The 576716-nt window shown below is 39.1% G+C and overlaps 7 protein-coding genes, 3 long non-coding RNA genes and 14 pseudogenes across 39 annotated transcripts in view; 17 read left to right on the top strand and 7 right to left on the bottom strand.

The window, feature by feature from the left end:
* The window catches only part of LOC309664786, a 309583-nt gene extending 94221 nt beyond the window's left edge, over window positions 1–215362 (bottom strand). The window contains exon 1 of the long non-coding RNA XR_014266045.1: window positions 215062–215362. This is a non-coding gene — a long non-coding RNA (uncharacterized lncRNA). The remainder of the gene's footprint in view (window positions 1–215061) is intronic.
* LOC309664789 lies at window positions 116042–123059 on the bottom strand. The gene is made up of 2 exons (XR_014266048.1): window positions 117089–123059; window positions 116042–116756 (listed from the first exon to the last, which is right to left on the bottom strand). It is a non-coding gene; the product is annotated as an uncharacterized lncRNA (long non-coding RNA).
* Window positions 123198–125717, top strand: LOC309664788. The gene is made up of 2 exons (XR_014266047.1): window positions 123198–123803; window positions 124160–125717. It is a non-coding gene; the product is annotated as an uncharacterized lncRNA (long non-coding RNA).
* A 21227-nt stretch (window positions 215363–236589) lies between the features above and the next one.
* Window positions 236590–321927, top strand: IFNE (interferon epsilon). Of its 10 annotated transcripts, XM_082470519.1 has the most exons (6): window positions 244084–292460; window positions 299246–299525; window positions 303028–303538; window positions 304301–304399; window positions 304694–304725; window positions 314524–314547. In XM_082470519.1, exon 1 carries the CDS (start codon window positions 291836–291838, stop codon window positions 292415–292417), a length of 582 nt encoding a protein of 193 aa, XP_082326645.1. In that variant the 5' UTR covers window positions 244084–291835; the 3' UTR covers window positions 292418–292460; window positions 299246–299525; window positions 303028–303538; window positions 304301–304399; window positions 304694–304725; window positions 314524–314547. The 10 variants fall into 10 exon arrangements, 8 of the variants coding, with proteins under 8 accessions (XP_082326645.1, XP_082326646.1, XP_082326644.1 ...); XM_082470520.1 differs by lacking the exon at window positions 304694–304725 and having other exon boundaries at window positions 314524–314603; XM_082470518.1 differs by lacking the exons at window positions 304694–304725; window positions 314524–314547 and adding an exon at window positions 313310–313400.
* Window positions 313441–330335, bottom strand: LOC309664746 (interferon omega-1 pseudogene; annotated as a pseudogene). Its single transcript has one exon. The product of its transcript is annotated as an interferon omega-1 pseudogene (transcript).
* LOC309664751 (interferon alpha-1-like) lies at window positions 322229–431387 on the top strand. The gene is made up of 3 exons (XM_082470525.1): window positions 322229–322338; window positions 336040–336637; window positions 427033–431387. The coding sequence occupies exon 3, from the start codon at window positions 427713–427715 to the stop codon at window positions 428280–428282; it is 570 nt and encodes a 189-aa protein (XP_082326651.1). The 5' UTR covers window positions 322229–322338; window positions 336040–336637; window positions 427033–427712; the 3' UTR covers window positions 428283–431387.
* Window positions 333853–350913, bottom strand: LOC309665185 (uncharacterized protein). The gene is made up of 3 exons (XM_082471398.1): window positions 347705–350913; window positions 343035–343685; window positions 333853–335326 (listed from the first exon to the last, which is right to left on the bottom strand). The coding sequence occupies exons 1-3, from the start codon at window positions 348269–348271 to the stop codon at window positions 334649–334651; spliced, it is 1896 nt and encodes a 631-aa protein (XP_082327524.1). The 5' UTR covers window positions 348272–350913; the 3' UTR covers window positions 333853–334648.
* Window positions 351059–351541, top strand: LOC309664772 (NADH dehydrogenase [ubiquinone] 1 alpha subcomplex subunit 1 pseudogene; annotated as a pseudogene). The gene has a single exon. The product of its transcript is annotated as an NADH dehydrogenase [ubiquinone] 1 alpha subcomplex subunit 1 pseudogene (transcript).
* LOC309664774 (interferon alpha-H pseudogene) lies at window positions 351998–358248 on the bottom strand (annotated as a pseudogene). The gene has a single exon. The product of its transcript is annotated as an interferon alpha-H pseudogene (transcript).
* Window positions 381710–465296, bottom strand: LOC309664758 (uncharacterized protein; the record flags this gene model as incomplete). Of its 3 annotated transcripts, none has more annotated exons than XR_014266022.1 (4): window positions 381710–384623; window positions 402354–402525; window positions 404307–404436; window positions 406074–406205. XR_014266022.1 is itself a non-coding variant. In XM_082470528.1 (4 exons), 4 exons carry the CDS (start codon window positions 465294–465296, stop codon window positions 451416–451418), a joined length of 552 nt encoding a protein of 183 aa, XP_082326654.1. In that variant the 3' UTR covers window positions 444085–451415. The 3 variants fall into 3 exon arrangements, 1 of the variants encoding a protein (XP_082326654.1); XM_082470528.1 differs by lacking the exons at window positions 381710–384623; window positions 402354–402525; window positions 404307–404436; window positions 406074–406205 and adding exons at window positions 444085–451607; window positions 461074–461263; window positions 461394–461519; window positions 465253–465296; XR_014266023.1 differs by lacking the exons at window positions 402354–402525; window positions 404307–404436; window positions 406074–406205 and adding an exon at window positions 385827–385895.
* KLHL9 (kelch like family member 9) lies at window positions 385993–403092 on the top strand. 5 transcript variants are annotated; one of them, XM_082470473.1, is made up of 6 exons: window positions 385993–388473; window positions 391559–391660; window positions 398698–398747; window positions 400936–400980; window positions 402389–402478; window positions 403073–403092. In XM_082470473.1, exon 1 carries the CDS (start codon window positions 386520–386522, stop codon window positions 388371–388373), a length of 1854 nt encoding a protein of 617 aa, XP_082326599.1. In that variant the 5' UTR covers window positions 385993–386519; the 3' UTR covers window positions 388374–388473; window positions 391559–391660; window positions 398698–398747; window positions 400936–400980; window positions 402389–402478; window positions 403073–403092. The 5 variants fall into 5 exon arrangements, with proteins under 5 accessions (XP_082326599.1, XP_082326601.1, XP_082326598.1 ...); XM_082470475.1 differs by lacking the exon at window positions 403073–403092 and having other exon boundaries at window positions 391576–391660; window positions 402389–402514; XM_082470472.1 differs by lacking the exon at window positions 403073–403092 and having other exon boundaries at window positions 402389–402514.
* On the top strand, window positions 418798–421682 carry LOC309664762 (interferon alpha-7 pseudogene; annotated as a pseudogene). Its single transcript has one exon. The product of its transcript is annotated as an interferon alpha-7 pseudogene (transcript).
* On the top strand, window positions 435012–439490 carry LOC309664745 (interferon omega-1-like). Its single transcript, XM_082470515.1, has one exon. The coding sequence runs from the start codon at window positions 438182–438184 to the stop codon at window positions 438863–438865; it is 684 nt and encodes a 227-aa protein (XP_082326641.1). The 5' UTR covers window positions 435012–438181; the 3' UTR covers window positions 438866–439490.
* LOC309664754 (interferon alpha-1 pseudogene) lies at window positions 453005–461079 on the top strand (annotated as a pseudogene). Its single transcript has one exon. The product of its transcript is annotated as an interferon alpha-1 pseudogene (transcript).
* A 516-nt stretch (window positions 465297–465812) lies between the features above and the next one.
* Window positions 465813–469778, top strand: LOC309664744 (interferon omega-1 pseudogene; annotated as a pseudogene). Its single transcript has one exon. The product of its transcript is annotated as an interferon omega-1 pseudogene (transcript).
* Window positions 469779–475735: 5957 nt separating this feature from the next.
* LOC309664761 (interferon alpha-17 pseudogene) lies at window positions 475736–477623 on the top strand (annotated as a pseudogene). Its single transcript has one exon. The product of its transcript is annotated as an interferon alpha-17 pseudogene (transcript).
* A 4040-nt stretch (window positions 477624–481663) lies between these two features.
* LOC309664756 (interferon alpha-1 pseudogene) lies at window positions 481664–483059 on the top strand (annotated as a pseudogene). Its single transcript has one exon. The product of its transcript is annotated as an interferon alpha-1 pseudogene (transcript).
* Window positions 483060–490078: 7019 nt separating this feature from the next.
* LOC309664759 (interferon alpha-17 pseudogene) lies at window positions 490079–491610 on the top strand (annotated as a pseudogene). The gene has a single exon. The product of its transcript is annotated as an interferon alpha-17 pseudogene (transcript).
* A 3597-nt stretch (window positions 491611–495207) lies between these two features.
* On the top strand, window positions 495208–498472 carry LOC309664755 (interferon alpha-1 pseudogene; annotated as a pseudogene). Its single transcript has one exon. The product of its transcript is annotated as an interferon alpha-1 pseudogene (transcript).
* A 5968-nt stretch (window positions 498473–504440) lies between these two features.
* LOC309664760 (interferon alpha-17 pseudogene) lies at window positions 504441–505982 on the top strand (annotated as a pseudogene). Its single transcript has one exon. The product of its transcript is annotated as an interferon alpha-17 pseudogene (transcript).
* A 4988-nt stretch (window positions 505983–510970) lies between these two features.
* Window positions 510971–511567, top strand: LOC309664753 (interferon alpha-1 pseudogene; annotated as a pseudogene). The gene has a single exon. The product of its transcript is annotated as an interferon alpha-1 pseudogene (transcript).
* A 10410-nt stretch (window positions 511568–521977) lies between these two features.
* Window positions 521978–523042, top strand: LOC309664743 (interferon omega-1 pseudogene; annotated as a pseudogene). The gene has a single exon. The product of its transcript is annotated as an interferon omega-1 pseudogene (transcript).
* Window positions 523043–550767: 27725 nt separating this feature from the next.
* Window positions 550768–557494, top strand: IFNB1 (interferon beta 1). The gene has a single exon (XM_082470527.1). The coding sequence runs from the start codon at window positions 553275–553277 to the stop codon at window positions 553833–553835; it is 561 nt and encodes a 186-aa protein (XP_082326653.1). The 5' UTR covers window positions 550768–553274; the 3' UTR covers window positions 553836–557494.
* Window positions 557495–569647: 12153 nt separating this feature from the next.
* LOC309665184 (heterogeneous nuclear ribonucleoprotein U-like protein 2 pseudogene) lies at window positions 569648–574960 on the bottom strand (annotated as a pseudogene). Its single transcript, XR_014268438.1, has 3 exons — window positions 574934–574960; window positions 570312–574363; window positions 569648–569994 (listed from the first exon to the last, which is right to left on the bottom strand). The product of XR_014268438.1 is annotated as a heterogeneous nuclear ribonucleoprotein U-like protein 2 pseudogene (transcript).
* Window positions 574961–576716: the final 1756 nt, after the last annotated feature.

Below are 576716 nucleotides of genomic sequence, written 5' to 3'. Positions count from 1 at the left end.
TATATGTGTTAGTGATGATGGTGATGTACCAGGCACTGCATTAGGTACTGAGAATACAGAGATTGATAAAATACTGTCCCTGTCTTTGGGGAGCTTAGAGTCTCTTAGGACAAGTCAGGTAAATAAAAAAGAGCAGTAAATTACAGATGTAATTGAGAAGTTATATAGAGTTTGGAGAGAGGGGTATAAGGCACAGTGTGGTGAGTATGGCCTAAGTAGGGGTGAGGGATGTCTTGAGGAAAGGCCAATGAGCTGAATCATGAAATATGACTTCCATGTTCGCAGGCAAGAAAAGGGCGTAAGAAGAGGCTTGCGAACATGGGACTGAAGGCAGTGCATTTACAGAGCTGCCCTTCTCAGACTATGACCAGAGGACAGGGTATGTGCTTAAGGGGTGGGGTGAGAGATGAAGCCCTACAGGTGGCAGACATCAGAGTCCAGCCTTGCAAAGAGGGCCCTGCGGCCTGAATTTGGAAATTAGATTGGTTTTGTTTGGTTCATTCAGTATTTTTCTTAAATAAGGTGTCAACATTTAAAATTTAGAATATTTTACATGGAAAAATATGGATTCCAGGCTTTCTAGAAAATCTAGAGGGTCTGGCAATGCTGTTTAAGTTCCAGCACAGCACCATACATGATGTGTGTACTGCCCAGTTTGCCTCAGGCCTCTCCTCCCTCAGTACAGTCATCAACCTCCAGCCCATCAGCATTTATGTTTTTGATCTTTATATTATGTGCTAAGGAGTTCTGATTCTATTCTGTAGGGCATTCAGAGCATTAAAATGTTTTACGTAGGAGATTATACTGTGATCTAATTGCATTTTCATGTGGAGGATAAAACAAAAGTTTCATCATGAGAAGTGACTGGACACACAACAGGGCAATTGAATATCACTGGCTTTTACTATAAAATTTTATTAGTAAATAGAATCCATTCTCTGAAAACTGGGACCTTTAATCTTGTTATGGAGGAGTGATCAATCTTCCAGTCACCTCTGTGTTATTTTTATTTTTAAAGGTATGCAAGAGGTCTAGGATTTTAACAGGAGAACTCAATCTAGTTTGACAGCTCCTTTAAGGATCAGTAGATGGTCCCTTTAGAATTGATAATGAAATAAAATCATATCTTAGCTCATCTGGAAAGGGCTAAAGGGAATGTATACATTTCAGCAGGGGAGGGGGATGGTACAAAACAACAGATACTGAGAAGGAGCAAAGTAGTTCTAAAGTGTGGGTTTCACTATCTAAAAGACACTCTTACTGTAAAGACAACTCCTCATCTTCAGATAATCTGTGACTTCCTGGGGAAAAGTCACATGACTTAAATTGAGGTGTTAGATACAAATAAACCCAGGAAAAGAGCCATTAGTAGAATCTTAGAGTTGGACGGGACCAACTAGATGTAAATATATTCTAACCTTCCACTCTGTATAGAAGTTAAATCCTGGCAAAACTACCATAGCTTTAAAGAAGTAAAATTCCTATGCCAGACAGCAGACACTATCCTCCATTTCACTTCACAGTCACTTTAAGAAAAACCAGAAGCACTGACTGAAAAAAAAATGTACTTTAAGATGTTGAAATTGAGGTCTGTGAGATCCTTCCTATACTTTTGTTCAAATTGTTAGGAATTTCACACTGAACCGTATTTTATTTACAAAACATCCTCCACCTCAATGAATCTTTATGCCCTAAGCAGACTCACTTTCTTAAAGATAAGTTTAAGACACTATGGTTTTTTTTAAGGGAAGTCTCAATTGGCATCAAATAATATGTGTCATGCATATTATATATAAATTTTCTCCCTCAGCATAGCCTCTTTAACTATATTAAATTTGTTATATTATAAATTATGTGTGTGTGTGTGTGTGTGTGTATATATATGTGTGTGTATATATATATATATATATATATATATATATATATATATATATATATATATATATATATATAAACTTTCCCCCTCGGCATAGCATTAAAGATGGTTAATGTAATTTAGTATTTTGTACTTTGTAGAAAAAATTCCATTTGGAGACTCTCAAAAATGTTTTATAAATATGCATGGAGTAGATTTTTTTTTTAAATAGGTTTATTTATTTATTTATTTATTTTTGACTGCCCTGGGTTTTCGTTGCTGCACGTGGGCTTTCTTTAGTTGCATCGAGCGGGGGTTACTCTTCATTGCGGTGTGCGGGCTTCTCATTGCAGTGGCTTCTCCTGTTGTGGAGCGTGGGTGGGCTCAGTAGTTGTGGCACGCGGGCTCAGTAGTTGTGGCTCATGGGCTCAGTAGTTGTGGCTCACGGGCTCTAGAGCGCAGGTTCAGTAGTTGTGGCTCATGGGCTTAGTTGCTCCACAGCATGTGGGATCTTCCCGGACTAGGGCTTAAACCCGTGTCCCCTGCATTGGTAGGCGGATTCTTAACCACTGTGCCACCAGGGAAGCCCCATGGAGTAGATTTTAATCATTGTCTTTTTCCTCCCCTGGACACTAAGAGAAAGCAAGACAGACGGTTGAAATGACTTATGCAAAGTTGAGAAACATTAACAAAGTTTAGCCCTGACAGGCTGCTGACATCATCCTGTCCCAGAATCCACATTGTCTAACTGCTGGTCAGTCACGTAGAAGGCATTTCTGCAGCTTCACCTCTAAGTGGATTTGCTTGGTAGTCAGTAAAGTAGGGAGGATAAATTAGTGACTTGCTCCTACCTACTGAACAACTTGCTGAACATCTTATACGCTATCCAGGTCACCCCGATGAGAATCGAAGGGAAAAAAATCAGCGAAATCCAAACAGTCACAAGTACTCCCAGAGAATGAAAGCAATTTATAACCCAAAGTTCGTTCAATGAAGCTTGTTTTAGCTGAAAGTTAATCTTTATGTGTTTGTTGTTTCCTTCTTCTTCTGTCTCAGATTTCTTTCATCACTGCTGGAGACTTGTAGGAAAACTCCCTGAAATATTGAAACCATAATATATTAAAAATTAAAAAAGAGCTCCCTCTCTTCTCCTTTCCTCAGTCTCCCCCTGGCTTGCCTCACTCTCTTTCTTCTGATCTTCTCTTTGTCTTCCCGTCCCCTTTCCTTCCACCCATCCTTTCTGTCCCCTCCCTGCCCCCTTCATCTCTCCCTTTAGGCTGAGTCCTGGGCTTCTCCTCGGAACCTGACTCCTCAGATGAAAAGGGAGAGTGGAGGGTGAGAAGGAGGGCGAGGGGAGGCTTTGTGAAGCTGCAGCCGGGACAGAGCAGGAGTGGGCAGTGCTGACTCCTTATACAACTCCGTTTACCTGTTGTGCTCCTGCAGATGCCATTCGCATAGGACATTTTCAGTGGTGTCCGCCTGGTGTTGGGGTGATAATTGGTTGGCAAGTGGGGTCAGTGGAGCTGCAGTGACGGACTTGACTTTCTTCCTCCAGCAGCACAGTCCATCCCTGGGAGGTCAGGTAGAGCCCTCGGTGCTCAAGTGCAGACCCTGCGCCTAGAGGCGTATATGCCTCCTCCCAGGGGTAAGCCAAGCACCAAAAATCACACCAGCCTTCAGCACGTTCATCAGGCGGTGAGTCTTTCCAGTGTCGAGTCAACACCAGTGGGGTTTGCGAGACTGGGGAAAGCGTCTGCCAGACTCCAGGCAGACAGCAGCACTTTCTCAGGAAGGTCTACGAAGGTGACACTGTTTCCTATGGATGCCAGGGTTGTAGCAGCCTATGTGTTCCTATGAAGCTCTTTAATCTCAATGTTACTGTGAATTTTAGATGCTGCTGTGACTCACCTCTCTTAAACAAGTTCTAAAGTTCTAAAGACAGGGACCAGCTTTTGCCCTAATCTGGTGGATGAAGCTAATTCAGGATCCCTCTCAACTACCACAATCTCCAAGACTCTATGATCTGAATCCGAGTCCCCTGTTGAGAGGCAGTCTCAGACTTGTTCTGTTTTCAGGCCCCCTTTCCTTTCCTCTCCTTCATTGAGGGGTGCCCCTGGGATAGCCTTTGAAATCAAATTGGGCTGAAGATTGGTGGACATAGCTAGGTCCAAGGGTACCTTCCCCCTTTTCAGGCCCTAATCAGCAGTCACATTGATTGCTGCTTAAAAAGGCAGAGTGTGTGGAAGACTGAATTTGTGATTCTGTGTGTCCTGGAGGCAGGAGCTGAAGGAGGAGGGAGAGGCCTCCAAGGCTGAGAACAGTGGCTGTGGGAGGGGCCATAAATGATGGGTTAGTTGAGTGTACTAGGCGGTGTAACACAAATCTCTTAAGTATCAGTGCCTTACATCAATTAACAATGGGGTCACTTTTGTCAAAGTGATCTAAGATGGAGCTGGGAGGAAGTAGAACTTAACACATGTCCACCCCTGAACACAGCATAGAATTTGGACGCAGCCACCCTCAGACCACCTGGAACTTGTCTTTTTTACTCCTTAGAGACCACGGCTTAGCAACCAATCTGCTGCCAGCAGGTGAAAATGCCTGCCAGCAGCAATCGTAGTTCTGTAAAGATAACCTATGTAATTTCTCTGGAATATCTTTGTTGACTTTATAAGCCCCCACTATTTTCTGCTTACCCCGGAGCACATTTGAGTTGCCATTCGAATCGGTGCCTCTGGAAATGCAATTCTTAGGACTCTAAATAAACTCTCTTTCTTATTTGTAAATAAAATAAAATAAAATAGAATGTTGATTCTTAGGAATGAGCTAGAAAAGAGGACTAGTTTGGAGTGATGACCCAGTGTTCTGGGTCTGCTGAAAATGTTACCACAACCCTCTGGTCTCAGGCTATGCGAGAGAAATCAGTAGATTGTTCCTCTAAAAGGAATCTGAACTGCTTATGTCTGCTGGATGACACTCAGATTTACCTTTGTTTTTGAGTGAAAGCAAAAAAAGAATGCTATGACAATGGGCAAAAATGCTCAAGGAGGGATTTCCTACAGGCTTTTATGAAAGGGGAAAAAACCCCAATCATTGTAACGTATCTTTTTAAAAAAATTTTATTGAAGTATAGTTGATTTACAAGGTTGTGTTAATTCTGTACAGCGAAGTGACTCAGTTATACATATATATGTTCTTTTTCATATTCTTTTCCATTATGGTTTGTCACAGGATATTGAATATAGTTCCCTGTGCTATACAGCAGGACCTTGTTGTTTATCCATCCTGTATATAATAGTTTGCCTCTGCTAATCCAAATCTCCCAGTCCTTCCCTCTCCTACCCTCCCTCCCCCTTGGCAACCACAAATCTCTTCTCTATATCTGTCAGTCTGTTTCTGTTTCGTAGATATGTTGATTTGTATCATATTTTAGATTCCACATATACGTGATATCATATGGTATTGTAACATATCTTTTTTTAGCCTGTGTCTTTGCATTTATTCACCCAGGAAACATGATTTCCTATGATTTGATTGTAGTTTTTCTACAGTTGAATTGTAGCAGTATTCACCAGATAGGTGAGAACACATGAACCTTATCTTTACCTCAGTGTGCACGATAGAGCTGATTGTCCCCGAGAGCTGGCTGTATTAACTCTCCCTGAAGCAGTTATAGTGGAGACTGGTTTATTAGGAACTATAGTAGGAATGGAGAAACAAGGAATTGTCCTTGTTTTCCAAGCTCCTTTTAAATAAATAATTCTTAAGAGTTAGAGAAAACCCCATGGAATTTGGCAAAGAATTAAAGAGATCTATTTTCCACAACTTTAGCTTTGTCTGAGTAGAAAAGTTTGCAGAAAATTCCTTCTTTGTTAATCATTTAAGCAATATCTCAACCATAGTATAGAGCAGCTTGAAAAAGAAGAATAATTCATTGTTATGTCATCATGAGGCCAGATTGCCAGGGGTTGAATTCTGACTCTGTGCCTTCTGACCATAGCTGAGTGACCTTGAAAAAAGTTATTAAACCTCTTTGAACTCCAATTTCCTCATCTATAAAATGGAGATATTAATAATACCTACTTAATTGTCTTGTTTGAGGATTATGTTAGGTAAAATACATAGAGTACTGAGAACAGTGCTTGGCACTAGTAAGTGCTTAGTAAATATTAGCTACTACTATTATTAATTTTGAAATAATTATATTAAAAATGTTAGTCCCTTTTAATCTTAATCCAAATTCCACATATTTTTATTGAGTATAATCTCAGTGCACAGACAGGTTTAAACTTACTCATTTTTTTTTTTTTTTTTTAAAGATTTATTTTTTTATTGATTGATTGATTGATGGATTGATTGCTATGTTGGGTCTTCGTTTCTGTGCTAGGGCTTTCTCTAGTTGCGGCAAGCGGGGGCCACTCTTCATCGCGGTGCGCGGGCCTCTCACTATCGTGGCCTCTCTTGCTGCGGAGCACAGGCTCCAGATGCGCAGGCTCAGTAATTGTGGCTCACGGGCCCAGTTGCTCCGCGGCATGTGGGATCTTCCCAGACCAGGGCGCGAACCCGTGTCCCCTGCATAAGCAGGCAGATTCTCAACCGCTGCGCCACCAGGGAAGCCCTAAACTTACTCATTTTTTCATTGATCTGCCTAAGTATTTTTTCATGTGGTTACATAGACTTCATAAGTTTACTTTTAATAGCTCCATGACATTGTTCCACTGTCATGTACTGCAGTAGTCCCTTATGGGGAATACATTCCAACACTCTCACTGGATGCCTGAAACCATGGATAGTACCGAACCCTATATATACTATGTTTTTTTTTGTACATAGAAACTTTATCCTATGATAAAGTTTAGTTTATAAATTTGGTACAGTAAGAGATTAACAATAATAATTAATAATAAAATAGAACAATTATAACAATACACTATAATTAAAGTTATGTGAATGTGGTCTCTCTCTCTCAAAAATATCTTATGGTATAAATTTAATATCTTTTCCATCTTAACTAAGCATTTATCACACACTGTGGCCATAACTTTTGTAGTTTGAGGTGCAACAGCAAAACTAGCATGAATTTCTTTTTCTTTCTTCAAAATTTCACAGAGAGAAGATTAGTTCTTAACCTAGATTTTAGCAACCTCTGCATACATTTTTTTCCTTTCCTTATTAAGTGAAGAACTTTCACCTTTTCACTTAAAGGAATCTCTTTACAGCTTCTCTTTGGCACATTCGAATTGCCAGCATCACTACTCTTGTGCTTTGGGGCCATCATTAAGTAAAATAAGGGTTATTTGAACACAAACACTGCGACTGCAATAGTTGATCTGATAACTAAGATGGCTGCTAGGTAACTAAGAGGTAGGATAGCTGGACAAAAGGATGATTCACATCCTGGGTGGGATAGAGTGAGATAGCGTGAGATTTTACCTTACTACTCAGAATGGTGTGCAACTTAAAACTTATGAATTGTTTATTTCTGAAATTTTCCATTTAATACTTTCGGACTGCGTTTGACCATAGGTAATTGAAAGTGAAACCACAGATAAGGGGGGTACTTCTGTAGAGTAGTCCAAGGATTCCATATACCTTTCATAATACTATAACTATCCCTTTGTTATAATTTGTACAGATTGTTCCTATTATGATTTTACAATTGTAAATAATATACAATGAACATCTTGGAAAATTTTGTATTCACTATATTGATTTTTTTTTTTACTGAGGAGCTAGAAGTATTAAATATAAAGGTATGAATGTTAAACAATAACATTTCAATGTAAGTTTTTCTTCTTTTTTTTTTTTTTTTTCAATGTAAGTTTTTAAAATGATTACCCTAAATTACAGTATTACATGTTTTGTGCAAATATTTTGCACCACACTTTCACTAGAATTTGGATTATTATTAATCTAGTTTGGCTCATTTAATAAGTGTAATCTAATATTTTAATTGTTATCTTAAGTTTATTTCCTTTGCAATTTATATCTCTCTTTGTGTGAAGTTGTTGTTCATATCCTTTGACTATTTAACTATTGGGGTTATTTTTCTTATACACTTTAATATGGAAATTAACCTTTTTTCACTTTTGATGAAAATATTTTTTCTTTCAATTGTTGTTTTGTGATTTATATATTTGTGATTTTATAAATTTTTGTATATTTGAATATTTTCCTTTGAATATTTTTATTGCATTTGGGTTGCATCCAAAAGGATGATCTTGTTCTATTTTCCTTCTTTTTTTCCCCATAAATAAGTTCTTAACTTTATTTTGATATACAGCATAAAAAGGATTTTAAAAAAATAATATTCTAGCAAATCACCATGTTAGATTAAACACTTGGTATTTGGGTTCTCGAGACACATTATTATAAATACAGAAGAAATACAACAGGGTTCTACCACAAGAGATTGAGAGCAGACAGCTGATTTTTTGAGCAGAGAGTCTCTTCTGTTTGCTTTTGCTTTGTGTTAGATTACCCCAATTCCAAACGACAAATTCCAAAGAAAGGGAAAAACCTGCGCCCCAAATAGAGCAAAAAGTCTAGAACTAAAGACAACGTCGAGGTCTCATTGGGTCCTTGAGTTAGCGGATCTAATTTTTCTTTTTGTGAAATGAATCTTAAGCGCATACGCTGTTCATGCTTCTAAATTAAGGGATGCTTAACGTACTTAGTGCAAGCTAGAAATATTGATTTCTTAATGTGCTACTTAACGACGTATATTGTGGCACCAATTCCTGGCAGAAACTATTTTAATTTAATTATTTTAACAAGTAAAAAAATGCTCTTTGTGGTTAGAAATGTAAGTGTACTTAGCAATAGGTGCAGCCTGGTAAGATTACAATCCAGAATTGCTAACAAAATATTGTGCCTCACTTGGATACTTAACTCCAGACACAATAAAACCTTGTCTTTAGCTTTTTAAGCATTTCATTTCAGTACATCAGGCATTTATTAAGCACTTCCTTTGTAGCTAGCACTATGCTAGGTGCAGGGGGTAAACGATAAATAAAAAAAGATTCTGCTAGGGCAATTTAAAGCCTAATGGCAGACAGGCACATAAATAGATAATGCAACATAACTCGTTAAGTTCTGAGATTCAGACCATTTAACTGCTTATATCAAAGATTTTAAGGAAGGCTCATAGTTTACACCTTGTAGGACTATTCTCCTACCCCTTTTGACACTGTTCTTGGCCCAACTTAAAAGGGCTTGAGACTCACAGGCTCCCACTCCACCTACCCAGTTCCTCCACTTGCTTCATCACCACATGCTACCTAGGCAACCTATCCCAAGAAGGAAGGTATACTTAGAATTAATTTTTTCCACCTTTCCCTGAGAGGACATGGGACTAATTACCACAAGTCCAAGCCTCTCAGATCAACATAGAGACTCTCATCCATACACTTCTGTATATCCCTTTATCTGACCCACTCTCTCATTCCTTCCCAAACTGCAATCCCTGCCAGTGCAGCCTTTGGAACTCAGAGCTTGAACCTCTTTTACCTTCAAACTCTTCCCTAAATTGTCTTCTCTGAATTCTCTTCTCAATTATTCTCTGAATACCATCACCTTCTAAGACCTGACTCTCTCTGCTGCATCCTGCTTACCTGCTGCCCTTTCAAATGATGGCTGTTTTTTGCTTCCACACTCCACGTTTCCAGATCCTGGAGGTAGGCATAGAAAAATAGGTATTCTCCTTGCTTCTCGTCATTACTTTTCTTTCAGAAACCCTAGTTCCCTTGAGATTATGTTAGACTGCTTTCATTTCCTATCCACTCAGTCATTCTGTTTCATGCATGAACGATTTTAGCAGCTGGCTCACTGCATTTCCCTTCACCACTACTCTTGAAATCGAGTGCCCCTAAAACCAAGTTCCCCTGCCAAGTTTATGATTAACCTCTCTATCCAAAACGTTATTCCCTTTCTCGTCCCACCCCTTTCCCCCTCAGGATTGAGGAGTATCAAAGAGAAGGGGGGATTGAAACCAAGCAAGACCCTGTGGGGTCTTCTTGGGTACAAAAACCCCTCCATGTCCCCTATTTCTTATTTGTAGAAGAAAGCTTTAGTCTCCTAGACCTTCCCTGAGTTCCAAAGAGCAGACTCAAGCAGTTACTAATTAGGGAAGATGGGGAACACAGAAAGGAAAAGTAGTCAAGCAAGAAAAGTAATGACAATACTTCAGATTGTAAAACAGAGTTCTAGTTCCTTCTCAAAGCATATACATAACAATCTGTCACATATCTTTGAGTTGTTCTGCAGAAACTAAGACCCCCACCCAGGTGGAGGATGGTGACTACATGCTGACCACAAGCAAGTAGACCCCAGACTGCTTGGAACCAGAAGGTTGATGATTAAGATTCCTGAAACATCACCCTGTTACCTCACCACTAGCCAATCAGAAGAAAGTCCACAAACTGCAAACCTCACCCCAAATGTTGCCTTTAAAAACCCTTCCCTGAAAGCTATCAGGAAGTTTGAGTCTTTTAAGAATGAGCTACCCATTTTCCTTGCTTGGCAGGCTGTAAATTAACACTGTACTTTCCTTCATCACAACCCAGTGTCAGTAGATTGGCTTTGCTGCACTGTGGATGAGTGGACCCAAGTTTGGTTCAGTAACACTCTTGACATCATTTCTGGTGACTTCAACATCTGTGTAGATCTTTGGTCCTTAAAACTGGCTGCACATTTGAATCAGCTGGGGTTGTTTGAAACGATTACCTGGGCTCAAGCCTTCCGCAAACCCCAGAGATACTGATTTAATTAGTCAAGATGGCATTCAGGTATTAGGGTTTTTGTTTCTGTTTTTTAACTCTCAGGTTGATCTGAATGAACAGGTAGGATTCAGCACCACTTACTTAGGGGATCAGTTCTAGTTCTTTGACCTCCTCACTCCAATATCTCTTCCTCCCTTCCACCATCCCCCTGACCATGTTCACCTACTCCCACAGTCATAACCTAGATTTTATCACTATCAATAACCTCCAAGTTCTTCTTTCCGTCATCCAACTTTCTGATATCCAGAGCATCTCTTCCTGCCTCCTCAAGGACACCACCATCCCAATAATTCATTGATCTACCCCATACCTCTTCTCTGTCCACTTCTCCCCTTTGTCCTTACTTCTTTAATTACTCAGCTTAGATTCCATGGATTGTCACCGTAACTCCCTTTCATGTGCCCTCAATTCTTTTGTCCTTCTCTGTCTCCATTGTGCTTTTTTGGCAAAATCCAAACCCTGGTTATATTCGACTCTGCCTACTCGACATCTGCATTCAAGCAGCTAAGTGTATTGCCACAAATCTCAACACTATAGGATAATTTTACTAGAATTCTCTGGTCAGTTTCCTGTCTACTTTTTCAAATGACTGCTTTATATCTTCTCTTTTTTCAAACCTCCAACACTCCCTCCCAGTCCTCACTCTCATCTGATAACCTTGACTTTAAAAAATTTCACTAAGAAAATAAAAGCAAGAACAAGAGAATTGCTTCCTTTCCCCTTTACCAAATCTACCAGTCTCCTTGTCCTACCCTCATGCTCTGTCTTCCCTCTAGATACAAAGGATGAGTAGGTCCTGCTCTTCTGAAGGACAGTCCCTCCACTCTTGTGGCACCCTCTGAACATCCACTCCCCCCCAGTACTAGATCATTCTCATCAGCCTACAGGTAGACCTCCCATCTCAATAAAACAAAAGTGAACCTCCTAGACTTATTATCACACTCTGGCTCCAGCAGCTTTTCTGGGCTTCCCTTTATAGCAAGACTTCTTAAGAGTTTTCTGTACTCACTGTCACACTTTCATATTTTCATCTTGCTAACTCTTTAACTTACTTCAGTTGGGATTTTGTGCTCACTACTTCCCTGAAATTGCTCTGTGAAAATCACCAGCAATCTCCATATTTCTAAAAGCAGCAGTCAATTTTCAATCTTCATTTTATGCATCCTCCCAGCAATTCATCATCTACTCTGAAGCAATTTTGTCTCGGCTGTCCTGCCTTCCATACTCTCCTGGTTGTCCTCTCATCTCACAGTTTCTGCTTCCCAGTTTCCACTGCACCTTCCCCCCATCTCTCCAGATCTTACAGTGTTAGAGTGCTCCAGCCTGAGGCTCTTGGTCCTGCCCTCTCACTGACTGTAATCACTCCCTAGGTGATCTCATCCAGGCACATGGCTTTAAGTAACATCTTCATGCTGATTTTAATCCCCTTCCATCCTCTCCTCTAAACTCCAGTGTCTACTGGATACTTCCACTTGTATGTCTAAAAAGCATCATATGTTAAAACCAAAATTATTAATTTTTCCTTCTCAAACCTGCCCTTTACACAGATTCTCTTTTTTAGTATATGGCATCAAGTTACACAATTACTGAGTTACATAATCAAATATCTAGGTGTCATCCTTTATTCTCTCAAACTTTACTTCCCTTTTGTCAACCAATCTGGTCAGCTGTACCTTCAAAACATACCTTGAGTCTGACAATTCTCATCATATCCATTTGTCATTTTGGTCCATGTTATTATTATATCTGGCTGTGGTATTCATTAAATTCCTAGTTTGTCTTCCTATTTTTGTTCCTGCACTCCTCCAGTCATTCTCCACACAGCAGCAGATGTTATTTTCAAAATATTAATTTGTTCAGTAAACCCGCTTAAAACCATCCTGTGGCTTGCTATTACACTTTGAACAAAGTAAATCCTTATCAAGTCTTATAAGGCCCTCTGTGATCTGGCTCCTGAATCACCCTCCTGACTTCATCTTTAACAGCTCCCCCTTGCTTAGTCTGCTTGAGTCAAGCAAGCTGGTTTTGCTTCGTGGAATGCACCAAGCTTGTTCTCTTTCAAGTCTTTGTCCTTGTTGCTCACTCTGCTGAGAATGCTACTCCCCTAGATGTTCACATGGCTCATTCCTTCACTTAATAGAAGGGGTACCTTCTATGAAAAGAAATACTCAGACCTCTCTATCTAAAATTAAGCCAAGGCTACCAAGTCATATTCTGTTCTCTTTATTTCCTCCTGAACTTAAATTAAATATTTATTTGTTTACTTTTAATTATCGTTTCTCTTGCTAGAATATAAGCCTCCTGAAGGTAGAAATCTTATCTGTCTTGTTTACAGGGGCATCCCCAATGCTTAAAAACAGAGCCTAGGATCTAGAAGATTCTCAGTGAATTATTTGTTGAATGAATGAATGAAAGGCATAAATCATCACTAAAACTGACCCAAGTATTCATGCAAAGAGGTTATGTTATTGGTATTACTTTATTACTCATTGAAAGCAGACATATAACTACTAATGTGTTCCCGTACCACCTAAAACCATCTTGCCTACCTTTGAATACCGTCGCAGTTACCACACTTTGATTAGCATAATTCTCGACACTGTGAACATATGATCTCTGCTGACCCCGACTAGCTCAACTGGGGGTGGGTGCTCAGCAAAGAATCACCAATCTATTGTTTGATAACTGACCAACCAGTTGTCCTGGTTTGAAAATCTGGCCAAACGGGGCATTACTACTTCGTTAGGGTGAAGCCTGCTTCTGGGTAGAACAGAGTAGTTGGCAGCAGGCCATAATTACTGTCTCATTTATAACATTAGAAAATTTAAAATACCGTAAGTGCCCAACATTAGAGGATTGGGTAAATACATAATATAGAATGTTATACAGTCATTAAAATGATGCAAATAAAGACCTTTGAAAGGTATGCTTACTATATAGTATGTATTGTTGAGTGAAAGAAGCAGAAAGCAAAGTTGTTTACGCAGTATGACTTTGATTTTGTTATTCCCCACCCCATATATATATCCTCACAAGAAAAAAAGAGAAATATACCAAAAATGTAATAGGGCTTTTTTCCCTGGATGGTGCCAATGAAGAGTGTAGGAATATCCCCATTGTATGTGATTTTATTTTTTCTTATAGTTTTATGAATTTTTTCAAATTAAGTTAATGTAATTAAAATAGAAAACCATGTTACTTAGAAACCTTTCCACAAAATCTTCCACTCTAAGATTTAATGCACTGTTTGAAACTATATTTAAACTTTTGCATTATAGGTACATTAAAATAAAATAAAATATTACCTATGATTATGCATTACATATGTTTCTATCAATTAGTGGATTAGAATATATTACATATGTCTACACACACGTGTGTGTGCACACACATGCACACTCACATAACTTCATCCTTTACTCAATTCCTTGGCGGCTCTTGAATTGCTGCTTCAGTTCAAATTCTGAAGTGTGATTTTATGATAATTCCTTTAAATGATTGCCAAGCATTTGCTTGATTCTAAAGCATGTACAATATGATAAATAAGTCTAAGTGCAAGACTTCTTTTAATTCATGAGAATTAAAAAGTTAAAGTCCAGTTGTTTAAAGATCAAACTATGGAATAATGAGAGCTTCATTTTAACATTATTATTCATTTTATAAATTCAAATATATCCCTGCTTGGATTATAATGACCTCCTCTTTAACCCCTAAATGCTGCATGCATACAAGGTAGAAAACTGAGGTATTACACAGTAAATCTCAAAGAGTAGTTTATTACAATTCAAATATTAAGGCCTAGGACTGACAATTATTTGAAATAATAGCTTAAAGTCAATAGAAGAGAGTAATAAAAATGCATTTTGAGTTGAGAAATGAAAATAATGGGCTTAGTTTGTATTTAATTAGGAAGTTCTATAGTTTGTTTAAAATTTAGGTTTAGTCATTAATTCTTTTATTTATTTATTTGACAAGTATTTATAGAGCATCTGCTATGCCGAAGTGCTAAGAATACAGTGGTGAAAAAGAGAGATGAATCCTACCTTCTTGAAATAGACTGTGATTTCTTGAAATAGACTGATTTGTCAATTGATTGTACAGTTTATTGGTAAATTACAATTATAACACATATTAGGAAGTTGAAGTGGGGTTAAACATTAAATTTGAGATGGAGTATAGGATCTCAAGGAATCTTTTCTGATAAAGGAATATCTAAAGCTTCTAAACCCCATTGGCCTAAAGTGCCCTGGCAGGGAGTGGGATCACTTTTTCTTTGTTGCTTAGTTGAAAACTGATTGTACAGTTAGACACTGACATGCTTGAAATTCTATACTTACGTTTACCCCAAGATATTCCACAGGAATGAGAGCAAAGCCAGGGACTTGCCGACTTGTGAGAAAGTTCTCCAGATGGTGTGCTCCTGATAACCCCATATGGCTTGGCTCCAAAGTATTATTTGTCTACAAACAAATGGTCAAAATGGACAAATGGTCAGGTGTCCACTGACTATTCTGAACCAACAAACAAATTTCTGTGGTGAATCCTGGGTGAAAGGACAGAGAGAAGGACAAATTATAAGAAAATAAGTTCCTATTTTGGACCCCTACTATATGCCAGAACTATTACATGTGTTATGACTAATCCTTGCAAGAACTCAGCAGCATAAATTTAAGGATAAGGAACCTTAAACCACGAAACACACAAGGACTTACTCAGGGTTACTTTATAAATACATGGTGGATCTGTGATTAAAATTCAGGCTTTTCAAACTCCAGAGCAAGCACTATTTTTAAATACCTCAATGCTAGTAGCAGAATGTCTACACAGGTAGAAAATGGCAGAGTAACTATAAAAGAAGGTGTGGATGAATTATAATTATGCTAAAATGCAAGGATTAAGGATGTTAGCAAATAAAACCTAATGTACAACTGCCTAATTTGATTTATTGCTGGAAACTCATAGCTATTCTAACTGCAGTTTGCTTTTCTTTTTTTTTTTTTTTTTTTTTTTAACCCTCCTCTACTCATCTCCTTCCAAGAGTTGGTTCATTAGGATATCCTATGGATATGGACCAGTGTGGTAGATTGAATTTTTGGTTTCAATTCTCCATTCTCCCATGAGAGATTTATGTCATTCCCTCCCTTGCCTTGCTCTTATGTGTGTGAACTGCATTTTTCCTATTCTTTGACTTTGGTCTTGGACATGTAACTTGCTTTGGTAACGAGATGTGGGTGACACAGCAGAGACCAGAAACATTCCTGAATGGTCCCGCTTGCCTTCTTATGCTCCAGTGCTCCAGTGCCATGAGAAGAACATGCCCTGGATAGCTGTTCCCCCATCAGCCTAGCCCCAGAACAAAGATACTTGAGACAGACTTGAGACCAAACCTGCAGCAGCCAAGGGCCAAGGCCAGCCAACCCACAGCCTGAAAGAAAGCCTAGACTAGCCAAACCATAGTACGTACAGATTCACAAGGGTAAGAATAAATGCTTATTACTGCAGGCCACTGAGTTTTAGGGCTCATTTGTTATGCAGCAATATTGTGCCTCTAGGTGACTAATATAGCCACGATGTGTACATAAGATAATCGGAGGTGCATAAGATGAAAATTAGTCTTCCTGATCTTTAGTCTATTTGAGTCAGCCAAGACAGAAAGTCAGAAATGAAGGGCCATGACTATAAGGGACTTGAATACATGGCCCAAGCACATGTGAGAACTTGTCCTGAGTGTTCATTTGCTGGACCTAGGGAGAGCTTGAAGGCACAGGGTGGAGGAGAGCCCCACCTGTGTGAAAGCTCTTTCCTAGGCAGATCCTAAGCTTGGCCCTAGGAACCACCCAAATGCTGCCTGTCAGTGGGTGGAAATAGGATAAGGAACAAAAGATTAAGGCAATTGTTGTCTTGGCTCTCTGCTCTGCAGCCTTACAAATGAAATTAATAAATTGTTAAACATAGCTTTTATGTTACTAGCTGACTTCATATCAGTAACCACATTTCAATTCCCTAGAGAATGGTATTTTAAGCCAAATAGGGTTTAGGACCCATTAGATATATCAGCGTATACTTTGCTCATGAAGTAAGCTGTAGATTAAAGTCACTGGAACAAAGTGCTAAAAATGAAGGTGCTTGAGGCATTTTTCACCTCAGTATAGATCACTGCCTGGTGAAGGATTTACCACAGAAATATGTTATTCAGAGTTATGCAGGTGAGGATTTACTGTGATATTTAATAAAAACACACATAGGGCTTACATGAAATATGCTCCTGTGATATGTCTGACACCCCTAAGGAATTTACAAACACTAAAGCTCTGCTATATACCAGAGACACTAATATGAGCTGGTTGATTTCAAGAGATATAACTATTTGATTTATACAGTTGACAACAGAAAATGGCATTTTAGCTCGGGTAAAACAATCCATACGCTGTTCCTAGTTTTAAACCATTTTCTGATAGATTTCTTTGCTTGGCTAACTCTCACTTACTGACTTTTTTTAGTTCTTGGAATTCTTACATGGAAATTGTACTGGATCTGGGAGGATGCTTTTGTCACTTGCCTTACGTGAAATATTCATCCCATGATTGTGAGATGAGATTTTTCAGAAAAATTACTTTATTATGTGCAGGCCAGTTTATAGTTTTGAAAGCCATATGCTAGATGACTATAAGTGCAGTCAACCACAGCTTCACATCCATTTTTAGGGGCAGGAGTAGCAGAAATAATAATGTCATTAAAGAAAATAAACAAAAATTTCACCTTCTTCATAATCCAGACTATGAGACTGTCTCATTACAAAGTATTTGTCCATTGAGGTAATTAACTCCCCTTATTTGGGACTCAAAATTTCTCACCTTCAGAGGAATAATGGTACTTCCCTGTATTAGTTTCCTATTGCTGCTGCACAAATGATCACAAACTTAGTGGCTTGAAACAACACACAACCATCTTTCAGTTTTGTAGGTCAGAAGTCTGCTGTGGGTCTCACTGGACTAAAATCAAGATGTTGGCAGGGCTGCATTCCTTCTGGAGACCCCAAGGGGGAGTCTGTTTCTTGCCTTTTCTTTAGAGGCTGTCCACATTCTTCGGCTAGTGATCCCTTTCCATCTTCAAAGCCAGCAATGGCCATTTAAGTCTTTCTCACATTGCATCACTCTGACACTGACTCTCCTGCCTCTGCCTTCCACGTTTAAGAACTCTTGTGATTACCTTGGGCCCACTCAGATGACCCACAACATTCTCCCTATTTTAAGGTCAGTTGATTAGCAACCTTAATTTCATCTGCTACTTTACTTCTCCTTTGCATTGTAACGTAGCATTTTCATAGGTTTTGGAGATTACGGTGTGGACATCTTTTGGAGACCATTATTCTGCCTACCACACTCCTCTTTTATGGTTGTTTTGAGGACTAAGTGAGATAATACATGTATAAATCTGGCCCATACAAATACTCAATACATGTTAGTTAATATTATTATTGTTACTTTGTAAATGCAAGGTTTTCAGGTGTGCTACCTTCGATTGAATGCTCACTAATGATCACAAATTTTACCACTCTTCACATTCAGATAAATATTCATGGGGATTGGACTTTGAAAACTCTAAAATCTTTTTTTTTGGGGGGGTGGACTGGTTCTTTATTTCAAAAAGACATTTATCAGTGTTCAGTATCATAACAGTTGTGCTATTGGTTTTTCTTTCTCCCAATCGGCCCCCAAAGAGACCACACCAAAGGAGAGCACATTTTAAGCCAATTAAGCTGTAGGATGCACACCTAACTGACCTCACTGAAACCTCACCAAAAAGGGGGGATTGGGTAGGGAAAGAAACTTTAAAAGATCAGCATACTGCCAGCCCAGACTGTAGAGAGCTCTCACAGCCAGATGGGGTGACCAGTGTGTCCCAACCCCAAAGAAGCAAAGGAAACTCTAAAATCTTAAGCAGGCTCTGCTGCTAGGCATTTGGGAACCCTGTGTCTATCTGGTGCATAAAAGATGGAATCAGGTAATTGAGAAATGCTATCTGTGATTTTCAGGATATGACTTTCATTGATAGGACGATCATCATAGACATGTATAACAGAACATTTTTTGGTACCCATATGACCAAGAAGTAGACTGGTACTCAGTCTAGGCTGGTGTTTGATAGCCATGGGAGACAGAGAATTTTCCGAGTCATTAGTGTGGCTCCAAATAGCCAATTTGGTTTGGATCAGGGTCCCTGCCAGTGCATAAAGAAGATAGGGTCCACTTATATTGAAGGGTAGGCATCTTGATGACTGGGCTCCAGCCAAGAGCAGCCCCAGGCCTAAGTGGGCAAATGGAATACATAATAGGAAACTAAAATATGAGTTCAGTACTGATCCAGAAAACAAATCAACCAGATTCTGGGTGAAGAAAGCAGCCTGGTGGGATGCTTTGGTACACTAACTACTCTGTTTAGGGAAATAAGACTAATTATAGATTGAATCAGTGGATGAGTCTGAAGCTGTAAATACTCAACTGTTTGGCCAGGTTTGGCTCAGGGTGTGGGCAGAGCTTTACTTGCTGGTTGTGGGACATATCTGACCAAATCTAGGGAATGACAGTGAGTGACATGTCACTGGAGTCATATAATAGTTTAACATTCGTCATTAAATTAGCAAAATTGAACTGTGTATGTATATGTATATTTTGAAGGTGTCTAAGGTAAAGGTGGTAGAAAGAGTACAGGTTTCATTTATAGACAAAATTATACTTAAATTCTGCTTCTAAGAGTTACAAGGTTATATGACCTGGAGCAAGTTACAAACCTCTGTGAGCCTTAGGTTCTATAAAATTATACATAAATTTGTGTGGGTTAAATGACATAGCATGTTAAAACACCCAAATGGCCTAGCACATAGTGGCAACTTGATAAATGATAGATGTATACAAATTTGGCAACTGAGAATAAAGTTCATTTTTTATTTTCCCAACTACTCTAACCAGGAACCAAGACTTTGTCCTTGTCGAGAGGTGAACACGCTTTGTAGAGCTATAGACAAACTCTGTGAAGTGAACCTCCAACTTCAAGGGTTCCCTACACCTTTCTCTAAAGCAAACTGAAAGTATAACATTTGTGTTTATCCTGTTTGGAATTCACTGAGCTTTCTGGATCTTTGGATTATAGTTTTAAACAAACTTAGAAGGTTTTTTCAATTAATCTGTGTGTATAGGTATAGATATACATATTTTTTTAACCCATTGTCTCTCTTCTCTGCTGGAATTCTAATTACCCACATGTTAGACTGCTTGATACTGTCCTATAGATCACTGAATCTTTTTTATTTCTATGTGGTTAAGTTTGGAGGGTTTTTATTATGAAGTCTTCATGCTTATTGATCCTCTTTTTCTGTTGTAGGCAACCTAAAAATAATCCCATCCAATGAATTTTTTATTTCAAATATTGAGTCTTCAGTTCTAGGATTTCCATTTGTGCTTTTGTATTTTCAGTTTACAAAGTGCTCCTGGAACTTCTCCTCTCTTCACCTATGCAAACTGTATATTTATTATGATTATTTTAAGATTTTTTTTATGGACCGGCATTGTGGATCTATTTCCATTAATGGATTTTTCTTTTGACTTTGAGACTTATTTACCTGTTTCTTTACATTACTAGTAATTTTAATGGCATATGGGACACAATGGATGATACATTGTAAATAGAAACTCCGGATTATGCTAGGTTCTTTTCTTTATGAGTAGGAAAATAGGTGTTTTCATACTACCCTAGGAATGGATACAATCCTTATGGAAGATATTTTTATCAGTATCAAAATTTGAAACATGTAACATTTTGGACCCATATTCCTAACCTAGAAATTTATTCTATGAATATGTTTCCCACTGAAACACATGTTAGGACTGTCAAGACATATTTCCATAATAACAACAAAAAGTTGGAAACAAACTAGATATTCACTTATAGGGAACTGATTAAATAAGTCATGGTACATGTATACAGTGGATTTCTAAGCAGCAGTTGAAATGAGTTATGTGTGTTAATATGGAAAATAGCCAGAATATGTTATTAATTATTAAGAAGCCAGTTGAGAATAGTATATACTATAAATATATACCATAATCCAATCTGTAGTAATATTTTATGAGGTACGTGTGTGAATATATGGATAGAGAAGAAACTGTCAGTAATGAAGTAGAAACTTTGGGAAGTGGAAATGGGGACATGGGGAGTTTTTATTTTTTACTTTATAGTACAATTGAAATGTTTAAGCATCTCTGTACAAATGCTAAACTATGCGATGTTCTTTGGAGGCATGCTATGAGTTGGAAAACTGTTTCTGTAAAGGGACAGATAGTAAGCAATTTAGGCTTTGTGGGCCACTTATGGTTTTTGTTTCTTCTGCTGCTGCTACTTCTGCCTCTGCTTCTTCTTCCTCGTCTTCTTTAACCCATCAAGAATGTAAAAACCATTTTTGTCTTCAGGATCATAAAAAACAAGCCATAGGCTGTGTAGTTTGATAACCCTCACTCAGAGTTAAGTTTTATTCTGGTAGACAGTTAAATTATAGACAGAACATTTTGAACTTAATGGCATTTGGTTTGACGATTTGCTAAATCAGGCCTATTTTAGTTTTGTCCTTAGTTCGGGAGAAAATCCCTTAGTCCTAGAATGTCATCTTTATTTTCAATGTGTGACCTTTCTGGAATTCAATGGAAAACCCCAAATGTTTACCAAGCCCCTCCAATTTGATTGGACTTGAACTCTAAACTGCTTCTGTGCAGCAGGTAGCAGCTAAAATATTTGATTAGTTCTTTTGGCCTTTCAGTGTTTTCCCTCTGGCTTCTTTGGAATCTCTTCCCCATGCACATGAAGCTGGGGAGACGGGCGGAGATTTGAGGGGATATTTGTATGCAACTTTTAAGACATCCCTTTCTGTGACTTCATCTTTTCTTGGAGGGATATACTTAATTTCATTTCTCAGGCCAATAAGACTGCAGACTTTTTTCGAGCTCTATATTCCAAACACCAGAGAGACTGAGAGGGCCTCAGGGGAAAAACTACATAAATCCAATGTGATCCTGTAATTTCAAGGGTCAAGTCACCTCCAGTTTCTACCTGGCTTTTGGCCATTCTCCAGTGCTTTTAAAGTGTTGTTTTTAAAGTATTTTGCGCAGAGTTTATAATTGTTTCCTGAGGAACTGTTAGTCTAATGCAAGATGTCCTGTCATTGTCAGGCTGGAAGTCTGCAAGATCACAATGTTTGAAATTCCATTAGAACCCTTCAAAAAAGGAATAAAAGCTATATACCGAAAGGAGCACTGGAAAGGTGATGAAGGAGTTTAGACAGAGTGTGACCTGGTCTGATCTATGTTTTAGATAAATCTCTCTGGTGGAAGTATAGATGATGGATTTGAAAGAAAAGAAAGGACTTGAAGGAGGGGAACCCAGTTAGGAAAATTTTGCAATAATTCAGGTGAGAGACATCAAGGGCTAGAGGTGATTCTAGAGAACAAAAGATGAATTTGAAAAATATTTAAGAAATACAATTGGCTGAAATCAGAGACATAGTAAATGTCAGTGGTGAGGTCTAGCGTGCCCCCCAGATTTTTATTTTGGTGCCTAGTAGCAAGAGCAAACCATCATTGAGACAGGGACCATAGGAAGATAAGCAGATTTAGGGACAGAGGAGGTAAGGATTTCGTTATTATTGACACACATACATACCCAGGATAGGCTTCCAGACCTTTTACTTATTGTAGGAATGTAATGGATATTTTTTGGGGGAGGGGGTGGAAATCCTAAAAATCTCAGTATTTCACAATGATGTATTGATTACTAGGACTTCAGTGTGTTCCCCTCTATTAATGTTGGGTTTCTAAAATATATTCCCAACATGTTGATACGGAGCAGGACAAAATTCCAACATTTATTTTCAGTATTTTTATTTCACTCAATCTTCTATAACATTCATTATACTTTTTATAGGAACTGCTGGTAGGCTGTTTTCCAGCATCTTTTTCTCATCAATAATTTCTGTAGATATAGACCATGTAATAAATGTTTTTAAAAGAACCACATATAAATATTGAAAATTCCCCATGCCATGAATAGATTAATATTCTGTATTCTTTTAATAATCCTTTAAAATGGAATCTAACTGGGAATTCATTAAGATTTTGTTTTCTTCAGTTATTTTTATGTAAAGAATATGTTAATTCTTCATCACTTAGAGAATACATACTGTCATGTAGAAAATATACTTTATTGCTTTATTCAAACTACTTTGCATCAAAATTTTCCCAATCTATACTTTCTCAAATTATTCTAAGTAGATCAATATTTACACACATATTTTATAGTGTTAAAAGTATGAATATTGGATTTCTTTCTACATGTGGGGATGGCTAATTGAAGTCTGAACGACGATGGTTGTTTCACAGATTATACTGTGGATTTAACTGAGAGCTGCAGATGACTTGAAAAATTAAATTTTCTCTTAGCATCAAATGACTAGGAGATACATACCTATAGAATCATTGAACAAGAAAGACTCTGAATCACTTAAACTGTTTTTAGTCTTTGATGAAAACAGAGCTCTATTCTTAAATTCCTGGAATCATATTTTTGAGTTCAGTAGTAACCTCACTTTCAAGCTATCATCATGATTCTTCCTTATCTATTTCCCATCTTTCTTCTCCCTTCCCTTCCCCTCTTCCCTTCCAACCAGTCTATTTGACTTTGTAAAAATCTCCAGACTCCATTCATTTCTTTCTGTTCCCTCTGCCATTATCCAAATCCAAGTCACCATTACCTTTCACAGCCTTTTACCTGGTCTCTCCTACAACCTAACTTGCCACTAATCTGTTGACTGCATTGTTGCCGTCGACACTTTTTCTAAAACAAAAATTGCTTCAATAACTTCCTGTATTTCTTGGGGGGAAAATTCCTTAACATGGCTTGCAGTTGTCACCTCTCTCTCAGCCTTGGGTTTCAACTTCATCTCATGTCACTCTACCCTCTCCTTTGAATTCCAGCCATTCTGAATTTCTGTCAGTTCCATGTCTTCACTGTACTTTCATTTGCACAAACAAATAAATGCTTTGGAGAATGTTTCAAACATCCTTCCACCCCCACTCCTTCTTTTCTAACTCCAACTCACCTACTCCTCGGTATCTCTTTTAGGTAGCACTTCTTTCAGAAGATCTTTTCTTGACTTTTCCTTGACGTCAGAGTGTCTGAATTTCCTCTGTCATAACACACATCAAACTTTGCCATAACTTCTTATTTAATTAGCTGCCTTGATTCTATACTGCAAGCTGCATGGGAACTAGGACAGTGACTTTCTGGTTTTTGTTGCCTGGTATTTAGTAGATTCTCAATAAGTATTTATACAAAAATAGTCTATTCTAAAACCTCTTAAAAAAGAAGACATGCTATTAACTATTCTACTAGATTTAAAGCCTTGAAGTCAGGAATTAGATCCATAGATTTAAATTGAATCCCATTTGTACCAGTCTTAGACTTCTGAATTCCCCTGGCTTTAGCAGAAAAAAAAGCTTTCTGACATCCCACTAACATTATCTGTTTTAATTATATCCAAAGGTGCTTAGAAACTTGGGAAAAGTTTGTTGAGTAAGTTGGAGTATGTAGATTACTTTCCTCATTAAACAGTTAATCAGCACCTTTCAGAAATGTCCATTGAGGACTAAGAGCTGGTTAAGAAGCCAAGTCATGGTACACTAATCTGAGATTCACATCAAGAATGTGTCTTACAATGTTCTATGTCAACTATATCTCAATAAAGCTGGAAAAAAGTAATAAGTAATAAATAATAACAATATTAATAATAAAACAATCCCATTTGGAATTCCACACTGAGGGCAACTTTGAGGACAGTGCTTGAGTGAGAGCAGGGTTTATTCATTCTGAAAGCCACAATAGTGTTCCAACACCTCCGCTCATGGTGATTCAGGCAAGAAGGCTTAGAGCATTTGACATTAGTCACATAAAAGTGTCATCTCTACTTCTTGCATAAGGACTTATAGAAGAGCAATTCAGAACAGAAACAGAAATAACAAGAGCAATAGAAATGTGGTTGATGAGGTTTCCATGGCTGAGATGGAAAGCCTGTATTTGCAGCTCTAAATTTAGAACTGTTGCAAAGTGCACAAAACTCTTCACCTTTAGTGTGTTGTCCTGTTACCTGAAAGTGACTAAGGTGGAATAGTGCACTATGAGGATGTAGAAAAAAATTAACAAGGGTTAGAAATACAAATTTAGGACAGGGGAGAGGCAAATCCAGACTAAATACTGACACAGCTGCTTAGGTACATCACCTATACTCTGGTGAAGAAGAATTGGAGTTAACATCAGAGTATACTGCAGTCATATGTTATGTTATTTGTGATTTATTTTATATTTGTATTGTTCAGAGAATCTTAGAACAACTTAAAAGACTCTATCAAAAGATTTCCAATTGTCTGGGAGAAAATTAAACACTCCAGTCGTTAAGTTATTGTGTTCAATGCATCTAGTTATTTCCGAAACTTTCTGAGATTGATGGAATGTTTTGGTTTTCTTTCAGATGTTTGGATTTAAATTGATAGTGTATCAAGTATTTCAAACAAATGGATAGGTTCAGCATTTGCACTTTAAACCCATTTTCTATAAAATATAAAAGTGAGAACAGATCTTGAAAACTGGACATGGAAATAAAAGTTTAAAGCAATAGCCATGGTTCCCACACTCTCCTTCCCTCTTTCCATCACTGTCCTCTTATTTCTGTACCATCTCCCTGATAGGTGGTGGTACAATGGAATCAAAGATAAAATTTATGGAAAATTTAAGAACATTTATTTCTGTTTAATTCACAGCCCTTCCAACACTCAAGAAAATTAAATCCTGAAATAATCAAGTTAAGGCAATGTGTTACAATTTTTTCCAACTGATGGACAAAAATTCAGTCCTTATGGAGAAATAAAAGGTCTAAAGTATTTTAGGGAAGTGCTCCATAAACTATGTAAATGAGTGTGTTTATTTCCTCTAATACATGGGCATATTACTGCTCTGTACAAGGAAATGCTAGTATATATAGTACTTCAGTTGAAAATCCTTTAAGTCAGTGAAAAAGGTAGCTATCTGCTTGGGAAAATGGAGCATTTAGGAAGCAGTGACTCCTTTTTTGTTGTTAAACTCATTCTTGACTTAGGGAGCTTTTTGATGGTACTAGTAACGGTGACGACTGACAGACAACTTGATCAGAGGCAATTATCCTTCTGAACCTATCTGGAGGTGACATCCCAACCTCACCTTTTTGCAGTGCAAACAAGTTTTTTTAGAGTTGGAGACTAGTGCAGAAGGAAGTCCTGAGGCTAGAAATAAAATAACTCTGTCAGCTTTTTATATTTTAGGAGCATTTGTTCTACTTTCTTATTTTCAGCAGATTTCCTTTTACCGCGGAGTCTATTTATCTTGATAGGGAACAGCTGAAAGTAGTATATTCATTAATGGGAGAGAAACTGCTCACCTTGATGTTCAAATGAGCTTTTCTTTTTCTTTTTTATTTATTTATTGCTTCTTTTAAAATTTTTATTTATTTTTGACAAATTAAAATTGTAGATATTTAGGGTGTACAACATGATGTTTTGATATATGTATACATTGTGAATTGATTACTGTCACCACCTATAGTTACCTTTTGTGTGTGTGTGTGTGTGTATGGTGAGAACACTTGAGATCTACTCTCTCAGCAAATTTTAAATATACAATACATTATTACTAACTATAGTCACTATGCTATACATTAGGTCTCCAGATCTTATTCATCTTATAACTGAAAGTTTGTACCCTTTGATCAATATCTCCCCTTTTCCCCTACCTCCCAGCCTCTGGTAATCACCATTTTAGTCTGTTACTAGGATATGACCATTTTTTTAGATTCCATATGTATATGAGATCATGCAATATTTGGCTTTCTGTGTCTGGCTTATTTCACTTAGCATAACATCCTTCAGGTTCATCCATGTTTTTGGAGGTTGTAGAATTTCCTTCTTTTTTAAGGCTGAATAATATTCCATTTATAACATTTTCTTTATTCATCTGTTGACAGACACTTGGGTTGTTTCCATATCTTGGCTACTGTGGATAATAATGCAATGAACATGGGAGTGCAGATATCTCTTTGAGATAGTTACTTTTTTGCCTTTGCATATATACTCAGAGGTGGGATTGCTGGATTGTATAGTAGTTCTGTTCTTAATTTTTTGAGGAACCTCTATACTAGTTTATATGATGACTGTACCAATTTACATTCCCACCGATGGTGCACAAGGATTTGCTTTTCTCCACATCCTCACCAGCACTTGGTATATCTTTTGACTTTTGATAATAGCCATCCTAACAGGTGTGAAGTGAGGTCTCATTGTGGTTTTGATTTGCATTTCCTTATGATTAGTGATGTTGAGCATCATATATCTGTTTTGTATGTTTTCTTTGAAAAAATGTCTATTCAGGTCCTTTGCCAATTTTTAATTGGATTTTTTTTTTTTTTTTTTGCTATTAGATGTATGAGTTCCTTATATATTTTGAATATTAACCCCTTATAAGATATATGGTTTGCAAGTATTTTCTCTCATTCTCTAGGCTGTCTTTTTCATTTTGCTGATTTTGTCCATTTACACTTAAAGTAATTATTGATAGTTAAGGACTCAATATTGCCATTTTGTTAATTATTTTCTGGCTGTCTTGTGGATCCTTTGTTCCTCCTTTGCTGTTTTCTTTGTGATTTGATAGTTTTCTATAGTTGTAGGCTTTGATTCCTTTCTCTTTATCGTTTGTGTATCTGCCATACATTTTTTGCTTTGTGGTTACCATAAGGCTTACATAAAACATCTTATAAACCATCTGTTTTAGGTTTTTAAAAAATATTTATTTATTTATTTGGCTGCCCTGGGTCTTAGTTGCGGCATGCAGGATCTAGTTCCCTGACCAGGGATCAAACCCTGGCCCCTGCATTGGGAACGTGGAGTCTTAACCACTGGACCACCAGGGAAGTCCCTGTTTTAGGCTGATAACAACTTAATTTTGTTCACATACCAAAGCTCAACACTTTACCTCCCTTCCGCCACATTTTATGTTTTTGATGTCACAATTTAGAACTTTTTATATTGTGTATCCATTAACAAATTGTTATAGCCATAGTTATTTTTACTAATTTTGTCTTTTAACCTTTATGCCAGAGTTATAGGTGATTTAAATATTGCCATTACAATATTAGTATATTTTGAATTTGACTATATATTTACCTTCACCAATGAATTTTATACTTTCATATGATTTCATGGTACTAGTTAGCATCCTTTCTTTTCAGTTTGAAGAACTTCCTTTTTTGGTTCCTCTCTTCACCAATTATGGATGCTAAATGCTTATGGTGTCCCAGAAATCATTGTTTTACTTAGTCACTTATTCATTCACTCACTTCTTCCATGAACAAAGACTTGTTGAGCACCTACTATGTATGAGGGATTGTACTGAGGGGATGTGGCATGATGACTATAAAGACGAATAAAAACATCTAGTATTAGAGACAAAGATATAAACAAATATTCATAAGATGTTATGACAAGAGTAATAACTGAAACAGTGATTGACTGGAATTGGGAATTGGGGATGGATAAACCAGAATTTTTGATGGGGTGGGAGTGGGGCAGGGGAACTGTATTTCAAATTACATTCATACCCTGGAAATTTCAACCCTGTAGGAGAGAGGCATTGTCTCCAACCCCTCACCCTGCCACTCCTTTCTCATATAGCATCCCACTGAGCTGCCATTACTAACAAGATCATGCCAGATCCCAGGGGTGCCTATTGCAAAGAAGGTTGAGGGACACTGAGCTAAGAGGATATACAAATTGCTATGGGGCACTGAGGGTTTCCTGGAGGACTTTATTGGCAAGGTGGTATTTTTGCTGCCTTTTGAAGGATAAGAAGTTTGTCAATTCAAAGAAGGATATCCTGGGCAAAGGATGTAATGTGCAAAGACTTGGAAACAGCAAAGAGGGAATTTGTTCTATTTAGGAAGCATCAAGGATTTGTATAACTGCAGCAAGGTGTGTGTGTGTGTGTAAAAATGGGGTGGACATGGTTGATAATATACTTTGGGACTATATTTCGATGAGTGGTTTTTACTCCACTGGAAAGTTTTCATTCTGCCTTTTAGAGGAAGTATCAATTGTCTCCATAATCAATACCTTCTCCTTGGTCAAATTCAAATTTCAGGAATAGCCTGGATTAGAATTGTCTCTCTGGCTCTCTCCTGCCCCTATCTCTTCTTTTCTAGACAACTGAATTTGCAGATTTGATATGAACCAGTGGCTGAAGAAAATTCCCTCTGTCAACCAGTTTATCTTGTTACTGACATGAATAATCAAATTCAGTTGGATTAAATAAGCTGTAACACACCGTCAAAAGCCATTAGCAGTGACAGAGCATCCAGCCATAAAGAACTCTTTTTGTGTATCTTAGAGTTTTCCTTATGAAAGGAAAAACTCAACTAAAGGAAACAGTGTGTTTCATTTACAAGCTCTGAGTCCTCTAGTGTCTTCTCATAAGCTCTGTGGTTTGGTTTTTTTTTTCTGGAAATAGCAGCAGCACTGTCTTCTTGATAATCTCACATGTATAATGTTTTCTTGAAAGGATTAAAAAACCTGGGTATATGGAAGTTTGCATATTATCCAGATTTTCAAAAGGAAAAAAAATGAGGAGGTGTGATCAAAACCAAGGCAGAGGAAACTGGTACTCCTTCTGTCTTTTCAGAGATTATTTTATCCACCTTCTGGAGATGCTGTTGTATTTTACCTGACCCAATGGCACAATACATCTCCTAAATTCACATGCTTGCCAATTCCCTGTATATACACAGGTAGAGAGGTTGGCTTTTGTAATTGACATGATGCCAGTGACTCACTGGACCATCAGAAGTGGAACACATTGGCAGAGCTACATAAAAAACTTAAATGAGTTGCAAATGGACCCACATTAAAACAATCCTAGTGCCACTTTCCACTGATTGTTTTCCTTTAAAGAAAATAACCATTGCAGGCAAAAATGATATCTGATGGCTTCTGTTTAGTAACTTTATTAAAATGCCAAGAGAATAGAGATTACTTACACCTTCCTGATGCATTTTCAAATATACATACTGTCCCTGCTGAAGTGATCAATCAAGCCAGATACACGAGAGGAAACTGAAATCCACACCACCATTTTCCCTTTTCTTTTGGCCCTATTCATCTCAGTCATGTGTTGACCCTGGGTTGAAGTAAATAAAATGAAAAGAGAGAGAGAGAAAACAAAAAACAAAAAAACCCAAACAGAGGGAGTTTTAATGCTTCCTATGGATTCATTTTCACAAAGTGCTAGAGGACAGTATTATAAATAACATTTGTGCATCAGGTATCTTGCTCCCCAGTGCCTCGGACAGATTTTCTCTCTTATGCGATTTAGGAAGGAAGAGGCAAACTCCAATCTTAACTGAATCCTATTGTATTAGAGATTTAGCTAAATCCTTCAAGCTTAATCTTGACCTTTGTTTAGAAAAATAAATGGTTGACCTCCAATGGTAAGCTCTGAGAATTCTGTCTGCAGAGTGCTGCCACGGATCCTTAAACACTATTTATGTTCTTCTTGTGAGAAAATGCCTTAAAGCGTTACTTGAAGTACAAGGGAAATAGGTTGCTGGTAGGCCTCCTGATTCCAACCTCTGTCATAGGAACAGCCCCAGGTAGCAATCAGGCCTGCTAAGAGGGCTCTGTTTATCTTCCCTGCCCTACTGGGTAGCAGAATCTTAACTGCAGTGCTTAGCTGGGGTTCCCCCAACCTGGTTTCTCGTCTTTAGTATATCTAGTGGGGTCTTTTCTCTCTAGACTTTATGAGAAAAATGAAGGATTAGTTAAAATAATTCAAACTAGGTAGAGTTTACAGTACATTAACTTAAGCATAATTACTTATCCGTTCTAAATAAAATTTGTAGGTTTCTGCCAAAATTTCAAGTCCTTCCTGTCCAGGGTAAGCCTAGTGTGTGCTGGCTGATTGTCTCTGGTTTGTTCTGCTCTTATTCGGATTTCTTTTCCTTTGTTATCTAGATTCCTCTTACTCTCATCTGTATGACCTTGCTGCCCCCAGGTGACCTTCACTAAGATGGTTGTTTCTTTGTATGCCAGTGTTTATTAGTAGTAGCAAAAATTCTTTTTTTTTTTTTTAAAGGGAACCCTTGTGCACTGTTGGCATATAGTTAGTTCTTTTATTTTATTTTATTTTTTTTAATTATTAGCACCTTTAATTATTATTTATTTATTTATTTATTTTTTGGCTGTGTTGGGTCTTCGTTTCTGTGCGAGGGCTTCCCCTAGTTACGGCAAGCGGGGGCCACTCTTCATCGCGGTGCGCAGGCCTCTCACTATCGTGGGCTTTCTTGTTGTGGAGCACAGGCTCCAGACGCGCAGGCTCAGTATTTGTGGCTCACGGGCCTAGTTGCTCCACGGCATGTGGGATCCTCCCAGACCAGGGCTCGATCCCGTGTCCCTTGCATTAGCAGGCAGATTCTCAACCACTGTGCCACCAGGGAAGCCCAAAAAATTCTTTTTTTTAAATTAAAAAAATTTAACTGAAGTATAGTTGTACAATATTATATAAGTTACAGGTACACAACGTAGTGATCCATAATTTTTAAAGGTTATACTCCATTTATAGTTATTATAAAATATTGGCTACATTCCCTGTGTTGTACAATATGTCCTTGTTCCTTTTTTATTTATGCATAATAGTTTGTACCTCTTAATCCCCTACCCCTTCTCGTCCCTTCCCCCTTCCCTGTCTCCACTGGTATCCACTAGTTTGTTCCTTATATCTGTAAACCACTAATCTGTTTCTTTTTTGTTATATTCACTAGTTTGTTTATTTTCTAGATTCCACATATAAGTGATATATTATAGTATTTATCTTTCTCTGACTTATTTCATTTAGTATAATGCCCTTCAAGTCCGTCCATGTCGTCGCAAAAAAAATTCTTGCTCCTTGAATTATTTCATTTTTCGTCTTTATCAAGTGTATTGAAAGATGGTAATATTTCCCCACACTGCTGGTCTCTGGTAATCCCTGGAATGACTTCTCTTTCTATTTGCTTGGATCTACTGCTTTGTGTCACTCTTGTGCACTGTCTGACTGTTCTCTCTCATTCAGTCTGTTCCCTCCACATTCTCCATAGTGAAGAACTGTGGGGAATTGTTACATTTTGCTCCCTTCAGAATGAAGAATAACTTTCAGACTGAATTTGAATTGAAAATGGATCCTTCTCTTGGTGGAAAGATGGGTGCTATGACATTTCCCTTGTAAACATTATTGAATTTCCTCCTTAGCTGCAGAGGTTTTGGGGTATTATTCTTTAAAATTCATTCTTAGCCTTATATGTGATATTCCATGATGATACAAATAGTTCTCAGAAATAACCTGAAATATTTCCCAAATGCTCTTAAAACGTAAAAAAGCATGTAATAGACATCTTCTGATACTTTAGTAAGAAATGGATCATGAAACCAAAGTTCAGTAATCAACCAGCAAACATTTGTTGAATACTTATATCCCACCCCCATTGGCTTGTTTACATTCTATTAGCAATGATGGATTATGTACAAATCATATTATTTTTGCTGTCTGTTTTATCATTGTTTGTGATATAAGGCAACTTTCATGTAGTTATAAAATACACTTTAACAATGCTTACTGTGCAGATTCTATCAAGTAAATATGACATAATAAAGAGGAAGAGTTGTGAACACTGATAGCATAGCCTATATGTTGAAGATACATTATGTGCAAGTGTGTGTGGGTATGTACATGTGGACCAAGATAGCTTTATGTTTCCCTCAGCATGACTAAATTTTGGACAGTCTTCTTCCTGACTCTAGGCTCTGACTTCCTTTTTTCTAAAGCATTTACATAAGAAAACTTATAATTGTACCTTCTTTTTCTGCTCCTTTGAGTTGTCATTCTTTTAAAAATCCTCCTTCCAGTTTTACAGCCCAGGAATGTCTTTCTCAGGGACCTCAGAGCCATCACTTTGAAATGTAATTATCATGGAAGCTAGCACCCTCATCTCCCAGTCTCTGAGGAAAGGTAGGAGCCCATAGGCACTACTAATTAGCAAACACAGATGGCTTGTTCACAGAGAAAAACATGTGCAAACTCAATGTGCTCCACACATCCCACTGATCAATCATTCCCCATGCCCCAGTATCCTCCAGTACTTTTCCACTAGTCATCTCAACCCTTAAAGACTCTTCCACCCTTTGTTTCAGTGGAGTTCAGTTCAGACTGAGTTCTGGCCTCTTATTGTTATTATTCATATTATATTCTATTTATTTATCTAGGAATTATAAAAGCTAGCCCAGGATTGAGCCAGAATGCCACAGACTACTTCAGCGTGGGTTCTTCCCAGGATTACTTTACACAGTTATATTCTGGTGTGTTATCATTAGTCTACACTAAGGGAAAAATGTATGCATTGCTAGAATATTGTTGAGGATACTACTCATTACTTTTGTAATGTCCTCTGTGTGCAGACCAACAGAGAAATTTCTCTCTGCTATCAGTGTCAGGATTATTTGAGCAACTGGTTAATTTTCAATTTGTGGACGCTAGGAATCCAATAACTGATGATGTTTCCTTCCTTTTGTTGGTTCCAGAAAGCATACAAAATATGTATTCCACCACTAGCAAAGATAGATAGCATTTATGCCACGCATAGATCTTGTTCCTAAACCTATTTGCTTGGCAACTTTTCCCTTTGCCTTATTCTTATTGATTATTTTAAATTTGCATTATCTTGTTATATTCTAGTGTCTTCAAAAGTCTACCTCAGCCCTTTTTTTGGAGGTGTAAAAAACTGATATAAATTTTCATAATATTTAGTAAGCGTTTTGTTAATAGAATTACTCTTATTGAGATAGCAGTAATAATTCAGTATTTAGAAATGTTTTAATGGATATGACTGTTCTTACAAAAGTCATGTGAAGCAGGCAGTTTAGGGATAATACATTCATGTTATAGCTAGCAAATGGGTACAGAGTGGTTATGTGATTTATCCAAATTCAAATAGCTAACTAAACTGAGGAAGCCAGAGGGAATCCAGACCTCCCAAGTATTCCTCCAAGGCTTCTGGATGATCTTCCTTCACTTGATTCAAATTTTATAATTAGATAAATATTTCTCATATTATGTCTGACTCAGCAGTACTCCCTTGGATGATATGTGGCAGTCTTTTTGCCAGTGGAATTGGCAATATATATACATTTAACCATAAAAACAGACTTGATAACCAAACCCAACTAAGATACAGTATAGGGCCTTGTCTCTAAAGTCAAACCATCTGTGTTTCAAATCCTAGATCTGTCAATTACTAGCTATAGAACTTTGTGAAAGATCCTTAATATTTCTGTATCCCAGTTTCTCACCTGTAAAACAGAATTGACAATATTAAGGATATTTATGTCATTGAGTTGTTGTGAGAATATATTTAAAGCTCCTAGAACAGTGCTGGACACACAGTTATCATGGAATAATAAACTAGTTTCTCAGCTCAGGTCCAGGAAAACAAGCTTGAAGCTAAAACTGTATTTGGAACTGTGATTCCAGGGCAGCAAGAGAGAAGAACAAAAAGGAAATGAGATAAGGATGGAGGGAAAGCAAATGCAAGGTAGTGTGTTTTTGTGCTGACCACAGTGTCACAAGAAAACACAGATGGGAACTCAGTGGGACTTCATGCAGATAGGGTATGTGGGTCCTCTGAATCCTGGGATAGTCCATTGAAGGGGAGGAAGTACAAGAGATTTCTTGTACTTGATCCTTTTAATCTTCTGTTTCTCATTGGTCAGAGTTCAGCCCATGGGGCATTAATTCTCCTGCACTTCAGGTGGGTTGGGTTACCCGGCCAGATCCATGTCCTGTGGCATGAGGCCTCATGTGAGTTCAGAAGTTAAGGGGCCAGAGCCTCCATGGGTCTAGTTGACTGAGGTAAACATCAGAGCTCTGCAATTCCTACCATGGTGGATGCATTGAAGGCCAAATGCAAACCTGACCCGCATCCCAGGGGAGGCTGAAGCAGCTGTTGGTGTAGGAGATAAAGGGATATTGGGGGTTGGCTGGGGCTCTTTCTTGGGAAACTGGCTGAAGTCCGGGGACAGGTAGGGCCTAAGAAAATGTGGGGAAGTACATAAACTGGGTCTGCTATACACTGAATATTTGTGTTTCCCCAAAGTCCACATTTTGTAATCTAATCCCCAATGTGATAATATTTGGAGGGGGGCTTTCGGGAGGTGATTAGGTCATGAAATCAGAGCCTTCATAAATGGGATTAGTGCCTTTATAAAAGAGACTTTAGAGAACTCCCTTGCCCCTTCTGCCATGTGAGAACACAAGAAGATGGCCATCTGTGAACCAGGGAAGCTGGTTCTTACCAGACATTGAATTTGCCAGTGCCTTGATCTTGGACTTCCCTACCTCCTGAATTGTGAGAAATGAATTTCTGTTGTTTATTAGCCACCCGGTCTATGGTATGCTGTTATAGCAACCTGAACAGTCTGAGACAGGTTCCATTATTGCCATCATAATCTCCTGAAATTTTCCGGTAGCAGACACAGACATGCACTCCTCAGGTGTTCCTCCAAGAAGGGACTTGCTGCCTAGCTATGAGGAATTCCACTAGCTGCAGGCCTCCAGCTATCTCCTTCACAATCCATCTCAGCTTTCAAGCTGAGGGCATACCTGTCTTGAAGTACTCTGGAATACAACTAAGGCAAGCTAAGGTTATGTGCTTCTCAGGATGGCTCTGACCAATAATTGGTCAAGGCAGGATATGAGGGCCCAACACTTCCCCCCAAGCTCATGATGACACGAATGAGCAAATCTTGCTCTGGGCTCTCCTTTGGCCTGGCAGAGACCTTGTCAGTCTGCAACGAGTCTGAAGGCTGTCCCTGCCTAATCCTGGCTACTTTCCTTCAATTTTACTCCCAATAAACCCGTCACATTCCTCACATTCTCAGGCAAACCAACCCCAACACTTCCCCAAAACAAACATATGTATCAATAGATATTAAAGCTATAAAGGCTAAATATTAAAACAGAGGTGAGGCGATGCTGTTGGCAAGCAGGAAGTCCCCAGGAAATTTTTAATTTCTAGTTATCGAAGTATTTGCCCTGTACAAAAGGGCCAACCACAGGCTTTTATTAAATATCCAGAATGTATTCAAAATTATCTTACCCCAAAAATTAATTTTTAAAAGTTTACAAAATATGACTACTGAGAACATGTAAATTTTTCTTTAGTATGATTTACATAATACTAATAATAACAAGAGATGTTATTTTTGAGTACCTACTATGTGCCAGATGTTGTGGTTATCACTTTACGTATACTTTTTTCCCCTCAATATATCTTTTTTCCAGTTTAACTGAGATATAGTTCTCTTATTTAATCTTCACAATAACTCTATGTTATTTTCTTGTTTATAAATGAGGAAACCAAAGTTTAGAAACTAAGTAAATTGCTAAAGAATGTACAGGGGCAGGATTCAGATTCAGATGAGAACAGAAGGACAGTCAGGGTCTTCACCACTTCTCTGCAATAGCAGCTCACATGTACCCAATATTGTACAGGTGCCAGACTGAATACTTTACATTCGCTATTTTATTTAATTCTCACAATAGCCCCTAAGGCACGTACAATTGTATCCACATTTTACGGATAAAATAATTGAGGCCAAGTGAGTTTGTGTGGTTCAGAAAGAATAAACCTAGTAGGTAGAAGAGTTGGGATTTAGAACAAGGCAATCTGATTTCAGAACTTATCACTAACCTGTGATGCTTCTGTCAGGTTTGAACACAGTTTGTCCTTGACCTGTAGTAATCCAACTTACATAGGTTCATGAGAAGAACATTGCCAGTTATTTCCAAGTTAAAGTCATCACAGAAAATTGGAGGACTACCTAGTGTCAGCTCTGCTAAAGGACAAACTGTACTTACACCTTAGTCTCTACTTAGTGTTGACAAGGCAAGATCCTATCAATCAACGCTATTTGCCTGTTAAACTTGTCCTCTGCTTTTATAGAAACTGAAGCTGAATATGTGGTAAGCTCCAGAAAGTTGAGCATACTTTGATATGCTTAGAGACCTTCCAGGTATTCAATTGAGAAATGACAGACTGGTCTTAACTTCTCACTGAAGTGTTTAACCGGAACAGTCTCTGGACCTGAGCCTTTCGTCTTTGGGAGGTGACAGAGAAAAGAATACAGAGAATGTCTGCCTACTTGTCTTTCCTCCAAACACTACCTTCATGCCTTTGGGCCATTCCTCAGGCTATTCCCTCCAAGTAGAATTCCCTTCACTTCCTTCACTATCTGCCCAAATGCTTTTAACCCATAAGAGCTGGCTCAAAGCTCACTTTCTCTGTGAAAACTCCCCAGCCCTTTTCCTGTGCACAACCACCAACCATATTCTTTGAAAGAATGAGGACTTCTGTGCTCCCACTTTTTTATAACTCTGTTCTAGAATCTTCCATCATGTATATGGTGTATGTACATCCTATGGTTTATGGTATTGCACATGTATAAGCACATCCTAGATTGTTAGTTCTTTGAAGGCAAGGACCATATATTTTAGTTATTCTTGAACTTGCTGTGCCTAGCATAGTGTCTGGCAAATATAGGTGCTCAGTTGTTAGACTGATATTTAAGAATCTAAGAATATTCAAAGGCATAAGAGAGCTATTACTTATCTAACGAGATTCTACAGGACTAAAATATCCAGTAGATGTGTCAGGAACAATCCACTAATCCACAAATCAGTGAATAACCTTGTCTGGGACAGTGTGAGGCAAGGACCATGCTCATCTTATTTCGCAACCGCACATCTGGCATGTAGCACGATGTCTGGCACATAGTAAGTGCTCTGCTTATTACGTAGTTGCTGAACCAACATTGCGAGACCATTATTCTTACAAGCCTGCCATAGAGACACAATGTACACTCCCACCTGTATACTGTTACTGTGAGAATTGCCTTATTTTAAAAACTGCATTCCCATGCCAAAAAAAGGGGAACTTTAGTTAAAACAGGGACTTGGTGACCTGCTCCATCTGTGTTCCCATAAATTTCTTCTTTCAGGCTCTCCATGATATAATTTAGCAGCAGTCAAGATCCTGTGACTTCCCCACTGCTTATTGGCTCATATTACAACTAATGGTTAAATAGGATTCTGATAAATTACATCTTTATGTGAACACTGAAGAACAGCCTGATGAGCTAATGAGCCAGGTGCACCTCATCTAACTCAGATGGCTCTCCTTTTCTGGCAGAGCTTCAACGACTGCATTTCAGTCTGACATGATTTGGCGGGGCCCTTCCACACCTGGGGAGACCTCTAATGCTTCTGAACACAAATATAGCTCCATACCCACCCACTCACTCACCCACATGTCTTTTCCCAGGCTGAGCTTCTAATGGTCCTGATGCTCCATTTACAATGACACTTTCATTCTCCCCTGAGGGTTCTGTATATCTTCAGTAAACTGGATGCCATGCAATTGTTGAACAAATCGACCATGAATCAGCCTGTGAGAGTGGATGATGACAGTTTGTTTAAAATAAGAATGATGGGCAGGCCTGAGAGAAAATAAGAAAGGTGGAAATTTGCCAGAAATCAACTCAAGGGACTAGTGAGGAGTTTTTGTCCATTTAGAACAGGTTTTAGCTCCCCCCAAACACAAGGTTTTTCCCTTTACAAAATTTGTTTCTACACAAATGTTTATAGTTGCATTATTCATAATACCCCAAAGGTGGAAACAACCCAAATGTGCATCAACTGATTCATGGATAAACAAATGTGGTATATCCATGTAACGGAGTATCATTTGGCCATAAAAAGGAATGCATTACTGATGCACAATGATGAATCTTGAAAACATTTAAAATGAAAGAAGCCATTCACAAAACACTGCACATTACATGATTCCATTTATTTGAAATGTTCAGAATAGGCAGATCTATAGAGATAGAAAGTAGATTAGTACTAGAGGGATAGAGTGATAGGGTGTTGATAGTTTTTTGAAAAAAATTTTAAATTGCTGTGGCGATGGTTGCACATATTTGTGAATATGCTAAAATCCATTTAAATGGGTGAATTGTATGATGTAGTAATTTGCTAGGGCTACCATAACAAAATGCCATAGACTGGGTAGCTTAAATGACAGCAATTTATCTTCTCACAGTTCTGAAGTCTAGAACTTCAAGATCCAGGTATTAGTAGGGTTGGTTCTTTCTGAGGATCATGAGGGAAAGATCTGTTCCACACCTATCCCTTTGGCTTGTAGATCACTGTCTTCTATTGTGATGTCTTCATATGTTCTTCTCTCTGTTTATATCTGTGTCCACATTTTCTCTTCTTATAAGGACACTAGTCATTGGGTTAGGGCCCAGTGTAATGACCTCATTTTAACTTAATTACCTCGATAAAGATCCTATCTTCAGATACGGTCACATTCTGGGGCACGAAGGTTAGGACTTCAACATATGTATTTTGAGGGAATACAGCTCAACCTATAACATATGGTATGTGAATTATATCTCAATAAAAGTGCTTTTAAAAAAAGATTTCCCCTAGACACTGAGCCTGCTTCTTAGATAGGGTTGACCTAGGTAAGAGGAGGTTAAGAAACACACTTGTTTTCCACAGAGTCGTCCTTTGCTGCTTTTTGATTGGTCTGGGCTCATTCTACCCCTAAATCCACAAGTGTGCAATATAGGAATGTAGTAGGAATAGACCAAAGTTCATAAAACTTGAATCCAATAACTGACATGTTTTATTTAGCCTGCACAGTGTTTTCATAATTTTTTAAATTCAAGGCATATAGGCATGCTGCAGTTTGCTGTAGCCCTCACCACTCCCTATCTTCTCACACATGGCATGCTTCAATAATTTGTTAACTGCTTGACCATTTGAGTTCGAGGCCTCAGGAAGAAGCACACTGACAGGCCACAGCATCTCTTGGCACATCTGACACATAGCATTATTATTTAAAAAATAGCTGTTTTATGACCTCCTGATTAAAAGTCACAGTGCAGAGGGACACTTACATGAGAGTTTGGATTTGAACTTACTGTATAGGCTATGCTTTGCTGGCCTGTGCACAGCTGTTATAAATATAGGCAAAATCTAAATCTGTAACAAATTCAATGAAGGGAGGATTGAGTAGATAGAAGTTTCAGACACAGCTAATAAATTTCATTTAAAATTTAAAGCCAAGGTCTTGAAAATCAGAAACTAACATACATTCAAAACATTTTCCTTCTTAGTTTAATAATACAAATATATAGGCAAGTAGTCCAAGACTCTGTTATGGTATAGTTACATATATTTGGAGATACCACAGGTTCCATTCTTTTCTTTCTTAAGAGTAATTTCATATGACAGACTCATGACTTAGGGTTAACTCACAACAGTGTTTTTCAAGGCTAAGAGTGCATCAGTATCATCTGGAAGGCTTGTTAAAACAGATTCCTGAACTCCATCTCCAGGGTTTCTGATTCAGTTGGTTTTAAGTGAGGCCCAAGAATTTGCATTTTTTATGTTTCCAGATGATGCTGCTGGTCCAGAGACCGCACTTTGAGAATCACTGGCCTACACGATGAATGTGAGCCCCGCCTCTCGATTTCAGCTTAAATATACCTCACCCCAATTTTGAAAACTTTTGAAAAATTCTGGGGAATGAGTCTAACTCACCAGTTTGTAAGTAGCCAGCCCTCCAATCAGTGAGGCAGGTGGAGCCTGTTTGTAGAAAGATATAGGGAAGGCATGCTGAGCAAGGTAAAACAATCAATGTTCACCACACTCTTTTTTTGATTAGGGAAGAATGGAGTTTTTAGAAACTTTCTCTTGAGTATTATAGAATCACCAGCTTTTTTATTTTTTAATTTAAAAAATTTTTAAATTTCTGGCTGTGTTGTGTCTTTGTTGCTGCACATGGGCTTTCTCTAGTTGCAGCGAGCAGGGGCTACTCCGTTACGGTGCACAGGCTTCTCATTGCGGTGACTTCTCTTGTTGCAGAGCAGAGGCTTTAGGCGCATGGGCTTCAGTAGTTGTGGCATACAGTCTCAGTAGTTGTGGCTCACAGGCTTAGTTGCTCCATGGCATGTGGGATCTTCCCGGACCAGGGCTCGAACCCATGTCCCCTGTATTGGCAGGCGGATTCTTAACCACTGCACCACGAGGGAAGTCCCCAGCTTATTTTTTAATGATATTTTGAGATTGTGAAATTCAAGAGCTTGAACAAATGATTAGTGGCCACTGGACTTTTGTGTTTGAAATCATGAACTAGCAAATAAAATACAGACAGGTCATGTATGTGAAACATACGATGCCCTTTATGACATAAAAATGAGGGGAAAAGCAAGAGATATAGAATAGTGGTCACTCATTTGTTCTTGAAAGACAGGCCTTATTTTATGATAGAGTAAAATATCTTTTTATCAACTTGTGCTAATCTCAAAATTGTATTTCTCCAAAAACGTGGCCATGCTCACTGAGATTTTGTTTTTATATTTACCGAAAATGCTGACAGTAATAATTGTTCTTATTAAATCCATATTTTTTACATAGGTGCTTTATACATGTTAATTAATTTGAACTTTACAACAACCCTATCAAATTTTATTATCCATTAATATTATCCATTATTATATTTTACAGAAATTGAGAATTAGAGTATTTTAATCACTTCCCCATGGTCATACTTCCACAGTCTGTTTTGCTCCAGGGCCTGGGTTTTTCCACTTTCAAAACCTCTTCTACATGACTTCAAAAGTACTGCGTCAGATATTCACATCAAGAAACTGACTGAGGACATGAAAATAGTAAACCAAAATGGTGACTCTTCTTTTTTTAAAAATTTTTGGCTGCGTTGGGTCTTTGTTGCTGCGCACGGGCTTTCTCTAGTTGTGGCAAACAGGGGCTACTCTTCGTTGCAGTGCGTGGGCTTCTCATTGTGGTGGCTTCTCTTGCTGTAGAGCACGGGCTCTAGGTGCGTGGGCTTCCGTAGTTGCAGCATGCGGGCTCAGTAGTTGTGGCTTGCGGGCTCTAGAGTGCAGGCTCAGTAGTTGTGGCACACGGGCTTCATTGCTCCGCAGCATGTGGGATCTTCCCGGACCAGGGCTGGAATCTGTGTCCCCTGCATTGGCAGGCGGATTCTTAACTGCTGTGCCAGGGAAGTCCCCAAAATGGTGATTCTTGAGGTTCCCCTAGATTTTATTTTCTTGAAAATCAAATTAAAAATTGGGATTGTCTTTGGAAAGTATGATCTAATGGTTGAAAAAAGGATAACAATTTATATATTTTGTTACTTTTGCCCAATTTTTTTAAACAAATTTTTGTTACCTTACCCAAATTTTGAAGGCAAAAAAGTGCTAAGAACTATGGGGAAGAAAGGAAAATATAATGTTAAAGAAAAGATATGACTGAAATTTTCAGTAGGATAAACGTACTTTGGTACTGTCTTCAACTTTATAGTATTCTGCTATATTATTTCATTTATGTTCCCACATCCAAGCTTGCATTTTCTCTTTCATATATCATGATTTTAGATTAGGTAAAAGCCCACATTATTTTCTTAAGGCTTGGAAAACTCAGTAGCATTCTCCCTGCAAGACTCAACCACAGGCCGACTGAGGGTGATGTCAACTCCCTATTAACGAGACAGGAATAGTATTGTATTTACCGTTATGAAACTTAAATGTGTGCAGACCATATCCTGTCCTTTAAATGATACACCTCAGTAGTTAATTCATGCTGATTTATGAAAGACATAAGAAAATAGCCACACATTAGCTTCCTTTTGCCTGTGGGCATTAAACATATAAATCCAGCTTATACCTGGCTTGGTTTCTTTGCCAGGTGACTCTATTGTTACACACTAAAGTCCAGCCTTCCAGCTGCTCACTGATATCCAGCTTGACTCCTCTCATTTTCTCCCACTCCATATCCTATTCATCAGCAAATCCTGTCAGTGTTAGCTGCAAAATATATTAGAAATCTGACCATTTCTCACCACTCCCACTGCTTTTACCCTGGCCCAAGCCATCATCGCCTCTCATTTGGATCAGTGCAATGACCTCTGGACTAGGTTTCCTGCTTCCACCTTTGCTCCCCTGCAGTCATCTCCAACAAAGCAGCCAGAGAGAGTCTAACAGAGTGATCACACAAACACACACACACACTCTATATATATATATATTTTTTTTTTTGTTTGTTTGTTTGTTTGTTTGTTTGGCTGCGCCACGCAGCTTATGGGATCTTAGTTCCCTGACCAGGGATCAAACCCAGGCCCTCGGCAGTGAAAGAGCAGAGTCTCAAGCACTGGACTGCCAGGGAATTCCCCATATATTTTTAAAAGAGTCATTAGTTGTGCTCAAAATCCTCCAATGGTTTCTCATTGCTACACAGGGTAAAAGCCATAGGGGCTTGCAATGCCCTGCACCATGGCTCCTCTCTTTTTCTCTGAGCTCATCTCTCTGCTCCAGTCAAACCAGCCTCCCCTGATCCCATGTGGCCTCACACTCACCTTCTCCACGTCCTTGCTCAAATGTTGACTTCTCTTCTGCAAAGCCTTCCTTGACTACCTTATTTAAAACTGACCCCTGCCTTCTTCTCTAACACCCCTCTTCCTACTTTATTTCTGTTACTCTCATCATCATCTTACATCTTTATACATTTTACGTATTTTTAATTTTATTTATTTTTTTAACATCTTTATTGGAGTATAATTTCATTACAATGGTGTGTTAGTTTCTGCTTTATAACAAAGTGAATCAGCTATACATATACATATGTCCCCATATCTCTTCCCTCTTGCATCTCCCTCCCTCCCACACTCCCTATCCTACCCCTCTAGGTGGTCACAAAGCACCGAGCTGACCTCCCTGTGCTATGCAGCTGCTTCCCACTAGCTATCGGTTTTATATTTGTAGTGTATATATGTCCATGCCACTCTCTCACTTTGTCCCAGCTTACCCTTCCCCCTCTCCGTGTCCTCAAGTCCATTCTCTAGTAGGTCTGCATCTTTATTCTTGTCCTGCCCCTAGGTTCTGCCTGACCTTTTTTTTTTTTTTTTTTTTAGATTCCATATATATGTGTTACCATATGGTATTTGTTTTTCTCTTTCTGACTTACTTCACTCTGTATGACAGACTCTAGGTCCATCCACCTCACTACAAATAACTCAATTTCGTTTCTCTTTATGGCTGAGTAATACTCCATTGTGTATATGTGCCACATCTTCTTTATCCATTCATCTGTTGATGGACACTTAGGTTGCTTCCATGTCCTGGCTATTGTAAATAGAGCTGCAATGAATATTGTGGTACATGACTCTTTTTCAATTATGGTTTTTTCAGGGTATATGCCCAGTAGTGGGATTGCTGGGTCGTATGGTAGTTCTATTTTTAGTTTTTTAAGGAAACTCCATACTGTTCTCCATAGTGGCTGTATCAATTTACATTCCCACCAACAGTGCAAGAGGGTTCCCTTTTCTCCACACCCTCTCCAGCATTTATTGTTTCTAGATTTTTTGATGATGGCCATTTGGACTGGTGTGAGGTGATACTTCATTGTTTTGATTTTCATTTTTCTAATGATTAGTGATGTTGAGCACTCTTTCATGTGTTTGTTGGCTGTCTGTATATCTTCTTTGGAGAAATGTCTGTTTAGGTCTTCTGCCCATTTTTGGATGGAGTTGTTTGTTTTTTTGATATTGAGCTACATGTGCTGCTTGTATATTTTGGAGATTAATCGTTTGTCAGTTGCTTCATTTGCAAATATTATCTCCCATTCTGAGGGTTGTCTTTTTGTCTTGTTTATGGTTTCCTTTCTTGTGCAAAAGCTTTTAAGTTTCATTAGGTCCCATTTGTTTATTTTTGTTTTTATTTCCATTTCTCTAGAAGGTGGGTCAAAAAAGGATCTTGATGTGATTTATGTCATAGAGTGTTCTGCCTATGTTTTCCTCTAAGAGTTTTATAGTGTCTGGCCCTACATTTAGGTCTTTAATCCATTTTGAGTTTATTTTTGTGTATGGTGTTAGGGAGTGTTCTAATTTCATTCTTTTACATGTAGCTGTCCAGTTTTCCCAGCACCACCTACTGAAGAGGCTGTCTTTTCTCCACTCTATATTCTTGCCTACTTTATCAAAAATAAGGTGACCATATGTGCATGGGTTTATCTCTGGGCTTTCTATCCTGTTCCATTGATCTATATTTCTATTTTTGTGCCAATACCATACTGTCTTGATTACTGTAGCTTTGTAGTATAGTCTGAAGTCAGGGAGCCTGATTCCTCCAGCTCCATTTTTCGTTCTCAAGATTGCTTTGGCTATTTGGGGTCTTTTGTGTTTCCATACAAATTGTGAAATTTTTTGTTCTAGTTCTGTGAAAAATGCCACTGGTGGTTTGATAGGGATTGCATTGAATCTGTAGATTGCTTTGGGTAGTAGAGTCATTTTCACAATGTTGATTCTCCCAATCCAAGAACATGGTATATCTCTCCATCTGTTTGTATCATCTTTAATTTCTTTCATCAGTGTCTTATAGTTTTCTGCATACAGGTCTTTTGTCTCCTTAGGTAGGTTTATTCCTAGGTATTTTATTCTTTTTGTTGCAGTGGTAAATGGGAGTGTTTCCTTAATTTCTCTTTCAGATTTTTCATCATTAGTGTATAGGAATGCAATAGATTTCTGTGCATTAATTTTGTATCCTGCAACTTTACCAGGTTCATTGATTAGCTCTAGTAGTTTTCTGGTAGCATCTTTAGGATTCTCTATGTATAGTATCATGTCATCGGCAAACAGTGACAGCTTTACTTCTTCTTTTCCAATTTGGATTCCTTTTACTTCTTTTTCTTCTCTGACTGCTGTGGCAAAAACTTCCAAAACTATGTTGAATAATAGTGGTGAGAGTGGGCAACCTTGTCTTGTTCCTGATCTTAATGGAAATGGTTTCAGTTTTTCACCATTAAGAATGATGTTGGCAAAAAAAAAAAAAAAAAAAAAAAAAAAAAAAAAAAAAAAAAAAAAAAAAAGAATGATGTTGGCTGTGGGTTTGTCATATATGACCTTTATTATGTTGAGGTAAGTTCCCTCTATGCCTACTTTCTGGAGGGTTTTTTATCATAAATGGGTGTTGAATTTTGTCAAAAGCTTTTTCTGCATCTATTGAGATTATCATATGATTTTTCTCCTTCAATTTGTTGATATGGTGTATCACATTGATTGATTTGCATATATTGCAGAATCCTTGCATTCCTGGGATAAACCCCACTTGATCATGGTGTATGATCCTTTTAATGTGCTGTTGGATTCTGTTTGTTAGTGTTTTGTTGAGGATTTTTGCATCTATATTCATCAGTGATATTGGCCTGTACTTTTCTTTCTTTTTGACATTTTTATATGGTTTTGGTATCAGGGTGATGGTGGTCTCTTAGAATGAGTTTGGGAATGTTCCTCCCTCTGCTATATTTTGAAAGAGTTTGAGAAAGAAAGGTGTTAGCTCTTCTCTAAATGTTTGATAGAATTCACTTGTGAAGCCGTCTGGTCCTGGGCTTTTGTTTGTTGGAAGATTTTTAATCACAGGCTCAATTTCAGTGCTTGTGATTGGTCTGTTTATATTTCTGTTTCTTCCTGGTTCAGTCTCGGAAGGTTGTACTTTTCTAAGAATTTGTCCATTTCTTCCAGGTTGTCCGTTTTATTGGCATATAGTTGCTTGTAGTAATCTCTCATGACCCTTTGTATTTCTGTGGTGTCTGTTGTAACTTCTCCTTTTCCATTTCTTAATTTTATTGATTTGAGTCCTCTCCCTCTTTTTCTTGATGAGTCTGGCTAAAGGTTTATCAGTTTTGTTTATCTCCTCAAAGAACCAGCTTTTAGTTTTATTGACCTTTGCTATTGTTTCCTTCATTTCTTTTTCATTTATTTCAGATCTGATCTTTATTTCTTTCCTTCTGCTAACTTTGGGGTTTTTTTTTTCTTCTTTCTCTAATTGCTTAAGGTGTAAGGTTAGGTTGTTTATTTGAGATGTTTCTTGTTTCTAAAGGTAGGATTGTATTGCTATAAACTTCCCTCTTAGAACTGCTTTTGCTGCATCCCATAGGTTTTGGGTAGTCATGTTTTCATTGTCCTTTGTTTCTAGGTATTTTTTGATTTCCTCTTTGATTTCTTCAGTGATCTCTTGGTTATTAAGTAGTGTATTGTTTAGCCTCCATGTGTTTGTATTTTTTACAGATTTTTTCCTGTAATTGATATCTAGTCTTATAGCCTTGTAGTCAGAAAAGATACTTGATACTGTTTCAATTTTCTTAAATTTACCAAGGCTTGATTTGTTTCCCAAGATATGATCTATCCTGGAGAATGTTCCATGAGCACTTGAGAAGAAAGTGTATTTTGTTGTTTTTGGGTGGAATGTCCTATAAATATCAATGAAATCCATCTTGTTTAATGTATCATTTAAAGCTTGTGTTTCCTTATTTTCATTTTGCATGATCTGTCCATTGGTGAAAGTGGGATGTTACAGTCCCCTACTATGATTGTGTTACTGTCGATTTCCCCTTTTATGGCTGTTAGCATTTGCCTTATGTATTGAGATGCTCCTATGTTGGGTGCATAAATATTTACAATTGTTATATCTTCTTCTTGGATTGATCCCTTGATCATTATGTAGTGTCCTTCTTTGTCTCTTGTAATAGTCTCTTTTTTAAAGTCTATTTTGTCTGATATGAGAATTGCTACTCCAGCTTTCTTTGGATTTCCATTTGCATGTAATATCTTTTTCCATCCCCTCACTTTCAGTCTGTATGTGTCCCTAGGTCTGAAGTGGGTCTCTTGTAGACAGCATATATATGGGTCTTGTTTTTGTATCCATTCAGCCTGTCTATGTGTTTTGGTTGGAGCATTTAATCCATTTACATTTAAGGTAATTATCAATATGTATGTTCTTACCATTTTTTAAATTGCTTTTGGTTTGTTATTGTGGTCTTTTCCTTCTCTGTGTTTCCTGCCTAGTGAAGTTCCTTTAGCATTTGTTGTAAAGCTAGTTTGGTGTGCTGAATTCTCTTAGGTTTTGCTTGTCTGTAAACGTTTTAATTTCTCCATCGAATCTGAATGACATCCTTGCTGGGTAGAGTAATCTTGGTTGTAGGTTTTTCCCCTTCAGCACTTTAAATATGTCCTGCCAGTCCTTTCTGGCTTGCAGAGTTCCTGCTGAAAGATCAGCTGTTAACCTTATGGGGATACCTTTGTATAGTATTTGTTGTTTTTCCCTTGCTGCTTTTAATATTTTTTCTTTGTATTTAATTTTTGATAGTTTGAGTAATATGTTTCTTGGCATGTTTCTCCTTGGATTTATCCTGTATGGGACTCTCTGTGCTTCCTGGACTTGATTAACTATTTCCTTTTCCATATTAGGGTAGTTTTGAACTATAATCTCTTCAAATATTTTCTCAGTCTCTTTCTTTTTCTCTTCGTCTTCTGGGACCCCTATAATTCGAATGTTTGTGGGTTTAATGTTGCCCCAGAGGTCCCTGAGACTGTCCTCAATTCTTTTCATTCTTTTTTCTTTATTTTGCTCTGCAGTAGTTATTTCCACTATTTTATCTTCCAGGTCACTTATCCGTTCTTCTGCTATTGATTCCTTCTAGAGAATTTTTAATTTCATTTATTGTGTTGTTCATCATTCTTTGTTTGCTCTTTTGTTGTTTCAGGTCCTTGTTAAACGTTTCTTGTATTTTCTCCATTCTATTTCCAAGATTTTGGATCATCTTTACTATCATTATTCTGAATTCTTTTTCAGGTAGACTGCCTGTTTCCTCTTCATTTTTTTGGTCTGGTGGGTTTTCACCTTGCTCCTTCATCTGCTGTGTGTTTCTCTGTCTTCTCATTTTGCTTAACGTACTGTGTTTGGGGTCTTCTTTTTGCAGGCTGCATGTTCATAGTTCCCATTGTTTTTGGTGTCTGCCCCCAGTGGGTAATGTTGGTTCAGTGGGTTGTGTAGGCTTCCTGGTGGAGGGGACTAGTGCCTGAGTTCTGGTGGATGAGGCTGGATCTTGTCTTTCTGGTGGACAGGTCCGTGTCCGGTGGTGTGTTTTGTGGTGTCTGTGAGCTTATTATGATTTTAGGCAGCCTCTCTGCTAATGGGTGGGGTTGTGTTCCTGTCTTGCTAGTTGTTTGGCATAGGGTGTCCAGCACTGTAGCTTGCTGGTCGTTGAGTGGAGCTGGGTCTTAGCGTTGAGATGGAGATCCCTGGGAGATTTTCGCCATTTGATATTACATGGAGCTGGGAGGTCTCTCGTGGACTAATGCCCTGAACTCGGCTCTCCCACCTCAGAGGCACAGGCCTGAGGCCCAGCCAGAGCACCAAGACCCTGTCATCCACACAGCTCAGAATAAAAGGGTGAAAGAAAGAAAGAATGAAAAAAAATAAAATTAAGTTATTAATATAAAAAATAATTATTAAAAATAAAATTTTTTAAAGTAATAAAAAAAAGGAAGAAAGAAATAAAGAAGAGTGCAACCAAACCAAAAAAACAAATCCACCAATGATAACAAGTGCTAAAAACTATACTAAAAAAAAAACAACAAAAAAACCCAGACAGACAGAACCCTAGGACAAATGGTAAAAGCAAAGCTATACAGACAAAATCACACACAGAAGCATACACATACACACTCACAAAAAGAGAAAAAGGAAAAAAATATATATATTGTTGCTCCCAAAATCCACCTCCTGAATTTGGGATGATTCGTTGTCTATTCAGGTATTCCACAGGTGCAGGGTACATCAAGTTGATTGTGGAGATTTAATCCGCTGCTCCTGAGGCTGCTGGGAGAGATTTCCCTTTCTCTTCTTTGTTCGCACAGCTCCTGGGGTTTAGCTTTGGATTTGGACCCGCCTCTGCATGTAGGTCGCCTGAGGGCGTCTGTTCTTCGCTCAGACAGGACAGGGTTAAAAGAGCAGCAGCTTCGGTGGCTCTGGCTCACTCAGGGCGGGGGGGGGGGGTATGAGGCGGGGCGAGCCTGCAGGCGGCGGAGGCCAGGAGACGTTGTGCCGTGTGACGTTGCGCCAGCGTGACGTTGCCCCGGCGTGACGTTGCCCCAGCATGAGGCGCGCTGTGTGTTCTCCTGGGGAAGTTGTCCCTGGATTACGGTACCCTGGCAGTGGCCGGCTGCACAGGCTCCTGGGAGGGGAGGTGTGGATAGTGACCTGTGCTCGCACACAGGCTTCTTGGTGGCGGCAGCAGCAGCCTTAGCGTCTCCCGCCCGTCTCTGTGGTCCGTGCTGACAGCCGCAGCTCGCGCCCGTCTCTGAAGCTCCTTTAAGCGGCGCTCTTAATCCCCTCTCCTCGCGCACCAGGAAACAAAAAGGCCAGAAAAAGTGTCTTTCCTCTTCGGCAGCCCCAGACTTTTTCCTGGACCCCCTCCCGGCTAGCTGTGGCGCACTAGCCCCCTTTAGGCTGTGCTCACGCCACCAACCCCAGTCCTCTCCCTGGGATCCGACCTCTGAAGCCCGAGCCTCAGCTCCCAGCCCCCGCTCGTCCCGGCGGGTGAGCAGACAAGCCTCTTGGGATGGTGAGTGCTGGCCGGCACCAATCCTCTGTGCGGGAATCTCTCCGCTTTGCCCTCCGCACCCCTGTGGCTGCACTCTCCTCCGTGCCTCCGAAGCTTCCCCCCTCTGCCACCCGCAGTCTCTGCCCGCGAAGGGCCTTCCTAGTGTGTGGAAACCTTTCCTCCTTCACAGCTCCCTCCCACTGGTGCAGGTCCCGTCCCTATTCTTTTGTCTCTTTTTTTCTTTTTTCTTTTGCCCTACCCAGGTACGTGGGGAGTTTCTTGCCTTTTGGGAGGTCTGAGGTCTTCTGCCAGTGTTCAGTAGGTGTTCTGCAGGAGTTGTTCCACATGTAGATGTATTTCTGATGTATTTGTGGGGAGGAAGGTGATCTCCACTTCTTACTCGTCCGCCATCTTGAAGCTCCCAGACTCTATTTTTTAATATATTTCCTTCCTCTGGAATGTAGGCTTCAGGAGGGTAGGAATTTGTTTATGTTCATTGTATCTACAGTGCCTAGAACAGTGCTGGATGTATAGTAGGTTCTCAACAAATGCTTGTGAAATTGAATGCTTTCCAGGCAAAATTATATCTGACTGCGATTAAGACACCTCAGGGAATATCAATTTGGGGGTAAAGCCAAGCTAGTGATTAAAGCTCTACCTTCCTCCCCTCTTCTCTTGACTAGCCAGGAAATTTGACAGGATGTAATATGGAATGGTAAGGCCTGGTATGGTATGCAGTGTTTTATAGTAGGGAACACTTTCTGGAGGACTTATACTCCTCCAACTGCATACTTATGCCCTATCTCTGCAATTCACTTGTGAATTGGATGGTTGGGTTATGGCTTTAATTAGGATCGTGAAAGATAGCAAGTTTAAAATTTAGAAGAACTGAGCCATATCCCTGTTTTTGGAGAACACTTTTTTTTTTTCACTGATCATGTCAACTGACCACTTATACTGTGGATTTCTAGGTGGTGCTAAACACTGGCATCTAATCCTGATCTAGAGAAGCCAAGAAGGAACCATCCCCAGCAAGGCAATGGCATGTGAGTAGAGTAGAACTGTGATTTCCCTAAGTAGAGGTCTGCATGTTAGCATCATGGGAACACCTGGGCTCTGAAATCTCTACTCCCACCTTCCAAGGTCCTGAGCTGCCAGCTTTGGCCAATGACTGCTAAGTGCCAGGCTTCTTAATCTTCTCCGTTGTCACAATCACTAAATAGCCTCTTTTCTCTTTTAAAAAAGACATGAGCTTTTGTGCTTCATAATCCCTAACAAACATGCCAAGCAGCTCAAGAAATTATGCTGAATCAGAAGTAATACAGGCTGCCAGTTCACACATGTCAAAGGTTTCTTAGCACCACTCAAAGTTTGCTTTGACTACCAAAGCCCATGATGGTAGCTCTGAGTTTCCAGCAAGTCTGAAATGAAGGATCTGGCAGAAATCTTTATGGTTTTGTTTTTATTTTCATTGACAAATTTCCTCCTACATTTTCCTGATTCTCCTGACACCTATTATGTCATGCCCCGTCATGTTAGGCCAAGCAGCATCCCACAACATGGTGGAAAACAATTTTAAGAAAACTAGGGGATTAGGTATTTGTGTGGAGCTTGTCCTAGAGCCTCAAATAAATAGCTCCTGGGTATACAGTTTTTGTGGTCATGGGTACTAACACCTGAGACTTCTGCAGAGACTTTTGCAGTGGTCGCTCTATGGGGCTATTAATCTAGTGGTGAAACCAAACATTAAATCAAATTGATATGATATTGATGAAACACAGGCCAAAAGCTAGAACTATAGCAAAAAAGAAGCAGAGGTTAGAAAGAACATATATATATGACCAAACAAATGAAAAGTCCTTAATATAAATAAGTTTTCAAAGGGTTAGGTTTCCATGGATTTCAGTATTTATCTTCTTTAACTTTTGCAAAGCTTAATACAACTGCATAAAGGAGTTCTTGAAATAAAGTTAGTAATAATCCCTGTTTTGGGTTATAGACCCTTTTTAAACATCCTATCTCATCAACCCTCGCTGTCCCCCCAACTTCATTATCCATCTTCTTTGCCCTGCTTTGTGCCTTGTTCTTTTGCTAGAACTCAGAAAACAGACCTTCTGGAGGGGACTCTAAAACTAGGGTTGCTCACATATTTTATGAACACATGAATGACCTCCTTGTTAAGCAGAAATTGAACCCTGGTAATGGGTGGCATGTAATAGTGTCATGATTCCTCAAATTATAACTGGTGACAGTGTGAGATGGTGAGCTGATGGAGAATAAGATTCTGAGTGATCAAGTAGAGGTTACATGATGATTAGAAAAATTATGGAGTGTGTTAACTGCACTTGATTGTGTTAGAGACCTTATAAAAAGAAAACAATAAGTTTAGAGTCTTGAACTCCCAACTCAAAGTGGGAGTGAAGAACCACAGAACTTCTATAATAGTAGGAATATGGCTATGTATGACCTCAACAACATAGAATTCACATCACCAAGGCTGATCTGGCTATGGCCATTGTTGTAGCACAGAGGCCAACAGTAAGCCCCTGATATATCATTATTTCTAGGGAAAATAGCTAGCCACTTGGAGAAGGCAGATATGGCCTCATGGAATAGATACGAATTCCAGATTCAGATTTGCTTTTCACGCTTGCAGTGCTTTTGCCAAGATCACCATTCCTATCTGGGACCAGGGTTTTCAAAAAGTTTTTACTATAGAGTATCCCTCCCTTCATGGAACAGTCTCTGACATTCTTTTACATTCTGAAGTATAAAGCTTTACCTATGTACCTGAAAACTATACTTGAAAAAAAAGTCAATTAGAGTGTAAGCATCATATTATAAAAAGGATCTTTGTATCTCTTGAGTTGGATTTAGATCATTAAATAAGAGAGAACACTTGAGGCTAAATATTGGAAACCATTGTTGAGTAAGAACCAATCAGAAAATAAGATGGGCAAATATGAAATTATAACAATGAAAATAGATGAATCATTGAAAAAATTGTTCCTTTCATTTTACCAGATAGGATGCTAAAACACTCTTCTGCTCTGTTTAATTCTGGAGACATAACGGATTCCTTAAGTGTACCAGACACCATGAACAACACTTAGGTCTTGGGCTAAAGGAAGAAAGAAGAACATAAAGATGGGGTTAGATTGGACAGAGGAAGGGGGAGACTTCTTGGCAGACCTATGATATGCCAGAAGCCATCTGGATTTCAAGGCTTATTTCATCTTTTAGGTGCTCCAGGCATGGTGCTTGTGATCTTTTCAAAGCCTGTTGTGCCGGACACTGTTTTTCCTGGCCAGATGCCCCTCTCCCCAATCCATTTCACCAGCACTGTGCTCCTGTCCCCCAGCCACTGTATTCTTTGCTGCTAAAGGCTCTGTTGTTTCTGTCAGAGGACTGTCCTTGGGCACATAGCTGCCTTACCAGTAAGGGAAGTGCATGGGAATATTCCTATTCACTGGCCGCCAGCCAATAACTGACTGATGTGAGGTTGTACCCTCACATCAGGAGCCCAGCTCCTTTGCCTCAAAACGTAGGACAAACCTTGCTGTGTGATGTTCCAGAGCTCCCCACAGGATCAGGCTGAGGCTGGGACTTCATCTGAAATCACACCCCTGCTTGGCTTCTTTCTCTTTCCTGTTTTGTCCCCACCTACTTCTTGCAACTCCTGGAAGTATTTCCATAATAAAACACCCATACCTGATTCCTCATCTCAGATTCTGCTTCTGAGGAACCTGGGCCAAGACAACTAATACAAATATTTGAGAGCTAAAAACAAATTGACACCAAAACAAGAAAGCTACCAAACTGAAATAAATAAGTAAAAACATATATTTATATATAACGTGTATACAAACATTTAAATAAATAAAACTACCAAATGAAATAAATTCTTACAAAATTTGAAAGTGTATCAATGAGTCTGTTGCAACTGAATTTAGTTGACATAATTACATATGATATATTTAATCTATAATGTGAATATATTTTAATATATTAACTATGATGAGGAATTTCATCTTCAAAGGCAAGAGGGCCACAGCCATGCCTGGTTCCAGAAGCTGGTGAGGAAGGACACTGCCCTTTTACCTGCATCACTTAAAGCATGGATTCCATTCAGGAAGCAGAGGTCCATCTGGGAGACTACAGATTTTCCTCAAATGAGATAAACCTAGTGTGACTTGCAGTTGTCCAACGTCTACAATTATAACCAAAGTCAGAAAGTAGAGATGCAAATACTCCTTGAGTAGTATATAGACTGACAGTCACACTAAAGTGTAATTGGTTAATCTATCAACTTGGGTAGATAAATCACATCAGATCCTCCCCGTTTTGATTGGAGTTAAGATCAAGTCTGGCAGACACATTGAAGGAATTTGGGTGCTTGAAGAAGTGGTGAAGTAAGGAGCAGAGAAAAAAGGCACTCGCAGAGAAGCTGTGGGACATAATACAATCTCAAGACAATTATGTTCAAGCACAATTTAGCTTTTCTTCAATTGGGTGGTGACAAAGGAACTTGTATTAGGTTGGCCAAAAAGTTTGTTCCGGTTTTTCTGTTAAGATCTTATGGAAAAACCCAAATGAACTTTTTGGCCAACCCAGTATTTTGGAAACTAACTCCAAGGAGATTCAACATTATGTCTAAGGTAGTTCAGTATGATGAGAAATCACTGTAGCTTTCTCCTGTTTCCCAACTTAGGTCTTACTTTGTTAGAGTAATGATGTTAGGTTAGTTTTTAGAGATCCTTTCAGCAGGATGCTCAGCCAGAAACTTAATTAAATATTAATAGTAATAATACTCACCCACTTAAAGCCAGCACTGCTTCAGGCATCCCAGCTTGTGCAAGCTTTCTCTAGGGAACAGCATTCAATTTATGTTGTTCAAATGTGGTCTACAAATTCTTTTCATTGGTCTTTAGACTGGAAAAGATCGAGACCCAATTGCAAAGTGTACTTGAATGCTGATGGTTTGCTGGAGATTTTCTTCTCTTGCAAAGAACAGGAGCACATAGGACGCATTATATTGATTGCTTATTTGGGCTTTTTTAAGATTATGAAAAACATTCTTTTCAGATTTTCTTGAAATAGAGTCATTCTCCAACCAACCCTTTTTACATCAGCAACCTCAGGATAACATTTCCTTTGATATATCTTCTCATCCTGTAGATCACATTGCTCTGGGGTTTCTTACTCCTTGAAACAATGGGTTTCAGTGCTTTAGGTGAAGGGTATCAGAACACCATCCCCAACAGAACACAGGGAATCTGCTCAGCTTTGACTGTCAAATTAGATTTTAGTTTGCATCTACAAATTAAAATAAGCACAAAAGCTAGGCTTTGTCAAGAAAAACGATGTCATAAATCTCTTTAGCATATCCAGGCTCAAGTCTGGTGGACTCATCTCATATTTCTCACATAGCATAGAGAGGATGCCCTTTCCATGATTCTAGGCATGAAGCTTGCTTCATAAAAGTAGATATGATGAGTTTTAGTACCTCTCAAATTCACCATGAGGAAGAACCACATTTTAAAAGTTTCCAATACACCTTGCACCTGTAATTTTAAAAAACATAATAAAAATGAATTATGAGAAATAACAAATAGAAAAACAAAGCCCTACATTTTTATTAGATTTAATAGATATAAAATTACTCTGCCAAATTGCTATTAAGAGTGTCAGAAACTTTACTCTCAATTTCTGTGCATGTCTTGGTGTGGGCCATTAACGGTCCATAGCTTGGCATCTGTTTGAGTAGCACTGGTGTAGAGGAATTGGAAAGCCAGAGATTTGAGAGAAGAGGAGAGAGAAGCAGAGGGAGAAGACAGAACACAAGGCTTTTGTGTTCTTTCCATACCTGTCCTCTGTCAGCTTTGTAGAATTCTGTCCCCACTAGCATCTACTTCCATCATGGCCAAGGGCGATGGCATATCTCATTGGCAGATGGTAGCAAGGGAGGCAGATAAGGAACTCAATGGGTACCTGCACGTCCCTTGGCAGATGCTGAAGAAAGCTGAATTGTGGGTAGTGGGTCTACCATAGGTCCCTGAGGCAAGACATCCAGTGACTGTGATAGAGGATGTGGGTTGGGTAGACTAGGCCAAGACATATATGGAGAACATGCCAGAGCCTTAGAGGGGTCTGCTCTACTAGGGTGACCCATGGTAGGGCCAAATCACTCAGGAATAGTAGAATATGACTAAACTGAGAGAGGGACTCCAGGCTATGTCTGCTGCAAAGTTTAGCAGCAGATACCTGCAAGCTCAGGGATGGAACCAGTCACACCTGGTGGTTCCTGAGAGACACCAGACAGTATCCACGCCTCAGAAAAGAAAGGCGAGGACAACACAAAGTATGCATCCATTCATCCAGGGCCTTCTTGAAGAGGGCCTGGGTAGAGGCAGAACATGCAGGACCAAGCCTTTTATTTGAAAGAGATTAAGCATTTAACTTAATACACTATTTATTGTGTCAGACTTAATTTATGAGGTTGAACTAAAGCCTCCCTCTGATAGATATAAAGGAAAATCCAATAGGTTACAGAGAAAATAAAGAAACGGTATTTCTCTGCACATCTGGCTGTAATGTTAAAAACTGCAACCACTCTGCCCAAGGAATGTGCATATCTGTGGGCAGAAGGAGTGAGCCCTTGTTTAATTAACTACCCTGTGCCCACCCTGACATCTTCCTTTGAAGAAATGTAGAGACAGTGACTTTACTCACAGTTGTATCATTTCTGGAATAGGCTGGGTCGGCAGAAAGAGTTCTAATTTCCTAACCTCAGTATAATTCATTTTCTGTAAGAGTGTCTGATTTGTAAAAACGAATCTTCTGCTTTCCAGCCAAGTCACTTGGCCTTTCCTCATGCCATTCATTTAGAGTTTCCCTACAAGTGAAAGTATATTGGCAAAAGGGAGAAAAGGATGATTCAGATTCCCAAGGGCTTTGTAGGCTCTTAAATGACACAGTCAAAACCTCACCTTGAAGTAAATAACAAAAGGACCAATTTCTAGATTTAGTAAATGTAATTCCTGGTGAATGACGTCTCTCTCCCAACCTCCAGGGGAAGGGGGGAGGGATCAGTTTATCTCAAGATTATTTTTTTAACGTAACCATTTAATAAAATGGTATGGAAAAGAAAAAGTTGTGTGAGAAACATTCTAAAAAATTATTTGATACCTAGGACTTAGAGAAGTTATAATCCCTGAATAAATTATTAATGAGAGGATTTATAAACCAAAGGGGAAATGAATTTTTACTGTCTGAACTGACTTAAATATAGTTAAATAACTACTCAAACATCAAGACAGACAATATTTTAGCAAGCCTTCTAGCAGAGTATATCTCAAATTTTAATTTGCAAAAGAAGCACTTGATTCAATAGTCTAAGTTGGGGCCCAAACGCCTGCATTTCTTCAAGCTCCCAGTTGATGCTAATGCTGTTGGTGCAGGAGCTACACTTTAGGTAGCAGGGTGGAGAGGAGTCCCTGAGTTTCTATAATGCAGAACTACTTTTCATGTTTCTGAAGTCAAAAATTGAACAGTGGAGTCAAACGTCTTTGACACAAAAAGTTCTTGAATACAGTAGGAGAGAAAATTCATTTCCTTATCTGTCAATCTTGGCATATTGCTTGGAGACCTTCCTGAAAGAGCCCGCCCACCGCCCCGCATTGTATTCCTCTGCTCCTGCATTCCCCATTGGTCTAAGATTGATTCTACTGATTTTCTCCACTGGCAGGATTAATGCCCTCTCCATTTCTGATCTAGGTGATCATTGAAAAGCAGTTAATTCTAACAGGTCTGATTCCAAAGTTTTAGTGCCTCCTTATGGAAGAAGCTGGCTGTCACAGGGATCTGTGCCTCACAGGCAGATCTTGGATAGAACAGTGACCACTTTTGATTTGTCCACATGTGTATTCTATGACTCATGGTGGCCAGTAGTCTATTTTGAAATGGGATAATGTTGCTTGCCATAGCATTTGGTATTGTTTTTTTCACACTTCCTTTTTTCCTAGGCATTTCAGATACATGTTGCCATGAATGGTAGAATGATTGCTTAGTATATGATTGCTTAGTTCATTCATTTATTCATTCACTCATTCATTCATTCCTGGTTTGTTGAGAAAACAGTATATACTAGGTTTTTGTGGGTAGAAATTGATAAGAAGTCACCTTGATTAATTCTGGGATTTAATTTCAGCCAAATGTAACTGATAACCTTAAATTTTTTGGTTTAAAAAACACGTGTTATTTTTCTCACATTAGTTTGGAAATAGCTAGCATACTAACATTGGTTCCACACCTTGAGCGATCAGAATAGAGGTCTTTGCAATTCTCTCAGCCTTTTCCTCAAGTTACCTGACAGCTGTTGCAGCTACAGCACTAGCCATTGAGTTCATATTCCAGACAGGAGTACAGAAGAAGATGGTAATGTTTATTCCAGGGAAAAAAATTGCAGAAATCTGCACTTGACTTCTGCTTACATTTCATTGACGAGACCTATGTCACATGACCTATCCTCAGCTTCAAGAAAGACTGTGAGATGTCTGTAGTTTTTGTTTGTTTTGTTTTGTTTTAAGCTGAACACCTTGAGATCTCCAACAAAATCATGAATGTTAGGGAGAAGTGGAGAATGGGTAGTAGGAAGACATTTAGTCACACCTGCTCAAGGCACTTAAAGTCCGTGGGATATGTTATAAATTCTGCCTAGTTGTTCTTGTTGTTTTTGCTTCTAAAGGCTATAGAAAAACCCACTTAATATACAAATGCCAAACAACAGGCACTTTTTTAATGCTTTTAACTAGCAAATCAAGTGTCACAAATCTGACTTTTCCTAGATTATCTGCTTGAATATTTACCAGAGAAATATTGAGAGCACTACATATGTTTGGTTGAGGAGGTTTGTTTCATTGGGCATGTGAAGGTTCAGGCAGTGTTTCTGTTCTAAATTGCTGGTGTTAGTGGCAATTTTTATCTGTGCGTGACTGAACATAGATTATTTTTACAGACTTCATCTATCTGCACGCAGGCTAGTGCATTGCACAAAAGAACAACTCAATATTTTGTTTTCATTTTACTGTGAATATTGTTTACTTTCTCCTGTCCTGATCCAGACATAAAGCAGCATGAAGAAACACTGATTTCAAGGGCATGTACTTGCTGATGTTTTACTCTGAAAATTATAAACCAGTTGAATGTATTGAAAAACACTTTTATATTTCCTCCTCAGCAAATCACAATATCACTTTATCACTTTCCCCTTTTATAGCACCCTTCTAACTGACTTCAAGGTCAAAAATAGTTACTGAGAGTTTTTGCTAGCTCAGATATGTTCCTGCTGTAGCATTTGTTGATCCAAAAAATGTGTGATTAAAACCAGAAGAAAGCAGAGATGGAGAGAAAATGGCATGATGCACCTTGACTGATAGTTAAGCAAGTGCCAAATCAGAGCAAAATTTGTACTTACCTGGAGAATGGTCATAAAGGCTTCTCCATCCATCAGTCCATCCATCCTTTATCCATTTATTCAACAGATATTTATTGGAGGGTAAATAATGATGAAAAAGATAGAACATTCTTGAAGAACCTAAATCTTAATAGAGAAGACAGCATAAACACACATGCCTTTTGTAAAAGAAAGGCAGAGATTATTACAGTGTGGATTGGGGTGAGTGTCAGGGATGGTTGGTCATGTATGGCCAGGGAAGGCTTAAAAGTTACAGAGGCACTGAAGTTCAAACCTGAAAGATTTGAACATATGGAGATTGGGAGGTGAGGTAGAGGTAATGTTTGCATTTTAGTCAGAAAGAATAGCATGAGCAAAATCCTTGGTGAAGAAACAGTAAACTATGTTCAAGAAACCATGGACTATTTGATTTTTCAAGAACAAAGAATTTATTAAGGGGAGTCACCAGTACTACTTTCTCAGGAAAATCTTTCCTATGTCTCCAAGATGTCTGGACAGATGCTCTGTCCTTCCGCAGTATCCTGTGCTTATCTCCATCATAGCCAAACAGCTAGAATATACAGCTCAAAAGTCTGGTAGGAGCAGTATTTTTCAAACTGCAAGTTGTAATTTGAAATTATTTTATTGTATCTATTATTTTCACAGTTACTATTCACTTAGGTTTACATATCTATCTATTCTTTCTTGTGCTCTTTCTTTCTTCTTGTATGATTGACCTTCCATCTGGGATCATTTTCCTTTTGCTTGAAGAACCCCATTACGTATTTCTATAGCAGCAACAAAATCTCTAAGTTTTTGTTTGTCTGAAAACATTTTCATTTTATCTTCATTTTAGAAGGCTATTTTCCCTAAATAAAGAATCCTGAGTTGGCAATTATCTTCTTTCAGCACTTTAAAAATACCATTTCATTTGCTTCTGGTTTCCAATGTTTCTGTTGAAAATTCTGAGAAGTCAGCTGTTGGTCTTTTGTTACTCTTTTGAAGGTAATGTGTCTTTTTCCTCTGAGCGCTTTTAAGATTTTCTCTTTGTTTTTGGCTTTCAGTAGTTTTATCATGATGTATATAAGCATGGTTTTCTTTGTAGTTCTCTTGCTTGGGGTACAAAGAGTTTCTTAAATTTCTTGTGTCTTTCAATAGTTTTGTAAAAGTTTTGGCCAGTTATTTATTCTCTTCTCCTTTAGGAAGTTCAGTTACACATATATTAGATATTTTCTCTAAGTCCCAGATGTCTCTTATGTTCTTTTCTATATTTTTTCTCCTTTTTTTGGTCTCAGTGGGTACCAATTTGGATATTTTCTGTCAAACTCTATTCTGAATCTTGTATTCTGGTATCTATGATATTAAACCCATTTCTTGAATTTGAATTTTTAATTATGGTTATTGTATTTTTAAGTTCTATAATTTCAATAGGATGCCTTTTTAGTAGATTCTGGTTCTCTGGTGAAATTCTCTACCTTTTTTTAAACCTCTTTCCTTAAAAATATTAATCATGGTTATTTTAAGTCTGTGTTTGATAACTTCAGAATCTTAATTATTGATTTATCGCCATTGCCTATTTTTCTCTTGGCCTTTAATCATTTGATTCTTTATACATGTATGCCAGTTGATTTTGTATTCAATATTGGATATTGTCTATGAAAAATTGTAGGAGATATTAATTTCCTCCAAAGAGATTTTAATTTTATTGTGGTAGATACAGTACCAGGAAGATACCTTGATTCAATTAGGGACTGAATTGATTTGAAGTTATGTTTCAGGATTTGTGAAAACTAGTATGATTATAATTTGTGGTTACTCCTAGGGCCTAAGAGTTTAAGGATATTAAATGAAATCCTAGAGCATTTACCAGATTCTACCTCCTTAACAGGATATGAACTCTAATTTTTGTCTATCACCAGTGCACAGCTTAGGGGCTGGCAGATGTTTTAGTGGTAAAATGCATGCAAAATGTTGGGCTTGCTTTTCTTCAGAATATTGGTCCTTTAAGCAGTATCTGTCTTTGAAGTCCTGAACTCTTAATTTTTTATCTCTTAGCCTGGTGAGATTGCCACAGACTTTAGAACACTACTCTGTATGACATTGGTGACCTGAGTTGTAAATTAGCAAATGGCCAAGAGGAAGAAGTAGCAGCAAGTATAGGATAACAATAGTGCATTTTTCTTCTTTCTACATCTTATATTCCTGGCTGCTTTGGTTGTTCTTTAATATATTAAAACCCATAATTAAGTTTTGATTGCCAACTAATTGTAAACACAAATGGTTGAGCTATACACACTTCAAAGGACTAGAGAAGTAGGAAATCTGCTATGTCTGCTGATATGAAACTGCATGGCATTTGGCATCTTGTGCTTGTATACTTCTGAGGTGTTTTGATCAGGAAAATACATTCTCCACTATTCAGTAAGCTTTCTCATGTATCTGGAGGTACTTCCCATACAACCAGAAGGAAGTGAATATGAATTCCTTGCTTTATTTTTTTTCTACCACTTTCACTTTAAAAAGGTAATAAATATTATGAGATGCTATTTAAAACAAAAATGGGGGCAAATAAGCAAAGCACAGCTATGATAAATGAAGAAGCAATTATTTAATTTGGGATATGTTTTTTTTCTTTTTAAAATGGATTTCTATTGTTTATGGTGTCCTTCCTTGATTATAAAGGGTAAGAATTCTTACTGATTTTCAAAGCTAGGAATTTTCTAGAGTTCTTATATAAAAATTCCTAAGACTTTTGCCAATTTAGCTAGCACATTGAATTTGTAATTTATTATCAGAGTATGTTTTGCTATGAGCTGTGTAAACTTTTGCATAATTTTTGAGGTCACTTTTCCATGTTAGCAGCATTCTATTTTGATCTCAAGGTTAGTACTATAGCTCCAAACAGATAGGAACACAAATTCAGTTGGACCTCCTTTAAAAATCAGGAGGGTTTTAAAACACTTTAAAACCCTCGTGACTTTCTTTCTTAAAAGGGTTTTTTTGTTTTTATAGACCATCCTGCAATGGAGATAATAATTGTTTAATTCAGCCTTGTCATTTGCTGTAAACACCAGCTGCTGTACTTGTTGGTATTCCACGTGGAGCATTTTTACCAACTGTTAGAAAAATATTTTTAAAGGAGCACAAAGCAATCTGGAAGTATGAAACAAAAGCATACAATACCTGGAAATTTTAGTCCATATATAGCTTCCAATTTATATTTGTTTCTGTCTGATAACTTTGGACTTTTAGTTTCTCTTTTATTATATCAAAAATATATTTTAAACCAGGAGAGCCAGGACAATACAGTAGTAATTGAGGATTAGAAATAATCTATAAATTTCCAGGAAAGGAGTAAAGATTATTTTCAAATTTTACTAAATTATGTAAAAGGAATTCTCTACTATTATGTTCCCTACTGATGTATGACAATAGTATGACAGTATGACAGAGACATAAATGCATTTTCAATATACATTTTATATATAGAATGCTAACTTAAGAGATGTATCATAACAGTCTCCTCTTAACATATCTTATTAATATACTCTTATCTCCGCTCTTTCAAGTATTCTCTTCCCCCTGGGATCCTTATTTTGTGAATGGTCCATCATCTACCCAGCTCATCCTTGCCTTGCTTGTCTCACCTCTCCCAACATACCAACCACCAAATCCTGTTAGTCCGCCTCATAAGCTCTCCTTGCTTCTCCCTGTTCACCCTGCTACTTCCTTAGCGTAGTCATCATTATCTCTTCCTGGGATGACTGCAACAGCCTTCCACCTAGTCTTTGACTCCTGTCTTGACTCCCTCTTATCAGTTCTCCATTCTGCACCCAGCTCTTCTTAAAACATGTCAGTTGCTCCCAAGCCCATCTGTGTAACACCCTGTATCCTTAATGTGGCTTACGTGGCCTTTTGTGATCTAGCAGCATTATCATTCTAGCCTCATCTCTTACCCTTTGTACTTCAGATGCTATCAGTTTCTCAAACATGTCAAGTTCTCTTTAATCTCAGGGCTTTGAAGATGTTCTTTTAGTTTAGAACCCCTTTGCTGAACCCTTTTCACCTTCACCTACTCATCTTTTAGGGGTCTTGAATATCACTTCCTCTGTGAGATATTCCTTGTGCTCCTCCTTTTTAAATCTGGATTAGTTGTCCCTCATCTGTACTTTTGCATCACCCTATACTTATACTGCATTGTTGCCTATTCACTAGTGGGTGTACCTCATGAGACAGTAAATTCCCTGATGCCAAGGATTGTGTATGGTTTGTGGTTTTAGCCCCAGGGCCTAGTATAATGCCTGGTATATTGTAGGTACGTGATGAAATGTGTTGAAAGTCTTTTGTTATTGCTAAATTTCTTGTATCTTATGTCTATAGTCTGTTGATTTTCCCAGACAAAAATTGAAAAATATGATCTAAAAGATATGTGCACTTCATGGACGAAGCAAGTGAGAGAGCTTGCTTCCTGTCTCTCTCTCTCTCTCTGTTATCCACCATATAAGGATATTACAAGAAGTCAGTAGTCTACAACCTGGAAGAACGCTCTCACCAGAACCTGTCTGTGCTGATACCATGATCTTGGACTTTCAGCCTCAAGGACTGTGAGAAATAAATATCTGTTGTTAATAAGCCACCCGTTGTATGGTATTTTGTTACAGCAGCCTGAACTAAGACAGCAATTAGTACCAAGAAGTTGGGGTGCTGCTGTAACAAATACCTAAAATGTGGAAGTGCTTTTGGAACTGGGTAAATGGGTAGAGGCGAGGAAAAGCCTACAGTGCTGTGAGTGGACCATTAAGGGCTATTCTGGTGAGAGCTCAGAAAGAAAAAAGGAGAGTTGTAGACAAAGCCTCAGTCCTCTTAGAGACTACCTAAGTAATCATGGACAGAATTTTGGCAGAAAAATGAATGGTGAAGGCCTTTCTGATGAGGCCTCAGACATGTTATTGGAAAATGGAGGAAAGGAGGTCTTTGTTATAAAGTGGCAAAGAACTTGGCTGAGTTGTGTTCATGTTCTAGTGCTTTTTGGAAGTGATTTCTAAGCAAAGTGTCGAAGGTGTGACTTGGCTCCACCTGACTGCTTATAGCAAAATTTGGGAAGAGAGACATGACTTGAAGACAGAATTATTAAGCAAAAAGGAACTAGAACTTTGAGACTTGGAAAATTCTCAGCCTATCCATATTGCAAAAAAAGAGAAAGTATATTCATAAGGGAACACTCAGGGCATGGCCAAGCATAGGAGATGATGGTATGATAAGAGATGTAGGTATGAACCCTGAACTTAATCAGCTACCCCAGCAGGAAAATTGCCAGTTTGAACTGAAGAAGAAAGAGATGGGAAGGAATTAAGGAAGGGTGTCAGATTCCTAGGATTTTATAGGACAGGACTGTAGAGCTGTTTGGCTGCAAACATGTGCTATTCTTGAAGACAAGGGAAGACTGACCCCGAAAGTGACTCAGAAATCATCAGGGTTGCCTCTTTGTTTTCAAAAAGGGAGGTCATCACCTTGCTTTCAACAGGCCAGAAAACCTCTGCCCAAACTGGGGCCTCTCAGAGCTGTGGGGCCGACCCCTGCCCAGCAGAGCTTTGGGGGGCAAGACCACCACCCCAGTGGGTCTGGAAAGTGGGCCATCTGCCCCAGTGGGCCGGGAGAACAGAGCATTGAGCCATTCTCCTGCCTTAAGATCTCATGAAGTTTGCCTGGCTGGGTTTGGAACTTACTTGGGACCCATCACCCCTTCCTTCTTTCCTATTTCCCCCTTTGGAACAGGGATATCTATCCTATTCCTGTTCTACCGCTGTGTTTTGGAAGCACACAACTTGTCTGATCTCATGGGTTCACAGCTGGAGTGGAATTTTGCCTCAGAACGACTCTTACCTGAGTCTCACCCGTATCTGATTTACTAGCTATATATGGTCTATTGATTATTACGAGAACCAAGAAAGGGGTGTGGCTGGACCCACACAAAGATATTGAAAACTTGAGTATAAGAAAAAGAACTCAAGGGTCCTAGTCTACCATATAAATCTTCATTCTACCATATATATCTGAGGGATTCTGGGTGAGTTGCTCCTTCTCTATAGATCTTATTTTCCCCTTCTGTAGTATAAGGATGGAATTAATTCAAGTCATATTCCATGGAACTCAGATTCTAAAGCGTGTTCCAGGAAAAACGTTTCCACGAGCACATGCATTTGGAAAATGCCATGTTCCTTAACCTTCTAAAAATATCACAACTCTATTAGCACATTAAAAGCTCTCAGAATTCCTGCAGTAAAGCAATCCCTTTTCTGCCAATGCCTAATAATACCCTGTGTAATACACTTTTGAAAACAACAGACCAGGTGGTCTCTAACATCAACTTTAATTTCCTATAAATGTAAGAGTCTAGGTACAGGGCTGTGGAACCTGTTTAGAGAATGCAAACATTTTATCTCAGCATGTTATATTAGAATAAAAGTGAAAGTTGGGGGAAATGTTAGGAGAAGCATTGCTACACATTTCATAGGAAGATTATCAGTGGCGAAAATGCACGAGACATCACTAACACAGGAGAATGTGCAAGTGTTGCTGGTAGGTGGGTGGGAAGATGGAGGAAGACAAGTGACAGGTTTTCCCATAGTTAAATTAGTCATCAATAAAACTGTGCGTTAGAATAATTGTTGTGGGCTCAAATTTTGTGAGGTCCCCTGTGGTGTCTGAAACCTAAGCGTTGATGTAAGTCCATGAGATATCTGGGTAAGGGAGAAGTGAGCAAATGAGTTCTCGATTGGAGGGGATGGTAAGAGGTGAAAAGAATGTTGTAAATTATTTCAGCTAGTGCAAAAAAGGTTTGAAACTATGTAAATATGCAGACTTTTACCCAATGTTAATTGTCATTAAATTTCAACTCCAAAATGAGCTGATAGCTCTCTGTCCAAAGCCCAACGTTAAGGTAGACAAATACGGCTAAAAACAACTTAATGTGCCCTCTCTATGAAATATTTAGTTAGATTTTTTCCATCTCTTTTATAAATAAAAATTTTAGACATAAGCAAAAGAAAAGAGCATAATAAACTGCTGATGTCCATTAATCTTCCTGAAGATAAAACAACAGCACATAATGGAAGTATAATGTGAAGCTAGTCAATATCTGCAGTGGATCAGACAATCTCTCAGTTCACTCCAGAATGAATACTCTAAGTTAGTATTTACAAGTTTATTTTTTAATCTATAGGCCTCCCTTGTGGGTCCCTATTATTGAATCCAAAATATGGCTTCTTATCACAGAGATATAAACAATCATAAGAGAAAACTACAAACAATTCAATATCTGCAAATTAATCAACATTTGCACCACATTAACAAAACAAGGCTAATTCATTTATGCTAATAGACAAGATGAAAGTGAAGCAATGACAATGTATGTTGGAATCTCACTCATTAGTCCGAAAATGATTTTGGTGACTTCATTGCTGAATCAGATAATAGGTTTTTTTTTTTTGGAGTATAATTGCTTTACAATGTTGTGTTAGTTTCTGCTGTACAGTGAAGTGAATCAGCTATATGTATACATATATCCCCTCCCTCTTGGGCCTCCCCATCCCCCCATCCCACCAATCTAGGTCATCACAGAGCACCAAGCTGAGCTCCGTGTGCCATACAGCAGGTTCCCACTAGCTATCTACTTTACACATGGCAGTGTATTTATGTCAAACCTAATCTCCCAATTCACTGAATACTGAAAGACGATTTCCTTAATTGTTTTGTGTTATTTACAGTGTAACTACTACAGGCCTGACACGTTTTTAAGTTTAATCTGCATTATTAACATTTTCTCCATTACATCCTTAAGTCTAGAAAATCTACAGAACAATAAATCAAGCTCTGATCCATAGCATTTGTACAATTCCATGGTATAAATACTCTCATCAAGGCTGATTTCAAGCTACCAAGATGAAGTCACCAAACAGAGTGGGAAAGATATGTGGGATACCGCACCACTATATAGTATTTCTACTATACAGATACAATAGATGTAAATAACCTCAAGAGCATAGATAATAAAAAAATGCAGTAAAATATTTAGGAACTGATTACTTTTGAATATTTATGATGTTCATTTTCAATTGTACATATTTAATTGTAAGTTTATATAGTTTATTTTTTAATAATGGCTCTGTTTAGAGTAGAAAAGTGATTGCCAGTGGCTGAGGGGTGGAGGAAATAGGAAGAGCATGGTAAAAGGGTACAAATTTTCAGTTATGAGATGAATAAGGTCTCAGGATCTAATGTAAAACATGGTGACTGTAGTTGTGTATAACTGAAATTATACAAGAGAGAAATTATATAAGAGAATAGAGCTTAAATGTTCTCGCCAAAAAAAAAAAAGATAAATATGTGAGCTGTTGGCTGTGTTTATTAACTTAATGGGGGGAATCATTTCACAGTGTATATGTATATCAGATCATTACATTGTACACTTTAAATATCTTGTGGTCTCGTCAATTATACCTCAGTAAAGCTGAAAAAAGTAGTGGCTCTGTTTAAAAACTGTCTCTCAAAATTCCTGAAAATTTAACCCTTGACTCTAAGGCAGTATGAGCTTGCTTCAGCACACCACTGACCATTCCCCTTTACCTATTTCCTTCTGACCAGTTTTAAATCACTTTTTTTTTTTAACAGTTGAGTAAATTGAGGATGATATTTTATGTACCTTCCAGAATAAATCTCCCTCCCACCCATATCGTTGTTTCCCAAACTTTATTTCCTTTAACACTAAATCTTCAAAACTTGGTAAAATAATTTTGGGAAATACTGTATTCTTCTTTTGGAAATGATCTTGCATATTAGCATACTAAGTGCTCTGAGAAGTCCTGCAGTAAGAAAGCTGTCTAACTTTGAAAGCTGTCTAACCCTTCTTAAATTTATGGATTATGAAACTCATTTTTTCTTCATGTAACTTGTATTAACATCCTGTAGAAGTCTTTTTTTTCATGTAACACATATTAATATTCAAACTAACAATTTGGAAAATACAGCAGATGGTGACCAAACATAGATATATATACAGGGTTTTGAATTATTTCCCCTATACCATCCAGGGGAAGTTCATTTTAGTTTCCTCATACATATTTCTCTCCATATGCCAATGATAAGTGCTTTGTGGCAATAAAAAATAATAATAATAATAATAACATTGTTTAACTCTTGTTTTGTCCTCACTTTGTGCCAGGCACTACTGTAAAGGATTTACATGGATTTACTCATTTACTATCCATAGCAACTATTTGAGGTAGCAACTATTATTATTGCTATATTACATATGAGAAAACTGAAGCAGAGATAGATTAAGTAACTTATCCAAAGTCATTAAGCTAGCAAGTGTCAGAGTTAGGATTCAAACCTAATAAAATGGCTATAGAGTTCATGCTCTGAAGCATCACCGTATACTGCTTTTCTGGGCAATTTCAATATTACTTGAATTTTAAAGCTCATTTAAAATTCTTCCTTTTGATGCAATTTCAGGTCTGCTTGTCTGTACCTCAGGGATTTAGCCCCTTCACATAGGAACTGAGTTTGGAAAAGCTGCACATGTGTATGGGAGATGTCAACAATGAGCAATGTACCTATTTATTGCTGTGTATTTTAAATGTTTAATGGTATTTTGGGTTTAACATTTAATTTTGGGTTAAAGTAATATGCCTTTAATAATAAAAACAGTCATCATCATCATCAACTGTTCAATGATTACTGTGAGACAGGATTTGTTACAGGCAACTACAATATCATCTCATTGAAGGTAGTGGCTTGTCTGGCTAGTTTTCTGCTAAATATCAGGAATATATCATTCCTGAAATCTAGACAACATATAGAAGGCACATAATAAACATTTGTTGACAAAATGAATGAGCAAATGCATGATTGTATAAATTTATTTTTTAAGTAAATTTATTTCCTTCAATCCTCAATATCCTCTGAAGGAAGGTATTATGAACATCATTTCAGGTGAGAAAACAAGATATTCAGTATTTGCCCAATGTTACATAACCAGTAAGTCAGCCAGGATTCAAATTCAGGTCTGTCTGATTTCAATGCTTCCGCTCTTAATGAATACATCATATAGCCATATGTCTATAAATCAAGATACAACTATAACAGGAAACAGTATAACAAAGTCTTTTATAAGTAGAGCACTATGACAGATGCTTAAGTGCAACATTCAGGAAATGTTTAACAAGAATTCTTCAAAGTAGAAGTGGTCACTTATCCAAGTCACATTGTAGCTCAACAAGCACCTTGTCCTTCTACTCTACTTGGGAAAATGTTAGAGGTTCTGAATACGGAGTTTTATTTAGCCCTATTAAACTCAGAAAACGTAGATGAGATTAAGTCATTTTTGATGGGCAGGAATTTAAATTATCTGTTCAGTTTGTATGTTCCAGTGGCTCATTGAATTTTACAGATTTTGTATTCATTAATGTGTTTGCTGAGTTGTTCCTACTGCACGTGAAACCTTAGAGGCTCCACCTTACTATTTTGTTCTCATGTGTTTTAGATGAGCTCAGTGAGTAGTTAAATTAAGTGACAACTATTAAATTTCTCAGGTATGGCTCGTTATCCACACCCACTTGAGTACATAATTAACAGACATGGTGTTTTAACTGTGACAGGTTAATTATCTTAAATAGAGGCATATTTTAAACTTATGGTGAAAGTAAATTTCTCTGATAAGAATGTTCTAAATTTGTTTTTACTAAAATAGTTGTAAGGGAGAGGTATACCTAGGTGACTTCAAGGAGATGACAGATTGGAGAGGAAAACTGATGAAAGAATCCAAGAGTGTAGAAACACAAAATGGTGATTACTGTGATATATGCTGACTTGACGGAATAATGGAATCATGGATCTCAGAGTTGGAAGGGATCTCAAGGGACAGTCTGGAGCAGTGCCCAACCTTCAGGCAGGTATCATTATCCTCATTTCACAGGTGAGGCAAGGAAGCTCAGAAAGATTATATAATTTGCCTAAGGCCAATAGCTAATAGGTAGCAGAGAAGGCACTAGAAGCAGGTATTGTAGTTTCTCTTGCATTGCCCTTTCCCTTAAGATAAGTTGAAAGCATTTAGTACTACTATTATGAATTTAAAATATATTTTGGAAGTAAAAAAATGTCTTCCCGTAAAAGACCCTCAGGAATCAGCTACAGATGGTCTCCCAGGTGATTCTTTTGGGAAGGACTTTTACCCTCAAGATTTAGAAAACTCTTTTTCCCTAGTATTTGAATAGAGATATGGGAAAAGCCAATAAGACTAGGCCAGAAGGAGTTTCCAAGTGTAATGCGCTTATGCCTTGGATGGCTCGGAAAGGATGGGGTACCAGTAAGCACAAAGGAAGTACAGCAAACCCAAGAAGTACAGCAAACCCAATAATCATGTAGCTATAGGCTTAGAGATGAATATAAATAGAGTAGCAGATGGGTCAAAATATTGATACACGAAAATGCACAGTACTTTGTTCCTCAAGCTTTAATGTGCATCACAATCTCACAGAATATTATTAAGAATTTATTTTCAAAGGCCCCACTAGATCTCAGATAGGATCCAGAAATGCATATTTTATAAACATCCTGGGTGATTCTGATACAGGTAGTCACTGATTACACTTGAAGAACATCTATGAATTAGAACAGTGCTTCTCAAACTCTAATATGATTACAGATCACCTGGAGATCAAGTGAAATGCAGATTCCAATTCAGTACATCTGGAGCAGAGTCTTAGATTCTGCATTTCTAAAAGCTCTCAGGAGATACTTGTGCTACTGGTAGTTGGAGTACTTTTTAAATATCAAGGAATAAGAATACTAATATTTAATCAAGTAATGTTATTATTGTTTAACATAAAGATTGATGGTAACTTAATAGGCCAATAAAAATAGTTGTCTACTATGAAAGTTATTTTCCTTTAACATATCTGCATATCTGGTGAATAAAAAGATAATGAAGGAAGTGTTAATGGAACTAAGTTTTTGTTGAATTTTTAAAAAACTGTCCATAGCGTGGTGCATTATACTGAATTTGTTTTTAGTTTGAGATCTAATTCTGACTCTGACATCAGCTGTGTGAAACCTCCATCAGTAAGACAAACAATATGAGGGTAACATTTTAAAAAATTACAATTTATAAGCTCTCCAGTATACTGAAACTGCCACATCTAATAATGGTACATTAATACCAGCTGGTCACTATGGGCTATGTTGTTTCTGGCAAGAGAGTTTTAACTTTACCTCTTTCTTCCCACTTATGAAACATGCAACTGAATAAAAGTAATGTTACTTCAGTTTATTAAAAGTATGTAAACTATTATCGTTAGTAATGTAACCTAAATAAAGCTGAGCCTCCCTGTGGCTCCTTTTCTGCATGGAATTTTTCAGAGAAACATCAGTCTGGCATTCAAAATAATTGAGAAGCAACTTCTTCACTTCTCTTTAAAATGCCAAAAGAGTTGACATTTATGAACCACAGGAAATATGCTTAAAATAAATCCTTTTTCCTCATCTCTATTACTTTCAGTTTTTCCAAAAACATCTCCAGATATTCCTAATTATCTTTCCTTTCCTATTGCCCTTGAAAACTCTCGCAAACCCAGTCTGATTAACTTTTTATCCCTCTCCTCTCTGCTTTCTGTCTCAGCTGTTTATCATATAGATCAACTTTGCTTCTCTTGCTTCTGTTAATTTTCAAGTCCCTCCTTTACCTGCATTCTGTACAACAAAAGGCAGAGGTTCCAAAAGCTGATTCAGGGAGCAAGAAATCTTTCTCTTTAGAAATGGGGGCAGAGGATGAAGGGAGGGTAAAATTTCACAAATCATATAGCTTTGTTTTTTTGGTTCCTGTCATAATAACAGATTGTTTGCCATGTATCTCACAAGTGATCTTGACACATTGCTTGAGATATTATGCTATATTCCACCACCATGTAAATCTACGACTCTAAGGTAGTGTGAGAAAACCTGATGTAAGTAATTTTATATTTCCAACCACATAGTTTGCAGTACTCCTCCAAGGAATCAGTAGTTTCCTAATCTGTCAACTTGCCCACAAATCTAATGATGACTTTCAAAACATGCCTAATTTTAATTCACTTTGAACTAAGACAGGCCATGCAAAACTTTCATTTTGTGAAAAAGGGTTATGATTCAATATTTTAAGTATATTTTTAGTCAATCAGAAAAAGAGTGATCCTTTTAGTTTGGAGTAGGCACTGCATGCCCCTTTAGCAATAGAAGCTGTTGGGGTAGATTGGGATAGTATTACTAATTTTGAAGCCAGTAATTATTATTTTAATTAGTGGGATTATTAATAATATGTTATTGGTAATTTAGCTTAATTATAAAGCAAAATGATGCATGATTTAACATACGAATACATAAACCAGAAATTATTATTCAAAGATTCACTTAAAATTTCATGGGACTAACCAATCTATAAATCATCCAATTTAATCAGTGATACAGATACTTTATACAAAAGATGTAAAAATTGTTTAGCAAACATGAGGGATTAACTAGAAATTACGGACTATTTTAAAACTGTAATTCATTCTAAAACTATTCCAATTTGAGTTTTTGGTGTGAAAGCAATGTTGGCTACACAACATGTTTTGCAGACTTTTTATACAAAGTCTCTTAAAATGCTTGGGGTCAAATAAGTCAGGCACATTTCCAATAATTCTGGAGATCTGGATCCTCTGACATTCTGACCACTCAATCTACAGCCTAGATGAAAAAGCCACTGCTTAACAATTGTACTTTTCCAAAATAATTTCAATTTTGAAATCACAGGTAAAATTGTAAAGGAATTTTTATTCTAAAGTGGATTTTCATTTATCCAAGCAAGGAAAACACCCTATAAGCCTTTACTGAGGAACTCTGATTAGGTTCAAATTTTGGAATCAAATTTTTGAAAAGGACAACTACGTGTTGATACAGTTATTGTGTCCATTTTCAGCAGAGAATCTGTTGGTTACACTGGCAGTTTTGATCTGAGATTAATCTAGATTTCCTGGATGTAATTCCCATAAGAGCAGATGAATGTGTATATTCATTTGACAGACATAGTAGCTCAGTTTTCTGAGAGACATTCACAGGGAGACAAATGTGAAACAAGAGAGCTCTGGCGACAAAGACAGCTGATGTAGAATCCTCCCCAGGCCGTGGAGAGCTAGGCTTTTGAGTGAGACTTTTAACCCTTCCACTTCAGGTTTGCTTCTCCTGCTTCTTCTAGAGCAGCAGTCATAATCTCCACCATAAGGAAATTGATTATTGTAAAGCAAGCCCTGTTGGAGCACTATGGAGTCACTGGAAATTGCTTTTAAATAAGCAGAGGAAATGGCAAAAATTGAGGTCCTAAGTGCCCATGATAATTTTATGTGTCAACTTGGCTAGGCCATGGCACTCAGATATTTAGTCAAACACCATTCTGGATGTTTCCTTAAGAAGGTATTTTTTAGATGAGATTAATATTTAAATCAGTAGACTTTGAGAAAGCAGATTACCCTCCAAAATGTGGGTGGGACTCATCCAATCAGTTGAAAGGCTTAATTGAAAAAGACTGATCTCTTGGGAAGAAAAAGGAGTTCTGCCAGCAGACTGCCTTTGGACTCAAACTCTTCCCTGGGTCTCTAGCCTGCAGCCTACCCTGCAGATTTTGAACTTGCCAGGTCTCTACAATCACATGAGCTAATTCTTTAAGATAAATCAATCTCTCACATACATCTCCTGTTGATTCTGTTTCTCTGCATAAATCTGATTAATATAGTGCCTAACAGACCATGCTGAACAAGTAGAGGCGTGAAAAATCTAAGTTACAAAAATGAAAAACACGTATACTTAATAAATGGCTGCAACATGAACAGATAGGCCAGAAGAGAGGTTCTCAACCCTGGCTGCTCCCTGGGGAGCATTAAAAATAGCTTGATGCCTAGGATCTACCCCCAACATTTCAATTCAATAAGTCTGGGTGGGACCCAGTCATCAGTATGTTTAAAGAGCTCCTCAGACCCCCAAGTAATTCTAATCAATAGCCACATATTAGAAACCCTGGGATAGAAGAATGTCATACCTTAGACTATTCATAAAGGAATGCACCTCTGTCAAAAGAGGAGATATCCTTAATAAGTATTAGTTAATTGAAGGACCTTAATATGAGAGAAATACATACCATTTGTATTTTTGTAAGACTAAGTATTCCATGTAATACCATTTAAAATAAATAAATTTTCATTAAAAATTTATAAATAAATAATTTTTCATTTAAAATAAATAAATTTTCATTTATTCATTTAAAAATACTTATTAAACAGATATTACATGCTAGACCCTGGGCTAGGGTCTGAATGACAGGAAGTTCAATGAAACTGGGTGTCTGATTTTTAGGTGCTTAAAGGCTAGTGGTATAGACAGATACTTAAACAATTGCAAAAGAAAGAGATAAGTTCATTTTTTCAGCAAATATTTATTAAGCATTCATTTTGTACTAGAGCCATATAAATGTGAATTTTAAATATCCTTACAATAACTCTGTAAGGTAACTATTACAAAGTTAGTAAATGGTGGAATTGGGATCTGAATCCAGGCAATCAGACTTTGGCATCTGTGCTTTTAATCAATACACTGTAATCCCAGAAACTATGAAAACCTAAAGAAAGATCAGCAGAAAAAGCCATTAGTGTATTCAGAAACAATGTATTGATAGAAGTAACTTTTAGAATGGTACCTTTATGCATTCCCATGATATTAGGGCACCAAACAGGGTGTCTGGGAACAGCAAAAAGGTCCTGTGATATTTGGGGCATCTCTATGCTAAGCACAAAAAAATTCAAGGAAACTCTCATTTCATTGTGTAAGAGTTGAGTTGTTTTCTAGGCATAATAGGAAGCTTTACAGGTTATATTAAAGTTGCAGAAGACCTTGGAGATGACAGTCTAAATCTCTCATTCTGATATGTGGGTACTGATGCCCAAAACAGTTAAGTGTGTTGATTAACACTATCCAACAAGTTAGCAGCAGAGCTGGAAGAGGAACTCAGATCTGTCTTGGTTTTATTCTCTTCACATGGTGAACCCTCTAGTGGCCATTTTGCACATGACAACCCCACCTCCCTCATTTTTTTTTTTAAACAAATTCTTTTTTAAAAAATTGATTATTTTTTTGGCTGCGTTGGGTCATTGCTGCATGCGGGCTTTCTCTAGTTGTGGTGAGTGGGGGTTACTCTTCGTTGCAGTGTGCAGGCTTCTCATTGCGGTGGCTTCTCTTGTTGCGGAGCACGGGCTCTAGGCGCACAGGCTTCAGTAGTTGTGGCACGTGGGCTCAGTAGTTGTGGTGCACAGGCTTAGTTGCTCTGTGGCGTGTGGGATCTTCCTGGACCAGGGCTCGAACCCGTGTCCCCTGCATTAGCAGGCGGATTCTTAACCACTGCGCCGCCAAGGAAGTCCCTACCTCCCTCATTAAAGTTGATTGTATCAAGGGTAGGAATTGGCCCATTGGTTCAATCAGTCTGATTCCTGAAAATGTGGAATTAAAACCAGTGGAGAGAAGACTTCTTCCTTATTTGGGGGGCTGTATTTGTAAAATATATGCTCTGAAACTGCAGGTTGGGAATTTTCCAAAACAGCAAAGGAGACTTTGAGTGATACTAGCTGCTTTAAAAGATAAATCCCCAAATCTCAACAGCTTAACAGAATGGAATAGAATTTAACAGGATAGAACTTTGTTTCTCAGTCACATCCAGTCCATGGTAGTTGGGGGGAGGGGTTAATAGGAGGAGGGAGGGGCATGCAGTTATTCAGGGCTTGAGATCCTTTTATCCTGTGGCTCTCACCTTGCTCTAAGTTCTTCATTCATTCTGCCAGCAGATGGGGAGAGAGAGAGAGACAAGAGAATTGTACAGGAGCTTCTTATGGGCCAGGCTTCAAAATGAAGGCCAGAATTGAGTAGGTGGCTATACGTAATGGGAAATGTGGTCTAGATGTGTTCCTAGAAGAGAAGGAAAATAGATTTGCCAAACAACCGGCCAATGTCTGCCACACAGAGGAAGCTAGTGAATGCAGAGCAAAAAGAATGAACAGTTGGACTAAAAGAGATGAAATGGAAAGAAAATCTTTATGGCCTTCCAGGTTCTGGTGTCAGTTCCCTTCTGAGGCCCCACTACATCCCTGCCACTGGGTTGATGAGACATCCTGTACCATTGTAATTTACCTACTCTGCTGAAACTAGCTCTGATGTTGGCTTCTGTAGTTTACAAGCAAGACGATCCTAACAAATATTCCACTCAGGAGGACTGCAACATCTTGGAGGAAAAATATGTCTTCAAAATTTCCCATCGCATGTCTAGGAATGTACTGTGAGTTTCATTTACTTATACCCATTTCCATAATGACATTAGCAGCCTGGAGATTAGTATTTACAATTGTGCTAAACCCCTTCACGCAGATGCTGCAGCTGAAATCAGCATAAGAAAAGCAAACCAAGACAGTACGAGCAAGCTGTGCCGGAAAGAGTTGGTTATTATATCACACACATTGATTTACAGGTTCAGTTTGCCTTTACCTAAATGTCTAGTTATTTAACAGCTGTTATGAATCAGCCGGATAGAGGATTAAGAAAGGGTGGAGGTTGGGGGAAGCAGGTGAAAAAATGCTTTAATCTTATGCTACAACAGAGAAACAAGTTGAGTCAGGTCTCGTCTAGCAATTTTGGTTCTCTGATACTTCTTAAAGGGGAGCATTGTTCAGCTGGAAGGTGAAACAGCTTAACATAGACCACTGGGTTGAGTTCACATTCACCCCATTAGTGAGTGAGACAATGCTGGGTATGGGTTAGAAAGCAGTGTATCAGTAAACGTTGGGAGAAGTTGGCTCAGTCAAAATAGTTCTGATTTGCTTTGGCTTTTTTTTTTTTTTTTTAACATCTTTATTGAAGTATAATTGCCTTACAATGGTGTGTTAGCTTCTGCTTTATAACAAAGTGAATCAGTTATACATATACAATATGTTCCCATTTCTCTTCCCTCTTGCATCTCCCTCCCCCCACCCTCCCCATCCCATCCCTCTAGGTGGTCACAAAGCACCGAGCTGATCTCCCTGTGCTATGCGGCTGCTTCCCACTAGTTATCTATTTTACATTTGGTAGTGTATATATGTCCATGACACTCTCTTACCCTGTCACATCTCACCCCACCCCCTCCCCATATCCTCAAGTCCATTCTGCTTTGGCTTTAAATACGTAACTTACTCTGGAAGTTTGGTTGAGAACATGAGGATCTAATGAGATGTAATATAAGGTAACACATAGGTTACCAAACAGAAATCAAGACAGAATTCAGTTGAGTGACAGAATTAACTGATTGTGTTCAGTCTTGACACCCTAGTTTTAGACAATAGTCAGGAAGGATTTACCAAGCAGAGGGATCTCTTTGTAAGAATTTGTTTTACTCACGAGTTTATAAAGGCAAAAAAAGGACTTGCTGGGAATGTCTGGAACCCTCTTTTGAAATGAGACCAAGGCAGAGTTTACTCCCTGTATATGTTCTGCACGCTAAGAACATAAGCTGGGTGCTGGGGTGACTCTTCACTCCTTGGCACTCAGGATAATCCTTACAGGTCAGCGTAGGGGAAGAGATGCTGCGTTGGTCCAGCGAGAATCCTCTTCTATGTCCTAACTCGCTCTTGCCTTACTCAATTTCATCTGTGCTCAAATATGTGTCTTGCTCAAACCTTGGCCTAAGAATTAAATTTGTTCAAAGTACGTCTTGATTGTTTTCTGCATGATTTTTTTCAATAAGTTTTGCTTTTCTTTAAAATGCTCTGCAAATTCCTAGCTGTAGCTCTTTTACCTGAACTTAAAGACCACAGTCCCTCCCCCAGCACACACAAGGCAATGGCAATGGCTCCTAGCCCTTGCCACGTAGCAGAAGCTCTGTGGCTGCCAGTTAATCACTTTATGGAAAACATTGAGCAGGATGGAGTTTTAGAAAAGAATACCACCACCACTACTGAAATTATCACCACTACCTACATCCACTACACTTTATATGTCTTCTTTACAGCTAACTGATAAAGATATTTGCTAAAATGTTCCTATATGGATTATCCTAGTGAAAACACCAAGACCCGAGAAGGGAATGATTGTGTGATTTGCCTAGAAGTACACAGCTGGTAGTAGCCATCTCTTCTCATGCTCAGATCCAAAGCTCCTCCTTCCAGCCAAACTACCTCTAGATGCAGGAGAGGAAAACTTTCAGTCTTTGGGACACCTTGAGTCCCTGAGTCTCTGAGTGAAAAAAGTATGTAGTTGCAAGAGGAATATGAATTATACCTACACCTCCAATTAGTTTGCTCTAGCCACGGGGCCTTTGCACAGACTGTTTGAGCAAGATACAAACATCCAAGCACAGACCAAATTGAGTAAAGCAAGAGCAAGTCCAGGCACAGGAGAGGACATGGGTCTTTGCACAGGAGTGCTTTTCTACTCTTACTCACCTGGTTAACTCTCATTCTTTCTTTAAATTTCAGCACGTTCAGTTCCTTTTCTGAGCTCCTGACTTGTCCAGTATTGCAATCATATCCTTTTGTAACTCCTTGTACCTTTCCTGCATAGCACTATGACTCTTGTAGTTATTTATGCTATTCTCTTTGATTATAGTTTATCTCTCTGACTAGACTGTCAGCCTTATGAGACTGTGATTTTACTCATTGGATCTCCCATTACATGTGCTAAGCATATAGTAGGAGCTCTATGAGTATTTGTTAAATGAATGCATAAATAATTGATTTTTAATACATGATACAAGGTTGTTACTAAATCATAAAATCCAAAAAGCAAAAGTATTCTGGAGAGAAAGAAACACCCAAGCAAATCACATCTGCTAAAGATTTTCACAGTATGAATAAATAGGAAAAGGGTACAACCAAAAGATATTTATCACCTGGTTGTTGTTTAATCAAAATGTTATCCCAGGTAAAGGAAGGGTGGAAGTAGGAGTGAGTTGAGGATGATTTTCCAAGGCAAACCCTAGCGACAGGCGGTCCTGTGAAACCAGAGGGATACATGGACTCCCCTCCAGCCTCCAGCATCCATGAAATCTATTAAAAGGCCTTTTTAAGGCACCAAGATGTCTCTTCTCTTCCATAATTATCTGTTTTGTTTTGTTTTGTTTAATTAGACCTAGCTGGCCAAATTGTTGTATGTTGTTCATGTCCCTGAAAAGTGATTTGGAAACTGAATTTCTGACAATTAAGCTACTTTCTAAATATACTAGGGGAGTGCTTTTTAACTTGGAATTCATGAAAAACTTCATAGTCCATGTGTTCATAAGAGTATATCCCAAATATGATCCATGTGTAAATGTGGATTTTTTTCCTGGAAAGAGAATTCTAGAGCTTTTAATCAGATCTCAAAGAACTTTATAACTTCAAAGAGATATAAAATTATACCTAGTGGAACATATTGGAAATCCAGTAGCAAGTTCCTTTGTAAAGCAAAGATGAATTTATCTATTATATCTATATGTAATAGTTATTGTTAGTATATTATTTATATAGAATATTAGTATATTATTTTGTACCAAGTCATTAGAATCATTTCTGTCTAGTGTAGTATACCAGCATATTCATGGAACTTATACATGTAGGGGAATACAATAAACTTGAGCATTTTTCCCAGGGAAATTTTAAAAAATTGATATTTATGTTTATTAGGAAAATTCATTGTTATTATTATTACTAGAATTACGTAGACCAAATTGAAATTGAAAACTGCAGGCTAATCACTAAGCTATGATTATTTTTTATATCTAATGCATAAGAGCTATTTTCATTGATTTGAAAAATCCAGTTGAACAGTCATCTTGTGTGATAACTATATTGGGTGATCACAGTACTTTCTAAGTATCAATTTAAGATAATCAGAAGAAGTGACAATTTTAGTAAACGTTTTTAAAAATTTATTGAAGTATAGTTGACTTCCAGTATTATATTAGTTTCAGGTATACAACATAGTGATTCAGTATTTTTATAGATTACACACCATTCAAGATTATTATGAAATAGCTGTACTGACTATATTCCCTCTGCTGTACATTACATCCTTATGACTTATTTATGTTACAATTAATAGTTTATCCCTCTTAATCCCCTTCACCTATTTTGCTCTCCCCCCACCCCTTCTCCTCTTGTAACCACTAGTTTGTTCTCAGTATCTGTGAGGCTGTTTCTCTCGTTATATTTGTTCATTCGTTTCGATTTTTAGATTCCACATGTAAATAAAACAAAGTATTTTCTTTCTCTGTCTGACTTATTTCACTAAGCATAATATCCTCCAAGTCAATCCATGTTGTTTCTATTGGCAAGATTTTATTCCTTTTTTGGGGGGATGAGCAATATTCCATTTAATATATATATATATAATATATATATATATATAATATATATATAATATATAGATATATCTCACAATATCACATCTTTTTTATCCTTTCATCTCTCCATGGGCACTTAGGCTGCTTTCATGTCTTGGCTACTGCAAATAATGTTTCGATGAACATTGGGGTGCATGTATCTCTTAGAATTAGTGCATATATATACCAAGCAGTGGAATTTGCTGGATCATATGGTAGTTCTATTTACAGTTTTTTGAGGAACCTCCATATTGCTTTCCATAGAGGCTGCACCCTGCTACATTCCCACCAAAGGTGTACTAGGGTTCCCTTTTCTCCACATCCTCCCTAACATTTGGTCTTTGATGATAGCCATTCTGACAGGTGTGAGGTGATATCTCATTGTGGTTTTGATTTACATTTCCCTGATGGTTGGTGATATTGAGCATCTTTTCTTGTGCCTGTTGGCCATCTGTATGTCTTATTTGGAAAAATGCCTATTCAGGTCTTCTGCCTGTTTTTTTAATGTTTTTTTTTATTAAGTTGAGTTGTATAAGCTGTTTATTATATTTTGGATATTAACCCTCATGGGACATAGCATTTGCAAATATTTTCTCCCATTCACTAGGTTGTCTTTTAATTTTGTTGATGGTTTCCTTTGCTGTGCAAAAGAGTTTAAGGTTAAAGTAGGTCCCATTTGTTTATTTTTTGCTTTTGTTTCCTTTGCCTGAGAAGACAGATCCAAAAAATATTACTATAACTTATGTCAAAGAGTCTTCTGCCAGTGTTTTCTTCTAGGAGTTTTATGGTTTTCGGTCTTACATTTAGGTCTTTCATCCATTTTGAGTTTATATCTGTATATGGTGTGAGAAATGTTCTAGTTTCATTCTTTTACATGTAGCTGTCCAGTTTTCCCAGCACTACTTATTGAAGAGACTGTATTTTCCCCATTGTGTATTCTTGCCTCCTTTGTCATAGATTAATAGACTTCTGTGCATGGTTTTTTTTCTGGGCTGTCTGTTCTGTTCCATTGATCTGTCTTTGTGCCAGCACTGTACTGTTTTGATTATTATAGCTTTGTAGTATAGTTTGAAGCCAGGGACCTCCAGCTCCATTCTTCTTTCTCAAGATTGCTTTGGCCATTTGGGGTCAATTGTGTTTCCATACAAATTTTAGGATTATTTGTGAAAAATGCCCTTGGTATTTTGATAGGTATTACATTGAATCTGTAAGTTGCTTTGGGTAGAATGGACATTTTAAGAGAATTAATTCTTCCAATCCTTGAAAACAGAATATCTGTCCATTTTGTGGTATCATCTTCAATTTCTTTCATCAGTGTCTTACAGTTTTCAGAGTACAGGTCTTTTACCTCCTTAAATTTATTCCTAGGTATCTTATTCTTTTTGATTCAATTGTAAATGGCGTTGTTTTCTTGATTTCTCTTTTTGATAGTTCATTATTAATGTATAGAAATGCAACAGATTTCTGTATATTAACTTTGTATCCTATCATGCAACTTTACTGAATTTATTAGTTCTAATAGTTTTGGGGACGATCCTTTAGGGTTTTCTATATATATTATCATATCATCTGCAAATAGTGACAGTTTTACCTCTTCCCTTCCAATGTGGATTCCTCTTATTTCTTTTTCTTATCTGATTGCTTTGGCTAGGACTTCTAATACTATGTTAAATAGAAGTGGCAAGAGTGGGCATCCTCGTCTTGTTCCTAATCTTAGAGGAAAAGCTTTCAACTTTTCACTATTGAGTGTGATGTTAGCTGTAGGTTTGTCGTAAATGGCCTTTATCATGTTCCCTCTGTACTCACTTCGTTGAGAGTTTTTATTATGAATGGATGTTGAATTTTATCAAATGCTTTTTCTGCCTCTATTGGGATCACCCTGTGATCTTCATCCTTTGTTTTGTTAATGTGGTGTATTACACTGATTGATTTGCAGATATTGTATCCCTGGAATAAATCTCACTTGACCATGATGTATGATGTTTTTAATGTATTGTTGAATTTGGCTTGCTAATATTTTATTGAGGATTTTTGCATCTATATTCATCAGGGGTATTAGCCTTTAATTTTTCTTTTTTGTAGTATCTTTGTCTGGTTTTGATATCAGGGTAGTGCTGGCCTCATAGAATGAATTCAGAAGTGTTCCTTCCTCTTCAGTTTTTGGAAATGGTTTGAGAAGGACAGGTGTTAACTCCTCTTTAAGTGCTAATAAAATTTTCCTGTGAAGCCGTCTGGTTCTGGACTTTTGTTTGCTGGGAGTTTTTTGATTACTGATTCAATTTCATTAATAGTAATAGATCTATTCAGTTCTTCTATTCCTTCCTGATTCAGTCTTAGAAGATTGTATGTTTCCAGGAATTTATTCACTTCTTCAAGATTGTTCAATATGTTGGCATATAACTATTTATGGTAGTCTCTTATGATTGTATTTCTGTGATATCAGTTGTAACTTCTCTTTCATTTCTAATTTTTTAAATTTGGGCCCTCTGTCTTTTTTACTTGATGAGTCTGGCCCAAGTTTTATCAATGTGGTTTATGTTTTCAAAAACCCACTCTTAGTTTTGTTGATCTTCTTTATTCCTTTTTTAAAATCTATATTTCATTTATTTTTGCTCTGATCTTTATTGTTTCCTTCCTTCCACTAACTTTGGAAGATTTAAGATTTATTTAAGATTTTATTTATTAAGATTTTTTTGGGGGGAGGATTTTTCTTTCTTGATGTAAGACTTTATCACTATAAACTTCCCTCTTAGAACTCTTTTTGCTGAGTCCCATAGATTCTGGAAAGTTGTGTTGCTATTTTCATTCATCTCAAAGTATTTTTTGATTTCCTCTTTGATTCCTTCATTGACTCATTGGTTTTTCTGGTAGCACGTTGTTCATTTTCCATGTTTTTATGTTTTTTTTCCTGTTTTCTTCCTGGAATTGTTTCCTAATTTCACACTGTTTTGGTCAGAAAAGATGCTTGATATGGTTTCAGTCTTCTTAAGTTTATTTAGGCCACTTGTTTTGTGGTCTAGCATGTCATGTATCCTGGAGAATGTTTCATGTGCACTCAAAAAGAATGTGTATTCTGCTATTTTTGGATGGAATGTTGTATAGATTTCTGTTAAGTTCATCTGGTCTATTGTGTCATTTGAGACCACTTTTTCTTTATTGATTTTCTGTCTGGAGCAGAGTCTTGGTTTCCTGTAGCCCTCTGGTTCTCACGGTCTTAAGCCCATAGGTTTTCAAAACTAGCCAAGGTGGCTTATCTTCCAAGTATAACTTATAGTCGGCCCTTCATATACACAGTTCCTCTGTATCTGTGGTTCCTCCATGTCTGTGGTTCTGCCTCCATGGATTCAACCAACCACAGATCATGTAATACTGTAGTATTTTCTATCGAAAAAAAATTCACCTGTAAGTGGACCCATGCAGTTCAAACCTGTATTGTTCAAGGGTCAACTGCATATATGGAATTTTAGATGGATGCCATTTTAATGAAATTTTATAGTAATAGATAGTTCTAGGTTTTTTTTTTTTTAAAGAAATTCACGTTCTTTTATTTATTTATTTATTTATTTATGATTGTGTTGAGTCTTCGTTTCTGTGCGAGGGCTTTCTCTAGTTGCGGCAAGTGGGGACCACTCTTCATCGCGTGCGCGGGCCTCTCACCATCGCGGCCTCTCTTGTTGCGGAGCACAGGCTCCGGATGCACAGGCTCAGTAATTGTGGCTCACGGGCCCAGTTGTTCCGTGGCATGTGGGATCTTCCCAGACCAGGGTTCGAACCCGTGTCCCCTGCATTGGCAGGCAGACTCTCAACCACTGCGCCACCAGGGAAGCCCAGTTCTAGATTTTTTAGAGTTCTTATACATATTGATTTCTTATTTACAAATCTACATATTGGTAAGGAAAATGGGGTAGGGATTTTAATTTGTAATCCACATACATGTGCATTGATACCCATTCTCTTCTATTTTTCTCTTACCTAATTAGAAGAAGTATGCCTTTTTCTCTTCAACACCTAACCTTTTCCACATAAAAATATAATCAATCAGTAATAATGAAAATGACAATCATGGGACTTCCCTGGTGGCGCAGTGGTTAAGAATCTGCCTGCCAATGCAGGGGACAGGGGTTCGATCCCTGGTCCGGGAAGATCCCACATGCCGCGGAGCAACTAAGCCTGTGTGCCACAACTACTGAAGCCTGCGTGCCTAGAGCCCATGCTCCACAGCAGGGGAGGCCACCGCAACGAGAAGCCGGCGCATCGCAGTGAAGAGTGGCCCCTGCTCGCCACAACTAGAGAAAGCCCATGCGTAGCAATGAAGACCTAACACAGCCAAAAATAAATAAATAAATATTTTAAAAAATGACAATCACTATTATCTATTCAGAGTTTACTGTGTTCTGGGCACTGTGTTAAATTCTTCCAAATATGTGATTTCATTAAATCCTCACAACTACCTTTTCCGGTAGATATAATTTTATTTTATAAATGAGGAAACTGATACAATGTACCTAAGTAACATTCCCCAAATGACACAGTTATTATGTCCAAGAAATTAGGTTTCAAATTCAGCTCTGACTCCGCAATCTTTTAACCATTACCTTCTAATCCTATCAATTTTGTATCTTCAGTGTCTCACAGGGAAATTTTTTATAGAAATCAATCTGCATAGTATTTTTACACTGAAAAGAGAGAAGTGGGGAATTTTTCAACAGGGAGGCAATATTTGTGCTGCATCTGGAATGGGGTAAGCTCACCAGATGTAATGGAAGAAGTGGGTGTGGAAAGCGGTAGCAGCATGAAAAGCAGGGAAGGAAGAGTGAGAATTTGGTGTACTTGGACTGAAAGTATGTGGTACCAAGTGAAGGAGATGAGGCCCAAGATATTTAGACAGTAATTTATAGCAGGCCTTTGTTTGCCATGCTAAGGAGTTTTGAGTCTCATCATAGAGATATGAGGGATCCTGGGGAGCTTTTACAAGGGGGTGACTTGATCAGGTTTTGTTTGAGGAACCACTCTGGTAGTGGTTCAGGGAATGAATATAAGAGGGTCAGCCTAGTGTGAGGTGACAAGTTAGATGCCTTTGCAAAAGCTGAGGTGAGAAATAATTGTGGATAATGAAAGAAATTACAGAGGCAATAGAACACTGGGGACAAAACTAGAGGTCCTGAAAGGAGAATTGACTTAGCTTGGTGTGGGGTTTGAGAGAGGAGGAAGAATTGAGGATGACCTACTATTTCACTGAAAGTCATGATGTCTCTACAATCATTCTCTCATGAGTATGGATATGACTATTAGCTTTCATTAAATTTAATTTGACTCCATTATTTGAAACTGATGACCTCATTGAATTTAGCATGCTCTCATGTTAAAAAAATAAAGAAGCTAATTAAAAATGCTATGTACTATGAAGTTTTGTCATCATAAAATTATAAAAAGGTTTCTGAAAAATAGCCAAATGAAGTATTTTTGAACAAGTTTATCTGCACTCTGCAATAATACACCTAGAATACACCTAGAAGACAATTTACAGTGGAATCCAGGTTATGTTCGTTGTATCTACTGTGTAGTGATTAAATGTGAGATCAGCTAAAAGAAAAAGTTGACCCTGGATTTTGCAAAATTTTGTCTCAGAAGCAATTATTAAAATAAGATGTGATCACATTTGCATTAATTTAACATTCCACTGGACTGCAATCTTGTATACTATCCAGAATAAACCATATTTTACCCATTTAAACTCTACCTGGTAACGAAAATTGAGGCAAAACAGTCAAATAAAAATAATGCCCCCAATTCAGCATGACTGTGAACCCACTGAATGAATGAACAAATAGGAAACAAACTTGTCAAAAAATGGTAACTCTTATCTAGAGACACTGAAGAAAGGGAGAAGAAGAAGAACTACAAATTTGGCAGGAGACAGTAGTTCTTAATCCTGACTGCATCTGGAAAGTTTTTCTACAAGCCAGTACGTTAAAAAAATTTAAAGTAAAGCCAAGACTGGAAGAAAATGTCTGTAACACAAAGGACTTTTATTCAGAATATTTTAAAAACCAGCTACAAATAAATAACAAAAGATAAAAACTCAATTTTAAAAGAATGGGCAAGAAGCTTGGAAAATGCACAAGACCAGGTGCATGAATAGGAAATAAGCTTTGAAAAGATAAATTCAAATTAAAACCCCAATGATACCATTTTTACCAACTAAAATGGTGAAAATTAAAGAGCAACCATGTCAGTCAACAAAATAATTTGGAAAAACTGGATTCCCCATGCATTGCTTGTGAGAACGTAAAAGGATACAACCATTTTGGAAAAGTGTTTGACAGTTCCTTGTAAGGTTAAACCTTCACATACTCTATGATCTAGCAATTCTACTCCTTGGTATATACCCAAGAGCAATGAGTAACTGTGCCCACGGAAAACCATGCACAAGAAAGCTTTTAGCAACTTAGTCATAGTAGCCCTAAACTGGAAACAACAGAAATTCCCATTGATTGGAGAATGAATACACAGATAATGATGTGTTTATACAACGGATTACTACGTAACAATAAAAAAAAAGCAAGAATGTAACAATACAGATGAATCTAAAGTACTGAAATGAAAGAAGCAGACACAAGAGAATACATACTACGTGATGTCATTTATATGAAGTTCAAGAATAGGCAAAACTAATCCGTGGTAAAAAATCAGAACTATCATTGTTTATGGGGGAAGGGAGTTCACCAGAAAGGGCTTTCGGTGGTGGTAAAAATATTTTATATCTTATTTGTAGTGGTAGTTACATGGATATAATATGTGAACTCACTGAATTATATTGCTCTGTATATTTTACTCTGTGGAAATTTTACTTCAATTTAAAAAATCTGATGGGTAGCTCAAATACATTTTAGATACAGATGATTGAATAAAATGCATAAAGTCACTTTCCCCCCCAAATAGGCAGCTTATCATCATCAACAACGACAATAGCAACAAAAGCAAAAATACTGATATTCAGGCTTTACTTCAAATAATTTAAATTAGAATTCCTGGAAGTGGAACCCAGGCATTGTTTTTTTCTTAAAAGCTCTCCTGTTGATGATTCTGTTGTGCAGCCAGGGTTGAGAACCACTGGAGTAATGTAACTTATTTGAGAACAACTTAAATAGGCCAATAGCTAGACAAATTAGTAGAATATATATATAATTTAATAAATTAATATAATTGCTGTTATGCACTCAATGTTTGTGTTCCCTCAAAATTCATGTGTTGAAGCCCCAAACCTCAACATGACTATATTTGCAGATAGGGACTGTGAGGAGGTGATAAAGGTTAAATGAGGTCATAAGAGTGGGGTCCTAATCTGAGAAGGCTGGTGCCCTATAAGAAGAGGAAGAGACACCAGAACTCTCTCTCTGCCATGTGAGGACACAGAGAGAAGGTGGCCTTCTGCAAGCCAGGAAGAGAACTATCACAAGAAACTGAATTGGCTGTCACCTTGATCTTGGACTTCTCAGCCTCCAGAACTGTGAGACAATAAATTTCTGTTGTTTAGGCCAGCCAGTCTATGAAATTTGTTATGGCAGCCCAAGCAGACTGATGCAACTGCCATGCTTGGAAATGAAGATTTGAATTGCCAAATTAGCCAACGAAATCATTGCTAACTAATTTGATTCTGTATATCATGTTGGAACACTCACATTTCTACTCACTAAATAAATGAATTTGATTTTTCATTTTAAACCTAGGTTCTGATTCAGCAACTTATTCTAATTTCTAAGTTGCTGATGACTCAGATGATTTTAACTGAGTAATAAAGCACGTGATTTAAAATATGCTCAGATACAGCCAGTATTTAAAATTCAGCTGCCTTCACAGGTGTTCTACTGAACGTAAGTGGCCTTTCCTGAACTTGGTAGAAACATGTTCAGGATTACAAGACAACAGTGATTCAACAGTCAAATATAATTTCATTGCAACACAAACCAGAGGTTTCCTCCTTGGAAGAAAATTAATTTTTATGGAAGTTGAAAACTTGGTTTCACTTTCCTTTTTAATGTGGAATAAACTGAAATCTATCAAAACTTCATCTTCATTTCCCCTCAATGAATCAAATACCAAGTAAAATTGGGACTTACAGTATTTTGGGTTTCTTTGCTTTAATAGTTTTCAATGTCAGTAGAATCTTTCAATTCTTAGGACTGTTAAGTCAATATACATTAATCATACATTAATCATATAGCCATGATTACTGGTGGGTACATTTCAATGGAAAAAATTATGATTTTGTAGTATTGTCTTATACAAAAAAAATTTGCAATGCTATCAACTTATCTAGGAGATCTGTCTAACATGTAATTGGTGTCAAAATTGAGCTGAGAAATGAAATAATGTTATTTAAAAATCAGTATGATTTCATATTCTTTTCAAAAGGGTCTCAAATTTTCAAGGAATATAAACAGCACTTAAAATATTGCATTTTGACAGAATAGAAACCTTAAAGCCACTTCTCATCTGAAAGTTCAAAAATGTTTAGAATTTTATTTTTACTATGTTAATTAATGTATTCAATATCTTTTAAATTGAGCATCTTGTATATGCAAGATGCCATCCTAGGGGTTTTAGAAAAGTTTAAGGATGAGGTAGATAGTCTAGTGGATGTGTAGCATGGGGAAATAAGACATATACACAAATATCCAGAATACCGTTTTATAATTTAGGGACAGACAGAATTATGTGAGTTCAAAGGACAAAGAAAAATTTTCCAGATGGGAGAATCAGGGAAGATTTGTTTGTGGAAAAGAGAGAATTTGGGCATACCATTTTGACTTTGATATAATTTAGACACATCATCTCACTGAGAGTGACTGAAGTTGTTCACTGCCAATGACCTTTCCCTATAAGTCCCTTCACACACCAGCTCTTCTAGGCCTTGTCATCCTCTGGATGGACTGCCTACCTCTGAAATATCTTAAAATCTAATCCTCTGTCTTCCCATCCTAACCTCCAATTTGTCTAGTGAGCTTCTGCCTTCATTTTCATCACTGCTTTGCTGTGATTAATATCTCCATGTCCTTAATGGAACAACTTTGGAGCTGAAAGAACTGAAGTCAAGTCCAAACTCTACCACCTAAGAGCTGAAAAGCTCTGCTAAGTTATTTATTCTAACTCTTGGCCTCCTCATTTTAAAAGTGGTGTTACTGATGGTTTCCATCTCACAGGACAGTTGAGAATATTCAATTAGATAACATACAAAAGGATCACGGCACAGTGCCTGGGTTAAATAAAAGTGCAATAAATGTTAGCATTTGGGTATGAAAATTTTTATTATTACTATTTATTCCAGCATTGATGCTATGGAGTACCACATTAATTTCTTCAGCCCATTCTTCTCACCTTGTTCAGACCATCATTTCAACTGCTGATTCAACATCTTCGCTCTGCTTTCCAATAATAGCTAGTATTCACTTAGTCTATCAACAATATTTATTGAGTATCTACTATGTGCCAGTGTCATACATTGGAATATCTTCAGTAAATCAAGGAGACAGTCTAGGGGAGATGGAGACATACCAACAGGCAATATAGTATAATGTGACACATGCTATAATAAAGGTAAGTTCACAAGAGGGGGATAATTAACCAGTCTTGGGAATGTGGACCAGGGTCTCTAACTTTAACCCCATTCTGGCACAACACCTGGCACATATTAGGTGCTTAATAAACATTTATTGCATCAGTGGCATCAAAACTGGAATTTAAGGATGAATAATTATTACCAAATGAAAGGGTTCAGAGATACAGGAATTATCTTCTAAGACTAAGAAATATACAAGGGCTTACAGGCTAGAGAGTGCCTGGGGTTGTCTTGAGGCAAGTATTTTAGAATGGCTGGAGTAGGACTCATAAAAGGAGTTCAGTAAACATAAGTTCTCTCCCCTCCTTACAAAGCAATTTTACATACTTTTAGTTCTCTGACAATCATTTAAGTTAACTTTCTAGGCATAATTACCCCATTTTATAGGTGAGGAAACTGAGGCTCAGAGAGATTAAATGATTTACAAAGTCTCACAGCCTGGGCCAGCTTCTTGGACATGCAACATTTGCAGTAGTGTAGCGCCCTTCTCACACTTAGTTTAATACTCTGATGCAACTGTCTTGAAATTCTTAAAAAGTTTATCTTTGAATTTGTTTTGCGTAAGTGGAGTCTGATAAGACAATGGAGTATATGTATGAACAGATGGGATACACACAGTAGTGTATATGCTGTTCCTTGCTACCCCATAAGCCCAGAATTCTGGTGAGGGATGTGCAGAAGTTCAGAAAGACTCAAATCAAGTACTATGTAGGCATGTTATATCTATGATCAAGTAAGCTTTCTTTTCAAACCAGAATTTTTTTTGAATGTAAGAAAAAAGAGAATGGTGCTCTAAGAAAGACAAACAACCAAGGAACCCTACCATATCCTTCAACACTCATGTTATTTCTCTGTACTATCCAACCACTTATGCTGAGAATTATGACATAGGAGGAAAGGGAAAGATAGGGAAACCCACAGTTCTTTTTCTTTTAAGTCCTTCCTTACTTATCAATAAGTTGAAAGGAGAGAGTGTTGGTAGAATGTGAGTGTATCAAGAAGTGAAATAAAACAATTAAGTTAGTTTTGTGCAACATTTTCATTGTTCTGATAAGAATGAAATACATAGGCACGTACAAAATAAACGCTATCGTATTTGCACTTTAAGTTGGTATTGCTCAATATCAAGATAAATATTCTAATGACTTCAGTTGAAATTTTTCTCTACTTAGAACAACATTAAATAGCAAATAAAACCACCATAAGAAGTTGAGAGAGAGACTGCCAAAGGAAAAAAAAAACTTTATATTTTAGTTGCTTTAATGGCCTATGTTCCTGCCTTTTGAACAAGGGACTCTGCACTTACGTTTTGTACCAGGTCCTGTAAATTTGTAGCTGACCCTGCTCTCAGCTAATAAATTGCCCAGTGCAATTTGATCCTAGGTTTTCTTCATCCAAATGACACACTGTACCACACTTCTTCCTGTGATACTCCCTGTGCAGTGTAAGTCAGGGAAGTCTGTGTGTCATTCACCGTTTCCAATGCCACGGCTTCTCCTGTCTTTGAGGGAAGAAAGTACATTACTATAGCAAGAGCTGAAGTGCACCACCCACATTGCCTTTTCATGGCTGAGGTGTTCCTTGCCCCAGCTGCCACGTTGGCTTGTGAAAGCTCACAGGTGAGTCCTTTCTTCAGAAATACCTTTGCCAAGGGGACTGCTTCCCTCAACTTAGAGCAACTCTGAAGGGTCATCCCAACCCCAGAGCTCCCCACAGCACCAGCTGTGGCCTTTGTTGCTACTGAATCAAAGTTAAACTTCTTCCTCTTCCCAATCCTGCTTCCTTTACTTTCTTACAGGTGTTACTCCCAAGGATATCTCCAATAAACTTCCAGCACAAAAATATTTGTCTCAGCCTCAAAACCCAACCCAGGACATCATCACAGTGAATACTGAATTTTAACAAATGTGTCCTGCATTTTTCAAATGAACAATTTACAGTGTGTAAATTCGCTAAACATTTAGTTCTCTACCTTACTTTCACTGTAGTCATAGCTGCAGTTACCTTTACTTCTATCGATGACTCAATGAGATTCTGTCATTTTAGTGTTTTACACTGTGGAGGCTCTTTCTGTTTGCTTGCTGTCAGAGCCCTTTCTAAGCAAGCCACAGACGCCCATTAGACCTACTTTAGGATGAAGTTCTTGCTCTTGTAAGCATTTCCCTCCCTTAAGGGGAGAAATATTAGAGCTGAACCTATAGGATTGATTCAGTTATCTTCCTGAATCATTTTAAAGAAAGTGAACAGTCATGTCTCTTTTTCACCTTAAAATGTTTGGGGGTTAGATTTACTCTGAAGTATTTAACTTAAACTTTCTAAACTGTCATTTAAATGACCATTCTTCAGTGCAGACTTATTAAGGCACAGGTTAGCTATAAAAATCATTCTTACTCATGTTCGTTTAATTAAAAAAAAAAAACACTGAATACCTAGATGTCCCAGGCACAAGTTGGTACTGCCCCAGAACAAGTCTGCTGTATACAATGGCGTTTCTCATGAGTTAAGTGTACATTCTGTAACTCATTTTGGAAGCATTTGGCTGACTCACCCCTAACTTTTGGCTAGCAGAATTAGGAAGATAAAAATATAATAGCTTCTAAGTCATAAGCCCATGGGTAAATGAAGAGAAAACCATCCATATAGAGATCATTTGATAATTTTTAAGCCTTGTAGATTTCCCAAACAGTCCAGACCATTTCCTGGGTATTGGTAATTAACAGAGGGCAAGCATACCACACACCATACACAAAAATAAACTCAAAATGGATTAAAGACCTAAATGTAAGGCCAGACACTATCAAACTCTTAGAGGAAAACATAGGCAGAACACTCTATGACATAAATCACAGCAAGATCTTTTTTGACCCCCCTCCTAGAGAAATGGAAATAAAAACAAAAATAAAGAAATGGGACCTAATGAAACTTAAAAGCTTTTGCACAGGAAAGGAAACCATAAACAAGACCAAAAGACAACCCTCAGAATGGGAGAAAATATTTGCAAATGAAGCAACTGACAAAGGATTAATCTCCAAAATTTACAAGCAGCTCATGCAGCTCAATATCAAAAACACAAACAACCCAATCCAAAAATGGGCAGAAGACCTAAATAGACATTTCTCCAAAGAAGATATACAGATTGCCGACAAACACATGAAAGAATGCTCAACATCATTAATCATTAGAGAAATGCAAATCAAAACTACAATTAGGTATCATCTCACACCAGTCAGAATGGCCATCATCAAAAAATCTAGAAACGATAAATGCTGGAGAGGGTGTGGAGAAAAGGGAACACTCTTGCACTGTTGGTGGGAATGTAAATTGATACAGCCACTATGGAGAACAGTATGGAGCTTCCTTAAAAAACTAAAAATAGGACTACCATACGACCCAGCAGTCCCACTACTGGGCATATACCCTGAGAAAACCATAATTCAAAAAGAGTCATGTACCAAAATGTTCGTTGCAGCTCTATTTACAATAGCCAGGTCATGGAAGCAACCTAAGTGTCCATCAACAGATGAATGGATAAAGAAGATGTGGCACATACATACAATGGAGTATTACTCAGCCATAAAAAGAAACGAAATGGAGTTAATTGTAGTGAGGTGGATGGACCTAGAGTCTGTCATACAGAATGAAGTAAGTCAGAAAGAGAAAAACAAATACCATATGCTAACACATATATGGAATCTAAAAAAAAAAAAAAGGTCATGAAGAACCTGGGGCAAGACGAGAATAAAGACACAGACCTACTAGAGCATGGACTTGAGGATATGGGGAGGGGGAAGGGTAAGATGTGACAGGGTGAGAGAGTGGCATGGACATATATACACTACCAAACGTAAAATAGATAGCTAGTGGGAAGCAGCTGCATAGCACAGGGAGATCAGCTAGGTGGTTTGTGACCACCTAGAGGGGTGGGATAGGGAGGGTGGGAGGGAGGGAGATGCAAGAGGGAAGAGATATGGGGACATATGTATATGTATAACTGATTCACTTTGTTATAAAGCAGAAACTAACACACCATTGTAAAGCAATTATACTCCAATAAAGATGTTAAAAAAAATAAAAAAATAAAAATAAAAAAATAAAGAGCGTTCTTCATTTTGACTTGACAATGGACAATACCCTTTCTCCCTTCTCTTCTTGCTCACCTCCACCATACAAATGCACATGGAAGCACAGCTAAACTCTGTTCCTCAATGTTATCTGTCCAAAAAGTAGAACTCTGGGTATAAAAACAAACAATAAAATGGGCAGAGGACTTGAAGAGACATTTTTCCAAAGAAGGTAATACAAATAGCCAACAGATACATGAAAATATGCTCTGCATCATGAATCATCAGAGAAATGCAAATCAAAACCACAATGAGGTATCACCTCACACTTGTCAGAATGGCAATTATCAAAAAGACAACAAATAAGTGTTAGCAAGGATGTGGAGAAAAGGGAACCCTTGTGCACTGTTTGTGGGACTGTAAATTGGTGCACCCACTATGGAAAGCAGTATGGTGGTTTCTCAAAAACAAAGTAGAACTACCATATGATCCAGCAATTCCACTTCTGGGTATTTATCCACAGAAAATGAAAACACTAATTGGAAAAGATATATGCACTTCAGTATTCATAGCAGCATTATTTACAATAGCCAGGATATGGAAGCAACCTAAGTGTCCATCAACAGATGAATGGATAAAGAAGATTTATACAATGGAATATTACTCAGTCATAAAAAAAGAATGAAATGTGACAACATGGATAGACCTAGAGGGTATTATGCTAATTGAACTAAGTCAGAGAAAGACAAATACCATATGATTTCACTCTTTTTAAAAAAAATAAATTTATTTATTTATTTATTTATGGCTGTGTTGGGTCTTCGTTGCTGCGCACGGGCTTTCTCTAGTTGTGGTGAGCAGGGGCTACTCTTCGTTGCGGTGTGCAGGCTTCTCATTGAGGTGGCTTCTCTTGTTGTGGAGCACAGGCTCTAGGCATGAGGGCTTCAGTAGGTGTGGCACGCAGGCTCAGTAGTTGTGGCTCGTGGGCTCTAGAGTGCAAGCTCAGTAGTCGTGGTGCATGGGCTTAGTTGCTCTGTGGCATGTGGGATCTTCCCAGCCCAGGGATCAAACCTGTGTCCCCTGCATTGGCAGGCGGATTCTTAACCACTGTGCCACCAGGGAAGTCATGATTTCACTCTTATATGGAATCTAAAAAACAAAACAAATGAACAAATATAACAAAACAGAAACAGACTCATAGATATAGGGAACAAACAGGTGGTTGCCACAGGGGAGGTGGGTGGGGGCATGAATGAAATAGCTGAGGGAGATAAAGGTACAAACTTCTAGGTACAAAATAAATGAGTCATGGGGATGAAATGTACAGCATGGGGAATATAGTTAATAATATTGTAATAACTTTGTGTGGTGACAGATGGTAACTAGACTTATCTTGGTGATCATTTTGTAATGTGTAGAAATATTGAATCCCTATGTTGTGTTCCTAGAACTAGCATAGTGTTGTAGGTCACTACTACTTAAAAAAAAATAAAAAATTCAAAGGCAGTTCTTAGTGCCCTAAGTGAAACCAGAACAACAGTTTCTAACATGCTGATCCACAGCCACATGTCTTCCTGAGTGTACAGTTGGCAGATACCTGGATGTTAGCTGTTATTGTGCTGAGGTAGCCATTCTTGTCGCACATTTATACACGTGATTTGTGGTCATTCAGAGAGCAACATGGGTGCACAGCCAGGACAGGAGCCCCCAAGGCCCAGAGTCATTCCATACAGACTTTGGCTAGGAAGAGACCAAGGCAGCTCAAAGAGCATTCATGTGCTTCAGTAAATTAGCTACCAAGTCAACTCTTCATTTATAGGGGTACAAATAAAAACCCATTCAGGTCCTAGTGGAGCAGGCCAACTGTGAGAAAATAGGGGAGTAAGGGTCACTGGAGAGCCCTGGAACCATATCAAAGGGGCAGCTACTGCTCAGCATTTTGGTCACAGTTTGGTAAAGTATATCTAGTGCTGCTAAATCTTATATTTTTATCTAGGGATATTAGAAATCAAAATGTTTATGTAAAATATCCTACTTTTAAAGTGTTAGAAGGTAACTAATTTTTTTAAACCAATGGCTAACAGAATACATCTATGTACCCTGTCTACCGTGTCTTCATCATGGCTACCAGCAGGCCCTCATTACCTCTCTGATCACCTTCATACAGCTCTGTAGTCTCTCACGCTCTCATTCACTCACTCTGTCTAGCTGCAATGCACTCTTCTGTCTCAAGGCCTTTGCACCAGTACTTTTCTTGCTTGGAACGCCCTTTCCCTAAATAGCCATACAGCTCACCCTTCAATTCCTTCAAGTCTTGTCTTAAATGTCCCCTTCTCAGTGAGACCTTTCCTGGTCACCCTGTATGAAATCACATCTTTTCCCCACACTCCCTGTACATCTTTCGTGCTTGATTTTCCTAGAAATCACTTATCACCATCTAACATATATACGTTTTATTTATTTGACTTTTTTTTTCCTGTCTCTTCCTGCAATGCAATGTAAACTTTTTTTAAAAATTTAATTTAATTTGTTTATTTATTTTTTATACAGCAGGTTCTTATTAGTTATTTTATACATATTAGTGTATATATATCAATCCCAATCTCCCAATTCATCCCACCACCACCACCACCACCCCCTGCCCCGATTTCCCCCCTTGGTGTCCGTACGTTTATTCTCTACATCTGTGTCTCTATTTTTGCCTTGTAAACCAGTCATCTGTACCATTTTTCTAGATTCCACATATATGCATTAATATACGAAATTTGTTTTTCTCTTTCTGACTTACTTCACTCTGTATGACAGTCTCTAGATCCATCCACATCTCTACAAATGACCCAATTTTGTTCCTTTTTATGGCTGAGTAATATTTCATTCTACATATGTACCACATCTTCTTTATCCATTCGTCTGTTGATGGGCATTTAGGTTGCTTCCATGTCCTGGCTATTGTAGATAGTGCTGCAATGAACATTGGGGTGCATGTGTCTTTTTGAATTATGGTTTTCTCTGGGTATATGCCCAGTAGTGGGATTGCTGGGTCATATGGTAATTCTATTTTTAGTTTTTTAAGGAACCTCCATACTGTTCTCCATAGTGGCTGTATTAGTTTACATTCCCACCAACAGTACAAGAGGGTTCCCTTTTCTCCACACACTCACCAGCATTTGTTGTTTGTAGACTTTCTGATGATGCCCATTCTAACCTGTGTGAGGTGATACCTAATTGTAGTTTTGATTTGCATTTCTCTAATGATTAGTGATGTTCAGCATCCTTTCATGTGTTTGTTGTCAATCTGTATATCTTCCTTGGAGAAATGTCTATTTAGGTCTTCCACCCATTTTTCTATTGGGTTGTTTGTTATTTTGATATTGAGCTGCATGAGCTGCTTGTATATTTTGGAGATTAATCCTTTGTCAGTTGCTTCATTTGCAAATATTTTCTCCCATTTTGCGGGTTGTCTTTTCATCTTGTTTATGGTTTCCTTTGCTGTGCAAAAGCTTTTAAGTTTCATTAGGTCCCATTTGTTTACTTTTGTTTTTATTTCCATTACTCTAGGAGGTGGGTCAAAAAAGATCTTGCTGTGATTTATGTCGAAGAGTGTTCTTCCTATGATTTCCTCTAAGAGTTTTATAGTTTCGGGTCTTACATTTAGGTCTTTAATCCATTTTGAGTTTATTTTTGTGTATGGTGTTAGGGAGTGTACTAATTTCATTCCTTTACATGTAGCTGTCCAGTTTTCCCAGCACCACTGTGTTTTCTCCAGTGTATATCCTTGCCTCCTTTATCAAAGATAGGGTGACCATAGGTGCGTGGGTTTATCTCTGGGCTTTCTATCCTGTTCCATTGATCTATATTTCTGTTTTTGTACCAGGGCCATATTATCTTTTTTTTTTTTTTAAAGATTGATTGATTGAGTGATTGATTGATTGATTGATTGCTATGTTGGGTCTTCGTTTCTGTGCTAGGGCTTTCTCTAGTTGCGTCAAGCAGGGGCCACTCTTCATCGCGGTGGGCGGGCCTCCCACTATTGTGGCCTCTCTTGTTGCGAAGCACAGGCTCCAGACGCGCAGGCTCAGTAGTTGTGGCTCACGGGCCTAGTTGCTCCGCGGCATGTGGGATCTTCCCAGACCAGAGCTCGAACCCATGTCCCCTGCATTAGCAGGCATATTCTCAACAACTGCACCACCAGGGAAGCCCCCATATTATCTTGATTACTGTAGCTTTGTAGTATAGTCTGAAGTCAGGGAGCCTGATTCCTCCAGCTCCGTTTTTCTTTCTCAAGATTGCTTTGGCTGTTCCGGGTCTTTTGTGTCTCCATACAAATTGTGAAATTTTTTGTTCTAGTTCTGTGAAAAATGCCATTGGTTGTTTGATAGGGATTGCACTGAATCTGTAGATTGCTTTGGGTAGTATAGTCATTTTCACAATACTGATTCTTCCATCCAAGAACACGGTATATCTCTCCATCTGTTTGTGTCATCTTTGATTTCTTTCATCATTGTCTTATAGTTTTCTGAGTACAAGTCTTTTACCTCCTTTGGTAGGTTTATTCCTAGGTATTTTATTCTTTTTGTTGCAATGGTGAATGGGATTATTTCCTTAATTTCACTTTCTGATCATTCATTGTTAGTGTATAGGAATGCAATAGATTTCTGTGCATTAATTTTGTATCCTGCTACTTTACCAAATTCATTGCTTAGCTCTAGTAGTTTTCTGGTAGCATCTTTCGGATTCTCTGTGTATAGTATCATGTCATCTGCAAACAGTGACAGCTTTACTTCTTCTTTTCCGATTTGGATTCCTTTTATTTCTTTTTCTTCTCTGATTGCTGTGGCTAAAACTTCCAAAATTATGTTGAATATTAGTGGTGAGATCAGGCATCGTTGTCTTGTTCCTGATCTTAGAGGAAACAATTTCAGTTTTTCACAATTGAGAATGATGTTGGCTGTGGGTTTCTCATATATGGCCTTTATTATGTTGAGGTAGGTTCCCTCTATGCCTACTCTCTGGAGAGTTTTTATCATAAATGGGTGTTGATATTTGTCAAAGCTTTTTCTGCATCTATTGAGATTATCATATGGTTTTTATCCTTTAGTTTGTTGATATGGTATATCACATTGATTGATTTGCATATACTGAAGAATCCTTGCATTCCTGGGATAAACCCCACTTGATCATGGTGTATGATCCTTTTAATGTGCCATTGGATTCTGTTTGCTAGTATTTTGTTGAGGAGTTTTACATCTATGTTCATCAGTGATATAGGCCTGTAGTTTTCTTTTTTTTGTGACATCTTTTTCTGGTTTTGGTATCAGGGTTATGGTGGCCTCATAGAATGAATTTGGGAGTGTTCCTCCCTCTGCTATATTTAGGAGGAGTTTGAGATGGATAGGTGTTAGCTATTCTCTAAATGTTTGGTAGAATTCGCCTGTGAGGCCATCTGGTCCTGGGCTTTTGTTTGTTGGAAGGGTTTTAATCACAGTTTCAATTGCAGTGCTTGTGATTGGTCTGTTTATATTTTCTGTTTCTAAGAAGCTCTCGGAAAATTGTGCTTTTCTAAAAATTTGTCCATTTTTTCCAGGTTGTCCATTTTATTGACGTATTGTTGCTTGTAGTCATCTCTCATTATCCCTTGTATTTCTGCAGTGTCAGTTGTTACTTCTCCTTTTTCATTTCTAATTCTTTTGATTTGAATCTTCTCCCTTTCTTTCTTTCTTTCTTTTTTTTTTTTAAGAGAGTGGTTGCTTGAGAATAAACAGCTAGTTTTTTTTTAAATTAATTAATTAATTAATTAATGGCTGTGTTGGGTCTTCGTTTCTGTGCAAGGGCTTTCTCTAGTTGTGGCAAGCGGGGGCCACTCTTCATCGCGGTGCGCGGGCCTCTCACTATCGCGGCCTCTCTTGTCGTGGAGCACAGGCTCCAGACGCGCAAGTTCAGTAATTGTGGCTCATGGGTCCAGCTGTTCCGCGGCATGTGGGATCGTCCCAGACCAGGGCTCGAACCTGTGTCCCCTGCATTGGGAGGCAGATTCTCAACCACTGCGCCACCAGGGAAGCCCCTCCCTTTCTTTCTTGATGAGTCTGGCTAATGGTTTATCATTTTTGTTTATCTTCTTGAAGAACCAGTTTTTAGTTTCTTTGATCTTTGCTATTGTTTTCTTCATTTCTTTTTCATTTATTTCTGATCTGATCTTTATGATTTCTCACCTTCTGCTAACTTTGGGGTTTTTTTTGTTCTTTTTATCTGATTGCTTTAGGTGTAAGGTTAGGTTGTTTATTTGAGATATTTCTTGTTTCTTGAGGTAGGATTGTATTGCTATAAACTTCCCTCTGAGAACTGCTTTTGCTGCATCCCGTAGATTTTGGGTCGTCGTGTTTTCATTGTCATTTTTTCTAGGTATTTTTTGATTTCCTCTTTGATTTCTTCAGTGATCTCTTGGTTATTTAGTAACGTATTGTTTAGCCTCCATGTGTTTGTGTTTTTTATGTTTTTTTCCCTGTGATTTTTTTCTAATCTCATAGCATTGTGGTCGGAAAAGGCTTGATATGATTTCAATTTTCTTAAATTTACTGAGGCTTGATTTGTGACCCAAGGTGTGATCTATCCTGGAGAATGTTCCGTGTGCACTTGAGAAAAAAGTGTATTCTGCTGTTTTCGGATGGAGTGTCCCATAAATATCAATTAAATCTATCTGGTGTATTGTGTCATTTAAAGCTTTTGTTTCCTTATTAATTTGCTGTCTGGATGATCTGTCCATTGGTGTAAGTGAGGTGTTAAAGTCCCCCACTATTATTGTGTTACTGTCAATTTCTTCTTTTATAGCTGTTAGCATTTGCCTTATGTATTGAGGTGCTCCTATGTTGGGTGAATATATATTTATAATTGTTATATCTTCTTCTTGGATTGATCCCTTGATCATTATGTAGTGTCCTTCCTTGTCTCTTGTAACATTCTTTATTTTAAAGTCTTTTTTGTCTGATATGAGAATTGCTATTCCAGCTTTCTTTTGATTTCCATTGGCATGGAATCTCTTTTTCCATCCCTTCACTTTCAGTCTGTATGTGTCCCTAGGTCTGAAGTGAGTCTCTTGTAGACGGCATATAGATGAGTCTTATTTTTGTATCCATTCAGCAAGCCTGTGTCTTTTGGTTGGACCATTTAATCCATCTACATTTAAGGTAATTATTGATATGTATGTTCCTATTACCATTTTCTTAATTGTTATGGGTTTGTTTTTGTAGGTCCTTTTCTTCTCTTGTGTTTCCCACTTAGAGAAGTTCCTTTAGCATTTGTTGTAGAGTTGGTTTGGTGGTTCTGAATTCTTTTAGCTTTTGCTTGTCTCTAAAGCTTTTGATTTCTCCGTCGAATCTGAATTAGATCCTTGCCGGGTAGAGTAATCTTGGTTGTAGGTTCTTCCCTTTCATCACTTTAACTATATCGTGCCACTTCCTTCTGGCTTGTAGAGTTCCTGCTGAGAAATCAGCTGTTAACCTTATGGGAGTTCTCTTGTATATTATTTGTCATTTTTCCCTTGTTGCTTTCACTAATTTTTCTTTGTCTTTAATTTTTGTCAATTTGATTAGTATATGTCTCAGTGTGTTTCTCCTTGGGTTTATCCTGCCTTGGACTCCCTGCACTTCCTGACTTGGGTGGCTATTTCCTTTCACACGTTAGAGAAGTTTTTGACTATAATCTCTTCAAATACTTTCTTGGGTCCTTTCTCTCTCTCTTCTCCTTCTGGGACCCCTATAATGCAAATGTTGTGTTTAGTATTATCCAAGAGGTCTCTTAGGCTGTCTTCATTTCTTTTCATTCTTTTTTCTTTATTCTGTTCCATGGCAGTGAATTTCACCATTCTATCTTCCTAGGTCACTTATCTGTTCTTCTGCCTCAACTATTCTGCTATTGATTCCTTCTAGTATATTTTTCATTTCAGTTATTGTATTTTCCATCTCTGTTTGTTTGTTCTTTAATTCTTCTAGGTCTTTGTTAAACACTTCTTGCATCTTCTCTATCTTTGCCTCCATTCTTTTTCCGAGGTCCTGGATCATCTTCACTATCATTATTCTGAATTCTTTTTCTGGAAGGTTGCCTATCTCCACTTCATTTAGTTGGTTTTCTGGGGTTTCATCTTGTTCCCTCATCTGGTACATAGTCCTCTGCCTTTTCATTTTGTTTATCTTTCTGTGAATGTGATTTTCGTTCCACAGGCTTCAGAATTGTAGTTCTTCTTGCTTCTGCTGTCTGCCCTCTGGCAGCTGAGGCTGTCTACAAGGCTTCTGCAAGCTTTCTGATGCGAGGGACTCTTTTTCTGGGGTTTTATCTTGTTCCTTCATCTGGTACATAGTCCTCTGCCTTTTCATTTTGTCTATCTTTCTGTGAATGTGGTTTTCGTTCCATGGGCTGCAGGATTGTAGTTCTTCTTGCTTTTGCTGTCTGCCCTCTGGTGGATGAGGCTATCTCTAAGATCCTGCTAGTGTTGGAGGGTCTCCTGCAGAGGCGGGGGGCAGCTGTGGCTCACCGCAGGGACAAGGACACTGGCAGTGGAATGTAAACTTCTTGAAGGCAGAGATTTTGGTTTATCTTGCTCATGGCTGTATTCCCAGTGCCTACGACAGAATCTGGCACATAGGAGAAACTTGATAAATATTTTTTGAATGAGTTAATGAGTGAATGACTAAATCTGCAGACTGTTTTTGGTCTGTGGTCTGGACTTCCAATTTGTGACTACTGATTTACCCTGAAGGTCTCATGGTACAACCCAAAGGAAGTAGACATGATAGAGTTTGGGCAGTGAACACCTAAACTCTTACTTTCTAAGAAAGTTAAGTAATCAAACAACATCATCCACAGTCTTCACAGAGCATTTCTGTTAGTATAGTGTCCTTCATGCAAAAGTAAAGCATACCCAACAATGTCAAATTCATTATTTTATTCACTCCACTTTGATTAGATGCTTATCGAATGACAAAGTTTAGAGTTTAAGCTACTCAGAATAAATCTCTTACCTACAGTATTGAGCTTCAAGTAAGTAGTATCTAAAATAAGTATAGTTCCTTTGGAGGTTGCGAAATGAAAATAAAATAAATGTAAAAGAGTAAGGAGGGAGCAAAGATTAAGACTGATCTTTGTGAAGGAAGTTGATTCACAGAGATAGTTTCTCTCAAAGTCTTATGTCACCTCTTTAGTCAGCTTACATATTTCACAATTTTGGATGCTATTGTTAAGAACTCAGCTCAGTTCTATCTTTCTGTCCTTCTACTTTTTGTTCAGAAAATGTTCAGACAAGGACAACTAAATTTAAAAAATGAAATTCAGGTTAAAAAATGATATCCTCTGATCTAAGAACAGGCTAAACAACCAAAATACTTCAATCTAAATATGATCAATAACCATAATGAGATAAAGGACATAAGGTAGATGAATATACATTTAATTAATATTATACCAGAGATGCCCTGGAGTTCGGAATATTTTTTAATAGGAGCAAATATTTGAAATACACTTTATGCCTGGGTAGTACATTTTGTAGTTCATTGCCACAAGAAGTAAGCAATGAAAATATAAAAAACTCAAAAAAGATGAATAGCTAGATGGAAATAGACCCTTAATAAGTTGTGGAAAGCAAATTGTTTGGATGCATTCTTTGCCCTTTTGAAGTAGGTACCAGGCAGGGTTTGGTCAAGAAAACAGCAATCTCTAGCTATTTCAACCAAGAAGGAATTTAATTTAGGGAATTACAAAACATTGGAAGGCAAGAAAAATCAGAGGAACTACCATTAAATTCAGGAAATCAGAAAGTACAGGAGTTGCAAGGAACCTCCTTTGGTTATATCAGCTGCCTGCGGTGCCAAAGAGGATGATTTTCAGGAGGACCCTCAGAAGTCACTGGCAAAACCTCAAGTCCCTGTCAGCCAAAGACTCCCTGCATCTGGCTACTGCCAAAGCAGTAATGGTGGCTTCTCTTTCACCTTCCAAATCTCATACAAGTGTCTCTTATTGGAGGATCCTAAACCAGAACTCACATGAGGTCTAGGAAATGTAGTCTTCAGGCTTCTAGGCTCTGCTTCCAGGAAAAGCACAGAAAGGCAGCAGGAAGCATGCTGAAATACCAACAATCAGGCCCCAAGTTGAAGCCAGTGGGAATAGCAGTGCTTTACATCTGCTTTCTGCAGTCAAACTAGATCCATTCAGACTGGACCAGATAGCTCCAATATGACCCAGCATTTGAATCTTCTGTTCTTATGAAGGAACCAGGCATTCCTGGAACCACCAATGGGTTTAATAATCTTTTCTTTATGGCATTTTCATTCTATAAGTAAGATAATCACACAAAAGCACACACAAATCTTTTTACTAAAATTAGTTGACTTAGTGTTTAACTCCGCTGAAGGGTCTTGCTAAATATGGACACCTCTCAATTGGTATCGCCACTAAGAATAAGAATAGGGAGCAGTGGGGGAAGGGTTTTAGAAACAAAGAGATAAGTTCTTTATACGGCAGACTGAAATTTTACCAGACCAAATTAATCTCGGTAAAACTCATATTACACTATATACTAGCAATGTCCTCTCCCTCGCTTCTAAAGCCTTTCTGTCCTGTGACTCAGTAGCCTACACAAAGGGGCTGTTGCACAGTAGTCAGAGTAGTCAGGGGAAGGAAGTGCTTGCTCGCTTTCGCTGTGTTTGGAATAACCACTCCACATCAAAGGGGTGACTCACTCTTCCCTCTTGCCAGCCCTGAGCTTGCTTCCACCTCCCACTACCGCTTGCTGGCTGTGCTGTTCTTGGCTGTTGAGGCCTTCCCCCAGCAAGTCCAGGTTTGTGGAACCTGGCACCTCACCTCCCTGAATGACGAGGCTTCCTGAGGTGGGTTGCTCTGCAGGTTGGGACCTGAAGGTGACCACCAGTTTGCCTGACCTACTGTCCAAGGGTTATGATTCAAAGACAAGAAGCTGGGCTTTCACCTCTGTTCCTCAAACAGTACAAAGGGAAATGGAATCGTCTGATTTCCCTACTCCTCTTTACCGTAAACGTGAGAACTGAAAAGGTACGAGTACCTATTTTCATTGGTTTTAGAAAAGCGTGTTGCTGCTAGAAATTCCAGTAGCTGTCAGGTTCATTTTGGTGAGCTTAGCAGTGTTTATCACAGTGTGGGGCAGATGGATGCTCAGAAAATATTTATTTCTGGTGGATATGCCTCTTATCTGGATGGAAGCCATCATAGAGTAATAACCTCACTTCAGAGATGCTTCAAGAGGAAGAATCTACTCTTCCTTTAGTAAAATCCATTACCAGATTCAATATTAAGGAGACTGTGGTTACGGAAAAATAAAGGACTTCGGAATTAACAGAGATGGGTTTGAGATTGGGAACTCTGGGCAAGTCCCTTAAATTCTTATCAAATAAATACAGCACGGTGCTAAAGGAGTTTTGGAGTCAAACAGGCCTGTGCTAGAACCTCAGCGGACCACTTACCAGCCACATGACTTTTGGTGATTTATTTCTCCACCTTTAACTTCCTTATGTAATAGAGTAACAATGAAGTTTTCCTCTTAAGCTTGTGACAGGGTTAAATAAGATAATGTGAGCTATTTCCTAAACACAGAGCCTGGGACACATTAGTATTCAGTAAATTTTATTTATTCCCTGAACCCGTTTCCTAACTTGGAAAAAGGGAAGAATAAAACATGCCATATTCTGCTGCAAAGGGATGTTGTGGATTAATATGGAGCAATATGGAGAAAGTATTTCCCAGTGTGATTTATAAGCATTATCTAACTCTCTCTTGGCAATAAACCCATTCCTTTTTTCCATTGTCTGAATGTGGGCTTACTGCTGTTATTGTTTAGCATAGTCTTTGGTAATTTGCACATAAAGTTAACAGGTCTTCACTCAGAATACCTATAGCACACGGTTACTTACATTAATGAGTATGACAACCTGCATGTGTTCAAGGAGAATTATCCTTAGATATTTCACCATTGAGTGTTCACATTGTCAGGTTCCCCTCATTCTGGGGTATTTAGGGGAACAGAGATCTACTATAGTGGTATGGCTCAATCAATGTTGTGTTGGTCTCAGGACTAACACTTATTAAACCTAGACCCTTCCCGGATTATATTGGTGATAGAATGACCTGCTCATGTTAGAGCAAAGCTCCTCTTGCTCCACCTTTCCTTTCAGGAACCCAGTTAGCCTTCTCTGGTTGCCCTGCTAAATAAAAATGCTCTGGGGGATTTGGAGAAGAGTTGGTGTGAATGGGTTTATATATTACCCAGATTGCCTCATTATTATTCATAGTCAATTGGAAAATTTCCAACCTTTTTCTGCTTGATCCTAGCTACCTAAGGGATTCAAACTGACATCTGCTATCAAAGCCCATCTGGAAAGAGCATGTCTGAGAATTAGGTTTCATTCAACAAACATTAAGCAGTAATCATTAGTAATAAGGGGGTGGTGTGGAGTAGAATAAAGTTTTTCTGGCTTCAGAAAAAGATTGGTTTAGGTTCAAATCCCAACTCTGCCACTACTATCTGTATGCCTCTGGACATGTTACTCTTAGAGCATCGCTTACTGATCTATAAAATAAAATATCTCTTTACAACGTTGTGAGGAATAATAAAGATTTTTTATACATAAAACTCTCTAGTAGTAATGTTTTCAGTAAATGGCAACTATTATTAGTATTGTTGTCTTAATATCCTGAACTTTCCTAGCAAAAGGAAATGCTCAGAGAAATTGACCAGATTTTCTTTAGGTGTCACTATCACATAAGGTTGTTGTATTAAATAGAGAAAATGGTAAGTGCTTTGTAAAGCCACAAGTATAAAGTTACTATGGTTATTTAAAGAAAAGGCACTTGAGATCCAAGAGACACTGAAGGCAATACCACATAGGGTGATCTCTCTTTCTTTGTTAGAATATAGGACAAGAAGACAAGCAAGGCATTAGCTGAAGGCATAACCAAGATTCATTTTTTTACACACTTTTTGGATTGGTCCATCTTTAATATGTAGTAACTATGGCATTTCTAAAAGAAACTTTGGTGTTGTTTATTTATGTGTACCTGTGTGTGTATGTGTGAGTGTATTGTGTCTCTGTGGGCACGTTAAAAGATTTTTATTTGGGTGAACAGTTTTCATTTTATTGATTCTAAAAGAAAGATTAGGACATAGGAAGGAAAAACAAAGGTAGATTTTACTCATAATATCTTACTTAAAAGAGTTCAAGGAAATTGACCATAATAACATAAAAAATGAAGCAAAAAAATATCTTAATATCACTAGCTGAATGTATTTACACATTACACCCAAGATGTACAAGGCTTAGAAAATTGCTCACTTTAATACAGAGTAATTCAATGTATTCTTTATCTCTGAGTAATGATTAACTTTTTTTTTTTAATTTTTATTTATTTAATTAATTTATTTTATTTTTGGCTGATTTGTGTCTTCGTTGCTGCACATGGGCTTTCTCTAGTTGCAGCGAGTGGGGGCTACTCTTCATTGCGGTGCACAGGCTTCTCATTGCGGTGGCTTCTCTTGTTGCAGAGCACAGGCTCTAGGCGCACGGGCTTCAGTAGTTGTGGCACGTGGGCTCAGTAGTTGTGGCTCGCAGGCTCTAGAGCGCAGCCTCATTAGTTGTGGCGCATGGGCTTAGTTGCTCCGTGGCATGTGGGATCTTCCCGGACCAGGGCTCGAACCCGTGTCCCCTGAATTGGCAGGCGGATTCCTAACCACTGCACCACCAGGGAAGCCCAATGATTAACTTTTAAAAAGTTGAATTTCTTTACTAATCTGGAAAACCCCACACTTATTTGGAGGGCATTTATTCTCAGTAAACTGTCTTAATTAAAATTCCAGCATTGGAATTGGCTGTGGCAAGACAGGCCATGTGACAAAGAGGTAAACAGATTACCTGGATAATTTGATCAGTAAAGATCGATGATGTATGTATGTAACTCAGTCCCCCAAGTTTTGCAGTAAGTTTTATTTGCCTGCCTTGCCCAGGTAATTACATCAAATTGCCACATCACTTGGCTGTGTAGACGTGGTGAAGATTTTAGCTCATGCTCAGCGGGTTAAGAAAGCCTGACTTGCATAATTGTTATTCTGCTTTTAAAACATCTGTCTATGAATGCTTAACTGAATAATTTGCCTGAACTTGCTTTTTGGAGTTTCTGATGTGGGATGATATCCATGACTATGGCACTTTACCAGCCTACTGAGAAATATATATCCTTCTTAAGATTCTTCCTCTCTCCTTCCCTCTCTTCTCCCATGTTTCCTCCCTTCTTTTTTATTTTCTTCCAGTTCTTTTTCATAAAATCATACAATGTTGGAATTTGGTGGAACCATAGTAATTGTAACTACTCTATGTTTCTCAAACTTAATTAATTCTCATACCACGTTCATGGATTTTACATATCTAGTTATTTAATTTTTTTTTTTGGTAGATTATATGTTAAAAAAATCTTAAATATTCGCCCTTTTAGATGCATTTTTAAAACTATATTCAAGAATCATAGATTTAGTATGCTGATTAGTATGCTGATTTTCCTTATAAACAATGAAAGCAATGTATAACAAGTAAAGTTTACACATATACCACCTAAAATTATGCCATTTAGCTTTGGGAAACACTGTTCTAGTGCGGCCTTCAAATGAGAAAGCTGAGGCACAGAGAATTAAGGCAATGTTTTCTACAGGCACACAGCCAATTAGAAGCAGAAGTAATAGATGAAATCATGCTTTGGGACTCTTAAATCCAGTCCTTTCCTACTATATTACACTGACATTGTGTTAGTTACCTCAAGGCAGGACTGTAAGAAATCACTAACTAAAATATTATAGAAAAGTCATCGGTAGTAGAGCCATGAAAACAGCCCATCTTCCTATTAATTTGTCCTTTAAAAACTCTTAGGCCACCAAGGGACCACAGATGCTTCAAGACAGTGGTCCTCAAAAAGAGTACTCATATAGGGGTTTACAGAGACCTTCCAAGCACAAAGATAGCGCTAAGGATATTTTCAGAGCCACACCTTTCCTGTGAATTCTTCCTTAACAAAGAGTCTGTGGATCTGGGGCAGCCTTACAAAAGAAAGACGTATTTTTCATCCATTCCATTGCCCTAGAGTGAAAGCATTTTAGCAGTGATACCAAACAGGGATACCTGAAAATGCTGACTGTGCTGGTGTAAAAGGGTGAGGAGGATCTCATGTCTGTGTAACAAATCACAGACAGTCTCTAATTCTTTGCTTTCCACAGAAATGAAGGAGGGTTAAATAAATTTTCAGCTGATAGATCTTTAAAAATAATTTCATATGATATACCAATAAATAAATCTTGACATAAAAGCTGTTTAAAAGTCCAAGAATTGTGTCATAACTATAATGAAAGTCCTTCCATCCCCATCTACAAATAAGGATTTTAGCACTAACCTCAATTAAAATGACAAACAAGAATAGAATTAATAGTAAACCCCTATCTTATTCTAGTAGTAAGTAATATTCATATTCAGATCCATGGGGAAAAATCCTGGCTGATCCATTTCATTGAGAGGCCCACATACAAAAAGAGGTATTTTTAAAATATTACGTTTTATTATTACTTTTAATTTAATATATATTTATCAATATTTTAACACAATTATATTAAACATAACTCAATAATATATTCTTTTTCTCAACTGTTTACTACTAATAACTGTAATATTACTCAGGAGAAATTTTTTTTAACATTTAGAGCTTAAGAAATTTTAAAAGTAAATTTGGCTTATATTTTTGCTGTGAAGAAGTATAATAGTCCTTAATGGAGACTTTCCAGAATAAAATTATATTGATTTTTCTGTGAAGACTGACAGAAAGATGAGTGGGAATAGCAATCACCATCACCGCAGAATGTACTTGTTAGAAGACGTAATGGTGGGCAGACCAAGGCCTGGACCAGCTAGAGAAAATAGCTGGCCCCTGCCTTGGCCTCATTACACCTGTGTCTCTACCACCTTACTTACTGTTATCACTACTAGGGAAAAACTTCTTCCCTTGCTTCTCTGTTTAGGATTTACTCACACTGTCACTTTCAGGGACAGGTGCACTAAGCATAATAAGGAAATAAATATATTACTTTCTTATTTAAAAAGAGAATAAAATTATATTATGTTAGATAAATAAGATTGTGTGAAATTAGAATAAAACCCGATGAGGAAGGGAAATGGAGAAATGAGTTCAAAAAAATAAAACAAAAATTTTAAATTTCCAATTGTTAAATAAGAGCTCATTTTTGAACTGCTATTCTTTTAGATGGATGATAATAGGGAATTAAATCACTTTGGTATTTATATTCCCTAGGAGGCAGTTTAAAATTGTATAACAATTTTATTTTTAAAAGTTAATATTTAAAATAAGTTGGAAATTATTTAATTTGTAATTATTTACATTTTGGACAAATTTTAGATGTCACCTTAAAGTTTTGCAAGGAGTTATATTGATTTTCAAATTCCTTGAGGGAGTACACAAACAGGGAGTTTGAAGACCATTACTTTCAGGGCTGGAATTGGTTTTCCAGCTGCAGAGTACTCCATGGAGAAACCTCTGCCTTGACTAGTTTCCCAGCAATGAATACGGAAACCATCTAAAGGAGCACACTATCCTCTGGATGCTGCCAGGGTGGGCTTTCAGATATCCAGGACCCAGGTTAGTCTGGATACTTTGTGGCCTTTGTGCCTATCAGGTGAACATCTACAGCAAAGTCCAAAACCTCACAGGGGAAGTTGTACTGGTGATAAAGAAATCTTCTTCAGTCCCCCATACCACCATAGAATATAGCTTCTGTATTTAGTAGATAAAATAAAATGGTTCTTTTTCACATTCTTATAAAAGTTGGAAAAATCCAAGACATAACAAGATTAGAAAACATTTGAATAGGAAAAACAGCAGCATGCATTTAAAATGTATGCATAGACATAAAACAAATGTTCATTTTTTAAAGTGATGTGTAACCATGATACTGTTCAGTTACTAAAATTTTGAAGTTTAAGTTAGTATTAAAGTTCACACTAAAACTGTCTTTAAAGAGGGTTAATTCAGATCATAACTCCTTACTCTAGTAATATATATATATCTAGTTCTTCTGTCTCAGAGAAATGCAAATTATTTATGCTGTATTCCAGCAACATCATATTTTGTGTCACCAAAACTTATACTTAGAGGATACACTTGAAGTTTCCTTTAATTTTCTTTTCAAATTTTTATGCCTTTGTTTCAAGAAATAAAAGAAAAAGAGAGAAGCAAAATTTCCTCACACATTTAAAATAATTGGACTCAAATAATTATAAAAATATAAAAATCACTAAAAACTATCTTGATCAAATTAATAATTTTCTGATCAAGCCTTCGTAAAAACATTTCAACACCATTGTATGGTAGAGGCAGATTTTGGCTTTAACTTCAGAGCCATATGAAATATAGATTTCATTCTGTTCTATTAACTCTTGATTGTATTCAAAAGTGATTGACCTCTTTTTTCCCCAATAGCACTTATCTTCATTTTGGAAGAAACAAAACAAAAAGTAATGAGATCTAACACTCCATGAGCACATTTACACAGAGAGTCCCTACAGAACTGAGAATCTGGAAATAAATCCAGTATCAGTTCCAATGCACTCCTTTGTAATGCCCTTTTTCCTCAACAATCACAAATTTGCCTTATGCTCATATTCCACTCCAGAATGTTGCAAAGAAGCCATGGAAACTATTATCATTAGAAGAAAAATAGTAAGGAAAAATATTTCCATTTAAGAAAATTTGCTACTCTGCTGGACTTCTAGGAGATTTATTATAAACACCATATTGCTTGGAAAATCAGAAACCTGTAAATCTTCCAAGCAATTAGGAGAAGACATCATTCTTAAGTATTAATTACTTTTTCAAATTGAAATAAATCTTCAAGTAATGTTTATAAAGAAAATTGCCAGACAACTCCCAGTTGCTTCACTTATAGTACTTACCCTGATGATTTTTTTAAAAACTGAATTCAGCATTTTTATTGGTATAACAAATATAAAATATCTCAAGACATGCTCTGACCTAGTTTGAAAAAAAATACCAGGATTTATTCAAAGAATATAATGACTTGATAGATAAGATGGACAAGTAGGATGACTTGTTTTGGATTTAATCTTAGGGTACGTGCAGCGTGGTATTCAGGTGGTATTTACTCGGGAGAAAGGAAAACAGTTACACCTTGCCTTTTGGATAAAAATCATGCAGCATTTCATGCTTCATTTAGTGTTTAGTATATTTAGCTATGATATTTACAATAAACATGTTCCAAGTTGATTATGGTTTAATCACAACTAAGCAAGTGGGCATGAAAGACAGAGAGAATAAGTCATAATTATTACTCCCTTATGTGTATCTTTACAATATTCAAGGATTTAGAGACTCAAATTTACACGCTTTACAGCTAATTTTACCTTACTCTTTCTGTGGAAGGTAAATTAACTTGGGGTATATAGGGAAACTGAAAGTGCAGAAAATATTTATATAATAGCCTACCAGGTGTTATCTAGTACTCTGTTAAGTTTTTCACACTGGTTAAGAAAGCCGTGTTCCCCAGAAATGTCAGGGAGCATTAATACCTCACATATACTTCTCAGGACCTAAGTCTACCCAGAGCTTTGCTCTGAAGTTTGAGTCTGAGGTAAAAGCCCTTGTCCCAGGTAAATGGGGAAGAAAGGCAAGAAAGCTGTGCATGGACTGTCCCTCTCTCCACATCCAACCAGAACAGAAACACTTAGTCCCTCTGCACAGCCCTGTGCAATCTTCACACTTTCTGCGGGTTTAGGCAAGTCTGGTCCTTAGCCCATGGTTTCACAGGCTGTGGGACAGGAGAATTTAACAAATTAAGCTCTTAATCTTTGCAATAGGATACTGTCTTTGAATATGAATAGGAATTAGCTGAATCATTTGAATGCTTTTAAGATGTAAAGCAAATATCTGCTTAAAATTCTGTTTAAATATCATTAACAATAACTTACAGTCTTTAGCCTACTTAGTGCAAGGGGAAGAAGAAAACAGTATTTCCTCTTTAAATTTGAAGTTTCATGTTAGGTTGCCCACATTTTTGAGCAAAATACCTAAATATGTGGTATTTTATTTTGTTCTGTTTCAAATATACTAAAATAATGCTCTTAAATATCGCTTAGCTCCGCAATGTAGGAGTAACTGAAGAGTGACCCTTAGATACATTCCGGGGATATTCTGGGATATGAGAACATTTAGATGTGAAGCTCGCAGCCTAGAGCATATAGCTCTGGCAGTTTTCTGTCATGTCTCTTGATTGCTCCACACTCCTAATAGAGGATTCACAAATAACGGAAAAAGGGAAAAAAGAAAAATGTCACCTTTTATAAAACAATAACAGCAACTCGCTGTAAGACTTTTATTGGTTCAGGCACAAACAATACAACTTACAAAACCAAGACTCAACTAATAGTAAAGAAAACCCAACTCCTTTGAAAACCGAACTCAGAGGTTGACAAAATTATTATTTTTTATTTACAAATATAAAGCCTACATTCCCCTTTTCCTTGATCACACTTGTGTAGAGTATAATTGTCACATTAGTTTCTCATATATTAGAAATAGAAGTGACAGTAAGTATCATTATGATATTTAGTAAATGTCCATGTAAGGATTTTCCAAATGAGTGGTTGTCTCCCAAGTTTGGTTAATTTTATGTTCAACATTATGTTTAGAAACACATTTCAGGGTAGAAAGAAAACTATCCATTTCCTTGGAATGTTGTTGCTCTTGGTTACCTCTCATTGGAAATGAGTGTTCTACCTGGTTCATTCTTTCTGGCTTTCATTCCATTTTCCCAGCCAGAGATCGTGTGGGAAATATTTGGACAAATCTAATACTTTCAGTCAAAATACAAAGCACTTTGTAAAAGCAGCAGAGTAAAATAAGAAAATCATTTCTAAAAGCTTTATTATTTCTCAGTTTAAAAAAATGTGTCAGATTTGAAACCTCATGATGACTAAGTTTTTAATCTAGTAATTTTAATAACTGGTGTGCTGGTTGTTACATTGTGTAATTTATATTTTTATTTTTAAAGATCTTTTTGGCAAAGTATGGAGAGAATGAATATGCAGCATTTGTATTGCTGTTTTGGATCTAAATCTGAAGTAGTATCTTCTCACAACTTTGGATTTGGACATTCATTCCCCTTATAATTTAGGAAGATAACATTAAGTTAGAAGGAAAGTTGTGTCACAAGATAAAGCACACTGTGTATTTCTATTACTCATATCTCTTACAGCCCTCACGTCCCTATGCATGTAAAATGACAGAGTGCTAGAGACCAAAAAGACATCAGAAAGCATCTGCTAGCACTCCTTCCCTTTACAGATGAGCAGACTGAAGCTTAAGGAACCAGTATGGTTTTGTACAAGGACATGAGTTTTGGAATCAGCCTTGAACTGTATCTTAGCAACCACGTAAACTTGGACAAGTTAACTTAAACTTTCTGAGCCTTAGTGTTCTCCTTTGCGGAGTGGGGATGAGAATACTTAACTGCTAGGCACACCTTGGAGAATTTCATTAAGATTATGTATTGAATGTCTGATAAATAGTACACACCTAGTACTTCTTAGTCCCTTTTCAAGGAAGTAAAGTGAATTAGTGACAGAAACCTGCTCTAGATCTTGTGCACAACAGACTTCTATGTTGTGCTATTTCTGTCACAACTGCTGGTGAGTCCCCAAAAAAGCTCTAGCTTCTGGAAATGAAATCCCTCTATCTCCTGCCTCTTTCTACCGACCATACTAGTTTTCTCTCTGTCTCACTTTAGAGTAAATTGCCCAGAAAAAGCAGCAGATCAATTGTTCTTGATGGTAGATGCTGGATTCTATTCAAGGTCACTCTTTCTTGTGATGCTTCCTTATTCTCCAAGTACTAGTGCCAAATTTATTTCTTCAGAATCAGTGAACCTTCTCTGAGGCTTTTTTTTAAAGGTTCAATGCATATGAGTAATAATTTTCAGAGAAACAAGAAGGCATAGGAGAAATGGCAGACCATAAAGTCCAAATATAATGAAAAGGAGGTTTTCAACAAGTAATCAAAGTCAGTAACTCAAAGGAGAGTCCAGACATCCTATATGCCACAGTAGACTGTGAGGTGTATGACAAGAAATGCATTACTAATGAAGTGCCAAGGTATCCAAAGACCTTGTTTTTATTTTTTTTCTCTTTTTGTAATTTAACTTTATTATTTTTTAACATCTTTATTGGAGCATAATTGCTTTACAATGTTGTGTTAGTTTCTGCTGTATAACAAAGTGAATCAGCTATACATATACATATATCCCCACATCTCCTCCCTCTTGCGTCTCCCTCCCACCCTCCCTATCCCACCCCATTAGGTGGTCACAAAGCACTGAGCTGATCTCCCTGTGCTATGCAGCTGCTTCCCACTAGCTATCTATTTTATATTTGGTAGTGTATATATGTCAATGCTACTCTCTCACTTCGTCCAAGCTTACCCTTCCCCCTCCCCATGTCCTCAAGTCCATTCTCTACGTCTGCATCTTTATTCCTGCCCTGCCCCTAGGTTCATCAGAACCATATATTTTTTTAGATTCCATATATATGTGTTAGCATACAGTATTTGTTTTTCTCTTTCTGACTTACTTCACTCTGTATGACAGACTCTAAGTCCATCCACCTCACTACAAATAACTCAATTTCGTTTCTTTTTATGGCTGAGTAATATTCCATTGTATATATGTCCCACATCTTCTTTATCCATTCATCTGTCGATGGACACTTCGGTTGCTTCCACGTCCTGGTTAGCATCAATAGTGCTGCAATTGGGCTTCCCTGGTGGCGCAGTGGTTGAGAATCTGCCTGCCAATGCAGGGGACACGGGTTCGAGCCCTGGTCTGGGAAGATTCCACATGCCGCGGAGCAACTAAGCCTGTGAGCCACGACTACTTAGCCTGCGCGTCTGGAGCCTGTGCTCCGCAACGAGAGGCCGCGATAGTGAGAAGCCCGCGCACCGCGATGAAGAGTGGCCCCCACTTGCCGCAACTAGAGAAAGCCCTCGCACAGAAACGAAGACCCAACACAGCCATAAATAAATAAATAAATAAATAAATAAATAAATAAATAAATAAAATTAAAAAAAGAAATAGTGCTGCAATGAACAATGTAGTACATGACTCTTTTTGAAATATGGTTTTCTCAGAGTATATGCCCAGTAGTGGGATTGCTGGGTCATATGGTAGTTCTATTTTTATTTTTCTAAGGAACCTCCATAATGTTCTCCATAGTGGCTGTATCAATTTACATTCTCACCAGCAGTGCAAGAGGGTTCCCTTTTCTCCACACCCTCTCCAGCATTTATTGTTTGTAGAATTTTTGATGATGGCCATTCTGACTGGTGTGAGGTGATACCTCATTGTAGGTTTGATTTACATTTCTCTAATGATTAGTGATGTTCAGTATCCTTTCATGTATTTGTTGGCAATCTGTATATGTTCTTGGAGAAATGCCTATTTAAGTCTTCTGCCCATTTTTGCACTGGGTTGTTTGTTTTTTTGATACTGAGCTGCATGAGGTGCTTGTATATTTTGGAGATTAATCCTTTGTCAGTTGCTTCGTTTGCAAATATTTTCTCCCATTCTGAGGGTTGTCTTTTCATCTTGTTTATGGTTTCCTTTGCTGTGAAAAAGGTTTTAAATTTCCTTAGGTCCCATTTGTTTATTTTTGTTTTTATTTCCATTTCTCTAGGAAGTGGGTCAGAAAGGATCTTGCTGTGATTTATGTCATAGAGTGTTCTGCCTGTGTTTTCATCCAAGAGTTTTATAGTTTCTGGCCTTATATTTAGGTCTTTAATCCATTTTGAATTTATTTTTGTGTATGGTGTTAGGAAGTGTTCTAATTTCATTCTTTTACATGTAGCTGTCCAGTCTTCCCAGCACCACTTATTGAAGAGGCTGTCTTTTCTCCATTGTATATTCTTGCCTCCTTTATCAAAGATAAGTTGACCATATGTGTGTGGGTTTATCTCTGGGCTTTCTATCCTGTTCCATTGATCTATATTTCTGTTTTTGTGCCAGTACCACACTGTCTTGATTACTGTAGCTTTGTAGTATAGTCTGAAGTCAGGGAGCCTGATTCCTCCAGCTCTGTTTTTCTTCCCTCAAGATTGCTTTGGCTATTTGGGATCTTTTGTGTCTCCATACAAATTGTGAATTTTTTTGTTCTAGTTCTGTGAAATATTCCATTGGTAGTTTGATAGGGATTGCATTGAATCTGTAGATTGTTTTGGGTAATATAGTCATTTTCACAATGTTGATTCTTCCAATCCAAGAACATGGTATATCTCTCCATCTCTTTGTATCATCTTTAACTTCTTTCATCAGTGTCTTATCATTTTCTGCATACAGGTCTTTTGTCTCCTTAGGTAGGTTTATTCCTAGGTATTTTATTCTTTTTGTTGCAGTGGTAAATGGGAGTGTTTCCTTAATTTCTCTTTCTGATTTTTCATCATTAGTGTATAGGAATGCAAGAGATTTCAGTGCATTAATTTTGTATCCTGCAACTTTACCAGGTTCATTGATTAGCTCTAGTAGTTTTCTGGTAGCATGTTTAGGATTCTCTATGTACAGTATCATGTCATCGGCAAACAGTGACAGCTTTACTTCTTCTTTTCCGATTTGGATTCCTTTTATTTCTTTTTCTTCTCTGATTGCTGTGGCAAAAACTTCCAAAACTATGTTGAATAATAGTGGTGAGAGTGGGCAACCTTGTCTTGTTCCTGATCTTAGTGGAAATACTTTCAGTTTTTCACCATTGAGAACAATGTTGGCTGTGGGTTTGTCATATATGGCCTTTATTATGTTGAGGTAAGTTCCCTCTATGCCTACTTTCTGGAGAGTTTTTATCATAAATGGGTATTGAATTTTGTCAAAAGCTTTTTCTGCATCTATTGAGATTATCATATGGTTTTTCTCCTTCAATTTGTTGATATGGTGTATCACATTGATTGATTTGCATATATTGAAGAATCTTTGCATTCCTGGGATAAACCCCACTTGATCATGGTGTATGATCCTTTTAATGTGCTGTTGGATTCTGTTTGCTAGTATTTTGCTGAGATTTTTGCATCTATGTTCATCAGAGATATTGGCCTGTAGTTTTCTTTTTTTGTGACATCTTTGTCTGGTTTTGGTATCAGGGTGAAGGTGGCCTCATAGAATGAATTTGGGAGTGTTCCTCCCCCTGCTATATTTAGGAAGAGTTTGAGAAGGATAGGTGTTAGCTCTTCTCTAAATGTTTGGTAGAATTCGCCTGTGAGGCCATCTGGTCCTGGGCTTTTGTTTGTTGGAAGAGTTTTAATCACAGTTTCAATTTCAGTCCTTGTGGTTGGTCTATTTATATTTTCTATTTCTTCCTGGTTCAGTCTTGGAAGGTTGTGTTTTTCTAAGAATTTGTCCATTTCTTTCAGGTTGTCCATTTTATTGGCATATAGTTGCTTGTAGTAATCTCTCATGACCTTTGAATTTCTGCAGTGTCAGTTGTTGCTTCTCCTTTTTCACTTCTAATTCTGTTGATTTGAGTCTTCTCCCTTTTTTTCTTGATAAGTCTGGCTAATGGTTTATCAATTTTGTTTATCTTGTCAAAGAACCAGCTTTTAGTTTTATTGATCTTTGCTATTGTTTTCTTCATTTCTTTTTCATTTATTTCTGATCTGATCTTCATGATTTCTTTCCTTCTGCTAACTCTGGGTTTTTTTGTTGTTGTTCTTCTTCTTTCTCTAATTGCTTTAGGTGTAAGGTTAGGTTGTTTATTTGAGATATTTCTTGTTTCTTGAGGTAGGATGGTATTGCTATAAACTTCTCTCTTAGAACTGCTTTTGCTGCATCCCATAGGTTTTGGGTCATCATGTTTTCATTGTCATTTGTTTCTAAGTATTTTTTGATTTCCTCTTTGATTTCTTCAGTGATCTGTTGGTTATTTAGTAGCATATTGTTTAGCCTCTGTGTGTTTGTAGTTTTTGCAGTTTTTTTCCTGTAATTGATTTCTAGTTTCATAACATTGTGGTCAGAAAAGATACTTAACACGATTTCAATTTTCTTAAATTTACCAAGGCTTGATTTGTGACCCAAGATATGATCTATCCTGGAGAATATTCCATGATCACTTGAGGAGAAAGTGTATTCTGTTGTTTTTTGATGGAATGTCCTAAAAATATCAATGAAATCCATCTTGTCTATTGTGTCATTTAAAGCTTGTGTTTCCTTATTTATTTTCATTTTGGATGATCTGTCCATTGGTGAAAGTGGGGTGTTAAAGTCCCCTACTATGATTGTGTTCTGTCGATTTCCCCTTTTATGGCTGTTAGCATTTACCTTATGTATTGAGGTGCTCCTATGTTGGGTGCATAAATATTTACAATTGTTTTATCTTCTTCTTGGATTGATCCCTTGATCATTATGTAGTGTCCTTCTTTGTCTCTTGTAATAGTCTTTATTTTAAAGTCTATTTTGTCGGACATGAGAATTGCTACTCCAGCTTTCTTTTGATTTCCATTTGCATGGAATATCTTTTTCCATCCCCTCACTTTCAGTCTGTATGTGTCCCTAGGTCAGAGGTGGGTCTCTTGTAGACAGCATATATATGGGTCTTGTTTTTGTATCCATTCAGCCAGTCTGTGTCTTCTGGTTGGAGCATTTAATCCATTTACATTTAAGGTAATTATTGATATGTATGTTCCTATTACCATTTTCTTAATAGCTTTGGGTTTGTTTTTGTAGGTCTTTTCCTTCTCTTGCATTTCCTGCCTGGAGAAGTTCCTTTATCATTCCATGTAAAGCTGGTTTGGTGCTGCTGAATTCTCTTAACTTTTGCTTGTCTGTAAAGGTTTTAATTTCTCCATTGAATCTGAATGAGATCTTTGCTGGGTATAGTAATCTTGGTTGTAGCTTTTTCCCTTTCATCGCTTTAAATATGTCCTGCCACTCCCTTCTGGCTTGCAGAGTTTCTGCTTAAAGATCAGCTGTTAACCTTATGGGGATTCCCTTGTATGTTATTTGTTGCTTTTCCCTTGCTGCTTTTAATATTTTTTGTTTGTATTTAATTTTTGATAGTTTGAATAATATGTGTCTTCACTTGTTTCTCCTTGGATTTATCCTGTATGGGACTCTCTGCACTTCCTGGACTTGATTGACTATTTCCATTCCCATGTTAGGGACGTTTTCAACTATAATTTTTTCAAATATTTTCTCAGACCCTTTCTTTTTCTCTGCTTCTTCTGGGACCCCTATAATTCAAATGTTCGTGAGTTTAATGTCCCAGATGTCTCTGAGACTGTCCTCAATTCTTTTCATTCTTTTTTCTTTATTCTGCTCTGCAGTAGTTATTTCCACTATTTTATCTTCCAGGTCACTTATCCGTTCTTCTGCCCAGCTATTCTGCTATTGATTTCTTCTAGAGAATTCTTAATTTTATTTATTGTGTTGTTCATCATTGTTTGTTTGCTGTTTATTTCTTTTAGGTCCTGTTAAATGTTTCTTGTATTTTCTCCATTCTATTTCCAAGATTTGGATATCTTTACTATCATTACTCTGATTTCTTTTTCAGGTAGACTGCCTATTTCCTCTTCATTTGTTTGGTCTGGTGGGTTTTTACCTTGCTCCTTCATCTGCTGCATTTTTGTCTTCTCATTTTGTTTAACTTACTGTGTTTGAGGTCTCCTTTTTGCAGGCTGCAGTTTTGTAGTTCCCATTGTTTTTTGTGTCTGCCCCCAGTGGGTGAGGTTAGTTCAGTGGCTTGTGTAGGTTTCCTGGTGGAGGGGACTGGTACCTGTGTTCTGGTGGGTGGGGCTGGATCTTGCCTTTCTGGTGGGCAGGGCCGCATCCAGTGGTGTGTTTTGAGGTGTCTGTGAACTTAGTATGATTTTAGGCAGCCTCTCTGCTGATGGCTGGGGTTGTTTTCCTGTGTTACTAGTTGTTTGGCATGGGGCATCCAGCACTGGAGCTTGGTTGCCGTTGGGTGGTGCTGGGTCTGAGCATTGAGAGGGAGATCTCTGGGAGAGCTCTCGCCGATTGATATTATGTGGGGCCAGGAGGTCTCTGGTGGTCCAGTGTCCTGAACTTGGTTCTCCCACCTCAGAAGCTTGGGCCTGACACCAGGCTGGAGCACCAAGACCCTGTGAGCCACATGACTCAGAAGAAAAGGGAGAAGAAAAGAAAGAAAAAAAAATTGATTAACATTAAAAAATAATAATAATAAAAAGGAAGAGAGCAACCAAACCAAAAAACAAATCCACCAATGATAACAAGCGCTAAAAACTAAACTAAGATAAACATAAAACTCAGAAACAAATCAGTTGCAGACAGCAAACCCCAAGTCTACATTTGCTCCCAAAGTCCACCCGTTCAATTTTGGGATGATTCATTGTCTATTCAGGTATTCCACAGATGCAGGGTACATCAAGTTGACTGTGGGGATTTAATCCACTGCTCCTGAGGCTGCATGGAGAAATTTCCCTTCTCTTCTTTGTTCGCACAGCTCCTGGGGTTCAGCTTTGGTTTTGACCTCACCTCTGTGTGTAGGTCACCCTCAGGCATCTGTTCCCTGCCCCGACAGGAGGGTGTCAAAGCCACGGCTGATTAGGGTGCTCTTGCTCACTCAGGCCAGGGGGAGGGAGGGGTACGGTAGTCATAACTGGAATGCAGGGTGAGCCTGCAGTGGCAGAGGCCACCATGATGTTGCAACAGCCTGAGGCACACTGTGTGTTCTCCCGGGGAAGTTATCCCTGGATCACGGGACCCTGGCAGTGGCAGGATGCACAGGCTCCCAGCGGGGCAGGGGTGTGGGTGGGGTTGTGGATAGTGATCTGTGCTTGCACACAGTATTCTTGGTGGCAGCGGCAGCAGCCTTAGCATTTCAAGACTGTCTCTGTGGTCTGAGCTGATAGCCACGGCTCATGCCCATCTCTGGAGCTCGCTTAGGCATTGCTCTGCCTTCTGTCAGCAGATGGGGAAGGAATCCCCTCTCCTTGCGCACCCTGAAACAATGGTCTCTTGCCTCTTGGGCAGGTCCAGACTTTTTCCTGGACTCCCTCCTGGCTAGCTGTGGTGCACTAGTCCCCTTCAGGCTGTGCTCACGCCGCCAACCCCAGTCCTCTCCCTGGGATCCGCCCTCTGAAGCCCGAGCCTCAGCTCCCAGCCCCCGCTCGTCCCGGCAGGTGAGCAGACAAGCCTCTCGGGATGGTGAGTGTTGGTCGGCACCGATCCTGTGTGCGGGAATCTATCCGCTTTGCCCTCTGCACCCCTGTTGCTGCACTCTCCACCATGGCTCCAAAGCTTCGCCTCCGCCCACGCCCCATCTCTGCCAGTGATGGGGCTTCCTAGTGTGTGGAAACTTTTCCTCCTTAACAGCTCCCTCCCAGAGGTGCATGTCCCATCCCTATTCTTTTGTCTCTGTTTTTTTCTTTTGCCCTACCCAGGTACGTGGGGGAGTTTCTTGCCTTTTGGGAAGTCTGAGGTCTTCTGCCAGCGTTCAGTAGATGTTCTGTAAGAGTTGTTCCACATGTAGATGTATTTTTGATGTATTTGTGGGGAGGAAGGTGATCTCCACGTTTTACTCTGCACCCATCTTGAAGGTCTCTCTCCTTATTTTAAATTTCTTATAAATTATAAAATAGTTAAGATTATCTTTCTAACACCATCACTTCTACTCAGTTGCATTCTACTAAATTTTCTTTGGAAGAGAGATAGGCTGGCTGGACAATAAAGCTATCAGGATTGGTATTTGGCACAGTAAATAGCCTGCCTTAATTATGTTGAAACCTGTGAGAAATCTTATTGATATACTGAAAATTGTTGTAAATAAATGAATATATAAATACAAGGCTCGGGGGCTTCCCTGGTGGCGCAGTGGTTGAGAGTCTGCCTGCCAATGCAGGGGACATGGGTTCGAGCCCTGGTCTGGGAAGATCCCACATGCCATGGAGCAACTGGGCCCGTGAGCCACAATTACTGAGCCTGCGCGTCTGGAGCCTATGCTCCGCAACAAGAGAGGCTGCGGTGGTGAGAGGTCCGCGCACCGCAGTGAAGAGTGGCCCCCGCTTGCCACAACTAGAGAAAGCCCTCGCACAGAAACGAAGACCCAACACAGCCATAAATTAATTAATTAATTAATTAAAAAATAAAAAAATAAAAGAAGAACATTTAAATAACCAAAAAAAAAAAAAATCTTAAATACAAGGCTCTGTGTGATGGAGTTTGATTATTTGTAGTAAGGTAGGGCTAGTGTAAAGACAGGTGGACCAGCGCACACATCTTGTTTGCTAGGAGGAAATATATTGTCAGGTCATCTGACTCATATTCTCATTCTTCCTCATACTGTACTGCAAACACAGGTGTGTTAATATTGAGATAAGGCATGGTGAGGCAAAACACATCCTTTTAACTTTCTTTATCTTCCTGAGCAAAAAGAACAGGTAGAAGCTCAACTGGTGGCATACTGAGGTGGAATTCTAGGCACTTGGATGCCAAACATAGGTGAGACAGAATCAGGGAAATTCTTTGACAGGGACCAGGAGCTGCATTTGGACCCCACACTGATTACAGGAGACATTAATCTGATATTTCATTAAATTAAATATTTCTTATTCAGTTGGGTGGATATTATCCAAAGATCACGTCTAATGCCTTTGCATGGGGTCCCACCTGTTCTTCATATTCTACAACAGAAGAAAATTTGAAGTAGCAAATTTTAAGTCTAATTATCTACTAGGATAAATAAGGAAATCCTACTTATTTAATAATAAGTATAAATACTTCCCCTCTTATATAAAAGTAATATACAATAAGAAGAAAAACTAAAAATAGAAAACAAGCAGTAAGGAAAAGAAGAATGCAAATGTGCTAGCCATAAAAGTTAACATAATGGCCATAATTAACTTTAAAATTAGACTTTGATATCCCTGGTAACTAAGGCAAAAAGGAAATCATTTAAAAATTACAAAGTTGCACCATACACTGAAATTCATTTGCAAGATATCAAATAAGCTAAAACTACAAAGCTTATAGAAAGAGAAAATATCTGGGAATATCTTTGTGACTCAAAGATTTCTTACAAGGGACACAGAAAATACTACCTATAAAAAAATTAAATAGAGTTTATCAAAATTATAAACTGCTCATCAAAAGACATCATTAAGAAGATGAAAAAGCACACAGTTGCAGAGATGTTTGCATTACGTATATCTAACAGAAGATTTATAATCATAATACATAATGAACTCAATAATAAAAAGCCAAACAGTCCAAAATATTTAAAGTGGGCAGAAAACTTGAAGAAAAAGAAAAGTATACGAATGGCCATGAAATACGAGAAAAAGTGCTCAACATCATTAGTCATCAGGGAAATGTAAGTTTAAATCACAATGGGAAACTACCATATGACCCAGCAATCCCACTACTGGGCATATACCCTGAGTAAACCATAGTTCAGAAAGAGTCATGTACCACAATGTTCATTGCAGCTCTATTTACAATAGCCAGGACATGGAAGCAACCTAAGTGTCCATCGACAGATGAATGGATAAAGAAGATGTGGCACATATATACAGTGGATTATTACTCAGCCATAAAACAAAATGAAATTGAGTTATTTGTAGTGAGGTGGATGGACCTAGAGTCTGTCATACAGAGTGGAGTCAGAAAGAGAAAAACAAATACTGTATGCTAACACATATATATGGAATCTAAAAAAAAAAAAAAAAAGGTTCTGATGAACCTAGGGGCAGGACAGGAATAAAGACGCAGGCATAGAGAATGGACTTGAGGAGATGGGGAGGGGGAAGGGTAAGCTGGGACGAAGTGAGAGAGTGGCATGGACATATATACACAACCAAATGTAAAATAGATAGCTAGTGGGAAACAGCCACATAGCACAGGGAGATCAGCTCAGTGCTTTGTGACCACCTAGAGGGGTGGGATAGGGAAGGTGGGAGGGAGATGCAAGAGGGAGGAGATATGGGGACATATGTATATGTATAGCTGATTCACTTTGTTATATAGCAGAAACTAACACACCATTGTAAAGCGATTATACTCCAATAAAGATGTTAAAAATAAATAAATAAATAAAAATAAATCACAATGGGATACTGTAATTGGGAAGAGCCTTTGTACTCTATTCCAAGTTAATCACTAAAGGGATATTGCCTATAAGCTTAAATTATACATAATGGTCCATCTCTGGGAACCCTGCCTCCCAGGTAATGAGTGTTAAGCTAAAAACCTTTGTTCAGCTCACAGGAAACATCCTGACCAGGCCCACCTGTGAATGGCTGAAGGAAGGAAGAAATTAACACATCCCCTCTAGAGTCCAGCCAGAACCAGGACTTTACCCCCTCCCCTTTTAGGATAAAAGAAGCCTAGGGCTTCCCTGGTGGCGCAGTGGTTGAGAATCTGCCTGCCAATGTAGGCGACACGGGTTCGAGCCCTGGTCTGGGAAGATCCCACATGCCGCGGAGCGACTGGGCCCATGAGCCACAACTAACTGAGCCTGCGCGTCTGGAGCCTGTGCTCCGCAGCAAGAGAGGCTGCGACAGTGAGAGGCCAGCGCACCGCGATGAGGAGTGGCCCCCGCTTGCCGCAACTAGAGAAAGCCCTTGCACGGAAACGAAGACCCAACACAGCCATAAATAAATAAATATATATTTAAAAAAAAAAAAAAAAAAGAAGCCTAAACTCTAACTTAGGAAAGATGGTTCTTTGGGACACTAGTCCACCATCTTCCTGGTCTGCTGGCTTTCCAAATAAAGTCACTATTCCATGCTCCCAACAACTCGTCTCTCGATTTCTTGGCCTGTCGTGTGGTGAGCAGTATGAGCTTGGACTTGGTAACAATACCATTACATATCCAGCAGAATGGCTGAAATTTTAAAACCTGACAACATGAAATGTTGGAGAGGATTAGAAGTTCTCTATGTGTGTAAAATGACACAACCACTTTCATTAAATATACTTACCCTCTGATCTACAGAAAAACTTAGACAAGAATGTTCATACCAGTTTTACTCAAATAGCCCCAAACTAGAATCAACCAAAACATTCATCAATAGGAGAATTGAATAAACAAATTGTATGATATTAATACACTGGAACACCACTCAGTAATGAAAAGGAGCACCTGTTAAACATGCAGTAGCATGAAGAATCTCAAAAACATGCCGAGCAAAGGGAAAGACACAAGACATAAAAGAGTATATACTGTATTTTTCTATTTATATGAAGTTCTAGAACAAGAAAACTACTTTTTTAAACTAAATAAAAATAGTGGTTTCCTGGAGAGGAGGAGTAGGAGGAGATTTACTAGGAAGGGGCATGAGGGGAATTTCTGGGGAGATGGAAATGTTCTATATCTTATAAAGTTATAGATCACATGGGTGTGTGCATTCGTCAAAATTCATCAAACTGTACACTTGATATTCATGCATTTCATGCTATGTAATTAGAAAAGGGACAGTTTTTCCTTAGTTACTCAATTGTTGATATAAACGATGCCCTCAACTATGTTTTTTTTTTTAAGATTTTTTTAAAATTAATTAATTAATTTATTTATTTATTTTGGCTGTGCTGGGTCTTCGTTTCTGTGCGAGGGCTTTCTCTAGCTGCGGCAAGCGGGGGCCACTCTTCATCACGGTGCACGGGCCTCTCACCATCGCAGCCTCTCCCGTTGTGGAGCACAGGCTCCAGACACGCAGGCCCAGCAGTTGCGGCTCACGAGCCTAGCTGCTCCACGGCATGTGGGATCCTCCCAGATCAGGGCTCGAACACGTGTCCCCTGCATTGGCAGGCAGAGTCTCAACCACTGTGCCACCAGGGAAGCCCTCAACTATGTTTTGAAAGCAAATTATGGGGCAGATTTTATGTCTAAGGCACCACAGAGTTCTTATGCATCTTCTCTAAGACACCTTGTTTTCATAGTCTCTAGACACTTGACCTCAACTCATTTCTCCTCCTTTGACCACCTGTAGCCTTTTGTAGCTATAAACAAGCAGCATCTGCATCACCTGGGAACTTGTTAAAAACACAAATTCTCAGGCCCCACTAAACCAGAATCCTTGGGCAGGAGTCCTGGAGTCTTTGTTTAACAAGCCCCTTGAGCAAGTGTGATACACGTTAAAGTATGAGAAGCTCTACTGTGTTATAATCTGAGGTGGTGAATTCAGAAAAAGATCTCCAGGCAGCAACAGACCACCAGAAAGGGCTTCAGCCTTAAGTGCTGAGTGAGCACTAAAGCCCTTGATTGGGAAGAACCATTTCGGAGCCAGCTGGCAGCCCCCAAGCAAGCATGAATATTCTGGGCACAGGGACACCACTGTGTGGCTGCCAGAGCCTCCCTCTCAGAGAAGAACCAGCGCCAGCCAAGAAACAAATGCCACTTCTTCCACTTCCTTTTTCTTCTGTTTCCTGACCCAGTGGCACTGCTGACCTGCCCGCCAGATTTAATTACAGGCTGCGAGAGAAGGTCTAGTGTTTGGATTTGGTTCCCTAAGGGAAAAATGACTTACTTTAGCCAGGGGAAGAGGTTGCTTCCAGAAGCGCAGAGGGTCTGCGTGGCAGGGAAGCCCCAATGACCAGCAGTCTGTGCGAGAGCTTCAAACTAGCCACCAGGCTGAGCTGAAAGCAGAATGAGAAATGACCAAGAAATGTAGGTCACCTTCCTGGGATTTATAGCACAGCCAGGAATATTTAGAAGGAAACCTAGAAACCTGCCCAGGTTCTGCACCAACCCACACATACACCTGAAGAGTTGTTACTTACTTATCACATGGTGCTTAGCAACATATAACATGTATATTAGGCTCACAAGTCTAAACCCGTATTTCTCAAATATAAGCCCAGTACTCTGTCCTTATTCTTTTAGCATCCTTATTCTCTTTTGGATAGTTAAGACAGATGTCAAAGAAAATCATTGTCTTCCCAAAGCATCATGAATACACATGTGGGAGTATAAAATTACATGAGAAATACCATCTCTCTCATAGGGTTAATAATGTAAATATTATCCATTTTTCCTTGCATTGAAACCATCAACTACGATCTCGAATAGATTGGTGAATAAAGTAAAAGCAAAAATTTGATCTCCATTAGATGGATTTTAAAAATAAAAGGCAAACAACTAAGGGAAGGAAAGAAGGGCTGGCTTTGAATCCCAGTTTAACCACTCTTAGCTAAGTAGCCTGGGATGAGTTTACTTAAAATTTTTGAGCCTCATTTTCTTCATTTATTAAAAAATAAAAAAATTATCTCCCAGTTGTGTGCAGATTAAAGGAGAAAATGCATGTAAAGTACTTGATATAGAACTGACTTCTGGTACATACTCAATAAATAGTAATAATAATAAAAGACTAGTAAGTAATTCTCTTCAATTTAGAGGTTTCTGTCACAAAGAGAATTAAAATAAAACATGAAAACCTAGTCTTGGTACTAGTATTAGTCTTTCCTAACATTTTAACATATTCTTCTCTGTGTTTACAATAGAACCTAACTAAATGAAGCTAATCTTTAAATGGGAAATTAATTAGAACCCAGAGATGCTAGTTGTAAGAACTCCTTGATGTTCAGTTTGGTCTTTGCAATTGCTAAGAAAGAAAATGCTCATTTCCCACAATCCCGTCCTGACTGGAAACCAACTGGGATGAGTGACATATTATGATTAGAAGAAGTCTCTGGTTACAGCTCTTACCAAACTTCAATTTTCTTTCAACACAACAAACATCACTTTTGACAGTCCTGCTCCACAAGAGACAGAAGCCCTTACAAATTTACTATCGCTCAATCAGCCCCATTCTCTGCTTTAGAGGTCAGAGGCTCAGAGGTTATAAAGTTGATGTGAACCTTTTGATGATGTCCAGAGGGAGAACGCAGCCTTGCTTGCAGAGAAAAGCTAAGAGAGAATCTGTTGCTTTTAAATATTCTGGATAATTTTTTACTGTTCCCTATAGGAACACAGTGGTACAGCTGGTATAGTGGAAAATGTCTTGGATTTGACATAGAAGTCATTGCTTCAGATCTTCTCACTAGTTTTTAAAGCCTGAATGAGGCACATAAAGTATCTGAGTTTTCATTTCCTCATTCTATAAAGTAGGTCATAGCAAGATCCAGTACCATGTTTAGATCCTACACTTTAACGCCTTCTTGTGGTGTGTCCCTTCCCACGGAGTCCTAAGAGTTAAGGGGATCAAGGAAACTAGGCCCAAACAGACACTATGAATCCCTCTTCTAGACGTGGTCTGATACACAGGTCTTCAAAGTTCTCTGTCCCGTGTGGACACAAACCCTAATCTAGGGCTGCATGAGCACGCTCCCTGGTCCTCCTAAAGGGGCACCGTGATGTCATTGGACACATCCCAGGCCTGAGAAGTAGCCAAGTGAGGTCTATTTTCATGGGGTGTATGTAGACAGACCTTTGACGTACAGGTTGGAGTGTCCACATACAAGTTTTGAGGGCCCTTGAAACTTAGTGTAGGACTGAGTGGAGCATGAGGAAGAAAAAAGGGGCAAAACATGAACTAGAAATTTTCATTTACATTTTTGCCCTGGCACTTCACAAATACTATGGGCGGGTTTGCCTCTCTTTTCTTAAGGTTTATTAGAAAATCAGCCATTCTTTGTTATACATAGTGAAAGATTCCATTAATGAAGAAATAAGGAAGATCATGCCTTCGAAATGGTCACAGGCTAACAGGGAAGGTCTGTAATTTATAAGCATATGCTTTCAATACAGTGTGTAAAGGGCTATAAATCCCCACCTTCTCCTTATGCTCCTCAGCAGCTCAAATGAAAATAGACCCCTGAATCCACCACATCATCAGAACAAACATCAATTAAGATCATGTTGGGTAGCAAAAGAGTTCCACAAGAAGATTCTGCACACAAATTAATTTCATTTTGTGCACATGACATAGGGCATATTTGTGTTCCCCATTCAGTATGGGGGTGACAACAAAGGAGTCAAGGCCATCAACTCTGGTGTCATAAAGGCAGGGTTTGAACCCATTTCTTCCATCACTATTATTGTGACTTAAGACTAGTAACTTCTTAATGTGGTACATATATACAATGGAATATTACTCAGCCATAAAAAAGAATGAAATAATGTCATTTGCAACAACATGGATGGACCTAGAGATTGTCATACTGAGCAAAGTAAGTCAGCCAGAGAAGGACAAATATCATATGATATCACTTATGTGTGTAATCTAAAAAAAGAGTACAAATGAACTTATTTACAAAACAGAAATATAGTCACAGATGTAGAAAACAAACTTATGGTTACCATAGGGGAAAGGGGGGAGGGATAAATTGGGAGATTGGGATTGACATATACACACTACAATATATAAAACAGGTAACTAATAAGGAGCTACTGTATGGCACAGGGAACTCTTCTCAGTACTCTGTAATGACCTGTATGGGAAAAGAATCTAAAAAAGAGTAGATATATGTATATGTATAACTGATTCACTTTGCTTGTCAGCAGAAACGAACACATTCTAAATCAACTATACTCTAATAAAAATTTTTTAAAAAGACTAATAACTTCTCTAAGCTCAGTTTCTTAATTTATAAAGTAGAATTCTTACCTGAAAATTTCTTAGCTGACTCTCCCAGACTGTGAATTCTAATGAGGAAATTGGCAATAAAACTACTTCTGTGTATTGATTGGCTTTATACGGGTTGGCCAAAAAGTTCGTTTGGATTTTTTCCATAACATGTTATAAGATGTTATGGAAAAAACCCGAATGAACTTTTTGGCCAACCCAGTATATTCAGCTACCATGGAGTCAATGAGACTCCTCTAAGAAATAGCATTTAACTCTGTTATCATTTGAACATTTATTCAAAATATGACTAGATGATATACTTATCACCTTTTTCTGAAACATACATGTAGGAAATAAAAGACACCAAGACTAACAAAAAGGAGAAACGTCTTTTCAAGTGGCTGTTGTTTCTCCTTTCTAGCTACCTATGGGAACATATCCCTGACTATCTATTAGAAATGGGAAAATATTATTCAATATTCAGAATTTCTTTTTATGCTTACCTTTTTAGTAAAACAAAACAAAACACTCAAGTGGTATATTTCTGAAATGTTAGGAATCAGATAGTATCCTATTTCCCTTTATACCCAGCTTGGTTTGGTATAAAACTCCTGGGTCTTACTTTTATTTTTTCCTTGAGAGAGATATAATTGTCACTCTGTGACAACTCTGTCAACGTTGGTGTTTGTGTAAGAGAAATCTGAAAATTACCTGACCTTAGCTCTAGCGACAGTAAGTTGTAATAGGTATTTTTTCCCCGTTTAGATGCTTGTCGATTTCACACAGTTTAAACTTTTGTCACATTCTGTGCTGTCATTTTTTTTTTTCTGGTGTTAATTTTCATTTGATTAGCCTGTGATGTAAATAAATATGAAAGGAACCTGAATCAAAGCTGGAGGCAAGACAGTGCATAAGTAGAGGAGCAAGCTTGGGGAGAGGGGCCAAAGGGCAAGGGATAGTGTATATTCACTGTTTACTACTTCGTATGGAGGCTTGTAGAAAGTGGTGGTGTACATTCCAAGCTATGACATATTCTGGGATGAGAGGGAGAGTTCCTGTGGCCAGCAGGGAAATGACTGGGAACTGGGACCCACAGGAGAATCTCTCTATAGACAGGAGTCAGCAGGATGAAACCTCAGTGGAGGAGTGAGTGTGAGTCTTAGGCTAGTGGACATTGACATGTAAGGGATCAAGAGGCCTCAGCAGGGGCTTCTAGACCTCAGTAATTGTTGGTATCTGAAGAGTACCTGAATCATAGTTCCTGGGAGGTCTGGGTGGATATAAAAAATAGATGGGAGGCAGGGTAGATTTGTGTTAACACCAGCAATCAGTACAGAAATGTAAGTTCTCTGAAACTAATGCCCTAAAAATTGTGGGTTTAGGACCAATATCAAACCCTATTGACTCATAAGGAGGGGGCTCAGACCTCAGTGGTATAATGTTAGCAAATGTTCAGCTTGCACTCCTAGCTTGGGGTGAGCAGAAGCTGACAAAAATCTTAGTGGAAAGAGTGAAGAAGTGTGGACAGTTTTTAAGTGCTGCCTATATACTAGGTGCTATGCTAGCTTCTTTATGTGCTTTCTGTTTATCCCTCACAACCCCTTTATGAGGAGGTGATCGTAATTCCATTTTAGAGGTAAAAAAATGTTTTTTGAGGTTAAAATACTTATGAAAATGTCACAGCTTAGTATGTGCTTACTTTTGGCATTTATTGCTCTTGGCCAGGATATTTTTGGTTTTTGTTAGCTTTAAAACTATTTCAGGGAAATTTCTCTAGAAGAGATTCAGGGGTCTCCTCATTTTGTTATCTTCAGAGAAGTCTCCAGTATACCTCTTTTTTTTGCAGCATGTGCAGTGAAGTGTGTCTGGCCATCTAGAACAGCGGTTCTTGAACTTCAGTGTGCATGAGAAACAGCTGGGGAGCCTGTTAAAATTGCAGACTCCAGAGAATTCCCCTGAGTTCAGTAGGTCTGTGTTGGGATCCAGGGATCCACATTTTAAACAAGCATCAGACGTTTATTTTCAGCTATAAATTGTCTGTGGACTCTGCATTGAGATAGACAATAAATAAGCAGTATAGATCTAGAGCAGTGCTCATCTCCACATTTAGTCCATTGGCCCTGTTGCCCCAGCATCATTTTATTATAAAATCGAAGGAGAAATCATGGAACTGCCATCATTGCCCTTCACTCCTGCGGGTAGGGGAAGACTGAGGGGAGAATAGGCAAGCTGGTGAGATGTAGGTCAAGGAAGACACATGGGATGCTTTATACAATGCTGCTTTGACTGGCAAATACTGGATTACAAGGTCAAAGTCAGAATGGTCTGGAACATTTCCAAACAGAACAGACAAACCCAGAGGCCAACTTTAACAGGCTGTATCTACTAACAATTTTAGTGTTTCGTATTTTTTAAATAATTAAAATAATTCTGAAGCAAAGGCTAAAAGTGTTTTAATAGATAATTTAATTTAAAATAATGAGTAATATTGGGGTCATGCCAGAAAAATATATAGATATACTGTTAAATATTTATTTATTCTAAAAGTGTTTTACTTGATAACAGAAGTGGGTGGTTCAAGGTAATACAGTTTTTAGTAACAATTTCTTGTTTCTAGATATGAACCCAAAATTTTTAGGTAGGACACTTTTTACTTATGCAGGCATACATACCTCTCTTAATGCAAGAGAGTGATTCCTGAAAACTTGCTAGAAAACGGACTTCTAGAAATATGATCACATTGAAAACTTGGCATTTACAGGAATTCTATAATCAATCCTTCTGTGGGAAAGAAGAAAAGTAACAACCCACTAACTGATCCTCCTTGGCAAACCTAGACTTAATTATGTCTCTATACTTTAATGTGAATCTTGGTAGCATTTGAAATAGTGCAAAATGAATAAGGACAAATAAAAAGTGCCTTTGGAACAAATAATGTGATAGCAATGAAAAAGATCATATGGAAAGTTTTATTTTAATATGTAAGCCTAAAAATAAGGAACCTTAACTTTGCAGTAAATCACTATTTACAATAAGAGGTTAACTAATGTAAGTTATAACAGCAAAGTATAATAATCAGCACAATAATCAATTTTATGACATATTTCCCATGACAGAGAGTGTATTGTTGGTCAAAGACCACGACAATTCCACTGAAAAGAGTACAGATGAGAGTGCCGGGTGTCAAATTAATGAAAGACTTTATCAAAGAAGGCAGGTTCGGTACAGCTGGCTTCTCTTTCATGGAAACTGGCAAAACATCACTGGTCCTAATCCTACAAATGTAGATGTTTAAAACAGGTTGAGGCAGCAACATTTTATAGGCCAGCAGGAAAAGAAAAACAATCACAGGAATGATATAATTATGGGGTAATAGAAACATAAACACCATTACTGCATTAATTTTATATATTTTTTTCCCCGTGGCTGGCTTACCAGCTTATAAGTGCAAAGTTTTGATTCCAAAATCATTTAGATATTTTGTCATTTATCCATCTTAACACACACACACACACACACACACACACACACACGCACGCACTTTGGATTTGATCATTTTGGTAGTTTGGTGTAACTGGCCGTTGAAAAGAATAGAGGATTTCAAAGGATTTTTACCAAACCTAAAGAGAAAGAAGGAGAAATAGCTGCCATTTTTGACTTCTTAGATACTTACAAATTAATACATTATCGGGAGTAACTGTTTCTTGTTATTGACCTTTTGAGGCTATCAGTATGCTTTCTTCAACTTTATGGAAGTACAGACTTACTGGGAGGTAACTGTTATCTTGGCAAGTTACTTAAACCCTTCAAGATTCAGTTTCTTCACTTGTGAAATGAAGATAATAATGGCTACTTCCACAGGTTGTTTTAAAGACAAGAGGTAATGGGATGCAGCAAAATCAGTTCTAAGAGGGAAGTTTATAGCAATACAATCCTACCGCAAGAAACAAGAAACATCTCAAATAAACAACCTAACCTTACACCTAAAGAAACTAGAGAAAGAAGAACAAAAAAACCCCAAAGTTAGCAGAAGGAAAAAAATCATAAAGATCAAATCAGAAATAAATGAAAGAGAAATGAAGAAAACAATAGCAAAGATCAATAAAACTAAAAGCTGGTTCTTTGAGAAGATAAAATTGATAAACCATTAGCCAGACTCATCAAGAAAAAAAGGGAGAAGACTCAAATCAACAGAATTAGAAATGAAAAAGGAGAAGTAACAACTGACACTGCAGAAATACAAAGGATCATGAGTGATTACTACAAGCAGCTATATGCCAATAAAACGGACAAACTGGAAGAAATGGACAAATTCTTAGAAAAGTACAACCTTCTGAGACCGAACGAGGAAAATAGAAATAGAAATAGACCAGTCACAAGCACTGAAATTGAGACTGTGATTAAAAATCTTCCAACAAACAAAAGCCCAGGACCAGATGGCTTCACAGGCGAATTCTATCAAACATTTAGAGAAGAGCTAACACCTATCCTTCTCAAACTCTTCCAAAATACAGCAGAGGGAGGAATGCTCCCAAACTCATTCTACGAGGCCACCACCACACTGATACCAAAACCAGACAAAAATGTCACAAAGAAAGAAAACTACAGGCCAATATCACTGATGAACACAGATACAAAAATCCTCAACAAAATACTAGCAAACAGAGTCCAACAGCACATTAAAAGGATCATACACCGTGATCAAGTGGGGTTTATCCCAGGAATGCAAGGATTCTGCAATATATGCAAATCAATCAATGTGGTACACCATATCAACAAATTGAAGGAGAAAAACCATATGATAATCTCAATAGATGCAGAAAAAGCTTTTGACAAAATTCGACACCCATTTATGATAAAAACCCTCCAGAAAGTAGGCATAGAGGGAACTTACCGCAACATAATAAAAGCCATATATGAGAAACCCACAGCCAACATCGTTCTCAATGGTGAAAAATTGAAAGCATTTTCACTAAGATCAGGAACAAGACAAGGTTGCCCACTCTCACCACTATTATTCAACATAGTTTTGGAAGTTTTTGCCACAGCAATTAGAGAATAAAAAGAAATAAAAGGAATCAAAATCGGAAAAGAAGTAAAACTGTCACTGTTTGCCAATGACATGATACTATACATAGAGAATCCTAAAGACGCTACCAGAAAACTACTAGAGCTAATCAATGAATTTGGTAAAGTAGCAGGATACAAAGTTAATGCACAGAAATCTCTTGCATTCCTATACACCAATGATGAAAAATCTGAAAGAGAAATTAAGGAAACACTCCATTTACCATTGCGACAAAAAGAATAAGATACCTAGGAATAAACCTACCTACAGAGACAAAAGACCTATATGCAGAAAACTATAAGACACTGATGAAGGAAATTAAAGATGATACAAATATATGGAGAGATATGCCATGTTCTTGGATTGGAAGAATCAACATTGTGAAAATAACTATACTACCCAAAGCAATCTACAGATTCAGTGCAATCCCTATGAAACCACCAATGTCATTTTTCACAGAACTAGAACAAAAAATTTCACAGTTTGTTTGGAGACACAAAAGACCCGGAATAGCCAAAGCAATCTTGAGAAAGAAAAACGGACCTGGAGGAATCAGGCTCCCTGAGTTCAGATTATACTACAAAGCTACAGTAATCAAGACAGTATGGTATTGGCACAAAAACAGAAATATATAATCAATGGAACAGGACAGAAAGCCCATAGATTAAACCCACGCACATATGGTCACCTTATTTTTGATAAAGGAGGCAAGAATATAGAGTGGAGAAAAGACAGCCTCTTCAATAAGTGGTGCTGGGAAAACTGGACAGCTACATGTAAAAGAATGAAATTAGAACACTCCCTAACACCATACACAAAAATAAACTCAAAATGGATTAAAGACCTAAATGTAAGGCCAGATGCTATAAAACTCTTAGAGGAAAACATAGGCAGAACACTCTATGACATAAATCATAGCAAGATCCTTTTTGAACCACCTCCCAGAGAAATGGAAATAAAAACAAAAATAAACAAATGGGACCTAATGAAACTTAAAAGCTTTTGCACAGCAAAGGAAACCATAAACAAGACCAAAAGACAACTCTCAAAATGGGAGAAAATATTTGCAAATGAAGCAATTGACAAAGGATTAATCTCCAAAATATACAAGCAGCACATGCAGCTCAATATCAAAAAAACAAACAACCCCATCCAAAAATGGGCAGAAGACCTAAATAGACATTCCTCCAAAGAAGATATACAGACAGCCAACAAACACATGAAAGAGTGCTCAACATCACTAATCATTAGAGAAATGAAAATCAAAACTACAATGAGGTATCACCTCACACCAGTCCAAATGGCCATCATCAAAAAATCTAGAAACAATAAATGCTGGAGAGGGTGTGGAGAAAAGGGAACCCTCTTGCACTGTTGGTGGGAATGTAAATTGATACAGTCACTATGGAGAATAGTATGGAGGTTCCTTAAATAACTAAAAATAGAACTACCATATGACCCAGCAATCCCACTACTGGGCATATACCCTGAAAAAACCATAATTCAAAAAGAGTCATGTACCACAATGTTCACTGCAGCTCTATTTACAATAGCCAGGACATGGAAGCAACCTGAGTGTCCATCAACAGATGAATGGATAAAGAAGATGTGGCACATATATACAATGGAGTATTACTCAGCCATAAAGAGAAACGAAATTGAGTTATTTGTGGGGAGGTGGATGGACCTAGAGTCCGTCATACAGAGTGAAGTAAGTCAGAAAGAGAAAAACAAATACCATATGCTAACACATATATATGGAATCTAAAAAAAAAAAAAAAGGTTATGAAGAACCTAGGGGCAGGACAGGAATAATGACACAGATGTAGAGAACGGACTTGAGGAGATGGGGAGAGGGAAGGGTAAGCTGGGATGAAGTGAGAGAGTAGCATGGACTAATCTATACTACCAAATGTGAAATAGATAGCTAGTGGGAAGCAACTGCATAGCACAGGGAGATCAGCTCTGTGCTTTGTGACCACCTAGAGGGGTGGGATAGGGAAGGTGGGAGGGAGACGCAAGAGGGAGGAGATACGGGGATATATGTATATGTATAGCTGATTCACTTTGTTTTAAAGCAGAAACTAACATACCATTGTAAAGCAATTATACTCCAATAAAGATGTTTAAAAAAATAAAGAGAAGAGGTAATGCAGAGGTGCTTTACAGTGAAAAGCTCAATAAATGATGGTTATCAATTTAATGCTGGAAGAGAAGGCCGGAGTCAGAAAGAGGTGCCTGATTTTGATCCTCTTATGCATTCGCTAGTTAATGTGGTTGAGAGCCACATCTTCATAGGAAAGTTGGCTCACAAATTCATGACATCAACAACAGTAACAAAACGAGCTCAATTGTTGGATACCAGTTGGAAGTATGACTACTGTTGGGAAGGTGTTAAGTAGTGTGTGTTTGTGGGGAGGAGGGTGTTGTGTTGTGTGTTTAAGTAAAAGTAGGCATTTTAATAAAAAATTAAGTCAAATTCTAAAAATAATTTGTAGATAACGTTTTCTGTAACTGAGTGGCACCCGTAAATCTCAAGGGATGTTAGAGCAGCAGCCCCATGCTACTGGTGTACACATGTATCCAGTCTGTGGGGTGAGCCATTGTAATGCTCCTTATCTGCTGGTATACTCACACTGTGCAGTTCCAGCCTCTGGTTCTTCTCTCCTATTTTCAGAAATCCACTCCACTTCACCTCAGAGAAGTCTTTATTGTGGTCCTTGAGATACCACAGACGGATACAGATCAACTTTACTCCTGCAAAATGCTTCATTAAAAAAAAAAAATCACATGCTCAAATATGTTTGGAAAAGGTGGCAGATTAGAGCCTCATTTTTGGATGATCACACTCTATAGTAGAGTATTAAAGACTTTGAAAGGTCTTGTTTAACTCAATTTCCCCAAATTACTCACTTAAAATTTGTCATGTAACTTTATTTTGTATTGTGCATAATTATTGTTCTGCAGACTATACTTTGGAAAATACTAATTTAAGCTTAACTCTTGCTATCACAGAGGTTATATTGTTTCTAATGCAAAGATATTGCTGTACCAATATAACATTTTAACAAATACCTTAAATTTGTATTCATTTGAGTATTTTCCAAACATTCTCGGTTTCCCTAACACTTCTTCTTACATAAAGTTTCCAAGGTACCTAAAGGGATGGAACAGAATGGGCTTCCTTTTCTGGTTTCTATTTTCCCACTTTATGGCCAATGTGTTGAGTTTTAGTATCTCAAATCTCCTTGAGATTAGCTCTGAGGGGGCAAAAAGGTAAAATCTTGGAAACAGGAGAACAGAAACAAAGTACTAATATTTTAAAATTTATATATTTAAAAACATTATTTTATTATATTTATTAGCATGAATCCTCCATGACCACAGCTCCAAACCACTCTCCATCATACTCCAAGATAACCCAAGTGTGAAGAGCATAGACCCCTACATACTCATCCTTCAGATTCTGAGCTGATACGGAATCCATAAATAGTAGGGCTGTCCGAAGATCCACAATTTCACCCTGATAACATCAAATTTTATATGGACTGTGGAGAAGGCATATATTACTGCATCTCAGAAACAACATGCTGAACTTTGCCACTTACACTATAGTAGCCACGTACAAGTTACCTATAAATGTGAACCTAATTGATGAAGACATTCTGTTTCCAGCTCCCTTCAAAATGGGATACTGTATTCATTATTATAATATAATAATTATTATATTAGTATTGGGCTAGGTAGAGGCAGATTTTTCTCACTGGTGATACAAGGTACAAGACATTCTATGGAAGTTGGTATGTGAGATAAGAATCCCCACCCTAAACACCAATTTTCATACGGCGTCAATTATCTAAAATGGTCTCAGTAGAAAGCTAAAGAATCCTAATGTAGGAGAAAAGTATCCAAGGACAAATCTAAATGGTAATAAACACAAAGAGATCAAACAAACCTTACAGGAGATATTGTTTCAACTATTGGCAATTTTCTCCCTAGACCTCTGGTTTCCAACCACGTTCAACCTCAGCAGAGCAAAGGGCAAGGAAATGCCAATGGAATTAACTCATAAATTTCTGAGCACAAGAATGCATGAAACAAGTCTCTGGTATAAGTTACATGTTAGCTGAACAATATATTAATATATCTTTTAGTATGTAGTTCAGGTAGTTTCCCAGCTGGTTTGTTTAAAGAAGCATGTCCACAGTCTATAAGCCCACATCCTAATCCAGTGATTCAGAACAAAAGAAACATTCAGTTGCAGAAAGACCAAAATGCGAATATAGACATAACTTTTGTACTTGTATTAAGGAACTAATGTTTTTCTAGGAGCAAATAATTTCACTTCTCTGGACCTCAATATTTGCATCTGTGAGGTGATAAAGTCATACTAGATAATGTTTTAAGTTCTTTCTAATCATCCTAATTTGCATGATGTAATAACTCTATTTTCTTTTATTTTCTCTCCTTATTATAAAAGTAGTTATTCTCAAACAGCCCTGGCCGTGTTTAAATCTTCTGGTGAGTTTTGTAAAAATAAAGTCTTAGGCTTTGCCCCAAAGATTCTGATTCAGTAGGTCTGGGGTGTGGTTCAAGATTTTGCATTTTTTTGAAAGTGATACTCATCCTAACATGTAGCCAGGCTTGAGAATCACAGACCTAGAGTTACAGCAGCCAGGAGTAAAATCAATATTTCCTATTTGGAGCAAGTTGCTTAGAATGTTTCAATTGCTAATAACAGAAAAACTGTGAATTTCATTTATACAATAAGAAAATTTATAATCTTGGGTAACTGAAAACTTAGAGGTTGGGCATGCTCCATGTTTTAGTTGCACTTTTGTCTGATTTGGCAGCTCTGTCTGCCTCTGAGAGGTGTTTTCAACATCATACTTTTAACAAGTCGCTTTATATTTCTTGTCTCTTTTTGGGGAAGGAAATCTTTTCCCAAAGCTATCCTGTAGCCTTTGCTTTGCATTTTGTTGGCCAAAATTGGATCACATGCTCATTCATAAACTGGTTACTAACAAAGGTCATGGCATTCCCAAGATCAAAGGTTCTCAGCCTTGACTGCACACTGGAATCATTGGGAAAATGTAAAAAAAATTGAGTATCTGGACCCAGCCCCTAGAGTTTGTGATTTAATTGGTCTGGGGTGTAGCCAGGGCACCCAGAGTTTAAAAAATTTCCCAGGTGACTCTAATGTACAGCCAAATTTGAAAACCACTGTCTTAGATTAATCATCTGGAGAAGGAATGTTGTGGGGACATCAACTACCATGACCACTATAATCCTTTTAAAACTCTGCAGACAAAAGGGGCCTCTACCTTATAATGGTGCTACAATCAGTAGAAGCCTTACAAACTTACAAGGTAAGAACAACTAAGAAGTGCCAGAAACATGTGGTTTTGACTCTTGGACTTGTATGCTTTCCACCATGAGACACTTACTTCTGTGTCTAGAATCAATGTGGAAAGGAGGACAAGTCATGCAGAAAGCACTGCAGCTTATCCTTGGTGATTCCAACACCACCTACATCTAAATGATCTCAACTAGAACTTGCTGTAGCCAGAAAGGGGGAAGTAAATAGATACACTGTAAGCAAAGTAAATAGATACACTGAAAAGGAGTCACATCACAGGGATGGTAAAACGTAGATTAAAATCAGAAAGTTTTTGCTTTTGCCATGATATACCATGGTATCATCACAATAAGAGCACGTTCTTTGATATGCATGAAGAAAATTTCTCTTTCAGAAAATCGCTTCTAAAAAAACCTCTTGTGGGTGAAACAGGACAGGCTTTATAAAAGGGAAAAGACCTCAGTAAAGAGAGAAGAAAAACATTAGATTTTTTTCATGGCCTTTAAAATACATACTTTCCCAAAAATAGTCATAGAATTTAGCAAACTGGCTTTTAACCAAGAAAAGATCATTCTGAGTTATTTACAAGCCTGAGATCACCAAGTGGATTTTCCTAACTATACATTCACATTATGTTTACAACTTTGAATATTTTCAGCTTGCGTTTTATCATAATTCAAGTTCTCAAAATGCCTTTCTTGGCCTATTAACTGGTAAAGACTTTATTTTGGTTCCATCATAGATGATTACAATCAAAATGTTGAAAATTCTTCAGATTTCAAAGGAAAAAAAACAAGATAAAAAATTACAATTCCTTAGGCTAGAAAGATTTTAGCAAAGGAGCTAAGATTAAAGTTTAACAAATCAGAAAAGAAAAGAAATAGGGTAGCTATGAACTAACTCACTTAGTAATAAAATCCTTATATTGAATCAGGAGGTAGTCCCTTAAAACTTGAATGAAGATGGTTTGGGGCCTCCAAATTCAATATTATTATGTTTGACTTTTTGTTAGCTTGAAGAGTTGATACTTGTTGAATATATGGTTTTGGGAAAATTTTAGATAAATCCCTTAATAACTATCATTCTTTATCAGTTATTAGAGATACTTAAAGACTTACCATTATGAGGGACTTCTTTTTATTCCAAAATGTGTATCATGTTGTCAATATCAGAACCAAAAGCCTTTACTAGCAAAGGGTATGTTTTTTATCGTTACATTCTAAGGATAAGAATCCTTAAGAATGTGGGTACCATGTTGATAGCACTAGTCCCTGGAGAGGAAATGACTGACATTTGTTACCCCACCTCATGCTCATTCAACAATTAACTAACATTAGTGGAGCACCAACCATAAGCCAGGGACTGTATAGGACTCTGACAATATTTAGATTAGAAACACATACCCCAGTACTAAGGATTTCTTGTCTAGTGGGAGAAATAATTAAGAAAACCATCTGTAACAATTCAGTGTGTTACTCAGCATGCCAAAGTAAGCATGGAACGCTGTGGAAACCCAGGAGAAAAGTACCAAATTCAGCCAGGGGAATGGGGTGGGAATGGAGAATAGAAGACTTCATGGAGGCTATAGTGCTTGCAGAGGAATTAACCAGGCAGAAAAATACGAAAATGTCATTTCAGTATCATGAGGAAACATCATGTGTAGAAGAGATACGAGTAGCTAAGTTTAGCTGCCATATAAGGTTGCAGATAGGGAACTGGTGAGAGGGCTGAAAAAAGTGTTACATAGGGTTCGCATCACAAGTCTTACAAGTCACAACATCTTAGCATGAAGATAGTGTCTTGAGCTTTTTCCATTAGACGTTTATAAGTCTCCTCATTTATTATGATAAAGGAACTAAGTAGTTTGAAAGATGTTATAATGAAAGAGCATGTGTCTACTTGTGCAAAATTATAGCAATCTGCTTATATAGAAAGTAAAGCAGAAGTGATTGGATGGACACCTTTAACTGAGCACTTACTGTGTGACAGGCAGTGTTCGAGGTGTCTTGCACACATTATTTCTAATGCTCACAATATCTCTGCAAGTTAAGAATTATTCCTATTTATAGATGAGAAAACTGAAGCTCAGAGAGTTTGAAGGGTTTACAGTGAACCTGGATGCTTCTGATGAGATGGAAAACGGGCCTTATTGTTAGTATCATAAAGAAATACTTGGGATTTTTAAAATCATGATACATTTCTGAGATTAAAAAAAATAACAACGTGGAAGAATATATTTCCTCCAGCATCAGTGACCAAAGCACAGCTCAAATATCTGTCATTCAGCAAATTAGTAAATGAATCATCTTTACTACTTTTCCCAGGCTAGAATCCAAAACAACTTCTCATCATTTTAAAATGAGGAAGAGTGTCAACTTGGGACTGTACTCTGCTCCTTTTAACTGCTCCATCAGTTAACTACATGTAGGTTCAGTGTCTGCTGACTCTTTAAGTTAATTGATTATAATCAGAATCTTCCAGTCACTACATAAGGGGTAAATACCTTTGTTATATAGTCATAAAGCTTTGTTCTCCCTACTAACATCTTTACAGCAGATGCTTGGACAAGTGGTCCAATGTTCCCCAGGACTTTTCTTACAAAATTGTGTTGATTAAGTGAGAAAATATGTTTAAAGCGCTTAGTACTGTGTCTGGAACATAGTAAATCTGTAATATATGGCAGCCATTATTGTTAAGAACCAATCAAGACATCGCTCACTTCTACTGCCTCCCCTGAGCCCTACCAACACACACACACACACACACACACACACACACACACACATACACACATACACACACACACACACATGCAGAGGTGTTTAGGACTCAGAGTTCCCATCTTAGAACATAACTACTCAATGCCTTCACTGATGTCTCAGGTTGGGAGAATGAAAGGATCACCCCCACAGTTTGGGTCTATCAAAACAGAGAATCTGGGGGACTTCCCTGGTGGTCCAGTGGTTAAGAATCCACCTTCCAATGCAGGGGATAGGGGTTCGATCCCTGGTCGGGGAACTAAGATCCCACATGCCGGGGTTGGGGGGTGCAGCTAAGCCCGCACGCTCTACAGCCTGTGCCACAACTTCTCAGCTTGTGCGCTCTGGAGCCCGCGCACCACAGCTAGACAGAAGCCCACTAGCCACAAGGAAAGATCCCACATGCCGCAACGAAGATCTTGCGTGCCACAACTAAGACCCGTTGCAGCCAAGTAAATTAATAAATATTAAAAAAACAGAGAATCTGTTAATAACCAGACAATATATTATCAATGCCTATATTACAGAGACAGCATTCCCTATAATCTCTGATTGTCAGTAAATTATCCCTTTGCTTAAGAAAAATAGTTGAAATCTAGCTTTATTTCCAGACGTGGAATCCAAAACACGGAGAGGTTATAAAATTTATTCAAGGACACACAGCTAGAAGAGGTGGGAATTGAATTCACACCTCCTGATTGCAGGTCATTGGCTATTGTCCTAAAACACAGATCTGAGATCATCCCTCGCTCAAATTTTCTTTGATTCTCTCTTACTTGTATACAGTTCAATATTTTTAAGCAAGCATTCAAAGCCCTTTACAATGCAGTCCCAACCTCTCCTTCCAGGCTGTCTACCTTCCGTGTCTCTCAGCAACCCAAACCCATCCAAACGCAGTTGCTGCCCCACGTACATAAGCCCCACATTGCAACACTTTGATGCTTTTCCTCATTCAGTTCTCTCTGCTCAAGGTGCACTTTCCTCTTCCTCATCAATCCCACTCACACCTGTTTTCCAAGTGCCGGCTGAAATGGCACCCTCTGCAAGAAAACTTACTGGATATACCCAACTGGAAGTAATCTAAGTTCCCACCCCAGCCTTCTTTATACTGTTCTTTCTGTGTTTGAGCCTATTTTTATATACTTAAGTTCCCCATATACTTCTTTTTTTCCAATTTAATTGTAAGCTCCGTATGGTTTGAGACTGTTTAAATCATCTCTGCATTCCCATAACCTGAAACAGTTCTGTACATTATAGGTGATAAAGAAAAGTGTTTTGAATTAATGAAACACTGAATGCTAAGACTTCCATACGCTTATCTAAATTATTAATGAAAGTATCAGTCAATAGGAAAGATTTGCTATGTAAAGAGACATTTTTCTATTTCATATTACATATTCAAACATCTTAGCTTCACTAAACAGTAGAAGGGCACTTGTGCTATTTGCATTCTGTCAAGAAAGATTTGAGTGCCGGAAGCAACCCAATAGGGGGGCTCTTGGGAAAAACAGCTGTGAGAAATAAAGGCAGCAGGATTGATCAGAGGGGGATGTTATGGGGTCACAAAAAAGGTCTCTTTGGGGTGGTCCTTCAGAGTTGAGATAAAGGAACCAGGTCTTTGTACCCCCATTGTTAGTCAGTCATGCGATGCATGTGGCATCCAGGAAGGGGGACAGCCTTGGGCGAGGCAGCTTCCTTTGACTGAGATAGGTCCCAGGTAGGGACTTCACCTTGAGCTGTCAGCCGCTAGGGGAATGAGGGACTCAATCCTGAAGGAGGAGATTTGTACAGTGTACCACAGTATCTGCTACAATCATCCTTTTGCATGGGGTGGTCTGTTTATATAACAAGATCATCCCATCTGGAAACAGCTCCTTCAGGATTTCTTTGGTCTTTTCGTGGACAAACCTTGTGAAATGTTAGTGGGACAAACTATAGTCCTTGCAGTTGCAACTGGTGTTAGAATAACAATGGATAATCATTATCTCCCTCCTCTACTTTCTATTCTAAATTCCTCTTGTTCTCACCTAGTAGATCTGCTGGGCTAGATGGCTTCCCTAGAGAGGTGATCCAGACCTTCATCCCTCGTTACCACGCCAAAACACCCACTCATCACGTTACTAAGGCTGTGAGCTGAGGGAAGTGCCAGTACAGCAGTGATTCTGGGATCATTATTTTCATCCTCTGAAGGATCCAATTTTCTGAAACTTCTCCCACTGGAAATTGTATTCCTATGTCCTGTTCCCTCAGATTCTAGGTCTCAGCTAGCTGTCGTGGGAACGCAACCTAGCAAACTGGTATGTGCTTACAGATTAATAACTCTTAGTCGGAGGCCCATGGAAATGGTCCCTTTAAATCAAAGTCGTGGTGTCTAATGGTGGACGGTGACACTGGAATTCTGTGAGGAAGATGCTTCTGATTAGAGAATGTGGAGAAGGATGATATTTTTATCCCTCAAACCAAATAGATGCAAAGATATAACGTCTGAAAATACTGATTCCTCGGGATGTTTAATGGTATCACACAGGACTTATCACTGTGCCCATAGTTCTGTGCAAGAGGAGATCCATTTTCAATTTTTACTCCAAGCACAGGAGAGGAAGTTTAATGGGGGTTTTACCTATGCCCCTTTCCACTGTCATACTGTCTAATGTTAAAATAACATTGCATTCCTAGGATAAACCACCCTTGGCCATGAAATACTGTCTTTTTCATATAATGTTAAGTTTAATTTGATGGTTTAAAAAAAAATCTGTTTGGGAGTAAGACTGACTTTTTGATTTTCCTTTCTCATACTGTCCTTTCCAGTCGGGGATCGATCGGGATGAGTTGGAGAGAATTCCCTCTTCTTCAATTCTTTAGAAAAATTTGTATAAGGTTGTAATTATCTGATTTTTGAATGTTTGGTGAAACTAACCTTCTAAAGCCATCAGCCCTGGAATTTTATTCATAGAAAAATTTTAAAATATGAATTCAATTTTTTGTGGTTACAGAATAATATGTATTTTTCTCCTAGTTCTTGAGTTAGTTTTTCAAATAAATTTTCAAATTTATTGCATAAACTTGTTCCTGGTAACTTCTTGATTATTCCCTTAATCTGCTATATTTTTGTTCTTTTACATTTTTTACATTTTCACTCTTGGTGTTTTTGCTCTATTATTTATTATTTTGATCAGTGTTGACAACATTTTGTTAATGCTGTTAATTTTTTCATATAAACTTTTGGTTTTGTTGATTCTATTATAGCTTTATTTCTTATTTCATTAATTTCCATCCATATTTTTTATTATTTACATCTTCTACTCTCTTTGATTTTATTCTGTTGTTTTAACTTCTGTTATATAATTAGTTCATGATTATTCAGCCATTCTTTGTTTTCTAATAAACATACTTGCAGCTGTAGTTTTTTCTTTAAGTACTGCTTTAACTGCATCACACACACTTGATATATATAGTGATGTTATGATTCTTCTTTGATTCAATGGTAATTTAAAGGTCTTTTTAAAAAATTTCCAGACTTGAAGCTTTAAGTTATTTTTTGTTATTGGTTTTTTACTTAATTCTCTTGGTGCCAGAAAAGTAATCTCTATGAAACTGATTTTTAGAATTCATTTTTACTCTCTCTATGTTTCAATATGTAATCAGTTTTTGGTCTCATGTGTGCTTGAAAAGAATGTGTGTTCTTCAATTATTGGGTACAGGGCTCCATATATATCCACTAGATAATGTTTATTAGTTATATTGTTCAAATATTTTATATTCTGTCTTTGTGGTCTACTTGATCTATCAAATGGTAAGAGAAGTGAGTTAATATCTCTCACTATGATGGCAAGTTTATACATTTTTTGATAGGTTGGTCCAATTTTGCTTTAGATATTTGAATCTATATTTTAGATGAATCTGTATCTTGGGTGCATACAGATTTAGATTTGCTATATCCCCCTGGCTATTTGAAGCTGTTATCATTATACACTGACATTCTTTAACCCTACTAATACTCTTCAGCCTTAAAATCCATTTTATTATTTATGTATTTATTTTTATTGAAGTATAGTTGATTTACAATGTTTTGTTAGTTTCTGGTGTATAGCAAAGTGATTCATATATGTGTGTGTATTTTTTTTTTCATATTTTTTCCACTGTGGTCTATTACATGATATTGAATATAGTTCCCTGTGCTACACAGTAAGACCTTGTTGTTTATCTATTTTATATATAGTAGTTTGTATATGTTAATCTCAAACTCCTAATTTATCCCTCCCCCACTTTCCCCTTTGGTAATCATAAATTTGTTTTCTATGTCTGTGAGTCTGTTTCTGTTTCGTAAATAAGTTCATTTGTATCATATTTTAGATTCCACATAAGTGATAACATATGATATTTGCCTTTCTTTGTCTGATTTACTTCACTTAGTATGATAACCTCTAGGTCCATCCATGTTGCTGCAAATTACATTATTTCATTTTTTTATGGCTAAGTAACAGTCCATGTGTGTACATGTATAAATAAATATACGTATACACATATATTGAATATGTGTTTGTGTGTGTTATATATATACCACATCTTCTTTATCCATTCATCTGTTGATAGACATTTAGGTTGCTTCTATGTCTTGGCTATTGCACATAGTGCTAATATGAACATTAAGGTGCAAAAGTCTATTTTATTTTAAAATCTATTTTTGTATGTTTGTTTTTGATAATTATCTCAATATAAAAGCTGTTATTTTATTGTAGTATCCCTATATTTATTATATTTCTACAATATTCTTATCTCTTAAGGTTTTTAATAGACAGTTTTTTAGAAGAGTTATAGATTTACAGAAAATTGAGAAGACAGTACAGAGAGTTGCCACATACCTCCTCAGTTTCCCTTATTAACATCTTACATAAGTATGGTACATTAGCTATAATTAATGAACCAACATTAACACATTATTATTAATTAAAGTCTGTAGTTTATTCAGATTTCCTTAGTTTTTGCCTAATGTCTTTTCTGCTCCAGAGTCCCACTCAGGATCCCACATTACATTTAATCATCATCTTCATAAAATTGGTTAGGAAGACTTCCTTTTTAACCTGTTTTCTGAAAGAATTTCTCCAAGACTGGTATATTATTTTTATTTTAAATGTTTGGAAAAATTGAATGGTGAAGTGATTTGGTCCTGAAATTCTCTTTGTGAGAAAGTTTAAAATTGTATATGCAGTTTCTTTAATAGATACTGGACTATTCAGATTTTCTGGTTCTTCTTTTGAGAGTTTTTTTTTTTTAAATATGTAGCTTAATTAACCAGTACTCAATATATTTCATAGCAGCGTCTTTTTTTAAATTTATTTATTTATTTTTATTTATGGCTGTGTTGGGTCTTTGTTTCTGTGCGAGGGCTTTCTCTAGTTGTGGCAAGTGGGGGCCACTCTTCATCGCGGTGCGCGGGCCTCTCACTATCGCGGCCTCTCTTGTTGCGGAGCACAGGCTCCAGACGCACAGGCTCAGTAGTTGTGGCTCACGGGCCCAGCTGCTCCGCGGCATGTGGGATCCTCCCAGACCAGGGCTCGAACCCGTGTGCCCTGCATTGGCAGGCAGATTCTCAACCACTGCGCCACCAGGGAAACCCCCTTTTGAGAGTTTTGATAAAAGTTTTGTATTTTTCCAGAAATTTGCTCATTTCATCTAAATTGTCACAGTCTTTGGTGTCATGTATATAATATTCATTTTTTTGTGTTTTGTTTTTATTTCTGTAGGAGTTGTAGTGACATCATCTGTTTACTCTTTCTTTTGTTAATTTGTATTTTCTCTCTTTTTTTAATCAGTCCTGGTGAATTTTTCAATTTTATTAACCTTTTCAAAGAATCAGCTTTTAGCTTTAAATTTTTTCCTATAATATGCTTTTTTCTATTTCTTTGGTTTTTCTCTATTATCATTATTATTTATTTTCTTCTACATTTTTTGTTCTGATTTGCTATTCTTTTCTAGCTTCCTGAGGTGAAAATTTGGATTTTTTGCTTTATTTTTCTATTCTGATATGCATTTATGTATATTAATTTATCTTTAAGCACTGCTCAGCTGTATCCTACAAGTTTTGATATGCTGTGTTCATAACATTATAATTTACTTCTAAATACAGTTGACTCCTTGATCAACACGGGGGTTAGGGGTGGCAAACCCTCACACAGTTGAAAATTTGCATATAACTTTTGACTCCCCCAAAACTTAGCTACTAATAGCCTACTGTTTACCAGAAACCTTACTGATAACATAAACAGTCGATTTATACATTTTGTATGTTATATATAGTATATACTGTATTCTTACAATAAAGTAAACTAAAGAAAAGAAAATGTTATTAAGAAAGTCATAAGGAAGAGAAAATACATTTACAGTACTTTACTGTATTTATCAATACTGTAAGCTTACATTGTCTGTTTATAAGATGAATCGTCTGTCAGTATCTACATCAATATTTTCTTATATGATACAAAACATTGTAGATGTTATATGTATTACTAACAGTAGACATCAAAAGTGAAAAGATAATGTGAAAAATAAGTTCATAATTATTTACAGGTGTAGCCATTCATGCATTGATAACAAAGAAGCAGCAATATGATTGCTTTATGATAACCTAGTATAATGGATAAGATTGCTTCATGATAGCCCAGCCTATACACCAATGAATGAATTATTATACAATTTTTGTGGCATACAGCATTACAGTCATATTCATAATATAGTATTGAAAACATTGTTACATTAAAAAAAAAACACCTGTGATAATAGGCTGATAGGCAGTTTCTCCAATTATGAGAGAGAGAGGCATACTGTACAGTATTCTTTGAAAGTAAAGTTATAAAACAGTAAGAAAACTAACACATTATTAACTTTATGTTAAATTCACTCACTTATGCCTATATAATGATAGACTAGTATCTACATGTATTTTATGCATTCATGACATACCTAACTTTTTCTTAATTTTTTTAATATATCTAGGCTACACAGTTCACCTGTGAGTTTTTTTCAAACTATTGCAAATTTCCAAAAATTTTTTCCAATATATTTATTGAAAAATGTCTGTGTATAAGTGGACCTGCACAGTTCAAACCTGTGTTGTTCAAGGGTCAACTGTACCTCCCAATGTTTTGAAATACAATAGTGTTTCTTTTTAATCCATAAATTATTAAGAGGTGTATTTCTTTTTTTTTTTTTTTTTTTTTGCATTGAATTTTTTTTTTTCACACACACACACTGTATTTTATTTTTACAAGAGATAAATAGACTGACACCAAGCATTGTACATGGATGACCACAACAAAAGCAACAATGATTGCAATTACCAAACATGAAACACACTCATACTATGTCATAATATTGACATTCAGTCCAGTAATCCTCCACTGTAACAGCTCCTTTACTTTGCAGTGAAAATTGATTTGTATATTCTTTGCCTCTGAGTCCTTGTGGGATTTTTTTTTTTTTTTAAATTCAGACTGAAAGTCACAAAAATTATACTCATCCTCATCAGTTCACTCAGTCCCATGTAATTAATTGTTTTTTTTATCTTGATCTTTTGTTAGCACTTTTATGAGTTCATTAGTGTTTCATCAGAGTTCTGAAAATGCTTATTCATTCAGTTCAGCAGTACAGTCAGTTACCAGAAACCTGTACTTGTCAGAGTCTTTTCCATGAATTTCTTGAAGATGAAACCCTTTTATAGGAACATATTTGCAAAATCATCAGAGTACACCCAGAACTGTCTGTAAATGACAAAAGACTTAAAAATGACCACGGTAAAAGATTTGATGAAAGTTCATAATAATGCAGTTGACAAGAAAATTAGTTATTTCTGAGATATACATTTTAAAGTAATAACTAGGATTATTACTTATAACATTATACCAGAACATATAAGATTTTTAGAAATTTCATGTAATGTCTGAAACATTTATATTAACATATTTCCATACATATTTCCATACAAATACAAATATAAGATTTTTAGAAATTTCATGTAATGTCTGAAACATTTATATTAACATATTTCCATACATATTTCCATACAAATACAAATATAAGATTTTTAGAAATTTCATGTAATGTCTGAAACATTTATATTAACATATTTCCATACAAATAACCCAATGAAAGTTTAGTATTACTTGTTTTGTTTGTTTTTTTATACTGCAGGTTCTTATTAGGCATCAATTTTATACACATCAGTGTATACATGTCAATCCCAATCGCCCAATTCAGCACACCGCCATCCCCACCTCACCGCAGTTTTCCCCCCTTGGTGTCCATATGTCCATTCTCTACATCTGTGTCTCAACTTCTGCCCTGCAAACTGGCTCATCTGTACCATTTTTCTAGGTTCCACATACATGCATTAATATATGATATTTGTTTTTCTCTTTCTGACTTACTTCACTCTGTATGACAGTCTCTAGATCCATCCACGTCTCAACAAATGACTCAATTTCGTTCCTTTTTATGGCTGAGTAATATTCCATTGTATATATGTACCACATCTTCTTTATCCATTCATCTGTTGATGGGCATTTAGGTTGCTTCCATGACCTGGCTATTGTAAATAGTGCTGCAATGAACGTTCGGGTGCATGTGTCTTTTTGAATTACGGTTTTCTCTGGGTATATGCCCAGTAGTGGGATTGCTGGGTCATATGGTAACTCTATTTTTAGTTTTTTAAGGAACCTCCATATTGTTCTCCGTAGTGGCTGTATCAATTTACATTCCCACCAACAGTGCAAGAGGGTTCCCTTTTCTCCACACCCTCTCCAGCATTTGTTGTTTGTAGATTTTCTGATGATGCCCGTTCTAACAGGAGTGAGGTGATACCTCACTGTAGTTTTGATTTGCATTTCTCTAATAATTAGTGATGTTGAACATCTTTTCATGTGCTTCGTGGCCGTCTGTATGTCTTCTTTGGAGAAATGTCTATTTAGGTCTTCTGCCCATTTTTGGATTGGGGTGTTTGTTTCTTTGATATTGAGCTGAATGAGCTGTTTATATATTTTGGAGATTAATCCTTTGTCCGTTGATTCATTTGCAAATATTTTCTCCCATTCTGAGGGTTGTCTTTTCGTCTTGTTTATGGTTTCCTTTGCTGTGCAAAAGCTTTGAAGTTTCATTAGGTCCCACTTGTTTATTTTTGTTTTTATTTCCATTACTCTAGGAGGTGGATCAAAAAAGATTTTGCTGTGATTTATGTCAAAGAGTGTTCTTCCTATGTTTTCCTCTAAGAGTTTTATAGTGTCCAGTCTTATATTTAGGTCTCTAATCCATTTTGAGTTTATTTTTGTGTATGGTGTTAGGGAGTATTCTAATTTCATTCTTTTACATGTAGCTGTCCAGTTTTCCCAGCACCACTTATTGAAGAGACTGTCTTTTCTCCATTGTATATCTTTGCCTCCTTTGTCATAGATTAGTTGACCATAGGTGCGTGCGTTAATCTCTGGGCTTTCTATCTTGTTCCATTGATCTATGTTTCTGTTTTTGTGCCAGTACCATATTGTCTTGATTACTGTAGCTTTGTAGTATAGTCTAAAGTCAGGGAGTCTGATTCCTCCAGCTCCATTTTTTTGCCTCAAGACTGCTTTGGCTATTCGGGGTCTTTTGTGTCTCCATACAAATTTTAAGATGATTTGTTCTAGCTCTGTAAAAAATGCCATTGGTAATTTGATAGGGATTGCATTGAATCTGTAGATTGCTTTGGGTAGTATACTCATTTTCACAATGTTGATTCTTCCAATCCAAGAACATGGTATATCTCTCCATCTGTTGGTATCATCTTTAATTTCTTTCATCAGTGTCTTATAGTTTTCTGCATACAGGTCTTTTGTCTCCCTAGGTAGGTTTATTCCTAGGTATTTTATTCTTTGTGTTGCAATGGTAAATGGGAGTGTTTCCATAATTTCTCTTTCAGATTTTTCATCATTAGTGTATAGGAATGCAAGAGATTTCTGTGCATTAATTTTGTATCCTGCAACTTTACCATATTCATTAATTAGCTCTAGCAGTTTTCTGGTGGCAGTTTTAGGATTCTCTATGTATAGTATCATGTCATCCGCAAACAGTGACAGTTTTACTTCCTCTTTTCCAATTTGTATTCCTTTTATTTCTTTTTCTTCTCTGATTGCCGTGGCTAGGACTTCCAGAACTATGTTGAATAATAGTGGTGAGAGTGGACATCCTTGTCTCGTTCCTGATCTTAGAGGAAATGCTTTCAGTTTTTCACCATTGAGAATGATGTTTGCTGTGGGTTTGTCATATATGGCCTTTATTATGTTGAGGTAGGTTCCCTCTATGCCCACTTTCTGGAGAGTTTTTATCAGGAATGGGTGTTGAATTTTGTCAAAAGCTTTTTCTGCATCTATTGAGATGATCATATGGTTTTTATTCTTCAATTTGTTAATATGGTGTATCACATTGATTGATTTGCGTATATTGAAGAATCCTTGCATCCCTGGGATAAATCCCACTTGATCGTGGTGTATGATCCTTTTAATGTGTTGTTGGATTCTGTTTGCTAGTATTTTGTTGAGGATTTTTGCATCTATATTCATCAGTGATATTGGTCTGTAATTTTCTTTTTTTGTAGTGTCTTTGTCTGGTTTTGGTATCAGGGTGATGGTGGCCTCATAGAATGAGTTTGGGAGTGTTCCTTAAGAGGTGTATTTCTTAACTTCCACATTACATTTTGACATCTATTCTCTGACACCATCTAGGTGTCCGACAACTCAATTCAATCCTGACGTTAGCTTCACGGAGGCAGCACAGACCCCAAAAGTTAAGGGTCCACAAGACTGCTCCATTTCAAACACTACCTGCAAATCCTGGGTGTTCCAATGCATCTGCACTTTTACCCTACTGGATACGAAGACAGGGCTTCTCATAATACCCTCAGGTTCAGTAATTCACTGGAATGACTCACAGAACTCATGGAAGCACCATACTTACATTTACTTTTTTATTATAAAGGTTACAAATAAACAACCACAAGCAGTACATAGGGCAAGACTGGAAGGATTCCAAACACAGGAGCTTCTGTCCCCATGGAGTTAGGGAGCAGCCACCCTCTCTCTATATATACATATATACATCAATATATTCACCAGTCAGGAAGCTCTCTTGAGCTTCGTGTGCAGAGTTTAATCAAGCCTTCATTATACAATCATGATGGATTAAATCATTGGCTACATGATTGAACTCAAAAGGCTGCTCCTTTCCCTGAAGTCAAGGAATTGGGCTGAAAGTTCGGACCCTTTAATCAGGTGCTTATTTTTTCTGATGTGGTCAGCTCCTCCCTTGACACTATCTAAGAGCTCACCATGAGTGACCTTATAGCATAAACTCAGGTATAGTCAAAAGTGACTCATTATAAAAAACAAAAGACAATCCTATCAGGAGATTCCAAGGGTTTTGAAGCTCTCTGTGCTATGAACCAGGAACCCATAAAAGAGATCAGATGTATTCTTTATTATGTCACAGAAGCAGTTGGGGATTTTCTAGTTATCTTTTCTGAACATTTTTCCTAGCTTATTTCCACTGTGTTCAGAGAACATACTGTGAATGAGTTCAATTATCTAAAATTTGTTGAGAAATCGCTGATTTTGATTAATATTCCATATGCACATGAAAAGAATGTGTACTCTGCAGTGGTTGGGTGTCAGTAAGGTCAAGTTTGTTACCAATTGTTTGTTAATTTACTCATTTTTGTGTGGAAGGTGTACTTGTTCTAAAAGTCGTTGGAAAAGATATTAACAACTTTCACTGTGATTACGGAATTATCTATTGCTCCTTCTAGTTTTTAGAATTTTTGCTTTATACATACAGTGAAACTATATTATTTGGGGCATACAGCTTTAGAATTCTACCATTTCCCTAGCAGATTGAGCCTTCATCATAATGAAATGTCCTTTTTGTCCAGTAGTGCTTCTTACCTTAAAGTCTATTTTGTTTGGTGTTAACATAGTGACAATAGCTTTCCTCTTTTTTTCTTTTCATCCGCTTTACTGAGGAAGTCACCACCACAGTCATAAAAGAGAACAATGTCATCATCTAAAAAGTCCCCTCATGTCCATTTGGAGTCAGTCCACTGCCCTTCAATACTGACCCCTGGCAACAACTGATGTGTTTCTGTCACTATAGTTTTCCTTTTTCTAATGTTTTATGTAAGTGGAATTATACAGTATGTAGTCTTAATGTTCTCCTTTTGTCTCATTAAACATGATGCATTTGAGATTTGTCCATATTGTTGTGAGCATCAGTAGTTTATTTCTTTCTATTGTTAAATAATATTCTATTGTATTGGTATGATACAGATTGTCCAGGAGCTCTGTCAAACTGGCTCTGTGTCATTTTGCTATGTCCTCATCATTCTTTGATCACTTCCTTGCTTTCTGGCACAAGATGTTTTAGACTCACCTTATGCCATCCCTGACCCAGCTCTAGATTGTAACTTAAAATTTAACTCTAAATTTTAACGTAAAAATTTTGCCTTAGAAATCTTTTCTCTTTACGTAATTATATGCATTCATGACTAAATGTGTTGAGAGCTAAAGTTGACCTTGAAGTCTCAGAGGAAGTTTTATTGTTTTTTTTTCCCCCTTCTACATAGAGCTTAGACTAAAGCAGACATTCTCCCTTGCTATTTGCTCTCCGTGGAGATTTTCGTTTAGTGTTAAGTCAGGCTTTTTATTATAAAGTAGCCAGTGATGTACTGGTAAATGTTTAAGAAATGACTGTCTGGAAAAAAAAACAAAGAGGCCCTGATTTATAGCCTATATGGATTTCTGTGGTGTAATATTCTCACCATAGCTTTATTTCAAGCCACCAATGTGAAGTTAACCAACTTTCAAAATTCCTGAAACAGTTGACTTTGCAAGCAAATACAGTACAAGCCCTCTTGTGCTCGGTTTTATGTGGGTAAGACTAAGGCTATCTACTCTGCAGAACCCTGTGGCTTAGCTCACAGTCCCCTCCTTCATACAAACTGCCTTGTGTGGAAGCTCTTAGTCACACACCCTTATATATGCACTTAGGGCAATTTCAGTGCTTATTTTCCTTTATAAACTGGTTTGTTCTTCTTTGTTCTTAGCCTTGGATGATTCTTATCTTCTTCCATTCTCTTCCACTGATTTAGAAGTGTGTATGTGTGAGTGTGAGTGTGTGTAAGTATGTGTGTATTCCCATCCCCCATATTGCTAGATGTTTTCTACCTGGCAGATTTCAGGATCTCTCATCTGTCATAGTATCAGAAATGAATGCATCCAAGTAACTTTGTCATGAAATGCTAACCCATCAAAATCCTAATCACGTATCTTGGGCAATAATTTTAATAGATATTATTTACCAACTGAACACAGGGTAAATCTATCAAACATGCTTTCTTCTATGTACAGTAAGAACTGATTATTTTTAAAATCCAAAATATTTGCATTTAGTACCATACTCAGAATAAAAGTGCTTCAAAATCCAACTATTATTATCCACAAGTGAATTTATGATGTACATAATAAACTCCACATACTGTTTGAATGAGTAGTTTCCATACTTCCGCTATGGAGCCTTAAGAGTCACATTGATTTGTTTAAGGGACTCTTCAAGAGACAAAAGGGATTGAGTAAGGGGTCTATTCTAGCTTTCTACTTGTATTAGGTTTATACTATTGGACTTCAGTGTAAGATTTTGTTTGAAAACAAGTTCCATGGCTATTAGAAGTTTGCAAACCCTTTTTCATCTCATATGCCATCTCTAGAGTATCTGATACCTATCTCCTAACAGAAATTAGGGCATACTGTAAGGAAATTGAGTTTCTTAACTGGGTCTGTGTTTATTCAGGCTGCATGTGCTCACTTGCACAAACGCCATCCTACCAGACAGTATTAAGACAGGAAAAGCTAGTTAGCTCATGTAGTGAAAATATTCCCTGGTCCGTAGAATGCTTGAAACTTTTTGCATGGCTGCTGTAGAACTTTGCTGCCCTACAAATCTTTTTAAAGTCAGCTGAGAAGCATTTGAGCATCTCATTTTTCTTGTTGACCTTCTTTGGAGTCTCTATCAACAGGGAAATCATCAAAGGGAAGATAACATTAAAGGAAACCATTAGCAGGAGAAAAAGGTAGAAAAGAGAAATCTACAAATAACCTCACCTGCTCCTAGAAAGTGAAGTGCTGACCCAGCTCCTTTCATAAGTAGCCACTTCTCTCTGAAGGGCCTAAAGAATTTTTTTTTTGCTTGTTTTCCAAGACTTCAACATTTGATCTTTTAAATGGAGTCAAGTGCACAATTTAAAAATGGGACTTGGAGGGAGTGGGTTAAACAAAAGCCCTGGTCATCTTGTCTCGCACAGTACATCTGGCAGTCCACTGCAGTCTCAGCATAATTGGGAAGTGATAAAATCTCGTAAGGTTCTCTCTTTGCCCCATCTCTCTATATTCTCTATACATAATGATACCTGTCAGCCCAGGATTTTATAGTGCTTTTTTACATGCTATCTATACCAGAACTTAAGTCCTTTCAGTTACTTAGTTCTTTATTTAGTTATTTATTTAACTCAATATAGTGAGGAAAATTATATAGCAGACATCAAACCCACTTGGAGAAAGAGAACTAAATACACATGTGTGTGAGTTTGTAATAACTAGCTTTGATGAATTTGTGCTTGCTAAAAAGAGGGGGGAAATGGAAAACAACTAATTGGAAAGTGATTTTTTTTCCTTTTGTGGTACTGATATTGGTCAATGACTAACCTCCCCAACACTTGTAAGTGCCAAACTGTAAACTTGGGAGTCATCACTGCCTTCTCCCTCTCCCTTTCCTCCAGCATTTGCATTAGTCAGGATTCTCCAGAGAAACATAACCAATGATCATTATTTATATTTAAGCCTCTCCTCTCCACTAGAATTTCTTCTTTAAGGGCAGATATCAAATTTTGTTCATCATTGTATCCCTAACACAGAGCAATAGACTCTCAATTGCTATTTAGCAAATGAATAAATGAGTGAATAAATGATTTTTGCTTATTTCCTACAGGGAGTGTTGTGGAATATAACACCTTGCAGTGGCAAGAGAGTTCATCTAAGATTCATCAGCCTTGTGAGTTATTAGACCCTGAGCTAGTCACTTAATCCTTCCTAGTTCCCAGTTGTCATTAAAGAAATCATTTATGAGAGTGTGCTTAGTAAACTGCGGAAAACTATACAAACATAAGGTAAGAATTATACTGTATGGAGGCAATTTCTTATACTGCAAGAATGGAACTTGAAAGCATCTAGGCACCTCTTTTGATTCAGAATTTGAATTTCATTCTGCCTTTCAGAGGTAGGGACATGCACTGGACCATCTTGGGGATGTCAGCCTGGCTGATAGTTTAGATTTTATTTGTTCTTTGAAGAAGAAAAAGTGCATCAGATATGCCAAATGCACTGATTTTAGTAGCTATTTTTCTGCAGCCGTTATGCTCTAGGGAGGCAGCTGTGCCTGATATTTAAAAAGGGCTCCAGAGGAAGACTTCTTGCCTTTGATCCAGTACCTGGGTGTGTGATTTGGGCTTAGTCCACTAACATTTCTCAATTTCAGTTTCTTCAGCTTTAAAAGAGGGGTAATATCTTCGTAGGGTTGTTGTGAGGATTAAATGAGATCAGGCATCAGTTGTGAATATCAGCAGAAAAACTCAGGCATGTAAGAAATAGAACTTTATTTTAATAACTCAGTTTAGTTTGTTTTAACACTTTCCACTCCTGTTGGCTGTTTTCAAAGTTAACCTCAGTCCTTTGCACATTGTCCCTTTACTATGAATTGCTCCAGGTTCTAAACAAGTGGTGTTAATAGAAATATAATGCAAGCTGTATATGTAATTTAAAATTTTCTAGAAGCTGTATTTTAAAAAGTTAGAAGAAACACATTAACTTAATTTTAATAATACATTTTATTTCACTGAGTATATCCAAAATATTATTAGTTTAAAGTGTAACCAATGTAGAATATTAATGAGATATTTTACATTAATTGTTTTGTACTAAGTCATTGAAACCTGTTGTGTATTTTACATTTGCAGTGCATTTCAATTCAGACTGGTCACATTTCAAGTGCTTGCTAGCACATGTGGCACAATGCTAACGTATTGGACATACAATTCTAGATCCCCATGCAATAGCAGGTTGTTTGAGAGGGATGGAAGGGGGATGTACGTGGGATCACACTGGTTATCCCTGAGACACCCCACTCCCCCAGCCTACATTTCTCCTTCGGCTTTAACTTTCTAATTGAATGAGGTGAAAAGAAAGGGAAGCACACAGAGAAAAACACCATCTTATGACATGTACTTACTTCAGTGCCTAGTGTTACGACACAAAGATGAGCAACTAATAAATGTTAATACACATTATTATTATAACTAAAGTCTCTCGTCGTGCTATCATGTCTCTTACTAGAGACATACTTCTTTATTAATATATTCCTCTAGACCTATAATGTATGACTTTCCAGAATAAGATAAAGAAGCTCTTAATCTGATGTAACTCTGCCAGCATAAACCTTCTCTGTTCAAAGGAAACAGCTGGAGAAAGAGACCATTTTATTTATAAAATGAGTCACGGTTCATTAAAAAAGAAGAGACATTGAAAAATTGCATCCCTCACAAGTGTGCCTCTAAATAACTTCCAAGGTTCACTTTTAGCAGTTATTCTGTGCTGTTTTAAAATGTGCAGGAGAATTGGAATAGAACCCATTTGACCTCAGAAACCCAAACCTCAAGTTGCTCTTGCCTTTCATACCCCTGCACTTCCCACATTTCCTTGGTGGATCTCTAAGTCAAAGGAGGTTAAATGAATTAATTATACATAAAGCCCTTAGAGGACCTTAGTGGCATGCCTGGCCCATGGTAAGTGCCCAATATTAATCAGGTGCTTCTCAGATGTTATCTTTTTAATCACTGCAATGATCATATGAGGTATTATTATCATAGCCCCCACTTTATAGACAAGAAAACTGAGGCTCAGGGAGAGTAAGCAAGTAGCCCAAGAGCACACAGGTAGTAAATGGAAGAGGCAGTGATCAAACCCAAGTAGCCTGACTCCAAAGCCCACACTTGTCAACATTTGGCCTACACTCTCCCTGGGCTCTGTCAGCTTCCGTGTAAGAGGCAGAGAGCACTTATCAACTCAGCCTACTCCAAAGCTCTGAGAAGCAGTTTTATATTCTTTGATTAACACAAATCCACTAAATTGTTACTTGATAAATACAACTTGTTTGCTGGGTATGCTCTTTTAAAGCACAACTTTATATATATGACACTCATATGGTATCTGTATATCTGTATCTACATCTATGTATCTATATCTATATTTTCTCTTGCTGATGAAAAGGTCAGGAAACAACCTGACTCCCACTTCTAGTAATAATGGTAAGGTCATGCAGATTAACCCTTTTGTACATGGAATAGAAAACAGCAAGAAAATGAACGAACAGACATTCACAGCAGTGCGGATGAATTGCTCAAACATAGACTGAGTAAAAGAAGCCAGACACAAACACACTGTATGGTTCTATTTATGTATAAGCTAAACTAAGTTATTGTGTTTAGGGGTGCACGTGTAGTTGGGAAAATAGTAAAGAAAAGCAAGGACTTGAGTAGCAGAAAAGTCAGGGTTGTGAGTTTCGCAGGGGAGAAAGAGGATATCATGATTGGGAAGAGGCCCGAGGGGAGCTTCTAGGGAGTGATAATTTTCTATTTCTTGACCTGGGTAGTGGTCACATGGCTCTTTGCTTTACAATAGTTTGTTAAGCTGACATTTAAGTTTTCTCTATGTGTGTGATATTTAACAATAAAAGTGTTTGAAAAGTCAGGAAAGTATTAAAAATATTAAACAGTGAAAAACAGTACAACAGTGATGACATCACTACCATACAGTGGTGAATAATTTGAAAGTATAAATTAGGGTTTCTCAGTTGCAGTTGGGGTCGGGGAGGGGGACCTCCTACAGCAGAAGCACCATGGAAACTTTCAAAGATTCAAGTTCTCATGACTCCTCCATCCTAGATTCCCATTCATTCATTCAACATTATTTGTTGAGCACCTGCTATATGCCAGGTACTGTAGATGCTGAGGATACTGCAGTGAACAAAAATGACAAATTCCTACTCTTATGGAGGTTACAGGGCTTCAGAAGGACCCAGAAATCTGTATTTTTCCAAGATTCCTATGTGATTCTTAATATGAAAACAACTGGTCTATGTGCTAAACTTCCTTTAAATTCTTCCCAGTTCATACTTACAGAAAGACTCATGTGAATGAAGTTAGAATTTAAAGAAAATTAATTCCTATCACACAACAGAAAACCCAAAGCATTTTATATAAATTGAAATTCTTAAGCCAATATGGGTCAAAAAAGAAAAACATCCCGGCGAATATAATTCCTTTTCTAATTGTGCTTCGAGCCTCGAGGTACCACCCCCCACTGTCATTAACCTTTTGAGCTTTAAAATTATTCCACCCCACCATTCTCATCCCGTGTTCTTTTTTTCTCTTAGCACAAATGGGACAGTGTAAGCCAGCAAATTTCTAAAGATGCAGTAAAGAAACTTCCTAGGTTTTATTTTAATTGTTTCTCTCTGACATAGCTTGGGCAGCTGAAATTTCATTCGGAACATTCAAGAGCTTCTTGAATTCCAATCAGTACTCCTAATCTCTAATGAAGGAATCTAAGTGACATTAAAACAAATAAAACAACAACAATATTAACAAACCCCACAATGATATAAAAACACTTTATTTGAAAATCTTCTTATTCACTGTAGAGATCCTCCTTGATAAAAATGGTAGAACTGAATATAACCTGTAGATACCAGGCCCAACTCCCATTGAAGAGAGAAAGGAACTCACAGAGAAAGGATATACGATCTTGCCTGAGGTCATCCTGCTAAAATAAATGGGACTAAACCTCATTCATTCATTTATTCACTCCTTCATTCAACGTGCCAGGCACTCTTCTCAGCTCTGGGAATATTGCTGTAAACAAAACAGACAAAAATCTCCAGTCTGATGATGCTTACATTCGTGTGTGTGTGTGTGTGTGTGTGTGTGTGTGTGTGTGTCTGTGTGTAAAGGAAAGAGAAAGGCAGATGATAAATAAAATGTAAAAGTAGGTTATTTAGGAAGTTAAAGGGTGGGAGAGAAGGTTGAGAGGTAGGAATAAGATTTGAAATTTTACATAGGATGGTTAGAGAAGCCCTCAAGGAGAAAGTGACATTTATGTAAAAGCTTATAAGACGTAAGAGTCTGAAATGTGATGGCATCAGGAAGAAGAGCATTCCAAACGGAGGTATTAATATTTGCACAAGCCAAGGCCTGGACTGGGAGTATATCCTTGGTTACTTCTCAGAACCTAAGTTGTAAAATGAACATGTTAATTCCCTCCTGTCAAAATAATTTCAAAGGTGAAGTAAGACAATGGATTTAGTCATAAATGTGAAATTTGGCACATAGAAATTTCAATCTCAAAATTACCAGTCATTTGTTTAGCATATAACATATACCAAATACTGAGTGCATAACTAAACAAGAACTGCTTAATGATATGAAGGAATTTATAATCCATAATTTATAATAGAGATATTAATTGATGCAGCAAAGGGTGGTGAATGTGAGCTTTGAACCCTGGCTTTATGACCACAGACGCTATGCTTACATTAAAACACTCCAATATAGCCATCTCCCAGGTTAAGCAAGGCCTAGAACCAAGCTCATTGTTCTTCACTGGTTGTGTTACTACTTTACCTATTTCTGCAGCGCAGCAAGACTGATCAGGGAAGAAATAGAGCTAATCACCTAGCACACGGGCCTGAGAAGGATGGACACAGCAGTCAGGATGTGCAAAGAAAAAATAATCCCAATATTTCCTTGTTATTTCATAACTCTTTTCCCAATTAATCTTTATAACTGTCTTGCTAATTAGGCAGGCATTGTTTATTCCATTTTACAAATAAAAAAAGCTTTAAAATTTAAGCACTTTGTCCAAGGTCATACGGCTAGGAAGTGGGAGAAACAAAATGATGCCCAGATTTCTATCTCCAACTCCATTGTTCTTTCAGTAATCTTATTAGGTAAGATATTGAGGCTTCTAGTTCTTGGTTCCCTCAAAAGTAAAATGGAGGGGAAAGAAGGGAGTGGGCTATGGTGTCTATGCCTTTGCACACATGTACCTTCTCCTAAAATGTCCTCCCCACTCCTCTTCCTGTGTTGGTGTGGAGACCCCAATGTGCTTAAAAAAAAACTTTACGTTTTAGAGCAGTTTTAGATTTACAGAGTTTTTGCATAGATAGTATAGAGAGTTCCCATGTACCCCACACTCAATTTCCTCTATTACTAACATCTTACCTTAGTGGGACACATTTGTCACAATTAATCAATGAACCAAGATTGATACATTATTAGCTAAAGTCCATATTTTATCTAAGTGTCTTCACTTTTTCCACTAATATCCTATTTCTGTTTCAGGTTCCCATCCAGGATACCACATTACATTTAACAGTCATGTCTCCTAAGACTAGTCTTGGTTTTAACAGTTTCTCAGACTTTCCTTATTTTTGATGACCCTAACAGTTTTGAGTATGGGTCAAGCATTTTGTAGAACACCCTTCAATTGGGATTTGACTGATGTTTTCTTATGATTAGACTGGAGTTATGTGTTTTTTGGGGGGAAGACCACAGAGGTAAAGTGCCATTCTAATCACATCATATCAAGGGTATATGCTACCAATACAACTGATTACTGTTGGTGTTAACCTTGATCACAAACAAAAACAGAAAAACTTTATGTATATTCTCTTCCTCTGTTTCACTATTTTTCCTCTCTTTTCTCTGATATCATTAGGAAAAGTCAGAAAAATGAAAATAGAATGAGAAATAATGGAAAAGAGAAATATTTCAAAAAAGAAGATTAAATGTTTTTTAGACTACATCAGAAAATTGCAAAGAAGTATGTAATTTAGACAGATTTATGCACACAAATTGACATAATTATGACGGGAAAATAATTTGTTTTTTACCCTGAATGTACTTCATATTTACTTTCTTGTTTCCCTCAGATGATACTATGTCAAACAACCAAAGGTAGATTTAAAAATTTAAGAAATAAGAAGAAAATTACATTTTCAATGTTGAAATCTAGAGACTAGGATACCTTCATATCATTCAGTAAGATCAAAATGGAATTGATTTTCTCCTAGGAGTTAGCGAAGGGCTTTTCCACTCAACCTTGTAAAATTTGTTCAGAGTCAATTTGATGCACCTATTTCCTTTTTCCATTAAAAATCTACTTCCACAGAAACTTTAATATTGACTTTTCTATTTGGAATGAAACTTGACTGGACCTTCCTAAATAAGAAAAAATAGCAAGCGGAAATTAAGTGGTTTTTGGTACTATTTGTGTGTAATTTATAATGGATTTGAGAATCAGAGCACTCCCCACGTATTACAAATATCTATTTACATTGCCTTGTGACTTTCTTAGATGGCCATAACCATAAAATAATTATTTTGGCAGGAGACAAAAAAATATGTGGACATTAATATAAGAACATAACTCTACCTGATCAAATTTAAGGTTGTAACAAACACTTATGCCATCCACACTATTCTTTACAATGTTAAAAACCCAAGAGTGTTTTACTTCTTTCAACATGTATGAACCTGATAGAGTTTTGTCAGAGTCATAGCATCCTAGAACAAAAAGAAGTGTGGCTTAATGGAAAGTGAAGAAAAGCCAGACCCACCACTGCCGCTAATGAATGGATGACCTGGAGTCACTCATCTGTGAGCTACAGAATCTCTGTCTATAAAATGAGAGGTTGTACCAGGTGGTCTCAAGTTCTTTTCCTGTTTCAACATTCTTTGATTCTAGAGCATCATTTCTAACCATCCAACCCCCAAATCATCAACCATCCACAAAACATCTTTCTATAAAGATTTCTGGACACATAGTCTCAGAAATTCCCTGTGCATCACTAAATTATCTCCTCTTTGTTGGGAAATTATTAGTTCCAGGATACTTTCATTATGTCAGTGTTACCAGAGCAATGGTGAATTAAATTTGGCTTATGCCTATGAAGGTATTTATCTATTCAGAGTGATATTTTTTAAAGAAGTGCCTTAATTAGCATATGGTTATTGCCACTCAAAATAAAAACCAAATGAAAAAAATCAATCTCCTTATTGTTTTTTGTGAACTAATTTGGTTGTTTGCATCATTTCAAAAGTTGGGCACTCATGCAAAATTGCCTCTGCGTGTAGAATTTCCCTTGTGGCTAATATAAATTCATAGACTATTCCAAGATGGGCATACTCATAATTAGTCATTTGAGAGAATAGTGTTATGCATACCTGTGCATCATAGAAAAACACCCACACATACAAAGGCTGCATTTTTAACCAGACCCGAAATGAGAAAATAAAAGAACTAGAATGCCTTCTTACCACCTCCACCCTAACCACACCTTCCTGCCCTAAGCCTATTGCCCAAACCTGGCTATGCCCCAGTGTTTGCCTCTTTGAAATTTGAAAAGATGTTGAGAGGAAGGAGGTGAGTGAAAGAATAAGGTCAGGAAGAGAAATTGGTGAAAAATAGATGAAAAGCAGGAAATCAGTTGAGTGTGACATTCTGGCGTGAATTGCTGTCTTTTGGAAATGTAAAAAAGCAATTAAAGCTGTAAAAACAATTAAAATATTACTCATTCTTATATTTCCTCCGCTATGCTCAAAAACTAGAGGAACATAGAACAAACAATTCAGTTGAATTAGATGAATTGGGGTTGTCTTAATGACTTCAGATAAATTTTTATCTCTTCAACAGCAAATGGTAGTTCAAGAAATTCAGTAAAATTCTTTGCTTTGATCATTTGGTTTGGACCTCTTAAAATAGATAACGGATTCAACTTAATTTTGTTCTTATACCTCCCAGATGGTGCTTGATCTCTACAGAAAGATCAATAGTTCACTCAATAGTGGCCTCTATTGGAACTGTCTTAATTCTTCCTTCCTTCCCTCTGTCTCTTTGGACTTTGCTTTTAGAATGTAAGTTAGCTGAGCCTTTTCAGCCCTTGCATCAGCTCTGAAGCTAATCAGCCTGCTGAGTCCTTTAAAAGAGCAGGTAAGTTCAAAGACAGAACCCCCAGAAAAACCCATAAAAAGGAAGGGAAGGTGGTGTCTAGAGAAAAGCACTTCCATCAGGATGTAGCCAATCAGGACTCCAGTCATCTGATAAGCCTGTGTAGATAGGGAGATGCTAATTGGGCAGCTGGGAGTTGGAGAAATGTGCTGATGCTCACAGTTCCCAGGAGGAGATCAAGCTAGGTGTGATTTATACAGGCCTAAAGCCAAGCCAGTTTCTGCACCACTATTTTTTTTTTTTTTTTTTTTTTTGGTTTCATTGGGTCTTCGTTGCTGCGCGTGGGCTTTGCTTTCTTTAGTTGTGGCTAGCAGGGGCTACTCTTCATTGCGGTCGCTCCTCGTTAAGGGCTTCTCATTGTGGGGGCTTCTCTTGTTGCCAAGCATGGGCTCTAGGCTGCAGACTCAAGTAGTTGCGGCATGCGGACTCAGTAGTTCTAGTGCGCGGGCTTAGATGCCCCGGTATGTGGGATCTTCCCAGACCAGGGGTCGAACCCGTGACCCCTGCATTGGCAGGTGGATTCTCAACCATTGCGCCACCAGGGAAGTCCGCTGCTCCACTCTTAAGGCCTAAACTTGTTGATCTGGATGGGTCAACCTATTTTGCATCTACAAAGAATATGTGAAACAAAAATTTGAGACAATTATTTGGCTTCAATCACTTTTAAGCAGGTTGACCAGTTATTGAATTCTCAAAACCATTGCTTGATTCACTACTGCATTTAATTTCTTGATACAAATATGGTTCGTTTCTTTAGTTTTCATTCTGAAAAGTAAAGCTTAGACAAGGAAGAACTTGTAGCTTGCGGAATGCACATAGTTCGAGGGCATTTATAATTAAAAATCAAGCTGCAATTTCTGCAAGAAGAAAGGGGGCCATCTATTACATTAGCATGTACAAACAATTTGGTTTATTAAATCTGAGCTGAACCAAGATGTTTGTCACACACCAGCAGCAACGTCAGCACTACAGAAGTAAAAATGTGAAAATTTTACTAGTGTCAGCACTGATTCACTCACCCGTCATGCAGTGACTAAATTAATAAAGAGTATATCCCTAAGGAAGAATCAGAGTTAAAGAGAGATTACTGCATTTGAAAAACATCTCAGTTGAAAGTGACTGGGAGGGGATTTGATTCAACTTCATTACAACAAACCTTTATTAAGCATTTGTATATGTAGTGCATTGTAATGGCAACAGGCATCTGAGGCAAATGATATCTTCCTTCAAGGAGTTTATGGAAGATACAGTCATATATGTGCTTTAATATGAGATATTGAAATAAAGGTTAGATGGAGGCACATCATCATAAATGGAGAGATCAGCCATGAGCCACAAATAGATCTGAGTTTTCGTCATATCTCCACCAGTTATTATCAGTGTGATCCTTGGCAAGTTACCTAATTTCTCCAAACCTCAACTTTCTCATCTGTAAAATGGGGTTCATAAAAGTAGTTTTATATGGTTATAAAGATTAAATCAGATAGTAACACACAGCACTAAATTAGGAGGTATTATATCCCTTTCATTCTTCCCAGGATTAGGGAAGGATGAAATTAGTTCCACTAAGAATTGGAGAAAGTATCTGAGAGGAAGCTATAGAACTTTAATAGAAGATGTAGTGAGGTGATTTCGTTTGCAGAACAAAATGAGTAAAGGCCGAGTTGTTGAAGCACATACATGTTTGAGCCTTGGTGAATGGTCCAATGTGACCAAACCAGAGAGCATGGGAAGAGGTTTGAAACCACAGCACCGAGGAGTAATTAGTGATATAACTAAAACATAGGAAAAAACACTTTTACAAGGCAATGTTGAGGCCATAGAGTAACATGATTTGACTATCTGTAAATTTTTGGAGACTACTAAATAGCATTTGTAAATGATGATGATAACATAAATTCAGGCCATAATGGTAAGAATAGATATGAGGAAATGAAACCCTATATGAAAGGGTTCTACAGTAGACTTTTCAAAACAAAGTAAAGCCGCTTTCTTTGGGGACCAAATTTGTAAGATTTAGAGCTACCACATCAAGATTTTTTCCTTTTTTTAGGTTTAGAGATTATTAATAATATTGCCTATTATAAAAGTTGACTTATTTTTTTAACAAAGTAGGTCTAAGCTCATGATATCCTTTCCAGTAAATATTTGCATACCTACACTGAAGGAGATATGATGACATATTTAAATTCAACGCTTGCAGTTTTTGGTTTAGGAGAGCAGTGGTCTCAGACTAGCATGCATCAGAATCACCTGAAGGGCTTGTCAAAATAGACTGCTGTGTATGTACCCAGAGTTTTTGCTTCGGTAATTCTGGGGTGGCACCCAAGAATTTCCTGGTCTAGAGACTACACTTTCAGAAGCACTGGTGTATATGTATAAAGGCCTGTCCCTTTGATTAAGCCCTTGCGGTTTTCACCTGGATAAAGGCTAATTGGATTAGTCCATTGGGGAGAATAGGAAAAGTATTTCAACCTCTATTCTAAGAAAAATAATCAAGGGTTTAGCCCATCCTTTTCCTCTTGCTGGAGCAGTAGCCTGGAAGTTCCCTTCAGAGTTTTGATTTGTAAGTTTTTGTTACTGAGTTCTGTCATTTGCCCCAATCATGAATAAGCCATACTGATTTCAGGCTTAGGACGGCTTGAAAAATTAGAAGTTTCCACATTGAAGCAGAAAGCTAAAAGCCATGTAGATAATATCCAGTTATTTTGGGGGGCAGGGAAGATTGCATTTGACAGAAAATAAAATGTCATGTGAGATTCTTTAACTGCACTCTGTCTCTTGGTACACTGAAATTTCTATATCATTGCACAGAAAATAAGAGAATGGTTTAGCGACACACACACACACACACACACACACACACACACACACACAGAGTTGCCACTAATTTGCTGGTTCTTAAAACATTTGAATGTGGTGTGTGAGGTAGAAATATGTGTAGAGATGACTGCCAGGTTTTAACTTGGACGACTGGTGGACAGAGAAAACAACCAAGATAGGAAACCTGGGAGGAGGAGTAGATTTGGGCAGGAAAACAGTGAGGTTGAATTTAAATTGTCACAGAGGCTTCCAAGTGGAGCTTTTCCACAGACAATATGGATTTGATGCTTAGGTGTTTGCCTGTACAAAAATATTTGTTATAATTCTGGGATTGGATGGACTTGCCTAGGAAGAGATCTTAGAGAGAAAACATAAGAGTCTTGTTCTTAATTTGCTAAGAAAAGCATATACTACTTAAACTTTTTTTCTGAAAGTAATTGTCAGAAGGGTGTGGGTAACTTGAAATATGAAAACTTTATTGTTAAGGTGACACTATGGGCATTTAAAGGCTATCTCTTTGCTTTGGAAGTCTTTAGCATGAGTCAACATGGATCTTTTACCATAAAAATACCCCTTGGAGCTAGTATCAGAGAAAGAAAAATTGGACTAAGTAAACTGATTTTCCTGATTTTCCTTATTATGCTATTTTTAATTTTTATGTTCTTTGTAGTCTAGTAGGACGTTCAACCTAAAATCATCCACTTTCTGGTCAATTGAATATTTTTCAAACATTTAAAATTGTTTAATAAGACCTCAAACTGTTGGATCAACTCTGTATGAAATCATATCATGTTATTAGAAACAATGACTTGACTCTTTTTATATCTGGGGCTTTTCTACATCTTCAACCTACATACCATGAAAAGAATCACGGAATACAAAAGCTGGAGGAGACCATAAAGATGACTTGATAGAACCCTCTCATTTTACAGCTTAGAGAATTTAGACCCCAAGTGCTTAACCAATTTGCTAAGTATGACCTAAGTAAAACCAGAGTCAAGACAAGAATCGAGGTCTCCTGACCCGAGCTCTGGTGCTCTTTGCCCAACAGCATGCTGCCTACCCTCTCATAGTACCTGTTGTCCCACCTCCAAATCATTTCACTACAGAGATTAGTCTTTAAGCAGGAACAGTTTATTTCCTATTTCTCTTTAAAGATTTAAAAAAAAAAACCTCCAATTCAGAAATAGAATATGAATGAAGCATCCCCAGGAACCATCCACATAAATAAGTGAGATTTGGGTTTTATCCCAACATTCTAAGTTGAAAAATGGACAGAGCAAATTAAAACTAAGTGTGAAAGAAAAAAAAAACTTTCTAGTCAGCACTTCCCTTTACACTCTTAAATATATGTGTATATATATCCACATACACACACATACACAAACACACACACACACATTTTTTTCCTGTCTTCTCTAAAGTGAGTTTCTTAAGACGGCTAAGGAAAACAAAAGAACCAAATTATTGTGTTTCTAACGCATCCTGAGATACGTCACACGAGGAAAGAGAAATTAGTAGGAAGTTTTTAAAAAAGATTATTTAAATGCCTGATTCAGTTGAAGAGTGCCAAGTGAGTCACCTTCAGATGGAGGCCCTCTGGCATCACGGATAGGAGGTTGGCTTCCGATATGAGCTTGAACTCTGCTGATAGAAATCGCTGCTGTGACCAATTCAACAGCTCTGCTTCTTTTCAAAGCACAGCTCTGTCTCTCCGAGGAGCCATGATCCCACAGAGTCACCAGGAGCATGGTGGGCTTAATGGAGTTTATGTTAGGCCACTGGAAGTCAGACAGTCCTTCCCCTATTCCACTGTCCATCACATCAGTTTTCTCCTAAGTATCTTCCCGTTTATTTGATTATAATTTGTATTAAGGGGTTCAAAAGGCATTTCCTCAAACAACTGTGTCCTTTTTTCCCCAAGAGCCCCTCTTTTGTTTCTAAGTAGTAACTGACCTCCAACAATGTACATGGTACCAGTAAATCCTTATGCAAATGAATAAATTTAAAGATATTCCCCTTTCAGGGTTTTAAATATATAAACAAAATTGAGTAATTTTTTTAAAAGACTTATTCTACAAGTTATGTGTCAGTTCTTTGAATCCAAGGATGATATATTCAAGGACATTTTATCTGTGGCTCCACTAATAGAAGTCAAAACTGGATTTACTGTCTGCATAACATTTAAGTTCTGTGTTCCCAAGTCAAATTTGCTAAGGGATGCCCTTTCTTCAAGAACTAGTCTATCATACACCTGTGGGTCTTCCTCTTTGGGGCTCCTTGGACTGGCCTGTTTGTTCAGGTGGTAGTGTCTTCTAGATTTACAAACATGGAAGGGAGAGAATTCTAAGGATGGATCTTATACTACATTCTAAGAGTAGGCGATAAAATATAAATATGAGTCATCTTGGCATCCTTCTTATTCAAGGAGGCATCAACATCAATGCCAATTTGAGTGAAGTAGAGAAAAGGCAGGATCATCCCACAGCCTGAATCCACTTTCCCAAATGTTGAATCACTACCTGTTGCACCATCTTCAATCCCGTGTAGTTGGCTCCTGGCAAGTGTCCCATCATGCTTGCTCAACCCCGGACCCATTTTTGGTCCTCCTGGAGACTACGCACAAGTTCCTAGAGCCTCAGGTTTCAAGGGAGGCTCTATAAGTGAGTCATTCTCTATAGGTGAACACAGCATTTTATTTTCCGACAAGGCGACAAGGCAAAAACCACACAGGGCTGCAGGCACACCTTTAGCTAACTCCTCATTCCACATGTGTGTGAAAACTTGTATGTCAGTGCTAGCCCTAGAATTTATGTGTAGACACACCCTTTGAACCATGTGCTAAAAGCAGGAGGAAATAGCTCCCTCCCTCTTGTCCTCCCTGTCTCCCCTCCTCACTACATCTGGTCAAAAGCCAGTCAGTTTTTCTGAGTCAAGGACAAGGAGTTAACTGCTTTGTGTAAAACAATTTTCCCTGTGACTCATTGTTCTTGATGATGTCTTATGAAAGCCTTAGTGCAAGTCCCACATTAGTGCAAGTCTGCTAATTATCCTAGGATTCGAGAGGGAAATACCTATGGAACTTTAAATAATGGAATAACTTCTGCTTTTTTTTCATCTCTGTTTTAGGCCTCTTACCCATTTGGCTTTGTTTCCCTGTCTTTCTGTCTGTCTGTCTGGGCCACTCCTGTCTGTTGGTCTATTCCTGGGAAGCTCATTGCTATAGGTCCTGGCACCTTCCCAGTCTGTCCCATACTGTAATCCATAAACTGATCTCATTAAAAAAAACACTCCTGGTTTCCAGAGAAACCAGGAGTGTAAATTCACATGTAAGAGCAATGTAAAGTGTATTTTTAGACTGAACAGATTTATTACTCAGGCCATCTATGTGGCTTATGTGCTTTTATATTTCTTCCAGCTTCACTGCACTTAAGTTTCCTATTATTTTCTTCATATAATCTGTCATAAACTATGTTTCTAGCTTATCTCCTACTACCTCTCATCTTGTGCTCTTGATAGTTTGCATTTGCAAAGCACTTTACAGCTTACAAAGGAACTGCACTCATGCTTTTCTTTCTACTGTACTCATGTAGGTTTAATCATACAACCTACCAAGTTGGCAGCTCTACATCTCCACTGTCCAGTTAAGGAGACTGTAGGTTCAAGGGCTCCAATGATTTGGTATAGGTCACATTGCCAGCAAATGACAGAAATGTGACTGGAACCTTGGATTTCTAATGCCCATTTCCCATTTAACCTCAGTTGCTCACTGTTGCCCATCCACACCACCTACTTTTCTGTCTCAAAGGCTTCATATACACTAATTTTACCCTTACTTACTTGGCCTCTACCTCTTATCTAGCTCACAGATTCTCCGAGGTTCCACACTGTGTGGGAGAGGATTGTGCTGTATAATGAGATTAGCTGGTCCTCTCCAATTCTTCATAAATTAAGGCTGAGGTGGGAGCTATGTGGCTCTCAGGACAGATGGAGAGGTATGACCAGAATAGATTGACTTAAGTCAATGTAAACTGTCTCCACATGGTGCAATTTGAGCTGGAAAGGTACTTCAGATCATCTCCTTTGCAGTGTAGTCATGCTGCCTAAGATGCCCAACAGTAGAAGTGCACTCCTTAAAGGCTTGACTTTTGTGAAAATCTTTTTGTTTTCTTTTTTTGTGTGTTTCTTTCATTTATTTTTCTCTTCCTTCCAGCCTGTCTTCCTTCCTTCCTTCCTTCCTTCCTTCCTTTCTCTCTCCCCACCCCTCCTTTCTTCCTTTCCCGGTAGACAGATACCTATTATATAGTTAATCTTTACAAATGGCCTGCAGCAATTCTGTTTCTCTGTGTGCGTACATACTGTTTCTCCCATCAAGAGGTAGAGCTGGTGTTTCCTACCCATGAATCTAGATTGGGCCTAAGAAGAAGGTAGTGTGCTGAGACTTCTAAGCCCATTAAGAAGGCCTGGAAGCTTTTGCTTTACTCCTTTTAGAGCCATAAGCCACCACGTAAGAAATCAAGTTTACACTGATGGAGAGAAAGGCCACGGAGAGGCCCTGGAAAATGAAAGGCCTGTAGAGAAAGGCCTGTGGAGGAACAACAGGGAGCCAATCACCAAGTCCTATCTGCAGCCCAGAGGCCATCTGACTGCAACCTCATAAGAAAACTCAAGTAAGACTGGTAGAGGAACCACCCAACCAGGTCCTAGCCAACCCAGAGAATCATGAAATATAATAAAAATATTAGTTGTTTTAAGCCACTAAGTTTTTAGATGGTTTGTTATATAGCATAATTGGTCACTTACCCCCTAGTCTGAATGTTCAGTAACGTTCTGCAAGTCTTAGAAAAAATTGGGCCCAAAATAGGTCAGTTTTGAGTAGATTTGGGTGATCTAAAGCAGCATGATGGTAAATGGCATATGGTGGTCTGTAGGTAGGGTAAAGAGAATTTAAGCTGAAAATGGTATAGGAGCCCAGAAAAGGGAACTATGGAGGAAGAAAAAGTAAAATATTTTTAGGATTTTGAATTCAGTTCTATGTAACTCTGATTTTCTTTCTGTATCTCAGGTTTTGTTAAAAATAGAGAAAAAGGCTACGCATAGCACAGGTTTGTCTGGGCCTAACACTTCAAGGAGTGCATCTGTTTTCTCTTTTCTGTTGATTCCTGGGTGCAAGAATTAAAAAGCAGATTCAATGAAGAAAACACACCCAGTTAAGCTCTTTGAGGGTTGGACCAAGCAAATAATCACGTTAAGCCATGATGTCTGGAAAAAAGCACATTATTTGGAATATGGGGGCATTTGCTACTTTTGTTTTTTCCAATTTAACTGATCAGGGGCTCCCCTCCACCAGACCTGAGTAGCTAGGGTGCAAGCATGAACTGTCTCATATATACCAATGGATTGGTTCTGGGCTCAAACTGTTTTCCATCCAAAGTAGATATACTGGATCATCACTTGTCCACCTATTATTTGTCCTTAGAGTGTCTGTCTATCTGGAATGCCCACAAAACCTTGGAAAAGGCAAAGAAATTTGGAAGAAACATGTAAGTTAAAACTAGCTCAAAGTCACTTGCTTCTTCTATTTATTTATTTGGTCTGAGATGATTCCCACATTCACTTACCATATGGCATTAAATCATTCTGGTCCTTGAGTTATTATTACATGATTCAAAGAGTATAATTTACAGAATTGCCAACCCAGGCTGCACTCTGTCCCACACCAAAAAAAGACCACAAGGAGGGGAGAAGAAAAATGACCGTTTCCTGGTAGCCCATATTTACGCAATTTTCTCCCACCACAGATTGTTTTGGCAGTCTAGACAGAGTCTTGTAAAATCCTTCCCTGATGTCATCCACATCCTTCCTTGATAAGTTCAAAATGAGACCGGAGCAAGCATGGCTCCTCCAGCAATATCATACAAATAATTAGTGCAGTGCCACCCCTGAGAGGCCTTTGGACTCCAGTGATTTCCACATGAAGGAACGGACTGATGAGCTGGCCACCAGATTATGTAAATATGTGGTGGAGTATGCAGCTGCTGAAGGGAAAAAAGAAACACACATATGGGTATTTCATGCTTTAAAAGAACTTTGTGGAAAACAAAACAGATTAGAGAGAGAAGTAGACTAGATTCAGGGAAAGAAAGATTAAGGGAATCATTTTCTTATTGAAGCCAGGGACATACTCTGAAATTAATGATTCCTTAAGAGACAGCTTAAAATTGTGTTTCTAAGAGAATACATTTGACCTTATTTCTATTATTTTTGTAGGGGAAAAAAGTTTTTAGGTTAGGATTTGAAGTTCAGGTTATGAGAGCTGGAATTTATTCTGTTATCATTTTATTTCTTTATCCATCAGTAAGAAATTATACACACCAACACATGTATCATAGGACAGAATATACCAATCAATGTTATTCTTCTCTAATAGAAGATAACAAAATGTACAAGACACATTCAAACAGTTATCAGGCTTATAGCCTCAGTAAAGATCAATTCCAATTTGTTAGAAAAGAATTGTTGGATCAGAAAACATAAGTACAGACATATCCCCCTATTAATAGTTTGAAAATTTTCTTTGTACTAAATTTTAATTTTACTGTGATTATATACTTCTGCCTTAGGGGAATTGAAAGAAGATACTTCTCAAACCATAGTTTTAATATTTAATTTAGTTAAATTGTCCCTCAAAATGAAGTTATATAAAAAAGGAGTAAGAAATGTTCACTGTATTATAAACTTCAAAGTTACTAAGAGACTAGACCTGAATCTGGCCTTTGATATTAGTCTGCAACTATCATTTGTGTCATTTGCCTTGATTATCTCTCAGCTGTGGGATTTAATATTTTATCAGACTTTCTAGGCTGGGACAATGGCTTAATTTTACCTCAGCTCCAGCCAACAAAGAATTCCCCAGGTCCCCTAGGGATCCCATAAAACTGTGTGCCCTGTTCTTCTCCAGTAGAGATCATCTTGTATTTTCTTTATGTTTTCACCAGGCAGTAAGCTCTTAAAAATCAATCATGGTGTCTTACTATTTTGGTATCCTTAGGACATGGTTTACTGCTGGATATTTAGCAGTGTTTGTTGAAAGAGTAGGCATGAATCTCCAATTTCCTACTTGTTCATCTCATTATATCCACCTGCTTTATCAGATTGCTTGGAAAATAGTGAGCCCTCAACAAATATTTTTGGATTAAATGAATATGGTTTTTAATTTCCCTCTATACTGCTTGACTTATTACAATGAGCATCAGTAGTGTTTGTAATTTTAAATGAAAAAAGGGGAGAAAAATAAAGATATCTTTGGAAACAAATATATATTGTGATTATGTCCTTCTGAGTTCAGCACTTAATTTAGAGACAATTAGGAATACTTTCTTAGTTAAAAATTTGTGACTATGTGGAAAAGTATGCTGAAGCATTATTGCTCACGACAAAAATAAAACGGACTTTCCAAACAGGTGCATTAGAGGAGCAATATTTAAAAGCAACTACTTTAAAATTCTTTAGACAAATCCATTTGCATACAAAGGAATGTATTTTTAAAATATTTAATAATAGTTTAAAGAAAAGAAACAATAAGTCATTTCTTAAAGATGTGGATTCCCAGTAATATTAGTCATGGATATACAATAAATATTTATGATAAATAACAAATCTAAAAGTCATTGGAGTAGCTTGTTAACTGGTCCTTCTCCCATTTACTTATCACATTTTCACCATTCATTCACTCAACCAAGATGAACTGACTGCGTACTATTTGCCAAGGACCATACAAGTGCGATATTCACGCCCTGAGAGAAGAAAGCCTATATTTTTTTTGAAATATAGTTGATTTACAGTATTGTGTTAGTTTCAGGTGTACAGCAAAGTGATTCAGTTATGTATATTTTTAGATTATTCTCCATTATAGGTTATTACTTAAACCAATCATCTGTTGACAGGCACTTGGGTTGTTTCCATGTCTCAGCTCTTGTAAATAGCACTACTGTGGACATTGTGGTGCATGTATCTTTTCAAATTAGAGTTTTCATCTTTTCTGGATATATACCCAGGAATGGGATTGCTGGATCATATGGTAGGTCTATTTTATTTTTTTAAATAACTACCATACTGTTTTCCATAGTGGCTGCACCAATTTACATTCCTGCCAACACTGTAGGAGGGTTCTCTTTTCTCCACACCCTCTCCAGCATATATTATTTGTAGACTTTTTGATGATAGCCATTCTGACTGGTGTGAGGTGATATCTCACTGTGGTTTTGATCTGCATTGAAAAGGAAACCTATTTAAGGCACAATTCCATAAAATGGGCTATCCAACTTAACCTTCTCTAGGCATCTAAGCCTTTAACTAAGCAGAGAGAGAGACAGAGACAGACAGTCAGACAGACAGGCAGAGAGACAGAGAGAGATGTTCATTACAACATATTTTTGTATTAGCAAAAAAATTGACTACTCCCTTATTGCCTATCAGTAGGTAAGAAAATAAATTGTGGGAGATTTATATGATGGTCTAGACCAGTTAAAATCATCAAGAATGTATGTAAAAATAATAATGATGAGTGAAAAAAATGCAAAATTATGTATTGACTTATGTAAAATTAAAAGCACAAATAAGACGACAGCATATGGATACTACTATTCACCTGTAAAATGATGAAAACTGATTTGGTAGTATGCATTCAAAATTTATTTTGATCATAGCCTCTGGGAAAGGGGGTGAGGAATGAGAGAGTCATATTTAAGAGATTTTTAGATTTATCTGCAAGTTTTTATTTCTTAAAGAACACTGGGAGCAACTATGACAAAACATTAACATTTGTTAATTCTAGGTGGTAGAAATATAAGTATTATATTGTCCTTTGAACTTTTCTATACTTCTTCAATTTCTCCAATAACATATAGAAATGAAGGTAAGTTAACACTAACACCCAAATTACAGTGGCTCATAGCCACATCTGCCTGCTCAGGACCCTGGCTCAAATGCAAAGGACACTACAGGAGTCCTTGGGGGGGGGTCTCCTTTGTATGCAGGAGCAAGGCTGCTCATGTCCTTCCACTGCAGCCTGTTGTCTTAATCCATTCAGGCTGCCATACCAGAATGCCATGAACTGGGAGTCTTATAAGCAACAGAAATTTATTTCTCACAGCCCGGAGGCTGGGAAGTCCAAGGTCAAGGTGCCTACAGATTTGATGTCTGGTGAGGGTCAGCTCCTGGTTCATAGATGGATGTCTTCTCCCTGTGTCCTCACATGGCAAAAGGGCAAGGGAGCTCACTGGGGTCCCTTTTATAAACGTACTAATCCCATTTATGAGGGCTCCACCCTCATGGCCTAATCACTTCCCAAAAGCCTCACCTCCTAACGCCATCGCATTGGGAGTTAGATTTCCACATAGGAATTTTGGGGGTGGGACACAAGTGTTCAGTCTATAGCATTTGTCATGGCGTCTGTGGCCTGTACTTTCTGGGACAGTGTTGCTTGGCTGGATACAGCTGCCTGAGCCCTCATGGCTCCAAAGCCACAGGGTAGTCTGAGGTAAAGTCCAAGTGCGTGAGTATCCATTTATGCTTGTATGTGCATATTCGTGTGCATGTGTGCCTGTGTGTGGTGTGTGTGCGTGTGTGCATGTGTTCTAGGGAACTAGCTCTCTCCCAGTTCTGTGCTTCCCCTTCAGCACCTGGTCCTCCTGACAGACTGCCTCTGTTCACAGTCTCCAAGTCAGGAGCGAAAATAATTCCTCATCACTATAGACACCTAGTACCCATCCTTAAGATGATGCTATAGAAATAGATATCATGCTTCCCCAGCCCACCCACCACCTCCTCACCTTTTCCGTCTCTTCTCAAGGCCCGTGCAGTTGAAGGAGAAGGAGGAGAAAAAAGAAGAAATGGGAAACAATAAATGCCTTTCTCCTACTTTAACCCCAAATAAAAAATAAAACCCAAGCATATCAACTTAATGCAAATAGCCTACTCAGTCTGCCAACAAACAGACACTTTGAAGAGCTAGGACAACATGCAATGTAACAACAGCTAGATGTGTCACCTCAGAAAAAATGCAGGTAGCAACAAGAATTCCTATAAAAGACTGTGCCCCATGAGCCAATGTACATTGTCTTTCATGAATATTTGTGTGATAGGTATAAAGTACATACTAGGAGCCCAGGAAATGGCACTCAGTTCCCCCTCACCACAGGGGAGTGCCCATGACCAGCATGGCCGGTGAGATAGTCTTGGTGGCTTCTCTCTTGCCCACGTTCTGCTGGTTCTGCATGGCCTCACATGCACTGGGCCTATGTCACTGTCCAGAAATGTTGCATACGCTGCAGGGCTCATCAAGCCCGAGCTGCCCCTGGGTGGTGTCGCTGGGTGCTGCCCTCTTGGGAGGCTCTGTGCTCCTTCCTCTCCATGCAGCCTGTGTTCTGGGAGCTGTGGCCCTGGAAGGGGCTGTTCAGGCACTTGGAGGGAAGAATTTCTTCCTGCATAGAGTCCAAGCCACAAACATGTCTTCCATTTGTAGCTTTTTATGAAACTTTGACCCTTCCTAAGTAACAGTATGAAATACTCCCTGGTCAGCACATTCGTGCTACCTCTCATTGCAAAATATGCTCTGCAGGCACTAGTTCCAAAGGATGTCATAGTTGTTTTATGAGGGGGAAAATTAAGGCAGGAAAGGAGGTTTTTTAACTGTAGGACTTTTCAGAGCCTTTAATACATTTTGTATATCGTGAATTTTCAAGATGTAATTATAGGGTATTAAAGAAAATTAAGTATCATTACAAAATGCAACATATGCTACAAAGGGGCAAAGAGGCACAGCGATGGAGAGGGAAGGCATGGAGGGAGCAAGGGGACCAACTGTAGAAGATAAACAGGGATGGTTTCCCAAAGTGGCGATATTTACACCAGGATGAAAGATGAGAAAGAGTCGGAGGAGAGAAGAAGGGGGCAGAGCACGTGGGTAGGTCCTGAGGTGGGCAAGAGCTAGTGGAATGAAAGTTGTCACTGGGACTAAAGAGGGGCCATGTTGGGATTTTATCCAAAGTGCAGCTGAACATCAGTGAGGGCTTACTGCAGACTCTGGCGTCACACTGCTGTCCTCCTCATGCCCAATGCCTTACAAACCTCACTGGGGCCTGAGGAAGAGGCACTATCCTTGGATGCCAATGGCCAGAGTGGCTGTTACACATGTGAAGGAACAATTCAGTGTGCTGAGAGCATTGTAGGAGTAGAAACAAATGATGTGGGAGTGCAAGTTAGGGACACAAAAACCCTACTTGAGGTTGACTTCTTCTAGAAGCACAGGCCTAGCTCACTGAGACCATGTCCACAGCACATTATGTGGCTTACAGCCCAGCTGACCTCTGCCCTCTGGCACGTCTTGTGTCACACTGCATAGGGACAATGCATCTCCAAAGTCAGTGCAAGAGGAACATAAAGAAAAAGTTAACTTTCTCCCTGATATCCCCTCAGAACCAACCTGTCCCCTGCTGCCACTGGCACTGTGATCTCTGTCACTCCTGAGGAGACCCTTTGTCAAGAGGATTAGATCCAGGCTCCCCAGAAGAACAAAGTCCTTCTTGGTCTGGGTCCTCCCCCTCCACTCTCCCAGGTACAACATTCTCTGCAGCCCGTGAACTCCTCATTGTTCCCTGAACATATCACACTTTTTCTAGGCTCCATGTTTTTCCTTTGTACATGCTGTTCTCCTGGCTGGGATGTCCCTTCCTCCCTGCCCCCTGAAGGGGACACTTACTCATCCATGGAACCTTCCATGATTTCCCAAGCAGAGATGATGCTTCCATCCACCTTATAAAAGTCTTTATTGAAAAGGATTATTTGCAGGTCTGTTTTCATGCTAGACTGATTTCCCCCATGTCAAGGACCTTATACTATTAATTTCTGTATCCCTTGCATAGCACAGTACAAGAGACAAAATGGGCATTTAATAAATATTTGGTGAATTGAAGTAAAGATTAATCCTCAAGGGAAAAATCCCAGAAAGTGCTTTTTAAAAGCCAAAAAGGAATAATCTTCTGCATTAACTGTTGTTTTGGATTATCCAGTCTTTACTGTTCTTCATTAATGTAGCCAACTAAGAGTTTCATTAACTCTAAGACTTTCAGATTGAAAAATGCAGGAGAACAACTTTTCCAAGAGGAAATATTAAAAAGTGAACATTACAGTAGCAGAAAGAGCTTGGTGGTTGCAAACTACTACAAGAAAGTCTTCTAAAATCCCCCACATTGAAGAGGGAGCATGAAGATGCCCTCTAAAGACATATAGGGTCTCACAAAAATAGCTGGCACATATTATGAGGCAAATATTCTTCTAAGGGCTTTACTTGGATTATATCTCTCAATACTCATTACAAGCATTTGAGGTAAGTATTATCATGGCACCCTTTTAACAGATGAGAAAACTGAGGCACAGAGGCTGAGCAATTTGTCAATATCACATGACTAGGAAGCAGTAATTTGAATCCAGTCAGTTTGGTTCCAGAGACTAAGCTCCCAGTCTCTATGTTATACTACTTTTCATTACTTCCTGTCATTAGTTGCCAGGATTTTTTTTCTTTTTCGTGTGAAATTTATTACTGGATATTCGTTTGCTTTATGCAAGTGTCACTTCTCAAAATATTAAAATACTACCATGGTGGTTGGTAAGCAGGCACTGTCCTGAGATTCCTGAGCACCATTTCATTATTCTAGTCTTCTTGGCCCTACCTTTGGGATATCAACCTCCCCCTTGCAACACACACACACACACACACACACACACACACACACACACACAGAAGAATAAAGCCTTGAGTGACCATGTCCTCTGCGCCAGGTCTATGGCCCCAGTAGTGCTGATGGGATGGTATCCATTGTAATTCTTGTTGTTAAATATTGTGAATACCATCCCTAAACAAAACAAAGTCAACCTATGAACCTCAGGGTATAGACATTTGAAGGTAGACAGGGAGAGATTCAGTGAGTTCAGGGTTGGGAAGGAATCACAAACCGCCGCCTGACTTCAGAAGGGTTGCTGCCTGTGGACAGAACTTGGGCTTTGGACTATACAGATATGGGTTTGCCTCTCAGCTCTACCATTCACTAACTACATGGCTTTGGGCAAATGACAACTTTATGGAACCTCAGGTTTTCACTTAGGGATGATGCTAATCTTTCATGGGCAATATGAGAATTAAATAATAAAAGTACATGATGTGCTTAATTTAGTGTTTGGCACATAGCTGTTGCCCAGAAGATGTGAATGTGCTAGGCATTATTGTTATTATGTAAAATAGGCACAGTAGTAGTGTCCATTTTATAGGGTGGTTACAAGCACTGAGTCAGTTAATAAAAGCAAAATTATCAGAAACATGCCTGACACATAATAAACTCAAAATATAAATGTTGGTTATTATTATTTTGTTATAAGCCAATTCTATTTAAAGTTTGTAATTTATGTGGTGTGTTTTTTGAGGAGAGGCCTTCTGTTTTAAGACTTTCTTCTCTTAAAAGAATTCTTTCTAGGCTGAAACTCTGTGGAAAAATTCTATAGAAATAGACACTTTTTGCCACCTTTGTATAAATATTTAAATCATAAGACAGCTGATATAGCAGTTTAAATGATATTTATGCCATCAGTTTGTAAGGTTGTTATAAACCATTTTCAGTTTAGGAAAAGCCAACCGAAACATCTCATTCGTAAGATCTGTCACAAACACGTTTAAATATTTTGTTTTAATACTTTGAGGCAATGGTAAGTGGACTCTCATTCTGAGAGAAAATTATCCAAAAAAAGAGAGGAAAAGAAAACATTAGCTTAAATTTGTTTTCAATTGATTTTGACAAACGGAAAATGAATGTTCAAACGGAAAATCAGAATGGGATCCTCGGGGAGAATTATTTTCCTTTTGGAACATCGAAGGGAGGCTTTTAAGGAGTGGGATGGGGAGACTAGGGAGTTCATCCTGTGGATTCTCACAAACGAGATGAAATCCCGCTGAAACCTTAGTTGCCGTGGGCAACCAACAGAAACACTGACACTGAGGGAAAGGGTTTTCTGGTTCTAAAATGATGTTTTATTACATATCATCTGAAAATACTGAATGGAGAATCAGATAGTTGATGTCAGTCCTGCCTCTGCTGAGGGTCAGAGCTGTGGCCTTAGGTAATATGTTTAACCTCTCCACCTCTCAGAACCATTATGTGTAATGTTTGTTGGTTGGACTTGGTGTTTTTTAATCTCCATTTTAAGCTCCTCTAAATTTAAGCTCCGAGTAAGCAAAGGCAGGAGGTGCTTAAAGCATCTCTAACACTGCACACTCTGGGCTTCATAATGAGCAGATGGTTTAATTCAATAAACTCACATCTATTTATTTATTTATTTTTTTTTTTTTTAAAGACTGCTTTTTCTTTTTTTTTTTAATTTTATTTATTTATTTATGGCTGTGTTGGGTCTTCGTTTCTGTGCGAGAGCTTTCTCTAGTTGTGGCAAGCGGGAGCCACTCTTCATCGCGGTGCGTGGGTCTCTCACTGTTGCGGCGTCTCTTGTTGCAGAGCACAGGCTCCAGATGCGCAGGCTCAGTAATTGTGGCTCACGGGCCTAGTTGCTCCGCGGCATATGGGATCTTCCCAGACCAGGGCTCGAACCCGTGTCCCCTGCATTGGCAGGCGGATTCTCAACAACTGCGCCACCAGGGAAGCCCATAAACTCACATTTATTAAACACATACTATGTGCTATATAGGTATGAAATGCAAAGATATAGATATAAAAGGCAATATAGACATAAAATGCAAAGAGAAATTGTGTTCTCCCCAGAAGCTCCCATTCTAATAGAAGAGACAATAGTGTAAATAGTCTACAACACTGTGGTAGTAAACACAACAAAAGATATTGGCTAGCCATGGAGTCAGATGTAATCAGGGTCAGAGACTATTCTGAATAGTGCCCTGAGTGGAGCTTTAAGGACAACTATTGAGCATTGGGACCATCTACAATCAATAAAATTCACAAGTAAATGAGCTACCTAGTTGTCTCTCTCAGTTGATAATTTCATATGTGATTGTATGAAGTGGCCCCTTTGGAAAAAAGGCAATCATTTGGGTGGGTATTGGACATTTACGTATTGTTGCTACTCAATAAGTAGTTTGGCGCTCTCTCCAGGCAATTCTTGCAGGGCCCTATTTATAACGTTTTGTAAACAGCAGGACAAATCTCCCACTGTCACCATAACCTTGCCTGTACAGGACTCAGTTCCTTCCTCTCCCACCAGGCAGGAATAGGACCAACTCCTAGATAGAAAGCTATCTTCAGCCAGCGTCACCTCTTGGATGAGTTACCAAGCAAGCCAGAGCATAGATTTCAAAGGAACACAGTCAGGACAGCAGACAATTCTTATGTGGTATTCTGTAAAGAGCCAAAATTGCTTCAAGAACTATGGCAATGTCATTTAAAATTTCTAGGGGTGGGACTTCCCTGGTGGTGCAGTGGTTAAGAATCCTCCTGCCAATGCAGGGGACTCGGGTTTGATCCCTGGTCCCAGAAGATCCCACATGCCGCGGAGCAACTAGGCCCGTGAGCCACAACTACTCTAGAGCCCGAGAGCCACAACTACTGAGCTCGCATGCCACAACTACTGAAGCCCGCGTGCCTAGAGCCCGTGCTCTGCAACAAGAGAAGCCACTGCAATGAGAAGCCCACATACCGCAACGAAGAGTAGCCCCCGCTCACCGCAACTAGAGAAAGTCCGAGTGCAGCAACGAAGACCCAGTGCAGCCAGAAATAAATAAATTTATAAAAATAAAATAAAATAAAATTTCTAGGGGTAATGTTTTTTGCACACCAGAAAGCTAATCCCCTCTTATAGCAGCCAGCCTCTTCAACTCAAACTCTGGCCATTGGCTTTGGCATCAAGTAATTAAAAACAACAGACTGCTTAAAAGATAGATTTTTTTCCTTTCAACAGTTGTTTCCCCTATCCTGACAGAAAATTGGAACACCAGGAGGATATATTATAATCTGTCTCCTCCCAAGTAGGAGACAGTTAGCACTACCACTTTTTGAGTCCTATTCTGAAACAGGCTGTGTCCCAGACATTAGCTAGCTAAATCTCCTTGATTATCTGCAATGGCAGGTACTATTTTCCCAGGAGCCTGAGGCTCAGAGATGTTAAATGACCCAATGACAAGAATATGGTAGTTAAACATTGAAATATATATATCTAGCCAGGATTCATCCTAAATGCTGGTGGAGTGTTTTGGTTTCTTAAAGTGATATCCATGAGAATGGGAGCAGGGAATTCAAGTTCATCAGCCGAAGACCGTCTCTCTCCTCTGCAGAGGAGTCTTCTGTGATCTAGTTACCCCAGAGAGATGTAGGTCAAGTAAGATTGATATATTGGCGAGGCAGAAAAATCTTTGTACATTTGTCATGTATCTTGTTAATCTTACCTTTGTTAGTCCCTGTTCATATTTACCTGTGAATCGTGTCCCTAGGAATATCTGCCAACTATGAGCCAATATTCTAGCAAAAGTGGCTGTCTAGTACATTTTCCCATTGCCCTCAGTGTTAAAATGGAAATATATTCTGATAGAGGAGGAAAAGTTTGGATTCTGGACATAACCAAATGTTATTTCAGGTTATAGCACACCTTTGAAGAACCTTCTTAAATTTTTTTCTTGTTTAAAATAAAATACATTACTTGATACACAAATAAGAACCCAGAGGGATGTACAAAGATAGCCACAAAGTAAAATAGATGCAATTTAAACTATGAACACTGTATCAGAAGTTCTTATTTTATATTACATTTTCTGCAGTGGCAGCGATAAAGATGTAAACATTTCACCAGTCTCAAATATTCCAATGTTTTAAGATTTATATGTATTTTTAAAAATTATTTTACTTAGCCTATTGCTTGAAATTTTATCACTCGATCTTGTTAGATGTGTTTTCCCAAGAACACATATAAACTTTTTGTTTGTTTTCTTATATACATATTTAAATATATTCTGCCTTTTCTGTAATACGTATTAGGAGGTTTACAATGGGTATATAAAATGTGATCAAGTGCCATAAGTTAAAACTGGAATAAAGGAAATAAAATCAGGGACAAAGATTAGACAGAAATAGAATCAAAAGTGCATATCATGGCGACCCACACGTACACTGGAGTAGGGATAGAGTAGGGAGACAATCTGTCAGCAGCTAAGTGAAGAGAATGTGATCGGTTATAGAGTTCGGAGCCCATAAGATAAAAACAGACTGACTTCTCAGAAGAATTATATCTGTTCTTTGTAGTGAGATCAGGTGGGAATTTCTCCCAGGAGTTCTCGTAAAGAGGGTAATGTGTGATGTGGAAATACATTTCTGACAACTTTAGAATCAGAAGCTTTTTCTTATAAAGACCCTCCCCCAATATAAACTGATGCAATCCTATTGAAGATCAGCTTACTGAAAAGATTATCTCAGAGGTCTTCAAACTAGTTATAATTTTCTTGAGCAGAAGAAAATAAAAGTCCAGAAAATTAAGGGTGGACCATTCTGACCCTTCTTTGGTAATGAAGACTCACCCCAACTTTTAGCTGAACTCAAGTCCAAAAGCTTTCAGGCATCATATAAGGGTTTGTTTACAATTACCTGTTGGTTGACATGGTCATTCGTTAGAAAGATGGTTTTTAATACAGGTAAAATGATCCATCATTGTATATATATATATATATATATATATTTTTTTTTTTTTAAAGGACGGATGGTGAGCATGTCCCATATATTTTTTTTTAATTTTAGCAATTTCATGTATCTTTATTTATTTATTTTATTTATTTATGGCTGTGTTGGGTCTTCGTTTCTGTGCGAGGGCTTTCTTTAGTTGTGGCGAGTGGGGGCCACTCTTCATCGCGGTGCGCGGGCCTCTCATTATCGCGGCCTCTCTTGTTGCGGAGCACAGGCTCCAGACGCGCAGGCTCAGTAATTGTGGCACACGGGCCTAGTTGCTCCGCGGCATGTGGGATCTTCCCAGACCAGGGCTCGAACCCGTGTCCCCTGCATTGGCAGGCAGATTCTCAACCACTGCGCCACCAGGGAAGCCCCATCATTATATATTCATAGCACATTGTTACACTTAATGTTGGCTAAATATAACGTATTGGAAATGGGCACTCAGCTGCATTGTTAGAGACAGGGTAGATACTGAGGTTAGCGTCTCTCATCCTATAATCTGTTTATGACTCTGGGTTTGTCCTTGCGAACCACAATTCTTCCCCAGCTCTGTCAACAGGGAGCCCAGGAGGGAGGTGGAAAGCTGGGGGAGGAAGGGACTTGTTCCTTCCTGTGTGTTTGCTGCCTGTCAGAACTGATTCTTTACCTAGCAGCAGCAGCTGATTCCATAGAAGTTGATTCCAGTTTGCAGTTTTCTCATCTTGCCAGATCCAGCTTTCACCCGCTCAGAGGTACCGGCACCAGACACACTCAATACCTTCTCCTCAGAGGTTTGGGGCTTAAAGGGCCCTTCCTCTAAGCTGCTAATGTCTTATAATCCCAACCTGTGGAAGCTGCTTCCTACAATCACTACCTTTGAAATACCCCAGTGTTCCTTTTTGGTCTTTTCAGTTCTCAAAACCTGATTAATAATATTTTATTGGTCTAGTTTCTATTTCCGGGACTCTGGCTGACACTGGTAAATAGAGAGGACGTCAGAGGACCCTCCAAATTCCATAAATTGAGGAGTCGATGTTCCCTTAGAGTAAATGTACAGTTTAATTCACTAATTCCTTAAGTTCCTGATTTCTTAGAGGCACCAGCAAAGGCATTATATAGAAAATAACTTGTCTTTGGCCTTCTTAGGGGTAGTAATTGATATGATCAAGGTTATAGTACACACCAGGTATGCACCAGGTTGATCAGGGCCCATTTTGTACCTATTGTTAGATATTTTAGGTAGGTTAGGTGTTCACAATTAACTTTCATTTTATTTCTTTTTTTTTAAAATAAATTTATTTATTTATTTTTGGCTGTGTTGGGTCTTCGTTTCTGTGCGAGGGCTTTCTCCAGTTGCGGAGAGTGGGGGCCACTCTTCATCGCGGTGCGCAGGCCTCTCCCTGTCGCGGCATCTCCCGTTGTGGAGCACAGGCTCCAGACACGCAGGCTCAGTAGCTGTGGCTCACGGGCTTAGTTGCTCCGTGGCATGTGGGATCTTCCCAGACCCGGGCTCGAACCTGTGTGCCCTGCATTGGCAGGCAGATTCTTAACCACTGCGCCACCAGGAAAGTCCCTCATTTTATTTCTTAATTACAAAAGATGAACGTGCACTTTGTAGAAAACTGGGAAAAAAAGGAAAAGCATAATACAGAAACTTTTAATAGTTTGTAATCCCACCATACTAGTTTATATTTTATCATTATATGTATATATATTAGATAGGCTTCATATTCCACACATTTTTAGACGATGCCTTTTTATTCAGTCAATGCATTTGTTTGAATTTTTTGAAAGATTCTCAATTTATTGCATCTTTTTAAAATAAAAGATTGATGTAAAATTATGTCCACCAAGAAACCCCTCAAGCCTAATCTTGAATATATAGTAGTAATGATTTTTATTCACTTTTGATTCAGAGGTCTTTCAAAGAACAAGGAGAGAAAGTAAATGTTTGAGACAGGGATGGTAGATAAGCTCCATCACACGTGCCCACAGCATTGGCTGCATAGACCCCTGCAATGACAGGACATCAAGGGTGCTGTCAGTGGGACAAAGTGCTGCCATCTATTAGCAAAGTCTTCAGTGTGGGTGGTGGCACATGAGCCATGTGACTGCTAGCCATTCTCTAGGCATGTCACTGGATCTTGGAAAGTGGTAAAATGGTAAAATGGAAAGTGGTAAAATGGAAAGTGGTAAAATTCATTTACCATGAATTGAGAGGCTGGAATGGCTCCACTAGGGCTATTATGTCCAGGGCCTTGGTTTATGCTGTAATCTGGGTTCCTCGATTCTTCTCCACATGCTGTCTGCTTGGGCCAAATGTACAAGGCACAAGGTACCTCCTTTACTCACATGTCTGGCTCCTGGGCTGAGATAGCAGGAACAAATGGGAATTGGCTATATATCAATCTCTCAATCTCTCTCTCTCTCCTTCCCCCCTTCCCTCCCTCCATGTGGTTACTTTGGGCTTCTTTACAGCATGGCAGTCCCAGGGTAGTCAGACTTCTTTCATGGTGACTGGCTTCCCCTAAGCAAGCATTCCATGAGTACACAGTGGACGCCTTAAGGCTTCTTATGACCTAGCCTCAAAATTTATGCAGCAGGGGCTATCCTGGTGGCGCAGTGGTTAAGAATCCGCCTGCCAATGCAGGCAACAGGGGTTCGATCCCTGGCCCGGGAAGGTCCCATATGCCGCAGAGCAACTAAGCCCGCCCACCGCAACTACTGAGCCCACACACCACAACTACTGAAGTGTGCCTAGAGCCCGTGCTCCACAGCAAGAGAAGCCACCGCAATGAGAAGCCCACGCACTGCAACAGAGAGTAGCCCTCGCTCACTACAACTAGAGAAAGCCCATGCACAACAACGAAGACCCAACACAGCCAAATATAAAATAAAATAAAATAAAAAATTCATGCAGCATCATTTCTGTCACATTCTATTGGTTACACAGGACCAATCCACATTCAATGTGGAGGATACTTCACTAAGTTGAAGTGCTTTGAGGACTCATTGCTGAGCAATAGGTACCACATAGTATTTTGCAGAGCAGTAGGCTCTTTCACTTGAATTATCTTGACTGACCTTATACTCTACCTGTCAGGTAGAAGTTTGAGGATGCTCATCATGGAAATGAAAAGGGGGAATCCCATGGTTTTCCAAGCTAAGTGGTCGTTTACTGCTGGTAACTCCATGCTTGGGAGTATTTTTCTCTGAGAGTATGTGTCACACTTGGAAGTCTAAGTCATAGGATAAGGAGCAGAAGCAAACAACTGGGCATTAGGGATGGAAGGTACTGGAGAGAAAGCTCAGGGAAGAGGGAGTGCAATTAATTACCAAATATCACATGAAAGAATACCAGTTTTGAGAGGGAGAAGTGATACTCTTGTTTTTTCACTTTTATTTTTTCCTAAGTTATTACAAAATATTGGCTATCTTCCTGGTGTTGTACAATACATCCTTGTAGCCTATCTTACACCCAGTAGTTTGTACCTCCCACTCCCACACCCCCATGTGCCCCACCCTTACCCCCCACTGGTAACCACTAGTTTGTTCTCTGTATCTGTGAATCTGCTTTTTTGTTATATTCACTAGTTCATTGTATTTTTTAGATTCCACATATAAGTGATATCATACAGTGTTTGTCTTTCTCTGTCTGACTTATTTCACTTAGCATAATGCCCTCCAAGTCCATCCATGTTGCTGCAAATGGCAAAATTTCATTCCCTTTTATGGCTGAGTAGTATTCCAGTATATATATATACCACATCTTCTTTATCCATTCTTCTGTTGATGGACACTTCGGTTGCTTCCAAATCTTGGCAATTGTAAATAATGCTGCTATGAACATTGAGGTGCATGTGTCCTCTTGAATTAGTGTTTTTGGTTTTTTTGGATATATACCCAGGGGTGGAATTGCTGGGTCATATGGTAGTTCTATTTTTAGTTGTTTTTTTTTTTTTTGACATCTTTATTGGAGTATAATTGCTTTACATTGTTGTGTTAGTTGCTGCTCTATAGCAAAGTGAATCAGCTATACATATGCATATATTCCCATATTGCCTCCCTCTTTCGTCTCCCTCCCACCCTCCCTATCCCACCCCTCTAGGTGGTCACAAAGCACTGAGCTGATCTCCCTGTGCTATGCGGCTGCTTCCCACTAGCTATCTATTTTACGTTTGGTAGTGTATATATGTCCATGCCACTCTCTCACTTCATCCCAGCTTACCCTTCCCCCTCCCCATCTCCTCAAGTCCATTCTCTACATCTGCATCTTTATTCCTGTCCTACCCCTAGGTTTTTCAGAACCATGTTTTATTTTTTTTAGATTCCATATGTATGTGTTAGCATACGGTATTTGTTTTTCTCTTTCTGACTGACTCCACTCTGTATGACAGACTCTAGGTCCATCCACCTCACTACAAATAACTCAATTTCGTTTCTTTTTATGGCTGAGTAATATTCCATTGTATATATGTGCCACACACTTAGGTTGCTTCCATGTCCTGGCTATTGTAAATAGTGCTGCAATGAACATTGTGGTACATGACTCTTTTGGAATTATGGTTTTTTCAGGGTATATGCCCAGTAGTGGGATTGCTCGGTCATATGGGTTCTATTTTTAGTTTTTTGAGAAACCTCCATACTGTTTTCCACAGAGGCTGCACCCATTTACATTCCAATCAGTAGTGTATGAGGGTTCCCCCTTTCTCCACATCCTCAAGAAGTGGTGCATTTTGGAGCTGAATCTGTGAACACTGCTCACAGTAGGATCTTTTTCATGGAATTCACACATGAGTCAAGGAGAAGGGACATTAAAGAAGGTCTACTGGAGGGGACATTTAGAAAAGGCTTGATTATTTTCATTTTATCGATGAAAAATGGAGGCACATTAAGTGACTTGCCTTAAAATACATAGCTAGTTAAGTGGCAGAGCCAGGATGAAAGCTCAGATTATATAACTAGAAATCAGTGCCCTTTTTTGCTGTATCATGAGATCTCCAAAGCCAAACATCATATACTGTGCCAGTTAGAGTTCTTGGCTGTAAATACAAAAACTTGCTTCGGTTAGTGCATACAGTAAAGAGATTTATTGGAAGGCTATCAGGTAGCTTACTGAATGGATGGGAAAGCTGGAGAATCTGTTTCAGAAAATATTAACTGAGATAGTCATGGTCAAGCCAAACAAAAAGACCTGTTAGGGTGCTGGCATTGACACTGTGGCCTCTGCACCCTTGTAGCAGCAGCAGCTGTTGCCACTGCTGTTCAATTAATGTTACTGATCACAACCTTAGTGAATATCTTAAAGTCTTTGTGTCATTCCTCAAGTCCCAGGTGGGAGCATCTGATCAGTCAAACCTCGGTTGGATGCTCAAGCCACCAGGTGTTTGTTTAGAAAAGAAACACCTAGGTCTCCTTCTCACCAAAGCACATACATTGGGGGGCAAAAGATTCCAAAATGAAATGGGGGTTTTGATTGTTGGCTAAGAAGTAACAGCAAGTGTCTGCTGTACTCATTTTTACCTGAAGGGACCTCATTTTCCTATCCAATTTGAAGTTCCAGGTGGAACATGCCATTCTCATTGGAAACATGTAATGGTTTGAGACAAGGATGCCAGGAGATGAAAGTGAGGAATGCTTGGCCACGTCCAGGAAACTAGTTATTGCAGTTCACATTCTGAGGTTTATTCTCTACCCTCTGCAGCTTGTAAAGAAAGGGAGAGAGAGGAGGGAAACACTGGCTGAAAGCTGGGACTTGTCCCTGTGCCCATGTCAGCAACACCTGTGTCTACCTGTCTATCAGTCTAAAGCAATCAGAAAAGATGATGTGAAAGTTATTACATCAGCCTTCTTTGAGGCCAAGATTACAACAGGATGATCTGAGTAAGAATTGCATTTTTCGGAGTGATATGCAAGAACGGCTTTCAGTGAACTCCCCACGTGATATCCTTAGCAGAGTATGAGAGTATGATGTATGCAGTCTAGCAAGTGATTCTCTGTAGACTATAAGAGAAGGCTCAGAATGAGATAAGGGCAGAGAGCCGGACAATAGTTTCAGCGGCTTTGGGATTTAATGAGAGGAAGGGAATAAGTGTATATTGATTTTCTTTATAAAACCAACAGGGAAATTCAAGAAGGGAGTCTATAAGAAAGGGAAGTCCAGGGTCCAGATTAAGTTGAGAGGAGAATTAGTCAGAGGAGATCATGAGTGAACTTGGCTAAAACAGAGATAAAAACAAACACAGACACTGAGCCAAGGTTTTTTTAGCAGAGAAAGTTAGACTTGGCATTGAACTAAAGGGATATGATGAAAAGAGCAGAATGAATGTCTAGGTCCATTACCAAGGGAGGAGGAAGACTAGAACAAGGAACCAGTTATAGAATAAATATGAGAGGGTGAATAGGAAAATAAATTCTCCAACATTGTGTAAGATCACTTAGCCCATCCAGTCTGGGTGGGATCCAGTTCTTAAAAGGCAAAAGAGGCTGAAACCAAGCATTTTATATTTATTGTCTCACACCAGCCAAATGCTCCTCCCTATTTTACAGATGAGCAAATTGAGGCTGAGAGAAGTTAAATCATTTGTACCAAAAACCCATATTTAGCAGTGGGCTAGCCAGGACTTAAGCACAAATCTTAAGCCCAGGCTCTTTTCCCCTTACAATGATGACCCTCTCATTCAGAAAACTTAAGTTCAGAAGTTATCTGCTCTTGCATTTATTTCCCATCTTAGCATTAAGGAAAAGAGAGAGGCTACCATGAGATTCTTACTAAATTTTAAAGGAAACGAAGAGAATTAAAATGAGACAGACCACCCCTTGCCATTCCCCTTCCCTCCACATATATGTGATCTATTCAGATTTTAAGACTTTTTTTTTTGGTTATTCAGCTAATGCTGATGTGGGAGAGAGAGATGGCTGTCCTTCAAAGATTTAGGCTTCTTTCCTTGGTGAAGGGTTGTTGCTGGAACGAGGCTGCTCAACCAGGGACTACTAGTTCTAGCCCCCCTTTTTTCTAAATAGAACCATGTAACTCGTTAATTCCAGGCCAAGGTTGTGAAGAAGCAGGTATGCCCTCCTCGCCATTCCTCTTTCCCTCTATTCCTTTCCCTCTATTCCTACTAGATGTTAGCACCCGGGGATGACCTTGGAAGTTACTTTGTTAAAGGCAACAGAGCTTCTGTCAGCCTGGCTCCTGGAAAACTATCACCATCTCCTCCCTCTCCCTCTCCCTAAACATGAGGATCAGTGTTAAACTATTACTCGAGTAATAAATAAAGTTTTATTTTGTGTTAAATCATTGATATTTGGGGGTTTATTTGTTATAGCAGCTGGCATTACCTGAACTAATACAATTAATTAAAATTTCCAAGCTCTTTAATGTTCTTTCTTCTCTTTCTTTTTTATTTCCGTTTTGATGCTTTATGTTAGAACTTGCTTAATTATTTGAACTTAATTTGTGAACCTGAGATCCTTCAGCTCATGGCTCACATTTTCATGGCAGATTTAGTCTATTTGTTACTCACTGAGCAAGTATTTAATAACCATGTATCCTGTGCTATATGTTAAATGACATATGGGACTATGAGTAAAATTTTTAAAAATATCTTTTTAGAAGTGACTAACACAGTGATGTTAACTACAAAAATATTAAGGCAACATTGCTCATAAAAGCAAAAGAAAGGAATATATATAAATGTTCAAGAATAGAAAAATGGATAATTAAGTCTGCAGTATATTTGTTTAATAAAACACCAAGAATTATTTTTAAGGGAAACTGACTTTGAACTTTATTCAGTAGGGAATTCAAGATCATTGAAGCTTTTTGAGAAGATAAGTGAAATGATCAGATTATACTTTAGCAAGAATAATCAGCTAGTAGTATGTAGGGTCAATTGAATTAGCAAGAGAATTGTGGATGAGATGACCAGTTGCCCTCAGTATTTTTTCTCCCCTTCTCTTATTAGCAAGAGAACTCCAGAGTATTAGCTCATCAAATAGCAGCCCAGCTAAAGTCAGTATTTCCCAGGGTAGGTGTGACCATGTAGCTAAGTTCTGGCCAGGGGTTGCTTTAAACAGGAGATAAGACTGGGGTGTCACACCTATCTTTCTCATGTACCTCCCATGAAGATGTCTTAGCCAGATGGTGAGAGCCCACCCATTGGCAGGGTAAGCTATCTTCATATCCAAGCCTATTGTGTTAAGTTGGAAAGATAGGGTAGAATAAGCAGAACACAGAAACCAGTGATTGCCAGAGTTTTTAAGCACAAAGTTTGTGCTTGAGCTGCAACTGAACTGGTATGCTCTTGACACTGCAGTGCCTTTTCTCTTTCTGGATGCTCTCCATCTTCCCTCAGTGTATTACGATACCCTGTAGGCATTCTCTCATGGACAGGATCCCTTTTTAAAGGATCACACAGCCAGGTCCCATTGAGGATTGTTAGAAATTTAGAGCCCCAATGCTAGAAGGTTGGGGTCTCTGCAAAGAAATCCTCTCACAAATTCTCTTTTCTCTCCACTCTTTCGGCTCTTTTGTAGCCTCACATGAGTGAGGTAGTTCAAAAGTTGCATCAATATTTACAGCCATGATTATTCCACCTCTCAACTGTCAGTGAGATATAGCATCTATTATCTTGCCTTAGCGGAAGCTGAGACAGGAGAAATTCCACTTTAACACACAACCCCACAAATAACAGAAAACCACAAGCTAGAGAAAGCAAGCAAAGAAATCAAGAAAATTTCTTAAAAGGATATAAGAATAAAAAAGGGTGCACTACAGGACCCAGGATAAGGAATACAGCCAGACATCAGGAATAGAAAGGTGCTCGAAAGTCAGCACCTTGAAAGTCCTGGTGCTGGGAAGTCAGGAACCGTGGATATGGCTCTGGATTCTGAGTTGCTGGCTCCTGCTGCTCTCAGAATGAATTCTTTTCTCTCAGCATATCTTCTTTTTCTGCTGTTCACTCCACTTGGTTGAAGGTAGATGTCCTGTATCAGAACTCTCTAGTTTTTACATATCCTCTATTTGAGGAATTAATCTAAAGTGAATTAGAATTTCTCAGTCCTAATTCCAAATTCCTGAAGGACAGAATGAGAATGGCCCAGCTTTCATCAGGTGTCCAACCAGCTATGGACATGAGGGTAGGAGATAAACATAGCTTCCTGAAACCCATCCTGTGAGTGAGGTATTAAAGGTTATGGGTCATTTGGAGCTGGATAGATACCCCAAAAGTACCTTCTTCATATAATGTCAATAGATTGTGGGAAATTGAGAAATATTGTGGAGATAGAATCAACAGGCCTTGGAAGCCAATTGAATGTAAAGGGAGAAAAGAAAGAGTCAAAGATGCTGAAGGTAGAGTCAGAGTGACTCCGAGGAATATATTTATTGATTTAAATAGGGAACAAAAGTAAAGGATAATGGTTTGGTTTGGAGATATTGAGTTTAAGGTTCTAATATGACATCTGAATGGCAGTTGGTAAAATGAGCTAGAATTCAGGAGAGAGGTAAGAGTTGGAGATATTAATTTTTTCATTTATTTAACTGAATAATCAATTCTGAGTACCTTTTATGTGGCAGGAACTCTTTCAGGCCTTGGAATTATAGCAATGAAAAAGGCAGACAAGTTGTCTTAACTCAGGTAATTGTATCCCTCATGGTTTCATTAATAAGCTTAAGAAACTCCATGAACCTCTTAAAATAATTTTTTAAAAATCATATATGCTATGTTTTTTTTTGAATTTTTGAATTTTATTTTATTTATTTTTTTATACAGCAGGTTCTTATTGGTTATCCATTTTATACATATTAGTGTATATATGTCAATCCCAATCTGGACTGAATGTTTGTGTCCTCCCCAAATTCATATGTTGAAATCCCAACCAACCCCCCAATGTGATTATATTAAGACGTGGGGCTTTTGGAGGTGATTAGGTCTTGAGGGTGGAGCCCTCACAAATGGAATTAGTGCCCTTATAAAAGAGGCCCTAAAACACTGCCTTGGCCCTTCTGCCATGTGAGGACACAGTGAGAAGATAGTGGTATATGAACCACAAAGCAGGTCCCCATCGGACAGAATTTGCTGACACTGTGATCTTGGACTTCCTAGTCTCCAGAGCTGTGAGAAACAAATGTTTGTTGTTCAAGTCACCTAGTCTATTTTTTTTTTTAATTATAGCAGCCTGAATGACTAAGACAATGTGTATATGCTTAAGTGTATTTTTCTGGGAAGAAAATACCCTAGCTTCAGCGAATCTTAAAAGGATACATGATCTGAAAGAAGTGAAGAACTACAGGCACAAAACTATGTTTAGGCATTGAAAGAAAATATATAGGAAGAACAGAAGCTATTCATTGCCAATGTCTTGATTAATACCATTGTTGACAGTGTGGGAGAATGAAGAGAAACCAGGAAAGAAGTGGACCAGACAATCTAACAATAAGATTTTGAAACATTACTCAATGTATTGTATTTTTCCTTCTTGCCAATTCCTTTTTATGCATAGTTGACTGTAAACCCTGAGGCTGAGGCTTAATGTGTTAAGGAAACAAAGAATAATGTGGGGAGAGGGGAATCTCAGCAAGAAAAAAAAGATTATTCTTTTGAGTTCCAAAAGAGGCCCTTGAAAGTCAGTGATAGAGACACTAACTTTAAAAAAGAAAGCTTTTTTTTTTGGTAAACCCCATCCCCTGCCCACTCCCCCCGCGACACACACCTAAGAGTCTGGTGGACTGAGACTCTTCTTTAGACTATAGAATCTGTAAGAATTTATGAGCATTCAAGAGCAGATTGTGTACCACAGACAGAGAATTGGGAATCCTTTCTGTACTGAGGAAAGAAGCCAGGAGAGGAATAGGAAAAAATATCAAGGGAGTTCGGATGCTAGTGAGAGTTGTCATCTCAGGGTCCAAATCTGAGTGGGAGATAGAGATGCCCAGATGGGTTTTGGGATTGAGAAACAAGGGGCTCTGCGCTCCTTTGTCAAGTTCTGGAAGGAGATAGATTTCCAGAGGGTCTTTGGTCAACTGGAGTAGCCAGAGGAAAGTGGAAATGTTTACTCACAGATCTAGGCAGAGCGTGGATTGACATAGCCTCCCCCCAGCTCTGTCCACTCACTTCCCAACCTTTTTAGATTCCCTTGAGATACATAAGCGATCCCAAAACGTTTTGTATGTCCAATGAAGCTAATTGAGAAATCGTCTTCTTGCAAGCGATCATCACAAAAGATAATGAGTCAAAATGGCCAGTTACTAAAGAATAAAATGAGGATAGGAGAGCCTTAAGCAGAAGCTGCAGGGTGGCCAGGGAAAGCCATGAATAAACTAAGGATGTGACTAAGACTGAAAGGGTCACAGTGCCAACCTTCGTGAGAGAGGAGTGAGTCAGCAGAGGCGGACCACCGAGCTGCCAGGAGCAGCCACCACTTGCAGAGCAAGAGAACAGGAGCCACTTCCAGCAGAGACAGTCTCTCCCATGTGCGAAGCAAAGGTAGGCCCCTCAGAGCTTAGGGAAGGAAAAGAGAATGCAGGAGGCAAGAATCGAAGACATGTGTGCTTTAATACAAAAAAGCCTCCGTGATACTGATTTGATAAATTTAAGTTTTTCAGCATTAATGGACATGAAAGTCACTAGGTTCATTTGGAATGAAATAAAATATCTTCTTTATTTGATTAACCGTATGGTGTGTAAAATTTATACCTGCTACCATAGAAGTTAAATCAGGAAAGTCAGATGTCAGAGGAAACTGGCAGAAAAGGGTTTCAAGAAAGAGCACACATGGTCAGCCCCCAAATCCTGAGAAGATGGTTGCATCTTCTTAGACCTTTGGAGTTTCCCATCCATTAACTATGCTGACCTTCTAATTGATCAGGTAGTTAGTAGCAATAAAAAAAAAAAAAAAAATTGAGTTTAGCCAATTGGAGGTACTGGCAGCAAATTGGAAGGAGAGAGACCAGGACATTTTTTCCCCACTCCTCTGTTTGGTCTTGCAGTTTTGGTGCTACTGCCATGGGTATGCTATGCTGGATATTCTTCACTTATATAGTTTGGTTATCTTTTGAGTTTGGATTAAATCTCTTCAGAACTAGTTCTACTCTTCTCTGCCCTGCTGTGGGCCCTAGAAAGACTGACCTCTGTGGACTGTATCACCTGAATGCACTTGCCTTTTGTCTTCCAGCTGGGTTCAATTAATGGGAGGTACCAGGAGGAGATCAAGAAGAGGATATTTCTTATTACCTCCCTTTAGTGCTATGCTTACAGCTTCCTTCCTCTTTTGATTACAGCTCCAGTCAGACAGCCTCTCCTCTATGGCTCCAGTTCTCTTAGGCTCCCATAGCACTATTTCCCCTCCTATAGGTCTAGGGATGGAATGATTTCCCAATATTGCTTGTTGAATTTCTTAACTATGTCTACTCTGTAAATAATCCTTTCATTAAAATCACTTTAATTAAACACCTAAGAGGAATTGTTTTCTGCTGGGATCCTGACTAACATATCTGGGAATGAAAGACAACTGAAAGTTGAAATACTACACTCCATTCCACAGAAGAATTGAGACAAGAGACCCTCAGGTGGAAGAATGAGAGCCAGCATCTGAAAAAAGTGGGATGGTCAATCCCTAGGACAGGAAGATGAACTTAAAAGAAGAAAGTGATGAACTTGGGCATATAAATCCACTGAGACCAAGAAATGTCCCTTGGGATACTACACTGGCACTTATGGTCATACTGGTCATCTTCTTCTGGTTCCTGGAATCCAAAGTCTTATTGTGTCCTTGGAACATGGCATTTCTGCATCCTATAACAAAGCTCTTTGTCTTCCACCCTTCCCATGGCTATTGCCTTCTCAATAGCAGGCCCGGACTTCGATATCACCTACTCACTGAGGCTCTTCTGACCATCCTATCTCAGTGTAGGTAACCCGGTCTCGCTATACTAGATATCAGCTCAGTGTTTGTGTCCTTTACAAGACATAAATTTTTAATTATTTTATGTCTTTGTTTACTCTTTTGTCTACTGTTCCCACTAGAATGTAAGTTTCATAAGGGTAGGGGCTATGTCTGACTTGTTCAACATTATATTCCTAGAGCCTAGAATAGAGCCTGGAAGATGAAATACAGTAATGAAATATTCATTGAATAGGTGAACTAATGAATAAATGAGAGAGAGAGAGAGAGATGGCATGCATACTATATTTTTACCTTTACCCCAACTAATTATAGCAAGCAATTTAAGCCATTACTCTCTGAAACTATCACCATGCTCCAAAAAAAAAACCTCATTCTGCAAATACAAGGAAAAATAGCAGGAAATGCTTGAGCTAAGGACCTGGTTAGGAGAAAGTCTGGGATATAGTGAAAAGAACATAGACTTTGAACCAATAGTCCTGGGGTAAATCTCGGGTCCCTCAGTCAGAAGCTCTTTGGCCTTGGCCATGTCATTTTTTTATTTCTGAGCTTCAGTTTCTCCAACTATACATGGAGATAATACTTGTGTGAGCGATAGGCAAGGCACTTAGCAACAATGTGCACTCAGTAGATGCTACTATTAATGGCAATACAACTACTCTTTAATTAAATTGTCACATATTCATTGGTCAACAATTTTGTCTGTCTTATTCACAGTTGTATTTATCCTGCCTATAATACTGCCTGGCACTCTTAGATACTCAATAAATATTTGCTGCATGAATGTTGAGTGAATGAATATTGGTACTTTAAGAACAATAGTTAAAATAATTTATTCAGGCATTCTGATAAGCAATTATATACATCATCTCGTTTTACATCTGCACCAAGTGGGTACTACTATTTTTTTCCCATTTTATAAATAAAAGAACCAAACGTTACAGAGAAAAAGTGAGTTACTAAGTAAAGAATCTAAATGCCTCCCCTTCCTATCCTGTCAACTCCAACCTCTTATGAGGAGGACAGGTGACAGTAGCTTGGTTTACCTCTTCCAGAAGGTTACCGAAGCATAACCTCAGTGTTTTTAAATTGGATGATAACTTATCTGGGGATTTTCACATGTCCTAAATCTAATCTGTTTTATACTGCACTTCCAAGGCCATTTGGCGCAATTATGCACCTCTATTCCCATCCTGCATATGATAATACATAAGAGCTTTGAACAATAATGTAGCCACTAAAAGACTACATCTGCAGAGTGAATAAATTATTAATTTTACTTATAATACATTAAAAATGTATAAAAATGAGATATCTCTGATACCTCATTTTGGTGGCTCAGCTACATCTTTGCTACTTCACCAGCATAATTAAAGAAGATAAGACTTGGAATTAGATAGAACTAGATTTGTAGCCTTGCTCCTCTACATATTAAACAAGTGATCTTGTCCAAGTTTCTTAGACTCCCTGAGCCCCAGTTACTGATCTGTAATACAGAGTTAATAACACCAATGTCACCCAGTGGCTATAGATATTAATAGATAACCTACAGGAAAGCAGTTTGCACAGAGCCTAATGGAGAAGCTCTATGTAAATGCTCAACTTTTTTCTCTTTCATTATTTTGTCTGCTCTCTTAACAATTAAGTAAACATTCCATATTCGGTATTTTTCACCAATATTTTTACTTAGTCTTCAAGTTCAAGGTAAAGTACTTTGATTCAGCAGTTTTGAAGAAGGTTCTACTGCCATTGTTTTCATTGTGTCTTTTTCTCAATAAACTACACAAATTAGCCTTCAGATTTACACATCAGATTTTTGTGAGCAGAGTATTTACTAAAATTTAAACATGGAATAATCGGAATTTTTGATATTTGTCTTTCAACATATTATGTGTAGATAAAAACTCCTGGATCTGCTAAAATCTTTCCAGAATTTAAAGGGCTTGAGTTGACTGGTTCCCCTCCGCCCCCCAAACCAGAGGTGGAGGATTACATTATCTAAAACCAAAAGGAAGTTATTCATATCAGGGCAATCTCTGATACCTCAGGTTCAGGATCTTTATCAGAAGGTGTTTTTTGTTGTTGTTGATTCATTTGTTCAAATATATGTTAAGCATCAGTTATGTATGGTGCTCCGTGCAAGGCACGGAGGCGAGCAGTGCATGCCCTCAGGGAATCTCTAATCTGGAAGGGAGAGAAAACATGTATTTCAATAGACATATTGCAAGGTAAACTTTGGTAAGTAACACAGGAATGTTGAGGTAAAGTATTATGGGATTTCAAAGGATGAAAAAATCGTCTCCTATTGAGGGAAGATGGAAGTGTTTTTTATGTTTTGTTAACAGTAAAGGAAGAGCTTAGAAGATGCTGCCATTAGGTGAGACTTTGGGAATGCACTAGTGATCTAGAATCTCAGTCGTGAGGAAAGAGAGTTTAGTTGACTGTGGTACTTGCATCCAGGAGCCTCGAAGGCTCCAAGGACACTGTCAATCACAGGATGGTATGGGAGAGCACTTCAGTACACTTGGTCCATCCTCAGTTACAGCTCAAGTCACAGTGCATTCTAGCCATTTATTTTTCTGATTTCCTGGCTAGGTGATGAACTCCTGGAGTGCAGAGACCATGTCCTCCTTTTCCAGTACAGAGTCAGGCTCTAGCAAGTTATACTTGACACACGACTGTGTTATGGAAAGGGAGACCTACCAAACCAGAGAAGCCAGGAAGGAAGGATGGATTACAGTGTTGCCTGTGTAGTTTAAACGCCTCATAGACAAAAGTTTCAGGGTCTGGCAAGAATAGTGCACTCAGGTCATGTACGCAGGAGGCTGGGGCTAGACCGCTTCCAGAAGAGGCCAGGGTTGGCTGGGCTACAGTGGCACACTGAGCCCCGGGGAAGGTGAAACCACAGCATTACTCAGCCTTGCTCAGTGAAGAAAGCTCTATTCTTCTCTCTTAGCCTCTGGCTTGAGGTTAGTGGTAGTGACATGAGGCTCAAATTCAAGCATGTGGGTGTGAAAATGCCTAAATGAGGGGAAAAATTTGGAGTGAAGAATTGACTCAAGAATTACAGGTTAGAGAGTTTGTTTCATTTTTCTCCCAAATCTTCTGACTGCATATTCTTCTAAAGGGGTAAGTGACAATTCTGAAAATATCTGAAATTCTAAAGGGGTAAATAGATAATTATTTAAGAATAATATAGAAGGGTAATTTGGGGGAAAGTCTGGGTTCTTTTCTGTCTTCTGAAAGGTAAGATACGGACAAAAATATATTACTGGCCACCTAACTTGCTGCTGTAAGAATTGACAGTCATGAAAAATTTCTAACCCTGAGGAAAATGCTATCTCCACACACTCCTCCTTTTCACTATAAATTTATTTTTAGGCATAATTGTTGGCCCAGTGCACAGTGCTTTCCAGAATACAAGAAAGGAGTTTGTAGAAGGGACCAATATAGCAGACGCTATATTCAAGGGCAGAAACTTAGTCAAGTGTCTCTGAAATTAAGCTTCTTAGACCAGCCCGCTTCAGAATCACCTAGCATGTATCAGTAGATTAAAATGCTGATTCATTGGCCCCATCTAAGACTTCATCAATCAGAATCTCTGGGAAAAGGGTTCAGAAACCTGCATTTTAAACCCACACCCCGAACGATTCTGGTGTACACTAAAATATGTGAACCACTGCTACATTCTGCAGCCTCTGTGAACCAAGGAGTGCCTTTCCTTGTGTTTGAAGATTAAGCTACTAAACCAATGCTTTCTAAGACCTCTTTCTGCTCTCAGCCCTGGTGCAGGGAGCTGGAGCAAGTGGAGGCAAGGCTGAATGAGACAAAATAGGCACGGAAGGTGTTGGGGTCATTTTAGCAGCTAAATACAGGGGGTCAGAAAGAGCTGGAAATCATCGTTTTGGCAGACAGACAAAACAGACAAAAAGAGGAGGATGCAGTTGCCAAATGGCTAATCAATGTAAGTCATTAAAACTCCAAGTTAAAAATGAGGAAGCAGATCTGCAAAAATGAAGGAGGGCTGAGCCAGTCAGGGAAGCGGAAGACCAGATCTGGGAGGGCTACAACACGCAGGATGCAGCTACACAGGCTAACTTCTTCCTCAGTCAATGGCCTTCAAATGTTTTCTCTAATAACAGGAACCAATAGAATATACAGTAATATGCAGCCATTAATTTCCTCCCAAGAAACAATGTCCAGTTTGAGTTCCCAAGTGCTGCAGAAGTTCTTGACTGATGATAGTAGTTAACATTTATTGAACACTTCTATGTACCAGGCACAATTTTAAACGTTTTGCATGTATTAATTCATTGAATCCTCACAACAGCCCTATGAAATAGGTAGTATTAATATGGTCATTCTACAGATGAGAAAACTGAGGCAGAGAGGTTAAGCAACTTGCTCAAGCGCATGTAGCTTCCAAGGGCAGAGCCAGGATTTGAAATCAGGCAGTCTAGATCCAGAGTCCGAGTTCTTAATCATTATTTCATACTGTCAGTGCAGAGTAGATATGTCTAAGGATTTTACACAGAAATCAACTCTCAGTTGCAATGAACTGTATTGATTCAGTCATTATTGTTTCTGTTACAATGTCTGTAAAATTAGGAAGGGAATTCAGAGGTTCTCTTGTACAGCATGACATACTATGTATGTTTAAAATGCATACAATGTCCTATGCATAAAGGCTAACATTTGACATTACAAATATAAGATCTGGGATGTGATGTGGTTTTCACAAAAACAATGCCAACATAATTTTCAGGGTAAGAAGGTAACCAAAGAACCAAGAACCTCCAGAGACCCAAGTGCGTGCATTTGTGTGTGTGTGTGTAACAAACTTCTACTCTTTTGTTCTGTATCGTTTTGTTTTCTTTATTCATTTTTGGCTCAAATTTTGTGGACTTGTTCAAACATTTTTTTAATGCATTTGAGCACGTACACAGAAGAAGCTATTCCTTTTATCTCACATCCTTAGAGTTTGTCTTCCTGCTTGAGACTCCAAGGTGCACCATGGCCACAGAGGAAGGGGGAACTTAAAGAAAGCAAGCCCATGTTGATTAAGAAAGCATTATGATTATAAAACAAAATGGAGCTACCCTCAAATTGAATGAAAAATAAATGAAACAGAAGAACATTTCCTAAAGATTTTATTTTATGACAGTTATAGTTTTATTTACATTTATAGATTGCTTTTTCTTTTCAATGTCCATCATTCAAGGATATCCCTGGTAAAGTCTAACCTTTCAAAGTGCTGACAACTGTTGGTGACTGGTCTATAAGTACCCTTAACTAAAAGCTATTCTCTCATTCCTCACGCATAGTTGAAACCCCCTTTAATATAGCCAGCAACTGAAACCACACACACAAACACACTACCCCACATCAGGAGTGGGCTACAGAGGACAGAGACAAAATTGTAGAGAAAAAAAAATGTGAATTTAACATTTTCCTCCAGAATCTGGAGAATAGAGACCAAGCCAGTATGTTTTTAAGTTTATGTGAAAACATTTAATTTTACACTTTCCTCTAAGAAGCTGCAGATTATTGGTTTAGAAGTTCTCACTATGGATCCAGTTGGAAATGTAGCCAGTACATGGCAAATACAATAGAAATTAATAAATATGGAAATCCAATATAAACTAAATTATGGCAGCAAAGATAAATGTACAAAATACATATGTTCTGATATAATTCTGTCACAAGGAGTCCCTACTTTTCTTTCACTTTTTGTTTTTCTACTGCCTAATAAGTTATGAACCCCCTATTCCCCAAAAGCTGTTTCAGCAGCTTAACAGCACAATTGTGTTCAAGTGCAATTTTTATTCTCTACTTATTACAGCGCTACAAAGGCAGCCTTTTCTGACGATCCTCTCTCTCTCTCTAACACACACACACACTCCAAATAAATTAATAAAATAAATTCCTGGCTTCTTTGGTGAATTACAGGAAGTTTAATAAGAAATAAAGTTGTAGAAACAAAGTGGTAAGAAAGAACCAAGATATAATTCATTAGATCAAAGATGTTCTTAGATATTTGTTCCTGTAATCTTTTGGGAAACAAAACAAAACAAAAAGCAATGCTCTGAATTCTATAGGAACTTTCCTCATAATGATACCAGGTAAATAATGTGGATTGGTTTAATTTTTTTTTTAATTTAGTTCTACCAATATTTTTTCAATTTTTCCTAGTCTTCACTTCCTTTTTTTATTCTTTATTCTTAAAAACACCTGTCAATATCATGAATCCCAAATTGTCAGTGAGAGAAAATGTGAATTAAAGGGAGGAATACTTGGCACCCCTTTTTATACTTTTCAGAATAGCTGAAAACTAAGGAAGCAAAGGGATAAAGGTCAAAATAAAATATTTAATAAATTATAGCAAGCAAAAATATATATGTGAATCAAATTACAGCTACACTTTAGAACATGTTAAACTCAGTTTCAGATTTCATAGCACTCTTTCTAAATCATTTAGAATAATTTTTCCCCCAAACATAGCACCTAAGCTGAATTCTATGTGTATCGAGCAATTCTGTTTACACATTATAAGGTTGGATCGCGTATATGTTCCTTTGGACCTATGTGTATGTTGGAAGGCACAGGAGTGATCAGAAAGGGCGGGGGTAGAAAATGATAATGATTCCTGCCTCAACGCACAATCTCTGGAGTGGTTATTGCCTTAAAGGTGTTGGTAATATTGTTTGTGCAAGTGTTTACTTTGGCTTTTAGTTATAAAATGACAGTGATCCAGCAAATGCCTCACGATGGGCATGGACTGCCTATACTCAGAAGATGCCAGGACAGAAGACTTCTATCACTTTCCAGGTTTCTTTTTTAAACTTCCTACCACCCAGGCTTGAGAGAAAATAAATCTTCTGGGGCAGTGATGGACTACATTGCAGAAGATTCAGAAAATATCCAAATTAATTAAAACACATCTATACTACCCTAAGATTTTTTTCCTTTTTCTTTTCTTTGTTTTTCTTTTTCTCTCTTCCTTTCTCTTTTCCCTTTTCCTTTCCTTTCTTTCTTTTCTTTTCTTCTTAATTTTTCTATTCTGCCTGATCTCCCAAAACTCCAACACTTCTGAACCAGACAGGTGACTTTTACCAATGATGGTCTACCCATCAGACTGTGCAGACAGCTCCCAAAAAGTCATGTAAACAACTGGGTGAGAAGAGAGGAGAATCTGAGAGTGTTCCATGATGGTAACAAAAGTAATATCCTACAGTCCACTTAGGACATTTTTAATTGAATAGTGGTAATATCATTTGGAAGCTCAAAGACTCACCTGATATTTAAGTGGATGGTTTCTTCAGGAATAAAGAGCCTCCAATTGAAATTATTTAATGTGACTGAAATCAGATCTACTTTTGGAAATAATAAACAAAAAGAATCTAAAATTTGTTTCTCTTAGGGATTTTGGAGAATGATTAGGGACACACAAATTGAAAGAAACCAGATCAGCTCTCTTTTTCTCTTAGAAGTACCCTTTAAATTAGGATTTCTCCTAGTTTAAGGGAAAAAAATGCCTTTTTTAAAAAAAAGATTCAGTGACTTCCATGTCAGCAGTTGGTATTTTGTAGGTCATAATACATATGTTCCTATTCTACTAAGTAAAACAAATCAGGTAGGTAAAAGGTAATCTCTTTTGCTGTTCTTCTCTAAAATTAAATGTCTCAGTTTTGCAAAGCTTTAAGAATACATATCCTGAAAATAAAAAATAATTGTACAAGAAAAATGTGAATCATAAGAACATTAAAACAAATTCACAAAAATTCACTTTACTTACTATTAAAAGCAGTATTGTCCCAAGACACTTGAAAATTCCACAGAGAGTTATGTGGTCAGTAATCTGCTCTGTACAAGAAAGATGAGTCAGCAATTCCTCTGGGAGCAAATGGCTTACTTTTGTTATCTGAATTTTCTTTTTTGGATTATTTCATCAGCATCACACGTAAACCATTTCTTCTGACATTAAATGGTACCATGGGGAGCTATAACAACCCCTGCCTCTGTACTTCGTTGACTCAATAAATAACATTATTTTCTCTGATTTTTCTGGATTATCACATGGCACACTTGCAGAGTTGATCTCCCCCATACCTCAGTGCCAAGCGGTTAGTGTGATTATTCCTTGTTTCCAGGGAAATTTAGGATTGGAGAAGCAGAATAGGCAAAGCTAGATTTGCCTATTGGTAAATTTACCTAGTGGTAAATTGGTTTGACAAGCATTTCTCAGTGTTTACTCAAAGGTTCCCATACTCCTTTATGAATGCAGACAGTGAGTTCTATTATTCTCTGCATGATCAGTGCCTTACACAATTCTAGCCACACATTTGATTCTCAATATTCAAAATTCAGCTATTATTTTTCCACTCAGGTAGCCTGACATGCTACTGGGGTTATGCCATTGTAGGCTGCCTGCACTCAGATACACACATGCTCTTTCTCAAGAACTACAGTCTTTCCTACCCTGATACAGGAGTGAGAGGCCGAGTAGAGACTGGTGGCATTAACTGAGCATCTCCTGGGTGCTGGCTCTAGGCTCAGTACTTTACAGACACTGTGGTGTTTAGTCCAAATTATTATCCTCATTTTACAGATGAGAAAATAGGTTCAGAACTGTTTGATCTCAAAGTCCTTCCTAAGGAGAACTGGGTTAAGATTAGAATTTAATTAAAAATTACGGCAAATAATAAGTTAACACCATTTGATGGTGGTTGAGAAGTTACCATGTACCAGAAAAGAATTATGTGAATCTTATTAATTTTTTCTCTCTTTGGTGAAACACATGCACGTTATAAAATATTAAGGCAAGTCTTGGAATTCAATCTTTGCAGGCCCCAACTCATACTCTCAATTAGTTTTAAGTCTTTACTTTTATTAGAGAAATAAGACTCTTCCTGACTTATTTCTAACTGCATTTGAAAGGATTTATATAAGATTTATTTAGGGTGAAGCCCATGAAAGCTTGTTTTTACTTTTTTTTTTTTCTTAAGCTCATGTCAAATTGAAAGAGAAAGTAAACCAGGCAAGGAAACCTCTGTGGTTTTTTTTTTTTTACTACAATAACACTCATTGCAGTGTTATTGCAGTACGCAGCATGCATTGCAGTGTTATTGCAGTATGTTATTGCAGTATGTAGATAAGGCTGTATTTTAAAGATTTATCTGTATTTTTTTTAAATCATAAAATTAAAATTTCCAAATAGAAGTGAGATGAATACTTATGAGTGCTATGGCAAACTAAGGATTAAAATCCTGATATAAAAAAGCATTATACAGATTTATAAGGAAATCAGTAAGACCATTATGCATACCTAGGAAAAAGATGCTTACAGTTTATACAAAAGGAAATACAAGTGGCTTAATAAAATTTTTAAATCATTAACGTCATTAGTAATTAAAAATGAAAATTAAAATAATAACAGCATTTTATTTTCTCCTATTAATTAGCATGGTTTGTTTGTTTAAAATATACAATGCAGGTAGAAGTATAAATTTTGTCAGCCAATTTTTGTAAAGCAATTTGTAATTATGTATCAAGGAAGTTTTAAACATGCTTGTAGGGTTCTACTCTGAGGAAATATTCTGAAATGTAAGAAAATATTTAAATATAAAAATATTATTTTGTAAAGTAAAATACCAGGAACCTTAAATGTCCTTAAACAAGAAGCACATATGAATGGTGTAAGCACATTACACCATTTAATGATAGTAGAAAATAAATTCTTATGACCTAATAATAATGGGGAAAAAAACAGGTTATAATACTACAACACAGCATGATCTCAAGTGTAGAAAATGATACTTATAGAAAGATGTAAATAGCAGTGATAACAATAGTCATCTCTGTTTATTTGAATTATTGATTATTTCTATTTTTGCTGTGTTTTTCTATACTTTACAAGTTTACTTTTATAATTAGAAAAAAATTATGGAAGAGAGAAGAAAAATCAAAATGAAAGCAAAACTCTCTAATTATATAGGCTAAATAAGATGCAGAAAGAGAAAAAGAATTTAATCCCTGACACCTCAGTTTGACCTGAGGTTCCTTTGTAGTCCATCTAGTGTCAAAAATCCAACTCAAACCAGGTATTGGTTTAGTAGACCACAGGGTTTATGTAATATGCTGTGACTTAGTGACCATCTGAGCATATACACTATTAGGACGCATTAGTCCGATGTCCAGAGCAAAGGAGACTGTGGCCCAGCCCACTCTGAACCCACCAGACCCTGTCTGGAGTATGTGGCTAGTGCTTTGTACCACATCTGAAGCAGAGTGGTGAATAGCTAGAGTCTGTCCAGGAAAGGGGGGCTGAAGCAGTAAAATATCTGGAAATCCTATGACTTCTCAACTTAAAATTCCCCCCTCGTTTCTTACTACTCTCATAATAAAGTCCACAGCCCTCTAAAGATTTAGCCTATCTTGTAAGACTCTCCCCCTTGCTCACAAAGTTCTAATCTCACATGTTCCCTTTAATATATTTAGTTCCTTCTCACTTCAGAACTGCCCAAGTACTGCTCCACCAGCCTAGAATGCCTTATTTCACCCCTCCCTATGTGTGTCTCCTCCACACACATACTTTCTTGCCTGGCCAATTCCTACATATTTTCAGGTCTGAGATCAAATATTCTTTCCTCAGAAATACTTCTCTGGCCACCCACCTAGGAAAAGTGCCCCTGTTATGCACTTTCATTTTTACCCTGTAGTTGTCTTTGGTTAATTATCTTTCTTATGTCTGTATTTCTTGCTAGTTGGTAAACTCTGTGAGGACAGTGCTATGAGTCTTATTATGTGTCTTAGTCCATCCAGACTGCTATAAGAAAATACCATAGACCGAAAGCTTATAAATAACAGAGATGTATTTCTTATGGCTATGGAGGCTGAGAAGTCCAAGATCAAGGCACTGGCAGATTCAGTGTCTGGTGAAGACCACCTTCCTGGTTCATAGATGACTTGACTTCTTGCTGTGTCCTCACATGGTAGAAAGAGCAAGGGAGCTCTCTGGGGTCTTTTTTATAAGGGCAATAATCCCATTCATGAGGGCTCCACCCTCATGACCTAATCATCTCCCAAACACCACCCCCTTCCTAATATCATCAACATCGAGGGGTTAGGATTTGAACATATGAATTTTGGGGGAATGCAAACATTCAGTATATATCCCCAGAATGTAGTACAGTGCCTGGCCCATACTTTGGGCCATCTATTGAATGAATGAATGAATTCCATGAAGTGCATTTGTCTGGTTTTTTTTGTTGTTTTTTATAAGCAGATATTCGTTTTTAATTATTGTTTATTTATTTATTTATTTTTGGCTGTATTGGGCCTCCGTTTCTGTGCGAGGGCTTTCTCCAGTTGCGGCAAGCGGGGGCCACTCTTCATCGCGGTGCGCGGGCCTCTCACTATCGCGGCCTCTCTTGTTGCGGAGCACAGGCTCCAGACACGCAGGCTCAGTAGTTGTGGCTCACGGGCCCAGTTTCTCCGCGGCATGTGGGATCCTCCCAGACCAGGGCTCGAACCCGTGTCCCCTGCATCGGCAGGCAGACTGTCAACCACTGCGCCACCAGGGAAGCCCCTGTCTGCCTGTTTTTATGGCTACCCTCTACTTTCACACCTAATTTCTCCTTAATGATTAGAAAATGGGATTAATCTGAAAAGGAAAAGGCAAATAAGAGAGGAGGGAATATGATAGCCACTTACCACGTAGACATTCTGTGCAACTCTATTTCTAAAAAGAAATGGAGAAATTTCTAAAAATTAAGTTAAAATGAAATTAGTAATCTTTGTGGTAATGAATTCCCTTTTATGAAGTATGTGCAAGTCATATTTGAACATAAGCATGGGTTAGAGTTGTGAAGGAGATTCCTATATTGGGCAGTTGGATTTCATGACTCTTAGGATCACTTCAAAGAGTTTGATTCTATGACATAGCAATCTCTTTGGTTGTATGACACTTAGGATCACTTCAAAGAGTTTGATTCTATGACATAGCAATCTCTTTGGTTGTAGAGGCACTACATGAAGGAGAGAAGATTTAAGACAAAACGGGGCATGGACTAAACAAAGACAAGCTTGGGGAAGAAAAGGAAATGTAACACTGTCTCCAAACGTTTGATCTCAATCATTTTGAACCTTTTCTGAGGATGCGGTTGGCAAGCCTCCCAGAGAAACCAAAACAAAGCAACCTAACAGGGCATCTCAAAACAAAAGCGGACCTAAGCTGAGAGATGAGAAGATGAAAGCCCTGCATTTAGATTCACTGAGGACAGAGGGGGCAGGGGCAGGAAAGGTAGGCTTTCTCTTCAGGGTCCCTTTAACTCACTTAAGCACAGCTCTGAAATGAACATCCTCCATAGAGAGAGGGTAGTTACCCGAATCCAGAAGTCAAGGCATTAGTAAACATGGCTAAATGAATTGGGCTGAAATGTCGTTGCAACTGCTTTCTGTATCTTCACTATCCTTAACCCAAACCTGTGTCATCATTCTGGAATGAGCAAGGCCTGCTCAACAAACCCAGGTTTTATCATCTCCTTATTCACAGTTCAGAAATCATCCAGTGGCCTTCTTACTCTTTAATCAAAGTAATTAATGTTGTTGTGGAAAGAAAAACAGCTTCCATTTGGTTTGAGAGAAAGACCCACACAATGTCTCTGTTTGAGGTGAGAAAGTTGAAAACTGAGCTATACTAAGTGGTGATTTTTTTTCCCACCTACTGTGTGGAGATTCCTGATGAGGTAGAACACATGTTGTTTTCAATTTTGACTGCTGCTGAAAATACTTAATGCTTACTGAGTGCTCACTGTGTTACAGGCAAGGTGCTGAGTGATTTGTACACATTATCTTCTGGATCCTAACAGCAGTCTGGAAGTAGATGCAATTGCAGTGCCTTTTCCAGAAAAGGCCTAGAGTGGTAGATTGTTTACCTCAAGTCTGCAAGCTTATGAGGCACAGCCTGAGGAAAGTGTCACACATTTGAACATCACCTAATGGGTAAAATTCAGCATAAAAATTTTGTGATCTGCTGCTATAACAGATAAATCACCCTCACACTCCTTGCTGATAGTAGACAGAAGTGGGTCCAGCAAAGAAAATTAGGTTCAGAGATGGTTCACATTTGGAAACTGTGTGTTCTCTATCACTATAAGAATTGGGAACAGTGATAGTATTGAAATCAGGAAATGTAATATTGCATTTATTTGAACTTTATTATAAAAATTCAAATAGTCTACAACAGCGGTCCCCAACCGTTTTGGCACCAGGGACCGGTTTCGTGGAAGACAATTTTTCCACGGACTGGGGTCATGGGTGGGCATGGTTTTGGGATGATTTAAGCGCATTACATTTATTGTGCACTTTATTTCTATTATTATTACATTGTAATATATAATGAAATAGTTATACAACTCATCATAATGCAGAATCAGTGGGAGCCCTGAGCTTGTTTTCCTGCAACTAGATGGTCCCATCTGGGGGTGATGGGAGACAGTGACACTGGAAGTGTACTGCTTATGTCCAGTCTAGTCTGTAATTTCCTTTTGGTTGCTGTCACTGCAGAAAACCCTGCTTCACAAAGATAGGATGTTGGAAATGGAAGCAGGCTTTCCAGTGCTTTTGTGGCAATCTCAGGATATTCCGCCTTGACTTTAATCCAGACCGAATGGAGATTTGAAGTTGTCTCAAACATACTTTTTTTTTTTTTTTCCACAAATTTAAGGGTCACTGTAGACTTCTTTTTTTTTTCTTTTTTTTTAAAATTTATTTATTTATGGCTGTGTTGGGTCTTCGTTTCTGTGCGAGGGCTTTCTCCAGTTGTGGCAAGTGGGGGCCACTCTTCATCGCGGTGCGCGGGCCTCTCACTATCACGGCCTCTCTTGTCGCGGAGCACAGGCTCCAGACGCGCAGGCTCAGTAATTGTGGCTCACGGGCCGAGCTGCTCCGCGGCATGCGGGATCTTCCGGGACCAGGGCTCGAACCCGTGTCCCCTGCATTGGCAGGCGGATTCCCAACCACTGCGCCACCAGGGAAGCCCCTCAAACATACTTTTAAGGCCACCGTCATTTGCGATCTCAAGCAGTTGATCCTCTTCTAGCACAAAGTCGATTCACCTGGCTTGTTCACAAATGGGTCTCAGATCCATTCCTTCCCAGTTTGGGGGTCTTTTGTGGTTGGGAAATAATGCTCAAACTCTTTTGAAACCTGAGATAGGTGATCACTCACCAGCTGGGAGAAAGAAGGCCCTGGCTCAGTCTGTTTCAAAATCTCTGCTAATGTTTGAAACATGTCAAAAATCCCAGTGTTCACTCGTCGCCCCCATAATTCGATTTGGCTTTGAATGCAGCCACTTTATCTTCTGACAGGAACACAGTTGTCGTTCTCCCCTGAAGTGAAAGATTGATTTTGTTGAGCAGGTTGAATATGTCACACAAGTAAGCAAGTTTTGCAACCCATTCTGTGTCACTGAAATGTGCTGCCAGTGGTGACTGTTTTTCTAAAAGAAATCTCTGGAGTGGCTCTCATAACTCAAAAACTCTGGCCAGTGATCTACCTTTAGAAAGCCATCTCACTTCTGTGTGTAAGAGAAGACGTGTGTGCTCTATGTCCTCACAGAGCTGCGCAAACAGACGTGAGTTAAGGGCATGTACTTTAACGTGGTTGATAATTTTAATCACATCCTGCAAAACACTGTTAAGTTCAGGTGACATTTTTCGGCTAGCCAGCATTTCTCTGTGGATGACACAGTGCGTAGACTCACATTCAGAAGCGACCTCTTTGACCCGAGTAGTGAAACCAGAAAGCCATCCAGTCATAGCAGCCACTCCATCGTGCATATACTGACACAAAATGACCAGTTCAGTTTTCCTGATATGTAATCATTCAAAGACTTGAATAGGTCTGCAGCTGTGGTGTTGGTTGGCAACAAAAGTGCACATAACATAACCTAATGCACATCTTCTTGAAAAATATATTGCACAAAAACAAGCATTGTTGCCTTGTTGTCAACATTGGTGGACTCGTCAACCTGGATTGCGTGCCACAGTGACTCATTAATCCTCTCTAACAATTGCGCCTCAGTATCCTCTGCTATTTCATCAATTCATCTAGTTATGGTGCTAGCCAAAAGAGGAACACGTGCCACCTTTTGAACTGCAGCATCTCTTAAAAGTTCACGACAAATGTCCTTAGCAGCAGGCAGGATCAACTCTTCACCAACAGTAAAGGGCTTCTTAGCTTTAGCAATGCAGTTAGCCACTAAGAATGATGCTCTCAGCGCAGATACATTTGATGAAGTGGTGGCCTTCAGTAATTGCTTCTGTTCTTCGTGTTCATGTTTTTTTCTTTTGGGAAAATCCAAAGGCTTGTCTTTTAAGACAGCGTGCTTGGTCTCCATGTGGCGAAGCAGTTTTGAAGGTTTCATGGCTTTGTTGGTTAGCCGGTTGCCATGTATTATACCAAGCAGCCTTGGAGAATGTGAATCACCTGTTGCAATGAACCCATAATTTAAGTAGGACTCTTGGTATTTTCCTTTAAATGCAGCTTTCTTTTTGTTGGCAGTCTTAGAGTCTTCTGCTGTCTCATCATTGGGTCTTTCCCCCGTTTCAAAGAAGCTCTCCAGCAATGTTTGTTTTTTATTCATTTTGGCTAGGGTTAGCTTGTGGGCTTACCATAATTGTGACTGAGACAAATGCACAGTGCGGGAAAGAGGCGCGAATGGAAGTGGTAAATAAAATAATGGGCGGGCCACATGCAGACTAAAATAAGTGTCGGATTCTGACTTAAAGCCTGCCACAAGACGCAGCTGTACAATTGAAGAAGATCAACTCACTTGCCACTATAAAGCCTGCCACCAGATGCAGCTTAATTTGCACTTGCCACTCACTGATAGGGTTTTGATATGAGTCTGCAAGCAATTGATTTATTATGGTCTCTGTGCAGTCACACCTCTCTGCTAATGATAATCTGTATTTGCAGCTGCTCCCCAGTGCTAGCATCACCCCTCAGCTCCACCTCAGATCATGAGGCGTTAGATTCTCATACGGAGCGTGCAGCCTAGATCCCTCGCATGCGCAGTTCACGGTAGGGTTCGCGCTCCTATGAGAATCTAATGCTGCCGCTGATCTGACAGGGGAGTGGCTATAAATACAGATGAAGCTTTGCTCGCTCACCCTCTACTCACCTCCTGCTGTGCAGCCTCGTTCCTAACGGGTGGTCCGTGGCCTGGGGGTTGGGGACCCCTGGTCTACAAAGTAGAGAGAACATTATAATAAAGTCCCATATGCCGATCATCTCATCTTAATAACTTATCATTTTACCGTATTTCCTTCATTTATTTACTTTTTGCTCAATTATTTTAAAGTAAGTACCAGATATCATGACCTTTAGCCTCTAAATGTTTCAGTATGCCTCTAAAAATTAAAGATATTTTCACTAATATCTATTTTCACTATTACTAGTATCACGCCTAAGAAAAGTTTTTCAATTGTTATTTTATATTGGAGTATAGTTGATTAACAATGTAGTGTTAGTCTCAGGTGTACAGCAGAGTGATTCAGTTATATATATACATGTATCTGTTATTTTTCAAATTCTTTTCCCATTTAGGTTATTACAGAGTATTGAGCAGAGTTCCCTGTGCTATATAGTAGGTCCTTGTTGGTTACCTGTTTTAAATATAGCAGTGTGTACATGTCAATCCCAAACTCCCAATCTATCCCCTGCCCCACCACCCCGCCCCCTCGCCTGGGTAGCCATAAATTCATTCTCTAAGTCTGTGAGTCTGTTTCTGTTTTGTAAATCGGTCGTTTGTATCATTTTTTTTAGATTCCACATCATACGATATTTGTCTTTGTCTGACTTACTTCACTTAGTATGATAATCTCCAGGTCCATCCATGTTGCTGCAAATGGCATTATTTCATTCTTTTTAATGGCTGAGTAATATTCCACTGTATATATGTACCACATCTTCTCTATCCATTCATCCATCGATGGACATTTAGGTTGCTCCTATGTCTTGGCTAGTGTAAACAGTGCTACAATGAACAATGAGGTGCAGGTATCCTTTCAAACCATGTTTTTCTCTGGATATATGCCCAGGAGTGGGATTGTTGGATCTTATGGTAGCTCTATTTTTAGTTTCTTAAGAAACCTCCATACTGTTCTCCATAGTGGCTATACCAGTTTACAGTCCCACCAATGGTATAGGAGGGTTCCCTTTTCTCCACACCCTCTCCAACATTTATTGTTTGTAGACTTTTTGATGATGGCCATTCTGACTGGTGTGAGGTGATATCTCATTGTAGTTTTGATTTGCATTTCTCTAATAATTAGCGATGTTGAACATCTTTTCAAGTGCCTCTTGGCCATCTGTATGTCTTCTCTGGAGAAATGTCTATTTAAGTCTTCTGCCCATTTTTTGATTGGGTTATTTGTTTTTTGATATTGAGCTGCATGACCTGTTTGTAGATTTTGGATATTACTCCTAAGAAAATTAACAATAGTTTCTTATCTCATCTGTAGTCCATATTCAGATTTCCCATGTTGTTCCCAATTTTACCATTGGTTTTTTTTTTATAATTTCTAAGTTAAATTCATCATGATAATGAGATGAAAGTAATGTAGGAAAATTGCCTCTACAGACAAAGCAAACGTGTGAGGGATTTGGAAGCAGAGTTAAGCAGGATCAGTACCTGGTTGCCCAGGGTTTACCCCAGGCACTCTGGCAACTCAGCCTAAGTCACCCATACTACTCTCAGACCCCACCTGGATCTGAGCTTAAATGAAGAATCATAGCATAAGGGTTAAGAGCATGGACTCTGGAATCAGACTGTCCATATTCATTACTTATTAGAAGAGCAACCTTGGACAAGTTCATCTCTTTTTGCCTTAGTTTCATTTTATATATAAAATAGGAATATTAATAGTATCTACCTTATAGAATTGTTGAAATAATTAAATGAAATAATATGAGAATTAAATGACACTGAACAGGGTCAGGCATGTAATAAGTGCTCAGCAAATGTAAGCCATTGTCATCCATCATCATCATCCTCATCATTATATTTATCCTAATGGCAACTGCGTCCAGGTTAAAGACTGATCCTGCAGCTGGTCAGGATACAGGAATGACAGGAATGACAGGAATTGAGAATTAAGATAATGGTTGGATATCAGTGACTTTATACAATTCTTTTTCCAAATTCTCTTTTGATGTAGTCATATGATCTTTTCCATTAAAATTAATTTTAAATCCACCTGCTTAGGGCTGGTAAAACAAACAACCTATGATCTTGAGCCTAGTGTCTAGCCCCTCAGTGTGGACCCCCTCCAACATAGCATCCACCATCAGCCTCTGCAAAGGAGGACTCTTTTGGCCCTTTCTAAGCCAAGGTCCTTGTGCACTCCACAACTCCTACCCCTCTTCCTCAGCTTTCCTAACTTGTCTAGACCATGAACCTCAAGTGTCATTTCCTATCATTTTCTAGCCTTGCCTTTTCACTCACCCATCAATTCAGATTCTCTTACTTTGAACTTGGATCACCCTTCTTTCACCATCTTATTTCCTTACTGTGTGTTAGCAGAAGAAAGTCACTTAATAAGCTATATAGAACAACCTACTATGTGGTAGGCACTGTGCTCAACACTGGGAATATAGAATGAATAACACAATATCTCTACTCCAAGGAGCTCAGGATCTAATGGCTCCCAGAGAAGCCCTCCATGATCTGCCAGCTTTCCATAATATACTACCTGTATGCTACCTCTGGATAGCCACTTACCAGGTCTGTTCCTGCTTTAAAGGTATGTCACAGATAACGAGACATGAGAGTCTATATTATTTATCACCATTAGAGGAGTTACATTGTATTGACTTGTATATTCAGTTATCTATTTGAAAAATTATTTCCAATTAGTCCATTCATATTTATGACTGCCATAAAAATAAATTTTGACAGTTTATGTTATGAGAAAAACCATACTCAGTGTTGCAGACTATTAGGCAGAAATGGTAGAATAAGAATACTAAATTAGGGACTCCCCTGGTGGTCCAGTGGTTAAGACTCCACACTCCCACTGCAACGGAGTTTGATCCCTGATGGGGGAACTAAGATCCTGCCTCCTGTGCGGCATGGCCAAAAAAAAAAAAAATTCTATAAGTCTTGTTCTTCTTAAAAAAAAAAAAAACTAAATTAGAACTGTTCCATGCCTAGCAGCAACAAAGCAAGGGAAGCTTTCCAATTATAAATATAACCTTCAATTCTGCAAAATTTCTGTAAGAATTAATTCTCTCCCTTCCCAACACCTATTTCTGAACCTTTGCTGGTTGCAAAAGTTGTTGCTGTTTTGAAAGCACCTTGCCAAATTGGATCAAGATGAAGCTCCATAAAAAGAGGAACAGAGAAATGAAAAACGCTGTTGTGCGAGCCTCAAAGAAGAATCCCTGGAAATAAGCAACTCAGCTCTTCAGACATAACTGTTCTTGTCCAACCCCAGATGCTTTCATTGGAAGTTTAGAGCTGTCACAGTCCATCCTCCCCTCCTTCCAGCTCAGGAAGTTGGCTGCACTTAACCTTTACTTTGTGCTTCTTTCATATTTGAGAGTGAAATATGAAACACTGATTGATAATGTACATTAAAAGCCTCATCCAATTCCTGATTTAGGCACTAGCCTCAGTGGTAGAAAGGATCAAGCAGGGATTCAGCAGAAGTACCAAGAATGAAGAGAACAGACAAGCGCAGGGTCTGAAGAGTCTACAGGGGGGCAGAGAGGGTTTGCAGGGAACAAGAGTCAGGCCAACTATGTGGCAACAGCCTACATCCTGTCAATCAAAGGTTTTCGGTCTTGCGAATTGGAGCTGGTGGTACAAATTCCGTCCCCAGCATGTACACACCTTTTTTTTTCTTTTCTTAATTTAATTTTAAAACTCAGCCCAGGCAGAATATGTTGACTTATATGTTAGCACTGGCCCTGGAACAGACTGCCTAAGTTTGTGTCCTTTCTAGCCGGTGGCTTTGAATAAGTTACTTAAATACCATGCCTCAATTTCCTCATCTGAAAATGGGCATAACAGTCACATCTAATGCACAGAGTTGTTGGGAGGCTTACTTGTTTTGAGTGAGTACAGATAAAGTTCTTAACTATGACAAGGACCTATTAATTAGTTTTTAAAATCTAAAGGAATGTTAGCCTGCAATCTGAAGCCATACTTTCCATCGCAAGGAGAAAGTCCTTCCATAGTAGGACAGAATAAAGTTGACACATGGACAGAGATAGGAGAAGGAAAGAGAAAATCTCCATTTGAGCATTTGAGTCCTTGACCTCAGTTATCCCCGAGGTCCCCTCCACCTGCCCACACAATTTGCTTACATGAAACAGTATATTCTTCATTTTTCTTAAGGTACCTTTAGTTGGGTTTCCGTAAATTGCAGCCAAAGAATTCTAACTTATAGAACTGACTTTGTGACAGACACAGGGCTAAGATTTGAGTAAATATTACATCTTACAGTTCTCAAATGAGTCCATTATAGACAAGGAAACTGCGACTCAGACAGCTCTTTGCTGCATTGTTACCCTATTAAAAAGGCATCAAAGAGTGGTGGTTATTGTATGGGTATATAATGGGGAAGGTGTATCAGTTGTTTACCCTCATGATGGAGAGGCTGACTAGGACCTGTGGTTCGATGCTTCTGCCCAGCATCACTAGAGAGTAAGTACCACATAACACTCACCAAGGAAAAAATCAAAATTTAAAGTATGGTTTTTACTGAAAGAATACCACTTTTGCATCATTGTAAAGTCAAAAAATTGTAAGTTGAATTGTGAATTGGGGACCGTCTAAAGTACTTTCAATCAAAAAAAAAAAAAAAAGAGTGGTGGTTAGAGGATACTCTGGAGACAGACCAACTGGGTAAAAACTGCGGCTTTATTACTTACTAGCTGGACAACTTTGGGCTACTTACTTAACCTCTCTGGGACTTCATTTCCTCACCTGAAAAGGAGGGGTATTAATAGGACCAACTTCATAACATAATGTGAGGACTTAATTACGATTATATGTAAAGCACTTAGCTCGTACTGAGAACTCTGTAAATATTAGCTATTATTTTCAGAAAGGCCTATCCTAATGCCCTTTATAAAACTTTGTCATTCTCTGACCCTCTCATCCAGTTTTATTTTTCTTCTTAGATTTATCGCACTTGACATCACAATTTTTTTATTTACCTGTTTTGTTATTCATCCTTAACTGGAATGTAAGCTTTTGTTTGCTGCTTATCCTCAGCACCTGAAAAAGTACCTTAAAAAGTAGCTGAGGGCTTCCCTGGTGGCGCAGTGGTTGAGAATCTGCCTGCCAATGCAGGAGACACGGGTTCGAGCCCTGGTCTGGGAAGATCCCACATGCCGCGGAGCAACCGAGCCCGTGAGCCACAACTACTGAGCCTGCGTGTCTGGAGCCTGTGCTCAGCAACAGGAGAGGCTGCGACAGTGAGAGGCCCGTGCACCGCGATGAAGAGTGGCCCCCGCTCGACGCAACTAGAGAAAGCCCTCACACAGAAACGAAGACCCAACACAGCCAAAAATAAATATAAATAAATAAATTAATTTAAAAAAAAAAGTAGCTGAGGGCTTCGCTGGTGGCGCAGTTGTTGAGAATCTGCCTGCCAATGCAGGGAACACGGGTTCGAGCCCTGGTCTGGGAAGATCCCACATGCCGCGGAGCAACTAGGCCCGTGAGCCACAACTACTGAGCCTGCGCGTCTGGAGCCTGTGCTCCGCAACAAGAGAGGCCGCGATAATGAGAGGCCCGCGCACCGCGATAAAGAGTGGCCCCCACTTGCTGCAACTAGAGAAAGCCCTCACACAGAAACGAAGACCCAACACAGCCAAAAATAAATAAATAAATTAAATAAATTTTTTAAAAAAATGAAAAAGAAGAGCCCACTCTTCAAAAAAAAAAAAAAAAAGTAGCTGAGATATATAGTAAGTGCTCAGTAACCATTTGAAGAATGAATAAATGAACTTGTCAAGGTCTTACAGCTAATTAGCAGCCAAGCTGAATGGGATTCCAGTTTAGGGCTGTCTGGCTCCAAGTCAAGCACTTTCAAATATAATATAACCAGAAATTTCCAAATTTGTAGGTTATTAATGTGTAAAGTGTATCATTTTAAGTATGAAAATACTGCAACAAGAAACAGTGTGGTATAAAAATAAGAATGCAGAGCCTGGAGACATGGGGTCTTACTAGTTATTAGCTCTGTGACCATGGGTAACTCATTACATCTCACTGGACTTTATTTCCTCATCTGTAAAATGAGAAGATTAAATAAAATTATTTCTATGATTTCCTCGGTTCAGTTTTTCTCTGATTCTATTCCAAAGAATTAAATGAACCGAATTCATTAGCAAATGATTTTTGTACCATGGTATATTTTGTATTCAAAGCATTTCTCTCTGTATTTTTTCCTTCTACAGTGAATAAAAGGGAAAGTTATAAAAGAAATTACAAAAATCGCCCTCTAAAATCTAAGTTATTCCAGAGAAATCATTTTTTGTGTATTTGGCTGTGATGACAAGGCCCAAATTGCAAATGAGTATTGTCACTGGTGACAGAGAGAAGTGTCTGGGGACAAAGCCAAGTAGAAATCTAACCTCCCAAATTTCACCAGTCTTCTGCTCTCTCCACTAAACGACTCTAACTCTTAACATCTTTAACATAAAAGGAAACACTGTCAACCATTGTTTACCTAGGTTAAGTGTGTTCACCACCTAGAAGTGAAGTTAGTGAGGAATCCCAGCTTATATTTCTGTATTCTTAGCCAGTTTCTAGTATAGGGTGAGATTCATATTAGATGCCACTGAGTAAGTACTAATGAATTGTTCTCATCTCCGGGATTCCATTTAGACTACCATTTGTGCACCTGTTCCCAGTCTCCTTCATTCTACTTTCCATGATGTTTCATTCTCTTTCTTTTTGCTTTGCCTTTTTCCTTATGTGCGGCACTAAGCAAATTCACTCCTTTAGTCCAGACCAGGGACCCCCTCTCAGGTTTCTCAGGATCCTCTATTGATGGCAGCACTGTTTTAAATTCTGATTTTTCTGAAGGAAAACATTTATCTTCAAGATTTTGTGGGGAGGGATGGCTTGAGTGTTGGTGGTGGTAAAGAGATAAATACTGAACAACAGAATATGAAATGCAATACTATTTAAACAGATTTGATTTTAAGTTCCATTTTCCAGTCCATTACTTGGGTTTTCTTCCATTCTCTTGTTTTGCCATTGAAAAGCTAGGCAATCCTCTCATTCCCTCATTTCACATCAGCAAAAGGTTTATTCCTCCAAAAATAACAGCAGGAGGCCAGCATATATATTTGGTACAAATATGAAGTGATATTTTGATCATATATGATAAAAATTATCCCTGAACAACAGAAATGAAAATGGAAAAGTATCCCAATTATGAGAACTTAGAATCCAGGATAATTTCTAAAAGATTTAAATATGTGAAGAAATAGAGGCAAATGATATTTTTCCACACACAGAAATCCCATTTGGTAAGGGTTTGGCATTAGATAGTTTGGGTGCATTCCATCTCCAGTTTTCCATGATTATAAGATTAGAGCTCTTTAACATTGAACTTGTACTATAAATGTGTCTTAAAGGATTATATTTAAAATAAGATGACAAGACAAAGTGTGAGAACATATTTCTGAGAAGGCATTTAGCTTAGAAAACCAGAAATTGTATACCAGTAGAGAAAAAGAATGATGTCTTATCAATTGGCAAGCTATACTTTTCCTAAATGCCAAAGACATCAATATCTTAACAAGTAAAGAATGTATTAAGAGTTGGTTAACTAATATCAAGTCAGTGATTTAATCTATTTTGAGAAAGCATTATATTCCAAGATACTAAAAAAAGTATAAAAATCACTAATATTCATTATGTATCAATAATTACTTTTCATTTTTTATTTTTACTTTCCATTTTTTATTGCTCAGCTGCATTTAAATATAGTGAGAAAATTAGAATTAATTTGGTTAGGAGGATTTCATTTCAGAAACACTCTTCCTTTCTCTTCACAAGTTTTAACTATGGGCCAAGACCAAAAATTGTTCCTTTAGAAATTGCATATAATTTAATCACCATATATCCAGTTTTCTCTTTAAATTCTTTTGGAGGCATGATGGGTATTTATACACAATCACAATTTCAAGAGCTTAAACACAAGGAAATAAGAAATGTTACAACAAGCTAGTGGATACTTTCAGCCCAGTGCTTTGCCTCTTTTAGTGGTGTTCCTGTTGTTTTTCTTAAAACTCGAACTCCCCACCAAATATCTCTAGGTTCCATTATAGCCCACTTTAGATTTATGAATCCAGTTATATCACTTTTGAATCTATGTCATTTTCCAGGCAGCACCTACTGAAGTTTTTAAACTTTTGCAAGTTTACAACCTTATATATAAAGAAAGACACCTTTCCACCTGTCTTAAAAACTAGAATAAAAGCTGGTTTGCCCTAGTATTCAGTAAAAGTGCTTTTATTCAGCATTCTGTTAACAAGAATTCATTAAGAAGCATTTATGGCCATGCATAGTACCAAAATATTTAATTGTCAAAATGACACCTCTGTGGCATTTAACATTTGAAAAGAGATAAATTATTGTTAACGTAAACAAATCGTTCTATATCTTTGAAAACTGGTGACTTTTATATATATTATAATTATTCTTATCACACTGACTTTATCCACAAATGGACTTTTTTTCTGTCCTTTCTCAAGTTTCATGGATTCTGGGATTCAGAGACCAAGTCCATACCCTTTGTTGTTTTATAAATATCAGTTGTCTTGGACTTCCCGGGTGGCGCAGTGGTTAAGAATCTGCCTACCAATGCAGGGCACGTGAATTCGAGCCCTGGTCCAGGAAGATCCCACATGCTGCGGAGCAACTAAGCCCGTGCGCCACAACTACTGAGCCTGCGCTCTAGAGCCCGGGAGCCACAACTACTGAAGCCCGCGCGCCTAGAGCCTGTGCTCTGCAACAAGAGAAGCCACCACGATGAGAAGCACTCGCACCGCATCAAAGAGTAGCCCCCGCTCGCTGCAGCAAGAGAAAGCCCGCGTGCAGCAACGAAGACCCAATGCAGCCAAAAATAAATAAAATAAAATAAATAAATTTAAAAAAAAAGCTGATCCTACTATTCCCTCCCCTTATCTTCTTAGATCTATCTTTTTACACCAGATCTATCCTTTGAAAACTGTATGCCTGTTATATAAACTGTGTGCATGCATACCTACACATGCACACACACACATATTTTCATCTTTATATTTTTCTGATAAAAGTTTTTATTTTCTATTTTTCCTCTATGTCTTGCTTTTATTTCCTATTTCTGTTTCATGTCAAGTTTCCCATTCTGTTTAAGGAAGTCATCAGAAGTGATTAAAGTGATCTGTACTTTAGGGAAAAGGGTGAAAAAAAAAAACTATTGGAGAGAGCAGAGGATAAACCTGCCATGCAAGGACAGTCCACTTTTTAAGAGTGAATACTCATATACACAGTTAGAGGTTTAGCACTAGTTCTTAAGAGAAAGTAAAGGCAGGCAAACAAGATGGAGTCTTGTGTTGGGGCTAAACATACATTCTTTGGGGGGTGTATTGTTTTGGATGAAAAGGCTTAGATTGCTTTGAACTCACATTAGACAATAAAAGTTTATTTTGATCTTAGAAATACAGTATGTAATGAATTATACCTAGCCTTTTTAAGAAGCTTTGACATTTGTTTCATACATATTAGGACCCATTTCAACTTTAAAATCAATTCTGGTGAACAGTATCTTGTAACGTAATAGCTATATAGTGAATTTATGTGTATATTGCATCTCAATTTTTTTCTTAGGGTTATTTGTTCAATTAGTGGTAATGGAAGATGATACTGAGTATTGATTTCACAGACTTTAAGGAAACATGATTAATTTGTTAGCAAAGTTGAACCTATCAGTAGTTCCTTGAACTTAGGAGCTTTATCAGTTCAAATGCTGACTTTGTCACTTCCCCTATGTCATCTTAGTCAAGCTACCTAACTTGGTTGAGCCTCAGTTTCCACATTAAAATGGGGATTGTGATTTTACTTTGTAGGATTATTGTGAGAGTCACAAGTGAATGGATCTTGAACTCTGCTTGGAGGAAGGAACTCCATGATTAGTTTTTCCTCTTCAAATAAGCCAAAGAGATAGTGGGATAAAGTTTCAATGTATATTTCAGATGATAAAAACAGATTTTTAAAGGATTATGTTTTATATAAGCAATAACCATGTTTTTATAACTTCGGAGCAAACAGGATACGACAAATTCGTTATTTTTTTATACTCCAATTAGGAACAAAAGACAGTCTCCTGTATTATTGTTTTTCTTTTTAAATTAAAGACATGTTCAATAATCATTTTCACCCACAGTTTCCATGGGTATGTAATTTGAATATTCAATGAAAAATTGCTAAGAAAAGGTTTTTAGCGAAGAAGTTTCCAAAAGTGAAGAAGTGTTTTCAAATGACAAAGAGAAACCAAAGAATTCCATGATGTCACAGGATGGCTGCTTGTTCTTTTAAGTGTGACTTTGTTTTACTCCCACTCCCAACTTTAACCTCCTTTTCCTTTATTTCCCCTTTTTGCCCAAAACCTAACTATAGACTAGGGTTGTTTATGTTAGATAAATAGAAATAATCATAACTTCATTTTAATTTGCCTCTTGATCATTTTGTTCAATAAGTTAGGGAATTTGATACTATTATAGAATAAAAATCTTGCTCCTGGCCGTATCTTCAGGACCTAGCAAAATGCCTGGCATATGGTAGGCACTCAGAAAAGAGAGATTGAATGTAGGGCTGACATGCATCTGGCATACACTGGTATGACCAGGTTTGTTAAACACTGGTACAGCTCTGAACTAGCGGTAAATAGCTATTATCCTGTGGTCCCTCCAGTGTCCCTCCTATATCCCTGGCCCCTTACCTGGAGACATCCCCCTAAGCCTGGATTCAGCATTCATGGGTTAAGTCCTTATAGATGGTGCTTTCTAGACCTCACTCCAGAGCTCTGGTCACCCTCAGCTCCGGTTGGCCAGTGCTCATGCCATACTAGATATGATATATTTTTTAATATTATCTTCAATTAAATCAATATTCTATGTGTTGATTTAGCAATATCTACTAGCCCTGATACAACAACAGGTGGGTAAAGTACCATATTCTGAGGAGGATAAGAGAGTAAAAGAGGAGGAAAGCTGAAAACGAAGGGAAGGTAGGAGGGTCAGGCAAGATGGGAAAGAAGCAGGAGGAAACCTAGGATAAGAAGCTCACCACCTTCAGGGATTTGTTTCACACAGTCACCTTTCTCATGTGCATTCCATCAATTCAAACTGTCTTCCCAGGATGGCAAGTGAAAACTCTTTGAAAAGTATATGGTACATGTCTAGAATCACAGCTATAATTACCGTTTGCAACGCTGACACCATTGTCTGACAAAATATTGTGCCAAACATTTCCCTTCTTTTGCCCTTTGTGTTGGCTTACTTTGGGTAAAATAACATTAGTCAGATTCATACCCAGCCTACGTGAAATCCTATTACAATGCACTCCAAGGTGGGGATCTAAATTGTTTCATTGTGCTGGGATTCCATTGTATTAAATATTGTTGAAAATCCGGTACTTGTGAATCTTTTGGTGTCTTGTTGAAAGGGTATTACCCACTGTAATTTAGAAAGCCTTAAAGAACCGCTGCAGAATGTGTGAATTGCTTTTGTTTGGATTAGAGCTGAGTTTTGCAAACTTTGCCTTGCTAAACTCCAGAAAAGTAAAAGTGGATTCGATGGTCAAAACTATTTGGGAAGTACATGCATGCTAGAATATTGAAGGTTCTGAGAAGTCACGTATTTTTTTAAATTGTTTAACTTTTTTAAACCCAAGTTTTCTCAAACTTGTCTCTCAATTTTTTCATGGAACACCTAATGTGGGATAGTTAAGTTTGAGAAATTCAAATGCTAGAACAGGGTATCCATTCTTGGATTTGTAGAGGACCTGCCGTGCATTTGGAAATGGGCCAGGCTGGCAAAACAAAGACAAATAAGGCACAGTGTTGTCCCTGAAAGGCTAGAAGAAGAGATGCAATGCAAATGATATTACAGAGTTGTTTTGGTTTGTTTTTTAATTGTGGGAAAACAGGAGACAAAGCAACTGAGCAGGAAAGAAGGGAGGTTAGGACCATGTCTGGGAAAGCTTCCATGGTGATAAAATCTCGCTGTAAGAATATATTCATGCAAATGTCAGGTATTGGAGGTTTACAAAATAGCCAGAAGGGGAAAAAAGACATCCTCTCACTATCCTCTTCTAAAATCATTTAAGATATATCCCAGCAACATAAATGTCTCCTACCTCAGGACATTGGGTATGTGTTGACACGTCTTCTTTAGGACAGGCAGCTCTCATTTCAGATAGTTTCATGGAGGGTGAGTGGTGGCCATAAAGATAATCTGCATTTTTTTTCCTTTCACACAGATACACACCCGCAATTTGGGTCTCAATTGGACATCTGCTTAGATCCTAGCTCTCTTCCCATAGCTGGACAGGGATTTAATGAATGTGCCAGGTTTCCCCGGCTATGAACTTGTTTTTTCTTGTATCCAACATGCACACTGGCATGGCCTTTATTAACTAGTCATTCAGTGGATGGAGAGTGGGAATAGATTGGAATCTTGATGTGGTTCCAAATGTTGCTGGCTTTTTCAGCCTTAAAACCAACAGCCCAAAGACATCTGAAGATGTCTGATGTGTTCCATACACACCTAATACGCTAGGTGTGTAGCAGCACCATTACAGAGCTGAAGGGAAGTGGAACTGGCGGTATGTGTGTGTCTCTCTCTTCACCCCACGCCCCCAACTCAGAAAAAGAGACGCTGTGCCCTCCACTCTACTAGTCAATTCATATACGTTATTTTGTTTAATTTTTACAACAACCATATGAGGTAGGTATTACAGTGTTTTTGCCATTTTTACTGGTGTGCAAACTGAGGAAAAAAGGTGTTGGGGATTTATGCCAGGTAAGAGGTGGAGTGAGGAGTAAAACAGGAGATCTGCTTCATTCCAAAACCTAAATACATTTTCGCCTGCAACCACTACAACGCTAGAATAATGGGATGACTAACACATACTTTGTATCACTCTAAAATAATTCTAATTTAGTATGCTAAATTGATAAAAGTTCTTTACTTTAGGCAAGATGTATTAATACTTTCTTTTCCTAGAGAAAGTAGCTTACCGTTACTTACATTGTTCAGAATGGTTCAAAACAGGGTTCATCATTTCTTTACTTTTCTCCTTTTCTCTAATAAATATATTCCTTGAAGCAATCAATCCAGTTCCTTTTGAATAAGAAGAGAATGGCTAGAATTTAGGGTGGTACTTGGAACTAACTCTTCAATGGCTGCCCTGTTACTATTGGGAGAGACGTACACACAAAGGGACAGGTTTTCCAGAATCTTTAGTTAGTTTAAGTTGACCCTTAAGTATTTAGCACTTTAGAAATAGTTTCATCACTGAAAATATTTTGTACAGACGGCTGACTGAAAGACAAAGCACTGATGCTGAGGTTTTTTATGGTACTGACAATATGCTGCCCATAATGAAACAAAAAGAATGAAAATTAAAATAAGCACTGTTTTCAAGCGGATATTTTTTAAAAACTTGACATCTGAGGACTGACACAATGAAATAAGATTTAGAGGAAAGTAAGATGTATCAGTGGTTCTTAAACAATTAGGGGCAGACCCTTTGAGAATTTGGTGAACACTAAGAGCTCTCGTTTTTTTTTTAAAAAAAAAATACAGTCACACTTTATATTCAGTGGATTTGTCAGCCCCTGAAACTCACTTATAGACCCAACTAGGAGGCTTTGATGTGGTCCTGAAGACCTTGAAAAAAACAAAACAAAAGAAAAAATGTCCAGAAAGAAGAAGGGCAAAAGTGATACGATTTCTCAAGGTAACTTTGTGTCTCTATTAATCTATGATTTCAATGGCTCAGTTTTTAATGTTGCTCTAAAATCCTTGCCCCAAGAATCTTGTTTCCTATTTGAGGCCTTAATAAAAATTCCAGGAGTGTTAGTGACCTGAAGATTTCTGCCTTTCCCCAGGAAGAAAAGCCAGGGAACCAAAACCACAGGATTGGAAATGTTTCTATCAACGCAGTTGTTTCTCTAGTTCAGTGTTTCCCAAATATTATTGTGCACACACGTCATCTGGGGATCTTCTTTAAATATTCTGGTTCAGTAGATCTGGGGGTGGGATCCAGGATTCTGCATTTCTAACAGATTCCCAGGTGATGCTGATTCTGTTAGTCTGTGGAGCATACCTATTGAGTAGTAAGCCTGGTAATGGATCCAATTCTTTATCTCTACTGCAAAGCACTTTGGAGCAGCACCTCCCATCTTCTTCTCCTGTATAGCCTTGAGCTGCTCCATCTCACCACTCAACTAGAGCCCAAACCTATGCAAAGAGGAAGATATCACCAGGTGTTAGGTGAGAGAGAGTAAACTGACTTTTTTCCTTAGGATAACACTAATAGTGACCTGAGTTTTGTATTAAACAGTTCTCTATCTACTTCTGTGGTACTTAACAGAAGTACCTGTGTGTCTCGGTAAGATCTGAGGTGGATTACAAGTAATGTATATGAATGATTTATCTCTTTAAATTAGAGCAAATTTAAGATTATCCCTTTAAAATCATTTCTTTCACTTGCTTTCAAGAGAGGAGCAAGAGATGGAATCAGAGTTAGCAAGTACTGAGAATTACACTATCACAACTTAATAAATGATGCCAAGCCCATGTAAACCTGTATCATCAATGTGTGCGTTGGAGTTGAGAATCACCACTCTCCATTATAGGTACCACTGCCATCCTATGAGTCTTCACAATACGAATGCGTCAAAGATAAACAAGGCCACTGATCAGAAAGATAGATTTATTTCTGAGCCAGAGATTAACTTTCTATACGTTAGCAACTCGTGAAACTTTTTTAGCAGCTTGGGTTATTGATTACACTTTCAATTAAGAAAAGTTTAGTAATAGTTCCTAAAATGGGGGTTGAACTGGCAACATTGAAAAATTATGGAAACTGATTTAGCATTTAATAAATGTATAATACTTATACCTAATGGCAATTGCACAATCCAAGAATATGTCACTTCATGTTCAAGGAATGAAAAACGTTACTTTCAATAAATGTTCTTATAAAAAACCATATAAGGAGCAAAAAAGGGTATTTTTTCATATTCAGTTTATTTCAATAATATAAATATTTCTTTCACTACTCCTACTTTATGGAAGTTAGGTGAAATAAAATGTGTTTTGACTAATTGTTTAAAGAAAATAACACTAGCATGCCAAATGACATTCCAAACTCAGCATAGAATAAAAGATATATGTCATATAACATTTTCAGCTTATTCCTGTTTTAACTACAATATTTACTTTGAAAAGCATGGCATTGTTTCTTTTAGAAATATTCATTTCCCCCTTTCTACATGCACCAAAAATGATTCACTACAGTTAGAACTCTTATCCAGAAAGTAGCAGGCATGAGATTGCAGCCACAAAAAACTACAGATGGAAGATAACTAAACTGTTAAAAAGCTGTGTAAGGACAAATGGGGAATCACAAATAATTTTCAATTTACTTTAATGTTTTACTTACCATTGTTATATTCTCTTATTCATTTCAATTTTTATTCTTAATTATGGAACATTTCAAAATGTCAGATATCCATATACCCACTACCTAGTTTTAACAGACATTAACTTTTGCATAGATATCTGTTCTTTTGTCTTTTTAGCAAGTTTTTTTTCACTAAAGAGAAAACAAAAGTATTTGTCATTGTTGCCAAAGAGGTGAGTCATTTAAACTGAAATTATCTGCTTACTTCAGTATAAAAGCTTATCAGAATTTTAAAGGATGACAGAAAGGCTTCTAACTAAGAAATTCTTTCCCATGCCTCTTGCACCACTTCAGTGTTCAAAAATAATACCAATAATAATCACCCAAATTCAAATTTGCTTATGGGGGAAATTTTTTTCTAAATAAATTAATTAAAAACAGAATAGAAAGTACATCTTGTACACTTTCTGTTAATGATTTGTTTCATAATTATTGTAAATATTTATTTTTGAAAAAGATATTTTAGTTCTTCTGCTCCCATTTGTCCTGTACTTCATTTGTGTGGGGAGGTGGGGGGTGGATGGGTATGATATACATGTGTGTATTTAAACTTGAAAGATTCTGTTCCACTCTCTTGTGAAAATCCTGGGTTGTCAGTGGATGTGTAATGTAAGGATGGGATAAGTAACACAGAACAGTTTTAAGGTACAGAAACTAGTAATAACTGAAACAATAAATTAATCTTTGCAAGTAATATATTTAGAAATTATTTAGGTGCTGGGAGAAATTTTGGCTTATTTGTTCATTTTTAGGTACAGCTAGAAAGTTAATAGTATTTCACCTTTCCCTTGCAGGTGAAGATTGAGGAGGAAATTCTCAAATTTCAGACAATGTTTTCATTATGATGGAGTAAAATGTGAACAAACAATTGTATGTGAAGTTCCCTGGGCCAGCCCTTTCGATAGTTTAAGTGAAAGATGCCTATGTGGTTTGCAGTGTGGGCCATTTATGGCTTTCTGTTAATCCTCGGTTTATTGTGATACTATGTGTTTGTCTCAGGGAAAATAGCTTGTTTGCCTCAAATTGAAGTCTAAAAGATAATTCTTTTTCTGTGAGCTTAAGATAATTTTTGTTTGGGTTGATATTTACTATTTAAGGTTAATTATCCTTTCTTTAGCTTTTTTCTAGTCATGGTATTATGATACATAATTTTAGTTAAGCAATTGTATAATCTTTTCTGTAACATTATTCTAGGCTTCTGTATAGTTTAAAAATATGTTCCACAAATGAAATGCTTATGCTTGCTTATTCAGTATCTTTTCCTATTGGATTTGCATAAAGTCTTGCCTAGTGGAACTCACTTATAATGAAATCTTTTTCTTTTTACATATTATGTTTAAAACAGCTTTTTGAGTTAGATGATACTATGCTTTCCATGATAAAGTTAATGGGTTATTTTTTTCCACTTCAAAGAGTGCTTTTAATTTTGAGTTTTCTACGAACAAGTTGCACTAAATATATATATATATATACACACACATATAACATGTATATATATATTAAATATATTTAATATATTTAAAAGCACTTAGCTCTTTATAAGGTTCATAATCTTTTACATCTCAAGGCACAGTTTTCATAATTTGCAAAATATCTGACTTATCCTTTATACTGTGACTATAAATTTTGAAAACTTAGTTTTCAAGAGCTACCAGGAATATTTTAATAGAAATAACCTTGTTAATTTTTGTTCTTTATTTCTTGGTCAAGATGGCTTGACATTTCTGTTCTTTAAAATAGAATTCATGAATTCAACCTGTTTTAAGCTGAAGTGCAGATGAGTTTCTTTGATCCCTGTTTACTTAATACCATTAACCATTAAATACTACTGACCTCTCAACTCAAAGTATATACACTTAAGTGTAGGACTTGACAAATGGTATATAAACATATTTTATTCAACTGTATTTTATAAAGAAATTTTAAAATTTGAATCTTTCATATAGTTGAGTTCAAGTGCTCATGCAAATCTAAGTTATGTAATACATCAACTGCATTTGATTTATCTTCCATAGTTGGCTAAGGAAAGGGGCCTTTAGGAAGTACCAACTCATTAGGGAACATCTGCTGAATATTTTTCATTTTGACTGAATAATTTTTTACATGGAGGTATATCTCACCATAAATAAAATACCACTATGAACTTTGCCTCGCTGACCTCCATCCCGTGTAATTTTTCTTTGTGGGAATCAGACTGACCTTTGCCAAAAATTAACTACATTTTCACAGAAAATCTCCCCCGACCTCCGCCCCCATCCTACATCTAGGTGCAAGGCGCCATGCTCGGCTTTCAGAGGATATCGGTAAGTAGGACAGCAGATTTTCCACCTAGGTCATCTGGTGCGTTCTCTATATGTACCGCTCAGTATTTGCTTGAAAACTTCCAGAGATGAGCAATTTATTATAGCCTTAAACTTCAAGGAATTTAAACCCAAGTGGAAAGGATTAGGGAAGCATAAATCCCTCTGCTTCTATACGATAGTACTGAATATGAATCCACAGAGTACAATAAAAGTAAGTACCGTCCTTGGAGACGGCCCGTTGCATTTCACAAAGCGCTGTCACCCAAAGGCAGGGCCGGTAAAAAGGTTCAGAGAGCCCCAGCAGTCCAAATGAGGGCGAAATCAAATCTGGACGCGGGTGGGCACCCGGGAAAATTGCACGGTAGAGACGGCATCTGAGACAGGCCTCGAGGCACCCACAGGGTTGCGAACACGGGAGAGGCCACTCCAGATGGAAGGCCCCCCTGCTTGTTCCAAAGATAGTTACACCAGGGGGCTCATGCAACCGGCCAGGTTTTTCGAAGACCCCTACAAATGCAGGGGTCCGACCTAGGAGGCACTTCCGCTGTGCCTTTGGCTAAGTTTGGATTCGGAGAGTGCACGCGAGGAGCTCGGGCTCACGCAGGTGGGCACCCTCTCCCTTCCTTAGCTCCGACACTCTGCGAGACGCTCCCACCCGAAAAAGGTTGCCACGGCCACAGGAACTGTAGTGGCTGCCGCTCCCCTCAACAGATTCCGGCGCTCCGGAGCGGCGCCGCAGGGTAGAGACCTGGGTCCCGCCTCAGCCCGAGGAAGGAGGCGTAGCGCCCAGCTCACGCTTCGGGCTCGGGAAGCCTGTTCCCTCCCCCACCCTCCCGCGGCGGCGGCGGCAGCGGGGCGGCGGCGGCGGAGCGGCAGCGGCGGCGGCCGGAGCAGGGGACGGACGAGGGGCGGAGCCGGGGAGGAGCCGCGGCAGTGGCGGCCCAGGAGGCGGCAGGTGTGGACCGGGCGGAGGTGTGGGGCGTCCACTCCCGCCCGCGGTAGGCGGAGGCCGTGGCTCTGGGGCCGGGACGGCCTCCCTGGAGGTGCTTCGCGTGCGGCTTCGACCTGCGCACAACTTGGGGCGCGGCCCGGGACGCGCAGATTCCACGTTCGGCGCCCCGAGGAGAAAGACGCGCGGCCCCTGGAGCGAACCTGAGAGGAGAGGCGGCGGCCTGAGGGCGGCGGGGGCTGAGGGGCAGGCGGGATGGCCGCCCCTGCTTGGGCTCCCCGCCCCCGCCCCCGCCCCCGCCCACCCCGGGAGTCCGCGCGGCGCCTCAGCGCTCCAGCCTGACCCGCAGGTAAGCGAGGAACGCGCGGGAAGCGGGGCGGGGGCGCTTCTCTCTCCGAGTTGAGAAGGGGCTTCGGGGCCTGGCACAAGGCCATCCGCGCCTGGGTCCGAGGGCCGCCGGCGCCGGCGGGCACCCGAGCGAGGATGCTGCGGCCGGGTCCGGCGCATCCCGGGCACGGCGGCCCTGGCTCTGCGCAGAACCGCCTCCTCCTCTTGCCCAAATAGCAGGTTGTTTCCGCTGGCAGGATCTCAAGTCCCAGGTCCGCTCTCTTCCCCTGAACCTCAAAGAAGGAACTGTGTGTGTCCAGGAGCGAGTTAGGGGCGAGAGCTTTCAACCAGTGATGTTTCATCAGAGCCCAATTTCTATTTAAAATTACTACCACTTTACAACTTGCTCTCTGCTTTCCCCTCTTAGAGTGAAGAGAAGTTAGGCGTGTGTTTTAAATCCCCTCCTGCTAGGATTAGAGTTTGTTTTCGCCACATACAGGTGGGAAAACGATGCGCTGTAAAATCCTGGTATTTCCAACAGTACTTCACTTAAAAGAGCCTGAGGTCCTACAGCGAGACAATGGCTGTCGTGAAAAACACGACAGAAATGTTCACTTAGCGCCGCTTTGGCAGGGGAGAAGTTAAGGAAAATTTGAGCGTAAAGTGACCCCTTAATCGGCTTCTTGCAGGACCGTTTTTGTCGCTGCATAAGTGGTATTAGGACTCAGAATGACAGCTCAAGACCCACACTTGGGTTGGAGCTGAGACTGTCGCTGGACAGCCCTCACCGCCCGGGGACCTCTAGTTTCTGGAGTCGGGCCTTTCAGCTTTCTTCAGTGAAATCGAGGCAGCTTTGAAGTGAATTAGGAAAATGATACTTTTTTTTTTTCCTCTGGAGTTTATTACCTCTGCATTAAAATGTTTCTCTCATGGACACATGGACAGAAATATAAACAGTATTCTGTTTTATACTTTGTTTTAAATAAATGTTGCCTGAATTGGTACAAATTTGATTTAAAATTGACAACCAAGTTTAGGTTTATTTGTTGTGGAGTTTTGTGTTTGGTTGGGGAAGGGACTGACTTTTAAGTTATTTTTCAAGTCTAATACTGGTTATTTTTCATTCTCTCCAGACATTAATCCTTAAGTGAAGGCCTTTGTCTTGATTTTAAGGGACAAATGTAAAAATAACAGTGGTTTAAGCCTGTGCATAAGAACTATAACTGCCCCCCCCCTTTTTTTCTTAATTTGTGATAAAGCCTCATGAAAGTTGGGCACTTCCCCAAACGTAGGATGTAAAGAAACCTCTTAAATTGAATTTTAGGCCCCCAAATGAAAGTTTTTTATTTGTGTTTATCTTCATAGAGTTATCAGACTTTATGGAATTATCAGTATGTGATGTTTATTCTTTATTTATGCCATATTAGGACTTTATTGTACATGAGAATATTGCTTCCATGATAGGTAAATGTAGGAAAACATCAAGAAGCTCCTTTAAAAAGTACAGTTATTCACTGGGTGAAGTTTTATAACTCTGAAGAGCCTGCATCAGGGACAAAGCTTTGACTGAGAATATGAACTGTTGTCTCTTTTTGAAATTTTAAATAGATGATTAAGAAGGGAGGTATAAAATGCTTTTATACTTGAGCATTTTTTAAAAATGCAAGTGGGAAGAAAACTTAAGGATACTATTTTTGTACAAAGTAATAACTAGATAACTATTCTAGAAGCTATAAAACGCTTGAGGAATTAAAATTAAAAGGTAGCATAGAATTATGTATTGTACTTTTAGAATTTTAATGAGAATGCACACTTGTAAATCTCAAATCCTCAAGTGAACGGTATTAAACTGAATGAAATAGAAGAATTTTTCTGCATATGATTTTTTTTCTCAGATTAAAAAATATTTATCTTGGTTTGCCTTAAAATTGTAGTTAAATTTTGTGGGTAGTTATTTGGGATAATTCAGAGTACTTTAAATCATTTACATTGACAATTTTCTTTATTAATACATTTGTAAGATGTCTTTTGCTTAGGACATTGACACTTAATGACAGTAGGTATTATTAAAATTTTTACATAATTACGACAGTTTTTCTTCATTTAATGTATCTAAGTAGTTTTAACGTATAAACACCGTGAGGTCTCAACAAATTTAAGCTGTAAGAAAAAAATAGATTAAATTCTTGATTACTAACATTTCAGGGATGAAATCTAGCTTTAAGACCAAATGGCTTTTTGAAGACATTTTAGAATACATAGAATGGTATGATTTTTAGAGAATAATATTTTTATAGTTCTTTTCTAATTTTTTGAAATCTTAAAGTAAATTAACAAAAGAATCAAAAATTATGTTTTAACAGTTTCTTGATGTATTTTACAGATTGTTTCCTTAGGAGTAATCTCCCAAGTGTTTCAAACATTTGTATGAGAGCAAGAAAGGTTTTTTTTTATTAAAATGTATTTCTATAGACTAGAAAAAAAACTTGTTGAATCTAGAGCAGGTCAGTCTTAAATAAGAAACAATGAAACGTGATCTTTGTATTCTGAAATGTATCTTCACTGAGGACTTTTTAACTTTGTCCTCTTTTTGAAAACGTGTATAGAAAGTAAATCAGTTGTTGCATTGGTACGGTATAAGTGCTTTAATGTGCTTACTTTATTCATGGATATTGAGACTTTTTTCTCCACATCTTATGTGAGGAGTCCAGGAAATTATCAAAATAATTTTGAAGAGGATTGAGATGAAGGGGAAGAAATTCAAACATGATTATGGTGTGCATGTGTGTTGGTTTGCATCAAGGAAAGGGTGAAAAAGAAGAGCTTGGGATCAAAATTTATACACATTAATGAGATTCCCTAATACTTTCTTCTTTATTGTATAATTGCCTTTTTAGCCAATATGTGGTTTTTGAGTGTATTAAAATACACAGTGGACAACAGAAAAAATAAATCTCCTTTGAAAATACTTAATCATGGCTTTATCAAATATACAACCTACTGTATACTACCTGTATACCACTTTCCAAGCTATTCAACATTTGAGACCAATTTATAAATTAAACGTATTATAAAAGTTAATTAAATAAGTAATTTCCATTTTGAGAGAAGTTCCTCTTTTGAGGGACTATTTTTTAACATCACAAATAGCACCAATCCTTTGAGTAAAATAAGAATGGTTATGTTAATTACAAATTATACTTTTAGCAAGGGGAAATGCAATTTTTACTGGCCTTGGGGGCATTCATGCTAAGTAGTTTGTGGCCCAGTTTCCATTTCTCTAATCTGCCCTGCCTCTTACAAAGGACTGGTACTGAGAGAGGTGAAAGACTGTGAGGAGAAAATTAATAAAACCAGCTATATGGGCTGAGCATAGTTCTGCCTGGTAAGCCTATGTCCACATGAATTCAGAACCAAAAGAGGAATTCTGAGAGTCAGATTCCCCAGCACCCTTTTACGCTAATTCCAGTGGCAGGGAAGGGAGTAGTCGTCTTCTGCCATTTGCAAAGCCAACTTCACATCCACAGCAAATCAAACCCATGAAATCTTTTAGTCTTGTCCAGTTCATTTCTACTTCCTTGCCAAGGGCATAACAGCTGAGGTTAAAAGACATACTCAAACGGGAGAATTAGTGCCATTTGTGAATAGGCAGTAGCCTTGTTCAAACTGCTTTCAACCTTAATTGGAAAGAAAAAAAAAACAAACCAGAATATGATTTGATTATAAATCTTCCAGGGTTGGTAGAATGTAGGAGACTGTTGCTCAAGAATGCAGTTAGGTTTTTCACTTATTTTGAATTACTTATAGTTTATATTGTAGTTCTCTAGTTTGTGATGGGGGGTGGGAGGGTTACTTCAGCCTCTACAATTTGAAAGAGGCGAGAAGTACAATAAAATGATGCATTTTAATGTGACCAAGATGATAAAGCATTGGTCACATAAAAGCTGTTCCACTACTGCTGAAGTAATTCTCTGTTGGACTTTCTTCCTTGTATTGTAAATATAAGTTCTTTGCTTAGAAGTAATCCTGATTTTGAGAAGGGTAGCAGGAAAGGAAAAGAACTATGTCTAAAAACCAAAATGCTATCTGACGACTAACATTGTAAGTTATCTCTGTCAAATTTCAGTGGACTTTGGCCACATTAGTAAATTGGATATGTATAAAATAAGATAAAGAAATCAGCTCGGAAGGGCCTGTGTCAGAAACTTGTGGTACGTGTGCTTTTCTAATTGATCTGAATGTGACATCCAATGATCAGTCAAGACCAATCATTATTAGACATTTGAGGTGAAACTTTTGGAGTTTAAAAGTTGATGCAGGTAAAGAATTGGTCCCCCAAAAGTCAAACTGATAAGATCTTTCTGAAATAAAATAGCCTGAGATTTGTGAATTACAGTGCATGCTCAAGTGGAAATTCAAATCATAAAGTCATTATTGAATAACCCTGTGGGGTTCTGGTAATTTTTCCCTTCTTTAAATCTGATCTTTCACCTATCATCTCAACTTCATTAACTTAAAAAAAAAAAAAAAAAAGGCTCAGGAAACAATAGACTAAAGCAATAAAGGTGTGAGAGCTCCCTGTCGTAAAATCTACATACAGTGAATGAAGCCTTTTAAATTAGGATTTAACTGGCTTTTAACTAGAATGGGTTTTTGAGTAACTAATAACTGGTAATACTGTCACTTGACATTTCCTTTAAATATTCTGTGCCATGACTCAAAACTGATTTTCTTTTTATAGGTAAGAGTGGAACTGTATTAAATTAAAAAACAAAAGGAACAATTTATAGCTTAACAGCCTGACTTTTAATAGTTTTGTAACAGTGGTGCTGCTGCATGTTTGCCAGCACCCTAATAATGATAAGATTCTAGGTTGTTTTATTATTTATTTTTGTTTTTGGAATTAGGATTTTTTTAATGAAAAGAGTAACATTAATTTCCTTTTTAAGTGAACATCTGTGCACATTAACTGTCAGTCATGACAAACAATAGTTTGAATTGTAATTTGAAGTAAAAAAATTACAAGTTAGTACCTGGACCTATGTGTGATAAGTAGCATTCTAATTGCTTCTAATAATTGAACAATTAAAATTTTATCATAGCTTTTTAACATCTGGAAACAAATTTCTAGTTTCATACCAAAGAGAAAAAAATATAAGACATTTTAATCTTATTAAATATTAAATTAGCCAAATGATATTTTCTTTCAGTGTTGTGGTTTTTCAACCAGAAGTACTGAAAATATCTTTATAGACAAAAGAAGGCTATATGGAAAGGTAATGAAAAGAAATATAAAATAAAAGACTAACCAACTGGATTTTTTTTAAAGTCTGGAGAAATGGCAGTAAGTCATATTTAATGACAAAGACAATCAAAACATTTTACAGAAGTCAGTTTCCTTTTAAAATAAATGTATTTAGTAATTGGTAAAACCTCATGTTCTGTATTTCCTCTTTTTAATTAACACATTGTGGCAAAGAGACCAATGAAAGTGGAAAGCTAATTATGAATCAGGTAAGAACAATTTTAAAAACATTTGTTTGCAAAGTAAATCTTCCTTCTGAAGATGTTCATTATACTAACAGTTAAGTGTTAGTGCAAATCTTTTTGGAAAATTTAGTAAAGTAGAAATGGTAAGACAGCTACATATTTCAAAAAAATAGATGGCTCTGTTAGCTAACCTAAAAATGTAATTTATACTGGGAATATTAAACTATAAATGGAATAGCATAGTTTATTATTGTCTGCTTTTATTTCAGAACACATGTCCAAATTACTATCTACAACTAACACAAAACTTTTCCAAAACTGCTGGGTGGGGGGCAGGGGGTCCACTTAATGGACCCCCTGCTCTTTTCTCAAAAACAAATATTAAAATGTGTCAACTCTTCTAATTGCCAGAGCGATAATGATAATGACAATTATAGCTCTCTTTATTGATAATTTTCTGTGAGCCGTGCTTTGTTCCACATGCTTTATCTGTATTACCTACAGTAATCTTCACAGCAACCTTACAGTCTCAGCACCATGATTGTTCCTATCTTACAGGCAAGAAAACCATGGCCTGGTAAGAAGAAAAGGCTCAAACAGCTCATAAAGAATGTGGCTCTGGGATTTAAACCAAAGTCTTTCCTATTCCCACCTCTCTGTTCTTGATTACTTTGCTATACTTCACAGTAATTAAGCAGAATATTTGTGGAATTCTTGTAAAAAACTGTTAGGGAGTCATTTGTATAGCAGTTTAAATGTTCTCAGGTATAGCACTTTTTTTTTTTTCTTTCATTTTTAGAACTAGTTCAAAGCCTTTCATGTCCAAGGTTGACAAAAGACAGATGAGATATAGGTAGTAATGTTTGTGACCAAAAGAAATAAGTAGTGTCTTTAAAGTATTAAGCCTGGTTTTTAGGTGGATTGTAAATTTTCTCTGAAAATCATTTCGAAAGAATCATATAGACAATTTTTTTGTTGTTTTTTGGAACCATGGCACTGGAAGTGGAATATAGTTAAAACCTCTGGGACACCTAACCCATAATAGGTGTTCAATGAATATTTTTTGAAACAATGAATGTGAGAGAATGAGTAAAAAAATAACATTTCTTTGCCCATGAAAGTTGTAATATGCACTTGTGTGTTGAAGTGTAGTAGACAAGTGTGGTTATTTTACCATTAATTGTGCAACTAGGACTGTACCATCTTGAAACTCAGTTTCCTCTTTTGTGGAATGGAAATAATTACATCTTCCTCAGTTAATTGTTGTGAAAGTTAAATAAATTTTCATTCACTTTTCTTTATTATCACACCTGACCTTTTGTGTTGGTACAAAGCCTATTAGCGTGTGAAGATTGAAGAAAATCTGTCAGAGCCAGCCATAATTAAGGCATGAGTTGAGACAAGAGTTCGTGTAACTGAACCCACCAGAGAAAAAAAATAAAGGAACGAGGTGAAAATGGGGCTTTGCTGGTTCTGGAGTAAAGGTCTGAGCCCAGGCAGAGAGCAGCAGAGGAAGGGACCTGTGTTCCAGTGCTGAATCTTTAGTGTTGACTTGTGGCTTTAGACAAGTCACCTGGGCTGTCAATGTGTAAACTGAGGGCACATTTCAGGGCTGCCTAAGAGGCTCTAAAGTGTGGTCTATCTTAAAGCTTGCAAAGTTTCAAGTGTCTCCTGTCACTGTACCTCTTCTAGGGGACTTAGGGGAACTCCCCATGGGAGGACACTATCATTCCATATACACACCCTCCTCTCTCTCCCTCTCTCTCTCTCTGTCTCTCTCTCTCTCTCTCTCTCTCTCTCTCTCTCTGTCTCTCTCTCTCTCTCTCTGTCTCTCTGTCTCTCTCTCTCTCTCTCTCTCTCTCCCCCTCTCCCCCCTCTCCCTCTCTCCCTCTCTCCTTCTCTCCCTCTCCCCCTCTCTCCCTCTCTCCCTCTCTCCCTCCCTCCCCCCTGCTTCCACATCCAAGTTAGCACTACTTGGACCTGAGCTTTTCCTTTAGCACTCTTCTCCATTCCCCTCAGCCTCTTCCACTGTTCTCTGTGATGGCAGAGGAGGTAGGGGCTCGTTAGTATTTATTTTGTAGAGGTTAAAGATCCTGCACTCCTGAACAGGATAATTGCAGAGGCCCCTTTTCAGGCTAACATTTTGCAGTGTCTGAAATTCAACACAGGGACACAGGAAAAGAGCAAAAGGAGAGGGCTAAAGAGTGGACTGAGTCAGTTTGCAGGCTGAACAAAACAGGGATTAAAACGCAGAGAAACAAAGGGAACTTTAATAGCAAAAAAAAAAAAAAGATTTGTCAAAATGAGCTCAGAGGTCAAAACAAAAATGTTAAGGACAAAGTCAGACGAATTAAATTTACGTGAGAAGAACGTAAAAATGTAAAAAACAAATTTGATAATGGAAAAATGACTTTTAAATAGTAAAAGCAATTAAAGCTCTGTTTTTTTCATCAGAATTCCTCTTTTGAGACCCATTGGAGCAGAGTGGTTATATTTCAGAAAAGCAAACCTTTTATGTGCATGGGGAAAGAGGTTAAGAGGAGGAGGATGTAAAACAACATTCTGAGACACCACCAAATCCAAATCCAAGCATTTTGAAAGGGATTTTTGACAAAAGAAATTCTAAAGCAGTTTGAAAGTACGAAGTCATTTTCTCTTTTTGTGTCTGAAATGGAAAACAGGAACTACACAAATTGATAGTCACCCGAAATTTAAAGCATTTACAGAAAAAGCCAAAACAGACAAGTTTATCATAAGAAATATTTCAAAAAATCTTTGGAATCCAAAAGCTAGAAACAATATGACAAACACAAAAGAACTTATAAAAATAATAGCAAATGCTGAATTCTGTTTGGGTCAGAGGGAACCAGTATAGTTGCTGGAACCTGTGGCATTCTAGAAAATGGCACTAGTTTATGCATAATCATGTATGAGAGTGAACTGCGAGGAAATGAGTGAATGTTGCTGATCAGTTACCTACTCAATCTAGCAGTAACTTAGTTAAGTAGGTTGCTGTGGATAGAAGAGTCTTAACGTAAGTTTTTGTTTTAAGTTTCCCTCCCCCACCCCAACATTATGGCTACCACCCGGGGGGAATGGACTGGGTTTGGAATGTTGGGAACCCTGTGTTTGAGTCCCAGCTCAGCACTTAACTTCTGGCTGTGTGATTTGGACAGGTCTTTTAAAAGCTCTCTGCCTCATTTTCCACATTTGTTAAATGGTGTTAATGCTAGTCTAATACCTTCTTCACAGGGCTGTGATGAGAATCAAATGAGCTCATGTATTTTGTAAGTATACCTGGATGATTTACTGTAACAGAGAGAGATCTTTTTGAAATTACTTCCAATGAGAAGAAGAAATTAATGTGATGAGTTACTTTTTTGTTCTTTTCTATCACCAAAGTTCTTGAGACTTCAGGATATCACCCAAATGTAGGGCTTCTTAACCTGGAGTCCATGGACCACAAGAGGGCCCATAGATAGAACTCAGGGGATTGTGAGCTTGGATGCAGAAATGTTTTTATTTGTTTGCATTTTATTTGCATTAACCTCTAATCAAAACTTAGCATTTCTATCAGTTATGGATGGAGGTAAAAAATTACAGTAGTATTTTAGCAGGACCTGTGACTTTATCACCAGTAGAAATCACAGATACTTTTGTATCACATTACAGTTGTTGCTGACATCTAGAAATACTGTTTGTGTATGACACAGCTTTAACATAATGGTAGTTACTAGATACATTGCTAGATCTTGTTATTAATATGTTAATAAAGAATCACATATATATTACTGTATTAAAATGTGTGTTTTAATATTTAACTATTTCACTATACTTGGTTTCCTTTGTAGTCTGGTTTATTTTTATGCATTTCATCTGAGAAGGGATCCATAGATGTAAAAAAAGATAGGGGTTTTTGAGGTTATTATTCTGCCATAGGGCCTATGGGTTTCACCAGATCCTGGTATTAAGAGAAGGATTACCTGTACACTGGCTGCCTAGATAGCCATGGCTGAAAGTGAGAAATTCTAGTTATGCAAATTAAAGTAGCTTAAAGTTATAATATAATGACACAGTGCCCTGGACAATACAAAGCACAGATCTCTTCACCCAGTGCCACCTCTGTCATGCATAGCAGATTCAGGCCAGACCATACAAATGCACTCAGAGGGGTGAAGATCACAGGGAATGACAAGCTGCATTCATATCCTCCAGCTTAGTTACTTTCCTGACACCTGTAGATGATACCCAAACAGCAGGCAGTAAGAATGTTCATCTGGAAACCCAAACAAGAAAATAGATGTATATATATTTCTTTTTTAAGGTTTATCTTGTGTTTTTGCCATTGTGCATTTGACTTACCAAAAAATAGCAATAAGTAAGATTACTCTTCTTTGTGGGTCTTTGTTTAAACCTCTGTCAGAGCCCTCACTGGATTCCTGATATATGTGCATCTTTCTCCCCAAATAGAGTTTTAGTTCCTTGAGGTAGCAATCCTGTCTTGTCATGTTCTCTGCCAATTTTATTTAGCGCCTAACAAGAAGTAATTGAGTAGATTATACTGGTGTGCATTTTGAGTAGTTGAGACTCTTTTTTTTGGTCTCCATATTCTTCTCTGCTAGCCCCACTTTCTGCTTAAAACGTAGGCTGCATTTGCAGAAACAACAGCGACAAATAAGCTAGCATTTATTGTGACATCATACTCATCTTGATTTCCCAACATTGAATATTTGAGCTTCTTTAATAATACGAATTTGGCGAACATTATTGTCCTGAGTTTTGTCACAGCTCTTGATTTTGCTTGATCATGCTGTCCTTGTTATCTGATAATGCACGACTTGGAGGTCTGCTAGAGATACTCAATGTGCAGGAGAGTCAGAGCCTTTCAGAACTGGAAGGGCCCAAATACTCTTTTGCATTGGTGATCCCTGAGGCCAAGAAAGGTCAAGGGACTTATCCCGGCTTCAGAGTGGGTAAGTGGTAGACTCAAGAGCTGAATCCTGTCTGTAGATTCTCAATTCACCATCCTTTCACCACACAAGGCTTTCCTTAAAATGTGTTCAATCTTGCAAGGTTCTGCATAGGATTCTTTATTCAGATCAGTTGTGAAAATTCTGCATGCCATATATTTTGGTTTATTAAAGATTCTGAGAAATTCTGTAATATAGAGACTTGTCCGATTTTAAGCCACCATTTTCCAGGTTTATTTGATCATAGAATCCGTTTTTTCCCCCCAGAATCCACCTAATGAGGTGTCGTACTTTGGGGAATACTGCCCTGCACAGTGATGAGTTTTGACGATAGTGAAGATGGCCGCAGTGGTGGTGGTGATAACAACATTTGCTGAGTACTTACTGTGCCACAGGCACTGTTCTAAATGCTTTGCATAGTAAGACTCTAAGCCTCATAACAACCCCATGAAACTACAACTCCATTTTACAGATGAAGAGACTGAGTCCAGAGAGACAGCTGGAGTATAGTATCAATAGTTGTGTTGCTCAGATAACAGTGTCACCTCTAAACCAGGGTTTCTCAACCTTCGCACTGTTGACATTTTGACCATATAATTTGTTGTTGTGGGAGCCTGTCCTGTGCACTGTAGAATGTTTAGCAGCATCCTTGGCCTTTTCCCAGATGTGTCAACCAAAAATGTCTCCAGACATTGCCAAATGTCCCCTAAATTGCTTCTGGTTAGGAACCACTGTTGTAAACTTATAGCAGAAATTACTTTTTCACACGACCTTCCTGGTAACTTTTACAGTGACTCATGATCATGATTGGGCAAATTACATATTGTAGATTTTGTGACTATATCAAGCTGTGTACACTTGTTTGGGGGTGGGTGTGAGTTAAACTTGAACCATGCTGCTCTCTTCTCTTCATGCTACTCTGTTTCCTTACACAGCTTCTGGTGAGAGCCTAAAGGCTAAAATTGTGATTCTACCTGTAATTTCTTTTAACTGTCCTACACACCCCCAAATCATATATTGTTTCCATTTTATACTTCCCCTTGGACTTGACCCACATGAACACACACACACACACACACACACACACACACACACACACACAGAGTCTTGTTTTTCCTCTGTGTAATAGAGGACTTAACACATTTGAATTACTCTGCAGTAAGAATTTATGTCTGAGCCAAGATTAACAGCTGCCAAGAAAAACATACCCAGCAGTGAAACACTCACAAAGATTTGGTGAAGAAAAAAATAATGTTATATGCTGAAGTACATTACTAAGGTATTGGGTTTTATTTTTGCAGTGTGATAACTTGTTAAATTCACACACTTCAAATGGATTCAAGGCTTCTGGTCATTGTTTGTAACTTAGTATGCCGTTTTCACGAGTAGCTGAGGTATAATAAAAAGAGCAGTGAAATACCTAGATTTAAATACTGGCTCTACCAAACACTTACTGTGTGACCTCACCTCTTTTTTTAAGGGTTTGATTCTCCACCAGTAAGATAGGGTAATGCTATGAAACTGCTCATACTATTGAAAGGCTGAAGTGAGAGCATAGATACACCGATATCCAGCCCAGGTCCAGATGTGTCAGTTTTTCTTCTTCCTTCCAGGACCAGTTTATCAAGGAACTCTACCATGGTTTTCAACTTCATAATCCTTTTTGGTAATTCTTTCAATGTAAACCAATTGTTTTTGAAAGTAGTAGAGATAACATCAAGTAGCCTAGTGCACTTTCATTACAAGATGGGGTTTGGAAAGAAGGGAGAGTACATACAGTACTCTAAGCCATTGAATCATGGAAACTTCACATTTAAAGATGTAACAAGGTAGCCAAGAGAGGGAGAGAAAGGATTCACAGAGGAAGTTTCAGAGCCAAAGCTTACTCTCTAATCCTAGTGACCCGTTTACTGATTCATCTTTGTAATGGATATTTGAGTACCTACTGTGTGCCAGACAAAAGGAAGCACTAGGGATATAAAGAGAGCAAATAACAAAAAGAGCTATTCTACCTCTGTACCCTGTCCCCTTGGAAATTAGATAGTGACTGTCCCAATTCCAGTTGATATTTGCTGCCTAGAACACCAGTTTGGAAAGAGTCCTGAGGCTTGACTGAACTCATTGGAATGAATGCTGTGATCCATTAATATTGTCTGCCTTGGACAAGATAAGGACAGTGGCAGCACAGAATTTGACAGTCCTCTGGCAGAGGGGTTTTTAAAGTGTGGGTCTGACCCATTAGTGTATCATGAAATCAGTTATGTGCGTCACCATAAGCATTATTTAAGAAAGGAAATAGTGAAATAACAAAGTGCATTGCACATAGTGATTATAAGTATTGCTTTGTAAAACTTTTGTTTTTGTTATATATGCATTGTGTAACAGGTCATGACGTAAAATGCATTTCCTACAATGGGTTGCATAAAAGTGTGATTCTAGTGGTTTCATGAACACCTACTCCTTTTTCTCTATGTTCATACTGGTTTTATTTTTCTGAAATTACATAATCTGTTTGATAATTTATGCCTGATTAATCAAAAACAGAACAACTCATACGTTCTAGGAGTCGTTCTTCAACACATGGTATGTGTTTCCTTTGAGTGTACTCGTTAGACTCTTTGTATTTTGTCTGAGGTGGTTAATAATTTTACTTATAGTCAGTTCTGGTGGGAAGCAAAATAGCCAAGTAGTTAGAAGCATAGACACTAGAGTGAAGCTTCCTTTGTAATATAGATCATACCACTTCAGAGCTGTGTGACCTGGAGAAGCTACTTAAAACTTGAATTCTGTGACCATCACACATCATGTTTATTTTTTACACACGTGCAGAATATCTGTTTCAGAATTCTTTGGTTACTACTTAGGGCAACGCAGATATCTGCTCTCCTATTGCACGGCCATATCATCATATCACATGGCAAGAATTTGTAGAAACAGCATCAGAGTTAAACAGGAGAAGTAAAAATGCTGCTATATATCACATATTGGGAACATGTCCACCATGAATGATAATGAGCTACCAACACCATTATAGTACTTCAACCACCATCTGTTGGTTCTATTTAATTTCAAAAGTGTAGGGAGAAAAATGAAAGTCTATAATAACAATAAGAGTATGTAGAAGGAGAGTATTTGGAAGCCATGAAGAAAAAGGATGGGGAACAAGGGGGTAAGAAGCAGGCTAATCTGAAAGACCACACTTTGCCCCGATTCCAATACTGGTTTCAAGCATAAAGTCATCACTTGAAAGCCCCACAGTGATTCTTTTATAATAAGGGAAAACCCCACTGCATGGCTTGCCTGACTACTCCTTGGACAAGAATTAGATATTTTAAACGTGCTTTTAAAATAATTTAATTGGAAGCACCTTGAGTTTGGAGCAAGACAGGTTTGAATCCTGGTTTTGCCATTCCCCAGCTCTTTGGCTCTCGGCAGATCACTTCACCCTCTGAAACCTCAATTCTATTTCATATGAAATGGATGTAATACCATATTTCATAGGGTGATGATCAAGATTAACTGAGAGCGACTATGTAAAATCCCTAGCACATGGTGAGTAGCCAAGAAAAGTTCTCCCCAACCTCCTACCCTTTCAGAAAGAGTCAGATTTGGAGTGTATTTTTATAACATAAGCAATTTCCATGTGAATATGTAGAAATTACAGACAAGAACAATGTTTGAGAACATAAAGGAAAATGTTCCAAAAAGAACCTTTAGTTGCAAAGTAATTAAGCCTTTGACACCCTACTTCTGTACCTGTGACTGCCTTCTTTGTCATGAAGCCAGGAACAGGAAAAAGAGTGCACCGAGGCCATCCCCTCCATAGCCTGGCTTACTCTCTGTTGCATCTCATACCACACATTAGATAAGCAAATTATGTATCATGCACATTTAATGTGAATTTGTTATTTCTTGTAGATTAAGAGGTCTCACAGATGACTTGTTTTTACTTCTATGAATTGGTTAAATAAGGCAATTAGACTATCCAATCTAGTCCAATAAAGGTTCCATCCAAGCTTTCACATCCTAAGATTCTATGGTTCTTCCTTTAATTGAATCATAGTCTGCAGTATCCCTGTTAACTTTTCTTCTAGTCTATATCTTCAAGACTTTTCAGCTTCCACTTGGCTTGAATGGTAACTATACCTATGATTAGAACATTAGCAAAAGTAGCTATGCTGTCCTTGACTCTTCCAATCCCCACCTCCTAAAAACCCTTTTTTTAATATCTCAGTAATTTCTGACAGCAGGACTTCCTTTTCAAGAAGTAATCTACCAAGTGACAAGCCATACGTGCCTTTGAGCACAAAGAGATGATATATTTGTCAAAACAAGCACTGTTATGCTTGCATTGTATAAAACCTACTGTGAATGGGCACTTTAAAAAGTGAGCGTTCATTCAGCTTCCTGGGAAGGACCAACCTAGAGCTGACCTTGTTTGCCAGGGCAAAATATGCTACGCCATGATTTTTCTCACCATTCCAAGAGTTTTCTGCCCTCCATCCATGAATGACTTTGGTGTGTATTTTATTTTCTGCTGGCTCCTCTGTAGATTGGTATTAACTTGTCAAACCTTTCTTAGCTTTACTGGATTTTTTATATGAAAATGTTCTGCTTGGTTAGTTACTAGCTTAAAAGACATGGGGATCTAACTTCATGAGACGGTTTTGAAATTACCACCCTGCATATTGTGGAACACTTCATCACCACAGGTAAAATTCTAATAGCTACCAATGGAGGAAGAAAACAAATGTTATTCCAGTAACACACAAGACAGCTATTTTATCGTCTTCCTAGACTTGGGAATATTTTTATTAATTAATTTCAAATCTGCAATGTTTTATACTATTGAAATTTATGAATTAGTTTAATTTTACTTTTTATGAGTTACTAATTCAGAAGCATGATGATATGAAATTTTTACAGATTTCTTGGCAGAAAGAAGATTTCTTGGCACTTCCTCTGTCAAGTGCCCCTGACCTCCATAAACTACCACCATGTACTCAACTTGATAAATGTAGTGTGTACAGACACACACACACACAGGTTGTATGAAGGCCACACTGTGCAAAGGCTTCATAAGCAGAGGTACTGGCAGGAGGGCGGGCATCTAATCTCAGCCTCACCACAGTTTATAACTTCCTACAAGGAAATCAGTGGGTTCTTCTAGATTCTTAGATTTAGGTTCCCACTATTGGATCCACTAGAGTTTGTCTTTTGAGAGGTCATCCTTTTTAAAGTCTATTAAAAGTGTTAAAAATTTAATTATATAATTTATCAAATTTCCATGCCAGTCTGAATCATGGTATTTGACAATTTGATGTAATACATAGAGAAAATAGGCTGAATTCTAACACTTGGTTATTTGGGGTAACACAGATGTAATGCTAAGGCTAGGTGGAGGGGTCTGCATGGAAGATATAGTGGTGTGCGGGCTTCTCATTGCGGTGGCTTCTTTTGTTGCAGAGCACGGGCTCTAGGCACGCGGGCTTCAGTAGTTGTGGCTTGCAGACTCTAGAGTGCAGGCTCAGTAGTTGTGGTGCACGGGCTTAGTTACTCCGCGGCATGTGAGATCTTCTTGGACTAGGGATCAAACCCGTGTCTCTTGCATTGTCAGGCAGATTCTTAACCACTGCGCCAGCAGGGAAGTCCCCAGAATAGTGCTTTTAAATGTGCTTTGTGCCTAAAAGTTGTGGAGAGCAAAATGTGGTATGGAAAGTGCATTTTTTTTGGCCTGACTTTGCATTTACTTGAAAGAAAATACAGGCTACATGCTTATATCTGCACCACCTCCTCACTTTGAGGGATATTGAAGCATGGATTAAAAAAATAATAAAGATGCACCAAAAAATTATAGAATGGTAGCTCCCTGTGATTTTATTTTTAAAAATAATTATTACTCTTGACACTTACACTTTATCTTCAAAGTGCTTGGCAAATATTAATTAACTTTCTCAAAGTTTAAAGGAACTCAAGTCAGCTTGCTTTTTTGTAGAGAATATCCCATTGAAGTCAGGTGGTATAAGATTGAGCTATAATAGAATTAAAAGATTCTTAATTGGATGCCTGGGCTTCAAAGACCAGAGATCTAAATGGAGTAAAGCAACAAACATTTAAGAAAGTAATTTGGTTTGTGCTGAAGAAAAACTGAATTTATTGTCTTGGCCAAATAAATTTATGCCCAAATGAAATCCCTTAATGGCGAGAGACAGACTGGGCTTAACTTGATTTCTGCATTATTCAGATGGCTGTAGAGTGACGCTTGACCTGATACCACATTAAACATTTGTAGATTTTGGCCCACATAGGCATATTATTAAATAATTACTTTTTGCATACTTAGGAAGTAGCAAAAATTAATAACCCCAGAATTAGCCCATTCTAATAAAAATAAGTGGCCTAAAATAGTTAATATTGGAAAATATTTTCAAAATGACAAATACAAGTATTTATCAATAGTTTTGATAAATTCTACCAGATCCAGAGCCCAGAACATCCTGTAATTTTAAAAGAATTTAATTCCTATGTTGAATTTCGTAAAGATTTGCTTTCATTGAAGGTTTCACCTTTAAGGTGATTACTCTAGCGTGGCACATGTTATTTTCTGATCACTTGCTCCCTAAACTGCTTACATTTATGACATGTCCCATTCCTACTTGCCCTCTACACATGCACACACACACACACATACACACTATGGACAGGTACCAGCAGTGAATTAATTCTTGTTACGATGCGGAAGTGCTCTGGTGGGTAAATCCAAAACCCTGGACACCATTAATTCATCTTAATCCTTTCCATGTAATGAGAGCAAGTGATAGAATACAATATAAAAACAAGGGAAAAAAGATTGCATATAAACATAAGAATAATATAAACAAAGTAACTACCCGTGAAGGTGTAATTCCAGAGATGTCTAAAATAGCCCTTACTTCTGTGGGCCTCAGTTTTCTTATTTGTAATATGGTCTCAGTTTGGGGGGGGAAAAAAAAAAACAGAACTAGCCTAATCCTTGATATATAGTATTTTTTTCATAAATGCTTACTCTGTGCCCCTCAAAGTCAAGATCCTTACAAGTTTCTATTTTAGGAGAAAGAGAGCAGAGCTAATTCCGTTTAGTTGCTGGCTGTTTCATGCCTGAGATCATTTGCATGGACTGTTTCTCTCCTAGAAAAGTTCCATCCTGCCTTATCTGCTTTTTGAACCATTGTTTAGTCTTCACAGTCCTGCTCAGTCATTAGTTCCTCTGTGAAGCTCTTCATGACCTCCTTCCAAACAAAAGTCATCTCTTTCCCTGTATTTTAAAATCTTTAGCTGCTTCTGTTCTTGCCTGTGTTAGAGTGATGTGTTATTTTTCAGTCTGTCCACCTTCTCCACTTGGTTGTTAGCTCATCGGTGCTGAACTGCGTCAGTTCTTTAATCTGGTCTATAAAACTTAAGCAATAAGTCTTAATTGAGAAGGGATGAAGTGAAAATGCTCGCCATAATCTCCAAAAGGGCTTTACGATTCACTTTAAAATGTATTGTAGCAACTTCTTTTTTTACTGTACTCCATTTTTTCTTTAAGTTTTTCTGTTTGTTTCCTATCATAAATCATTCTGCAATGAACAGCATTATATACAGGATTCACTAACCTTCAGCTGGTTTGGCTATACTTGCTAAAATACTGGAATATTTCCATACTGATGGGAAAGTAGTCACTACCCCAGCCATCCTGAGTCCCCTCTCTCTACCCCTCCTGGACTCCTCATGATCTAATTTAATGCCTGGCCTGGCACAGTAGCAGGCCTCTAGGACACAGGTGTCATTCATTCTGATCAGTCCTGACTCTGGTATATCTCTTCAAAATAGTTAATGACACCCCTGAATCTTTGCATACATCTCTCATCATTGAAAAATCTAAAAGTGAAAATCTTTGGCCAACAAATATGTCAGGAGCCTATCAGGAAACAGATCACTCAAATTAGGATAATTCTTGTCGGGTTCAATAAAGGAACTATTTAAAAGAGAGGGGGCAGAGTAAGAAGGGCTTCTAAGAACAGAGATGGTTTGCACTCCTAGACAAGAAGGTGAGGGGTGGGAATAACTGGAACCTGCAAGAGGGCCACTTGGAGTGGACCTGTGGCTTTGGGCTGAGGGGCACAGCCCCACAGAGAGCAAGCCCAGGGAATTTACATCCCAGTTTCCCTCTCTTTCCTCTGATCTCCTATCAGGACTCCTCAGTGCTGTCACCAGCAGGAAGTCAGAGGACTGGGGAATTGTTTATCTAGTCTGTCACAGGTCTGCCTCCCAGGGCAGAGAGCAGGGTGGAGAGCTGATTTGGAGAGGTAAACCCAGAAGACTGCTGGAACACGTATAGCCTCTTTATTCCATAATGAAAATTTGTCTCCAGAAAAAGTGATGTTTTAGGGCCTCAAATGTAGGCTATAATCTGGGCATGAGTTGATTACATTTACTTTACAGATAGTCTGAATTGACTCATAAAAGAGTGCAATCTGGTGCAATGGTGGGAGGGGAAAATCACAGAGATACTGTGTACCTGGGAGATGCTGGGAGAGGGAAGGCCAGTGAGGATGGGGGAGCATCTTGGATAAACTCCTCCTGCCCACAGAGTTGATCTGTGGGGAAGAGTGGGTGTAGGACCACAGAGAACAGAAGCATCACTGTGATTATCTTAAATTCTTTTTTATTCTTAACTTATGCTGGACCAGTAAGCCAATTCCTCGTATTTATGTTACCCGGGATGTTGTAAAATTACCTCAGAAGAGACCTTAGAGGACATGCGGATCAGCCGTGTTCATGCTGTTCTTAGCCACAGAATCCTGCAGAAGCAAAACATAGAAAACAGACAAAACAGCTGTGGTTAAGAGTGGTGAATCTTCCACTCTGCCTTCTTCTCCAATTCTGCACTCCAGGGGACTTAGAGGATTTGCCTAAAGGCACACAGCTTGCCCAGGACTTAACATTCTCTGGCTATTGGCTCCATCCTTATGTACCTACAGATAGAGCTTTCTCTGGTCGTTATCAATTCATCATGGAGGCTTCCCCTCATTTTTTCTCCACTCAACATTATTGGTTCACCAGCTTGTTAAGCTGACCATGATGTAACCATCTCTCTGTCTTAAAGCCTTCTATCTGTGGTTCTGTACCCTGCTTGCACATGATAATCATGTGGGGAGCTTTTATAAACATGCCAATGCTCAGGCCCCATTTCTAGAGATTCTGATTTATTCGCTGTGCTGTGAGGTCCAGGAGTAAGTAAAAGGATTCTAGTGACCTACAAGGGCTTGAGAACCCTGTTGTGCTGGAAACTCTGAAAGCACTAAATTCCCAGAAAGGAGAAGAGTTTGCTTAGCTCCAACCCCAGGCTGTAGTTTGTACCCTCGACAGTTTCACCTTATCCCCCAGGTGATCATGAAATGTGGAGGAAATGAAAAGTTAGTTTCTTATCTGGAAGAAAATTGGAATCTGATCTTCCGATGTGGAACTTGGGACAAAATTGCTCATCATTAATGCTGCTTTTAAGACATTTTGTAAGTCAAAAATAAACTGAGTAGTAAAACTCTATAGAGAAGCAAATATCTGTGCTTTCAAAATGTGATTGGAGATAGAGTTGTATTTTCCCAGGATTTATCCATTGATATTCCATCATACACTTTTACATGGCTACCATATATGAAAAATAAATGTAGTTCTTAACATTTAAGTTTACTGTTTAATTAGAGTGCTTGTGTTTTTAATGTTTCTGAAATGGATCAGTAAAATCACCTTAAGTTACAGAGTAAATTTTTAGTAGGATTTCTAAGGCATAATTTAAATAGAATAGTATTTCTAAAAATATACATTTCTCTCTTTCAATAAATATTATGAAGGTTTAAATGTGAAACTCTATAATTTATTATATGAAGACATTTTCATTATTCATTATGTAATATTTTAAATGAAGCGTAATGAGTTGTATTTTTTTGGTTTACATTTTCTTTTTACTAACTTTCTTTTGAAATCCATGTGCCCCTGGGTCTGTTCGAACCATCCCATTGTGTTTGAAAAGTGCCTTGTCTCCTATTTGCTTCTTCTCAGAATAATCCAGCTTAATTCTTTGTTTCAGGTCTTTAAAATGTCATCGTCCTTGCAGTAGCAGATACTTTGCAATACAGTAAATGGAATAGTTTGCATTTTCTTCTGGATATCAAACATGGTAGAACCAAAGTTGAAATTATCTAGTTAAAGCATTCTCCATTCCTTTTTAAGTATTTTATCTTGCTAAAATCCCAGCACAAGTTATGTCTGTAGGAGAGAAAGCTAATTGTAAATTAATAAGGCAAAGACTCTTCTTATATTTGTCTTCAAAGTGTAACATGTGTTTATTTGCCTTAGAACGCCACATACTAATTAATGACTGTCTTCAGGAAATGAAATTTTGATTTTGTGTTTCTTGCATTTTTGAGTGAACATTCTCAGGCTGACATCAGTAATCAAGACGTAGGTCTTCTAGTAAAATATAATTCCTGTCAGTATTAGCAGAGACATAATTAGGAATATGTAAATGGATCTTCATTGTAATAAAAGATAAACATATTTGTAGTAATATACCCAGTCCTATGAAAAACAAAAATCTCAAGGGCAGGGGCTTCCTCACGATCTGGGGGGACAAGCACTTTTTCCTGTGGTTATATCAGATTACCAAATGCTGGCAGAAAGAGTAGCATAAAAGGTTAGTGATGACAGTTTAAGTATGATGTTGCTTCTGTGGCCCAGAGGGCAGCCCCCTCAGTGCACTGCCAAGTTCGTTACTGTTTGGACTTGCCTCCTCCTCACTGAAGCTGGTCTTGTGTCTTTGGTTCTCCAGGTTTTCTTTTGTTCTCCATTTTTTCTCTTTTTTTCCTTGAGCTTATTTGAGTTTTTTGTAAGCATTTACTGGGAAGATGATTTATACACTTTAATAAGTATTTCCAGAGCAGCTCGAGTTGTTTAGAGGAAATATCTAAAAATACACACATTTACTCTGATTCTTGTTTAACATCTATTAATATTTATCTTCCCTTGGCAGGTATTAAAATGAAAATTTTAGCCCTAGACAAGAACTTGGAGATATATTTAGTGAAAGGGTAGCACAGCTGGGAAAAGTGCAAAGGAAAAGCTGGTATTTTGTTCTTAAACAAAGCAGAACTCCTTTTCATGAATCAGAGTTGGGTTATAAAGCATCAATTTTGCACATTCTCTATAAAGAGAATAAAATAGAAATGATGATGTGACCTTGCAGGGCTTTTGGGAGGATTGGAAATAGTCCAGTAAAGTATATGAAAGCCTAGCATGGTATCCGCACGGAGTAGAAACAAATGGTAAGCATTGTTGTTGCTGTCACTGCTTTTCTCTCCTACAGACCGTCCACCTCGCCACCTCCTACCCCAGGTTACTTGCAGCCTGTGCACTGTGACCTTTACTCCAATCTCCTTGACGTAGTCAGGCCATATTCCTTTCTAAGGTCCCCTTCTGGAATCCAGCTCTTCTTGGAGCCTTGGTAATCTCTGGGTCTGAAAACTGCCCCGTCATCATTAGCGGCTTAGGGCATTGGATTTTAATTTGAGCAAAAGTATACACGGATTGGGCCCAGTTTGTCAATGTGCCTTCCAGTAGCACCAAAATTACCTGCAAGGGACCATTAAAAAACAAAACAAAACAAAACAAACAACCTCCAGTAAATATAACTTAGCATTCCTCAGTCTGTTCCATTGTTAGAATAGGGCATTTAACAGCAACAGCAGCAAGACACTACCTGAGCAGTCTTGAAGATGAATTCTGGTTTTCCAGGGAGACCTAGGGGCATGTTAGGAGGGGGTTAATAGGCTTTAGGGAACAACACTTGCAAAGGGCTGGAGACTTAGCATTCTAAGGCTAAGCATTCTCCACGACTTACAGGTGATGGAGATATTTGAGAGGCTTTGGTTTTTGGATTACTTGGACGATTCCGTGTAATGTGTTCTTTATGTCTGAATTTGGTGGTGGTTGGCTCACAGGTAAACATCTAGCATGTTTTATGTTTTTATTATGTTTACACAGTGTCCCAAAGATTACTGATAAAGAAGAAGACTGAGTCCTTTATAGATTTGCTGTGAATCAACTTGGTGGATAATTTTTTGTGTTCAGAATGCTTCCTTTTGGATGGATCCTTTTGGAATCATGAAGCAGAATAATCATTTAGAAGACTATTTCAGGGACAGAAGAAATGGTGTGAACACAGTGTATCTGGGGGTGGATCTGGCATGCTACGGAGATGGTGAGATGAATCTAGCTGCACAGGGAGAGCCATGTTGTTAACTAGGAAATAAAGCTGGTGAAGCTGGAATTCAGTATGGGAGCACAGATACAGTGTATGGGGGAAGACATGCTGATTCTGGCTGTAACATTTACTAGCAATGTGATTATTAACTAGTTACTTAACCTTTCTGAGGTTTAGTTTCCTCATGCACAAAATGGAGATAATTTTCCTCAACAACTCTTCAGTTTGGAGTTAGGATTTAATCACAGAATAGATGTAAAGTGTTTGACACTTAATAAATTCTAAATTCATCCTCCCTTTGGTTAAGGCTTTGGAGGATCTAGGATATGAATTTAATGGGAAACTCAACCATTATAAAGATTTTTTATTGAAGTATAGTTGATTTACAGTGGTATATTAGTTTCAGGTGTACAGCATAGTGATTCAATATTTTTATAAGATTTTGTTTTTTAAGGTATGCACTATACCAGATCTTTAAGGGTGACAGCTATCCAGTGGTTAAAGGGGTCCCCTTGGCTGGGGTTTCAGAGGTATCATATATTACTGGTAAGTCACTCACCTCCTGTGTGACTCACAACAGCTCCACCTTCTCTACATTTTCACACATGAAAATATCGCTCACCCACCATCAGAATGCTCTGGTCTCTTTCTAGAAGTGTTGATAGGTTTGCCTGGTTCTATCCCCAGTCTCTCGTAACCCCTTTAAGGCCAACAGCACACAATTTTAGGCGACTAGCTAGGATTGGGGTAGCAGTCCATGGCCATGAAATCAAGAGAAAATAGAATGACTCATACTCAAATAAAGTAATGACCCTATTGTAAAATAAACATTTTAATTTAATAAAGGACATGTTTTAAGGGCTTGATTAAGGACTAAAATCTTTAGGAAAAGATGCCAGTTACCAAATCAAGCCAATGCTTTTACATTGGTATAGACCACAGTGTGGTGGCAATAGCAGTATTCAAAAGGATAATTGAATCATGACCTTAAACAATTAGATTTTTAAAAATAATTGCATTAAATGAAATTCTAGGAACATGGAGTTTAAGATGAATGTAAGGGAGCAAAGTAAGAGCGCATACTTTGTGTATATGGAGCGCTCTAAAGTCTAGTTCAATTTTTAGGTCCATGGAAAGTTTGTTAAGCAGGAAAGGATTCACCCTTAGTCTCTAAAACTGATTTCAAATGTGTCACATACACTCACTTCTTCCTTAAGCTTAATTTCCTTTAAAGGTTTAATATAGTTCAAGAAGTTTACACAGCAGGGTTGTATTTTGTCCTCTAACAAAGACCCAGCATGGCTTTCCTTCAGATCACTTTGGCCACATAAGGCAGATGAACTTTTCTAGTGCAACAGGTTACAATTTACTGTTCAAGGAACATCAATCTTGAAGTAAATTGATACCACAGATTCTTTAAATTGAATTTCCAGATGGTGGCTTTATACCGGGATTAACTCAAGATCTCTCTAATTAGGAGTCTACATTTTTAAAATATTTGTCCTCTTTCAGAGTTCCCTATCTCAGTGAAAGTCACCGCTGCCCATCCAGGAGCACAGACCAGGAAACTGGGTTTTTTTCTTGGTTCTTCTATTTCCTTAAGCCCTCAAGCAAGTTTTTTCTATTGTGCCTCCCAAATATATCTAGAATGTGTGTTCTTTTTTCTTCTAATCCAAGCTGACACCATCTCTGACTGGACAACCTTCGTGGCTGCCAGCTGGTCTCCGTTAATCCATTCTGGCCTCTTTGTCCATTCACTACTAAAGAGCAGCCAGAGTCATCTTGCCACATCACAAGTCTTAAAAATAAAAAGTGTTGAAACTTAGGAAAAAAATTGTGTTTTTAAAAACACAAAGCTTCTCATGTTGCTTCCTTACAGCTCTCTGGCAGCTTCCCATTGATTTGATAAAATAACCCAAATCCTTACTATTCTCTTATTCAACAAATACTGACTGACCTTTCTGCTGAAGGCCTTGTATCACATTGTGTCCTGGGGATGCAGAGATAAATGAGACTTGCCTCCTATCCTCAAGGAGCCCACCATCTAGCAAAACAGTGCTTGATCAAAGTTTACTCATTTATTAATATTCACTGAAATCCTACAATTTACCAGCAGAGTGCTGGAAGGAACTTGGATGTCTGTTGACTTCGCTATGACTTTAGTGAAATGGATGGCTTGAACAAACATGGCCTACACTGCTCTCAGGATAATTTTGACCCTGTCAGCCTAAATCCAGAGCACATAGTCTTAATCGTTATTTATGTCACTTATCGTCAGGCAATAATGCTGCATAGCAAACAACCAGAAAAAAATCCAAAGGAGTTCACCAGAAGTGTTTATTTGCTTACACATTGGGGTGGTCAGCTAAGCAGCTCTGTTCATCTTGGTTAGGCATGCTCACGTGTCAGGGCAGGCTATTGACTGATCTAGGCTGGCCTTGGCTGGGACGACCGGGGAGACTTTGCACTATGTGTCTTATTTTTCAGTAGAGTAGTCTAGGTGTGTTCTCATAGTGATGGCTAAGGCTCAGGAAAGAGGAGGCAAGCACAGTCTCACAGTGCTTTTTAAGCTCTGCTTGCATCCTGTCTTGCTAATGTAACAAGTTGACTAAAGTGAATTACACAGCTAATAACTCCAGAGTCAGAATGGGTACTGCAAAGTTACATGGCCAGAATGCGAATACAGGGAGAATTGAGGCCGTAAATTGTAATCCATCACAATGCTATGTTTTCTCTTAATACACTTTGTGCATAACTGATCATAGGACTTAGCAAATTAAGTTGAGATATATAATGTGTTAAGGGTTTACCCCTGCCCCAACTTGGGAAACTCACTATGGACGGAGACCTGTCTTCAGCACAATGTTTGGCATATAATAGATGCCAACAAATGTTAAAGTAATGGAATTATTGGTAGATTAACTTTCGTCTGTTTACTTGAGATAATTAAACTTTCTCAGCCTTAGCTCAATCGTTTATAAATAGAGGATAATAATACCCACTGCAACCACCTTTCTGAGGGTTAAAAGGGGGAAAAAATGTAAAAGTACATACCATTTTCTCAAGAGAATTGGTTCTCCCCCCACTTCCTTTCTCACTGGGTTTACATGAATTCGGGAAAATGGTAGATGATTTAATCTTGGCCTATTTTAGGCAGGAAGTTGTAGGATAGTGATCCCCCTATTAAAACCATCTTCCGTATATTCTCCTTAAAAATTAATTTTGTATAATACTCTTCTCCTAAAGAAGTTAGGTCCCCTTGAAGGCTTAAGCCTTTGAACCATTTGCAGTTTGTCTTAAATTCCTATAATGAAGGGATAAATTTCTTCTTTCTCATTCCCACAGAGAACTTATGCAAAGAGGAAAGGGAGTTTAGAATGGGTAGAGGACTGTAATTTGGGGGAATGGAGTTCTTTGAGGGAGAACAAGCCTGGTAGGTGCCACAGTATATGTGTGTGTGGGGAGGTGGACATTGGACTGGCAGAGGGGAGTATGAGATATTCCAGCAGGAAAGCCGGGAGCTAGTGGGGAGGGCAAGGAATAAAAACCCAACCCTTTCTGCCAGTTCATCTTTAATTTAGTGGTTGCAGCTTGGGGGTTTTTTCTGATGCCTGATACAGATATTCAGTTGTGTTTTATTAATATTTCTAAATTAAAATGTATAATATATATTTATATAGTCTTATTTCTTATTTTTTATATATAGTTTATATAATTATATATATAACTATATAAATAAATACATATATAATTATATATATATGTATAACTTTACCCCTTTCTTTCTTGTAGTCCCCTAGATGCAGGGCAGACACACATCTGGCTTCTATCAGTTGGGGAGTAGCTTTAAGCACATCCTGTCAAATTGTCTGTTCCCAAAAGCAATACCAACACATTCAGTGAATGTTATTTTTTCCCCACAGTTATGTTCTTGATTGGACCACAAATTTTTCCATAATACTGTACTTGAAAAATAAGACATTCTAGCTCTTTATACATAATCAGCCCCCTACCTCCAGCCACTTTTAGAAAACTTTTTTTTAATAAAGCGTAAAGTAGATTGTATTCCAGCTCTGGAAAAACACACTGAGTACTAGTTACACCATTTTTCTTTTTTTCTGTGATTGAGTTGGTCTCATTCTTTATATCTGTGTACTAACTGGGGCTGGTGTAGCTAACTGCCTCCTGTCCCACTCATGTCTGGGACATGCTGGATTTGCTGCCAGAATGGTTATAAATCAGTTACTCACAAAATGAAATCAGATTATTCATTTAAAATGAATTTAAAGTTAGTTAAAATAGTTTGAAAGTTCTATAATTTAAACTTTATTTTGTTAATTTTACTACTAAAAGGTTTAGTAGGTTTGAGATGTTTTTAAAAATTATTTTTATTCTTCTTTTAGGAAAAAAATTATAAATAGGCGCTGCGTTCTCTCCAGGGCATTTCATTGACAGTATTTTTCAAAGTTTAACCTTAACTGCCAAAGGCTATAATCAGGTACCCATAATATTTTTCTGCTTTCCAGTTGTAACATAATTCATGGTTAGGCTGTATTTTTGCAAGAAATTTGTCTGAGGTGTATGTGGTGAGGAGGTGCATTTTACCAGTGTCTGATGGAAGCCATCTTCCCTGGATACATCAGAGAAATTAACAAAAGGACCCAAGTTTTAACAGCAACAACTTCTTTAGTAGGGGAAGGGCATGATCTTGTTCTAGACTTTAAAATTATAAATTGAGCAATTATTTGATAACTTACAAAAGTAAGTTTCATCCTATTTTTAAAAAATGCAAGTAAATAAGGAAGAGGAACATGGGGCAGGTTATTGTATTATCCTATCTTTTCCCTTTAAGTGATCTTCATTAAAAATAGCCTGTGTGACTTCTCAGGTATCTGCTGTATCTACTGCATCTGACTGGTAAATCAGATAGTTGCTAGCTTTCAGTTTTCTTTTGCATATGCAAAATGGATCTGAAAAAGTCACAAGGAATTATTGTTTTCAAATATGTAGTCTCTTCCTTCTAAAATGATGGCAATCTACATCTTCCTCTCAATTATGAATATTAGGAATATTTTAAAAAGACTAAACTTTTGGAAGAAATTTGATTTAATTAAATCTTCTTAATTCAGTGGTGCATTTTGTAACCTAAGCTGTATTGTATTTACCATTAATTTCGAACTAATGTTCTGTACTTGATGAACCAAAAATGAACCAAAAATTCCTAAATACCTTTACATTAATAGATCATGATCAAGTTGAATAGTACTCTAGGAAGTCAATTAGTACCTCTTCCACCAGTTCTCTAGCCCCAGGACAATTTTTACAGGGTCTTGTGCAATAGAACCCTCATTACCTCCTGTCCTCCCACTAGAAATGTGTGCCACATCGTGCACATGTATAAGTGAATGTGTCTGTATATGCCTAGCTCCAGACTTAGGGAACAGTGAACTTTTGTTTCTGACAAATGCAATTGATATTAGTCAAGTTTAAGTGAACGTGATTCTTTCTTATCTGTACCTTGGTAGCACTATGCAGCGCAATGTTTTATATTTATGTGGGTATATCTTAGGTTCATTTTTTTTGTAAGTAATATTTATTAGTATTTTTATTAGAAATGTATATAAAGAGGAAAACAAAAATAATTTATAATCCTGTCATCCGATTACTTTTAAAATAATAAACCATTATTTAAAATAATAAATCACTCATGTATGTCCCCTTTAAGAAAAAATTTATATGTGCACCCCAGGATATGTGTATGATTATACATACTTTTTCACTGACACAAAAGTTCTCATACACTGTGTCATTATTTTTATGCCATAATCTTTTGTAAGAATGACGAAATACTTTATTGTGAGACTATATCATAATTTATAGTCATAATTTAGCCAATATCAATCATACTGATGGACATTCAGGTTGTTTCTAGTTCCTTGGCTATTAAAAACTGTGTTTCAGTGAACATCTTTGGACATAATACTGGTGCTTTTGCAAATGTTCTTGTGGATTAAGTTCCCAGGTGGGAGTTACTGGCTCAGAGGGGCACTATTTTTAAGAGCACATAAAGCAGTGAACTACACATTGCAGGGTGACAGTTTGTTATTGTTTGAGTACATCTGAGTGGCAGAAATTGACCAAGAGCGTTATTAGAGTAAAAATAAAACTGTACTGAGAGTCACTGGGATGTACCGTGGACTGTGAATATAGTGGTAATAACCTATAATTAACTGTCATCAACTTCAGACTTTACTGACTTAAAATTTTTGTCAGCATTTTCCCCCCGTCGTTTCACAAGCAGTCAGTAAACATTCTCAGGACTCATTTTACATCAAAGGCCATGAAAAAAAGAAACTAGCCACAACCTTCCTGTGCTTAACTACATCTTCAAAATTGGATGCTCTAAGAAGATTGTGTTGTAATGTTCAGAAACCAGTTTGCATTTTCAATTAATGAGTGTGTTTTCCCTCCCTCAGGTGGAAGGGAAGATTCTGGAAAAGTAAAACATCGAAGAGGCATGGTGCTGCCCCTGTAACTTGGAACTGGAGAGGAGGCAAGATGCTGGCATAGCTGTTGAACTGAGAGCCTGCTATGCCAGCATACTGCCACCTCTCTTGTCTGACAGCAGCCATGGCCACCTGCGTGCCGCTCCTCCACGCACTGCTCCGGATGTGTGCCCTTTCTTGGATGTGGGTTTCCATTACATGGCACCTCTCACCTCCCTGACCTCTCCTGCCATACTCTTGAGTCACTTCATTTTAGCCGCACTGTCTTTCTGGCTGATCCTTGAACACATCCAGGATGTTCCTGCCTCTTTCTCTTCATTTGGGTCTTAGCAAGGACATCACCTCCTCAGGGAAGGCTTCCTTGACCACTCTTTAAAACAGCTGTCACATACCATAGTCACCCTTCATGCCTGTAACCTGCCATATGTTTTCAAAACATTGGTCACCATCTGAAACACATTTGTTGGCTTGTTGAGTATCTTTTTATCTCCCTCATTAGAATGTAAGCCCCTTGGAAGTTAGGGACCTTGTGTCTTGATCAACCACAATATCCCCAGAGCCTGACACATAGTAGGCCCTTAATGCATATTTTTGAGACTCTACCCTGATTTTATCATGCTGGAGAGATGTCAGTCTCTTCCCATTTTGAATGGTTTTGGTAAAACCCTTCTGGGCCTGCACACCTAATTGCTTAAAACAGTCCCAACATACAGTCAGTCCTCTGTATTCAGACTGAAATTTGATCCAAAGTTTGTTGAGCATGCAGATGCAGAGAGCCAGATATACTACACCATTTTATATAAGGGACTTGAGCATCCATGGATTTTGGTATCCATGGGGACTGTTGGAATCAATCCCCCACATATACCAAGGGATGACTATATATATATCATTGGGTCCACAGACTCATGGAAGTCAGCAAATCATGGTGAGAAAAGCATGGGCTTCAGAATAAAACTTATGTTCGAATCTCACCACCGGTATTGCCTATGGTGTGTTCTCGGGCAGTCATTTAACCTTTGAGCTACAGTTTTCTCAATTGTAAAATGAGGATAATACTACTAACCCTTCAGGATTCTCGAGACAAAGAAATGAGATATTTTAGCCAGATAATTCTTACTTCGTGTCTAAGTGTCTTAAATTCCTGAGGTATGTGTAATAGTAGTAGACACCCAACAAATTTTATTTTACTACCAAGGAAAAAAAGTTAACTTTTCTTTAGCTAGAAACAGGTAATCAGCCATGGAATGTGTGGAACTGCGTTGCCAGAACTATAGCACATGTGGAATTCTTTGTTAAGACACAGAGATCTCAAAAGGCCAAGGAATTAATTGTCCAATATCTCAAATTCTTCTCTCTGGGTTAGTTCTTACTCCTCTGTCTTCTTTTATTTCTAGAGTTGCTCATTGTCTGTAGATCTCTTTTAAAAGCACCTTTTACAGATTCACTTTACAGAATCAAAATATTTAACAAATACTATTTGCTGATCATGTTTTTTAAGCATTGAAGTTTTAGTAAAACGTTTTGCTTTTAATAAACTAAGTTTTATTTTAATTTTGATGCTTTTCCAAGAAATAACAGTCACTACTCATGACTCATTTATTTTTTTTTTTAATAAATTTATTTATTTTTGGCTGCATTGGGTCTTCGTTGCTGTGCATGGGCTTTCTCTAGTTGTGGCGAGCGGGGGCTACTCTTCTTGCGGTGTGCGGCCTTCTCGTTGCAGTGGCTTCTCGTTGTGGAGCATGGGCTCTAGGCGCGCTGGCTTCAGTAGTTGTGGTACGTGGGCTCAGTAGTTGTGGCTTGCGGGCTCTAGAGCGCAGGCTCGGTAGTTGTGGCGCACGGGCTTAGTTGCTCTGTGGCATGTGGAATCTTCTGGGACCAGGGCTCGAACCTGTGTCCCCTGCATTGGCAGGCGGATTCTTAACCACTGTGCCACCAGGGAAGCCCATGACTCATTTATTGTTGCTCATGGTATTATAACATCCAGAAACTGTATTATACATTTTTGTCTTGCCTCGGAGTATATTAATCTGAGCTGTGAATTTAACAAAAACACATAGCACAAAGTATGGCAGTTTTAGTCTACAAGTCTTATAGAAGTTCCGTTGATACCTGAGGATGATTAGTTTAGAGACACCATTTAAAATTCAGTATGATAAGTACCTTAAGCAATATTATGCTACTTTCCTAATCTGAAGTTCTACAGATTTATCATCTCAATCTTGATGGTTTGTGTATTCATCACCTTGTTTTGTTCTTTGAATTCTTGAAGTTATCAGCCAGAAATAAATGCACAGAACACCAGCCCTGAAGGGTCATTATGTAAGCTAATATTGCCCATGGAAACTTTTCAGAACCCACAAAATAGCTACAGCTAAAAACAGAGATCCACATCACCTTATTCATTCTTTATCTTGCTAGTAAAGAAAATCGGTGCAGAATCAATAGGCTGGGACATTCTGTCTATTCTAGGAACTGTTATTTAATACTTTTTTAACCTATAACTTTGTTCTAAAAACTTGTTTCATGAGTTTGTTTGGGCTGCTTCTGCCTTTTCAGACTTCCATTTTACCCTCATCTACATCCACTGAGAGAGATATCCACTACCCCTTGACCTCAGTACCACTGATGGCTGGATCCATAATGGAAATGAACCCTGAGGTCACTTCAATCAATCCTCCACATCTTAATGCGTTTTACAGTAATTTGCTAAACACCTGAACCTTCTTTTTTATTTTTAAGTGATCATGGGGGCAAAAACAAAACTTGGGATATAGAAACATCAAAATGAGAGGCTAAGAAATTAATATTCTAAAGTATCCAATAACTCTTCTGAGTCAGTGGTTTTTAAACTTTAGTGTTGCATTATCAGTCACCTGGAGAGCTTGTTAAAAATGAGGATCCCAAACCATCCCCTAGACATTCTGATTTAATAAGTCTTGATTGAGACTCAGGAAACTTCATTTTTAACAAGCACCTTATTTTGATGCAGTTTGACAATGTACTTTGAGAACACTTGTCTTATATCCTAAGTCACAGGGCAGGTTTTTAAAAATCATATACAATTCCCAATATGGAACTTGGGCATGGTTTTGAAAGCAGCCTGCTTTCCCACTGCATCTGTGCTTATGGAAAACTGGAACAGTGTTTTGTAATTGTGCTTCATATTCTGAGGTTTCTTATATAAACAAGCTATATAACTACACACAGGAGCACCATGGGCTGCTGATGTGCTTCTGCGGAGTTGTTTTTAACTTCAATTATCTTTTCTCCACTGGTTCACATTACAGTTTCCAAGATGTTTTCTTTTCTTTTCTGATTGACTTGATATTGACCAAAATCCTTTACCTCTAAATATACATTCTTCTGTAAGATTTCTGTTAAATTGCAAATGATATATGAGCTCCTTAAGGCTAGAGACTAAGTCTGATTATGCAGAAGGGGAATTTTCAACATTTATAGGACTCCTACAGTGATAAATCTTTCTATAAACTAAAGGATTACATCTTAATTGATCTATTTCTTAAGTTTAGACTTTTGTGGATTTTTTTTTTTAATTGGGACATCTTTTCCTCTCTGAGACAGTATGGGGTAATAGAAAGAGCTTCAGAATGAAATGCAAAAAGACCTAGGTTCTAGTCCGAGTCCTGTCATTTTCTAACTGTGTACATGAATTTGGACGGATCATTTAATCTGTCACCTTATCTGTAAATTGGGGGTAATAGTAGGAGAGACTATATGATATATTAGAAAGAAAAAAGAAAAATACAGCTGTGAAAATTAAGCATGTAGGCAAACTGGAAGGTAATCTACAAAAAGAAAATAGTTGGACATTTTCAGTAGTAATTTAAACTTTTTTCAGTGTTTTTTTGCTTTGTGTTGTTATTGTCTAGTTTTAAAATTATTTAAAAATTATGACTCCCGGGTAAAAGGCAGAACTTTGTTCTCATTTAGCCTCAGTCACTTATTTGCTAACTAACTCCAGTCAAAAGAGAAGAAAGGTGATATTTTAGTTAGTTTTATCTTGAAGAAAGGTCCAGCTTCTCTTATCCTATTTTAAGCCTAGAAACAGCTTATAGGCCTTAAAATAATGATAATTCTATGAATCATATACCTTTCTCTATCTCATTGGCTTATTATGAGGTTCAAATTATGAAACTGCTTCAAAAATGGTAAGAAGTTATATGAAGTCCTAAGATATTGTTTATAAATTCTTTCCAACCCTCCCTTTCTCCCTTTATCCCTGCAAAAGTTAGCCTTTGAAATGATTGAAATTTTAACAAAAATGAAACATTTTATTCTAAAGCTGGCTATAAAGTTTTAATTCGTAGGGTTCTCATTATTTGTCAGTATACCTGTAGCAGCTAAACTGACAGGAGATTGTATGTTAGGCCCATCTTCTTTCAGTTCTGCTCATCTGGGAATGCGGAGGCAAAAAAGTGAGAAGCTTAGAGCATCCACTACAGTGGATTTCCTGTTCCATCCACACGTGTGACGAAACAAGCCAAAGTACTACTTTTAGTTTCACTGAAACTTAGATGATGTTTTTATTCCCATATAAATATTTTACATGTTTATTTAATGTATATTAGAAAAATACACATTAGAGTTTCCTTTTGAAAGTAAATTTGTTTTAATGTTTTAAAAGTTAATTAAATAAAATGTTACATTTATGGTAAGTGCACATGACAAAGGTTGTGGAATTGCTGCCCAAGTAGTGGGAAACGGGAGTTTGGGTGAGCAAGAGCCTGCTCTGGGAGCAACAGGTGAGAGCTTTATGGATCGGGTGAGATGTTTCCTAAAGTCTCTTCAATGCATGGTCCAAACAGAGAAGTTCATGTATTATTCATAAATGAAGAAAATTTTAGTTTTGAGTGTTAATGGACTTTGCCTGTGCATTGCATATATGGTCATATACTTAGTTGCTGTCAGGAACTACTAATATTTCCCTGATGTAAAGATAATATATCTTATGTCTTTGAAAGCAAAGCCCAGTTGGTAAATGATAAGAAAGTCCATTTAAGTTGATTTGCCAGTTGAGCAAGTATTTGAGGCTAGGTGTGTGTTCTGTTTTTGGAGATAAGAGGGTCCTCCGTGCCAAAAAGTGGCAGTTTCCGTTGACAGAGCAGGCACATCGTCTACGTATATGCAATAAAGGCAGATGCCCTTTCTTAAATAGCCTAGAGAGCTTTCAGAGTCTCAAATCAGAAAGTAGCACTGAGAGATTTGCCTTACAATGCCTATGTAATGCCATGAGAACTGCAAATTAGAAAATGTCAGAAAAGATAATTTGCTAAATTTAGAATTAAAAATCTAGAAGTCCAAAAAGATGTGTACTGAGGAGATCATCAAGCATGTATGAGGAAACAAAACCGGGATGGCATTACAGGAAGATGATGTAGTTACTGGGAAGCAGGCCACCTTCATAGTTTGCAGATTTTGGAAATATGTTCTATCTAATTGTGTTAACTTTGCTGAAAAATGAGTGACTTGACTTGCTGATTCTGAATTAATTACCTGGCTGTTAAAAGAATTTCTAGAAGAGCACTCAGAATTTCTGTGACCAATAATGGTATCTGCCCATGTCTTCTCACCTGCCTTTTCACTTGCAAATCTTTCCTGATTTCTAAAACTGTGTAAGGGACCCATATACTGGACTTAGAGACTGGTCATAAAAAATAGGTTGACTCCATTGCTGGATTGTGGGGAGAGAGGGAGGAGAGAGGAGGTTATTTGGGAAGATCAAGGTCTAACCTTAGAAGAATCAGCACTTGAGAATGAAAAAGAGGTGAAAACAAAGGTAAAAATGTAACTGGTGACAAGGCCACAAACTGAAAAATTAGGGGAAAACCCACCTTTTTTTAAACCATTTTTTAAATTGAAGTATAGTTAATTTACAATGTTGTGTTAGTTTCAGGTGTGCAGGAAAGTGATTCAGTTATATGTGTGTGTATATATACATATATATGTATATATATCAGTTTCATATACATATATCTCTATTCTTTTTCAGATTCTTTTCCATTATAGCTTATTACAAGATATTGAACACAGTTTCCTGTGCTATACAGTAGGTCCTTGTTGTTTATCTATTTTATATATAGTGGTGTGTAGCTGATAATCCCGAACTCCTCATTGATCTCCCACCCACCCCCCACTATCCCCTTTGGTAACCAAATTTGTTTTCTATGTCTGTGAGTCTATTTCTGGAAAACCCTTTAACCTTTTAAAATTAAAATGATTAGAGTCTGTAGATGAATACTTCCCCTAAATTTAATGACTCTGCATTACTACCTTCACTGAATATAAAAGCTCTATCAGTTTTTTGAGAATTACAGAAGTCTTCTACCCAACTTTCTGTGTCATGGCCTAGATTTTTTCAGTTATTTATTCACCATTTAGTATTTATTAAGCACACACCATGTACCAGATACATAGTCAGTCCTGTCCCATGGCTTGGAGTCTTAAGGAAAGAGATAAGCCATCGCAAGTTTGATTATGATAGGGAAGTACTTTTTTGCATATGGAAACATGACAAGGGTACCTAATTTAGACAGGAAATGGTGAAGGAATCTCATTCCAAGGAAGAGGTGTTTTAAGTTTGCTTAGATCCTCCTAAGAGTGCTTTGTGAGGGGAGAGTGCATGTCTTCTTACTTCTTCATGGTACCTAGTGCAAAACCTTATGCATATAATACATTTGATGAATCTCTGTCATGATGGTTATCAATTGTTGTGTAATGTACAAAGTACTTGCAAGGGATCAGCTTTTATTCATAAAACACACACACACACACACACACACACACACACACACACACAAAACGCTGCAGTTGCTGCGGTCCCTTTGCTCAGTGAGAGCTCGTTTCCTTGCTCAGGCATTCCAATAGTGCTTTATTATATAAGTTACTGCTGTGGTTAAACTCTAATGATTTCAAAGATCAGGTTACCTCAAAGAGAAGGGGTCCAGTATAAGAATTCATGACTGGAACTAGAAGATGTCAAGAATCAAAACAGCTATAACAGAATACTCTTTTCTCCACCCGTCATTTCCTATTTATCTATTGCTCACTGCTTCCCTGCTCCCTCTGAGAGTACTCCATTTTCTTCTTCAGTACACTTTTCTATTCTTACTCATTTTTCTCTTTCTCATAGCTTTGGCTTAGGAGGGGCTTTTATGTGAGTGCCACCACCTGCTTTTATGGGCTGTCTGCATCACAACCTTTCAGCTTCACTTCCCACTGTTAATTGTAACAGACTCTCCATGTGTCCCAGTTCTAATTCCCAAGAGTGAGAAGCTGATGGGCTCAGCTCTCCTTTTGTACCAGACCATGTCATAGGGTTCTGGCAGAGGCAGTCCTTGGGTCATGTACCACCTCTGGCCCAGTCACCTCTAAACAAACAAACATGGCTACCTAGGTCATAGCAATTGTGGGCAGGGCTCTCTTCATAAGGGGTGTAAGGAGTATCTGCTTATACTCACCAAGTGCCATCACTGATTATCATTAATATATTTACATATGCTTAAAAGTTTAGAATTATTTTCCTACTATCGTATATCCTAATCACACTTCCAGAAACACTAAAATAATTTTATTGATTATAAAACATCATAACCCCAATTTTTGGTTTTCCTTTCTTCTGTTTCTCCTCTATATCATAATGAACTTTGTCCTTTGAACCATTCATTTATAAGACTTTCTCTTACACTTGCAAGATTTAAGTATGCTGATATTTCAGAAAGTCCTAAACCTTAGAGATTTCTTGTCTCTCCTCTTCCTCATCTTTTCATAATATAGCCCACATAAATTCCCAATTTCTGGTGTTTGCCTTCCCTTTTACCATCCTTTATCATTGCTTTCAAGAATTTTGGATAAACACTGGAGTACGTGTGAGACTGGGTCTCTTCATGTTCTACTTTAGACCAGTTCTTTTAACACTTAACTAAAAATTTAATGTTCAGTGATTGGCTGAGTGAATGAGTTAGAGAAATCATGAGAAAAAAGAAGCCCTTTCTAGATTAAAGAAATCAAGTCTAATATCTTGTGAAATTTCCAAAACCTTTCAACCTTAACCTTGATTTAATTCTGAAGTTTTATAATACCGAGTATCTAAGTGACATGCCTATAGCATAAATAGCCCCAGTTTCTTCTTTAATCTCATCTTATACATTTCTTGATGTACTGAAAACATCCTTTTATGGTTGTAGCCAGAATCAGAGTTAAACATTCCTTTAATTTTTTAAAACATTAATGGACTGAGTTTTTTTAAAATAGTAATCAAGCAGTGTGCTGATATGCAAAGTCTTCTATGGTATTTCTCTTGCCTTTAGCTAATATTTGTAATTCCTTGTTAATGTGTTTTAGTATGAGGGTTTATTCTCCAGTTCCTCTTAAAAGATGGCAAAATTACAAGAGAATCTAAATGCTAACAACTTACTCTTTCTCTCGGGAAGGCCAAGAGGAGTGATAATTTAGAAAAACAGTGATGTAGAAATCAAAACCAATCTCTAAGGAATCAAATGAGGAGTATCTAGATTTCACTGTTATTATTGATAGGTACTCAGTAAATATTTGTTAAGATGACTGACAGCTTTCATTGTTTAAATAAATAAAGTTTATGGTCATTTCAAACCCTCACTGTCTAGATTTTAAAGGAGTAACAAGTACTTAAAAATCAAGTTCCCTTTAGGAGGAATATAAAGAGTAATTATTGACAACACTGCCTTCCGGAAAGTCTCAAAATTAACTGTGTAGCACTTGCTGAAACTTCATCCTTTGAAAAGACTGCCAAAGATATCGATGTTGCCTTATGTGCAGTGCCCTTCTTTTTCACAGACCGCAGCCAGTGTCCTCATTTTTGTCTGAGGCACGGAAGGATGCCCAGGCTCCTTTCTCTTTATTTATTTAAGCTTATATTTACTTATCTGCCAATAGATCAGTGGTCTTAATCTATTGTTTTCTGATGTCTTTAAAGGGAAAGAACATGTAGGAGTCATGGTGTTATTAAAAGAACACCATGAATTATTGCTATGGCAACCTTAATTATATATTATGGACAAATCAGAAGCCACCTTGAGAAGTCGAGGTAAATCATTGCCCACACTAATGGTTTAAGACCAAATTATGAGGAAAATGCTTACAATTTAGAAAGCTCTGTCCATTAACTTACTGTATATGCATTGGGAAATGCTTGCCATTATTTGATTTTAGCAGTAGATCATCTAGCTTCAACTTGCAAAATCTTTGTTCCATTCTGTCTGAGAACCAGTGGTCTTAGTTATTTACCTCTTGATAATTTAAAAAATAATAAATCAGCCTAATATAAAGTCTAATTTAAAATTTTTAGACTTTGAGAAAATTGACTGCTTTTCTTGTTTAGAAAAGTGGTTGTGCCTGTACTGATCTCAGTAAATTACAAACTGCTTTGTACCTATTGCCCACCTTAATGCCCTTGGTTTCCTACCTCACTCGTCTCCCACCATACATATCTGCACTTTTTCTTTTCACGTCAGTGTGATTAGTGTGATTACTAATTAGTGTGATTTGCTAATTATGATTGAATAGACATGAATTAGGGATGGAAAAGTTCAATTTTACTAAAATCTAAAATGAAGCACTATAATGTTTAGGCTCATACTCTCCTTTAAAATAAAACACTGTCCTTAAACTGTCTTGGATGGTAACGTGAAAGTACAAAGAATGTGGCCATGAGCTATGATGCAAAATTATACATTTTTTTAAAGGTCCATGTGATGAATATAAAATGATGTGTCTCCTTGGTCTCTGAAATTCTCACAAATAACCTCAAAGTCTTGTAGTAGTATAATACTTTGTATTCAACACTCAATCCCAAATAACAGCTGACTGGCAACATTTCATAGTGTCCATTTTCCCCCTTCTATGATATAAGATGTTTTCTTTTAAAATGCTATTTTCTGCCTTGTACGTAAATATTATGCATACTGATGGGTAAAGAAAAACAGTTCTGAGGTCCTCAGAAACTGATGTAACTAAACCATCTTGAAAGTATCAGTACACCACCAGCAGGGGAGTCAGTTCATTTCAGGGTGATCTTAATCTTGTTCTGACCTTCAGGATGAGTGAGATGAGTAGGAAGAGGCTCCGTTTATATTCCCAAAGCTAGTGAATGGTTTCATTATATGACCTGACTGTATTTGCTACCCAGTCACAGTGACAAAGAGGACATTTGTTTCTGCGTCTAAGGACTTTTTACAAAACCTTTATTTCTGCCCCAAAGAGGAGAACTGTCACCACACAGGATGCTTATCAAAGACACTGTCATTGTTCCAGCTTGCTCCACCTATGCCCCAGTTGCTACCTGCTGTTGGGTGTGTGTCACCATTTCTAAGCCATCTTCTCTTGAATTTCCAGAGGGCCCACTCTGGGCAGCAGTCTACCCGTTTTACATCTTTAGAATGACCTTCCTCATCTTGCGTTCACACATGACCCAAGGCAGCACAGATTAGGCTTCCTGACTTCCTAGGTTAGTCGGAGTGAAGTTCGACACTGATAGATGGGGTCAAACTTAGGTGCCTTCAGGAAGTTAATCGTGAAGATAAATTGACCCAATGTTAATATCTATTTAATTAAGCGCAGAAAAATTGAAATTGAATTTAAGTAAATCTGTTCAGTGCTTCTCCCTCCATGTTCCAGGCATAGATTTTCAGCCTTCATAAAGAACTTTGCAAATCTACTACTACATCTTTAATAAGATTTTTAAGCAGCAGTATTTTGTCTTCATTTTTAGTTTATTTATTTAGAAGAGCACATTGTTTGAGACAACACATCTTAGCCCACAAAGAATATTTTTACCTGGAATTCAAGTGAACTTGGGTTCTTGGCATGGCAGCCTGTAGATCACTTGGATACCCTCCCAGCTCACTGGTCTTTTGATAATACTCTCACCAATCTGAGAATTTCCTGGAACCACTTTAGGCCACAGCCTCTGCACTAGTCATCCTTCCAGTCCTATGCCAGGAGAAATGTGTGACTAGGTAGTCAGACTGCGTTTTTCAGCAAACTCATTAATCTCTGGGCCAGGTCAGGCACCGGTCTTCATATCTGCTTTCTGGTGGTTATACAAGGTAGCAGTATTGATTTTAGACAACTCTGTCTCTTGATAGTTGCTTAGAGCCTTGAAAAGTATAGGCTAGGTTAAGAAGGCAAAGGGCAAAGTTTCCAGGTCTTTAATATTTTATAGTCTCCTGGTTTTATTTTTCTGTTTGCTCTATCAAGGAGTGAAGCCAACCAAGTTCTTCTCAAAACTCAGAGATTAATGAATCCCAAATGTGACAAAGCTCTGTGAGGTTACAATGACTTCTCTTGTGTTTGTCTCTTTTAATCCCTCAAATGTTGATTCAGGAAACGAAGAAGTGATAAGCCTAAACTGAGAGAGTTGACATCAGAGGCCAGTGGTATGGAATCTTAGTTCAATTTCCATCTTAGGAGGATTTCACAATATCAGATAAAATAAATAGGAATTGAAGGGAAAAAAGGACTCCCGAAGGGCAAGAAACAAATAAATATTAAATTACTAATACTAGGCAATTTATTTGTTACCTTATTTAACCGTTATAACTACAAGGTTATTATTAGTATGCCAGTTTTACAAAAATGGAGACTTACTAAGGTTAACTAACTCTCCAAGTACTGTACATCTAGTATGCTGGGTTCCAGAGCTAGTACTATCTCAGGGTAAAACAGACTCTTTGAAATACATCATTTTGTTCCAAGGGAAAATGAGAACATTCATTACAATGTGAAGTTGACTGGCACATTTCCTAAAATATATATTTTGGCAGATCCTTTTCAATGATGATTTCCATCTAGAATTCCTGTAAATTTTTTTTAGGTCAAAAGAGTAATATCCATTAAGGCTTTGTATGCTATTCTGGGAGAAATATGTTCACTTACATCATCTGGCCCACTAGCTTTAAAAGTGGCTAGAAGCCTGGTGCAGAATTCTTCTTGGCATCCAGGACCACCCACTTCCACACACACAGATATACACACACATGCACACACATCCTATAGCTTTTCCTGAGCCTGATGCAGGCCTTCTAGTCATAGATATTTAGTTTCTTGAGCCCAGGTAAGAATTTCAGCGTTCTCCCCTACCAGCTATTGAAAAAGTTATATGCCTATGTGCCAAGTGGAGTGATAAGTATCCTCTCACTTTATCTTAATTGTTGCTATATATTGCTATGTATCGGGCCTTTCTTTCCCAAATTTACAAATGAGTCAATGAATTCAGTGTTCATGGATTTGTAGGAGTTCACCTAGCTCAATAACAGAGCTAGAATTTGAGCCTATGTCTGTCTTGTTTCTAAAATTCTTTTCTTCATTATGCCATGTTTACATTTGTCCCTCTAATCACAGCCCCTCTGCATGAATGGTATTTCTGCCTTTGTTGTTATCTGTGGCTTTTTATAGAGCACTATAAAATGAGAAGCACCATGAGAAAATCATAATACCTTGGAGTCACGTGGAACTGAATCTGAGTTCTATTTATGACCTGACCGTCTCTGTTGTGTCTTTGTTGTTTGGTTGTGAATCCCATAGTGACATATTCAGATAGTGTATTTTTCAAATCTTGGCTTTCTCTTTGGTTTACTTGTTTATTTTGTTTTCTGTTTCTCTTCTCATTGTGTTTATGTTTGTTTTCCTCTATGTCCTTAAGCTTATGGAGCATAATGTTAATATCTTTGCTAGTTCCATTATTTCTCCATCTGATTCATTAACTCATTATTCTCCTAAGTATGGGTCACATTTTCCTATTTCCTCATATGTGCAGTAGTTTTTAATTGAATGCCAGATATTGTGATTTTATGTTCCATTGTGCTGGATTTTGATGTATTTCTTTTAAGAGTTTTGGATTTTGCTCTGCCAGGCAGTCATACTGACTGTGGATTAGTTTGGTTTTTTCCAGTCTTGTTCTTAAGCACTTTTGACAGGTCTAGAGCAGTCTTTACTTTAGGACTAATTTAGTTCCACATTTAAGAGTGGCTCTTTAAGGGCTCTTTATGGAATGCCCTATGTATTCTCCCATGTGCCTGATGGGAACCTGAATGATTGATATATATTTTTATGTATCAGGCCTTTCTTTCCCAAATTTACAAATGAGTCAGTGAATTCAGTGTTCATGGAATTCAGTGTTCATCAGCTCTGTGCTCTTTAGCCTAAAAGTCCATGATACTTATTTTCTTCTTCTGAAGATTATACTTGTTGTGCCTTGTACGATTTCACCTAACATGTACACACATTAGGATCCACCAAAGACTCAAGAGTACACCTCTGAAATTCTAGATAGTTCCACCCTTTTGGGTACTCTGCCCTGCAAATTCTAGCTGTGTTGGGCTCTACAAACTCTGATCTCTCTTTCTTTAACTCAGATTGTCCAGGGAGGTTTCTCCTCCCTGCAGCCTAGTCTAGTCTAGAAATTGCCTCCAAGCAGAAAGCCTCATTTGTTTCCCATCTCTCAGGGATCACAGTCTTCCACTGCCTATTATCCAGTGACTAAAAATCGTTGTTGCCTGTATTTTGTCTTGTTTTCTAGTTGTTTACAGTGAGAGGGTAATTCTTGACCCTGTTACTCCCTTATAACCGGAAGTATAAGTCCATGTGGTTGGAAATGTTATTTAATTCTCTAAATCAAAGGTGTTTTTTCTTTTCATTTTTAAAGTGGAGATAATAAGACCTACCTCTCAAGCATATTATAAACATTAGAATTTTATCTTTTTAAAAATATATATATATTCTTTTTCAGATATTTTCCATTATATGTTATTACAGGATATTGAGTATAGAGTTCCCTGTGCTATACATTAGGTCCTTGTTGTTTACCTATTTTATATATAGTAGTGTGTATGTATTAATCCCAAACTCCTAAAAAAAGATTAGAAATAATATTAATGTATTCTCTTAATGATGTACAACATTTGTATTTAATATGTCTCCATCTAAGCTTCCTTGTTTATACAGTGGGGATAATAATAATACTTCATAGAGTAATTGTGTGGATTAAATGAATTAATATTATATTTGTAGTTTGCCTAGAACAATGCCTCGCACAAAGTAAGAGGTATAAGTGTTAGTTAAGTAAATGATTTTGGACAGTTGTGGAGGTGTTGTCTACTACCAGAAAGGAAGTAATCTTACCATTAATCAACAGTGAACACACTTGGCATTCAGAGAAAATACAAACCATTTCTTAACCTTTCCCATTGAAAGACTTTTCAGTCCGTAGCAACCATCTTGGATGGTTGTCCAGGGTCCCATCTCTTTCATTGGCCCCCTTCATCTTCCCTTTGTCTAAACCTCTCTTCCCTACCCTGCCTAATTTCCTGGCTCACTCCTAGCCACATGATGAAATGTCCTCAAGATCGTGCCTCATACTTGCCTTTTTAAAACTTTCATCTTTGAAGAGCTTTGGGTACCTTTTACTGTTCACCTTAGAAAAGCTTAGGTCTTTTAATTTGTCAGAACATATATAGGACAAATTTTTCTCTTGTTATGTGGACCACTTCTCATAATTTTGATGTGTTATATAATGCTAAGAGAGTCTCTGTTACTTTACACTATTTTACCAAGAATCCTGCTGAGAGGGAGAGAAAGGAAGGAGGTAAAGCTTTTTGAGAAGTGTCTCATAGATAGTATATATTCAGTAAGCAATGGCTATTATTTGGATATTTCCATATGAATGGATACACAAGTAACATTGTTATCTAACCAGGTATTCAAACTAGAGAAAATAGAGGAAAATATGATCAGAGGGGTTTAGGAGGACTGTACTGCTCCAGAACTTGATCATTTAGGTATAATCCAGACTCACCTGTTATCAATTCCAGGGTCCAATACTTCTACTACTCTCTTACTAATATCTTGGAATTATTTCATTGTCATTCAATTGAATACCACCTGGCAAAGTGCCAACCCTGGGTGGACTGTGGACCTTCTCTGCTTCTGCTCAAAGCAAGGTAAATTGATGCCATTATTAACTTAGGTTCACCAATGTACCTAACAAGGTGTAATAGTCAACTAATAGGATGTGTGTATGTACACAGAGACATAAGGAGGCTGGCAGATCCAAAATCTGCAGGGTGGGCTGGCAGTCATGAGACCTGGGGACAAGCTGATGTTACATATTGAGTCACTGTGGAATTCCTTCTTGCTTGGAGGGGGGGTCAATCTTTTGTTTTATTCAGACCTCCAACTGATTGGATAAGGCCCATCCACAGTATGGAGGACAATCTGCTTTACTCAGAGTCCATTGATTTAAATGTAAATCTCATCCAGAAACACCCTCATAGAAACATCCAGGATAATGTTTGACCAAATATCTGAATACTGTGGCCTAGCGAGGTTGACACACAAAATTTATTATCACACCAGGTCAATATTACTCTCCTACCCGATCAGCCATCTCTTCCTCACATTCTTTGCTATCACAGCCCTAAATCTTGTCCCTTCTCTTCAAACCTAGGACACTTCTCCTTCTTCTATTGAATTAAAAACACTTATTCATCCAATTTTTATCGAATTCCTACTATATTCCAAGCTAGGAATATAATGTGCTAGGCTATGTGATTTCAATGTCAGCAAAACAAAGACTTGGCTACTGTCTTCTTAGGAGAGAGAGAAATTAATAAAATAGTCACAAATCTTATAGACTATGATGAAAACAATGAATGGGGCTATAAGAGGATGCAGAGAGGCATGTCAGTAGGTGAAGAGGGGTTGGAGACAAGAAGGGCTTTGAGGGCACAAGAAACAGCATGTGCCAAGGCAAATGCTGATCTCAAAGATGGCCCTTCAAGTGATCTAACCTCCTACTTCACCAAGAAAATAAATAGAAACCATCAGAATGAAACTCTCAACTTCCTCATCCACACCTGCACACCAACCTGCATCAATGCCTATTCTTTCCTCTTTCCTTCCTGCTAAAGACCAAGTCTGCCATGAGTTCCATCTCTTCCTCTCTCTCTCTCTCTCTCTCTCTCTCTCTCTCTCTACTGGCTTCTTGCAGCCAACAGGTAGTCTTTCTCACCTTAAAAACAAATCAAAATTTATAAACTAACAGAACCTTTCAAGATTGAACATCCTACTCCTGCTTCCACTCTATTTTTCTCCTCCCTGGAGTGATCAAATTTCTGTTGGAATTGCCTACATTGTTTTTCCATTTCTTCTTAAAAGCGTTGAAATCTGGCTTCTACCCAGACTACCCTATTGAAAATTCTGTTTATCAAAGTCACTAATTACTTCCATGGCATTAATTCCAACATATACTTTCAAGTACTTTATTTTGCTTATCCAGTCAGCAGCACTGGACACTGTTAGACTATCCTTTTTTCCTGAAAAATCGTTTTCCTTCTACTGATCTAGGCGCTCTTTATTTCCCTTGTGGTGTCCTCTTCTACTCATTCCTTAAGTACTGGTGATCCTCAGCGTTGATCTTTAGGCTGCTTGCTCTTCTCATTCTGTATACAGAAGTTGTATAACAAAGAGGTGAATAAATGGAAAGAAAAGATGCTCCCAACTGATCTTATTCTGATCTACTTCTATTTTATATTGTGCTACATAATTTGATTATATTCCACTGTTTCTCCCTTCTCACCCTTCCTAATCCAATTAAACCACATTCCAGTGATCTTTATCTCTGGCTCACTGAACAGGTCTAAAGCAGTAATGGGAAGATAATAAGCAATCAATAAAAATGTGTTGAATGAATTAGTATTGTGAGGACCAGTAAATGTTATGTAAGTGCTTCTAGAGCATGCACCCACTCGGTCCTTCTTTCTTTGGATTAATCAACATTTACTGAAAAACCATTGATGGAAGATAGGCTTCATCTTATTTCCAGCTGTGATTGATTAATAGGGGTCTGCTTGGAGAGCTATGTTGAGAGCAGTTACCTAGGGATCAGTGTAAAGAGTGCTGTAATCTATTGATATTAATATGGTTGTGCCTAATACAGATAACATACTACTATTAATTGAGCACACACCATGTGATAAGCACATTAATTGGATTATCTCAATTAGATCTCACAACAGCTCCATGGGATACCATGACTTTACATTAATGTAACTGAGACACAGAAATGTTAAAACTTGCCCAAGACCAACCAGCAAACAAATGATAGAGTTGGGATTTAAATCTAATATATCACACTTTAGATTCCATGGGCTTAAGCATCATGCTAAGCATTATGCTAAATTCATAATGGGGAGTGGTGGCCTTTTTTTCCCTGCATTTTTGCCATTCTTGGCCTAAATTAAACTATGAAGAGGGGAAGAAAGAACAGTATAGGTGACGATAGTATGTAAAAAGAAAGATACTCTGCCCTATGAGGCCTCAGTTACCACATCTCAAAAATGGGTTATTTCACTTAAAAACACACACACACACAACACAAACTTTTTTTTCCTTTTGAAATAATCTCAAAAGTTGCCAATACAGAGGAGAGAACCTTAGTTTTGGAATTATTTCAGAGTAAGTTGCCAATCTGATGCTCTAATACTCTCAAATACTTTAATGTGTATTTCCTACAAACAAGAACATTTCTCCCATATAACCACAATACCATCATCAAAACTGAGAAATCAACATTGTTACATTAGTACCATATAATACTCAGCCTTCATATTTAGATTTGTCCAGTTGTACCAATAATATCGTTAATTGCGAATGGACAGTGTTCAGAATCACGCTATGTATTGAGTTGGCATATCCTTTAGTCTCACCGAGCATCCAGCAACTCACCAATTACAGTTCAGGTTTTCCCACCCAGCACTGGTTCCCACAGTGGTTTCCTCTTCTGAGTCTCTGCTCCAGTAAACTCTTACTCCCTGTATTCTCCTCTCTCTCTCTGAATTGTGGGACAGAAGTTTGCCCTGTGTCTTCCCCTCTTTTATGGATCCTAAAAGGGTTATTGATTTCTTGGTCTGTTCAGCTTTTTACTTGTTAAGATAGAGTGACTACTTCCATGCTCCTTACGTACAGAACTGGAAACTGGAAGTCCCTTTAGTCTCTTTTATTCTGAAACAGTTCTTTGGTCTTTTGTTGACTTTCACAACCTTGAAATATTCAGGGCAGTTGCTTTGTAGAATGTTCCTCAGTTGGGTTTAAGTAATGGTGCTTCATGATTAAAGTTATTTACACTTGGCAGTAAGAGCACAAAAGAGATGGCTGTGTTTTTTGAGTTGCGTCTTACTTGGTCATCCATGATTTCAGTTTGTCCCATTTGAGGTTCACTTTGATCCCTTGAATGAGGTTATGGCTGCTGGGCTTTTCCACTGTAAAGTTACTCTTTCACTCTTTAAAACTAATTAAGTTATTTAGGTAATTATGTGAGGTAATAGATATATTAATTAGCTTGACTATAGTAATCATTTCATGATGCACATGTATATCAAAACATCACATAGTATACCTTAAATATATACAACTTTTACAAATGAATAATAAAATTTTACTTTGAAACTTTGTCCATAAGAAACTTTGCTCTCCTCACCCAACTCAGGCTGTGACTCTTCACAGCAGCTGCCCATCCCACCCACTGCAGATACTCTACTCATTCTTCTCAGGCTCCAACGTCTCATGCCAGGTTATCTCTTCATGTGGGTGCTTGACCCATCCTCTTTGAACTCTGGCATCCTACCATGGGATCTGGACCACCACGAGTCCCTGCCCCTTCCAGCACAATGCTTACCTTTTTCTACCCATCTTTTGGCTTTAGAACTAGTTTTTCAGGAAGGGAAAGGGAAGCAGAGATTACATACTATTTAAGATCACTTCCAACTCCAGCATTCTGTGATAGATAAATTAGTATGGTTAATTTAATTTGCAAGTTTATGCTCAGAAAATGGGGATAGAGGTTTGTTGAAATCATTGGGACAAATGACCATGCCTGAAATAATCACTGAGGCCAGGTCAAAGTGAGGCACTGAGTAGTTTGGACTAGGGCTGGATGTATCACACTGAGGAGTCTGGCCAGAAGCACAAGACCCAAGAGTAGGCAGAGAAGTCAGGATATGTTTACCCATAACCCCCAGAGAAGAGAGCAGTGATGACAGTGGCTATCCAGAAAGCAGTAAATGTCCATTAGAGTAATCAAGGCAAAAAAAGGGAAATATTTAACACTAACCAGTAAGTATCTTAGTATGAGTTAGAGTGATTAGTAAGCTTATGCATTACGGGAACAATTCAGTTGGTCAAAACAATAACGTGTTGTTGACTACACATTATTAGACTACTAGATGCCATGAACGTTTTGATTTCTTTTGCCAACAGTGCAAGCTGATTCCAGGCTATAAGTAATTGATCTTATACTGCCATCCTTTGGTTGAGTTTTAAATGCCTTCCGTACTAACAAACTATTTTGGCATATTTTTAGCACACAGAGGTAATCAGGATTCTAATTACAGCATTAAATTTTTTAGATTAACAGTAATAGTAAATAAATAATTTGTGGGAAAAGTGAAGAAATAGAAATATACTTTCAGCTAATAAACTTAGAAGTCACTGACAAAGCCCATTTTTGTCACAACTAAACTCGCCAATTATAGCATGAAAGTGTCATATGCAATATATAATTGAATGGGCACAGTTGTGTTCCAATAAAACTTTATTTTTGAAAACGGGTGGTGAACTGGATTTGGCTCATGGGTTGTAGTTTGCTAACTTCCGATTTAGATCATTAATGTTGAGAGAACTTCCACTTCCAGACGTGATGAGAGACTAGATTCACCCTCCCGCTTTAAAAAACTAAAAAATGAAAGAAAACATATGAAACAATAGCTTTCAGACATTGGGTAACAGGAAGCATAGGATAACGATCCTTGAGAAAAGAAAAATAAATATAGTTAGCCCTATTATTGCTCCTGCTTACTGTGTGGAGAAAGTTTCTAGGAGCACAAGGAGGAGGAGGAAACCCAAACAGATCAGTGATCTCACTGAGTTGATAGTCAAAGTTTGGAGTTCAGAGAGGTAGTAAGATATTGCAGGGCAAAATATTAGAGAGAAAAGAGATAGAGACAAATACTGAGATATAAAGATACAGAGATCTGTAGAAGGGACTGCTGGAGTCTGTAGCTAATTTGTGATGTGTGAATTAACCAACACTGGGGAAAAAGACCCAGAAAGGAACAGGCCAGCTATCCCCAGGGCTGACACAGGACTGGGAATATTTCATTTTCTACTGACCAAATTGCAAAGACTTGCTAATACAGGGAACATTGAAGAGAGTCCTTACAAGGGTATTCCCTTGGTAGTGGAATAACATTGCCCTAGACTATAAAGTCTGATCCATCCACTCTAGCAAAGCTTAAAAAGCAAGGCCCCAAGAAATCAAACAGATTCCAAGTGAATTAACTATGTTTTAAACAAAGCCCCACCATATATATAGGACTTAGCAAATTCAGTACCCAGTAAAGTAAAACTTAGAATGTTCAGAATCCAATCAAAAGCTACCAGGCATGCAAAGAAGCAAGAAAATAGGACCCATAATCAGTAGAAAAAATAATCAAGAAACCAGACCCAGAAATGACACAGAATTAGCAGACAAGGAGGTTAAAAGGCCTATTATAAAAATATTCCATAAGCTCAAGAAGGTAGAAGAAAAGATGAACATAAGGAAGAAATGAAAGATGTCAAAAAGGAACAAATTGAACATCTAGAGATGAAAAATGTAATACCTAGAATGATAAATATATTGGGTGGGATTAACATTAGATAAGATATTAGGGAAGAAAGTATCAATCAACTTCAAGATATAGCCATAGAACTATCAAAAATAAAAGAGAAAAAGACTAAAATAAATGAACAAAACATCAGTGGCCTGTGTGAAAATATTGAATGGTCTGACATTACAATAGAGTCCCAGAAAAAGATGAAAAATGTTGGAAAAAATAATGTCTGAAACTTTTCTGATTCTGATGAAAATTATAGAAACATAGATTCAAGAAAATCCTAGTAGAAGATACAGGAAGAAAATCACACCAAGATGTATCATAATCAAATTGCTGAAAAATGATGATAGAGAGAAAATCTTAAAACCTGTCAGAGAAAAAGGAGACACATTATGCACAAGGGAATAAAATTAAGAATGACAGCAGACTTCTCTTCAGAAATCATGTAAGCCAAAAGACAGTGGAGCAACACCATTACAGTACTGAAAGAAAAAATATGTCAACTTAAAATTCTATACCCGGTAAGAAAATATTTCAAAAATGAAGAAAAAAATACTTTTTCAGACAAAAACCAAGAGAATTTATTGCCAGCAGAACTGAGATACAAGAAATATTAAAGGAAGTTATTCAAGAAGAAGGAAAATAACACCAGATAGAAATTTAGATCTACCAAAAAGGAATGAAGACCACCAGTAGCTATGTGGGTAAATATATGATGATGGTAGATATGGTTGGTTAAATGGTAACTATGTGAATAAATATAGAAGACAGATTTCCAAAATCTCTTTACAATATAATTGACTATTTAAAAGACAAATATAATATCAATGCATTAGAGGTTTAAAATATGTGAAAATGTCTGACAACAATAGTATAAGGATGAAAGGGAGAAGATAGAAATATGTTGTAATATCCTTACAGTATACTTTGTGTTATATAATATTATTTGAAAGTAAACTGTAATATGCTAAATAAAAATACATACTTTAAACCCTAGAGAAGCTATTATAAAAATAAAACAAAATGGTGTAGCTAATAAACTCATGGTAGAGATAAAGTGGAATTACTTTTTAAAAATAAATCTAAAAGAAGGAAAAAAGGAAAAAGAACATGCGGCAATTAGAAAACAAATAGTGAAATGGTAGATGTAAACCCAGACATATTGATAATCACATTAAATGGAAATGGCCCAAACACTCTAATAAAAAGCAGAGATTGTTAGATTGGATAAAAAGCAAGGTCCAACTATATGCCATATGTAAGAAACTCACTTTCAATATGAAAAAAACATGTATAGGTTAAAAGTAAAAAGATACAACAGGATACACCTTGCAAACACTAGTCAAAAGAAAGCATGAGTATATAATATGAGACAAAGTTGATTTCAGAATAAGGAATATTACCAGGGACAAAGAGGGACATTTCAATATAAAAGAGTCAATTCATCAAGTGGACAGTGATGTGATGTACCTAAGAGCAGAGTTTAACAATATATGAAGTAAAAACTGATAGAACTGAAAAGGAGATAGACAAATCCAAAATTATAGTTGGAGATTTCAAGGCATCTCTCTTGATAGTTGATAGAACAAATGATAGAAAGAGCATAGAAAACTTCAACAACACTATCAACCAAGTTGACCTAATTACCATTTATAGAGCAGTTCAGCCAACAAAAGCAGAAAATAATTCTTTTGAGTTTACATGGTACAAGTCACCAATATAGAACATATTCTGAGCTATAAAATACGTCTCAATAAATTTAAATTTCTTTGACTACAACAGATTCAAATTAGAAATCAATAACGGAATGATATCTGGAAAATCCTCCAGCATTTGGAAATCAACACAATTTTACATTATTATAGTCAATTGGATGAAAATGATGTGAAAGTCTTGATTGCAGATTAGAGATTATTCTCATTTATCCTTACAGTGTTTTCCTGAAGCTCTGCATTAAAGATTTATAGATTTATGTTGCGATCAGGTCAAAAATCTGTTGTCTAGATAGAGTAATCAGAATGTTATCAAAACAGGTATTATTCCTTTTGTATATTATAAATAATCATAGGTCTTTGTTGAGAGAGAGAGAGAAACAGAGACACAGATAGAGAAAGAAGGGTCAGAGAAAGAAGAGGAGAAGAAGGAGGAGAAAGAGGAGAAGAGGGAGAAGAAGAAATTTCAAAAACACTAGTGGAGTTGCTGCCACAATAAAAATTATTCAGATATAATGAGATCAGACCCTTCCAGAAACCCAGAGCAACTCAGCTTATCCTCAAAAGAGCCACAAGAAGATTAAAATGTTGAATTTTTAATTCCTATCTTCTGTTCTATCTGTAAAAATATTTTACCATAACTATCTGTGAATCCCCAGGAAGAATGTGGCTGATGAAGTCATTTGTTAAGTAGAAGTAAACTAATATGCATTAGTTATTTATCATAGTTTAGACACCATACTAGATTTTTATTTATAATCTTATTATCTGCTAATCCTCAAAAATGTTTTATAAATTAGAGATGAAAAAACTGAGTCAGAAAGGAATTAAGTAACTTGCACAAAGTCACACAGCCAGCAGATGGTAGAGAGAATATTCCATTCCAGGTCTTTGTGACTTCAAAATCCAAATTCCGTAATTCAGATGATAATATATAACAGATTTCCTTCTTTTTCCCTAGCCTTCCCTTAAGCAATTGGCTTCTCTAGCAGCCAGTGGGAAAGAACAGAGCCCTTAGTTCACTGAATCACTTTATAAAGTTACTGGTTGCCCTAGGAGATGTGAAAACATGAAAGAAGTATTTGTCATCCTGATGGACACCATGGTCCCAAGCAGAGGAACACTATGTACAGATGTCAAATAACCAGTAAGTCTAGTGGAATTACTAGGTAATTTTTGATCCTGTGAAAAGTTTAAAAACTTTTCAAAGAGGACATGCTTTACAGAACAATATCCAGTACAAGCTGTGCCTAGCTTAGATGCTAAGTTTGTTGTCATGGGCCCAAGGTTTAACATGACATTACCTACCTTTGAACAGAGTTAATACTCTGTCCAGTTTGGTGTGAAGTTTTCTTTTCTTTCCAACTCCCACTCCCTGACATCAGTTTAAAGCCTATTTACCTTGTTAGCTCAGATAAGAGATTTCTGTAATTTGACTCTCATGGACCTGGATCTGAAAGTTCAAATTCCACAGCACCCAAAATGTTAGAAACCTTTTGATCGATGTGATTGAACTTTTGTACGGGGAAAGATTCCTCCATGGAGCATGTTGACTCCGTTTATTTCAGTTTATTAATACCAGACTGACTAAGTGACACCAGCATATAGCTGAGCTGGTAGATAATGAGACCACACATGTTTACAGTCTCTTTTCAACACTTGTGATCTCACCCAACTGCCTGCAGAGAAATGGTCAAATATAAGATGTAACATCTTGTATTACTTTGTGGTAGAGCACATTGTCACTCCAAGTCAACACAGGTTTGTTAAGCTCCTATTATAGTTGTATAGACAGTAAAAAAGATGAATGTTTATTCCACTCTATTAAGAGGTTTTAATGTTGGAAGGTTGTAAGACAGGTAAATAAATAACCATATATAAGGTAGACCAAGAAAAGTGTCTTAAAAGGTGCAAAGTGCTGTGAGGATCCAGAGAAGAGATTAAAGCTCCTTGGGGAGAGATCTAGACCCTAAAGGAGAAGTAGTCCTTAGTCCTTGGACAGACAGGTACTGGGAGTGAAGGAGGCAACAAGTGATGTTTCAGAGAGAGAAAATATCATTAATACACACACACACAAGTCTAGCTATATTAAGGGAATAGCACATCATTAACTTTATTTGGAATTCAGGTTCCCTCATACTACATTTGGAGCAATCTTATCTAAGATTGGAAAGGTTGATTGGGGGTTTATTCTGGAGGACTTAGATATGGAACTGGGAATTTGTAATTCAAGAAGCATTACTGATGTAAACTAGTCACATTGATTTACCATAGTTATTGGTACCCTAGGGAATATAGACTAACCAACTGCTCCCAAACTCTTTTCACGTATAATTTTTATCATTTATAATGGTTACATAGCATTTCATTATGTGGATTTACCAACATTTATTTAACCATCCCCCTATTGTTGGACCTATAGGCTGTCTCTAATATTCTGCAATTGCAATAATTTTTTAATGACCTTCTTTTGCTAATATTTTCCCTTTTATATTACTTCCATAGGCTAGAATCTTAGATGTTAAACTGCTTGGATAAGACGCAAAACAATTTAAGATTGCTGATACATATCTTAAGATTAATTTGCTCAAGGATTTGTGCAAATTTACAGTTCTACTTGAGGTTTCAAATTTAGTAGTGTTAAAAAGGAGACAGCAGACCCAAAATGGAGTTACTTGTGCTAAACGCCATGTCAGTAAACCAAGACTTAATATTTAACTTAACTGCCGTTTCCACAGCCCAGGAATGTAACCTTTAACCAGTCAACCTAGAATTACCTGGTTAGCGCTAGTGAGGTAATCTTCCGTATAGGCCCCTCCATTCCCCTTAGGAAGGCAACCTTGCCTGAGACAATACATTTTTTGCTAATAATTTTCTTTTTTCTGCCCCCTTTCTACCTTTAAAAACCTTTCCTTTTTTACAGCTTGGTGGAGCCAGTTAATTTTAACTTTAATTTACTCAGCCTTTAATTTTACTCAGTTAAATTTTTGGTATTTAATTTTTGCCCCTGAGTGCCTTACAGGTGCTGCTAAGCCTCTGATACATATAACTCCATGAAAGACTACTACTTTAAGAAGAAACATTTACTCTCAATAAAAGAACTTTAATAAGCTTGACCAAATGACTAAATATTTAGAAAGCATATTGTGTTGAGTGAAACTTTGTGTGTAATAAATAATGAGAGTAATAGAAGATCATTTTGGATGACTGGTCTGTAATTGCCTCAAGGAACACATACAAAGAAAACAAATTCTTTTGATTACTTCCTCAAACAGCCAACACAATGGGGAAAGTGGAGGAAATGTCCCATGAACAGTACGAATAGGGAACCAGAAAGCCTAACATGTAAACTTTGAGAAATGACAGCATTAGAAACAAAACTGCAAAAGAGATCCCCTTCCAGAATAATCTGAGATGCACGAAAGACATATAGTCACTAGAGTTGGAGCCTTATCAAGTCTGTACAGAGATGAGTGGAGTATTTGACCTTCACCATGATTAACAAACCTTTCTTTGAAATTGTGTTGGTGCTGTTGGCTTCTTCCTCTGTCTGCTCCCGAGAGCTGAAACTGGTTCTTTTCCAACAAAAGAGAGTGAACAGAGAGAGTTTAAAACTCTTGAATAAATTGCAGACCTCTTCCATTCAGCAGTGTCTACCACACAGGAAAAACTTCCTGCTTCCCCAGAAGTCTATGAATCCTCACCAGTACCAGAAAGGACAAGCACTGGCCATTCTTCATGAGATGCTTCAGCAGATCTTCAACCTCTTCAGGGCAATTATTTCTCTGAATGGTTGGGAGGAAACCCACATGGAGAAGTTCCTCATTGAACTTCATCAACAGCTGAAATACCTAGAAGCGCTCATGAGACTGCAAGCAGAGCAGAAAAGAGACACCTTGGGCAGTGAGAACCTTAGATTACAGGTTAAAATATATTTCCAAAGGATACGTGATTACCTGGAAAACCAGGACTATAGCACCTGTGCCTGGACCATTGTCCAAGTAGAAATCAACCGGTGTCTGTTCTTTGTGTTCCAACTCACAGGAAAGCTGAGCAAACAAGGAATGGAAACTTGAACCATGTGGAGGAAGAGCCAACTGCAGGCTTTAAAAGCATAGGGTAGGTGGAGCGGTGGTAGGATTTCTCCAGACACTATTATTTCTTTTTGTTTTAAAATGGTAGTATTGCTTTGGTTTTGTGTATATATATATATTATATATATATATATATATATATATATATATATATTATATATATATATATTGGTCTGTGCTTTAAGATGATGCACATTGACTACAAGTGTTTTTATTTTGTAATGTCACTTTGTATTTTCTATCAATCTGAAATTTTTATGAGTTGAAATGAGTCATTAATATTTCATAATTGTTCTTCAAATGGGTATATTTTCATAAAAGTTGGCCAAGTAGATATAATGAAATATGTCTCCACTATAATACTTTCCTTATCATAGAATATCCATCCCAATGATTTCTTTCTTTGCCAGAAATTGGTAGGAGCAATGAGAAATACTCAGAATAATTTGTATTGCAAGATCTGAAAATATCATCACACACTGAATATTTGTTCCAGGTGACACAATAGAAGTAAAGCCAAAGGACATGAACAAACAGTTTGCAGAGGAAAACATAAATGCATGAAAAGGGTTCAACCTCATGCATAATAATAAAAAATAGAAATTAAAAGTGACTAACGTGCCATTTATAACCTATCAGATAGATGAAACCGACGAGTTCAGTTTTAAAAACACTCTTATGGAGACTTTGGGGAGGGATGCTCTTATAGTTTGCCAGAGTCCTGGAAATTGGCACAATCGCTGTGGAGGCAATTTGGTGAAATCTATTAAAATTACAGATGCATATAGTCTTCTATCCATCAAGTGCAGGTCTGAAATGTGTCCTATAAAAATACTTGCAGCCATGTGAAATGACTTACATACAGTATTATTCATTGCAATGTTACATATAATATCAAAAGACAGAAAATCACCCAAATCCTTCCAATTAGAGATAGTTAAGTCATATTCACACAAAGGAAAGCTATTCAGCTGGAGGAAAGAATTGGGTGCTCTTCCTATACTGAAAAAACAAAAAAAAAGCAAGATGCAGACTATATATAAAACGCTACATTTGAGATTAAAATGTAAAACACATTTTATATTTGACCTTACTTAGGTATGACTAAATAAAGAATATACCAGGAATAAGTTACAATGATGATAACCTGTATTTGGTGGAGTGGGGTAGGGAGAGAAACTAAGGGAGGAGAACAGGGTGGAAGAGGATTTACAGCATATTTTTGTATTTTAATTTTTAGCCATTTGAATGTTACAAATTAAAATAATAAAATATATCTAACAAGTCACAGTAATCAGAAATATACATGGAGGAGTCTTGTTGGTGAAAGGAAGTGTTTGGTGAACGTTAGAAGAAACAGGACTGAGCCAGCCTGCCCTTGGGGTGGCCCGGAGCGGGGCTAGATGGGAGGAGGGCTGGATAGAAGGGCACTCATGCCAAACGAGAGGAGATGCTGGTGATGAAGGGATTCCAGCTCTTCCACCCAGGACCTCCCCAAAATCGCCATGGAACAAATGTGAGGCCAGAGAAACTGAAGGTCACTGAGGCTTGTTAACTTTCCCACAGTCACAGCGACTTTTGCCCAATGCGAGAAGCATAGCCGTGGCCCAAAAATCTGGTGCTTATTCTACTACTTTATGTCGTGTTCTGCTTCAGATTCATTGTATAATTCTAGTTAAAAGTTATCACTGGCTGTAAAAGCTTGCTGAAGAACATATTCCATTTCAGTTTAATTAATGTAAGTGTATTAACTATTGGCCAGTGCTTCCAGACTTGGATTGAAAGGAACAAGGAGAAACTGAATAGGATCCTGAGACTGAGGCAGGGTCAGCTGCAGTAGTGGAAGAGGGTGAGGAAACAGAGGCTGGGCAGTCAGGAGGAAGTCTTTGTTGGCTTCACATTTTCAGCCCACAGGTTGACCTACTTACCTTCAAGTTCACGCAGAGGTAGGGAAGTGGAGAAAGGAGAAGTATTTATCACACTCAGCTGTGTTTACAGGTTATTTGCTTCTCATGTCTTGAATTTTTGTTGTTTTCTTTAAACCAGGAACCTTTCAGAACCAAATCCATCATTTAGCATGTTATTCAGTTCTCTAGTTAATCTTGCAAGGTAGTTTCTGTTATTCTTTCCTCAGGTGAGGAGAACAAGACTTTAAAAGTCAAGTACGTAACTTGCTCAAAGTAACGCAGCAAGCCACAGAGCTAGCAAATGCCAGAGCAAAATTTCCTCCCAAGTCTGCGCGCCTTGAAAGCCTGCGTTGTATTCCTGGTCACCACAAACCTGAACGGCATTGTGCAATATCACTGGGAAATACAATGATGGCAGTAATGAGAATAATTTGCTCCTGGCTTTCCTTACCAAGTTTGCGTACTCTCATAATCTTGAATTACAGAAAGGATATTTTGCTCCCCCGAACATTTTTTTCTTCAGAACTAAGGTGAACAGAATGGAGAAGCTGCCAAGTGGAAACTTACAGCAGATGATACTCATATTTAGAAGCTAGAACCAATACTTTACATGCTAATGTTTCCCCAGACATTTAGCTTAAGTTGACATCCTGCTTGTATAACTGTTTTAACTGCCTAATACAAACTAAAAATTGCTTGCTTTTAAATATATGTACCCTTTTAAAACTTTAAAACCAGAGTTCTAAGCTTGGAGATACTGAGGAAGAGAAATACTTTAAAAGACTAGACGCCCTGCTAGTAATGCCTGGGTGAGCTCAGAGTAAAGGCAAGTTCATTTGTACTCGCAGGCTGAGTCATCTGAATTATCATTGTTACATCTACATGTCCTGAGCTAAATAGATTACTAAATCAAAAAAATGAGTTACTAAATAACAAGTACAGTATCGTATTTTTTCCAAATAAAATATGCATGAAAAATGTCTGAAAAGAAATACACTGAAATGTTCACAGCAGTGCCATCTGGGTGATAGAATTTCCATTCTCTTATACTCTTCAGATTAAATACTTCTCTTATGAATATGGATTCATTTTGGAACCAGGAAAAATAAAATACTTTTATTTTTGAAATTTATAAAAAGAACAAATAGGGAATTCCCTGGCGGTCCAGTGGTTAGGACTCCACACTTCCACTGCAGGGGGCACGGGTTCAATCCCAGGGCACGGGTTCAATTCCTGGTCACGGAACTAAGATCCCACGTGCTGCATGGGGTGGCCAGAATATAAATAAATATATAAATACAAATATTTTTGAAAAGAACAAATATGGCCTCTTGTAGACATTTGGCTTAGTATGCTTATCATGTGCAGTAAATTAAGCCCCACCTCCAGCACATCAGAATCATCTGGAGGGCTTGTTAAAGCACAGATCACATGACTCCACCCCCACTGTTTCTGATCTAATAGGTCTGTGGTGGGGACTAAGTATTGGCATTTATAACAATTCCTAGATGAAGTTGATGCTGTTGGTCTTGTGACTACACAGTATTAACCATATCCCTATTTCTTGATAGCCAAGGTAGACTTTTAACAGATGAAGGTATGGTCTCCTTGAGGTTACTGATCTCATATTTTCCCACAGTACCTGGAGAGAAATGGGCATCCTATAGATAGGAGGTAGTTGGTAAGGATAGTTTTTTTCTGTCACTGCCTTTTCACAGCAGCAGATTAAATGGCTTTTTTCCCTCTTAAAGAAGCTGTAATATCCCAGTTACACCCCATAACAATAGCTGCCTTTTAAGGAAAATGATCCAAACCAAGTTTCTTTCTGTAAGAGTTTCTGTTTCTCACGCCTGTGGTTAAGTGAAATCAAAACTACAACTATAGCAGTAATTGATTGGACAAAGAATATGTTGTGGACACAAAGGAAACCACACTTCTGAAAGATAGAGGATTCCAGGGTGAAAGATGACAGGTGATTCAATAATTTCTATTGAGACGTATAGATGTTTGGTAAATAAAGAGATTTGGGGTTCATTCCTTGAATTACTTTTAGCATTTAGCCCAAGTTTTCTCCCCTTTCCTGGAGTCTGCCTGTATTCAATGACTGGTCGATGTAGAGGTATAAAGACTCATACCCCTCACTCCACCTCAGAAGGGTCATCCCAGCTTCGGAGCTCCTCACGGTAATTGGCCAAGGCCACTTTGTGACTGCTCTGCAACTCAACATTCTCTGTCTCAGTCCTCCTGGCTTCTCTTCCCTTAAGTGTTGATCCCATAGTACTCCCTAATAAACTCCTTGTATGGTAATTTTTGTCTCAAAGTCTGCTTTCTCAGCACCTGAACTCCAATAGCATAACATATAGAACTTCCCTTTAGGGCCATAGAAAACCCAAACTCACATTCTATTTCTTTGGCCTGGTACATATCCTTTTTCTAATATGTGTTAATATCTCATTCTTGCTATTTATGACTCACTTAAAAATTTTCCCTTCACTGAAAGCCCTTACAGTCTGATTTCTCTGAATCTATTTGTGCCCCTGCAGATCACAACTCTTACCGTGTCACAAACTACATTGTACTATAATCAATTACTTCTCTTTCTTTCAACTAAAGTGTGACCTACTTCACGGTAGGCAAATGACTTCTTAAGTCTTTACCTGAGCACAAAACAGGGACAATCTAAATATTGAATGAATGAAGAAATTTTAAATGTATTAAAAAAAAGAAGGGATATGTCAGTACCATATTGTCACGGACAGTTGTATATGTGAGGAGACTCTGTCTAGAGATGAGGAAGTCTTGTTCACCTGTGTCTGCCAAGGGGTAAAGTGTTTATTTTTTTTTTTTTTTTTTTTTTTTTAATTTTTATTTATTTATTTATTTATTTATTTATTTATGACTGTGTTGGGTCTTCGTTTCTGTGCGAGGGCTTTCTCTAGTTGTGGCAAGTGGGGGCCACTCTTCATCGCGGTGCACGGGCCTCTCACTGTCGCGGACTCTCTTGTGGCGGAGCACAGGCTCCAGACGTGCAGGCTCAGTAATTGTGGCTCACGGGCCTAGCTGCTCTGCGGCGTGTGGGATCTTCCCAGACCAGGGCTCGAACCCGTGTCCCCTGCATTGGCAGGCAGATTCTCAACCACTGCGCCACCAGGGAAGCCCTAAAGTGTTTATTTTTGTTTTTCAGTTTCTCTACTTTTCCTGGATGGGATATTTGGATAAGCTATTTCTTGGAGTAAAAAGTGAAGTAACTATCTTTCTCTAATGAAAGGGTGGTTTTTAACCTTATATATTAAGGGCATAATAAAGTAATGGCATGATACGTAAGGCAGAAGTCCAGGCAGGAGCCTCTCTTCTGATTGTTCTGGTCTCCTTAGACAATCCTTTTCTGAATTCACACTTCCTGGGCCTTTGATCCCTGTCAGCCTGGTGATGGTTAGTTGTGCTTTCAACTGCCAAGTAGTATAGAAACCACTGGTACCAACTTAAAATTTTTGTTCAGTTTATAGAAAGCTTAATATGTTGGAAAAATTATGAAGACAATACATAGAAATGGTGTAAATGGCTCAATTTTATAGTTGTATAAGGTGTAACACTCTTCCCATTGTTCTATTCAAAAGGCAACTTGTTATTGTCCAGAATGGGTGGTCACTGGATCAGTTTTTCTACCAACTATTAGTAAAGACTTGATGGCAGTTTTCCTCATTTCTTTGGATTGTATTCTTGAAACATTATGGATAGTCAGGAGATAGCCAGCATGTAATGAATATTTAGAGATAAATAGCCAGAGTCACATTGCAAGTATTCAGGGAAGGGATCATAACACCAAAACAGTCCCATGGGTTTACCTTAAATGCAAGAGGAATCCAGCTTCTTAGAAGTGTGGAAACCTGTTCAGCTAAGTTTTCTTCACTGAAGGTGGAGATGTGTACCTCTTAGCAACAGTGGAGCAAGTTTGAATAGAACAAAAGGCAGGTTCCCTTGACCCATAAATCATGTAACTTTTTCTGTGTAAGAGAGCTAAGTGCACATTGTTTTAGTGAAATTTATTCCAAGTTAAGTTTCAGTATAAGCCTTGTACTAAATAAGACATAGATCCCTGGGAGAAATTTAATTATTCTAAATAGCAGAGGTTCATTTGGGTTCATGTCAGATGAACAAGGTGGTTATCAATCTGATCAAAACAGAGTTAGTTTGAGAGCATTAAGAACTGAATTCTAGCTGGTGTATTATTCAGTATGACAGACATTTTTTTAAGTAACATCTCCTAATCTATTCTCACTCCTTGGGAGGGAGGGACAAGTGGAGGAGGAAAAGGCTGGATGGAACTGGGAAGGAAATAAGCATATTTCCAGAGCAAATTGTGCTATTACAGGAAAAATACCTTGAAGTCCCCACTTTTGTCTAGTAGAGGGGTAGGGGAAAGAGGACACACTGTGGGTGGGATAGTGTTCAGGAGCTGAAATGAATAAAATAACAGAAATGTCCCCCAAATGCCTCTAGCTAAGTGGATTTCTACCATGGATTGCAATTAGAAGGGCAAAGAGATGAGTTTGGACATATCAGGGATTCCGTTGTAGCATTCTACAGGGAAATTGTCTCAGAAGATACCAGATCAAGGGTCCCGTGGAAGAAGGATGTTAGAATTTCCATCAGTAGGTTCATGCCGTAAGTTCTAGGCACAAAGTTCCCTGGAGCACTTGGGGTCATATCTGAGGCCTTGAACATCAAAAACCACATGTGGCATTATATACACGTGGGGTAGAGTGTAAGATTCCAGAGGAAAGATTTCTTCCCCAAAGCATTTCTCTGATTGTCATGTGTTGTCTTGTGCAACTAATGCCTGACATATTAAAAATAAAGTCAAATGAAAACAAAAATCACTAACTGTCCTTCTCTTTCACAGCATTCAGGGGTGTGGTTATAAGGGTTGGGCCACCGGAGATCCTAGTGTCAAACCCCATGGCTTTGTCAAAGCTGACCTTCTACTCCCAAGCAGAATTACTGTGATTGGACCAGGTTGTGGTCCTCAGGATGTGTTCTTCTTAGAAGCTCCCTTGTCATCTCATGCAAATGGAACCCTGTGAGCCCACTCTAAGACCCCTGACACAAGCCACACTGGTATGAATCCAAGGACAACACTAATTAAGCTCAAGCTAGGCATCTTCAGTACATAAGGAAAAAAGGTAAACTATAATATATTTATTATATAAATATATTTAGGCAATTCAGATGATGATATCATATCCTGAATAAACATTGAGTAAACTGTGAAACCCATACCTAGTAACATGTTTTTGAAGAAATAGATACACCCCCTACCAGGGTACTAGCTCTGCTTGAGCCTTAATTCTCCCTGAGCTGGGCTCAGACTCGGGGGTATAATAGTCTATGCAAGAAGGAGACCTCACAGCTTCTGTACCAAAAGAGAATCTTGCTTCTTTTATGCCTGGAGAATAGGAAGGACCAGATTCCCTCAGAAGCTGATGGAAGATAGTCAGCCATGGACAAAAGACCAGGCCACTGTGTCCTCTGTGAGTAGCACCAGTAGATGTTCAGCCTTGAGGCACAGCGGATCTCATGCTATTTGGGATAAGACTTGTATGGAAAAATTCCTCACTGGACCTCATCAGCAGGTGGACAGCTGGAGATGTACTAGGGGCAGGAGAGGGAGGAAGGAGGGGCTCCTCCTGAGCAGTGAGGAACCAAGATTGGAAGGTTAGAAGACCTTCCAAGGAGTAAGCCTCTAAATGAAAGTAAGTGAATATAGCCTCTGGGAGGATATCTGGGTGGAAATCAGGAGGGGCTTCCTATCCATTAAAAAACTTGCTAAAAAATTAAGGAAATAAGGAAAATTAAAGAATAAAGAAGGAGACCCTGGCTCTCTCCATATGGGGGTGAATGTTGACTCTTTCTGGTACCCACACAAGCAATATGGTTTGGTACCCCAGGGTTAAGAAGGGTAACTTACTATTGCAGTGCTATTGAGAATAACACTCAGGGATCTGTTCTCAAGAGTAGAGATCAGGCCATAGAAACTGGGGTTCATGCCATGTCCTCTGAAGAGAAGGGGACCAGCATCCCACCTTCCACGATGACTGCCAGAATTACCTCAAGCACCCTGAGCAGTGCCATTCAATGGTAGCTGTGAGTGAGAATCATCTGTAGACCTCCTTGCCCTTCTCCCTCATCAGCTCCAAGTCCTCAATTTATTTATTTATTTAAATATATGATACAAACTATATACAAATTCGTATACCTTGAAATGTTAACAAGAGCAAAGTAAAAAACGAATGAGTATTTATTTACAACCTCTCCCCCTCAGATATCCTCTAAGAAAGATTGTACATCTCCCTGCTTGGTTTTTGGTCTTTTGCTCTGCTGCATTATGTGTATTTATAAAGTATAGAGAGGGATGCAGAAATTGTCCCAGAAAAAATATAGAGCAATTTTCATAATATAAAGGAAGAAAACAACTGGGAGACGGATAGAAGAATGGATCCAGAAAAGCAGTGGCAGGAATCAAAAACTGGGCAAATTTCCATGTAGTCAGAGAAGATTTGAAGAGAGGGTCTCCAGGGATTTAGAAAGAGAGGTAAAGGGAAAATATCTTAAGGGGTTCTGCAGTGCAGGGGCTGGAGAAATAGGGTACAGAATGGGGTGAGCAGAATCCAGATGGAAGAGCCTGGAAAAGATGGATTTTAAGAAGTTTTGTTCTGGGTTTTGAGTCCCAAAACGATCTGAATTGCATTTTCATATGCCTTTGCAAAAAACATGTTTTTTTGTTGAGACATATGTAATTTTTTATTTAAAGAGAAAGAAAATGTTTTTAATTGGAATTTTTAAAGTTGGTACTGGCACAAAAATAAACAAATAAAACTGCTTTAAGATACCTTGCATACTCATGTATATATGAGAACTGATAATTGAATAATGGTTGTTTTTAAACTAAATGGGGAAAGCTTGACTGATGCAATAAATATTGTTGGGAAAATAGGATATCTGGGAAAAAATTAGATTCCAAATCTCCCACAATACACAAAATGAAATTTGATGTATACAGAATAAGAGGCAATAAGAGGGTTGGCTCTGAAGGCAGATCACCTGGGTTTCAATACCAGCTTTGCCATACACTGCTTTATGGCCATGAGCATGTTACTCTGCATCTCTGTGTCTCAGGTCATCCAGCTGTTAAGTGAGTATAATAAATCACTGAATGGTTATGGTTATAAATATATGAAACAAAAACAAACATTAAATACTAAAAGAAATGTGTATATAAAAAGTTTTTAAATTTTCAGATAGGAAAGCTCTTCCTGAGTGATGTGAAACACAAGGCTAAAAGGAAATGAGCAACACATTTTAATACATGAATTAAAAACAGAAGTCTCTCCAATACAGAACTATCAAGAAAATGTAAAGACGTGAAAAAAATCTTAAAACATGCAATAGAATAATAATATTTTCAATATAAAAAGAGCTCAAAAGAGTTTAACCCAATAGCAACATGAGCAAGAAATATTGAGGTAATTTTCAAAAGCAGTAATAGCTACAAGTAGATAGTATACATGTGCCAAAGAATCAGCCTTCCTAGTGATCATGGATTTTTCATATAAATGAAAAATATGATAAAGAACAAGATAGCTTGGTGATGGTTGGGGTAAGAGCCCACACCTATACACAGTAGAAACATGAAATTTTTTAAAAATCAGTAATTAATTTGGTAAAAATTACCAAAATTTTTGAACCACTGGACTCACCAAATGCAGTTCTAGGTACTTATATTACAGAAATATTCTGTCCATACCCCTGCCCAAATATGAATATGAATTTATTTATAGCAACCCTATTTATATAAAAGGGAATTGTAGTCAAATTAATGTGCTATTATAGAGGATTGGTTAAGTAAACACTGATCCCTTCATATTATGGAATACTACACAGCAATTAAATTCATTTAGGTAAATAGTCACCTAAATCCAAGCTTGTTCATAACATATTGAATGATGTTGAATGAAAAAGCAAATTAAGGAATAAGAATGATTACACTGGGGAAAACTGATGTCTCATTATTCCTAGAGAGTGCGATTTGATGGAATGGAGGGTAGAAATGAGATCTTTAAACTCCATTTTAATTTTTGGAACCTAGGTATCTTTCCCTTTTTTTTTTTTTCTTAGTTATGTGTTTAAAATTGACTCTTTTAAATTGTGTCCAGTATTTCTGTTTTTCTGAAAAAAAGGGGGCTTGTCTTAGCTCAGTCTCCCAAAGTTGGTACTAGAAGATGACTCCTGACTTTGTATCACCAGGGACAGTATGGAGGAACCACTTCACTAGACTTTGTTAAAAGGTGAAGGTGGAACAGACAGAATTTTGGATAAAAATATTTTCCTGATATATAAATAAGAAAATTTTAATATGTTTCTCATTTAATGAATAAAACCATTGATATAGCTTTAAATAAGAGTAAGTAACTGACTCCTGAATGCTGATTTTTTCTTTACTATATGGTTTTTCATAGTAGTTTATGGATGAATAAAGTACATCCTGATTGTTTTCTCCAGCACTATTCTAGATCTTGGATCTATGTTTCTGCACCTCTTGGTATTAACTTATTTTCTCTTTAGAGCAAATATTTTCACTAAAAAGGATTTCTCTAACTCAATATCTTGCTTCAAACTTACCTTTAGCACTTCCAGGAATTGTTGAATAAGTTACAGCAGAAATTTCTCTACATGTATCTATTCCAATCAGAAGGGATGCTCTTGGATGAAATTAACATGAAGGAAGAACTTCTGGGATGCAAGTTAGGGAAGTAAGACATTAAGAAAAGGACTTCTGGTACAGAATTAGCCAAGATCTCTTACCTGCAGGAAGTATGAACCTACAACAAAACTCTACTAACTCAGAAGGATCCTGCAGCAGTCCAAAAGACCATTGTGGTGTTGCCAGACTAACCAGGTTAAAAAAACTCAGAAGATTATGAACTTACTTGCATCTCTAGCTTACTTACATCTGTAGCTTTCTTGCAAATTTTTAAAATCTGTATTTCAGTATCAACAAGAAAATGAGAAAGTATCTTCACACTTTGTGAAACTGCACTTCACAGAAGAAGATATAAACTGCACTTCACAGAAGAAGATATCCAAACCATCGATAAACTTGAAAAAAAGTGATCATCATCGTGACTGCTCATGGGATGTAAGTTAAAGCCAAAATCTCATACCACAACACACACATCAGAACAGCTAAAACTAAAAATATTAAATTAAAAAATTAAAAATACTGACATACAATTGTTGATGATGGGAGTATAAATTATTAAAACTTTTGAAAAGTGCTTGGTAGATTCTATAAAGATAAGCATGTATATACCCTGTGACAAAGCCACTCCACTTCTGGGCATATATCCAATAGAAATTATTGCTTAGATCCACCAAAAGAAATGTCCAGGTATGCTCACAGAAGCCATAATCATAGTAGCCCCTACACATGCCAAAGAAAGCAAAAGTACATTAATACTAGAATTGACACATATATTTTGATCTATTCAAAAAACATAGTACATAACAATGAAAATAATGAATTATTGATACACAAAACCAATATGGATGATTTCACAGACATAGCATTGAGTGAAAGAGCTAGATATAAAGTATCTGAAGTGTGTTTTCATTTATAAGAAGTTCAGAAATTGGCAAAACCAATCCATGGTGATAGAGGACTCAGAGTGGTTAGATTTATGGTGGAGTGTTCATTAATAGGGCTCAAAGGTAGTCTTACTTTTACCTTAAGGAACTGTATTTTCTACTTACTATAATAATTTTGCTTCCTTTTTTTTGCTTCATATTTATCGTTATTATTCCACCACAATATTAAATACTAGAAGGGAGGTAGGTATTGTTGTCTTTTACCTAATTTTTAGGAAGAATACAGGCGTATCTTCTTTATTGTGCTTCACAGATGCTGCATTTTTTACAAATGGAAGATTTGTGACAACCCAGCGTTGAGCAAGCCCATCAGCACCATTTTTCAAACTTTGTGTCTCTGTGTCAGATTTTGGTAATTCTCACAATATTTCAAACTTTTTCATTATTATTATATTTGTTATGGTGATTCATGATCAGTGATCTTTGATGTTACTATTGCAAAAATTATGACTCACTGAAGGCTCAGATGATGGTTAGCATTTTTAGCAATAAAGTATTTTTTAATTTAGGTATGTGCGTCATTTTTTTAGACATAGTGCTATTGCACACTTAATAAACTACAGTATAATATAAACATAACTTAGATGCACTGGGAAACCAAAAAATTTGTGTGACTCACTTTATTGCAATATTGACTTTATTGCAGTGGTCTGAAACTGAACCTGCAAGATCTCTGAGGTATGCCTGTATTCCAGTTTATCATTTCTCCAGTTTATAAAGAAAGCTGCTTGATATTATTCTCATGTTTCTGTTTATTTCTCATCAGTTTGGAATTTTTAAAGATGATGCATATAATTTCTTTTTTTTTTTACAAATATCACATCAAAATATTCGAGATGAAAGTTTATTTTTCTCATGTTAAATACTGATGAATAGATTGTTTTGAATTGTTCCCAGTAGTTGGATCAAAAATCCATGTTACTGGTTGCCTTATCAGTTATGGTAAACAACTTAGAAAAAAAATTGTACAAAAATCTTCCAAGTGCCATTGTATTCAAAAATCAAATATATTTACAGAAATCTAGAATAAGTAAATAATGTAAAAATGAAAAGGAAAAGGTAAGCTTTAAAATGGCGATGTCAGCCTGTGTTGTTATATACTACGTAATCTGACCATATCAGGCATCCAATGTAATTTAAGGGAAGTTCTGGAATTCTTTCCATTCTGATTTTAATAACATATCTTTGTCCTCTGGTGTCTCTTTGCTAAGAAGTATATTTGAATGGCTGAGTGCTGGTAAAAAAAAAAGTCTTAATTATGTTCATTAAGGATGAACATAACATGGTGTTATGTTAACTAACCAAATGCACTAAGACATATGAATACCTGGACTTAATTTATTTGCTTACTGTTGACACGGTAAGCAAGTGCCTTCTATGACTAATGTTATTCTGCCCTCTACTGGTTCAAATTGAAATCCCCAATTTAGATACATTCCAGGAAAACAGCTTTAAGGTAGAATTTTAATGAAATTTTCCCCTTAAAAAGAAAACAAGCAAAGGAGATTGGTTCAAGATGGCAGAGTAGAAGGATGTGCACTCACCTCCTCTTGTAAGAGCACCGCAATCACAGCTAACGGCTGAACAAACATCAACAGGAAGATACCCCACATCCAAAGACAAAGAAGAAGCTGCAATGAGACAGTAGGAGGAGCGCAATCACTATAAAATCAAATCCCATACCCGCTGGGTGGGCGACCCACAAATTGGAGAACAATTATACCACAGGAGTTCTCCCACTGGAGTGAAGGTTCTGAGCCCCACGTCAGGATTCCCAGCTTGGGAGTCTGGCAAGGGGACTAGGAGTCCCCAGGGAATCTGACTTTGAAGATCAGTGGGATTTGACTGCAGAACTTCCACAGGACTTGGGGAAATAGAGACTCCACTCTTGGAGGGCACACACAAAGTCTTGTTTGCACCAGGACCAAGGGAAAGGAGCAGTGACCCCATAGGAGATTGAATCAAACCTACCTGCTAGTGTTGGAGGGTCTCCTGCAGAGGCATGGGGTGGCTGTGGCTCATTGCAGGGACAAGGACACTGGCGGCAGCAGTTCTGGGAAGTACCCATTGGCATGAGCCTTCCCAGGGGCCGCCAATAGCCCCACCATATAGCCTGTAGGCTCCAGTGCTGGGTCGCCTCAGGCCAAAGAACTAACAGGGAGGGAAAACAGCCCTACCCATCAGCAGACAAGTGGATTAAAGTTTTACTGAGCACAGCCCTGCCCACCAGAGCAAGACCCAGCTATACCCACCACTAGCCCCTCCCATCAGGAAGCTTGCACAAGCCTGTTGGATAGTCTCATCCACCAGAGGGCAGACAGCAGAAGCAAGAAGAACTATAATCCTGCAACTTGCAGAATGAAAACAACAATCACAGAAAGTTAGAAAAAATGAAAAGGCAAAGGATTATGTCCCAGATGAAGGAACAAGATAAAACCCCAGAAAAACAACTAAATGAAGTGGAGATAGGCAACCTTCCAGAAAAGGAGTTCAGAATAATGATAGTGAAGATGATCCAGGATCTTGGAAAAAGAATGGAGGCAGTGATTGAGAAGATGCAAGAAATGTTTAACAAAGACCTAGAAGAACTAAAGAACAAACAGAGATGAACTGAAATGAAAAATACACTAGAAGGAATCAATAGCAGAATAACTGAGGCAGAAGAACGGGTAAATGACCTGGAAGACACAATGGTGGAAATCACTGCCATGGAACAGAATAAAGAAAAAAGAATGAAAAGAAATGAAGACAGCCTAAGAGACCTCTAGGACAACATTAAATGCAACAACATTCTCATTGTAGGAGTCCCAGAAGGAGAAGAGAGAAAGGACCTGAGAAAGTATTTGAAGAGATAATAGCTGAACTCCTCCCTAACATGGGAAAGGAAACAGTCAACCAAGTCCAGGAAGCGCAGAGATTCCCAAGCATGATAAACCCAAGGAGGAACACGCCAAGACACACAGTAATCAAACTGACAAAAATTAAAGACAAAGAAAAAATATTGAAAGCAACAAGGGAAGAACAACAAATAACATACAAGGGAACTCCCATAAGGTTATCCGCTAATTTCTCAGCAGAAACTCTGCAAACCAGAAAGGAGTGGCACCATATATTTAAAGTGATGAAAGGGAAGAACCTACAACCAAGAATACTCTACCCAGCAAGGCTCTCATTCAGATTTGATGGAGAAATCAAAAGCTTTACAGACAAGCAAAAGCTAAGAGATTTCAGCACCACCAGACCAGCTTTGCAACGAATACTAAAGGAGCTTCTCAAGGCAGGAAACACAAGAGAAGAAAGAGACCTATGAGAACAAACCCAAAACAATTAGAAAATGGTAATAGGAACATACATATCAATAATTACCTTAAATGTAGATGGATTAAATGCTCCAACCAAAAGACATAGACTGGCTGAGTGGATACACAAAGAAAACCTGTATATATGCTGTCTACAAGAGACCCACCTCAGACCCAGAGACACATACAGACTGAAAGTGAGGAGATGGAAGAAGGCATTCCATGCAAGTGGAAATCAAAGGAAAGGTGGAGTAGCAATGCTCATTTCAGACAAAATAGACTTTAAAATAAAGACTGCTATAAGAGACAAAGGACACTACATAATGATCAAGGGATCAATCCAAGAAGAAGATATAACAATTGTAAATATATATGCATCCAGCATAGGAGCACCTCAATATATAAGGCAAGTACTAACATCCATAAAGGGAGAAATCGACAGTAGCACAATAATAGTGGAGGACTGTAACACCCCACTTTCATCAATGGACAGATCATCCAGACAGAAAATCAATAAGGAAACACAGGCCTTAAATGACACATTAGACCAGATGGACTTAATTGATATTTACAGAGTATTCCATCCAAAAGCAGCAGAATACACATTCTTCTCAAGTGCAAATGGAACATTCTCCACATGCTGGGCCACAAGGCGAGCCTCAGTAAATTTAAGAAAATTGAAATCATATCAAGCACCTTTTCTGATCACAACACTATGAGGTTAGAAATAAACTACAAGAAAAAAGCTATAAAAAACACAAACACATGGAGGCGAAACAATATGCTACTAAGCAACCAATGGAGCACTGAAGAAATTGAAGAGGAAATCATAAAATACCTAGAGATGAATGAAAATGGAAGCACAATGATCCAAAACCTATGGGATGCAGCAAAAGCATTCTAAGAAGGAAGTTTATAGCAATACAAGCTTACCTCAGGAAATGAGAAAAATCTCACATAACAACCTCAACTTACACCTAAAGCAACTAGAGAAACAAGAACAAACAAAACCTAAAGTTAGTAGAAGGAAAGAAATCATAAAGATCAGGACAGAAATAAATGAAATAGAGGCAAAGAAAACAATAACACAGAGCAATGAAACGAAAAGCTGGTTCTTTGAAAAAATAAACAAAATTGATAAACTGTTAACCAGACTCATCAAGAAAAAAAAGGGAGATGACTCAAATCAATAAAATTAGAAATGAAAAAGGAGAAGTTACAACTGACACCACAGAAATACAAAGGATCATAAGAGAATACTACAAGCAACTGTATACCAATAAAATGGACAACCTGGAAGAAATGGACAAATATTTAGAAAGGTACAGTCTCCCAAGACTGAACCAGGAAGAAATAGAAAATATGAACAGACCAATCACAAGCACTGAAATTGAACCTGTGATTTTAAAACTCCCAGCAAACAGAAGTACTGGACCTGATGGCTTCACAGGCAAATTCTATCAAACATTTAGAGGGGACCTAACACCTACCCTTCTGAAATTGTTCCAAAAAATTGCAGAGGAAGGAAAACTCCCAAACTCATTCTATGAGGCCACCATCATCCTGATACCAAAACCAGAAAAAGATACCACAAAAAAAAAGAAAATTGCAGGGCAATATCACTGATGAACATAGATGCAAAAACCCTCAACAAAATACTAGCAATCCGAATCCAACAATACATTAAAAGGATCATACACCATGATCAAGTGGGATTTATCCCAGGGATGCAAGGATTTTTCAATATTCTCAAATCAATAAATATGATACCCCACATCAACAAATTGAAGAATAAAAACCATATGATCATCTCAATAGATGCAGAAAAAGCTTTTGACAAAATTCAGCACCCATTTATGATAAAAACTCTCCAGAAAGTGGGCATAGAGGGAATCTACCTCAACATAATAAAGGCCATATATGACAAACCTACAGATAACATCATACTCAGTGGTGAAAAGCTGAAAGCATTTCCTGTATGATCAGGAGCAAGACAAGGATGTCCACTCTCGCCACTTTTATTCAACATTGTTTTGAAAGTCCTAGCTGTGGCAATCGGAGAAGAAAAAGAAATAAAAGGAATCCAAATTGGAAAAGAAGAAGTTAAACTGTCACTGTTTCCAGATGACATGATACTATACATAGAAGATCCTAAAGACACTACCAGAAAACTACTAGAGCTCATCAATGAATTCGGTAAAGTCGCAGGTTACAAAATTAATACACAGAAATCTGTTGCATTTCTATACACTAACAACAAAAGATCAGAAAGAGAAATTCAAGAAACAATCCCATTTACTATTGCATCAAAAAGAATAAAATACCTAGGAATAAACCTACCTAAGGAAACAAAAGACCTATACTCTGAAAACTATAAGATGCTGATGAAAGAAATCAAAGAAGACACTAACAGATGGGAAGAAATACCATGTTTGTGGCTTGGAAGAATCAATATTGTCAAAATGACTATACTACCCAAGGCAATCTACAGATTCAATGTAATCCCTATCAACTTACCCGTGGCATTTTTCACAGAACTAGAACAAAAAAATCTTGAAATTTGTGTGGAGACACAAAAGACCCCAAATAGCCAAAGCAATCTTGAGAAAACAAAATGGAGCTGGAGGAATCAGGCTCCCTGACTTCAGACTATACTACAAAGCTATAGTCATCAAAATAGTATGGTACTGGCACAAAAATAGAAATATAGATCAATGGAACAGGATAGAAAGCCCAGAAATACACCCATGAACCTATGGCCAATTAATCTATGACAAAGGAGGCAAGACTACACAATGGTGGAAAGATAGTCTCTTCAACAAATAGTGCTGGGAAAACTGGACAGCTACATGTAAAAAAAATGAAATTAGATCATTCTTTAACACCATACACAAAAGTAAGCTCAAAATGGATTAAAGACCTAAACGTGAGACTGGACACTGTAAAACTCCTGAGGGAAACATAGGTAGAACTCTCTCTGACATAAATCTCAGCAATATCTTTTTCAATCCATCTCCCAGAATAATGGAAATAAAAATAAGTGGGACCTAATTAAACTCAAAAGCTTTTTCACAGCAAAGGAAACCATAAACAAAATGAAAAGACAACCCACAGATTAGGAGAAAGTATTTGCAAATGATGTGACTGACAAGGGATTAGTCTCCAAAATTTCCAAACAGCTCATGAGGCTTAATATCATCAAAACAAGGAACCCAATCAAAAAATGGGCAGAAGACCTAAATAGACATTTCTCCAAAGAAGACATACAGATGGCCAAGAGGCACATGAAAGATGTTCAACATCACTAATTATTAGAGAAATACAAATCCAAACTACAATGAGATATCACCTCACACCAGTCAAAATGGCTATCATCAAAAAATCCACAAACAATAAATGCCAGAGAGGGTGTGGAGAGAAGGGAACCCTTCTGCACTGTTGGTGGGAATGTAAATTGGTACAGCCACTATGGAGAACAGTATGGAAGTTCCTTTAAAAACTAAAAATAGAGCTACCATATGACCCTGGGCACATATCTGGAGAAAAGCATGGCCCAAAAGGATACATGCACCCCCATGTTCATTGCAGCACTGTTCACAATAGCCAAGACATGAAAGCAACCTAAATGTCCATCGACAGAGGAATGGATAAAGAAGATGTGGTACATATACATACAATGGAATATTACTCAGCCATTAAAAAGAATGAAATAATGCCATTTGCAGCAACATGGGTGGATCTAGAGATTGTCATATTGAGTGAAGTAAGTCAGACAGAGAAAAACAGATATCGTATATTAACGCATATATGTGGAATCTAGAAAAATGGTACAGGTGAACCGGTTTGCAAGGCAGAAATAGAGACGCAGATGTAGAGAACAAACGTAGGGACACCAACGGGGGAAAGCAAGGGGCGGGGGGGTGGTGTGATGAACTGGGAGATTGGGATTGACATGTATACACTAATATGTATAAAATAGATAACTAATAAGTATCTGCTGTATAAAAAAAATAAAATAAAGTGAATGCTTTAACTCAAGTCCTATTTTAAAAACCCTTTAAAAAAGTAAAATGGATAACCAACAAGGACCTACTGTATATAGCACAGGGAACTCTGCTCCATGTTATGTGGCATCCTGGATGGGAGGGGAGTTTGGGGGAGAATGGATACATGCATATGTATGGCTGAGTCCCTTTGCTGTGCAGCTGAAACTATCACAACATTGTTAGTCGGCTATACTCCAATATAAAATAGTTTTTAAAAAATCATGAAAAAAAAACAAGCAAAAAATAAAACAAACAGTATGGAAAATTTGATGTCTATACATCATCAAATAATCAGAGCAGAAATATTTTGATCCATGTAAGATTTCAGATTTACATTGCTTAGCACATTATGTCATTCAAAAGCTTTCAAAGCTGCAACATTTCAACTCAGTTTTAAGCTTTCACAACCAACAATAGCTTCAACAGTAGAGTTCAACAATAGCTTCCCCATACCATTTTTTGAGCAGAGTAACTTATCTTCAAGCCTTAAGAGAGGAACATTTCTGAAAGCCAGAAATGGAACATACAACATATTCAGACATAAAAAAAAAAAAAGCTGACAAACTTAATATTCTAAGTGCTTTGTATACACTATTTCCTTGTAGACACTAGGTTTTTTGCTGCTGTAGCCGAATAGCTTTCAACACACACACAAGAACAAAGACACACGCGTGAACCACCCCCCTACCCTCCGACACACACACACATATACAGGCACCCATGTGTGAATGATACAGACTGGCTTCTAGACCAGCTAACCCAAATTCTCCAGATACTCACGCCTGTTTCTGCCCAGGTTATTTGTTGACCCTCTGAATAGTCAGGTGGCACTGACTGCATTCCCCCACTCTCCAGCCATTATCTCTGCAGGATGTTCTATACTAAGCATTTTTCACTTGGGATGGATGTGGCTATAAACACATGTGCTTTTCAATGGTGCTTTCTAAACTGCAGCTTGCCTGCACATATTTTCATCTTTCTTTTATAGATATAACCAAAGGCATAAGTTTAGATAAGAGGCAATATCAGAACAGGATCAATATACCGTGGATGAGAGCTCCCCAGGTCTGTGACTCAAGCACTGCTGTTTTATTGTTGCAGTCTCCCTTCCTAGTTCTTGTCTATAAAAGCAAGTCCAGCCCTTTATTGGTCCATATCCTCAAATTTGTTACCATAAAAGTGTGGACTTAGCATTCTTTGACTTATGTCAGGTGCCTGCAGATTCTCCCTCATCCCAAGAACTTAATATGTCCATTGGTCCTGAACAAAGAGGCTTCACTGAGATTCAGCCCCAAAATCAGCCTGGGAAATATAGGTATTCTTGTTTCCAGTGTAGGTCTCACATGGGAAAACATCAACTCCATTGCAGTTTGTGTGTGCATTGATTTAGATATAAAAATTGAACACATGAGCACATAACTTTTGAGAAATTGCATGTATGTTTACAAAATAAAGTTTTATACATTGTAATGAGAACATTTTGTTCTATAAGATATAAATAACATGTAGAAAATAAATATGTGATAAATTTAAAGCTGTCAGGCTTATAATCATTGAATATAATTCATATTTCTCTGCTTTTAAGGTCACCATTGTTGATTCTAGGCTTCAGTTTTCAGTTGGTAAAGGAACTTCTAAAATGCATGAAAACCTGAACTTTGTAAGGATCATTTTGTCACCGTTTTGTGAAAGCTTAGTTTTCTTCCTTTTTTTCTTTAATTTCTTTTACAAGTTTGTTAATGAAGAGAAAGCACCTGTTGATTCCCACTGCGACAGTTTGTTAAACATGGGGTCTGTATTCTTCCCCCTTTAGGGAAAGGTTCATTCCTTGAAAGTAACTCTTCATAACCAGTCTTGAATCCTCACTTCTAGCAAGTTCTCTTCTAAATGTCTCTCTTGTCCCAAACACATCTCCAGCTGTTCTGCTACAGATGATGTCCAATGTGGAATTTCTCCAAGAGAATCTCATCCCAGACATCCTGGGCCCTTTGTACTGAAGATGCTACAGAGAAATCTCAGGGAAGACAGAGTGATGTGGACTCCTTGAAACTGCCCAGCATCCCCTGAATCTCAGAGATCAGTCAGATCTGTTTTCCAGAAATAACAGATGGGAAGCACTTGCTTTTTGTTGGAGAAACATTAAGATGTGCCTCTTGTCCAGCCCATGACCTGAGTCACCTCACAACTTGGGCAATATTTGGGGCAGAAGAATGGAAGTTCTTTAAATTCTTTAAATTTTTTTCTGTAAAGTATTTTGCACTGATTTGATAGACTTTTACTGGCAGGTTCCCAAGGAAAATGTGCATGTGTAAATGTCAAATAAAGATGTGAAAAGATGCTCAACATTACTAGTCACCAGGGAGATACAAATTAAAAGCACAATTAAATACCACTTCCTATTTATGGAAGTGGCTAAAATTAAAAAGATTGTCCATAACTAGTACTACAGAGGATGTGACATCACTGGAATTCTCCTCCATTGCTGGTGGAAATGTCAAATGGTACAACCACTTTGGAGAATGGTTTGGCAGTTTCCTAAAATGTAAAACATATACCTTTCATATGATACAGCCGTTCTACTCTTAGATATTTACCTGAGAGAAATGAAAGTACATGTCCTCATAAAGACATACATGAATGTTCTGAGCAGCTTTATTCCTATTTAAAAACCCTGGGGAAAAAAATGTCCATCAACAAGTGAAACAATGAATTATCATAGATCCATAAAATGGAATATTTTATTGCTGAATGCAATAAAAACAATCAACTATTGAAACATAGTAAAATATGGGTGAATCTTAAAATGTTGACGCCGAATGAAAAGAAAAAGAGCACATACTGTGTTATTCCATTTACATAAAATTGTAGGAAATGCAAACTTGTCTTTAGGGACAGAAAGGGCTGACTGGCAGGGTGAGAGGTGAGGTTGGAAAGGGAAAGGGATTACAAAGGTGCATGAAGAAACCTTTGGAGGGTGACAGCCATCTTCATTATCTTAATTGTTGTGATGGTTTTATGGATATATATGTATAAATATCAAAACATGATTTAGATTTATATTCTCTGCAGGTAGGAGATCTTTGCTATGTCTGTACCCGAAGACCTTGTTCAATGTTTTCTTCTTCCATAAGGCACGTTCCAGCAGACCCTCCCTGCTATTTTCTGCCAAGAGTGTACCTAAGGATTGGAATAGAGACCCATGAAGGATTTCTCAGCTGATGGAACAGCTAAAGGTAAATTTGGAGCAGGATGTTGAATCAAAAGAGTCCTTTTGGTGCAAGCTCTGGCTCTATAGAGGAAACAAACCACTACCAAGAGGAGCAGAAACATAGCTCTAAGACCTAGAAGAGTCTGGAGAAAAAAGCCAAGAGGTGCTTTTTATTCATTCATACTAAGAAAACTCAAATGTTGAAGAAATAAACTTCCAAGATTGAAAACATTACTTTTGTATAAAAGTATCTCAAAGTTTTTATTTATTAAATTAGAAACATCACTAGCATTCTCTTCTTTCTGTATTGGTAGACAACTCTGACTGCTATCTAAAGTTTTAAGTGGTCAATGCTGTCTGCTCTACCTCTGCCTTTTAAAGAGTCCAGTCAACCATTTTCCCCTATGTTTTCTCCTGATGATACAAAGACAGTGCTCTTTTTTCAGTATCAAACGTGTGGGATACTAAGCTAAGATGGACATCCCTTGCTTCAATCTAATAGAAATGTTGGAAACAATATTAAAAAATCAATTCTAAGTATATAGCTTATTTTTTTAAGTAAACAAAAAGCGATCTATAGGTTCCATAAAACAAAAGGAAGTCAAATGATCTTATCTCTACCCTTTATTTCCTAAAATCCTAATCTTTAGGAATAGCTAGATATCAATTTTCACCAATGTGTTTACTCTTATCCCTTAACTTGCTTTTTCACTCGAGAAAACACTCAGAATATCATGAACATCCTTGGATGCTGGTGAGTATTGGTCCACCTTATTTAAGTTAATGTGGCTGCACAATATTCTGTGAAGGAATCATAATTTACTTAACCATTCATCTGTACTGTCACACATTAAGTTGATTTCAATTACCATTCATATAAATAATGCTACACAATGAGCAAATTTGAGTATTCACTTAGTATTTCTGTAAGATAGACACATGCTGCTATATTTGCTGGGTCTGATGCTTTAGAATTTTTGATAGATGTTACTAAACTAATGATCAATAATGTTTGAAATTTTTACAGTTCTAACAACTCTGTGTAACTGTGCACTTTTACCCCAACTACCACCAAGCAATCTTTTTGTTGTTGCTGTTCATCACATTTTTCATTTGAAATTTCATTTACAAAATCTGTGATCACTAGGAGACTGATTATTTAGCATATGTATGTTACCCACTCAGTTATTTCTGCTTCTGTAAATCGCCTCTTTATATTCTTTTGCCCAGATTTTTTTTGGATTCTTAAACTTTCTTGAGCTCTTCCTATTAGTAAAAATGTTAATACTCTATTATACGTTATAAGGTTTTTCAATACCATGTGTTTTAAAATTTTATGATGCTTTGCTAAACAGACTTTTAAAAAATTAATGTGTTAAAATGTGTTGCTCTATTCCTTTATCGTTGCTGTATCTCAAGTTTCTCAGACCTTTGCATCTGTTAACAAAACAGGCTGATGCAGTTTCTTTCATTATTCTCATTTTTATAGAGAAGAAAACAGAGCCATGGAGAGATTAATAACGTTCCCAAGGTCCTGGCCTCATTTTAGAATCCAGGCCCTCTGAATGCACAGCTTGAGCTCTTTACCAATTTTGGGAATATCAAAGTCCACAAGGATGAGAAAGACCGCCGGGAATCTGAGCATTCTTTCTCCAGGACAATCTTAAATAGATAAATAATGATAAGTTCTTTCTCCCCAATTCCCATTTGTCCCAGTCATAATAGGCACCATTCCCTTCCTTGTGACAGACTTCTTATCGTACCATTAATTTGGTCATCACTTTCCTTATACCTGTTACAAACCAGCCTTGTCATCCTGAGAATATTTCTGTGTTTGACCAGCAGTGTTATCTAAAAACTGAATTTGGGTGATGTATACATGTTGCATTATATGAAGTATTTATTTTCTGCCTTTATTGAATTTCCAATCAGGCTCTGATTTCCAGGCTCTGATTGCCTCCTTCAACAGCCAGCCATTCTGCAACTTGTCTGAAAATACAGCTGGAGACAGAAAACCATAAATGTAGACAGAAAACCATAAACCAGTCCATGGCCTGGGGGTTGGGGACCCCTGCTCTAGATCTATCCATGTTGTTGCAAATGGCAGGATTTATTTTTCTTTTTATGACTAATATTCCATCATGTGTGTATACCATATTTTCTTTTTTCAAATATGAATGGACACTTAGGTTGCTTCCATATCTTGACTATTATAAATAATACTGCAGTGAACATTGAAGTGCATATATCTTTCCAAATTAGGGTTTTTCTTTCCTTCTGGTAAATACCCAGGAGTGAAATTGCTGGATCATATGGCGGTTATATTTTTAATTTTTTGGAAAACGTCCAGACTGTTTTCCATAGTGGCTGCACCAATTTACAATCCCATCAACAGTGCACAAGGGTCCCCTTTTCTCAATATCCTCACCAACACTTGTTATCTGTTGTCCTTTTAATAATAGCCATTCTGACAGGTGTAAGGTGGTGTCTAATTGTGTTTTTCAACTGCATTTCCCTGATGATTAGTGGTGTTGAAGATCTTTTATTGTGTCTGTTGGCCATCTGTATATTTTCATTAGAAAAATGTCTATTCAGATCCTTTGCCCATTTTTAATCAGGTTGTTTGTTTTATTGATGTTGAGTTGTATATGTCCTTTGTATATTTTGCATTTTTTCCCCTGTTGAATATATTGTTTGCAAGTATTTTCTCCCATTCAGCAGATGGCCTTTTCATTTTGTTGATAGTTTCCTTCACTGTGCAAAAGCTTTTTAGGTTGATGTAGTCCCATTTGTTTATTTTTGCTTTTATTTCCCTTGCCTGAGGAGACAGATCCAAAAAAAATATTGCTGTGTCAAAGAGCATACTGCTTATGTTTTCTTCTAGGAGTTTTATTGTTTCAGGTCTTACACTTAAGCCTATAATCCATTTTAAGTTTATTTTTGTATATAGTGTGAGAAAATAGTTGTTTCATTCTTTTACATACAGCTGTCTAGTTCTCCCAACCATTTATTGGAGAGGCTGTGTTTTCCCCATTGTAATATTCTTGCCTTTTTTGTCATAGATTAGTTGATCATGTAAGTGTGGCCTCTTAAACTATCCTCATTTTTTAAAATTCTTTTTTCCATTTAGCTTGGGTGATTTCCACTGCTCTGGTTTCCAGTTCACAGATCCATTCCTCCGTATCATCTAATCTACTGTTGATTCTTTCTAATGTATTTTTTATTTCAGTTATGGTATACTTCAGCTCTGTTTGGTTCTTCTTTATATTTTCTAAGCCTTTGTTAAAATTCTCACTGTGTTGATGCGTTCTTCTCCTGAGTTTGCTGAGCATCTTTATGATCATTACTTTGAACTCTTATTGGGTAGATTCCTTATCTCCACTTCAGTTAGTTCTTTTTCTGAGGTTTTGGCTCATTCTTTTGTTTGGAATATATTCCTCTGTCTCCTCATTTTACCTAATTCTCTGTGTTTATTTCTACATAGTAGGTAGATCAGCTATAGTTCTGAATATTAGAGAAGTGATCTTATGCAGGAGATGGCCTAGGGAGCCCAGCAGCACACTCTCCTCTGATCACCAGGGCTGTATGCTCTAGGGGTGCCCCCTGTGTGGGCTGTGTGGGCCCTTCTGTTTTGGTGGGGCTGACTACTGTGGGCACACTGGTAGGTGGGCTGGCCCCTGGCCCAGTTGGCTGCCAGGCCCTGCCTTGTGTGGTAGTTGCTGGCCTGCTGGTAGGTGGGGCCTGGTCCCAGGGCAGCTGGTTGTGGGGCGGGGAGTGGCGGTTCAAATTCTTGAGGGGCTGCTGGCTCCTACAAGTATTTCATAGTTCTTGTTGCTTTGTTTATTGAGCAATTGAGCATTACATGACTGGTGCATTATTCTTCTAGTGGAATCAGAACTCAAACGCACCTAAACATTGATGCAATGACCTCCTGGGTTCTTGACCAGCTTGTTTCATGTAGACATGTGGGCAGTGTTGGTGCTTGCACCTACCTCTATTTACTGCATTTCTGTGCATTGCTGGATATCAGGAACACCTTGACCTCTGCAGAGGAGGGCTCGGCAGATGCAGAGGGTTGAGTCGTGGCCATGTTCCTACTCTCACTCCAGCAGCCAGCAAATCTCAGCTACCTCTCACTGACAATGCACTGTGATCCCCTGCAGAAGCTCATGGCCACCATAGCTGCAACCCTGTCTTTCCTCATCCTTTCCCCAGTTGACCACATGTGTCTTGAGCTGCTAAAGTCCAGAGCCTGGGCAGGACCTGTGCACGGTTGGCTGGCAGCGCAGTGCTGGCAGCAGCTCAGTCATCCCTAGCTCTGCTTTGCCAACCCAGCTTCTTGTTTCTCCAATAATTTAGAACATACAAGTTAATAACTTCTGAATATTAAACAGGATATGACTGCAAGAGATTTTTCAGGGCAAGGTGATAGTATAGAACTAGCTAGGACAAGTTTTTTACATTAAATATAACAATGTAACAAAATGAACAAAAAGTAAAATTATACGTATATATGTATACCAACTGGCCAAATGGGTGGGTCAACACTACATCCTATATTGTGAGGTATGTATGACTCCTTAAGTTTCATACTATGGATTTCTGTCATCATTTCTTAAATTTGAATTTATTCAATCCTTAAACTCTCTCTTGCTCTCTGTTCTTTTTTTCCTGGCTAATGTTATAACTTTTCCCATATATTACTTAGTAATTGTTCTTAGCCTTAAGTTTTGGGAGAAAGATTCTCTGATACCATTTCTTTCATTCATTTTTATTGGATGTCTCTTCTTTGTTATAATTAGCCATTTGGGGATCCACAAATGTTTGTGATTCTCATTAAGCCAATGCTTTTAACCTTAGAACAATTCTAAAACTAGTCAGGAAATAATGCAAGCAATAATATTTAAAAGCTGAAAGGGATTCTTGACCTTGGTTTGCTACCTCAACCAGAAGTATTAAATGAGTTTTAAAGTAGCTGTAGTAAAACAAGTGTAGCAATGAGTAAAGTTCAGTAATCATATTAATAAATCAAAGAAAATCTCAAAAATAGTTGTATTATCAGAATTAATTAGATTTATGCTAAAGATGTACCTATTGTTAATAAGGAAAGAAATAATATTTCAATAAAATGTTCTAGAAAAATTGCCTTGCACTCTAACAGAAAGCAATTTAGATTCTCATATCATAGATCAAAAAAGGAAAAAAACTGCTAATGAAATACTGACTTTAATGTAAAAACAGGTGGACAAGAAAGGGCACTGAATACATGTAAACTCAAAAGAGGAATGAATGTGACTAGGGAGAGCCTTGGTTCTATGTCCTAAACAGCCCTTGGAGAAATATACAAGGAACTGTCCAGGTCTTTGTACACAGGAAAAATTAAAAACAAGTGTCCATCAAAAGAATATGGCTATAATTTATAGAAAATGTATGTGTCAATGATTAGAGATATAAAATGATAAATAATGTAAATTACCAATATAAAATTAAAGGAAGTAGCAGATAAAAGAAAATGAAGCTTGATTGTAAAACTTGATAGAAAAAAGAAATTAAATTAGCAAGCAAATGGGTTACCATTGAAATTCACTACAAAATGATATTAATTAGAACAATGCTAAATTAATTTTTAGCCAAATAAGCAATGTATTAAATATCTAACTAAGCAATTGTTTAAATCAAATAAGTTAGATATTAAAAATGTTCTTCTGTTTTGTGGCAATTCATCCATTCTTTGAAAATGATTCTCGAAAAACATGAAGACAAATGTGCATGGGCGTGTTAAGCCACAGTCTCCTCCACGTACCATCTTATTTCACTTCTCCACTTCACAAACAAAATTGTGAAGGTAATTGTCTATACACAATGCCCCTAATTCTCTTTCTTGTGTTTGCTTTTCAACCTACTCTCATCTAGTTTCTGTCTCATTAATTCTACTAAACCAGATCCTGCTAAGGTCACAGTGGCCTTTGTTTACAGGTCCGCTGGGATAGTTCAGTCCTCACCTGCCCTGCAAGCACCCCTCCTTCTTTTAAACACACTTCTTCCCTTCAGTTGTGTCTCCCCTGTTCATCCTTGTGTCCTTCTAACTGCACTGCCACTCTGCCTTAGTGCCTGTTGCAGACTCCCCTCTGTTCAACCTTTAATGCTGAGGGTCTGCAGGATTAGGTTTAGGTCCTCTTCTCGTTGTCCATTCTATTTATAAGTGACCGCATCCATCCCCATGCCCTCATTACCAGATACACAATAATTTCAAATTAATACCTCCCCCTTGGCATTTTTTTTTTGATTCAAGACCCATATTTCCCGCTGTCAATAAGACTGCACTTTTATGTCTTCCAGGCAGCTTAGAAAGGATATACTGTATAATATTATTTTTCCTTTCCAGCATCATTTGTACCTAAAACTTCCAGTGTGAGAAAATTATTTTCCTTTACTTCTCTTTGCAGTGTTTAATATACTTGAAATAAAATAAATAATAATACTGTTTTATGTCCTCTTCCCTGTAAGACTGATTCAACACAGTAAAAACTGCATGTGCTTTATTCGCTTGTATTTCTTGATAGCAATTACACACACTATCTGTCATTTAGGTACTCAATTTATATGTATAATCTGAATGGAATGAATGAGTAAATAAATGTTACCATCTATTCTTCAATATCATTTACCAAATGAGGGTTTGAATTTAGAGTAAACAAACTCAAATTTTCTTTGTTAAGAATTTAATAAATAAAACAAAGTGCAAACTTAATAACATGAAATGAAAAACATGTTTTAAAAAGTTTAATACAATGTACAGATGAAATGTAATTTTATAAATAATTTCTAAACATTATAAATATGAGAGATGCAAGAAGGAATAGATAAATAAATAAACAAACAAACAATAAATAAATAACATCAGGGCAGTCATCGCTTAGGGCCTGATGACCCTGTAGCTGAATACTTTTATATATACTTGCTTATTACTACGAACAAGTAATGGCTGAACTAATGCAATAAATTTTGTGGCTAAAGCAGAAATAAGTCTTTTGAAATGACCAAAGATGAATGTGCAAGGGTGATGTGGCTTCTTAGTCAATGAGAATCATTTCAAGGTGATCCCAGGTCTCCATTCATAATTCTTAACCTTTCTTGCAAGGTGGTTGATGAAGACAAGGATCTCATGATTTCCACTCTGACAATTTCCCAGGCACAGTCACTGTATTTCTTCTCTTTCAGGTAGAGGTGGATTCCATGGAAGTACCTCTTCACGGCCAGTGAAGGGCCCGTCATTCCCAGGGCAGATTCTTCCTCTCCCATTGCCTGCACCAAGCAGGCGTCCAGGTCCTCCAGCTGCTGATGGAGTCCAGTGCGGAGTTTGTCCAGGAGGGAGGTGTCCCAGGTGGCAGAGGAGCGCTCTGTGTGGAAGAGGCGGAAGATCTGCTGGAGCATCTCGTGGAGGACAGAGGTGGCCTGGGCCTTCGGGAGCTGGCTGCCATCCACCGTGTCCTGGGGGAAACCGAAGTCTCTTCTATCCTTCAGACAGGAGTGAGGGGAAATTCTCCTCATCTGGCCCAGAAGCATGAAGTTCTTCCTGCTAATCCGCACGTGGTTCTGAGACAGGTCGCAGCCCAGAGATCTACCAGGGCCGTAGCTGAACACCACCAGGGCGGTCAGTAGAGAGAGCACGAAGGCCATGGGGCAAATGAGGCTGCAGCTGGCTTGGCTGAGACAGGCGTCTGGGGGAACCTTGTGGGTAGGTTCTCTGATAACATCGTTTCTAAGTATGGCTTTTAAATAGGGAAGACAGTTTCCATTTTCTGAAAATTTCTCTCTACTTTCACTTCCAATTTGTGTTTTCATTTAGATATTTTCTTTTGACCTAAGAAGATGTAATCAATCTAAACTCTTAATTTACAACAGAAATTTAAGTTTCCCAGTAAACTTTGGATGTGTCAATCCAAAAGGATATCAGTTAAATGAGAAACTAATTAAAGGCTGAAGTATATGTAGGTATGTAAAGATTCATGCACATACTTATGTACACATTTTATTATTTTTTTCTTTTTAAAATTTATTTATTTATTTATGGCTGCGTTGGGTCTTCATTGCAGTACGTGGGCTTCTCCCTGCGGTAGCTTCTCTTGTTGCAGAGCATGGGCTCTAGGCATGCGGGCTTCAGTAGTTGTGACATGCTGGCTCAGTAGTTGTGGCTCGCGGGCTTAGTTGCTCTGCGACATGTGGGATCTTCCCGAACCAGGGCTCGAACCCGTGTCCCCTGCATTGGCAGGCGGGTTCTTAACCACTGCATCACCAGGGAAGTCCCTGTACACATTTCAATATGTATAAATATTGCTTTTCTCTGTGTTGGGAACAAAGTTTGTCCTTGATTCTGGACTACATTTTTACCACCCTTACTTTATACATAGGAAGTTGGGGTCCCTCACCCCTATAGGTTTCTGTATTTTGTTAAGTAATTACCAGACCATGCATGGTAAATAAGCTGTTTAGAACCAAAAACTGGTTTTGTTTTCTGTTTTATTCAGAGCAGAGGCTTATGATTACTAGTGAACGAGCTTCTCAGGTGTTTCTCTTCTTTCTAGAATGCATTCATTCAAGTTCCTGAGGTTATTCTTCACTGGGGCCACAAGGTCAGGACTAATATACTAGACATCGCCCTTTCTTTCCACCATTTTCTTACAGGAGACCTATAGTGCTCCACAGGCTGTGCCAATACCCTCAGCAGGAATCCTGGGTCTTTTCTGGTGAACGTAGGTATGCAGATTCTAATTCCAAGATAATTAATTGTATTTTCCAGCACCGCCTCACTCACAAGGTAGTTATCACGTCTAGTAGCACTTTCCTGGAATGACAGAGGGTCCTCAGCCCAAACTCTCTGGGGCTTACTCCCTGAGGGCAGGCTCACCACATCCCGAGGACTTCAGAATTCTACTGTGGAGGGGCTTGTTTCTTTGTTTGCAAAATAATTCATCTTCCAGGACCCGCACCCTTGCCCCTGGAGTGTTCGTGTGAAGGACCCTCGTTCTCAGTGGGGACCTCCTCCTCTCCTTACCTGTGTCCCCAGGTATCAAAAGTATCAGCAGCCCGCAGATGCTGAGAGCAAAAGTTTGTTTTGTCTAAGTAGGTGGAGGAATTATTCAATTGCAATTGTTTCACCTTTAGTAGACAATTTTTATTTTGCCAGTACAGCTTTTATTGTTCAACTTTTTTAAACCGTTGAACTTTTGTTACGCTCAGAATTTCTGAGTTGGCTGTAGGGAATTCAGTGATGATGCTGTCTCTCATTAGAAGTTTGTGTCACAGAAACTAGCGACCTTCAGTTGTTCATTCAGTCTACGTATTTCTACTGGGCTTATTTGTTTGTCCATCTCTGCCTTGTGCTCAGAACGCAGAGCAGTGAGGCCCAGATTATGTCAGAGAGAAATAGCCGGGTTTCCTTTACTTATTCATGATGTCTTGTTTTAAATTTAAATAACAACCAAAAAAATTTAGGAACTTAGTTTTTACATAGTGATTTACTGGCCATAGTTACTTTCCATTTCATCCTGAGGTTAATAAAATGGGAAGTAAAAGAATGGCAAAGGGGTTTCACCTTATTTTCTATGATTTTCAAGACTTGAGATTTTTTGTTTCTCATTTCAACTTTCCTAGAAAGCAAAACTTAAGAGCTGTTTGTGGGCAAAAATAAAACAAAGGTAATTCTGAATGTCATGAAAGTGAAAAAAGAGAAGTGACGTTTCTGCTGACAAAATGGCAAAGTGTAAGTTAAACCTAAAAAAAGCATCAACCATAGAAAAGAAGGAATCATCGTATTTGAAAGATGTTAAGCAGCCACAAAGACAGAGCCAAGTGAGTCCAAAAAATGTCCATGTTGTCCTGCCCTGAAATGGGCTCCCAAAGTGGTAAAGGAAGATAGAAAGACAAAGGACAAAAATTATTTAACATGTAAATTAGAGAGCCCTCTCATCTGTCAATTGGTTACGAAGTCTGTAACCTAAGGCGGAGATTTGAGAGATCTAGGCTAAATTGAAGCCCTTCCCTGCTACCTGAGCAATTCACACACACACATACACACACACACATGCATGCACGCATGCATACTTCCTGGTTAACTTAGCCAATTACAATATTGGATTACCTTAATCGTTCTCAATTCTACCCAAATAGACATACCCCAGGCTGTCAGTTGGCAACAATTGTATTCTCTGAAATTCCTTTATGTATGTCTGTGTTCACTCTTACTACTGAGTCAATGTGGAAGGGATGCAAGTGCAGTCATTATTCAAAGGGACATTGAGAATTTTCTCCTAACTGTAAAGTCAAGCAACATGATCTCATACTGGGAATGGATTTGAAAAACTGACAACATACTCTTAAGAAAGAGTTAATGCACCTTCAAACAGGAGCTATTTCCTCTGATTCCCCTTGCATTTCCACACCCAGAATGGCAGGCTCTAAGCCTCCAAGAGTCCTACAGTATGTAAAGCAAATAATGATTCAGGAGGCTTGGCCAGCTGAGCAGCCTGGAGGCAAGGAACACATTCTAACCCTTCTCTCCACACAGCTGCCTTAGCCCAAAGACATGTCCTGCCTGAAGCTGGGAGTATTTTGCCTCTCTAAGATGCAAAGCTAAGGAAGCAGGCTTAGCCAAGTTATTGGTGTCAGTTCTTTCCAGGAAAGATCCTCTTGTAGCTCCGAAGAAAATGCTAGTGGAAGAAGACAGACTTCTGCCTAGAACAGAAGGAATCCTGCTCTGCAGACTTGGTCAATGTCCTAGTCCTTCTTGGCCACTAAGTGGCACTCTTCCTCCATAAGTGTTTTAATAGCCTCCAGAGTAAAATGGATCCTGCTTTCCAGTTCATTTTTGCTACAGCTACTGTTACAATACTGTAACAAGGACATCCCCTCATTCCCAAAAATATTCGTCAGAAGAAAAACAATAACCTCTTATATAGGAGTTTCTGAAAAGTCCAGAACTTTCACTCAACTTTTGCTTTTAATTTGTGGCTTTGTACTCTTAAGAGGAAATTGGTGGCCAGAACCACAAAGGAACAGGAAACAGCTGTATGAATGGCTGGTGCAGGTGAAGGAGGAGTGAATGAGGGGAGCATACTGCAAATTTCTACATTGGAGAGGAAGTACAGGCATACTTTGCTTTATCGCACTTCACAGGTAAATGCACTTTTTACTAATTGAAGGTTTATGACAACCCTATGTCAAGCAAGTCTATCAGTGCCATTTTCTAACGGCTTTTGCATACTCCATGTCTCTGTGTCACATCGCCTTAATTTTCAGGATTGTTCCAACCTTCACCGGCAAAAAAATTCTGACTTGCTGAAGGCCCAGATGACCATTAGTAGTTTATAGCAATAAAGTATTTTTTAAATTAACGTATGTATGTATGTGTGGTCAGGCCACTCAAGATGGCTGCTCTCTTGCTCTCTGTACATCCCCTGCCCCACCAGTGCCTGCTTCTTCACCTACACCCTATGCACATGACTGACCTTCTTATGTACTTGCACCAGGCCCCAGCTAGTTAGTTATCTTATCAAAGGGGCGGTGAGGGGCGTGCCCCTCTACTGGTTTCCCTGGTAACTAATGAGCCCACCTGATGTCAATTCCCCTAGAACTGGCAATCTCCCCTTTGTTAGGGGAACCACTGACCAAAACTGCCCACCCTGGCCAGGCAAGATAGTAGCCACTTGCATGAGTTATCTTAAAACAGCAGGTCCTGGTAAGGAATGTGGAACTAACAAGCTACCACCAGCCAGAAGATTTTCAGAAAGGTCAAAAAGAGAGAGGAAACGCCAGTCCATATGTCCTACCGACCTCCCAGAATCCTTCTTACTGGAATCCATCTTGGCTGAACGATGGGTGCGCCACCAGGAAGGACCCTGAGTCAGAATGATTGCTCAGAGACAACCTGGAAACTAACCCGGTTACCATAAAACCTGAGACTGTGAGCCACGTGGCAGTTCTCCTGGGTTCCCTTACCCTGCTGCTCTCCTTCCGAGCACCTCTCCCCAATAAAGTCTCTTGCTTTGTCAGCACGTGTGTCTCCTTGGACAATTCACTTCCAAGCGTTAGACAAGAGCCCACTCTCAGGCCCTGGAAGGGGTCCCCCTTCCTGGAACACCTTCCCCCCACAGGATCGAAGACTGCCACCAAGTCTGGCCCACTGCGCACCGCACACGGTGGAGTGTCACTCCAGGACCTTGCTTCAGACGTGTAAGCTCCCCCATCCATTAAACCATAGATGTCTCTGTTGCTGACTCTGGGCTCTTCAGTCTTGAAGCTGGGCAAGCACAGGACTTGTAGGCCTGTGGAGTGCAGCCCAACAATTGGCAGACCAGCCAGGAGCCGGAGGAAACTGCCATGAGCACAGAGATGTTGGAAAATACAGGAAGGGTAATGGAAAGTTGCAGAGGCTGTCCACTAGCATGCGGGGCCCGAAAGTTGCAGGGGTAATCCTGTGCTGGCTGTCTACTAGATTGTGGTGGCTGTCCTTGGTTAATGGGGGCTGCCAAGAGATCTGGAGAACAGTGGTCTCTAATGGCTCCCCTGTTGTATCTAAGTGAGCCTTTTGTAATTGGTTAAGCCAGCTTTCTAGAAGGAATTGGTATTTCTCTTATGCCTCTGAGATGTAAATGATCTACCTGGGATCTCTAATCTTCTAATCTCTCTAATCTTCTGTGATCTCTAAGAGTAAAGGAGAAAGAAGAGCTTTTAGGTAAACTCTGTAGAAATAAATTATGTTTGGGGAATGTCTATCTAAAATAGTCTCTCCAGATTTTGGTAACTTGAAACTAAACGAAGTTGAATGAAGAGAATTCATTGACCATCTAGGTCATTTCAAATAGGATAAAATATTGAAACATTAATTGCTGGGCGGGCCTAAGTTTACCTACCCTTGCCTTCTTAGGAGAGAAAGACTAAAGTGTAAGTTTCCAATCAGGAAATGCACAATTACTTGCTTCTTGGTTTTTGCCAAAGATTAAGATTTTTAAGGGTTAAGATTATAATCATTTATAATTCTAGTTATTGTAACCAAGTTTCTTTATGGATTACATTGTAACCAGGTGCTTAACCATGCCTTTTTAAGTCCTCTGTCATTTATAGACAATGTTTGTTGTACTCTGATGAGTTTGCAAAAGTGCTTCATCTTCAAGAAGATTCATAGGAAGGACCTTTTGACAATAACAGGTCTCTGATAAATGTCAGATTATACTGCTGAACAGGGTAAGAAATTAAGGTATCCTAATGGAAAACCTGATGGCTTCATAAAAAGAAAACAAAAAGATTGGTTACTGAGTGAACTGGTGAATATGGTTATAATTTTTATGGGTTTTGTCTGGAAAGTTACTGGTTTTTATGTGTGTTTTCCAGATAGAGGGAAGCCCTTCCCCTCAAGTTGGTTATGATTTACAGCAATTTTGGTGAACTACACCTGTGGGTAGAATTAAAACATTTTTCTTTTCTCTCTGCCCGGTCCCTCCAGAAATTGGGGACTCTTGGGTTCTGAGCAGACTTATCAGGTGAATGGGAAAGACTGTCTCCTGGCATGTGCAAGAATCTCAATATTTTGAGGACTAAGAAATCCACTGAGGCAGAGCCTGATGGCAGGCCTTGGGCATGACTTTCCTGGCCTTGAGAAGCCTGTTGGGAATTCAGTCTGAGACTCCTTCTGAGGAGTTCTACCTCAGCCAGTTTGGAGGAGCCTATATGATCAATTGACCAGACTTGTTTTGCAGACAAATTAGTCTTGATTTGGCTGTGTTTAGTGGAGATGAGGGTAATTTTAGAGAGAAAAATATATGTTTCAGTGGATGTTAAATTCTAGTTCTGCTAATTGAGGTCTAGATAGATTTACTGTGGTGGTCTGGAACTGAACCTACAATACCCTGAGCTATGCCTGTAAGTAACTGTGGTATGTATGAAAATAAAAGAATGTGATTCAGAAAAGCAAGGAGGGGAGGGCAAAAGGAGCCAGATATCAAAATCTGCAAATTAATACTATACATATTTCACTTCAGTTTAGAAAACTAACTTCTCTTCCAGATATTTATGCCGCCATTTAGGAACTGAAAATATAAATGTTACTGTGGCTATAAATGTGGCTACTATCTTGCCTGGCCAGGGTGGGCAGTTTTGGTCAGTGGTTCCCCTAACAAAGGGGAGATTGCCAGTTCTAGGGGAATTGACATCAGGTGGGCTCATTTAGGCCGCCATTTTGGAACTGAAAATATAAATGTTACCTTTGATGTGAAGAGTGACTATATTTTAGTCTTCTCCAGAACACTTCACAGAATTCCATTTTTCAGACTGTCATGTTTTTGCAGGTATTGAGAAAGAGGTGGGAGACTTCACTATTCTGATAGATATCTATATGAAAAAATAAGAAAATAGTTACCATATTTAAGCCCTAACTCTGTGGAAAATAGCCTACGAAGTGTTTTAAAATGTGTTAGTTTAGTACAATAATTCTTAGAATATTTTCACCTTATTGTACGTTTGAGAAAACTGAGACTCAGAGAAGTTAGGTGAATTTTCTAGGATCACACATAATTGCTGGCAGAATCAAGATTCAATACAGAACTCTATATTGCATATTATAGGCAATTGAAAAAGTTTCATGTTTTAGAATTCTGTTAAGTTTTAAAATATGCTTTGATCCCAAAATTAAATAAACGTCTTGCTTCCTTGTTTTCTTTTTATTGGTACATACTATTTTATTTCTTTTTTTGCTAGTTTCCACCTGTTCTTTACCTTAGATATTGTGGAAGAGAACTTCCTTGATCCAGTTTCAGTCTTCCATCTTATAAAGGAATTGTCCCAGGCTATTATACTCATTGCAGTTTGGTTATCTGTGCATCCCCAGGAGCCTGTGATTTTCATAAAATTGATGCTCCACATTGAGGATGAAATATAAATTTAATCAGGAAGAATGCAAATAATGTTAAAGAATAGAAGAATTCTTAGCATACCTATCTTTTCTAGAAAATGAAATGAGGTTATAGTAATAATACTAAAAACAGTGTGATAAAGAGAGAAATTAGGTAAACAGATTATTTCAATTCTGAAATTGAATTATCAGTGTTAATTAGATTTAAGATAAAAGGTATTTCTGATGTTAACATGATGGAAAAACATTTCAATAAATGGTTCTAGGATGATTAGTTAGCAATCTAGGAAGAAATCAAAATAAAATCTCATCCCATACCATATGTGATAGTAAAATCTTGATGGAATGGAGAATTGACAGTAAGATTAGATTTAAAAAGGAGAGAGGAGGCCCACGGTAACCTTGTAAGCTCATGAGAAATAGCTAACCTATAAAAAAAGGTGGTTATTTTTTAATATATACAAAATTTTAACTTCAGATGAAACAGGACATGGCTACAGAGACTTGCCTGGCAAGGTGGCTGAATGAAGCCTGATCTCAGAATTTCCTCACCTAGAAGCCAACAAAATAAGGAAAATTAAGTAAAATATACAAAATACATAAGCAGCCATCAAAGAATGGAAGAGGAATAATATTTGAAAAGTGTTAAGACATGAATTAGGGAGGAACAATGTAATAGTTCATTTTATATGTCAACTTGGCTAGACCATGATACCCAGATACTTGGTCAAACACTATTCTAGATGTTTCTGTGAAGGTAGGTTTTACATGAGATTATAGGAATTTGACATTTAAATCAGTAGACTTTAAGTAAAGCATATTACCCTCCATATTACAGGTGGCCCTCATCCAATCAGTTGAAGGCCTTAATAGAAAAAGACTGACCCTCCCAGGAATAAGAAGGAATTCTGCCAGATACTGCCTTTGGACTTGAACAGCAACTCTTCCCTGGGTTTCCAGCCTGCAGCCTACCCTGCAGATTTTGGACTTGCCAAGCCTCTACAATCACCTAAGCAAATTCCTTAAAATATCAATATCTCTCTTTCTCTGGTTCCTGCTGGTTCTGTTTCTGGAAAACCCTGACCGATACAGGCTGGGAAGCCAAATGTTTCCAAGCCTTCTCCATCTGCTGAATGTTTCCATCTGCCCCTCCTCCAGAGGGGAGAACAAGACAGCAAAGGACAAAAGTCTGTTGAAATTTTACTAAGGCCCTGGCCAACTCCAAGTTGGAGAACAGCAAATCCAAATGTTGAGTGAGTAACCTCAGGAAAAGATTGGAGACACACACACAGTTGCAGGCCCTCCCTGCTACCTTAGCAATTCACACATACTCCCCAGTGAAATACCTCAATGAAAATATTGATTACAGAAATTCCTCTCAACTTATACCAAAATTGATACATTTGAATTTTTAAAAATGTCACTAAGCTCTCAGATACTATTCATTCACACTTCTTAGCTTCTCTCTTTTGCTACCTAGGCAGAATTTTTACTACTGAGTACAATAGATGTCAAGATTGTTATTCAGAGTGACAATGAGAATATTTTTCTATTTAATAATAGTTGAAGTCTCATATTTGGAATAAATCTGTGAAACTAAAATTTTATTGTTGAGAGTTGTTTAATGCATTATAAACCTGAGGTTTTCCTGGTTATCATTGAATTCCATGTCCAGATTGGCAGCTCTGCCTGTTTTGTTGTACATGGAAGGAGTAATTCAAAGGGAGGCTCTGGTCTGCATAGTGGGTTGTAGGCAGGGAACACATCTTTGTCCCTTTGCCTGATCCCAAAGAGTCCATGCCCTGCCTGAAGCCAGAGACTCTGGAGACTCTTTCTCTTTGTAACAAAGAGTAAAGAAACAAGTTTATGACAGCATTAGAATTAACTGGTGCCAAGAAGAAGCCTTTTTGTAGCATGAAGGGACATCCCCAGGAAGTGGTAGGATTTCTGCATAGATCAGAGGCCTGTCCTCCAGTCTTGGTCGCTGCTCTTGTTGCACTTAGCCACCTGAGGGCTGTCTTCCCTGAGAGGAGTTTCATCTTCCCACCCATAAGCTGGATCCTGCTTTGTTTCCTTTTAGCTACAGCTACTATTACATCATACTCAGCTGAAATTAAGGAAAGCCTCTCTTGCAGATGTTGCTGCAAAACGTAGAAGTTTTATTTAACTTTTGCTTTCTTCTTGTGTTGTTCTGCTTTTTAGGAAAACCATTAAGCTGAAAAAACAGCAGAAGGGAGTTGTATGAATGGTTAAGAGGTAAAAAGTGAATAAGAAGGATGGTGTGAGAATTTCTACCTTGGAGGGGAAGGAAATATTGTGATATGGGAGTGTATCCTGGAATGCTGAGAGGGAGGGAATGTGCCAGGTGCCAGAAGCATTAAATAGATAGCATGTTCTTCTGCCCTTTATCTAAATATTTATTCCCGTCTCTCAGATATCAATACAAGCCACCATTTCATCTCTGAATGTAAACAAGACACTTCTTTGAAATGAGGAACGAAATGACAATTTTTCATCCTTCTGTAAAATTCATGACAGAATTCTGTTTTTTTTAGGCTGCCTCCTTTGGAGGTCAGTTACTGAAAAGTAGGTCACAGTTCCTGAGAATTTTATGGAAAGAGACATATAATATTCTCATATACAACTGTCTGAAGGAAAACAGGAAAATACCTAGTATATTTTAATTCCTTATTCTAATATATGATGCTAAATGCTTTAAAACGCATGAGTTCATTTAGTATTCATTAAAAAATCTATAAATATTTTGAACCCATTTTATTTATGGAAAAACTGAGGCTTAGATTATGTGGGTTTCACGACATAACACGTGTACAAGCAGAATGGAATTTCAATGAAAAATTTTTCATTGTGAGTTACGGGTGATTTTTTGAGCTTTGTATTCTGGATTTCTGTTATCATTGTTAAATCTGTTTTTACTCCTGAATTATACGCAACACTCTCTTGCTCTATGGATTTCCATGGTTCATGTTATATTTTCAGACGGTTTTGACTATTTTTTTTCCTTTACATTAAGTATTGAGAAAGAGGTTGCCTGATCCAGTTTCCCACTTCCCTTTTTGAAGGAAGTCTGTCAGTCTTTATGTTCAGTATAATTTTTGTTATTTTGGAATCCACAGAAGATTGTGATATTCATAAAATTAGGAAAAATTACCAAGTAGTAATATAAAAGAATTCTTTTCATATCTAGCTGTAATATAAAATGAAATGTGTGTAAAGTTGCTGTAGTAACCAGTGTCACAATGATGAAAGTTAAGTAATGTAACTAATAAAGCCAATAATTCCAGGAAACATTACATTATCAGTAGTAATTAGATTTTTTGATGAGGGATTGAATTAGTTAACTATTCCTGCCTAATGAATTTTTTTAAATGATGAGCAGCTTACTGATATACAAAGTAGTATTAACTTAGATAAATTATCATTGTAAGTAATTAAGTCATGATTTAAAACAAATACAATATTAAACACATTAATATGATTTGCCAGTACATCGATTACATAAAATCATTTAGAAAAAAGATATACTACGTAAAAAGGAAAACTATGCACAGAAAAACTAACCGACATTATTTACCAGATCCCACACTATTTCCTTCTCCACCTCAGAGTCACTAACTTCTCTGATTTACGCTTCTGCCTACTCCATTGTGGTTTCCGCTTATTCACTCCACCAAGCCAAATCTCATTAAGGTTGCCAATGCCATCTGTATTCCTGATGTACTGTGTAGTTTCAATCCACATCTTCCATGAATCCACTGATTTCTTCTAAGCACTTTATTTTCTTAAATACACTCGTATCACTGTTCTCTGTTATTGTCCTTGTAATGTATGGCCATTCCACCTCTGTTTCCTTTGTGGCTCTTCTCTCCCCTCCCTTTAAAGGTGAAAGATCCTCAGAATCAATTTTAAGTCTTTTTCTCACTCTTCACTATCTCCCCACACAACTACCTCCGTTTCCGGCTTTCATTTGCCAGATAAGGTACCTCCAGCTACAGCATTCCTTTTTTTTTTTTTTTTTAAAGCCTTATTCTTTTAAATTTTATTTATTTATTTATTTATGGCTGTGTTGGGTCTTCGTTTCTGTGCGAGGGCTTTCTCCAGTTGCGGCAAGTGGGGGCCACTCTTCATCGCAGTGCGCGGGCCTCTCACTATCGCGGCCTCTCCTGCCGCGGAGCACAGGCTCCAGACGCGCAGGCTCAGTAATTGTGGCTCACGGGCCTAGTTGCTCTGCGGCATGTGGGATCTTCCCAGACCAGGGCTCGAACCCGTGTCCCCTGCACCGGCAGGCGGACTCCCAACCACTGCGCCACCAGGGAAGCCCTACAGCATTCCTTTTAAATTATAAACTCACATATCCAACTTACAAATGACATTTGCACTTAAATGTCTTCCAGTCAACTAGAGAGGATATCTACTGCTTTTATTTTTATTTCCTGACATTCTCCACTCTTGCTTCTGGTGAGAGAATTCATTTGTTTTTCCTTCTTCTCATTATAGCATTAAGTATGATTATTATTTTTAGATTTCTTTCCCTTCAAAAATCAAAGAAACAAGAGAGCAAGAGCTGTATTTGTTGTGTTCACTTTTATATCCTGAGGGCAACATCCAACCTGGCTTACAGAAAGTCAGTTGTTACTTTTAATTTGAATATAATGTGATGGGTAAATGAATTGTGACATCCATTTCTTTAATCAAGTTGCACAATCAGGCTTGGTGTTTCTTTTTAAAGAATAAACAAATACAAGAAGTTTTCTATAATAAAAATTTAATAAACAAGACAAAATAAACGAATTATAAAGAACATATTATATTACACAATGTAAAGGTACACAAAATATTATAAAAATAAAAATACTTTAAATCTTATAAATAGTTAAATAAATATTAAAATAGATAAATAAATATTTAAGTAGATAAATAAATAGATCAGCATGGGCATCTGTGAGGGACTAGTGCCTGTAGAGTAGAACATCATGTTGCTTAATATTCCTGAAAACATCTGACAAATTAATTCAATTCAGGGCATGATGAGAGCAGAAATGAGTCTTTGACATGGCAGCACAGGTGGAAGTGTGGTCTTGTTAGGCAGTGAGAATCATTTCCGTGTTGAAGCAGGTGTGTGTCATTCCTTCCTCCTGAGTCTTTCTTGCAAGTTTGTTAATGAAGAGAAGGATCTCATGACTTCTGCTCTGACAATCTCCCAGGCACAAGGGCTGTATTTCTTCTCTTGCAGATAGGCAGTGATTCTGTGGAAGTATTTCCTCACAGCCAGGATGGAGTCCTCCTTCAGCAGGGGAGTCCCTTCCAGCCCCGCCTCCTGCATCAGACAGGCTTGCAGGTCAGTGAGCTGCTGATAAAGTGCAGTGCAGAACTTGTCCAGGAGGGTCTCATCCCAAGCGGCAGCCGAGCCCTCTGTGCTGAAGAGCCGGAAGGTCTGCTGGATCGTCTCATGGACGACAGCGATGGCTTGAGCCTTCTGGAACTGGTTGCCACCAAACGCCTCCTGGGGGAATCCAAAGTCATTTCTGTCCTTCAGGCAGGAGAAGGGGGAGATTCTCCTCATTTGTTGCAGGAACATCAGGTTCCTCCTGCTAGCCAGGCTGTGGGTCTGAGGCAGGTCGCAGCCCAGAGAGCAGGTGGAGTTGCAGCTGAGCAGCAGCAGGGCCAGGAGGAAGGACAAGGTTGGGGCCATCGGGGACCTTGTAGATGCTGCCGGCCTGGCTGAGGTGGGGACTCTGTGAACCCTTCTCTCTAGGTTCTCTGAAGACCTTCCTTCAGGCCTGGGTCTTAAATAGGGACATATTCATTTCCATTTTCTGAATGTTTCTTCTTACTTTCTACTTCTGTTTTTAGTTTTCATTTTGCACTCTCCAAATGGATTAGAGCAGTGTTTCTCAACCATTTTTTCCCATTATTGACTCCTCCCCTACCCACAGAGCCTTTTTAGGTATTATTTCCTAATTGCCCCCCCATGAAATTTTGATAACATGTATATCCTGTGTATGTAGTTATGTACTCCATGGATATCTCTATTCTGTACATAGGAAAAGAAAGGGCAAAGTTTACTCTTTTTATTCAATGCAGGATTAAGAATGACTAAATAAAAATGTTAAGCTACAAGTTAAATTTAAAAGCTATTGGCACAACTTTATAACTAAATTTGCTGAGTGACTTACAAGTTTGTTTAATTATATAAATTGTAATATAGAAAATTACATATGCAAGTTAACAGTTTCTAAAAATACATAGTAATTTTAATGTTATGAAATATTTTAAATTATTTAAAACTGCTAAGAGCAATTGAAAATTAAATTATTTTTAAATTTATTTTGGTATTTAACTTTTAATTTTAACTCATATGAGAAAATAATTAATTTCACCAGCTGCTAGATATTCATCAAGATATTGTCAACATTTTTTATCTGTTTAGCACTAGACATAATGATTGATGTGTTGAATAACTTTAATAGAATTAAATCATGGAATAGAAACTATTTGTATTTCATTCCCAAGGCCCACATCACACTCAGCAGTGATGAGGATTAAATGTAAACAACGTCCACAAGACAGCCAATGGCAGCAAGAAGTATGCACAGCCCACCTCTCACAGTATGACTAAGATGCAGGAAAGGATGGAGAGAAAGCCTCCAGTCACAGCCATCTGTTAGCTATAGGTTTGTAGCCCTGATCTTGCATATATTTTTTGTATCTCACAAGACAATGAGAGAAAAGAAATACTAAATAAGGTTTTTGTTAGACAAGGTTGAACTTTGGAGCTCCCCAAACCATTGTAATGTCTAAGGTGTGTTCACACCCCCAAGAACTAATTTTCACACTCTTGGAAGCAGTGTTAACAAATGTTCCATCTGGTGAGGAATGTTGATGATGGGGTGACTATGCATATATAGGAGCAGGGAATATATGGGAAATCTCTCTACCTTCTGCTCAACCTGGCTGTGAACCTAACCACTCTTTTTTAAAAAGAAGTATATTTAAAAAAATATCTACTGCTTATATGTGGAATCTTTAAAAATGATACAAATGAACCTATTTACAGAACAGAAATAGAGTCACAGATGTAGAACACAAACTTACGGTTACCAAGGGGAAGGTGGGGTAGGGATAAATTGGGAGATTGGGATTGACATATACACGCTACTATATATAAAATAGATAACTAATAAGAACCTACTGTACAGCACAGGGAACTCTACTCAATACTCTGTAATGACCTATATGGGAAAAGATTCTAAAAAAGAGTGGATATATGTATATGTATAACTGATTCACTTTTCTGTACAGCAGAAACTAATGCAACATTGTAAATCAACTATACTACAATAAAAATTTTTTTAAAAAGATCCATCATCAAAAATGTATATATTTAAAGGCTAACGAAGCAGGCTTCTTAGACTGTTGGAGACAGTTCTTTCCAAGAAAAAGCGTTTTTAGCTCTGAAGAAAAATCTCCTGCTAGAGGACTAGACTTTGGCATAGAACAGAAGCCAGGTCTTCAGATTGGCTGCTGTCATTGTCCATCCTGGCCAATAGGGGGCACTCCTCCTTCATAAGTATTTTAATAGCCCACAGAATGAAATGGATCCTGCTTTCTATTTCCTTTTCGCTACAGCTACTGTTACATCATTGTAACGGGGACATTCGCTCATTTCCAAAAATATTCACCAGGAGAAAAAAAAAAGAAAAAGTCCTCTCATATAGGAGTTTCCAAGAAACCTAGAACTTCACACAACTTTTGCTTTCAATTGGTGGTTTTATACTCAAGTAAAATTGACAGCAAGAAACCACAAGGGAATAGGAAACAGCTGTATGAATGGGCATTACAGGTTAATGCAAAGTGAGTGAGGACAGCACACTGGGCATTTCTTCACTGGGAAGAAGGAAATGATTATGATATGGGAGTGAAAGAATGGGGTCCAGGAAAGTAGGGAGGAAAGGGGAAGTGTGCCAGGTATCAGAATCAGCAAATATCATATATATTTTTAATATGTTCTATACAATAATACATGCCATCATACATTATATACTATATATTATTCAAATATATATAATTTTTTCAACTTTCCTTTGGAGACTGATCTCTGTACCAGATATTTACAGGCCACCAATTTCTGATTGCATATACTTCAGACTTATCCCTGATATTAAGAGTGTCTAATTTCTTCAGGATACTTCCTAAGTATGTTGTTTAGACTGTCAGTGTTTTGCAGTCAGTTCCAGAGAGAGGGGTAGGAGATTTCACTACTCTCGTGTAGATCTATATGAAAACATAATAGCCACCATCTGTTAAGCTCTCACTCTGTGGAAGATACTCTGCTAAATGCTTTTAAATGTTCTTGTTTAATACTCAAAACAACTCTAGGAATATTTCCACCCTACTTTACATTTGGGAAAACTGATGGTCAGAGAAGTTAAATGAATTCCTCAAAACCAAACATCTCAATTCCTAACAGAATCTAGGTGTGATGCATAATCCTATTATCACATCATAAATAATTACTTACATTTTATATCTTGAAATTCTCATACATTTTCATGCCAAAATTACACACTTTCTTGCTCTCTGTATTTTGTTGATGGATGTTATTGTGTTTTTTCCTGGCTTTCACCTAATTTTGCTCTTTACTTTGGATATTGAGGTAGAGAAATTTTCAGTTTAATTTTTTCATCCTATGAAGAAAGTGTCTCTGACTATTATATTCATTGCAAATTGACTACTTATTAATCCCTTAAGAGCTTGTGAGTTTCCTGAAGTCATTGCCCTACATATAAATCAAATCTTAATTTAATCAGAAAGAAAGGAAGCAATAGAGTAGAAGTCTTGGCTATCAATCTCTACACAAAAAGAAGATGTGTTTTATAATAACAGAAAAAGCAATGTAACAAAGGGAAAAATTAGGTAGCCAGATTACTAAAACACATAAATTCTAAGACTCTTAAATTGTTAGTAACAATTAGATTTAGGATAAAGGATGTATCTGATGTTCAAATGGTGGAATTAACTTTCAGTAAAATGATTCCAGAATGATTACCTGGCAATCTAAGCAGAAATCAGTGTAAACTCTTATGCTATATGATAGATGAAAATAAAATCCTGATGGAATACAGAATTGACATAAAATTAGATTTGTTAAAGGGAATTAGGACAGTTCAAGTTCCATTCATGATGTATAAGAAGGCTTGAACATGTCCTACTACCATCAACATCTAGAAAACTGGCTGTGATGCTGAGACAAGAAAAATATCTCCTTGAGCTATCTTGTCAACAATTATCTTGACTCTCTTCCTGGAAGTATAGAGAAGTAAAGAAATGGAAGATACAAATAAAAACCAATATGAACTTTTAGAAATGAAAAACATAATAACTGAAATGAAAATTCAAGTACAGATGTAAAGATCAGTAACCTTAAAGACACAACAGTAGAATCTGTTCAAAAGGAAGCATGGAATGAGATAAGAGCTTCAGATGTTTGGAATGCCAGAAGGAAAAGAATGAGAAGAGTCAACCAAAATATTGGAAGAAATAATGGCAGATAATCTTTTGAATTAGATTAAAACAACAAATGTATGGATACAAGAAGCTCAGTGAATCCCCAGCAGCACACACACACACACACACACACACACACACAGCCACAGCAAAGCACATTATAAAATTGCTGACAACAAGTAATAAAGAAAAAACTTTAAAGCAGTTACATATCAAAAGCGCATTACATTGCAAAGAAAGAAAAATAAGAATACTTTTGGATAGCTTATCAGAAATTATGCAAGGTAGATGTCAATTAAAAGGCATATTTAACGGCAGAAGGGGAAAAAAAAAAACCCGGAATTTTAAATCCAGAAAATATATCCTTCCAACTGAGGCTAAAATAAAGACTTTTTCAGGGAAACAGAAGCTGAGAGAGTTCATCATGATCAGACCTGTCCTATAAGAATTGTTAAAGGACATTCTTCAAAGGAGAAAATGATACCAGATGGAAACTTTGAGCTACACAAAATAAGAAAAAGTGTTAGACAGTTTACTGCAAAAATAATAAAAATGTATCCAGCAGTTCAAAACACATGTAGCAGTAATAGGTATGGCACAGTAGCCTAGGAGAGAAGGGTGACAAGTGAAGCATACTAAAGATTCTTACAATATATGGAAAGCTCCACAAAAGATAGAGTTTGATAACTTGAAATAATACATGGTAAACAGTATAGAGAAAACTAAAATTGAAACAGAAAGGAATAGTTATTAAGCCAATAATGGAGATAAAACAGAAAATAGAATCATATGAGAAAGGTCAATTAATCCAAGAGAAGACAGGAAATTAAGAAAGGAACAGTCACGAATGGCAATATTATGACATAGTATGAGTGTGTTTCATGTTTGGTAATTGCAATCATTGTTGCTTTTGTTGTGGTCATCCATGTACAATGCTTGGTGTCAGTCTATTTATCTCTTGTAAAAATAAAATACAGTGTGTGTGTGTGTGTGGAAAAAAAAAAAAAAAAAGAAACACTAAAGAAAGCACAAGTGTACTAAGAATATAAATAAGAGACAAGTGTGGCCTATAAAAATATCATAGAACAAAAATATATGCCCTGGAGGGAAAGATTTTTTTTAAATGCTGAGCTGATTTTGTGTAGACAAGAAAAGCTAAGAGTTGGTGACTAACCACCTGTAATTATGTGAAAGATTATTAGGAAGGAGGATGTTGCCAGCTGCTCTCTGCTCTGCTGAGGGTAGAAGGATGAGATTAAATTATAACCAGAAAGATTATGTTAGACATAAGGAAGAACACCATAGCTTTGGGAGGGGGTGATATGCTCTAAAATGGATTATCAAGGGATAGTGTAAAATCCTCACTATAGAATTGTAAAATGTTTGAAAATGGGACAGACTATTCTCTGTCTCAGATAGTTTAGGTAATTCTTTTGTAAACATAATGAATATTTGCTTAAGAGTTGTTACTAGATGATTCTCTGCTTATGAAATACATCTGAAGATTTAGTAATGTGGATAAAATGAAAAGATAGTATTTTAATTTTTCATAAATATTTTCTTTGCCTAGAAAAAAAAAAAAAAAAAAAAAAGAAAGGAACAGTCACAAGAACAGTTAGACATAAAATAAATAGAAGGAAACAATAAGGAGAATAGCAAAAATCAAGGAAATAGAAAATCTATGAAGAAAATAAAAGAAACCAAGAATTTGTTTTAAAAGTTTAGTAATTTTATAGAACTCTAGCAAGACTGATCTAGGTAAAAAGAGGGAGGAAAAAATTTACCACACTACCATTATTCATCCTTCAGTCTACACCAGTCTGGTTTCTGGCCTACTTTTCTACCAAACCAGATCTTACTAAAATCACCAAAGACATCTGTGTTTCCAGATCCACTGGATAGTTTAGCCCTATCCTTCCCTAAATGTACTGCTCAATCTTTACACCCTTTGTTTTCTTCTTCAATACTTTCTGAAGATCATTCTTCCCTGATTGTCTCCTGACTGCACTGGCTACTCCATCTTTGCAGCCTCTCCTTGTCTTTTAGCCTTAAAAGTTAAACATCTTCATAAGCTTTAGGTCGTCTTCTCATTCTACACTCATCAGTAAACACATCAATTATCATGCCCTGATTTGCAAATTTGCAACAAACAATTGCAAATTAATAACAACAATGTACATTTTTGGAGATTCCAGATCAACAGATTCATCTACCAATGGGATGTCTGCCTTTAGATACTTCTCAGGCACTTATAGAATACATCTACTTTTTCCTCCTTCTTGATATCCCTCATTCAAGATTCTGGTGAAAGAATCCCTTGTCTTTTACCTCTCACTGTAGGATGATAGAAAACTGAAATTCATTAAGCATGATTAATGTTTTATTTCTCTTTCTCTTCAAAATTGAAATTTCCAAGAGAATGAATTTTTGCAATTGCTTTATTTTCCTCTATATCCCCAGAATAACCACATAATGTGGCATAGAAATATGCAGTTCTAAATATAAGCAACTGGAAAAAATGAATGAGTAATTTGAATTCATCATCCATTCTTCAATATGGGTTGCAAATTTATGCCTTTTTTTTCAAAAATAAACAATTCCAAGAAGTCATCAGGGAAAGAATTTCATAAATCAAACAAGAAAACAATTTCACAAAAAAGAGTATATTTTTGTTGTATTTTAATATATTATAAAGGTAAACATGGTATTATGTGAACAAACCTATTTTAACTACGATACATAGTATGACATAGATAAAGTAGATGAATGAATAAATGAACGAGTATATGAATACATTGGAGCCCTCAGCATATTAATGGTAGTTATTTTAAATTCCTGGTAGGATAATTCCAAAATCTCTGCCATATCTGAGTCTACTTCTGATGCTTGCTTTGTCTCCTCAAACTGTGTCTTTTGCCTTTTAGTGTGCCTTGAAAGTTTTTGTTGAAAGCTGAACATGATGTACTGGGTAAAAGGAACTGAGGTAAATTGACCTTTAGAATGAGGTTTTGCATTTATCTTGCTAGGACATGCCCTATGTTTACTGTTTGCTCTAGCTGTAGATGTCAGAGACTAAAATTTCTTCTTTTGTCCATGCTTTTTTCTCCCCTTTTGTCTTTGGATTTCCCTAGAGATTTGTTCTTAAATAAAGTCTGATATTTGCAGTTCTTTTCAGTCTTAATCCCCTATAGTACAGGACCCAGTTGATGTGATGATACGTATGGGGAAGGGTGAAGTTTTATATAATCCTACAATTATGTCTCAGTGTTTTAGTGAGTCTGTGCTCCTGGGCTGTGATCTTCACAGGTGCTTCTCAGATTTTTTTACCACCCTATTTCCTGCCCCTATGAGACAGGAAAAGTTGTAGGGGGTTGAAGTTGGGTATTTCCCTTCCCCGAGGTGGGTTAGTCTCTGGTAAAATAGTTTTCCTTGAGGACAGGCCTTTGTTAAGGGGAACAGAACACTGAGAGTGCTTCAAAATGATCTCCTTTTTCCTACCTCCGCTGGAAGCACCAGGAGGTTCTTCTTTGACCTTCACAGTGAGCACCTGGTGAGGTCCTGAAGGTAAGACTCACAAACGTGTGGGGCCCTCAAAAACTGGGCATCCCGCAGTCAGTTTTTAAATCTCAAGCTCATCCATGTGGATGCTCCAGTAATTCTTCAATTACAGTTTAAGTGTTCCTACCAGTACGAGTTTCAGCTCTGGTTCCTGTCCTGCAGTTCTGCTCCAAGTAAGCCATGATCTCTGCATCCTCCTCTCTCCACAGTTATAAGGGCAGCAGCTTGCACTGTGACCTCAGTTCTCTGATGGATCTGAGAAGAGTTGTTGTTTTTCAGTTTGTCCTGCATTTTTGTTGTTGTTGATATGAGGTGGGGAATGATGACTTCCAAGCTGGTTACATGTTGAGTAGGAAACCAGAATTTCCCCCAATACATTAATACATACATAGCATCATTGTAGGTATCTCTCAAAGAATGATGCCCTTAGAGATAATCATTTAAGAACAACATTTTAACAGTTTTGAGCAATTTAACCCAACGCATTCTAAGACTAAAGGAGAAATAAGATTCTGTAAAATGACTGAACACATGGGAATGTGACTTAGTATATTAAAGAGTATCATCTCCAGGTCCCTTACCTTACTTCTTAATCTTCCTTGAAAATTTGAATATGAAGAGAATGAGCACATAATTTCCACTCTGACAATTTCCCAGGCAAGATCGCTGTCTTTTTTCTTTTTCAGGTAGAGATGGATTCCCTGGAAGTACCTCTTCACGGCCAGTGTAGGGCCCGTCATTCCCAGGGCAGATTCTTCCTCTCCCATCACCTGCACCAAGCAGGCGTCCAGGTCCTCCAGCTGCTGATGGAGTCCAGTGCGGAGTTTGTCCAGGAGGGAGGTGTCCCAGGCGGCAGAGGAGCGCTCTGTGTGGAAGAGGTGGAAGATCTGCTGGAACATCTTATGGAGGACAGAGATGGCCTGGGCCTTCTGGAGCTGACTGCCATCCACTGTCTCCCAGAGATGTCCTTCACTCAGGAGATTAGAGAGATCCTCCTCATTTGTCTCAGAAGCATCAGGTCTTCCTGTGAACCAATCCATGCCTCTGAGACAGGTTACAGCCCAGGGAACATATGCTGCTACAGCTAACCACCAAGTGGGCCATCAGACAGGGTGGGCATTGAGGATCTTGGGGATGCTGATAGCCTGGATGAGGTGTGTGTCTGTGTGAATCCTGGCCCCTAGTTTCTCTGAAGTCCTTTCTATAAATGTCTCTTAAATATAATATTGTATTGTTTTATTTTCTGGATGTTTCTGGATGTTTATTCTTTTTTTTTTCTTTCCTTTATGTATGCTCTAAATAGATTGGAATAGATTAGAAGACATCAATCATTTAGATTATTGTTTTCACCATTTCTGTTTAATTTGCCGAAAATCTTCAGATGTTTGAATGTAAATGAATTGAAAGCTTTCAAATGAGAAAAGTCTCTTGGTTAAAATCAAAAGTATGCAAACAGTTCTCCTTGCTAAGAACAAAATTTTACCTCTGATCCTGGGCTCTGGTTTTGCCCTCTTTATTTCCTTTGTCAGCCAAGCTGCCTCAGTCCTCTGGATTTATCCTCTTAAGAAAGGACTTACTTGGGAATTCCCTGGTGGTCCAGTGGTTAGGACTCTGCGCTCTCAACTGCCAAGGGCCTGGGTTTGATGCCTGGTCGTGGAACTAAGATCCCACATGCCCTGTAGTGCGGCCAAAAGCAAAAGAAAGGATTTACTATACCTGTTTGACAAGTAACTCCCTTAGGAGAAAGGTCTATGTCTTGTTCACAATTTTATCATTATCTAGGGTCCATATTAATTACTCAAGACAAAATTATTAATGAATAATACACTCAGATTTTGTGTACAGAAAGTATGACCAGGTGGCAATGCTTCACTAGGGCCTCAAGACCAGAAATGAAACTGGCATTTTCCACTCTTTTAACATGTTCCTACTAATGACTCTTCAGGTTGTTCTCCATATCCATGGCTGGTTTCTTCATTTTTTTAGCTGCATGTGGGCATTTCAATTCTAATTCCAAGCCCCACAACATGTTTATCCTTCACGGTACCACCTCCCCTCACCCATTAGCACATGTTTAATCTCACCTTCTGGCTCAGTGTGCACACAAGCCACACATTGTCCAATTGACTCTCACTAACTCACTCTTTAAATGAACTGCCATTGAGTCAGCTCATCACACTTTCAACTTTTAGCAAAACTTTACTGGAGGGTAATTGCTTTTGTCCCCAAAACAATCAACTGCCCTAGACCCAACAGTGTTTCTGTGAAAAATCCCTCTTCTTTTCATTGGGTACTCAGGTGTCAAATATTTCCATAGCTTCCAGATGACACAAGCCAAACATTATGCACTCTGTGTGTGTGTGTGTGTGTGTGTGTGTGTGTGTGCAAGGAGCATGGGTTTGGGTAAGTCATCCTTTTTTTTTTTCTCACCTTTACCTTAAATGAATTTTACTTTGCTAAATGTTGATTTCTGTATTGAATTTAATTCATTAAACTCTTGAATACTCATTATGTTCTTAAGTTTCTGAGCTGGCCACAGGAATTCAATGATGATTTACTGTTAGAAGCTTATATTGAAGTATTTAATTACTGTCCCTAGATTATTCAGTGACTACATTTCTGCTGAACTTCTTTACTCATCATTTTTTGTCTCACAGTGAAAATGCAGGGCAGTGAGGCAAGTACATGATGCTAGAGAAAACTAGCCATCTTTGCCTTACTAGTTTCAGAGTCTTTAAATTTTTATATGTTCATTTTAATTTAGTATTTTTCTGGGCAGCGGTTGTCTTGCTCTTCTGAATTACTTTCTATTTTATCTTGAGGTTAGTCCCAAAATAAGGAGGTAAAATGGAAACATAAAGGGCCTGTACCATTATTTTCCATAATGTTCAATACTTCATTGGTTTCCTTCTCCATTCAACTTTCTTAGAAAGCTGTCATTGCACTTGGATGCACTGAGGCAAAAGGAAAACAAATGTAAATATAACTATGATGAGAGTAAGAGAAGTAAAGTGACTCCCAGGGTGAAACAATTACAATGGGAGTTCTTCTCTTGTCACCCTTCCACCTACTCCAGTATGGTTTATGCTGATTAATTCCATCAAATCACCTCTCATCTGTTTCCCCAAGTAGTGGATGGTTTCAATCCACAGAGCAGCTGACTGACATTCGACATCCTATTAATCAAAAGAATGATAATTATCATTGTAAGTAATTAAATGTCATGATTTAAAATAAATAAAATATTAGACATATTAATATGATTTGCCAATATATCAAACCCATGAAATCTATCCAGAGATTAATATACTTTAAAAAGAGAAAATTATGCAGAAAAAAAATCCACAATTGTTTCTAGTTCCCACTTTATTTCTCTCCTGCATTTCAGAAGGCAGATCTCCCAGATGATATATATATTGTCACTAACTTCTCTTCTCTTATTCACCCTTCCTCCAGTGTGGTTTCTGGTGATTAATTCTCCAAACCAGCTCTCATTAAGATCTCCAATGACATCTATTTTCCCGATGTACTGAGCAGTTTCAATCCACGTTTGGAATGATGCAATTCTGAAAGCAGTTTTAGTCTTTTAAATAGGCTCTTATCACCGTTCCCTTTTATCCTATTAACTTATGGCCATTCTACCTCTGTCTCTCTGGTGGCTCTTTCCTCCTTTTACTAGTTGAAGGTTCTATGAGTCAATTTTAAGTCCTTTTCTCATTCTATTCATTCTTCACACATAACTACTTCTGTTCCTTGGCTTTCAGTTCATGGAATTGCTTGTAAATTGCAGGCTCAAAAATCCATTTTCCAAAGGACATTTGCACTTGGATGTTGGCCCCTCAAATGTAGAGGATATTGACTGCTTTTGTTATTATTTCCTGACATACCTTGCTCCAGCTACTGCTGAGAAATTCATTTTTTTCTACTTCTTCTCAGTATAACATTTATATAACTAATATTAATTATGATTATTGTTTTTAGTCTGGTTTCTCTACAGAAATCAACAATACAAGAAAGTACAGTTGAATTTGTTACATTCACCTCTGTGTCCTGAGAGCAGCATAAAACCTGGCTTAGAGGAAGTCTCTTTTTACTTATAACTTGAATAACATAGTAATGGGTATTGAACTGTACTATGCATTCTTTAATCAGGTTACAATCAGATGTGGTGTTTTTTTTCTTCTTTTCAGGAAAGCTAAACGTTTTAACTTTCTTTTTTTGTTTGCTTGTTTATTGAAGGATAGTTGATTTACAATGTTTTATTAATTTCTGGTGTACAGCAAGGTGATTCAGTTATACATATATATATTCTTTTTCATATTCTTTTCCATTGTGGTTTATTAAAAGGTACTGAATATACTTCCCTATGCTATACAGTAGGACCTTGTTGTTTATCTATTTTATATATAGTAGTTTATACCTGCTAATCCCAAACTCCTAATTTATCCCTTCTCCCCTTTCCCCTGTGGTAACCATGAGTTTGTTTTTTATGTCTGTGACTCTGTTTCTGTTTTGTAAATAAGTTCATTTGTATCATATTTTAAATTCCGCATATAAGTGATATGTATTTGTCTTTCTCTGACTTACTTCACTTAGTATGATAGTCTCTAGGTCCATCCGTGTTGCTGCAAATGACATTATTTCATTCTTTTTTATGGCTGAGTAGTATTCATTGTGTGTGTGTGTGTGTGTGTGTGTGTATACACCAAGATGTAATTTTTTTAAAATAATAAACATACAAGAAGTTTTCTATAGCAAAAAGAATTTAATGAACAAAGAAAATAATAAGTTGACTAAATACAAAGAATGTATTTTTTCTCTGAAACTACAGTGTAAATGTGCACATATGAACAAAAATAATTTTAATATTTGTAAATAGTTAAATAAATAAATATTTAAATAGATAAATAGATCAGCATGGGCATCTTTGAGGAACTAGTGCCTGTAGAGTAGAACACCATGTTGCTTAATATTCCTGAAAACACTTGACAGATTGATTCAATTCAGGGCATGATGAGAGCAGAAATGAGAGTCTTTGACATGGCAGCACAGGTGGAAGTGTGGTCTTGTTAGGCAGTGAGAATCATTTCCGTGTTGAAGCAGGTGTGTGTCATTCCTTCCTCCTGAGTCTTTCTTGCAAGTTTGTTGATGAAGAGAAGGATCTCATGACTTCTGCTCTGACAATCTCCCAGGCACAAGGGCTGTATTTCTTCTCTTGCAGATAGACAGTGATTCTGTGGAAGTATTTCCTCACAGCCAGGATGGAGTCCTCCTTCAGCAGGGGAGTCCCTTCCAGCCCCGCCTCCTGCATCACACAGGCTTGCAGGTCAGTGAGCTGCTGATAAAGTGCAGTGCAGAACTTGTCCAGGAGGGTCTCATCCCAAGCGGCAGCCGAGCCCTCCGTGCTGAAGAGCCGGAAGGTCTGCTGGATCGTCTCATGGACGACAGCGATGGCTTGAGCCTTCTGGAACTGGTTGCCACCAAACGCCTCCTGGGGGAATCCAAAGTCATTTCTGTCCTTCAGGCAGGAGAAGGGGGAGATTCTCCTCATTTGTTGCAGGAGCATCAGGTTCCTCCTGCTAGCCAGGCTGTGGGTCTGAGGCAGGTCGCAGCCCAGAGAGCAGGTGGAGTTGCAGCTGAGCAGCAGCAGGGCCAGGAGGAAGGACAAGGTTGGGGCCATCGGGGACCTTGTAGATGCTGCTGGCCTGGCTGAGGTGGGAACTCTGTGAACCCTTCTCTCTAGGTTCTCTGAAGACCTTCCTTCAGGCCTGGGTCTTAAATAGGGACATATTCATTTCCATTTTCTGAATGTTTCTTCTTACTTTCTACTTCTGTTTTTAGTTTTCATTTTGCACTCTCCAAATGGGTTAGGGCAACGTTTCTCAGCCATTATTTTTTCCATTATTGCCTCCTCTTCCCCTGCCCACAGAGCCTTTTTAGATAGTTTTTTCCTAATTGCCCCCCCATGAAAGTTTGAAAACACATATGTACTGGGTATCTATTTATATACTCCATGAATATCTGTATACATAAAAAAGAAAGTGAAAATTTTACTGTTTTTATTCAATGGAGGGTTAAGAATGAAAAAAATTTGCGCTAAAAATTGTATTTAAAAGCTATTGAGAACTAGGGATTTCCCTGGTGGTCCAGTGGTTAAGAATCCACGCTTCCACTGCAGGGGGCATGGGTTTGATCCCTGGTCGGGAACTAAGATCCCACATGCTACGCAGTGTGGCCAAAAAGAAAAACAAAGTTATTGACAACTAATTTAACTTTATAACTAAGTTTGCAGAGTAATGTTTTTTTTAGTCAAAAGGCATATTTGAAGAAGCTTACTGATTTTCTAAATTAAGCTTTATATTATAAACATTTTCTTATGCCATTAAAAATTACTCAGGGACTTCCCTGGTGGCGCAGTGGTTAGGAATCTGCCTGCCAATGCAGGGACACGGGTTCGAGCCCTGGTCTGGGAAGATCCCACATGCCGTGGAGCAACTAAGCCCGTGTGCCACAACTACAGAGTCTGTGCTCTGGAGCCCGCGAGCCACAACTACTGAACCCCGTGCGCCTAGAACCTGTGCTCTGCAACAAGAGAAACCACTGCAATGAGAAACCCGGGCACCGCAACAAAGAGTAGCCCCCACTCGCCGCAACTAGAGAAAGCCCACGCGCAGCAACAAAGACCTAATGCAGCCAAATATAAATAAACAAATAAATTAATTAATTTTTTTAAAAAGACAGATTTAGATAAAAGACAACTTAAGAAAAGAAAACAAGTATCCACCTGCCAGTGCAGGGGACACGAGTTCGATCCCTGGTCCGGGAAGATCCCACATGCCGCAGAACAACTAAGCCCATGCGCCACAACTACTGAGCCTGCGCTCTAGAGCCTGTGAGCCACAACTACTGAGCCCGTGTGCCACAACTACTGAAGTCCACACACCTAGAGCCCGTGCTGCACAACAAGAGAAGCCAACACAATGAGAAGCCCGCGCACCACAACGAAAAGTAACCCCTGCTCACCGCAACTAGAGAAAGCCTGTGCACAGCAACGAAGACCCAACACAGCCAAAAATAAATAAATAAATGAACTTAAAAATATTACTCAAATAAAACATCTACAATGCCTGTATAATGTTCTAGTGTATGGATGTAGCCTTGTTTAACATTTTAGTTTTTTTAGATTAAGAATATTTCAAAAGGGCTTCCCTGGTGGCACAGTGGTTGAGAATCTGCCTGCTAATGCAGGGGACACGGGTTCGAGCCCTGGTCTGGGAAGATCCCACATGCCGCGGAGCAACTAGGCCTGTGAGCCACAACTGCTGAGCCTGCGCGTCTGGAGCCTGTGCTCCGCAACAGGAGAGGCCACGATAGTGAGAGGCCCGCGCACCGCAATGAAGAGTGGCCCCCACTTGCCGCAACTAGAGAAAGCCCTGGCACAGAAACGAAGACCCAACACAGCCAAAAATACATAAATAAATAAATAATTAATTTAAAAAACAATTTCAAAATTTCACAATTACCAATCATGTTGGGAGAATGTCCTTGGGTATAAAATTGTACCCAATGATGAATATTTCCTAGGATAGATTTAACAAAGTATAATTATGAGATCAAAAGACATCACCATTTGTAAAGTTCTTGAGACCTAAAACTAATTTGTTTTCCAGGGAGTTGCTGAAATTTATGCTAGGACTGTGGTAATGTCCATTTTATTGCTCACTTGCTAATTTTTTTTCCAGTTCAATAAAAATCTGATACTGGTTTTATTTTGCATTTGTATAGGGTATTTGATATAGAGTGAAATTTACCTAATTATGCAGAGTAACTTTTAATGTAATATATTTACTTATATAAATAGTAATGTATCAAATTATAATTTCAAATAAAAATTCATATAAATATTTCATAATAGTACCAATGTATGGATATATTTTAAATAAACTCATCAGAATTGCTAAAACCACTGAAAATTTAAATTATTTACTTAGCATATATTTTTAGGTAATTAACTATTAATTTTGATTCATATCATAAAATTTTTAACTTCACTAGCTGCTAGGTATTCATCTAGATATTGTCAACAGTTTTCTGTTTAGAACTAGGCATAATTAGTGATGTGCTAAATAACTTTAGTAGAATTAAATAATAAAATATAACCTATTCGTGCTTAATTCCCAAAGCCCAAATCACACCAAGGCTCAAACATAAGCAACATCCACAAGACAGCCAATGGCAGCTCATAAGTAAGTAAAGGACACCTCACATTATGACTTTGAGATCAAGCAAATGATGGCGAGAAAGTCCTGTAATGAACAGTTAAGTCACCATAGATTGTAGCACTGATCCTGCATAACATTTGTTTATATTCCATGAACTCAGTGTCAATGCTTCTCACATCATATACAAGAAAACCTGAAGAGCAAAATGAATACAAAGGAATAAGACTTTGTTGGATAAGGTTGACCTTTGAACACCAAAGCCATTGTAATGGCTGAGATTTGTTCATACCCCAGAAAACTAATGTTTGCACCCATGGGAGCATCCCCAATGAGAATGCATAATTTAGGCAACATCAAAAATTGAATTGTCGTGATGTGGTTCGAGATTCTCCCCAGGATCGCAGTCATGGCCGCGTGCTTGTCCATCCCGGGAATGGCCACTGCACGCATCCACAGGTTCACTAACGGGGGCAAGGAAGAAAGGGTTGCCCGTTATTCATATCAGTGGAATTTGATAGAAAGAGATAGGTGCATCTCTGCAGTTAATCGTTACTATGTGTCAAATGGTTTGGTGAACATTGATTAAGGAAGCATTTTCCTGATTGATGAAAAATAACTCAGTTATGCTTGTCTACCCCTGCTAGAAGGTTATGCAGTGTATTGTGTAGCATGCAGTGTATTTTGTAGTGTGTAATAAAAATAAAACAAAAAAGTAAAAAAAAAAAAAATTGAATCATTCTCCATATTTTTGCATTAATGTTCAAATTTCCCTAAGGACCTCCAGAAGTTCCAATCCAAGTCTGTTCTTTTAAACGGAATGAATACATCTTTGTATTTGACTCATAACTGGATAAATATTGATTATTATCATGGAACGAATTAACTTTCATCTCCCATCTTGAATTCTTTTATTTTGCGTAGGAAGTCATGTGGCCTCAGCCCTCTACATTCCTGCTCTTTACATGGTAGGTATGTGATAATCTTTGGCAAATTAGCTCTTTAGTAACTGGACTCTATCCATTCCCTGTATTATCCTTGGCAGCAAGTCCAGTGTAATCACACCACAAGTAATTTTTTGTAATAGACTCATCTATGTATTTTATTTTATTTTATTTTCATTGAAGTATAGTTGATTCCAATGTTTGTTAGTTTTTCTGGTGTATAGCAAAGAGATTCAGATATAGATATATATATATATTCTTTTTCAGATTCTTTTCCATTATAGTTTACTAGAAGATACTGAACATAATTTCCTGTGTTATACAGTAGGACCTTGTTGTTTTTCTATTTTATATATAGTAGTTTGTATCTGCTAATCTCAAACTCCATTTATCCCTCTCCCCCCTTTCCCTTTGGTAACCATAAGTTTATTTTCTATGTCTGTGAGTCAGTGTCTGTTTTGTAAGTAAGTTCATTTGTATCATTTTTTGATTCCACATATAAGTGATATCATGTGATATTTGTCTTTGTCTTACTTCACTTAGTATGATAATCTCTAGGTCCATCCATGTTGTTGCAAATGGCATTATTTCATTCTTTTATATGGCTGAGTAGTAGTCCATTGTATATATATATACCACACCTTCTCTTTCCATTCATCTGTCGATGAACATTCAGGTTCATTCCATGTCTTGGCTATTGTGAATAGTTCTGCTATAAACATTGAAGTGCATGTATCTTTTCGAATTAGAGTTTTCTCCAGATATATGCCCAGGAGTGGGATTGTTGGATCATATGGTAACTTTAGTTTTCTTTTTTTAAGGAAACTCCATCCTGTTTTCCATAGTGGCTGCACCAATTTACATTCCCACCAACAGTGTAGGAGGATTCCCTTTTCTCCAAATCCTCTCCAGCATTTATTGTTTGTAGACTTTTTGATGATGGCCATTGTGACCGGTGTGAGGTGATACTTCATTGTAGTTTTGATTTGCATTTCTCTAATAATCAGCAATTTTGAGCATCTTATCATGTGCTTATTGGCCATCTGTATGTCTTCTTTGGAGAAATGTCTATTCAGGTCTTCAGCCCCTTTTTTTTTTTTTTTTTAATGTATATGCTTTCATATACTTTTTTCTTTTTTCTTTTTAATGGCTGTGTTGGGTCTTCGTTTCTGTGCGAGGGCTTTCTCTAGTTGCGGCAAGAAGGGGCCACCCTTCATCGCGGTGCGTGGGCCTCTCACTATCGCGGCCTCTCTTGTTGCGGAGCACAGGCTCCAGACGCACAGGCTCAGTAGTTGTGGCTCACGGGCCCAGTTGCTCCGCGGCATGTGGGATCTTCCCAGACCAGGGCTTGAACCCGTGTCCCCTGCATTGGCAGGCAGACTCTCAACCACTGCGCCACCAGGGAAGCCCCAGCCCATTTTTTGATTGGGTTGTTTATTTCTATGTTATTGAGCTGTATAAGTTGTTTGTATATTTTGGGAATTAAGCCCTTGTCAGTTGCATAGCTAGCAAATATTTCCTGCCACTCCATAGCTTGTCTTTTCATTTTGTTAATGGTTTCCTTTGCTATTCAGAAGCTTATAAGTTTGATTAGGTCCCATTTGTTTATTTTTGCTTTTATTTCTATGCCTTGGGAAACTGACTTAAGAAAATATTGCTACGATTTATGTCAGAGAATATTTTGCCTATGTTTTCTTCTAGGAGTTGTATGGTGTCACATCTTATATTTAAGTCTTTAAGCCATTTTGAGTTTATGTTTGTGTATGGTGTGAGGAAGTGTTCTAACTTAATTGATTTAATTATGGCTGTCCAGCTTCCCCAAAACCACTTGCTGAAGAGACTGTCTTTTCTCCATTGTACATTCTTGCCCCCTTTGTCGAAGATTCATTGACTGTAGGTGTGTGGGTTTATTTCTGGGCTCTGTATTCTGTTCCACTGATCCATAGGTCTGGTTTTGTGCCAATACCATGCTGTTTTGATTTCTCTAGCTTTGTAGCATTGTCTGAAGTCTGGAAGGGTTATACCTCCAGCTTTGTTCTTTCTCCTAAGGATTGCTTTGGCAATTCTGGGTCTTTTGTGGTTCCATATAGATTTTAGGATTATTTGTTCTAGTTCTGTGAAAGATGTCATGGGTAATTTGATAGGGATCGCACTGAATCTGTAGATTGCTTTGTGTAGTATGGCCATTAATTCTTCCCATCCAGGCCCATAGGATAACTATCCATTCCTTTGAATCATCTTCAATTTCCTTTATCAATGTTGTATAGTTCTTAGTTATAAGTATTTCATCTCCTTGGTCAGGTTTATTCTTAAGTATTTTATTATTTTTTTATGAGATTTTAAAAGGGATTGTTTTTTTACTTTTTCCTTTGATATTTCATCATTAGTGTAAAGAAATGCAACAGATTTCTCTATGTTAATCTTGTATTCTGTTACCTTGCTTAATTCGTTCATAAGTTCTAGTAGTTTTTGACTCAACAAGTAATTTTACTAAAGCACTTTCTGAGATTTTCTCCTCCTACTGGCAGACATTTACGAATGACCAATCTATTTTGCTTCCTCACAGCCATATTTACTGCGATTATAACAGACAATGGCTAACATTTCCACTCTACTCCTGCTGATATCAATAATGCCTACTGAGTTTATTGCTAAAATCACTTGGATTCTCTTTGCTTTAAGGTGCATATGGCTGGGGATTCAAGTTGCAAGAGCAGCACAATTTTCAGCCTGTGCCCAGAACTATATTAAACACACAAGGATGGCCTTGTCTCTAATTTGTCCACTAGTATGTCACAATAGAAAATAACCAGACTGGTGTCATATACAGAGCCAAGGATCTAAACTCAAACCCTCTCTGATCCTCATAGCTCACAGCAGCCAGAGATTTACCATATTACTGTTTCGTGGATCTTTACTAATGTGATAATTATTACCTTTATCCTGAGATTTTTTGGAGACTCCTTACAAAAAATGATGAATATCATTTTCATCCTGTATTTTCATTCTATCCCATGAGACAGTGGGCTCCTTTTCAGTTTGATTTCCAATATTTGACATATAATAATTAAAGCATTATGGCAGGTTGTAAATCAAGAGTTTGAATTCTGAGTCCTTGGTCTACTCTTTTTGCCTGCTAACCTGCTCATTCTTTTTTACTCAGTATGACTATATTCTTACTTCTAGATGCATGTAACCTTTAGAGACCTTTAAATTCATATATTGATGGCCTAACCACCAAAGTGGTGATATCAGGTGGCGGACCCTTTGGAACATGATTATGCTGTGAAGATGGAGACCTCACAAATGGAATTAGGGCAGTTATAAAACAGGTCAAGATAAATCCCTCCCTCTTCTGCCCTGTGCTGATATAAGGAGAATTCTGCAGTGTGAGACCTGAAGCAGCCTCTCACCAGAACTGGACCAGGCTGACACCCAGATCTTGGATTTCCAGACTCTAGAACTGTGAGCAATACATTTCTGCTCTTTACAAACTACCCAGTCTATGCTCTTTTGTTGAAGAAGCCCAAATAGTAAGACATGACCTGACCTATTGTATCCTCAGAATATCTTCCAGGAGTCTGTAAAATACCTAAAGCGAGAGACACCGTCTTACCCAACCCCGTTTCCTAGACAGCTAGTCCAGTCCCTATCATTTCAGGAGCTCAATCAATATTCATGTAACATCAATCCACAATGGTGGTAATGATAGGAGAAAGAATTATACCAACATATACTAGATAGATATGATGTGAGAAGACAATAATCTAAAGATACTTTAAAGATTCTTCATGGTTCTACAGGGGAAGTGATAATGGAATATTGTGTGAGTTTTTTTTGTTTTTTGGGATTGTGTTGGGTCTTCATTGCTGTGTGTGGACTTTCTCTAGTTGCGGATAGCGGGAGCTACTCCTCATTGCGGTGCGCAGGCTTCTCATTGCGGTGGCTTCTCTTGTTGCGGAGCACGGGCTCTAGGTGCGCGGGCTTCAGTATTTGTGGCACATGGGCTCAGTAGTTGTGGCTCGTGGGCTCTAGAGCACAGGCTCAGTAGTTGTGGTGCATGGGCTTAGTTGCTCCGTGGCATGTGGGATCTTCCCGGACTAGGGCCTGAACCCGTGTCCCCTGCATTGGCAGATGGATTCTTAACCACTGTGCCACCAGGGAAGCCCGTGTGAGGTATTTTTTTAAAGATTGTTTGCAGGAATATTTTCTTCAAGTTTGCATTTCTAGTATTTGGAAGATCTGGTGAGTGGAAGACTCACTCTCCACTCAGTGATTCTTAAGTACTTGCAAGGAGCTGCCTGATCATTCTTTTCTTGTCTCCCTCAGGAAATAAGGAAACAACTTGTAATGTGTCTACACTTGTGGGTATTTTCCTCATAGGCTATGCCTTTGGGCATCAACTTGAATGTTTCTTTCAAATAGTCTATGATACTGTGAACTCTGAGTCACATCCATATTATCTTCCCCAACCTGAAACTGTGGAATAAGAATTTGTGTCAGATTGTTTTTAATGAAGTGTGTGCAAGCAAGAACATTAGTTGTTCCTCTCCACCCCACCCAGAACTTCACTAGGACAAATAGGGTAAAAATGAAAAGTGGTCTCATGCCCTGAACTTGTCTCCTCATCCATTAGTCATCCAATAATTTCCCAACTTCTTTGCAATTAGATTACCATGAGGATAAATTCAGGCCATGTAATATGAGCAGAAGTGCTCTTACCCTGTATAGTTCTGGCCCTTGAAAACATCCATGTGGTCCGCCAGACTTTTTCCCTTTACCACTGAGTGGAATAGACTCAAGTACTACAGACAAATTTGGAGTCACCTGTTGATGATGGAAAAATCCACACAACAGTGGGTACCCATGTCCTCGAATCCCTCTTTGGAGCAGAGCCAACCAGAATATTCACCTGATCAGGAAGGCCTGCATTGTGCCCTTAAAAGAAGAAAAGATAAATTTCTATTATGATCAAATTCCTGACAGTTTGCTGTTTACCTGTTACAGCAGCCAGCATTAAGTTAACTGACAAATACCTTTAACAACATACAATCCTAAAAACTTTTCCACAAAAAGAAAATAAACTTCATAGGTTGAAAATAGCAATACCCCCAAAAAACCTAAACAGATCTTTTATTATTATGAAATTGTTTATTTAAGAAAAGAGATTGTGTTCTTCTGTCTAAATATATTTTTGTAAAAGTATGATTTTCATTTCAGACATTTATCAGCTTGTGAGGAAATATGAGTCGAGATTGCTTTGGAACACTAAGCAAACACTAATCTGATTAGAGAGTGTCACAAATATAATTTTCATTTTATTTGTTGACATTTCTTTGAGGATTCTTACATGAAGGAAAGGACCTTTCAGTTTCCACTCTGACAACCTCCCAGGCACAGGGGCTGTATTCCTTTGCCTTCAGGTAGAGATGGATTCCGTGGAAATACTCCTGGGCAGCAAGTCCCAAATCGCGACAATCTAGATTGCCTTTTTTCAGCTGCTCCAGTCGGTCCAGCCTCTGATCAAGGCTGGAGAGAAGTTTATCGAAGAGGGTGTTGTTCCAGGCAGCATGGCTGTCCTCCATGGTGAAGAGGCTGAAGTTCTGTTGGAGCATCAGTTGGCAATAAACGGGTGCCTTGAGTTGTCTGGATTTGGGTGATATTCTCTCTTTTCCAAGGAAATTTGAAGTCGGTTCTGTCCTCTAGGCACGACTGAGAGGGGATCCTTTTCATCTGTCTTAAATGTATGAAGATTTCTTTGTTGCCAAGAGAGCAAGCAGGGATGGAGCAGAGCATCACTCCTGCCACTAGCAAATAGATCTGGGCCATTGAGAATTTCAGTGAGCCACAGGGCGGCGGGCAGGCACCGCTAAACAATCAGCAAAAGGTTCCTTCCCTGGGTCCTGGGACAGCGCACTTCTCTAGGAGGCCGCAAGAGGGCGCAAGATGTCTTTTTTATCGATTTTGTTAGGGAAACATCGATTTCTGAGAGTCTGCAGTTTTCAGCGGGTCTGGCAGCTCGAGAGAAAAGGCGTTGAAGCCTCAGAGACCAACTTTGTGCTGCTTTAATAGTGCGAGAAAAACATTCATTTCGGAAGCCCAGAGGGCTGAGGAAGGAACTTTGTCGCGGCCTCGCCAGCGACATTTTTGTCTGATTGGAAGCTGGAACCTTGCATTTTCGGGGCTGCCCCTGAGTTTTGTGCTTTATTTTCGCACAGAAACTTGAACGAGTCCATTTTGGAGAATCAAGCCGTTTTCTGAGGGATTTGAAGCTGGGAATCAGAGCGAGTTGGGGCCGATTTTACAGATTCGGGCTCGTTTCTGGCGCGAGGCAGCGAAGGCTCAGAGAAAAGGGAACGCGGCGGCGGCGATGGGACGACAGGACGATGTTGGGGACACCCTGCGGGTGAGTCGGAGAGCGGCCACCACCGGAGCCGAGGACGCGGGAGCTGAGCGCCCCTGTAGATGCTCTGGGACTTCATGGTGTCTTTCAAGAATACAGCGTTACATAGCACAGGGAGATCAGCTCGGTGCTTTGTGACCACCTAGAGGGGTGGGATGGGGAGGGTGGGAGGGAGGGAGATGCAAGAGGGAAGAGATATGGGAACATATTGTATATGTATAACTGATTCACTTTGTTATAAAGCAGAAGCTAACACACCATTGTAAGGCAATTATACTTCAATAAAGATGTTTAAAAAAAAAAAAAGAATACAGCGTTAACGTGGGGGAGGAAGTACTGAATAACTGAAAAGTGGGAATATTTTAAAACTCACAGCATTTTATTTTGAAAATTTTAAATTAAATTTATATTTAATTTAATTTATATTATGTGTAACTTAAATATTTTTAAATTTTTTATATTTTGAAATATTTTTATGAAAATATTTTAAATTTAGATATAGGATATTAAAATATATACATCAAAACACAGCATTTTATTAAACTCTATTTAAACTATAGTTTCTTTATACTAAAACAAGAATATAATTTTACTCTCTTAGCAAATGGAAGCAAACTCATTAATATATTCAAGATCACTTCTATACTTGACAATTTCTCGTGACTCTGTGACAGTCTTAAATAATTTTTATTTAACCCGGGTTTCTGAAACACCTCTCCCAGGACCCCATCTTGATTGCATTGTAGAAAGAAGAGGACAGTGGTTAAGACTCTGTGCTTCTAATGCAAGGGGTGTGGGTTCGATCCCTGGTGGGGGAACTAAGATCCCACATGGAGTGTGGCCCACCCAAAAAAGAAGAAAGAGAGAAAAAAGAAAGAAAGAAGGAAGGAAGGAAGGAAAGAAAAAAAAGAGGGAGGAAGGAAGGAAGGAACAAAGAAGAGTTAGTGTCCTGGACAAAGCGTTGAGGACATTTACCAGGTCTGATCTTTTCATTTTCTTTGGTAAGAATTTCATAGATTAAAGGAAAATTGCCCAGATTTCATTGGCAACGTGAAACCTTCCTTTGTAAGACACTCACAGTCGTGCAAATGCAGGGTCATTTCTTGTCTTTATCTAAAATTTTGATGTTTTGTTCAGCAGGCATGTTTTGTCATTTTCATTTTGCAATATTGAATTAAAATATTATTTATCTTGACGTCTTAGATTTGGTGCCTTCTTACATTCCATGCTTAAAGAAAGTCCTTTTCACTTAACCCTAAAACTAACCTAGGAAATAGCTTTTGAAGTACTGTTGAGAAAGTACTTCCCTGGATGAAAGTATAAGAAAGTATAGGTGAAAGTCCTGTCACCCTCTCCCCCATCTACATTTTATAACCAATTTCCTGGTCTCTTTAACTTTTAAAACAATCTTTGTCTTAAAATAATATCACCAGAGGTGATCTGAGACTAAGGATGAGGTACTATTCGTTTATACTATTCACAGAGCAGTCATTTTTTGTGTGTGTGAGACAATTTTCCTAGATCCTTGTTCTCTACAAAATTATTCAAGGGCTGTTAAGATTTCTGTCCATAATGTACCAGGCACCGCTCTAAGACTGGAATCTTGGGCTCTGCTGCTTCACAGTCCTGTGGGCAATCCCTCTCCTAGAGTTTGCATTTGGGGGACTCAACATGCAGACCATATATATACATTTTAACCATTTTCCTTCTCTCTAAATCTTCTTTTTAAAAATCTGTCTCTTTATTTTTTAAGAAAAAAAATACCTTAGACTGCCTTCATCTGATTTCCTATCTCCCCACCCCTTGCCCTTTGGTAACCACAAATCTGATTTCTTTTTCTATGAGTTTGTTTTTGAAGTATAATTTAATCTGTGTCTTAAAAATTAGCATCAGAGGTGGTCTGAAACTAACTCAGGATGAGGAAAGGGACTGCTTATCTCATTTACAGTATTCACAGAGCAGCTATGTTTTATCAGACAACTTTCCTAGATGCTGGTTCTCTGCAAAGAGCTTCAATTGCTGTAAGATTTCTCTCCATAATGTACCAGGTACTGCTCTAAGGGTGGAAACTTGGGCTCTGCTCCTTCACGGTCCTGCCGGCAATCCTTCTCCTAGAGTTTCCACTTGGGGCCTCAACGTGCAGACCCCTGACAGTGTTAAGGGACCTGCAGTCAGAGCTTCTCTTGGCTGGGCTGAGGGTGGACTATACAGGTTACCATTTGTTGTATTAATACAAAAGCCTGCTATCATTCACTCTTCGGATTCTCAGCCTGTAACTTGCAAACTTTATTTTATTTGATCTATGCAATGTCCTGTGTGACCACTAGTAAAGATGACTCAATTTTTTAAAAGAGGAAGTGAAAGTCTGATGTCTTTTAAATTCAGAAGCCACAGACCTTTGTCAGAGTGGAGCTTTCTGCTGCTCCCAGGCCCTCCTCTTCATCAGCTCTGAGCACTGGCCCTCAGCTGCACTGAGCACGTGGTGCTGCCTTCATCCTAATCCTGCCTCTGAAGTCTGTCCTCCCTGCTCCCTGGAGGGCAGTCACCATCCCTGCCTTACTTTCCTGGAATCCACATTGCCAAGCACATAGTCACATATATGTGCAGTCAGAACATTTTTGGTGGCAGAATGAAGAGGACTGTATGAATTAACCCTTGTTGTTCAGTACTATGCCACCATTACCTGCAGACTATGTCAGAAAATGAGAGCTACAGTTCTGTAAATAATTGTGGAAGAATTCAAATCTTATGTATTAGACCCTTAAAAAAGAAATGCAGAGAGGTGTGGCTAGATATATTTTGGTGCAATTTAAGAAGTGTCAAAATAGAGTACAGGGTCAGACCTCTAAGTTCTTTTATTAGACTTAAAAAACGGAGTTATATTGAGCGTCAGGTTTTTATTTCAACCTGAGTTGACTCACTTAGATGACTACATCCTGTTGGATTGAGTCTTCTGTCATTTTCCATGAATATATTTAATTTCCAGTGTAATAATACAAAAACAGCATTGAAGATGTGACATTCTCTGACGCCCAAAATAGAAGAGAATTTTTTTTTAAGTGAGGAAACAAAATTGAGATAAGTACAGAAAATGACAATTCTGGCTTAATTAAGAATCTCATTTCCGGGAAGATTTTCAGCACAGCTGGATAAAGGCCGCCACAGCCAGACATCTTCAGCATCACCAAGCTCACCAGAGGTCTGCCAACCTCTTCACTGATGACACCGAGGATGATGTTCTCCAGCCCTGTAAAATGTGATGGATGGAGCTGATCATCACCATTGCCGTCCTCTGAGAGACCAGGAATCCGCAGATTCAGCGTTTCAGTGAAACAGCGCCAGGGCTACAGCTCAACAACGCGCAAAGCTCCTTTCCCTGCGCCGCAGCGGCCAGGAGCGGCGCCCGAACTCGCAGTAAGGGACCGACCGGCACCGCCCACCCAGTAGGACCCGCCTCCGGGTCCAGTACCGCGGACTCGAGCGCTGCATACACGGGGAGAACCTGGCCGTTGCCGTGGGCAGGAGCCCAGGCCCGGGCGAGGCGCCGCCGGGGCCCAGGGAGCGAGTGGGGCTGCGAGGGCAGTGAGTAAACTTTCCTTGGTGCTGCCCTCACTCTTTATGACACATTAATCCTGAATTGATTACTAATTAAATGTTACAATGCTACTGTGAACATGATTACCAAAGACCTACCAGACAAATTACACAGACTTTTAGTCTTTATCAAAAATGATATGACAGCAACTACAAATTCCGTAGCCCTTATAAGGGACTCACTTAATCTTTCCAACATAGTTGATGAGTGTTAATATTCTCATTTCCAAAGAGCCACCTGCTAAGGCTTTATGTGAATAAAACAATCTGATAAGTAAATGGCAAATCCAGGTTTCAAAACCTAATATGTCAGATTCCAAACTCCACTTCCCTATCCACACCATAGACACCTGTGCAAACTGCATGTGTTGAACCATCCCTTATTTTCTGGAAAGCCCTATACTTTTCTTGTAACACATTGATATTCCTTTGTTGTCTCATACCTCGCTGTTACAAATTCTTTATATTTTCATTAATTTTTGTCCACCTACAAATTTCTAGATGAGTTGAACAAATTACAAAGTATCCTGATTATTTTACATAATAAGCAAAGTAAAATGATCAACTGGCAATTATTTCTGAGAGCCTAAATGTGATCAACAAAATTAATAATTCTAATAATTATAAAATAATCATATTTAATTGTCCAAGATGATTCATATATATTGTTCAATTAATTCTCACCATAAATTTATGAGCTGCGTGCTAGACAAGACCCTTGAGAGTTGTGACCCCTGCACCAGATTGGATTACAAACATTTCAAGGAGTCCTCTGTAGACAACACCAAACTCTAGTGGATTCAGGCAACAAATACTTAACGCTCCCCACTTACATGAATATGGGAAATGATTGGAAGAATATAAGACGATGTATACTAACGGGTAAAATGTGAGGGATGGAGCAGAGCATCCCCACGGCCATCAGCAGCGAGATCAGGAGTCCAGAAATTCAGCACTTCACCTGCACCACCGTGAAAGGGAGCTCAGGTCCTCCACTAGGCAAAGCCCTCAAAGCTACCTTCGCTGCGCCCCAGCGGCCGGGAGGGGGCGCCCGAACTCGCCCCAACGGACCGACGGGCACCGCCCACCCAGCGGGACCCGCCTCCGGGTCCAGCTCCGCGAACTCGGGCGCAGCGCCCACGGGAAGAACCTGCGCGTCGCCGTCTGCAGGAGCCCCGACCCAGGAAAGGCGCCGCTGGGGCCCAGTGAGCGCGTGGGGCCGCGAGAGCGAGAGGAAACTTCCTTTTCGGGCCTGACTGCGGAGGGGAGCTTTGCCGCGGCTTCGCACAGTCTTTCATTTTCTGCACCTGCCTCTGCGTCCATCCTTCCCTTCCTGGTAGGAGCTTTTAGCCAGACCGGTTGACGCCGGTGCCCATTTACGCAGGGATTGACGGCTTGAAATCAGAGCATGTCGTGGTATGTGTTCAGATTTCAGGGCTGTTTCTGGGAAGAAAGTCGAATTCAGGAAAAGGAGAAACGCACCTACAATCTGGACACGAATTTTATTACAATGATTTTATTAAACTTTAATGGCTCATTTTTTATACAACGTTATAGTAGTTTAAAAGTATTGAAAAGTGGGTGTATTAAAATTCAGATTATTGTAGCTGTGAACATTTTACTTATACCAAAACCACAATTTGTTAAAATGTACTGGGCTTTTGAAAGCAAATTCAACAATAATTTTGTCAGAATTACTTCTTATCTCATTTTCAATTGAGAGAATTACCATCTTAATTTAATTTTAGCTTACTGAAACAGTTTTTGAGAAACAGCATATACATTTCTGATTTATATTAATTCTTTTCTCCATCTCATCCCTAATGCATTTCCAAATTATAGGGGATATTCTTCCTGTCCCACAGTTTGAAAATATGATTCTGTGGCAGGCCAATATTCTGATATTTCTTCTTTGATTGACAACAATGATAACCACCTTGTTGGCACATTTTTATGGGGCTATCTCCTTCTCTTTTGACAGAATCAAAATTTTCATCAAGTGCTTCTGTATGTATTGAGACTGAAAAGTGACCAAAACTTTTCACTATAAAAGCTTCAGTATCACAGGTAAACACATCACACCCATTTTTAGCAGTGTTGTGTGAGGGGTGTCCAGATATTTAGCAAGTAAGTACATTTAGGTTTCTTTGGTGAGAAATGTATAGAATGCATGGAATTTGTCAAACTTTAACTTTGTGCTAGAAGCCCTCCCTCCTCCCCCACTTGTACAGCTCTTGGGCTTTTGTAATTGTGGTGCCAAATTTTGTCTTCATTTATAATTTTTATATGTTCGTCAAGGGTTTTTTTATCATTAATTCTAATTTTTTAAACCATTGCAATAATATATTACTTTTCCATATTACTAAGTCACTTGGCACCCCTTCTCTATTTGTATCTGAGGCAAGTTTCTAGCTTGCCTAAATCTAATCCCTACACTGGAAAGAGTTTTTGATATGAAATGTTGTGATTTTCCTTGGGTGAAAATTATGTCTGAAAATCAGGGAACATCCCCTTCCCCATCCCTCACTTTATTGGTTTTTTTACAAGTTATCTTTGTCTTTATAACATTGTTTTACCTATACCTTAAACACTATCACCAGAGGTAGTCTGAAACTAAGTGAAATGAGAGTCGTGATTATTTATATCATTTATTTATACATTTCACAGAGTAGCTATGATCTGCCAGACAACTTGCTAGGATTCAGGTGCTCCAGAGAGAGCTTCAGGTGTGCTGTGTGATTTCTCCTCTGTGCTAGGCACAGCCTTAGCAACGTAGCCTGGGCTCTGCTCCTTCTCATTTCTACAGACAACCCTTTGTCCAGGAGTTCCCATTTGGGAGGTGCTAACTTCTCTGATCCTTAAGTTTAAAAACACCTGAAAAAATTGTCAAGTAGTCAGTTAAACTATGTCACACCACAAATACAAAATTAGGTCAGTCTATGTGAACTACCCTGGAAAGATTTCCATGATAAATATTATATAGAAATAAACTGTACAGTGATGTCTTTGGTATAATTTTATAAAAGCATATCCAAAAAGAGCATTGGTCCTGTAGAGAGTTTGAGATGCCAACCCCTCAACTTTAGTGGAAAGGGGCCACCTTGAGGTCTCACTGAGGCAGTCTTGATATTTCTAAGGCACTGGGACTCTGGGGGGCTCTGGACAGTGTTATTTGCCAAGTCCATGTGGCAACTCTAACAAGGCCAGGCCTTAAATTTGTATAAAGTGCTTACCTGTTTAGTCTGTTCTTCATGACTATGTTATTAAAATATATGAATATTCTCCAGTTAGTAGATGAGATTTGGGGATTAAATATGCAGTTTTCTGTATTAAATATCATAATTGTTACTACCACTGTTATCTTCATGGAGCTGCAGCAGAGAAGAGAGGTCCTGACTCCAGCAGGCCCAGACCACGAGCAGCCCTTGGAAGACATTCTGAGGCCGAGGCTGTGCCTAGGGGATCTGAGGTTCCAAGCTTCTCCTGGCTGGAGCAGCCTCAGAGGCCCCCAGAGCTGAGCCCTGCCTGCTGAACACTGATAGAGGAGCTGGCAGAAGAGTCCCTCTGGCAGGGTCACTGCAGGGTTCCCAACATGTCCAGAAAGCTGTGCCGGGACCTCATATGTGAGGCTAAATCTCCAGCTCTTGTCTTCCAGAAGCCACAGGGGCAGAGCCAGTTTCCTGAGGTGAAACCTATGGTGGTTCCCAATAGACAGCCTGAGGGGGGCAATCCCTCAGACTCCTGTCCTTTCTGGTGGCTCTGTCCTAGGACATGCTGTAGGCGCCCTCTCTCCAGCTAGCTCTCTCATTTCCCAAATGGCTCTTGAGTACCAACTAAATCCTAAGCTCCTAAGGCTAGTGATGGAGCAGCGAATACCTGTTCTGGAAGAAAATAGATAATTAAGCCAAAAGTCACAACATAGACTAAAATGTATGCCTGGGGAAGTAAAGGCACCTTTCCCAGCTGTAAAAGTCAAAGAAGGATTACCCCCTGGGAAACTTTTTTCACTGTAACAGGAAGGAAGGAGGAAGGGTGGTAAATGTTTTTGAGTTTGGTAACAAAAAGTTCTCTTCTAATGGCTTTTACGTCCTCTGTGAAGTGGCATCCAGCACATCTGCTGAGGTTGGGGGACAGAAGTTTGTCAAAGTGGAGAATGTTTGAAATCGTTTCGTTAAGCATAAGAGAGTTGACAGTGGAACCAGTGATATAAGCTCCAAAAAACAGGGAGCTTTGTCACTTTTGTTCACTTATGTATCCTAAGTGCACATAGAAGGAACTTACCAAATATATAGGATGAATGGAAGTATGAATTCCATGCAGTATTGGAGATGCCCATTAGTTGTAGACCATAGAACTATGGTAGCACAGTATACTCGTTTGTGTGATTTTATCTAGTGGGTCTCCACCACTTACCAGAGGTCAGGCGTGGAAGAGGCAGAGAGTTTGGACTTTAGCCGGACAGGAATGATGAAACAAGAATGACGTGAGGGTGTTTAGAATGTTGCTTAGCTGATGAACCATGAAGACCACTGTGTTAGTTTGCTAGAACTGCCCTAACAAAATGCTGCAGGTTGGGTGGCTTAAACAACAGAAATTTATTTTCTCGTAGTTCTGGAGGCTAAAAGTCCAAGATCCAGGTGTAGGCAGATTTGGTTTCTCCTGAGGCCTCTCTTCTTGCCTTGCAGATGGCTGCCTTCTCACCATGTCCTCACATGGCCTTTCTCCATGTGTGCCCATCCTGGTATCTCTTCCTTTTATAAGGACACAGTGGGACTTCCCTGGCGATCGAGTGGTTAAGACTCCAGGCTTCCACTGCAGGGGACATGGGTTCGATCCCTGGTCAGGGAACTAAGATTCCCCATGGCACGGCATGGCAAAAAATAAAAAAGACACCAGTCATACTGGATTAGGACCCCACCCTAAGGGCCTCATTTTAACTTCATCACCGCTTTAAAGACCTTACCTCCAAATACCATTACATTCTTAGGTACTGGGGGTCAGGACTTTCATATGTGAATTTGTGCAGAGGACACAATTCAGCCCATAACATCTGTGGGGAGAGAGAGAGAGAGAGACTGAGAGAGACTGAGAGAGTCCTGAGACTTTCAGACAACTTGACTTATCTTTAAATGCTTCCCCTCCCTCCAGGTAGTGTTTTAAATAGGTCACCTTTAGGGAGTAGCTGTGATCAGTTGTGCTGTCACTAGAGTCCCATACCCTAGCCGTGGGAGCAGAACATTGGATTCATTCTTCTTATTCCAGGCCAAACTGAAAGCTTCCCTGGGGCAGTTGGGGGATGGGGGGGTGGCAGTGGGAGCTACAGTCAAATCAGAGAGTTAGGAATAGGGTGTGCAATGGTTAGGACCACTGGGTTAAAGTGAGAGACTTGGGTTCAAACTCCGACTCCGTGACTTCTTAGCTGAACCTCTCCGAGCCTCCGTTTCCTCCTGTCTAAAATGAGGGCAGTCATGGTGTCTCCCTCATCTCCTTTATAGGGCTGTGGAAGGGGCCCAGGAGGTGGTGAGCACAGTGGGTCACAGCAGGTGAGATGATCCTAGCAGCTCGGGGCAGTAGTGGCTTTGCCGCTGCCTTTTGTCCCATCTCAGGGCAGGTCCCTTCCTCCTCTGTTGCTCCCTCTGCAGTGTGACTGGGTAGTCCTTGGTGATCTCTGTGCCTTCGAGCTGTGGCCTCTGAGTCCACCCCGTGGGCCCCAGAGCCATCACAGCTATGGCCACTGGAATCCCAAGCAGTTTCTCCGGTGACTTCTGTGGGAAGCCGTCAGTGTCAGATGATGATGAAATTCCCAACGGTGAGATAGGAGAACATGGCTCATCTGCAGGGTTAATAATAATAGTAATAGCTAACGTTGACCTGGCCTCGCTCTGTGCCAGGCACCTTGCTCTGCCCTTTTCCTGTGTTATTTTATTAACCTCCTCCCAGCCCTGGAGAACAGACCCTATTACAGTTTCCATTTTGCAGATGAAGAAACTGAGGTTCCAAGAAGGGCAGTGCTTTGCCCAGAGTCTCACAGCGTACGGATAGCAGGACCTGGTTCTGGCTGATCCCAGAGCCTGAGCTTTTAAGCTCACCAGCCTCCTCCCCTCCTGGCCTCCCCTCGAGGAAGAACAGCCAAAACAGGGTGTGTGGAGGTGGGGGAGAAGGCATCCAGGGATAGACAAAGCACCTCATTAGCATACGGAACTACTGAGCCATCTGCAGGCCTTGAGCAAAATGCTTTTCACCCCATCTCCAACCACCGCTGGATCTGTTTCCATTTAATCTGACACTCCAAAAGCCTGAATATGAAATGACTGGGGGCAGAAGGTCAATTAGCAAATTCATTAATAGGATTAAACATTTCTCCTCTGCTGTAATCATTTCTGTGAACTAAATTCTTCTCCCTTTGTTACAGCCATCCTTGCCTGTCAGAGAAGGATAGAGCGCTTAAATACCTCCAAGACTGTTAGAATTTCAAACCGTCAGAATCGGACACCAGAATCAGTCTGTATTTTCACAGGGTCCAGAGAGGCAGGGAGGGATCAGTGGGTGGATGAGTGGTCATCCTTGCAAAGGAAACAAACGCAAGAACTTGCTGGTGCATTTGCCTTCTGCTTTCTCATTAGTTCCCTTCCCGTCCTTAGCCACACATTGGCCTAAATCTGTATTACACATATATATGTGGTATAGCAGGTACGGACACGTGCTCTTGATTAGACAGACCTGGATTCAAAACCTAGCTGTGCAACATATTAGCTATGTGACCTCAGGCAGGTGCCCTTGCCTCTGTGAACTTTCGTTTCCACATCTAGAGAATTAAGATATTGATAGTAATTACCTCCAAGGTCGTTATGAGAATTAAATGCAATAATGCATGTAAGATACTGTGGTCAGAACATAGCAAAGGTGAATTAGAGGCAAGTTACTGCTGTTTGGAGCCATGCCACTCAAAGTGTGGTCCTCGCACCAGCAACTTCTGCATCACCTGGGAGCTTATTAGGAATGCAGAGTCGCAAGCCCCTACTGAATCTTGCATTTTTAACAAGATCTCCTGGTGGCTTGGATGCCCACCGCAGTTGGAGAAACATTGACTTAGAGCACAGATTCTTTTTTTCTTAAATTAAGTAATTAATTTATTTATTTTTGGCTGTGTTGGGTCTTCGTTTCTGTGCGAGGACTTTCTCTAGTTGCGGCGAGCGGGGGCCACTCTTCATCGCGGTGCGTGGGCCTCTCACTGTCGCAGCCTCTCCTGTTGCGGAGCACAGGCTCCAGACACGCAGGCTCAGTAGTTGTGGCTCACGGGCCTAGTTGCTCCGTGGCATGTGGGATCTTCCCAGACCAGGGCTCGAACCCGTGTCCCCTGCCCCGGCAGGCGGACTCTCAACCACTGCACCACCGGGGAAGCCCTAGAGCACAGGTTATAGTGTGCATGTGTGTGTATATATTGATATATATGTATATATAATTATAGGATTATATATCAAACTGGCAGGGACCTTTGAAGCCTTCTGGTTTAAGTATCATTTTAGGATAACCAAACAAGTCCAGAGAAGGCGAGCGGTCTGCCCACAGTCACACAGCTTGAGCGTCAGCCCTGGGGTCTGAACCCCAGGCTTCCCCAGCACTGCTTGTTTTTATATGAATTGCCAGGAAGTCATATTTCCCCAGATCAGCGTTTCTGCAATTGATCCTTTTTTCTTTTTTTTCCTTAAATGAAACAGAAGGGTAGGACTATGTATGCCCATTAAGTTTTCATTTGCTAATTTAAAATGTTATTCCAGCCAAGTGAGATCCTGAATCTTGATTCTACCAGCCATCACCTTAGCTTTACCTCCAAGATCTATGCTACCTGAAGGTGTGACAAGGGGGCATTCTAGGTCTGCATCTAGTTGGCTTCCAAGACCGTAGGCCGGGACAGGGTGCAGGAGAGACTGGTGTGAACTACTGACATCTCTCCACAAGGGATTTCATTGACAATGCGCAGTATGGCAGAGCAGGCTGGCCGCCTGGATTCTGAGCAAGAGCCTTTGTGTGGGATTTGAAGCCAGAAGACTTGACAGAAGTTAGTAGGAGTCTAATGGACAAAGGAAGGGCCTGAAGCATGAAAGTCAAATGCCTTTTCCAGGGGGCCTAGTAGGATGTCTCTGTTGGAAAACAAACGAACAATCCTAGTTATTGTAGGAAGCTTTCTGCACTAAACAATTAATCAGGACTCCTCCAGGGTAAATAGGCTTGTTTAGGGTAGAAATTGGAGAGATGGGGAAGCATTGCTTGAAGAGGAGGAATTCTAACTTTTGAAGGCCTGCCGTGTCCCAGAGCCTTTCGCCTGCCTAATCTTCTTTCATTTCTGTAGTAGTCCTATGATGGTTGTTTTGTTATCCTCATTTTGCAAATCGGGAAACTGAGGCTCAGGGAGGTTCTATGATCATCCAGTATTAGAGAGCAAGGATTTGAAGCATGTCTGATTCCAAGTTACCTCCTCCGGCCTGAGGGCACATCCAGGGCAAGCAGGCCTCTGACCCCCAAGAAGAGGTTGAACAACTGTGGCTGCTCCCGAGTTTTTAGACAGGAAATGACAGCCACTGACCTCCTCACCCATCCGACCCTGGAACCAGAAGAAGAGGAGGGCTCGGCTGGCAGCCAAGGGAGGGCTCTGGAGGCCACAGGGCGCCCAGCTGCCTTTGGGGAGCCAGTGCATTAGCATTCATGTGATGGAGGCTGCACTTTCTCTCCATCCCTGGGACTCATCCTTGTGAGACTCTCCCAGACGGTCAAATGGTCAAATTGCACAATCAGCAGGGTCTCTTAGAGAGTCTTCCCCGCTCTCTTCCTTCCCTTTCCTTCCCTTTCTTAGTGCTGACACTGGGCTGGATTAGACTCTTAAGCCCTAAAGGCCCAAAGGCTAAAAGACTGTGTCCCCACCACCAACTGCCTCACCATTTGCTACTTAGATAATTCAAAACACAAAAGTAAGATAAGTCTAAAGAAATGAAATAAAATTCAGATTTTTCCCATGATAACTTCTTTGATCATTTTTTGAAATATAATATACTTTCAAAACAGGTTTTTTCACAAGTTTTGATGCCTCTACTTTGCTGGTGCTTTAAGCATCTCTTGAATGTGCCTGTTGGGTATTTCAGCCTCAGAGTTGGAACCAGACAGGAAAAAGACAAAACTCATCTGTATGGAGCACCTACTGTGTGCCAGGCACTCTGCAAGCTGTTGACAAATATAACAATATTTTAAAAGCTTTTTTTTTTTCTTAAATATTTTGTAAGCAAATCTCTTTTAATTTATTTAATTAATTTATTTTTATTTTTGGCTGTGTTGGGTCTTTGTTTCTGTGCGAGGGCTTTCTCTAGTTGCGGCAAGCGGGGGCCACTCTTCATCACGGTGTGCGGCCTCTCCTGTTGCAGAGCACAGGCTCCAGACGCGCAGGCTCGGTAGTTGTGGCTCACGGGCCTAGTTGCTCCGCGGCATGTGGGATCCTCCCAGACCAGGGCTCGAACCCGTGTCCCCTGCATTGGCAGGCAGATTCTCAACCACTGCACCACCAGGGAAGCCCTAAAAGCTTTTATAATAAGAACAATAGTAAAAAGAAATGACATGTGTGTAACACTTTGTACCAAGTACTATTCCAAGTACTTTTGATACATTAAACTAATTTAACTCTCACAGCAACCCTATGGGGTATATACTATAATTATCCCCATCTAGCAAATGAACTCTCCTACTATGAGAGGTAGGCATTCATCCCGCCATTTTATAGATGAGGAAACTGAGACTTGGCAGGAAGTGACTTGTCTAAGTCCCTCCAGGTGGCTGGTAGAAGAAGAACCAGGATTCACACCAGCTCTGACTGACTCCAAATACAGCCCCACGCATTTCCTAGAAGCACCCTGCTTCTTTGATATGTCCCCAGGGTGCACCACGAGGATGGGTGGGAAGGCCTGGGACTGAAGACTGAGTATTGAATCCTGTCCTGACTTTTTCAGGGGCACCCTTCACTCCCCACTGCCTATTGCATGTGTTCCTGCCTTGTGCTACTGTCCTGGTTCTTCCTGACCTGCCTGAGCCACCACTCTGTACATTGGTCCACATGGTGCAGCCTGTCCGGGAGCCACGTCAGGCTCCCATCTACTTCCCCTGAAGGAGAAGCTGCCAGAAGGAGATAAGAGTGATGTAGGACACTGCCTTTGCCCTCAAGGAGCTTCACGCTGGTGACAATAATAATAATATTAACACAAATCTATAGAGCTCCGACTATGTGCCAGACACTTTAGCAGCTTGGTTTTTATGTAAATCTTATAGCATCATGAGGAAGTCAGCACTATTACTTGACCCTTTACAGATGAGGAAACTGAAGAACTGAGGCATAAGGAAGGAAATGTCCAATGTCTCATCTCTCATAAGTGGCCAAGCCAGGATTTGAACCCAGAGGGTTTGATTCCAGCACCCACATGCTTGTGTTACATTGTGGGGCTTCCGGGGAGGGAAAGAGCATCTCCTCCTGAGGGGCAGGGCTGGAGAATCAGAGAGGAAGGCTGAAAGAGGTGACGTTTGAGGTTGATAACAGAGCTAGGGCTTGGCCCAGGCAGGAATGTAGGTGGTGAAGTTCTAGGCAGAAGGAATAGCATGAGAACGTCAGTGAAGCAGACAGCAAGAAAGGAGAAGGAATAAACGATGACAGTGATGCTTTGCACGTTTGTGACTTGGAGGATGTTACTGGAAAGGCTGTTATCAGAAATGGGAGGGAAGAGAATGGAGGCAGAGACCGGAGTCAGGCTGTCCACCTTTATTGAGGTGGAGGAAAGGGTCCTGGCAGGTGATAGAGAGCAAGGACGAGCACAGGACAAAGGAAGTGGGGATCAGGACTGTCCCCTCTCACCCCACTCTGTTCCCCAAAAGTCTCCCGGTGGCTCCTTTCTCTATTTCATGGGGACTCCTCCTTTTGCGTGACTCCACTTCTTTGTGGCTCTTCTTTTTCAGCCATCACTCCACTCTGCCCTTTATTTATTTATTTTAAAAATTTATTTACTTTATTTATTTTTGGCTGTGTTGGGTCTTTGTTGCTGCGTGCGGGCTTTCTCTAGTTGTGGAGAGCGGGGGCTACTCTTCGTTGCGGTGCGTGGGCTTCTCATCGCGGTGGCTTCTCTTCTTGCGGAGCACAGGCTCTAGGCACGTGCGCTTCAGTAGTTGTGGCATGCAGGCTCAGTAGTTGTGGCTCGCGGGCTCTAGAGCGCAGGCTCAGTAGTTGTGGCACACGGGATTAGTTGCTCTGCGGCACGTGGGATCTTCCTGGACCAGGACTCGAACCCGTGTTCCCGGCATTGGCAGGCAGATTCTTAACCACTGCGCCACGAGGGAAGTGCCACGAGGGAAGCCCCACTCTGCTCTTTAACGGTGTTAACCAAAGCCATTTGGATGAGGAGGGATACGGAAAGTCTTTAGAATGTTTGGCCACCTTGGCTTCAATGGGCTGAGTAGTGGTCCGAAGTGAGCCCAGAAAAACTGCACCCTTGTCATAAATTGCAGAACCACCTGTGGTGCATGTGCTTTGTGTATCCTTAAGAAGATATCCCATGACTGTAACAAGCATATAACTAACAACCACAGAGGATACCTCAACCCTGATAGGCCACCTGTTTGCATTGAGTACAAGATCCTGCACAATGTCAGAAAGAATGGCTGTAAGGAAGGCCAAAAAGGAGTTTGGCAGGCCTCAGAACATCCCTGAAGGCATCATTGTTTTTGTGCTCAAAGACAAGCTCTCCCTCTCCACTACTTGTCCCAAGGACACACATACACACACTCTTGCCAGGATGGCACCAAGTCCATCTTACTTTGTCAGTGTTCTAGTCAGTCACCAGCAGGTGGCGCCCGAGTCAGGTAGTTGGGGAGTGAGGCAGGGAGTGGGAGTAGCTTGGTTAATGATCAGTGATAGACACTCCTGTTCCTTCCCACCCACTGGGTCATTCTTTCCCCTCTGTTAGTTTCCCTGCTTTCCACACATTAAATCCTGACCTTTTCCTCATTCTCTCCTCATTCTTCCGCAGGCCCTGTGTGGCCATACTGTGAACATTCCCATCATTGAGGGCCATGTGACCCACTTGCCTTGCACTGATGTCATTGAGTCAGGCAACATGCAGTCTCAGTGCGGAGTTAAATCCCTGTGCAGGGTGACCAGCCAGCAGGGAGAATTTATTTATTTTGAGTTCAACGTTTGTTTCAAAACAGATGAATATCACAGCTATAGCAGATCTTTAAGTAGCACCTACCGTAGTATTAGGCCTTAGCATGTCCGTCTCAGTATCCAAGCACAGCAACATCCCTGTCTCCACCCAGTTCTGCATCCACTGTACAGTGGATACTTTTCTAATATCTAAAAAAGCCACTTTTAAGAGGGAACTCATCCTGTTTCTGAGCCCCTTCAGAGCTGGACTGCCTGGAGGGCAGAAGGTGGGGTGATCCAGCTCACGGGTCCATTTTCAGGTCCCTAGCTTTGATTCCAGTTCCTCTCCAGTGGCTAGAGAGTGATGGGGGTGTTACTTGAATGTACATGGAGATTTCCTCCCCAAGCCTGGACACAGTGTATTCTCCTTCCCCTCCAGCTCTGCTGAGGCCTTTCACGGCTCTCCCTTCCCTTTAGCCGCCTCCTGTCGGGAGGGGCAAGAGCAGAGGGCTCATCCTGCTTTAGCAGCGCCCCCAGACCCCGGGTCCACAGTGCCCCACAGTCAGAGAGTTGTGGTGACTGCACACAGATGGGCCCTTGTACCACCCACTCAGGGCTTCCTACCGCCCCTCTGGGGTGGAGGTAGGAAAGAAAGGCAGGTAATCTGTGAACACTTTTCACAGGAGCAGGGAGGTGAGCCAACACCCACGGCAGCTGAGAGCTCCAATCCCTGCCAACACCACCTCCCAAAACACAGAGCCAGGGGTTCTGTGTCCCCTACTGGCATGTCCTCCTACATTCCATCCAGCGCAGGTCACATGGGGAGAGGAGAGGAGATGTGGTGTGATCAGCTGTATGTTTTCCTCAAGGTTGAGAAGGGAGTAAGAGCGCCCAGCACTGCAGCTTTCATCAGGAAGGGTGTAGGGTCTTTGGTGCAGATGGAAGCTGTGGCCCACCATAGATTCATGGTCATAGATTTTTTTTTTCCTCACACTTCTGAACTCAGGGGCTCACTGCTCCAAAATCTTGAGTTCCACTTTGGGGATGTGTGAAGTTTATTTTCTCTTACTATTCCTAGATGCTCAATGGGGAATCTTTGGCCCCGTGAGGCATGTATAACCTGATTCACTCCATGCCATGACTACGTAATGCTCAGGGTAATGAGGAAGCAAAGGAGAGGACTGATGGGTCCAGATACTGTGCTGTGGTCTTTGTTACAATTTCTCACTTTTGTAAGCATCGAATGATTGCTGAGTAGTTACTTGTTTTTCTAATAAGAGTATTATGGAAAAAGTAATGAATTTTTTAAGTGGGCTATCTTCACAAATACAAATGAAGGAAACCAGGATGGTGGTGTGTCAGCAGCGCCATCATCAACTTCTCTCCCTAACCTTTGTCTCATTTTATAAGCCAAAGCCCGCTCTCAGTAAAAGCTGAAGGGACCCCTTCCTTTCCCTAAATCCAAGCTCATAGGATATTCTGTTTCCCCCTAAACACAACAGAGACAGATGGCACCATTCTCCTTTAGGAAAAAAACAAGCATATATGGGGGAATAATAGTTATCCTTGCTGACGAGAAATAGAGACCATCCTTACCAGAGGATGTGATATAGGAGCTAATTGATGTTCTCTAAATGTAATGAAACATCTTTGTGAGGGAAAATTTCCTCTAAGGAGATCATTGGAGAGCACTATCGGGCTAATTGGAAGTGTCACCCCCCCCCCCCATAGACAAAGCCTAAGGCAGAGTTAAGGACATCCAGGGACCTAGCATCGTGGCCCAGGCCGGGGGACGCAGACTCCCTGGGAAGCATTCAAATGCAGATCAGTTAGAGGGGGTGAAGCATAGTACTCGCTTCCACATAGCGCTTTGCAGATGGTTTCACAGTATTCTTTGAGTTTTATCCACTTTCTTGTAGCTCAGAAAGGCGTGGAGAGGCATGAGGGTCAAGAAGGGAGGGGACTTGCTCAAGGGCCACAACTGGTAAGGAGCAGAGTCAGATTTGAGCACAAGACAGATTGGGGACCATTATTTTCTTCTCCATTTCATAGATGGCAGGAGATAACTGAGGCCGGGTGGGTCGTATAAGTTAAAGTCCCTTCCCTCCAGTGGGTCCGGCTCACCCCTTTGCAGGTGGTTGGCGCTAAACCTGTATGAAGTCCTAGACTGGCCTTGACTTGGCACTGAATATTTAGAGGCTACTTGAACCCTGAGACTCCTCAAGGGAACCTGAGATCTTACTGTACTCACGCTGGTGATAGATTAGCTAGTTACCCCAAGCAGATAATGTAATAGGATGAGAGGAGAATTAGGAGTGAGACATAGGCTGTCTGTGAACCCAGGTTCTAGAAGGGGTGACTTGCTGTTCCTATGACCCAAACAAAACTCAACTTTCAACAAATATGTGGAATCCCAGAGACTGTCCACCCCTGTTTTTAAGTGGAGTCCCGAGGATTATGGAGATATAGGCCCTCGGTATTTCACCTTCCACCCCGCTTGGAAAAAATGTTGAGCACACACCTCCAATGTATTTATTTTATTGATAATATACCTAGGTACTACAGTTATAAAATACTGTGCATATAATACAGTATACATTTGTAATAGAAATTTTTAAATGGATAATCTATGATAAAACATTTTAAAATTGTATCTTTTCATTATTAAAGGGACATCATGACATCCTCAAAAAATACACACACACTTCTAAGAAGATGTGACAATCTGCACTGATATGAGCTGCAAGGTAATTTTTCCAGGAATACTGTGATAGCTCACAGAATTCAAGTACAAGTTAAACGATAAAACCTGAGAAGAGGTAAGAACTGTATAAACTCCAGCAACCTTAGAACATTCTCATTCATGTGACTCAGCTCCTGAGTCTCAGGTTCTGGCTTTCTTGAGTCAGATTCTTAAGATTAGCTTTCTGATTGGCTCACACTGGTTTTATCATTCATAGCTTCCAGGTCCGGATATCAGGGCTGGAGGGCAGTTCTTAGGAAAGGGCTGTGAAGACAGATAACGTGTCCTCCTGCATTCCATCCTTGGTTTCCCGGTATCTACATCCTTCCCATTCACAGGGAAGGTGCCCAATCCAGGTACCCCATCTGCTACTATAATGCCCTCAGGTAGAGACAACAAATATCACATCCATAAACTGCTTATAATAAACATCAGAGGGCCACTGTTTTCAGAGTATACTTTGTCCATCACAATCTTGTTAGACATTTTTGCAAATTATGGACCCAGCTGAAAATTTGAGTATGACCATACAAAAGAAGAAGAAGGAAGAGAGAAAAAAACAAAGCAAACAAACAAAAACCCCCCAAAACTTCTTTTTAAAAAAGACATTTATAATAGACATCTGATGCACCATTCACAGCTCCCTTTAAGACCTGAGAACTTACTCCCTTTAGCTGCTGATAGAGCTTCATGCTGACAGCATGCAGGTCTTCTCTGGAAACTGCTCTTGGCTAAAGTGATTCATTTAGCCCAAAGTTATTTCCCCCTCCTGGGTCAGCCTGAATCCAATTACCTGTCAATGTGGGGATATAAAGGCCTGGCCCCTTCTCTCTACCTCCACAGGGTCATCCCAGAGTCAGAGCTCCCTTGGGATTGGCTAAAGCCCTGCTGTGACTGCACTGCAGCTCAGCTTCTGCTCAAATTCTCTTTGCCACAATGACTGATCCACGCATTCTCCAGTAAACTCCTTGTGTGCTTATCTCTGTCTCAGAGTCTGCTTTCCCAGGTATCTGACCTGCACTAGCATAATATATGAGATCTTCTATTTTAACCCCCCAGACATTAAAAATAATGAATGAACCCCGCTCATATGGCTCTGCTAAGAGATTAAGCTAATTTTTTATTTTTTAGCCTTTCCACTCTTCCCAGATGGACCATTTGGATCAGCTACTTCTTGGAGTAAAAAATGAAGTATTTCTCTTTCTCTGATGAAAAGTTAGTTTATATCATTAGATAGTAAGGGCACAATAACATAATGACCAGATAGATAGGGCAGAAGACCAGGTGGGGTTTCTCTTCTGATTGATTGTTCTGGTCTACTTAGACAACCGTTTCTGAATACACCCTTTTTTTGCCTTTGGTCCCAGTCAAGTTTGTGGGGCTGCTCGTGTCTTCAACTGATGGATAATATAGGCACCACTGGCACTACCTTAAGTGGCTACAATGGGACACATTTTAACTTATTAAAAACATAATCTTTTGGGGGCTTCCCTGGTGGCACAGCGGTTGAGAATCTGCCTGCCAATGCAGGAGACACGGGTTTGAATCCTGGTCTGGGAAGATCCCACATGCCGCGGAGCAACTGGGCCCGTGAGCCACAACTACTGAGCCTGTGTGTCTGGAGCCTGTGCTCCGCAACAAGAGAGGCCACGATAGTGAGAGGCCCGTGCACCACGATGAAGAGTGGCCCCCGCTTGCCGCAACTAGAGAAAGCCCTCGCACAGAAACGGAGACCCAACACAGCCAAAAATTAATTAATTAATTAATTAATTAAAAAAAAAAAGTCACAGGCTGGCAATACTGCACTCCAGCAATATTTAAAAAAAAAAAAAAGAATCTTTTGAAAAGTATACAAAACAAATACATGTATAAGGTGTAAATGATTCAATTTATGGTCTTATAAAGTGTAGTACTCTTTCCACTGGTCTAGTCCAAGATCACTTGTCTTTTCATTGGGTAGCATGGAAGCTCACTGGACTAGTCTTTCTATGATGAACAGTATTAATTTTTTGTGGCAGTTTTCCTCATTTTTTTGTATTGTATACTTGAAACATTGCAGGTTGGCAGAAGACAGCCAGCATGTAGCAAGTGTATTTAAGGTTAAATATAACCAGTATGCAGGGAATCAGCCAAAAGGCAAAAACAGTTCATGAGTCTACCTTCAGTACAAGAAGAATCCAGTTTCATAGACGTGTGGAAGTTTTTAGGCAGCAAAGGTAAAGGTGTGTTCCTCTTGGAAAGCATGTAGTGAAGTTTGGGTAGAACAAATGGCATGGATGGTCGGTGCACTTGGGCCCTCACACCTGCTTGAAGGCTGCAGGATGTGACACTCAGCCCTTACCTTCCTTTGGGGGAGGAGGGGCCCTGCCATCACAGGAATTTCTATCTTTGGACTCTGTTGGTCCTTGAGTTCCTCCATGGGTGGACTGTCTTTTCTTTCCTTAATTCATGCATAAGCCTCAGTTTCTTCTCTAGGATCTGGCCAGTATCTGACTTGTTCTTCTGAGTTTCACTACCCACTTTATCCATAAACACTGCTCTAATTTCTAGTAGGTTTAGGCTCTCAACAGAGGCTGACATCACTGTGGATTTGTGCTGTGGATCTTCCGGTACCTTCCCAGTTTTCTGTGGATGAAGCATCTGACACAAACACTTCATCCGGTTTTTAAAGTTATTCTTTCATGGAGCCTGTAGCACAAACTGGGGAGACTTGCTCACAGGGATCTCTGCTAATTCCCTGTCCTGGGCAAGGGAACTAATCTGTTATGTGGAAGGACCCAAATTCTTGCATCTCCTCTTTAATACTCTCCTTCTAAGAGTCTCCTAGGGTATGCTCCGTCCTGAGTAGATTATAGATTCTTGTCCTGTTTGCGATCCTTCCCATTCTGAGGGACTAATTCTGCAAGCCTCTGAGAAGAATTAGAGCAAGCCCCTCTCATGGTCATCTGGCCTTCCTTTGCCACAGGTGAGGGTGAAGGGAAAGAGCTGTCCAGGCTGGGGACTGAATTTCTTTTCCCTAATCTGCTTGAGGGTTTCTTCCAAGGAGCTTTGCAACCTTGGCCATGGAGTTAGTCTTTGAAACATGGGTGACAGAAGAGGGAAAGATGGACTTAGGAAGTGTAGGTCAAGTGAGGAGGTGGTGTTGAAAGAAAAAGTGGGCAATAGGTTCCAGTATCTTTGCATGCTCTGTGGGTTGAAAGTAAAAGGCAAGTGGTGAGGAAAAAATGATCCTTGAGTATTGTGGCATCCAGTGATAAAAAGGGATTTGGAGGCTGGCATGGAAGACTGCGACCTTTTACTACTGTGTCAGGGGTAGAAGGGGCTGTTGCAGTCCTTATGCAAAGTTACAGTGAACATATTTTTCTAATGATAAAGTTAAAAGATCCGTTATAAAAAATGAATTTGTGAAACTGGGAATTTACTGTTAATAGAGAAATTTAGTGCACCCTCAAATATGAGATTGTACTCAGATACACTGTTGTGGTTTTTACCCTGAGATTTTCAGGGCCTACCCTCCTCCCAGTGTCAGTATGTGGATCAGATCATTAACCAGGAGCCCTGGGTCTGCCCAGCAGGTTGGAGGAGGGAAACTCCTTTTGGCTCCTTTTTCTCTCACCATACCTGCTCCTAGATCAAAGGAGCCACGCCCTGTCTGAAGTTGAAGACTTGTTCTCTTCGTAACAAAGACTATGGCAAGAGGCTTATTCCAATATCAGGGTCAGTTCCTGCCAGGAAAGAACCTCTGATCAGCTCTGGAGGAAAACTCTCTAAAAGGAGCATGTCTGCACAGACCAGAAGACCGCCAGACTTGGTCTCTGGCCCTGTCACACTTGGCCAGCAGGGGCTTCTTTTCCTGGGAGGGCTTTGTAGCCCACCCAGTTACTGGACCCTGCTTTCTGCTTCCTTTGAACTATGTGGGTCCTCATGTTTCAAAAGTATTCAACATAAAAAAGGAAGACTTCTCTTATATGTGTTTCTACAAAATCTGAAAATATCATTCAACTTTTACTTTCTATTTGTGTCCATCTGGGAAAACTTAAACCAGAAATCACAACAGAACAGGAAGTAGCTGTGCAAGTAGGAGAGGGCAGTGCAAGGAAAGGGAGTGAAGGATGAGGGCTCCCTGGAAATTTCAGCCCTGAAGGAGAAGGAAAGTACTGTGATATGGAAACCAAAGAATAGATCCAGGAAAGCAGGGAGAGGTGCCAGGCGCCAGAATCAGCAAAAGAATACAGTATATTTTTCCCATTCCAGCCTAGAAGATTCCCTTCAATTTCAGATATTGATTTAAGCCATTGTGCTGACTGAATATAAATCAAACATGTCTTTGATATGATCATACCTATCTTTCACTCTTCTAGGTTCTCACCAATTCAGTTGACTTTGTCAGTCAGCTATCAAGAGTGAGATGGTACAGTTTCAAACCAGTTTATAGAAAAAGACACGTAATATTCTCATATAGGTTTATGTGGAGAAAATGAAGAAAAAAGTTACCACTTATGGTTAACCCCGAGGAAGGAGCCATTCTAAAGAGCTTTTTATTTTCAGCTGCGCTGCCTTGGCATGTGGGATCTTGGGATCCAACCTGTGCCCGCTACAGTGGAAGCTCAGAGTCTTAACCACTGGACCGCCAGAGAAGTCCCTCTAAGAGCTTTAAAATGTATTTACATCAGCTCTACAAATATTTTTCATTCCATTTTCCATTTGAGAAAACCGAGACTCAGGGAAGTTGAGTTGCCTCCAGGCAGAATAAGGGTTCCATGCAGAACCTCACATAGTGAGTTATGAATGATCCTTTAAGCAATATGTTGGATTTCTGTGGGGTTTTTTAAATCTAATTATTTTTACTTGCAGAATTATTCTTTTTCTTTTTGCCTGGGCTTCTCTTTTTGGTGGCTACATCTTTACTTTCTGATGATTTTAATCTATTTTTTGTTCTTTACCTTAGATTTTTATGGAAGAGAAATTGTCCTATCCAGTTTCATTTTTCCATCTGATGAAGGAAATTCCTCAGAATTTTATATCCACTGCAGTATGGTTATTATTTTTTTTAATAAATTTATTTATTTATTTATTTTTGGCTGCGTTGGGTCTTCGTTGCTGCGTGCGGGCTTTCTCTAGTTGCGGCGAGCGGGGGCTAATCTTCGTTGCAGTGTGCGGGCTTCTCTTTGCAGTGGCTTCTCTTATTGCAGAGCACAGGTTCTAGGCACATGGGCTTCAGTAGTTGTGGTACGTGGGCTCAGTAGTTGTGGCACACGGGCTCTAGAGCGCAGGCTCAGTAGTTGTGGCGCACAGACGGGCTTAGTTGGTCCACGGCATGTGGGATCTTCCCGGACCAGGGATCGAACCCATGTCCCCTGCATTGGCAGGCAGATTCTTAAGTATGGTTATTTTTGAGTCCACAAAATTTCATTATTTTTATAAACCCAATGCTGACTTCTGTAGAACAATTCAGAAGTTAATTAAGAAAGATCACCAAGCAAAAATATCAAAGTATAGAAGAGGAAAAATTCTTACATATATAGCTTTACCAGAAAATGAACTGTATTATAAAGCAGCAACAGTATAAATACAGTGACAGTAAGGAGTTAGGTGATCAGAGTAATAAAGAAAATAAATCCCAGGAGAGTTACCTGGTGGTCCAGTGGTTAGGACTCCAAGCTTTCACTCCTGTGGCCCGGGTTCAATCCCTGGTCAGGGAAATAAGATCCTGCAAGCCACATTGGTGCAGCAAAAAAAAAAAAAAGAAAAGAAAAGAAATCCCAGAAATTGTTATATAATCTGTAGTAATTAAGTAAAGTAAAGGCTATCTTAGACGTTAATATGGAAGAAAAAATGTTTCAGTAAATGGTAACAGGATAAATGCCTGGCAACCTAGACAGAAATCAATTTAGATTCTCATCTCGTATTATAGATGAAAAAAAAATCCTAATGTACTATAAAAAATACATGTGAAAGATTTAAAACATAAAAGGGAATTGATAATCCATAAGATCAACAGAGGAATGAAAATGGGAGAGGATTGGTTCTACATGTTCAACATTCTGGCATTAGGAGAAAATGTAAAGAAAATGAGCTATTATTTGTAAACATAAAATTGACAAATAGTTGCATCATAGGAATATAGCTACCATCTGCATAAATGGTTTATATGTACTTTTAAGACTTAAGGATACATAAAAACAATTCACAAGGGCAATACGAAACTAGTTAATGTCATAAACTGAAACACAAATAAAAGAACTAAAAGTAGCAAACAAAGCATATGAAAAGGCATTCCAGCCTACTAGTATTTAGAAATGATTTAACAATGATGCTTGACATTTTAGGCTGTTATGTAAGCAGTTATTTAAAAAAAAAAAAAATATTGATTTTTATGTGCTTTGTGCTACTACATACATTTCTTGAAATTTGTCCCCCAAAAATGTTTGTAAAAATTTTTAAAAATTATATCCAGTAATATAAACACACACTTTTATTCTCCAGGTGCTACCCTAGTTCTCTTCTTCCTTTCACAGATAAACTTCTCAAAAGAAGTTTCTATTCATTCTGTCTCTAAAACCTTTTCTCTTATTTAACCTTAGTCAGTGTATTCCAATCCAGATTCTGTGGAATTAACTCTGCCAAACCAGCCCTCATTTTCCCTGAACATAAGATATCATGTTTTAAATGTATTTCTTCCTTGAAACATCCTCTCATCACCACTGTCTCCTGGTTGCCCTGCTATTGTGTTGCATACCATTCCAGTGTCCTTTTCAGGCTCCTTATTCTCTTCTCTTTATTAAAATATGAAGGTCCCTAAGGTTCAGTTTTTGGTCCTCCTATTCTCGATTTCTAAAAGACCTCATTCCTTCCTGGGCCTTCAGAGACCAGGGTAACCCAGCTCCTAGGTTAACACTTCTAGCCATAGTACTCTGAAAGTTCTAGAACTGTACATCCAGCATCAAGTCTTAGAATCTCTGCATCCTCCAGTTTCTGGTGACAAGCCGCTTTTCTTTTGCCTATGGTGTTATTATATAATGTAGTTGAATTAATTGATTGATTAATATTTTATGTTTCCTTCTGGCAAAAAGGGAAGTTTCAAGAGGGCTGGCACTTCATTTTCTTTCTTCACTTTTTTAATCCTATGAAGGCAGTCATAGAACCTGTGATTTAGATACATAACTTTAATTAAATGAATGAATGAACTGCAGTTCCATCCTTTAATTGAGGTTGCAAAATCAGTCTTGGTATTACTTTCTTAAAAATAAATGCAAAAAGATTTGAAAGTAAAACTTTAAATAACTTAAAAATATAAAGATGAACACGTGTAATTAGCACAAATACAAGCAAAAATACTGAAATATAATAAATATAGTAAAATAGATATTTAAGTACATAAGTACATTAATAAGGTTATCTGTGATGGTCTGGTGCCCCCTATGAACTAGATGCTTTTACTTATAGTTGCTTAATACTACCAATAAATGTTTTGACAAATTAAATCCATTTATTTTATGATGAAGGCAGAAAAAAAAAGTCTTTTGAAATTACTAAACATGTGTGGGAGTACGAAGAGTTGTACCTGTCCATAATTGTTTCTTTAAGAGCATACCTCTAGTTCCTTAGTTCTTAATCTTTCTTGCAAGCTTGATAATAAAGAGAAGGATTTCATGATTTCTTGCTCTGACAACTACCCAGGTGTAGCAGCTCTGTTCTTTCTTTTCCAGAGAAAAACCGTTTGCTTGGAAGTGCTTTTTCACAGCCATTATGGAGTCTTCACAGCTCAGGGGCGTCCTTCCATACCCAACTACTGCACCAAGCCGGTCTCCAGGACTTGCCAATGCTGATGAAGTCCAGTGAAGAACTTCTCCAGGCCAGTCTCATTCCAACCAACCTCTTATGCTGAACAGTTTGAAGATTTGCTGAAGCATCTGATGGAGGACAGCAGTGATTTGAGCCTTCTGGACCTTGCTGCCATCTACCAGAAACAACAGAAGACCATTGGAACCAGCTAAATGTCCATCGGTAGGGGACTAATCAAATAATGTAGGACACACCCATTCAATGGGAAACAGTACAGCTATTTAAAAAGATAAAGCAGTTATCTATATATGAATGAGAAGATCTCCAAGTTAAAAAAGATAGGTGCAGAACAGTGAGTATAGTATGCTATCTTTTATATTAAAAAAGGGGGAGAGTGTAATAAAAGAATGTACCTATATTCTCATCAGTTGGCATATACATAAAGAAACTGGAAGGATTTAAAAGACAATAATAACTTCAAACTGTGGAAAATGTTGGAAGCAGTTGTGTCAAAGTATACATTTATTCATATGCCCAAATTCCAATTTACTAGTAATTTTTAAAATGTAAGTTAGTAAAATATCCATAAAGGGAAAGGTCAGTAGCAGGGAAATACACACTCAAACATTGCTGGTGACAGTATTTTGGAAAAAAAAATTTGTCTTCAATCAGCATTCTGCCCTTAGGATTTATCGAAAAACAGGTAAAGTTTTGTGCTCAGATTCTATAAAACAGTGGAGAACAAGAAAGTATATATTCAGGAACAAATGATGGGCAAGGAAACTATAGTATGTGTAGTTATTAGACAATTGTGTATCCATTTACAAATTTGTGAGTGGAAAACAAAAGCATGAAAAATTTACTGATGATGGAATTCCATTGCGTGGCAAAAATTCAGGCTAAATTACATAGCATAGTCCCAATTTGGTATTTTAAAAGAGGCAAATGACATGTTTTAAATGATTAAAATTTGAAACTATGAACCAAAGTTATAACTGAAGTGTCTATTGTGTGGGATAAGTTTTTTTTTTTTTTGGCTGCGTGACTCGTGGGATCTTGGTTCCCGGATCAGGGATTGAACCCGGGCCACAGCAGTGAAAGCGCCGAGTCCTAACCACTGGACCACCAGGGCATTCCCCTGTGGGATAAGAATTTTAAAGTTTTTTTTATAGAGGAAAAACTTTAAGCATTTTCCCCCATGCTGCCTTTCAATTTCTACAAAAGCTGCATTTCATTGTCACTCAGAAGTAACAAAAGGAAGAAGCCAGGAAGTGTAAATTTCAAAGTATGCATTTAGGGGGACAGCTCAGCTGCCGTGAAAGGTTTAGGTCAAGCATAATATACATGCACCCGTTCCAGCCCATTTAATGCCGCATACAAAGTACCTCAAGAGGCCCCGCGGGCCCATCCTGCACAGCCCCGCCTTGCCCAAACCCCGCCCTTCCAGTTCCCCGCCCACTTCCTCCCATCCCCCACACGACCGCCCACTGGCGAGGTCAGGCGGCCGCGCAGCCGCAGTAGCTGCCACGGCCGCTCCTAGCCCGGGGGATCCTGGGAGCAGGCCTTTCCGGAAGGACCGGTTCGGCGTCGGGGCCTCGGCCCGTGTTGCAGCCCCGTGTTCCAGGCCCTTGCTCCAGGACGGGCCCGTAGCAGCGGCGACGTTCTAAGGACAGCGGAGGGCGCGGCGGGCCGCTCGCTGAGGTACCCGGCTTCGCCGCCGAGCGAGCCACGGGGCCGCAGGACGTGGCGGCACCTCCCCCTTGGCCCGGAGCGGAACTGCGGGAGGAGCGGCAACGCAGGCCGGACGAGGTGAACCGGGTCACTAAACTGCCTTCAGGTGATGAATCATCTACATAATAAACAGATTTGAGGTCCACAGCCCTCTGTGGTCCTGCTGTAGAACAATTTTTAGAGAGTGACTGGTGTGTTCTGAGGTGTGCCACAGTGACTGTTTGCCCTTGATAAGGAAAGCAAGCTCTCTTGCTCTTGGGACATCCTCGTTTCCTTTAAAGCTTTCAAGTCATAACCTCTTTGGCCGGCATACATCTTTGTGCAAGAGGAAGGCTTTCACATGAAAGTGTCTCTTGGTAACGGTGAAATGGGCGTCTCCGCCCATTTACAGCCTTGCAAGGCAGGAACCACACGTTTTTTTACCAGCAATACTCACAGTTCGGTGGTTTTGCAAGGCTTTGATCAGCTTAGAATAGAAGGATTGCTTTGTGACGTGACCCTGGTACCAGGTGATGGAGATGAAATCTTCCCTGTTCATAGAGCTATGATGGCATCTGCTAGTGATTATTTCAAGGCTATGTTCACAGGTGGAATGAAAGAACAAGATTTAATGTGCATTAAGCTTCATGGGGTGAACAAAGTTGGTCTGAAGAAAATAATTGATTTTATTTATACTGCAAAACTTTCTCTTAATATGGACAATCTTCAGGACACACTTGAAGCTGCCAGCTTTTTGCAAATTTTACCTGTTTTAGACTTCTGTAAAGTGTTTCTTATTTCAGGAGTCTCTTTAGATAACTGTGTTGAAGTTGGACGAATTGCTAACACCTACAATCTTATAGAAGTAGATAAATATGTCAATAATTTCATCCTGAAGAATTTTCCTGCATTATTGAGTACTGGGGAGTTTCTGAAACTCCCTTTTGAACGGCTTGCCTTTGTGCTTTCCAGCAATAGTCTTAAGCACTGTACTGAACTTGAGCTTTTCAAGGCTGCCTGTCGCTGGCTAAGGTTGGAAGACCCTCGGATGGATTATGCTGCAAAATTAATGAAGAATATTCGATTTCCACTGATGACACCACAGGATCTCATCAATTATGTGCAGACAGTAGATTTCATGAGAACAGACAATACCTGTGTGAATTTGCTTTTGGAAGCTAGCAATTACCAAATGATGCCATATATGCAGCCAGTGATGCAGTCAGATAGAACTGCCATTAGATCTGACTCAACCCACTTGGTTACATTAGGAGGAGTTTTGAGGCAGCAGCTGGTTGTCAGTAAAGAATTACGGATGTATGATGAAAGGGCGCAAGAGTGGAGATCTTTAGCCCCCATGGATGCTCCTCGTTACCAGCATGGCATTGCTGTCATTGGAAACTTTCTTTATGTAGTTGGTGGTCAAAGTAATTATGATACAAAAGGAAAAACTGCCGTTGATACAGTTTTCAGATTTGATCCTCGGTATAATAAATGGATGCAGGTTGCTTCATTAAACGAAAAGCGCACATTTTTCCACTTGAGTGCTCTCAAAGGACATTTGTATGCTGTTGGTGGGCGAAGTGCAGCTGGTGAGCTGGCCACAGTAGAATGTTACAATCCAAGAATGAATGAGTGGAGCTATGTTGCAAAAATGAGTGAACCCCACTATGGCCATGCTGGAACAGTGTATGGAGGCTTAATGTATATTTCAGGAGGAATTACTCATGATACTTTCCAAAACGAGCTCATGTGTTTTGACCCTGATACAGACAAATGGACACAGAAGGCTCCAATGACTACAGTCAGAGGTCTGCATTGCATGTGTACAGTTGGAGACAAGCTCTATGTCATTGGTGGCAATCACTTCAGAGGAACAAGTGATTATGATGATGTTCTAAGCTGTGAATACTATTCACCAACCCTTGACCAGTGGACACCAATTGCTGCCATGTTAAGAGGTCAAAGTGATGTCGGAGTTGCCGTCTTTGAAAATAAAATCTATGTCGTAGGTGGATATTCTTGGAATAATCGTTGTATGGTAGAAATTGTCCAGAAATATGACCCAGAAAAGGATGAGTGGCATAAAGTTTTTGACCTTCCAGAGTCACTTGGTGGCATTCGAGCTTGTACTCTCACAGTTTTTCCACCTGAAGAAAACCCTGGGTCACCTTCCAGAGAATCACCTCTTTCAGCACCTTCAGATCATTCTTAGGACCAAGGTGTAATACCTTTGCAGTGCATCATGGATGATCCCATACTTCCCCTTCAGTTGTATCTTCTTACATTGATTGGTACAGTTATTAGATAAAAAGGTAATTGATGTTATTTGTATTGCTTGGTTTAGTATGTTTATCAAATGGTTAACAAATGCATTCTGAAAACGTATTTAACATAGCCAGTTTAACAAATGTAAAAAGATAAGTAGAAAAATGTTAGATGTCTTTTTGTGGTGTTGTGTAAGTCAAAGTGTAGGTGATTGTAGTAAATGTATAATTATGTTCATTATGCTTCAAAGTTGAAAGTTTTCATCTTTGACTACAAAACATCAAAGGGAGGCTGCCTGCTCTAACCTAAAATAATAAACAAAAAAGGTCTCCAAGCCTTATTAGCTGCCTCCCTTTTTTCATAGAGTTTTTGACATAGCTGCCAACTCACCAGATTGTGTGGGTACATTCAGAATATGTGACGATTCTTAGGCAGACCAGAGAAATAATAAATTCAAAAATATTAACTCAAAAAATAGTATAACCCTAAGTCAGGATTTCATCTCTTTCTGGGGAGAGGGAGAGAGAAAATACACACACACACACACACACACACACACACATACACATACATACATATGTATATGCATGCATACACATATATAATTTTTAAATCAATTGGCACTTTAGCTATAGTGAAATTGTTTTTAAATTTAAATTCTTTTCTTCCACCTAGCAGCTATTTCTGTTCAAATGGAAATTCAGTACTAGAGAATAAATGTTTATGTAGTCTTGTGGAATTGATGTAGATAAGAACTACAACATTAAATTGACAACCAAATTTGTCATTTGACTGAATTGTTACTACAGATCAAACTTGTCACTTTTTCTGCTTGTATATTGTTTTCTGTAGAGTTGTCTTTATACAGGTTATTTAGCAAAGTTCAAGTCTCAGAGAATTGCTTTTGCTCAGTAACTTTAGGCTCTGCTACATTCCACCTTTTTGTTCAGTAAAACTTATGAACAAGACAAAGAAAAACATTCTGAACAAAGCTATAGGTTTTTAAGTTCAGTCTCCCAACTTAGTCATTCTAACACGACTGTTTGATTTGAGGTGGTTGCCCTGGTGCTGCTCCAGCCCATGTGCATCCTGAGCTTTGTGTGATCTGCCTCAAGGCTATAATCTGAGCAAGCAGAAGATGTACTGTTTGGCGTCAGAGCAGAAAAATGTCCTTTTGGCTATGTCTAAAGGACAGGACCAACTTCAGATTCCCTAAGAAGCCAGCTGTAGAAAGCCTAGGACGCTGCTCTCTTGCAGGCAGTACTAAAGTAGATCTTCAGCCTCTTCAATACCAAGGGCATCCCTACTGGTTCAGAACCACATGGGGAGATCTTAAATGGGACCTTAGCCACAAATGGAATCATAGGAGTCCTCCGAAGTGAGTGATTCTGAAGAATCTGAAGAGTTACTTCCCTGGAATAATTGTCTACCTGAAGAAATAATTTACATATATACATTTACATACATATGTTTATATTTATATCCCTATACTTGGGAGATTGTCATAGTGTAAATCAGGAACAACCTTCTCTTTATTGACAACCTCATAATAAAACTCAGGAACCAAGACAAAAGGAATTGGCTTCAAGGGATCTGAACCTCACTGCCCATACAGGTGTTGATTCATTTTAATGCTTTTATGATTTCTGCATTGGCAGAAAATTTCATACTTCCTATTTTTTTTAATGATTCAATTTTTTATTACTAAAAATAGCACATTTGAGAACATTTAGGAAATAGAAAAAGTAGAAATTGCTAATAACTTTGTGCATTGAATAAGCAAGAAATAGCATCCCAATTATTTCCTTAATTATTAATGAAGTTAAATATTTGTGTTTTTTGAGTAGCTGTGTTCCTCTTTAATCGAATGTTAATATCCTTTGCCCTTGTAATACCTATTGGAGTTGCTTCCTTTTTCATATCGAGTTATAGGATCTCTTTATATAATAAATATAATTTAACTGGCATTTGCTTGCATTGACTTTTTTTCTCAATCTGTTAGAGGTTTACAAAGGCAGGGCCGTTTAGTTAATTTTTGAGATCAAATTTGTCCATCTTTTTGCATTTTGACCTTTTGGGTGCAATTTTGCTATGGTTCCTTTATTTTTTACATCATTTTGATGTATTACTTTTTTGGCGCTAATTCTGACATGCTGAGATGGTATTGCCCCATGTCTGCTCTGCATAAGCTTTTCTTTTTCCGTTGTTGAGAAAAGGTTTCTGCCTTCTATTACATTTGACCCTGTTGCTTTGTAATTAACTAAATATTGTTCAGCCAGGTAAGTTAACTGCTCCACCTTTACCCCCTACCTCCAGCCTCTCACATCCCACCTCTCATTCTTTTACTGTATAACTTTCTGCAATTGACAGGACTCTTGATAATCATAAAACAGCTGACCGGTGCTATGCTAATTAAATCTAATTAAATCTGGAATTCCTTCCTTACAGATAAAGAAATTTTAGGTGACTGACATGATTGGAGAGATGTCTTTATTTTACAAGCTGATAGTTTTTTTTTTATGGAACATTTAGAAAAATATTTAAAAGAGGATAAAAGCTGCAAGCATGTAAAGCATTGTGTTAACATTTAATTTCTTCTTTTAGTTTTTCTGATAGGTTCAAAAATAAGCTTTTGTTAAGTTTCCTGATTATAAAAATAATTCCTGTCTATTACAGTGAGTACAGGAAAATAAAAGTGAACAGAGGGTGTAAATTATCAGTGATTCCACATGTCAGAAGTAACATGTTAATACTAGGTATATTATGAATTTATATATGTACAGACATTTGCCAAATACTTTGCAAATATGTCAGAACTTAAGCTAAAATCTGGATGATAAAAGGAAGTAAGTTCAACTTCCAAAGGCACACACTGCTTTCATTATGGCTTTCACTAAGTTTTCTAAAATCTGTATGTATTAGAAAATAATATGTAAGGTGCTTTTATCCTAATTATCAAATGCATGTGCATTAAGAAAAACATTCCATTTTTAAACCAGATAAAAATCCATATTTAATTTTTTTCCCACTTGCCAAGAGTAGTATTTCTGTAGGTTATCTGCAAAGCAAACATTTAATCATGTTCAAATTTTTCTGGTTTGTAATTAAAATTATCTTGTTCTGATTATAAAGACAATATACTCCTACAGAAAATTTCATTCAAAACTACAGAAGCATACTATCAGAAGTAAAACCACCGTTCTATCCGCAGCTCAACGATTGAAAGACCTTAGGGTAAGTTAACCTCTCTAAGCTTCATTTTCTCATTTGTCTGTGGGATCAGTGGTGGGCATTAATAATTGTATCTATATCAGAATTGGAAGGAGATAATATTATAAAGTAATTAGCATAAAACATACACAGAGAAGCATTTAGTAAGATACTTGTTACTAATTGTCATTGTATTGCATAATTTTTTACTTTAGTTTTGTCTTAATGATTTTCATAAGTTTTTTTATTTGAAAGTGTTAAATGTCTATACAGTACTCCACCCATGAATGTGCCTTCATATTTTTTTTCCATTTCCCTATGGTTATATATTTAAATATCTACCCCCAATTTTTTATCATAAATTAAGATTTAATATTCTTTCATAAAATTTTGTTTATCTCTATTACCCTGTGATAAATTCTAAGTAAAATCTGAGTCAAATAGTGTAGGCTTTTTTAGGCTTTTGAAAAATATTTCCAGGAGTGTGTGACTATGCGTTTCCACCAGAATGTGTTTAGTGACTATTTCAAAGGCAATCTTGGCAGTTCCAGTTATCTTACTGTTTGGATTTATATTTCTTTAATTATTGGAAACACTGAAATTTTTGTTTATTGAGCATGTGCATTTTTTCATATGTGAATCATTTGTTCCTGTCCATTATTTTAAGTATCCTATTAGCTACAAAGACATTTTTCCTCAATTTATGTCATTTTTATGGGGGCTGGGCTATTCAATTTTTTAAAATTCAGATATAATGATATTTGTTTCAGGCATACAACATAATGATTCTATATATGTATATATTATGAAATGATAACAAGTCTAGTTAATTTCCATTACCACACATAGTTAATACAATTTTTTTCTTGTGATGAGAACTTTTAAGATCTACTCTCTTAGCAAATTTCAAATATACAATACAGTATTATTGATAGTTACCATGCTGAACATTATATCCCCAGGACTTATTTGTACCTTTTGACCACCTTTACACATTGTTTAATAGTCAAATATGTCTGTCTTTTTTTGCATTTTGACCTTTTGGTGATAATTTTGTGTTTTTTTACATAGTACTGATGTCACATTCCTTGTCCTTTACTCTATTGCTTTGTCAGTGCTTATTCTTAACGTGCTAAGGTAGCATTTACTGCTTGTCTCTTGTTCAGATAGCTTTTCTTTTTTCTGGTTGAAATGAAGATGAATTTTTAAAATAAATTTATGAAAATTCCTTTTATATTAAGACTATTAATCTTTATTTACAGCAAGTATTTTCCCATCTTTCTTTGAGTGCATGTTTTAACATACAAGGTATTTTTTGTAATGTAGTGAAATTAGTTTTTCCTTTGTCATTTTTTTAATGCTGTCTTGCACAGTTTCCCCCCATCATGTGAAGGTGTAATTACCCTGGTATTTTATGTTATTGTTATGGATATAGCTTTTTACTAGTTTTCTGTTTCCAAGTTATTATCCACTTGTTCCATCACAACTTTTTGAATAATCTTTACTTTCTGAATTTTTATGCTTTGTAAAAATCATGTAATAAAAGTCTTATTTATAATATGGGCAAACTAGGGTCTTTTTCTTCAGTTATAATGATATTTTATTCAAGTTGTCCTTGGCATGTAGATTGCTGTTTTGAATGAGGTTTTGTTTTCACATTATATTTCAAACTCTATTGCAGTAGTAGGAAATACATGATTTTACCATGTTTATTTTTGTTATTACTCTCATTGATTCTTAACATTTTGGGAGGATTTTGGGGGATTCTCTTTTTTTACCTTAGTCATGTTATCTGTATAGTATAAAAACCTTGTTTCATATTATTTGTATCATAATTTAAAGCATTGGTTAATACTTCCAGCAGATTATAGTTGTAACACGAGGCATTGTGCCTTGTAGGTAATTTTAATAGGGATAATTCTAGAATTAGAATTTAAAATTCCTTTGTTAAAGAGAGGTATTCTTTATTTTTTATTTTATTTTATTTTTTAATTAATTAATTTATTTATGGCTGTGTTGGGTCTTCGTTTCTGTGCGAGGGCTTTCTCTAATTGTGGCAAGCGGGGGCCACTCTTCATCGCGGTGCGCAGGCCTCTCACTATCGCAGCCTCTCTTGCTGCAGAGCACAGGCTCCAGACGCGCAGGCTCAGCAGTTGTGGCTCACGGGCCCAGTTGCTCCACGGCATGTGGGATCTTCCCAGACCAGGGCTCAAACCCGTGACCCCTGCATTGGTAGGCAGAGTCTCAACCACTGCGCCACCTTTATTTTTTTTTTAATTAGAAAAAAGTATTTTTTTATTGGGGTATAGTTGTTTTACAATGTTGTGTTAGTTTCCACTGTACAGCGAAGTGGAGTTCCCTGTGCTATATATACAGCAGGTTCTTATTAGTTATCTATTTTATACATATTAGTGTATATATGTCAATCCCAATCTCCCAATTCATCCCCTCCCACCCCCACCCCCCGCTTTCCCCTCTTGGTGTCCATACGTTTGTTCTCTGTATCTGTGTCTCTATTTCTGCCTTGCAAACCAATTCATCTGTACCATTTTTCTAGATTCCACATAAATGTGTTAATAATTTTTGGCTGTGTTGTGTCTTTGTTGCTGCGCATGGGCTTTCTCTCGTTGTGGCGAGTGGGGTCTACTCTTCATTGTGGGCTCAGTAGTTGCAGCACGTGGGCTCTAGAGCGCAGGCTTGGTAGTTGTGGTGCACGGGCTTAGTTGCTCTGCAGCATGTGGGATCTTACCGGACCGGGGATCGAACCCGTGTCCTCTGCATTGGCAGGCAGATTCTTAACCACTGCGCCACCAGGGAAGTCCCCATAAATACTTTTTTTTTTTTTTAAATATATGATCAACTTGGGTTTTTGTTGTTTTTTTTTTAAAGGCCAATGATTTTTTTTTTTAGTTTTTATTTATTTATTTATTTATGGCTGTGTTGGGTCTTCGTTTCTGTGCGAGGGCTTTCTCTAGTTGTGGCAAGTGGGGGCCACTCTTCATCGCGGTGCACGGGCCTCTCACTATCGCGGCCTCTCTTGTTGCGGAGCACAGGCTTCAGACGCACAGGCTCAGTAATTGTGGCTCACGGGCCTAGTTGCTCCGCGGCATGTGGGATCTTCCCAGACCAGGGCTCGAACCTGTGTCCCCCGCATTGGCAGGCAGATTCTCAACCACTGCGCCACCAGGGAAGCCCCCCCATAAATACTTTTAAAAATGAATTTTTTGGAATTTCTCCCCCGATTTTGATAGCTTATCTGTGTTGCTAGTATCCACTTTTAAGCATATATTTGAATGGCAGAGTGATGGTTGAAAAAAGAAGACTTAGATATTCACTAAAGATGATTGTATACACTACAGAACTGTTAAAGTTGTGGTCCTTAACCAAATGCACTAATAATAGATAGTTCCTCTATTTTCTTGGTAACAGTCTCTGAACAACTACTTTCTAGGGGTTGATGTTATTCTGCCATCTACTGGTTGAAAGTTAAAGTCCTTAATTAGATGGATTACAGTAAATGTAGGCTTTTTAAAAAAACAGTAATGACAAAAACCAGCAGAAGTTTTTATTGTGTATGTGAAAGTTCAAAGTCTTCAGGTCATACTCAAATAAATGAATACAAAATCCCTGTGGTAACTCTTGGTGTATAGAGAGGGTCAGATAATCAGAGAAAAAATATATTTTTTCCTGTGGTTCCATTAAAGAAATTTTTTTAATTGAAATATAGTTGATGTGTAATATTATATAAGGTGTACAATACAGTGATTCTTAGTTTTAAATGTTATACTCAATTTAGTTATTATAAAATATTGGCTATATTCCCTGTGTTGTACAATATATCCTTGTAGCTTACTTTATACGTAACAGTTTGTACCTTTTAATCTCCTATCCCTTGTATTGCCCCTTCCCCCTTCCCTCTCCCCACTGGTAACCATTAGTTTGTTTTCTATATCTGTGAGTCTGCTTGTGTTATATTCTCTAGTTTGTTGTGGTTTTTAGATTCCACATGTAAGTGATACAGTATTTGTCTTTGTCTGACTTATTTCACTTAGCATAATACCGTCCAAGTCCATCCATGTTGCTACCAATGGCAAAATTTCATTCTCTTTTTTGGCTGAGAGGTATTCCATTGTATATAGATATCACATCTTTATCCATTTACTTCCGTATATTGGCAATCGTAAATAATGCTGCTATGAACATTGGGGTGCATGTATCTTTACTTTTTTAATTAATTAATTAATTAATTTGGCTGCATCTTAGTTGCGGCATGTGGGATCTTCATTGTGGCACGTGGGATCTTTCATTGCAGCGTGCGGGATCTTTCATTGCAGTGCGCGGGCTCCAGAGCGTGCGGGCTCAGTAGTTGTGGCATGTGGGCTCTAGAGTGTGTGGGCTCAGTAGTTGCGGCGTGCAGGCTTAGTTGCCCTGTGGCATGTGGGATCTTAGTTCCCCGACCAGGGATCAAACCCATGTCCCCTGCATTGGAAGGTGGATTCTTAACTACTGGACCACCAGGGAAGTCCCACACATATCTTTTTGAATTGGTGTTTTTGTTTTTTCCGATATGTATTGCTGGGTCATATGGTAGTTCTATTTGTAGTCTTTTGAGAAACCTCCGTACTGTTTTCTCCTGTGGCTGCACCAATCTACATTCCCACCAACAGTGTACAAGGGTTCCATTTTCTTCACATCCTCACCAACATTTGTTATTTGTGTTCTTTTTGATGATAGCCATTCTGACAGGGGTGAGGTGACGTTTCATTGTGGCTTTGATTTGCATTTCCCTGATGATTAACGATGTTGAACATCTTCTCATGTGCCTCTTAGCCATCTGCATTTCCTCTTTGGGAAAATATTGTTCAGTTCTGCCCATTTTTTAATCAGGCTGTTTGTTTTTTTGATGTTAAGTTGTATGAGCTGTTTATATATGTTAGATATTAACTCCTTATAGGTCATATCATTTGCAAATATCTTCTCCCAATCAGTAGATTATCTTTTCATTTTGTTGATGGTTTCCTTTGCTGTGCAAAATCTTCTCAATTAGGTCACAATTATTTTCATTTTTATTTACTTTGTTTTAGGAGACAGATCAAAAAAAATATTGCTACACAATTTATGTCAAAGGGTGTTCTGCCTATGTTTTCCTCTAGGAGTTCTATGGTATCCAATCTTACATTTAGGTCTTTAATCCACTTTGAGTTTATTTTTATATATGGTGTTAGAGAATGTTCTAATTTCATTCTTTTACATGTAGCTGTCTAGTTTTCCCAGCACCACTTATTGAAGAGACTGTCTTTTCTCTATTGTATATTCTTGCCTCCTTTGTCATAGATTAACTGACCATAAATACATCAGTTTATTTTTGTGCTCTATATTTTTCCATTGATCTATGTGTCTGTTTTTGTGCCAGTACCTACTGCTTTGATTATTGTAGCTTTGTAATATACTCTGAAGTCAGGGAACATGATTCTTCTCGCTCTATTCTTCTTTCTCAAGATTGTTTTGGCTATTTGGGGTCTTTTGTGTTTCCATACAAATTTTAAAATCATTTGTTCTAGGTCTGTGAAAAATGCTCTTGGTATTTTGATAGAGATTGCTTTGAATTGCAGATTGCCTTCGGTAGTTTGGTCATTCTAACAATATTAATTCTTCCAGTCCAAGAACACGGTATATCTTTCCATCTGTGACGTCTTCAATTTCTTTCATCAGTGTCTTATAGTTTCTGAGTACAGGTCTTTTACCTCCTTAGGTAGGTTTATTCTTAGGTGTTTTATTCTTTTTGGTATCATGATAAATGGGATTGTTTCCTTAATTTATTGTTCTGATAGTTCGTTGTTAGTATACAGAAATGCAAGAGATTTCTGTATATTAATTTTGTATCCTGCAGCTTTACCAAATTCATTGATTAGCTCTAGTAGTTTTCTGATGGCATCATTAGGATTTTCTGTGAATAGTATCATGTCATCTGCCAACAGTGACAGTTTTTCTTCTTTTCCAATTCAGATTCCTTTTATTTCTTTTTCTTTTCTGGGCTTTTCTAGGACTTCCAAGACTATGTTGAATAAAAGTGGCAAGAGTGGGCATCCTTGTCTTGTTCCTGATCTTAGAGGAAATGCGTTCAACTTCTCACTGAATATGTTAGCTGTGGGCTTGTCATATATGGCCTCTATTATCTTATGTTCCCTTTATGTCCACTTTCTGGAGAGTTTTATCATAAATGGATGTTGAATCTTGCCAAAAGCTTTTTCTGCATCTACTGAGATGATCATATGGTTTTTATTCTTCAGTTTTTTAATGTGCTGTATCACATTGATTGATTTGTGGATATTGAAAAGTCCTTGCATCCCTGGGATAAATCCTACTTGATCATGGTGTATGATCCTTTTACTGTATTGTTGGATTCAGTTTGCTAATATTTTTTTGAGTATTTTTGCTACTATCTTCAGTGATATTGGCCTGTAATTTTGTGTGTGTGTGTGTGTGTGTGGTATCTTTGGTTTTGGTTTCAGGGTGATGCTGGCCTCATAAAATGAGCATGGAAGTGTTCCTTCCTCTGCAATTTTTGGGAATAATTTGAGAAGGATAGGTGTTAACCCTTCTTTAAATGTTTGGTACAGTTCACCTGTGAAGCCATCTGGTCCTGGACTTTTGTTTGTTGGGAATTTTAAAAATTATTGATTCAGTTTCACTACTGGTAATTGGTCTGTTCATATTTTCTATTTCTTTCTGATTCGGTCTTGGGAGATTGTACCTTTGTAAGATTTGTCCATTTCCTCTAGGTTGTCCATTTTATTGGCATATAGTTTATAGTAGTCTTTTAGGATCCTTTGTATTTCTGTGGTCTGGGTTGTAACGTCCCCTTTTTCATTTCTGATTTTATTGATTTGGGCCCTCTCCCCTTTTTTCTTGATGAGCCTAGCTAAAGTTTTTCAATTTTATTTATCTTTTCAAAGAACCAACTCAGTTTCATTGATCTTTCTTTTGTTTTTTAGTCTGTATTTCTGCTCTGATATTTCTTTTCTTCTACTAACTTTGGGTTTTGTTTGTTCTTTCTCTAGTTCCTTTAGGTGTAAAGAAAGTTTGTTTGAGATTTTTCTAGTTTCCTGAGGTAAGTTTGTATCACTATAAACGTCCCTCTTAGAACTGCTTTTGCTACATCTTGTAGATTTTGGATTGCATTGTTTTCATTTTCAGTTGCCTTTAGGTATTTTTTGATTCCTCTTTGATTTCTGCAGTGATCCATTGGTTGTTTAGCAGCATATTGTTTAGCCTCCACGTGTTCGTGTTTTTTTGCGCAAAACACAACTTTGTAGTTGACGTCTAGTCTCATAGTGTTGTGGTCAGAAAAGATGCTTGGTATGATTTCAGTTTTAAATTTACTGAGGCTTGTTTTGTGGCCTAGCATGTGGTCTATACTGGAGAATGTTCCATGTGCACTTGAAAAGAATGTGTATTCTGCTGCTTTCGAATGGAATGCTCTCTCTATATATCAATTAAGCCCATCTGCTCTAATGTGTCACTTAAGACCAGTGTTTCCTTATTGATTTTGTCTGGCTGATCTGTCCATTGATGTAAATGGGGTTTTAAAGTCCCCTACTATTATTGTGTTACCATCGACTTCTTTTATGTCTGTTAATATCTGTCTTATATGTATATAGGTGCTCCTATGTTGGGTGCATATATATTTACAATTATATCTTATTCTTGGATTGATCCCTTGATCATTATGTAGTGTCCTTCTTTGTCCCTTGTGACAGTCTTTGTTTTAAAGTCTATTTTGTCTGATAAGTATTGCGACTATGGCTTTCTTTTGACTTCCATTTGTGTGGAATACCTTTATCCATCCTCTCACCTTCACTCTGTCTCTAAATCTGTAGTCTTTTGTAGGCAGTGTGTGTGTGTGTGTGTATATATATATATATATATATATATATATATATACACACACACACACACACACATACACCTGCCTTATTCTTGCGTCCCTTCAGCCACTCTGTGTCTTCTGATTGGAGCATTTAGTCCATTTGCATTTAAGGTAATTATCAACATGATATCCTTATTGCCATTTTGTTAATTGTTTAGGGGTTGTTTTTGTAGGTCTTTTTTCCCCTTTTCTTTTGTTCTCATGATTTGATGGCCATCTTTAATGTTGTTTGGTTTTCCTTTGTGTGTGCATTATAGATTTTTGGTTTTTGGTTCCCATGAGGTTTTTATATAGCAATCTGTATATCATACACACACACACACACACACACACACACACACACACACACACACACACACACACACGTGATTAAGTTGCTGGTCTCTTAATTTCAAATGCATTGTACTTTCCTCCCCTCACAGTTACTGTTTTTGATACGTTTTACATATAATTGTTTTGTGTATCCCCTAACTGCTTATTGTGGATATAGATGATCTGACTACTTTTGTCTTTCAACCTTCCTACTAGCTTTGTGCTTGGATGATTTCCTACCTTTACTGTATGTTTGGCTTTACTGGTGAGCTTTTCATTTCATAATTTTGTTTCTAGTTGTGGCCTTTTTTTTTTTTGCCTAGAAAAGTTCCTTTATCACTTGTAAAGCTGGTTTGGTGGTGATGTACTCTTTTAGCTTTTGCCTGTCCATGAAGCTTTTGATTTTGCCACCAAATCTGAAGGAGAGCCTTGCTAGATAGAGTATTCTTGGCTGGAGGTTTTTCCCTTTCATAATTTTAAATACATTGTGCCACTTCCTTCTGGCTTGCGGAGTTTCTGCCGAAAAATCACTTGATAGTCTTATGGCGATTCCCTTGTATGTTTGTTGCTTTTCTCTTGCTGCTTTTAATATTTAATTTTTCTCATTTTAATTACAATGTGTCTTGGTGTGTTCCTCTTGGGGTTAATCCTCTATGGGACTCTGTGCTTCCTTGACTTGGGTGATTGTTTCCTTTCCCAGGTTAGGGAAGTTTTCAAGTATTATGTCTTCAAATATGTTCTCAGTTCCTTTTCCCCTCTCTCTTCTCATTCTAGGACCCCTATAATGCAAATATTAGTGTGCTATTGTAGTCCCAGAGGTATCTTTAACTGTCCTTATTTCTTTTCATTCTTTCTGTTCAGCAGCAGTGATTTACATAACTCTGTCTTCCAGCTCACTGATTCATTTCTCTGTATCATTTAGTCTGCTGTTGATTCCTTCATATATATTTTTCATTTCAGTAATTGTTTTCTTCATATCTGTTTGGTTGTTCTGTATATTTTCTAACTCTGTTAAAAACTTCTAACTTCTCTCTCTGTGCCTCCATTCTTCTCCCAGGTTCTTTGATCATCTGTACCATCATTACCCTGAATTCTTCCTCAGGTAAGTTGTGTATCTCCACTTCATTCTTCCTTCGTCTGGAACATGTTCCTTGGCAACCTCATTTTGTCTGTTTCCCGACCTTGGAGAAGTGGCCTTCTGTAGGAGATGTCTTATGCGTCCCAGCAGTGCACTCCCATCTCATTTCCCATGCTATATGCTCTAGGCATTCCCCCCATGAGGACTGTGTGGGTCTTTCTGTTGGGGCGGGCTATGTGGGAGGTCTGGTAGGCTTGGTTAGCTCCCAGTGTGGTTGGTTGCCAGGCCCTGCCTGGTGCAGAGGCTGCCAGCTGCTGGTGAGTAGGGCCTTGTCACTGGGCAGCTGACTGCAAGACCCCAGGGGGCCACAGGGCTAGTGCTGGCTCACTGGTAGGCGGAGCCAAGGTCCAGAAGACTCTGGGGCTGTCACCTGCCCATGTCCCAAGGTTAGTGCTGGACTACTGGCAAGCAGAGCCAGGTCCTGGAGTCTGGCTGCAGGGCCCAGGGATCCCTCAGCTGGTGTCAGATCACTAGTGGAGGTTGGGGGAGGTGGTTCCTGACACAGTTGGGTACAGGGTCCAGGGTGTCCCCAAGCTTGTTTTGGCCTGCTAGTGGGCAAGGCTGGGGCCCAGCTTGTCCCAGGGCAGGGTGTAGCTAGCTGTGGGTAGGCTGGGTCCATTGACTGCAGGACTGTGGTTTTGAATCTGGTGTCTGCCTCCCCAGTGGGTAACGCTGGTCTAGAGCACCAGTGCTTGCCTACTGGTGGGTGGAGCCATGTCTAGAGGCCTCTGGGGGCTTAGGAGGTCTTTATACAGCCTGTCTGCTGTGTTCCCACCCAGTAAGTTGCTTGGCCTGAGGTGTCCCAGCACTGGCACCTACAAGCTGTTGGGTGGGGTCAGGTCTTGGCACTGATGAGCTAGAGAGAGGATCCCATAACAGTGCTTGCCCACACCAGTGTCCACGTGGTAGGGAGAGCTCCCAAGTATGGCTGCTGCCAGTGCCCACGTCCCCAGGGTGAGCTGCAGCCCCCCGCCCCCCCTCCCCCCGCCACCTCTCTGAGAGACTCTCCAGGACCAGCAGGTAGGTCTGGCCCAGGCTCCTGTCAATTTACTGCTTGTTCCCTGGGTCCCATTGCAGGGAGATTCTGTGCCCTTTAAAAGGGGAGTCAATGTTGTGAGTCCCAAAGCACTGGGGGAAATAAAGCCCTACTGACCCTCAAAGCCAAATGCTCTGGGGGCTCGACTTCTTGGTGCAGGACCCCCTGGCTGGGGAGCCCAACGTGGGGCTCAGACGTTACTCCTAGGAGAGAACCTCTGCAATATAACTCTTCTCCAGTTTGTGGGGCTCCCATCCCGGGGGGTATGGGACATGGTTATATCTAAGTCTGCCCCTCCTACCCTTTCTCATCGTGGTTCCTTTTTTATGTCTTTAGCTGTAGATGATCTCTTCTGGTTGGTTCTGGTCTTTTTCATTGATGGTTGTTCTGCAAGTACTGGTGATTTTGGTGTGTTCATGAGAGGAGGTAAGCTCAGGGTCTTTCTACTCCACCATCTTGGCCGAAGAGAATATCTTTGATACAACACAAAAACACAGATTTAAATTGCTTTGACCTTTATCTTATTGATAAATTCATATAATTTGAGTTTTATAAAAAATCTGCAACATTTCATCTGGATTCTAAGCATTCACACCCACTACTATGTGGCTTTTTTTTTAATGGATTGTAAACTGAAGAGCTTCAGCTTACATAGTATCACACTAGCAGAGTAAATCTTTTCAGTGGCAGAAAGAATCTAATGTGCAAATATCCAGGTATAAGTAAACTTGATGAACTTATAATATTCTAAGAGCTTTTATATTGGTTTGTCCATGCAGATGCTAGGATCAGATCACTGCTCTACCCACAAAGCTTTCATCCACCCCAGACAACAACACATACATAAGTACACATGTGTGATACAGAGTGGCTTCTGGACCAGCTGATCCAAATTCTTTTTAGTACCATCCCTGGGCTCCAAGAAAGCCTATTTCTTGGCTAGGGAACTACCCATTTCCTCTATCTCCAAAACATTATCTCAGAGCAGAATATTCTCATACTGAGTATTCTTTCTTCCAGGATGGATATGATTGAAAACAGGTGACCTCTTAATTGTGCCTCCTGAAGCCTGTCAAGAATGCACTTATGCCAATAGTTCTTTTCTGGATATAACCTTCCTTGTTCCTTCTGTTCTATTTAATACAGTATTAGAACAAGATGAATATAAAGCTGCTGACGGCAGTTAAGGTCTGTTACCTGAGCTCAGATGTTTCATTGTGTATACAGCCCTTTCCCAATTTTAAGTTCATGCAGTATTCTAGCTCTTTACTGGTCCATCTTCCAGAAGGCTGTGACTATAGAGTTAGAGGTTTATCATTCTTTGCCTCATTTCACCTAAGAGCCCATCAGCAGAGTCTATATGTGTGAATGGAGGGCAAGTCTAATTTCTACTGACTGAACTTTTATCTTAGTTGGGAAGGATAGTTTATCACTTAGAAGCCAACACATTCCAGCCAGGAATTAGTGATCCATAAAAACAACTCATTTCTTCATACTAGGCAAAGTGTTTGGTTATTAATCCCTCCATCCTTATCCAGATAACACAGATTTCACAAACCTTCTATGTACCCTATGTATACAGACACACTCAAAGGCATCACTTAAGCTCAGAGAATGGGGAAAGAGGGTTTTCTAACTGACTTTCCAGGCTAACTCTCCATTAATGAGCTAACCTGTGCCCTCAACTTTTCCTGCTTCATCCTGTAAGGGGAGTGGGTTATGGATTCCACTTACACTGTCCACTTAGTTTACTTCTCCAGTTTCCGTATCTGCATTTCTCATTCACCCTCACCACTTACCTCGTAGTGCACTTACCAGCCATGTGCAACAGGTTCCTGGCTATCATTTGGGAATACTTCCGTGTGTAGACCAAGCTCAAGGAGATGCCTCTACTTAGCCCCCAAACTCAGTGTCCAGAAATGGGTTTTTACATATCCTGCTGGACGCTTGCAGCTGGTCAAAGCTCCCAGTGGACAACCTGCCTTTGTGGAGTATCTATTGGGGCACAGTAGAGAAGCCCTATCAAGATCTAGGTAGCGATTAGGATTATAACTTTGAGAATGACCTAAGTCTGCTGAAGCATTGGTTGTGTGCAGAGGCAGGAGCCGCAAAGGGGACTTTGTTCAGGACAATGGTAGAACTGGGGTCATCTCGTTACTGCTACTAACCAGTCTCGAACTACAATCAAGTCACTAGCTGGATGTTTTGTTAAAAAATCATTAAAACTGATTATTGTGTCCATAGTCTCACTTACCTGAGGTAGTTATTACATCAGTGATGTTGCTGGACCAACACCATTCTATTTGGAGAGATGTGCAGATGACTGCAGATGGTGGTATCAGGCACAAGAAAAATGCATAACCTGCCATTCCAGTGCTCCATCCCTGCATAGAAAGAGTGGTTAATTTTTCTCTAGTATCCTTTACTGTCTCACCATCCCACTGCTGGCTTTCAGAAGAGCGTGGTCAAAAGAAAAATCTCAACACTACTACATTTAACTCTTAATAGCAGCCTTTGTCCATCCCTTAGGAATGACTTTACACCCCAGACCTTACCTCTACCACAGTCTCAACAGTTCTCTTCTCCTACCCAAGTTGACCTATAAGAACTGCTTTTATTAATACCCAGAATATAATGCTGAGAAACACTGTTCTCTCACATCATAGACTATTATCTATTTTCTGGTACATCTCTAATCATCATCTTGAAGGATCTGAGCCATGTGGTCACTTTGATACAACAGAGCAGCAACCTGATTCCCAAACCAGACGCAAAGCTTCATACAGTGGGTTTTCATACGCTGCATTCCTCATTTATCCTGGCATTATATTTTCCAAAGAAAAACAGGAATGGGATTCTCCTTAGTCCCCTTGAGTTGGGGAACACAAGGTGATCTTCCTAACATTTCTAAAGAAATGTGGCCAACAACACAACCCTCTCAGCTTTAGAGTGACTGTAAGAAAGCAGCAAGGACTACCCAAGCTCCACTGTGTTCCTAGAACCTCTGGAAAAAACACTAGTTCACATGAGCTCAAACATTTTAATCCTGAGCTGATACCCTCTTCCCTGAGTTCCTTAGAATCAGGTAACCCAGGCTCAAACCGTGTACAAATCCCCTTACCCCTCCTTCCTACTGAGCCTCATCATGGTTCTTCATGGTGAGTACTCTCACTTGCTGCAAAAGTTAGGAAACCTGACTTGGTTTAACTATAGAGCTGTTCCTGGGGCGTCTAGCTGGGCTTCATTACAACTCCAGGAAAGAAAGTCATGTGAGAGCCTCCAGAGAGAACTAGCACAGTCTTCCATCTGTGCTGTTAGTGGTCAGAGAGAAGAGAATTTTTGGTGCTAATTTTTTTGGAGGGTACTAATTTTTTTGGAGGGTGAGGGTGGAACATGCCCCCTTTTACTTTATGCATATAAGTAATGTTTTTAACTGTTCAAAAAATATCTGAAAGATTTGAGAAAAGCTCTGTTTCCTTCAACTAATGTGACAAGAAAAAAGGTCCAGAGATTTAGGTCTGTCCATAATCTCACAGCTATAGTGTAGATATATTGTACATTAAAAACTCAGCAGTGTTGTGTCCACCTAGAGGGGTGGGATAGGGAGGGTAGGAGGGAGACGCAAGAGGGAGGAGATACGGGGATATATGTATATGTGTAGCTGATTCACTTTGTTATACAGCAGAAACTAACACAACATTGTAAAGCAATTATACTCCAATAAAGCTGTTTAAAGAAAAGAAATACTGGCGTCAAAGCATAAAAAATAAGTAAATAAAAAAATAAAAACTCAGCAATATGAGTACCCAAGTCCCTTGAAATAAGATCATCAAAAGCACTGATTTTGAAGACTTCCTGGAAGATAAAAACATATTTCATAGTCTTCGCTCTAAGAGCAGAACACACAACTTAAAACCAGAGCAAGAGAAATAGAACGAGACTGACAGATTTTATCTTCCAAGGACAGCAGCAATGCTGTCTCCCACCCCATGTGTGCCTTGAAAACTATGCCATTTCTCACCAACTTGAGGTTGATTTACTTCATTCCTCTTTAAATATGGGAAGGCTTGTGTTGGGCTGCACCCCGAAGGCCTCCAAGCCCCGTGGCTGCCCAGCCTCAAGACCTAAGAAAGAGCCCAGACAGCCGAAACATCAATGGCTTACCGGACAGGGAATCTTAAGAAAAAGGTCCTGCAGCGACACCCCGTGGACAGCAAGCAAGACGTGGCAGCAATCTTACCTATGTGAGGGAGGAAGCTACTATTACACAGGGAATTTTCATCAGATTGGCTCATCAGTTACCAAGGAAACCAGTAGCAGGGGCCCTTCCATCACAACCCCTCAGGTTAATGAGCAACAGCAGAGCAGATACTGATATTTCCCTTTTATGAGCTAGCAGGTGGAGCCGTTTTGGCCTAAGCATTAGAACAATCACTCGGCGGGCCGGGGGCGAGCACGCTGGTGGGTGTGGGGTGTGAGGGAGGCGGGGGCTGGTCTAGCGGGGGGTGCCCGAATAGCAAGAGAACGGCCGTCCTGAGTGTCCTGACCACACACCCCACCCCTACCCACCCTGCACGACCCTTACAATCTCTGTCCGCCCCTCTTCCGAGACACCCCCGGGGTCAGGTACGTAGCGGCGCACCGCAACCAGATACCACAAATGCAATACACACAACAGCAGCTAAGAGTGTCAAGAGTAAGCTAGGCCCGTGGCACACAGGGCAGGAAGAAGGCAAGAGTCTTCAGTTGCCCCCCTATGGCGGCATGAGCCAGGTGGATTTCCCATGGCATCTCGCTGCACACCCAGCCATCAGACTCATTTTGCAGCCTGGCCACCACGGTGGCCCAGTCCGCAAGCTGATTCCCTGCCCTCAGGCTAGCGAGGAAGTCTAGCAATACAATACAGGGAGGTCGTGACCAGTAAGCAAAATTTGTATTTTAACAGCATTCTGAGATAACACCATCCTCACCTGTGGTTTCTGTCCTGGCCTGCAGTACCATACCGCCTGTCCACCCTCAGTCCTCACGGCCAGCGCCAAATGCTGGAGCCTTTCAATTAGCAAGGCAGCAGCAGGGTTGTAAGGCAGGTGGAAATACTAGCGCTTATCTTTACCAGCCCATTCCTGAACTGCATGGCCAAGAAAGTGGGATTCCTTGGTCGCTATCCATGTCTATGGTGAGAAAGGAAGACAAGAAAGAGTACAGCCATTTTGAAAAAAGACCAGACAACGGTCTTGGGCAAAACAGGCCTTGCAAGCTAGAGAACAAAGGCCAAGGGGTCCTGAGTCCTGGGGGTGGGATCAGAGAGGGGGGCAACAGCCTCCCAGGAATAAAAGATTATCTCTGTTACATTAGCGAGTATACCTAGTTGCCACAAGGGAAGAAGCTCAACTGCAAATTTCAACCTTACCTGTTCCGGGGCTCTCTTGCAGAAACTCCTCATGCACTCCTTTCCCCTCCCAGAAGCACTCCCTATTCCTGAGAGCCACCATGGAGCCTCCTGCTGCTGAACGAAGAAGTGTGACGATTTCTGGAAATTGTCAGTGATCATGAGACACACCCTCCCTTTTGTTATAAAAGCAACTCGCCCCTTCCACTCAGGAAGCTGCCTTTTTTCCTCCACCCCCCACCCCAGCCTTCTCCCTTGTGCACAAGCTCTCTCTTTTAATAAAAATCTTTGCTTGCCTAAGAGTCTTGTGGAAGCGGTATCATTTCTATGGTATTGCTGCCCAAGAATCTGGGAAGGGCCCGGTAACAATGGGAGTCCTGTTTCTCTCCCACAGCTGTTCTAGGTCCTGAAGAGTAGTCTTTTGCGTTGCTCTACGCATCATGGAAGCCTTCTGTAATGGCTTCCACCTGTTGTAAGACACTGTAGACTGCATACAGCTGTCGTCCCAACACACTGCATCGTGGCTCTGCCCCTTTCCACGGCTGGGCCCAGAAGCACCAGGGTATTAGTATTTTGCCATCGCCACAGGCCCAAACCACACCCTGCCGGGGAAGTGGCCACACCCAATTCACAAGCCTGTCCTCAGTTAATATCCCTAAAGCCTGTGGCTTTTAACTGTTTAGGGGTTTGGGGTTGGGGGTACGCTCCATTACCCAAACAGATAACTCCCAAAGTATCTGATAGGAAACCCAGGTCCTCGCGTTTTGCCTTCACCAGCCAGTCCCGGGCAGTCAGATCGGCCACAAGCACAGGGCTGCTACTTTTAAACTGGAAAGAGCCTCTGAGGTTAACAGGATATCATCAGTATAAGGGTCGAGAAAGACATGCCTCATGGTAGACAGCTGCCACAGGTCCCACTTGCTAGTGGATGGCCACCTTGGGATTATCCCCCCACCCCACCCCGTTATCCATCATTATTTCCCGACGTCTCAGCGTCTCAGCACTCACCGGAGTATCCTCGGCCTCTGGGCTTCTTGGCTGGCTCGCCAACTGTTGAGCGGCACCCTGCAGGCCTGCAAGCCTTATAGCTGCCCAATCTCCAGACCCAAGAAAGAGCCCAGAGCCCACATCAGTGGTTTACTGGACAGGGGTCTTACGTGTCTGTATTAAAAGGTCCTCAGAGAACACCCAGCCGTGAAAAGCAATCGGCCGGCAGGATCTGATAGCCATGTTTGCTACTCCTCGGGAGCACAGGAGACTAACATTTCTAGGGGGAACTGACCTCAGGTTCGCTCATCAGTTACCAAGGACACCAGCAGCTGGGGCAGGTCTCTCACAACCCCTCAGGTTAATGACCATCACCACCACAGATATTTCCCTTTTATGAACTAGCAGGTGAGCTGTTTTGGCCTAAGCTTTAGAACAATCACTTGGTGGGGCAGGGGGCAAGCATGTTGGTGTGAGCGGGGTGTGAGTGAAGCAGGGACTGGTCTAGCACGGGATGCACAAAGAGCAAGAGAACAGCCATCTTGAGTTGACTAACCATACAGAGTGTTAATTTTTTACAAAAAAATTTGTTGGAAATAATATTCTATGACTTCCAAAGGTAGGTTAGGGTTTATCAAGCTTGGCAGCGCACACACTTGAGGCCAGATAATTCTTTGTTGTGGCTGCTGGCCTGTGGGTCCTGTAGGGTATTTAGCAGCATCCCTGGCCTCTATCCATTAGATGCCAGTATCAGCCCTCATCACCAGTTGCAACAACTGAAAATGTCTCCAGACATTGCCAAACATCCCCTCAGGGACAAAACTGCCCTCACCGAGAACCAATGGATTAGGTCATAATAGCTTGCTTACTGGGCCACTCACTTTTGAGCCCAAGGCCCCTTTTAAAAAGTTCAACTACACTGAGTCTACCACGCTCACAGAAAAACCAGACCACAAGGAGAGTCATTGCGAGGTGCTTCTGTACCCAGTACCAGCTGAGGTCCCAGCTGAGACTTACTAGCATCAGACAGGCCAGTGAAAGTGCCTACCACCTGCCAGGTCAATCCCAGCCACCCAGTGGAGTGTGCTCCTGAGGCCCTAGAGATGGTGAAACAGAGACAAGCCATTCCTTCTGTGCCCTGTGGGAATCCCTGGCTCACAGAATCTGTGAGATGAGACATTTATTATTTTGGGTGATAGATTTTGGAGTAATTTGTTTCAAAGCTATAGTACTGGGGACATTATGTTTGTTTGTATTGTGAGTGGAGGTCTACAACAATAAACAAACAAGCCCTATTTATCAGATCAGATTGAGTATGAGTGTAAAATCCTTTAAGACTTCAGAAAGATCTAGGTGGTGTCTCAGAGAGTCTTTCAAACACACAAAAGGCCTTCTGAGGATCCTGGGGAGTGCCTCACAGATTCTCTCCATTACGTGACAGCGCTCTAAAACACCAACTTGCTGTCTCACTGGAGACTCACGGGTAGCCCAAAGTGAAAAAGGGTATATATCTGAAGAGATTTGTGGGTGTGCCTCTTATCCAATGGCATTCATTATAAACGGATATACAGCAAACCCCGTAAATGTTTACAGTAATTATATCAGTTTAGACTGAAAGTAATAAAGAGCATACACAATAAAGAGGGCTTCAGATCCCCAAACTTTTCCAGAAAGGAAGCAGGATGAGAAGTCTACACGATGTAAAACATAAGCACTTCTTGTGGGAAAGGAAGGATAACTTAAAAGGCAGAGCCAAGAAGCCAGAAAGGAGAAAAATCAGCCTTGGAGAATAACTCCCAGAGACTTAGAACTGAGCCCTAATCTGAAAATTGACACCACCTGCCCTAATAGATAGCCGAGTTACAATAGGCCGGTGACTGCTATGTGCTTTCTGCTTTACCCCATTTTGAATGGGACTATTATAATATCTTATGCCTGCCTCACCATTGTATGTTGGGAGTAAAGGAACAAATGACCTCTCTATTTAGATTACAGGGCTTCACATTGAGAAGAATGGCACTCAAGGAGCAGTGCTGGAGGAATTGTGCCTGAGGAACTCCATCCACACCTTGAGCTGATGGAGATGGTGCAACTCTAGACCTGGATTTTTGCCATAATAAGATGAGACTTTGGAAGGTTTTGAGAAGTGATGAATGTATTTTACATGTGAAAGGATGTGACGTTTTATGGACTGTAGCAGATTGTATTTTTAAAAGATGGCAGCAACAACATTTCCCTCATTTCACAAATTTTTCTAGAATGTTGAAAATCCTCCAGTAAGAGATCATTGTCTAATTCCTCTCTCCTTGAATCTGAATGGGTTTGTGACATCTACAATATGTAAAAATGATACTGTGATTTCTGAGGCTTGGTCATAAAAGGTAATGCTGCTTCTGCCTTGCTGACCGAACCATCACATGAGAAGTGCTATCACTCTGAGTATCACTCTTATCCACTGCGCCACCAGGGAAGTCCAAGCAGATTACATTTAAAAGAAATATCTTCCTTCTGACCTTTTCAAAGATAACAGGAAAATAAATAATATATAACTTAGACCTTCGAATCAAGTGGGGTCTTTTTCTTCATTAACAAGTTGACAGGAACACTCAGGGATTAAGGAAAAATATTTTGGCTCTTGAGATACAGAACTTCACAGACTTTCACTGGTCATGAAGTTCAGCATGTGGTTATTTTCACTGCCCTCATTAAGACTGGTTATTTATTAAAGGCATTGTTGATGCAAATACTTAGACCAGTCCATGCTTAGGGTACCATTGGTTCAATGGCCTTCAAATTTTTAAAAAAAGATAAAGAATAAGTGGGACTTGCCTGGTGGTCCAGTGGGTAGGACTCCACACTCCCAATGCAGGGGGCCTGGGTTCGATCCCTGGTCAGGGAACTAGATCCCGCATGCCATGCCGCAACTAAGAAGTCCGCATGCAGCAACGAAAAGATCCCGCATGCCGCGACGAAGATCCCACATGCCACAACTAAGACCCTGTGCAGCCAAAATAAATAAATAAATATATAAATATTTTTAAAAATAAAGAATAAAAATTGTTTTAAAAAACTCTTTTGGACTGACCTCTAGAGGGGAAACAAGGTCTCAATTTCTTCCAAAACCACAAATTTGATTCTATTTGTTTGTGCTCCAAAGGAAAGAGATTCCAGGTGAGTAAGTAAAGACCAGTGAAGCCACTGAATACTGGTATCCATTAATATATCAGTGTTCAAGGACTTCCCTGGTGGTCCAGTGGGTAAGACTCTGCGCTCCCAATGCAGGGGGCCTGGGTTTGATCCCTGGTCGGGGAGCTAGATCCTGCATGCATGCCACAACTAAAAATCCACGTGCCACTACTAAGAAGTCCACATGCCGCAACTAAAGGATCCCGCATGTCTCAGCAAAGATCCCGTGCCACAACTAAGACCCAGCGCAGCCAAAATAAACAAATATTAAAATATATACATATATATATATATATATATATATATATATATATATATATATATCAGTGTTCAAACCTAGATATTGGTATCCCTGAGGGTACATGATTACTATCCAGGGGCATGCAAGCACATAGATTTTAAGAACACATTTTTTACAACCTCAGCATCGATAAACATCCTTGATGAAACTGATCAGCCAGAGAAGAGAGATGGAAGTTTGGCCCATAGCCATTCTCACATTTAGACTTTACATCACTTTGTAAAATAAACTCCTTACCCATTCCAAGCCTCAGCCTGGCGCACTGCCTCAGGGTGCAAAACCTCTGTGACACCAGAGGGACAATTCCAGAAGGCTTAGTTCTTCAGAATGATTCCTTTGATAGAAAAGCAGAGGAGACTTTAATAAGATGTTTATGCTTTATCAGTTACATCCTCTCTCTCCTGTATCAACATCTTTCTTTTTATTGGCTAGTTTTGATCAACATTAAATGTGCTTAATTTTCATTTTATCCTAAACATGACTATTCCTCAGCCCTATGACCACTTGTTAGTAGTATTTTGCTTCTGTCATTCTGTTCATACCCAAACTTCTTCAACGTTCTTTGCATTATCTGTCCCTATTTCTTCACATGCAGCTAATTTCTCCACTCAGTATAATGTGGCTTCAGCTTCCCTTGTTCTCTTGAAACCGCTCAGCCAAGGTTTACAATAAACTACAACTTACTGAGGTCAGAGATCAGCCAGTCAGCTACGGGTAACATCTCAGAAGCATCTGACGATTCTGACCATGCCCTCCATCTTAAGGTCTGACCTTCATCTGGTCTCTATGTCACCACCATCTTCTGCTTTTCTCCTCCTCCTCTCCTTCCTTTATTGACTACTCCCTCTCATCTTAGGGAATTGGTGTTCCTCAAAATTCTGTGCTAGTCCCACACTTCATCCTCTCTGCACATATAGGTCTCAACCTCCCAAATAGTTCCAAATGTCATCTCTATGATTGTGACCTCCATATGCATCTCTTTCCCCAGAATCTTAGCTCCAAACATTAGATCCATATTTCTACATGCTAGAATATCTAGAATATCTCCACTTAACATGTTCAAAATTGAATACATATTTTTCAAACTTTCTTGCCCTTCTATGTCCCCTGTGTGAATGGGCCCCAATCATTCGGCAGCCCAAGATAGAGACATGGACATTATCATTGAGTTCTCAACTTTCTCAAAGCCCATAGCCAATAAATCATCACAGATTGTTCTTTTGACATCATACTCATGGCCACCCATCATCTGTACAACAGCCTTTCTACATGAAGGGATATGCCTACCTTATGAATCCTATTTCTTTCATTGCAGTTGTTTTAAAATATATTGACAAACTGTCTCATACTCTTTCCCGTCCCTTCCCTTGACTATGTGCTTGATGTAGCAACTTCCCTCTAATGAATACACAACACAGGTTGAAGTGAAGGTGTGTAACTTATAAGACTATGTCATAAAACCATTTACTGCCTTCTCCACTTCTAGTTTTCATCACTCACTTTGGTAGAAGCCAGCTGTTGTGAGGACACATCACAGAGCTTAGTGGAGGGGCGCAGGTGACTGTGATGAGGAACTGAGGCTTCCTGCTAGTGGTCATGTGAATGACCCACGTTAGAAGCAGATCCTCCAACCCAAGTCAAGCCTTCAGGTGACTGCAGGCCAGCTGACATCTTGACCGCCACCTCATGAGAGATCCTGAGCCCACTGAAAGCACTCTCAAATTCTTGATTCATAAAAACTGTTAGGTAATAGACTAGTGGTTAATGCCACTAAATTTTTAGGTTATTAATTATGCATCAATAGAACACTAATTCACCAATGTAGGAGACCCAATGCAAATTTCTAGCCTCCTTTGCAGACAGAATGCAGGCACTTGAATAAGACTTTGCCAATCTGAAGCACCTGTATGATATTTTGATCCAGAAGTGAAAAATGAGAAGATATAGGCTCTGTGTGGCGATTCCATGTTTGCTGGCTGAAATAGTGGTTTCCCATGGTAGCAAGTTCAAGTTTCCAGGAAAGAAATGGCATCAAAAAATGGCATTTCCTTTCAGTTCTTACTGGAAGATTGGCAAAAACATAAACAGAATTAACGAAACTATTTATGTGCCTTTTGGATTTTAAGGATGACTGAAGGTTTAAGGGCACTTTGCATCTCCTTAAAAGCAAAAGAGTGAAGTAAGCCAGAAAGAGAAAAGCAAATATCGTATATTAATGCATATATGTGGAATCTAGAAAAATGGTACAGGTGAACTTATCTGCAGGGCAGGAATAGAGACGCAGACATAGAGAACAGATGTGTGGACATGGTGGAGGGGGAAGGGAAGGGTGGGATAAATTGGGAGATTAGGATTGATGTATATACACTACCATGTGTAAAATAGATAGCTAGGGGGAACCTGCTGTTTGGCACAGGGAGCTCAGCTCGGTGCTCTGTGATGACCTAGATGGGTGGGAGGGAGGTATAAGAGGGAGGGGATATATGTAGACATATAGCTGATTCACTTCGTTGTACAGCAGAAACTAACACAACATTTTAAAGCAATTATGCTCCAATAAAAAAATAAATAAATAAAAGCAAAAGTAAGAGTCAGCGGACTTCCCTGGTGGTCCAGCAGTTAAGACTCTGTGGTTCCACTGCAGCGGGCGAGGGTTTGATCCCTGCTCAGGGAACTAAGATCCCACATGCCGCGCGTGGCCAAAAAAAAAAAAGTAAGACTCAGCACTTAAAATATAGATTAAACTACCCTGACAAAGCAAAATAAAACAAAAGGCAAAGCTTGCCATATTATAACATAAATAGTAAAATTTGCAAATATAGCAATTATCATAAGATAATAAATACTAATTATTACAAATTAAAATGAAATTTCTTTCTATTCAAAACTACAGTTTCTTATTATTGATAAAAATCTGCCAAAATGACTCAATATATTTTTTAACAGAAGCAGACAAAAGTCTTTGAACTGAGTAAATATTTACAAGATTGAGGCCACTAACAAGTGCAGTCAGCCCTCCATATACATGGGTTCAACCACTACAGGTTGAAAATATTTGAAAAAAAAATTCCAGAAAGTTCCAAAAAGCAAAGCTTGAATTTGCCATGTGCCAGCAACTATTTATAGCATTCACATTGTATTAGGTATTATAAGTAATCTAGAGGTGATTTAAAGTATATGGGAGATGTATATAGGTTATATGCAAATACTATACCATCTTATATAAGGAACTTGAAGATCCACAGTATCTGTGGAGGTCCTGGAACCTCTCCCCCTCGGGTGCTGAGGGAGGACTGTAGATGAGACATACTGTGGAAGCTTAAGTCTCCTTTTCAACTTCCTGAGTTTTCTGATGAGCTTATTAATACAAAGAAAGCATTTACTGATTTTCACATCTTAACTTCCAGTATGACAATGTCCCAGGCAAGAGCAGTTGTGTACTTTCCTTCTCAGATCGACCCTGGTACTTTGTGTTTACTTTTGGTTTTTTTTTTTTGTCTTTTTTGTTTTTGGTTTTTTTTGGCCACGTCCAGCGGCTTGTGGGATCAGGGATTGAATCTGAGTCATAGCAGTAAAAGCGCCGAGTCCTAACCACTGGACCACCAGGGAATTCCCTGAGCCTGGTACTTTGGAAGGAGTTCTTCAAAGTCTGGCTGGAGTCCTCATTGCTCAGAAAGTCTTTCCATCTCCATTTCCTGCACCAAACAGGCCTCCGAAAATTCTAGCTGCTGATCAGTCCAATGAGGATTATCATCCCTTTTTGCTGAAAAAGTTGAAGATCTGCTAGATTACTGCATGGAGAAAGAGGTGGCCTGAGCTATTTGGAACTGGCTGCTCCTGGAGGAACCTGAAAACCTTCTTGTCCTTCAGGCAGGAAAACAAGAAAGATTCTTCCATTAGGTGCAGAACTTGTGAGGGTCTCCTGCTTTGGCAGGCCGTGGTTCGGGGCCAGTCACAGCTAAGGGTGCAGACAGGGCTGGAGAACATCATCCTGGGTGTCATCAGTGAGGAGGTTGGCAGGCCCCGCTGAGCCTGGTGATGCAGGTGTCTGGCTGTGGGAGCCTGTATCCAGCTGCTCTGAGTACCTGCCTGCAAATGAGATTCTTAAATAGTGCAAGGTTGTCAATTCTGTACTTATGCCAACGTTGTTTCCAAGTTTTTCCAATTTCTCTTCAATTTATTGGCAACAGATAATGTCGCAACTTCAATGCGTCTTCTGTTTATTACACTGGAAATTAAACACATTCATGGAAAAGGACAGAGTATAAATCCAATAGGATATACTCATCCAAATGAGACGCAAGGTTGAAATAAAAATCTGAGTCTCAATCTGTGTCTTTTTAAATTCTAATAAGAGTACTTAGACATTTGATATTTTACTGTATGTTCATGCTTTGAAATGCACCAAAATACAACTAGCCTTGCCTCTCTCCATTTCCCCTTTAAGGGGCTAAGACATTAGATTTGAATTCCTCTACATGACTTTACAGGAGTCATAGCTCATGTTTCCAGACATAGTCTATGGATAAGAGTGGCATAAATGTTAACACCAAGGACTAATTCATACCATTCTCTTCCTTCTGTCACCAAAAGTGTGTTCACCACATATATATGTGACAATGTGCTTGGCAATGTGGATTCCAGGAAAGTAAGGCAGGGATGGTGACTGCCCTCCAGGGAGCAGGGAGGACAGACTTCAGAGGCAGGATTAGGATGAAGGCAGCACCGTGTGCTCAGTGCAGCTGAGGAACAGTACTCAAGAGCTGATGAAGAGGAGGGCCTGGGAGCAGCAGAAAGCTCCACTCTGACAAAATCTGTGGCTCCTGAATTTAAATGACATCAGATTTTGATTTCCTCTTCTAAAAAACTGAGACAACTCAAGTAGTTGTCACACAGGCAAATGTAAAGATTAAATGAAGTTTGCAAATTATAGTCTGAGAATCTGAATTTAGCGAACATAGCTGCGTTTAGCATTAATGTGACATATAGTAACTTGTAGAGTCCATGATCAGCCCCGCCAAGAGAGGCTTTGACTGCCGCTCCCTTAACACTGTCAGGGGGCTGCGTGTTGAGGCCCCAAATGCAAACTGCAGGAGAGGGGTTGCCTTCTGGACTGCGAGGGAGCAAAGCCCAAGTTTCCAGGCTTAGAACAATGCCTGGTACATTAAGGAGAGAAATCCTACAGCACTTGAAACATTTGCAGAGAACCAGCATCGAGGAAAAATGGCTGCTCTGTGAATAGTATAAATGAGATAAACAGTCCCTTCCCTCATCTTCAGTCTCAGACCACCTCTGGTGATATTATTTTAAGACAAAGGTGTTTTTAAATGTTATGGGGACCAGGAAATGGGTTATAAAATGTAGATGGGGCAGACGGTGACGAGAAATGGGACATTCCTATATTTTTAGCTATGGAAGATCACAACATTACTTTGAAGCTATCTCCTGGCTATCCGGGTAAAGAAAGGGAGGACTTCCCTCAAGCATGGAATGTAAGAAGGCACCAAATCTAAGTGATCAAGATAAGTAATATTTTAAGGCAATATATAAAAATGAAAATGCCACAACATACATGCTAAAGAAAATATCAAAATTTTAAATAAAGACAGAAATGACCCTGCATTTGGATGACGCTGACAGCCTTACAGAGGAAGGCTTCACGTTGCCAGTGAAATTTGGGTAATTTCTGTTTAGTCTATAAAATTCTTACCAAAGAAAATGAGAAGATCAGACCTGGTAAATGTCCTCAACTGCTTGTACAGGACACTAATAACTCTTCTTTCTACACTACAGTCAAGCTGGTGTCCTGAGAAAGGACTCGAGTTAAATAAAAATTATTTAAGACTGTCACAGAGTCACAAGAAACTGTCAAACACTGCAGTTCTCTCAAACAAGTAAAGAAGTAGTCTTGAAAATATTAATGAGTTAGCTTCCATTAAAGCTAGGAAAGTAAAATTATATTAAATTCTTGTTTTAGTATAAAGAAACTATAGTTTAAATAGTTTAATAAAATGCTGTGTTTTAATACTCATATATTTTAATACCCTACCTTCAATATTTAAAATATTTTCAGAAAATATTTTAAAATATAAAAAATTCTAAAATATTTAATTTAAGCAATATAAATTTAAAAATATAAAAAATAAAATGCTGTGAGTTTTCTAATGTTCCTACTTTTCAGTTATTCAGTACTTCCTCCCCCACGTTAACGCTGTATCCTTGAAAGACACCATGAAGTCCCAGAGCATCTACAGGGGCGCTCAGCTCCCGCGTCCTCGGCCCCGGTGGTGGCCGCGCTCCGACTCACCCCCAGGGCGTCCCCACCCCTTCCGGGCGTCCCATCACCGCCGCGTTCCCCTTTCTCTGAGCCGTTAGCACAGCTCCAGAAACGAGCCCGAATCTGTAAAATCGGCCCCAACTCGCTTCCCAGCTTCAAACTCCTCAGAAAACGGCTTCTTTCCCCAAAATGGCCTCGCTCAAGTTTCTGTGCGAAAATAAAGCACAAAACTCAGGGGAAAGCCCGAAAATGCAAGGTTCCAGCTTCCAACCAGACAAAAACGTCGCTGGCGCGGCCGCGAAAAGGCTCCCACTTGAGAACTCAGCATCGCGAAGACAAAAGTTTTTTCGCACTATTAAATCAGTATAAAATTGCTCCGTGAGGATGCAACTCACTTTCTCTCGCGCTGCCCAAACCGCGGAAACTGCAAATTCTCAGAAGTCAGCGTTTCCCTAGCCGAACCGATCAAAAGACATCCGGCGGCCTCTTGCCGCCGCCTAGAGAAGCGCGCTGTCCCGGGTTCCAGGGAAGGAACCTTCCCGCTAATTGTTTAGTGGTGCCCGCGCGCCCCCTCGCGGCCAGCTGGTGAATCACTGAAATTCTCAATGGCCCAGATCTATTTGCTAGCGGCAGGATACTCTGCTCCATCCCTGCTTGCTCTCTTGGCTGGAACCTGCCTTGGATCCATAGCCTACAGAACAGGGAACTCTTCATACTTTTGAGACAGATGAAGAAGATCCCGTTTCAGTCATGCCTAGAGACAGAACCGACTTCAAATTTCCTTGGAAAAGAGGGAATATCACAGAAATCCTGACGACTCAAGGCACTGGCTACCACCATCTGATGCTCCAGCAGATGGTAACTTCTTCAACACGGAGGAAAGCCAAGCTGCTTGGAACAACACCCTACTCCATAAACTACTCTCTAGCCTTGATCACACCTTGGAACTACTGCATAAGCAGGTGGAAAATGACAATCTGGATTGTCCATATTTGGGAATTGTCCCGAAATATTTCCAAAGAATCCATCTCTATCTGAAAGAAAAGGAATACAGCCCCTGTGCCTGGGAGGTTATCAGAGGAGAAATTAAAGTGTTCCTTTCCCTCATGTAATAATTCTCCACTTACTGTCAACAAATAAAGAAGAAAGGTACACCTGTGACACTTCTAATCAAATGATTATTGTTTGTTTAGTCCTCCAAAGGTACTTCCACTCATATTTCTGCACATGCTGAAAACTATCTGAAGTATCACGAGTTTACAAAAATATATTTACAAAGAAGAACACAATCTATTTTCTTAAACAGGTAATTTTACAACGTGCTTTCTAAAATCTGTTTAACTTCTTGGAGGGTATTTGGGTTCCCAACTATGACGTTTATTTTAAAATGGAAAGGTTGTTAGCATAGTATGCTGTTCAAGACATTTGTCAGTTAATTTCATGCTAGCTGCTGTAACAGAGAAACAGAAAGATGTCAGTAATTGGGTCATAATAGAAATTTATCTTTCCATCTTTAAGAGAAAAATGCAGGCATTCCTAATCAGATGAATTTTCTAGTTGGCTTCTGCTAAACAGTGATGTAGGGACATGGGTGCCCTCTATTGTGTGGCGTTGCTCTATTCAACGTGTGATTTCCAATTTGTGTTGTTTGAGTCTATTCCACTCAGTGGTAAAGGAAAAAGTGTGGGGATTACATGGGATGTTTTCAAGGGCCAAGACAGTATAGGGCAATATCACCTCTGCTCACATTAGCTGGCCTGAATTTATTATCATGGGAATCTAAGTGCAAAGAAGTTGGGAAGTTATTGGGTGACTAATGGAAGAGGAGATAAGTTCAATGAATAAGACTACTTTTCATTTTTATACTATGTGTACTAATGACATTCTAGAGAAAAGAAACCAAAACAATGTTCTTGCTTACACTCACATTATAAAAAAAATTTGACTTGGGGTCTGATTCCACAATTTCAACTTAGGTATGATGACATGGATGTCACTCATTAGAGTTCACAGCGTGACTGACTCTTTGAAAGAAGCATTCAAGTTGATTCCCAAAGGCATAGACTAACAAGGAAAATATTCCTAAGTGTAGACACAAGTTGTTTCCTTTTTACCTGAGGGAGACAAGAAAAGTAGGGCCACGTAGCTCCTTGCAAGTACTTGAGGATGACTGAACTGAAAGTGGAGCGTGGGTCTTCCATTTATGTCCAGGCCTGTGATTCTCATCCTTATCTTCTAAATACTGAAAATGCGAACTTGAAGAAAATAGTGCTGCAAACAGTCTTTTAAAAAATACCTCATACAATATTCCATTGTAACTTCCCTTGTAGAACCACAAAGAATTTTAAAGTATATGTAGATTATTGTCCTCTCACATCGTATCTATCAAATGTATCTATCAAATATATGATTGAGCTCCTGAAATGATAGGGACTGGACTAGCTGTCTAGGAAACGGGGTTGGGTAAGATGGTGTCTCTCCCTTTAGGTATTTTACACACTCATGGAAGGTATTCTGAGGATACAATAGGTCAGGACATGTCTTACTATTTGGGCATCTTCAACAAAATAGCATAGGCTGGGTAGTTTGTAAAGAGCAGAAATTACTCACAGTTCCAGAGTCTGGAAATCCAAGATCTGGGTGTCAGCATGGTCCAGTTCTGGTGAAAGCCTGCTTCCAGGTCACACACTGTTCACTTCTCCTTGTATCTTCATGTGGCAGAGACTGGGGGATTTATCTGAGACCTCTTTTAAAAGGGCACTAATTCCAATTGTGAGGCCTCCATCTTCATGACCTAATCACCTCCCAAAGGGCCCACCACCTAACACCATCACTTTGGGGATTAGGACTTTAATGAATCTCGTGGGGTACCAAACCTTAAGAACATAAAGGTCTTTAAAGGCTACATGCCTGTCATGTAGAAGTAAGAATATATTCATGCTGAGTAAATAAAGATGAAAGGGCAGGTTAGCAGGAAAAAAGAGCAGACCAAGGACTCAGAATCCAAACTCATGGTTTTGGACCTGAAGTCATGCTTTAATTATTATGGGCCAAATTTTGGACATCAAACTGAAAGAAGCCCACTCTCCCATGGAATGGAACGAAGATACAGGATGCAACAGAACATTCATCATTCTTTGTGAAGAGTCTCCAAAGATTCTCAGGAGAAACGTAGTAATTGCCACATCAGTAAAGATCCACTGGGGCTTCCCTGGTGGCGCAGTGGTTGAGTATCTGCCTGCTAATGCAGGGGACACGGGTTCGAGCCCTGGTCTGGGAAGATCCCACGTGCCGCGGAGCAACTGGGCCCGTGAGCCACAACTGCTGAGCCTGCGCGTCTGGAGCCTGTGCCCCGCAACGGGAGGGGCCGTGATAGTGAGAGGCCCGCGCACCGCGATGAAGAGTGGCCCCCGCTTGCCGCAACTGGAGAAAGCCCTCGCATGAAACGAAGACCCAACACAGCTAAAAATAAAAATATATAAATAAAAATGGATGGCTAACGTTCTTAAGATAATAATGTTCCTAAACAGTCTTTAAAAAATAAAAAAATAAATAAAGATCCACTAAGGAGTAATATGTGTCTGGTTACTGTGAGCTGTGAGATTCAGGGAGAGTCTGAGTTCAGATAGGTGGCTCTGTATATGACACCAGGCTAGTTCTTAACCTAGTAGAGGGCAAATTAGAGATGAGGCCATCCTCATGAGTTTAATATAGTGCCAGGCAAAGGCTGAAAATTGTGCTGCAACTTAAATCCCCAGAGCCATATGCACCTTAAAGGAAACATAATCCTAGTGGTTTTAGCAATAAACTCAGTAGGCATGACTGATACCAGTAAGGGAAGAGTGGAAATATTAGCCATTGTCGATTATAATCCCAGCAAATATGGCCCTGATGAAGCAAAATAGCTTGGTCATTTGCAAATGCCTTCCAGTAGGAGGAGAAAAATCTAAGAAACTGCTTTAGTTAAAATTACCTGTTGAGTGATTACACGGGGCCTGGTGCCGATGATACCACAGAGAATAAGTCAGAGTCCAGTTACTACAGAGCTGATTTGCCAAAGATGGGCACATACCTATTGTTTGAAGATGGGAATGTAGAGGGCTGAAGCAACATAACTTTCACTGCAAAATAAAAAGTATTAAAGATTGGAGCTGAAAGTTAATTCTTTCCACAACATAATCAATATTTATTCAGTTCTAAATTAATTATGACGATGGTTTCCTTTTGTTTGAAAAGGACAGACTTGGATTGGCACCTCTGAAAGTCCTTAGGGAAATTTGAAATTTAATGCAAAAATAGAGAGAAAGATTCAAATTGATGATGACTGCTAAATCATGCATTCTCACTGGGGATGGTAACTGCTTCCATGGGTGCAAACATTAGTTTTTAGGGGTATGACAAATTTTGCTATTACAATGCTGTGGCACTCCAAAGCTTAACCCTATACAACAAAATCTTATTCCTTAGTATTCATTTTTGTCTTTGGGTTTTCTTGTGTATCATACATACAAGAAGCGTTGACACTGAGTTCATGGAAGATAAACAAACTGCATACACGATCAGTGCTCCACACTATGGTGGCTTGATGGCTCACTGGAGGACTTTCTCTCCATCATTCGCTTGATCTCAAAGTAATATTGTGAGAGGTGGCCTTTACTTACTTCTGAGCTCCCATTGGCTGTCTTGTGGTTGTTGCTTATGTTTGAGTCTCAGTGTGATTTGCGCTATGGAAATTAAATACAAATAGAAAATTTTATTTGTATATTAAATACAAAAAGGGTTATATTTTATCATTTAATTCTACTGAAGTTGTTCAACACATCCATAATTACGGCAAGTGCTTAACAGAAAAAAATGTTGACAATATCTAGATGAATATCTAGCATCAGTGAAATTAAAAATAATTTTCTGAAAAAAATTATTTTATGATATGAAGCAAAATTAAAAGTTAAGTACCTAAAAATAAATATTAAGAAAATAATTTTAAAATTTCAATGATTTTGAGCAGTTTTGCATGATTTTTAAGTATATCTATACCTTGGTAGTACTATAAAGTTTATAAATTTTATTTAAATATGTAGTTTGCTACATTCCTGTTTATATAAGTAAATACAGTAATTAAAAGTCACTCTGAAAACTTAGTTGTAAAGTTAAATTAAAATTCAATAGCTTATCAATCAGTGTGATACACCACATCAACAAATTGAAGAATAAAAACCATATGATCATCTCAATAGATACAGAAAAATCTTTTGACAAAATCCAACACCCATCTATGAAGAAAACTCTCCAGAAAGTGGGCATAGAGGGAACCTACCTCAACATAATAAAGACCATATACAACAAACCCACAGCAAAACATCATTCTCAATGGTGAAAAACTGAAAGCATTTCCTCTAAGATCAGGAACAAGACAAGGATGTCCACTCTCACCACTATTATTCAACATAACCTTGGAAGTCCTAGCCACAGCAATCAGAGAAGAAAAAGATAGAAAAGGAATCCAAATTGGAAAAGAAGTAAAACTGTCACTGTTTGCAGATGACATGATACTATACAGAGAAAATCCTAAAGATGCTACTAGAAAACTACTAGAGCTCATCAATGAATTTGGTAAAGTTGCAGGATACAAACTTAATACACAGAAATCTCTTGCATTCCTATACACTAACAATGAAAGATCAGAAAGAGAAATCAAGAAAACAATCCCATTTACCATCAGATCAAAAACAATAAAACACCTAGGAATAAACCTACCTAAGGAGGCAGAAGATCTGTACTCAGAAAACTATAAGACACTGATGAAAGAAATCAAAGATGACACAAACAGGACTTCCCTGGTGGTGCATTGGTTAAGAATCCGCCTAACAATGCAGGGGACACGGGTTCGAGCCCTGGTCTGGGAAGATCCCACATGCCATGGAGCAACTAAGCCCATGCGCCACAACTACTGAGCCCGCATGCCACAACTACTGAAGCCTGTGTGCCTAGAGCCTGTGCTCCGCAGTGAGAGAAGCCACCGCAATGAAAATCCTGCACACTGCACCGAAGAGTAGCCCCTGCTCGCTGCAACTACAGAAAGCCCGCGCGCAGCAACAAAGACCCAATGAAGCCAAAAATAAATAAATAAATAAACAAACAAATAAATAAAGATGACACAAACAGATGGAGAGATGTATTGATACCATATTCTTGGACTGGAAGAATCAATATTGTGAAAATGACTCTACTACCCAAAGCAATCTACAGATTCAATGCAATCCCTATCAAATTACCAATGGCATTTATCACAGAGTTAGAACAAAAAATTTTACAATTTATATGGAAACACAAAAGACCGTGAAAAGCTAAGCAATATTAAGCAATATTGAGAAAGAAAAACGGAGCTGGAGGAATCAGGCTCCCTGACTTCAGACTGCACTACAAAGTTATAGTAATCAAAAGCATATGGTACTGGCCCCAAAACAGAAATATAGATCAATGGAACAGGATAGAAAGTCCAGAGGTAAACTCATGCACCTATGGTCACCTAATCTATGACAAAGGAGGCAAGAATATACAATGGAGAAAAGATAGTCTCTTTAATAAGTGGTGCTGGGAAAATTGGACAGCTACATGTAAAAGAATGAAATTAGAACACTCCCTAACACCATACACAAAAATAAACTCAAAATGGGTTAGAGACCTAAATGTAAGACCAGACACTATAAAACTCTTAGAGGAAAACATAGGCAGAACACTCTATGACATAAATCACAGCAAGATCCTTTTTGACCCACCTCCTAGAGAAATGGAAATAAAAACAGAAATAAACAAATGGGACCTAATTAAACTTAAAAGCTTTTACACAGCAAAGGAAATCATAAACGAAATGAAAAGACCACCCTCAGAATGGGAGAAAATATTTGTGAACGAGGCAACTGACAAGGGATTAATCTCCAAAATATACAAACAGCTCATGCAGCTCAATATCAAAAAACAAACAACCCAATCAAAAAATGGGTGGAAGGAACTTCCCTGGTGGCGCAGTGGCTAAGAATCTGCCTGCCAATTCAGGGGACACGGGTTCAATCCCTGGTCCGGGAAGATCCCACATGTCGTGGAGCAACTAAGCCCATGAGCCACAACTACTGAGCCTGCGTGCCACAACTACGGAAGCCTGTGTGCCTAGATCCCATGCTCCACAACAAGAGAAACCACTGCAACGAGAAGACCGCACACCACAATGAAGAATAGCCCCCGCTCACTGCAACTAGAGAAAGCCAGCGCACAGCAACAAAGACCCAACACAGCCAAAAAATAATTAATTAAATAAATTTATATTTTAAAAAAGCTTTAAAAAAATGGGCAGAATATCTAAATAGACATTTCTCCAAAGACGATATGCAGATGGCCAAAGAGCACATGATGCTCAGCATCACTAATTATTAGAGAAATGCAAATCAAAACTACAATGAAGTATCACTTCACACTGGTCAGAATGGCCATCATCAAAAAACCTACAATAAATGCTGGAGAGGGTGTGGAGAAAAGGGAACCCTCTTGCACTGTTGGTGGGAATGTAAATTGATACAGCCACTATGGAGAACAGTATGGAGGTTCCTTAAAAAACTAAAAATAGGAACTTCCCTGGTGGTCCAGCAGTTAAGACTCCGCGCTCCCAATGCAGGCAGCCCAGGTTCAATCCCTGGTCAGGGAACTAGATCCTGCATGCCACAACTAAGAGCCTGCATGCCGCAACAAAAAGATCTCGCATGCTGCAACTAAAGATCCCACACGCTGCAACTAAGACCTGGCTCAGCCAAATAAATAAATAATTTTAAAAAACCCTAAAAATAGAACTACCATATGACCCAGCAATCCCACTCCTGGGCATATACCTGAAGAAAACCATAATTCAAAAAGACACATGCACCCAATGTTCATAGCAGCACTATCTACAATAGCCAGGAACTGGAAGCAACCTAAATGTCCATCAACAGATGAATGGATAAATAAGATGTGGTACATATATACAGTGGAATATTAGCCATAAAAAGGAACAAAATTGTGCCATTGGCAGAGATGTGGATGGACCTAGAGACTGTCATACAGAGTGAAGTCAGAAAGAAAAAAACAAATATTGTATAGTATCGCTCATATGTGGATCTAGAAAAATGGTACAGACGAACTTATTTGCAAAGTAGAAATAGAGACACAGATGTAGAGAACAAACTTATGGATACCAAGGGGGGAAAAGTGGGGTAGGATGAATTGGGAGATTGGGATGGATATATATACACTACTATGTATAAAATAGATAACTAATGAGAACCTACTGCATAGCACAGGGAGCTCTACTCAGTGATCTGTGGTGACCTAAATGGGAAGGATACCCAAAAAAGAGAGGATATATGTATACGTATAACTGATTCACTTTGCTGTACAGCAGAAACTAACACAACAAGGTAAAGCAACTATACTCCAATAAAAAGTAATAAAAAAATAGAGAAAAAAGGGAAGAAAAGATACATGCACCCCAATGTTCATTGCAGCACTATTTACAATAGCCAGGACATGGAAGCAACCTCAATGACCATTGACAGAGGAATGGATAAAGAAGATGTAGTACATATATATAATGGAATATTATTTAGCCATAAAAAAGAACGAAATAATGCCATTTGCAGCAACATGGATGGACCTAGAGATGGTCATACCAAGTGAAGTAAGTCAGACAGAGAAAGACAAATATCATATGATATCGCTTATATGTGGAATCTAAAAAAAGGGTACAAATGAACTTATCTACAAAACAGAAACAGAGTGACAGATGTAGAAAACAAACTTATGGTTACCAGGGGGTAAGGGGGGGAGGGATAAACTGGGAGATTGGAATTGACATATACACACTACTATATACAAAATAGATAAATAATAAGGATCTACTTTGTAGCACAGGGAACTCTACTCAATACTCTATAATGACCTATATGGGAAAAGAATCTAAAAAAGAGTGGATATATGTATATGTATAACTGATTCACTTTGCTGTACACCTGAAACTAACACAACACTTTAAACCAACTCTACTCCAATAAAAATTTTTTAAAAATTCAATAGCTTTAAAACTTTTTGTCATTCTTAACCCTGCAGTGAATACAAAGAGTAAGATTTGCACTTTTTATACGTACAGAGTAGAGATATCCATGAAGTACATAAATACATACACAGGACATATGTGTTATCAAAATTTCATGTTGGGGGGGCAATTAGGAAAAACTATCTAAGAAGGCTCTGTGGGCAGGGGCAGAGGCAATAATGGAAAAAAATATTTGTGAAACACTGCCCTAACCCATTTGGAGAGTGCAAAATGAAAAGCAAAAACAGAAGTAGAAAGTAACAAGAAATATTCAGAAAATGGAAATGAATATGTCCCTATTTAAGAGCCAGGCCTGAAGGAAGGTCTTCAGAGAACCTAGAGAGAAGGGTTCACAGAGTCCCCACCTCAGCCAGGCCAGCAGCATCTACAAGGTCCCCGATGGCCCCAACCTTGTCCTTACTCCTGGCCCTGCTGCTGCTCAGCTGCAACTCCACCTGCTCTCTGGGCTGCGACCTGCCTCAGACCCACAGCCTGGCTAACACCAGGGCCCTGATGCTCCTGCAACAAATGAGGAGAATCTCCCCCTTCTCCTGCCTGAAGGACAGAAATGACTTTGGATTCCCCCAGGAGGCGTTTGGAGGCAACCAGTTCCAGAAGGCTCAAGCCATCGCTGTCGTCCATGAGACGATCCAGCAGACCTTCCGGCTCTTCAGCACGGAGGGCTCGGCTGCCGCTTGGGATGAGACCCTCCTGGACAAGTTCTGCACTGCACTTTATCAGCAGCTCACTGACCTGCAAGCCTGTGTGATGCAGGAGGCGGGGCTGGAAGGGACTCCCCTGCTGAAGGAGGACTCCATCCTGGCTGTGAGGAAATACTTCCACAGAATCACTGTCTATCTGCAAGAGAAGAAATACAGCCCTTGTGCCTGGGAGATTGTCAGAGCAGAAGTCATGAGATCCTTCTCTTCATCAACAAACTTGCAAGAAAGACTCAGGAGGAAGGAATGACACACACCTGCTTCAACACGGAAATGATTCTCACTGCCTAACAAGACCACACTTACACCTGTGCTGCCATGTCAAAGACTCTCATTTCTGCTCTCATCACACCCTGAATTGAATTAATTTGTCAAGTGTTTTCAGGAATATTAAGCAACATGATGTTCTACTCTACAGGCACTAGTCCCTCATAGATGCCTATGCTGATCTATCTACTTACTTATCTACTTATTTATTTATCTATTTTAATATTTATTTCAATATTTATAAAGATTTAAATTATTTTTATTTACATAATATTATGTGCATGTATACACTGTGGTTAAGAGAAAAAATATATACTTTGTATTAACTCAGTTTATGAGTTTTCTTTGTTCATTAAATTCTTACTATAGAAAACTTCATTTGTTTATTCTTTAAAAAAGAAACATCAAGCCTGAATGTGCAAAATGATTAAAAAATGTGCTACAATTCCTTGACCATCATTACGATTCTCACATTAGAAATAAAAATAGACTTCCTCTAGCCAGGTTCTGTGTTGCCCTCAGGACACAGACGTGAACATAACTAATCCAATCTTGCTTTTTATAACTTTGATTTTTTTTTTTAAGGAGAGTAACCTAAAAACAATAATTAATTCATAATTCAATTAAATTTTATTACTTATTTTTAAAATAGTCCTGATTTGTAGTAGAAATGAATATCAGTTAGGTTGAATGCTACAATGAGTGGGGAGAAAAATGGAATTCCCCCAGTAGAAGGTGGATCAAGCCATGTGAGGATACAAAAATAAAAGTAGTAGATATTACCTATAGCTAACTAGTAGACACTTCAGTGCAAATGTCCATTGGATACTGGAGATGGCAATTTACAAGCAATCCCATGAAGTGTAAAGCATGGAACTGAAGAAGTGATCAAATGCGAGGAGAGTATAGAATGAGAAAAGGACTTAAAATTGAGTCCTATGACCTTAACCTTAAAAGGGAGGGAACACCACAAAGGAAGCAGACATGGAATGGCCATATGTTAACAGGACGAGAGAGAATGGTGAGAAGACCGTGTTTGAAAAGACTGAAACTGCTTAGAAGACCCAAAGCATTCATGAAAACGTAGATGGAAAACGCTCCCTACATTGGGAAAAGAGATGGCATTGGCCACTTAGTGAGAGCTTGTTTGGTAGACTTAATCAGCAGAAGGTGAAGAGAAGGTGGAAGGATGAGTAAGAGAAGTTAATGACAATATACACAGAAAACAGGTTTGAGATATTTGCCATCTGAATTGGAGGAAAGAAAGGAGGTCCTACGCAAGGCTGGGACCTAGAGTAGAAGGTGGATCATTTTACTCTCTGCATGGTTTTCCCTTTCTGAAACATTTTTGCCTCAGAAGAGATTTCATGGATTTGATGTACTGTAACTCATAATCATGTTTAATATTTTATTTACTTTAAAACATGACATATTTAATTATTCACAAGGATAATTTATCATCATTTTGATTAACATTATATTGATTGTCAGTAAGCTGCTCTGTAGATTGAAATCATCCACTACATGGGAAACAGATGGAACTGACCTTACTGAGAGCTGATTTGGTGGAATTAATCAGCAGAAACCATACTGGAGTAGGTGGAAGAGTGACAAGAGAAGAACTCCCATTGTCATTGTTTTACCAGGGGAGTCCCTTTACTTCTTTCACTCTCATCATAGTCAGGTTTGTATCTGTTTTCATTTTACTTCAGTGCATCAAATGCAATGACGCTTTCCAAGAAAGTTGAATGGAGAAGGAAATCGGTGATGTATTGAACATTATGGAAAATCATGGTACAGGCCCTTTATGTTTCCGTTTTTACTTTCCTATTAAGCTACTAAACTCAAAATGAAACAGAAAGTAATTCAGTAGTAGCAAGACAACCCTTGTCCAGAAAAATATGAACTGAAAAAGAACGTATAACATTACAAAGACTCTGACACCAGGAAAGCAAAGAAGGCTAATTTTATCTAGCATCCTATGCCCTACATTTTCACTGCCCTACATCTTCATTGTGAGATGGAGAATGATGAACCAAGAGGCTCAGTAGAAATCTACTGAATCATCTAATGATGGTTATTAATTACTTCAATATAAGGTTCTGATGCAAGGTGAAGAGAAGCTTCTGATGGGAGGTCTGATGGAAAATCTAAGAATACTCTGTTAATAATTATTTGGAGTAATTGTTATGAACTCTGTGCTAATGATACAATGGTGAACAAGATGCAGACCTGTCTCCTATGGTGGTTATTTGCCAAACAGGTCTAATAAATCTATTTTCAAGAAAACCAATCCCGGACTTCCCTGGTGATGCAGTGGTTAAGAATCCACCTGCCACTGTAGGGCACACAGTTCGAGCCCTGGTCCGGGAAGATCCCACATGCTGCGGAGCAACTAAGCCCGTGTGCCACAACTACTGAGCCTCCGCTCTAGAGCCTGCGTGCCACAATTACTGAAGCCTGTGCACCTAGAGCCTGTTCTCCGCAACAAGAGAAGCCACCGCAATGAGAAGCCCTCGCACCGCAAAGAAGAGTAGCCCCCGCTCACCGCAACTAAAGAAAGCCCACGCGCAGCAACAAAGACCCAAGGCAGCCAAACATAAAGAAATAAATTAATTAATTAAAAAAAAAAAAGAAGAAGACCAATCCTGAAGGATAAGCCAGCTTAGCTGATACGGAAAATAAAGAGGGCAGAAACAGAGCCCAGGACTAGAAGTAAACACAGCCAACCTCTTAGAAAGATAAATGTAAATCCTCATCTAATGGTCAATTTACCTCAGTTCCTTTTATTCTGTACATCAAGTTCAACTTTTAAAGAAACTTACCATACTAAAAAGTGAAAAACACAGTTTGAAGTGATAGAGCAAATATCAGAAACAGACTCAGATACAGTAGAAATTTAGGAATTATCAGACCAGGAGTTCAAAATAACAGTGATTAAAGTGTGAAAGGCTCTAATGTATTCACCTATTTTATTCTTCTACTTTATCTCAGTCAAACTATGTATGGTATTTAAAATACTTTTGCTTGTATAATATCACATTGAACTTTATAATGTATTCAAATATAATAAAATATGCTTACCTTTATCTTTTTTCAAATTATTTTCTTGTTTATGAAACTCTTCCCCAGATGACAGCTTGGATTTGTTTATTCTTATAAAAAGAAATAGCTTAAATTCTCAAAGCATACTGAAAAATGGATGATGAATTCTTTTTTTTTTTTTTTTTTTTTTTTTTGCTGTGTTGGGCCTTTGTTGGTAGGCACGGGCTTTCTCTAGTTACGGCGAGCGGGGGCTACTCTTTGCTGCAGTGCACGGGCTTCTCATTGCAGTGGCTTCTCTTGTTGCGGAGCACGGGCTCTTGGCACGCAGGCTTCAGTAGTTGTGGCGAGTGGGCTCCGTAATTGCAGTGTGCGGGTTCTAGGGTGCACGGGCTTCAGTAGTTGTGGTTCGCAGGCTCAGTAGTTGAGACTTGCGGGCTGCAGAACTCAGGCTCAGTATTTGTGGCACATGGGCTTAATTGCTCCACGGCATGTGGGATCTTCCTGGACCAGGGATCAAACCCGTGTCCCCTGCATTGGCAGGCAGATTCTTAACCACTGCGCCACCAGGGAAGTCCTGTATGATGAATTCTACTCATCATTCATTTGTTTCAGTAGGTTATATTTTACAACTTCATTTTCTATATCAGATATATAATAGTTCTGCGAATAAAGAGGTGAAAAAAGCAAATGCCAAACCTCTCTTTTAGGAGAGTTCTGTTTGGAAAAGAAAGAGATATAAAAACAGTAATCATGCTAAAATTAGTTCAATTAAGTTTCCTGTTACAATGAGAGATAAAGGAAACGGGATTCTCTCACTAGCATCTGGAATGAGGCTTTTCAAGAAGGGGAAAGGCAGATGTATTCTATAAAGTGCTCTACAAACATCTAAAGACAGATTTCCTATTGGTGGATGCATATGCAGATCTAGAATCTACAACAATGTACATCATGGAGATATTAATTTGTGTTTGTTGCATATTTGAAAATCAAGATATGGTAAGGATGTCATTACTTATGAGTAGGATGTAGAATGAGAAGAGGACCTAAACCTTATGAGGACCTTCAACTTTTAAGACTGAGAAAGAGAAGGAGAGGCTGCCAAGGACACAGAGATGGAGTAGCCAGTGCAGTTAGGAGTCAGCCAGGGAACAACGATCTTCAGGAAGCACTGAAGAAGGAAACCAAGGGTTTGAGAATTAAACAGGATGAAATTTAAATAATTACTTATGTGTGAGATAGGATTCTGCATTGCATGTAGATTCTGCCAGGACATATGTGTGATCCTGGAGAATCACTTAACTTCCCTGAGGCTCAGTTTCCTCAAATATAAAGCAAATGAAAATATTCCTAGAGTTGCTGTGGTATTAGACAAACTGGAACACTAAAGAGCCTTTAGCAGAATATCATCCACTGAGTGAAGGCTAAACAGGTAGTGCCTATCTTCTTATTTTTTCATATAGACCTAAATGGGAATAATGAATTCTCCTCTCCCTCTCTCTGTCACTGACTGCAAAACACTGACAGCCTAAAAAACAGAATTGGGAAAAACTGTTTCATCAGTTGTATGTAATTTTATGCATAATAATATAATAATATATATCTATGCTACATACTTATGAATATATAATATAAGGTATACTATATATATAAAATTCCATATATCTATCTGCTGATTCTGATACATGGCAAAATTCCCCTTCCTCTCTGTTTTCCTGGATCCCATTCTTTCACTAAAATATCACAAGCATTCAGTTCCTCCCAGTGTACAAATCCATAGTGTACTTTCCCCATTCACTCTGCATTAAGCTGTACTGCCCATTCATACAGCTGTTTCCTTCTCCATTAGGGTTTCTGGCTGTCAATTTCCCCTTAAGACTACAAAGCCACCAATGGAAAGCAGAAGCTGAGTGAAAGTTCTAGGTTTGTCAGAAACTCTCATATGGCTCCACCCTCTCCGCCTGCCAAGCACTGCAGGTCCAGACTGTCCAGGCTCCCAGAGAAACACAGCGAATACATGGCACCCTGCCCAACAATGAACAATGGTGGAGAATCCAGGAGCTCACCTGTGCCTCTCTTTGCGCACTTCCACGTGCTGACTGCACTAGGAGGAACTCACCTGTTTCAGGACTCTTATTCGTTCAAAAAGCCCAAAGTGCAGGAAACATGGAGTTGAAAGGCAGCAGCAGCTTGAGAACTTGGAAGGAGAACAGAGATGTTGAAAGCATTCACTGGAACAGCGGCAGGTCCTCAGGACAAGGAAGGACACAGATGAGCTGCACTGAGGCAAGTGTTTCTCCAGAACATTCCTTTTCAGAGAAGAAAAGATTGAGGTGCGTGCGATAGCACAGAGTTCTCCCAGAAGGACGTGGCCACTAGCAGTGTCCCCAGCACTGATACCACAGCAGCCTGCAGAGTCTTGGAAGGGACGAGGGTTACCTCAGTGCCAGCTGCAAACTTGTTTCGTCCTTAGGACCCAGCAAGTTATCACAGAGCAGGGAAGGATATTCCTGGGGACAATGCAATCCAAGAAATTTCGTACATTCCATCATGATGTCTTTGCCCCTTTGAAAGACAAACAAAATAAAACATGCTTGAATAGAAGGGACACAGGCAGGGATTTTAATATATTTAGCAACAACTGGGGTAGAGCCTTTCCAGCAGGGCAGGTATCAGTAACATGCACACTGGAAGGTCACAATTTCCAAAAGCAACAAAGAGCTAAGTGGAAATTCATTTATTTAATTTAGGCAATTTGGAAAGAGGACAATGATGGATCAATCATCTTTCTGTTCTTTCCAGTTGGTGCATACAGCACTGAGTAGGTATTTTAAAGTCAGAAGGACATTTAAAGTACATTTAGAGGTTTGGAAACCTTCCTAAGGATTAGGGTCCTAAAACAAGCAGAAACCATTCCTATATTACTGCTAAAAATATCATTTTATTAACAAATGATTTTTTAAATAATAGTTTTATTTCAAGTCTTCAGTATTATCTTATGATGTTTTAATGGGCTGAGGCTAGAAATTTAAATAAAGACAACTGTACAAGGCCATGAGGATGACTCTGGAGTTCAAGCCAGACTCTCCCTGCTAAGGAGCCCTTTAAAAACCTTCACTGCTTCTGTCTAGGAAGCACGTATGCTCTTCCGTCTTGGTCATACATAAGGCCTCTTCGGTACCCACATCTTAACCAATAGTTGGAACAATAAAGAGTAGAGGTTCTTATTTGGACTCTATCAGTAGACAAACGGATGTCCAGTCTGGACTGTAGGTGAGAAATGGAGGTGTCTTCATTGAGAATGAGCACAGCAGGCTGACCTGAGGAGCTCTCCTGGGAAATCAGTGAGGTCCTTGTCGACTGCAAACAAACCACAACACGAGAGCTGAGAGTTCATATTTTGGGGAGGACTTACTGAGGACCATAACCTGGAGGACAGCCTTTCAGTCAGCTCTGACGAACTGCCCCAAGGACGTAAGGGGGAGGTCAGTATATACTGGTGATTTTGGTGAGGTAGGTACATGTAATCAAGAACACATCTTGTTAGAAGCTTGCTGCTAGTCATGAGGAACAGATGTCTCTGTTAATGATTTTAGGGCTTTTTACATACAGAGAACATGCAAGAAATTGCGTTTATTAAATTTTCTTGGGAAATTATTTGACGACCTACTGGCCTGTTCTGTCAGTTTTCCCAGAGCACGGCATGCCTCGTTCCTCATCTCCACCCTGAACTCCTAACAGGGCGTGCTGTGGTCAGGGACTACAGTGACTAGTGACTTCATTCTTGTAGAACCGGATGGCGAGTGACTTTTTAGTTGTAATCCTGAAGAAGAAACGTCAGAGCTCATATGGCTAGAAATCGTTAGGTGCTTTTACTTTGTTCTTAAACTCAGAAGAAAACTCAAGAGTTAAAAATACATAGATTCCAGAGGTCTGCTGTTGTTGGATTAATAAAGTTATTGACTGTATTTCGTTGAAGAAATCACTCATAAAATCTTAGACTTGTTCCTTCAATTGGCAGAAAAATCCACTCCTTTCTAACTGTTTAATAGGGATTTTGCCTATTTTTGCTTAGAACTTAAAGTCAGCTCAGTTGACAGACCACACCCTGTGTAGCCCTCCAAAACAAGAGACAGCAATCCTTTGGCATCTGAAGTGGAATTAAGGGTCCTTTGTCATCTCACTCTCCTCCCTCTGCTGATTTAGTTGGTTCCTAAATATCATGTTCTTTTCCACCCTTCACTTTCTTTAATGGGCCCTTTCAGACAAATCATAGAAAAGCCCCTCACTAAGGTTTGCCCTTGTATCTATGGTATGTTTGGAATAGTTCATCCGTCCAGATCGATATTTGTCTCCAGCTGTATAAGTGAGTGTGATCGAAATAGGGTTACTGAGAGGACCAAGTTAATAGAACTTAGAAAGTGGCTAGTTACTTATAAGCAAGCAATAAAATTCAGTTGTTACTTTTTTTTTTCCAACATATTCCCTACATCTCTCAGCAAAGACTCTGTCTGTCTCTCTTTTTTAATATTTATTTACTTATTTTGGCTGCACTGGGTCTTAGTTGCAACATGCGGGATCTTTGTTGAGGCATGCAGGATCTTTAGCTGTGGTATGTGGACTCTTAGTTGTGGCATGCATGTGGGATCTACTTCCCCAGTCAGGGATCGAACCTGGGCCCCCTGCATTGGAAGCTCGGAGTCTTACCCACTGGACCATCAGGGAAGTCCCCAGTTGCTACTTTTTAATATGACGATTACTATTATCCAGATTAAGATCAGTATCATTTGGCATCATCTAATTCCCTTCCGTTTAATCTAGTGTTCTCAAAGCACTCTTCTTATTGCCTGAGTGGATTCATCAACTAGACAGATGCTCAGCAAGGCTGATCTCCACGATCCTGCCACAGAGGGTTAGTGTTCTAGCCATTGGGTTCTGGTTGCCAGTTGCTTGTGAGCTGATCGGTGTGACTTCTTCCCTCTTTCTTCAAAAATAATCACATATTGATTAAATGAAAGAAAAATCAGGTGCCTGGTCTTGCAAAGCTGAAGGCAGTCAGTTAACCCAAGACTTGGTCTTCTTTGTGTTTCTGGCAGAAGCAGCCATTTTCCAGCCTTTCTGTTATTCATATTGGCTTTTACCCTTCCCCAACTATGTTGTATTAAATTTTGCTAACTTAGAATATGTCACTGTGTCTGTGGAAAATCACTTCCCTTCTTTCACATTCGTGACTTTCACCTTACATTAGTTTTCTTTTCACCCACAAAATAATTGTGGAATTTTACTTTATAAGAAAGTAGCAATGAGAAACAAAAAATTTAAAGCATTGAAAATGATAGAGACCGCAGCCCCTCTGCCTTTTTTACTTCCCTGTATTGCTCTTACCTCACCATGAATGAGAACTAATTAGGAGCAGCAAGACAAATTTTGCCCAATAAGTCACTAAGTGAATATAATTTATAAAAAACTTTAAAACTTTAAATGTAGAATCGCACACAAGTAGAGGAAACAAGGCTATTTGTCCCTGATATAATAGCCTGGGCCTCACTGCCCTGCATTCTCAGAGGGAGACAGAGGAAGGGAGAAGCCCAGTGGCATCAACTGGCTGAATGAACAACTGAACCTCACTGGTTTCTGTGACATAAGCTTTAATGAGAAACAACACCATCACTGAATTCTCTGCCCCCAGCTCAGAAACTTTAAGTGTAGCAAGTGTTCACTAGTTTTAGTAAAAGAGTTGAATAATAAAATTTGTATTTGGTAAAATAAAAATTATGTGTCTACTCAGGGTGAAATGATTAGAATTGGATGATTCCTCCACCTCCTCAGAGAAAACACACTTTTGCTCTCAGCATCTGAGGGCTGCTGACACTTCTGATACCTGAGGACACGGGTCAGGAGGGGAGGAGGTCACCACTGAGGACTAGGGTCCTTCACACAAACACTCCAGGGGCAAGGGTGAGGGTCCTGGAAGATGAATTATTTTCCCAACAATAAACAAGCCCCTCCACAGCAAAGAGATTTTACAGTCCTCTGGATGTGGTGAGCCTGCCCTCAGGCAGGGAGTCCAGGTTAGGAAGGGGACTCTGTCACTCTAGAGGAGAGGGTGTGACTATATGTGATCTCTCCCTTGTGAGTGAGGTGTTGCTGGGAAAATACAATTCTCTTGGAATTAGGATCTCCACACCCATATTCTCTGAAAAGAACCAGTATTCCTGGTGGGGGTATTGGCCCAGCCTGTGGAGGACTATAGGTCTCCAGTAAGAAAATGGTAGAAAGAAAGGGTACTAGTACTGACCTTGTGGTCCCCTGAAGCATAACCACATGGACCCGTATGAATGTGAAGGAAGAGAAACATTAAAAAGCTCATTCACTTATAATCATCAGCCTCTGCTGTGAAACCCCTCTTTGGCTTCAAAGAGCTTAATTGCCAGAGGTAGTCTAGTAAATCCCTAAAAAAGTACAGAAACCATAGGGCTGAGGAAGCCTGCCTTTCTATATAAAGTAAGGCAGTAAAAATGGAGACTAAGGTCATGGCTAAAAATTTGTTCCTGGAACAGAGAAAAGCAATATTTATGCATGACAAGGAGAGAGAGAGAGAGAGAATGTACTTACATACCTGTAGCATTTCTGACTTTAACACAAAGACATTTCTCATTTGATTAATAAATATCCATTTGGAGGGGCACATCTGAAATTATTGGGAAAAGTGCAAAATTAATAGTTTAGATTGATAACATCTTCTTAGACCACACTGAGAATACATAAATGAAACCCAAAAAAGGAAGTAAAAGTGTATAGAAGTGTTTAGAAAATGAAAATTACTGTGTTCCCTATTTAATGGCCTTGCTTAGAAAGAATGTCATCAGAGAACCTACCCGAAAGGTTTCCCCAGACGCCCGTCTCAGCCAGGCCAGCTGCAGCCTCATTTGCCCCATGGCCTTCGTGCTCTCTCTACTGACCGCCCTGGTGATGTTCAGCTACGGCCCTGGTGGATCACTGGGCTGCGACCTGTCTCAGAACCACGTGCGGATTAGCAGGAAGAACTTCATGCTTCTGGGCCAGATGAGGAGAATCCCCCCTCACTTCTGTCTGAAGGATAGAAAAGACTTCGGTTTCCCCCAGGACACGGTGGATGGCAGCCAGCTCCCAAAGGCCCAGGCCACCTCTGTCCTCCACGAGATGCTCCAGCAGATCTTCCGCCTCTTCCACACAGAGCGCTCCTCTGCCACCTGGGACACCTCCCTCCTGGACAAAGTCCGCACTGGACTCCATCAGCAGCTGGAGGACCTGGACGCCTGCTTGGTGCAGGTGATGGGAGAGGAAGAATCTGCCCTGGGAGTGACGGGCCCTACACTGGCCGTGAAGAGGTACTTCCAGGGAATCCATCTCTACCTGAAAGAGAAGAAATACAGTGACTGTGCCTGGGAAATTGTCAGAGTGGAAATCATGAGATCCTTGTCTTCATCAACCACCTTGCAAGAAAGGATAAGAATTATGGATGGAGACCTGGGGTCACCTTGAAATGTTTCTCATTGACTAAGATGCCATATCACCCTTGCACATATATGTTTGGTCATTTCAGAAGGCTCTTATTTCAACTTTAATCACAGAATTTATTGAACTAATTCAGCTGATACTTTGTCAGTAATAATACGCAAGTATATGTTAAAATTATTAAGGCCTAAGGGCATCAGTCCCTAAGATGTGACTGCCCTGATGTTATTTATTTATTTATTGTTTACTTACTTATATTTATATTTATATATTTATTGTTGTATCTTATTTATATTTTAATGTAAAAGATATTTTTATGTGTACACTGTATTAAAATTTGGAAAATATATTCACCTATTTTACTAAATTTGCATTTTTATTTTTTCAATTCTTATGAAAGAAAACTTGAGTTGTTTTTTTTTATTCTGAGAACCTAAATCCTTATTTTTTCTGTACGAATCTATCTCCGAATAGTATTTGTTCATTTTGTCCTTTGAAACAGTCCTACCACTTTCAGGAAATGCTTGTCAAAAGGTGGAATTCCATGGAATTGAGGGAAGTCCTGGAAATTATGGAGAATCGTTAGTCCTGATGTCATAGGTGTAACTGATTTATACCCAGTCAGGAAAGAGTGGTCAGTGCAAATACCTGTGGGAAGGAGTCATCTCCTCGAGGGAAGCTGGTGACATACGGTGTTGACTGCCGATCCTGGCACCTTCCTCCCGCCTTCTCCCCAGTCCTGCTTTACTGAACCATTCTTCCCTTATACATACCTTCAGTCCCTCCAACTCACTGACCAGCCACACAGCTGCTCTGGTTCTGTGCACGTTTCCAGCTTCAAGGCTTCTGTTAGAGTGAAAGCCACAGGAAGAGAGCACAAGTGAAAGGAGAGTTCTAGGATATCCAAAACCTCTGTGAGAAGGAGCCAGGGTTCATGGCACTGGATCCCAGCTCTGCTATTAATAGCAGCTTGACCTTGACAAATAACACAAACACTAAGCTCCCTAGTTTCCTCATCTTTAATATGGGGACAATAGTAGTATTTTTTCATAGGATTATTCTCAGGATTCAATGAGTAAATATACACAAGAGGCATAAAAGTGTGCCTGTCAGAAATAAGCAGGACTGTTAGAGTCACAGAGTGGCTACCCTCGGGGAGGAGAAGGAGAGCTGCTCTGAGGTAGCAACTGGAAGGCAACATAAGAAACGTGCTACGTCCTGGGCAAAATCTATTACTTTTAACTTGGGTGCTAGTTTCACAGTGTATTCAGTGTGTGAAATTTCCTTGTGCTGTATGCTGAAGGTACTTGCATTTTCTGTGTATTATACTTCTAAAAGATTTCCTGGGAATAAGTAAAACTTCTTTGAGAAAGAACGATCAGTAGAGGATACTTTGATCTACCTTAAAAGTGAGTAAAATGGAAACAAGAGAGATCTCATATCAATGCAGATAGTCACATATATTTTTCATTAATACTGTTTGTTGCTTTTTTAGTATGAGAAAGATAAAAAATAGCTTCTGAACTGGTTTTGTTTTTTGGTCTTTCAGCAGCAATGCAGAGGCAGGAAGAAAAAAGCAGGAGTTATGAAATGTAAAGTTTTGCTCTCCAATCCTGGGCTCTCCCAGGTTTAATCTTAGTCTCTTTTCCATAAAGTCCCAGGTCCATAATTGCTGGCAATGTCACATCCTAGAGCCGGTCCTTCCCAGGATTTAGTGCTTTCAGAGGAGAGACTTCTACAAGTGTCATGCAGGTGTCTTATACCCAAGTAAGAGTCTTTCTCTGAAGAAGGTGCCATCAGTCAATTTTATTGGTCAAAATACATACACATTGCAAATACATACCGCCAATTCTCCATGATAAAATGGCTATATTTTTTATAATATTTGATCCATATTCAAGAGCATATAAGTTTATATGTGCTCCCACACATTATCCAAAACACAATCTTATTATTCTTTTTAGTTTTTGCCAACCTGATAGGTGACAGATAGCGTCTAGTAGCAACCATTAGTTGTCCTTTTCCTAATTGATGGTCGCTGTTATCAGTCACAGTCTAGTCAGGAAAAGAGAAAAATTCCCTCCAGCCTTCTAGTCCATCTCTTGCAACTTGTATGGAAGAACTTTAGAAGAAAAAAATCTGCTGGTAAAGCAGAAATGCAGTCAAAGGAACTGGAGCCCCAGCGTCACAGAGCAGAGTTGAGAAGAATAGCTGTGGGGCTGAGGTTTTAGCTTCAAGACCAGCACACTAGAATAGGTGACAGTGTCCACTGGAAATTCAAGTTTCCTCTGTGAATTTCCTTTTTTTAAAAAAAAATTTTATTTATTTATTTATTTATTTTTGGCTGTGTTGGGTCTTTGTTGCTGTGCGTGGGCTTTCTCTAGTTGTGGCGAGCGGGGGCTACTCTTTGTCGCAGTGCGTGGGCTTCTCCTTGCAGTGGCTTCTCTTGTTGCAGAGCATGGGCTCTGGTGCGCGGGCTTCAGTAGTTGTGGCACATGGGCTCGGTAGTTGTGGCTTGCGGGCTCTAGAGCACAGGCTCAGTAGTTGTGGCACATGGGCTTAGTTGCTCGGTGGCATGTGGGATCTTCCCGAACCAGGGCTCGAACCTGTGTCCCCTGCACTGGCAGGTGGATTCTTAACCACTGCGCCACCAGGGAAGTCCCCATGAATTTCCTATCCATACACAACGCACCTACTGCTCTTGCATTGTCACTTTTTTACCTTTTTAAAGAAATTCATTATTCATTTTTTATACAAACTTTGTGTTATAAAAGTAGAAGACACATAGTCTGTCATGCCCTCAACTGGATCCCAGAAGCCACACTCACATTGTGCTCCTCCCGTCTCACTGGCTGCCCATTCTGAGTTTCATTTGTGACACAAAAGTTGGTGCCTTTCCTGTGTTCTGTGCCCAGAATTCTTTCCAGTTTAAACTCATGAAATAAGTCCCGATCTAGTCTAGTTTCAGGGATTGAAAAACAATTGTGATACTCACGTCTTCCAAAGATAAATTCTGGAATCACATACCCAACTGCCTATTTGACAGCTGGTATCTAGTAATCATCTCACATTTATGTTATTCAAAATCAACTCTCCTTAAAAAATAAATAAATAAAAACAATAACAAGAACCCGTCCTTTCTCATTGTTCTCTAATCAGTTAATGGCAACTCTGTATTTCCAGGTTCTCAGGTTAAAGTACATGACATCATTCTCAGCTCCTCTCTCACAACCAGTCTGAGTGCAATCAAAGTTTTACACCACTGAGGTTTTTCATCCATGAACTTGGTAAAGCTCTGCATTCTGAACACAAGACTTCTTCCACCTACTGAATTATATTAATAGCTATGCTGTAATCATCCTTGAATTATTAGATAAATTCTACTTATATGATTTATTAATCATTAACATGCCTATTTATTTTACTGATATTTTATTTGTTATGCATCCAGTTGTTTTTTTAATCTGAATTTCTTTTCTTATTTAACCCATTTAAAATCCTTGAACCAGGAGTTTATTTTAATTGAAAAAGAAGGTGGATGACTTTTCACTTTATCCCATGATGTGTTAAAAATATTTTAACAAATTTACTGGTGTTTTCTGACATACTTGCTGTTCTACCAGTTCTTTAAGACACTTCCCTGAAGAATTTGCCTGTTAATTCTAAAAGCTAAAGGTTGAAAGTGACCCCAAGAAAGAGTGGGAAGGCCTTTAATTATTGTGAAAACTCTTTCCTCCATGCACCTTTTCAGGTTATTTATCTCTGTAAATATTACCTTTAAATCCAGCCTACATTCCTCTGTCTCCCTTGCCTATTAAGATATTTACATGGATGCCACTCATATTTTATAAATCAAACGTAATAAATCAAATGTCAATATGTAGATATAAGCTAGAACCTTGATATTTGACTATTTGCAACGTGTCAAAGCATCTCATCTAATCCCAGCACATCATTTATTTACCACCATGGACTGAGGTTTGGCTGAGATTTGAACATGGGGCTCCAAACCCTACTGTAATGAGCCAGAGTTAATTAATTAAAACTGACCCCCCAAAATCCTACCATGGTTTCTACGTTTCATATAAGACATTTCAGCTTTTATTACTCTAATAATTTCCTATGCTCCTGTACTTTTCAAGATCAAGGTCTTACCCTTTACTTTCAACCCCTCTGCCCACCCTTCCCTGTGCACATACTCACCCAAGGCCTTGTAACTGAGAGTCACTTAAATGCTTGTGATTGACTCCCCAGGGCAGGAGCACTTCTACACCTCTTATTCCCACCCAGTATCCTGCACAATGTTAGGGATATTATTGGTCCTCAGGGTTGTTAATAAAAGTGATAAATGTAATAAGCTTAAGATAGTTGTGCCAGTAAAACTGTTTGAAAACTACAGTTTTCCTCCATTTTCTCTTGTGGGTTACTCTTGTCTTCTCAGGTGACCAGTACATTTGTTAGCCGGGCATCTCCTTAGTCTTCCTTCAAACTTCTGCATGATTTAGAGCAACTGTTTCCTTTTTCCTATTGTACAGTTTTTCTCAGCTTTAAAATAGGGATAATGAGAATACTATACTCCATTGAACGTACCATCTTATGTTATATGCTCTATGTAATGAGAATACAACTCATAACTGTTATCATAACTGAGTACATTATATAATCAGAGATATATACACATAGTTATGATAGTTGTTACTGTGACGGGTGTACACAAGGTGTAAAAACCATTATTATTTCATGCTCACCGAAAAGATGATTATGCCACATTTGTGCCTTGCTCATCTCATAACTTGGTTATGCAAAAATTCTACCTCTGTGAATTAAAATAGCATTATCTTTTTTAGCATTGTACAAAGCATACACACAAATTTTTAAATTCTACTAGCAAATGAAATATCCTAATGGCTGTACCAAACACTCGATTAAAAATATCTATGGGGCTTCCCTGGTGGCGCAGTGGTTGAGAATCTGCCTGCCAATGCAGGGGACACGGGTTCGAGCCCGTGGGATCTGGGAAGATCCCACATGCCGCGGAGCAACTGGGCCCGTGAGCCACAATTACTGAGCCTGCGCGTCTCGGCCTGTGCTCCGCAACAAGAGAGGCCGAGATAGTGAGAGGCACGGCGCGCGCACCGCGATGAAGAGTGGCCCCCGCTTGCCACAACTAGAGAAAGCCCTCGCACAGAAACGAAGATGCAACACAGCCATAAATAAATAAATAAATTAATTAAAAAAAAAAAAAAAGCTATGGATCTCTAGTGGGCATCAAAACAAAATGCAATCAGTGCATTGGCACAGAAGTTATGTATTAAGTAGAAAATGTTATATTAAGTTTAAATCTACACTATGCTGAAATTAAAAGCATCTTGATACTGATTACAAAGTTTTATGCAACGTATCCATATGAGATGACATTCTGAAGAAGTTAATAAAATTCTACAATGAAAAACCGTGACTATAACAAAGCTGAATGTTTAATAGAAGACCCTTGCTTAAAACAAATGAGAGGGGACTTCCCTGGTGGTGCAGTGGTTAAGAATCCGCCTGCCAATGCAGGACACATGGGTTTGATCCCTGGTCCGGGAAGATCCCACATGCCACGGAACAACTAAGTCTGTGCATGCACCACAACTACTGAAGCCTGTGAGCCCTAGAGCCTGCGTGCCGCCATACTGAGCCCACGCGCCACAACTACTGAAGCCTGCTAGATTTAGGGCCCGTGTGTGGCAACTACTGAGCCTGCATGCTGCAATTACTGAAGCCTGTGCGCCTAGCCCGTGCTCTGCCAACAAAAGAAGCCACCACAATGAGAAGCCAGCTCGCTGCAACTAGAGAAAGCCTGTGCACAGCAAGAAGACCCAATGCAGCCAAAAAACAAAAAAGAAACAAACAAAAAAAAAACCCAAGTAAAACAAATGAGAGGACCAAAAGATTTTGTAACTTTAATTATTAAAGACAGTTACTGGGTCATAAGAGATTGCCAAATATGGCCTTCTCTCAATTGAAATGAGATAAGCAAAGAAGTAATTCTGAAAATATTACTAATGATTTTGCTTCCATTGAAGCCAGGAACTTATAATAAAGTCTTCTTTTGGCATAAATAAAATATTAGACAGTGTGAGTTTAATACTTTTAAATTTAAAAATATTTTTTCAACAACATAAACATTGTACGAGAAATTAACCATTTACATTAAAGGTTAATTAATTTCACATTTTCCCTTTCCCACGGGGCTCCTTTAAGTCTCAGCCTTGTCCCCAAGTCTTCCCACTGGAGGGTCCCAATATCTAGTGGCTTCCCTTCCAGACTGTAGATGCGTTTCCCCTTTCCCCGATTTCCTTTCTCCCTAGAAAAGTGTCTTAATCTGAACACATACCACGACATGCTCTGATTTCAAGCCGTCAATCCCTGCGTAAATGGGCACCGGCGTCAACCGGTCTGGCTAAAAGCTCCTACCAGGAAGGGAAGGATGGACGCAGAGGCAGGTGCAGAAAATGAAAGACTGTGCGAAGCCGCGGCAAAGCTCCCCTCCGCAGTCAGGCCCGAAAAGGAAGTTTCCTCTCTCCTCTCGCGGCCCCACGCGCTCCCTAGGCCCCGGCGGCGCCTTTCCTGGGCCGGGGCTCCTGCAGACAGCGACGCGCGGGTTCTTCCCGTGGGCGCTGCGCCCGACTTCGCGGAGCTGGACCCGGAAGCGGGTCCCGCTGGGTGGGCGGTGCCCGTCGGTCCGTTGGGGCGAGTTCGGGCGCCCCCTCCCGGCCGCTGGGGCGCAGCGAAGACAGCTTTGTGGGCTTTGCCTAGTGGAGGACCTGAGCTCCCTTTCACGGTGGTGCAGGTGAAGTGCTGAATTTCTGGACTCCTGATCTCGCTGCTGATGGCCGTGGGGATGCTCTGCTCCATCCCTCACATTTTACCCGTTAGTATACATCGTCTTATATTCTTCCAATCATTTCCCATATTCATGTAAGTTGGGGGCGTTAAGTATTTGTTGCCTGAATCCACTAGAGCTTTGGTGTTGTCTACAGAGGACTCCTTGAGATGTTTGTAATCCAACCTGTTGCAGGGGTCACAACTCTCAAGGGTCTTGTCTAGCACGCAGCTCATAAATTTATGGTGAGACTTAACTGAACAATCTATAGGAATCATCCTTGGACAATTAAATATGATTTTTAAAAATTTTTTATTATAGTTGATTTACAATGTAGTGTTAGTTTCAGGTGTAGAGCAAAGTGATTCAGTTATACATGTACATATATTCATTCTTTTTCAGATTCTTATATAGGTTATTACAGAATATTGAGTAGAGTTCCCTGTGCTAAATATGATTATTTTAAAATAATTAGAATTATTAATTTTGTTGACCACATTTAAGGCTATCAGAAATAATTACCAGTTGATAATTTCATTTTGCTTATTATGTAAAATAATCAGGATACTTTGGTTTTTTTTTTTTACATCTTTATTGAAGTATAATTGCTTTACAATGGTGTGTTAGTTTCTGCTTTATAGGATACTTTGTAACTTGGTCAACGCATCTACAAATTTGTAGGTGGACAATAAACTTATGAAAATATAGAGAATTCGTAACAGCGAAGTATGAGACGACAAAGGAATATCAATATGTTATGAGAAAAGTATAGGGCTTTCCAGAAAATAAGTGATGGTTCAATACATGCAGTTTGCACAGATGTCTAAGATGTGGATAGGGAGGTGGAATTTGGAATATGACTTACTAGGTTGTGAAACCTGGACTTACCATTTACTTATTAGATTGTTTTATTCACATAAACTCTTAGCAGGTGACTCTTGGAAACGAGAATATTAGAATATTAACAACTCAGTTTCAACTATGTTGGAAAGATTAAGTGAGTCCCTTATAAGGGCTAAGGAATTTGTAGTTGCTGTCATCGTCATTTTTGATAAAGACTGAAAGTCTGTGGAATTTGTCTGGCAGGTCCTTGGTAATCATGTTCACAGTAGCATTGTAACATTTAATTAATAATCAGTACAGGTTTAATGTGCCATAAAAAGCAAGGGCAGCATCAAGGAAGGTGTTCTTTATCCTCAAATAAATGTCAAGATGAAATACATTCTAATGAATCCTTGCCATAAACACAATACCTTCAGATCTTCTTATCACCGCTTTACAGACTGAATGTGTGTGTGTATCCAAAATTCATATATGGAAACCCTACCCCTCAATGTGATGGTATTACGAGGTGGGATATTTAGGAGGTTATTAGGAGTAGATGAGGTTATGAGGGTGAACCCTCATGAATGGGATTAATGCCTTCATGAGACTCACAAGACAGTTTGCTTCCTCTCTTTGCTCTCCACCATGTGAGGATACAAAGAGAAGCTGGCAGTGTGCAACCCAGAAGAGGGCTCTCACCAGAACTCAACCTTGCTGGCATGCTGATCTCAGACTTCCAGGTGACAGACTTTGACAAATAAAACTCTGCCATTTATAAGCCACCCAGTCTCTGGTACCTTTTTAGAGCAGCCTGAACTAAGATGCACGGCATCAGTCATTTAGCTCATATAATACACTAGTTAGATTGTGTCTAAATAGTTCAAGTTCAAATCATACCTGACAGGGAGTAATGATGAGAGAAAGGAAAGAGCAAGAAGTAAAATGAGGCTACAAGAAAGAATACACTTTGTCTGGTTCCTCCCAAGGGATAATCCCAAATAAATATCTAAAATAATTTTTATTGTAATTTATTACTTGAAAAAAGTTTGGATTTTTTTTTTAAACCATTTTACCAATTGTTCCCTAATCATGGCTTGGTGTAAATATTTGCATCAACCATTCCTTTAATTAGTAACCAGTCAGAAAGGGGGCAGTGAAATTAGCCAATTTGCTTAACTTCAAGTACCAGTGAAAGTCAGTGAACTTCAGTATCTTGAGAATCAAAATATTTTTCTTTAATTCCTGAGTTTTCCTGTCAACTTGTTAATGAAGAAGAGAACCTACTTGGTTCCAGGTTCTGAACTGTTTTTCTTTTATTTTCTTATTATCTTTGAATATGCCAGGAAAAAGATTTTTTTAAAATTTAATCTGCTCAGGGACAAATATTAAGGCAGGAAGTCATTTTGCCTGGTTTCTTGGTTTCGTAGTAAACCGATATATAATTGAATCCAAAAGTGGATGTGTAATATCTATCAGACAGGGGCTAATAAGGAAAGAAAGGATTTACTGTTGAATCCAAATTCATTAAATGTTTAAACATTTTTTGATTTTATACTTTGTAATATACTGGTTTGAAGATCTGTAGTACAATATATTTCTATACAAGTTTAAAATTATTATAAATGTTTAGACATATATAAGATTTAATCAATATGTGATTGTCATAAGTATCAAACAAAATGTTTATCTGAGTTTACTAATTCATGGTGCTAATAATAAACCCTAGCTACCAATTATCCAAACGTTCTTATTGACATGACAAGGAAAATTTTGCTTTTCCTGTATCAAACAGCTGTATTTTTAAAAATTATTCAGAAGATAATATTTTTTAAAAAGTGTTCAAATTTATTTAAATATTTCATTAAGCAGATTTTTAACATCATCAGCATTGACACACATGCTTGGCATAGAACTGATTGGCCTGAGAAGAGAGATGGACATTTAGCCTATCTCCATTCCCACTTCCATTCTCACATTTAGACCATATATCACTTTATAAAAGAAAGTACCTCTTACTCATCCCAAGCCTCACCACAGTTCACTGAACCAGGGTGCAAAACCTTTGTGAGAGCAAACAGAGGGAGAATTCCAGAAGGTTTAGCTTTTGGGAGAGATTCCCTTGATGCAAAGTAGAGAAGGCCTTAGTACAATAAGATGCTTATGCTTTATCAGTTACCTCCTCTCTCTGCTGTATCAACATCTTCCTTTTTACTGGCTAGTTCTGATCAATATTAATATGCTTAATTTTCATCTTCTTCATCCTAAATATGCCCATTTCTTAGCCTTACAACCACCTGTAGGTTATTATCTTGCTTCTGTCATTCTGTGCACACCCAAACATCTTGAGCATTCTCTGCAATATCCGTCCCTAACTTCACATGCACCTCATTTCTCCAGTTGTTATAATTTGGCTTCAGCCTCCCTGTTCTCCTGCTCAGCCAAGATTTATAATAAGCTACATGTTACTGAGATCAGAGATCACTGTCAGGCAGCCTCAGCTGACATTTCAGAAGCATCGGATACTTGTTACCACAACCTCCATCTTAAAGTCTGACGCTCATCTGGTCTCTCTGTCACCACCATCCTCTGCTTTTCTGCTCCTCCTCCTCTCCTTCCTTTGTTGACTACTCCCTCTCATCTTAGGGAACTGGTGTTCCTCAAAATTCGATGCTAGTCCCACGCTTCATCCTCTCTGCACATACACTCTCAACCTCCCAAATAGTTCCAAATGTCATCTCTATGATTGTGACCTCCATATGCATGTCTTTACCCAGGATCACATCTCCAAACACTTGTTCCTCTCCAAGCACTTATATGTACCTGCTACCCTAGAATATTTCCACATAATATGTCCAAAATTGACCATTAGTCAATTACCTGGCTAACTCCTACAGTCCCTTGAGATGCCGGCTCACCAACTGCTTCTTCTGGAAGCTTTCTTTGACCCATGCAATCCCACATGCTCCCAGTATCCTATATTCTCCCTGTCACCATATTAGCATTCCTTTAATTGAATCTCCACTGCTATAACCTGTCATAGTGCCTTATGCGTCTCCTTCACAGCCCTGAAAAGGGTTCCTACCTAATTTCTTACTGTTTAATGCCTGTCTTCTCTGACAGAATGCTCCACTAAGAAAGTAATAGCTTTCTTTTATTGACCAATATATTCACAAATACAAGAAAATTACTGGAAGCAGAGATACTTCAAAATATTTTCAAAATTAATGAAATGAACAAAACTATTTACATTCCTTTTGGATTTTAAGGCAGATTAAAGGTTTAAGGACACTTCCTATCTCTTTAAGAGTATGAGAAGACCTAACATTTAAAACACACCATTTGCGGTAAAGATGATCTTATTTGCAAAGCAGAAGTAGAGACACAGACATAGAGAAAATGTATGGATACCAAGGGGGGAGGGGAAGTAGGAGGAATTGGGAGTTGGGATTGACATACATACACTATTGATACTATGTATAAAATAGATAACTAATGAGAACCTACTGTATAGCACAGGGGACTCTCCTGGATGCTCTGTGGTAACCTAAAATGGGAAGGAAATCCAAAAAAGAGGGGTTATAAGTATATGTATAGCTGATTCACTTTGCTGTACAGTAGAAACTAACACAACATTGTAAAGCAACTATACTCCAATAAAAATTAATTTTAAAAAATTGAAAAATAAAACACACCATTTGAATACTACTCAGCCATGAAAAACAATGAAATAATGCCATTTGCAGCAACATGGATGGAAGTAGAGATTATCATACTCAGTGAAGTAAGTCAGAAAGAGAAAGACAAACACCATAATGGTATCACTTATATGTAGAATCTAAAATATGACACAAATGAACTTATCTACAAAACAGAAACAGACTCAAAGACATAGAGACAGACTTGTGGTTGCCAAGGGGGAGAGATGGAGGCGGAGGGTTGGATTGGGAGTTTGGGATTAGTGGATGCAAACTATTATATAGAGAATGGATAAACAACAAGTCCTACTGTATAGCACAGGGAACTACATTCCATATCCTGTGATAAACCATAATGGAAAATAATAAGAAAAAGTATGTATATATATATATATAACTGAATCAGGTTGCTGTTCAGTAGAAATTAACACAACACTGTAAATCAACTATACTTCAATAAAATAAATTTAAAAGTAAAATAAAATACACCATTTGCACCCAAAAGCAAAGCAGAACAAGACACAAAGGACCACATAATAATATGAAGAATAAATTTTGTAAGTAAATCAATAATCATAGAGAAATAAATTCTAAATATTACAAATAAAAACTCAAAACTATACTTTCCTCTTACTATTGTAAAACAATCTGCTGAGATGACTCAATGCAGTTAACAACTGAAGCAAAGAAAAAGTTCTGAACTCAGTGAATATTGACACGCTTGAGGCCACCTATAAGTAGATAAGATTCCATTGTGGAAGACTGGGTCCAAATCTCCTTTCCCACTCCTGGGTTCTCTCTGAGGTTGAACATACAGGGAAAGCACACACTGATTTTCACAACTTCCAGTCTGATAGTGTCCCAGTCACAGCAGCTGTGGACTTTCTTTTCAGATCGAGCCTGGTCCTTTGGAAGGAGTACTTCAAAGTCTGGCTGGAGTCCTCATCGCCGAGCAGGGTCTTTTCCTCTCCATCTCCTGCACCAAACTGGTCTCCAGGTCTTCCCACTGTTGATCAAGCCTAGTAGGAATTTCAGCTCTTTGGGCTGAAGAGACTGAAGATCTGCTGGATCATCTCATGGAGAATGAGGCGGCCTGAGCATTTTGGAACCAACTGTCATCTAGCTTGTCCTGAGGGAACCTGAAAACCTTCTTGTCCTTCAGGCAGGAAAACAAGGAAGATTCTCCCCCTTAGGTGCAGAAATGTGAGGGTCTCCTGCTTTGGCCGGCCATGGTTTGGGGCTGGTCACAGCTCAGGGTGCAGACAGGGCTGGAGAACATCATCCTGGGTGTCATCAGTGAGGAGGGTGGCAGGCCCCGGTGAGCCTGGTGATGCAGGTGTCTGGCTGTGGGAGCCTGTATCCAGCTGCTCTGAGTACCTGCCTGCAAATGAGATTCTTAAATAGGCCAGGATTGTCATTTCTCTACTTATGCCAATGTGGTTTCCATGTTTTTTCAATTCCTCTTCCATTTATGGGCAACAGATAATGTCTCAGCTTCAGTGCTTTTGTTTATTACACTGGAAATAAAACACACTCATGGAAAATGACAGAGTGTCAATCCAATAGGATGTATTCATCCAAACGAGACCCAAGGTTGAAATAAAAATCTGAGACTCAATCTATCTCTTTTTGAATTCTAATAAGAGTACTTAGAGATTTGATATTTTACTCTATTTTCACGCTTTGTAATACACCAAAATACAACTAGCCTCGCCTCTCTCCATTTCCCCTTTATGGGGTTAAGACATTAGATTTGAATTCCTCTACATGACTTTACAGGAGTCCTAGTTCATGTTTTCAGACATAGTCTATGGATAAGAGTGGCATAAATGTTAACACCAAGGGCTAATTCATACCATTCTCTTCCTTCTGTCACCAAAAGTGTGTTCACCACATATATATGTGACAATGTGCTTGGCAATGTGGATTCCAGGAAAGTAAGGCAGGGATGGTGACTGCCCTCCAGGGAGCAGGGAGGACAGACTTCAGAGGCAGGATTAGGATGAAGGCAGCACCGTGTGCTCAGTGCAGCTGAGGGCCAGTGCTCAGAGCTGATGAAGAGGAGGGCCTGGGAGCAGCAGAAAGCTCCACTCTGACAAAATCTGTGGCTCCTGAATTTAAATGACATCAGACTTTGATTTTCTCTTCTAAAAAACTGAGACAACTCAAGTAGTTGTCACACAGGCAAATGTAAAGGTTAAATGAAGTGAAGTTTGCAAATTATAGTCTGAGAACCTGAATTTAGCGAACATAGCTGCCTTTAGCATTAATGTAACATACAGTAACTTGGAGAGTCCATGATCAGCCCCGCCAAGAGAGCCTTTGACTGCCGCTCCCTTAACACTGTCAGGGGTCTGCGTATTGAGGCCCCCAAGTGCAAACTCTAGGAGAGGGGTTGCCTTCTGGACTGCAAAGGAGCAAAGCCCAAGTTTCCAGGCTTAGAACAGTGCCTGGTATATTAAGGAGAGAAATCCTACAGCACTTGAAACATTTGCAAAAAACCAGCATCGAGGAAAAATGGCTGCTCTGTGAATAGTATAAATGAGATAAACAGTCCCTTCCCTCATCCTCAGTTAGTCTCAGACCACCTCTGGTGATATTATTTTAAGACAAAGATGTTTTTAAAAGCTATAGAGGGACTTCCCGGGTGGCGCAGTGGTTAAGAAACCGCTTGCCAACTGAGGGCACACGGGTTCAATCCCTGGTCCGGGAAGATCCCATATGCCGCGGAGCAACAATTACTGAGCCCGTGCGCCTAGAGCCCGTGCTCCGCAACAAGAGAGGCCACCGCAATGAAAAGCCTGCGCACCGCAAGAAGAGTAGCCCCCGTCGCCGCAACTAGAGAAAGCCCGCACAGAGCAGGGAAGACCCAACACAGCAAAAAATAAATAAATAAATAAATAAACGAAATAAAAAAAATATAAGTTATAGAGACCAGGATATAGGTTATAAAATGTAGATGGGGCAGAGGGTGATAAGAAATGGGACATTCCTATATTTTTAGCTATGGAAGATCACAACATTACTTTGAAAGCTATTTCCTGGCTATTTGGGTAATCAAAGGGAGGGCTTCCCTCAAGCATAGAATGTAAGAAGGCACCAAATCTAAGTGATCAAGATAAATAATATTTTAGGGCAATATATAAAAATGAAAACGCCACAACATACATGCTGAAGAAAATACCAAAATTTTAAATGAAGACAGAAATGACCCTGCATTTGGATGACGCTGACAGTCTTACAGAGGAAGGCTTCACGTTGCCAATGAAATTTGGGCCATTTCTGTTTAGTCTATAAAATTCTTACCAAAGAAAATGAGAAGATCAGACCTGGTAAATGTCCTCAACTGCTTGTACAGGACACTAACTCTTCTTTCCACACTACAGTCAAGCTCGGGTCCTGAGAAAGGTGTTTCAGAAACTCGAGTTAAATAAAAATTATTTAAGACTGTCACAGAGTCACAAGAAATTGTCAAACACTGCAATTCTCTCAAACAGGTAAAGAAGTAGTCTTGAAAATATTAGAGTTTGTTTCCATTAAAGCTAGGAAAGTAAAATTATATTAAATTCTTGTTTTAGTATGAAGAAACTATAGTTTAAATAGTTTAATAACATGCAGTTTTAACAACCATATATTTTAATACCCTACCTTCAATATTTAAAATATTTTCAGAAAATATCTTAAAATATAAAAAATTCTAAAATATTTAATTTAAATAAAACATAATATAAATTTAATTTAAAAATATAAAAAATAAAATACTGTGAGTTTTAAAATATTCCCACTTTTCAGTTATTCAGTACTTCCTCCCCCACTTTAACGCTGTATCCTTGAAAGACACCATGAAGTCCCAGAGCATCTGCAGGGGCGCTCAGCTCCCGCGTCCTCGGCCCCGGTGGTGGCCGCGCTCCGACTCACCCCCAAGGCGTCCCCAACACCGTCCTGTCGTCCCATCGCCGCCGCATTCCCCTCTCTCTGAGCCTTCGCAGCACAGCGCCAGAAACGAGCCCGAATCTGTAAAATCGGCCCCAACTCGCTTCCCAACTTCAAACCCCTCAGAAAACGGCTTCTTTCCCAAAAATGGCCTCGCTCAAGTTTCTGTGCGAAAATAAAGCACAAAACTCAGGGGAAGCCCAGAATATGCAAGGTTCCGGGCTTGCTACCAGACAAAAATGTCGCTGGCGCGGCCGCATTAAGGTTCCCTCTGCAGCACTCAGCACCGCGAAAATGAAGGGGTTTTTTTCGCACTATTACACCAGTATAAAATTGCTCCGTGAGGACCCGACCCCCTCCCTCTCGTGCTGCCCAAACCGCGGAACCTGAAAACTCTCCGACGTCGGCGTTTCCCTAACACATCCAATCAAAAGACATCCTGCGCCCTCTTGCGACAGCGTAGAGAAGAGTGCTGTGCGGGGTTCCAGGGAAGGTTCTATGATATTTTATTGTTCAATTCTACTAAAGTTGTTCAACACATCCATAATTATGGCAAGTGATAAACAGAAAAAAATGTTGATAATATCTGGATGAATATCTAGCAGCCAGTGAAATTAAAAATTATTTTCTGATATGAAACAAAATTTAAATTACCGAAAAATAAATATTAAGAAAAAAATTTAAGATTTTCAATGATTTTGAGCAGTTTTAAATGATTTTTAAGTATATCTATACTTTGGTATTATTATAAAGTATTTATATAAATTTTATATGGATATGTAATTTGATACATTACTATTTATATAAGTAAATATCCTACCTCAAAAATCATTCTGCAAACTTAGTCATAAAGTTATAACAAAATTCAATAGCTTTTCCACTTACTTTATAGCTTTAAATTTTATGTCATTCTTAACCCTGCATAGAATACAAACGGTAAGCTTTGCACTTTCTCTTTCTACAAATAAAGTAAAGATACCCATGGAGTACAAAAATAGATACACAGTATATCTGTGTTATCAAAATTTCATACTGGGGGCAATTAGGAAAAAAACTATCTAAAAAGGCTCTGCGGACAGGCGAAGAGGCAATAATGGGGAAAAAAAAGGTTGAGAAATGCTGCCCTAACCCATTTGGAGAGTGCAAAATGAAAAGCAAAAACAGAAGTAGAAAGTAAGAAGAAATATTCAGAAAATGGAAATGAATATGTCCCTATTTAAGACCCAGGCCTGAAGGAAGGTCTTCAGAGAACCTAGAGAGCAGGGTTCACAGAGTCTCCACCTCAGCCAGGCCAGCAGCATCTACAAGGTCCCCGATGGCCCCAACCTTGTCCTTACTCCTGGCCCTGGTGCTGCTCAGCTGCAACTCCACCTGCTCTCTGGGCTGCGACCTGCCTCAGACCCACAGCCTGGCTAACACGAGGGCCCTGATGCTCCTGCAACAAATGAGGAGAATCTCCCCCTTCTCCTGCCTGAAGGACAGAAATGACTTTGGATTCCCCCAGGAGGCGTTTGGTGGCAACCAGTTCCAGAAGGCTCAAGCCATCGCTGTCGTCCATGAGACGATCCAGCAGACCTTCCGGCTCTTCAGCACGGAGGGCTCGGCTGCCGCTTGGGATGAGACCCTCCTGGACAAGTTCTGCACTGCACTTTATCAGCAGCTCACTGACCTGCAAGCCTGTCTGATGCAGGAGGCGGGGCTGGAAGGGACTCCCTTGCTGAAGGAGGACTCCATCCTGGCTGTGAGGAAATACTTCCACAGAATCACTGCCTATCTGCAAGAGAAGAAATACAGCCCTTGCGCCTGGGAGATTGTCAGAGCAGAAGTCATGAGATCCTTCTCTTCATCAACAAACTTGCAAGAAAGACTCAGGAGGAAGGAATGACACACACCTGCTTCAACACGGAAATGATTCTCACTGCCTAACAAGACCACACTTCCACCTGTGCTGCCATGTCAAAGACTCTCATTTCTGCTCTCATCACGCCCTGAATTGAATTAATTTGTCAAGTGTTTTCAGGAATATTAAGCAACATGATGTTCTACTCTACAGGCACTAGTCCATCACAGATGCCCATGCTGATCTATCTATTTATTTATCTACTTAAATATTTATTTATCAAGTTTAATACTTATTTCACTATTTATAAAGATTTAAATTATTTTTGTTCATATAATATTATGTGCATGTATACATTGTGGTTAAGAGAAAAAATACATACTTTGTATTTAGTCAGTTTATCATTTTTCTTCATTCATTAAATTCTTACTATAGAAAACTTCCTGTTTTGCTTTTTTTCTTTAAAAAAGAAACACCAAGACTGAACGTGCAACCTGATTAAAGAATGTGTGTTACAATTCCTTGACCCATCATTACGATTTTCACGTTAAAAATAAAAATAGACTTCCTCTAGCCAGGTCGTGTGTTGCCCTCAGGACCTAGAGGTGAACATAACTAATCCAATTCTGCTTCGGGTAACCTTGATTTTTTTTTTTTTTTTTTTTAGAGGAAAGTAACCTAAAAACCATCATCAGTTAATACAGGGACTTCCCTGGTGGTCCAGTGGTTAAGACTCTGCTCTCCCAATACAGGGGGCCCGGCTTCCATCCCTGGTCAGGGAACTAGATCCTGCATGCCGCAACTAAGAGCCCACATGCCGCAAGCAACTAAAAGATCCTGAATGCTGCAACCAAAGATCCTGAATGCCGCAATGAAGATCCTGCATGCAGCAATGAAGATCCCGTGTGCCGCAACTAAGACCTGGCGCAGCCAAATAAATAAATAAATATTTTTTAAAAATCAGTTAATTCACGGTTAAATTTAATTATTTTTAAAATAGTACTAATTTGTAGTAGAAATTAATATCAGTTAAATTTGGTGCTACAGTGAGAAGGCGGGAAAAGGGAATTCCCCCAGCAGAAGGTGGATCATGTCATGCGAGGATATAGAAATTAAAGCAGTAGATATTACCTATAGTCAACTAGTAGACATTTCAGTGCAAATGTCCATTGGATACTGGAGATGGCAATTTATAAGCAATTCCATGAAGTGTAAAGCATGGAACAGAAGAAGTGATCAAATAGGAGGAGAGTATCGAATGAGAAAAGGACTGAAAATTGAATCCTATGACCTTAACCTTAAAAGGGAGGGAACGCCACAAAGGAAAGCAAGGGGAATGGCCATATGTTAACAGGACAAGAGAGAGTGGTGAGAAGACCATGTTTGAAAGACTGAAACTGCTTAGAAGATTCAATGCATTCATGAAAACGTAGATAGAAAGTGCTCCTACATTGGGAAAAGAGATGGCATTGCCCATTTAGTGAGAGCTTGTTTGGTAGAATTAATCAGCAGAAACCATAGTGGAGAAGGTGGAAGGATGAATAAGAGAAGGGAATGACAATATATACAGAAAATAGGTTTGAGATATTTGCCATCTGAATTGGAGGAGAGACATAGGGTGGAACCTAGAATGGATGTGGATTATTTTTTTCTCTGCATTGTTTTCCCTTTTTGAAATATTTTTTGCTTCTGAAGAGATTTCATGGATTTGATGTATTGAAAACTCATATCAATGTTCAAGATTTGATTTACTTTAAATCCTGACATTTAATCACTTACAGTGATAACGTATCATTATCTTGATGAATATGATGTTGAATGTCAGTAAGCTGCTCTGCACTTGAAACCATCCACTACAAGGGAAACAGATAGAACTGACCTTAGTGAGAGCTGATTTGCTGAAATTAATCAGCAGAACCCATACTGGAGCAAGCGGAAGGGTAACAAGAGAAGAACTTCCATTGTCATTATTTCACCTGGGGAGTCACTTTACTTCTTTCACTCTCATCATAGTCAGACTTGCATTTGTTTTCCTTTTACCTCAGTACATCAAATGCAAGGACAGCTTTCCAAGAAAGTTGAATGGAGAAGCAAATCAATGATGTATTGAACGTTATGGAAAATCATGGTATGGGCCCTTTATGTTTCCATTTTTGCTTCCCTCTTAAGCTACTCAACTCAAGATGATAAAGAAAGTAATTCAGTAGTAGCAAGACAACCCCTGCCCAGAAAAATACTAAATGAACAAGAACGTAAAACATTACAAAGACTCTGAAACAGGAAAGCAGAGAAGGCTAATTTTATCTAGCATCCTATGCCCTACATTTTCACCACCCTGCGTCTTCACTGTGAGATGGAGAAGGATGAACCAAGAGGCTCAGTAGAAATGTACTGGATCATCTAATGATGCTTAATAATTACTTCAATATAAGGTTCTGATGCGAGGTCAGTAGAAGCTTCTGATGGGAGGTCTAATGGAAAAATCTAAGCATACTCTTTGTTAATAATTATTTGGAGTAATTATCATGAACTCTGTACTAATGATACAATGGTGAACAAGATATAGACCTGTCTCCTATGGTGGTTACTTGTCAAACAGGTCTAATAAATCTATTTTCAAGAAGACCAATCCCAAAGGATAAGCCAGCTTGGCTGATATGGAAAGTAAAGAGGGCAGAAACAGAGCCCAGGACTAGAAGTAAACACAGTCAACCTCCTAGCAAGATAAATGTAAATCCTCACCCTAAAGGCCAATTTACCTCAGTTCCTTTTACCCCATACATCATGTTCAACTTTCAACAGAAACTTACCATACTAAAAGGTGAAAAACACAGTTTGAAGAGACAGAGCAAGTATCAGAACTAGACTCATATACAGTAGAGATTTAGAAATGATCAGACCAGGAGTCCAAATGATAGTGATTAAAGTGCAAAGGGCTCTAATGTAGTCACCTATTTATTCTTCTACTTTATCTCAGTCATACTATGTATGGTATTTAAAATAGTTTTGTTCATATAATATCATGTTCAACTTTATACTGTATTCAATATAATAAAATATGCTTACCTCTATATTGTTTCAAATTATTTTCTTGTTTAATTTATGAAACTCTCCCCCAGATGACATCTGGAATTTTTTTATTCTTGCAAAAAGAAGTAGCTTTAGTTTGCAAGGCATACTGAAACATGGATGATAAATTCTACTCATCATTCTCATCATTCATTTATTTCAGTGGTTTATATTTTACTTTATTTTTAAAAATTTTATTTATTTTTCGCCATGCTGGGTCTTTGTTGCTGTGTGCAGGCTTTCTCTAGCTGTGGCGAGCATGGGCTACTCTTCATTGTGATGCGAGGGCTTCTCATTGCGATAGCTTCTCTTGTTGTGCAGCACGGGTTTCAGTAGTTGCGGCACGTGGGCTCAGTAGTTGTGGCACATGGGCTCTAGTTCATGCGGGCTTCAGTAGCTGTGGCGCATGGGCTCAGTAGTTGTGGCTCGCGGGCTCTAGAGCGCAGGCTCAGTAGTTGTGGCCCATGGGCTTAGTTGCTCCGTGGCATGTGGGATCTACCCGGACCAGGGATCGAACCCGTGTCCCCTGCGATGGCAGGTGGATTCTTAACCACTGCACCAGCAGGGAAGTCCCAGGTTATATTTTAAAACTTCATATTTCTATATCGGATATATGATAGTTCTGAGAATACAGAGGTGAAAAAGAAAATGCCAAACCTATTCTTCTGGAGAGTTCAGTTTGGAAGAGATAAAAGATATAAAAACAGTAATCATGCTAAATTATTTCAATTAAGTTTCCTATTACAATCAGAGATAGTGAAAAGGGGATTCTCTCACCAGAATCTGGAATGAGGCATCTGAAGAAGGGGAGAAAGCAGATGGACTCTATAAAGTGGCCAAGAAACATCTAAAGACAGACTTCCCACTGGTAGCAGCATATGTGGATGTCGTTCCTTAGGAGTAGAGCGTAGAACGAGATGATGACCGAAAGTTCATGAGGACCTTCAACTTTTAAGAGGGAGAAAGAGAAGGAGAGTCTGCAGAGGGCACAAAGGTGGAGTAGCCAGTGCACTTAGGAGTCAACCAGGGAAAAATGATCTTCAGAAAGCACCCAAGAAGAAAACAAAGGGCTTGAGAATTACAGAGGATGGAAGTTAAATAATTATTTATATGTGATATGGGTTTCTGCATTGAGTCTAGATTCTGCCAGGACACATGTATGATGCTGGGGAATCACTTAACTTCCCTGAGCCTCAGTTTCCTCAAATATAAAGTAGGGAAAATAGTCCTAGAGTTGTATTGAATATTAGGCCAACCAGGATATTTCAGAACACTTAGCAGAGTATCATCCACAGAGTGAGGGCTAAACAGGTAGTGTGTTGTTTCCTATATTTTTCATATAGGTCTAAATGGGAATAATGAATTCTCCTCCCCCTCTCTCTGTCACTGACTGCAAAACAATGACAGCCTAAAAAACAGAACTGGGAGAAAGTGTGTCATCAATTGTATGTAACTTTATATATAATACTATACATATATGGTACATATATAGGAATACATAGTACAAAATATGCTACATATAAAATATACCATATATAATATACCATACATCTATCTGCTGATTCTGATACATGGCACAATTCCCCTTCCTCTCTGTTTTCCTGGATCCCATTCTTTCACTAAAATATCACAAGCATTCAGTTCCTCCCAGTGTACAAATCCATAGTGTACTTTCCCCATTCACTCTGCATTAAGGTGTACTGCCCATTCATACAGCTGTTTCCTTCTCCATTAGGGTTTCTGGCTGTCAATTTCCCCTTAAGACTACAAAGCCACCAATGGAAAGCAGAAGCTGAGTGAAAGTTCTAGGTTTGTCAGAAACTCTCATATGGCTCCACCCTCTCCGCCTGCCAAGCACTGCAGGTCCAGACTGTCCAGGCTCCCAGAGAAACACAGCGAATACATGGCACCCTGCCCAACAATGAACAATGGTGGAGAATCCAGGAGCTCACCTGTGCCTCTATTTGCGCACTTCCACGTGCTGACTGCACTAGGAGGAACTCACCTGTTTCAGGACTCTTATTCGTTCAAAAAGCCCAAAGCGCAGGAAACATGGAGTTGAAAGGCAGCAGCAGCTTGAGAACTTGGAAGGAGAACAGAGATGTTGAAAGCGTTCACTGGAACAGCGGCAGGTCCTCAGGACATGGAAAGACACAGATGAGCTGCACTGAGGCAAGTGTTTCTCCAGAACATTCCTCCTCAGAGACGAAAAGTTTGAGGTGCGTGCGATAGCACAGAGTTCTCCCAGAAGGACGTGGCCACTAGCAGTGTCCCCAGCACTGATACCACAGCAGCCTGCAGAGTCTTGGAAGGGACGAGGGTTACCTCAGTGCCAGCTGCAAACTTGTTTCGTCCTTAGGACCCAGCAAGTTATCACAGAGCAGGAAAGGATATTCCTGGGGACAATGCAATCCAAGGAATTTCGTACATTCCATCATGATGTCTTTGCCCCTTTGAAAGACAAACAAAATAAAACATGCTTGAATAGAAGGGACACAGGCAGGGATTTTAATATATTTAGCAACAACTGGGGTAGAGCCTTTCCAGCAGGGCAGGTATCAGCAACATGCACACTGGAAGGTCACAATTTCCAAAAGCAACAAAGAGCTAAGTGGAAATTCATTTATTAAATGTAGGCAATTTGGAAAGAGGGCACTGATGGATCAATCATCTTTCTGTTCTTTCCAGTTGGTGAATACAGCACTGAGTAGGTATTTTAAAGTCAGAAGAACATTCAAAGTACATTTAGAGGTTTGGAAACCTTCCTAAGGATTAGGGTCCTAAAACAAGCAGAAACCATTCCTATATTACTGCTAAAAATATCATTTTATTAACAAATGATTTTTTAAATAATAGTTTTATTTCAATTCTTCAGTATTATCTTATGACGTTTTAATGGGCTGAGGCTAGAAATTTAAATAAAGACAACTGTACAAGGCCATGAGGGTGACTCTGGAGTTTAAGCCAGACTCTCCCGGCTAAGGAGCCCTTTAAAAACCTTCACTGCTTCTGTCTAGGAAGCACATATGCTCTTCCGTCTTGGTCATACATAAGGCCTCTTCGGTACCCACATCTTAACCAATAGTTGGAACAATAAAGAGTAAAGATTCTTATTTGGACTCTATCAGTAAACAAAAGGATGTCCAGTCTGGACTGTAGGTGAGAAATGGAGGTGTCTTCATTGAGAATGAGCACAGCAGGCTGACCTGAGGAGCTCTTCTGGGAAATCAGTGAGGTCCTTGTCGACTGAAAACAAATAACAACATAAGAGCTGGGAGTTCAGTTGTTTGGGAGGACTTACTGAAGACTATATCCTGGAGGACAGCCTCTCAGTCAGCTCTGACGAACTGCTCCAAGGACATAATGGGGACATCAGTATATATGTGATTGTGGTGAAGGGGATACGTGCAATCAAGGACACATCTTGGTAGAAGTTTGCTGCTAGTCATGAGGTGCATTTGTCACTATTAATGATTTTAGTGCTTTTCGAAGTATGAGAAGTGGCAAAAAATTGGATTCACAGAATTTTCTCAGGAAATTATCTAACTCTCTGCAGGCCTATTCTGTCACTTTTCCCAGAGCAGAGAGTGCCCCGTTCCTGATCTCCACCCTGAACTCCTGTCAGGGTGTGTTGGGGTCAGGGACTGCTGTGGCTAATGACTTTATTCTTGTAGAGCCAGATGGTGAGTGACTTTTTAGTTGTCATCCTGAAGGAGAAACATCAGAGCTCACATGGCTAGAAATTGTTAGGTGCTTTTTTTTTTTTCTTAAACTCACAAGAAAACTCAACCGTTAAAAATACATAGATTCCAGGGGTCAGCTCCTCTAGGGTTAATAAAGTTATTTTACTATATTTCATGGAAGAAATCACTCACGAAATCTTAGACTTGGCGCTGCGTGGCTTGTGTGATCTCAGTTCCCCCACCGGGGATTGAATCCGGGCCACAGCAGTGAGAGTGCCGGATCGTAACCACTAGGCCAGTAGGAAACTTCCTTTTTTTTTTTTTTTCCAATAGGCAGAAAAATCTATTCCCTTCTAACTACTTAATAGTGATTTTGTCTATTTTGATTAGAACCTAAAGTCAGTTCAGTTGACTCAGACCACACCCCATGTAGCCCTACAAAACCATAGACAGTAATCCTTTGGCACCTGAAGTGGAATAAGGGTCCTTTGTCATCTCACTGTCCTCTGTCTGCTTATTTCGTTGGTTCCTAAATATCATGTTCATGTGCAGCCTTCACTTTCTTTAATGGGCACTTTCAGACAAATCACTGTAAACACCCTAAGGTTTGCCCTTGTATCTTTGGTACATTTGGAACAGTTCATTGGTCCAGATTTATATTTCTCTCCAGTTGTATAAGTGAGTTTGATCCAAATAGGGTTATTGAGAGGGTTGAGTTAATTTTTTTTTTTCTACTTTTTGGCTGCACCACGGGGCATGCGAGATCTTAGTTCCCCGACCACGGATCAAACCCGTGCCCCCTGAAGTGGAAGCTCGGTGTCTTAACTACTGGACTGCCAGGGAAGTCCCTAAATTTTAAAGAACTTAGAAAGTGGCGAGTCCATTAATAGCAAGCAATAAAATTCAGTTATTACTTTTTAATATCATGATTACTATTAACCAGATAAGATCAGGATCTTTTGGAATCATCTAATTCCCTTCCTTTAATTCTAGTTTTCTTAAAGTACCCTTCTCATTGCCTGAGTGGATCTATCACCCAGACGGATGCTCAGCAAGACTGATCTTGCTCATCCTCCCAGACAGGGTTAGTGTTCTAGCAACTGGGGTTCTGGTTGCCAGTCACTTGTGAGCTGGTGGGTGTGACTTCTTCCCTCTCTCCTCAAAACTGATCATACATGGATTAAATGAAAGAAAAATGAGGGAGCTGGTCTTGCGAAGCTGAAGGCAGTCAACTGACCCAGGACTTGGTCTTTTCTGAGCTTCTGGCAGAAGCAAGCATGTTCCTGCCTTTCTGTTTTTCACATTGGTCTCATCCTTCTCCTCTGACATAGCCTCGTCCCCAACTGTGCTGCCCTGAAGTTTGCTAACTTAGAATCTGTCATTGTGTCAGGGGAAAATCACTTCCCTTCTTTCTCATTCATGACATTCAGACTCATATTTGTTTTCTTTTTGCCCACAAGGCAGCTGTCGAATTTTACTTTCTAGGACAGTTGCAGTGATAAACAAAAAATCTAAAGTTTGAAAATGATAGAGACTGGAGCGCCTTTGCCTTTCTTTACCTCCCTTTATTGTTCTTACCTCATCATGAATTAGAACTAAGGCAGGAGCAGCAAGACAAATCTTGTCCAGTAAGTCGCTAAGTGAATATAAGTTACAAAAACTTTAAATGAAAAATTACACACAAGTAAAGGAAAGAAGGCGATTTCTCTCTGACCTAATCCTGGGCCTCACTGCCCTGCATTCTCAGAGGGAGACAGAGACAGAGGAAGGGAGAAGCCCAGTGGCATCAACTGACTGAATGAACAACTGAACCTCACTGGTTTCTGTGACATAAACTTTAATGAGAGACAACACCATCGCTGAATTCTCTGCCCCCAGCTCAGAAACTTTGAGCATAACAAGTGTTGACTAGTTTTAGTAAAATAGTTGAGTAATAAAATTTGTATTTGGCAAAATAAACATTATGTGTCTACTCAGGGTGAAATGATTAGAATTGGATAATTCCTCCACCTACTGAGAGAAAACACACTTTTGCTCTCAGCATCTGAGGGCTCCTGACACTTCTGATACCTGAGGACACGGGTCAGGAGGGGAGGAGGTCACCACTGAGGACTAGGGTCCTTCACACAAACACTCCAGGGGCAAGGGTGAGGGTCCTGGAAGATGAATTATTTTCCCAACAAATAAACAAGCCCCTTCACAGCAAAGAGATTTTACAGTCCTTGGGATGTGGTGAGCCTGCCCTCAGGGAGGGAGTCCAGGATGTTAGGAAGGGGACTCTGTCACTCTACAGGAGAGGGTGTGACTAGATGTGATCACTCCCTTGTGAGTGAGGTGCTGCTGGGGAAATACAATTCTCTTGGAATTAGGACCTCCACACCCATATTCTCCTGAAAAGAACCAGGATTCATGGTGGGGGTATTGGCCCAGCCTGTGGAGGACTATAGGTCTCCAGTAAGAAAATGGTGGAAAGAAAGGACAATATCTATAATAGTCCTGACCTTGTGGTCCCCTGAAGCATGACCACATGGACATGAAGGCACATGTTCTAGAAGGAAAGGAAACATGGGAGAAGCTCATGGACTCATAATAATCAGCCTCTTCTCTAAACCAAACACTAAACAAAACCCATCTTTTGTTTCAAAGAGCTTGTGCCAGAGTGATCTGGTAAATCCCTAAGCAAATACAGAAACCATACGGCTGAGAGAGCCTGCCTTCCTATGTAAAGTAAGAGGTAAAAATGGAACCTAAGATCAGGGCTAAAAATTTGTTCCTGGAACAGAGAAGACCAACATTTATGCATGAAAGAGATATAGAATGTGTGTATTTAGAAACCTACATCACTTCTGACTTTAAGACAAAAACCTTTCTCATTTGATTAATAAATATCCATTTGGATGGGCACATCTGAAATTACAGGAAAATTAAACTTCTTGCAAAATTAATAGTTTAGAATGATGACATCTTCGTAGACCATACTGAGAATACATAAGTGAAAATCAAAAAAGGAAGTAAAAGTGTATAGAAATGTTTAGAAAATGAAAATTATTGTGTTCCCTATTTAATGGCCTTGCTTAGAAAGAATGTCATCAGAGAACCTACCCGCACGTTTCCTCCAGACGACTGTCTCAGCCAGGCCAGCTGCAGCCTCATTTGCCCCATGGCCTTCGTGCTCTCTCTACTGACCGCCCTGGTGATGTTCAGCTACGGCCCTGGTGGATCTCTGGGCTGCAACCTGTCTCAGAACCACGTGCGGATTAGCAGGAAGAACTTCATGCTTCTGGGCCAAATGAGGAGAATACCCCCTCACTTCTGTCTGAAAGATAGAAAAGACTTCGGTTTCCCCCAGGACACGGTGGATGGCAGCCAGCTCCCAAAGGCCCAGGCCACCTCTGTCCTCCACGAGATGCTCCAGCAGATCTTCCGCCTCTTCCACACAGAGCGCTCCTCTGCCGCCTGGGACACCTCCCTCCTGGACAAACTCCACACTGGACTCCATCAGCAGCTGGAGGACCTGGACGCCTGCTTGGTGCAGGTGATGGGAGATGAAGAAACTGCCCTGGGAGTGACGGGCCCTACACTGGCCGTGAAGAGGTACTTCCAGGGAATCCATCTCTACCTGAAAGAGAAGAAATACAGTGACTGTGCCTGGGAAATTGTCAGAGTGGAAATCATGAGATCCTTGTCTTCATCAAACACCTTGCAAGAAAGGATAAGAATTATGGATAGAGACCTGGGGTCACCTTGAAATTATTCTCATTGACTAAGATGCCATATCACCCTTGCACATATGTGTTTGGTCATTTCAGAAGGCTCTTATTTCAATTTTAATCACAGAATTCATTGTATTAATTCAGCTAATACTTTGTCAGTAGTAATAAGCAAGTATATGTTAAAATTATTCAGCTTCAGGGGCATCAGCCCCTAAGCAATGACTACCCTGTTATTTATTTATTCTGTTTATTTGTTTATTTATTTATTTCTGTATCTTATTTTTATATTTTTATATAAATATATTTATACTTAACACAGTATTAAAATTTAGAAAATATTCACCTTTCCATTTCATTAAATTTGCATTTTGTTTTATTTATTAAATTCTTATGAGAGAAAACGTCTTGAGATTTTTAAGTTCTGAAACCTACATTCTTATTTTTTTCTATGTAAATTTATTTCAGACTAGTATTTGTCCATTTTGTCCTTTGGAACAGTCCTACCACTTTCATTGCAGGAAATGCTTGTCAAAAGGTGGAATTCCATGGAATTGAGGGAAGTCCTGGAAATTATGGAGAATGGTTAGTCCTGATGTCATAGGTGTAACTGATTTATACCCACCAGGAAAGAGTGGTCGGTGCAAATACCTGGGGGAAGGAGTCATCTCCTTCAGGGTAGCTGGTGACATATGGTGTTGACTGCCGATCCTGGCACCTTCCTCCCGCCTTCTCCCCAGTCCTGCTTTACTGAACCATTCTTCCCTTATACATACCTTCAGTCCCTCCAACTCACTGACCAGCCACACAGCTGCTCTGGTTCTGTGCACGTTTCCAGCTTCAAGGCTTCTGTTAGAGTGAAAGCCACAGGAAGAGAGCACAAGTGAAAGGAGAGTTCAAGGATTTTCAAAACCTCTGTGAGAAGGAGCCAGGGTTCATGGCACTGGATCCCAGCTCTGCTATTAATAGCAGCTTGACCTTGACAAATAACACAAACACTAAGCTCCCTAGTTTCCTCATCTTTAATATGGGGACAATAGTAGTATTTTTTCATAGGATTATTCTCAGGTTTCAATGAGTAAATATACACAAGAGGCATAAAAGTGTGTCTGTCAGAAATAAGCAGGACTGTTAGAGTCACAGAGTGGCTACCCTCGGGGAGGAGAAGGAGAGCTGCTCTGAGGTAGCAACTGGAAGGCAACATAAGAAACGTGCTACGTCCTGGGCAAAATCTATTACTTTTAACTTGGGTGCTAGTTTCACAAGGTATTCAGTGTGTGAAATTTCCTTGTGCTGTATGTTGAAGATACTTGCAATTTCTGTGTATTATACTTCTTTTTTAAAAAATAAATTTGTTTATTTACATTTTATTTTTGGCTGCATTGGGTCTTCGTTGCGGCGAGCGGGGGCTACTCTTCCTTGTGGTGTGCAGTGGCCTCTCATTGCAGTGGTTTCTCTTGTCACGAAGCATGGACTCTAGGCATGCAGGCTTCAGTCGTTGTGGCTCGCGGGCTCTAGAGCGCAGGCTCAGTAGTTGTGGCGCACGGGCTTAGTTGCTCCGCGGCATGTGGGATCTTCCCAGACCAGGGCTTGAACCCGTGTCCCCTACATTGGCAGGCGGATTCTTAACCACTCTGCCACCAGGGAAGTCCTTGTGTATTATACTTCTGAAAGATTTTCTACGAATTAGTAAAAATTCTTTGAGAAAGAAGGATCAGTAGAAAATACTTGGATCTATTTTAAAAATGAATAATATGGAAATAACAGAGACCTCAAATAATGCAAAAAGTCACAAACATTTTTCATTAATAATGTTTGTTGCTTCTTTAGTATGAGAAAGGCACAAAATAGCTCCTGAACTCTTTCATTTTTTGGTCTTTCAGCAGCAACACAGAAGCAGGAAGAAAAAAGCAGGAGCTATGAAAGGTAAGGTTCTGCTCTCTAATCCTGGGCCCTCCCGGGTTTGATCTTAGTTCTCTTTTCCATACAGTCCCAGGTCTATAATTGCTGGCAATGTCACCTCCTACAGCCTGTACTCTCAGAAAATAATGGCCCCCCCAGAGGAGACACTCAGAGCAAGAAAGCAAAGAAGTCAGGACCTGGGACACTTCTAACCCACGCTCTGCTCATCCATGTGAAAGCTGGGCCATGGCACTTACCCACCAAGTGACAGTGTGAGACGTGGTGGAACAATGACTGTTTTGGTGGCAAAATTTGGGGTAATGACTCGGACAAGTTAACCTCCCTAAGTTTCATAGTCTGTGTCTGGGAGAGTCCCAGGATTGTTGTGATGATTGCCTGGGGCAATGTGTGTGAAAGAGCTTTAAAATGACACCGCTCTACACACATGGACCTTACTATTAGTGTCACTGAACCTCCAACCTCGAATTCTAGTTCCTGGGCATTAATCTTGAAAGAATCTCTTCCCAATGGAACAGTCTACTCAGCATGTTCCACTCTCTCTTTGCTTCCACTCTCGCTGGACACACCCAGGCTCCTATTTTTGGTTTGTAGAGCTCACCTGAAAGGCACTCACGTGACACCAGCCCCACCCTCTCTTCAGAAAGGTGATTCATATCTTCTGTCATCTCAGGCATCCCTCTTGCTAGCTGGCCGTGTGGAATTCCAGGGTCCTAGTCCAGCAAGAGGCTGACACGAGGGAGTCCCATTGGGAACAGATTATGGAAGGAAGCCTTGGGGTAAAGCATCTTCTGGAAACAAAATGGTCTCTCTCAAAAACAGCAAAGTACATTCTTCACAAGTAAATTGTTTCTTCTAAAAAAGAGTGTTTTCTTTTGTCTCTGCTGCATTTGGGGGAAGGATGCAGTAGTCCGGGAACTGGGTTTAGAGAAAAGAGGTTCTCCAGTTCTGATTGAGAGCTGACTTTGAGTGTTTGAAGCAGAGGAAGGTTAGGGAGGGAGTCTGACAGTGGCGTTGCACACCCTCTACCATCTCAGCCGCATTCATTTCTGTCATGATGAATACAGCCCTTCACAAAGCAAATACAAAAGCATAGGAACTTGACAAATACTGAGGGGCTTTACAAATTGAGAAAATCCATTAAAGAACGAGTCTCAGGAACTGGACTTCCCAGTCCTTCCCCTTCTCCATCATGACACTGATCTGTAAACAGCCGTGGGTTGGAATGTTTGGGGTTACACTGGCACATAGATTCCCAAATGTCCCAATCAGCCTCTAGGAACAGAGACAAGAAACTTCACATACTCCCCAAAACAGCACTGGAATTTGGCATTCCTGAGGTCTCAAGTTCAGAGGGAAATGGAACAAACCAGAGGACCCCAAGTATTTTGATGGAGAATAACTTTCATCTAACTCCAAGGCCTTCTTGCATCCTGATGAAAGCTGGGCAAAGCAGCTCAGCTCCCCAGTTCTCAATTTAGCCTTAATGAAAGTGTATAACTGAGGACTTTTCGCCGTTCCTTTCTCATGGGACAGGCTCTGGAGCAGCAGGGATGCACAACTCCTGGCCATGTTTGTGGTTGAGCAAGCAGGGACAAGAAGAGGCCGAAGGGGAGGCAGAGCAGTACAGGGTCTTAGCAAACCTGGGAGTGGAACAGCATAGTCTTACCAGGCTTAGGAAAGGGATCTCCATCTGCATCAGGTACCGTACTCAGCTCACTCTCCAGCTACACTTCTTATTCCCACCCAGTATCCTGCACACTGTTAGGAACATCATTGGTCCTCAGAGTTGTTAATAAAAGGGATAAATGTAATAAGCTGAACATACTTGTGCCAGTAAAACGGTTTGAAAATGACAGTCTTGCTGCATCTTCTCTTGTGGGTTACTCTTGTCTTCTCAGGTGACCAGAAAATTTGTTAGCTCGGCATCTCCTTAGTCTTCCTTCAACTTCATGCATGATTTAGGGCAATTGTTTTCTTTTTCCTATAGTACAGTTTTCTCAGCTTTACAATAGGGATAATGAGACTACTATATACCATTCAACATACCATCGCATGTTATGTGCTCTATATAATGAGAATATAATAAGTCATAAAGTTATCTTAAGTGAGCAGATTATTTAAAGCACCAGGGACATATTAAACATAGCAATGATAGTTGTTATTGTGACAGGTATGCACAAAGGAGTAAAAGCCATTATTTCATGTCCACTCAAAAGATACATATTTTTTTAAGATTTTTTTTGATGCGGACCATTTTTAAAGTCTTTATTGAATTTGTTACAATATTGCTTCTGGTTTTTTTATGTTTTGGTTTTTTGGCATGTGGCAAGGCATGTGGGATCTCAGCTCCCCAATGAGGGCTCAAACCCACACCCCCTGCATTGGAAGGTGAAGTCTTAACCACTGGACCGCCAGGGAAGTCCCCAAAAGATATTGATATAATGCCATATTTGTGCCTTACTGAGCTCATCATTTTGTTATGCAAAAATTCTACCTCTGTGAATTAAAATAGGATCATCTTTTTAAGTATTGTGCCAAGCATACACACAAAAGTTTAAATTCTACTAGCAAATGAAATATTCTCACGGATGTACCAAACACTAGATTACAAATACCTATGGGTCTCTAGTGGGCATCAAAACAAAATGCAATCAGTGCATTGGCACAGAGATATTTATCAATATTAAGTAGAAAGTAATATATTAAGTTTAAATTTACATCATGCTGAAATTAAAAGCATTTCGATGCAAACAGATTACAAATTTTTATGCAACTTATCCATATAAAATGACATTTTGAACAAGTGAGTAAAACTCTCCAATGAAAAACCCTGATTATATATATAAAGCTGAATGCTTAATCTATTAAGCCTTAAGGGTCTTCTAAGACCCTTGCTTAAAACAAATGAGAGGAAAAAAATATTTTGAAAATTGAGATTAATTTCTTAAAATACTTACTAGGTCATAAGATATTGCCAATAAGCTACATCTTACTGAGGTTAGAGATCAATGTGAAGCAGCCTTGGCTGACATGTCCGAAGCATCAGATACTTGTTATTACACCCGCCATTTTAAAGTCTGACCTTCATCTGGTCTCTGTGTCACCACCATCGTCTGCTTTTCTGCTCCTCCTCCTCTCCTTTCTTTGTTGACTCCACACTCTCACCTTAGGGAATTGGTGTTCCTCAAAGATCTATGCTAGTCCCACCCTTCATCCTCTCTGCACATATAGTCTCAACCTCCCAAATAGTTCCAAACGTCATCTCTATGACTGTTGACTTCCATATGCATGTCTTTACCCAGGTTCACATCTCCAAACAAATGTCATTAGCTCCAAACCCTCATATTTACCTGCTACCCTAGATGATCTCCATACATGGCCAAAACTGACCATCATGCAATTACCCGGCAAACTCCTGCAGACCCCTGGGATGCCAGCTTACCAACTGCTCTTGCAGAAGCTTTCCCTGATCCATGCAAGCCCACATACTCCCAGGAGCCTGTACTTTCCCTGTCACAGCATTAGCATTCCTTTAATTGAACACCTAGTTACCCATATCTCCACCAGACTGCAAGCTCTGTGATAGCAGGCAATGTGTCTACTATTTTCATTGTACCTGGCACCCACCACAGTGCCAACAATACAAGGGATATTTACACTTCTTTGTTGAAGTTTAAATTCCATGATTCTATAATATATTTCACAGTTTATTGATCATGCAACTGCTGAAACTGAATCAGCAACCATTAGACATGCTTTCTCCGAGAAAGAACAAGTAAAAGAGAATAGCTCCAGCTGCTATAACCTGTCATAATGCCTTGTGCATCTGCTTCAAAAGGGTTTCAAGCTAATTTTTTACTCTTTAAGGCCTGTCTTCTCTGACAGAGTGCTCCATTAAGAAAGTAATATCTTTGTTTTATCTACCAATATATTAAAAAACACCAGTAAAATCCTGAAAGCAGAGATACTTCAAAATACTTTAAGAACCAGTGAAATGAATAAAACTATTTATGTTCCTTTTGGATTTTAAGGCAGATTAAAGGTTTAAGGACACTCTGCTTTTCTTTAAGAGTAGGAGTTAAACCTAACACTTAAAATATACCTTTTGCACCCCCAAAGCAAAGGAAAATAAGACACAAAGCTGACCATATCATAATATGAAGAATAAATTTGGTAAATATAACAATCATCATAGAGAAATAATTTCTAATTATTACACATTAAAAATAAATTTTCTCTCCATTCAAAAGTATTGTTTCCACTTACTATTGAAAACAATGTGCTGAGATGACTGAATGCATTTACAACTGAATCAGAAGAAAAGTCATTGAACTGAGCGAATATTGACGCGCTTGAGGCCACCTCTAAGCAGAGAAGACTCCATTGTAGAAGACTGGGTCCAGGTCTCCTTTTCCTACTCCTGGGTTCTCTGAGGTTGAACATACAGGGAAAGCACACTCTGATTTTCACGCCTTAACTTCCACTCTCATATTGTCCTGGGCACAACAGCTATGGACTCTCTTTTCAGATCGAGCCTGGTCCTTTGGAAGGAGTTCTTCAAAGTCAGGCTGGAGTCCTCATTGACCAGGACGGTCTTTTCCTCCCCATCTCCTGCACCAAACGAGTCTCCCGATCTTCCCACTGTTGATCAAGCCCAGTGAGGAACTTCAGCTGTTTGTGCTGAAGACGAAGGAGAAGTGCTGTATCGTCTCATGGAGAATGAGGCGGCCTGAGCGTTTTGGAACTGGCTGTCAGCCAGCTGGTGCTGATGCAACCTGAAAACCTTCTTGTCCTTCAGGCAGGAAAACAAAGAAGATTCTCCCTGTTAGGGGCAGGACTGTGAGGGTCTCCTGCTTTGGCAGGCCGTGGTTCGGGGCCGGGCACAGCTAAGGGTACAGACAGGGCTGGAGAACATCATCCTGGGTGTCATCAGTGAGGAGGGTGGCAGGCCCCGGTGAGCCTGGTGATGCAGGTGTCTGGCTGTGGGAGCCTGTATCCAGCTGCTCTGAGTACCTGCCTGCAAATGAGACTCTTAAATAGGCCAGGATTGTCATTTCTCTACTTATCCCAGTGTTGTTCCCATGTTTTTGCAATTTGTCTTCCATTTATGAGCAACATAGAATGTCACAACTTCAATTCTTCTTTTATTGCACTGGAAATTAAACACACTCCTGGAACATGAAAGAGTGTCAATCCAATAGGATGTATTCATCTAAATGAGACCCAAGGTTGAAATAAAAACCTGAGTCTCAATATATCTCTTTTTCAATTCTGATAAGAATACTTAGAGGTTTGACCCTGTACTCTATTTTGCCACTTCTTAAATTGCACCAAAATACAACTAGCCTCACCTCGCTGCATTTTCCTCTAAAGGGACTGATACATTAGATTTAAATTCTTCTACATTTCTTTACAGGACCATAGCTCACATTTTCTGACAGTTTACAGATAATGGTGACCTAAAAATGAACAGCAAGGGTGAATTCATGCAGTTCTCTTCATTCTGTCACCAGAAATGTTCTGACTGCACATATATGTGACAATGCGCTTGGCAATGTGGATTCCAGGAAAGTAAGGCAGGGATGGTGACTGCCCTCCAGGGAGCAGGGAGGACAGACTTCAGAGGCAGGATTAGGATGAAGGCAGCACCGCGTGCTCAGTGCAGCTGAGGGCCAGTGCTCAGAGCTGATGAAGAGGAGAGACTGGGAGTAGCAGAAAGCTCCACTCTGACCAAAATCTGGGGCTCCTGAATTTAAATGACATCAGATTTTCATTTCCTCTTTTAAAAAATGGAGACAACTTTATTTGTGGTCACACAAGACATTGCCTAGATCAAATAAAATAAAGTTTGCCAAGTATAGGCTGAGAATTTGAACAGAGTGAATGATAGCAGCCTTTTGTATTAATATAACAAATGGTAACCTGTATAGTCCACCCTCAGCCCAGCCAAGAGAAGCTCTGACTACAGGTTCCTTAACACTCAGGGGTCTGCATGTTGAGGCCCCCAAATGCAAACTCTAGGAGAGGGATTGCCTGTCGGCCTGCGAAGGAGTAGAGACCTAGTCTCTACCCTTAGAGCAGGGCCCGGTACATTAAGGAGAACTCCTATGGTATCTGAAGCTCTTTGCAGCATCTAAGAAAGTGTTTTGACCTCCTCCCCACAAAAAAAAAAAAAAAAAAAAAAAGGCTGCTTTGTGACTAGTATAAATGAGATAAATAGTCCTTTTCCTCACCTTATTTTGTTTCAGACCACCTCTGGTGTTAATTTTTAAGACACAGATTAAATTATACTTTCAAAACAAACACATAACCTCAGAGCAAAAGAGATCAGATTTCTGGTTACCATAGCCAAGGGGGTGTGGGTTGAGAAAATCAGATGAAGGCAGTCAAAAGGGTTTTTTCTTCCTTAAAAAAAAGACATTAAAATAATGTTGTAGAGACCAGGAAAAGGGTTAGAAATATATATATGGGGGAGAGAGTGATGAGAAGTAAAGCATTCCTAGATTTTCAGCCATGGAACAGCACAATACTCTTAATTCAAAAGCTATTTCCTGGGTTAGCATTAGGGCAATGTTAAGCTGGTACTTCTCTTAAGCACGAATGGTAAGAAGGCACCAAATCTAAGTCATCAAGATAAAGGATGTTTTAATGCAATATTTTAAAATGAAAATTAATACCAAAATATGCACGAGGAACAAAATATAAAAATTTTAAGTAAAGAAATGAAGTTGACCTCCATTTGCATGGCCCTGACAGTCTTACAAAGTAAGCCTTCATGATGTAAATGAAATTTGGGCAAATTCCACTTAGTGTATAAAATTCTTACTAAAGAAAAATGAAAAAGTCTGACCTGCTAAATGTCCTCAGTTGCTTGTACACACCAACCCTTCTTTCTAACCATATAGTCAAGGTGAGGTCCTGGGAAAGACATTTCAGGAACATGAGTTAAAAATCAGTTAAGACTATCACGGGGTCATTAGAAATCGTCAAACATGGTAATTCCCTCAATTAAAAACAAGTGGAAAAGTAATCTTGAAAGTATTAATGAGTTGGCTTCCATTAAAGGTAGAAAAGTAAAACTGCATTAAACACTTGGGATTTCCCTGGTGGCGCAGTGGTTAAGAATCCACCTGCCTACGCAGGGCACACGGGTTTGATCCCTGGTCTAGGAAGGTCCCACGTGCCTTGGAGCAACTAAGTCCACGTGCTGCTGCTACTGAGCCTGTGCTCTGGAGCCCGCGAGCCGCAAATACTGAGCCTGCGCGCCCAGAGCCCGTGCTCCGCAACAAGAGAAGCCACCGCAATGAGAAGCCCGCGCACCGCAACAAAGACTGAACCCAGCCTAAAACAAATCAACCCAGCCTAAAATAAATAAACCCAGCCTAAAATAAACAAATAATTAATTATATTAAATACTTTAGTATAAAGACAATAGTTTAAATAAAGTTTAATAAAATGCTCTATTTTAATATGAAAATATATTTTAATATTCTATGCTTAATATTGAAAATATTTTAACATAAATTTATTATAAAAATATGAAACATTTAAAATATTTAATTTAAATATGATATGAATTAAGTTAAATATAAAATTAACTTTAAAATACAACAAATAAAATGCTGTGAGTGTTTTAATATTCCTGCTTTTCAGATATTCAGTACTTTCTCCCTCACTTTAACGCTGTATCCCTGAAAGACACCATGAAGTCCCAGAGCATCTACAGGGGCGCTCAGCTCCCGCGTCCTCGGCCCCGGTGGTGGCCGCGCTCCGACTCACCCGCAGGGCGGCCCCAACATCGTCCTGTCGTCCCATCGCCGCCGCCGCCGCGTTCCCTTTTCTCTGAGCCTTCGCTGCCTCGCGCCAGAAACGAGCCCGAATCTGTAAACTCGGCTCCCCTTTCTCTGAGGCTGGGAATCGCTCTGATTCCCCACCTCAGACCGCTCAGAAAAAGGCTTCTTTCCCCAAAATTGCCTCGCTCAAGTTTCTGTGAGAAAATAAAGCGCAAAACTCAGGGGAAGCCCCGAAAACGCAAGGTTCCGGTTCCCAACCAGACAAAAATGTCGCTGGCCAGGCCGCGACAAGGCTTCCTCTTCAACACTCGGCACCGAGTAAACGAAGGTGTTTCGCGCGCTATGCTGACTATTAAAGCAGCCTCAGAGACTACGTTTCGCCCTGTCTCTCGAACCGCAGAAGACAGCCGCAGACTGCAAACTCAGTAGTCGGCGTTTCCCAAACAAACCCTGCGCCCTCCACCGGCCGCCTAGGGAAGGACGCGTCCACAGTTCCAGGGAAGGAAGCTGCCCACTAATTGTTTGGCGGTGCCCGCGCGCCCCCTGGCGGCCATCTAGTGAATCACTCATTCTCAATGGCCCAGATCTATTTGCTAGTGGCAGGAGTGATGCTCTGCTCCATCCCTGCTTGCTCTCTTGGCTGGAACTTGCCTAGAAGCCATAGCCAGGAAAACAAGGAAGTCTTCCAACATTTGGGACAGATGCAAAGGATCCCCTCTCAGTGGTGCCTAAAGGACAGAACCGACTTCAAATGTCCTTGGAAAAGAGAGAATATCACCCCAATCCAGATGACTCAAGGCACCTGTCACCACCATCTGATGCTCCAGCAGATCTTCAACCTCTTCGCCACGGAGGACAGCCGTGCTGCCTGGAACAACACCCTCCTCGAGAAACTTCTCTCCAGCCTTCATCTGAGGCTGCACCGACTGGAGCAGCTGAAAAAAGACAATCTAGATTGTCGAGATTTGGGACTGGCTGCCCGGGAGTATTTCCACGGAATCCATGTCTACCTGAAGGCAAAGGAATACAGCCCCTGTGCCTGGGAGGTTGTCAGAGTGGAAATTGAAAGGTGCCTTTCCCTTATGTAAGAATCCTCAAAGAAATGTCAACAAATACAGAATATTTTTTATACTCGTGACACTTTTCATTCAATTACATTAGTGTTCAAGTCCAAAGCAACCTCGACTTGTGTTTCCTCACAGGCTGAAAAATGTCTGAAATGAAAATCATGATTTTAAAAAAGTTTTTGACAGAAGAACACAATCTCCTTTCTTTTTTTCTTTTTTAAATATTTATTTAATTAAATTAATTTATTTATTTATGGCTGTGTTGGGTCTTCGTTTCTGTGCGAGGGCTTTCTCTCTAGTTGCGGCAAGTGGGGGCCACTCTTCATCGAGGTGAGGGGGCCTCTCATTATCGCGGCCTCTCCCGCTGCGGAGCACAGGCTCCAGACGTGCAGGCTCAGCAATTGTGGCTCACGGGCCTAGTTTCTCCGCGGCATGTGGGATCTTTCCAGACCAGGGCTCGAACACCCTGTCCCCTGCATTAGCAGGCAGATTCTAAACCACTGCGCCACCAGGGAAGCCCCAATCTCTTTTCTTGTATGAATAATTTTATAACGTAATTTAAAAGATCACTTTAAGTTTTGGGAGGGGTATTTGCTATTTTCAACATATGAAGTATAGAAAGGATTTTTGGATAGTGTGGTGTTAAGAGATATTTGTCAGGTAACTTAAGGCTGACTGCTGTAACAGATAAACAGAATGCTGTCAGGAATTTGATCATAATAGTCTTATCTTTCCCTGGTATAAGAACACAAGGCAGGCATTCCTGATCAGATGGATGTTCTAAGTTGCTCTCCAAAGAGTGATTCGGGGACATGGGTACCCCCTGTTTTGTGGATTTTTCCATCATCAACAGGTGACTCCAAATTTTTCTGCAGTACTTGAGTCTATTCCACTCAGTGGTAAAGGAAAAAATGTCTGGTGCATCACATGGGAGGTTTTCAAGGGCCAGGACTATACAGCGCAAGAGCACTTCTGCTCACATTACATGGCCTGGATTTATCCTTGTGGAAATCACACTGCAAAGACGTTGGGAAATTATTGGATGATTAATGGACGAGGAGACAAGTTCAGTGCATAAGACCACCTGTAAAGTACTAATAGCTTTACACTATTTGTCCTAATGAAGTTCTGGGTGTGGGTGGAGAGGAACAACTAATGTTCTTGCTTGCACACACTTCGTTAAAAAACAATCTGACCCACAGAGAAAGAGAAATATCGTTTATATGTGGAATCTAAAAAAAATGATACAAATGAACTTATTTACAAAACACAAACGGACTCACAGACTAACAGAACAAACTTATGGTTACCGGGGAGAAGGGTGTGTGGGAGGGATAGTTGGGGAGTTTGGGATTGACATAAACACACTGCTATATTTGGGATGGATGGCCAACAGGGACCTACTGTGTAGCACAGGGAACTCTGCTCAGTATTATGTGGCAACCTAGATGGGAGGCGAGTTTGAGAAAGAATGGCTGCATGTATGCGTGTGGCTGAATCACTTTGCTGTACACCTGAGGCTAGCACAGCATTGTTAATCAGATATACTCCAGTCTGAAATAAAAAGTTTAAAAATCTCTCATCGTCTAGTTCTGCCTTAAAAGAAAGAAAACAGTCAAGTTTGGAAGTTTATCCTCAGACTCAGTGGTATTATGATTTCATGTATTTTTATTGTTCATTTGCTGAAATAAAGAAAACTAAAACACAACACACCCACAATCAGAGCCAAATTCTTATTCCACAAGTTCAGCTTGGGGAAGATGACACGGATGTCACTCAGAGTTCACAGTATCATAGACTGTTTGAAAGAAGCATTCAAGTTGATGCCCAAAGGCATAGCCTACGAGGAAAATATCCACAAATGTAGACACAAGTTGTTTCCTTAGTGCCTGAGGGAGACGAGAAAAGTATGATCAGGCAGTTCCTTGCAAGTACTTGAGGATGACTGAAGAAAAAGTGGAGAGCAACTCTCCCATTTGCGTCCAGGCCCGTGATTCTCATCCTGCTCTTCTAAGTACTGAAAATGCAAACTTGAAGAAGAAAATATTCCTGCACATGATCTTTAAAAAAATATCTCACACAATATTCCATTATCACTTCCCTTGTAGAACCATGAAGAATTTACAAAGTCTCTGTAGATTATCGTCCTCTCATATCATATCTATCTAATATATGTTGGTATTGTTCCTTCTCCTATTACTATCATCACTGGTCCCTTCATGAGTATGGATTGAGCTCTGGAAATGATAGGGACTGGACTAGCTGTCTAGGAAACGGGGTTGGGTAAGACGGTGTCTCTCGCTTTAGGTATTTTACAGACTCCTGGGAGGTATTCTGAGGACACAGTAAGTCAGGTCATGTCTTACTATTTGGGCTTCTTCAACAAAAGAGCATAGACTGGGTAGTTTGTAAAGAGCAGAAATGTATTGCTCACAGCTCCAGAGTCTGGAAATCCAAGATCTGGCTGTCAGCGTGGTCCAGTTCTGGTGAGAGCCTGCTTCACGTCTCACACTGCAGAGTTCTCCTTGTATCATCATACAGCAGGAGAGGGAGGCATTTATCTCTGACCTCTTTGATAAGGGCACTAACTCCATTCGTGAGGCCTCCATCTTCACACCCTAATCAAGTCCTAAAGGGCCCGCCACCTGATACCATCACTTTGGCGGTTAGGACTTCCAAATACGAATTTTGTGGGGACAGAAACATTCAGACCAGAAAGGGCACTGAAGGCTACATGTCTTGGCATCCAGAAGAGACAATATATTCATGTAAATAAAGAAGAATGAGCAATTTATCAGGCCAAAAGAGCAGACCGAGGACTCAGAATCCAAACTCTTGATTTTCAACCTGCAGTAATGCTTTAATTATTATGTGTCAAAATTTGGAAATCAAACTGAAATGGACCCCATCGTCCCTTGGAAGGGAATGAAGACACAGGATGAAAATGATCGTTCATCAGTCTTTGTGAGGAGTCTCCAAAGAATCTCAGTATATAGGTAGTCATTGCCACATCTGTAAAGATCCACCGAAGAGTAACGCGGTTAATTGTCTGGTTGCTGTGACCTGTGTGAATCAGGGAGAGTCTGACTTCAGATACGTGGCTCTGTATGTGACACCAAGCTGGTTATATTCTGTCAGGACCTAGTAGAGGACAAATTAGCGACGAGGCCATCCTCCTGAGTTTAATAGAGTGCCGGGCAAAGGCTGAAAATTGTGCTGCTCTTACAACTTGAATCCCCAGGGCCATATGCACCTTAAAGGGAAGAGAATCCTAGTGGTTTTAGCAACAAACTCAGTAGGCATGACTGATACCAGTAGGAATAGAGTGGAACTACTATCCACTGTCTATTATAATCATGGCCAATATGACCGTGATAAATGAAAATAGCTTGGTCATTCGTAACTGCCTTCCATTAGAAGGAAAACATCTGAGAAACTGCTTTGGTTAAAATGACTTGTGGTGTGATTACACTGGGCCTGGTGCCGAGGATACCACAGAGAATACGACAGAGCCCAGTTGCTACAGAGCTGATTTGCCAAAGATGGTCACATACCTATTATTTATTGAAAGATCGGAATTGAAGAGGGCTGAGGCCACAGAACATCCACTGCAAAATAAAAGAATTCATGATCAGAGTTGAAAGTTAATTCTTTCCATGATACCAATCAATATTTATCCAGTTCTCAATTAATTACAAAGATGGTTTTCTTTTGTTTGAAAAGAATAGGCTTGGATTGGAACCTTGGACAGTCCTTTGGGGAATCTGAAATTCAGTGCAAAAATACAGAGAAAGATTCAAATTGATGATGATTCCTAGATCATGCATTCTCATTGGGGAGCAGATTGCTCCCATGGGTGCAAACATTAGTTCTTAGGGGTGCGAACAAATCTCAGCTACTACAATGGTGGGTGGCACTCCAAGGCTCAACCCTATCCAGCAAAATCTCATTCCTTTGTATTCATTGTTCTCTTTGGGTTTTCTTGTGTATGAGATGAGAGGCATTGACATTGAGTGCATGGAAGATACACAATATGCAGGATCAGTGCTACAAGCTCTGGTGGCTTGATGTTTCATTAGAGGACTTTCTCTCCATCATATGCTTGAACTCAAAGTCATAATGTGAGAGGTGGGCTTGGCTTACTTATGAGCTGTCCTTGTCTGTCTTGTGGATTTTGCTTATGTTTGAGCCTCAGTGTGATGTGGGCATCGGGAATTAAGCACAAATAGGTTGTATTTTATTACTTAATTCTAAAAAAGCTACCTAGGAGATCAATAATTATGTCTAGCCCTAAAGAGAAAAAGTTGTTGAGAATATCTAGATGAATATCTAGCAGCTAGTGAAGTTAGAAACCATTTTATGATATGAATCAAAAGTAATAATTACCTAAAAATAAATGTTAAGAAAATCATTTAAATTTTCAATGGTTTTAGCAGTTTCGATAGATTTTTAAATATATCTATACATTGGTATTCTTATGAAGTATTTGTATAAATTTTTATTGAATATGTAATTTGATACATTCCTATTTATTAAGTAAATGTATTACATTAAAAGTCATTCTGCACAATTAACCAAAATGTTAAATTAATTGCAGTAGCTTTTACAGTTAATTTTTAGCCTAAATTTTTTTTGTCATACTCACCCCTGCATTGAATAAAAAGAATAAAATTTCACTTTCTTTTTCTATTTATAAAGTAAAGATATGCATGGAGTACATATCGATGGACACAGTATATCTGTGTATCAAAATTTCATAGGGGGGCCATATGGAAAAATAATATCTAAAAAGGCTCTGTGGGCAGGAGAAGGGGAGGCAAGGATGAAAAACAGTGGTTGAGAAACGCTGCCCTAACCTATCTGGAGAGTGCAAATTGAAAAGCAAAAACAGAAGTAGAAAGTAAGAGGGAACGTTCAGAAAATGGAAACAAATTCATTCCCATTTAAGACCCAGGCATGAAGGAAGGTCTTCAGAGAACCTAGAGAGCAGGTTTCACAGAGTTCCCATCTCAGCCAGGCCAGCAGCATCTACAAGGTCCCCGATGGCCCCAACCTTGTCCTTACTCCTGGCCCTGGTGCTGCTCAGCTGCAACTCCACCTGCTCTCTGGGCTGCGACCTGCCTCAGACCCACAGCCTGGCTAGCAGGAGGAACCTGATGCTCCTGCAACAGATGAGGAGAATCTCTCCCTTCTCCTGCCTGAAGGACAGAAATGACTTTGGATTCCCCCAGGAGGCGTTTGGTGGCAACCAGTTCCAGAAGGCTCAAGCCATCGCTGTCGTCCATGAGACGATCCAGCAGACCTTCCGGCTCTTCAGCACGGAGGGCTCGGCTGCCGCTTGGGAAGAGACCCTCCTGGACAAGTTCTGCACTGCACTTTATCAGCAGCTCACTGACCTGCAAGCCTGTCTGATGCAGGAGGCGGGGCTGGAAGGGACTCCCCTGCTGAAGGAGGACTCCATCCTGGCTGTGAGGAAATACTTCCACAGAATCACTGCCTATCTGCAAGAGAAGAAATACAGCCCTTGTGCCTGGGAGATTGTCAGAGCAGAAGTCATGAGATCCTTCTCTTCATCAACAAACTTGCAAGAAAGACTCAGGAGGAAGGAATGACACACACCTGCTTCAACACGGAAATGATTCTCACTGCCTAACAAGACCACACTTCCACCTGTGCTGCCATGTCAAAGACTCTCATTTCTGCTCTCATCACGCCCTGAATTGAATTAATTTGTCAAGTGTTTTCAGGAATATTAAGCAACATGATGTTCTACTCTACAGGCACTAGTCCATCACAGATGCCCATGCTGATCTATCTATTTATTATCTACTTAAATATTTATTTATCAAGTTTAATACTTATTTCACTATTTATAAAGATTTAAATTATTTTTGTTCATATAATATTATGTGCATGTATACATTGTGGTTAAGAGAAAAAATACATACTTTGTATTTAGTCAGTTTATCATTTTTCTTCATTCATTAAATTCTTACTATAGAAAACTTCCTGTTTTGCTTTTTTTCTTTAAAAAAGAAACACCAAGACTGAACGTGCAACCTGATTAAAGAATGTATGTTACAATTCCTTGACCCATCATTATGATTTTCACGTTAGAAATAAAAATAGACTTCCTCTAGCCAGGTCGTGTGTTGCCCTCAGGACCTAGAGGTGAATATAACTAATCCAATTCTGCTTCGGGTAACTTTGATTTTTTTTTTTTAGAGGAAAGTAACCTAAAAACAATCATCAGTTAATACAGGGACTTCCCTGGTGGTCCAGTGGCTAAGACTCTGCTCTCCCAATACAGGGGGCCTGGCTTCCATCCCTGGTCAGGGAACTAGATCCTGCATGCCGCAACGAAGAGCCCACATGCAGTAGTCTGGGAACTGGGTTGAGAGAAAAGAAAAGGTTCTCCAATTCTGATTGAGAGCTGACTTTGAGTGTCTGAGGCCAAGGAAGGTTAGGGAGGGAGTCTGACAGTGGCCTTGCACACCCTCTACCATCTCAGCCACCTTCATTTGTGTCAGGATGAATACAGCCCTTCACAAAGCAAATACAAAAGCATAGGAACTTGACAAATACTGAGGGGCTTTACAAATTGAGAAAATCCATTAAAGAACGAGTCTCAGGAACTGGACTTCCCAGTCCTTCCCCTTCTCCATCATGATATTGATCTGTAAACAGCCGTGGGTTGGAATGTTTGGGGTTACACAGGCACATAGATTCCCAAATGTCCCAATCAGCCTCTAGGAACAGAGACAAGAAACTTCACATACTCCCCAAAACAGCACTGGAATTTGGCATTCCTGAGGTCTCAAGTTCAGAAAGAAATGGAACAAACCAGAGGACCCCAAATATTTTGATGGAGAATAACTTTCATCTAACTCCAAGGCCTTCTTGCATCCTGATGAAAGCTGGGCAAAGCAGCTCAGCTCCCCAGTTCTCAATTTAGCCTTAATGAAAGTGTACAACTGAGGACTTTTTGCCTTTCCTTTCTCATGGGACAGGCTCTGGAGTAGCAGGGACGCACAATTCCTGGCCATGTTTGTGGTTGAGCAAGCAGGGACAAGAGGAGGCCAAAGGGGAGGCAGAGCAGTATAGGGTCTTAGCAAACCCGGGAGTGGAACAGCATAGTCTTACCAGGCTTAGGAAAGGGATCTCCATCTGCATCAGGTACCGTACTCAGCTCACTCTCCAGCTACACTTCTTATTCCCACCCAGTATCCTGCACACTGTTAGGGACATCATTGGTCCTCAGAGTTGTTAATAAAAGGGATAAATGTAATAAGCTGAACATACTTGTGCCAGTAAAACGGTTTGAAAATGACAGTCTTGCTGCATCTTCTCTTGTGGGTTACTCTTGTCTTCTCAGGTGACCAGTAAATTTGTTAGCTCGGCATCTCCTTAGTCTTCCTTCAACTTCATGCATGATTTAGGGCAATTGTTTTCTTTTTCCTATAGTACAGTTTTCTCAGCTTTACAATAGGAATAATGAGACTACTATATTCCATTCAACATACCATCGCATGTTATGTGCTCTATATAATGAGAATATAATAAGTCATAAAGTTATCTTAAGTGAGCAGATTATTTAAAGCACCAGGGACATATTAAACATAGCAATGATAGTTGTTATTGTGACAGGTATGCACAAAGGAGTGAAAGCCATTATTTCATGCCCACTCAAAAGATACATATTTTTTTAAGATTTTTTTTTTGATGTGGACCATTTTTAAAGTCTTTATTGAATTTGTTACAATATTGCTTCTGTTTTTTTTATGTTTTGGTTTTTTGGCCCTGAGGCATGTGGGATCTTAGCTCCCCAACGAGGGATCGAACCCACACCCCTGCATTGGAAGGCGAAGTCTTAACCACTGGACTGCCAGGGAAGTCCCCAAAAGATATTGATATAATGCCATATTTGTGCTTTACTGAGCTCATCATTTTGTTATACAAAAATTCTACCTCTGTGAATTAAAATAGGATCATCTTTTTAAGTACTGTGCAAAGCACACACACAAATTTTTAAATTCTACTAGCAAATGAAATATTCTCACGGATGTACCAAACACTAGATTACAAATACCTATGGATCTCTAGTGGGCATCAAAACAAAATGCAATCAGTGCATTGGCACAGAGATATTTATCAATATTAAGTAGAAAGTAATATATTAAGTTTAAATTTACATCATGCTGAAATTAAAAGCATTTTGATGCAAACAGATTCCAAATTTTTATGCAACTTATCCATATAAAATGATGTTTTGAAGAAGTGAATAAAACTCTCCAATGAAAAACCCTGATTATATATATAAAGCTGAATGCTTAATCTATTAAGCCTTAAGGGTCTATTAAGCCTTAAGGGTCTTCTAAGACCCTTGTTTAAAACAAATGAGAGGAAAAAAATATTTTGAAAATTGAGATTAATTTCTTAAAATACTTACTAGGTCATAAGATAATGCCAATAAGCTACATCTTACTGAGGTTAGAGATCAATGTGAAGCAGCCTTGGCTGACAGGTCCGAAGCATCAGATACTTGTTATTACACCCGCCATTTTAAAGTCTGACCTTCATCTGGTCTCTGTGTCACCACCATCGTCTGCTTTTCTGCTCCTCCTCCTCTCCTTTCTTTGTTGACTCCACACTCTCACCTTAGGGAATTGGTGTTCCTCAAAGATCTATGCTAGTCCCACCCTTCATCCTCTCTGCACATATAGTCTCAACCTCCCAAATAGTTCCAAACGTCATCTCTATGACTGTTGACTTCCATATGCATGTCTTTACCCAGGTTCACATCTCCAAACAAATGTCATTAGCTCCAAACCCTCATATTTACCTGCTACCCTAGATGATCTCCATACATGGCCAAAACTGACCATCATGCAATTACCCGGCAAACTCCTGCAGACCCCTGGGATGCCAGCTTACCAACTGCTCTTGCAGAAGCTTTCCCTGATCCATGCAAGCCCACATACTCCCAGGAGCCTGTACTTTCCCTGTCACAGCATTAGCATTCCTTTAATTGAACACCTAGTTACCCATATCTCCACCAGACTGCAAGCTCTGTGATAGCAGGCAATGTGTCTACTATTTTCATTGTACCTGGCACCCACCACAGTGCCAACAATACAAGGGATATTTACACTTCTTTGTTGAAGTTTAAATTCCATGATTCTATAATATATTTCACAGTTTATTGATCATGCAACTGCTGAAACTGAATCAGCAACCATTAGACATGCTTTCTCCGAGAAAGAACAAGTAAAAGAGAATAGCTCCAGCTGCTATAACCTGTCATAATGCCTTGTGCATCTGCTTCAAAAGGGTTTCAAGCTGATTTTTTACTCTTTAAGGCCTGTCTTCTCTGACAGAGTGCTCCATTAAGAAAGTAATATCTTTGTTTTATCTACCAATATATTAAAAAACACCAGTAAAATCCTGAAAGCAGAGATACTTCAAAATACTTTAAGAACCAGTGAAATGAATAAAACTATTTATGTTCCTTTTGGATTTTAAGGCAGATTAAAGGTTTAAGGACACTCTGCTTTTCTTTAAGAGTAGGAGTTAAACCTAACACTTAAAATATACCTTTTGCACCCCCAAAGCAAAGGAAAATAAGACACAAAGCTGACCATATCATAATATGAAGAATAAATTTGGTAAATATAACAATCATCATAGAGAAATAATTTCTAATTATTACGCATTAAAAATAAATTTTCTCTCCATTCAAAAGTATTGTTTCCACTTACTATTGAAAACAATGTGCTGAGATGACTGAATGCATTTACAACTGAATCAGAAGAAAAGTCATTGAACTGAGCGAATATTGACGCGCTTGAGGCCACCTCTAAGCAGAGAAGACTCCATTGTAGAAGACTGGGTCCAGGTCTCCTTTTCCTACTCCTGGGTTCTCTGAGGTTGAACATACAGGGAAAGCACACTCTGATTTTCACGCCTTAACTTCCACTCTCATATTGTCCTGGGCACAACAGCTATGGACTCTCTTTTCAGATCGAGCCTGGTCCTTTGGAAGGAGTTCTTCAAAGTCAGGCTGGAGTCCTCATTGACCAGGACGGTCTTTTCCTCCCCATCTCCTGCACCAAACGAGTCTCCCGATCTTCCCACTGTTGATCAAGCCCAGTGAGGAACTTCAGCTGTTTGTGCTGAAGACGAAGGAGAAGTGCTGTATCGTCTCATGGAGAATGAGGCGGCCTGAGCGTTTTGGAACTGGCTGTCAGCCAGCTGGTGCTGATGCAACCTGAAAACCTTCTTGTCCTTCAGGCAGGAAAACAAAGAAGATTCTCCCTGTTAGGGGCAGGACTGTGAGGGTCTCCTGCTTTGGCAGGCCGTGGTTCGGGGCCGGGCACAGCTAAGGGTACAGACAGGGCTGGAGAACATCATCCTGGGTGTCATCAGTGAGGAGGGTGGCAGGCCCCGCTGAGCCTGGTGATGCAGGTGTCTGGCTGTGGGAGCCTGTATCCAGCTGCTCTGAGTACCTGCCTGCAAATGAGACTCTTAAATAGGCCAGGATTGTCATTTCTCTACTTATCCCAGTGTTGTTCCCATGTTTTTGCAATTTGTCTTCCATTTATGAGCAACATAGAATGTCACAACTTCAATTCTTCTTTTATTGCACTGGAAATTAAACACACTCCTGGAACATGAAAGAGTGTCAATCCAATAGGATGTATTCATCTAAATGAGACCCAAGGTTGAAATAAAAACCTGAGTCTCAATATATCTCTTTTTCAATTCTGATAAGAATACTTAGAGGTTTGACCCTGTACTCTATTTTGCCACTTCTTAAATTGCACCAAAATACAACTAGCCTCACCTCGCTGCATTTTCCTCTAAAGGGACTGATACATTAGATTTAAATTCTTCTACATTTCTTTACAGGACCATAGCTCACATTTTCTGACAGTTTACAGATAATGGTGACCTAAAAATGAACAGCAAGGGTGAATTCATGCAGTTCTCTTCATTCTGTCACCAGAAATGTTCTGACTGCACATATATGTGACAATGCGCTTGGCAATGTGGATTCCAGGAAAGTAAGGCAGGGATGGTGACTGCCCTCCAGGGAGCAGGGAGGACAGACTTCAGAGGCAGGATTAGGATGAAGGCAGCACCGCGTGCTCAGTGCAGCTGAGGGCCAGTGCTCAGAGCTGATGAAGAGGAGAGACTGGGAGTAGCAGAAAGCTCCACTCTGACCAAAATCTGGGGCTCCTGAATTTAAATGACATCAGATTTTCATTTCCTCTTTTAAAAAATGGAGACAACTTTAGTTGTGGTCACACAAGACATTGCCTAGATCAAATAAAATAAAGTTTGCAAAGTATAGGCTGAGAATTTGAACAGAGTGAATGATAGCAGCCTTTTGTATTAATATAACAAATGGTAACCTGTATAGTCCACCCTCAGCCCAGCCAAGAGAAGCTCTGACTACAGGTTCCTTAACACTCAGGGGTCTGCATGTTGAGGCCCCCAAATGCAAACTCTAGGAGAGGGATTGCCTGTCGGCCTGCGAAGGAGTAGAGACCTAGTCTCTACCCTTAGAGCAGGGCCCGGTACATTAAGGAGAACTCCTATGGTATCTGAAGCTCTTTGCAGCATCTAAGAAAGTGTTTTGACCTCCTCCCCACAAAAAAAAAAAAAAGGCTGCTTTGTGACTAGTATAAATGAGATAAATAGTCCTTTTCCTCACCTTATTTTGTTTCAGACCACCTCTGGTGTTAATTTTTAAGACACAGATTAAATTATACTTTCAAAACAAACACATAACCTCAGAGCAAAAGAGATCAGATTTCTGGTTACCATAGCCAAGGGGGTGTGGGTTGAGAAAATCAGATGAAGGCAGTCAAAAGGGTTTTTTCTTCCTTAAAAAAAAGACATTAAAATAATGTTGTAGAGACCAGGAAAAGGGTTAGAAATATATATATGGGGGAGAGAGTGATGAGAAGTAAAGCATTCCTAGATTTTCAGCCATGGAACAGCACAATACTCTTAATTCAAAAGCTATTTCCTGGGTTAGCATTAGGGCAATGTTAAGCTGGTACTTCTCTTAAGCACGAATGGTAAGAAGGCACCAAATCTAAGTCATCAAGATAAAGGATGTTTTAATGCAATATTTTAAAATGAAAATTAATACCAAAATATGCACGAGGAACAAAATATAAAAATTTTAAGTAAAGAAATGAAGTTGACCTCCATTTGCATGGCCCTGACAGTCTTACAAAGTAAGCCTTCATGATGTAAATGAAATTTGGGCAAATTCCACTTAGTGTATAAAATTCTTACTAAAGAAAAATGAAAAAGTCTGACCTGCTAAATGTCCTCAGTTGCTTGTACACACCAACCCTTCTTTCTAACCATATAGTCAAGGTGAGGTCCTGGGAAAGACATTTCAGGAACATGAGTTAAAAATCAGTTAAGACTATCACGGGGTCATTAGAAATCGTCAAACATGGTAATTCCCTCAATTAAAAACAAGTGGAAAAGTAATCTTGAAAGTATTAATGAGTTGGCTTCCATTAAAGGTAGAAAAGTAAAACTGCATTAAACACTTGGGATTTCCCTGGTGGCGCAGTGGTTAAGAATCCACCTGCCTACGCAGGGCACACGGGTTTGATCCCTGGTCTAGGAAGGTCCCACGTGCCTTGGAGCAACTAAGTCCACGTGCTGCTGCTACTGAGCCTGTGCTCTGGAGCCCGCGAGCCGCAAATACTGAGCCTGCGCGCCCAGAGCCCGTGCTCCGCAACAAGAGAAGCCACCGCAATGAGAAGCCCGCGCACCGCAACAAAGACTGAACCCAGCCTAAAACAAATCAACCCAGCCTAAAATAAATAAACCCAGCCTAAAATAAACAAATAATTAATTATATTAAATACTTTAGTATAAAGACAATAGTTTAAATAAAGTTTAATAAAATGCTCTATTTTAATATGAAAATATATTTTAATATTCTATGCTTAATATTGAAAATATTTTAACATAAATTTATTATAAAAATATGAAACATTTAAAATATTTAATTTAAATATGATATGAATTAAGTTAAATATAAAATTAACTTTAAAATACAACAAATAAAATGCTGTGAGTGTTTTAATATTCCTACTTTTCAGATATTCAGTACTTTCTCCCTCACTTTAACGCTGTATCCCTGAAAGACACCATGAAGTCCCAGAGCATCTACAGGGGCGCTCAGCTCCCGCGTCCTCGGCCCCGGTGGTGGCCGCGCTCCGACTCACCCGCAGGGCGGCCCCAACATCGTCCTGTCGTCCCATCGCCGCCGCCGCCGCGTTCCCTTTTCTCTGAGCCTTCGCTGCCTCGCGCCAGAAACGAGCCCGAATCTGTAAACTCGGCTCCCCTTTCTCTGAGGCTGGGAATCGCTCTGATTCCCCACCTCAGACCGCTCAGAAAAAGGCTTCTTTCCCCAAAATTGCCTCGCTCAAGTTTCTGTGAGAAAATAAAGCGCAAAACTCAGGGGAAGCCCCGAAAACGCAAGGTTCCGGTTCCCAACCAGACAAAAATGTCGCTGGCCAGGCCGCGACAAGGCTTCCTCTTCAACACTCGGCACCGAGTAAACGAAGGTGTTTCGCGCGCTATGCTGACTATTAAAGCAGCCTCAGAGACTACGTTTCGCCCTGTCTCTCGAACCGCAGAAGACAGCCGCAGACTGCAAACTCAGTAGTCGGCGTTTCCCAAACAAACCCTGCGCCCTCCACCGGCCGCCTAGGGAAGGACGCGTCCACAGTTCCAGGGAAGGAAGCTGCCCACTAATTGTTTGGCGGTGCCCGCGCGCCCCCTGGCGGCCATCTAGTGAATCACTCATTCTCAATGGCCCAGATCTATTTGCTAGTGGCAGGAGTGATGCTCTGCTCCATCCCTGCTTGCTCTCTTGGCTGGAACTTGCCTAGAAGCCATAGCCAGGAAAACAAGGAAGTCTTCCAACATTTGGGACAGATGCAAAGGATCCCCTCTCAGTGGTGCCTAAAGGACAGAACCGACTTCAAATGTCCTTGGAAAAGAGAGAATATCACCCCAATCCAGATGACTCAAGGCACCTGTCACCACCATCTGATGCTCCAGCAGATCTTCAACCTCTTCGCCACGGAGGACAGCCGTGCTGCCTGGAACAACACCCTCCTCGAGAAACTTCTCTCCAGCCTTCATCTGAGGCTGCACCGACTGGAGCAGCTGAAAAAAGACAATCTAGATTGTCGAGATTTGGGACTGGCTGCCCGGGAGTATTTCCACGGAATCCATGTCTACCTGAAGGCAAAGGAATACAGCCCCTGTGCCTGGGAGGTTGTCAGAGTGGAAATTGAAAGGTGCCTTTCCCTTATGTAAGAATCCTCAAAGAAATGTCAACAAATACCGAATATTTTTTATACTCGTGACACTTTTCATTCAATTACATTAGTGTTCAAGTCCAAAGCAACCTCGACTTGTGTTTCCTCACAGGCTGAAAAATGTCTGAAATGAAAATCATGATTTTAAAAAAGTTTTTGACAGAAGAACACAATCTCCTTTCTTTTTTTCTTTTTTAAATATTTATTTAATTAAATTAATTTATTTATTTATGGCTGTGTTGGGTCTTCGTTTCTGTGCGAGGGCTTTCTCTCTAGTTGCGGCAAGTGGGGGCCACTCTTCATCGAGGTGAGGGGGCCTCTCATTATCGCGGCCTCTCCCGCTGCGGAGCACAGGCTCCAGACGTGCAGGCTCAGCAATTGTGGCTCACGGGCCTAGTTTCTCCGCGGCATGTGGGATCTTTCCAGACCAGGGCTCGAACACCCTGTCCCCTGCATTAGCAGGCAGATTCTAAACCACTGCGCCACCAGGGAAGCCCCAATCTCTTTTCTTGTATGAATAATTTTATAACGTAATTTAAAAGATCACTTTAAGTTTTGGGAGGGGTATTTGCTATTTTCAACATATGAAGTATAGAAAGGATTTTTGGATAGTGTGGTGTTAAGAGATATTTGTCAGGTAACTTAAGGCTGACTGCTGTAACAGATAAACAGAATGCTGTCAGGAATTTGATCATAATAGAGTCTTATCTTTCCCTGGTATAAGAACACAAGGCAGGCATTCCTGATCAGATGGATGTTCTAAGTTGCTCTCCAAAGAGTGATTCGGGGACATGGGTACCCCCTGTTTTGTGGATTTTTCCATCATCAACAGGTGACTCCAAATTTTTCTGCAGTACTTGAGTCTATTCCACTCAGTGGTAAAGGAAAAAATGTCTGGTGCATCACATGGGAGGTTTTCAAGGGCCAGGACTATACAGCGCAAGAGCACTTCTGCTCACATTACATGGCCTGGATTTATCCTTGTGGAAATCACACTGCAAAGACGTTGGGAAATTATTGGATGATTAATGGACGAGGAGACAAGTTCAGTGCATAAGACCACCTGTAAAGTACTAATAGCTTTACACTATTTGTCCTAATGAAGTTCTGGGTGTGGGTGGAGAGGAACAACTAATGTTCTTGCTTGCACACACTTCGTTAAAAAACAATCTGACCCACAGAGAAAGAGAAATATCGTTTATATGTGGAATCTAAAAAAAATGATACAAATGAACTTATTTACAAAACACAAACGGACTCACAGACTAACAGAACAAACTTATGGTTACCGGGGAGAAGGGTGTGTGGGAGGGATAGTTGGGGAGTTTGGGATTGACATAAACACACTGCTATATTTGGGATGGATGGCCAACAGGGACCTACTGTGTAGCACAGGGAACTCTGCTCAGTATTATGTGGCAACCTAGATGGGAGGGGAGTTTGAGAAAGAATGGCTGCATGTATGCGTGTGGCTGAATCACTTTGCTGTACACCTGAGGCTAGCACAGCATTGTTAATCAGATATACTCCAGTCTGAAATAAAAAGTTTAAAAATCTCTCATCGTCTAGTTCTGCCTTAAAAGAAAGAAAACAGTCAAGTTTGGAAGTTTATCCTCAGACTCAGTGGTATTATGATTTCATGTATTTTTATTGTTCATTTGCTGAAATAAAGAAAACTAAAACACAACACACCCACAATCAGAGCCAAATTCTTATTCCACAAGTTCAGCTTGGGGAAGATGACACGGATGTCACTCAGAGTTCACAGTATCATAGACTGTTTGAAAGAAGCATTCAAGTTGATGCCCAAAGGCATAGCCTACGAGGAAAATATCCACAAATGTAGACACAAGTTGTTTCCTTAGTGCCTGAGGGAGACGAGAAAAGTATGATCAGGCAGTTCCTTGCAAGTACTTGAGGATGACTGAAGAAAAAGTGGAGAGCAACTCTCCCATTTGCGTCCAGGCCCGTGATTCTCATCCTGCTCTTCTAAGTACTGAAAATGCAAACTTGAAGAAGAAAATATTCCTGCACATGATCTTTAAAAAAATATCTCACACAATATTCCATTATCACTTCCCTTGTAGAACCATGAAGAATTTACAAAGTCTCTGTAGATTATCGTCCTCTCATATCATATCTATCTAATATATGTTGGTATTGTTCCTTCTCCTATTACTATCATCACTGGTCCCTTCATGAGTATGGATTGAGCTCTGGAAATGATAGGGACTGGACTAGCTGTCTAGGAAACGGGGTTGGGTAAGACGGTGTCTCTCGCTTTAGGTATTTTACAGACTCCTGGGAGGTATTCTGAGGACACAGTAAGTCAGGTCATGTCTTACTATTTGGGCTTCTTCAACAAAAGAGCATAGACTGGGTAGTTTGTAAAGAGCAGAAATGTATTGCTCACAGCTCCAGAGTCTGGAAATCCAAGATCTGGCTGTCAGCGTGGTCCAGTTCTGGTGAGAGCCTGCTTCACGTCTCACACTGCAGAGTTCTCCTTGTATCATCATACAGCAGGAGAGGGAGGCATTTATCTCTGACCTCTTTGATAAGGGCACTAACTCCATTCGTGAGGCCTCCATCTTCACACCCTAATCAAGTCCTAAAGGGCCCGCCACCTGATACCATCACTTTGGCGGTTAGGACTTCCAAATACGAATTTTGTGGGGACGGAAACATTCAGACCAGAAAGGGCATTGAAGGCTACATGTCTTGGCATCCAGAAGAGACAATATATTCATGTAAATAAAGAAGAATGAGCAATTTATCAGGCCAAAAGAACAGACCGAGGACTCAGAATCCAAACTCTTGATTTTCAACCTGCAGTAATGCTTTAATTATTATGTGTCAAAATTTGGAAATCAAACTGAAATGGACCCCATCGTCCCTTGGAAGGGAATGAAGACACAGGATGAAAATGATCGTTCATCAGTCTTTGTGAGGAGTCTCCAAAGAATCTCAGTATATAGGTAGTCATTGCCACATCTGTAAAGATCCACCGAAGAGTAACGTGGTTAATTGTCTGGTTGCTGTGACCTGTGTGAATCAGGGAGAGTCTGACTTCAGATACGTGGCTCTGTATGTGACACCAAGCTGGTTATATTCTGTCAGGACCTAGTAGAGGACAAATTAGCGACGAGGCCATCCTCCTGAGTTTAATAGAGTGCCGGGCAAAGGCTGAAAATTGTGCTGCTCTTACAACTTGAATCCCCAGGGCCATATGCACCTTAAAGGGAAGAGAATCCTAGTGGTTTTAGCAACAAACTCAGTAGGCATGACTGATACCAGTAGGAATAGAGTGGAACTACTATCCACTGTCTATTATAATCATGGCCAATATGACCGTGATAAATGAAAATAGCTTGGTCATTCGTAACTGCCTTCCATTAGAAGGAAAACATCTGAGAAACTGCTTTGGTTAAAATGACTTGTGGCATGATTACACTGGGCCTGGTGCCGAGGATACCACAGAGAATACGACAGAGCCCAGTTGCTACAGAGCTGATTTGCCAAAGATGGTCACATACCTATTATTTATTGAAAGATCGGAATTGAAGAGGGCTGAGGCCACAGAACATCCACTGCAAAATAAAAGAATTCATGATCAGAGTTGAAAGTTAATTCTTACCATGATACCAATCAATATTTATCCAGTTCTCAATTAATTACAAAGATGGTTTCTTTTGTTTGAAAAGAATAGGCTTGGATTGGAACCTTGGACAGTCCTTTGGGGAATCTGAAATTCAGTGCAAAAATACAGAGAAAGATTCAAATTGATGATGATTCCTAGATCATGCATTCGCATTGGGGAGCAGATTGCTCCCATGGGTGCAAACATTAGTTCTTAGGGGTGCGAACAAATCTCAGCTACTACAATGGTGGGTGGCACTCCAAAGCTCAACTCTATCCAGCAAAATCTCATTCCTTTGTATTCATTGTTCTCTTTGGGTTTTCTTGTGTATGAGATGAGAGGCATTGACATTGAGTACATGGAAGATACACAATATGCAGGATCAGTGCTACAAGCTATGGTGGCTTGATGTTTCATTAGAGGACTTTCTCTCCATCATATGCTTGAACTCAAAGTCATAATGTGAGAGGTGGCCTTTGCTTACTTACGAGCTGTCCTTGTCTGTCTTGTGGATTTTGCTCATGTTTGAGCCTCAGTGTGAGGTGGGCATCGGGAATTAAGCACAAATAGGTTGTATTTTATTATTTAATGCTAAAAAAGTTACCTAGGAGATCAATAATTATGTCTAGCCCTAAATAGAAAAAGTTGTTGACAATATCTAGATGAATATCTAGCAGCTAGTGAAGTTAGAAATCATTTTATGATATGAATCAAAAGTAATAATTACCTAAAAATAAATGTTAAGAAAATCATTTAAATTTTCAATGGTTTTAGCAGTTTTGATAGATTTTTAAATATATCTATACATTGGTATTCTTATGAAGTATTTGTATAAATTTTTATTGAATATGTAATTTGATACATTCCTATTTATTAAGTAAATGTATTACATTAAAAGTCATTCTGCACAATTAACCAAAATGTTAAATTAATTGCAGTAGCTTTTACAGTTAATCTTTAGCCTAAATTTTTTTTGTCATACTCACCCCTGCATTGAATAAAAAGAATAAAATTTCACTTTCTTTTTCTATTTATAAAGTAAAGATATGCATGGAGTACATATCGATGGACACAGTATATCTGTGTATCAAAATTTCATAGGGGGGCCATATGGAAAAATAATATCTAAAAAGGCTCTGTGGGCAGGAGAAGGGGAGGCAAGGATGAAAAACAGTGGTTGAGAAACGCTGCCCTAACCTATCTGGAGAGTGCAAATTGAAAAGCAAAAACAGAAGTAGAAAGTAAGAGGGAACATTCAGAAAATGGAAACAAATTCATTCCCATTTAAGACCCAGGCCTGAAGGAAGGTCTTCAGAGAACCTAGAGAGCAGGGTTCACAGAGTTCCCATCTCAGCCAGGCCAGCAGCATCTACAAGGTCCCCGATGGCCCCAACCTTGTCCTTCCTCCTGGCCCTGGTGCTGCTCAGCTGCAACTCCAGCTGCTCTCTGGGCTGCGACCTGCCTCAGACCCACAGCCTGGCTAACACGAGGGCCCTGATGCTCCTACAACAAATGAGGAGAATCTCCCCCTTCTCCTGCCTGAAGGACAGAAATGACTTTGGATTCCGCCAGGAGGCGTTTGGAGGCAACCAGTTCCAGAAGGCTCAAGCCATCGCTGTCGTCCATGAGACGATCCAGCAGACCTTCCGGCTCTTCAGCACGGAGGGCTCGGCTGCCGCTTGGGATGAGACCCTCCTGGACAAGTTCTGCACTGCACTTTATCAGCAGCTCACTGACCTGCAAGCCTGTCTGATGCAGGAGGCGGGGCTGGAAGGGACTCCCCTGCTGAAGGAGGACTCCATCCTGGCTGTGAGGAAATACTTCCACAGAATCACTGCCTATCTGCAAGAGAAGAAATACAGCCCTTGTGCCTGGGAGATTGTCAGAGCAGAAGTCATGAGATCCTTCTCTTCATCAACAAACTTGCAAGAAAGACTCAGGAGGAAGGAATGACACACACCTGCTTCAACACGGAAATGATTCTCACTGCCTAACAAGACCGCACTTACACCTGTGCTGCCATGTCAAAGACTCTCATTTCTGCTCTCATCACGCCCTGAATTGAATTAATTTGTCAAGTGTTTTCAGGAATATTAAGCAACATGATGTTCTACTCTACAGGCACTAGTCCATCACAGATGCCCATGCTGATCTATCTATTTATTTATCTACTTAAATATTTATTTATCAAGTTTAATACTTATTTCACTATTTATAAAGATTTAAATTATTTTTGTTCATATAATATTATGTGCGTGTATACATTGTGGTTAAGAGAAAAAATACATACTTTGTATTTAGTCAGTTTATCATTTTTCTTCATTCATTAAATTCTTACTATAGAAAACTTCCTGTTTTGCTTTTTTTCTTTAAAAAAGAAACACCAAGACTGAACGTGCAACCTGATTAAAGAATGTATGTTACAATTCCTTGACCCATCATTATGATTTTCACGTTAGAAATAAAAATAGACTTCCTCTAGCCAGGTCGTGTGTTGCCCTCAGGACCTAGAGGTGAATATAACTAATCCAATTCTGCTTCGGGTAACTTTGATTTTTTTTTTTTTAGAGGAAAGTAACCTAAAAACAATCATCAGTTAATACAGGGACTTCCCTGGTGGTCCAGTGGCTAAGACTCTGCTCTCCCAATACAGGGGGCCCGGCTTCCATCCCTGGTCAGGGAACTAGATCCTGCATGCCGCAACGAAGAGCCCACATGCAGTAGTCTGGGAACTGGGTTGAGAGAAAAGAAGAGGTTCTCCAATTCTGATTGAGAGCTGACTTTGAGTGTTTGAGGCAAAGGAAGGTTAGGGAGGGAGTCTGACAGTGGCCTTGCACACCCTCTACCATCTCAGCCGCCTTCATTTGTGTCAGGATGAATACAGCCCTTCACAAAGCAAATACAAAAGCATAGGAACTTGACAAATACTGAGGGGCTTTACAAATTGAGAAAATCCATTAAAGAACGAGTCTCAGGAACTGGACTTCCCAGTCCTTCCCCTTCTCCATCATGATGCTGATCTGTAAACAGCCGTGGGTTGGAATGTTTGGGGTTACACAGGCACATAGATTCCCAAATGTCCCAATCAGCCTCTAGGAACAGAGACAAGAAACTTCACATACTCCCCAAAACAGCACTGGAATTTGGCATTCCTGAGGTCTCAAGTTCAGAAAGAAATGGAACAAACCAGAGGACCCCAAATATTTTGATGGAGAATAACTTTCATCTAACTCCAAGGCCGTCTTGCATCCTGATGAAAGCTGGGCAAAGCAGCTCAGCTCCCCAGTTCTCAATTTAGCCTTAATGAAAAAGTGTACAACTGAGGACTTTTTGCCTTTCCTTTCTCATGGGACAGGCTCTGGAGTAGCAGGGATGCACAATTCCTGGCCATGTTTGTGGTTGAGCAAGCAGGGACAAGAGGAGGCCGAAGGGGAGGCAGAGCAGTATAGGGTCTTAGCAAACCTGGGAGTGGAACAGCATAGTCTTACCAGGCTTAGGAAAGGGATCTCCATCTGCATCAGGTACCGTACTCAGCTCACTCACCAGCTACACTTCTTATTCCCACCCAGTATCCTGCACACTGTTAGGGACATCATTGGTCCTCAGAGTTGTTAATAAAAGGGATAAATGTAATAAGCTGAACATACTTATGCCAGTAAAACGGTTTGAAAATGACAGTCTTGCTGCATCTTCTCTTGTGGGTTACTCTTGTCTTCTCAGGTGACCAGTAAATTTGTTAGCTCGGCATCTCCTTAGTCTTCCTTCAACTTCATGCATGATTTAGGGCAATTGTTTTCTTTTTCCTATAGTACAGTTTTCTCAGCTTTACAATAGGGATAATGAGACTACTATATTCCATTCAACATACCATCGCATGTTATGTGCTCTATATAATGAGAATATAATAAGTCATAAAGTTATCTTAAGTGAGCAGATTATTTAAAGCACCAGGGACATATTAAACATAGCAATGATAGTTGTTATTGTGACAGGTATGCACAAAGGAGTGAAAGCCATTATTTCATGCCCACTCAAAAGATACATATTTTTTTAAGATATTTTTTTTGATGTGGACCATTTTTAAAGTCTTTGTTGAATTTGTTACAATATTGCTTCTGTTTTTTTTATGTTTTGGTTTTTTGGCCCTGAGGCATGTGGGATCTTAGCTCCCCAACGAGGGATCGAACCCACACCCCCTGCATTGGAAGGCGAAGTCTTAACCACTGGACCGCCAGGGAAGTCCCCAAAAGATATTGATATAATGCCATATTTGTGCCTTACTGAGCTCATCATTTTGTTATACAAAAATTCTACCTCTGTGAATTAAAATAGGATCATCTTTTTAAGTATTGTGCAAAGCACACACACAAATTTTTAAATTCTACTAGCAAATGAAATATTCTCACAGATGTACCAAACACTAGATTACAAATACCTATGGGTCTCTAGTGGGCATCAAAACAAAATGCAATCAGTGCATTGGCACAGAGATATTTATCAATATTAAGTAGAAAGTAATATATTAAGTTTAAATTTACATCATGCTGAAATTAAAAGCATTTTGATGCAAACAGATTACAAATTTTTATGCAACTTATCCATATAAAATGACATTTTGAAGAAGTGAATAAAACTCTCCAATGAAAAACCCTGATTATATATATAAAGCTAAATGCTTAATCTATTAAGCCTTAAGGGTCTATTAAGCCTTAAGGGTCTTCTAAGACCCTTGCTTAAAACAAATGAGAGGAAAAAAATATTTTGAAAATTGAGATTAATTTCTTAAAATACTTACTAGGTCATAAGATATTGCCAATAAGCTACATCTTACTGAGGTTAGAGATCAATGTGAAGCAGCCTTGGCTGACATGTCCGAAGCATCAGATACTTGTTATTACACCCGCCATTTTAAAGTCTGACCTTCATCTGGTCTCTGTGTCACCACCATCGTCTGCTTTTCTGCTCCTCCTCCTCTCCTTTCTTTGTTGACTCCACACTCTCACCTTAGGGAATTGGTGTTCCTCAAAGATCTATGCTAGTCCCACCCTTCATCCTCTCTGCACATATAGTCTCAACCTCCCAAATAGTTCCAAACGTCATCTCTATGACTGTTGACTTCCATATGCATGTCTTTACCCAGGTTCACATCTCCAAACAAATGTCATTAGCTCCAAACCCTCATATTTACCTGCTACCCTAGATGATCTCCATACATGGCCAAAACTGACCATCATGCAATTACCCGGCAAACTCCTGCAGACCCCTGGGATGCCAGCTTACCAACTGCTCTTGCAGAAGCTTTCCCTGATCCATGCAAGCCCACATACTCCCAGGAACCTGTACTTTCCCTGTCACAGCATTAGCATTCCTTTAATTGAACACCTAGTTACCCATATCTCCACCAGACTGCAAGCTCTGTGATAGCAGGCAATGTGTCTACTATTTTCATTGTACCTGGCACCCACCACAGTGCCAACAATACAAGGGATATTTACACTTCTTTGTTGAAGTTTAAATTCCATGATTCTATAATATATTTCACAGTTTATTGATCATGCAACTGCTGAAACTGAATCAGCAACCATTAGACATGCTTTCTCCGAGAAAGAACAAGTAAAAGAGAATAGCTCCAGCTGCTATAACCTGTCATAATGCCTTGTGCATCTGCTTCAAAAGGGTTTCAAGCTGATTTTTTACTCTTTAAGGCCTGTCTTCTCTGACAGAGTGCTCCATTAAGAAAGTAATATCTTTGTTTTATCTACCAATATATTAAAAAACACCAGTAAAATCCTGAAAGCAGAGATACTTCAAAATACTTTAAGAACCAGTGAAATGAATAAAACTATTTATGTTCCTTTTGGATTTTAAGGCAGATTAAAGGTTTAAGGACACTCTGCTTTTCTTTAAGAGTAGGAGTTAAACCTAACACTTAAAATATACCTTTTGCACCCCCAAAGCAAAGGAAAATAAGACACAAAGCTGACCATATCATAATATGAAGAATAAATTTGGTAAATATAACAATCATCATAGAGAAATAATTTCTAATTATTACACATTAAAAATAAATTTTCTCTCCATTCAAAAGTATTGTTTCCACTTACTATTGAAAACAATGTGCTGAGATGACTGAATGCATTTACAACTGAATCAGAAGAAAAGTCATTGAACTGAGCGAATATTGACGCGCTTGAGGCCACCTCTAAGCAGAGAAGACTCCATTGTAGAAGACTGGGTCCAGGTCTCCTTTTCCTACTCCTGGGTTCTCTGAGGTTGAACATACAGGGAAAGCACACTCTGATTTTCACGCCTTAACTTCCACTCTCATATTGTCCTGGGCACAACAGCTATGGACTTTCTTTTCAGATCGAGCCTGGTCCTTTGGAAGGAGTTCTTCAAAGTCAGGCTGGAGTCCTCATTGACCAGGAGGGTCTTTTCCTCCCCATCTCCTGCACCAAACGAGTCTCCAGATCTTCCCACTGTTGATCAAGCCCAGTGAGGAATTTCAGCTGTTTGTGCTGAAGACGAAGGAGAAGTGCTGTATCGTCTCATGGAGAATGAGGCGGCCTGAGCGTTTTGGAACTGGCTGTCAGCCAGCTGGTGCTGATGCAACCTGAAAACCTTCTTGTCCTTCAGGCAGGAAAACAAAGAAGATTCTCCCTGTCAGGGGCAGGACTGTGAGGGTCTCCTGCTTTGGCAGGCCGTGGTTCGGGGCCGGGCACAGCTAAGGGTGCAGACAGGGCTGGAGAACATCATCCTGGGTGTCATCAGTGAGGAGGGTGACAGGCCCCGCTGAGCCTGGTGATGCAGGTGTCTGGCTGTGGGAGCCTGTATCCAGCTGCTCTGAGTACCTGCCTGCAAATGAGATTCTTAAATAGGCCAGGATTGTCATTTCTCTACTTATCCCAGTATTGTTTCCACGTTTTTGCAATTTGTCTTCCATTTATGGGCAACATAGAATGTCACAACTTCAATTCTTCTTTTATTACACTGGAAATTAAACACACTCCTGGAACATGAAAGAGTATCAATCCAATAGGATGTATTCATCTAAATGAGACCCAAGGTTGAAATAAAAACCTGAGTCTCAATATATCTCTTTTTCAATTCTAATGAGAATACTTAGAGGTTTGACCCTGTACTTTATTTTGCCACTTCTTAAATTGCACCAAGATACAACTAGCCTCACCTCTCTGCATTTTCCTCTAAAGGGTCTGATACATTCGATTTAAATTCTTCCACATTTCTTTACAGGACCATTGCTCACATTTTCTGACAGTTTACAGATAATGGTGACCTAAAAATGAACAGCAAGGGTAAATTCATGCAGTTCTCTTCATTCTGTCACCAGAAATGTTCTGACTGCACATATATGTGACAATGCGCTTGGCAATGTGGATTCCAGGAAAGTAAGGCAGGGATGGTGACTGCCCTCCAGGGAGCAGGGAGGACAGACTTCAGAGGCAGGGTTAGGATGAAGGCAGCACCGCGTGCTCAGTGCAGCTGAGGGCCAGTGCTCAGAGCTGATGAAGAGGAGGGCCTGGGAGCAGCAGAAAGCTCCACTCTGACAAAGGTCTGTGGCTCCTGAATTTAAATGACATCAGATTTTCATTTCCTCTTTTAAAAAATGGAGACAACTTTAGTTGTGGTCACACAAGACATTGCCTAGATCAAATAAAATAAAGTTTGCAAAGTATAGGCTGAGAATTTGAACAGAGTGAATGATAGCAGCCTCTTGTATTAATATAACAAATGGTAACCTGTATAGTCCACCCTCAGCCCAGCCAAGAGAAGCTCTGACTACAGGTTCCTTAACACTCAGGGGTCTGCATGTTGAGGCCCCCAAATGCAAACTCTAGGAGAGGGATTGCCTGTCGGCCTGCGAAGGAGTAGAGACCTAGTCTCTACCCTTAGAGCAGGGCCCGGTACATTAAGGAGAACTCCTATGGTATCTGAAGCTCTTTGCAGCATCTAAGAAAGTGTTTTGACCTCCTCCCCACAAAAAAAAAAAAAAAAAAAAAAAAAAAGGCTGCTTTGTGACTAGTATAAATGAGATAAATAGTCCTTTTCCTCACCTTATTTTGTTTCAGACCACCTCTGGTGTTAATTTTTAAGACACAGATTAAATTATACTTTCAAAACAAACACATAACCTCAGAGCAAAAGAGATCAGATTTCTGGTTACCATAGCCAAGGGGGTGTGAGTTGAGAAAATCAGATGAAGGCAGTCAAAAGGGTTTTTTCTTCCTTAAAAAAAAGACATTAAAATAATGTTGTAGAGACCAGGAAAAGGGTTAGAAATATATATATGGGGGAGAGAGTGATGAGAAGTAAAGCATTCCTAGATTTTCAGCCATGGAACAGCACAATACTCTTAATTCAAAAGCTATTTCCTGGGTTAGCATTAGGGCAATGTTAAGCTGGTACTTCTCTTAAGCACGAATGGTAAGAAGGCACCAAATCTAAGTCATCAAGATAAAGGATGTTTTAATGCAATATTTTAAAATGAAAATTAATACCAAAATATGCACGAGGAACAAAATATAAAAATTTTAAGTAAAGAAATGAAGTTGACCTCCATTTGCATGGCCCTGACAGTCTTACAAAGTAAGCCTTCATGATGTAAATGAAATTTGGGCAAATTCCACTTAGTGTATAAAATTCTTACTAAAGAAAAATGAAAAAGTCTGACCTGCTAAATGTCCTCAGTTGCTTGTACACACCAACTCTTCTTTCTAACCATATAGTCAAGGTGAGGTCCTGGGAAAGACATTTCAGGAACATGAGTTAAAAATCAGTTAAGACTACCACGGGGTCATTAGAAATCGTCAAACATGGTAATTCCCTCAATTAAAAACAAGTGGAAAAGTAATCTTGAAAGTATTAATGAGTTGGCTTCCATTAAAGGTAGAAAAGTAAAACTGCATTAAACACTTGGGATTTCCCTGGTGGCGCAGTGGTTAAGAATCCACCTGCCTACGCAGGGCACACGGGTTTGATCCCTGGTCTAGGAAGGTCCCACGTGCCTTGGAGCAACTAAGTCCACGTGCTGCTGCTACTGAGCCTGTGCTCTGGAGCCCGCGAGCCGCAAATACTGAGCCTGCGCGCCCAGAGCCCGTGCTCCGCAACAAGAGAAGCCACCGCAATGAGAAGCCCGCGCACCGCAACAAAGACTGAACCCAGCCTAAAACAAATCAACCCAGCCTAAAATAAATAAACCCAGCCTAAAATAAACAAATAATTAATGATATTAAATACTTTAGTATAAAGACAATAGTTTAAATAAAGTTTAATAAAATGCTCTATTTTAATATGAAAATATATTTTAATATTCTATGCTTAATATTGAAAATATTTTAACATAAATTTATTATAAAAATATGAAACATTTAAAATATTTAATTTAAATATGATATGAATTAAGTTAAATATAAAATTAATTTTAAAATATAACAAATAAAATGCTGTGAGTGTTTTAATAGTCCTACTTTTCAGATATTCAGTACTTTCTCCCTCACTTTAACGCTGTATCCCTGAAAGACACCATGAAGTCCCAGAGCATCTACAGGGGCGCTCAGCTCCCGCGTCCTCGGCCCCGGTGGTGGCCGCGCTCCGACTCACCCGCAGGGCGGCCCCAACATCGTCCTGTCGTCCCATCGCCGCCGCCGCCGCGTTCCCTTTTCTCTGAGCCTTCGCTGCCTCGCGCCAGAAACGAGCCCGAATCTGTAAACTCGGCTCCCCTTTCTCTGAGGCTGGGAATCGCTCTGATTCCCCACCTCAGACCGCTCAGAAAAAGGCTTCTTTCCCCAAAATTGCCTCGCTCAAGTTTCTGTGAGAAAATAAAGCGCAAAACTCAGGGGAAGCCCCGAAAACGCAAGGTTCCGGTTCCCAACCAGACAAAAATGTCGCTGGCCAGGCCGCGACAAGGCTTCCTCTTCAACACTCGGCACCGAGTAAACGAAGGTGTTTCGCGCGCTATGCTGACTATTAAAGCAGCCTCAGAGACTACGTTTCGCCCTGTCTCTCGAACCGCAGGAGACAACCGCAGACTGCAAACTCAGTAGTCGGCGTTTCCCAAACAAACCCTGCGCCCTCTACCGGCCGCCTAGGGAAGGACGCGTCCACAGTTCCAGGGAAGGAAGCTGCCCACTAATTGTTTGGCGGTGCCCGCGCGCCCCCTGGCGGCTATCTAGTGAATCACTCATTCTCAATGGCCCAGATCTATTTGCTAGTGGCAGGAGTGATGCTCTGCTCCATCCCTGCTTGCTCTCTTGGCTGGAACTTGCCTAGAAGCCATAGCCAGGAAAACAAGGACGTCTTCCAACATTTGGAACAGATGCAAAGGATCCCCTCTCACTGGTGCCTAAAGGACAGAACCGACTTCAAATGTCCTTGGAAAAGAGAGAATATCACCCCAATCCAGATGACTCAAGGCACCTGTCACCACCATCTGATGCTCCAGCAGATCTTCAACCTCTTCGCCACGGAGGACAGCCGTGCTGCCTGGAACAACACCCTCCTCGAGAAACTTCTCTCCAGCCTTCATCTGAGGCTGCACCGACTGGAGCAGCTGAAAAAAGACAATCTAGATTGTCGAGATTTGGGACTGGCTGCCCGGGAGTATTTCCACGGAATCCATGTCTACCTGAAGGCAAAGGAATACAGCCCCTGTGCCTGGGAGGTTGTCAGAGTGGAAATTGAAAGGTGCCTTTCCCTTATGTAAGAATCCTCAAAGAAATGTCAACAAATACAGAATATTTTTTATACTCGTGACACTTTTCATTCAATTACATTAGTGTTCAAGTCCAAAGCAACCTTGACTTGTGTTTCCTCACAGGCTGAAAAATGTCTGAAATGAAAATCATGATTTTAAAAAAGGTTTTGACAGAAGAACACAATCTCTTTTCTTTATTTCTTTTTTAAATATTTATTTAATTAAATTAATTTATTTATTTATGGCTGTGTTGGGTCTTCGTTTCTGTGCGAGGGCTTTCTCTCTAGTTGTGGCAAGTGGGGGCCACTCTTCATCGCGGTGCGCGGGCCTCTCATTATCGCGGCCTCTCCCGCTGCGGAGCACAGGCTCCAGTCGCGCAGGCTCAGCAATTGTGGCTCACGGGCCTAGTTTCTCCGCGGCATGTGGGATCTTCCCAGACCAGGGCTCGAACCCCTGTCACCTGCATTTGCAGGCAGATTCTCAACCACTGCGCCACCAGGGAAGCCCCAATCTCTTTTCTTGTATGAATAATTTTATAACGTAATTTAAAAGATCACTTTAAGTTTTGGGAGGGGTATTTGCTATTTCCAACATATGAAGTATAGAAAGGTTTTTTGGATAGTGCGGTGTTAAGAGATATTTGTCAGTTAACTTAATGCTGACTGCTGTAACAGGTAAACAGAATGCTGTCAGGAATTTGATCATAATAGAGTCTTATCTTTCCCTGGTATAAGAACACAAGGCAGGCATTCCTGATCAGATGGATGTTCTAAGTTGCTCTGCAAAGAGTGATTTGGGGACATGGGTACCCCCTGTTTTGTGGATTTTTCCATCATCAACAGGTGACTCCAAATTTTTCTGCAGTACTTGAGTCTATTCCACTCAGTGGTAAAGGGAAAATAGTCTGGTGCATCACATGGGAGGTTTTCAAGGGCCAGGACTATACAGGGCAAGAGCACTTCTGCTCACATTACATGGCCTGGATTTATCCTTGTGGAAATCTCACTGCAACGAAGTTGGGAAATTATTGGATGATTAATGGACGAGGAGACAAGTTCAGTGCATAAGACCACTTTTCATCTTTACAGTATTTGTCCTAATGAAGTTCTGGGTGTGGGTGGAGAGGAACAACTAATGTTCTTGCTTGCACACACTTCGTTAAAAAACAATCTGACCCACAGAGAAAGAGAAATATCGTTTATATGTGGAATCTAAAAAAAATGATACAAATGAACTTATTTACAAAACACAAACGGACTCACAGACTAACAGAACAAACTTATGGTTACCGGGGAGAAGGGTGTGTGGGAGGGATAGTTGGGGAGTTTGGGATTGACATAAACACACTGTTATATTTGGGATGGATGGCCAACAGGGACCTACTGTGTAGCACAGGGAACTCTGCTCAGTATTATGTGGCAACCTAGATGGGAGGGGAGTTTCAGAAAGAACGGATGCATGTATGCGTGTGGCTGAATCACTTTGCTGTACACCTGAGGCTAGCACAGCATTGTTAATCAGATATACTCCAGTATGAAATAAAAAGTTAAAAAAACTCTCATCCTCTAGTTCTGCCTTAAAAGAAAGAAAACAGTCAAGTTTGGATGTTTATTCTCAGACTCAGTGGTATTATGATTTCATGTATTTTTATTGTTCATTTGCTGAAATAAAGAAAACTAAAAAACAACACACCCACAATCAGAGCCGAATTCTTATTCCACAAGTTCAGCTTGGGGAAGATGACACGGATGTCACTCAGAGTTCACAGTATCATAGACTGTTTGAAAGAAGCATTCAAGTTGATGCCCAAAGGCATAGCCTACGAGGAAAATATCCACAAATGTAGACACAAGTTGTTTCCTTATTGCCTGAGGGAGACGAGAAAAGTATGATCAGGCAGTTCCTTGCAAGTACTTGAGGATGACTGAAGAAAAAGTGGACAGCGACTCTCCCATTTGCGTCCAGGCCCGTGATTCTCATCCTGCTCTTCTAAGTATTGAAAATGCAAACTTGAAGAAGAAAATATTCCTGCAAATGATCTTTAAAAAAATATCTCACACAATATTCCATTATCACTTCCCTTGTAGAACCATGAAGAATTTACAAAGTCTCTGTAGATTATCGTCCTCTTGTATCATATCTATCTAATATATGTTGGTATTGTTCCTTCTCCTATTACTATCATCACTGGTCCCTTCATGAGTATGGATTGAGCTCTGGAAATGATAGGGACTGGACTAGCTGTCTAGGAAACGGGGTTGGGTAAGACGGTGTCTCTCGCTTTAGGTATTTTACAGACTCCTGGGAGGTATTCTGAGGACACAGTAAGTCAGGTCATGTCTTACTATTTGGGCTTCTTCAACAAAAGAGCATAGACTGGGTAGTTTGGAAGGAGCAGAAATGTATTGCTCACAGCTCCAGAGTCTGGAAATCCAAGATCTGGCTGTCAGCGTGGTCCAGTTCTGGTGAGAGCCTGCTTCACGTCTCACACTGCAGAGTTCTCCTTGTATCATCATACAGCAGGAGAGGGAGGCATTTATCTCTGACCTCTTTGATAAGGGCACTAATTCCATTCGTGAGGCCTCCATCTTCACACCCTAATCAAGTCCTAAAGGGCCCGCCACCTGATACCATCACTTTGGGGGTTAGGACTTCCAAATACGAATTTTGTGGGGACGGAAACATTCAGACCAGAAAGGGCATTGAAGGCTACATGTCTTGGCATCCAGAAGAGACAATATATTCATGTAAATAAAGAAGAATGAGCAATTTATCAGGCCAAAAGAACAGACCGAGGACTCAGAATCCAAACTCTTGATTTTCAACCTGCAGTAATGCTTTAATTATTATGTGTCAAAATTTGGAAATCAAACTGAAATGGACCCCATCGTCCCTTGGAAGGGAATGAAGACACAGGATGAAAATGATCGTTCATCAGTCTTTGTGAGGAGTCTCCAAAGAATCTCAGTATATAGGTAGTCATTGCCACATCTGTAAAGATCCACCGAAGAGTAACGCGGTTAATTGTCTGGTTGCTGTGACCTGTGTGAATCAGGGAGAGTCTGACTTCAGATACGTGGCTCTGTATGTGACACCAAGCTGGTTATATTCTGTCAGGACCTAGTAGAGGACAAATTAGCGACGAGGCCATCCTCCTGAGTTTAATAGAGTGCCGGGCAAAGGCTGAAAATTGTGCTGCTCTTACAACTTGAATCCCCAGGGCCATATGCACCTTAAAGGGAAGAGAATCCTAGTGGTTTTAGCAACAAACTCAGTAGGCATGACTGATACCAGTAGGAATAGAGTGGAACTACTATCCACTGTCTATTATAATCATGGCCAATATGACCGTGATAAATGAAAATAGCTTGGTCATTCGTAACTGCCTTCCATTAGAAGGAAAACATCTGAGAAACTGCTTTGGTTAAAATGACTTGTGGCATGATTACACCGGGCCTGGTGCCGAGGATACCACAGAGAATACGACAGAGCCCAGTTGCTACAGAGCTGATTTGCCAAAGATGGTCACATACCTATTATTTATTGAAAGATCGGAATTGAAGAGGGCTGAGGCCACAGAACATCCACTGCAAAATAAAAGAATTCATGATCAGAGTTGAAAGTTAATTCTTACCATGATACCAATCAATATTTATCCAGTTCTCAATTAATTACAAAGATGGTTTTCTTTTGTTTGAAAAGAATAGGCTTGGATTGGAACCTTGGACAGTCCTTTGGGGAATCTGAAATTCAGTGCAAAAATACAGAGAAAGATTCAAATTGATGATGATTCCTAGATCATGCATTCGCATTGGGGAGCAGATTGCTCCCATGGGTGCAAACATTAGTTCTTAGGGGTGCGAACAAATCTCAGCTACTACAATGGTGGGTGGCACTCCAAAGCTCAACTCTATCCAGCAAAATCTCATTCCTTTGTATTCATTGTTCTCTTTGGGTTTTCTTGTGTATGAGATGAGAGGCATTGACATTGAGTACATGGAAGATACACAATATGCAGGATCAGTGCTACAAGCTCTGGTGGCTTGATGTTTCATTAGAGGACTTTCTCTCCATCATATGCTTGAACTCAAAGTCATAATGTGAGAGGTGGCCTTTGCTTACTTACGAGCTGTCCTTGTCTGTCTTGTGGATTTTGCTCATGTTTGAGCCTCAGTGTGAGGTGGGCATCGGGAATTAAGCACAAATAGGTTGTATTTTATTATTTAATGCTAAAAAAGTTACCTAGGAGATCAATAATTATGTCTAGCCCTAAATAGAAAAAGTTGTTGACAATATCTAGATGAATATCTAGCAGCTAGTGAAGTTAGAAATCATTTTATGATATGAATCAAAAGTAATAATTACCTAAAAATAAATGTTAAGAAAATCATTTAAATTTTCAATGGTTTTAGCAGTTTTGATAGATTTTTAAATATATCTATACATTGGTATTCTTATGAAGTATTTGTATAAATTTTTATTGAATATGTAATTTGATACATTCCTATTTATTAAGTAAATGTATTTCCTTAAAAGTCATTCTGCACAGTTAACCAAAATGTTAAATTAATTGCAGTAGCTTTTACAGTTAATCTTTAGCCTGAATTTTTTTTGTCATACCACCCCTGCATCGAATAAAAAGAATAAACTTTTCACTTTCTATTTATAAAGTAAAGATATGCATGGAGTACATATCGATGGACACAGTATATCTGTGTATCAAAATTTCATAGGGGGGCCATATGGAAAAATAATATCTAAAAAGGCTCTGTGGGCAGGAGAAGGGGAGGCAAGGATGAAAAACAGTGGTTGAGAAACTCTGCCCTAACCTATCTGGAGAGTGCAAAATGAAAAGCAAAAACAGAAGTAGAAAGTAAGAGGGAACATTCAGAAAATGGAAACAAATTCATTCCCATTTAAGACCCAGGCCTGAAGGAAGGTCTTCAGAGAACCTAGAGAGCAGGGTTCACAGAGTCACCCACCTCAGCCAGGCCAGCAGCATCTACAAGGTCCCCGATGGCCCCAACCTTGTCCTTCCTCCTGGCCCTGGTGCTGCTCAGCTGCAACTCCACCTGCTCTCTGGGCTGCGACCTGCCTCAGACCCACAGCCTGGCTAGCAGGAGGAACCTGATGCTCCTGCAACAAATGAGGAGAATCTCCCCCTTCTCCTGCCTGAAGGACAGAAAGGACTTTGGATTCCCCCAGGAGGTGTTTGGTGGCAACCAGTTCCAGAAGGCTCAAGCCATCGCTGTCGTCCATGAGACGATCCAGCAGACCTTCCGGCTCTTCAGCACGGAGGGCTCGGCTGCCGCTTGGGATGAGACCCTCCTGGACAAGTTCTGCACTGCACTTTATCAGCAGCTCACTGACCTGCAAGCCTGTCTGATGCAGGAGGCGGGGCTGGAAGGGACTCCCCTGCTGAAGGAGGACTCCATCCTGGCTGTGAGGAAATACTTCCACAGAATCACTGTCTATCTGCAAGAGAAGAAATACAGCCCTTGTGCCTGGGAGATTGTCAGAGCAGAAGTCATGAGATCCTTCTCTTCATCAACAAACTTGCAAGAAAGACTCAGGAGGAAGGAATGACACACACCTGCTTCAACACGGAAATGATTCTCACTGCCTAACAAGACCACACTTCCACCTGTGCTGCCGTGTCAAAGACTTCATTTCTGCTCTCGTCATGCCCTGAATTGAATCAATCTGTCAAATGTTTTCAGGAATATTAAGCAACATCATATTCAACTCCGCAGGCACTAGTTCCTTACAGATGATTTATTTATCTATTTAAAAATTTATTTATTTAACTATTTATAAAGTTTTAACTTATTTTTTGTTTGTATAATATTATGTGCACCTTTAAATTGTGGTTAAGAGAAAAAACACGTTCTTTGTATTTAGTCTATTTATTTTTTGCTTTGTGCTTTAAATAAATTTTCATCATAGAAAACTTTTTATATTTGTTTATTCTTAAAAAAGAAACACCATGCCTGAATGTGCAACCTGATTAAAGAATGGTGCAATTCATTTACATCATTATGTAAATAATATGATACGCTAGAGTCATTATGATACTCTAGTTAGAAGTAAATATAAACATCGTCTAAGCCAGGTTGTATGTTGCCCTCAGGATATAGTGGTGACCATAATGAATCCAATCCTGCTTTTTTGTCTCTTGATTTTTGTAGGGAAAGGAACCTAAAAACAATAATCAGTTAATTGAAAATTAAATATTAATTATGTTTAAACTAATACTAACTAATATTATAAATTAATATAAGTTAGGTTTAATGCTATAGTGAGAAGAAGGGCGAAAAATGAAATTCTCTCAGCCGAAGGTGGATCAAGCCATGTGAGGATATAAAAACAAAAGTCGTAGATGTTCTCTACCGTTCACTGGTAGGTATCTAACTGCAAATGTCCACTGGATATTGCACTTGGCAATTTACAAGTAATTCCATGAAGTGTAAAGCATGGGAACAGAAGAAGTGTTCAAATGGAAGAGAGAATACAATGAGAAAAGGACTTGAAGTTGAGTCCTATGACCTTAACCTTAAACAGGAGGGAAGAGAGCAGCAAAGGAAAGCGGAGTGGAATGGCCATATATTAACAGGACGAGAGAGAGAACGGTAAGAAGACCATGTGTAAAAGGCTGAAACTGCTTAGAAGACTCAATGCATTCATTTAAATTGTAGACAGAAACTACCCCCTACTTGGGAAAAGAGACAGTATTGGCCACCTCAGTGAAAGCATGTTTGGGAGAATTAATCAGCAGAAACCATTGTGGAGAGAGTGGAAGGATGAATAAGAGAAGATAATGACAATATATATAGAAAATAGGTTTGAGATATTTGCCATCTGAACTGGAGGAGAGACATAGGGTGGGACCTAGAGTAGAAGGTAGATCATATTATTCTCTGCGTGGTTGTCCTTTTTTGAAACATTTTTGCCTCTGAAGAGGTCACATAGATTTGATGTATTGACAACTCATATTCCTGTTTAACATTTTATTTAGTTTAAATCATGACATATGTAATTACAAGGAAAATTTATCATCATCTTGATTAATGTTATGTTGATTTTCAGTAAGCTGCTCTGTAGATTGAAGTCATCCACTACATGGGAAACAGATGGAACTGACTTTAGTGAGAGCTGATTTGGTGGAATAAATCAGCCGGAACCATACTGGAGTCAGTGGAGGGTAATAAGAGAAGAGAGGAAATCCCACTGTCATTTTTTCACCTGGGGAGTCACTTTACTTCTTTCACTCTCATCATAGTCAGTTTTGCATTTGTTTTCCATTTACCTCAGTGCATCCAAAGCCAATGACTGCTTTCTAAGAAAGATGAATAGAGAAAGAAAACAATGACATATTGAAAATTATGGAAAATAGTGGTATGGACCCCTTTATGTTTCCATTTTTACTTCTCTGTTTTGGTTCCTATTTCAAAATGAGACAGAAAGTAATTCAGAAGCAGCAAGACAACCCTTGCCCAGAACAATACTGACTGAAAAAAGAACATATAAAATTAAGACTCTGAAATCAGCAGTGAAAAGAAGGAAACTTTTCTCTAGCATCATATGCCTTACATCTTCACCACCCTGCATCTTCACTGTGACATGGGAATGGTGAATCAAGAGGCTCAGTAAAAATGTACTGAATGATCTAATGATGCTTATTAATCGCTTTAATATAAGGTTCTGATGGGAGGTTAATAGAAGCTTCTGATGTGAAGTCTGATGGAAAAAAACGAGAATATTATTTGTTACTAATTATCTTGAGACATTATTATGAACTCTGTGCTAATGATACAATGGTGCACAAGATGTAGACAAGATGTTACTTGTCAAACAGGTCTAATAAATCCATTTTCAAGAAGACCAATCCAGAAGAACAAGGCAGCTTGGCTGACATGCAAAATAAAGAGGGCAGAAACAGAGCCCAGGACCAGAGGTGAAGTGCTGTTGTTAGCAAGAAAGCACTGTAGACATAAGTTTGAGTTTAACAAAAAGACTTTCGTCTTTGGAAAGATTTGAATCCACTTATACTGAAACATCTGAAGTTTCTTAGGGCAAATTCAATGTAAACTAAGAAAAACGAAAGAATGATATAAATTATCGATGTCTTCTAGTCTAGAGCATACGTGAAGGAAAAAAAAGATAAAAAGTGTACAGGAACATTCTGAAAGTGATAACTACTGAGTTCTGAATTTGAAAGACTTATATAGAAAGCCCTTCAGAGAAACTCACACAGACACACACCTCATTCAGGCTGCTGGCATCCCCAAGGCTTCTAATGCCCACTACCTGTGCTGGCCCTCCTGGTTGTTAGCTGCATCAGCATCTGACCCCTGGGCTGGGTTGGGATCTGCCTCAGAGCCATGGACTGGTTCACAGGAAGACCTGATGCTCCTGAGTCAAGTGAGAAGGATTTCCCTGTTATTCCGACTGAAGGACATCTCCTCTGGGAGATGGCAGATGGCGGCAAGTTTCACAAGATGTCCCAGCTGATCTTCAACCTCTTCCACACGCAGCGCTCCTGAAACACGACCCTCCTGCACAAACTCCCCCTGGACTCTATCGGCAGCTGGAAGACCTGGACACCAGTTTGGTACAGGTGATGGGGGAGGAAGAGTGTCTTGGAAATGGAGGGCCCTACACTGGCCATGAACAATTTACTTCCAGGGAATCCCTCTCAATCTGAAGAGAAGAAATAGAGGAACTCTGGGAAGTTGTCAGAGTAGAAATCATGAGATCGTTCTTTTCATCAAAAATTTGAAAGAAGGGCTTCCTTGGTGTCACAATGGTTAAGAATCCACCTGCTAATGCAGGGGACACGGGTTCGAGCCCCGGTCCGGGAAGACCCCACATGACGTGGAGCAACTAAGCCTGTGCGCCACAACTACTGAGCCTGCACTCTAGAGCCCACCAGCCACAATCACTGAGCCCACATGCCACAACTACTGAAGCACGTGTGCCTAGAGCCTGTGTTCTGCAACAAGAGAAGCCACCACAGTGAGAAGCCCGCGCACCGCAACAAAGAGTAGCTCCCGCTCACCACAACTAGAGAAAGCCTGCGCCCAGCAACCAAGAGCCAATGCAGCCAAAAATAAAAATAAATAAATAAGTAAATATATTTATTTTAAAAAAAATTGAAAGAAAATAAGTAAGGAAAGGGACCTGGAAATGATTCTCTGTACCTTATACACTAAGTCATGTACCCATATGTTCAGTCCTTTTCAGGACTCTTATTTCTGCTTTAGTCATGAAATGCATTGAGTTAAATTGTTCAAAATTATTGTTAAAATGTATGTCTCTATGGGCATTACTCTTAAAGAGAGAGCTATACTGATGTGAATATATTCACATATTGGGGGAACTTTTGGTTTCTGGTTCAACATGTAACCCACCTGGAAGTCATCATTCTTGACCTCACAACAACAAAATGCAGAATGTATTGAAAAACAGCAACTCTTCTTAAATCCATCAAAAACTGGGGTCACAGGGCAAACCACTCCCTGATAGCTTGAGAGAAAGGAGGATTCAGAGAATCCCAGGTTACCTGGGGCAGAAGGCTGCAGGTGGAACGAGTTTTGGTAGGAACACTTAAACTGTAATTGAAGAATTGCTGGAGGATCCTAGTGGATGATCTTGAGAGTTCAAAACTCCAGGGGCCCAGAATTAGTAGAGCCCCACACTTTTGTGAGTTTTACCTGTAGGAATCCCACAAGGTTCTCACTGTGAAAATCAGAGAAATATCTCCTGTTTTTTTCTAGCAGAAGGAAAGAAAAGTAGTCATCTTGAAATACTCTGAGTAGTGTATTCTCTTTAACAAAGGTCTGCCCTCAAGGGAAACTATTTTACCAGAGCCTAACCCACCTGGGGGAAGGGAAATACCTTTAACTCCAAATCCCTCTAACTTCCTTGCCTCACCAAATTGGGTGGTAAAAATCTGAGAAACACTTGTGAAGGTCACAGCCCAGAGGCACAGACTCACCAAAAACTGATACATAATCATAGGATTATAGAGCGCTCCCCCTCCCCCATACTTACCATCACATCAACAGGGTTCCTGTATAACGGGGGACTACAACAGAAGAGAACTGCAGGGTCAGACTTTAAGAAGAAACCTCTAGGGAAACCCAAAGACAACAGGGGAGAGAAAAGCATGGACACAAGAGGAAATTTTAGCCTCTAACACCTACAGCTATGGCAAACCATAAACACAGTCCAAATCCTAGCAAGGTAAGTGTAAATCCTCACCCTAAAGGCCAATGTACTTCAGTTCATTTTACCCGGTACATCATGTTCAACTTTCAACAGAAACTTGCAAGTCATACTAAAAGATGAGAAACACAGCTGCAAGAGACAGAGCAAGCATTAGAACTAGAGCCAGTAATAATAGAAATTTTGGAATTTTCAGACCAGGAGTTTAAAATAACACTAATCAATGTGCTAAGGTCTGTAATGTATTCAGATATTCATTCATCTACTTTATCTCAGTAATACTATGTGTGGTATTTAAAATTGTTTTGTTCATATAATATCGTGTTCAACTTTATAATATATTCAATAATAACAAAATATGTTCACCTTTATCTTTTTTTAAAAAATATGTATTTATTTATTTTGTCTGTGCTGGGTCTTAGTTGTGGCACGCAGGATCTTCATTTCCGCATGCGGGAAACTTTGTTGCAGCATGCGGACTTCTTAGTTGCAGCATGTGCACTCTTAGTTGCAGCATGCACGTGGGATCTAGTTCCCTGACCAGGGATAGAACACGGGCCTCCTGCACTGGGAGTGTGGAGTCTTACCCACTGGACCACCGGGGAAGTCCCTGTTCACCATTATCTTATATCAAATTATTTTTTGTTTAATTTATGAAATAATTCCTCAGAAGACATCTTGGATATCTATTCTTGCAAAAAGAAATAGCTAAATTTGCAACCCATATTGAAAAATGGATGATGAATTCAAGCCACTCATTCATTTTTTTTTTCCAATTGGTTATATTTTAAAACGGCATATTTCTCTGTCAGATTTGGTGATAGTTCTGAGAATACAGAGGTTAAAAAAAAGCAAATACAAAGCCTTGGAACTTTCTTGGAGCTTTCAGTCTGGAAAAGAAAGATATAGAAACAGTAATCACACTTAATGAATTTCAATTATGTTTCATGTTACAATGAGAAATAGAGGACAAGGGATTCTCTCACCAGAAGCTTGAGTGAGGACTGTCAAGAAGGGGAAAAGCCGATGCAGTCTATAAAGTGTCTGACAAACATCTAAAAACAGTTCCCATTCATAGATGCATATGTGGTTCTGGAATCTGCAACAGTGTACATCTTGGAGATATTACTGTGCAAATCAGGGTATGGTAACGTATGTCATGTCGTTCCTTAAGAGAAGGGTGTAGAATGAGATGACCTGACGCTTATGAGGGAGGACCTTCAACTTTTAAGGCTGAGAAAGAGAAGGGGAGCCTGCAAAGGGCACAGAGATGGAGTGGCTAATGCAGTTAGGAGTGAACCAGGGAAAAAGGATCTTCAGAAAGCATTGAAGAAGAAAGCAAAGGTTTTGAGAACCGCACAAGATGAAACTTAATTATTTATAATATATGATAAAGGATTCTGCCAGGACATCAGTGAGATCCTGAGGAAACCACCTAACTTCCCTGAACCTCAGTTTCCTCAAATATAAAGTAAGGTAAAAGTATTCTTACAGTTGTTATTGTGAGTATTAAATGAACTACAAAATTTGAAAGCACTTAGCAGAGTATCTTGCACTTAGGGAGGGCTTAACACAGCACACATAGGTCCCTCGGCAGCGTGACTGGAGAAGGGGCACAGGGATCCATGGTCCCCTGGAGCTGTGACAGGCGATCTCAGTGCAGCGCCAGCTTGAAACAGCTGGATCCTGTGAGCACAGGGAGTGAGGGTGTGAAGGTAGCCACGACTCTACCCTCTTCAGCTGCCAAGGAATGCAGGTCCAGACTGTCCAGCCTCTCAGAGAAACACAGTAAATGGAGGGAACCCTGCCCAACACTGAACTGGTAGAGAATCCGGGAGCTCATCTGTGCCTCTATTTGGACACTTCCATGTGCTGATTGCACTAGGAGGAGCTTACCTTGTTCAGGATCTCATTTGCTCAAAAAGCCCAAAGTACAGAAAACGTGGAGTGGAAAGTCAGCAGCAGAGATGTTTAAAGCATTCACTGGAACAGCAGCAGGTCCTCAGGACATGGAACAATACAGATGAGCTGCATTGAGGCAAGTGTTTCTCCTTTTCAGAGAACGAAAAGATGAAGTGGATGCTGAGAGCACAGGGTTATTGCAAAAATGCCTGGCCACTAGCAGTGTCCCCAGCATGGGTGACGCTGATACCACAGCAGCCTGTGGAGTCTTGGAAGGGACAAAGGTTACTCATGGCCAGCTGCAAACTTGTTTCCTCCTTAGGACCCAGCAAGTTATCACAGAGCAGGGAAAGATATTCCTGGGGACAATGCAATCCAAGGACCTCTTGAAATGAATCCTGATATAGTCTCTTTGAAAAACAACAAAAAAAATAAAATAAAATATTACTTAAACAGAAGGGACAGAGGCAGGGATTTTAATACATTCAGCAACCAGTGGGGTAGAGGCTTCCCAGCAGGATGTACATCAATAATGTGCATACTTACTACAATTTCTAAAAGAAACAAAGATTTTTGTGAAAAATTATTTAACTTAGGCATTTTGCAAAGAGGACATTCATGAATCAACTATCTTTCTTCTACTTCCAGTTGGTGCAAACTGCATTGAGTAGGTACATTTAAAGATTTGGAAACATTCCTGAGAATTAGGGTCCAAAAAATAAGCAAATAACACTCCTATATTACTGTTAAAATTTCATTTTATTAATTAATGCTGTTTTTAATAATATTTTAATTCCTACCCTACAGTTTTGTTTTATGATTTTTAATAGGTTGAGGCTAGTAAAATAAATAAAAACAAATATACAAGGCAGTGTAGTTGACTTTGGAGATCAAGCCAGACTCTCCCTGCTAAGGAACTCTTTAAAAACATTCACTGCTTCTGTCTAGGAAGGGCATATGTTCTTCTGTCTTGGTCATACATAAGGTCTCCTCAGTACCCACATCTGAACCAATGGCTGGAACAATAAAGAGAAGAGCTTGTTCACTGGATTCTATCAGTAGACAACAGGATGTCCCATCTGGGCTGGAGGTGAGAAATGGACGTGTCTTCATTGAGAATGAGAACAGGGGGCTGACCTGAAGTGGTCTCCTGGGAAGAGTGAGGTCCTAAAGGAGAAAAGTCAGAGCTCATATGGCTGGAGATTCTTAGGTGCTTTTTCTTGGTTCTTAAAGTCACAAGAAAACTCAAAAGTTAATCACTCATAAAATCTTAGACTTCTTTTTTCAATTGGCAAAAAAATCTACTCCCTTCCAACCATTTAATAGGGATTTTGTGTATTTTTCCTCAGAATTTAGAAGTCCTCTCAGTTGACTCAGACCACACCTTATGTTGCCCTACAAAACAACAGACAGCAATCCTCTGGCATCTGAAGCGGAATCAAGGATCCTTTGTCATCCCACTCTCCTCCCTCTACTGATTTCATGCAATGGCCTCTCGTTGGTTCCTAAATTCCACCTCCATTTCTATCCTTCCCTTTCTTTACTGGGCTCTTCCAGACAAGTCATTATAAAGACTCTCCCTAAGGTTTGCCCTTGGATCTTTGGTACATTTGAAAGAGTTCATCCGTCCAGATTGACATTTCATCCCACATAAGTGAATGGAATCCAAATAGGGTCATTGAGAAGATTGAGTTAATATTTTAAGAAACTTAGAAAGTGACTAGTCCATAATCATGCAATACAATTCACTTATTATTTTTTAATATCAGGATCACTCTATCTAGATTAAGATCAGGAACTTTTGGAATCATCATAATTCCCTTCTTTTAATTCAAGTTTTCTCAAAGCACTCTTCTTATTGCCTGAGTGGATTTATCACCTAGACAGATGCTCAGCAAGATTGTGATCTCCACGATCCTGCCAGAGATGGTTAGTGTTCTCACAACTGGGGTTCCAGTTGTTAGTCTCTTGTGAGTGTGACTTCTTCCCTCTCTCCTCAGAACTGATCACATATGGATTAAATGAAAGAAAAATCAGGCGGCTGGTTTTGCAAAGCTGAAGGCAGTCAATTGACCCAAGACTTGGTCTTCTTTGAGCTTCTGGCAGAAGTAGCCATGTTCCTGCCTGTTATTCATATTGGCCTCATCCTTGCCCTCTGCCATAGCCTCATCCCCAGCTGTGCTGCACTGAAGTTTCCTAAGTTAGAATACGCCATTGTGTCAGCAGAAAATCACTTTCCTCCTTTCACTATTGTGACAATCAGACTTATATTTGTTTTCTTTTTACCCACAAAGCAACTCTCAAATTTTACTTTCTAGAGAAAGTTGCAATGAGAAACAAAATATCTGAAGTTTGAAAATGATAGAGACCGGAGCCCCTTTGCCTTTCTTTACTTTCCTTTATTGTTCTTGCCTCATCATGAATTAGAACTAACTAAATGCAGGAGCAGCAAGACAAATCTTGTCCAATTAGCCACTAATGGAAAAGAAGTTACAAAATTTTAAATGAAAAATTACACACAAATAAAGGAAGGAAGGTTATTTCTCCCCGACATAATAGCCTGGGCCTCACTGCCCTGCATTCTCAGAGGGAGACAGAGGGGAACAGAGAAGCCCAGTGGCATCAGCTGATTGAACAACTGAAGGTCACTGGTTTCTGTGACATACGCATCTAATGAGAGAAAACTTCATCGTTGAATCTCCTGTCCCCAGCTCAGAAACTCTGAGCATCACAAGTGTTCAACAGTTTAAGTAAAAGCATTCAATAATAAAATTTATACTTGGCAAAATTACAATTATGTGTCTGCTCAAGATGAAATAATTAGAAATGGATAATTCTTCTACCTGCTTAGAGGAAACATACTTTTGCTCTCAGCTTCTGAGGGCTGCTGACATTTTTGATACCTGGGGACATGGGTCAGGAGAAGAGAAGGTCACCATTGAGGACTAGGGTCCTTCACACAAACACTCCAGGGGCAAGGGTGAGGGTCCTGGAAGATGAATTATTTTCCGAACAAATAAACAAGCCCCTCCACAGAAAAGAGATTTTAAAGTCCTCGGGATGTGGTGAGCCTGCCCTCCGGGAGGGAGTCCAGGAGGTTAATAAGGAGGCTCTGTCACTCTAGAGGAGAGGGTGTGACTAGGAGTGATCTCTCCCTTGTGAGTGAGGTGCTGCTGGGGAAATACAATTGTCTTGGAGTTAGGATCTCCACACCCATATTCTCTGAAGAGAGCCAGGATTCCTGGTGGGGGTACTGGCCCAGCCTGTGGAGGACTATAGGTCACCAGTAAGAAAATGATGGAAAGAAAGGGTGATGTCTGTAATAGTCCTGACCTTGTGGTCCCCTGCAGCATAACCACATGCACCTGCACGAACGCATTCTAGAAGGAAGAGAAACATCAGACAAGATTATTCACTTATAATCATCAGCTTCTGCTGTTACTCAAACAGTAAATAAGCTTTTTTTTTTGTTTCAAAAAGCTTAGTTGCCAGAGGTGGTCTGGTAAATCCCTAAGCAACTACAGAAACCATAAGGACTGAGGAAGCCTGCCTTCCGATGTAAAGTAAGAGGGTAGAAATGGAGCCTAAGATCAAGGTTAAAAATTTGTTCCTGGAACAGAGAAGAGCAATGTTTATGCATGAAAAGGAGACACACAGAGAGAGAGAGAGAGAGAGAGAGGATGTATTTACACACCTACATCACTTCTGACTTTAAGACAAAGATATTTCTTATTTGATTGATAAATACCCATTTGGATGGACATATCTGAAGTTTACTGGGAAAATTAAACTTCTATTACAAAATGAATGTTTTAGAATGAGGACATCGTCTTAGACCATATGGAGAATACATAAATGAAAAAAAAAAAAAACAGTGTAGAGAAATGTTCCTTGTTTAATGGCCTTGCTTAGAAAGAATGTCATCAGAGAACCTACCCGCAAGTTTCCTCCAGACGCTCGTCTCAGCCAGGCCAGCAGCAGCCTCATTTGCCCCATGGCCTTCGTGCTCTCTCTACTGACCGCCCTGGTGATGTTCAGCTATGGCCCTGGTGGATCTCTGGGCTGCAACCTGTCTCAGAACCACGTGTGGATTAGCAGGAAGAACTTCATGCTTCTGGGCCAAATGAGGAGAATCCCCCCTCACTTCTGTCTGAAGGATAGAAAAGACTTCGGTTTCCCCCAGGACACGGTGGATGGCAGCCAGCTCCCGAAGGCCCAGGCCATCTCTGTCCTCCACGAGATGCTCCAGCAGATCTTCCGCCTCTTCCACACAGAGCGCTCCTCTGCCGCCTGGGACACCTCCCCCCTGGACAAACTCCGCACTGGACTCCATCAGCAGCTGGAGGACCTGGACGCCTGCTTAGTGCAGGCGATGGGAGAGGAAGAATCTGCCCTGGGAGTGACGGGCCCTACACTGGCCGTGAGGAGGTACTTCCAGGGAATCCATCTCTACCTTGAAGAGAAGAAGTACAGTGATTGTGCCTGGAAAATTGTCAGAGTGGGAATCATGAGATCCTTCTCTTCATCGACCAACTTGCAAGAAAGGTTAAGAATTATGGATGGAGGGACTTCCCTGGTGGTCCAGTGGTAAAGAATCTGCCTTCCAATGCAGGGGACGTGGGTTCAATCCCTGGTCAGGGAACTAAGATCCCACATGCTGTGGGGCAAGTAAGCCCGTGTGCCACAACTACTGAGCTCGCGCGTCTCAACTAGAGAGCTTGCGTGCCACAAACTACAGAGTCCATGCACTCTGGAACTGACTCGTCACAATAGCAGAGCCCACGTACCCTGGAGCCTGTGCGACACACCTAGAGAGCGAAAATCCACATGCCACAACTAGAGAGAAGCCTGCGCACAGCAACAAAAGATCCTGCATGCCTCAATGAAGATCCTGCATGGCGCAACTAAGACACGACACAGCCAAAAATAAATTAAATAAATAATAAATAAATCTAAAAAAAAAGAGAGAATTATGGATGGTGACCTGGGGTCACTTTGAAATGATTCTCATTGGCTGAGATGCCATATCACCCATGCACATATGCCTTTGATCACTTCAAGAGGCTCTTATTTCTGCTTTAGCCACAAAATTTATTGAATTAATTAAGCAAAGTTTTTGTCAGTAGTATTAAGCAAGGATATGTTAAAAAGTTCAGCTCCAGGGTCGTTAGTCCCTAAGGGATGACAGCCCTGATGTTATTTATTTATTTATTGTTTATTTATCTATTTAGGTTTATTCTTGTATATTATCATATGTATATTTTCATATAAAAGATATTTGTCTTTACATTGTATTAAGATTTAGAAAGTATGTTCACCTTTCCATTTTCTTAAATTTGCATTTTTTATTTATTAAATTCTTACCAAAGAAAACTCCTTGAGTCTGCTTATTCTTTACACCTAAATCCAATCCCTGGTTTCCTAAAAAAAAAATGAGGAATGGACCGTAATACTTAGCTACTCATTCATTCATTTAGTTCATGTCTTATGTATTAATCGAGTATCAAAGTGGCAGACTGTAGAATTGCCTTTAAGAAACACAGGTGAATAAATCTAATGTGGTAGCTTCTGTGTTGAAACTTTCGGTCATAGAGAAAGAGACATAAAAATAATATAAATATATTTTTTACAATTTTCAATTATATTAAAAAATACAAAAAGTAAGGGGAAATTATGTTCTCACATCAGAAGACTTAGATACAGATAATTTTTAGGGGAAAAAAGATAGATATCCTTTCTATGATGCCTGGGAGGTATGTAACTGTAGAAGTCTTTACCGGCTGTTGGTCAAGTGTGTCTACAATAAACAACAAATGCCATGGGTGCAAGTATTAAATTGAAATTCTTTACTGTGTATCTGGTAGTGAGTACATGGGGATGGATGTGATCACTTATAAATAGAATGGACAATGAGAAGAGGACCTAAACCTAATCCTGCAGACCCTCACCATTAAAGGTCAAGCAGAGGAGAGTCTACAACATGCACTGAGACAGAGTGGCAGTGCAGTTAGTAGGACACAGGGGTGAATAGGGGAGAGAAAACTGAAGGGAAGAAGTGTGTTTAAGAGACAGAGCGGTGCTTACAGGGCAGGTGAGGACTGACCTGTCCCAGCGGACCTGAAAACAGATGCCACCGGTGACTTTAGCAGGATCTGGTTTAGTAGAATTAATGGGGCAGAAACCACAAGGGAGTAAGTGAAGAGGAAGCACAAGAAGGGAATTTAGGGGTACTGTGTACAGACAACTATTTTGGGAACTTTTTGTGAGTGGAGGAGAGAAATAAGCTGGTACTTTGAGGAAAGTGTGGCTTAATATCTCTGTGCATTTTTCTATGATTTTGCAATATGTTTTCACAATATGTTTTCTGAGAATTATTTTTGAAGAATGTATGAAATGGCAGAAAACATGAACATTTAAAATATTTGATTTATTTTAAGTCATTATTAGGCTACAGTAGTAGTTTATCATTGTTGTAAATAATATTACTTTGTAGTAGACTTGTCAGAGTGGAAATCAAGAGCTATTGTCTTCATCATTAATCTTGTTTTTAAAAAATTAGCAAAAGTATACTTGACTTTGGATTTGGCAATGACTTTTTAGATGCACCAAAGACATGATCTATGAAAGAAAAATTGATTAAGCTGGACTTCATTAATATTAAAACTTCTGCTCTGTGAAAGACACTGTCAAGAGAATAAGACAAGCCACAGCCTCATAAAGACTCATATCTTATAAAGGACTATTACGCAAAATGTACAAAAAGTCTTAAAACTTAACAAGAAGAAAACCAAAAAAACCAATTAAAAATGGGCAAAATATCCAGACACTTCACCAAAGATGATATGTGGATGGAAAGTAAGCATATAACTGTTGTTCAACATCATAAATCATTAGGGAAATGCAAATTAAAACAATGAGATAGCACTACACTTCTATTAGAATGGCTAAAACCCAGAACACTGACAACACCAAATGCTGGTGAGGATGGGTAGCAAGAGGACCATTCATTGTTGGTGGGAATACCAAATGGTACAGCCTCTTTGGAAGACAGTTTGGCAGTTTCTGACAAAACCAAACATACTCTTACCATATAATCTAGCAATTGTGTTCCTTGGAACTTACCCAAATGAGTTGAAAATTTATGTCCACACAAAACCCTGCACACAGATATTTACAACAGCTTTATTCATAATCGCCAAAACTTGGGAACAACCAAGATGTCCTCCCGTAGGTGAATGGATCAATAAACTGTGAGGCATCCAGACAATGAAATATTATTCAGCACGAAAAGAAATGAGCTATCAAACCATGAAAAAGATATGAAGGGACCTTAAATAAATATTACTAAGTGAAAGATACCAATCTGAAAAGGATACATACTAAATGATTCAACAATATGACATTCTAGAAAAGGGCAAACCTATGAAGACAGTGGCTGCCAAGGCTTCGGGTGCGGGGAGAGGATGAGCAGGTGGACCACATTTTTGCTATGATACTGTAATGGCGGATACATGTCATGATGCATTGTCAAAACCCATGGAATGTACAACACAAAGAGTGAACCCTAATGAAAATTATGCCTTTAGGTAATTTCCTTTTTAAAAATAGGTAAGGAAAGAGCCCAGAACTTTCACTGAAAAAAACAAAGAAAGTTTACTCCCTTCAAAGACTGCTTTCAGTGTGAAATACACTGCCTTAAATTTGATAGATGATTTTTTAGTATTATCACAACTGTACATGAAAAAAATAAATCCAGACTAAAGGAATAATTCTTTTGATAAGCATGCTACATTTATTTACTTACTCTTTTATTTATGCATTGATTGTCTCAATCCATCTATACTGTCATTCTGTGGTATTTAAAATATTTCTATAAAACAACATGCTTACCTTTACATGCTTAACAACATGTTCATCTTAATCTTTTGTTAATTCTCTTTTTAGCTATTAAATTTTTCTAAAAGCAAAATTTTCTTTTTTTTTTTTAAATAAATTAATTTATTTATTTATGGCTGTGTTGGGTCTTCGTTTCTGTGCGAGGGCTTTCTCCAGTTGTGGCGAGCGGGGGCCACTCTTCATTGTGGGGCGCGGGCCTCTCACTATCGCGGCCTCTCTTGTTGCGGAGCACAGGCTCCAGACGCGCAGGCTCAGTAGCTGTGGCTCGCGGGCCTAGTTGCTCCGCGGCATGTGGGATCTTCCCGGACCAGGGCTCGAACCCGTGTCCCCTGCATTGGCAGGCAGACTCTCAACCACTGCGCCACCAGGGAAGCCCGCAAAATTTTCTTTTGAACGTTTATAATGAAAACCCAATCAATCTAGGTTTTTAAGACAGAAGATGAAGATTAGAATGACAAATACTTTATTCATTTTAAGACGTAGAAGTGAGCATCCACATGCCAGTTTGTGTGCTTGCCCTCAGGAAACAGAGGTGAGGAAGCAAAGATAAACCCTGCTTTTTTGTACCTTATACATTTACATAAAATTTACATGCAAAGAAATGATATTTACGCATTTCATGTTGATGACCTTTTGGATTGTTTGCACTTTTCAGCTACTATGAACATAACTGTCATGGATATTCTTGTAAAAAAGATCTCTTGGTAGACATCTTTTCATTCTCACAGGTAAATGCCAAGAAGTGGAATATCTGAGATATATGTGTAACTTTTTAATAAAGTATTCCAAAGAGATTATAACTTTTTACATTCCAGCAGAAAACGAACGCCACTTCCTCTACATCCTTGTTAAACATTGTCAGTCTTTTAAATTTAGGCATTCTGGCTAGTGTAATATGGTATCTCATTGTGGTTTTCATTTGCATTTCCCAGTGACCAATGATGTTCAATACACTTTCATAGCCATTGATGAGTTGTTTTAATAAACAGATTTGTAGGTGGCCTTTCTATATCCTGGATAAAAATCCTTTGTTAGGTATGTTTATTGTAAGTATTTTCTCCCAAATTACAAGTTACCTTTTCATTTTTAAAATGGTATATTTTCTTTATTAGAAAATTTAAATTATTTAATAAACTTTTAATTTTAGAATAGTTTATATTTATAGAAAAATTATAAAGATAGTACAGAGACTTTTCATATAACTCACCTCCATTTCCCTCTATTATTAACATCTTACACTTAGTAAGGGACATTTGTCACAAATAAGGAACAAATATTGATATATTTATTATCACATGGAGTCTATACTTTATTCAGGTTCTCTGAGTTTTTATGTACCACATTTTCTTTATGCACTCGTCTGCTGATGGGCATTTAGGTTGCTTCCATGAGCTGGCTATTGTAAATAGTGCTGCAGTGAACCTTGGGGTGCATATGTCTGTTTCAATTATGGTTTTCTCTGGGTATATGCCCAGTATTGGGATTGCTGGGTCATATGGTAATTCTATTTTTTTGTTTTTTAAGGAACCTCCATACTGTGCTCCATAGTGGCTGTATCAATTTACATTCCCACCAACAGTGCAAGAGGGTTCCCTTTTCTCCACACCCTCTCCGGCATTTGTTGTTGGTAGATTTTCTGATGATGCCCATTCTAAATGGTGTGAGGTGATACCTCGTTGTAGTTTTGATTTGCATTTCTCTAATAATTAGTTATGTTGAGCAGCTTTTCATGTGACTCTTGGCCATCTGTATGTCTTCTTTGGAGAAATGTCTATTTATCCCATTTTTTGATTGGGTTGTTTGTTTTTTTAATATTGAGCTGCATGAGCTGTTTATATATTTTGGAGATTAACCCTTTGTCCGTTGATTCGTTTGCAAATATTTTCTCCCATTCTGAGGGTTGTCTTTTCGTCTGGTTTATGGTTTCCTTTGCTGTGCAAAAGCTTTGAAGTTTCATTAGGTCCCATTTGTTTATTTTTGTATTTATTTCCATTACTCTAGGAGGTGGGTCAAAAAAGATCTTGCTGTGATTTATGTCAAAGAGTGTTCTTCCTATGTTTTCCTCTAAGAGTTTTAGAGTGTCTGATCTTACATTTAGGTCTTTAATCCATTTTGAGTTTATCTTTGTGTATGGTGTTAGGGAGTGTTCTAATTTCATTCTTCTACATGTAGCTGTCCAGTTTTCCAGGACCACTTATTTAAGAGACTGTCTTTTCTCCACTGTATATCCTTGCCTCCTTTGCCATAGATTAGTTGACCATAGGTACGTGGGTTTACCTCTGGGCTTTCTAACCTGTTCCATTGATCTATATTTCTGTTTTTGTGCCAGTACCATATTGTCTTGATGACTGTAGCTTTGTAGTATAGTCTGAAGTCAGGGAGTCTGATTCCTCCAGCTCCAATTTTTCCCCTCAGTATTGCTTTGGCTATTTGGGGTTGTTTGTGTTTCCATACAAATTTTAAGATTTTTTGTTCTAGTTATGTAAAAAAAATGCCACTGGTCATTTGATAGGGATTGCGCTGAATCTGTAGATTGCTTTGGATAGTATAGTCATTTTCACAGTATTGATTCTTCCAATCCAAGAACATGGTATCTCTCTCCATCTGTTTGTGTCATCTTCGATTTCTTTCATCAGTGTCTTGTAGTTTTTTGGGTACAGGTCTTTTACCTCCTTAGGTAAGTTTATTCCTAGGCATTTTGTTCTTTTTGTTGCAATGATGAATGGGATTGTTTCCTTAATTTCTCTTTCTGATCTTTCATTGTTAGTGTATAAGAATGCAAGAGATTACTGTGCATTAATTTTGTATCCTGCAACTTTACCAAATTCATTGATTAGCTCTAGTAGTTTTCTGGTGGCAGCTTTAGGATTCTCTACGTATAGTATCATGTCATCTGCAAACAGTGACAGTTTTACTTCTTCTTTTCCAATTTGTATTCCTTTTCTATCTTTTTCTTCTCTGATTGCTATGGCTAGGACCTCCAAAACTATGTTGAATAAGAGTGGTGAGAGTGGACATCTTTGTCTTGTTCCTGATCTTAGAGAAAATGCTTTCAGTTTTTCACCATTGAGAATGATGTTGGCTGTGGGTTTGTCATATATGGCCTTTATTATGTTGAGGTAGGTTCCCTCTATGCCCACTTTCTGGAGAGTTTTCATCATAAATGGGTGTTGAATTTTGTCAAAAGCTTTTTCTGCATCTATTGAGATGATCATATGGTTTTTATGCTTCAATTTGTTAATATGGTGTATCACATTGACTGATGTACGTATATTGAAGAATCCATGTATCCCAGGGATAAATCCCACTTGATCATGGTGTATGATCCTTTTAATGTGTTGTTGGATTCTGTTTGCTAGTATTTTGTTGAGGATTTTTGCATCTATATTCATCAGTGATATTGGCCTGTAATTTTCTGTTTTTTGTAGTATCTTTGTCTGCTTTTGGTATCAGGGTGATGGTGGCCTCATAGAATGAGTTTGGGAGTGTTCCTTCCTCTGAAATGTTTTGGAAGAGTTTGAGAAGGATGGGTGTTATCTCTTCTCTAAATGTTTGATAGAATTCACCTGTGAAGTCATCTGGTCCTGGACTTTTGCTTGTTGGAATTTTGTTGTTGTTGTTGTTGGAATATTTTTAATCACAGTTTCAACTTCATTCCTTGTGATTGGTCTGTTCATATTTTCTATTTCTTCTTGGTTCAGTCTTGGAAGGTTATACCTTTCTTAGAATTTGTCCATTTCTTCCCGGTTGTCCATTTTATTGGCATAGAGTTGCTTGTAGTAGTCTTTTATGATGCTTGGTATTTCTGCAGTGTCCATTATAACTTCTCCTTTTTCATTTCTAATTTTATTGATTTGAATCCTCTCCTTCTTTTTCGTGATGAGTCTGGCTAAAGGTTTATCAATTTTGTTTATCTTCTCAAAGAACCAGCTTTTAGTTTTATTGATCTTTGCTGTAATTTTCTTTGTTTCTATTTCATTTATTTCTGATCTGATCTTTATGATTTCTTTCCTTCTACTAACTTTGGGTTTTGTTTGTTCTTCTTTCTCTAGTTCCTTTAGGTGTAAGATTAGATTGTTTGAGATTTTTCTTGTTTCTTGAGGTAGGATTGTATTGCGATAAACTTCCCTCTTAGAATTGCTTTTGCTGCATCCCATAGGTTTTGGGTCGTTGTGTTTTCATTGTCATTTGTTTCTAGGTATTTTTTGATTTCCTCTTTGATTTCTTCAGGTTATTTAGTAGTGTATTGTTTAGGTTCCATGTGTTTGTATTTTTTACAGATTTTTTCCTGTAATTGATATCTAGTCTCATAGCATTGTGGTTGGAAAAGATACTTGATACGATTTCAATTTTCTTAAATTTACCAACGTTTGATTTGTGACGCAAGATATGATCTATCCTGGAGAATGTTCCACGTGCACTTGAGAAAAATGTGGATTCTGTTGTTTTTAGATCAAATGTCCTATAAATATCAATTAAGTCCATCTTGTCTAATGGGTCATTTAAAGCTTGTGTTTCCTTGTTTATTTTCATTTTGGATGATCTGTCCATTGGTGAAAGTGGGATGTTAAAGTCCCCTACTATGATTGTGTACTGTCGATTTCCCCTTTCATGGCTGTTAGCATTTGCCTTATGTATTGAGGTGCTCCTATGTTGGGTGTATAAATAGTTACAATTGTTATGTCTTCTTCTTGGATTGATCCCTTGATCATTATGTGGTGTCCTTTTTTGTCTCTTGTAATAGTCTGTATTTTAAAGTCTATTTTGTTTGATATGAAAATTGCTACTCCAGCTTTCTTTTGATTTCCATTTGCATGGAATATCTTTTTCCATCCCCTCACTTTCAGTCTGTTTGTGTCCCTAGGTCTGAAGTGGTCTCTTGTAGACAGCATATATACAGGTCTTGTTTTTGTATCCATTCCGTCAGTCTATGTCTTTTGTTTGGAGCATTTAATCCATTTACATTTAAGGTAATTATTGATATGTATGTTCCTATTACCATTTTATTAATTGTTTTGGGTTTGTTTTTGTAGGTCTTTTCCTTCTCTTGTGTTTCCTGCCTAGAGAAGTTGCTTTAACATTTGTTGTAAAGCTGGTTTGGTGGTGCTGAATTCTCTTAACTTTTGCTTGTCTGTAAAGGTTTTAATTTCTCCATCGAATCTGAATGAGATCCTTGCTGGGAAGAGTAATCTTGGTTGTAGGTTTTTCCCATTCATCACTTTAAATATGTCCTGCCACTCCCTTCTGGCTTGCAGATTTTCTGCTGAAAGATCAGCTGTTAACCTTATGGGGATTCCCTTGTATGTTATTTGTTGCTTTTCCCTTGCTGCTTTTAATATTTTCTCTTTGTATTTAATTTTTGATAGTTTGATTAATATGTGTCTTGGCATGTTTCTCCTTGGATTTATCCTGTATGGGACTCTGTGCTTCCTGGATTTGATTGACAATTTCCTTTCCCATGTTAGAGAAGTTTTCAACTATAACCTCTTCAAATATTTTCTCAGATCGTTTCTTTTTCTCTTCTTCTTCTGGGACCCCTATAATTCGAATGTTGGTGTGTTTAATGTTGTCCCAGAGGTTTCTGAGACTGTCCTCTATTCTTTTCATTCTTTTTTCTTTGTTCTGCTCTACGGTAGTTATTTCCACTATTTCATCTTCCAGGTCACTTATTCGTTCTTCTGCCTCAGTTATTCTGCTATTGATCTCTTCTAGAGAATTTTTAATTTCATTTATTGTGCTGTTCATCACTGTTTGTTTGCTCTTTAGTTTCTAGGTTCTTGTCAAACGTTTCTTGTATTTTCTCCATTCTATTTCCATGATTTTGAATCATCTTTACTATCATTACTCTGAATTCTTTTTCAGGTAGACTGCCTATTTCCTCTTCATTTGTTTGGTCTGGTGGGTTTTTACCTTGTTCCTTCATCTGCTGCATATTTCTCTGTCTTCTCATTTTTTTTAACTTACTTTGTTTGGGGTCTCCTTTTCACAGGCTGCAGGTTCATGGTTCCCATTGTTTTTGCTGTCTGCCCCCAGTGGGTGAGGTTGGTTCAGTGGCTTGTGTAGGCTTCCTGGTGGAGGTGATTGGTGCCTGTGTTCTGGTGGGTGGGGCTGGATCTTGTCTTTCTGGTGGGTAGAGCCGCGTCTGGCAGTGTGTTTTGGGGTGTCTGTGAACTTAGTATGATTTTAGGCAGCCTCTCTGCTAATGGGTGTGAATGTGTTCCTGTCTTGCTAGTTGTTTGGCATGGGACATCCAGTACTGGAGCTTGCTGGCCGTTGGGTGAAGCTGGGTCTTAGTGTTGAGACGGAGATCTGGGAGAGCTCTTACCGATTGATATTACATGGGGCTGGGAGGTCTCTGGTGGTCCAATGTCCTGAACTCGGCTCTCCCACCTCAGAGGCTCAGGCCTGACACCAGGCCGGAGCACAAAGAACCTGTCAGCCACACAGCTCAGGAAAAAAGGGAGAAAAAAAGAAAGAAAAAAAAATTTTTTTTAATAAATAAAATTTTAAAAATTATTAGAATAAAAAAATAATAATTAAAAAAAAGAAGAGAGCAACCAATCCAATAAACAAATCCCTCAATGATAAAAAGTGCTAAAAACTAAACTAAGGTAAACATAAAAATCAGAAACTAATCAGTCACAGACAGCAAACCCCAAGTCTACAGTTGCTCCCAAAGTCCACCGCCTCAATTTTGGGATGATTCATTGTCCATTCAGGTATCCACAGATGCAGGGTACATCAAGTTGACTGTGGGGATTTAATCCACTGCTCCTGAGTCTGCACAGAGAAATTTCCCTTTCTCTTCTTTGTTCACACAGCTCCTTGGGTTCAGCTTTGGTTTTGACCTCACCTCTGTGTGTAGGTCACCCTCAGGCATCTGCTCCCTGCCCAGACGGAGGGGGTTAAAGCCGTGGCTGATTAGGGTGCTCTTGCTCACTCAGGCCAGGGGGAGGGAGGGGTACGGTAGTTATAATTGGAATACGCGGCTAGCCTGCAGCAGCAGAGGCTGGCGTGACGTTGCAACAACCTGAGGCATGCCGTGTGTTCTTCCAGGGAAGTTGTCCCTGGATCACAGGACCCTGGCAGTGACTGGCTGCACAGACTCCCTGGGGAGCGGGGGAGTGGATAGTGACCTGCACTTGCACACAGGATTCTTGGTGGCAGCAGCAGCAGCATTATCATTTCATGCCTATCTCTGGGGTTGATGGCCAACCCATCCAAGTTGATGGCCGCAGCTCGTGCCCATCTCTGGATCTCGCTTACGTGGTACTCTGCCTTCTGCGGGCACACTGGGAAGGAATTGCCTCTCCTCGTGCACCCCCAAACTATGGTCTCTTGCTTCTTTGGCAGGTCCAGACTTTTTCCTGGACTCCTTCCCAGCCAGCTGTGGTGCACTAGCCACCTTCAGGCTGTATTCATGCAGCCAACCCCAGTCCTCTCCCTGGATCTGACCTTTGAAGCCTGAGCCTCAGCTCCCAGCCCCCACCTGCCCCAGCTGGTGAGCAGACAAGTCTCTCATACTGGTGAGTGCTGGTCTGCACCAATCCTCTGTGTGGGAATCTTTCCGCTTTGCCCTCTGCAACACTGTTGCTGCACTCTCCTCCGTGGCTCCAAAGATTCCCTCTGGCCCACCCCCCGTCTTCCCCAGTAAAGTGGCTTCCTAGTGTGTGGAAACTTTTTCTCCTTCATAGCTCCATCCCAGAGGTGCAGGTCCCATCCTTATTGTTTTGTCTCTGTTCTTTCTTTTTTCTTTTGACCTAACCAGATATGTGGGAATTTTCTTGCCTTTTAGGAAGTCTGAGGTCTTCTGCCAGTGTTCAGTAGCAGTTCTGTAGGAGTTGTTCCACATATACATGTATTTTTGATGTATTTTTGGGGAGGAAGGTGATCTCCACGTCTTACTCCTCCCCCATCTCATAGGTCCCCCTGCTACTTGTAATACTTTTTATCATCACTATTCTTATTCACTTAACAAATATTGTTTGAACTCCTACATTGTACTTTATATTAGTTGTGATACCAGGTGCTAGAGCACGAAGTTGAATAAGATTTTACTCCTGCATTCACGTTGTTTATAGTCTCTAGACAGCTGGCCCGAGGAGAAGAAAGGTGAGGTTTTCAGGTGGTATACCTCTGAAAAATAAAGAGAATGAGGAGACATCAGCACCTCTTGGACTCAGAATCACTAGTATTCAATTTCAAAATGGATTCTTATTAGTATATGGCCTAATTTTACAATCAATTCCTGATTAGATAGGAGAAGATAATAGGAAACAAACTACCATTCACCAGACTGTGAGGGAATACCAAAGGATTCAAGGATAGGGGTTGGTAACTCCTAATTCAGTTAACTGAAGATGACTACCCTATAAAAGTGAATGACACAAGATATCCAATTTGGCAAGGAAGAAATAAAATTCTATATCACAGATGCCATGATCTTATTATTAAAAAATCTAAAGAAGCTACCCACAAAAATTATTAGAGCTAATAAGCAAGTTCAACAAGTTTGCAAGATACAAGATAAACATGGAAAAATTAGTTGTATTTCTATATACGAGCAATGAACAATCCAAAAAGGAAATTAAGGGAAAATACTCCATTTACAATAACCAAAAATAATCAAATTCTAAGCAATAAATTTGACGAAGGAGGTACAAAGTTGTATACTGGAAATGACAACACATTGCTGAAATAAGTTAAAGAATGCGGTATTAATCAGCTAAGGCTGCCATAACCATATATCTCAGATTGAGTGGCTTAAACAACAGAAATTATTTTCTCACAGTTCTGGGAGCTGGAAGTCCAAGATCATGGTGCCATCGGGGTTGGTTTCTGGTGATGCCTCTCTTCCTGGCTTGTGGAGAGCCATCTTCTTGCTGTGTCCTCATGTAGCCTTTCCTCTGTGAGCACATATGGAGAAATCTCTGGCATCTCTCCTCTTCTTCTGAGGACACCAAACCTATTAGATTAGGGCCCCACCCTTACAACTTCATTTAACCTTAATAACCTCCTTAAGGGCCCTATCTCCAAATACAGTCACATTGGGGGTTAGGGTTTCAACTTATAAATTTTAAGCTGACACAATTCAGTCCTTAGCAAAGACCTAAATAAATGGAAGGACATCCCTTATTCATGGATTGGAAGATTTAAGATTGTTTAGATGGCAAAACTGCCCCAAGTGATTTACAGATTCAATGCAATTTCTATCTAAATTCCAATGGCCAGTTTTGCAATCCTAAAATTCATATGGAATTTCAAGGGACTGCAAATAGCCAAAACAATCTTGAAAACTAAGAGCAAATTTGGAAGGCTCATATTACTGACTTCAAAACATACTCTAAACTACAGTCATCAAAACAGCGTGATACTGGCATAAAAGTAGACATATAGACCAATGGAATAGAAGTGGGAATCCAGAATTAAACCTATACATCAATGGTCAATTGATTTTTGAAAAGGGTACCAAGACCATTCAATGGGAAAGAATAGTCTCTTCAACAAAAGGTGCTGGGACAACTGGATATTCACATTGCAAAAAAATTACATTGGATCCCAACCTCACACCACAGAGAAAAAAAATCCAGAGTGGGTCAAAGGTCTAAATGTGAAAGCTAAATTTATAAAACTCCTAGAAGAAAATATAGGGATGTATCTCCATCACCTTAGGTTTGCCAAAGGATTCTTAGATAAGACATTAAGAGCATAAGCAACAAAAGAGAAAAATAGATAAATTGGACTTCATAAAATATAAAAACTTTTGTTTATCAAGAACACAATAGGGAATTCCCTGGCGGTCCAGTTGTTAAGACTCCGTGCTTTCACTGTTGTGGCCTGGGTTTAATGCCTGGTTGGGGAACTAGGATCCTGCAAGCTGTGCGGCACGGACAAAAATTAAGAAAAAGAACACTATAAAGAAAGTGAAAAGGCAGTCTACAGAATAGGAGAAAATATTTGAAAATCATATATCTAAGAAGAGTCTAATATATAAAGAAGTCTTACAACTCAACCATAAAAAGGCAAACAAGCTAATTAAACAATGGACAGAGGACTTGAATAGACATTTTTCCAAAGAAGATAGATACACAAATGGCCAACAAGAACATGAAAAGATGCTCAATATAATTGGTCATTAAGGAAATGAAAATCAAAACCACAAGGAGACGCCACTTCACACACACTAAGATGATTATAATCAAATAAACAGAAAATAACATGTGTTGGTGAGGATGTGGAGAAATTAGAACTCTCATACATTGTTGGTGGAATCTTAAAATGTTTCGGCTTCTGTGGAAAACAGTTTGGTGGTTCTTCAAAAATTTAAGCATAAAATTACCATATGATCCAGCAATTTCACTTCCAAACATATACCACAGAAGAATTGAAAACGCATATTCAAAAAAAAAACTTGTACACAAAAGTTCTCAACTACACTATTCACAGTACCTAAAAGTAGAAACAACCCTAATGCCTGTTGATGGATGAATGGATCAACAAATTGTGTTATATTCATATGGTGGAATATTGTTCAGCCATAAAGAGGAAGGAAGTACTGATACATGCAATAGGAATGAACCTTGAAAACATTATGCAAAGTGTTAGCCAGGCACAAAATATCACTGATCATCTGATTCCACTCATAAAAAATATCCAGAATAGGCAGATCCGTAGAAGCACAAAGCAGATTGTGGTTGCCAGGGGCTGAGTGGGAGGGGGGAATGGGGAGTGACAACTGCTCAGTGTGTATGAAGTTTCTGTTTGGGGTGATGAAAAGTCCTAGATAGTGGTGATGGTTGCACAACATCGTGAAAGTGCTAAATACCACTGAATTGTACATTCTAAAATGGTTAGCTGATCTGGATGATCATTCATCACTCTAATCATTTTCCATGTTCATGTCTTCCCAAAAGATGGTAAGTTCCTTACGGGCAAGGAAATACCAGATTCTTTTAACCCAAATCACCTAGTCCAGAACTTTGAGCAGAGGAATATTTTAATGATGCTGAGTAACTGATCTATTAGAGCAGTGATCATGATTTCCCCTCTCATAATGTCTTATCCTGTTTGCAGGGCAGTACAGGGAGGTCCTAAAGGTTGTTAATAAAAATGAAAAAGTAAATCCATATAAATAGTAGTTGTGTTGATATAGCAATTAGCATTTTTATTAATACTGCATTATTTCTGATTTTCTCTAGCATGCTAGTTTTTCTTCTATGGACACAGGTGTCCTGCTAACAGGAACCCTTCTTAGCCTTTCCCACTGTTTACAGCTGGTCCTTGGGAAAGTTGCCTGAACTTTCTATGGCTCAATTTTCACAGCTATATTATGGGGTTAATAATAATACCTACCTCAGAGATTTATGAGATTAAATAAGTAATGGGTACAAAATACCTGGCACGTAGGAATCACTAAAGGTAAGAGATTTGTTACTGTTGTTAATTATTCACCTCTGAGTTTGTTGCAGTCATTATAGAAAAAAATTCAGATGCCTCTTGATCTTTGGTTAATGCATCTACATTTCAGGAGCTGGGGAGAAAGAACTGGTCAAACAGAGAAGCTAACTGGGAACTTACAGTGCCTCAGAAGTCAAAGGACAAGACTTTGGGGGGGATAAAAGTGTGTTAAAAGTCTTGCATAGATAACAACAACAACAAAATAATCCAACCTAATTTAAAAAAATGGGCAACAAACTTGAACAGGCATTCCTCCAAAGAAGATATACAAATGGCCAACAAGGACATGAAAAGATACTCAACCAAAGTAATCATTAGGGGAATGTAAAACAAAACCACAATGAGGTATATTATGATGTATCTCATTAGGATGGTTACTATGTAAAAAAAAACTGTTGGCAGGGATGCGGAGAAATTGAAACCCTTGTGTGCCATTGGTGAGAATGTAAAATGCAACAGTCGTGGAAAAAGGTATGGCAGTTCCTCAAAAAATTTAATGGAATTACCATATGATCCAACAATTCCACTTCTGGGTATATAGTCGAAAGAAGTGAAAGCAGGGTCTCGAGGAGATATTTGTATACTCATGTTCATTTTGTGCATTTGTACACTCATTACTCAAAATAGACAAAAAGTAGGACCCAAGTGTCTACTGATAGGTGAATGGATAAACAAAATGTGATATATCCATAAAAATGGAATATTATTCAGCTTAAAAAGGAAGGAAATCTAATACATGCTACAACATGGATGAACCTTGAGGACATTATGCTAAATAAAATAAGCCAGTCACAAAAAGACAAATCCTGTATAATTTAAAATGTATTAGGTACCCAGAGTAGCCAGATTCATAGATACAGAAAGTGGAATGGTGCTTGGCATGGGTTGGGGGAGGGGACAATGGGGAGTTGTTATTTAATGGGTATAGGGTTTCCGTTTTGCAAGATGAAAATAGTTGGGGTATTGGTTGTACAACAATGTAAATACATTTTTTTGAACTATACACTTAAAAATGGTTAAGATGGTAAATTTATGCCTGTGCATTTTACCACAATTTAAGTTAAAAAAAATTTTTTTTAAGTGTTGAATAGACCCCAAGAATTATATCATTGTGGGTAAGGGTATGGGGTTTGTTCAGAGTCTCAACAAGTGTTTAAATTTTGGCTTCCCACTGATTAACTGTGTGACTTTGGGAAATATACTTAACCTTTCGGAGCAGCCTCAGTTTTATTCTCTACAAAATGGGAATGATAATACCTTCCTTGCAGAATTGTTGAATTGATTAAATGAGATAATGCATGCAGTACGGAGCAATACTTGGCCCCCAAAACAGATCATTCTTATTGCTGTTATTAAAATTGAGAAAAGTCTACTGAACTTGTCAACCAGGTCCTTGGTGATCATGAAGAGGGTAATGTGAGTGATGAGTTAGTGGTAGACTGAGCCCTATTCAGTAGTGAGAAAAATGAAGGCAGTATTAAGGAAGTTATTTCATCACAGATAAATGCAGGAAGAATATCTAACCAAGGGCCTCACGGAAACTTCTCAGATTATGAGCTGTCATCATTCTCTCCTTGCCCTAAATTATTGTAGCTTCTTTCATAAAACATGTATCAGGCATTGCCTTCTACTGTTAATGAATATTTCATTTTCAAAATCTATATAACAGGAAGAAAAATATTCAAGTATAAGTACTCTTGGTTCCTTCTTTAGTCCCTGTAAAGGAGATGACCTATTTGGATTCCTTACCGGTCAGTGTTGGGTTCACTGGGGTTATGGATGAAGAGGTACAACTGAAGTTACTCATAGGAGAAAAGAGTCTTAATAAACTGCTCAAAGGGAGGCAAGAAGAGCAAGGCAGGCTGGGGTTTGCAGAGAGACAGCTAAGAGAGATGTGAGAACAAGTAGCTGTGTGACTCTAAAGAACTAAAGAGGAATTCTTAAGCTTATTTATATTTACAAAATACACATGAGTATATTGTCATTGTTAAATTTTCAAACAATTCATACAAATAAAAGCCTACCCTTGACCTCTTGGAGGATCCACCCCAATCCCATATGGTTAATAATTTAATGTGTATCCTCCTAGACATTTCCCCATGTATTTAGTAAATCTGTACATACAGAAATATTTAGTGTATATTACATAAATATTATTTCATATACATCAGTATCTAACTTATTTATTTTTAGTTGCTAATAGATCTTAGAGATTTTTCTTTATTAGTACATAAAAATAGATCACAAAGTTTTAAGTTGCTGCATTGGGTATTAATGTATAAATTCAATGCATTCCTAACCCATCCCTCAGCAAGATTTTTAGATGGAACTTGACATGCTGACTGTAAAATTTATCAAGAAGAAATCATTTACAGGAAAATCTAAGGAAATCTAAGAAAGGAAGAAAGATACAGATAACCTTATGAACTATCAAATGATTCTCTAAGGCTATAGAAATCAAAACCAGTGGTAGTATTGTAAGAATAGACATTTTGATCAAGAAAACAGAATAGATGTTGAAGATAAGGTGATTAAACTGAGTGAAACTTTGCACATAATAAAAGTGGCATTTCAAACCAGTGGGATAAGTGAGTGTTGGGGAAATTAGCTAAGCCATTTGAAAAATAGCATAATCTCTCTGTCACAACCTTACAGGTTCTCCTTGCTGCTTTGGGTCTCAGTCTATAATCAAAAGTGGAGAGGGAGAGACAAATGTAAGCTAGATATAGTCACGTGACACAGGCCTAAATAACGAGATTTGGGGGAAGTCTGCTGGAGATTTCTAGAAAGGATTTCAACTCTTATTCTTCTCTTTCTGCCAGGGAAGCTCTTGTAAATGACATCTTGTTTGTAATGACATCTTGTTTGATGTTTGGGACCACTGTACCCATCCAGTGACCATGATCACAAAAAGATCAAGAGAGTCACAGAGATGCAAGTCCAGCACCCTCACATCTTTGATCTGCTGATCTAACCCTGCAATCATTACCCTACAGACTTCCACACTGAGATAAGTACCTGCCTTCATTATTTTAGTCTCTATTATCTGAGTTGCCTGTTACTTACAACAGAAAGCCTTTCTAATAGATACAATAACATTGATCAGATTTAACCTCTTTCTTCAAGCCTCAGTAGGCTAAGGTATAGCTTTTTAATTAATGCAGGGGTTTGGGTGCACCTATAGAGATTTGTTTTGCTTTTTTCTCTTTGTTACATGCTAATGTAGTGAATTATGTGAACAGATTTTCTTGTCTCGAATTTATCATTAATGTCCTGGATAAATTCCAGTTGTTTGCTTATAACATACATTTGGGTTTGATTTGCTAGTATTTAACATGGTATTTTTATCTTCTTGTTTATAAGTAACTATGTCCTATGATTTTCTCCTCTGATTTTGTTAACCAGGTTATAATAGCCTTGTAAAGTGAATTGATTAACTTTCCATCTTTTCCATGTCCTATTAAAATAGGAACTAAACATGTTTTACTGAATAGTTTTATGACATAATTTCCCACTTTGCTCTCTCTTCAAGACACTTCAGTGAGAACCTATATTGCTCTTTCAAGACTTTTGATAATGAATTTCTATTTCTTTTGGACGGCACACCATGCTGAAAAGAGTCTAAGAAGATCCTCATGCATTGGAGCTAAACTTGTCTAAAACAGTATCTAAGTTTTATCAAAACAAATTGTATTCTATTTCTTTCTTGAATTTTATTTTATTTATTTTTTATACAGCAGGTTCTTATTAGTTATCTATTTTATACATATTAGGGTATATATGTCAATCCCAATCTGTATTCTATTTTGATTTTTATTTTTCTCCCTTTGTTTACATTGCCTAGCAATGTGCTCAGGAATATATCAGGTGCTTGAATTCTTGTCAGGAGAACTTATGAAATGGACCCTCAGCAAACAGTGCTGAGACAACCCTTTGCAATTTGATAGTCAGAAGCTCATCAAAGCACATATTCCTAGCATGGCATTTATTCAATCAACAATACTTAAGTTCCTACCATGGGCTGGGCGCTGTGCTAATGACTGGGCATACGAAATTCAGACTTAAAAGTCTAATCTGCTGGAGGAGACAAAAATTAGCTATCAGTTACACAACAGAATGATAAGTGTTCTAATGGAAGCACCGTATTTGCAGGGCAAACGCATAGGCCTGGAGCCGCGTTGTAAAATGGAGAGACATTATCAAAGAATGGGTACTTTAGGACTGATAGACGGATATAGAAAGACACTTAAAGAACTGGACAATGAGAAAAGGGCCAGAGACACTGTGCAGGCCATTTGGAAGCAAGAGCTAAATCAAAGGGTTGACAAAATTGGACATCTTTAAAAAATAAGAAATAAAAAAGAAATAAGGGCTAGGAACAAGACCAAGTTTTCCTCCCTACCAGGGATCTTGAAATGAGAGATGGGAAAGTTACACCAGGCCTTGAATGTTCCTGCTGAAACTTGGAGACCAGGATGCTATTGTTAAATTTCGTACCAGAGGGAGGGAGAACTGGGCCCAGTTTCCTTAGCTGTTAAACTGAGATCATCATAAAACCACTTCATAAAACTGTGGTGAGGATTAATTGCTTTAATTTATGTAAGGTGCTCAGAATGGTACCAGGCAGTTACTAAGTGGTCCTTACTTATTAGCTCTTCTAATGGAATCTGGTTAGAAGATTAGTTCCTGATGTTCTGGGTCTGTGGTCAGGAAGATGAGGCAGTTCCAAGAGAGCTGTCCGGGAGGCATTTTAGTGCCAGCTCAACCACTGCACAAGGGAGAGGAGAAATAGCCATTCACTGGGATGACTGGGCCAAGCGTGTTGCAACAAACATCCCAGAGTTCCAGACAGAAGCATACATACTTGGCTCACACGCCAGCTGTCTACAAGGACACCCCTTCCCCCACTGGTTTCTTGCTTATCCCTTGAGTTTAGGAGCTAAAAGTTTCCACCAGAATGACACAGGCATCTTGCAGGCAGTCAGAGGAATCCTCTGCTCTGTGCAATCAACTCAGCCAAGACGCCAGGCCAGAGGGGAATCCCAGCCTCAATCTCCAAATCCAATTTGGCAACTTGCATTTAGTTTCCTTGTTGCCTCAAGTTCGTTGCTATTTTTGCTTTCCCCGGTTCATTACACAATCCCTGATGATGAAAGAAAGCTAAAGTTACTTGTAAGTTTGAACTACGTAGAGGGTTTTGCTTTCCGCTGTTTCACTTTAAAGAAGATTCAGAAACTGCTTCAGAGACAGGAAACTCACACAGAACACATACAGTAAGACGTGCCCACGTGTTAGCAGAGGGAAGGCAGCTGATGCTTGTTCAGCAGCTGCTGGAAATGTGTTGCCCATTTTATTCTCTTCTCAACCTTAGGCTGGCCTGGCTCAATCCACCCCTGAGAGTGACTGTAAGAATTAAGTAAGTCCAGCTCAGAGAATGGCCTGGTATTTGAAGGGAAAAGTAAACCCAGGCTTGATGCAGATGGGGGCATGTTCAGAGAGGGCCAATCTGGAGTGTCCAGCAGCAGCGGGGTCCTGGCAGCAAACAGTGAGAGACACGGGATGGGCAGCTCCCACATGTCCCTGGGCCATCAACCTTTTGATGGGAGCATTCTGAGTGTGACGGGGGGTGCAGAGTGTAAGATCCTCTGGTTGTGCATGTGCTGGGGGAGTTCGCTAGAACTAGGCAGGGCCCTGAGCCAAGTGGCCTAGTCCCAGCTGCATGCTGAAGTGAGCAGGACAAAAACTGTGGAATGAGTCTAGTCAAAGGCCTGTGACAAGACATCCAGGGTGTGAGAAAGGGGAAGAGAGAAGAGGCTGAAACCAGCGGCACTTAGATCTTATCTGCATATTCAACCTCTTCACACCAGGTCGGAGGCCTGAAGGTAGAGGTCTGTGCCTCGCCAGCTGTTGGCTGTGGGTACAGGGAAGCCCCAGCCTGGGCAGAATCAGCCTCGGGTGCTGCGTGAGGGTGAGAGCGAGGCCGCAGGTGGAAGACTGGGAAGACAGACTCTTCCCTCAGGCTGGATACGGACTTCTCCATCGTGGTCCCTAAGTTTCACAGGAACTCTCTAGGCCGCTGAGCAATATTTCTCCAGTGAAATTAGGACTTGGTGAGATTACCGCTGATGAGTGTGGAGAGTATTGTTTTGGAACCAAGCTCTTCCTCCTCTTCTGTGTCCTCATTACCTCCCAGCCTCAGCCTTTTTCAATGGACTTTACTCCAAATGTAATTTCACACCACAGTTGCTACGCAAGGTCAGGAAAAAGTGTCACATTTGTTATCCTGCGATTTGAATACAGCAACCAATAAAGAAAAAGACGAATGTTATTGTAAACCCATAATACTCATCTTTAGTTAACCACCCAAATAGGTACTTGTAAATATTATCAACATCAGCAGTTTGCAAATGTTTTGGTCTCAAGACCCACTGATACTCTGAAAATTATTGAGACCTCAAAGAGATTGTATTTATACAGGTTATATTCATTGGTATTTACCATGTTAGAAATTAAAACTGAGAATGTTTTAAATATTTATTCTTTTAAAAATAACAAAACCCCATTATATCTTAACATAAAAACACACTTTTATGAAAAATAACTACAGTTTCCAAAATAAAAAAAAATTAACAAAAAAGTCTTAAAGTTTTGCAAATCTCTTTAATGCCTGGCTTAATAGAAGACAGCTGGGTTCTCATATCTGCACTGCATTCAATCTGTTGTGATGCATCGCTCTGATTCAAGTCTTTGAAGGAAATCCAGTCTCACACAGACATGCAGTTGGGAAATGGATGATCTTGAAGACCCCAGAAAGAGTATCTGGGAACCCCTGGGGTCCTCAGACCACACTTTGAGAGCCACTCATATACATTTATCATACCAGATTGAAAGGATACTTACTGCTCAGAGTGAGTTTGAATTTCTGTTTGTCTTCTTCCTATTGTCCAATTCTGCTTATTTTCATTATAACTTAGACAAGTAAGAAGTATGGGAAAACATTATACTCTTGTGGTTGCTATTGTTCAGGATTATCAGCTAAATGATTTAGATAAGAGTAAGTATACGTGCACAGTTTTGATTCTTGTTTACTAACCTCTTTTATTATTAAGTATAACAATCATACACAAAAGTGCACAGAACAGTAGCACAAATTTTAGAATAATTAAAGCAAATACTCATGTAACTACCAACCAATAAAAACACTCAGATTTTGCAACATTCTGGAAGCCTCACCACCGATCACAATCCTGTGCACCCCTTCGTGAACATAACTCCTACCCTCCTCATTAAAGGTGACCACTATCCTGAATTTTATGGTAATCACTTCCTCACTTTTCTTTATAATTTTACCCTAAAATACAGTCTACTTTTGCCTATTTTAAAATTTTATATAAATGGAATATGTATGCTTTGGAGTTGAGTTTCTTTCACTCACCACTGTGTTTGTGAGATTTATCCCTATTTGTCCATACAGTTGTGGTTCTTACTTTTCATTGTTATTAACAACCCTCTTATAAGCACAGATAACAACATATTTATCCATACAATTTTAAGGGATATTTGGGCTGTTTCTAGTTTGGGACTATTATGAATAATGTTGCTATGAATATTCTTTTTTTTTTTTTTTTTTTTTTTTTTAAATTTATCCCTGTGTTTTCTTTCTTTTTTTTTTTTTTTTTTTTTAATTTTATTTATTTATTTATTTATTTTTGGCTGTGTTGGGTCTTCGTTTCTGTGAGAGGGCTTTCTCCAGCTGTGGCAAGCGGGGGCCACTCTTCATCGCGGTGCGCGGGCCTCTCACTATCGCGGCCTCTCTTGTTGAGGAGCACAGGCTCCAGACGCAGAGGCTCAGTAGTTGTGGCTCACGGGCCTAGTTGCTCCGCGGCACGTGGGATCTTCCCAGACCAGGACTCGAACCCGTGTCCCCTGCATTGGCAGGCAGATTCTCAACCACTGCGCCACCAGGGAAGCCCTGAATATTCTTTACTTATATCCTGATGCATATTTACATGATTTTTTTCCAGGGTAAGTGCTAAGAGTCGACTTACTGGGTCATAGGCCATGCATATTTTCAACTTTGTTAGATAATGTTTTTTAAGTAGTTGTACAAATTTACACACCAAACAGCAGTTGCTCCATATGGTCATCACACTTGAGATTTTCAGTCCTTTAATTTTTTTACTTGCAGGCAATGTATTTGTTTATCTAAAAATTTGAAAAATCAACCAAAAACATTTAGACATAGTGTTTGCAAAGTTGGCTGGATAAAAAACCAAAATTAGTTATTTTCGTGTGTGTGTGTGTGTGTGTGTGTGTGTGTGTGTGTATGAAAATGTAACGAAACATTAGTCCATTAAAAATTAGAAAATGTAATGAAAAAATCATTTCATTCATACTTGCAACAATAATAAAGCATAAATATGTTGAAATAAACCTCAGAAAGACTGTGCAAGATACATAATCAAGCCAGCAGCAAAACTTTACTGAGAGACATTTTTAAAATAGTCCAATGAAATGGCAATATTTGCTTTTTTTCTTTATGAAGTGGTTAAGAAATGTTTGCTAAATAAATATTTGTTCACTAAATGAATGTGTGTCTTTCAGGAGGAGGCTGGCCTTAGCAGTCTCCTATTGCAGACTCTGATTTCCCTTCTCACTGATGCTCACCGCCTCATCACGGGCTTACATGTCCGTTGCTCACTTACAAAAAGAATAAGTTGGAGAAGTTGCTTAATCCTCATTGATGGTCAAGGTGAAAAAAAAAACACAACCTCAGTGTAAGAGAAAAAAAATGTTATATTTTTCACTGGTTTCTGGCCATCTTATTTGAATCAAAAATTCAACTATAGACTTGTACTTAGAGGCCCAAGGTGAAGATAACTTGCCCTGTCAATGCTAGTTTTTTAAAAAATTAAAGTCCGCACTTTATTCAGATCTCCTTAGTTTTTACCTAATGTTCTTTTTCTGTTCTGGGATGTCATTTAGAATGTGCCACATTACCTTCAATTACTATGTCTCCTTAGGCTCCTCCTGGCTATGACAGTTTCTCAGTAGTAGACGTTTTATGTTATTGTCAATGGTATTATTTTTATTTTATTTTTAAATATTTATTTATTTATTTATGGCTGTGTTGGGTCTTCGTTGCTGCATGCGGGCTTTCTCTAGTTGTGGCGAGCAGGGCTACTCTTCGTTGCAGTTCATGGGCTTCTCATTGCGGTGGCTTCTATTGTTGCGGAGCATGGGCTCTAGGTGCACGGGCTTCAGTAGTTGTGGCAGGTGGGCTCAGAAGTCGTGGCTCGCGGGCTCTAGAACAAAATCTCAGTAGTTGTGGTGCACAGGCTTAGTTGCTCCACGGCATGTGGGATCTTCCCGGACCAGGGCTCGAACTCGTGTCCCCTGCATTGCCAGGCGGATTCTTAACCACTGTGCCACCAGTAAAGTCCCATCAATGGTATCATTTTTAAATGTCATTTTCCAATTTTTTATTGCTAGTATAAAAAGAGGTGATTGATTTTTAATATTGATCTTATTTTCAATGACATTGCTTAATTCATTTTAAAATTCTAATAGTTTATGTATTCTTTTGTAGTTTGTATGTACACAATTACATCATCTGTAGATAATGAAAAAAATATCTGAGACAGTCAGCAAGAGATTTGAATAGGCCCTTAAGGAAGAAAATAGCCAAATGATCAATAAGCATATGAAAATGTGCTGAACCTTGTTAATAATCAGGGAATACGAATTAAAACTGTAATGCGATATCACTATGCATAACTAGAATGGCTAAAATTAAGCAGACTGGCAATACCAAGTGTTGGCAAGAGTGTAATGCAACTGACATCCCATACATTGATAGTGAGAATATATATTGGTACAAACATTTGGAAAATATGTTTGTTATTAACTGCTAAATCTGAACATATGCATATTCTATGACCCGTTTACTTCATCTTAGGCATATAGCCAACAGAAGGCTGTACAAATGTGCACCGAAAGATACAAACAAGGTTTTTCATAGCAAAATTAATTATAATGACAAAATCAGGAGGAAAAAATTCCAGATGTTTATCAGTAGTGGAAAAGATAAAACACTGTGGCATTTCTACATGGATATGACACATTCCTGCAAATTAATGAACTATAACTGCACACAAAAACATAGATGAATCTCACAGACATACTACTGAGTGAAAGAAGTCGTTCATACAAAGTTCAAAAACAGGCAGAATCTAGGCTGTTAAAAGGCAGTAGTGATGCTGGGGGAGGAGCTTAGTGATGAGGGAGGAGAGAGGGGCACCGCAATGTGATGGGGGAGGGGAAAAGGGCCAGGTAGTGTTTATGTCTGTTGGTAGTGTTTATGTCTTCACTTAGTTTGTGGTTTCAAAGGTGTGCAGAAGTTTATATTTTATGATTTGTTGATTGTATACTTGACATTTGTGCATGACTTTCTATGTATATTATGTAAACCTTTTTGTTTTTCAGAAGGAGGAATGGGGAATTCTCCCCTTATGTATCAAAACACTCTCGTAATATACACGTTGTTGCCCCTTCCAAGATATCCTTGAAAGATTGTTTTTTGCCTTGATTTCTGTTTTGCCACTGCTCACGAACTTCTCGCTAACTCTTCATCTTGTCTAATTTATCATTTTTTATAGGGCCTTTTTTGTTGAAAAAGTACTTGAAGAGATGAGGAAGAGAGAAGACAACTGTAATGTTGATTTCTAGAGACATAGTTTTCCTCCATAGATAATTGTATCAAAAAAGAGAAGGAAACTCTTTCTGTCTCTGAGGTTTATAGCAAAGCAGTTCCAAATTCAAAAGATGTCAAATGGCTAGAAACATCATTCAAGTTTTACTTTCTAAATGTCACTCTGCCTCTCTGAAAAACCTCATTAACCAGAAGAAACTGATACAGGGACCGGAAGTAGTTCTCTGGACCGCAGAAAGCTGGTAGGAGAGAATGCACAGAGAAAGGTCTCCACAGAGGGAGGAAGTGAAAAATGGCTTCCAACAACAGAGGACAAGATGAAAGAAAAGGGCCAGCGCATTCATTCTTGCAATGCAGGTATATATTAGGCCAGTCTAAAAAAATAGATCTCCCTGACAGAGATAAGGCTATATGAATTTTCCTGGTTATTTTGATAAAACTCAAATAAATTAGGGGAAATGAAACAAACACACAAACAGAAAGATGGTGTCTTCCAAAGGAACAGATTTTAACCCATTCATAAGTGGACTTCTGCAGTGAGTATCACCCGATCCTCAGGAGAAACTTCAAAAAGGTAATTGGAAGAGAAGTATTAGGAAGCACCTCATGAACACAACAGCAGCAATTGGAAAGAAGACAAAGGGAAGAAACCAGAAAAAAGAATTCTTTTTTTATAATTCTGTATCCATCCCCCTTCTTCCAGTTCCTTAGCTATCATCTTTATCTTCAGCCTCTACAGCCATGAGATCCCCTGGGTGGGACTTCTCCCTGCTTCAGTTCACCTCCAACATTTCTGCCTATTCTTCTGCCCAGAGCAAAACATAGTGCCCTCTCTGCCCGAAGACCTCTTGAATTAAGTACAAACGCCGCACTCTGGTATTCAAGAGCCTCCACAATACATCTCGAGCTGATTTTTCCACCCTCAATCCCCTTGACTCTTAGCACAGAGCTTGTCCACGATTTGAAGCTCCTTCTATGTGCTCCCTGCAAACTCGTCCATTCTCCTGGCTCTGTTCGTGCTGCTCCCTCTGTCTTCAGCTGTGCTGTCCACCATGGTAGCCATCGACCACATGCGGCCAACTGAGCACTTGACTAGTCCCAACTGAGCTGTACTATGACTATAAAAGTATTTTGAAGGCAGTGTGAAAAAGAAGAATGTAACTATCTCATTAATAATTTTATATTGGTACATGTTGAAATGAAAATATTTGGATATATGGTGATAAATAAAATATACAGTTAAAATTAACTTCACTTGTTTCTTTTTACTCTTTTGATGTGGCTACTAGAAAATTTTAATTGCATATATGGGGGCTTCCCTGGTGGCACAGTGGTTAAGAATCCGCCTGCCAATGCAGGGGACACGGGTTCGAGCCCTGGCCCGGGAATATCCCACATGCCACGGAGCAACTAAGCCCGTGCGCCACAACTACTGAGACTGAGCTCTAGAGCCCGCAAGCCACAACTACTGAGCCCACGTGCCACAACTACTGAAGCCTGCACGCCTAGAGCCCGTGCTCCGCAACAAGAGAAGCCACGACAATGAGAAGCCCGCACACCGCAATGAAGAGTAGCCCCCGCTCACTGCAACTAGAGAAAGCCTGCTCACAGCAACGAAGACCCAACACAGCCAAAAATAAATAAATTAAAAAAAAAAAAAAGTGGAACAGCTGAGAGATGATGTTGCTTTTTCCAAAATCCATTGTGCAGAACTCATGAGATGGCTGACATTCTGTTCAGAGCTGGCATGCAAAGATCAAAAGGCCAGAGAGAATGAAACCCACATGAGACGCAGAGTAACCAGAAATGCTGGGTTTATTGTTTCTTTACTGTAGATTAATCAATAATGAAAGAATACATTCACTGTGGAAAATTGAAAAACCACGCAAAAAAAAAAAATCACCCTTTAGTTTCACAAATCAAACATAATCACTATTAAAATATTGGTATATTTCCTTTTATTAATTTTTTTCTCTACATACTTCTACATAGTTGCATAGTATGTATAATTTTGTGTCCTGCTTTTGAATATAACTAGGTGCTTTTTGTCTTCTAATGGCACACGTAACATATGGCCATTATAGAAAAAAATTTAGACGTGAATAAAACAAAAGAAAGTCTAAAAATTTAGTAACCTTAATTAAATTCTTTCAAACAAATAAAGTGCACTAAATTTTGAAAATGTGTAATAATCCTATCTCCCAGCTATCTTTTTTTTTTAAACATCTTTATTGGAGTATAATTGCTTTACAATGGTGTGTTAGTTTCTGCTTTATTACAAAGTGAATCAGCTCTACATACACATATATCCCCATATCTCCTCCCTCTTGCATCTAACTCCCACCCCTCTAGGTGGTCACAAAGCACCAAGCTGATCTCCCTGTGCTATGTGGCTGCTTCCCACTAGCTAGCTATTTAACATTTGGTAGTATATATAAGTCCGTGCCACTCTCTCACTTCGTCCCAGCTTACCCTTCCCCCTCCCAGTGTCCTCAAGTCCATTCTCTACATCTGCGTCTTTATTCCTGTCCTGCCCCTAGGTTCATTAGAACAATTGTTTTTTTAGATTCCATATATATGTGTTAGCGTACGGTATTTGTCTCCTTCTGACTTACTTCACTCTGTATGACAGACTCTAGGTCCATTCACCTCACTACAAATAACTCAATTTCGTTTCTTTTTATGGCTGAGTAATATTCCATTGTATATATGTGCCACATCTTCTTTATCCATTCATCTGTTGATGGACACTTAGGTGGCTTCCATGTCCTGGCTATTGTAAATAGAGCTGCCATGAACATTGTGGTACATGGCTCTTTGAGTTATGGTTTTCTCAGGGTATATGCCCAGAAGTGGGATTGCTGGGATGTATGGTAGTTCTATTTTTAGTTTTTTAAGGAACCTCCATACTCTTCTCCATAGTGGCTGTATCAATTTACATTCCCACCAACAGTGCAAGAGGGTTCCCTTTTCTCCACACCCTCTCCAGCATTTATTGTGTGTAGATTTTTTGATGATGGCCATTCTGACTGGTGTGCGGTGATACCTCATTGTGGTTTTGATTTGCATTTCTCTAATGATTAGTGATGTTGAGCATCCTTTCATGTGTTTGTTGGCCATCTGTATATCTTTGGAGAAATGTCTATTTAGGTCTTCTGCCCAGTTTTGGATTGGGTTGTTTGTTCTTTTGATATGGAGCTGCATGAGCTGCTTGTATATTTTGGAGATTAATCCTTTGTCAATTGCTTCATTTGCAAATATTTTCTCCCATTCTGAGGGTTGTCTTTTTGTCTTGTTTATGGTTTCCTTTGCTGTGCAAAAGCTTTTAAGTTTCATTAGGTCCCATTTGTTTATTTTTGTTTTTATTTCCCTTTCTCTAGGAGGTGCGTCAAAAAGGATCTTGCTGTGATTTATGTCATAGAGTGTTCTGCCTATGTTTTCCTCTAAGAGTTTTATAGTGTCTGGCCTTACATTTAGGTCTTTAATCCATTTTGAGTTTATTTTTTTGTTCTCCCAGCTATCTTCTTATCATGGGGAAAAATCCAGGTACAAACATTCTCTGACCACTCTCTGACTTGAAAATCACAGTGGTCTTCAGTCTAGTCCTTTACCTTACCATTCATCCTCCCACCACAGGGCCTTTGCACATGCAGTCCCATCTGACCTTCCTTCTGATTTTAGCTCCAGTGTCATTACCTCAGGGCAGTCTTCTCTGATTTCTTCTACTACATTATGTCCTTATATCATAGGTCCCCTTATATCATAGGTACCCACAATATCACTTACCCCTCCTCTGTAACACTTGTTACCATTGCATTTTTAGTTTTGTGTATTTCTTTGATAAATGTTCTTGTCCGCTGCTTAACTGTATGATCCATGAGAGTGAGGATTACAATCTGCAGCAGCTCATGCTACAGTTGCCCACAGTGTGGATTTAGTAAATTCAGGCTGAAAGATAATGCAAGGTTTCCTGAAAACTGGAAGTTATTACTTTAAATATCATAATTATTATAACTTATTTTTGTCTTGAAATCTTTAAAAATGTACTCTACATCTCCCTGTCTATATAAGCAGGACAAAAAAATCATAATTTGATTCTTTTTACTGAGTCCTCTCTTATCAAAATCAGTTACTAAACTCGAATTCAAAAATGGTCTCAGAAATATTGAGCTAGAACAACTTGTCTCAATAGTAAAATCCCCTGATTACTTGATTGTTTTCCTCTATTTTCCTTCTGGACCTCCTTTTAATATGAGGTATATATTTGCATGCAAATAGAAAATCAGACATTTAGATTGTTAGAAGTATGTACAAAAAATACATTGGCCCTCAATAATGGTCACAAAGGCTCCCTAAAGAGGAACCATGGACTTTTATGCATGGCCCATGTAACATTCATTTTGCCTGCTTAGAGATATTACTTAATTTCTAGTTTTCAGTTATATTCTGGATAGCTGAGATTGCCAGATAAAGCAATAAATTAAGGCTGAAAAAGTTATGTGATGTCTCGCTGCTTATGGTTAAGGCCCTACAAATAAAATTCAGATCAACTTAGTCTGACATCATTCTATTTTAGATAGAAGAAAAATAGGTGTCTTTTTAAAAATAGTAAACTGCATGTATTTATTGATTTGTAATAGTGTATTGGGAATTAAACCTAATTCTTAGGAAAAAGAAAACTCTCTTACAAAGACCGCCTCCCAAATCTCAAAATATGCAAAAAGAAAAAGAAAATCCTTTCCAAATGAAAGAACCCTGTAATAGTCAAGTTCAAAATGATTTGGCTTATTTTTTTCTTTAGCATTTAGCAATTCACTGAAACTTTACAAAACATTAGAAATCCTCACTGTTTGTATATATTTTCCCCCCTAATAAATATAAAAGAAAATAACAAGGAGCTTAAATAAAAAGAATTTTAGAGACAACTAATAAGTTAAGTGACATAGGAAAACTGAAAGGGAGAACTGAAAGTGGGAAATTCCTCTCCAACAGAAAGAGTGAAGGGCCGTCCTGTATAAGTAGTCCACACTCATGGAGAAAGGACATTCACACTGCAAACTCTTGAAGACTTGGCTTCAGCATCTAGTAGTAGACCAGGTAACGCTGTTCCTGTTTTCATCATGACCCACAGGTGCATCCTCCAAATTGCTCTCCTGTTGTGTTTCTCCACCACAGCTCTTTCCATGAGCTACAGATTGCTTCGATTCCAACAAAGGAGCAGCAATTTGGCATGCCAGAAACTCCTGCGGCAGTTACCTGGAACGCCTCAACATTGCCTCGAGGACAGGATGGACTTCGAGGTCCCTGAGGAGATTAAGCAACCACAGCAGTTCCAGAAGGAAGACGCTGTATTGGTCATCTATGAGATGCTCCAGCAGATCTTTGGTATTCTCAGAAGAAATTTCTCTAGCACCGGCTGGACTGAGACCATCACTGAGAAGCTCCTTGTGGAAGTCTATGGGCAGATGGATCGTCTGGAGACAATCCTGGAGGAAATAATGGAGAAGGAAAACTTCACCGGGGTATACATGACCATTCTTCACCTGAAGAAATATTACTTGCAGATCGTGCAGTACCTGAAGTCCAAGGAGTACAGCAACTGTGCCTGGACAGTAGTGCGAGTGGAAATCCTCAGGAACTTTTCCTTCCTTAACCGCCTTACAGATTACCTCCACAATTGAAGATCTCCCCCCTGTGGCTCTGGGAACGGACAATGCTTCCAATGATGTCAGGCTCTTCAACCAGCGGAGGTTCTTTAAGTAACTGACAGGCAATGCACTGGATTTGAAAGGACAGTTAAAGACTTTAAGCTTTTTTAAAATTAATTTATACATTATTTATTTATTTAAACTTTTACCATGGGAAATAAACTTTTTATGAAACAAAAGTCAACATGGCAGCTTTCATTTCAATTTGATTTATGTAACCATCATATTAAAAATTGCAGAGCACCTAGGAGATGTTCTTTGTAAAATGAGCCTGCAGAATAGTAGAATTTCTGAGCCCTGCCTTTAAGGAATTTGAAATACAAGGAAGCCACGTGGAATATACAAGGTAAAAGATGATAAGGAGATGGGATTTTAGGAGAAGAAATGTGGCCTGAGCCTCTACAGAATTAAAATGGGAGAGCCAAGTAAGTGACTGTGGAACTAGAAGCAGGGGTGCCTACTGCTTCTACACAGTACCCCAGGCTCTTTGGCCCTAAAGTTAGAATTTGACTGGCTGTCACGGTAACCAGGGGAATATTTTGGCTCTTGTGTTTGTCCTAAACTCATCCCTATTATCTGTGGGATGCTCTGCTTCCCTCCCCATGCCCCACAGGATTTTAAAATATTTACGTGCCCATCCCCCTCCTCTGGCCAAGCCTAAGAGTGAGAAGTCCCAGGCACTTCTGTGACACTGTTAAGTAGCAGTCCCTTTATTTTACTCTTCATGGTACAGCCAAGATGTATGGGTGTCTTAGGAGAGCTGGGGTCTCTGTCGGCTTCCAGGGTACAGACACCAGAGGGAGAAAGAACTCTGCCTGGTACCCCTGCTGTCTGGCTAGGTTTTCTCCCCATTTTTTTTTCAGAAAAGCAAGTCTGCTCCTGGTTCCCCCTTCCCTGTTCATACAGAATTCCAGGACTATCCTATCTGTTTTTTCCGCCGCTCTGCATCTCTGAAGCTACATACTCTCTAAAGTCAAATCCAAGACAGGTGCAGCAGATTAAGTTGTTTTAGGCCAAGTGAAAAACCAGGAAACATGGGAGAAAGGGAAATTCAGGTGGGAGAGAGGGGGCACTCACTTACTCCAGGGCTTACCCTGAGAAAATAAATTTTCCCTAGGAGCTCTTTGGAACCTGTCCAGTGTGGCTGGGTTTCTGTCTTTGTAGTGAACCCTTTGGGAATCTGAATTTTTGATTGTTCCTGTCATTAGCAGCTACCATCCAGGCACTGAGCTGAGCTCCTACCTATGTAACTGGATTTAGTCCTCTTCACAAGCACCCCTCAGGTAGGCACAATTCCATTATTGCTTTTTACAGAAAACTAAGTCTCCAAGGGGTTTAGTAACTGCCCCCACTCATATAGCTAGTGAGTGGAGGTTAAAAAAGAATTACAAAGGGAAGAATCACATACAACATTATTTGTATCTAAGAGTTTTCTCCTAGAGCAGCACAGAAGTCTGTGTTCCCTTTAAGGGATTCAGCTTTGAGAAGAAATGTTAGTCAAAAGTTTCAGAGCAGACACTATCGTGCAGACAATGAACTCGGGGCTCCCCCTTCTGACTCAAGTTGGGTAAAACACCAGCTGTGGGACAGAGAAGTGCCATGCTGGTGGGTCTGCTGCTGTTGTTGTCCTCCCAAGCCAGGCAAGGTCCTGTAAAATGATAACTTTCCCTCTCTCCCCAACTCCCCACAGTCTGAGACTCCACACCCCAGTTCTGCCAAAAGCCCTTCCACAGCCGTGCTTCCTTTTGCCTAGGAGTCAAAAACAAGATCAGTACATCAAAATGCAGAGTGAAAGGCATGCCTAGAGCAGCCAAGAGGATGCTAAAGAAGTTTGCCCGGTCTCCATTGTGAAAATGACTATACTACACAAAGCAATTTACAGATTCAGTGCAATCCCTATCAAACTACCAATGGCATTTTTCACAGAACTAGAACAAAAAATTTCACAATTTGTATGGAAACACAAAAGACCCCAAATAGCCAAAGCAATCTTGAGAAAGAAAAATGGGGCTGGAGGAATTAGGCTCCCTGACTTCAGACTATACTACAAAGGTACAGTAATCAAGACAGTGTGGTACTGACACAAAAACAGAAATATAGATCAATGGATATATTTGGGTTTTCTATCCTATCAACAGGATAGAAAACCCAGAGATAAACCCATGCACATATGGTCACCTTATCTTTGATAAAGGAGGCAAGAATATACAATGGAGAAAAGATACCCTCTTCAATAAGTGGTGCTGGGAAAACTGGACAGCTACATGTAAAAGAATGAAGTTAGAACACTTCCTAACACCTTACACAAAAATAAACTCAAGATGGATCAGAGACCTAAATGTAAGGCCAGACACTATAAAACTCTTAGAGGAAAACATAGGCAGAACACTCTATGACATAAATCACAGCAAGATCCTTTTTGACCCACCTCCTAGAGAAAGGGAAATAAAAACAAAAATAAACAAATGGGACCTAATGAAACTTAAAAGCTTTTGCACAGCAAAGGAAACCATAAACAAGACGAAAAGACAACCCTCAGAATGGGAGAAAATATTTGCAAATGAAGCAATTGACAAAGGATTAATCTCCAAAATATACAAGCAGCTCATGCAGCTCCATATCAAAAGAACAAACAACCCAATCCAAAACTGGGCAGAAGACCTAAATAGACATTTCTCCAAAGATATACAGATGGCCAACAAACACATGAAAGGATGCTCAACATCACTAATCATTAGAGAAATGCAAATCAAAACCACAATGAGGTATCACCTCACACCAGTCAGAATGGCCATCATCAAAAAATCTACACACAATAAATGCTGGAGAGGGTGTGGAGAAAAGGGAACCCTCTTGCACTGTTGGTGGGAATGTAAACTGATACAGCCACTATGGAGAACAGTATGGAGGTTCCTTAAAAAACTAAAAATAGAACTACCATACATCCCAGCAATCCCACTTCTGGGCATATACCCTGAGAAAACCATAATTCAAAGAGTCATGTACCACAATGTTCATGGCAGCTCTATTTACAATAGCCAGGACATGGAAGCCACCTAAGTGTCCATCGACAGATGAATGGATAAAGAAGATGTGGCACATATATACAATGGAATATTACTCAGCCATAAAAAGAAACGAAATTGAGTTATTTGTAGTGAGGTGAATGGACCTAGAGTCTGTCATACAGAGTGAAGTAAGTCAGAAGGAGACAAACAAATACCGTACCCTAACACGTATATATGGAATCTAAAAAAAAAAAATTGTTCTAATGAACCTAGGGGCAGGACAGGAATAAACACGCAGATGTAGAGAATGGACTTGAGGACACTGGGAGGGGGAAGGGTAAGCTGGGACGAAGTGAGAGAGTAGCATTGACATATATATACTACCAAATGTAAAATAGATAGCTAGTGGGAAGCAGCTGCATAGCACAGGGAGATCAGCTCGGTGCTTTGTGACCACCTAGAGGGGTGGGAGAGGGAGGGTGGGAGTTAGATGCAAGAGGGAGGAGATATGGGGATATACGTATGCATACAGCTGATTCACTTTGTTATACAGCAGAAACTAACACACCATTGTGAAGCAATTATACTCCAATAAAGATGTTAAAAAAAATAAAAAGTAAAAAAATTTAAAAATTAAAAAAGAAGTTCACCCGGGCCGAACAGCTAAACTGGCCGAGAAAGCGAGAGGCTGGGGCAGCCCTGGAAAGGCCTCCTCTGTGTGTGTCCGGGGGACCAGAGGACAGAGGAGAGGCTTCTTCTGCAGAATTGTGAATAACTGTGCCACTGCTGAGCATTCTGGTCCATCCAGAATATCAAAAGTATGTTCATCATGGTGTAGGATAAATGACAATTAATATTAATTCTAATAAGAATGACAGAGGTTAACCTAAAACCGCATGTTTGAGTATTTGCATGTGTTAAACAACTATGCCACATATAAGGCAGCATATCTTCATAGATAGCTACATATGAGGAGTGAAGTGATTATTTGAGCTGGCACCAGAATACCTCCCTAGGAAAGCACTTGTTTAGAAAAATATCAAATGGGCCTCTTGAGATACAAGGTGAGATCTTGAGGTTGTGGGAATGGCAACACAAAAGACAGCACAACATCAATAGCATGTTTTTGTGTGTCTGTTTTTAAGGAGGAAAGAGAGAGAAACACAGCCAATGGTCTTGGAGCTCTGATGCTCCCTGGAATAAGGCAGCAGTGAAAATTTTCTGATGAGGGCAAACAAAGGACTTTTAAGAACAAGGATGTCTCACAGGCAACTTGAAATTATGTGCACTGATGTGATGAAATCCTGTCCTCTGTCTTCTTCAAACCTTCAGCAGAGGTGGCTACCCACACAAAGTCCCCATGTGTGCAGAAATCATAGCGTGTCCAGGGTTGAAATGATATGGGGAAACAAGCAGACAGTGGCTAGATGTCCATACGTGAACCACATCAGTGGGGACAGAAGGCAGAGCCATGACAACAGAGCCACTTCCCACCTCCACCCAACTACCTCCCAAGGAAATCGTGGAGAGGACATGGATTAGGGGGTCGAGCAGTTTTATCTACTCTTAAGCAGTTTGAAGGTCCTGGCGAACATCTTGGTTAACATAAATATTACGTAACTATTGCCTAACCATATGGACATGTAGATACAGGGTAATATCAGTGTACATTTGTATGGTATTTCTCGCACTTAACAAAGCTGGTATTTAGGAATTTTGGGTGTCATTAGGCAGTTTTAGGTCCTGAGATATATCTGATGAAGGAACTTGTTTATAAAATGCTCTAAAGAAAATGAAAAGAACATGCCACAGTCTGGGAGAAACTATTTACAAATCACATATCTGATAAAGGACTTGTGTCTAGAATATATTTAAAAATACTCTCAAAACTCAACAATAAGAAAATAACCCAATAAAAATGGGTGATATATTTGAATGAATACTGTACCAAAGAGATAGATGAATAGTAAATCAGTACCTGGAAACATGCAAGCCTTCTTCATAGGTTTTTTTGTGTGTGCTTGTGTGTGGTTTAGATCAGATAATCAATGTGAAATGGTTTTTAATTTCACAGGAGCCTATTTGATTACATGAGGACCTACCATAGCCACTACCCTTCCTGAGGGATGTCCAGCAGCCATCCTGGTCCAATTCTGTATGTGACACACTTGAGGTCTGTCCAGCAGAGAAGGCAAGGCCCTCACTGATACGGACTTCTGGGTCGACTAGTCTAGTTATGAGACAGAGAGTCAACAGCTGGTAGTGGAGTCGGAAGGTGAAGGGCACCCAGAACCAGGTCTTGCTAATTGCAAACATTTTCTCTAAATCTGTTGTACCGATGCTTATTGAGCCTGAAAAAGAAATTGTTTTATGAATTTATCCTTTTTTTTCTCAACGTTAATTGTTGCTTTATAAATATCAGTTTAATTGTCTAAAATCTCTTAGAATAGTTAGTTTAAAACAATCAGACTCTGAGATTGGACTAGAATTGCCAGCACAGAAATGTACTCTTAATTTAGCAGGACTACGTTAATCACTTAATTTGTTAATTGACTTGATGGATAGTACTCCAAAAACTTGTTCCCATCAAACAATTATCACCAAATCAGTAAATTTGGTTTCAGTTGGCATTCTGTTTCAAAATTTTTGCTTTACTTTATAATTCCCTGTGTAGGGTGTTCTTAGGAAACTCAAAATGCATTATTTAAATTATATCCCCCAACAATTAGCCTAGGAATAAGAAAAAAATGGAGTTCCCTTCAAAAGACCTTCTTAAGAAAATTAAAAGACCTGTTACAGACTGGGAGAATATATTTGTAAGTCACATATATGATAAAGGACTTAACAACTGTGCATAAAGAACTCTCAAAACTCAAAAATGGTAAAACGACCCAGTAAAAGACTTGAATACATTTCACCAAAGAAGATACACAGATGGCTAATAGGACAGGAAAAGATGATCAACATCATTAGGCATTAAGGAAATGCAAATTAAAGCCACAATGAGACACCACTGCATACTTACCAGAATGGCTAAAGACTGACCCTATCAATAATTGGTAAGGATGTAGAGCAACTGAAACTCTCATACACTGCTGGTGGAAATAAAACACTGTACAGTCACTTTGGAAAATCATTCTGCAGTTTCTAAAAAAGGTAAACATACACCTACCATACGACCCAGCCATTCCGCTCGGTTATTTACCAAAGAGAAAGGAAAGCATGTTTCTATGCATAGACTTGTATATGAATGTTTGTAGGAGCTTTACTTGTAATATACCCAAATTAGAAACAACTCAAATGCCCATCACAAATGAATGATTAAAAAATGATTGTAGTATATCCAGATAATGGAATACTATTTAGCAATAAAAAGGGATGAATCCTTGATAAACACAATGGCATGGATAAATCTCGAAATTATGCTGAGTATAAGAAGACAGACCAAAAAAAGGAGTACATTCTGTATTGTCCCATTCATACAAAATTCTAGAAGGGACAACTAGTTTATAATGACAGAAAGCAGATCAATGGTTACCTGAGGATGGGGGTGGTGGGAGTGAGGAACGAGATGGAGAGAGAAACTACAAAGGGACATGAGGAAACTTTTGGGGGGACATGGATATATTCTCTGTGTTGTTGTCGATGGTTTCAGGAGTGTACATATATGTCAAAACCAATCAAAGTGTTCACTTTAAATATGCAGTTTATTGGATGCTTCAGTTACGCTTCATTAAGTTCTTAAAAATATATAAGAAAACAAATAAAAAGTAAAATGGAGCCAAGGCATCATGTGTCCCTTTGTCAGAATCAACATACTTTGTTTGATGGCTTAAGATCTCTTAATAAGAGTCCAAGATAAGATTAAATCAATAGGCCCTCAGAAAGGAAAAATTATCTTACAGTCTAAGTTCAACATTGTCAACAGTTAGATTGTAAGAGGCTTTTATGTCACACTGCAATAGTCTTTCATATTTTAAAAGGTTGCCCAAGAAGTTGGTCAATATCCTCTCATGCTAGAACTCTGAAAAAAAAGCCCAGAGCACTTTATAAATAGTATAAAATTTACCATTTTAACCATTTCTAAGTGTACATTTTTGTAGCAGTAGTACATTCACATAGTTGGGCAACCATCACCACCATTCAACTCCAGAGCTTTGTTATCTTCTCCAACTGAAACTCTGTACCCATTAAACACTAGTTCCCCATTTCTCCCTACCCCTACCCCTGGTAATCACCATTCTATTTTCTTTTTTTTTCACCATTCTATTTTCTGTCTCTATGAATTTGACTACTCTAGGTACCTCATATAAGTGGACTCACACAGTATTTATTCATTTGTGACTGACTTATTTCACTTAGTATACTGTCTTCAAGTTTCAGCCATGTTGTAGCATGTGTCAAAATTTCCTTCCTTTTTATGGATGAACAATATTCCATTGTATGTATATACCACATTTTGTTTATCCATTCCTCCATTGATGGACATCTGAGTTGCTTCCACCTTTTGGTTATTTTGATTAATACTGCTTTGAACATGGGTGTACAAATACCTGTTTGACTCCCAGGTATTTGTATTTTTTTCTAAATCTCTAATTGAACATGGTAACCTGAATTTGTTGCATTAGTTACCTTTTAGACCTCAGGAGCAAAGTGGCATGGGGGTAATTTACATAAAGACACGAGTTTAACCAGAAGTGGAATTGCTGGATCATATGGTAATTCCATATTTAATTTTTGAGGAATCATCAAGGTAACTATATTTAAGTTGTGTCTTTAAGATGCAAACATCTGCTATAATAGCATAATGCAAACACAACAATAATAGCTACATTTCTTAAGGACATACATTCTGCAAGGGACTCTGCTAAACGTGTTATAAATATATACCATCTTATTTAATCCTTCTGAGAGGATTCTTCCCTAGGAGGAAAGTATTACTGTATTCTTTCTACACGTAAGAAAACCAAGGCTCAGTAAGGTTAAGTAACTTGCCCAAGTCCACAGTTGGTAAGTACAGAGACATATTTGGAACCCGACACCATACTCTCAACTACCTGTAATCATCTACTACCTGTCAAACTGTTATTTTTATCCAACAACATAGCACTGATCTTGTGGTTTAAAGAGAGCACGAAGAGCTCTATGGCCCAGTGGCTCTAGCTCCTGGCTTTGCTCCAAATGCCTATGAGGACCTTCTGCAGAAGGGGCTGCTCTCTTCCCTCAAGAAGTTTGTTTCCCTTCCATCCCCACCCTTTCATAAAAGGACTTCCTCTCCCTTGCTCTAGGGAGATTAGTAGGAAATTCCCATCTGCTCCCTCGACAGACTCTACAGAGACTATTTTCTCTTCAGGTTTTAGGAGGCAATTGTCTGAACCGTGAGTCATAGTTTTCCCTGGCAGGGCTGCATTTCCTTCTCTCGACCACTATGTTTTTATCCTTGTACCAGCAAGAAAGTCCTGTATGCAGTTTCCATTTCAAGTCTTACACCAGCTGCTTTCGTTATCTCATAGGAATGTCACAAAAAATGGCCTGTGTTATTTTTGGTTTTTTTTTTTTTAACATCTTTATTGGAGTACAATTGCTTTACAATGCTGTGTTAGTTTCTGCTTTATAACAAAGTGAATCAGTTATACATATACATATGTTCCCATATCTCTTCCCTCTTTGGCCTGTGTTGTTTAATGGAAATACACAACAAATTTCTCTTTCCTTTCACTTTTTACTTTCTTGGCTCCTTTTCTTTTTTATGAAAACCCAGAGGTAAAACAAACAGTTTTCAAAGCAGAAAATGACTTACTAATCCAGAAATGCAAGAAGTGGAAATCTGTGAATTTAAAAGTCCAAATATTAAAAAAAAAAAAAAAAAAGTTTGCTGTAGTGGAAAAAGCACAGGACATGGAGTTTTATAAACCTGAGAGCTAATGAGGGTTCTGACACTTTCTAGCTGTATGATCTTGGGCAAGTTATGCAAACTGGAGATAATCATACCTCAAACTCTTGAGAAATAAATGTCCAGAATGTATGACTTGGTTTAGCACAGGGCCTTGCCTGTGGAAGATGCCCAATGTATAACTTAATTAAACGTGAGTAAAAATTGTAGAAATTGCTTACATAAAATTAAGTGAGCTTAAGGAGCACGCTTCCCAAAATCTCATACAAAAAGCAAGTCCTTTGGGATATAAATGAGTGTCATTTTTACCGAAGTCATATTGACAGATATCGGAAAAGAATATTCAGCATCTCTGATTATAAACTGTAAATAAGACACTTCTAAAATTCCAACTTCAACATTCTATAAGTGGACTCTGCAAGGTTATTTAAGAAACAAGACCAATTGTTTTACAAATCTTTGAAATGTCAAGAAAAAAGATGGGGGCTTCCCTGGTGGCGCAGTGGTTGAGAATCTGCCTGCCGGTGCAGGGGACACGGGTTCGAGCCCTGGTCTGGGAAGATTCCACATGCCGCGGAGCAACTAGGCCCGTGAGCCACAACTACTGAGCCTGTGCGTCTGGAGCCTGTGCTCCGCAACAAGAGAGGCCACGATAGTGAGAGGCCCGCGCACCGCGATAAGAGTGGCCCCCGCTTGCCGCAACTGGAGAAAGCCCTCGCACAGAAACGAAGACCCAACACAGCCAAAAATAAATTAAAAAAAAAAAAAAAAAAAAAAAAAGATGGGTAAAACAGATTGTAGGAAAGGGTGAACAGGAAGAAGAGTCAGTCTTTGTCCATCTCCTGTGATGGGCCTGAACTGTGCTCCGCTGTTTATATGTTACACTGGACATCTGTTGTGGCCTGCTTCGCATCTAGGACCACTGCTGACAGCTGTGGCATTGGGGCCGTGCCCAGCTCTGCGAATGGGCCTCTGACCCAAGCTGAGCCACTGAGAGCACTGGCATCTCCATGGCCACAGTGACTGGTCAGGACGAGCTGAGTGACACAGCAGAGGCCATGAGAGTGACAAGCAGAACTCCGGCTGGAACGCTGAGGAAAAAGGAGTCTCTGTCTGTGGTAGCAGGCGCCTGGTTCAGTGTAAGCTTGGAACCAGGACCGCCACGGCCGGCTGCACAGCTTATGTTCTGCATACCTTTAGATGGTGCTCTTCTCTGGGGAGCCTGACATGTCCCACACTGGAAGAAATGCTGAGGAATAAAGCCAGAAAGGACAGCAGAAGGGAAAGATAGATGAAGACACATCCCTGAATATATTGTTTCAGCCGTGCCTGAAGCCAGGTGAACTTCTAAAGTGTTTGTTATCTGAGCCTTGAAATAGGGTTATAGGGGACTGGAAAATAAACTAGAAACCCACCCACTCCCTCACTGACCTCTCCTGCCTTTGAAAGTAACCCATGTACACATTCCTTCACGCTAACTTTCGTGAAGGTCTGCAGGTAGGTCTGCCCATCCTTAGACGTGAGGAGAGGTACTTACCTGACTGCTTTTTTCCTTGTTCTTCCTGTGTGAGCTGCTGTTTACACACTAACCAAGGTCAGTGATTTATGAACTCTCCTACAACCTCACCACACCAGACACTGCTAAGCACTGAGCTTACATCGACAAACAAGGTACAAATGTTATCCTCAAGAAACTCATTTTCAAGGAAAGAAACAGATAAGTCTATGACTAAAAATGATAGCATGGTGATAAATGTCATTTTAACATAATGAGCAGTTTCCTATAGAAGCCCAGATTTGTCTGTCTGATGATTTGACCAGCCTTCACATAGAAAGTATTTGAACTTGGATTTGAAGAGATTGTAACATTTAAAAATGAAAAGAATGGGAGAGAGAACATTTCAGAAAAGAGCGATCTGAACAAAAGAAGAGTCATGAAAACACGTGGCCTGTTCAGGGAATGTCATGAAGGACAGTGTAACAGGTATTGGGTAAGAGTGAGAAGGAAATGGAGCTGGAATTTAAGTTGGGATAGATGCTGAGGGCCTGGAGAGTTGGGTATTTAAGGAGAGGAGTGGCCTGGTCAGATCTCTTTAAGACAGGAGACTCTGTCACAGCTGGAAGGGGTGGATTAGAGCAGGTTGGGGATGGAGGTCAAGAGGCTACTGAGAGTCTGAGCACGAGGGGATGGTGGGCCTGAACTAGGACTGAGAAGGGGTCAGTTTATAGACACATATGATGGGAATTCAGTTCTGCATAATCCTCTCAGCCTTAATATGCTCTTTTCTCTTCATATTCACAACTTCATTCCAATGTTGCCATCATCACAGGGATTAATTTTTGAAATGAATGAAATTATAATTCTTAATTATAATTGATTGAGAACTGAGAACTGAGAAACAACAGTTGGTGTTATTAATAAAACACCCCTATAACCCTAGAACCTCTTCTCAGCTCACCATAAAGCTAATGAGGGGTCTCTAAAGCAGGGACTATGGATGACAGGTTGGGCACAAGAAGTCATCTGAATAGATTAACATCCTCTATATACATGCAAGGTATAAATCTATTTCTATACAAGACAGAGTATTGTTCCTGTCTGATTGCATTTCAATTGCTTTTCCTAGGAGCACCGAGAAGCCTTTCCCATTCAGTGGCAGGTATTGCCAAGCTTTCAACTAATGGGGTAGGGCATGTACCCTGCTCTCTGGCTCATCTAGTGAGGCTGTGACAGTTTTATTCAATGTCCCCTCTCTCACCTGCAGATGACTATCTCTTAACTCTGGAGAAATTCAGACTTTGGTGGCAGGTTGTATTCGTTTGCTAAAGCTGCTGTACAAAGTACCACAAATTGGGTGGCTTAGAATAACAGAAATTTACTTTCTCAGTCTGGAGGCTAGAGGTTGGAAATCAAGGTGTTGGCAGGGTCTGTTCCTTCTGAGGGCTGTGAAAGAGAATCTGCCCTGTGCCTCTCTCCTAACTTCTCGTGGTTTGTAGGAATCTTTGGCATTCCTGGACTTCTGCTGCATCACCCTGATCTCGGTCTTCATCTCTATATGCTGAGAAATCTGTGTGCATGTCTGTAACCAAATTTTCACTTTTTATAAGGACAATTAGTCTTATTGGATTAGGGGCCCCACCTTATTCCAGTAAATGACTTCATTCCAACTTAGCTAATTATATCTGCAACAACCCTATTTCCAAATAAGTTCACATTCTCAGGTATTGGGGGTTAAGACTTCAGCATTTAAATTGGGGAGGGACATATTTCATAACATCATACAGGGGAAGATGAAATACCTCCATGTCTTCTCCCCTAGGTACTTCTTTGTGTGGGGTGGAAGTTTATCGACTTTTCTGTCAGGTTTTGCCATGAAAGAGGGTCCCCTCTCCCACCTCAGCTTCCCCCAGCTGCAGTAGACAGGGGCACAGACAACTTCAACTTTCCTTGAAATACTGCTATGAAGCCAAGATGAAAACCAGTCAACTAAAAATGCCATAAAGATCTTCATAGTCTGTTAAAATCATCCCTTCCATCATATTTGTTGTAAACTTTATAAATAGTTTAAAAGACAAGAATATATTTGGGGAATAGGCCTCAGACCAATTGGACTCTGTGTGGATCTTAGCATCTGTTGAGGAAGGGGAGCCACACTCGGGGAGGGAGATAATATTCAATATTAGCTTCTTCCCCTGGGCTGCAACTTGAGCTCTCCTAAAATCCAACATAGTTGAATCCCATGGATTAATTTTCTACTGTACACCCTACCCCTGAAATGATAAACGTGGTCTGCATGAGAGATTCATTTTCTTTCTATTTACTTAACTTTGTTCTTACTTCTTAGGACCTAATAACATTGGACTTATTAAGCCAAGAGTGCTCAGCCTCTCTGGGCTTCATTATAATGCTTTCTATGATGATCAACAAAGAAGTTTCCATTTTTAAATTGCTTCATCCTAAACCCTTGGTTTCACCCCAGGGTCAGTTGTCTTGGGGAGGCATGTGTGAAGGGGTGGTGGTGGACAATTTCATTCTGCGTCGCTATCTGTGTAGGACTTTTTGGGCACAAGTAAGAGCTTAAATATGGAAGGTGTTTTTTTTTCTCTTTACAGACAATTACCATCTGTCTTCCCTTGCTGAAATATGGGAGCCTTTATTACAAAACACCGCAATCTTTATGCCAAGGTAGAATTTCATAAAATTTGCACAAAATCCCAGATAGCTCAATTACTCTCTTCTATGTCAGTAAAAACAACAGCATGTTTGGTTGGCCAAAAAGACAGAACTTAGCATGAAGCCACATCTCAAATGTATTTTTAGAAAGAAAAAAATTGACTGGACACGTCATATTCTGACTCCACGTGCAATAAAGTTTCTGTCTTTCATCATACAATTTCACAGACATTGTTGCCTGAACCCAGCCTCCCACTGGAAATCACTTTAGGTTTGGTGCCCCACACTGGACTTTTAGGCTGACTCTCACTTCCCATTCCCTGGTAGCTCAAGCAAATAAACATCACAATGAAAAAGATGACAGGGACAGCATTCCATTTTTAGATGTCTTGTCACAGAGAGCTGTTGCCAGTTCCTAATGAACCTGTCTTCCCTCTTCTATCTTCCTTCCCTCTCTGATCATCACTTGGGAATAGAAAAACACAGGCAGCCCACAGGCTGAGTGATTGAGAGACATTGAGACAGTACCAAAAAGCCTTTTGAAGGTTCTGAGCAAGTGTGATGGACTATTAAGCTGTGATAACTTCCAAGGAGACATCATCTCACTCATCAGTAACACATTTTTCATCAACAAGTCTAAAAACTCTCCTGATTTTTTCTTCTTCCTTTCTTTTTCCTTTTGGTTTGCTGAAAGTGATAAATGGTAATAACTCAGAGAAAATAGTAGTGGAGGGAAGCAGTGGGGGAACAATTTGCAACTCTGATTTGTTGATCTTAATAAACTGCTGTCATTGATCAACTTGGAGAACACTGCCCCGGTGGAACCCATTGTCCAAATGCACCTGGCTGTGACACTAAGTGGTAACCTACCTGGTTGTGCGTGAAACACATTTTGCCTCCAATAGAGGATGGCCCATCAGTGACCTTGCCCACCATTAACTGACCAAAATAGGAGAAAATATATTTTCGTAGCTTTTTCCCCAGGTCTGATCATGCAGTAACAAGGTTTGCAGGTGCTCCAAAACAATGATCCTTAACTAATTGTAATATTATTTCCCTCCTGGCCAAAATAACTGACCATCTAGTTTTAATACCTTCTGCATATATCACATCTTTCTCAATACAGCATTTTAATTCCAAAAAATAGGCTCTCCAAAGAGCAGATTAGAGATCTGAGTACTAAAAACTTTAATAGTTTACTCTAAGTCAAGGGGTTAATAAGTAGCAGAGGCAAGATTCAAAGATATGCAAAACTTTAATAGGCTCAGACACTGGTTTTATTTAGTAATTCTTCATTTCTTAACAGGGAGATGGGGACTGTATTTAGTACACATTCCTATGAGGGACAACTGAGCATCCTTAACTTCCTGCACATTTCTTTATTCACTATTCATTCTATACATGTGAATTGGACAGCTTGTCATATGCAAGACATTCAAGACACTGTGCCTGCCCTCGGGTAGCTCAGTCTCATTGGAGAAGACAGGTAGAAGGCAAGATAATAACCGTAGTCACAGAGCTATGAGAGAGTGGCTGAAGTGCAGAGAATGGAGATGAGTCCTTCTTGACACCCATGACTAGGTTCCCAATCTGGTGAAGCAAACAGAAGCGGCTTGAGCTTATGAATTTTAGTTCTATCACTCAAAGATTTCCCATTTTACCTGGTTTCCACCTCTCTTTAAAACTATAATTGAATGTAAAGGACTTTTCATGCTGTTTTTTAATAGGTTTAAAGCAAAAAGTCTGGATTAAAATAAATATAAGGATATCTATATAACAATCCTTATATTTATGTCAGCACATAAATTATGTGACTTTGGACAAATTTCTTAATCTCTCTGAGGTTCAGCTTCATCAATTTAAAAATGGGCTAATGATATGATATCACTTATATGTGGAGTCTAAAATATGAGACAAATGAACTTCTTTATGAAACAGAAACAGACTCACAGACATAGAAAACAAACTTGTGGTTACCAAAGGGGAAAGCGGGGAGAGGGATAAATGAGGAGTTTGGGATTAGCAGATACAAGCTACTATATATAAGATAGATAAACAACAAGGTCCTACTGAATAGCACAGGGAACTATATTCAATATCCTGTAATAAACCATAATGGAAAAGAATATGAAAAAGAATATGTATATAAATGTGTATAGCTGCATCACTTTGCTGTACACCAGAAACTAATACAACATTATAAATCAACTATGCTTCAATTAAAAAAATAAATTAAAAATGGGCTAATGAAATGATCTATCTCTAAGATTTAAGGTATGAGATATTATATGTAAGTCCCTAGCACAATTCCTTATACACAGGAAGTGCCAGACAAATGTTAGCTATTGTTACCATTGGCTACATCGGCTACTCACCTCTACTCAAACACAGATTAAGCCTTAGTAAAAAGAAAATACATAAGACGGAAAAGAGGAAAGCTAAAGTTTTCATTAGCACACATGTCTCCATTATGTTAAATACAAACCGACTTTCATGTTGATGATAAGCAGGAATGAAGGAACTGATGGAAAAAATAAGTTATTCTAAGATTAGAATTTCCTGGTACCATCAAAGGAATTCTTAACACGTAAGAACTTGAGAGTCATCTTTTCTTATCATTAGTAAAAAGAATTTGTTTTAAAATGTGTACCAGCAACCACAACTTAGAATGCTCTAATGAAATCAGCTCATTTCATAATAATAGTTTAACGATGATTTAATTACAGTGTTTATTTCAGTACATTCTTTAATGGAGAAAGAAATGGTTCCATTCAAAAGTCTTCCTCAATAAATTGCACTTAAACAGTCTTAATACTCACGCTCATACAAAGATTGCCTGTGAATTTAGATAGACAGTTTTTTTAAAAAGCAGCACTTGAAAGTGCTCTTGTAATTTAACCCCCAAATTCTGATTTTCAAATGGAGAGCAGGGGATTTACCAAATATGTGATGAAGAATCATGTTTTCATGTTCTTTCGTTTTGGCAGGAACTCTTGTTTCAATTGAAAACATTCCCTCACCATCACGGAAACCCAGAAGGCAATCATGAGTTAAGACCTGAAAAAAAAAACTGAGAGAAAAGACTGGAACAACATGTGGTCGTCATTTTCAAGGCCACAGAGAGGGGAAGTGGTTTTCCACTGCTAGCTAAGCAAAGGCAGGCACACGTACCACATTAATGTGGAGGGTAGACAGTAAAAATACAAAGAGATGGAAGTTCCCCTTTCATTCATGGTGAAACAGGTGCTGACTTGCCCTGTAGTTAGGACTGCTTAGTTTAGGATCCTGATGTCATTTTGTATTTGAGGTAAAGGTTTTCTGTTTACATTTGTGGCCTCTTACAACCACTTGAAAGATATGGCCACCTCACTCACTTGGGCTCCTCTTCCGTAAGGATGAACCTTCGTATGTCCCCAAGACCACAATTAGAAGTTTGATTGCAAATCACTACCCCTGAATTTTCAGCCTTACAAATTATTTTATCTGTCCATGTCTAGGAAGGAAGGAAGGAAGGAAGGAAGAAAGAAAGGAAGGAAAGAAAATAAAGTTATTAAAAATTTTTTTAAATTATTAAAAATAAAAAAAGTAAAAAGTAAAAAGAAAAGAAAGAAGAGAGCAACCAAAGCAAAAAACAAATCCACCAATGATAAGAAGCGCTAAAAACTATACTAAGAAGAAAAAAAAAAAACGGACAGATAGAACACTAGGACAAATGGTAAAAGAAAAGCTACACAGACAAAATCACACAAAGTCCACTGCCTCGATTTTGGAATGATTTGTTGTCTATTCAGGTATTCCACAGATGCAGGGTACATCAAGTTGATTGTGGAGATTTAATCTGCTGCTCCTGAGAGAAATTTCCCTTTCTCTTCTTTGTTCGCACAGCTCCCGGGGTTCAGCTTTGGATTTCGCCCTGCCTCTGCGTGTAGGTCACCTGAGGGCGTCTGTTCTTTACCCAGACAGGACGGGGTTAAAGGAGCAGCTGCTTCGGGGGCTCTGGCTCACTCAGGCCGGGGGGAGGGAGGGGTACAGAGAAGGCGGGGCGAGCCTGTGGCAGCAGAGGCCGGCGTGACGTTGCAGTAGCCTGAGGTGCGCCGTGTGTTCTCCCGGGGAAGTTGTCCCTGGATCACAGGACGCTGGCAGTGGCGGGCTGCACAGGCTCCTGGGAGGGGCGGTGTGGAGAGTGACCTGTGCTTGCACACAGGTTTCTTGGTGGTGGCAGCAGCAGCCTTAGCGTTTCATGCCCGTCTCTGGGGTCCGCGCTGAGAGCCGTGGCTTGCGCCCGTCTCTGGAGCTCATTTAGGTGGTGCTCTGAATCCCCTCTCCTCGGGCACCCCAAAACAATGGTCTCTTGCCTCTTAGGCACGTCCAGACTTTTTCCCGGACTCCCTCCCGGTTAGCTGTGGCGCACTAGCCCCTTTAGGCTGTGTTCACGCCGCCAACCCCAGTCCTCTCCCTGGGATCCGAGCGAAGCCCGAGCCTCATCTTCCAGCCCCTGCCCGCCCCGGCGGGTGAGCAGACAAGCCTCTCGGGCTGGTGAGTGCTGGTCGGCACCGATCCTCTGTGCGGGAATCTCTCCACTTTGCCTTCCGCATCCCTGTGGCTGCGCTCTCCTCCGTGGCTCCGAAGCTTCCCCCCTCCGCCACCCCCTGTGTCCGCCAGTCAAGGGGCTTCCTAGTGTGTGGAAACTTTTCCTCCTTCACAGCTCCCTCCCACTGGTGCAGGTCCTGTCCCTATTGTTTTGTCTCTGTTTTTTCTTTTTTCTTTTGCCCTACCCAGGTACGTGGGGGAGTTTCTTGCCTTTTGGGAAGTCTGAGGTCTTCTGCCAGCGTTCTGTAGGAATAGGTGTTCTGTAGGAGTTGTTCCACATGTAGATATATTTCTGATGTATTTGTGGGGAGGAAGGTGATCTCCACGTCTTACTCCTCCACCATCTTGAAGGTCTCCCCCAATTTAGTATTTTTATAACTTTCTTCAAAGGGTAATCTTCCAACTGCTTCATTTGACAGAGAAAATAGTTATCTTAAATGATCTTTATGATAACCTCACAATGCAGAAGGAAGCTGATAGTAGGGCTATCAACTGATAAAAGAAGATTGTGACCATGATGACAAAATTGGCAATTTCTGTTCTCAATAAGTCCTAAACTTAATCTGGACAGGAACACACCTTCCACCCTAGCCATCATCCCAATCCTGAGCATGCCTTCCGTCTATTCTGGACATTACACGGGATTTCATAGGAGAAGGAGAACAAAGGAAAGCATTGGGATAAAGATGATGGCAGATAAGGAGAAGTGAGGGAAAGGGAGAAAGGTGGGGCAGGACTTCCTGAGATGCACTCCTACCAGACCCGACGCACTGACAGGTACAGAAAGTCCTCCCCCTTCTTAGACTTCCTGCTCTCCACCTAAGCCCAGCCATGATAAATAATAAATCACTGATGTGTATTCATTCAGTGTTGTCTTCAAGTCTATGTGAGGCTTGGGGCCACATTCTCAATATCAGTTTATTCAGGGAAATTTGGACACAGACACACAGAGAAGCAGGCCATGTGAAGGTGGACGCAGAGAGTGGAGCGATGTACCTACAAGGCAAGGATTGCCAGGAGCCACCAGAAGTTAGGAGGAGGTAAGGAAGGAGCCTTCTCTACAGTCTTCAGATAGAACATGGTCCTGCCAACACTTCGATTCTGGATTTCTAGCCCCCAGAACTGTGAGACAAAACATTTCTGTTGTTTTAAGTCACCTAGTTTGTGGTACTTTGTTACGGCCCTAGGAAAGGAATACAGTCACCTTGGTTCTCACGGCTCAGTGACCACACACTGACTCAGATCATCTCATGGCCAGTGGTGGCCTCCCTTCAATTGTGAACTTCTCCCACAGTCTGTGGTCTCCCCTATTCCCACAATCAGTTTTCTCTTTGTTCATCTCTCTCACTACGCTAAGAGAGCCAATGCATCTTCCTGACCCTGTTGAGTGAAGAGAGAAAGAGCTTCTCAGAAAAGTTCACTCCTCAGAAATGGTACCCCTGGGAGTAGCCATTTGGTTTTTGTGATCTCTTAGCGCTTCCACCTTTCAAAAGTTCTGTTGCTAAATGAAGAGTTCACATCTCTCCTGTGTATACATCAAAAGCTGTATGTGTCCTCAGAAACATCTCTTAGCACTTTTTTTTTTTTTAACCATTCACTCTGCTCATTCATTAATCTTCAAGTGATCACACCCATTAATTTATTCCACAGATTTACACTTTACATGTGGAGAATCCTCCAGGTGCTAAGAGGCCCTAGTGAGGTGTGCATGGACCAAGGACAGGACCCCTAACTTGTAGAGTTTAGCCCACCTTTCATCTCCAGCATTATAGACTCAGGCACATCGTCTCCCTCCACTTCCTTTCTCAGCTGCAGCCTCTTCTTCCAGGGACGACCACCAACACTTTCCGAGAGAAAGTCTTGAACAGCAATAGCTTCCGCCATTGGCCAGAGTTGTACACGTTACACTGATCAAGAATGAAGTTCCTCTTTGTCCGGGAAGCAATCTGGACCAGCTTACTAAGGCACTGGGAGGCTTGCTGAACTAAAAGGTCTCGGCTTTTGGGGTCCATCTGTGGCTCCTCGAGCCCCTTCATCCTCATTTGATTGAGCACAGTCTCAGCTCCCAGAACACTGTATCTTTTCTCAGGGTTTTCTTTTGCGTATTTCAGTGCCCACTGGGTCTTTCCAGATGCAGGCAATCCCACCATCAGAATCACCTCACACTCGTCTATGGTCTTGGGAGGGACCGCAGTGCGCACGCGCTCCTGCACAGGCACGGCATGGATGAACACAAACTCTTCCGGCGGTGGGAAGAAGGGCTCCTCCTTCTGACCAAAATTTAATTCTACAACACAATTTTTGCAGAGGACATGGGGTAGGAGGGGCCGGTCAGCCAGGGATTCCTTGTTGATACGGAATGCCATACCAAGGTCTTCTCCATTCTTGGAAAAGGAAAGTTCTACTTCTTCAGCCTCAAAATTAGCAAAGCAGCCAATGACATCATTCTCCCCAAAAGTCTGGCCAAATTCCTCAAACTGCCCATTCTCTGCCTTGAGTCCTCGTCCATTGAAACCGTAAGAGAATCCATCCTCACCAAGCTGTGGATGGGAAAAATCAACAGACCATCCAACTCGAAGGAGAGAAACCTCTGTGCAGCCTTCTTTCATTGGGAGATTCTGGGTTACCTTGGCCTCAAAACAGACTTTCCCCTTTGTCACTCCATAAGACTTCTTGCCCCAGACCAAAGCGTGGGGAACTTCTCTGAGAAAAGCGGCTGCCTTCCATAGCGGTCTTTGCTCACCTGAAAATGGAGATCCGAGGTATACGTGTCCGGGTTCACAAGAGTCTGATCCTCTTCCTCATCTTTTGCCTCTTCATCACACAGAAGTGAAATCTAGACTTGAACCCGGGTCTTCTGACTGAAAATTCCTTGTTCCCTGAAACTGTTTCTTTCTGTTTCTGAGCATAGTTAAAACAACAACAACAACAACAAAAAAACCCCCAGCCATTTAAAAACACGTTGAGGGAGTTTGGGATTAGCAGATGCAAACTATTAGACGTAACATGGATAAACAACAAGGTTCTATTGTATAGCACAGGGAACTATATTCAATATATTGGGATAAACCATAATGGAAAAGAATATAAAAAAGAATGTGTATATCTGAGTCACTGCTGTACAGCAGAAGTTAACACAACATTGTAAATCAACTATATTTCAATTAAAAAAATTTTTTTTAAATACCTGGAGGTTTAGAAACACCTTCAGGATGGAGAATGTGTCTTTTTGTCTTTAAATTCATCCAGTCTCCCAAACAGCCAATAAGAGCTCACATAGCACAAGGTCAAGCACAATATATTTTGATAAACAAACGCTAATTCTGTGGAAAGTATACACAAGCAGCAAAATGAAAGTATCAAACCAATGCATGAATAAAGAAGTACGAACATTGACATCACTTACAGCTGATGGCTTTTCTAGGGACAGCATTTATAGAAAATATGTATTTGAGATACAGAAAAAATTGTGAGTTTATAGAATATCAGAACCAGATCATGGAGATCTCTATGATCTTCTTATCTAATCCCCCTCAACTAACAGAATAGCCAACATTGAGAAGGCAATATGGAATAAAATAATCTGAGAAGAAAGACCTTTGTTTTTCCGAAATTCATTTTTCAAGGAAGGAATCTTTCTGGTCAGTTTTCTTTTGGGATCAGCATTTCCTACCATTATTAAGCTACATAAATGCACAATATGACCTATGCTCATCTATTTAAGCATCCAGTAAAATTCAATAATTTTTAGATGAATTAATAAGTGTTTAGATTGTTTATTTTGACTTTATCTCTTTTGTTTTGTAATTTCTTTATTCAAAAAATGATGACAAAAGATGTTGCCGTTTTGTTTCTTGACTCTGTGTACATATGATACAGTCAAAAAGTCTTAAATTTTTAAAGCCTAATTCATTTTTAAAATCTCTTACCTTAGACTATCAAAAGGCAACCCTGCCTTTAAAGTGATTTGGATATAATGGAAACAAAAATAATTTTATCTAAAGCGATCAATATAAAAATGATCTTGAAAGTATTTATATTTGTGACCCAAATAATGTTTCCATCATTATAAAACTAAATCTGATCTCAAAAATTACCATATTAAGTTGTTTTTCTGTGGGTGACTCCTCTAAGTAGTTTGTAAAATGAATTATTCTAAGAAAAGCAGTTTTCAGTAATCATAGACAATGGCATGGAACAAGAATAAATAGAAATGAAAATTGTATGTGAATTTAAATAAAACCTTAACTGTATGTAACAGGAATAACAGTTTGGAATTATACTAATGTGGCTTTCTCTTTTGCATGTCTTTGTATGTCACTTTCCTCCTAGCCTGCTAGAGGCATCCTTTTCCCTGAGGAGATTTGGGCTGGTTGTAGGAAGGCTGCAAAGGGATGGATTGAGTTCCCTCTCAGCCTTGATATGGTGGGTCTCTTTAATTTTGGCCATTCTCATAGGTGTGTAATGATATCTCATTGTGGTTTTAATTTGCATTAAATGTATACATATATCCCCATATCTCCTCCCTTTAAAAAAAAAAAAAAAAGACAGTTCCCACCCACCTCATATGGTTGCTCTGAGGATTAAGTGAGAGAACTCATAGAAAGCACTGTAAAACACATATAGCTTATAATCAACAATATAATCATGTGAACTAAGAGATTTTATAATGGCGCCTGCATGGCTGAATGAACCAATTACACACTTAAACACATTTGTCTTGGAATAAGATAGAGGATAGATTGGGGAATAATGATGACCAAGAAGTCCAGGGTTTGGTCTTTTAAATGGAGTCGCAAAGGGGGAAGACATTTAAAGGATGAATAGTTAAAGTTCTAGCAGAGAAGTAAAAGCAATGCTTTGGATCAGCTGGAAAAGAGTGGTAATAGAGGCTGAGAGCGTGTCCAGGCAAAGATTACAATACATGACTATTTATGATTAATGCCCAAGTAAGATAAGATAACTGGGCAAATACAGTTGAAATTTTGCACAATGCTGTGGAAAGAGATCTCAGCCTAGCTTTAACTAGAGTTTTGGTGCCTGGGAAACAATAAGATTGAACTACATAATCTCTAGGGTTATGTATGGATCTAGCAGCTTGTGAAATTTCCAAACTGTGCTATGGGATTGGGAGTGGGAAGAAAGAGAGGTTGTGATCCCTGAAAATTCCAGGTGGTTGAAATAAAAAG

This window comes from Balaenoptera physalus (genome assembly GCF_965194825.1).
Source record: "Balaenoptera physalus genome assembly, chromosome: 7".
Lineage (NCBI taxonomy): Eukaryota > Metazoa > Chordata > Mammalia > Artiodactyla > Balaenopteridae > Balaenoptera > Balaenoptera physalus.
The sequence above is the reverse complement of the archived record's forward strand: the minus strand, read 5'-3'. Positions and strand labels throughout refer to the sequence as shown.

What these genes read in the sequence shown, in the direction of transcription:
- IFNE (XM_082470522.1), top strand. Translation starts at nt 291,836, where the DNA reads ATGATTAACAAACCTTTCTTTGAAATTGTGTTGGTGCTGTTGGCTTCT.
- LOC309665185 (XM_082471398.1), bottom strand. Translation starts at nt 348,271, where the DNA reads ATGGCCCCAACCTTGTCCTTCCTCCTGGCCCTGCTGCTGCTCAGCTGC. An exon ending in AAAGACTCAGGAGGAAGGAA is followed by an intron (nt 343,686 to 347,704) that starts TGACACACACCT and finishes TGATGGCCCACT; the next exon opens with TGGTGGTTAGCTGTAGCAGC. An exon ending in AACTGTTAAAATGTTGTTCT is followed by an intron (nt 335,327 to 343,034) that starts TAAATGATTATC and finishes TGGAAATGAATA; the next exon opens with TGTCCCTATTTAAGACCCAG.
- KLHL9 (XM_082470473.1), top strand. Translation starts at nt 386,520, where the DNA reads ATGAAAGTGTCTCTTGGTAACGGTGAAATGGGCGTCTCCGCCCATTTA.
- LOC309664751 (XM_082470525.1), top strand. Translation starts at nt 427,713, where the DNA reads ATGGCCCCAACCTTGTCCTTACTCCTGGCCCTGCTGCTGCTCAGCTGC.
- LOC309664745 (XM_082470515.1), top strand. Translation starts at nt 438,182, where the DNA reads ATGGCCTTGCTTAGAAAGAATGTCATCAGAGAACCTACCCGAAAGGTT.
- IFNB1 (XM_082470527.1), top strand. Translation starts at nt 553,275, where the DNA reads ATGACCCACAGGTGCATCCTCCAAATTGCTCTCCTGTTGTGTTTCTCC.